This window comes from Zosterops lateralis, assembly GCF_965231275.1.
Source record: "Zosterops lateralis genome assembly, chromosome: 8".
NCBI lineage: Eukaryota > Metazoa > Chordata > Aves > Passeriformes > Zosteropidae > Zosterops > Zosterops lateralis.
Window position 1 is genome coordinate 2,666,984 of NC_139768.1, and position 576,716 is coordinate 3,243,699.

The following is a 576,716-nucleotide window of genomic DNA, read 5'->3' on the forward strand; positions in this document are numbered from 1 at the left end:
GCAAGTCCTCAGTCTGGAGCAGTCCACCTACCAAGTTGCCTTGGAATCAGGAATCTTAAAAAGCCTGCAAGTTTCACCTTTCAAGGAGCGGTGAGAACAAGTGCCAGAAGCCCCTAGTTTGTCATGCTCTGTTGCTTGTCAACCTGCCAGGCAGGTTGCCAAAGGCTGAGGCAGGAGAGCCTGCTACAAACCCAGCAGGGATCTGTCAGAGCCATACCTCAGCTCTGCTGAAATGAAAATGTCTGTGCAAGCCATTCTGATTTCAGCAAGGCAGCAAATTCTGCTGCACAGAGATTGGTCACTTGGAAAGAATGGACTATGACTGAGGTTATCCTTTTTCTGTATTCCTATGAAGAAAGCATTCAGGAGAATTTTCCTGGCCAGCCTTACTCAGTTGAAGTCACAGACAAATCTCCAGGTCATCTTCAGATATGGAAACCTGCACTGCATTGTGTTAACAGATTTGTCTCTTGTCTAAGCCAAACATCCTTTTCTTCCATTGTGTTTTTGTTGTGGTTTGAAAGCAAAATGAGTGAGAGGCTCCAAGTCAGAAATACAATTTCATAAGAAGAAAGGAAAAAAATAAAATAAAATAAAATAACTGCAATAACACAAAAGATCAATGACAGAGTGAGAATACAACCTGAGCAGGGTGGTGGGAGCAGTCCAGGTGAGGGGCTCTTCCTGAAGCAGAGATCCCACAGAAAGGTCTGGGAGCTCTGCTCCTCTGGGAATCCAGTGGCTCAGGGCTGCTTGTCCTGTCCCAAATCCCAGATTGTCTCCAGGTGGGAATGCTTGGCTCCTCCCCCTGGGCATTGGGAGCATCTCCCAATGGGATGAGGAGTCGTGCAGTGGCTCCTTGATGGCCCATTAAACAGAGAGAGCTCCTGGAGGGAGTTCCCTGTGAGTCCTGGGCAAGGCATTGATGGGCCATGAGCAGAAGAGCCCAAAGGAGGGGCCTGGGAAAACACTGCCCCACCTGGTTCCAACAGCTCATGGGGATGGGGATGGAATAAATACTTTGTGTACATCCTACACTACAACCCAGGACAGTTTTCTATAGAAGAGGCTCTGAAGGCTACTCAGTTATCTCTGAAATGACTGAGGCTGCAGGATTTGGTCCTGTCAGAGGTCTGGTCACTGCTATGAATGATGTACCAAGCCCACTGAGCTACACCAGTAATCATTCCCAGTTGGTCTGAGCCAGGGAATACAGCTGCACCCTCACCATGGAAGGCAGCTCAGGGGAGATGGGCAAAACCAGTGAGCTCAGGGAATATTTTAAAGAATGAGCATCAATTATCAAAGCAAGCTGGAGTTACCTCGGCAGGGAGGGTTTGGTGTAACCTTTAGTTTAGGGGCACTGCTGCACCAGTGGGCCACTGGTTGTACAAGAGCCTTTCCTGAGAGGAGTGCTTGTTCTTTTCACAGTCAGAAAGAAGAAATTCAGTGAAATTAAGTGAGACCACCATAGAGCAAGGAGAAGTTCAGTTGATTTCTATGTCTTGCAAACAGCACAAAGCCTTGTGTTTGAGGAAAAAAAGGATGTGAAGTTTATTAACTAAAACACACTTTATTTTACAAAGAAGCTGTAATGGTATAAAAAGTTATTCTATACTTCTGAGCTGGCACTAAGCATGTTACTCTCAGCTATTTGATCAAATTTATGGTTTTGGTACTCCTGAATAGACAGAGCCTCTGTTTTTCCATTACACTAACTAGCATATACCCAAAATTCCAGCATCAGCATTCACCAAAAAAGGATTTCCAAAAAAAAAAAAAATTGGAACCCAAAAATTTTTAAGAAGATGAAAACCTATATAGAGATAAATGCTCATAGCAATTCCAAAGATATGTGACAGCATGAAGTGGGGTGGGCTGATGAAGAAACATTGCAATTATAAAACCCTGTAATCTGGAACAGGGATAGCTGATTCCTGGGATGGTGTAATTCTGCTGGTTTTAACATTACATTATGTAGCTATGGTATCTGATTAGGTAATTTACATGGAGCGATTTGACAGGAATTTTAAAATATCCTTACTGCTTTATATATCTATTAGAAGGGAACATTTCTATTTTACTGTCTATGCAATGAGGCAAGGAATCTTACATCTTTGAGAATGTGAATCCAGCAGACTAGAATTTAATTACAAAGTACTTGCTACAGAGTAGAGACTCAGGTGAGGTTTTTCTTCAAAGTCCTCTAAATAAATTCTTTATAAAATTGGAAGGATTCACTCTATTAAATGCCTAAATTTTATCAAACCAGCCTTCAGGCTACTCAAGATTTTCTGTTTGTTTAAAACTCTGGTCTCCAATTTCCATTTACTTTGGCCTTCCTTTAACACCACGGTAATACCCTATTTTGTTTTTCCATCACTGATTCTCCCTCACCATCTGCCAGAGCCTCACTTTTTATTTGTTTCATTAGAGGCTCCTTCTCCAACACCCCACAGCTGTGCTCCTTACTTTGGTTTACCTTTGTGCTTTTCTCTCACCAATCTTACACGCACACAATTTCCACAACTGTTTCAAAGCCTGCATTTTACAGTTCTGTTATCTATTTCTGATTTTCTTCTTCAAACTAATATTTAGCCTTCCTGTACAGATATCTCCTCCAAGGGTGGTACAGGTATTTTCAGAGGGTTGATGTCATCTGCTTGTGTATTCAGTGGGAAATTCAAGCAGAGAAGTTAGGATAAGAAGAATTATTTTGTCATTTCTCTATCAGCTGTTGCTCAACACCTCAGACTAGATGTGCAGATTTAAAATGAACCCTACCTAAAGGTATATTTATGCCAGCAAATTAAGAAGTGCCAGGAAAGAGACCACCAGTGTTAAGAGGCATTGAAACTTGTTTTGACCATTATATTTTTAAGTCTCAAATGTAGGAAATCACATCCCACTAAACAATTCCCCTGGAGACAGCAGATAACAAGGATCATTCCCAGAAAAAAAAAAAAAAAAATGTCAGTGTGAATTTTGCCCACCTGTTCCTTATGCTGGAGGGTAAAATGATTCCATAATGCAGATATGTTTTTTTTTTTGGTTGTTTTTTTTTTTTTTTTTTTGCCATGCCAGCTGCCCTCACTGTCTGAAAACGGTCCAAAGCACATCTAATTTAACTGTAGAGATGTAACCAGTGAAGACACTAGTATTCACTCTCAATCCTGCCATTGTAAATGACTGTGAAGTTTACTCAGAGGCAGAAGAGTGAGAAATACAAAAGTAATTTAGAATAAAATAGCTAAGTGGGTCTTTAATTATTGACTCCTCAAGCGATGTCATTTGGGATCAATCAATGAGGGAGTTTGCACTGAACATCACATTAACTTCTCCAAGAGCTTTATCTCCAGCCTTAATTTCTTTTATACAGTTTAACCATTGAAAGTTTATTTTTTAAATGTTTACATATGGAGCAGGGAGAGACAGCTACAAAAAGAGCAAACATGACTGATGCTCGTGAAACTTCCTACCTGAACTTTGCATGGGAATTTAGCATTCATGAGACAGCTGCAGTACATCTTTATTGCTGCAGGCATACTGATAGCACAGTGCTATTTCACACCAGCACTTCAGCAATCCAGTATTCAGAGAGGTTGCATGGATTCAGGTCAGGACTGTAAATCCTATCTCCCAGGGGTTTCATGCTGAGCAGCTGACATTTCAGCAACTCCCTCCCTTTCACCAACAGAGAGTTTAAATAATAAACCCAGCAAAAAAACCTTGCAAAACAACAACTCTGTCAATTCACTTACTTCATAAGAACTCTGTGAAATGCATAGATCTGATGAGCACACACGGCCTTGCAGGCAAACTAAAAGTGCATGCAGCAAGAGTTTGACACTCTTGTTCTAAACCAGTAATATGCAGGCATGAAAAGACCTCAGAGGAGAAATATATTCCGTGCTGGTTTTGCACAGCAGTTCCACAAGTGTTCAACACTAGGCCTAGAAGGGTCAAACCCAGTTATTTACAACCCACTTTGCAATATTGCAGAGAACTCAGGTTTTCTACAACATCTAGGTTTTGAGTTTTCTGAAGCATTTAAGGCTTCAAAAGCATTTTTTCCAATATTTAGTTATACTAATAGCTGTATTTCCAATATTTTTTCCAATAGCATTTTTCCAATATTTAGTTATAATAATAGCTGTAAAAGTGACCCATACCCCATAATCTTGCATTATGCAAGACTTGAACTAGGCTGTGAGGAACCCTGAATTTCTTACAGGGCCTTTACAATGATCCTAATGCTGAATCACATTCAGTCAGTGCAGTATCACCTGTTTTAAATTTTGTCAGTAAATAGACGTCATTTTTTTTCCTTTCCCTAATCTAGCATCTCAAAAGGTATGGTCTCAGCTTTTTATCTTTACACAGTTTACATTCCACACTATAGAAAAGCAAACCTCAAGGAAGAGGGATATCTCTGCTCCTCTCTTGTCACAATTAAAACAGTTTCATCTTTTGCCCTTACAAAGGTTCTCATATTGTTCTTATTTCCATAACACTAAATAGTTCTCAAGTAATAAAAGAGATGCAACTTCTGTCTGTTTACACATTCCATTTAGCCTCACCTTTCCCCAAAATGAAAATCATGACTTCTGACTGCAGAAGAAAAAAAGAAACAGCTGCTTTTCCCTTAACCATCTTTGGCCAATGTCCAAAACCCACTGGCAGATTCTTCCACCTCGAGCTGCATCCAAAACACACCTTCTTAATTCCAGAGGCATATGGTGAGAGAGTCCTTCAGGAAAGACCATGGGGAGGAGGGTAACCCTCTCTGTTTAGATCCTTCCTCATCTAAACCTTCATGGCAGGTTGAAGTAGTGCACTTTTTAAACTGCTTTGGCAACTGAGGCTGAAAAATAAGGCAATGTGAAACTCATGAGGACAGGCAATTCCCCATTTAGTACGATTTTAGATCAGTGTAGAGCACTCCCTGTATGAAATAAACTCTCAGCATTGTGTAGGACCTCACAGGTGGCAGTCACTGAAAATGGACACAGAGCTATACGTGGGCCAGGTAAGAATCAGGTGGGACTTCTACCAAAGGTCAGAGGAATTCAGGTGGAAACTTGATGGAACCACAGGGGGAAATTTCACTAGCCTCCCTGGCTGATGTCCTCTCCATGACAGAGCCTGGCCACTTATGGAACAAAGCTTGCAATTGGAGACTCATGACACCCTCTCAAATGAAGTTTTGAACAACACACTCAGATCCTTATCTTTCAAAAACCTAATACTCCAGATCTTGTCAATGAAATCCATAGGGAAATACCAAGCATAATACTAATTAAACCAGGAAAAACCCAAAGGAACTATCCTAGAAAGAGCTGTGAAAAAAAATTGTTCATTTTTTTCCATTTGAAAAGAGATATGCCACATTCAAATGAGTACCAAACTAATTCCATGCAAGGCTTTAACTAACTTTTCAATTTTTATCGTTCCTAACCAATAATCACTTAGTAGAGCAATAAAATTTACATCTAATACTACCACTGTCTGAGAAACCCAGATAATTAACAACGGAGTGAACACATCATTTAAATGAGGAACTCTGGAAAAAGAATTCTAAAATAATGAACCAGCCTGAGCCTTGGCAAATTGCAATTACTAAGAGTTGCTCAAAAGCTGAGGTAACTATACATTATTTACATTAATCAATGACTAAGAACAGAGTTCGAGGAAAGCTGTAGTTTGTGAGAAAAGGCACCAACAAACAACCAATTTTTCGAGAAAAGGCACCAATTCAAACAAAATTCAGAGTGATTCACTCTGAATTTGCACACACCGTGGAATTAGGTCCTTTTGGATGGCAGAACCATGAACGATACCAACAGTTTCAGGTAGTATAACAACCTAGTATTGACATAACTACCTAGGATGGAATCAAGATGTTTAAGAGCATGAATCTACTAGTTATTAACAGTTTCCATCAGCAGCTAATTAAGATTACATACATAATTAAGATTAGGATTAAAATAGCTGTCTGAGGGATCTCTAAAACTTTATAGCATTAATAGCTAAAAAAAAAATTATGCTTAAATATATGCTAAAAAAACCAGGAAGAGTTTTATAATCTCTTTGATTGAATGCCTGATCTTCAGTACAGTTATACAAAATGTGGATCTGCTTTGAAGTCCAGCAAGAGACACAAATTCTAAAAAAGTAGCATTCCAGGGATAGGAGAGTGTATTGGCAGCTGGAACTAACCAGGAGCAGAATCATACAGGATAAATCAGCATGTCCTTGGGCTGCTGATTTTTTAGTGAATTAGAGAGAAACTTTCTATTTGTACATTTGGGGTTTTGGGCAGTTTGCCATTAAAAACAAAACCAGTGAATCAGTACAATTTATGTCCCACAATCTGCATGATATTCATGCTAAATCTGTCCTCTCATCATGCCAGCTCCTCTAACACTGCTGCAGGTGTCAACTTTGTACATGACTGGCACAACTGAAGACAAACTGGCTTTTTTTTTTTCTATCTGTTTTCGACACAGGACCCACTGATAGACAACAAGAAAAGCATTCAAACAGTAATTAAGTTCTGATTGCTTGACTTGCATCAAAATTATGAGAAACCATAAAAGCTCAACTTAGAATTTCAAATTCCTTTTCTAACTAAATGTTTCGCAGTGCCCTCATAATTCTGAACTCTTTTTAGGATAAACTAGCATGAGGAAGAATTCCATTTTGGTCAAACTCTTCCAAGCCAAAACTAGTGCCTCATCCCGTTCCCATTCAATCTGTAATTTATGTTATTTATGAAGGATCTTCAGCTAGTCATTTACTCATACTACACTTCCCACCTTGAGTTTGGGTTTTCTTGGTTTTTTAAATCCATGTAATGCTGACTTCATTATATATATGTAATTAATTATGTGTTACTGTTAGGGGCACAAAAGAATGACATGCACCTGGTGAGGTTGAAGTGAGGAAAGAAGGGGCAGTTTATTATGATTTGGGGTTTAAATAGGATTTGGAATTTGATCGAGGATTGGTAGATGAGAAGAACACCTCTCTGACCCCAGTGGTCCATTCAGAAGTCCATCACAGAGAAATATGAAAACAATCTACTTTGCTTTGAGAAACTCCAGTTCAAGAATGTAAACAATCAGAAGGCTAAAAAAATCAAAGCAATAATTACCACAATCACTTCTCTGTAGAAAACAATGTGGCACTTTCAACTCTTGGGATTTTTGGAAGGCCTCTGGTAAATGGAATTCCTCCACCTTCCTTTTTGTCTCTGCTGTGTTTCAGTTTGAAGGGGCAGAACGAAGAGCAAGTGACGTTCTACTTGAGCAATAAAGTAATTGTAAATAAATGTTCTACTTGAGTATTGTTATTCATCCTCCACTGGCTGGAGCTCCAACCAACATGTTAACAAGTGTCCCCATCATTACACGTGCAGTTGTACCATTGCTCACATTAGTAGAGCATCAGATTTTATTTATTTACATCAAACTTGTCACAGTAAGGTCCCCTTTATTGTTTGGGACTTCTACAAGCTACTGTAAGAAAATGTTTAACTTTTATTCTGGTAACAAAGCATTTTTCATTCTTTGCTAAACAACTCGCTGTAGAATCAAAAGATTAAAGATTATTTTTTTTTCTTTGAAGCTTGCTTGTAGCAATGAATAAAGATACAAACAACTGCAGAAAGGAAATGTGCAGAGAGAGTAAAAAAGTAGAGGTCCTTGCCAAGAATGTCAGTATGAAATAAGACTTCAAACATCAATAAAATTCCAAGTCATGTTCTCCTTCCAGAACTTATTACCAAGTATAGTAAGTAGTAAGCAATGAAAATGCTGAGAAATGTCAAAGATCTGGATAACACATTTTTGTCTCCCTGTGGGCTTTTTTTTTTTTAATTGAAATCCATTACAACGCTGTATTCCTAGAAAATAAGGTCAAAAAACCAAAGGAAGAACTGCTCTCTTAGCCCATTAAATTTATTTCAAAACCTGCTTTAGGCCTCACACAGCTTAGCAAAGCAGAACTAGAAGTTTAGAAGTTGGGGGGGGGGGTGTCAGATTTTTTTAACATCTGCCATCTTCATATGCAATGATTACAAACAATTTAACCCAGGACTGCTATTTAAACTGGCTCTCAACTCTACTGGCTTCACAATAAACTGTAACGAGATAAATTGCAAGCATCCTCCCACTTAGCATTAGAATATGGAAAATACCCACCCTCATCAATATTTGTACTATATGAGAGAGTTTTTAAATCACTGCCCTTTGAGCTATACCTGTATTCTAAATGTTATCTCAGATAGAGAGAAAGCAATCCATGAGATCTCACTAAAACCAAGGATTGCTCATATTATACAAGTTGAATCTAAAAATGAAGCCCATTCCATAAAGCTTGACACCATAATTCCATCAATACCTGACACCAGAAGACAAAAAGAGTAAATCAAACCCCATGTCTAAAGCTAAATATTGCAGAGCATGTCAAATTAAAAAAAAAAAAGCTGATTTTAATTGCTTCCATTAAAAAAGAATTTTGCGAACGAGAAGAGAAAAGTGACTTGTTTTATAATGATCTAGATGAAAATCAGCCAAAATAGCTTGAAAATGTATTAATCAAAGTCATGTAAATGTCATATTGAATCATTTATGTTGTAAGAAAGCTGCAACCTTACCGAGTTCAACCTTTAACCTGACACTGAGTCTGCCACTAAACCGTGTCCCTAAGTGCCACATCTGCACATCTTCTAAACACCTCAAGGCTTTGGGACCCAACCACTTCCCTGGGCAGTCTGTTCCAAAGACTGACAACCCTTTTTGTTGAAATTTTTTCTAATATCCAATCTAAGCCTCCCTTGTTCCAGCCTGGGGCCATTTACTCTTGTCCTGTCATTGTTACCTGGGAGAAGAGATTGATCCCCACCTGCCTCCAGCCTCCTGTCAGGGAGTTGTAGGGTCCCTCCTGAGCCTCCTTTTCTCCTAAACAATCCCAGTTCCGTCAGCTGTTCCTCTTCAGACTCTACACCAGCTTCATTGCCTTTCTCTGCCCCTTAACCTTAGATGTGCAAGATGAATGGACAGAATTACTATTTGAAGAAAAACTAGCAAGTATCAAGCGGTTAAATATAATAACGTTCATGTTAAATGAGATTCTTTATTAAACTCCATGAATCAAAAAAAAAATGGCTAACATAAAAAGTACCAAAAGACCTAATCACTTTATTAGGTCAGTGTGATCACTTAAGAGATCAATCAAGAATTAGTGTAGTAAATTAATGTTTAGCAATATTTATTACTTCACTGAGTCCATAAAAAAAGTTCAGATGTAGGAATTCAAATCTAACAAATTTGTGAACCTTGTGTGTGTCCCTTCCAACTTATGATATACTGTGATTCTATGAAATTTACCAAGAAAATCATTATGGATGATCATTGATGAATTAGAGATACACTGAAACATGGGTCAGTATTTTACCATCCTTTTTCTGAAGCCACAAAACATCACACACATTCAGCTCTTCTGAGATTGCTTCTTAATAGGAGCCTTTTGTTGCAGGTTCCTCTAAAATGCAGTGGAAAGAAACAGTTAATCACTTCCCTCTCAGTATCCTGACAATTATCAGAATTAGAAGGTGGCTTTGGATGTAAATAACGAGGCTTAATAAATCAGCTTCCCAAATTCTCCATCTTGTGGATTCAGATTTTATTACATCTCCCCCCAAAACCCCACAGATATGAATTTAACACATTGTGTTGGGAGGTCCATACTAAGTAAGATACTCTGGTGCTTTATTTCCTGGCTATACTTATTTCTTTACTGCAGCACTACTGAAACTGAAGGAACTGTTAATTCATGGTCTCAGATGAAATTGCACTGCTTTATATTCCTAAATAATCACCCAGCCTAGAGCAGATAATTTTACCTGTGCAATTCCAATACTGCAATATTGAGACAGCGAGTGCACAGAACTCCTTAGATCTGTCTCAGAAATTAGGTCTCACAATATCCAAGTTCATAATTTCCCCAGCCTGGATACTAAACTCCTCACAATTTGATCAGCAGAGCTTTTCCTATTCTAACACAATGACCTGGTTACACTCATACGTACTGTTGCCAAGATACTTCTTTTTAATAAACTCCCTTAATTTAAAACACATACATTGGGCGTTTTGCTTGCAGCAAAAACACTGTGCAGCACCATTTACCTGTGGGGTCACAAAAGACACCTCGAGTGCTGCCAGTGATCAACAATCTCCTGTCTAGAGATGTGCAGGACCCTATTTCATTTCTGTTTATGCCTGTCTGGCAGTAGTTAGAGTTATCACTCCCTTAACAAGGTAAATACTAAAATGTTTATTTATTTTGCCATTAGGTTACAGTGATGAAAGGGATTCCTTAAAAGTAGCAGCAATTCCCACAGCTGCTTCTTCCCCCCATTATATCAGGTTTCTGACTGTAGCATTATTGACATCAAAATGGGCAATCAGACACTACCTTCTTCATCTACCAATAGTTGCTTTAATTAGAAGTCAGTATATTAATAATAATTACCTGCTAATGATGTTCATCACCTATATGCCCTAATTTTCAAAGCGGTGCATACATACCACATTAAGCAATTAATTCTCAGAAGAACTTTCTGTGACAAGCAAATTCTATCTCCATTTAAAAGACAGGAGAGCTGTAGCTAAATGATACTCCCATGAAACATCATTTAGAAGTAAGATTAGACCATGAATATGACAGTATACTCATGCTTTCATCTTCTGCCAATACAACACAGCTTTCAAGGTAAGATTTATACTATAACTGTGCTAAAAGAGATATAATTTGCAAGAAAAAGAAAACAGAAAATTAACATATAATGTAGCTCAGTGTATTATACTTTCAAATCATGATGGAAACCTTGGGCTACATTTCAGCCTTTTACACAGCAGAAAAAAAAACCCACCACCATGATTTCCCAAGATTCATTATAATATTCACTCCCAAAGTGACAAGTTCCATGGAAACCACCACAATGAATTTAGTTTTCATTTTCACTCCCTAGTCATTGTAGTATTAGAATGCCTAATTTCTAAGCATATAAGGATTTTAAAGAGATCTGGAAAAGAACACTGAAATAAAAATTATAAACTTGTTCTGTGAATCTGTATTACCTGTGGGACACTTTGATGCTTTTTGGCTAGTTTAAAGGGAAGAGTGAGGCTAAGATAACTTAGTTACCATAGCAATACCCTTCCAGGAACAAGACTTTGTTTGAAATTGTTCCAGGTTCTGCTCTTTTTTTTTTACCAGATGCTCCTCCAGCAGTGCCAGACTGAACAAATTTTGGTTTCATAAGTGTCAAATATTTGACAGATGCTTCAGTACTTCCACACTAGAATTGATGGCCTGGTTTAATCTCATCTTTTGCCTCTGTGTAAAGGAGGCAAACAGCTGGGATTAGCCCTATTTGTCACGTCTGTACCATGCAGAAATAATTGACTTACTGTAGTTCCTTGGTTCAGGATTGACAGCTTCCCACCTGCTTCATTTGCAGATGGGTCCCACAGTCAGGCAAACCAGGACAAGGGTTAATTTATTTTTGTTTGTTGCCTTCCCCCCTGCTCTAATCCCAATATTATATACTGTGCTTTAAAGTTGAGCTCTATTTGTGCATCTCAAGTCACCACAAAGGAGTCCAGTGACTCTGACCTTAAAATATTAAGAAAAAAAAAATTAAAAATCAGAAAATATTAAGAAAAATTCTTCTGCCTAGTTCTACTCACTAGGGAAAATATAAATAGAAGGAAGCAGGAAACTGGACACAAATTTCTTCCAAACACCTGTTAGCAATGGCAGGCATTTCTCTACATAATTCCTCTTGAAACTAATAAGCTGTGGTGTTTGGTTGGCTTTCAGAGAAGAAAGCAGCCACAAGCTCTGTACCCTTCTGATCAGTTTACCTTTTATTACTTTGCCTGGCAGATTATTAAAAAGCAACAGTGCCAGCTAAATTATCAAAGCATAATCTAAGCCCTTCATGCAGTTACCCAACGCTGCTGGACAGAAAAATCTCAATTTGTTTGAAAAAAACATGTTTGTAATACAAAACTTAATTTATAAATATAAATATAGAAATGCAAAGATGCCCATCCCATAAAATAAGAAACAAGACAATGCCAGGTCAGTGATGATTAAAGAGAAATAGGAAGCTGATGGACCCACATCTATAACATCATCCCTGAGTTCTCCAACACTTGCAGTCGGCACATTTCCTTCTCTGAATCTTGCTAAAGCAATACTGCAGTGCCACAACACACCAGAAAACCAATTGTTCAGTAATTCTGACTTGTGGCAATACCATCACCTTTCTCACCTCTTATTTTACCATCCTTCTCCAGAGAATTCAAAATGCAAATGACTAAAGGGGGAGGAGGAAGGGGGAAATTGGTTATGTGAAGAACAACCAAATCCTTTTTCTTTTGAATAGACAAAGGAACCATTTTACTTACACACAAATGGAAACTTTACAAGGAAGGAAGATTTTGCATGTAGGTTTGTTTGTTTCCCTGTCAGGAAATCTGCATAACAGTTATAGACACTGTGATAAAACAAAATAATTATCCAATGTAAAAAAAAAAAACAAACTTTCATAACACTTAGTTCATCATTCTCTTTCTTACATTGAACCAGTGATACACCACAGCTGGAAAAAGATTTCATTATTTGAGTCATCGGGCAAAGGATACAACAAAAAGCAGAAACTTACAAGAAATTTAACAAGAGTTTCTTGCAAATCCAACAGGAAATGTTGGTGCAATTATTCCACAGGTAGGCCTCAAAGGAGCCCTCTCCCAAGTCAAATGCACACCCCAATAAAACACTGGAGATATTCCTGACACTTCTAGGTCAGCATGTCCTTTCCACGCCACTTTACCTTGCAGTAAGTCTCAATGTGTGAAGAACTGGGTGTCAGCTTAGTACTAGTCCATGCCTGATACAATCTGCACAACAGACTGTACAAGACCTAAAAAGAGATTTTATGTATTGCCCAGAGACTTTAAAATCCGGTAAGTAGAAGAAACTGCAAGTTGCAGATTAGTTAATGCTATTAAAATGGACAGTCATCCTAAGGGATAGTTTTGCACTGAAATGTTTAGCAAGTTGGTTTCTTTTTCAGCTGAAGCAAGAGCTAGCAAATCCCTGCCTGACATCAGGATAATTGGGATGGTAGGGAACTTTCATTAGAATGACAATCCAAGAGTGCTTTGTTAAAATACAAAACTCTATTTGCATTTGCTGCTCATAACAGCATTGAGCACAAACCAGATGTTACTTTCATATTCAAAATTTGGAGACTTTGTTTGAAGTAGCCACACATTAGGAGAAAAGTTCACAAAACAAACCAAGAAACACAAAGAAAAATCCTCTCCACCACCTGACAAAACAAAACAAAAAAGAGCTCCCATTTGGAATTCATGCCAGGCAACACTTGCAATGAAATTACGTGGTATGGAGGACTCGCTAGCCTGAGTACCCAAAACTGCTGTTGGTACTGCAGAGAGAACCAAGGAAGGACCAAAATTGCTGCCATTCCTTCACTGCCCTCACCCAGGGGTGTCTCAGGGGGTCAGACAGACATTTCCTGCTGCACCAGCATGAGCAGTGTCCCCGAACCCACCTGTAATAAATAAAACAGCTGGATTTGAAAAATAAAAATTAAAATTTATTTCACGTAACAGCGAACTTGGAAAGCCACAATGAAAGGATAGCCCCAATCCCAGGATTTAAGCTGGGTGAACTTCAGACTGGCCTCTATCACACTAGTCCCCCCTCATTCACAAATCCCGCCATCAAAGCTGCAGTTTATAAGTATAAAACAATTAAAATAAATATACAGTTTATTCTCCCTGCGGCAGGGTTTCTTTGCCCACTTCTGCTCAGATCACATATTCATGTGTCTTCTTTTGGGACTCCTGTTCTCCTGAATAGCTTTTCAGGCAGAGGTGAGGGATTGATGAGATTTCTGAGAATCCAATATGGATATGATCAGTCTTGACGAGCTTGGGCGTCTTGTTGTTGACGCATATCTGGTATCAATCATCTAAAGTTGTTACTAATAACCATCTGAGCGTAGCAGCTGATAGCATTCACCCATTAAATGCTCCTGTAAAATAGGAAATAACAAAGTACAGAACTCAATTTTTCCACACCCCCAGCATGCTGCTGGCAGGACTGCTCCAGCTTCACCAGCTGTGGAACTGAAGGCACTGACATGTTGGGGTTTCCTTGGCACTTGCATTTTTGATCTTCTGTCACCATTTCTCTTGAAGTCCCTTATCACGAAAGCATGCGGCGTTTTTTGGGTTGTTGTGCCAGAGGACTTCGCTTTTATGGCCTTTTCCCAATATTAAGGTGTCACTCAGTCACAAACTCTTTTATCTAACCTTGTCAATACTTAAGTTTCCATAAATAAAATTGCACAGGCTCTCAAGTTTGGCTGTGCTGCAGGCGCTCAGTTTGTGACAGCCCAGCTCTGCCTTGTGTCTGGGTTATACTCAGAACCTGCCAGTGCTCACAGAGGCTCTGCTGCCTGTTCCATCTGCTGGGCAGATTCCATGGAATGCAGAGTGCAATGGCTTAGGAGTGCAGAGTCAAAAGGGGCTTCCTGACCCGCAGGGTCCTGGCTCCAAAGCTTGTTGTTAAAAATGCCAGAAATGTTTCTCGTAGGCAAGTCCAAGCAGCATCACACAGTGGGAGAGATACACTGCCTCGTGCCCAAACGTGCCGTATTTTCACACAAATGACACAGTAATAATAGAGTCCTGGGGCTAATAACATCCCTATAAAAGCAGTGGCTTTTCTAAATAAAGCTCCCAGATGAGCCTGCTGTGATATCATGACTCAGTCTGTAGAAAAAGGTAGAAAACAAACCTTAATACCTGCTCATGATCTGATGCAAAGACAATTCCCATTTGGCTCCATATCTGTGTTTGGCTTTATGCTAAGTGGATTAGCAAAACACCAACCAAACACATCTGAATTTCATGCTCTTTGGTTTTTTCTGTCAGCTTACTAACACACATTCTCCACAGAATTCAGATTTTCCTCTTGTGTGAAAAACATAATACATCAAGTGCAGATTACTGTGTGTACCTTGCCAAAATCCTACCTGAAACTGAAGCCAAACTACAATGCTGCAGAGGTTAGTAGAAATACTGTTCCAAAGCCAAACAGAACATCAAAATAAATAAATAAAAATGTCTTCCTGATCTCACATGGGTACCTTAGAAGAAACATGGAGGCTTGAGATTAATATGCTGTAAATAAACACAGTGCAAATAAACCATGTCATTTTGAGCTTTCTACTATAGTTCTGCAGATATGCAAGTACAGCAGGAAACTAAACATTAATAGGACAGACTAAGGGAGCAAATATTTTCTTAAAGAGGACATTGTTTATTAAAAAAAGCTAGTAACCCACTTCTCCTCTACTTCTTTTCCACACCTTTATATGCATCTGCTGGGTTTGAATGCCATTATTTATCCATAGTCCATCTCTTTAAATACAAACCATCAGGCCCATCTTTGTGACAACACTTTCTCCAGAAGTTTTGGGGATGATCCAGCAGCAGAGTGAGCCAGACCTTTCCCCTTGGAGTAAAGAGTGGCCCTCCAGTCTCCTCCTATCCTCTTACAACGAAAAGATGGATAAGGAGGTAGTCACCTATACCAAAACCTTTGCTCTTCTACTGGTTTGGTCTTCACAGTTTAGGAAAGCACCAAAGCAATTTCATTTGAATGCCTGGATTGACAACCTTTTCCACAGTGGACCAAACATTTGGCATACATTTCTCAGCTAGAAAAAGTGCTGCTGTTTCTTGAGAGGGTTATTTTATTTTATTTTATTTTATTTTATTTTATTTTATTTTATTTTATTTTATTGTTATTATTATTCCTAGGTAGTTTATAGGTAGTTTGCTGGTATTTGTGCTGAGAGTTCTCTGTGTAGAAATTTTGTGTAGTGCAGTGGTTTTGTGTTCAAACTACAGAGTACTGAGCTTAGGTTTGGTCAACATCTTCATAGAAATGACATGCAGCTGCTACAGATTTACTAATAAGGGCTAATGTCTGAATGCATCAGTGGGTTACATGAGATTTTTTTTTACTGGAACAATCATTAGTCAGAGATTACTTTCTTGTCATTCCCTGGTATTCCTAGAGGATGATTGATGTATCGTCTCACTTAAACTTGTGTTTTTCTTGCTCTCTCATGTTTGAGGGACTACATGTGGTGTACCACAATAAAATCTGCTAATAGCTGACTTTGGATCTATAGACTTCTTTTAATAGAATTGCAAAAGTAAACTAATTGACATAACTTGAAAGAAACTTTCAATGGCGACATATAAAATTTTTGAAGGATGCTTCTTTTGGATAACATGCTGCCTTTAGAAGACCACATTTTTGGAGAGGAAGAAGAGAGAGAGCAGCCATCAGACTTCAAAGCATTTCTGATATTTGGGATGAGGGATTGCATTAAGAAGCCTGATGATCATGAAATGCTTAATTACTAATATTAAGTACTATATACTAATATTAATACTAATATTAAGTACTAAATACTAATACTAATATTAATGCTTAAGTACTAATATTTAATTATTAAATATTAAAGAGAATATTTTTCTCTTCTCTTGTAATCCATGCTTGTTTCTTTAGAAAAGCTTTCCCTTTGGCTGGTTACAATAACATAGTAGCACTGAAAAAAAAGCTCAATTAGAGGTTTCCTGCTCCTGAGTTGCTTTCATATGTTTGTGTTCATCGTGGGCATCACTAAACACCTTTTTCCTACCTTGCCTTGTTATTGTTATCTCTTCATTCTTCCTTCTGTTCTTTTTCTTACTAATTAGACACCTTTCACCTCCCAAGTTACAGAATTAAAGTGTTGTTTAACAGCATCTCATAATTTGCTCTGGATGTGTTATATCCATGGCCATTCCATATATTTTGTAGAGTACCTGGGACAAAGTGAAGGGGCTCCCAGGCTCAGAAAGTTTGTGTGAATTTTGAACAATGCTCCTTTTGCTCAGAAGTGCAGAATCAAGGAGTACAACACTGGCAGGATGCAAAGGAGCCCATGCAGAGGGCAGGAACTGTCCTGTGTGCCAGAAAAGGGGTTAAAAAACCTCCCAATGGTGCTCTCCCTCTATCCTTGTCAGGATTCAACTTTAGATCCTGCCAACTGTTTCAGGATAAGTGGGAGAACTCAGTCACAGTTGCATCCTGGGCATTAGAGGAATTAATACAATCTTTAATAATCTATGCAAAAATAAGGCTCTGAGGTTTTATCCAGCACACATGCTAAGCACTCACTCTGGATCAGGACTCATGTTTCAGAACTGTACATTAATCTGCTCTTCTGTATGGTCATCATTTTTAATACTTAATGGGGTTTTGCTGCTCATTTAGAGAATAAACCTTTCTGATTGCTGTCTTCTCCTCCATTGCTTCTCTAATGCTGTGTTGTACCTCAGCCTTTCATTCAGGTAGCCTGGGGGCTGAGATTTTGAATGGCAGCTGCACACTGGGTTTTCTTTTAGGGCAGCTCTGCAACCCTTAATTGTGTCTGAAAGACCGAATTGGTTCCTGTGTGCCTTTTTTAAGGTATCATACAGATTAAGAGTGGCTCTCATTTTTCATTCACTTTTGCTTCCCATTGGGAGAACCTGCACAAATATTTTTTATTCATTGATGCTGAGATCATGTCTGTGAGGACAATATGTGCTCCATGCACAATTCACCCTAATTTCAGCTGACATGGCCACCTCCCTGGGTATTTCACCTCATGCAGTTAGAAGACATTTACCAAAGCAAGACAGAGTCATGCACAAAAATAAGCATGTGCAAACTTTAAAGGATTTTGTAGAACCTAATAAAAAACAAAAATTAATTTATTATTACAGACTCATTTGATAGATGGTCAAAAGAAATACACAGGATGAAAATGATGCCACAAAACACATCGTACTGACACAGTCTTAGTAAGAACAGAATTCTGGTTTCTTAACCTGCTCCTTTAATTGAGAAATCAAGGAGTCCCAGGGTTAGATGTGGATGAATTGTTTTACATATACAAGCCTTTGGAATTAAGTCTTCCTTAATTTACATCAATAAGTTCAACTTCAAATTGCTTCCCTTAGGGATATAGATTTAGGTTTGGAAGTATCTGCTTGCATTAGTTCAAGTGAGGAGTGCTGTCTGGAAAGCAGCACAACAATCCCAGGGGAAAAAACATCATCCACTGATTAGTCCCAACTGTAGTGTAGGTGTGGGAACACATGTGCACTTGTGGGCTTCAAAGCCAGTGTTTTCCTTCAATTCAGACTTCACCAGCTCACAATCTCTCCGTGATCACTCCCTTGGAATGGACAAAAAGGGCAGTGCCATCAGACACAGCTCAATTCCAAGTCAAAACAAATTAGTTCCCTCAGAGAAGTGTATCACAGGAGGGTTAGCCTATGTAAACAACCCATGAGCTTCCTCTCTTTCCCATTAAAATTAAACCTACCTCTTCACTCTGAATTCCTATCTTATATTACTTCCTCATCATTATCTTCAGCATTTTCACTTTGCACTTCTTTACACCATTGACTTATTTTGCTGCCCATCATGCCCAGGTGCTAAAGCTGCTCTATTGCACTGATGAAATGCCACTGGTGGTAGCCTGCCAATGAAACAGAACAGAGTGAGCCTTTAAAATAATTCCTGAGACATTTCCAGGGATGGAGTGGTATTTTATGGCTCTTTTTCCTGATATTACCTACAAGCCTATAGATTGTCACAATTTTTCAGTAAAACCATTCAGGACTGGAAAATAAACTGAGACCCCAATTGCTCATCCCCCAAGAAAAATGAAGAGTTCTGCTGGCTCAGTTGACTTCAATGGAGTTCAGACAGACAGGGAGAGATTAAAAGGCTTTTATTCCTCTGCTAATAGTTTTGTCCACTTCTACCTTCGTACTGCTTGAAGAAGCAGAGAACTGCCTCTCACAGTGGTAGATTAGAGCTAATGAAAGAAATGGAGAAAAAAAAAATAAAAAGGTTAAGCAAGCAACAACTGAAAAATATAATTCTATTGATAATGAAAATAATTATGTTAGTAATTGTACCTTGCACTGCTTTTTCACATTTTGTATTATCAACTTTACCTACATTTTAATCAGAATAATGATATCATCTACATATTTTAAATGCCAAAAAGACTTTAATAAAATAGTCCCAGAGGAACTAATTGGTGCAAAAAAAAGCATCCACAGTTCATAGAACTACCAGAATACACTAAAGGCACAAATGGAAATACACACTCAAGAGAGAAGCAAGGCAAATGAGTTAAGAAAACCAATTCCTTTTACAGAGGGAAATACATTTTTTAATGAACTGCAAATCTAAGCATTTCTAATCTTCTACAGCCTTTGTTGTCAAAGAGATCAGGTTCTGAAATCATGTCTGCTTTGCATTACAAATGCAAACAGTGCTTTCCAATGGAGATAGGTTCAGACAGCACAGCTTCTCCCCTAGTCCTGGAGCATCATCAGTGGAGGTGCCCAGGAGCAAAGCTGGGGTCACAGCTTCAGGAGGGAACTGAGATTCTGCCCCACTGCAGCACAGCCCAGGCCAGGCACTTCTCTCACCAGGCTCAGTCTCAATAGCTGAAGAGGCATTTTCTTGCAGATAAGAACAAATCTGAATGACACAAGCAGAGTGAGGGAGCACTTTTATATGAAGCAACAAATGAAAGAGTAGTCTGAAATGTCCAGGGCTTGTGGTGAGAGAGGAGGAGATGTTCTGTGCATAGTAAACACTGGATTTATTGAAATTAATCCCAATCACTTGTGTGGGGAAATGAGTTTTAAATTACGTTCCCAGAAACCTTCCCCATAGGTTTCAAATGGCTTTTTCAAAGGAAATAGCTTGACTTTGAATTTTCTTTCTCAAATCATTTGGTGTCATGTTTAGCTCCTCATTACATATGAAATCCAAGATAAAGAGGTCAGCTTTTGGTGGATGCCTCTCTGCAGCAGCAAGTGGGGTTCCTGAAAAGAAATAGAGCTTTATTAGAAGGATGGTTCTAGGAAATTTAGCCTTTTGCTGATGGAAACACAAAAATATCTAGGATGTACTTTAAAACAAAGACATTCAAAAGCTCCTTTTGCCTTTGTCATTAAAAACATCATGTTAGCGTCACAAAAATCCATTCTAGTTTATGCTTCCCACATGACTAAAAGGAAATAGTAGTTCTAAGCTTTATCCCATGGGAGCTTACATGAAAGAGAAATTTGACTTTGCCAGAGTAGCATCTTCTTCTTCTTCTCTGCATAATGAATTCAGTTCAGCTGCTCTTTCTCCTGGCAGTCAACATATGCAACAGTGTGTTTATGCAAGTTTGACCTTCCTGTTCTTCCCTGCCTCATTTCTGTTCGCATGAGCACTGTGAGCTGATAAAGAGAAGTACATTTTTAAGGTCTCTCTGTTTTGAAAAGCCTTGAAAAGAGGACATTTCTTTCTCTGACATAAAGCTGTTAAAAATAGACCAGACGTGCTCCTTCCCAGCACAATCGTAAACCAACAGTTAAAGGCCTTTGTTTGTTCTTTAGGTGGATGAATAGAACCCAGTCCACTTGTGCTGTGCCCAGCAGAGCCTCTGTGAAACTCAAAGTAAATTAATCAACCTGCCCTCCCTGCCAGCTGGATAAGTGTATGGACCCAACACAGTTACGATAAACCCCTACAAAATTATAACCAAGGTTGGCTGGCTAATTTTCCTTCTTTTCTCATTTAAAAGAAGAAAACAGTTGCTCTGAACACAGCTGATGTCGTGCCCCCTACATGTTTAGCCACCCTATGGCTCATTAGATTTTCATCTCATTTGATTTTCATCTCGTTTGATTTTCTAAGATTTTTTTTTTAATCTACACCTGAATGTCTCCTTCCCCTAATAAAGTTACTCCCATTAATTAACCCAAAAATTAGAAATAATTAATTTCCACCAACTAACGTTACTGTAATATTGGCTTTATAGTTCTCTTTTCAAAAGCATCTTCAGTGCAACTCAATTAAATTAGCTAAATAAATAATTGTGATTTTTTTTTCTTGCTTTTGAGCCAAAAATCAGCTGATAATCAAAGGAAAAGCCCAGCTGTAGCTTTTCTAAAAATCAACGTGAAATTACAAGAAAGGTTTAATTTCCCTGTTCACATAAATATAGTTCGATGTTAATGTTTCCTAAAGATGAAAAATACATTGAAAAAAGATCACTTTCCTTGCAGAGTGACTCAAAGGAATATAGGGATTGGGCCATTTGATCGAATTTTCCAAATTGTGTCATTTTTTTTGAAATATATTTCGAAGATGGATGGAACAGTCAATATTGCAAAAAAATATAGGACATTGCAAATGCCAAGGCCAGTTTTTTCCCTAACTGGAGATTATTGATTTAATTGAAGCTCCAAACACAGCAGTGCTGGTTCCTTAACACTGTCAGCTATGGGAACCTACTATCAGTAGCTTATGGCTTTGCCACTCTTTAGCATCGTATTTTGCATAAACTTTAAATATACCCAGAAAAACTCTTCTGTCAGTTATCAGGAAGATTCTGGGGAGAGATCTCATAGGTTAATCTGTAACACAAGTAATTTAAACCTGCTTAATTGGGAAATTTATTATCCCTGTAGCACGGCAAGTGAACTTAAAATATCGTGACCTGAAAAAAGAAAAATGACAAGCAAAAAAAACCAAACCAAACCAAACCAAACCAAACCAAAACAAAACAAAAAAAAAAACAAAAAAACAAAACAAAACAAAACAAAAAAAAAAATAAAAAAAAAAATAAAACCACCGCACACCCAACCAACCACCAACAAATGACTCTGAGGGCATTTAGTAAATTTTTTATCCACACAGAGTCAGAGTGGTGCAGCAAATAAGGCACTGAGGTCACACATAAAATAAGAAAGATGTAAAAAAATATATTAAATAGCTACAGAGTGAGTGTAGGGCATGAGAAGAAAGGTCAAGAGCAGGGAATGAGGCAGGAATCTGGTGGGAGGATAAAGCAAATTGATTTCAGTGGTGAGTTAAATGGATGCAGTGATAATTTTGATATTCCCTAAACTCCTGGTAAATTCATTTTACATTATTTTCTTTGCACTATCATAATAATGTCAGCAATGCTATTTTGTGTTCCACAGATTTGCTTTGTACAAGAAACACATTATACGGAGGCAATTTTTAACAAATAGGTCAAAGAAAATATAATAACGAAGTTGGAATCAACAAATCATGTAGTTATATTGTACTTCAGGAATAATAAATCACTCTTAGAAATGCTTCAGCATATATATTTTATTTTTTTCCACTCATGAATTTACTGTTCTTGCAGCACTCTGCTCACTAGGTTTCCTTTGTTAATGGAGAGTGTGAATAGGAAAAAAAAGAAGATAAAAAAGCATAGCTGAATTATTCATGCAAATGATTTCACATCTAAACATTATGTGAAAAACACTAACTATGCTGTTAAAATAAAATGTAGCTTGACTTACTAAATGATTCTGAGAATGCTTCACCTGTGAAAAGGTTTTCAGTACGTATTACTTGATGAAATTTGCTCAAATATTGCAAAAGTTTAATTCCAAGGTCTTGGCAGACAGTGGGTTTGCATTTAAATTCTCTTAGAGGATGTGGACAGCCGTGCAGAGATCCTTAAAGGGAAGGCAGCCTAATGACAGGTAATCTGAATCTCCCTTGGAGATTTTTGGGGAAGTCATAAATCCATGAAAAGAACTGGAAAGTACTTGCTTGGAAGACCTGGAATGAGGCAGAAATTTAAAGGACCTGCACTTAAAATCCAGTCTGGGGCCCAGCCTCATGAGCACAGAACCCACCTGAACCTGCACAAAACAAAACATGAGGATTTTAGCACAGAACAGCAGTTTCACGTGAATGATCTTAATAACATCTGTGAGAAAGTTCCTTCTAATTCCCATTGCAGCTTGGAGCTTAAAAGATGAGTGGGCTTAGAGCATAAAACCACCTGCAGAGAGGATGTCTGTATACAGCAGAGAGCATTTGGTGTTTTTATTTTATTTGTCCAGACTTTTGCATTTCTTTTAACACAACTCTTTCTACAGAAAAAGATATCCCTGCTCTGTTAGTGGTGGTGATCAAAATGTCCTTCAAGTGCAGTCTTGCTCCCTGTTCCCAGTTCTTAAGGTAGGTGGGTGCCATAGTCTGAAGCTGAAACTAATGAGAAGTTCCCTCCAGGTGGGGCTTTAGTGTCTCTACAGCTCCTCACCAGCTGTTTCCTACCACTCCATCAGGAGGTTGAAGTGCTATCACTGTCCTGATGGCGTCTGGAACCAAAACAGCACCACAGACTCAAGGCTGAAATGGATGTAGTTCTGGTTCTCTTGTCTCCTCCGTTTTATCTTCTTTCCCTTTGCTGAATTCTGGAAAATCACTCATTTGGCTTTTAGCAAAATGTTGTAGCTGAACTATTTTCAGCCTCAAAAAAAAAAAATTTACGTTTTCAATGACGAATTTAAGCTAATTGCTGGTTTTGCTGTTGCTTCAGAGTCTTGTTTTTTGTTTGATCAGTTCAAATATTTATTTGTGAGTGCCACTCAGGAAGCAATTTAGCCCATCATCTCTTCTACAGTCGAGTGCCACAAATGTGGGTTTAAGCCAGAGGTTATCACCACAGAGTAAGTAACAAGCACAAGTGGTGATTTGGCTGAGCTCTTCATGGGATATTGGCTCTTGCTCAAGGAGCAATAATTTGGCACTCCATGAAAAAGGCAGCCTTATCTTGCAACTAAAGAACAGAGAACTTAGAACTCCACCTCTGTTTGAGGCCTGGAGACTGAGTAACCTCCAGGTATAGGCACAGAACTGAGATGATTTCACACTTCTCATTTCTGTAGATAAAACTGAGTTTTGCACCTCAGGTGGAATGGGAGAAAAAGGAAGTAAGGACTGGAAGAAAATTCAGATTTAAAACAAAGCTTTGGTTAAAGGATGAGTTATACAGGTGAGTGACTGAGTCTTCTGATGCCTCAACATTTGACTCATCCTCCATCACAGACCCTTCCTTGTGTTTGTGTGAGGTTTGGATCCAGGCTCAAGAGCAAACCTTCAGCCTTTTAAACAATTAGACTACACCTTATGATCCTGTATGCTAAAAGCTGGAGGCTGTTTTCCTTTAGCTGTTGCTGCCTCTCCTAGCTCTGGGAGCTTGGTGAGAAAAAAATCTGAGGGAAAATAAACTTGGTACTTAACTCACACACAGGGCTGAAGCACAGCAGGAGACCAATGCATTGCCATCTCACTGGGAAAATAAAGTAACACCATTTGAACAATAGCAACCTCTATTGGCTCCCCTAATTTACGGGAGATGCCATTTGAGTTTGGAAAAAATAATTCCTTCAGTCTGAAGTAGGAGGAATTTAGCTCTTGCAATGAAAAATACCATCAATTTTGAGGAGAGGAGGAGAGGAGAGGAGAGGGCGATTCCCTTGTTACAATCCATTATATCTCTTTTTGTGTTGAATATTTTAATTTATAGCGACCAACCTGTGCAAGATACAAAACCTACAAACTTTGCATGCAGCCTATGAGAACTGCTATATTACCATGTCATTTTATATTCTAAACTCTAAAGACTACTTTTTTATCTGTTTTCTCCCTGATGCCTTTGGTAGAGTGGAAAGGCAACATTCTTGAGTCTTTTGTTTCTCTGTCCTTCAACCCATCTCCAGCTCATCCCCATCTTCCTGCCTGCCATGATCACATCTCAAAACTGCCCTTCATTTCTATTCACTCACAGGTTTTACATCTGCAGTATTTCTTACCATACAATCATATCCATAAGTCCTTCCTGTCCCATCTTTCCCAAGGAGGTGTCTATAGATAGGCACCTATAGATGGGTAGGTATGGGCAGCATCACCAGGAGTGCCTGAGGTTCTTGTGCTGCAGCCTCAATTCTGAGGAAGCATCCTGGGGCCTGGGAAAGCCACGCTGCAGGAGCTGTAGAGCAGACAAAAGACACATCAGAGGTATTCAGTAAATATGTATTGAAGTAGCAGATCAGATCTTCCAGCAGATCAGAAGCCTGAAAGCCTTTTGAACTCCAAAAGGAGAAAATAAGAGATGCTCTGTGATGTTTGCCACTCCTCCTTTTCTGAAGAAACACTGATCTCAACACACACTGAGTGCAATCTCATATTATAAATCACCTACTCGTGCAGGGCTCTGAGTGCAAGGCAAGATTTGGGAAAGACAGAAAGTGAGGCCTTGGTTATTCATAAAACTCCAAGGAATATTTACAGACAGGACTGGCTGCAGGACTTTGGCCCAGAGCTTGGTATTCTCTGAGCACATCTGTTCAATCCCCCTGGAGCTGAGACTCAGCTCTATTTGGGATGAATGGAAGGCAAATTAGTATTTCATATCATCTTAAATCAGGTTCTCAGAATTGATGCGTGTTTGTCTGGGGACTCATATTCCTTGACAGAAGTTATTTTAACCAGGAAGAAAAGACAAAAATTTGGTGAGGCTTAATTATTTGCCCAAATAATTTGTTTACTTTCAGATGTTTGGGATAACCTTTGCAGTAGGTGCATATGAGAACATGACATTTTGCATTAAGAGGAGCATCACTGGGTTTAGCTGAAATGCCTCTTGGCAGGCAGTGAAATGAGTGGCTGCATATTTACATGCAAAATGTCATTTGTATAAATCAAGTCTTGAACACAAATACCTGGAGATATTGTTTTCCTGTTTGCAAAAGTTCATCATGATATTTTGTGTGTTCTTGAGTGTAAGGCATGAATTAATCATTGGAAGCAGCATTCAGGAGCCAGAGACAGTCACTGCTCCTATCTTGGGCAGCAGGCAGAGAAATGGCAAAATGTGTTCCCCAAACCAAGGATTTTAAGATTTTATGCCAGAATTTCTACTGTGTAAGAATGTCTTGCAGAGCAGAATCCTATGCACATTGGGACTTTAAATTGGAAATAAAGTAGTTAATACCTCAAAAAAATAGCTGATCACTCTTGAGAGTTTAAAACAGAAAAGAAAAACAAAACAAAACAAACAAAAATCTTAAGTGAAAGAAAACTATATAAGAAATAATTAAGTACAGTGCTACTTAAATTCCTCACCTGAGATTAGACCCTCTGCTATGTTCTGTACAGATCTCTTAGGTTTAATACAGAGGGAAAGAGATAAGAAATGTGAATCAGAGAAAGAGTAAAAAGGATATTTTTTGAAAGGCATGTGGATGCTTGAAGGTGAAGCTGCTGGCCTGGTGTTTACTGTGATTTTTTACTGGATTGGACTCCACTGACTCACTTATAGTTGACACTCTGGACCTTTGACTTGATGCCTGCTGGCTCTGAAAAGCTTTTACTGCTCTTATTTGAGGAATATTCCCTATGGGTTCCACACCTATGACAGCAGCTTCTCCTGGGTTTAGCAGAACCTGAAATTTAGCAGTGTCTTCCTCATGTGAACATTTCAGGCTTTGTTTCTCCCTGAGTCATTCACTGAAAATGGACTGTGCACCACTGAGCACAGCAAGGTACAGAACAGGATCTCTTTTGTCTTATGTTTGTAATTTGGAAAGTCACCTGCAGGTTTCAGAGACAAACCACTGTTGATATTTGTGGTTATCCCTAATATAAAAATATAAGCCCTTTCAGATGACCATTGTAACACTTCTCTGTCCTGAATATTATTAAAGGGAGGAGAACAATCCTTTGGAATTCATCCTAAATGGAACTGACTACTAAACTGTTATCAGGAAAAAAAAAAAAACAACAAACTTTCCCCTTCCATGGAGGTTTCTCTTAACTGCCCAAAAATAAAGTGGAATAAAATATTTTTGTGTCAAAGTCTCCAGAAGTGACTGCAGTGACTGCAGTAAAAGTGGCTTGGTCTGTGGCACTCTGTCCTTTCAGTCTGAAATGTCGCAGGTGCTCAGATGATTTCAACCCAAGTTAGAGGCATTATCCTCCTAAAAATTGCTTCCTGTGAAACACTCAACAATTTCAAACTGAATCCAAAAGCAACAGGAGTTGTTTAATCCTCACTGTCCCCTTAATGAGGAAAAATGGAGAACTGGGATGCATCTGAACAGGTGGAGAAGGGTTAGTACAATCTTAATTCCCATTCTCTGAGAAAGCCTGCAGGCCTGATATGAGTGAGTTTCAATTGAATTTCCACACTGCAGTCAGTTGTTATTTTATCCCTCTGACATACAGGAGATTGTCTTGTCATGGTCATTTCAGTCACGGACATCCACTCTTCACTCTGCTCCATTTGGTTTCACAGAATGTCTGGTTTCTGCAGGAAGGCTGGTTTTGCTTTTATTTCTTGAGCTGAATTGCCTCTTGCTGCCTTAAACAATTTTACTTGGAGAAGCTGGGCACACAGGGATAAGGGATACTTCTCTTTAAGATTTAAACCTAAATTTACTAGGTGATTTTAATAAAATTTTAACGTCCTTTTCTGCATGCTTATTCTGTCAGTTTACAATGTGTTTTTATCAACAGATTGGGGAATCTCCCTGTGCTCTGTTTTATGGGGAAAAGTAATAGCTTTCACTGACCCATCTGACACAGCTGGGAAAAAGAAAAGTGTTTGCTTGGGCCCATTACCTCTTTTCAGATCTGAAAAATAATTTGCATGCTTTCAGGAAGAGTCCCAGCTATGCAGCTGCCTCTTATCACACACTGTTCCCAGCTCCAGAATGTACGAACAAATGTATTTGGAATGATGAATAATAAATAATCTTTATCTCAACACACTCCTTTTAGTCCACAAAAGTCTCGAGACACTTCACAAAAAGTAATAAACTTCCTATAAAGAATAAGGACCAATGTGCTGCCACCTCCATAAGGGGAAGTGGCAAATCAAATATGCACAGGCACTCTACAGAGGACAGATACAGACTCTCAGGCAGAGCACTTGTGCACTGAAGCATGCATAAAAGATAGGAAGAGTTTTTTCAGGGCTTTTCCTCATATCCACAAACACTTGTCTGTTGATGAAAAGAAAACTGGAAATGAAAGATGACCAAGAACAAAGGTTGCTTTATCATGATTTCTAAATTGAAGTCTTAATTGGATTAAAAAAAAAAAATAAATACAGTAACCCGTATTTTAGGTGAACTTCAAAAATAGAGTGGGACTGACCAGCTTGGAATTTGCCCAGATCACCAATTTTGAGACACTTGCCCATTGGGAAACAACTCAGTCCCAGTCAAATATCTGCATTTCTTAATATTAAGAAGCTCAGGAGCTGCAGGAGGGCAGTGCCAGATTCTGGCCATTTGCTAAGTGTCAGCTTAGTAGCCTGCACAGGAATTCCTGAAAATGTTACTGCACTGCAGCACACCATGTTCTTGCCTTACAAATTTTCCTTTGAGCTTTATTCTGCAATTCCTTATTTCTTTGGGGCAGCTGATGTGAGTTGGGTTGAAGACACAACTCTCTGTGCGCTGTGGCTGAGGATTTGGGCTATTGTACACCCAGCCTGGTTTTACACAACACGATTGCCACCATGGCAGAATTTTAGAGAAAAAAATGCTGTTAAGTTGTGAGAAAACCTCTGAGCTGAAGCCACACAGGCTAAGACAAGCAAAACAACAGGCTCAAGAGTCTTTGCTGAGATGCGGTTAACTTAAAGCTCAAGGATTCAAGAGGAAAACACTGATATGAAAAGCTGTAAAATCCTAGGGAAAAAAAAAAAAAGGCAAAGAATAGGAAGACAGCAAATCTGCAACATCAAAGATCAGCCTAGGAGCAGAGGCAGACCCTTCTCTCAATTGACTTATGACTTCAGCAGAGACTCACCCAGAATCAAAAGAATATTTGTGTGGCCCTGTAGCGTAGTATTCTTAGCTACCCACTGCACATATTCACCAATAAATAAATGTTGTGGACTCTGAAGTTGTATTTCTTGCTTGCTGACTCAGGAGATACCCAAACAAAAGCAACCCAGAGGTGAAAGGCTAAGGAAAAAAAATGAGCCTTTGCAAGAGGGAAATCTATTTCCATCTCTCTTCCTCTCATAGTAGCCATTTTCTCTGGGAATCCCAAACTACCAACAAAATCTGTGTTCATGGCAACTGAAGAGAAGAGAGGAGATCCATTCATCAAGTCTTTTCTCTCACCTTTCTCTTGGCTAAGGGAGCAGGAGAAAAGAACAGACAAGGGTAAGGAATCCAGCAAGATGAGGCAGTTCAGAGTAGAAGTAAAAGTTGGTATTAGTGCCTTTGGTATGATGGTTGTGGAGGCTCAGAGTGTGCTTGTGCTGATCCAAATAGACTTTGAGCCACATTTCTGTTTCTGAAAGTGTCTTCATGAGCTGTTGGAACCAGGTGGGGCAGTGTTTTCCCAGGCCCCTCCTTTGGGCTCTTCTGCTCATGGCCCATCAATGCCTTGCCCAGGACTCACAGGGAACTCCCTCCAGGAGCTCTCTCTGTTTAATGGGCCATCAAGGAGCCACTGCACGACTCCTCATCCCATTGGGAGATGCTCCCAATGCCCAGGGGGAGGAGCCAAGCATTCCCACCTGGAGAGAATCTGGGATTTGGGACAGGACAAGCAGCCCTGAGCCACTGGATTCCCAGAGGAGCAGAGCTCCCAGACCTTTCTGTGGGATCACTGCTTCAGGAAGAGCCCCTCACCTGGACTGCTCCCCCCACCCTGCTCAGGGTGTGTTCTGACTCTGTCAGTGCTCTTTTGTGTTATTGCGTTTATTTTATTTTATTTTTACCTTTTTCCCTTTCTTCTTATTAAATTGTGTTTCTGACTTGGAGCCTCTCACTCGTTTTGCTTTCAAACCACGACAGAAAGGAAAAGCAGGAAACAGTCTAAAAACTAGGTGCTCCCTGAAGAAGGAAAGCAAATGCTTTTGTCCTCTTCTAGATCTTCTTCCCCCTAGAAATTCAGTATTGCTGTATGATTTCCATTTAACCCGGGCAGTAGGAGCTCAGGCATTTGTTCCCATCACCTACACAATTCCAGTGCCCAAATAAGAAGGAACTGCATAAGCAGGGCTGTGGAGAAAGCCTGTGCTTTAGAGAACTGCCACCAGTACCTTCTGCAGTACAGGCCTATTCTGATCCACTGTGAAACCTGGCTGGCAGCCCAAACTGGTAATCCTTCAAGCAATGCAGATTTTCTAGTTCAAAGTAAACGTTCCTTTCTTCCCATTTTCCTGCTTTAAAAGCCTCCCTTTTTAAATCAGGGTTAAATCACAAACGAACAAATGCTAATAGAAAAGTTCACATGCGTAACCCCTGCAGTGTATTTACCTATGTAAATAACATGTAATTTTCACTATTTAATTACTGTTTCATGTGCCATTTCCTGCTGTAGTCTATATTTAAATTGCATATTTACCTCTATCTACTTTCTCATAATGTGTGTTGATATGAATATTCATGCCACCATTGAGTGGTTGATTACTTCTGTGCTAACCTTGAAAATACTTCCCTTGCAACACAGCAAACAGCCGGGTGCTGTGCTTGTATAACAGCAAAGAAAATAAAATACAGTAAATAATGTTCAGGCTGTTTGGGATCAGACCATATTCTCCTTTGTTTTTTCCTCAGCAGGTATTTTTTTTACTCTTCTTATAAATTAAGCCAAGTCACTTCTGACTATAGTTCCTTGAATTATAACTCTGGAGACCAGATTTCCATTGAAAGGGAGTGGTGCAAGTAATAGGCAGTGCAGAATTCCTACCCATGTTACAGCCTTTTCAGATGGGAGAGAAAGGCAGTTTCTCTTGCAGCTGGATGCACATTTCTTTTTAATCATGTGAAATTTGAAAGAGCGTTCCTATTGTTCTAAATTAGAAAACAGTCTGGAGGAGAGTTATCTGAGGACAAAAGGAAGGAGCAAGACCAACAGAATTAAGCCTGATGAAGTAACATAAAACCAGTCTTGATTTGAAGTTATATCTGTTATGACTGGTTTCTATCATGAAACTTTGATGTTCAATTTATATTTCAAAACAAAGGCTTTTTTCCTCTCTTTAAGTCAACAGAACAATCTAATTTGGAAAAATGAACAAAGAGACATTTTTTCAACACTTCTCTCTTTCATAATTCAAGATACAGGGAGATGAGCAGGCTCATTTTCCTCGATTTCTTTTGCATTTTAATCCCTAGGATGGAATGGGCCATGGCCTGGCAAAGCCTGTTTCCCCCACACTGATTATGGAGAAAGTCTAGAGTCACTCTGAGCCTGTCAAACACATCCAGGTGTTTCCTGGGCTGGGTGACTCTCCATGTCCACAACTATCACTTGTGACAGAAATTCAGACAGATTAGCATGTGGTGAGAAAGGGAATTATGTTATGACAATGTCATATTGACTCAGAACAGTCTGTCACTCTTCTAGCCCCCATTTACCTCCTTTGCACACACACCTGTGTCACCCTGATTTTTCAGCCTTCTGATGTTTACATTTTGTACTGGAGCTTTCTCACGCATCGTAACATAAACACAGAGTGATGTTTTGTAAATTGTGCATTCCTTCCTGGGGGAAGGACAAATTGATGGACTTCTAGGTTGACCAGTGAGGTCAAAGAAGTGTCAATCTCGTTCCCCAATCCCTGATCAAACTCCAAAGACCATATAAGTCAAAATCCCCAAATAAACTTCCTTCTTTCTCTTCTCACAACCTGATGATTGTGAGTGGGATCTTTTCATGTCCATCTGGCTACACACCTCAGTTTCCCCATCCTGCGCAGTTAATTTCCCTGAGGTTGGTTTTAAGATGCCTACAAAGATGCTGCTGCCCACCCTTGGAGCACTGAGCTCACAGCCAGGTAACCTGTCCTGCATTTCTGTTTGAGAAGAACACATTGCTTTCATCTACACTGCTCATACCTTCACCTCTAGGGGTGTCTCCTGAGTATCTTCACACCTAAGGCATCATTCCCCGACAACTTTGCAGTTATGACTCAGTGACTTCAGAGATTTCCAGCCTACAGAGGAGTGAAAACAGGTCTGAGGTACCAATTTACTCCTGTGAGAAGCCAGGGGGTGTCTCCTACTGAGACACGATTTTGTTTCATGGCCTCTGCTGGTTTATCACCCACTGTGGAGTGAGTAAGGGAGTTACAGCTGCTGAGATACAACAAAAAGTTTAGGCTGACATGGATCTTCACCTAATTAATGTGCAGGGATTGTGAGTTTTCCCGACTCTGATGTCTCTCTTTTTTGCTGTCCCCATTGCTGCCTGTAGAAGGCTCTTTGGATCTGCCCAGTGGTGCAGCCCCACAGAGGCCAAATATATTCATTCACTTCCAGAACACAAATGGACGCAGTCAGCATGGCAAGATTTTGATATAATAGCCTTTCTCCTGGGTCCTTATCATCACATTTGTTACAGCACTGGCTGAGGGCCAGGCTAAAATGGAGCCCCCACACATGGGAGTTTTGTGGAAGGAAGAGTGGACAAATGTATCCTCACCCTCAATGCCCATGGCTGAAAATCAAATCTTAATAACAATTTAAGCTAATTTTTATGGACAGGTGAGAGCATTCTTTGCTGAGGACCATTTCCTTCCTACACAATACTTTTGAAAGAGTTCTACTGGGACATAAAAATTTAAAGATACAATTGCCAAAGTTACTAAATTAGATCATTGTTATGCAACGTGCTGTCATTTTTTAATCTGTGCAGGCTGCATCTTGGTCTTTTACACAGTTCAAAGTTGAGATGGACAAACTTTAAGTAACTCCATGAGGAACAGCAGGAAACTCTAAGATCCCATAACTGTTCTGAGCTTTAAATAAGTTTCATTTTTAATGATTCTGTTCTGCCTCCAAATAAACTGAAAAATGACTAGAATCTAAAGCTTATTTAGGAAGTTGCCATAGTAACAATTAACTACCTCTAAGCCCTTCAGCTTTATTTTATCTTTTTCCACTGAGGTGCCCTAAATTACTTGAATCCTGAATTGCTACAGTAATATATCCATGTCTTTGAACTAAATGACATGGTTTTGCTAGAAGCCTCATTATGTGAATATTGATTGAATTTCTAATTACGACTAGGCATCATCTTGCTGACAGCACCACTGCAAGAAGCCGTGTAAGACCAAGGGAGATTAACAGAAAAAAATAGAAAAAAAATAAGAGTGTTGTTTCTCTAGGGAGGCAGCTGAGATGATCAAACTGGAGAAACAGTGAATGAAGTAGAATTAACTTTAATGATTGAGTTTATATGGACAACAAGCCTCCTCCAGATGCAGTGCTGTTTGCTTCAGTTATTATCCTCTTACACTCTATTAAATAAAAAAATATCAGAGGAACCTGATCTTGACCTGTGAATTAAATAATTATTCATTACAATGCAAAGGGCCTATTAACCCTAATTATTCTAATTTAGATGCATTTTCCACTCACTCTGTCCTGACATGGGCAATCCTGATATTAAAACTTGTTCCATGAAATGTTGTGCTCTATATTTTTTCTTTATTAATTCATCAGTTGTCATTTTACTTTATCCACAAAAGACAAACATTTACCCCCTATTTCTTAGGTGAGACTCGAGTCTGCAGCATTAACACACACTGCTATTCTCATGTCTGTTCTGCATTCACATATTTCAAATCACTCCTGCTTGTTTCCTGCATAGCCCTTATTTATTTATTGTTCCAAAAAAGGAGTTCATTTTCATCTTGTGGGAATTTTTTTACCATAAAGACAGTATGTTTCCCAAGTGAAAGTGGGAAAACAACACTTATCCATGGCATTTTTCAAAAAGGAAGTAGTCTTTCTTACATCAGATAACTACAAGCAGTAACTGATAAAAATTGAACTTTAAAGGAAGTGGAGGAAAATAATTCCCAGTCTCACTTGGTATGCCTTTACTAATGTCAGTCCTAAGGCAACAAGGAAAAAGCAGATGACTTTATTATTGCTTTGATGAAAACAATATTAATCTGGATTACCCTGAAACCTGTCCTGGGGTTTAATAATCACTTTAACTGCAGATAGCTTAAAAGGAATAGCTCAACGCTGCTTTCGTATTATTTTCCCCATGTCTGAAAAGAATCTCTGCAAGTCTGCTGAATGCCTTTTTGACAATAAAAGAACAATATCCTGAAGCAAAGATGTTAGCTTCATTCCTAGATCTGACAGGAAGAAACACAATCATGCAATGCAAATAAAATCTGGAACAAAAGGGTAAGATATGGTCATTTCTGAACCAGAGAAAATGATTCAGCAGCCATAGATTTTTGTCTGCACTGCAGTTCTCAGAATTTTCATAATTTACATGACTAAGAGATGTTTGGCTGCTCAACCTTGTAATTCACAGGGAAATAGCATCTGGCTGTTTAGACTGTTTTATTGACCTTGGAGAGCTTCCTGTACATATTTTTTCTCCTGTAAAAAATGCCTATTGCTATCACATAAAGCAAAATAGCAGTGACACCAGTCTTCAGGACATTATAGAGCATGAGTAGGTCCAGTTCCAGATTCCACTGTGTCTTGAAAGGTGCAAATTTGAACACCAAGAGAAATATCTATCACCTCCACACATTCCAGCCAAATCACCCTCCTCCCTATTGGTCAGCTGCCAGTTTCTACCTGCTCTTATTGCTTTGCTGAAATTGTTCTAACAGCCCTGCTAGGACAGGGTGGCTGACTGTGACACATCTGACTTGACTTACAGGTGTATGATGGATGAGAGGGAGAGCCCCTGGGGCTGGGGACAGTGTCAGTGTGGCGCTCACTGGCTGGGCCATTACTCACTTGTCAGGTTTGGTTTCTCTTTCCCCGAGATTCAGGTGGTGGTTTGAGTGAGTCTTTTTTGCCCTCTGAAGGCTTTGAGTCAGCACAAGAATGACCTGGAGTCTTCAAGTTCTTGTTTTTCTTGGTTTCTCGTGTGGTTATTATTTCTCATCTTACAATTCTCTGTGCTGGCCAAGGTGTTCACAGCAGCTCAGACATGATGTGACTCCCCCCGTGATGGGAGGTCACTTTGCTTTTATACAGATAATTATGTGGTTATTATTTACCATTTCATACCAATGCCCAGTGCCTGGACTAGAAGGGTCATTTCTACTTTGACCCAATCCCCTCAAACTCCCTTGTGCCCACGTCACTGCAGAAAATGGATGCCAAGGGAGAACAAGAAGAACCCAGGGTTCCACCCTAATTCCTCCATCTTGTTCCCCAATTCTAAGAACCCAAAACTACAAAATCTTCCACCCAGTGATAAACTACACCACCGTCTGTCACACCTTTGTGACTTGTAATTCCTCTCTGTGTTGGAAGTTTTTCTCATGGACTGAAATCAAAACCTGTGTTTTCCTGGGCTCTGTGCCAGGGTCTCAAACCCCCCTGCACAGACCCCAGACCCTCTTTCTTGGGTCTCTCTACTGAGGTCTGTGACCTTTCAGGGCACCCAAAGGAATGCCCCGGACTCTGACACTCACTGACTAGCAGTTAAGGGCTGCCTTATTGACGTGGGGCTGAACTGGGCCGGCAAGGATAGAGAGTACAAGCACAGTGCCCCCAGTGAATGCTCAAGGAAATGTGGGGCTGGAGGTGGCTCTGAACAAGCTCACCCCATGTCAACCAGCAAGTGAGTGAATGCCCACCCACTCTCAGCAGCACTGGGACAAACATCACTTCCCCAGGCAGCCTCTGTGAGGGCAAATCAAAAGGGACCAGCTGAAGGGCAGCTGTAATACACACTAAGCCTATTCAGCAGCAATTTTCAAAACCAGTTTCTGATAGTACCTCCCCTTCTCCCTGTTTTTCTTTCCAGGATGGACATGATGTATTTTCTGAAGACATCTCACTTTGGAAGAGCTTCTTACTATGGGCACTGACCTCATAAGAAGCCACCACACCTTTAGTTTTTTTGGCCCTGGTTCCTGATGCCCTCTGATGCTCTGTCCTCCTTCTCCTCTGCCCTTCTGGCTCCTTGGGAGGGCTGTTTGCCAGTCCTTTCCTCTGAGACCTGTGTGGCAGCAGGACAGACAAGCATCACAGCCCCAGAGACTGCCCACACCTTTTTCCAAGGAAGAAAAAAATCTTTTCCTGCCTTTCCTGGCCTCTACAACGTGCCCCTTGCCACGTGTGATGCTCAGCACAAAACCTGAATGTACAAACCCAGCTTTTTTAATATGTATGCTTCATTCGTTCAGCCTGTTTGATTCAGACACATTGATTCATGCATTTGCTTTCCTTGGAGATCTTAATACCAGCTCATACATACAGAATGAGAGAAGATGTAGCAATAGCATTGAAACTGGCCTGTAACAGATGTTAGGGAAGATAGTTATGATGTCTGCCTGGCATAGCTCTTTGTTTCTTGGGTGATGAGAGTGCTAGAGAAATAGAGGAGAAAAACAGAGAAGGATTGTAAACCTGAGGTGTATGTCTGGAAATGAAACAATTTTGTACCTCCATTCCTTCTGTCTCGAGAGAAGACATCATAAAATTATAAATTACACTCTGAACCTGAGAAGAAAAGGCTATACCTTTGATTTCTTGCAGAAATGTGCTGAGGTTTTTCTACGGTGAGCAGTAAGCAGAGTGTGCTTTCAAAAGTAACTGGCCTCGGTTACAAAAGGAACCAACTCTTAGATTCCAGCTGGAGCCTGGTGCTGAAAGGCAAAATGCTCAGTAAAAACCTAGTTTGTATCTTCAATGAAAATAGTCCATTTTAGACAAAAACACAGGTATTTTCCCGTGTTATCTGTGAAAGTATATTTGAATATCACCAAGGAAAGCATTTATAGTTACTAGACATGAGATATGCAGTAAATGAATGACTGGTTGTCAAAGATCAAAAGTGATGGTTGGGCTCACTGAAGTATGGACTTTCTGTCTCTGTTTTCCTTATCCCTTGTTGCCATTACTTCTGCAGTTCTCAAATCCCCAAATAATGGGATAATATTATCCCCAAATAATGGGATAATACAATAGTCAGGTGCCTGGTATCTACAGTGCAAAGATATTTTTGATCTGTAAGTTCAATTATGAATGGCCAATATATGTGAGCCTTGTGAGCAAGTTTCTCTTCAATGTGATTTTGCAACTTATTTAAAAAATGAGGCATTACATATTCACGACTCATGAAAACTTTGGGAATAGAATCAGTAGGACACCTCTTAGATTTGGGCTATATGCCCCTCCCTGCTCAAAATGTATTCATTCAGACATGCTTCAAGATCATAAAATTCAAAAGGAATTAAAAACCTGCCAAAACACTTTCCTAAGAAGGTATTCTTTGGGAGTGTCGTGCTGAGGACTCTCAAAATAAAAACGCCTGGCTGTCACTTTTTGTGGTATTTGTATTTTCACATCCCTCAATATAATCTAGGAGGTGTCCCACTAAGGTCCACAGCTTTTGGAGCAGAACTTTAAGTGTTTAAGAACATTTTTAACATTAATGTCAGGTCTCACAGGAATCAAAGGCATCTCAAATATTAAAAGTTGCTGGCAAGATATAGGCATTAATAAGTAGAGCTTTGCTGTGTCCAAGTATGAGTGTGAGGAATTGTGTTGCTAACAAAGCAGAGGAAGTTTGTTTTCATAGCAATTTGCTTGGAAATGCACTTTTTAAATAGAGCTCCCGGGCTGAATGAGTAAATATTTGACTTGGTACCTAAAACTGCATACTTGCAGAGGGTACTTAATCTGCTTTTAACACCCAGGAACTCCAGGATTTGAACAGCCATTCTGCAAACTGCAGCCCACTGCTTTCCCTCAGAGCTTGCAGCTCGGTACCCTGGCATGGAGATAACGTGCTGCTCACATCTCCATCACTTACCTGCATTTCCACAGGCATCCCCAGCTGAAGCACATTATCATGCTGTGCTCATGAGTTAATGAGCAGAGCTGGATTTGAAGGAGTCACTCCCACTTAGGCACAGCCTGGAGCGTTTCTTCAAAAATTCATTACAAGGATCTGCATGGCATTTTCTGTGTGCTTTGAATCAAGGCTTGCACAACATCTGAGCTCATCCCAGATCAGGGGCAGATAATCTTGAAATGCTGACATTGTACCCCTGTGCACAAGTTGCTTAGTAATTTCTTGTTCATATTTTCATATATATAGATTTCTATTCACATCCCTAGTGACTATCCTTGTATTGGGCTGGATAGATTATCAGGCTCACCTGGGAGAACATGATTTATGTTGGTATGGACAGCCTTCCTCCGAGGCAACAGTAGTTCCCAAGACATCACAGATATTATTCTCAAAAAGATGCTGCTCCTCTCCCTGGGGAATGCTGTTTTCCACACTGCTTTGCATGGTCAACCCCACAGTTTGTTACAAGCAGGAAAGAAGCTCAAGGAAGGGAGTAAAAACTGATCCACGATGGACTTGATGGATTATTTTCTCTTTTTTTTTTTTAAGCCTTGCCTCCACAGTGGATGCTACCAACTCCAATTTAATTCAGTATTCTAATTTTAATTCTCTTATTTACATAGAGATGGTAAATAAATGCTTCCCAGTGAATCAATTGAGTGTGTTGGGACTTGAACAACACTTGTTGCTAAATATAGATAAATAGTAAGTCAAAACTGACATAAGTCAGCAGAAAAAATATAGTGGCAAGATACTGTTTTAAACTACATAACCAGATTATAAATCACATTTTATCTTTTGTTGTCTTGGACTGCATTAAGGGAACAGTTTGGAGACAGAAAGTTTCTCTCTTTTCCTGTTCTACCTCCCACAATTCTCTGTATTGGTGAATGACCCTTCATAACTTGGAATTTATACTAACAGCTGTGTGGCAGATAATGCCTTGAAGAGGAAATGGAGGCTGGCAAATTTTCTAGAACAACAAAGGTAAAAAGATTTCCAGCTCAGCACACCCATGAGATCCTTATATTGTAACTGGGAATCTTGGAAAAGATAAAACCAAATCCACAGCCGAATCTTGCTGTGATTTTTGCTGAAAGGAAATTAATTAAAAGAATTGTGTAGTGTTTACATTTAGTATTGCTTAGCTAAGAACTCCTTTACAGACACTCTTTTCTGGTGTTCAAGGATATTACGGTTGCTATTGGAAGAAATCAGGCAAAATTCTGCTGTTCAGTGTATTGCAGTTGATAATTGCTCCTTTATTTATAAACAATAATTATCTTAGTGTGCAAATACATTCATCATGGACCTTTCTCACCCCTCCTATTCATACTCCTTAGTATCAAATACAGCTTACAATTACGTTTCTAACTCTAGCACTCCAGTTCCTCTTTTTAAATTTGATTTTGGCAAGCTGACTGTTCTTCAAACTCACGTTCCTTTTGATGTTGCACACACTACAAAATGGGCCATTCAATAACACGTAGGTTTAGAAGGTCTCACAGTTTGCACAAAGTAATCCAGACAGAACAAAGAAGTGACCATCCAGAATTCTGATGGCACGTTCATGAGTGGATTTTCCCCTCTGGGGAGGTTCATGTTTCATACAAATTCAGAGGTTCCAGTAGTATTTGAGGTATCAGCAAATCAGAACTCTGCCAAAAATCAATCAGTTTCACTGTGAGTAACAACAGAACTGGAAGCAGCTCCCATAAGGCAGAGAAATTGAAGAAAAAAACCAGGGGAGTGAGATAATGTTAATTGGATCCTTGACATGTTACCATTTCCTACTGAGCCAACTTTCAGATAAGACATTTGCATGTGGATAAAATGTGATAAGCTACTTTTGGATGAGTTACACAGAAATTACGTTTCCTCATCTATCTACATATATCATTACACTTTACCATTAAAAACACTCAGTCTAGATGTATCTACAATTTAAATATTTGAGAGCTTACTATGGATGGAAGTGTTGCACAGCCTCAGATTTCTCACCTCCACCATCAGCTTCTTGAGGGACCTGAAGAAGGAGCTGTTAAAATCTCCAGTGAGTTGTGTCAGTGTGTGAAGACATCCATGTACAATATTAAATCCATCCCTGAAGTTCATCTTCTCCTGCCTAGAGAAATTCAGTGGTGAGAGGGAAGAGAACCTCAGGAGAAATCATTCAGAGGATCTGATGCTGGATGAGAATCAAAAGAATCATGTGAAGATCAGTGCAATAATTTGTAAAAGATAACCACTTTCTGTGAATACTTATAACTTTGGAGAAACTCTACATACATTATAGATCAATGAGAACTTGTGCTCTGGACAGTAAGGACAATGAAGGTCAGGGTGTGATTGATTTCTAATTCACCTCAGCCTGTAAACAATGGGCCTCAATTTCTCAAATTCTTTGGAAAGGAGCCTGTGGATTTGTTGGGGCATGGATCCTAACTGCAGTAGGATTTTTGTTCTTAGTGTATGTTCTAATATCCAGAGAATGTTACTTATACATTACACCGCCTAGTGGTTTTAATACAGCAGACTAGAAAAAATAAAATAAAATTGAGGGCATCAAGGGCAAAAGTGAAATCAGGACCTATTATATATTATGGGATGTCATGTATTAAATCACAGTCTCCTTAAATCTCTTAAAACAAAACTCAAACTCTTTTGTTTGACAAAACCTTTATCTTTTTCCCCTCAACTTTATTATCCCCATTTTCCTCAGATGGCCCAGTGGTGAGGTGAAATAAAATATGATGCAGTGACTAGAAGATTGATCCCGACAAGTGAAAAAAATCAAATACAGAGCACTGCTTTTTAAATTATGAGAGCTTTAAAACCTTTTCTGCAAGAAGATGCAAAAGAGATTATTTGGTTTTTGGCTTTTCAGCCATGACCAAACTGAATATTATCCTCAATATTGCTCCAACTCAGCATCAATTCATAAACTTGTTCAGGGCACTGACAGGTGAAACCCTCTGGCGTCTCTTATGTACTAAGTCCAGTTTGATATCATATAGTCCTGTTTTGGTCTTTAAAACTATTAATATATTTTCAACCAAATGCAATAACTCTTCATACAAAATGAAATCTCTGTTGCCTTCATTTTCTTAGCAATGGGTACTTTTAGCTGCAATTTAGCTTGGGCAAATGAAGAATCTGGAAGACTGACACATTAGTCCTTTTTAGGCTGCTCTGTGTTAATTCTGAGACACTGCCCTCTAGCCAGCCCTTGCATTTCCTTCACTACATCTTGCACATAAATATTTTACTGTGCTCCAGTATAAAAGTTTGATAGAATTTGAACTGAGGAGGCATGGATGAGACAAGGATATTCAAGCTTATCATTATAAAATAAAAATGTTTCTTTTTCTTGGCTCTCTTACTCAAGAAAGTGTATTTGGTGCTCTGAGTTTTGCAGGGAGAGAAGTTTTATATTCTCATATTAATCATGAAACACGTTTGGATATTGAGGGAGATTGTTAAAATCTTCTGAGCTATAACTTTAGAAAGTCATACATTCAGAGCATCTTTTCACTAAGTTTGAAGTGTTTAAAGGACAGGCTTTTGTATAAAATGATACTAATTTACTAAATGTGATAAGATTTCACTCATTTCACAGCAGAGGTGGAAAAGAAGGTCTAGAAATAAATTAGTTATGAAATTCTGGGTATTTTGTTGATAGAAAGGAAACAAATTATGACCTTGTAGGTAGATAAATATGCTCCAAGTTTGAAAATATGGATTACTGAACTGAAAAATTGTATCTCCTTGACTATAATTGCATGGCCCCTAAAAATAGCAAAAAGTGTATTTGGAGTGTGGCGTTCCAAGAGTTTGGAAATTAACGACGAAGAAGTGATGCAATTTGGGACCAATATGTTTCAGGATATCAAAATGTGAGACATGTCAGGGTTTTTTCTAAATAGAAACTGAGAAATGCTGCCCGCCTTGCAGTTACCATCTCTAAAATAGCCAATGCTATAAATAGTAATACAAGTTTATGTGCTGTCTCTCCCTTTTAGCAGAAGTTTTAATGCATTGGCCTCGACACCGTACCCGTACTTCTGTCACTTAACTTTGTTTTTGCCATTTCCAGAAACAAGATGCCTCTGCTGCAAAATTTGCCCATAATAATCCCTTAAAACATGGTTTATTTTTATCCTAAGAGAGAACTTTAAAAATTCAAGTCACAATACTTCCCAAACTGCTCGATGCCGTTAACATTCTCCTTTTAGCTTTGCATCACATACAATAAGCATTTCATTTGCCTAATGAAAAACATATTTAAACTAATGAGTACACAGTGTTTTTATTTACATATGCAATTAAAATTTACCACTATTAATAGCTGACAGAGGGGAAGAGAAAATGTGATTTATTCCAATAAGTGCACACACTTTCAAGAGAGCACTTCACAGGCAGCTTTAAAATTGTCAGTGGTATGGAAAACTCCAAAATCCTGGGGTGCCTTTCTGAAGATGAAGCCATCAGCTCTTTCCCCCTAGAGGTGCACTCAAGTTAACCATCCCCAGCTCACATTCTGTGGTTTCCTAGAGGAGGGTGGGTGTGTTCTCCCAGCCAAACTCCTGCTGAGGTTTATTCTGTGAGAATAAACCACTCAGACCAGGCTGTGGGTAAGGGATTGTGCTGCTCTGCAGGGTCTGCAGGAGAGGAAAATAACACCAAAGGTGCACAGAGTGAGGCAGGAGAAGCAGCTTCACTTGCTGCAAACTGCACAGGAGTGAGAAGCCTTGGAGATGGGGCTGCCTGCAGCAGGCAGTGACTCTCTGACACTGACACAGAGACGGGCACAGTGAAATGAGATTAATCAAAAGGAGTCAGAGATACAGAGATCTTTAGCCCACCTCATTCTTCTTAGACACAGAGTTCAAAGACAAGCATCAGACATCAGCTATCACAGCATGGACAAACATGGCAAAGGGTGCTAAATCTTCCACCTTTTTGCTGTTATCTCTCACAGATGTTACAGAGCCTGCCAGGGGAAAGCAGATTTCTGTGCAAATGTGCTCTTGCTGAACAGTGCTGCTACTACAGCACACTCTGTTCTGGCAAGTGAGAATTCTATCAGCAGCACTATAAAGGCACTCAAAATTCAATCCATCCTTATTGATATGCATTTTTCTAAACATTTTTTGTGAATGGTGTAATCAGAGCCAGGACATCAAAAATATTAGCAATATACATTAAAATAATCTTACTGCAGTTTTACAAGCAGCAATAATTTCGCTTTGATTTGAAACTTTGGGTTGAGTTGCCCATTTTTTAATTTAAAGGAGGACACATGAAGAGAGACAGCAGAGAAAAGATGAAGCTTTAATAAAAATACATGTACTAAACAGCAGGATTTTTTTTTTTTTTTTAACTGGCATTCTTGATCAAAACCTTTTCAAGTGAAAAGAGAAAGCACAGTTGAAAAATCCTGACTACAGAAGCATTACCTGCTTATGGCAGCTGAATGTTGGTTCCCTTGCAGATGGCTGGCTGCAGTCACTCCATATTTATGGGCTGAGCTCCTGTGTGCAGTGGGAGAAGGGCTGGCAGGGCTGGTACCAGGGGCTGATCGAGGTGATCATCTCTGCTTTGCTCACACAGACAGACACTCACAGGCTGCAATGCAAAAATGGGTTGAAAGGCTGAAAGGATGTGGAAACTCCAGGTTGTAATGCCTAAAGATGGGCTGCTACTGCAGTGACCTCCCCAGGTGGATAAGCTTTGAGAAAAGGCTAACACACTGAGAGATGCATCTGCAGATCTGATGCAAAGGTGATTAATGACAGGGAAAGTGTTGCACTCACAGTCTCAGTGCAAATTTCTGGACATAAGCCTGGCTAAGCATTCCAGACCCTCAGCTGGATCACACAGCACAAACACACTGTGTGGGTGCACATTTAGTGCCTGTGACACTGCTGTGTCTCCAGATGGGGCTGTTACAAATGCAGTGTGGAAATGCAGGATTTTGTGCAGAAACTTGTCAGTTGTGAAGTTCTTTTTAAGAGCTGAATCGGTTATTTACTACCTGTGCTGTGCTGACGCTCAGCTCTGAGGTGCTGCTGCTGTTTTTACAGCACACAAGGAAACAAAAAAGAATATCCAATACCAGAAGGAGATTCACTTTTGAGTTACACAGGCTGTAAGGAAACAAGGGGAATGATAGAAAATAGGCAAGCAAATCTGTAAACACAGAGCAGAGGAATCACCAAGTGCATTTATGTGCATTATAAAATCGATGCTCTCATTCACAATGCCAGAAGACAGATTGAGGAGCCTACACTTAGGTAACAATGTCTCCCTTTCTTCCTCTTCTCTCTTTTTTATTCATGGCCATAATGTACGTGCTGGGGGGGAGAATAATCAAGAGGGTGGCTATGTAAAAATACTGTTCTGTGTAAAAGATGCTGTAAATCTCTGATCTGTCTCTTTCCAAATTATGCAGTACCATGAAGCATGAGCAGGGTTGTCAGCACAGCAGAGTCAATATTGCTGTGAAAGACTAAATTGTATTCTTTTCCACCTTCTGCTACATTAACAAATTTGCTTGCGAAGTTTTGATTGTAGGACATTTGCAGTTTGCAGTAGCTGATGATGATGATGCATGAAGCAGAAAGAATATGTAGATTTTTAAACTGGATTCAGTAGGAATATTTTGAAGTTATTATTTCCAAACTCTTAGGATTCATAGTGGAGTGCCTTAACTATATTAATTATGGAATACCAAGATGTTATTTCAAGAGAGTTGATTTTCCAACTAATCACTGCATTACAAGTGTGGTTATTAGATAGGTCTAGAATCTCTTGTCCCCTCTCCCAGAAATTAATTAGTATTTCAAAATTAAATAAATTGTGCTGTTATGGTAAAATGCCTCAGGTTCTAGATGGCTGTAGGTGATACAGCTGCAGTGCCTTAAGTTCTACTGACAGTCTAAGCTCTCAGGAGAAACATTAAAGAGCAGCTCAGTACATGGTTTATGCCTAATGATCATTGAGGTCCATTAAAACATATATGGATTGGCTTGAAGAAACACATCTTATGAATTAGTACAAAATGGTTTTCAAAGAGAAAAGAGCTACTCAGTGCATAAGTTACAGCCCTGTCCTTCCTTTTCTTTAAGCTTATGGATTCTTGTTAGAGTTTCCCCCTCCTCCCCCCAGAAATTCATGGATGGTTTTGCTTTTAAAATTCAGCATGGTTTCACAAGACTCATTTCCAGAACAACATGTAAAATGTATTGCTGCAACGGAAGGATATTGCACACAAAAATAAACTGGCCAAATAATGTAGCTGCTCTGAATTATTCACAGCTATCTAGCAAGCATTGTTTGCAATAGAGCAACTAAGTAAACAGGATGGAAAATGAGTTTTGGCATGATTCTAGGAATTAGCATTCTCCATTTCTATGGTAACATTGATAAAAAAGTTGTTACTAATAATAATGAAATACATGCAGAATAACAATGAGTAAGCTAAATAGAAGGCATCTATTGTAAGCTTAAGTGTTTTTTCCCTTTTTTTGCTGGGAAACACATGTACAAGCTTGCACACATCTCAACTTTGGTACAGCACAGACTATTGCTGACATTATTAGCTCCTTTTGCCAGCAAGTAAAGGCAGATGTTTGATGAATACGTATGTGACCTAGAATAGCTGGAGGAAGACTATTAACACAGAAAAACCTGTGAAAAAAATGTGTTTGTTTCACAGGCATTTTGTAGAATCACAGATTCATTACCAACGACTAATGAATCCAGGGTACATTGAAATTTTTGGCAGTTTTTCTCTGATAAGAATGGCCAATCAAAATACATAGAAGAAACTTTCTAAGCTGAGAAAATTTGCTGAACACATTTATAGCCTTAGGTAGGAAATAATTTTCCTTACCTCTAGCTACTAATATAATGTATTATATAATTCTTATCAGTGCACATATACATATTTATTTTTTTTATTGTTTTATTATTTTATAGATCTGTATCTAGATTAAAAAAAAATTGCCTTACCAGGGTTTCGCAAATCTCAGCTTCAGTGGAAGGAAAATAACAAAAAACTGTAATGAAAATCTTACTATCCCTTCCCTTAGCAGAAAACTTGTGAAGGTTCCTGATGATACAGAGGAGAGAAGTCTGATCCCATCACCAAATAAATCAAAATCCATTACAGGGAAACAAAGAAGAGCAGGAGGGATGAAGAATTATAAAACCTCATCTGCATGTTAAGCTTTGCCTCAAATACAACCTGAATGTGCAGCAAAGCTCTACCAGCTTTACATAAGCAGGGCTTCTCATTCATTTTCACAGGGTTCTGTATTTTTAAGTTCCAGAGAGAAGGAAAAAAAACACTGAAAGTTGTCAAATATATTCAGCTTCTGGGTGGAACTAAATGCCTGATCTGAAAGACAGATTTAGCAAATTTTCTGGGGCACACTGAAAAAAATACAAATAATTTAGAGAATATGTGTGGGAGATGAAGCATCTACGTGAACCAGCAGCAGCAAGAGCAGCTGGGGAAAGCATTGTCTAAATCATCTGGAGAAAAGAATAATACTGCAAATATGCTGGGGGAGGTATAAACAACCTTCTGACAAAATAAAATAAGTTTGGATCAAAGATGCAGTGTGAAACATGACAAAAGCTGGATTGTGCTTTTGCTTCTCCTCCTTTGGGCTCCTTTGACTGTCACCTTAGCTGTCCTCAGGTCTGTAGCAGGGCTCACACTCGCACTCTGGATAATGGAGTTTAAAAACTCTGCCCACAGTAATTTTTTTGTTTGATAGACTTCATCAGGACTAGAAACAGGAGGCTTCTTTGAGAGTTCCAGCCAGAAGAATGGCTGGATTACTACTGTAGCTCCTTGTGGAGAGCACCCTGCTTGCCTTGCACACCAGACATGCCACACAGCTGCTCAATTCAAGGTAGAAAGTGAAACGTTGCATAACGTGCACTCATATGGCATAGCTGCAATAAGGTCCTGAGTTTATTTTATTCAGATTGGTAGCTGTTAGAAGGAATTGCATGACCAATATCTAATGGTCATCCAGGTCACACCAGGGAGAACCACCTGTCCTGGACAGCCTGGAACAGTTCAGGGTCTGTGGAAAGAGGTGGTGAGCCCTTGGAGCAGCTTGGTTTTCTCTAACAAAAAAAAAAAAGGATGTATAGGCACCAGTGATAGCACAGCTTGGGGAGGAGCAAAGAGCTCCACCTTGCTCCTCGCCTTTCTCATCAAAGATATCTTGAGCCCAGCAGTTTTGAGCTTGGAGATTAAGAAACATCAAAGACTTGGAGCCATTGGAGACTGAAGTACAGCATTGAAATCTTGATATTGTCACTTGACTAATCTGTTTGATAAGTTCTTGCTTTTTCGTTGTTATCATTTAGGATTGTCATGAACTACTTGACAAACAAGTGCCTGCTTGGAGTTTGGAGCTTTGCCTGGTTTCTCACTCCAGCAGAGCATCTCAGCCATCATGGCTATGCCCCAGCTCCCTCATCACAGCAGCTGTGACAGTAAAACATTGGAGAAGCTTTATTTCCTTCTGACCCCTATCATGGAAAAAAAAACAAAGTTAACACAAGTGGTAAAAAAATGCTGGCGGCTCTGGGCTGCCTTGAGCTGGCCCTCCTGGCCCAGGAATGTCAGTGAGGCTCAAGGATAAAACTTGCAGCAATAACAAATAATTAAACATCTTTAGACTGGACATCAGTCTCTGTCACTTCCCACCACACATCAGAGCTGGGTATTTCATTTCTCACAGTTTCTCTGGGAAAGGAAACTTTTCACTTGTTTCCTCCTAAGGAAAATGTTAGGAAAGGCTGAGGAAGCCATAGCAATTAATACCTGAACTGTTTGCTACCAGCATTAATACAGGGTTAAGCTAATTTGGGCAATGAAACACAAAACTGAAATTACAATCTTTCCTCCAACGTTTCAAAAGACCATCCAAAATGCTCTTTGGTGAGGAAGATGGAATATCATTTAGATGCCATGTATGTCACACCAGTTATTTTGGAAATTCAAGCTGTAATTTTCTCTAGTCGTAGCTGTACACAAATCAAGATAATTAAAAAATTATAATGCATAAGATATGGGTCTTTCAGGAATGAATAAAATTAATTTGAAGGGTAATTTTCATAAAAATTAAATAAAGAATGGATTAGAAGATGTGCAATCCATGAAATATTAAAAAGTTTCATTTAGGTACTTGCTATAGGACTCAAACTTCAAAAAATAATAAAAAAAGGTAATTTCAAAGATTGACTGGCCTCACAGGGTGAGAGACACAAACATCTGGATTATTAGTTCTGACAGATTTTTCATCTTGTTGTTTCTGCTGCATCCATTTTCAAAACACTAATAATTTATTTCTTTACAGAATCATTTAACTTGTTAGATATTCCTTGTGAGGAGAGGTTTGTATTGAGTTTATTTACACCCTGAACATGAACAGACAGAATAACCCCTCCCTTTTAGTGTCACACTGCAAATAATGCAAACTGAATTCACACAAGTCCCAACTGGTGCCTTAACTGGTCAATATCCTTTGTGAATTTAGATAATTAACAAAAACCAAAACCATAGCATAACCTTACCACTTTTTTTGTAAAGTAGTGAAAAAAACCCAGATGGACAGGATTGACACAAAAGGTAAGGAAGATTTGTCACTTATCACTTGTGGTTTTTTCCCCAGGATTTCTGAATTTGCTCCTTTGTACAAGATGACTGTTTTTGTCCTTGTTCACACATCTGTCTCTATACATACTGATCTAGAAAAAGCGTTTCTATTTCTATAGATAATAATCACACTTGAATATTTTATTAGCACAATAATTTATCTCCAGAGTAGCTCTGTTTATTCCAGTTATTTACCCTCCTAAACACACCATTCTCATGTGCTTCTTCCTAAATGCAGTTTTTTCATCACTTCTCAGCTGTGCTTCTCTTGACATATGAACTATTAAACCTCATGCATTAAAAAAGTTCTATTATTGCATCAGTACTTTATTTATAAACACAGTTTGAAATTGCTACAGAATCACCTTTTCTCTTCCTGTAACCAGAGCTGCCAAGCCTAGATTAATGCTGGGACTCCAGCACAGAAACATAGCCACAAATCCTAACATCCTAAGTATTTTCTCTTTTTAATCAATTTTGCCTTTAGCCAAAATTGAGGTAATGTAGAAATAAACCTGTCAGATGTAATTTCACTTCTGCAGTCCCTCTGCTGGAGAGCACAGAGCCACGCTGTTCATCAGCCTGGGTATAACTGCTGCAAAGCCTCCAGCCAAAGTCCCTTTTTTTCAGTGTCTCTCTCCTTGCATGTTTTAATTTAAAAAGAGAGTATTAAACTAATCATTTAGATGTAGAACTCTTCCTCATATTCAGAGGGAAAGCAAAGATTTCATTGCTCAGCCCTCGCAGCATCCTCTGGTCATCCCATGAAACGCAGCTCCCAGAATGGGACATTTTTAAGCGCGCATTGATTCACTTTACCAGAACAATTCTTTGCCGTGATTGCTTCTCTCACATCATTTATCTCTCCAACTGAAAATTAGAGTTATTCACCAGCTGAGATTTATTGAGCCTCACCTCTGCTGGAGCCAGCACCAGCAGAATTACAGAGAACCCTTCAGTAGTCAGAGCCCACTGCGTTAGATGGAAACCCAGAGAACCGGAATGACGTGCCAAAGGAGAAAACCGCTGGAGTGATTTCTGAATAAAACCTGGCATTCGAGGAAGGGAGCAGCTCACACTCTTATCAGGCTACTCACACAAGATAAAAAAACCCTCTGCTCTTCCAGGTGTATGTATGTCTTGATCTGACAGGGTTGTTTGCAGCCCTGCCCTTTGTGTGAGAGCAACTCCAGGATGAGCATCCGCGAGCGACTGATGGTCACAGCACATGTGGGCTCTGGGCTGTCAGGGCGAGCCCTGCTGCTCCTCACAGACACTGCCCTTCATCTAAAGTGCAGCAGAGGGGGAACAGGCAAAAACCATACCAAAAAACATCACAAACCTTTTAAAATGGTTTTGCTTTAAGCGCATACCTGGCAGTGATTTCTAAGAATGCTGAAGGAGCTGGTACCTCTCACTGCTGTACCCTGCACTTTGCCAACAGCTCTCTCACACAGCTTAATCCTTATTGTGCCAAACCTTAACATGTGGATTTACAGGACAGACACGTAGGATTTCTCAGTTAAGGCTATGTCATATATATAAATTACTCCAGGAGTCCATTTGAATCTCCTTTATGCAGTGCAAGGCAAAGATGCAACAGCAACAATCAGAGTTTGGCCCAATTTATTCACCCTTAAAGAAAACTAAGAAGCTTCATAGTGCACTGAATGACACGAAAATGTTTATTTACTGGACTTAAGCCTGGAGATCTTTCCTTGGTGCAGAAAACAGAAGCAGTTTTGTGGTGTGCCAGCCAAGAAAAACATCCGTTGCTCAGCATGGCATCCAGCTAAACTAATCTTAGTTTTCCACTGGAGATGCTTTTTCAGTGATTTCTAAGAGCTAAAGGACTTCATTAAGAATCATGCAAGCATTGATCCAGATGTTAAACCTCCCTGTACAATGGGAAGCTCTTTTGAAAAACAGTAAAGAATAATTGGTCCATTGTTATCTGGTCTTGAGGAAAGAAAGGAATATTGCCCTATTTATTAAATGTTACTATATGGAGTAATTTATTTCATTGTGTGCATGCTGTTTCAAATACATTTAATTATAATGGTTTTGTGTAATTAAAGTCTAGGTAAACATTCAATTTCAACCTATTGTAGCACTGAAATTCATTATTGTTGCTAAATCTTATCCACAGAAAGGCTTAACACATGAGAAATGAAACAGGGTTCCTTTTTAGAGAACCAAAGCTAAGCAAAAGTAATATTTCTCAGTTGAGCCTTGTAGACTACTTATTTGTATATTACTTTTCTATCAGCTTTAACCTTGCAAAGTGATATAATATTGTAGAAATAACTCTTGGGCTGATAAACACAAGCACACAATGTTCAACAGGGCTCCAGCAGAGACTCAAGGCAGTGTGAGGCCATGAGTTCTTGCACACTGGATTGTGACGTGTCTGGCAGCCACCCACCACCAGTGGGATTCTTCTCTTATGGTGAGAGATCCTCAGAGAAAGGGATCTTTTTCTTAAATAGAGAAGGTTGTCCATCAATCACATTAATGGTCCCTGATCCCTTGCTGAAAGTTGCCTTTTCAGAAATTGGGGAGTCCTTTCAGTGTGAGAGTCTGGGCATGTTCACTCCTTGGAGCACAAGATTTTGTCTGAAGATGTGCTTAAAAACCATAAGGGATGGCATGGCCAGAGTCCAATATCTAGATTTGATACTGACTGTAATTAGACTTTCATCTTCATTGCTTCTTTATTAAAAAAAGCACAAACCCAGATGGATTTAAATAGATACATTTAAAAGCGATGAATGAGAAGATTAGGGGTCTGAAAAAATGTAAAAAAAATAAAACTTTTTTGTAATTTGTAAAACTTGCCAGACTCTTATTCTAACAGGCAGTTTAGAGATGCTTATTAGCACAGGCAGAGAAAGAGAGGAGGGAAAATAGTATAGATCTAGAAAGGCTATAGATGTAATTATGGGTGTCCTCAGAGTCTGACATATTAGGCAATTTTGAAACTAATTCCTAATGGAAATCCTTTTAATGAAACATATTAATGAAATCCACATTGACGTTATTGTTGGGGCATAGGCAGAAATTTACTTAAAAGAATTACTTCCATGCAAACACTTTTTTCCAATTTAATTTGGAGCTGCCTGAATTTACTGAAAAGTACAAAATGGATTGATTTCTAAAGAATCACATCTTGTAGAAAATGGCATTGTTCTGTCTGGGGAAGGAATTTGCCATCATTTCTCATGCTCCTGTAGGGGTTGGATCAATGCAACTTCAAGGAAGAGCCTGAACTCTTTCCGGGAGAGATTTCTGGAGACTGGGCTGTGCCCAAGGCAGGGTCTGGCCAGGGGCAGCTCTCTCTCTCTAGATGTGGGACAAAGCTCAGTCTGCAAGCAGGGCCATGCTATTCCTTCACAAACACAGGAAATAAAAGCACATTTAAAAATTCTGTTGTTAATCTGGCCTTTTAGATTATTTTTGAAAGGATTTTTTTAGGTGAAGGCAAAGGCAAACACAGAAAAACCTTAAAAAAAAAAAAAAAAAAAAAAAAAAAGGTTTTGTTAGGTTTTGGGTTTGGGAAAAGATTCTTTGTGGTTAGACCATCACCACTGTTAAATTTGAACTCTAAGCCCTTCTGATTCGTGCAAAATAAAAAAGTAACTGCTGATAACTATCAAAATTTAAAGGAAATCCATTAACACTTCTCCCATGTCATGTCTAACAGGCAGAAATAGTACTGGGAAGGTCTTCATGCACCATCAGTGCCACAGTAAATTCAGGGAGCTACATCACTCAAAAAACAACTCATGCAAATACCATGAAATGACCATGACAGCCCTCAAGAGTGGCTGAGTGATGAAGTATCTGAACTCAGGCTATCAAACACCTCCCTGATGACAACACCCAGATAAAGGTTATTTATGCCAATGGCAAGCTGTCAACATGTTCCAGTATCACAGTAACAGGAGTTGCCCTCCTGAGCACTGTGGGAAAGAATAATTTTCCAAGCCCCACTGTTAAAATGCAAACCCAAACCAGAAACCAAGCTGTGGCCTCTTTTCACCTGTAGATCTGCCATGGAATTTACACAGGTACCAGTAGCTAAAGCAGCAAAAAAACTCCCTAAAAAATCCAACTCTATATTGAAAACTGGTTTTCTGCAGATGACATAGATCCTGCAAGCAGTTAAAAAATGTTTACTGGAACGTGCCTTTGCAAACAATATTTTTTGAGCTTTCACAAGTATTCTTGATTATAGTTCTGCCCTCCATAGTGGGAAGTGGGTATAAATATTGGGTAGGCTTATAAATACTGTGTTTTGCTATTCAGTACAACTCACTTCTATTTCAGGAGGCACACATGTTCATTTTTAGCCTGCAAGCAGCTATCCAGAGACAGCCCCTGCCTCAGCTTATCAGCTGGGGCTGATGTTTGATTCACCTGCCAGTGCCCTGCTGCCACTTGTGGTTTTTTTGGTTATTACAATAGGCTCTCCAGTTTCTACAAAAAAGAAAAAAAATTCACCTGACACATACTTTGAAAGAGAAAAGCACATTTGTTACCATAAGAGACACAAAAAACCCCCTCCTCCACTTCAGACACATAAACTGAATTTCTATTAAAACATTTTCTTCACCTGCCATAGGGAACTGCGGCCAGGAGGGATATTGATTGCTCTAGTGTTGGTTTTAACAATACTGTCAGCCTGCTTCACCAGTCATGCTAATACACTTAGCAAAGCCCTATCTGTAGTCTGTCATTTACACAACCACTGCACATTCACTATTTTAAATTCCCATTCCATCACATTGATACGGTTACCTCCATGGTCCCCCTCACAGCACACAGACTGCCACATCCATTTGAATTTCTGAAGCAGGCAGAAAAAGCCTGAGGCAAGGATTTTAGTGGAGCCACACACACACATACCCCCCTATAAACTCCCTTTTATTGGAAACCCAGCTTCACCCCTCCATCTCCAGCAGCCTTTAGACACAGGTTTTGCTAAGCAACAGAGCTCTTCCATTCCTGCTTGAAAACTGAATGTTTGGCCCATTAACTCTGCCAAATGTTCAGACCCCCTTAGTGGGGCCATGGCCCTCCAGGTGAAGGGACAGAGACCCTGCCCTGGTGTCCCTTGTCACTCCCACCCTGCAACCTTTTCCTCCTGTGCCACACGACAGGAACAGTGACAGCTCCAGAGAATTATTTCCTCTGCACAATTCTTTGGGGAAGCATATGTGTAATCAACATTTAAAGCGGGAATTATTTATAAAACAATCGTTGTGAGGGCTGAGGACTCAGTAATTATTCTGTGCAATTAGTCCCCAAGTAGAGTGAGACTGCATTCCCTGGTGGTCTGAGCTGTGGAAACATTAGGAGTGCCTGAGAGAAAATAGTTCTCTCTGAAAACGGTTGGCTACAAAAAAGCAATCACTTTGCAAAGGGAAGGAAAAGGACTGCAGGTAAAAGACAGAGCAAGGAATTTGAAGTTGTTTTCCTATTTTCTTTTGAGTCCCCTGCTCTATGAGGAGAAGCAAGTGGCAGCACAGTCACTGCTCTGCAGTTAGACATTATCAAATCAGAACAGAATGGTTTCTTGCTCCTAAATACTTCTGCCATCTCCTCTTCAGTGGACAGCCATTGGTTCACAGACTATTTTCCATATTTTTCCATTCCAAACGTTTCAGCAAAGAAAGGGTTCATCTTGGAAAAGACTGCCTAAAATTTAGTTTGGGTTTTTAATTTAAAATGCACTCTCCTGCTCTACCTCAGTATTTATGACAAAACAAGCATAAAATGAAGCTTTTTTTTTTTTTTTTTCCCCTAAGAGGTGAACTCAACAAATGGTAAATCTTTCTTGCCCCACTGAAGAAATATGGCAATGGGAATTTAAGAGTGTCATGAGAGCCACTAGCTCTTGGCTCCAAGGATGACACAGAGTGTTCAGGGTAATGCCTGTCAGTCAAATGCATGGCATCTGCCCCCTGAGAGCAGGCCCAGCACAGCTCTTTGAATCCCTAATCCCTTCTCAAATCAATTTCTAGTCTCCTGCTTGTTCTGATTTAAAGTGGCAGCAGAAGCATCTCCCCCTGGGACCTTATCCCAGGCACCAGAAACCTGAGCTGAGGGCTCAGAGAGCACAGAAAGGTGGTGCTTTCCAGTGTGGGGGTGACAAAAGGTGTCACAGATGAGTCTGTGGCTGTGGGTGGCTGTTTGGGAAAACACATTTTGTGTCAAGTGTAGATGCCTGTGCTCAGATGAGTCGTGCCCTGTTGTTTTCTAATCAGTAATTTGGAAGAGTTGTTTGCGTGCAGGATAAACAACATTCAGCTCCCTGAATCACAGTCAAGGGAGACAAGAAAGGTTCAAAGGTTCTTTAAAGAATATTGGTCACTAGATGGGGAAAAATATGTTTCCCAGAGGAATGCTTCATTCAAATACTCCCAAAATGTCTAATTGACCTCGAGAGGAAGTAATAGTGGAGTTAATTAGGATTGTATTAAAACTTAAATCCTGACAGTTTCGCCTGTTGCTTCAACCGTCAAGACTTTTATGTTTGAATTTACTTCCAAAAGCCTGCAGGTGATAGTCTGCACTTTGTCACAGTTCACAGGGTAGGTAGAAACTCAAAGAGAACCGTGTCCTTGCAAGAATATTATTTTATCTGAAGTGTGACTAACAGGAAGGTCACATTCTACCCTTTTCCCTCCCCTCTCTCCCTTAAACACCTTATTTGCTAGAGCTACAGAGATTTAGAAAGAAAAATCAGGGCATCATATAATGATTCATAGCCAAGCAGAGCAGAAGCATTAATCATTCACATCTTTAACTCTAAAAGCACATAAACTTCCAAGGATGATCAGTCAACGCGACGCATTTATATTTTAGCTGGAAATCGGATTTGGAAATGGAACATCCTGAACTTCTGACCAGAGAACAAAGCGTATGAAACGCTGCAGAGCCATTTTCAAAGAGCCCAAATGCACGGCTTCCACTCCTGTAAAGGGGCAGCCTTTCATATAAGCAATCCTATTATTTGCAATTCAGTTCATGGTTCAAGAAAATATCAGGAAAGATGAGCCAGAGGAGCAGAACAGAGCCAAGCACGCTGGGTCTGCCCCTCTCTCTTAACAAGAGAAGTAAAAGAGGGATGCTGATGCTTGACAGAGGAGTTGAAAACTTGGAAAAGACCTTGTGTGGCTCATTCTCCTGCCTGGATAGACCTTGGAGATCTTTCTGATGATTCTCACATATGTTTCTAGTAGGTCTTCTGGAATTAGAGATGTTGAAAGTGAAGGCACTGAAAACACAGCAGAGACAAATATCCAGTGCAAGTAACGAGCAGAGGACAAGACACACTATATGATTTTTTTTAATGTGTAGTAGCAATTTATAAATGAGTTTCATCTGGGTTTCATTGTCTGCAGAGGATAGAGGAAGGTGCCAACACTACCAATGGGCACTGGAAATTCGGTGTGTCCCTTTTGACATTCTATCTCTCCCTTTGTATTCTTTACAAGAAAATGAAATGCCTTCATCTTCTCTTTTACAAAAAAACAATAATAATTTTAATCTGACTAAAGAAAAGCCTTGACCCATAACACAGGCTGATTTTCTGTGTAAATTAAAAACTATTGTAACTTATATTTTATATTTATGGATTTCCCAGCTATACAAAAGTCTGTAACTAGTACTAGGAGAGAGGGAAACAACAGGTGATAGCAAGACCCTGCCAACAACAACAACAAATTTAGTTAAAAAGAAAAGTTTAGATTCTCTTTATACAAGTAGCTTTCTGATTAAAAAAAACACTCACATTTTATAAAAATGCCATTTCCATTATTTAGCCTTAAACCCAAAAAAATATATTGAAAAAGCAAACTCTCTCTTTTCCTTCCTTCCCTTTCAGGTTTACTGTATCAATAAGTTAACATACGGTGAGTCATATTTGAACTCTAAGGCTGTTGTATCTATTTAGTTGTCACAACAGCAGCAGTATCTTCTGGGAACAAGGCAACAGGAAAAGAAATTTAGAGATAAGAGATGATTTATTATACTGTTGATGTGACTTTTGCATGAAATACCAGAAACTGAGCTGGGAACAATGAAATTTAAAACAAATTTGAAAAGGAGTAGCAGAGGAGTGCCTCAAAAGCCTTAGGAGTTTATTGCATTATTGAAAATTTTTGTTGGTGATCTCCAAGAAAAGATCTCCTGGGAGAATTAATACCCCATAAACTGGGGGCAGGGTGAAGTCTGCATGTTTCCTGAGCACTACCCACTAGTTAGAAATCTTGCTTTTTTTGCCTGCAGCTCTGCACAGTGACAAACACAGAGGGCAGCACCCCAGCCAAGCAGCATCATCTGTACTGCAGGGATGGGCCCCTCCCATCCACAGATGCTTTAGCCACGCTGGCATTATCTGTGGAAAGTCAGGATAACAAAAAGCCACTAACACAAGATAAGAACTGTTAGTGGGAAATCATTTGTTGAGGCTCAGAGCAGCCCTGTCCTGCTGGCGTGGCTGCTGGTGAGAGGTGATGCTGCTTTACATTCTAGATAATGCTACAATTCATCACTTCTCCTCCTGAGCTGCAGTTCATTTATCCTTGCGTGGTAACCTGTCATCTGGGCTCCTTTTTTATTTATAAGGAATAAAAAAATATGGTAAGGTGGTAAATATACCATCTTCTAGGGTGTCACTCCGAATACTTATTAATAGTACATGAGATGGTGGAATTATTTAAAGGAAAAGCAGAAATTTAGCATAACCTTTATCATAAAACTTGCTGGAAAAAAAGGTCAGGATGGTTGGTGCCTGTAATGGTCAGGAACCTCTGAGTAACAAAGGAATTTAGGACAAATTCTGCTATTTGAAGGTTGGAAAATAGCTGAAACAACAAAAAAATAATCTAGTTCTCATGGCATGTTATTACCAACAAACTCTTTTGTTAAAAGTAGGTTTAGTGGTACAACTGTGGGTCAGGCTAAGGATATGTGGAAGAAGAGTTACACACTCTTTTAAGCTCAGAGCCACAGACCAAACTGTAGGTCATTATTACTTTGCAGCACAGGACATTTTAAACATCTCTGACTATTCCAGGAATTCAAGTTTCTAAGATTTAGCCAATGACCTGCATAAGTGCCATTGGTAGTCATTAATTTGAATTAAAATTAACCCTGCTCAAACATTGGTGTAGCATGAGAGGATGGCAAAAAATGCCAGAAAGGATTCCATTTTTCAAACAACTAAATCAACACAAAGTGACATAAAAATTACTTCACCATTAGCATTTCATATGCCTGAGAGGTGCACATTAAAATATAAACTTCTGCATTTATATGGAAATCAAGATAGCCTCCAACTGAATGGGTTATTGCATTCTGCTTTAATATACTGACCCTTGGCTCCCTGCTCTTATGAGCTTTGTCCCAGATAAGCCTGCAGTGATGGAAGTCTGCTCTCGAGGCAGAAAACTCCTAAATATCTCCACTCAGGTCACAAGTGGTAAAAAGAAAGCCCCATAAATGTGCAAAGAGCAGATTTCCATCAGAGAGGAAGTGGCTGGGATACCTGTATGTGAGAGGAGGGATAGGAAAGTGCTCTGGGAATAATAATTACCCTGGGTGTGAAGGAGCCCTGCCAGGGGAGCCAGCAGCACAGTGATATTCCAGAATTCCCCTGGCATTCCAGAATTCCCCCCCAGGGAAGCAGGTCTGCAGGCAAGCAGCCAAAGGCTCAGGTTATCAGCCTCCCCTGTACAGCCACCTTTCTCCTGGGATTCAAAGTGAGAGTCCTTGTTGTGCCTGCCAAGAGAAATCTCCCTCTGATTGCTGAAAACTCAGATGAGCCACTTCAAAAGGAAAATAAGCGTTTGTTGTTCCCTCTCTAGTAAAAACATATCCTGGAAATTCAGATTTATTACAGACTCCCATATTTGTGCTCCAGCTCCTAATAATACCCACAGTGAACGGGCATTAACATAGAGAAAAGCACAGGCAAAGCAGACAGAAAACCTGAGCAGTTCACTCAGGAACAGTGCAATCAAGAGCTTCCTGCTGCCAGCAGGTATCTCTGGAGTGATTTGCCTGAATTCTTGCTTGGAATTCATCAGTGTGTGGTGCCCTAGAGAGTGCAGTTGCTAGGAGGGCTCAGTACCTGCTGGGGAGCACAACAGGGGTGAGGAGGAGAGGGAGCTCAGCCCTTCCCCAGCTCAGCTGGCACAGGCAGAGGCAACATAAGCCAGGAGGAGAGCACAAGGAGCTGTTGAACCCAAACTGCCTGAAAAACCTGCTCCTTTAGCCTCCCTCTGGAGCAACACAGGTAGTATCTTTAGTGAGTCTTAATGAGACTTAAAAGTCTCATTATCTTTTTAGTTCCTCATTATTTAAGCTTCTTATTGTGATCCTGATTACTGCTATGATGTGTTAACCCACACCTTTTCCTGATCCAGCCATGAAACAGAACCCATCTCATGGGGATGTCCTCTCTGAGGAATAACTGCACCCACACAGGGAACAATTCCTGAGCTCAAATACATTTAGAGGGAAGTCTCCAATGCAGGGAACCTGCTCTAGCATGTGGGAATATGTTTGACTTTTCATATGCAGAAATCCTATCGACTGTAGAGTTAAGCAGTTTTTGAATATTATAGATTATGGAGCCCTCACTGCACAGTTACAAATAAAGGATCTTCAGCACAAATCTTAGAAATTTTTTTTCCTAAATCAGTTTACAAAAGGAGACAATGCTGTGTATGGCCCATAGGCAAGGATTTTCTCAGCTTTAGCAAGAGTTACTGAAAATCTCCCTTTATCTACAGTAGCTGTTCCCTCTCCCCCAGCCCTGTGTACCTGCCTAAGTCAGAGGAGAGTGCCAGCAGCACGCTGCTGGTGCACTGAAATTTGCTTTTATTTCTGACCGTTCAAATTGCATCTGCAGGAAGCAGCTGGACAAAAATAACTCGAGGTGTATGATGCACTTGGAAATGAACTGGCATGTTGATTAGTAAATCCTGCAGCCTGTGCCAACCGGGTTTTAATTATTATTTTATTTTAAATAACATCCACAGTATTAATGAACTAAGTAGTGATTTCTCCCATTGTTAACCTCCTCCTTGCAGCTACACAACACCATGAATGCAGCTGCAGTTTATGGGGTGTCCATACACATATCCCATCATGCAGCTGCAGTTTATGGGGTGTCCATACATATCCCATCATGCAGCTGCAGTTTATGGGGTGTCCATACACACATCCCATCATGCAGCTGCAGTTTATGGGGTGTCCATACATATCCCATCATGCAGCTGCAGTGTATAGGGTGTCCATAAACACATATCCCATCATGCAGCTGCAGTGTATGGGGTGTCCATACACATCCCATCATGCAGCTGCAGTGGGATGTTTAATGATTGTTCACCCACCCCACAGGACTGGTTCAAGCTGGTGAAATTTAGGGTTTTTTATTGTATGTCCCTCCTATCCTGTTCCCTCAGCCCTAAAAAAGGTTGAGTACTAAAGGGAAATGTGCTTCTAAGAGTTTTTATTATTTTTTTTTTTTGCCTGAACAACATAATATAATTAAACCAGTAAATTATTATAGAAGCACATACCTGATTATAAAGCTGTTACGGGACAGTGAAATTAAATAGCCTTTGGATCTTCTTTACAAGTTACCTGCAGGAAAATCAGCAGGGAATTAGCAACGACTGATACTTGGCCTTTGCTTGGCTTTCCAGGGCAGGTTTTGAGTGCCTGGCAGTACGAGGGGTGAGTGCCTTCTTATCTAGGCTGCATTGGAGCCATATCAATTTTTAATTAGTTGATGTAAAAACCCAGTTTCCTGTGAGGTTGTTATCTTGGCTTGAAAGTGAATCAACAGAAACTACATTTTAATATAGCCTGCTATGGAAGACCTGACAGTTTGCACTGCTGTAATTAGAAGCTTCTAGGGCTTCTCACCCTCTTGAAAGAGCAATTCCTTTCAGGAGGAACACATTCTTCTGTGCAAAGCTCATATAGGCTCCAGAGTAGTGTTCTTTCAAAGCCTGAAAATTAATCAGGAAAGGTGGTTTTAAGCACATGGCTGCACTACCTAGGAAATATATTAAGGCACTCAACTTTAGGTATTAACAGTCCTCATCATATTTATGGTGTTACTGGCCTGTGAGGAGATGGAAATCTACACACTGTGAATTTGTTTTTCTTATGAAATAATCTTTTGAAATCTTGGATTGTGAAGAATGCTGCTCCACGGGCACCTGGATGTTATTTAATACAGGCACAGCATCCTCTGTACACTTTTAAAGAGATTCTACACTTGGAAAAAAAAAAAAAAAAATCTCAGGAGAGGGGAGTCCTCATCTGTGATCAAAATTGTGAATGTCTGCACTGTGGGCAGGACAAACTGACAAATGCTCACTTGTATATACCAAAACCACATTAGCCAATATTTCTGCATGAGAGGGAGTCAGAGGCCCCGAATTTATAGCCAGGCATTAAATATAGAGAAGAGATTCCTTTCTCACCTGAAGCTATCTCTGACTGATTTACACCCTGAAGTATGAGCAATAGATTCTGCCTCATACCCTGTCATGTATCCTCTTCACTTTTATCGCTGAACTGGCACCACAAGACACAAGGCGGAAGTTTTGCCTGGTGGAGGGGGAGAAGCCATCCTGCTGCAGCTTTGAGCCTCAGCAAATCACACTTGAATTTTGGAGAAGAAAAGAATTTGATGCTTGTGCAAGATTATGCTTGTGGACATTTAGATTACCCCATTCCCCTCAAAGAAAAGGAATATACCTCAAAAACCACTGAATACAGCATCAGGTTTATAGCTGCTCTGGTGGAGATTAATTCAGTATTAAGTCATGGCTGGAGAAATCCTCTGCTTATTGTTCTGGTTCTGGAGGGAGCATCTTGCACTGTGGGGCTTCATCCTCTTCCTCTGCAGATTCTCAGCCCTGATCAGATCCCCCTGGATTCTACACTGGGGAGCACAGGAGAGCTGGGAAAGGGGACAACAGCATCCTGACTTGTTATTTCCACTGGGAAAACTTCCCAGCCCTTGCAGCAAACATGACATGGCTCCCCTGAAATAATGTGCACAGCATTTCTCTGGCACAGCAGTGATGAAGACATCCTGACTGCAGCTGTATGACACTCATTGCATCCCTGCTTTCCTGCAAACACAACCCACCTTCTCTGCTCCCTCCTTGCCTGAAGAATTGGCTCATCATTAGAAATGGAGACCTACTGAGAGAACAGCTGAAAGCAATTCAGAGTTCTTTGTGCTTTGAATTCAGTGGGTCATTTCTCTTACAGTCAAATATGATGACATTTAATATTCACGCGATTATGCAGTGAATGTTTTCATTGTGGGCATGGAGTAGTTAAAAATGGGGAAAAAAAAATCAATTTAATCTCTTTCCTCCCTCCTTTAAATGTGTTTAAAATCACACTCAGTTTGTCTGCTGGGAGTCAGTGTTGTGGTGAGTTAGAGATAAGAATAGATTAATATATGGAGTGGACACCAAAATTTGATCTGTGACTCCAAATGAAGAGAAAGGATCCCTTCAGCATGGAATACACACGTCATGAAAAAAATAAAAGTAGCAAATAATAGGCATTTCTTGATAGTACCCTGGTCTTACCCAGAATATAAAATGAAATTAGTCTTCAGACACTTGGGAAGAAATACATTTGCTTTTCCAAATGCATTCAAAATATTTTTGACATGCTTTTAAACCTGAATGTCTGTTAATACAAATGTGATGTTTCTTTCAGTTTAACAATATCAAGACACTTTCCTTGTACTTAGGCAACACTGTCTTAAGCAAGAGCTGTTGAAAAAAATATGATAAACAAGAGTATCAAGGAGAATTACCTAGAAAATAAAGTTTATTATTTATGTTTCAGAGGTTTTCAGTGTGACAGACTGCTTTATTTCACTTTTCTGCCTTTCTTTTCAAGTGATGAAGAGAAAAGAAACAAAATAAATAAATATAATGCAGCTGCCAAAGACTTCTTAAAACAATAAAACTGCTGGAGCATTCTCATTTTTAGACAGCATATACCACAGCTGGAAAATTCATAAATAAAAGAAACATGTAAAGAAATTCAACAAATATCTTCGATTTCAAAGTGTGCTCTGAAGCCTGATTTCTGCAAACATAGCTTTGATATCTTTGCAGTTGTAGTCATCTCTGATAATTGTATTTGACAGAAATTCCTTTAGAAGTCAAAATGAACCTATTACTAAGCATGTTTTTCTACAAGAGGGAAAAAAAAAAAACCAACCAGCTTTTACTTAACTATTAATTTTTCCTGCATATTTTCACTGAAGTGCCTCTTTCTCTCTCTACATTTGCCTGTTCTTTGTTGTGCCATTTGGTCCCTGCCTGTTGCAGAAGGGAGGATTCTGCGTTTCCACTGGAGTCACTCCAGATTTCAGTGCTCAGAGAACAAACACTACACACACCTCAAGTTTGAAATGCTGCTTTTGGCATTATCTACACAACCTGGAGCTCTTGTCCCAGGGGAATCCTTACAGATAACTCAGGGGAATCCTTACAGATAATTGTCAGTGCAAGGGACACCCTGAGCTTATTTTTGTTTAGGCTCCATCTTCTCTGCCTTAAAAACCTGGGGGTTGTACATTCATTATTATCTAGAAGAGGTTGCAGACACCCATCATTAAAGATTTATTCTAGAAAAGCTTCAAAGGGAAGGAAAACTTCCCTGGCTTTTCTTTTCCCTGCCTGTACCAATGGAATTTGAGAGAGGTTAGTTTATTCTGCTTCTGGATGCTCTGCCTACCATTTCTTTGATTCTCTGCAACAAATTTGCAGTCATAAAAAAATCTTTGAAATCGGCCTCCAGCCAGAATCTGCCAAGGTTTCCCCCAGGTGACTTTTCCTCTCCATTTAGTTGATATATACCAAACAACACTGCAAATGCACACAAACACACACACAGTAAAAAACCACAAACAAACAAACTCCAAACAAAAAAAAAAACCAAGCCAAAAAATCCAAACCAAAGCAACAACAACAACAAAACAACCAAACTCATCCTGCATTTTTTATCACCATCATGTTTAAATGACAACACTGATTTTCAAAGTGTGAAATCAAATGGGATTTTTTCCCCTTTTAAAATTAATGCTTTACCATATTTGTATATAAACCACAAATCAGAAAAGATACTATCCATTTTTCCTGGGCTTTTCTGCAAAGTAGTGCTACCAAATCAGAGTTAAATTTTTGTTAGCAACCATTGAAAGTACATGCATGAACAGCAATTTAAGCATGAATTGTAAGTATGAATTGCAAATCAGCCATAAACAGGAAAATTTGAAAGGGAAATAGAATGCAGTAAGATTTAATTAAGAGCAAATTAAAGCATTGCCACCACTTTTAATACGACTCTTTGCTACCACTTTCTACAGAAAAACAACTCAACTGCCAAACTGCTGAAATAATCCAACTGCTGAATAAATCCAATATTGAGGAGACATATAGAGGCAGATTTTAGTGTGTTTTAACTTTTCTGTGCATGTTCTTTACTTTTTTTTCTCTCCTGTTCCTCGCCTCTATATCCTGATTTTACTTTCCCTGCTAAGATTCTCTCGTGCAATTTTTCCCAGCAGGGACTAAGTGCAATCCTGGGGCTGGAGAGTTTCCCAGGAGGAGTGGTGGGGGCAGGAGGAACTTGTGCTGTGAAAATTGATGCTGTAGATCTTCAGGAGTTCCAGCAATCCCAGCAGTCTTTCTCTGCAGCCTGAGATCTAACCTGTACACATTCCTGAGCTGCAGTATTTCACTTACAGTCCTAGGAAAAAACAAACCCCAATCTAAGTTTCTACTTAGGAAAGCTTTCTCTTCTTGGGAAAAGGAACATTTTCACTAGGCTTTGGCCACTGTCCTGGGTTGCAGTGTAGGATGTGCACACAGTATTTATTCTCTCCCCGTCTCCATGAGCTGTTGGAACCAGGTGGGGCAGTGTTTTCCCAGGCCCCTCCTTTGGGCTCTTCTGCTCATGGCCCATCAATGCCTTGCCCAGGACTCACAGGGAACTCCCTCCAGGAGCTCTCTCTGTTTAATGGGCCATCAAGGAGCCACTGCACGACTCCTCATCCCATTGGGAGATGCTCCCAATGCCCAGGGGGAGGAGCCAAGCATTCCCACCTGGAGAGAATCTGGGATTTGGGACAGGACAAGCAGCCCTGAGCCACTGGATTCCCAGAGGAGCAGAGCTCCCAGACCTTTCTGTGGGATCACTGCTTCAGGAAGAGCCCCTCACCTGGACTGCTCCCACCACCCTGCTCAGGGTGTGTTCTGACTCTGTCAGTGATCCTTTGTGTTATTGCATTTATTTTATTTTATTTTTACCTTTTTCCCTTTCTTCTTATTAAATTGTATTTCTGACTTGGAGCCTCTCACTCGTTTTGCTTTCAAACCACGACAGCCACTGAAAACGTTTAGAGGAAATTAGTGAGTGTCTATACAACCCCACTGTGGACTAACATGATGCTAAAAACACACCTGACCAAAACCTCATCCTTGGGGCTTCAACATGCACAGGCTTTGAAAAATTCAATCGAGTCTTTGAGGTTCCATTCCCTGGCTGCAGGTGGTGAGTTGTCAAATCCTGATTGAACAATTCAATAGCACCACAGCAAATTTTCTATTAACTACTGAAAGGTAGACTTTGGACAGAAAACCATTCAGACAAGTAACCTAAAGTCCATCCTGGTTTTCAGAAGCATTCAGACTTTCCTTTGATTGCTAACTGGAAAGGTAGGATTATTCTTCAGCAGTGTGACTCAGTGATTTCCTACTGAATGAAGCAGAGGAGGCAATAATTCATATCCCTTCTAGTCATGGTCCTGATAGGAACAGCAGGTCCTCCCCAGCTTCCATCTCCATAGGGACGTATATACAGCATCCATACAGGAATATCTCCAGTGTGCAACATCACTGGTGAGCCATGAGAATGCTAAGAAAACACACAAGTTGATTCTTTTTTTATTTTTCCTTTCAATTTTCCCTAAAGCTGCTCTAGTGAAAAGAATTTTAATACCACTATGACATTTTTAAGATATCCCAAGACACAAATTTGTTCCTTGGACATTCATTCTGCCACACATTTAATTATGAAAATCTATGGAAGAGGCTGCTCAGGCTTCTGTTCAGTCAATAATTGTATTTAAACACGTAAAATGTCTAATAAATCAATCACCTTGAACGGCTGAAGAGCAGTAGCCACACTAAAAATTAATTTTAAAGACTTTTTTTTCCCCCCTAACTGGAACTCTCACAGAGGACATTCAAAGTATGAATTCCAAGAACATTAATTTCGGATAATTTTTGTTGGGTATCCATGGAAATATGCCTTTAAAATACACACGTAGTACCATTGTAGTTTAGTGCATCTGTTCTTTGAAGTCCAAAACCCCCATGCTTTAAATCATTCTGTCCAAAAACCAAGTGCTGTGTTGCCCACAACGCTGCCTGGAGTTTGTGTGCTGTTTCACCAGGTTGGAAGAGTAAAAATACTCTTATTCTTTCAGCAGGTTGACAAGAGAGCACATCCATGAACTTCCTGAAATTCTGTTTGTGGGAGGGTAATACATGGCTACTCTATTAACAGGCTGAGACACATCATCTGTGTCTGGTACAACAATTGGTTATGATTCTTTCTTCAGCTTTTTACACTGGTGCTTAAACTCACTGGGCTGGTGTCGTGTAGAACATGCCAGGGAATAGCACATCCCTCTCCATCTGCTCATTTTGACCACAAAATTAGATCACTTAAAGCAGCAGTAATAAAGAAATCTAGAAGGAAGAATGTTAGGACAATATGAATACAGCAGAGAAGTTCAGCAATTTTCATTGCAGCAACAAGTGACTTCATTCTTTAGGTACAGACACTGCAGCTTAACCAAAGCTCTCCCTTTGCTCAAAAAGCCGTTTGCTCAGAAACCCAAAAAGCTGTACCTCAGAAATCTGGCTGACCTGCCCTGTACTCGTCCTTCTCAATCTTGCCCACTGCTGCTAATTTGGTGACTTCACTGCTGCAGAAATAATTGAAAGAGGATTAGGAGCTACTCCTGCTCTCTGGGAAACTCCCTCCACATCACTCCATTAGCAGACACTGGTTCCCATGCACCAGGTCCAGCTCCTGGCTGAACAGAACCGTGTGGCTGGTGGCAGAGCCCTCATCACCAGAGCTGGGAGCTGCCCTCAAGGCACACACAGGGTTATTTACCGCTGACAATGATGCCTTAAGTTTTAGTTTTCATGTTTGCAGACTCTGTGCTGCCCAGGGATGGAGTTCTGAGCCTCGTATTAAGTGTCACTCAGGTCTCTTCACAGAGTAGGGAGACAAAACAAATCCTTTTCCTGCGGAGAACCAAGGACACTTTTCAGGCCCAAAAGCACAAACAACAGTGAACAAGTAGGATGAGACTTCACAGCCTGAAGCTATAACTGGACAATTAAACCCCAATATGCAAATGGACCAAAACTTATAAAAGTGTAAGACCTCATGACCACGAGGCCATTTTTTTGTGACTATTCTTGGTCCACCCAGGATGCAGCTTTGGTTGGGCTCCTGTCCTGCCCAGGGTGGATCCTGAAGGCCTTTCAATAAATACCTACTTTATTCTCCAGTCTCTGTTTCAGGTAACAACAAAGCACCAGGACCCATCCAATGTGCTCCACTGCTGCTTTTGGTACTCCTGCACTCTGCTGCCACAGTTATTTGCTACGTCTGGAAGGTTTGATTGTCCTCCTGCATGGGAAGAGAAGGCTGGACTGCTCATTTCAGGACACAGAGGCAGCCACCAGGCTGTGCCAGACCTGGCTGCCATCCCCAGGCAGCCCATCCTCTGCAGCTCGTCCCTTCTCTTTCCAGAAAGTCACAGGTGCTGCTGCTCCACCAATTGCCAAGTGCACAGACACTCCAAAACACTCTCTCAAAACAATGGTGTTGAATGCTCCTGCTAAGCCACATGGATAGCAGCACCCCAGTGGAAGGAGGGGCACCTCTTAAAGTCTCCCCTGCAGGGTCTGAAACAAAGGTAAGCAAGAGAGACAGACTGTCAGTAATGAGGAGCAATAGAAATGAAATTCCAGCGTGCGGTTTTGAAACAGCAGCCACAGCAGGGACACTCCTTTGATGCTAAAGCATATCAGCCCAAAGAATAAAACAGAAACTTGATTCAGTCTCGTTACAATGTGCATTTTGGGTTTTCTAAAGTTCTGTATGATTTTTGTTATTGAGTTTCTGTAATGGTTTATCCATACCCACACCCCTTTCCTTAATCCCTGTCATACTTCTCAATAGGCCTCTCCCTCTGCCTTGTATGTCTCCTCAATTGCCTCTCCTAGTCTAGTGTATCTCGTCAATAGACACACCCTGGTACTTGAGTACCTTGGCAAAGCCAGATGGTTCAGCCAAGGTTTCAGGTATCCCCACACTCCTTTTGTCCCAAAATGGCCATGTCAATGCCCCCTGCACTTAAGTCACTCCCCCTCATTTCCATCAGTAACACCCCTGTACTTAAGGGCAGGGGAGAGCCAAAATCCTGACTCTCACTCTCACCAGGGTCTTCAACACCTTCCTAATTACCACCAAGTGTGAATCCACTCCTTTTCCTCCAAGCAAGGTCATCTCTCTGTCTGAAATCTGGACCCAAAGGAATAACTCATTTATATGGTATCTGAAGAGCAGAGCTGGCCAGGGAAATAAGCTCAAAAGAACCATTCAGTCTCTCCTCCACATGTGGGCAATAAGGAGCCTGACTCAAAGGGAGCTCTGCTGCAGCAGCTGCTGGGACAGCAGGGCCAGGACAGGAGCCAGGGACACTCCTCAGCCCCAAAGGGTGTGCAGCCTTCACCAGCCCTGCTCACCCAGGAGGGGAGAGGAGTGGGGAGACAACACAACTCTCTGTTCACCAAAGAGGAACCTGAAGCCTGATGAAATCCCCTCTGCTAACTCCAAAATATCATCTCTATGTACCCTGTGATAGCAGAGAATACAGCTTTGATTTGGACGAGCTCTTCTCAATGCAACAAAATACTTCAACAGCTGGCAAGGCACTTGTGTGAATCTGAAGAACCCAATACTCTGGGAAATATCCCACTAATAATGAAAACAAGTACTCAAGACCTCAGCAACCAATACACATGGCACCAAAGAGCCAGAAAAGCCCTGGAAGGTTTGCTACTGGAAAGATGCCACCAGAGCTGGGGAAATGCCTTTCACAGAAAGATGATCAGGACTGACACAAGGAAAGGGTTCCTCCTACCCCACAAAGGAAAGAGATTATGGCTGTTAATGCATGCCTTGGTCTCAGGTGGTCTCCCACATCTTTCAAGATGATAAGAACATGATTTTCAATACAAGAAATAAAGTAGGGAGGTCATTTCTTGTCCTGCTGTCCAAGAACCCTTCTAACCCCTTTATCTTTGCTTTTCCCACATTCACTAAATCCTCAATTCCACATCACTTTCAGTCCTGTCATTAGGTTCAGTTTTTAAGACAAAAATAAATAAATATTATCTTTAGTTTCAAAGTATTGTTGTTCCATACATTGTGAAACTAAATTAAAATTCTGTGTCCCTCCACAGTGTTTTGTGTATTGCTGAGGGCCCTCCTTGTTACTGGTGGCTGCTGCTTCTTTGGGGCTGCTGGGGCTGGGAATGATTGCCTTTCCCCCAGTGGTTATTGCAAAAGTGACAAAAAATATCCTTGGCTTCCTTTCCCCATTCTCCACCTGAATACAGATGAGGTGCATCACTAGTCTTAGTCAAAAATCACCACACTTGCATTAAAAGTCTCCAGGTCTCACCCACGTTCCACTGAGAGCTGCTCAATTTTTCCCCCCATGTGCAGGGAAGTATTTTGGAAAAAATGTTTATTTAGGTTTTGCTATAATAATGTCAGGCCAAATGCTAACCCCCATCAAGAATCCAAGGCAAAACCTAAATTGTTTGAGTAATTAGATGTTAATTCCTTCAAGACTGATAAAACTGCTGGTACCTGTGTCTTTGATCAAGTTCCCAATTCTTTGCTAGCATTGTGAAGTTAAAAATAAGACTTGGGGGGTGGGGGGGAAGAAGAAAATAATCTGAAAACTAGAGCAAGAGGGCTCCTTTTCTAACCAGGCATCATTTATCTTCAGTTTGACAGAAAGCATCCCCACCCAAAGTCTCTGGCTGGCTGGATTCATCACCTCTACAGGTAACTTCCTATATTTGGTTATTTCCTATTTCTGGTTATTTTATTTGCTTTTCAGACTCATTTTTATGCTCCTGAAGCCTTCTTAAGACCTCACTGCTTGTATCTTAAATGGCCTATTCTAAAGTACTTAAGAGAAAAATTCCATTTTTCCCCTGTTTACCTCCCCCAAATACCCCAGGGGTGTGCTACACATGAATCATGTTTCTTTTTATCTTCTTCTTCCAGACAGAGAAGTTTACACATCAGCTTCCAAATTGACTCTCATTTTTTGTAATCTTGCCCAATATTGCCTTTTTTTTCAGAGCACAAATCAACCACCTGTCCACTCCATCGTGCATTGCTTTGGGATTTTGCATTGTCTAAATGCATTTTTTATTTTCCTTCAGAAACCTCAAATCCTTTCTTTTCGATTTTTATTTTTAAAACTGCATCTAAATAGTTTCTCAGGTTTTATAATCATGAATAAACTAATCACCAGCCAGCAGACTTCTGCACTCTCTGCTTTTATCAACAAGTTTCATGCAAATACTTACGTCTTTGTAATACAAAATAGTAATTATTTTGAATTACACAGAAAGTTTAATCTAGAGGAAAAAAATCCACATCCTCTCCAGCAAAATACAGCAAAAGCACCAGGGCAGATCATGCAGAGGTGGTGTCAGGGACCTCTGACACCTTCCTAATGAGCAGCTCCAGCATTAGTAGAAAGACCACATCCAGCTCTTGCTAATCAGTTGCTAAAGTAATGATGGTTTCAATCACCCTGATGAAGTTGATGACAATGATTAAGCTGGCTACTTAAAATGTCTTCTTGATTAAAGTGATATTTAATCCATAAATCATGAATTTCACTCCTGCATCACTTTGTGATGCATCTTTCATGACACTCAGATGAGAGGTTTTCCTCTCTGCTGACAAACCCCTTGGAGTTCTCCCCATTTAATTTCACAGGAATGGATTGAAGGGGGCTTTGCCCACCTAAGAAATCAGGTGTGAGACAATGAGCAAGTATTGAGCTACTTGCACACAACAGCATCTGAATATGGAGCAGCTTCACAGGTTTTGTTCTCCAAGCCCTTGGCACATGGATATCCCAAAATACGTCTTCATCTTAAGTGATACCTACCCTTTCCCCAGGCCTTGCCTTCCTTCAATTCCTCTGCTGCCCACTGCCAGGGCTCCCAAATGCCTCTTCTTTGCATCTCTAAGTAGTAAATCTTACTGTAACAATAACAAAGATACAACCACAAAGAGGGCAAACCCAGGATTTTGTGAGTGGTTGCTCTTTTGCTGCCTGCCCAACTCTAATTTAATCTCTCACTGTACTCAAGGAGAAAAAGTAAAGAGAAACAAGCTCTTGGACTTAACATTAAAAGAAATCCAGGACCTACAGACTATTTTTAAGCAACATTAAATTGGTCTTAAACACTTTTTTGGGGGGGAGCACCTGAAACAAATTGGTTTTCACCATCATCTTTGCTTCAGCTGTGCTGGAGCAGAGGCTTTTTTTTTTTTTTTTGCAAGTAAGCAAGCACTTCAATGTGACCTGCTTGGGGAAATCTTGGCAAAAATTATATTTACAGAAAGACTTATTCTTATTTTGCATAGTACCAATAATATTCCTATGAGCCTTCAGCTAGTAAATAACTGCAGAGCTTCCCATGAGCAATAGGCATAACTTTAACTGTAGCTTGAGATGTACCTGTAAATGTTTTTAATGTGGATCTATGAAAGGTATGAATTAAAAATATTTAAGGGATTTAAGGAAAAATTTTGGTTTGCAGATGACTGCCTAAGTAAAGTGGTTTCAGGGATTAGGATACATGAGATCATCACAAGGCATTCCTGATGCTCTGTGATACCTGCTGCACTCATAGGTGATGTGTCTTGGGCAAAGGGCAGACCACAAGAACGTGAAATTTTAAATAAGCATCAAACATGACACTTAACAGGAATTTCATGAGCTTCTCTCATCATTCTTATTTGCTATATTTGAAGTTGAACCCTTGAAAGTTCAGAGGTCCTTGGCATGTTGGATGTTTGTTTTATGGGATGGTTGGTCAGTAGACAGTGCCTATCATAGCATAAACCATGCCCCACATTTTTGCATTCTGGAAAGGAGCAAACAAAAGTCTTACCCTTGTGTTTAGGAGAAATCTAAGGAGATTTTCTCTTACCAAGCATGAGGATTTTCAAAACAATCAACCATAGCTGTAAATGGTATAAGTACCTTAATCCCTGCTCAGTCTGATAAACCAAGTTACTACACCATAGAATAAATAAAATACCTACTCCAGAAAATATTCAGCACAAACCAAAGGGAGAAAACCAAACCCAAATACCTTTAAAAAGTCACATTTTAGGAAAAAGCCTCCTACCACAACCATACCTCCAGAGCTGCCTCCTCCCAGCAAGACAGGACCCTGTTGGTGCAGGCACACCAGGAGAAGAAACCTCAAACCTGGGGAGACAAAGGGTGTCCTCAGTGGTTACAGCTGTGACTGCAAACCAGGTGAACAGCTCAACACAGGTGTGGGCTGCCCCTGGGTGGGATTATACAACCACCCAAATCTGCCCAAGCCAAAGGGAAAAACCTCCTTCTTAACCCAGGGGACTTCAGCATCAAACTCACCCAAGTGCTTGTGTCCCAAGGGTGCCTGAAAGAGCAGCTTTGAAAGTAAAATACTTTTTTTTTTTTTTTTTTTTGCTGTTTTGTAACATCAGTGTGTTCAAAAGCACTTGGACTAACACTGCTCAAGTGAGGCAGATTGCAAGCAAAAATCATGCACAAGCAGAAGCCAAGTAGCAGATCCAGAGAGCTATTCTGAACCATAAAGAAAAATTAAAAGGAAAAGCCAACAAAAAAAGCCCAAGTGCAGCAGGAGGGTGGGGAACTGCAAGACAGCACCCAGGGGTGATGAGGGAGCACCCACAGCCCTGCACCCTCCTTTTCTTGTGGGGTTCAGGGTGCTCAGCACACCGTGGGTAGAGCTGGTGGTTCAGGGACCCACACAGACTCAGGACATTGCTGAGGAGTCCCTGGCATCACCAGAGCCACATTTTGGATGCAGTCAAGCAGAAAGCCTCCTTGGGGTTTGGATGATGAATAAGCTCATCATGGAATGGTTCAGCACAAACCTCTGGGGATGTGCTCCAACACATGGCCCTGGGCACAAGGGGGAGGGAGGGACATCCATGCAAAGTAGGAGGGGCACTTTATCCTGGCTGGTTGTGGGTGTGTGACACTGAAATTCTGCCCAGTCCCCTTCCTTGGCTGCTGCTGTGACACCTCCACTGTGTTCAGGTGAGAAGCCAATTTGCAAAGAATCTGTGGTGGGTTTTTTTTTTTTTTTTTTTGTTTTCTTTTGGTTGGGGCTCCAGAATGAAAGATGTTGCCATCTCTCCATCTCTGCCTCTCTTCTGGGCCGATCCTCCTGTTATTTGGGCTGGTCCAGCCTTTCTGCCTGGTTGATTTAGCCCAAAGCTGACAGGGTTTCAGGCAAGGCTGGAAGGACTGACTTCAGCAGCAGAAGGCTTGTGTTTTCCAGGTGGGAGCCTACTCTGTGTGCTGAGATGTCAGAGGTGCCTGTCCCTTGTTGTCTCCAAGGCCAACCCCTGCTGATCTTCCCACCAGTGAGGCTGAATGGAGAGAGCCAATGTCTTCACATGGGTCAGTCTCAACTCTCTCTGTGGCTCTGAGAACAAATGAAACCTCTGCTTTGAGTGAGAGGTGGCTGGAGACAGCAGGAACACACCGCTTGAGCAGGGGAAAAGGACTGAATTCAGGAATGTCGTAAAACCCATTTGTGGCACAAAATAGGAAAATGACACTGCTCAGCTTCACTTACACAAATGGTAAACCAGCCTGGGTGTGGGGAATACAAAAACGAGTCAAAAAACAGATTGATTCTGAAATAAGTTCTTTTTTTTTTTTTTTTATCCTTTAGAACCATGGACAGGAATGTACAGCTCCACAAAAATGGAGGCCAAACATATCGAACCAAAACATTTCCTGGGATTCTGCGTGACAGTTTTTTCTAAGGATATTTCCTTTCAACCACACTCGGTCTAAAAGCGGCTTCCATTTGCAGTTCAAAGTAATCGTGGTACACATTGCACACTCCTTGAAACACAATCTTTGTCATAGGCACTATGATTATTTTTCTTCTCTTTTTTTTTATTTGTTTTTTACTGGTGAAAAAATAAACACAGGTGGAAATGAACACCTTTTTTTCCCCCCTACTTCAATGTGTTCAGACTATGTGATTAAGTGGATATTTTCTCCAGCTATTTGGATGAATAAAGTTGAAGTTGGAGCATTCGTTTCTGTGATCTGAAAGAAAGTTTGTAGCTTTACATATATATATATACTCAGAAGTCCCAAATCCAACTCAAGTGTTTATCAGTGATTTTATTGACAACAAAATCCATTTTGTTGAAATCAAATAGTTGTCTTATTTCAGTGAATGGTTCAAGACTTTCGGCTGCAAAAAAGTTTTCACAAGACTTGTCCTTTGCATTGAGAACACTGACTTTATGCACATTAGGTGCTGTTTCAGGCATATCTACAGATCAGTTGTAAGGTAAACATAATTTTATATGATATAGAAAAGATCTAGTGACCGATAAAGGAAAGCATGAACAACAGGAGTTCATCTATTTAAATCAAGCCAGATTGACTCTACTTTCTAAGTGCTGAGCAAAAAATCTGAAATACTGGATTTGTGACCATTAAGATTAGCACTGGGAACCAATCATTCCACTTTTATTTCTAGACATCCTAATGTCTCTGTTGACTAAATAGGGAGGACTGAAAAACTATTTAACCAGTAAATCAGGCACATGAATTTGCAAAGGCAACTCTTCCCTTGCAGTTATTCCAACTATCCCAGCTGGATATTCACAGTGAACAAACCACGTTTCCATCGCCTCTGTTCCATTTTTTAAGTGCTTTTAGTGTAGGGATTTGCTCCAGGCAAATCAGCAGCCAGTGAACAAGGAGTGCAGGGCTCTGCCTGGTCTTCTCTCAGCTAATTAAAGAAGACAAGGCAATGTGCTGGTGCCCAGATCCTGCCCACAAGGATGGAAAGTTGCCCATGAGCTACAGCACCTTCCCAGAGCACAGCCGTTCCCACAGTGATGAGTTCTCTTTGCTCTCTGAAGCCACCTAGAGACAGCTTTAAATTAAGGGAAATGCAAAGCTACTCCACTACTTACCAGAGGAATCAAAATGCAAATCACAACTTTGTTGCCAATTAGTATGAGTTTTGACGGGAGCCTTATTTAAAAGGACTGTGATTTCCAGGGTGTTTTTCCAAGTTGCCCAAACCTTGGGAGAGTTTTTCATTTTTAGCATCAGAGGCCTCTCCTACTGTAAACCCCATTCCCCGCCTGAAGAATGATCTGAGCTGATGGGATGATTCCTCACCACCCAGAGCACAAACTTAAAGCAGTTTATATATGTCACAGCCTGCAAATAAATGTGACCAAACCATACAGAGTCATTTTAGCATCACCTGTGCAAATACTAATGGAATCTAAGAAGGTTTTTGGTAATTAGCCCTTACTTATGCCCCTGTCCCTTCTGGACAGAGGACAGAGTACATCTCTTGCCTTAGCTTTGCTTAACATTTTAGACGTTTTGAGGAATAAGGGCTTTTGGAAAAAAAGAAGGTTTCTTGGGAAGAAGGACAGCTTGGTGTAAGAAAACACATGGACACCCCCTGTTCAGAATAACCCTGCTCCCCACAGGCAGCTCAGAAATTTAGAGCTGTGTGTCCTGACCTGCTTTGGAAAAAACACACCATTGTTATCTGAAGTGAAAATGCAGACAAGCTGAATTTGCCTTCATGCTTCTCTATATAACATCCAGAGAAGCAGCATGGAAATTACATATAAGAGATAACTTTGTTAAATAAAATTGATAATGTGAATGATCAGCCTGATCATGCCAAGATCTGGATGCACACAATTGTGCAGAACAAGCATGGAGAGTTTTTCTTGTACTCTTTGTTCCCTGTGAGGATGGGGAGGCACAGGCTGCCCCACCCCTGGAAGTTTTCAAGTTCAGGTTGGATGGAGTTGGAATAACCTGATCTGTTGTGAAGTGTCCCTGCCCATAGCAAGGGGGATGGAAATAGATTTTCTTTCAAGGTCTCTTCCAAACCAAACTATTCTGTGCTACATACAGGATTTTGGACTGCAAGAGCCATCTCTGGTCTGTAGAATTGAAGTCAGAAGTGTATCTGAGTGACCACAGCTCTGGCAAAGACAGATCAGCGATGACAATTTTAAAACTCTGGAAGCAGCTTCACCTCTGCAATAATCAAGGAGAATATACAATGAAGTGAAGAAAAAAAAATAAAAATAGGTTAGTTGGAATCAAACTGCTTTAACGATGCTCTGAAGTTACCCTGATGGGCAGAGACATTTCTGCTCATTTCTGAGCCCCAGCTCAGGTGGTGGGAACTAATGAATCAGGTCAAACCACGGGCCACAGCCTCAGAAATTGTAAATCAGCCCTGCTGCTGGCACTCCATATAACCCGGCAATACCTGGGAGAATCCAGCACATCAATTTTTAGCTCGTATTATTTCATTTTGATTTAATGAGAGGAGCCTTCACAGAAGTCAGTGCTGACACCAGCCTTTTGACAGAGTCACTGGTGGAGGAGCTCAGACACCCTGTGGGTCACCTTTGGGAAGGAGCAGAGGTTAGCCCTGCACAGGTAGAGACCTGGGGTTTATTTCAGACAGCTCAACAGCTGAGCCACCACAAATAATCTCCTTTGGGAGCCTTCACAGTAAATGTGCTTGCAGTGAAACAGCTGCCACCTGTGCAACACCAGAGTCTGACCTAGAAGTTTTATCTAGTCCAAACATCTTATTTACCTTTACAACCCAAAGTTATCATTGAAGCACACAGAAATATCCAGCTTTTTGTGGGCAGTCTGAAAGAACTGACTTGCACATGGTTAGCATAATTCAGGTTGGAAGGTCATGCAGTCCAACACTCCTGCACAAGCTGGGACATCTTCAACAAGATCAGGAGAGAAACATAAAACACAGATCTCAGCCATCCCTTATTATCATGATGTAAATATAAATACTGATAATTTAGGTTTCCAATATCTGATTATTTAAAAAAAATAGTTAACCTTAATACATTTATTTCAATGGTTTAAAAAATTGCAGAAGAAATTTTACCTTTTTCTTTGGAAGTCTCTGCTCCCTAAATTCAACACTTCAAAGGACTGCACAAGTTGGAAATGCCTAAAGAACAAACTAGTGCCGACAACCACAATTTCACTGAAACAAGAAAGATCTGAGAAAGAAGGGAAAGGCAAGGTTCTCAGATGATGTGATCTGGCCTGACACAAAATCCATCCTTCCTCACTCATGGAAAAAAACTGCACCACAGTCAGGAGAAGCTCCCTACCCTATTCTCCAGCTGTTCCCAGTGTGTCTCTCTGGAGTGCTGAGGGTGGTGATGCTTGTACCACCTTCTCTTTGCCCCATCAAGAGCAGGGAAAGTCTAAGCAATTTGTAGAACACTGAAGTTCAGCAGATGACTCCAGTCTTAATAGCAATTGGTTAATTTTTTGATTAAAATGGAATTACATCAAGTATTCAAGTCTCCTTTTCTTTTTGTCTATTCATTTATTCTTTCCTGGAAGAGATCAGAGATAACCTAAAGCAAGAGAGTTTAACTTGAGTCAGAAAGCCAAAGTGAAGCCTGTACTGTGTTTCCTGCTTGTGCTGAGGTATTCAATGCATAGCAGTGAATTTCATCTTATGGAAGAATGATCTTAATTTAAGCAAGGGAAATTCCAAGCCTGAATGTCCTGAGAAAAGACATATGATGTATAAACCAGCCTCAATGAGTCTTCTTCATGTCCCTGATGCATCTCGATAACCTTCAACTACTCCTGTGTATTTCAGAGAAGGCAAGGAATTATTCTTTATTTTAGAATAATAATTACTAGTAGTATTCTTTTATATACCTCTATTATTATTTCTATTTTTTTTCCCAAATATTTACATATCTGGGAGTTCTTGTTCCATATTCCTTCAAAGCAAGGCATAGATTTAAAAATATTATTTGCCATATAACTCCTAATTTTATGAACTTTGACATCATTATTTATATTACATCATTTAATGTGATATTAGAGACCTTAACCTACATTTTGGTAGTAAGAGGCAGAAAATTGCATCTGAGGGTAGAGCTCAGGACATTGCAGATGACTTTGGTACAATAAAAGAAGTCTGAGGCTCTGATCTCACAGAACTTCCCAGTGCTGGGCAAGAGAACTCAGAGACAGTGGCTGACTCAGAGACTTGGACATGTTGATAGCAGCACATATGAAGGGAAGTGCCTTGCAGCAAAGGCTGCATAAATCCTTCTTCAAGGGAGAGATTTCCCCTCAGGTCAAACCAGAGCAGACAAATGTTAAGCGCATTAAATTGTTTAAGGCCTTAAATTTATTCAGGGTCCCCAAATGTCAGGCTGATACTCTTGATTCTGAGGGCAAGGTAAAAATTGAACGTGAATAAAGAGGCTGAATTGTTACAAATTCAGTGAATTCAGTCAGACCAAAGCAGGCATGGGCAGCATAGAAGTGGCTCTTGCAATGCAAGAAATAAGGGCAGGGGAACATCAGTCACTGCAGGGATGGGGAACAGACCATGATCCCCCTTAAGGAAAGCAAAATTTATAAATTTGCATGTAGCTCTCCTGATGGTGCAAAGAGAATGCATTATTAAAAGCTATGCTAAAAACACAGGATTTCCATGCTGCTGACATACATTATATCCTATAGTTTATTTATATGCTTCAGTCATCAATAACCCTTCCCCATTATAGCTATAAAATATTATATATAGTTCCTTATATTAAAAAAATAGAATTAGAGGTGGTCTTGCTGTATTTTTTATTATTTATCTGGGAAAACTTACACAAGAACAGCCTTGTGGGGTATTAGAAAAATGACTCCTTGTTTACAGGAGTGTTGATCAAAGAGGGAACTGCTAAATCTTTTCAAGCAAGGAAGAGTCAGTGCAGGCTGTCAGTGAGGTGTGAGCACTCTGTCTCTGAAGCACTGGAAGCAGTGCTTTAATAATACAGAACCAAAACATAATTATGTTTGTTCCAAGGGACAGAGCAAGCAGGAAAAAAAAATTGGAAATTTCTGCTCCTTTTCCTTTAATCAAACACTACCACTGTGGTCATTAACACATTCAGTTAATTTACCTTTGCTGGCAGGTAAACCTTTCAACAGATAAACAATATACTAGTTTTTGCTATTAAGATGAAAGCACTCTTACTCTCTGCAGGAGACAGTGGATGACTTTCCTCCTCCACTGTGGCTTTTCTAGTTTTGGGCTACAGTGATGATATTCCACTGTCTCTAATACATTCTGTATTTCTTGCAAGAGACTACCAATTCCCATGGCATAATCTTCTGATTGCTATGGAATAAAAATGAAAAAAAAAAAAAAACAACCCCAAAACCCAAACCCAAACCTACTTTATTAGTAATTTTACTGCTGTTGTAGCTTTTGCATTTCTATATCATGTTTGAACTTTGCTGTGGAAAATACAGAAATCCTGCCTGAAATCATGATTTGGAAGTGCCAAGTCTAAACTTGAAAAGTGGGTGTCAGTTGTTTTCCTGTGAGCAGACATCAAAACAAAGGAAGCACAACCTTGCTGTGAATTCAGCAATAATGCAGTACAAAACCAAAAAAAAGTTTGCATCACTTTATATTTTCAGCAAGATAAATAACTATATTGTTCTGAGAATAATTTAAAAATAAAATTTAGATAAATTCTCGATCTCTTTAAGGAAATCTAACATTGCAGCTTTTGGACCACAAAAGAGGAGACTTCATGATCATGTGTCAGACAATACAGAGAATGGGTTCATCGACCTGTTAGGCTGCTGAAATAAAATTTAAAAAAAATTAAATCACAAATGCTGAAAAATCTATACTAAATATTTGCTTTTTCCCAATCACCTTGAAGATAAACATCTTATATTCATGGCAAGATAATAAATCACTTTATAAGCTCATTGTTTTCCCAAAGGGTAAAGAGTTTACAGGGAAATTCATTTTATTGAAAGGCAATTGATATTAATACCACTTCCAAACCCAGTTTTTATTCCAGGTCTGCTCCCTCAAGCTTCAAATCTATTTACTGCAGGTAGGACTCTGAAAGAGTTCTTCTTTGGTATTCATTTTCTGAATTTCTTATCAGAGTAAGAAATGTTCAAGTAATGTCCAAAAGGAGACTACAGGAACCTGGGGATAAACTGGGAAAAGAGGAACTCAGATTTTCTCCCTACTTACATGAGAAGTGGGTGTGAATTAACAGCCAACATTTCAATTTGGGAGCGTGTCGAGCACACGCAGTCGACTCGCTGTTTATTTCAAAATTTAAATGTGAAGGACACAGTTTGAGTGGCTTTGGGATCAGGCACACGGTGTGGCAAGTTCAATGCTGCTACAGCCTGGCCAGGGACACTCAAAAATGCCAGGAAAACCCAAAATGCCAGGGAGCCTCGTGCCGTGCTCTACTGGGATGCCCAAAGGCAAAATAAATCCACGCGGCAGTGCTCACAAAATGTGGGGGACTGCTGAGCTCTGTGGCCCTAAACTGGACATCAAGTGCACAGATCTGGGATGTGATCCTCTGTTAACAGATGCTGTCCTTGCTGCACTGACTGCACCAGCTGAGAGCATGGCTGGGCACCAAAGGCGTTCTGAAAAACTCTTGTTCCACAGAACCGTCTGTTGATCGACACACGCGCCTGAAAAAATTGCAACATTCCAGCTTTGGGCCTTGGGGTGCTGAAGAGTGTGGGCCTGATAGTTCTGAGTCTGAGAGATTTTAGCCTGATAGAAGCTGCTAACTTTTTCCCCCAAGAAAAATTTCTCAAGGAAGTTAGTTTTCAAAACAATTTTGGCAAACAACTCTCTTTTCTCAAAACAACCTTTCTCCAGGTGGTGTTTTGCTGTTTCTCTAGCTAACCAATGGAATTAGAGAAGTGCTCTTATTCACTAATCATGTTAAGTCTGTATCAGAACACTTTATAAAAAGTAGTAAGAATTAGACAATAAAAGCCTTGTTTTTTTATGCTTTTTGCCTTCTGAAATATTTGGAGTCTTTCTTTCGTGTCCTACAGCGACAGAAGAGTTTTACAATGGTAAACACTATGAAATGTGCCCATACTTACCTACATTTCCTATTTCAAATGCTGGGATTTCCTACTGGTTTTTATTTATTATTTTTAGGGTTATTTTGGATTGTTTATGAAGAAATTTTAGACAGAAATAAATTTTAGAAAAAGATCAGGATATATATACCTCTCACAATTCTCCATGGTGTTGTGCTGGAGACACGGGCTTTCTCTCTGCTCAGTTCAGAGAACATTCAATTTATTTAGTCAGCTGCTCTCCCAGTTTGCTTGTGTAAACTTTCACACCAGACTACACCTGGAACTTCACAGGTCAGATAAAATTTTTAATTAGGATCCACGTAAACAACTGAGTTCAGAGCCTCTTCTAGGGGGATTTCAGACTGTCTCCAAGGCTGGGAACAGATGCACTTTTAGGAATGAATTGCATTTCTCAATGACTTGCATCCCTTCCAATCCACGAGTTCAGTGGGACCAGAAGTAAAGCAAAATTTGGCCTACCATGTCAGCTGTTCCAGTATGACTTTCATATGGATGCTTTACACAATTCACTGTCAGACCTCAGAGAAAATGTTGCCCCATTCACTGTGAAACAGGAAGGTCTACAGAGGAAAACAGCTGCATTAGAAAACCACACAAACAACATTAAGGCTACCTAGTTGGATGTTCTCAACTCTTTTTTTTTTTTTTTTTTTTGTTTTCCTCTGCAAACAATGACAGTCTCAACAAGATCTGAAGCGATGCTCTGAACAAATAATACACTAGGCTGTCATTGGTTAATATTAACGTCTCTCTATTCAAACATGCTGAGAACTGAATAGAACAGTTAACATAGAACAGTCACACATCCTTTGCTGAGTACAAGATCGTATCTCTAACATGAACCAAAGATATCCTCACCATTTTCAGATCTTCAGCTACCATTCAGTAAAAACATTTCATTCTCTTAAATACATTGCTCGTCTCCTCTTTCCTGGGTCTTTTGGGGTTTGCTGCATGAACACATTCTCTCCCTAAAGGCATTTCTTATGACATGGTTCTTTCTTCAACTGAAATCTTGCTGTGTGTTCCCATTGTGTGCCTGGAGGTGAATTTGCAGAGCTTGGGGGAGGGAAGATCTTGCATCTGAATTGAAAAGATTTAATTTTTAAGCATCAGTTTGGGCAGGATTCTGCACTGTATTGCAGAGAGACCCTCTCAATTAAATTAATGGTGAACAATTTGTTAGTTGTGATCAGCATTTGAAAACTGTTGATTCACAGCTTTATATAATAGCACCCAGTTTTCACATAATATCAAAATTCAGGTATGTTCACAGGGCTTATGGGCAGAGGCAAGCTCTTGTCCTGAGATGAGGGATGCAAATGGTGTTGACAGAAGAGTCAAATGATGGTAGGGGTGCACAACTGAGGCTCACCCAATCCACCCTGCCTTTCAGAGGGTTTATCTGGAGTGGGCTCAGGGCCATACCCACCCCAGGCAGCTCGGCTCACACACTGAGATTGTGCCCAGCCACCACACAGGGCAGCAAAATGCCAGGGTGAGACCAAACCCCATGGGGATCCCACCTCACTGCCACAACAAAAGCTCTGTGTCTTTGCAGAAGGGAGTCTGAAGGACTCACACTCCATCCAGGGGCACAAAACAATAGTTTGCCCTCAAACACATTTCTGTTGAAAACACACAGCAAAGATTGCAGCCATAGAAAGTTCTGTAAACAGGACAATTTCATCAACTTTATCTTTAAAAGAACTCCCAAAACCACAAAAGCAACCCAAAAAAAGACTTGCTGAATGAAGACTGGCAATAATAATTTTTTTTACTGCCTTAACCAAAAAAAAAAAAAAAAAAAAAAAAAGAAGACATACACCTTCAGCATTTCTTTTCCAGATTTACTTGACAGAGGTTAAGATATTGCTTTATTCTGACTCGACATACAACAGCACTGTGTGATTGATTGTGCTATTTTGGGAAGTCTTGAGACTTGTGAACTAGAAAGTCTGGGGCACATTAATAAATCTAACAATTATTTTGCTTCAAAGGAATATTTTAATACATTCTGTATATACTCTGATTTTTTTTTTAATCAATCTCCTGGCACTAACCAGGGAAGGCTATTTAGCACTTATTTATTATAGTTGATTTTTTTCCTCCCAAGAATAAGCAGATATTTTAATACTAATAAACCCAGTAAGGTGTGTCACTGAACCCAATTCATTGCAAAATTTGCATATTTTGTTACAATTTACGGGGGAAGGAGGGACTCCAAAGAAAGCTAAACAAAAAGGGCTGATGATGTGATCAGGATAGGGCAACCAGGGAATGAGACATCCTCTCTAAGGCCTTGGTGCCCTGCAGGGAGTGACTTGGTGGAAACCATCTGCTCTTAGAAAGCTCCATTAGAGTCAGATCTCTGCATGCCTGTGGGTCTGCCCATACTGAGCCAGCTGCAGGGTTGAAGCTTTAAAGTTCACAAGCCTAAGCCATAATTAATTAAAGTGACTGGAGAATTGAATGCAGGAAAAAATTAGGCAGCATGGACACTTATTGGCTGGATTTTGATCATACTGAATCTCCCTGACTCTTCTCTGAACAAGCCATAATAAAAAATAAGTTAAAAAAAAATAATACACACACACACTGAGAAGTGCTCCTTGAGAGCTTACAAATGCCTTTAAAGTGTAAAAGTTTAGAAATGTTGAGGGGTGCTAATAAACAACAGAGTTTATGTTTCCACTTAAAAAAACCCAAACCAGAAACCAAAAACCAAACCTGTTGTAAAACACACATTTTCTCTCATTTTCTCCTCACTCTCCACCAAGGCAGCTCTGATAGGCAAAGCTCAGAAGATGGAGCAGCTGGGGGCTCCTGACCCCTGAATCTCTACAGACCCCAATCCTGCTCCCACTCTTGGCCAATCCCATAAATTATTCCACTGACTTTCTTGGGGTGACTGATACATTGAATTAAGTTTGAATTAAGCACCTGCTCAATTCAGGGACGTTGTCATCACTCCACAGCAGGTACCAGAACTCAGAAATAGGTGTCTGTGTGCCTGTCTTCATGGCATGGACCTGGAACCAAGAGCAGAGGAGGAGAGGAGACTGGATCTGTGTTGGGCTCACAGGATGTGTTCCCCGGGGTCTGAATCCCTGCCCAGCAGCTCACTGCAGTGCTGCCCTGAAACCAGAAATGCATCCAAGAGTGGTACTTGGCCCTTACTAAAAAAGAGATGCATAGCCTAAGCCTTCGGACAGCCTTTGTCAGGACCACGGCAAAACCCTCTGCAACCGAAACTGTGTAATCCTGCCTGGAAAGCACCTGAAAGCACGCTTCATCCCTTCCTGGAACTTTTCCCTTAAAAAAATATTTTGTTAAAAAACACTATGATATGAGGGCGATTGACTATTTGGTTTCTTCTAAGTAGATGCTCTTAAATTAATGCATATAAATAATTTGTATTTAACTTCCTCCCTTTCCCGTTTCGCCGGAACGCGCGCACGGACCTCTCGTTCGCCCTCCCGCAAGCCCCCCAAGACAGGAGTCACTTGGTCAATCCCGAGTCTCTTTGTGTGTCACTCTTGGAGACAAACTGTGCCTCTCTCTCTGCCTTGGCCAGGGGGCTCATGGGCAGGAAGGCCGTGTTCTCGCTGGCGCCGCTCGCCGCCTCAAAGTCCTCCGGCCGCCGCGCGTCCCGCAGGATCCGGATCTGCTCCTGCACAGTTTCCAGCAGGATTTTCACTTCCCGCTGTTCTGCTATTAGACAATTACTGACTGGGGAACTCACGTTGACAAGTTCAGCGGAATAGGAGTTTTTGCACCATTTGATGCCTGTTACTTCAGGAACGTTTTGCATCTGCATGCAGGCTTCGTCCAAGCCCACAGACGGGATGATGGGGACGGAGCTGGCCCTTGAAGAGGAGTAGCTGACCAAGTCCTTCTGATCCACGTTATTAAAATATGGGGTTGTCTCTCTTGAAGGCAGTTGCATATTTATTGAAGTGTTCTGAGGAGTTTTTAAACCGCTGGAGGAATACCTGGAAAGAATAAAAAAAAGAGTTCTCGCTGTACATCGAGTGGTCAGGGGCACCCGGCAGCAGGGACACTGTGAGGCTCAGTGAACTGTGCTGAAGAGATACACACCATTTTCTCTTGAAATAGAGGAGCACTTGGCCCTGGTGGGGCCCTGGGGAAAACAACAGACTCTGCTTTTGACTCTCAGATCTGCCAGTGGCAAAGCACTGCTTTTCTCTCAGTCTCATTTCGCCCACCAGGAGATGAGAATAATGGTAATTTTTTAAAAAAAAATATTTCAGAAGTTAGAATGTATTATTAATTTTCTTTGAAAATAAATTTTGAATTCTATTCCTACATTTCTGATCAGGGAAACAGATTGATGCTTTCTTCAGTGTCAAAACTCTCAACATCAAATGGTTGTTTTTGGAAAACACTTTAAAAAAAAGTGTAGATAAAAAGAACATTTACCACTCATGGCTGTGTAGTCTTTATTTACATAGGAATGATTGTCTGTACTCTCCTTCAAACAAGCAGAGAATCTAAGTGCAGTGTACCTCTGAAAAAAAATTGTTTTTCAATAGCCTGTACTCATAATGTTGGCCTGATTTGTTGTATTAGATTTCATCTGGAAATAGAGCTCATATATAGGACTTGAGCAAATGTCTGTGTTCTCTTGATACTGTAATACTATTAAAAAAAAAATCCTGTATCCTCCACTAACACATATTATAACATAATAGTATTGATTGTGAGGCAACTTAATGAATTTTTATCAACATTTCCATTTTGTTTCAAAGCCAAACTCTGTTTTGTTTACAAGTATTACTTAAAAAAAAAAACAAACAACAGAAATGGAAAGTATAATAAATACAAAATAAACAATGACCAAAAAAAAAAAAAAAAAAAAAAAAAAAGATGCTTCCCATCTGAAATTAGTACTTCTAGAAAAAATGGTGCTCTAGGAGTTACTATATTGCCAGTCATGATTGCTTAGGACCACAGACATCATCTCAGTACCAGAACGTAAGTTATTTATAATCATCTTATCACTATTTAATAAGGCAAGGTAATGGCGAATCTAATATGTTTCATCCATTTATGAGGAGAGCAACATTTAGATCTGGTGTGGAAGCAGGTGCTCTGACTTGGAAAGGTATTATTCCAAAAGCTCCTTAAGCCTGCTGGACCTCACTAGGGATATCCTTCTACTCACAGGTGCCTCCTGCTTTTTGGTGTGAGCAGAAAAAGAGTTAAGGAGGAGAAACTGAATTGCACGAAACTGCATAGCCCAGTACTGGCACAAACAGTAATTAACTGGAAAGGTTTCCTCTGGCCCCACACTCCTGGCAAGGTGTCACTCAAGAGGGAGCAGGAGACAACTTTAGGTTCCTTTCCATCAGAGTGCCACTGACCTGTAATTCTCTTGTGTGTAGTGGCACGGAGTCTGTACAGGTGCTGCACACACCCCTCTGCCCACATGGAGCTCTGCACAGCCCCACACAGCAGAACTCTCCTGGCATCCCCATCTGGGAACTCTGCGACAAGGAGGGAGTGCTGGGAACTCTGCTGCCAGGTGAGGGAAAGAGATACTGCTTTGGGAAGTGGCATCCAGGGGAATAACAGAGCAATCAGCTTTCTGGGATGTGTGCTGGTCTTGTCTGTGCTCCACAGCTGCAGCTGTTCTACACCTGAGACTCATCCTTGGTTAACTACCTTGGGACTGTGCTTGGACACACCTATAGCCATCCATGGACACACCTATAACCAGCTCTCAAGACTCAGGATAAATGAAATACTGATCAGGGGTATTATTCCTGAGGAAGGACAATTACAAAAAAAAAAAAAATAAACGAAAACAAAACAGTGCAGACCTTTGGGTTGTGCCCATTCTTGTTTCCTTTGTTTATATATAATTGTTCAAACGACTATAGCTGGAGAGATCGCATCAGTTGCATTAGTCCCTTTTTTGGTAATTCAGGCCCTAAATATATTCTGGGCTGCACCCTGAAAACAAAGGGAGTGAATGTTTTAAATGAATTTCACATGCAATGTAGGTACTATATGGATGATATATAAGCAAAACCAAGAAAAGACTGAATTAAAATGGGTCTGGTGAGAAAACAGTAACATTTGCGAGTTCCACAATAGAGATTCAATTGTTCTTGGTACTTTGAAAACTACCTGGCAGCAGCAGCAGTGACATGTAATGAAATGCCTGGCATATTTCCATAATATTTTTTGAAATACGGATAGACACACCAATTTTATGCCAGAATTACATGTTTCTGCCCCATGCTCACAGGGCTTTCAAAGGAGAACTGAGGCTGAATTAAAGTGCATACAGCTGTGTGCAACAGGTGAGGTATTAAACTAGAAGGGATATTACATCTAAACCATGTGAGACCTGGCTTTTAGTTAATTACAAACTGATCCATGCTTCTGTGTATGACACCAGACTGCTGCTGTTTTCAATAGCCTGAGACTTAGAACTATAATTGCAGAACCTTAATTACATTTTCCTATAATTAACTTTCCCAGAGCCACAGTTCCTCCGAAGAAATATATCTGGGTTTTTATCTGAAAAAATTATTTTGTCTGAATAAATTAATTCATGTGCATGTGTTTCAAAGTGCAGCTCTCTCTCTCTCCACCCTCTTCCTAAAACCAAGCAACAAAAGCAAACATTTATAAATTCAACAGTAATTATGTTATAAAGTGTGTAAGAGTCTGAATTAAAGAACGAAATTGAAAGAAGCACAATAATTTTACTGCCCGCTTTAAGAACAAATATCAAAGAGAGACAGAAGGTACTGAAACTTTAAATATGGGATGGATTTTATTTAGCACAGTCTCAGCAGCTCTGCTGTAAGCCCTGTGCCTAAAGGTGTGCAATGTTTCCAGCCTGACAGCAAGGACCATGAAGATGGATGGGAATCATTCCAGTGGTTCAGCCAGGCTTTGGGGCCAGCCCTGTCAGCACTTACACTGATATAACACACACCCACAGCTTCAGTCCTGACCACATTTCAGCCAGGCTGCTGCTGGGGGAAGTTCAGAATATTCACAGAATTAGGGAGACAAACCACTTCAGTTTGTGCATCCTGATAGGGAAAGATGGAGGTGAAAAAGGAGAAGGAAAGAAGCAGTGTAACTTCTGCAGGAAACAAGGGAGCTTTTTGTTTGGGCTGGAAATCTGAGGAGAACACCAACACTGTGAAACCAGCAGATATTTGAGGGTAAACATCCTTAGTGCACAAAATATGGATGAAGTGCTTGAGTGGATTGAGGCCAGAAGGCCTCACAGTCTGGTCCCAATATCAAATTTTGCAGAACTGCAAATTTAAAATACAGGCCAGTACAAGCTGATACATTGTAAGGTCACACACTGATTTCCTGGACAAGAATAAATACAATTAACCACAGCTTTGCTGGTTTGTACCTCACTCCTCAGGCTGGGAGGAGGCTCTGGCACTTCCCAGAGCCTGCACCATAGGATGCTGCTGCCAGCCTGCTCCTTTCTGCAAGAGCGGCAATTCCAGTAGGAAATTTTCACCAGGAATTATATCCACATATCACACAAATGAACAATAATATGTTTACTGCAAGAGGCAATAAACAACTATTTCTTTCAAAAGAAGCAAATAATAACAATGACACAAGTGAGAGCCAAACTTATTTAAAAGAAGCCACCAGACACCCACCAGTTTCACCTGTGAGAGTGAAGAGTTTCACTGTGACTCCCAGGTAAAACTGAGTGGGGTTTTTATTCCATTCCAGATATCGCTCCTGTTTTTATATAAAATATGCTTGTAATATTCTGGAACGTCTTTGGAAATCTATAGGGATATGTAAATATTATGCAAAATATCTCAGCAATTGCAAAGGACTTCAAAGGCAGCTGTAGGTTCTCAGGAGAACCTCTGAAACCCAGACCTTATGTACAGCTGGAGCTCACAGTCAATGATCTAATAAACTGAATTTAAAAAGGAAAGAAAAAATAATGTATTTTTTGTGCATTTTTGAAGACCAACCTGTATGAAGCTATCTGTAGAGAACCCCCTTGGCAATGCACATTGTTTTATTTTAAACCCCACTGTTTTAAAAGTGGCTCCCTTCAGGTGTGGCATTACTCACCCGTGATAAGGTATTGTGTCCTGGTCTGTGATCCTGGACTCTTCCAGCTGTTGATATGCTGGTCCTGTGATCCCATTGAACCTACCCCGGGGCAAGGGAGGAGTCCTCCGAAAGGCATTTCTATGGAGCATCCCACTTTTTTGTCCTGGGCTGCAGCATGAAGAGAGACTTCTAGGAACAACACCAAGAGTACAGCAAAAATTATCATACCAAAAAAGCAATGAAATTCTGCAAAGTAAAGGTTCAGGATTAATAATGCATGGATTACTGTTCTTATAAACCTTGCTGTGGCAGTCTATGATGTCAGGAGATATTCTCTATGGAAATTTAATAGTGCAGTCCACCATTAGCTGCTGTTTATGCCATTGTTTAATACATCACCTCTTTTCTAGGAATGCAAATAATTGCCCACCATATGAAATGTTTTCTTGCATTTGATGAAGGATGCTTCTCTTTTCCGTGCTGCATATCATAATCCTGCTATAGAGAGCTGAGTCCTCAGACAGCATAAACAAACAATACAGCTCTCTCATAGCCACGGCTGAATTCAAAATTAGATCCTAAACTGAAAGCCCAGTATATTATCTATCAGCCTGCGAGGTGCTGCCTCCTGATACAAAACCATTAAATTGAGAAAAAAGTGCAAGTGAAGAACGTAAGTGAAGCTTATGAACTGCAGATTGAAGAAGGCATCTAAGACAAGTTTTCTCTACCTTGAACAGGATTTCTGTATTATTTTATTCCTGTTTTATATACAGATTGTTTTGTTGTTTATATATGTTGATAAATACTGTGCTTTTTCTTTAGATGATATAACCAAAACTTGATAAAAACAAGTCATAGTTTTCTAGTTATTTTAGAAATTGGTTTTGTAAATGTTTGCCCGGTGTTTTGGAAGGAGAGTGGATTTTTTTGTTGTTGTTGTTTTCATTTCATGCAGGAATGAAAAATAATCTAGAATCCACAGTTCTGGTATATAAACCATAAATTTGCTAATGCAAAAATATGGGAACACGGAACTAAGGCAAGGCATAACCCATTTTTACTGCTAACAGGTCTCAGTACTGCATGGCGTGACTGAATATCCATTTTTCAGCTACTCCTGTTTTTCTTGGCATCTTCTGGTTCTCAGAAATTCAGGTGTTACCTCATATGCTCTTACATCTTTAATGATAACTTAACACAGGGTTTGTAGATGCCTTTTACGAGTCGTTATTTTTGGCTGTGTGAAGAATTCCAACTTATGACAAAATTCAGCAATGGGAAAGACTTTTGCTAAGTTTGCTTCTTTTTTTTCCTATTATAATGTGACTTAAAAGTCGTCTGCATTTTTTACATAGTGGGAACTTTAATTACAGTTAGGGCCACATCTACTCCCAAAGCAATTCTTGCTTGGAACAAGTACCTTGGACAAATTCTCTTCCATTAAAATCAACCTTTTCCACCCAAAGTTAAAATAAGAAATAAATTCAGCCCTCTGTATCCTACTGCTCCATTGCAGTTAAACCTCTGTTTTCTTCCATACCTTTACTTTTCTAGTGCTTTTTAATTAAAAAGACCAACAACTCACAGCAATAGCATTCCCTCCAGGATTTTTCATGCTTCCTTAAAAAAGATTTTTCCTTTGCAACTAAGGAGGCTGTGAAAAAACCTTTTTAAAAATCTGAAATACTGGCCCCTCAACTCTGAAGGCTGAGTTGGAGTTGCAAGCTACAGTTCATATTCTGTAAAATAACACCACCACATCACAAAATAATTGACAATTTCTGCTCAGGAGAGCCTGAGATTAATACAGCAGGGGATCTCAAAAGATGCAGGTGGATGAATAATTTGTGATGGAATTATGAATTTTGGGGGGTTTTTATTGACTTGAGCATAATCATCAATGGAATTCAAAAGTAAAAAACAAACTTCAGATTTATTACAAATCTTTGAAGTTGGAGATTTTTATTGTTTAATTTGTGGCTGCTTTGATGCCTTTGAGCATCTTCCTTGTTGGATGAGAGCACTTGATCTCCATATGCAAATTCACAAAAGCTCTATTTGTAATAGATATAATTTCAACACATACTGAAGGTAATGGATATAAAATATAGAAATGTTGAGATCAATGGGATCTGCCACAATCCTACAACCACAGAACTTCCAGCACTGACACAGTCTAAGCAATTTGTTGCTAACATGAGGTTCTAATGCTTTCAATATTTCTGTCAAAAAACAAAAAAACAAAACAAAACAAAACAAAACAAAACAAAAAAAAAATCCAACCAAAAACTGAGGAAAGAATGAACAAAAATCATTTGAGGTTATGGACAAGACAAATTGACTAAAGATCAGGAAATACTTACAGACAGTGCAGCTACAAGCTGCAGGATAACAGTAGTTTCTCCAGGCACCAAAAAGAAAAATCCCTAAGAATTTCTATTAGAAATTCTAGGGAAAAGGATCTCCAGCACAAAGCTTTTCCTTCTACACAAAACTGATATAAATATCAGCAATGCAAATGTAATGTCCCTCTCAGACTTCTCTATTGCTCATGTGAAAAATTCCTCCCTCTCAGGCAAACAATGGTTTTTTAGATTTCTTCAGGGAATTTATTTTCTTTTAGCCAACATTATGGTTTCTTCCTCCCTGCACTCTGGTCTACCTGGGTAAAAGAAACCAGCCCACATATGTGAGCTGTTCAATAAAATAGACCAATACATAAAGCTGTAGCAGATACGTCCTTAAAAATCTTTCAATCAATTACTTCAGAATAAAAAAAAAAATCAGAATATGCATGAAGTGGTTCACAAGTGATGCATAAACTAGGGAGAAATATAGTTCTGATGAATTATTGTTTTGAAAAGAGCAGTTCAACCATCCTAAAATTAACTAAGAAACTGGGATTAATTCTTGCCAGTTGTTTCCTGTGAGAATTTTCTCTGGGTTGAGCAACTGAGTGAAAACAAAGTCTGATCCTACAGGTGGAGTATTCTCTTCTTGGGGCACACACAAAACTCCCAAGTGCAGTTGCCCATGGTCATGAAGAGAAGACCAGCAGCATTTTTACAGCAATTCTGGAATCCTTCTGTGCTACTTTTGAGTGAATTACCAACCACCCAGTAAATACATACCCCAATGACAGAGCCAGGCAGTGCCCTCTGATATTCCCTCAGAGCCACTTTTTTAGGCTGTTAGACAATCTACTGCTAATATTTGTATGGATCAACTACTGAGACCTTCAACCGATTTCAGTATTAATAAATACAGCCTGCAGCTACAAATCTACTCTTGGTTTCTGAAATGTGAGCATCGATTCCTTCAGGATATTCTTGTCTTTGGGAATGGGAGGTTTTGAGGCTACTCAGGGACTTTGGAACTCTACAAAAATCCTTCAAGTGCTACCTGTGTCACCATCCTGGTGATAGAACAGTAGGAAAAGGGGAACAGAGCATTTGAGGTGTGTCAGTTGCACTGAGTTTAATCCCCTGCCATAACCTCATCATAGACATCCTGTAGTGCATTGATCAACCTCCATCCTAAATTGATGATGATATCCAGGCTACTATTACAGAAAGTTGTTCTATATTGAGAACTTTGGGACTTCTTTTCAGTTTAAAATTACTCCTGATGAATATTCAGCTGATATATATGTACCACCACACTCTTCATTTTAAATAGGTCTTCTGCTTCTCGTGTATTCACAGGCAGCAGTCATACACCCTTTCCAGTCTCCTGAACTGAAGACTGACATGAGACAGACTTCTAACAAACATGAATCATTCATTCCTCAGCTTGGGAATGCCATTTGAGTCCATGGAACAGGGGAGGCCATTTTAACCAGGTGAGATAACAGTGGTGCATTCTCACAATATCCTGTCTTCCAGCTTTGTTCAATGACCTTGGCACAAAAAAAGTCTGTTCCCAGTGCTGGGGACTAATTCTTTGAGTGCTGCACTGGTGAATGTCCTACCTACCCAACAGAAGTCCTCAATTTCTCCATTTTAACCACTCTGTGCATCCACATTAGAGTTTCTCTGCCTGTCCCTACTTTCTCTCCTTAAAAGTATTAGAGACATATGACAACAGTGACTGAGATTATGTAGAGATCTAACTCAGTGCATATGTTGCAGTACCTGCTGTTGGTAAAATAGTAAATAATTTTTTGCCTTTTTTATGTCTACTACAAGAATCCTGTTCCTCCTCATTTGCCATAAAGTCTTGACTATTCAAATTCAGCATAATTGGTTTCCTAGTAACTTTGATAAATTCTTCATCTTCCTAAATATTTGACACTTGCTAATCCATCATCTCATGTCACAGTTCCCATTTTTATAGATTTTGCTCCCAGACATGAAATTTCGTGATCTGGTTCTTCTTCCAATTTTTTTTTTTTTTTTATCAAGATTAACCAAATTATCTTGAAAGCTTTGATTTCCACATTTTACTTCCACTTTGACTGTAGGAATGTCTATTTTCATACATTCGATTCTGGTCATATTCGACCTTTGTCCTCAAATAGTCATCTCAACTTTTCATTAAAAAATGAAATCTATTAATTCAGGTTTCCTCTAACTGCTTCAATTATTATCTCTGTCCCACCATCAGTTTGGCTTTTCCTTTGGGAAAATAGCAGATTCCTTACACCTTCTTCCTTTCAGGTTTTCTCTGCCTTTACATTCTTAGTTGCTTTAATTTATCTATACTTGCTCTTTGAAATTCAATAGCCTTATGTACAGAATAATTTGCTCCTTCCTCTACTGCAGAGTCAATCACTTATAGTAGCAGCATAAAGAATAAAATGCTTATGAAATGAAAAAAAGATCTTTTCCATGTTTTTTTTTTTTTTTTTTGGTGTGAAAAGTTCATTAAAAATGAAAACACAAATTATTATTAATTTTAGGGTAAGTTTATCCTATTTTGGCATTTTTGTAAGACAATACAACTGCTCCAGGCTGAAAGCCTCTGCATTTGGCTTTCATCGTGGCATTCTGTGAAATGAATCCCTCTAAAATCAAGGATGACTGAATCCATGAATGAAAGTCAGGATGACTAATTACCAAGAAAACTGCTATTCAAAGAGATCACAACTCAACCCATAATTAACAAAACTCTAATTTACTTCTATCTATTAGAAAATAAGGCACTGTGAGGTTTCCTTCTTACCAAGATCAACAGATAATCCAAGACAAATTTTTGAACACATTGTATACGTTTGCAGGAAGTTGACTGATTAAACACATTTGGGAAGTTTACTGATTAAACACATTTGTTAATTTTGAATTCTGTCAGTTCCAAGAGTTATTTTACATCCGCAAGTAGAAAATGTAACATTCTTCTACTGGTAACAGCAGTGCACGTTGCAGGCAAAATATTTTAGGAGATTAATAATAACACAGGCTAAATATTTTTTGAGATTAAATTTCAATTTTCAACTTAATCTCTGCATTAATTCTTTTTGTGTAGCTGAGGTTTGTTGAGACAGAAAATTGCTGTTATCCCTAATTTAGGTGAAATAATTAGCTGGTCTCTGAAAGTCATATTTCAGCAACTCCAAACGATTCCCTACATTCACAGTCTTACTTCCAGGCCAAAATTTGTTAGTTTTAGGACCTGAAAACAGCCAGTTCCTGATTTTAAGAAATAATCACCCATCATTAGTGTCGTTGAAAACACCAGCAGAGAAAACAGGTCTGGATGTAGAGCAAAGCATTTCTGGAGCAAGCAGAAATAAAATAACAATAGAATTTAGAACGGCATAAAAGAGAGAACCTGCAGAGCTGAGAGAATTTTTCCAGGCTCAGTCAGGTTTGGAATGAAATGAAGGGATATTTAGTATAAAATCCACATTTGGCCATTTGTCCACAGTGAATACTACTTAGAAAATAAATTAGGAAGGTCTCACATGATGCATAAAATAAAGGAAGTCTTTTAAGTCTTAAATGTTCAAGTCTGTTGCATATTTTATAAAACAAGGGCTTTGTATAATAAATCTTAAGCTTTAAAACTACAAAAGAATTCTTTACAAATTAACTAGTCATCCCACTTCTTACATTAGTTCTGAAGCAAAGACATTTCTTGGCTATTGCAATCACACTATTAAAAGGTAAGGGAATGTCACTGAGTATTTTCTAAACTCATGTTGTGACTAAATGGTGATAAAATTCTTCCCAGAACTTCCACAGAAAGCATTCTAGCCAACAGACCCATAGCTTATCTATAGTTAATAAGATTATTATGTTTTTGAAAATTTTTGTGTAATAAGGAGAAAGACCTAAGAAATGGATCTGACATGACAATCTGCATTATTTTTTTCATGCCAAATTAAAGGCTTAAGTAAGGTAAAAGTAGATAGGATGCAAATATCCCTTTCTGGCTTACATGTGGTGCCTTGTAGGTTAAGCAAATCCCTTATTCAAATAAGAAAAAGCACAGAGCTGGCTGAGAGACTGCACAGAAAATGCACCAAATACTACAGAAGACAGATCATAACCTCATGCAATCCCAGACTTTTCTTTTAGTAATTAAAAAAAATTAAAAATCCTTTTAATAAACAAGTCTTCCACTGCAGATTATCTAGCTGAAAAAATTCCAAACTCATTTTTCTCAGCCTTTTCTCTCTCTCTCTCTCTGTGTGCACTGGATCAGATGGGTTATCACTGTCATTCCACCAACACTATTGCTTCCACCAAACTCCAGTTTAGTTTCTAGTCCTGTAATGAAGCACCTGCAATGTTTCTCATACAAAAAAAGTCAGAAGCAGAATTTTAATCTGAATCTCATCCAGTGATGGGTGGCATTCCTCTTTTTTTTTCCTCTTGGAAACAACCATCCAAACTTTCAAAGCCTTGTTTTCAAAGGCCACCATATTTTCATAAACAAGTCATTGTTCATTCCATGTGCTTTCAGGACTGAGGGCCTTCATCTGTTCTGCTTCATGTAAACTATGTGTATTTTTAGAAATATAGAAATATAGAATATAGAAATATAGAATACCGCTTCATGTAAACTATATGTATTTTTAGAAATTATCAATGTGTTTTGCATAGTTCTTCTCTAAGAGAAGAACTTGATTAATAGTCAGAGCGACCAATGGAGTCATGAAGTTGTAACCTTCTTGGGCCAATCCTGGCCTTCTGTACAAAGTGTATATAAGTTGATAGAGTCAGAAAAATAAAAAAGTTTTCCATGTCTGACCTGCTGCTGCCTGCTGTCCTCTGTGTGAGTCTGCACTCACGTCACAATTTGTGACCCCTCTGTGTGAGGTTGTCACATAAACCCGCGCACGGACCCGCAGCCCCACGACTTCCCTGCGCACAGTTTCTCACCAGAACAGATGTTTGCTCACCTGTGGTGCTTGATGGGCTGGGTTCCTCTGTCAGGAGACAAGGCCTCTGGGAAAGACTGAGGGCCTGAAAAACTAGACTCCATCACTTTGTGCAGAATAGGCCCCGGATGCCTGTCTGGTTTTGAGTACTGCAACAGAGAGAATAAAATCAATTAATACTCACAAAACAAAGTTGATGCTATTCACTCTGAATCTGTATCAGAAGTGCCCTAGTGCATTTTAAAATCAAAATTAGGCATTGCAAGTGACACGTTCATTCAGCATTGTTTACACAGCAGAAAGGGCTGGTAACCATTATGCCCATTACGTTCTGCACATCAAAACACTCATATCAGCATCAGCAGCAAAATTGCAGACTGATCTGCACATAATGATGGGAATGATGATCTCTTTGACTAGAAGTCTGTTTTCGTGGCTGCCCATGCAGAGACAGATCACAAAACACATCTCAGAGGACAGTCAGCAACTTCTTGGGTCCTTTGGTGATTTCAGTCAAACACTGCATTCATCATCAGCATGTACAACTATGAAAACCACACTGAGACAGCCCTTGTGTCATCAGATAAGTAAGAAAAATATTTGAATCCTATCCACAGAGCCAGATATCTTTCTGAGCCAGTCTGAAACTTTTGACCTGGGAGTATCTGTGCTAGTAAGAACAGTGTAAACATAATTCTTCTTGTGGCAGGTGTAGGTACAGGGCAGTCTCTGGGCACAGAGTGAGGCACAAAGGTCTCCAAAGGAGATACCAGACATGAAGAACAGATTTGTTCTTCTTGCTTTGTGATTCAACTACAATTTCAAAAAAAAACCCAAAAAAACTGTCTCAAGCTGAATGGAGCCATAAAGTTGAATTGTAGAAAAAGCTGCACTTGGGCTTGTAAGATTTCTTGTTATTGGTGGTCACTGAGCATTATCTCTGAGATATGAGAGATTAACTCACATTTCCACTCAGGTGTGAAAAACCCCTCACTTTTCAGACTTTTTACTTTGCATTACAAGGACTTATACTAAAACTAACAAGTTTGTTTTCCTTTTGCTTTGTATTTTAGACACCTAGATATCCACGCTATCTTTAAAACAGATTGGTACCGTGGGAGGGATTACACAATTACATATTTTAGAAAGAAAATACAAATTAAAATACTGAAAAAAACCCCACAGTGGTGAAAAATTGTCTTGTTATGGTACAATAGCATAAAAATTCTTGGAGAAGTTACTAAGAATTCTTTCAAAAGACAGCTCTTCATAATTATTAGTTTTGTCTGACAAAAGACCAATAACTCCTTAAAACTACAGACTATTATTTTCTGACTCTCACTTATTCTTATCTACATTTCTCTAGACTTCAGCAAGATCAAAAAAGGAGTCATACAAGAATATTCTCTTTTAAATAAATAGGTTTCATGTACTTTCAGTCCAGCCAGTCAGACTTCTTATGACCAGTTTCTATAGACAAAATAACAGCTCTTCAGATTTTTCTCCACTGCTCTTCTCCCTCTTTCTGTTGAGTGAAATACCCACATTAAACAGGGTCAACATCATTCCTTTCGTGCTTCTGAAGGCAAAGCTGTGAGTGGCAATATCCAAAATGGTGCTGCATGCATGAAGTAAACACAACTGAAATAATAAGAAGAAACATATTCCACTCCCATTTCTTTCAGTCCCCATGATCTCAGATGTCACTTGTAAATGTTGCAGATAAAATATTCAGACAGAAATATGATTTTTAAGGTACTCGCGTCGCTGAAGGTTTTAAACTTTAATGGTTATCCTGCCAGCTGCAGAAATGAAACTGGCTTTGATTTCTGACCTGAATAAATCAATTTGAGCTATGTAAAGGATGGCTGGCTAGTGCCAAGGAGCTATTTCTGTCCTTTTTTTTGAGTTTGCTCACGATACAAAATTGAAGGCCTGAATGGCCCATAGGACCATGAGTATGAAGTGGGTCATAAAGAGCAGAGAGACGCTGTGCCTTTTGCTCCATCTGTGTTTCAGGTGGAGCAGTGGCACACAGAGCCTTTCCTCACCACAGATGAGGAACACCAGGACCCCTCTGATGCTGATCAGCAAATTTAGTGAAGGCTCAGCACCCAGCACTACTCAGACACAGCCTACAAAGGTTCCTACGAAGGATTTTTTCCCCCTAACTGAACATTTTTCCCCATTTCAGATACGCCACTTAATGCACAATTCCTGTAACAGTTGTAACATTAATTAAAATGTGAGTTAAAGTTTAAATGGAGATGTGAATATACAGGAAATTCTAACAGTGTTATTGAACATACCTGGATGTACCACGTTATTTGTAGATTTTAATACATTTAAACACAGTTGGGTTTATCCTCCTTTAGTTTAATTCCAAGTGCCACAATCCTTTCTCTAAGATCACCTCTGGAGAAAAATACCTTCTTACTTTTGTCAAGAGCTTACAGCAGCACCAGTTGGTGCCCCCATATGGGATCATTCCCCAGCCATGTCTCACCCTGCTGCTCTCACCTGGGCTGAGCTTTCCTGGACTGTTGTGAGCTGCTGAATATTCTCCATGATGGAGAATAACCTGTGAAACCCTTTCAAAAGGCCTGTTCCAGTGGGTTGAAAGCATCACTGAAAGCTTATGCGCATTCAGTTTTTTTAATGGTTTTATTGGCTTCTTGGTTAATTATCTGTGCTTGTTTGAGCAATTACTGAAAAACACTGAGGCATATGGCTAAATGAACTAAAGAATAATGATAGCTTTAAAAAAAATATTTTGCAAATTTTCAATTTTTCATGAAAATAATCTGTTACGTGCAATTACTCAACTCCTGGACAATAAAATTTCCACCCCCTGCTAGTGAAAGCTCAGTGAATCTGTGAGGGCAGCCTGAGCCAGGAGACAAGAAATCTGACTTTCTGCATTACTGTGAGCACACAACTCCTCTGCTCCTTGAATTCCCTGCTCTGAAATGCAGGGATAACAAATGCCACTCAAATACTACAGAGAAGCTTGACACTGTTGTCCTGGTGTTGGGCAAACCAAAACACCCATCCCTCCCCCAGGCTTTGCTTAGCTCTTCCCTCTCAGCGATTTTCCCAAAATAGGAAAAGGTCCAGACACTCAATGTGGCATTGGAAGAGAGGTGATTTCAAAAAGAACTGAGAAGGGTCAGCTTTAAATGACATTCAGAGAGGTTGCCTTGGGGAGAAAAAAGGCCAGTGATTTTTCTGAGGGGGCTGAGCTTGCACAAAAGCTCATCAAGGTGGCACCTCTGACATCCTCACTGTCCTCCTGTGCTCTCTATGCTTTGTTGCCAATACTGGCTCTAGGCAGAGGACAGCAAATTCAAGTTTATTCTGGCAGATCTTCCTAAATACTCATGTTATACAGGAATGGGAAATTTGCTCTTGATCTTGGTTGATAAATCAAATGGTAATTGAGGTAAAACCACCTTTAAAAGATTTTAAGTATCTCTTGCTCGACATATATTATTGCATTTCTATCACAGTGATTAAAAAGATTATATTTCCTACTATTATGAATAAAAGGCAACAAGATGCAAAAGGAGCATTTTTTTGTCTCTCGTTATAAGAATTTCAGAAATCTGGAGCTAGTGGTTGTAAACTACTGGAAACAAGTGTAGTGAAAATGGAAACCACACAGTACAGCATGAAAAGCATATTAACCATCTCACAGGCAAAGTGATGGGAAATTAATAGATCCCCCTGGTACCATGGGAGAAGGTATTAAAAACCACAAGGATGGAAAGGCCACTTTAAAAAGCCATGACAATTCTCAGAATCACTAAAGGAATGTCAAAGTTTCAGCTGATTCTTTTAATTTTTTTTTTCCCCATGACATATTTACCAAGTTGTGAGAATTTAAAAAGAAAGTCTTTATTGTATGTGGAAAAAAAAGCCACCCCTCCTCCTCCTGCCACCTGCATGGTGTGTGAAGGTTGAACCATCACTGCTCCTTATACATGGGGAAAATGACAATTTCCTTCCTTTTCACTATGTGGAGACTTAACTGTTTGCTACAGCCCTTTAAATATCTCTTGAAAGGAGGATGATCTCTTTGGGAAGGGATACACAACACTTGTGAAGCCCTAGTTTTTATGCATTAGGTGAAATTAGCCTGAATCTCCTGTGTACCTCAAAGATCCTGAATTTAAAGCTGGCACATCCATCTCTTCCTGGATGAAGAATTATAGCAAGATTACCAGTGCATTAGTCTTTAAATCCAAGAGGTTAAGAACCCTAGCAAAAAAACACTTAGCAAGAATTTAAGTGTGTTGCTGCCAGAATGTTTGGGAAAAGCAGTGGACTTGGAGGAGATTCAGGAAATCCTAAGAGCTGTGTTCAGATATGTAGGAATCCTTTTTACAGTGTTTTTCATCTAATTTGTACCTCTAAGAAAATAATGAAATTGCCACTGAGGATAAGACTTGTTACAGGTGAGCACAACTACCAGTGATGAGCAGCAGGACCCCAGAGACAACACAGCTCTCCTGACAAAATCCAACCCTTTATTTCACTTTTCAAATTTACAATGGAGCAGAGGCAGGGAGTGGAAGACATGTGGGAGGAAAAATTACTTCACTGAGATTGGTCAAGCTCTTTATAGCCACAAACCACTTGAAACCCTGTCTGCTGTACCCTGGGCCTTGGGAAATAAGTTAAACCTCCTTCTAAAGCATCACATTTGAAAAGATAGATGGACCCTTTACTAAATATAGCAACCTCTCAGTCAAAAGGTGATGGTGCTTTCAGAACAGTCATCAGGAATGAAGGACCTTATGCAACTTTTCTCAGGTCTCCACAAAAGCATTTTTAGTGGGAGAAGAAAGAGCTGTGTGAAAAGCCTGAAAGCATCACCAGGTCTATTCAAAAGAGACAAGGGAAAAATCCAGGAGAATCTCCTAAAGACAGAAAAGTGACATAAATGGGAAAACTCTCTTGCTTGTAGGGGGAGCTCGTGGAGTGGGAAAAGAAACAACTTCCAGGATTACCCAAACCAAAATGCCAGACTGGAAGAGTGGCCTCCAGAAAATAACTGCCTTTATTTTTTTAGGTTTATTTCCTTATGTGGTGGCAGCTGCAGATGGGAATGGCAGAGGGATCACATCCAGGCTGCCCAATCTCCTTTCCACCCAGCAGATATCCTGTCTCTGAGGGGGAATCACTCAGCCATCCCTACAAAATACCTTTCCAAAATCTCTTTTCTGCTGCCTCGCCAAACCCCTGCCCTTTTCCCCCTCCTCCAATCTGGCAATTTTTGTAAATATTTCATGAGCTGCCTGCATGAAATGTTCCTAACAATAAAAATCTGCCTAACAATAGAAGCTGTTATTACTCAGTTACACTACATCCTGCACAAGGTCATTCTGTTTTTCCTTCTTCCTCTCTTCCCAAAGGGAGAATGCATTAATGGCAAGGAGAAAACAGTTGCCTGCAAACAGCCACAAGAACGAGAAAATGGTGTGTTAATTACCAGCACTCATAATGTCAGGCTGAACAGCATGAAAAACTGAAAAGCAAAATTGGATTAAAATAGTAAATATAATGATGGTGTTCAATCTCTGTGTCCAGAACCAATGAGCTCCTATTTCAGCCATTAGGGCTATGGTTATGGCAAAAGAAAATGACAAATATAGCACTGAATTACAGTGAGAAAATGGCAAAGAGCATATTCTTAGTGCTAACCAAGGCTTATTTCATAGGGTAGAACAAAAAGGTGATGAATTTTACCTTTTGTTGCTATCATTACAACCAACAACACTCCCAACAGCTTTTCTTTTAGGAGCTAGAAATGATATGAGGCTGAATGAACTGAAAGCCAGAGGAAAAAATTGCACAAGGTTCCCCAAACTGTGATTATGTCAATTTAGTGGAGCTCTCTTCCTTCTTGAAAGAGTACATTTTTCCTGAATTACAAAGCATATCATGAGTATACACAGGAGCAGCACAATGCTGCTCCTACAAAACAGAGCTTTTAGTAAATACAAGCAATGCTCTGACAGCCTCTGTGCCTTAGCAGGGAGGCTCTGTTTGCTCCAGATTGGTTAAAAGGGCTCACATTTATCTCTAAATTAATTGGATGTAAACCAGGAGTTGAGAAATCTTTGGTTAAGTGGGCATGAGTGCTCACTTTTGCTAAACTCCCACTATTTTGTTGGAATCTGGCAAATAAAGTAGTAGTTCCTTTAAGCAACACTAAAATACTTTTTTTTTTAAAGGAGTTAATAATTTAGAAAGGTTTTAATACATCTTTTATATTTTCCTATTATATTGCTGCCAGGATCTTTTTTCCAAAGGCTTTGTTCCAAGTAGAGACTGCACTGACTGTGTGTGACCAGGGGAAAGAGAATGACATACACAGCAAAATACCTTCCTAAAAAATACCAGGCCGAAATAAATTGGTTGTCTTCAAGTTCCTTATTTCAAACACCCTTCACATATTTCATGATTGTGAGACTGTAATGACTTACATATAATTATATTCAGAAAATGATTAAATATATTTCAAATTTCGTTTGAACAGACTTAATTTCTTTCTGTAAACTAAAGTACCTTCAACTAAAGACCCAGAAAAATGAGACCATCTGCGTGGTTTTCCCTTGGGCATCTGTTTACATGAGTCAATTCAGCTCTAGATTTTGAATTTACTCTGAATTAACTGTGACAAATGTCTATGTTTTTTTATGCAGGTTTATAAATTATTGGAAGGCACGACATCACTGAAATTCAAGGAATCCCAACTACACATACAGACATATATGACCTCAAGTATTGCTGGAAACTATAACAGCAACTTCCACTGCTGAATGCAGAGCTGGGGGGCTCAGCAAAGTCTGCTACATGAACAAAATGTACCAAGATCCATTGAAACAACTTTAGGAAAAAAAAAAAATTAAAAAAAAAAAAATAAATAAAAAAAATCCCTGCTTTCTATCAAGAGGCCTGATAGAAAACATTTTATGAAAGAGGTGAGAATTGTGGTTCCCATTGCTCAGATGTTAATAGCAGCATGACGATGTGCTGCCATCAGCAGCAGGAACTCAGCCAGGCTATTAAGTGCTGTGGCTGGCAGGATTACTTACATTTTGCAGCTGGACTTGGCTCTGTGCCACACACTCTGACTTTGCCATCATGCTGGAAGCATTTAGGCTGTAGGTTTTCCTATTCTGCGTCTCCTTCAGCTGTTCGTGAATTTGCTTTGTTTGTTTCCTGCGGAGAGAAATAAAATTCGTGTAAGAAAGAGCTCGCTTGATCTTCTGCTATAACCATGATGCTTTCATAGCCAGAGCTCCCTTTGTTCAAAACTTCACCCCATCAGATGAGCCAGCTGAGCTAATTCACTGATGTCTGATATTCCAATGCAGCCGTTGTTTCCTGGCAAGGCTTAACAAAGGGGAAAAAAAACCAACTCTCTCTCCTGTTTTAAAATACCTTCTATTCTCAGATTACTATAATAGTGTGCTCGTTGTGCTGGTGCAGTTTTGTAAGATCATCTATTGCACATTTGACAATAGCTTGCAAGTCAGTCTGAATAACAAAGAACCGTTTTGCTCTGATCTGGAAAAAAAGGTTTTGGGAAATAAAACAGGCATCAGCCCCTGCTGGATATAAAAATTGATGAAGAATCAAAGATTTCTTCTGGCTGGTTAGACTTGACCTATAAGGCACCTTCTGTTTATATCCTTAAACCTGGAAAAAACATCAGTATGGCCTCTGAGGCCATGTTTTTGACTTATTATATTATAATCCACCCTGTCAGAGCTGGGAATATCATTAGATGAATCCCTTGCATTATTCAGAAGATAACTATACTGTTAACAAAGACTTTCTGTTTCTGCTGCACTATATGGAGTGGGAGTGGCAAACAGTTTTTAAGTTTTGTACATGATAGAGGATATGAGACAGCAAACTTTAAATTTTACTTCTATCTTCTGCAAAAAGTTATCTCAGCTGGGCAAAAATTGTTAGCAAAATATATTTAAGGTCCTTTATCAGTTTCCTTTTTTTTTTGTAGTAAGCTACATTGTCTGGGACTATCAGTTTTAAACAATTATGAGCAAAAGCTTCACGATAGAACTTTAATTCTTTCCTTCCTTCTCTGCTTCCTTTTTCTCCCCAAGAGATGCATCTCCAGCAGTGAACCTACAATGGCCTTGGAAACAACCCAGGAACGTCAAGCAGCATTTCATTATTCCACCAGCAGGTTTTGGACAGCAACTGGTGCTCAATTTTCAAAGGAAGTGATTTCTGGCGAGTATTGATAAGAGATAAAGAAAATACGGCCTTTCTATAGTGAAATTTAAATTTTAGCAAAGCAGCTTCACAGCAGCATTTTGAAACATTTCTGTGATTTGATTGTGGAAAGCCTTATGACATCAATAATCTTGACAGGATCTTGAGCCAGGCAGCGAATTTGACACTGAATGAAGTATAAAATTAATTTTAATTTCTTATTCACAGTGGAATCTGTGTCTACTGCTGGAAGGCAAAAGAGAGCAGAGAAAAATGACTTACTGACGTGCTCAGTGGAGGGGCCTGTGAGAGAGGACAAGCTCCTTCAATATGAAAGTAAGTGGTGAGAAGTTTCACAGCTCAGATATTCAATTTTAATAACGTAGTTTTTTAATAGTTTTTGAGTCCCTTAATTTTGGTTCAGGATGACACAATGTAAGGATTTGCTGAAATTCAACCAATTGTAAGTATCTGCTTAGAAGTATTTGTTACAGCTCATTTCCTGACTACAGGTCATAAGCCATAACAAATCCAGGACTCTGAGCACCTCTCAGGCCTTCCACTTGCATTTTTGCAGATGGAAAAGAATGAATTTATATTGTAAGCATGTTACAAATATGACTGGCATGTTTTGAGTATTGCTAAGAGCTCGTAATTAGTGAATTTTATGAATAGAGGTAGGTGGGGAAATGATTTCTCAAGCACAAGGAACTTTCAGAGTTTTCTTTAGCCAAAACTTGTAGAGTTAATACGGGAATAAGCTGAATAGATATAGAATCTGAAGGAACATAGTGTCAAATTAAATTAGTCAGCTGAGTCTGAAACATCTCTTTTAAAAATGTCTTTAATATCCACTAATTTTCAAATCCAACGAAATTGAACAATTTAATCAGTAAAGTGTCTAAATGAGCTCTTCAGCTTCTCATAAAATTCCAGGGGAGATTCACAAAAGCAACTTCAGCGTTTTTACAGACAACTGTTTTCTGACCAGCTAAATTAAATAAACTGAGGAAATTAGCTCATCTATTCCTATGTCCTACTGGGAAACCAGCCTCTTCCATGTTAGTCTCCAGAATGGGTATGGAATATTCAGGATATTCAGAATATTCAGGAATTTTTTGCATCTAAATTATGAACAACACCAGTGAAACATGATCGTAGCATCAAACTTTCAGAACCTCTTATACACACACAAAATGATCATTTAATCAGGAAAATAACAAACCAATTTTTGGGTTTCTTTAGAAAAATAAATAGAGTTATTTCTATATTTATAGAACACGTGCAAGCAAACTGCAAAAATTCAGCTTCACTACTGCAGTCTTTAACATCACAATTGAAATTCCTGAAGGTAATTTGCTGAGAAAAACAATCCAATCATTAATTTCCCTTTATGTTCATGCAACCTCACATTAATATCAGGTTTATGCATATTCATTTCGCCAAACTATAGGATGCACAGCTATAAAACTAGAAACCATTAATAATTCAAAGTTACTCGCTGATTAATAAATTTATTTTATCATTTTTTGTTTTCAAAACAAATGGGCCTCCTGTGTTCTACTTTAGAGTTATTTGGCAATGAAGTCTTCTTACTTCAGCAAGAAATAAAGTCACCAGTCATTTGTAAAAGTCTAAGCTGTAAAGGGCAGCCCATTACTGTAGTTCAGTAGCTGTGGCTTCATCTGTTGCGAACACTTCCAGCACTTTCTTGATTAACTTAAAAGGAATAATTGGAAGGGCTTAGATTTTAATTATAGTCCTAAATTTTCTCAGATTGAATCTATTTTAGCAAAGGACTTTTAATTCAATGGCGTATAGGGAAGTGCCTATTTCTAGCAGCTGGTATTATGGAATTGTCAGACTAAGTAAGTGAGGGTCAGGATCTTCATGGAAACTTTTCTCTTAATGGATGCACTACTCAGAGTTTCTATATCTGTTGGCAATATTCTAAATTTTTGTACGTCAAATGAAACCCCAAGATAACCCCCATGCGGGAGGGATGCTTTGATAATTCTTAAGCACAGTCAGGGTACATATGTCTTAAAATGAAGCTCCCAAAACTCTGCTGACTAAAAACTAACACATGGTAAGTGTTGAGGCATTTCCATTTTGTTGGGTTTTACACCCTTAAGACACTGGCCAATGCTACATTTACAATTTTATCAAATTTTCTGGCCTGCATGAGACCCAGTCTAGACACTTTTATTTCCTTTTTGGACAGCAGCAACTGGAGCCACAGTTAGGTGGAACTGATCATCTCCTTCCATTGACCTCTACACTGTCTGAGGGCTCCTGACTCAACCAGAAGGGCTCATTTTCTCAAAACTCCCCAAACTTCAGCTCCCAGAGTCTGGCACCAGCCCACTTCAACTCTCATATTTATAAATGCAGACAGAGCCCCAAACCCGACACCCCCAGCTGCTCCTGAGTCATGATGCCCTATTGTCCTGGAAGTTCCTCTTTCAAGTGTTATTTTAACTCATTATTTTCAGCCTTAGCTCTCCTCACCACCTCATCAAAGCCAGGCTGTTTTTCAGGGTGTTCCAACCCAGCTCTCACCACTCCCTACAGCAGGGCAAGACCAGGAGGGGCACTGTGAATAACAGAGGTGATTTTTTATTCATGGTATGCTCAGTCACTGACTGCATGTTCTTCCTACTGACAAACCAATCCTGCCTCTTCTGAAACTCTCTCCATCAGCACAACCCTCCAAGCCTTTCCAGGAAGGTTCTCTCTCACTCTTCTTTCTAAGATCTGCAGCTCTAAAATGCATAATGACATTTCTAATGGCAGTGCCAAAGTGGCTGTCCCTGCTCACAGTTTACACTGCAAGGAAGGAGTATGCAGGGAGGAGTTTCCCTGCCAGCCTGTCCTTCCCAGAAAGCATCCCTGTCACACTGGATGTCCAGAGAACAACTAAACAAATTCCCTCAAGATATTAGAATAATTTAGAAAATAATATGAACCAGCTCAAATCTTCACTAATGATGTACCCCTTTAGTTTGAGGGGAAGAAAAAAGGGGTAAAAAAGACCTGGGGACCTTTTTTTTTCCCCCCGGATAGAAATGTCAATTTAATTTTTTTTTTTTATAAAACTCAATCTTTATTAGATTTCCTAGACATTAAAATAAATTCTAGAAAGAGAGATTTAGATAAACATCCAACCTTTTAAATAGTGCCAACCTTCACATTTTTGATGCTCAGCCACCCTGACTAGCCTCATGCAGGTACTTTTTTATATTGATTTGTGTTCTCATTAACTCCAGCTGGAACAGGAATGAAGGATGACCACCATACAGAAAATATTTATTGACACAGGGGCACTGACAAGCCTGCCATGTAACTGCTATGAGGTTTCTGCAACTCAGATTACACACTTAACAGTAAATATTATAAAATAATATTCAGTTGGGAAAATAAAAGGATGGAGTGGACAGTATTTAACTTGTAAATAGTTTAGTCCAGATGATTTCACTGTACTTGGATAGGTCAAAGTGTTTCTGTGTTACAGAAACTCATCAATAGGCATCTTCATCAACAGGCTGCTGTATTAGCTACAGGTTACAGATCTGCAGAAGACTTTTTTCTGCATTTCTAACTTGACTTTTGTTCTCAGCACACAGCAATGGACATTCAGGGATGTGAAATGAAATGCAAAAAGGAGATGGGATGTTTAAACTGCCGTTTTCAGAAGAGCAGAGTGATTATTGCACTGATAGTAAAAGACACAAAATTATTACTGTCAAAAAAAAAAGAAAAAGAAAAAAAAAAAGAACTGGATATGACACAATCCATTATTTCCTGATATCAGAAAATAGACAGAAGAACACATATTTCTCCTGTTTAAAGAAGAACACATATTTCTCCTGTTTACATTTAGTGTAGCCATGGGGAACTGCTGAAGCCAGACCAGAAATAACAACAACTTGAAAAGGAGGGGAGAAGCTGAAGAACTCTCAGGCTGCAAAAAGGCCAGCAGCTAAAACCCAAAGAGAGCAGAGGAAGGCTCTTACTTTGTTTTGAAGTAGAAAGCTGCACAAAGCATGCCCACCACGACGATGCCGAAGACGATGCAGGCAATGGACAGCACCTGGCGCTGGTACACCTCCTCGCTCTCTGTGGACAGCAAAGGCACAGTCAGCAAAGCACAGGGAACAGCACCTGAAAAAGGGCATTTCAGCACCTCAGGGGGTCACTAATGATGGACAGATATGAGGGATTTGGAGGTCTGGGCTGGCCAATTCCTCCACTGTGGATTCAATATTTTCTGAGCTTGAGAAGAGTTTCCCTCTCAAGGGAAACGTCAAGTTTCCCTTCCCTTCTCAAGTTTCTTCTCAATGGAAACTTTTCAACAGTTTTCTTTTTCCCAAAACAACCTTGTGTAAACAATATTCCTTTCCCATAACAACAGGTGTTATTTGCTATTTCTGTTCCTGAGCCAATGGGAGAAGCGTCAGCCCTATGGACCAATAATGTGATTTTAGCACAGAGTGTTATAAAAGGGCTGAATGGATTGTAAATAAACCTTCTGATTTCTGACTGGAGTCAAACATCTTTATTTCGTGTCCTATTGGAACACTCCACAAATTGGATGCTGCTCTGAACCTCTCCTCTAGATAAGGTTCATGCAGTTGTTAAATTTCCTTGGGAAGTTTTAGGAAATGGCCCCAATACACTCTGAGAGATACATAATAATGACAATCAGGACAGTTTAATCTTTTCTCTGCCCTACCTGCTGTTTTCCAGCTTAACATTTTACCATCAAAAGGATAAAGAGCCCTACAACCACAGAGTTTTTCTGGCTTAAGGAAAGAACCATAAGAGCTCTTGTAATGTCCCACAAGAGTCAGAGTTCTTCTTTAGCTAGCCCAAAAACGTAAAGTTTTTTTTTATTATTATTATTATTTTTTAATTTGAATGGTGATTATAATGCCTTAGTCCCATGTCCTGAAGCTTATGCAAAACATGCCAGAGTAAAAAATTAACTCAATGAACTTGCATGGAACCCAATGGCTATTTTGCTGTGAAGCACCAGATATTGCTTTGATAGGTGTTTATTTTTTAAAAAAACCAAATTTTCTTTATAAATCTCGTAATATTCTAAATAACTTTAAAACAGAAACAGAATGAAAGTTAAAACAAAGAAAAAAACCCAAAGGAAATAAGAGAAAACACTCATTCATGACAGCACACAGGAGCTGATAAGCAACTGGAGATCCACACATTCAATTCAACAGCTCCTTAAGTGTTATACTTTATGTTTATTCCTTCAACCACTTTTCTAATTCTAAGTGTTAACACACCAAACAGACTGCTACTTTTTAAGATCGGTTTCTCCAAACACACAAAGCAGTATTTTCATCCACATATTCCAGGTGGAAAGCCAAGGTGTAGGATTATCCAAGCACAAACCCACATTTCCCTCCTCAGTGCACACACCCCCATCCATGTGAACACCAGGCACACATGTCAAGTAGGTGGCAGCAGCTCCAAGTTTGTAACTCTCAGGTTCACGACAAATATTGTATGAAAACACCAAGGTGAATCTGGGCAAATTACTAAAGGCTATGTACAGTATCCTAATCAGAACTAATCATTACATTTTCAAGGATGAATATCACAGTGCTGTTCCTAAATATTTGGAATTTTAAACACAAGCATTTGTCTCTTGTAAGTTCCAGCTCTTTTTCTGCAAGTTATTAAAAATGAAATTACAGTATCCAATCTTGATTTTTGAATTATTTATCTGCTTGCTCTATCAAACAACACCACAGTGATACAGAAGACATTCCTAAGACACAAAATGTCCTCAGCTTCTGCTGACATTTTCTCATCATTTGAATCTAAAATTCTAAAAGTTGTTCTAAAACACTATATTTTAAAAAAAGAAGAAACAAATGGAGCTTTCACCTTTCTAAAATATAACTGTAATTCAAGAAGGAATCCTGTTTGCATTGCACTAAAACTGATACAGCACAGCTTTAGGCCTATTCCTCACTGGGAGATACAAAATCTTAATGTCTTTTATTTATTTGTTTGCTATTAAAAGCAATTGTGCAAACACTGTTACCCACCTTCCATTTCCACAGTAATACACAAATGGAACAAATTTGAATTCTTACATTGACATAGTCAGTCTGAAAGTCATTAAAGAACTCTTCATTTCAGCAATTGTTAACCTGTTTCGCCTGAATTCTGGAGTCAGCACCTACTGCCTAAGCCACAGCCAAACCTTACACAGTTATCAACTGCAGTTCCACTCAAACATTCCACATAAATAAAAATTAAAAAATAGGTTTATGAAAATAAACTGATTTAAGCAATGCGTGCAAATAGGCTTAATTTTGATTTCCTTTCAACAGAAGTCCTCATTAAATACTTTATTTTTTCTCTTGCTATTTCCTTTTGAGAAATTGTGAGTTTAATGCAGCTATGCTCTTTTGTCAGTCCTGAATAGTGATTACTGCCTTGTTAAAGATGCTTTAGAATAAGCCCTACCAAGATAAAAGCAATTCAGAGTGCAGACAATATTATCTTGCTGAAACAACTACGTGAAGATTCAAGTCTTTTGTGAAGTCAGATTAATCCCTGTCACCAGCCTTCAACACAGGCTGATCAATATTTTCTTTGCTTTTTGTTTACTTTGTACAGTGCATATTTAAAGAAGCACTTATTGATTACCTGTACTCCATTTCTCCAGACACCTTTGTTCATTTTTTACATCCTTTAAATATTTTATCTATGTATTGGATTCTGCCCATTTTTTGTCTCCGACATCTTTAAATATGATCAGTTCGGCATTTTTCTGTTCTCTAATCTTCCACAATGGCTTTATTTAAAATTCACCTTCTTACTAACAGCAATGCAGCCTGTCTTTCTCTGCAAACTCCGAAGGTTTCCTCATGGTTGCCCTGACCTAAGCTGACTATTGTGCTGAGCACAGGCAGCACAGCTGAGATCCTCTCCAGTCAAGGAGCATCAAAACCAGCCTGGATCTGGAGATGGCTGTAGCCAAGCACTGCAAAGCTCTTGGGCTCTCACATATCAGAAATTCAAAGTGTAGAAAAGAGAAGAACTGCAAATTCCTTCTCCTCTGCTCAAGGATTTCCATCAGCTGGTGCAAACACGTATTTACATACTGGAACTAACTTCCCAAGGTAAACTATGGTGTGACTGAAATGATAAGTCTCTCTTTATTCACATATATTCATATATTCCTTGTGAAGTACATCACCTCAATTACAGTCTGTTGAAATAAATACTCTCGGGAGAGGATTCCTCATTTAATGAGCAGCGAAGAAAATATTTCTGCTAAAAAAACCAAAATATAAACTGCCACGGATATTCCTGGATAATCCTCTTGAGGATTAAGACTACAGAACGTGAATTTCACCAAGCATTCAAATTACAAAAAATACACAACCTCTGCTGAGAGAAATACAACACACAGTGCTGAAGAGTAATGTAGTAAGCTGTTTAGATGCAGACTTTTTTTTTTAATAAAAATTATGGAAAGAAAGATCTTCTCAGAACATAAGGACAAGACAAATTCACACAGAACATGGTGCCTGTGCAAAGCTGAAAAGTCCCCATTCACTGTGTGCCCTGTTACACGTGGAGCCCATTCTCAATGATGCTACTGATTGTTTCTTGTTTTGCAACTTGCTACACAATTTTCTAAGCTTATCTCACTTGTTTGCTGCTACTATAAAACACAAAATGACTACCAGAGACCCACTGCTCACAGCGCAGCTGAATTTCATGTTCATTATGAAAAAAAGTACAGGTTATATTCCAGGTACTGGGGGTTTGGGTTTTTTAATTTTTTTGCTCTTTAAAATTTAGTCTTTGTCCTGGGTTGCAGTGTAGGATGTACACAAAGTATTTATTCTATCACCATCTTCATGAGCTGTTGGAACCAGGTGGGGCAGTGTTTTCCCAGGCCCCTCCTTTGGGCTCTTCTGCTCATGGCCCATCAATGCCTTGCCCAGGACTCACAGGGAACTCCCTCCAGGAGCTCTCTCTGTTTAATGGGCCATCAAGGAGCCACTGCACGACTCCTCATCCCATTGGGAGATGCTCCCAATGCCCAGGAGGAGGAGCCAAGCATTCCCACCTGGAGAGAATCTGGGATTTGGGACAGGACAAGCAGCCCTGAGCCACTGGATTCCCAGAGGAGCAGAGCTCCCAGACCTTTCTGTGGGATCACTGCTTCAGGAAGAGCCCCTCACCTGGACTGCTCCCCCCACCCTGCTCAGGGTGTGTTCTGACTCTGTCAGTGCTCTTTTGTATTATTGCTTTTATTTTATTTTATTTTACCTTTTTACCTTTCTTCTTATTAAATTGTATTTCTGACTGGAAGCTTCTCATTCATTTTGCTTTCAAACCACGACACTCTTCCAGGCTGTACCCTGTTTGCTTTATGTATGTGGAAAGACACACTGAAGCATGTACATACATCTTTAGAGGATTAAAAAGTGTAGGGTAGACACGTTTTTCTCATGATTGTTATTTCTAAAGGATATGGTGGGGTTTTTTTTATTGTACATAATCTGAAACTGGCCTCTTCTTTGTGACTTTATTATAAAAGGAAGAATGCTGGTACAATGTGGTCCTTGAGTAGGATTCTAACCATATTACTGAGGGAAAAAAAATTAGTTAATTAAAACAGATTATGTTAGGCTTTGTCAGCACCTAAATCCACAATATCATTACCAGCCATAATCACTGAATCCTCTGGTTCTAATGTGTGTTTTGGTTGAAATATCTTTGAAAGGGATTTCAAATATGAAGAACAGCTTTGTGCATGTGGCCTATACAAAACAATAACAAAACAAAAATAGTAACTTTCCCCCTTGTGCTTATTTCAATGGCTTTTGAATAAAATCTCAACATGGTCATGAGCATTACAGAGAATAATTATTGACTATTCAAACCAAGCCAACTGAGAAATTATGACATTCACCATACAAATGCATTACTTAACCTTTGCTCTATGAAGAAAAATATGAAGACCCCCCCCCCATGAAAACGAATAACTACTGAAATTTTTGCCTTTTTGCATTTCCCTTCATGCCCTGCCACATCTCAATTCCACATGGTATTGGAATATCCTGCAGAGCCAGAATCTCACTTCTGAAAGGGAATCTCAAAAGTCTCATTTGGCACTTAAACTCTCTTTGGTGTCCAGCAGCCTCAGAGTCCCACAGGCTACAATGGAGGAGGAGGACTACATGGAAACCTCATCAACAGTATCGAGATTTTCAGTAAAATATGGATTTCCATAAGTTAAAAGAGAGTAGTTAAAGCATGTTTCTCAATATACTTAGATTTATGTGTGAGAAGTACTGAACTATATACAGCCTTCTAAATTTAATTCACGAAGAGAATAAAAAAAGCCTGCATGTTCCACAAAATCTGTGATTGCCTCAGCATCAGACATTCCACTCTCCCAAGAGTTTTCTCTGTTCTTGCACTTGCAAAAACCTCCTGTACAGATTCTCTGCCATATGCTGTGGCTTGTGCTAAGGCAGAGTGAAATGGCTGAGATGTTACATGGCACATTTCACAGATTTCTTCTTTGACCTTGGGCAAGTCAAGTTCTTGACCTTGTTCTTTCTGTAACCATAAGGATATTATCTCTTCCATTGCAGAGATTAACATGACAAAATGTAATATAAACATGTTAACCTCTGAAGGAATTAAGTCTCTGCAAATGCATGAAATAGATAAACCCACTCCAGACAATTCTGTTCCAACATCTTCAAGAGCATATGGATTATTTCACATAAAATATCATGTTTTTTTCTAAGTCTCAGCTACTTTTAAAAGACAGAATTTTCTTCCTTAAGACTTTCATCGGTTTGGGTAGAATTTCCCTTTTAAAAGGAATTCAAGACACTTAGGTCCCCAAACCCGAAGCAGAAGTTTTTATCTGCGATCGTTTACAGAGAGGACAGAGTCAAGGTTAATTGCACAGATTCCCATCTCAGACTGGAAACAAAGCAAGCTGAACTTCTGCTGGCAAAAGTTCATAAAACATTTCATAGTTTTCACAGTGATTTTCTCTTGGGAAGAACTGTTCGATAATTCTGATCGTAACAAAGATGAACAAAATCATTTTCTTCTACTAGTGGAAGGTCCACAGCACAAGGATCTTAATGAAAGCAAAGTGAAATAGATGCAGCCCATTATATATTACAACTGCATGATATTTACATTGCTTGACTATTGGCATTTAACACTGGGGAGATCATTTCCCGCATACACAGAAGACAGAAAAGAAAGGAAAGACTGTTCAACGTGTCTGACTGACCTATTTTGAGTATTTGATTCTACAGCATTAATGCCACATTGGCACTGGTTTTGCATGAGATTAAAAATGAAACAATGAATAAGGTGTAATGTTACAGATTCATCATGAAAAGTGATGCAAAGGTACGTGCTCTAACTCTGAGGCTGAGCTCTCAATTTTTGCTCAGTGAGTGAAAGGTGAAATCTCAATCAAAATGAAATGAAAAAAATATTCTCAAATAAAATGAGCCAAATGCTGAAGAGTTACCTGAGGAAAAAAACAGAAAAAAACCCAACCCAAACAAACCCCCCCCCAAAAAAAGACAAAAAAACCCCAACAAAAACCCCAAAAAACCCCAACAACACCAAAACCCCCAAGTATAACCTCACACAGGTCTTGTGTTGTCTATGGGTACAGTGGGAGTGAAGGTGCCAATATTCTTAATAAGTACTACTTGTTATAAAGTGAAAATTTGATTAGCACTTTTAAACAGCAAGATCTTAATTCTGAAGGTAAATTAATTTTAACTTGGGTATCCTAAGAAACTATCTTTTCTGTTCATCTGCAGGTAACTTGGGATTTGTGCAGGCTACATCCAGAACTCAAATCTAACAAACTCTCAAAGCTGTATCTAAGTACATTCACTGCAACATATTCATTAAATTTTAGGCTTCAAACAGCCCCACAGGAAGCAAAGGGATGAGAGGTAACTTTTTCATTTAAAGAAAATTTCTTGTTACAAGTTCTTTTATATTGATAATTCACAAGCAAGAGAAACCAATCCATATACAAACTTTATCTGCTTTTGTTTTATTTCCAAGATGGGTAAGGTCAGTCACTAACCAAATTCACTGCCTAAATCTCATCAGTTCTCTGTGTGTGAACACTGGTTTTCCTTGCTGGATGATTCAGTTTTAGAATTTATTTAAGCAATTTAAGTTTCTCCAAGACTTTGTACTGTTGCGAAAATACATCCCCTGTAATACATTTCTATTGTATACTAAGAATTAAAATTACATATTAACCTTTCTTTTTACCTTATTAATTTTTGATGCAACTTGAATATATGTGTTTAAACTTGAGTTTTCCAAGTATAAGAGAAAGAAAAATATGAAGGCCATTCTTCCTCCCTCCCCAAACTTAATTCTCACTGTGGATATAAGGGAAAAAAAATTTATCTGGGTAATAGAGGCTGACAGCTAAAAATCTATGGTGATATTTTAGACAATGAGCACACTGAAAAAAAACTTATGATAAAAGGGTAAAGCTGTCTAAGACTGTGATCCTCTGGCAGTAATCTCCCTGATTGGCCTGATGGCTGCCTGCACTTTTGCTGATGTGTGAAAGGGATAAGCAGCTAAGAAACAGCCCCCTAAGGAGCAGGAGTCCCACAGGAGAGAAACTTGATAGCTGGTGGAGAGAAAAAAAAAAAAAAACAACAACAAAAAAACCCCACTAAAAGATCTGAAACATTTCATTTCTATTTTATATAAGGCCACTGTTGAGGACACTTCTACTAAAATATATCACGGCACTGAAGAAATAGTATCATAGTAATAGGAGGTGAAATTATGGGCCAAACAGCTAGAACTAAACAAGATGAACTCTTGCCCTAATCACACGTGAAAGCTTGCAGATTTGAGATATAAAACTAAAGATTTGTGCAGAATCCTCCTGGGCAATAAGCACTGGATGCTGTGGTACTCCAGCAATTGAGTTGTGGCAGAGGAAAGCAACGAGCAGCTCTTGGCAGAAAAAGCAGCAGGCTTTTGCAAAGAAACTCTTTCCCTTCCTCCCAAAACACCACATCATGCCTAAAATGGGGGCTGGAACCCCAAAGAGCACCCTATAACAGCCTGATGTTGCAGTTGTTGCTAAGTAATGCACAACTCTACTGAACTTTGATTTAAACCCACTTGTGTGCTAGGTACCTCTGAATTAATATTTGAAATTTCATCTACTTGGATCTACCATCAAGTCTTACTTTTTATGTCACCTCTGCTGACTGAAAATCACAGCTCCAAGCATCTCCAATTTCTACTACATGTCCGAGGGATGCAAAAAGCTTCAAAGTATAAATAACAAAAACTGAAAGTTTGAAAAATATTACGACTGTATGGTGATTTAACTAAATTACGTTTTTTTGGTAGGATTTTGTTTTGGTGAAGTTTTTTTTCCCCAGTGCTTAGGTTTCCACACACATTCTTGCAGGATATCAATTATTTGCCATACTTTCAAACCATGTATTGCCCACAGAGAGGATTATTCATGGAATTGGTGAGGCTGGAAGGGATCACTGGTGGAAGGGGTCACCCAGTCCGACCTCCCTGCTGAAGCAGAACCATCATGGCACAGGATTGCCTCCTCTCTGACAGAATATGAGAGCTCCACAGTTCTGTATGAGAGCCTCAAGTGTTGTGTGTGTGTGAGAAATGGAGTAGTATCCTGCTCCAGAATGATGACCCATTCCTTTTTCTCTGTCTGAATTTTTGGCTGCTTTTTGGCACTTCTCTACATCTTCTCTGATTCTGTTACCTTCCCTTCTTGTCCTCATTTTTTATTCTAAGTCTTACAACCACACACAGTTCTGCACTTTCAAAATGTCTTTGCTATCACATATTTCTCCCACCATCAGTATGAAAAAAATCTTTCAAAAGGAAACTTTTATTCTCCTTGCACTATGACCTTCTGTTTCTGCAAAATCCATGCTGAGCTGAGCCTTCCAGCTCTCCTGAGGCCCTTGTTCAGCCACACTTTGTGCTGGCAACTGGAGGAACCAGAGGGAAGGATATTGAGATACAAACTTCCTGCATGAATTACTGTAGTGTTTATCAAAGTTATTTTAGGATATATATAGGTATATATATATATATATATATATATATATTTAGGTGGATATATATATATATAGAGGGATAAATCCAATGAGCATTAAGTGCAACAGGCTTTGGGTAAGTGACATAATAGTTTTAGATGTAACTCCATAAAGGTAGTTTCTTACATAAAAATATTATGGCTATATAAAACAAGAGCTTGCTTTAATTCTGCTTTAGTAATTCCTTAGCTGATGAGGGTTGTTATTCCTACGATCCTAAGCATCACTAACACATAATATAATAACATCTTAATTTCCCAGCTGATGTTTTATTTGATCTCAGAGCTTGCATTGCTCCTATCAACAAAGCCCTGTCACTGGAATTTCTCCCAATATCTTGCTCAGCTGCTGGTATTGAACTTTCCACTCAAATCTCAAGCTAACCTCAGAGCTGCCAAAGTGTATTTGACAGTTATTGTTGATGGCTACATTGTCAGGAGCTCGCAGCAAGTCAAGCAATATCATAATTAAGTGCTTGATTTTATTTTGACTGCTACTGTTTTAACCAGGAGTGCATTTATAGATTTTGTTTTTTGTTTTTTGTTTTTTTTTACAAAAATGTGGTGAGAGCAGTGACAGCAAAAACACAGAAAATGATTGTGGATAACTTGAACCATATTTTGCTTTTCATACACTTCAACAGCAATGTGATGTTCTGCCTGGAGGGCTCTGGAGGGTGAGGACTCAGAGGGTAAGGACAAGGGCTTAGTCAGATGCAGAGAGATGTGACAAGGGACACTGTGTTCCCACTGAAGCACTACAGTCTCTGAACAAGACTCTGCAGGCACAGGACTATCTGTTTATGCACTGCCTTCTTTTTGTTCCAAGCCTCACCTTCCCACAAGCCAGTGATGGATGAGACAAAAGGAGAGAGGCTGACAGAGTGTCCTTCACACGGAGCTGTGGGTCAGCCTGTGCTTCCCTTGGAGCCTCCTCCACTCCCAGCTCCCAGCTCTGTGCAGGATTGAAGGACTGGATGATTTCCTGCACATTTTTTGTTCTGCTCATCTTCCCTGCCTACTCCATGAGCCAGTGGAACTTGGAGACAGAGATCTGGCATGGAATGCTCTGTCCCTCACCTCTACTGGCATAGCCCTCACCTTGCCACAAAAAAACCCCCTCACTCAGTCCCCAGCACAGCACAAAGTGCATGTTTGCTCACCAAGTGACTACAACACTCCAGTCTAGGCTGGACAAGTGATCAGAGAGAAAACCAGACTGTGCTGGCAAAGAGAGAAAAGTAAATATGGTGACTGTGAGCAGCTACACTCTTCCTTTAATCCTCCAGTCTTCTTGCCAACGTGAGGGATAACGTGCAGTTGTTGATCCTGAGCCCTGGCAGGTGCTCAGAGTCTCCTAAAGCAGCATCAGTGCTCAGGCACAGTGAAGCCCTCAGCCCACAGAACGTCTAGCAGTGTGCTCCCAGCACTCACCCACGTGGAGGGATCTGCTGCATGAGCTTGGCACTGGCTGCAGCCTGGCAGCAGCTGCCAAAGCTCAGCTGCTCAAATGCCAGCTTGTCTGGGTGTGTGGCTGCTGGGAGTGCTGTCTGTGAGCCTCACCACAGCCCTGCGCCTCAGGAGGACTGAAGGAGGGCACTTCAACCTTCAGCAACTGACATATTGCATGTGTCCTGGGTTGTAGTGCAGGATGTGCACACAGTATTTATCCCATCCCCATCCCCATGAGCTGTTGGAACCAGGTGGGGCAGTGTTTTCCCAGGCCCCTCCTTTGGGCTCTTCTGCTCATGGCCCATCAATGCCTTGCCCAGGACTCACAGGGAACTCCCTCCAGGAGCTCTCTCTGTTTAATGGGCCATCAAGGAGCCACTGCACGACTCCTCATCCCATTGGGAGATGCTCCCAATGCCCAGGGGGAGGAGCCAAGCATTCCCACCTGGAGACAATCTGGGATTTGGGACAGGACAAGCAGCCCTGAGCCACTGGATTCCCAGAGGAGCAGAGCTCCCAGACCTTTCTGTGGGATCACTGCTTCAGGAAGAGCCCCTCACCTGGACTGCTCCCCCCACCCTGCTCAGGGTGTGTTCTGACTCTGGCAGTGCTCTTTTGTATTAGTGCATTTATTTTATTTTTATTTTACCTTTTTCCCTTTCTTCTTATTAAATTGTATTTCTGACTTGGAGCCTCTCACTCATTTTGCTTTCAAACCACGACAGCATGACAACAGTAACACGTCTCAATTGTGTTCCTGGGTAAAAGGAAGTTCTTACAGTGCTTGAGAACACAAGAATTATTCTTGTACTGCTCTTACTGGCCTCCCAACTGATACATATGAAACCCAAAATATAGTCTAATCTCTCTGTATAATAATATATATAATATATAAATAGATATAATATAAATATATATATATATATAATATAAATAATATATTTAGGTGGATTTTAAACACATGCAAGTTGCAGGTCAAAGGGATACAAACACATGTTTAAAGGCAAGCAGGTACAAGCTGTGTAAATGGTGTCCCATCCTTCAGGAGAAGATAAACCTTGGCCACTCTCTCCTTTACTAAAATATACATTTTTTACTAATAGTATTTTACAGTTCAAAATCTCTTACATGGGCTGATTTTCTTTTCAAGAGCAAAGCATGGTAATTGTCAGAAAAAAATCCATGAACTTGCCACTTTGAAAGGATGTGTGGTTATATGAAACCATACAGGGTAACATAATTTCTTGTAATCTACACGATAATAAGAAATTAAACACAGCAATAAGAAAAGGTATTTTCAGATTGATTCACGTAATGACTTTAAAGCTAAAAGTGACTCAATAAAATAAAATAAATACCAAATTATCTCTGACTCTGAGGAGGTTATTGAGAAGATGGAGCCAGCGGTGCAGGGCAGAAGCACAAAACAAACAAGAATTGAAACAAGTTTCCTCTTCCCATGAGGACAGCTGGGTGGTGGCCCAGTGAGCCCATGGAGTGCTCATTTGTGGAATCACAGAATCACAGAACATCCAGAATTGCAAAAGACCCACAAGGATCATCAAATCCAACCCCTGGCCCTGCACAGACCACCCCAGAGTCACACCAGTGCCCAAGAGCATTGTCCAAAAGCTCCCTGAACTCAGCCAGCCTTGTTGCTGTGCCCCCTGCCCTGGGGAGCCTGTTCCATGCCCAGACACCTCTGGGGGAAGAACCTTTTCCTGCTATCCAACCTCAGCCTCCCCTGGCACAGCTTGGGGCCATTCCCTGGGCTCCTGTCCCTGTCAGCACAGAGCAGAGATCAGGGGCTGCCCCTGCTCTTCCCTCCCCAGGGAGTTGTGAGTGCACTGAGGTCTGGCCTCAGTCTCCTCCTGCCCAGGCTGGACACACCAGGGGATCTCACACAGCTCCTTCCCCTCAAGCCTTCACCATCCTCATTGCTCTCCTTTGGACACTCCAATAGTTTTATGTCTCTTTTACACTGTGGTGCAAAATCTGCACACATCACACCACTGCAGAGCAGAGAAAGACAATCACTGGAGGATTTTGGCAACCAGTTGACTGTGGAGCTCCTGAATTATGTTCTGCCTGCATGAAAGGAAGCAGCTCTGCACAGCCACTTCATGGCAAAGCTGAAGGACAGATTACATCAATGTCAAACGTTTTCAACAAAAGCCTGTCTGGTGGCACCAGTAATAAACATTTCTACACAGACTGAGGGTCTACACAGAGGGTTTTACAAGCCAGAAGCTGTCACACACAATAGTGATTCCACAGCACAGGGCAGCTTCTGATGTGCTTTGTAACATTTCTGGTTTTGATTTTTATCTAAAAAATTGCAGATGGAAATACTGTGCCAGAAGCAAGCACTGCCTCTGATTCATCCCAGTATTGTAGCACAAAGCCAAGCAGTAAAGGCCAAGTGTTTTTCTGACTCACACTTTACACAGCAGCCCTTTCTGCATCCCTCAGCCTCACGTCTTGTAAAAAATATTCACATTGCTTTCTGTGGCAGGCATGATGGACAGCTGACAGCCACAGGTCCTGAGCCTTGCACAAACACTGCTGAAACACCACAACTTCAGCACAGCTTAATGAAAAGAATAAGCTTGGAAAGACTCTAGAAGAGGCTAAAGAGAACAACTCAAAAGCAGCTGAATAGCAATAACTTGGCCTACTTGGGCTTGCCTGTGACCCAGTTTTCTCTGCAGCCTTGGGTGAGAGGTTTTGAGGAGCTGGGGGAGCACTGAGAGACCGAGGGCGGGCGAGGCAGAAGGGAACAGCTGCTGCACTGCCAGGGCACGAGAGTGAAAGGTGAAAGAACACAAAAGAGCAGACTGCTTCCAGTCCCAAGGCTCTGGACAAAGTGTGAGAGTTCATGGAGATGTCTTTATGGTGGCAACTGAAATTCCACACAAAAAGGCTTTCCCTGCTGGCCAACCTGCTGCCTCTGGTCGTTCTTCTCTCCCCTACATCTGAAGTTACTCATTTTATAACGTGTTACCTTCAAATTTTCCAGGAAAAAATCCAGTTTGCAAAATTATCAAGAAGGCATTTAGGTAAAACCTCTGCACATCTTAACTATCTTTGAAGTTTTCCTTTGCTGTCAGGTGTTGCAAAAGCCAAAGAAAACATATTGCAATTCCACGTTGCTCTTCATAAATCCTTTTTGACAGTGATTTGTTTTGCCTCTCTGGGCAGGACTAGAGAGGAGATTCCTTCAGATGACCCCTTTCTACTCATCATCTTAGGGGTATACATCTAATATCCACTCTGAGAAACAATCAGAAAACAACATAATTCCTCAGGTTGCCCACATATTGCTACCATCCATTTCATTTTTAACAATATTTTCAGAGAATGCAGAGGTGATATGCAAAAGTGATAGCTGTGAACGAAGATAAATGAACTTAATAAAAATCCTAAGAAGTTAAGGATTTACAGATTCCTCAGCAATAATGAGACATCCAATCTCAGCTTAGGTATCTTTTCCCCTAAACCAGTTTTGTTTATATAGTGATATATATCAGAAATATGTGATATATATCAGAAATATGTATAAATATGTGTTTATACTCTGTTAATAGTATGGGAACCCTATTTAAGAACCTTTCAGACTGACACTCCTCAACTCCCATTCTTCTCACTTATAGCTTTTTATTAAATCTTACTGGGTATTTCCATCTCGTTTAGACTCACTTTTGAATTGGAAACATTTAAGAAGTGTTTTTTTAAAATGGATTAATCTGTGAAATCCACCTGTGAGGAGTCTTGCACAGAGTAAATCAAGAACTGCTAGAAATAATGGGATTGATTTTGGTCTGCTTTGCATCATGCAAGAAAATTAACGAGTCATAACAGAGTAGAAACATAAGAACTGTCATTCAGGTGTGAGGTGCCCTCTTATATTTTGTCTCAAATGGCTCTTATTGAACCAAAAATCAATTTCCAGGTATTCTTGACTAGCACAAAGAACATCAAATGTTCCAATAATGCAGAATTAGATCTTAGAAAATACGAGACAAGAGAATCAACTCCCACCTACGTGTTCCAATTAGGCTCATTGATCATGTCTGTTGGGAAACAAGAGTCTTCAGCTCACTAAGAGTATTTTCACAAATAAAACTGCAATATTTGCCTAAAGGAGATGTTTTCCCAGGCAGAGGCTTGTGAATCCTCAACCCAGACATTTTGCAAGGAATCAGAAATGCTGACCATGATGCTCCCTGAATAAATGGTGTTTTTATGTTCACTCCATGTCTTATAATGGAATTATGTACTAAGTCATTCCTCCCCTAAACTTTTTTGTTTATTTTTAAACTTTTGATAAAACCAGCATAATACTCTAGGTATTCTGAAATCAGCCTAAATTTCAACAACTTTATGAGCCAAACTATGACCTGCAAAGATTTCTGATCTGTATTAGTTGAATTTACAGAGAGAACCATGACTGACACCTCCATCAAATGCTGTGAAGGTCTCCAAATTAATCCAGTCACTTGAGGCCATTTGTGGCATGTTTAACTTCACTAAGTTACTGTGTTAAACTGTGTATTTTTGCTTCAGTGGATTCAAAAGCATAAACCAGTCACTAGGAAATAAGTTAAGGGCAATTCTTGCAGTACATTTGTAGCTGACTATCAGATTTATCACACTTTTTTATAAAGACCAGTATGAATGCTAAAAAAAACCTTACATCCAAACCTATTTATGGTAACCGAGGCCAAATCGTTGCAATGAACCCAAATAATTTTTAGTAGAATAATTTTATGAAAATGAGAACAGTTTGCTCTGAAAGTTTTGTGACGAGGATAGAGAGGAGTTATTGGCAGTTTCTTCTCATTGAAATCCTTCTCACAGAAAAAAAAAAAAAAAAAAAAAAAAAAAAGCTTTAAATAGTTGAGAAAGATACAGAGATTTTTCAAAAAAGGGTCCTTAAGTTTTATTCTGCAGATAAAAGCTAAACAAACTGCAGTTAAAGGCTGTCATCATTTCCCTACCAGGCAAAGAACAGCCACAACCCAGAAGCAGAAAAGGAACTTTGGAAATGCTTCTGAAAAATTCATTTCCAAAGCTTTACAACTAACATCCAACAGCACAAAGATAGGTGAGACACTCCAGATGTGAGATCAGAATTTACCCTGGATCAAACCTCCCCTTTTTATCTTTTCCAGCTTGGTGTTGGCCTCACTACCAGGTCACTCTTCCAGAGTTGTCTGGGAAAGGAAACAGAGCAGTGAAATCATCCTCCCATCAGGGTGTTTTGAAAGTCTGTGGAAATTCTTCTGAATCTCAACTATCTTGTCTAAGTTTGTGTGGTCTACGTGCTGCAATTGCAAACACACGCTGGGATTTTCCCCAAAGGTTCCAAAGTGGTTAAAGGAAAGTCAGATCTTGTTAATTAATCTTTAATATGAAATGGGGTGGAATTGGCAGAACAAGTTTGTGGCTGGCTAGGTACAAGTGATATAAAACCCTCTCCCATGAATAATGGAGCAGAAACAACTGAGATAAAGAAAGTCTCAAAGTTTAAACATCTGTCTGGAGGCATTTGGGTTTGCTGCTTTTTTTTTTTTTTTAATTACACTTCCAGAGCCCAAGAACAAACGTTTTCAGATACCAATTAAGAGACACATAGAAGTATTCCTCTACTTTAGGGAATTAGCTAGAAAGAGGGATGAAATGATTAAAGAAGGAAGGATTTGAAGAAATGGAGAAGATTTGATTTCTCAGAGCTTCCTACACATATGCTGACCACCCCTTACAATGCAACAGACTTCTGCTTGCATGTTTGCCACTTCAGCAAACTGTTGCTATTTCTGTGATGTTAATACACCGATTAAAACTTTTTTTTTTTTTCACTAATGAGTAGCAATTATCACTAATAAGAAAGTGAAATTATTTGGGAGATGCAGATAATCAATTTACTAGGTTTATCTACAATGCATGGTAAAGCATTTGGATTGTTTCAAATAGCTTTTCTCTCAGTTAATTTAAAAAAATAAAATAACAGTGAGCTCCCAATCCCAACCTCTATATTAACTGAAAAGAAGGTAAAAACTGAGTTAATATATTTTACTGAAAATTGCTCTTTACATATATTTAGAGGTACTAGATGTCTCATATCCTAATTATTTTTAACTTAATAGTTACTGCACTCAGGTAAGAGATACATCTCCTTCCTGGTTTTTTTTTTTTTTTTTTTTTTTTTTTTTTTTTTTTTTTTTTAATTGCAAATCTCTTTACCAAATTGGATATTAATTTGCATGACCTTTTCAATATTTTTTGAAGAGCAAGTTGATTAACTCAGATGGTATCAAAATATTTGACTGCAGAAAGGAGCGAATTAACTCCAGTTGTATCAACGGGAGTAAAACTCAGCCCGTCTCAAAGTCTGTCCCTGCAACAGATTTTGTATATGCCAAGTCCAAGACTTGGTTTACTCCCCATTGCAGGTGAATATATTAATAGCACATGGTTAATTCCTCTGTGGAGCAGCCCAGGGATAAATGCACCAAGAGTAGTGATGATTCCCATCATCCTGCTGCTACTGCACCTGAACAGAGTTAGGAGGAACTCAGCTGAGGAGCAGACAAAATTCAGTTCATGATTTAGGGAGTGCTGCTTTATACTGAGGGCTTCAGTTAAATAGTCCTTAAGACATTATCCAGTTAGCTTTATTTAAGATATCATTCTGGTAGCATGAGCAGTGGCATCTCATTAGCCAGTTCTGATCTTTTAAACACAAATCACTGGTGTTTTTTTTTTTTTTCAACAGCTAACTGGGTGTAAGAGAATACAAAAGAGGAAGGATTTGAGATTATAAATAGAAAACACACACACAAAAAGGTAAATTATGTTCTCTGAAATGTTTACTCAACTGTTGATAATGGCAGGAGCAATGCGGACACAGTGAATGCTCAGATCACAGCCAGGGGTAACTCCACTGAAGGGCAGATTTTAGTACCTCTGATGTGGGGAAATGGCTCAAGCCAGGAAAGAAGTGAAAGATGTGCACTCTCTGGTTTATGGAACTTTCCAGCAAATCTAAGCAAGTGGTGTTTATATTAATCCTATGAATAATGCATTTGATAAAGATCACAATATTTAAAGCTTTGTGGAAGGTACAGTGACAATAGTTAAAAAGAACTGGTATTTATGTAAATTGTCATACCCCACTGGGGCACTACATCTTCTGTAAAAAACTGTAAAGCAAACAAGCCAAAAAAATTTAGATTCCCAAAATCTAAAAAAAATATTAAATTCCCAAAATCCCCCAAAAATTAAGATGTGAAATTTCAGTCAAAGCTCCAGAATAGTTTTCAGTTAGGAAAAAAAAAACAAGCAAGCAAACAAGCAAACTGGAGAAAAGTATTTAACTTTGACAGTTAAGATGAGATTTTTCAAGGAGCTTAATGAATGCTCCAGCTGCATTTTGGTTTAAATTAAGTGGCTAATTTATGTTGTGCTTCTTTGTTAGCTGGTAGTGATGGGCAAGGCCAGCAGCAGCACGGATGCAGAACGGCAGTAATGGACTTTGCATGACATGATTATTCACCAGTAAATGAGGCTGGGGACAGCCTCAATACTGCTGTCACTTAAAGCTGTATTAAAGTGCCTGACATGGGCATGTTTAACTGAACACTGAGATGGCAGCTCCCAGAGTGATCACTGGCAGTGTGTGAGAATCAAACCAAGATTCATACCAAAGGAGTAAAAACTCCAAATTCTGAAACAGGCTTTTTGAAAAATTACCTATTAACTTCCTTTCAAATAATTTTATTTTTTCAGATGCTCTTGGGGTTTATTCCTCCACAAAACAAACTCTTCTTCTTACTCTTTGCAAGGTGCAACAAAAGGGACTGAGTACAAATTCCAAAGTCAGTATTTTCTCAGACAACCTGTTCCCTTTTCTTATGGCTAAGACTCTTCCATGCTGAATAAAAAGAATATACCACAGGAAATAAAATATGAAAGTGAACTGCAGGCACCACTCTTGTTCCCAGTTGATCACATTCTTACTGAGAGGAAAACATTGCACTCCTGTTATTACTGGATCAGTCTGGATCTTTTATTTTAGTTTGAGGTCAAGAAAGATATATCTATCTCTATATTTGCAGTGTCAAACCCACATTGTCTGTGAACAACACCTAACATTTTGCACAATAAACCTTCTGGAGCACCGAACACGTATTGTGCTTTATGTCCTGGATTCTCACTCAGGCTCCCACCTGCTACATAAAGTAAATAAACACCTGTAAGGATCTAAAGCATTTGAGCAAAAGCAGCAATACATTAGTCTTTTCCACCTCGAGCTCAGTGGGTATTTGCTGGGATGTACTTCACACAGATAGAGTTTCAAGTTCAGAGAGAGCTGACTAGAAGATAAAAAGGTCCTGATAACCTTCAAAGCTCTGCATTGCTGTTGAAAAATGCTCACTTCCCACAAAAGTCTCCAATGGATTAGCAGCTCTGTGGTGTGTGAGCCCTCCCCACGGCCTTTCATTATATTTCATAGTCACTTAAGCCTTTTCCTAATAAAAAGACAGTGCCAAGGGTGAGATTATGAAATACCCCAAAGTTAAGTTGATAACGGTTTAATTAAATGTTGCTCCCTAACAACATTTCTGGCATGGTTCTGGCAATAAAAAGGAAAAGTGAATGTTGCAATTGCTCCTTTTGCTTTTCCCATGACACTGCCTTTCAGAGCATGCTGCAGAAGGTCTGCTTACATGACATGGTTGCTAAATTCAGTTTTACACGGAGCACTGAGAATTCATTTTAACTTTGGGTTTGGTATGGGGAAGGCTCTGGATGATCAGATTTTGTCTGCTGCTTTTTAATTAAAATAATAGGGACAGTCCTCAAAGGGAGTAAGCGAGCACAGTTCTGTTGAAGTGAGTATTTTCCAAGCCTTCCCTCAAAGTCAACAGCAAAAACTTCCTATTAAATCCACACTGTGCTTTCAGTGGAGATGCACATCTCTGTACAGAGAAAGTTCATGGCACTTATAAGCAGGATTCATTCACTTAATCAGGACAATAAATGCACATTATTTCTCTTCTGTAGTTATTATTTTGGATGTTGCTTCATTCCTTCATGCTCCAAGTTATGGCTCTAAGTGCCACAGCCTTTCACCCCACAAATCACCTGTGATGGATAAGCAGAAAAATGGTTTCTTAATATCTTCTCTATGGTAACTCTTTCTACAGTGCTGTATTTTTTATATAGTATATATTTTTTTTTTTCATATGTGAACCAACTCTGATTCAGCTTTGAAATTTTACTTTTATAAGGGCTTGAGGTCAGTGCCTTATCATCTGCTGTTCTTGAAAAAGGCAATGTGCAACACGTACCAAAATATACAAAACATCAGCTGTTTTCTGTGGAAGACATGGAGAGGAGTGATTAATTTTCCATTGCCCCTTAAAATTGAACTGCTCTTATGGCTTTGAATTATATGACACAATAATCGTGTCTGTCAAAACTGCATACATTCTTCTAGTAGAGTTTCAGCACAATTATCCCTTAAAACACCCAAAAATGAGGATACAGATTGTGTTAAATCAGTAGTACATGAGGGTATACAGGAGTTTTACCAGGGCAAAAATGGATTAACTAAACTACATTTTAAAAAAGCATAACATCACAGAAATTAAGTAGGGAAAAAAAAAAAAAAAAGATTAGTTCATTTTCAAAAATAGAAATGTCAATAAAAATACAGACAAGGAACACTTGATCGCAAATTAAGGCAAAATTAATTAAATCCCAATGGGAAACTTTGCCATGGTACATTTGCTGGGTATTGTACAGAGCCATGAACTCTGAGTCAGACATCCCACGTCACGCATACAACAGCCAGAAAAAAACATTTCTGATGTCTGCAAAAGCAGCAGTAGTTCACGGCATCTTAGGTCTCACCCACACTGGAACAACCTTCACTCCTCTCCTGATCCATAAGGCACCTTTTATTGATGTTTCTCCCCAGACCAACACTCATTTTCTGACTCAGCTGCAGCACTTAGTGATTTGTCTCCTCAGCAAAACTCCTGGCTTCAGTTTTGCCATGAGAGCCATCATTCCCAGACTTGGTTTTCAGGGTAACAACAGGAAACAATCCCCTTTCCCTCTACAGCAACACAATCACAGTGTTTCACAGCATCACTGCTGCCTTTTCCAGCTGATTACACTAACCCACAATTGCAGGGGTTTCACCTTGTTTCCTTGGACTTTACCCCGTTTTTAACTTCACCCTTCCTGCCTACATCAGCTTCTGCCTTAAACGATTTGGCATAAAAAACATGGGTCAACAGGAGGGCTGACAGCATTTTACAACCCTGATCCACGGCGCTCCATGCTGAGCAAACAGCACTGGGAAGCAATCCAGTAGACACGAGTGTTTTTCAGACACTACTTGTCTCCTCCCTAAAAAGCTGCAATTTAGCAGTAGGTGCAGAAAGGCACAGCAGCAAAGAGAAGGGCTCAGACACTTCATACACAGTATTTTGGACAATTATTTCTTCACTGTATTCATAGCAAATGCTCTTGAACGCACCAAGTGCAGCATAACAGCTAAATGTAAATGGCATTTGATTATTTTATAAAGGTACCCCTGTGGTTTTGGACACAGCTTCAGTTGTTTATTTACCCCTACATAGGACAAACTAGGCAGAACAGACCCTGGAGTGTGTGGAAAGTGGGTGAGCTCAGCTCACAAATACTTTTTAAGTAAGTAGGAAAATCACAGGCACACCAGCTACTGCTCTTGAGGACAGAAGTTTCAGACAACAGGGAAGGAAAATAAAAAAAAGTACATGTGGGAGCATAATAAGTAGCATAAAGCAAAATAAAACCTTTAAAAATTGGATTAGCACCTCCTTAAAGGTAAAAAGGCAATAACTATCAAGTAGTACCCTCAGATAAAGGGTTGGAGAAGAGAGATTTGTATGCTAGTTAATAATTTATTCTAGACCAAGAACCACTTCAAACATATTGCACAGGGAGAGAAGTGCATGAAGACAGAGATAGCAAACAGGGAAGGGATACTCTAAATTATTCTAACAAGTCTGTAGCTTCTTGCACTGCAGGACTCTGCACAATTAACTAAAAGACAGTTGGGAGATAAACATGAGGTCAGCAAAAAAAAAACCCCTCTGAATAAACTGAAGGCTCTCATTTATTACTGAATTATAAAAGAGGTTCTAGGCTCCAGCATGAAAGAAATAAGGAGTTCTGAATAATAGATGCAGGTGTTCATATATGGCCACATGAATAATTCAGAAAATTCAACATTACAGAATTTTTTAAGAGAAAAAAGATGACATTGAGACCAGAAGTAACGGTGATAACCAAAATAACCAGGGAGTGAGAGATGGCTGCAGAGATGTGACAAAAAGAGGAGAGGAAAACACCCAGAGAGCCAAAAAGAACAGTGACACAAGCAATGCCAGGGAGAGACAGACTCCTCTGAATAACAGAAGACTTTGCAAGCAAAAAGTTCATCAGCACAGCTGTGTTACCAACACCACCATCCAGAGTTTTTAGAAATTGAGAGGAAAAAAAAAGGAGGGATAAGATGAAGGTATCAAAGTGATTGAGCAAATAACAAAGATGACAAAAGTGTAAATTAAAGGATTGATGGCACACACCTCAGTACCACAGAATGAGGAGTATAGAATGGGAGAAAAAGTAATGTCACATCATGGGGGGTGTTATGGGAAGATAATTCCCTGACAAGTGAATCATGTACTGCTATTTTCATCAATTTTTATTAGTATACTGTATTAAGAGAAGAAATTCTACAAATTTAAATTAAAGAAAGGTATAGGGAAATGGAGCATATTCGGAGGATTGGGGAGGCAGAGAATGAACTTCTTAAAAAGTGAACAGTTTTCCTACCACCTTCATCACAGTTCCCAAATGGGAACTGACCATGTCCTGTTTTTGTTAAACTGGCACCACCAGGACCAGGAACACAGGCTGGACATGCAGTAAAGTGTCTGGAGCACATTTCAATTCTGAATTCACAAGGCATTTGCCACAGTAAGAGTTATACCTAAAAACTTACAGGCGATTCTGAGTTTTCTTTGCACAAGGACAGTTTGACTTTGACCGAACGTGGCTGAGCAGAGTGAATGGGATGATCACCAAACTGATTCATGGCCCACAGATGCTAAACCCAATCCACAAAGGTGCTGAGGCAATGAAACCATCAAAACAGCTGAAACATGGATACTAACACGTCTTCAAAGGTATAGAAAAAATTACAAATCACTTTAAAAAAACCACGCCAATGTCATGACATTACTCACCCTTTGAGCAGAACAACTCCTGACATAAAAGTTGGATAAAGTAGCATTAATACCAAGGCATACATTTGAATTGTCTTTCAGCTCTCCTCTATCCACATCAATTGCATCGGAGTCAAATAAGAACTTTGGACCCAATATTGACAAGTAAGGTATTGGCCATCCACCATAGTTCTCACAAGTCATCATTTGTATTCAGCAAAATATAAATAATAAAATTTCCACATTTCCCCCGAGGTTTAAATGAATATTTTTCATAGGGTTTTTTTGGAACAAAAACTTGACTAGAACATGTGCTTAAAATACGTAATTTTTTAAAAAAACCACATGAATACCTATTTAATTTAAATGTAACAGCATAATTTAGGACAATTACCTTTTCTCTCCAGTTCACCTTAAAATAACTTTAGGGAATAAATTTAAAGCGATATGACTTGTTCTGTAAGATTTCTACAGGATTCACTCACCTTCTCCCACCAATGGTCAGCCATCTTATTTCACAACAGGATTCACTACTAACTGAAAGAATGAGATGCTCTGGTACCACCTTACCTTGAAAAGAGACTCCATCAGGCAAAATAAATTTTAAAAACACACTAGACAGATTGAACAAGAAAAAATGACTGAAATATAATAGTCATTTGTTTTCATAATTTTCTCTTCATCATTCATTAAACAAACACTCAATCGAGGCCACTTTCTTGGTTTTGACTTAAGCACATTACCTAAAGTGCAGAAGCATAAAAAAACCTTCATGTAGCAAAATTCAGCAGAAGTCACAGTGTCAGACTCTCACTGAGGCAGGATGTTAATTTGAGTTTAATAAACTTTTATATTTTTATGATACACTTCCCAACAATGCAATATGTGCAACTATTTACAAGCTGACAATTTTAAAGGTTTTCTCTTTCAGTCCACTGCAGTGTGCAAAATCTCCAGCCCAGCTGGCTTTATATTCAGTGCATAGACTTTACTTCACAGCCTGAGAAAAAAATATGGCACAGAAAACATCCAAACTTTTCCGCATCAGCAGCAAATTGTCCTTATCTTGAAAGCAAATTTAAATTATTTGAATGAGAGTAATGAGCACAGCGTAGAATAAACACAGAAAATGAAGTATCTGGTATTTTTCATTAATATGCTATGCATGTCCCTATTATAATGATAAATACATATTTTTGTTTTTCTAAAGCTGATTAACTGTATTTAACACTGCTGTATTCATTTTCCGAGCATTCATATTTTATGAGCTGGTAAAAGTTAGTGTGTATTGTGATTTCCATTTTTCAAATGCTGCATTACTTCTGGGTACAGGAGAGGGCATAAGGATAATAAACGAGTAAAACTTCAGTGTGTGCATGCTGTACTCTCCATTACAGCTAAATAAAGCAGTTTGTGATACAAGTGATTTGTAGTCACTGCTGTAAACAGCAACACACTTAAACAGAGTAAGTTCATTGATCAGTAGATTTACAAAACTAAAACAAAAAGGAAGTCCACAAGGGTACATAATAAAAACCAAAAAACAGTCAGGGAGGCGCAAAAGAATAGGGAGGGAGAAGAATAGAAGTTCAAGAGAGGAAACAAAGATACTCATAGCTTTGCACAATTGCACCAAATTACTTGTACATACTCAATTTTGTAACAATGTTGAGAGATATATCTCAAGATTAAGGTAATTTGGACCCAATCAGGTAAAGGACAGGCTCACTCCATATGTCAGTCTAGTCACACACTGGATCCTGATTTCAGGTTCTGTACATTATATTAGAAATAACAGACATGATACCAAAATATCCACTGACTTCCATGTGCAACACAAAAGTAACTCTCATTAGGTCCAACACTGCAAGTCTCAAAATATACAGTCGGCCAACACTCTGAAAACACCCAAAGTCTTTGCAGGCATCAATTTTAAATACTCTTGGCTTGCACTGAGATCCTCAAGTCTTTACAGCACGGAAGAAGTTTATCCCATGGCACAGAGGGCTGGCAAGAGCTGGAAGTGCACGAGGGAGGCCAGGCTTAGGCAGGGAACCACCAGCACTGCCCCATGGAAATGCATCAGCTTCACTCTGTGCTCCTTGCATGACTTAACACCTTGAATTTGGTAAGGTCATTATTTCAATGAGGAAACAAATTACAGACAGCAAAGTGTGGGAAGCTACTAATAGAAGTATTTATATTCTTAATGGCAAATAAACTGCTTTTTCTCCTCTATAAACTGCTTGCTCTAATTAATTTTCCCTGTCTCTCCTCTCTTACTTTGTATTTCACTATTGAACAGTAAAGATCCTAAATTGTTTTAGTTAATTCTGCTGAGAACTAATATATTGTCCCATTTTATGCTCCTCCATTACCAGGTTATTTTTTTATATTTCCATTTTTATTTTCTATTTGAATGTGAGATGCAAAATTACCAAGAAATGTAAAAAAACAACCATAGAGTAATGTTATATTACAATAGAGTTTACTTGCTAAAGTAGTACATAATTAACTTAGCACAAAAATAAAAAAAAGATCATATTAATTCATATGATAATTACAGAATGACTGATGCAATCGATATAAATGTAGTGAGTAAATTACATGAACATGATCCAAAAGGACCTGGATCCATACTAAATGAAAATACCTCATGGTGATTTATTTAACCATTCAAAGACGAAAAGTCAGCAGTGGTAAACAAGAAAGTTTGTTTTCTGTCTGAATGCAACAGTTTACAAGCACCTCTCGGATTACTTCCACTGTTGTTAAGAACTCAGCATACAAGAACACCACCTGCACACTCATACACAGGATTTGTTTTTCCCTCTTCTTTGTGTGCTGCTCACATTTGTGTCCCAGAGAATTGTCGGCTGATAAATCTGAAGCAATACGAGTAGATACCCTGGGCCACTGGAGACAGTGTTTTTCAGCAGAATTGCACTTGAAAATGAGGATAAACCGATGCTGATTGGAACAGGACACGAGATCATAAGACAATTTTCAGTTACAATAAAAATATCTTTATTAGAAACCGCCAGCCAGAGTGGGAACATCTCTGTGCTTCTCCACGTGCCAATATCCTACAGCTCCTGCAAAAGAAGAGAAAAGGCAGTGCATGAAACAATAACTTAGTGCTCTGTGCAGCACAGTGCCAATTTTTCCACACTGCTTACCCTTCTCCTCCGCTTCCAGCAATTACTGGCAGGACACCGTCTCTACTCATTCTAGGCAGGACACAGAAGGACAGAGAAAGATTTAGTTCACTGTCAAAACCATTGATTTTTCTATACAACTGTAGTATACATTACAAGCACACCTCTGCCGTGGAACATTCATTGAGATACTTACATCCTGCTTTCCAAATCCTTGCATCATTTGCTGAATGGGACTTGACATCTATGGAGCAGAAGGGCAAAGCAGCACTGATTCACCGTGGCTGCATAAACATGGTACAGATCAGGTGTTTGGAGCCTCTCCTCCTGGGTCAAGATAACCTCAACACACAGTGAACAAACCTTCCACTAATAACAAACCCCCCTCCACCCCAAACAACAGATCCCAAGTTCTCACAGACACGTCCAGATGGTACTCACTGCTTTGAAGCCTCCTCCCAGTCCTCTCTCAACTGGAAATATGAAGTGTCACTGGCAGATCTTGTGGCAGCTGTCTGTAGCACCACCTTTGACACGTGGATCTCACCTTTACCCTGCCAGGCTTGTTTCAGCAGTGTACAAGTTACTGTCTACATATTTTTGCATCTGGTTAAACCGCAGCTGAGCCCAAACAAAGGCTGAATCTCAACGCTGCAAGTCATCTAATTGCATTAACACGCCCTTGTGGTGTCAGTTTTAACAATTCCTCAGGCTCAGCGCAGCATTTACCTAAATACCATATTCAAAATGCAGGTTACCAGACTGACTGGGTATAAGGTCACATTTAAATACACAGCTGTCTGCTCAGTGTTGAAGCCATCCAATTACCTGCATTTCATGATAAAAAGTGTTCAACTCTGAGGCACACCAGCTGTGCAGGAACCGAGGGCATATGTCTAATCCCAAAGCAGAATGTACACATCATATGTGCATGTAGAGACAGGACACAGCAAAGCCCCTCTGTGAGCAGATGAGATGCTGTGTCTTCAGCTGAAATCCAACTTTTGTCCCTGACGTGCCAAGGTTCTTGAAGCTGGCATGATGAAGAAGAAGCTTGTACCTGGCACTAGGAGGTACACAGAAACTTACCTGAGTCTTATACACAACATCCATTTTTGAGGCTTCACAAATCCTTTTGTAAACCACAAATAATATTTGGATCTTATTAGTGCCCCCCCAAATCAGCACACAGTGGAACTCAGACCACATTCACCTTGGGAATGAAAGAATAACAGTCCTTATGTATCATTAGGAATGATGCACAGCCCCTTTCACAGACTGATACAGACCCCACAACTAATGCAACTTTGTCCTCCTCCCAACCCAGACCCAGCAAAACAGAGAAACCCAGACCAACTCTGGATTTCTAAACTTGTCACTACTCCTAGTTATCAGTTTTGGTTTTCTCAATTTCCGTAAGTTTCATAACAAATGATCAGGAGCTTCAGTTAGAGAGAACAGCAGAAACCAAATATTGGGGAAGGTCACCAGATTAAGTTATATATTTTCAAATTATTTTATCCACCCAGTTCACAGAATTACTATTTTGATAAAGCATCACAATAAGGCAATTAATGATATGCATAAGTTAAACACACAATAAACCTTTTAAAAATAATGCAAGTTAATTCACCGCCAGTACAGAAAGTGCAGATTAATTAGAAAAATGACGTATCAAGAAAAGTAAAGATGGCAGCACTGAACCAAGACGGTAGATAGGTTACAAAACATTTAGGCAAAAAATCTTTCCCTCTCAACTAATCTAGAACCATATGCCCTAAACTGAGCCGAGATGTGAGGCAGCCTGCAACTTGTGCACCAGATGCATGCTGACTTCCATTTGGGAGATTTGTTTTCCTAAACAAGTACAACCACTGGCAGAGCTTCCCGCAGCCCCTGAGGAACCTCTGCTGCATCCATTGCTCTTACAGCACTCAGCCATCAGCTGCTTCTGTAAAACTCTCTCTTCATGTCTCTTTTCTCTAGAGATGATAAATGACTCTTCTTCCCAGCTAAGTGAATCCCATGGAATCTAAATCCATTTCTTGCCTCAGGATGCTATTGTTATTTTGCAGCGTACTTAAAAAAGGACAGGTATTTCATAAGGCAAACTGAAGGATGAGGTCCCAAGAGCAAAGCCTTTAGTGAATTTGGAAGAGGTCCCAAGAGCAAAGTCTTTACTGAGTTTGAAAAGATAAAAAACCAGAAGGAGGTAATGGAAATTTGAGGCAGGATGAAGAACAAAGGGATTCAAGGAGCAATGATGATGGTAGTAAATGTTCCAAGTATCAATGCCTACCAGAATAGCCCTTCTTAGTTCTTCAGAAATTTACCAACAGAGTACAGATGAAATATTATAAATGCTTACTGGTTAATAACAATATAATTATTAGAAAGATAGGGTTTCATAGTTCTGGGGGATGATTGTGATCAGAATCTCGAATGAGACTTTGTGCAAACAGGAGCATAAAGACAGTCAGTGCGCCATATTATCAGAAAAACATCTACCTGCTTTATACTGTTAAAAACGAATAAAGGGAAAACAGAATTTCATTCCTTTATTTTTTAAACATGTATCCTTTAGAACACATATGCTTTGCTCATGTAATTGAACATTCCTCCTCTCTTCCAGCAAGGACTGGACCATTACAGAGTTTTATGACAGAAAAGAGCTTCTAAATGGTAACTAAGGCAAGGACCATCCACCCACACACTGGTTATTTATTATTATTTTCTGGTTGCTGCTACAAAAAAATTGAGTTTCAGAGGAAAGAGTCCAGTTCCCAGTTTTTGAGCTGTGCAAGGACTAATGAACTTTGCCTTTTTCTTTTTGGCATACAGGGAAAATACTAAGTTGTTGCACTATTGCTTATCCTGCCCATCAGCTAAAACAACTTTTGCAGTTTGTAAAAATCAAAATGCATCAGTCACAGTGCACGGCACAAGGTCACAGAGTCAATGTGGTTAACTGGATCAGGTATTCCCAGAGTCTTAGGCACACATCATCTTAGCACAATGAGGAGGCAGTGAGAACAGGCACAGTGAAAATACAGCAATCACCATCTTGTCCAGTGTTAACAGCTGCTCAGACTGCAGAAAACTGAACACATTTCACATTGTAGTCATTGCAAGGAGATATATAAAGTTTAATAGGATCCCATTCTTGAGTTACTTTATCACTCTACTCAATTAAATGCTATTTAATGATTCGGCACTTACAAGGCACTATATACCATTCATACTCCATTGACTTCAGTGAAGCTCCTGATTTTTCCAGAAAAGATGAGTGGTTCTAAGGAAAAATACTAATTTTCTGTTTAAGCCTTAGGAATAAACAAATTAAAAGCAGTGACTACATATAACAACCACTACATTGGTTTTCTGTAATTCACGTGTGGGAAGATCGAGATTGTCACACCAAAATTGTTTACACCATTGATACTGGTTTAACTGGTAAATAGCCCAAGGATGAAGACTACTTCATGTTACATCTGTATTTCCATCAAAACTGCAGTGACTTGGCTGTTGCACTTTATTGAAGCATTTTATTTTCAGCTGCATCCATCATAAATTACCGTTACAGCATAAAAGATCATCATTCTGGATCATCAGAGTAGGTGGTATAGACAAGCTGCTGAAACAGTCGTGTTGTGGAAGGTTATTCCAATACTCACCTTTGTGTTTCATGCTTTAGCACACCTTAACTCTCCTCATCCTCAGTGTAAGAAACGAGTTAAAAAGGCAACTCCTTGTCTCAGGCACTGGATTGCAGCTCAGAACATCCAGAGATGACTCTCAGGTAATGATTTCATTCTGCAGCTGGCAGAACATGCACCAGGCCAGTCCCCACAACAGCTTTCAGCTGCCAGCTGTTGCTCCAAAGTGCTCCATGTTTGCTGTCACAGATATCTGCCCTCATCAAGAAAATTTCCACCAGAAAAGTAAACCATTCAGCCCAGAAATGCAGTTAATCACTTAGGTCAAAAAATGATGATAAGCCGTAGATACTTGCTAATGATAATCTAATGATCCATCACTTAGTTGTTTCTTTGTATAAAAAGTTGGGTTTTTTTGTATAAAAACCACTTTTTTAGACAGCTTGTTTTGTTTTAACAATCTCCCTTGCTCACATATCCATTACCAACCACCACCCTGCTTCCCATGGACATGGAATTGTTAATACAGCTCATCTATTTCCAGTTTGTAGGAGCATGGTGACAACTTTTCCTTACTTTTGTGTTGGGGATGTGAATAAAATTGCATGCATCCTCACTGGTGAAACACTGGGCACCAGTGCAAGGTGCTCTCCTCACACTGATCTGCTCCTGGACGAGGAGAGGAGAGGACACAGACAAGTCTGCACCCCCTTGCAAGGAAGAAATGGTTTCTGTGGTACTGAAAGAAATCCCCCAGAGAGCTCAGGAATCTAAATTCAGAAAGCCTGAAAAAACTTTCTTCAAATGAGAATCTGAAGCACAGACAGATTAAAAGACCTTGCCCAAAGCCTGTTCAGGGGAGATTGCATCAGAGATGGATATTGAATCAAGTGACAATCAGACATGAGATTTTTCTCTTTTTTGACTTGATGTACTATAAAGTATAAACCATTTCCTTATCACCAGAAGTTTCAGAAAGCTGGACCACTGATGACAATCCACAATTTTAAGGACACAGTGTCCCTTGACCACATACTTGGCTTTCATTTAATTTAGGAGGTGCTGCACATAAATACATCAGAACCATACATTAATTGCTACCTATGAAACATTTTAAAACAGATGTGCCACATCAATATGCTTGCCTTTGTCTCTGCTATCCATACAAAGAAACAGAAAGTGTAAATCAGTATCAGCAGCAATATTAAAGTAACAGGTGTTCAAGTTTTGGGATGCACAATATTGAATATTGAACGGAACACAAACCTGACACCACCCAGATAAGAAATGAGTGAGGTTAACACAAAATTCAGTGTGGTGCATAAATTAAATGCATAATTCTTGTTCCCAGTGTACTGTTTGTGAGAGAAAGGTCCAGCAGGAAGGAGATTTCAACAGGTAATGGAAAAGCAACAGACACTGACTCTACTGAGCACTGGAATGGGCTGCCACAGGAGTTTGTGGGGGAAAACAGTATCAACTGGTTCACAACAGGATGCACAAATTCATAAACCACAGTTCCCTAACAGGACAGTAAAAGGACTGGTTATGTATATACACTTCACTGATCCTTGAAAGTTTAGCAGAAAAACCAAAAAACCAAAACACCCCCAAAATGACTAAACTTATCTACCTTCCTTGGCAAATGCACAGCAAAGTAGGTGTGTAGTTTCAGCTCACATTTCACCTGCCCCCTTGGACACCTCATCAGACAGATGTTCCCACTGACATGAGGCTTCAGCTTTGTCTACCATGGGAGGAATTCAGCTGGCCCTGGCAATCCAAGTTACGTGGGTTATGTGGTTTTCAAACAAAATTTCTGAAGACGATGATGACAATGGAACTTCTAAGGCAACTGAGCCCACAAATGCAATGAAAACATTAGAAAGAGCATTCTCTGGGTTATGCACAACGGTGAGTTCAGCAATGTCTCTACACTGTTGTTTTTTCTAGCTAGAAAGCACTCTTTGGACTAATTGCTACTATTTTCTAGAGAACATAAGTAAACTCATTGTGGAGGCTTTTACAGGAGTGTCCCTAATTTGATGAGCATATTGTCCCCTGAAATCTCTGTGCACAGGGTGGGGATTTCCACTTTGCTACATGTTCAGCAATGATTCCATGCATGCTTCCATTTCCTAAGTAAATCTTCATGAAGACTACAGGAGGATTTAAGAAGCATAAGCATTTCACTTTTGCATATGATTCCAGAACTTGCTTTTTTCTAGCCCACAGGAAACAACTTCAAGCCTCATTTTAGGCTGCTGTCATAATATTTTCAGGCTTGAGACACAAGATTTCATTAATTTTTTATGCCATCAGGATCTGTTCCAATATTAAATAAAAAAATCTGAGAGCTACTGATATGAGAGGACTACTCTGAGCCAAGATTTTGGTGATTGGCTTTAGTTCTTGCCTTAAAGAGATGTCTTTATAAAAATAGAGGAAAATGAAAGTCTCATAATAAAATTAAAATTAAAATAATTCAGCTTTGCCTCTTGGTAACACTTTCCTGCTTACAGAAAGGTTCATTCAAAGAATCCCATATGTCTATACACTTTATCCTCTTTTACCTATATGCTTGTCCTTCAACTTGTATGACTGCTGCTCACAATTTAAGTCAAGCAGGAAAAGCAGGATATATGCAGAACCTTTCAAGTAACCATTTCCCAACTGTGAAGACACTTGCATCGATTTCACTGGCACTTTTCAAGCCTTATATAAAGTGAAGTGAAACACAAAACTCCTGGACCTCACAAACCAGTTCTCTAGAGAGAACAGTGCTCTAGGTATGGCACAAATCCAAAAGCAGCAGGAGAAAATCCCTGAACCTGCTGGCTGTCCTCTTGTTACTGCAGGTTAATATTCATCACCATATTGGCTTCTTGACAATTTACTTAACTGGTCAGCAAAATCCCCACATTGACACATAAAATGATAAGTTATAAGGCTCTTGCTTTTAAAATCTAAAAAAATCAAGTGAAATTTGACATAAGGAAAGAGCACATTAAAAGTAACTGTGTTGTGACTTCAATAGGAATCCGCATGCTTTTTATTATAGTGTTTTCAATCATATTTAATGGTTTATGCAATCTGTTCTTACACAAAAGACCACTAACTCTGTTAAGGATGGATCTCAGCTTCCTCCAGTCTGCAGATCACCAGCTGTGAGGTGATCTGTTAAGCCTGTCATTCCCTGAGGCTATGGACACATCACAGAGCAGCAGCTGAGCCAACAGAACATCATCTTTTCCCTTCCAAGATTGTAAGAAGAAATTATTCACTCCTTTTTTAGCTTTTTTTCCTAACCAATTTAACGTTTTTTCACAGAATGATGGATCTTTGACTCTTTTCTTAAAAGTATTTCTCTGATTCGAATCATCTTTAATAAGATGTTTCTTATTAAGCCTATTTAAATTTAATATTGTAATTACCAGCAAACTCTTAACAAAGAATTCACTTTCTTTTACATGAAAAAGTCAGTAACTCTACCCTAAAATCACATATAAAATACTATTCCTCAAGATGATGTGGTCACATAACCTTTATGTTATGTTTCATTAAATACCAATGAAATACTAAAACACCATTATGTAGGTTTTAAGCTCCATAGCAGTGGACAAGAGAAAAATTAAACCTTCCTATAATTTCCAATGTAATCGGTAAGTATGAAAGGAAACCAATCCAAAACCCAGTGGTGGAGGTCAAGGGAGTCTTCCCATTAACTTCCATGTTCTTCGGACTAAGGAACCAAGATAAATATGAGCAATTGGAAGGAAGAGAAGTTAAAACTTACCCATGAATTCAATTCCTAAATGGTCTGCTATACTCATGCAAGCATGTAAAAGAAAAAAAGAGAGAAGAGACAGAAATGTTAGAACAGGGTAAAACATAAATTAACCTTCATATGGCAGTGCTGACAAACATTGTGGGGTGAGGGACCACTGTGTGGGTACAGCTCCAAAACAAAGGCACAACCTGCCCCTCAAATCAGCCCTAAGGTGGGAATTCAGGGCACTCAGCTGTTGCATGAAGGGATGTGCTCTTAGGGAACGACATGAATGCCTTTACATTCGACTTTAAGCCAATGGATTTCCAACCTAAATGGATTTCACTTTCCCATCCTCCTGGAACTCCTCTCTCAACACACCAAACCACTGCCCTTAGTTAGACAAGGCTCTTTCTTTCATTTTCTCTGACAGGGACCAAAACCTTAAGAAGTGGATGGAAGGTTTTCACTGAGTCTGGCAGCTCTCACCACACACACAGCACAGCACCCAACATGATTCCTGCCTGGTCTCTGCTGCACAGCAGAAATTCTGATGGCAGGAAAGAGAAGCCATGCTCCCAACTTGGCCATCAGACAGAATAGGATGCAATTAATTTCAAGACATCTTGAATTGAAGCAAAAATTTAGAATATTGACTGAATTACCACATGGACTTCTAAACATTTCAGGGCCCCTTTTTAACATGACGAGTTAGAATCTTCTAAAAACTACATAGCAAAGCTAAAAGATTTTCCAACATAAACCAACAGTTAAACACTTCATTTTATTGCCAACTCTGATACCTGTGATAAGATAATGGAATATTTGGGTTTCTGTTGAAAATGCCGGGAATTCTTCACCTTTTGTACCCTTTTCAATCCACCCAGGAGAAGGCATTGAGCACCAGTGTGCTCAGTTCACTTAGCATACAAATCTATGGAACAGCTGCTAAAATCCGTATTTTATTTTCATGCAGAAGGCACAATATGCACTTCAAAAAGCAAAGAACACAAGATGATGGTATATGGTATAAATACCTTATTAGCATGTAGGGAAGGCACATTATGCGAGTTTAGTGACAAATGAATCTTTCCTTTTGAAAATACATTACTCAAAATCATACATATATGTATTCCACCTAACAATCTGTATTCTTGCAGTGATATACAAATATCATGTACAAACAGCCCCAGTACATTTGACAGAAATGTAAATTTTTTGTAAGAATGTAATTTTTATAAAAGCATGAGCTCAGATATATCGAAAGTCCATCAAACATACTATATTTACAGAGATTTGTAGGTTTTTTCCCCATCTAATTTTCCGTACCTAAGGAATCTGCAAATGTTATCTACATGCGATTCACACCTTTGCATCTTTCTGTAAATCAGATGAAAATGCAGTTGAAAGTTCCTTACTTTAAAAAAACGATAGCAGAGATCAAAGCCCCATAATCTGGTCTCCAAGGAACTGAGGATATTGACACACATTGGGAGATCATATAATATCATCTCTTCAAGTCTATGTAGAAACAGCTGAAAAAAACAATCCTTCTTCCCTAACTTGGCTATATGCACCTTCTCTACATATTTTCCCTTTGCAGCCTGCAAATCCCCCTTTGAGTTCACCAACATGGTTAAAAACCACCTCCTCAAACAGTGGATACAAAATGTATCTTTCTTTTAAAAAGATGAAATAAAGCATTTCAGTTCATATTTGTATGTATGTATGGCACATACATAAGTGAGATTCAAGGATATATGGAGCCTTCCTGAGAAACATGTTCAGCTGGAGAGGGTGGAAACATGTCAAGAGATTTATATTAAATATTTCACGTGTCTGGAAAACAACCTCAGCAACCACCATAATCTATATTGCTGACAAAGCTGATTTCCCCAGATCACGATAAAAGGATGTCCAGCAGGATAAACCTTTACAATAAAATATCCAAGCTGCCAATCATTAAGTGTAGCTCAACAAGATCTGTGAGCAGCTATTTGGGAACAGAAAACAAGGAAATGGTAACTCAGGCAGATGAGTTATGTAACTCTGGCACTGGTTATGACCATCACTGGGCTACCTCTTGGTGACCAGGGATCAGCCCAGCCAATGCTCTCACTTGCACTGCAGTGGTGCAAATCAGCCAACTCTGCAAGCTCCAGCTTTGGAGATGGGTTTGTCCCCTCTTAAAAACAGCAAGAGACTCTCCCAGCAGGTCCATGTGAGAGACAAATGGCAGCAGGAAATATCCAGCAGGGGTGGCAGGGGATGTGAGCTGTGGTGGTGATCTGAGACTGAACCAAACACTAAAATGTGAATTATTGACCTGGCAATCCATGGTGTGACTAAAGGACTGTTCTGTTGCTGTTCAGCCGTGGTGTACAAATGATGAATTGCCTGCAGAGCACTTCCCTGGACACAGCAAGTGCAATGCCAAGTAATTCACCATCAAGAAATGGACTCAGTTAAAAAAAAAATAAATGCATATGAGAGCTATAAATGTGCTGGAGTGTGGGCCCTGCTCCACAAGATGGGGTCATGAACCAAATAATGCAACTGTATTTTACTTTTGTTATTGTGCTTTCTTCTTTCTGTCTGGTGCTGCCATGCTCTTAGAAACTAATCTATTTCTCAGATTGGAAGATTATTAGCTTTAATTTTTTATTTTATCAGTATTTCTCCGTTTTCATGTCACTGTGGGAAAAACACTGTCTGTGCCTTATGGTCCTTGCACTGTGGTGATGTGTTGCTAGTATTAAAACTATTTTAATTTATACTGTCTAAATACACACACGCCTGTGAATACTCGATAACAAGGACAAGAGAAAATAAATTTGCAGTCACTAATGGATTAATTTATTAGTGCTCCACAAAACAACACACTGCCTTGTGCCTGGATAGTGCTTTGCTTCAGCTTTTTTTCTTAGTCATATTAACACTATGAACAGAAATATAAACTCAACATGTAAACCTAATGGAAAAATCATGGACATGATTTACCCATTGTAAACCTCTGCAGACATTTTAATCTTTTCTAAGGACAAGCTGACTTTGGCATGAAGAGAGCTTTAGGAAACCAGAGCAACAGCAAAGTATTTTCCTCTGCAAATGAAATTTATCGCTTCCAATAAACTCATAAGAGTCGTTAAATTGTCCTTGGTAGATGATTGTCTTGAACACAAAATGCAACATGATAATGTGCTGGAAACTATCTTGGGACAGCTCAAGTCTTTTGAACAAATAATCTGTCTGAAAGGAACAGGACTAAGTTTAACTTTTAAATATTAGACCAATGAAATTTAGTCTGAAATAAAGGAAAATACTTCCATTCATAAAGCAGCTAGATCAGGATACCACCTAAAGATAGAAAGAAATTTCTAAAGATAGAAATTGATGCTCTCTTATCCACTATGCTTTATGATGTTGGGCAGCCCATGGTTATCAGCCTATTTGTAGATCCAGTGAAGTGAAAACCACAATCAGTTACAGATATATACATATACATATATATATATATATATATGAAACTATAGAGTTTCTTTGGAGCATATTATTTTTGGTGGTTCATTTTGCCCATGAGTACACAGAGTGATCAGACAAGGGATTTCTCTGCTCAATAGGAAGGGTTCATTGCTTCTACCTTTGCTCCTTATGGGCAAACTGACCAATGCTCTCAGAGTTTGGTTGTTTTGTTTGTTTTTTTAATATCAAAAAGAAAAAGCAGAAGCATGTAATAATGTATTTTTAAAATCTCAGCTATTAAATAGCACAAAATTTGATTTTGCTGTTTGCTGTAGAGAAATTCTAGTAATTTGTTTCTGTAATTAATTTACGCAGAAGTACTCTTCAAAATGTTTGGAAAACTGATTGAGACTGTTCAGGGCAATCAGAGACATAAATTCAAAATAGTTCAACTACTGATTTTTAAAAATATCTTCACTGAAACACATGACAGAGACTTCGCTCTCTGAGACATTTAAAAATGGATGAAATTAAATCCTGAGAATGATCTTGCATCAGCTAATACCTGAACCTTCCTTTTTCCCTCTCTGATAAAGAAGACTACTATAACTTTTCCAGATTAAAACTTTCCCTGGCAACAGGTGGGGAAACTGGCATAATGATAAGTGTACAGAATATTTTGGTAATTTGCCCCATCTATGTCTAGACACAATAATGAAAATCATACCTTACAAGATACTTGGTCTGTTTTTGATGAAATTATAAAACACAGTTAAAGAAATGTTAAAATCTTAGAAAAAAAAGACCATAAATCTAGAAAGATTCAAAATCTGCCATATTCTCAGTGTAAACAATGAAAGAACATTTACACCTCCAATTTGCATAGAGGTAGTTAATTTTACTTAAAACCAAATTGAAGTCCTCAATGGACAAAAGTAAATATTGAGACAAAATGTGAAGGTTAATTGCTTTATCCATTTTTTGTAAAGGGAAGAAAAAACACAAAGGAGGGAAAACCCCTGGGCTTGCTGTGAGAATTTGAGTGGCCAGGATCCCCTCACCCACTATCAATTCCATAACAAAGGAAAACTTGAAAATCATCCATCAAACCCTCTTGTTATATAAGTTATACACAGCGCTGAATAATGGAATAAACTATTGATTTTCTTTTCCTTTGAATGACTAAAGCCCGTGGCTGTGATTTTCATTGCAAAAGTGGAAAGATTGTTTCCAGCTTCTGCAAATAAATAACAGCAATGTTCCCATGTTCAGGTTCAAGACAACTTGGAAATTTCAACTATTTACCTTCCCTGCAGCATTCAGACTCAGAGGATTAAGCCTGTCTCTTTTCTATTCATTTCTAAGATCTTAAATTATGTCTGCAGCTAATAAACTAAGCTACTTCTCTTTGAGGCACTATGTTGGATATTAATTGGAAAGAACTTTGTCTCACCAAGCAACATAAGCAATCTTTACTGAGAGTCACAATACTGTAAATCAGCACTGATTAATTTTTACTACTATAGCTATAAATTCAGCAGAAGAAATAAACATGTCTAATTTCAAATCAGTGAGTAGCCTACTGATATGATATTTTTAAGCTTATTAAACACCTGCAGAATACATTTAAGAGTTTTAGCAGATTCAGGCCAAAATGTTTATCACCAGGTGTCAGATAAATGCAGCACTTCTATTTTTCTCTGAACATTGTTTTCAGCAATGAGATGAGAAAGCAGGTAGATATTAAATGCTGCTGCTATATGGAGACATATTTTTACTGATTTTCTTAACACTCATAAATCAACATGAGTGTTCAACATATAAAAGGACTTTAATTCATCCCAAAGTATCAGCAAATAAACAGGATGACCACACAAAACACTTTGCCTCCACTCAGACAACTGGGTGATGCCCTCTTACTTTATTTGCTAAAAATGCCATTGTGTTTCTATGAAAAGTAGTAGCTACATCAAATGTAAATGAAGCTGCCTGATAGACCCCATAGCTGCTGATGACAAGGTTATTTATGAGGTTTACTCTAAATGTATGTTGGAAATGATAAACCTGTGTGATCACTGTCAGATCAATCTCCACCAGCACAATGAGCCTGCAGTAAACACTGCACATTACAGTCTGGTTACTTGATTATTGACATCAGCATGAGCTGTTATAACCAATGAGTCTGATAAATATTCCCAGAAAAATCAAGGTATCTCTGATATTATGCAGTTTTGACAGTAAACATGTGGTAGCATTGTAATTGCAAAAACCGTGATTTTTCTTTTATGTTTCTTACCAAAGCCTCTCATCTCCTTTCTTTTCCACCCCTGCCTTTCCTGGCTCCACACACCACATTGATTTTATAGTCCCATCTAAGAGATCAACCCCACATACCAGGTTTTCTGATTGTGCTAAGGACTAGCAAAACCAAAACACTGATGTAGCTCTGTGACCTACTTCTACAATTCTGAATTCTTTTCCTGGGCTTCCACAGCAGGTATGACAATGACTGCATTTATCCCACAGTCTCAGCTGCATGGTAGGTGATTGCAGCACTGTCACAACTGAGGAACCACTGAGAGAACTGGGCTATGGAGAGATATATTCTTCTATCTATCTGTGTCATTTCATTATCACAGCAGTTCCTGCAGAGCCCAGACTTGTCCTGCATGAAATCCTGCTCCAGCCTCTCAAGTCTGCTCCAGATCTGCACAGTGGCATCTGCAGATGGACCTGCCTTTATCTGCAGGAATGATGGAAAATGGGTTTAAATGTATTTATCTATGTTGCGCTTAGACATTCTCAGTCATTCAGCACTTCCACTGAACTTCAATAGCAATTGGCACTGTTAGTGACCCAGAGTCCTTTGGAAATGCCAACCTCTACACTGGCAAAACTGCTTCTTTCCCACCTATTTTGCAATGGGTCTCATAAAGCTAAATAGGAGAGGGAATCATATTTACTGGCAAAAGCCAAAAGCACATTAATAACTTCCAAAATGTGATCAGGAAAGTTTTTGGAACCACGTGTATGAATTAGATTATTTATCTTGCCATAAGTGTACAAGATTTCACTTGACTGCAATATTCTGTGGGTGAGACAATCCTGTTCTGGTTAAATAAGTGACACGAAATGTCTGTTAAGGTGGGATAAGCCTCTGAGTTTCTCAGTTTCTTAGAAATTACTACAGGGATTTTCACACTATTATTTTCAAGTGGATGTTTGGTGATATGTGTCTGTAAAATATAACCAGCCTCACTGAAACATTGCATGAATTGCTAATGGCTCCCTCATCTTATGAACGTATGACATTTAATAAACATTTTTCACACTAAATGTTACTTTATTCCTTCCACAGATCATTAAGCTGTCCTTCACTTGCCTGCTACAAGAAAATGTTTCAGATGCAATCCTGTTTACTGCTCTCTAAAGGCACAGAAAATTTGGTAGGTTTTTGTCAATTTCTTAAAACTAATTACTTTCTTCAACTTCAGGATAAGGAATGCACATAATTTTGGGGAAAAAAAACAACCCCACAGCTTTATTCCCTAATGTTTCAAGTAATTTAGTTCTACTGCAGTCAAAAAAAAACAAACAGGCAGAAGCAGAGTACAGGTATTACACCAAGATTTCACAATATTAACTGAAGGTTTTAAAAGCTGTGCACTGTATATCTCCAATGACAAGAAAGTTGATAAAGTTATTAATATCCACACTTTTTTGCTAAGATGGCTGGACTGAGTTTTGCAGCAAAGAACTCGAGAGACTCAGAGATGTAGGGCTCAGATCTTTTAGAAAGATTCTGGTTTTCATCTGTGTTGATTTGGGAATCTACTTTTCTTTAGGAATCCAATTTTGACAATAACAACTATATTCGCTGTCCACTTTCTTATGTTGCTTCATTTTAAATAACTTAGGATGTAGAAAGAGAATTACTTAAATGTGCTCCAGTTACTCTGTGCAGGTTTTTCACAGTTGGCATAAAGTGGCTGCACTGCTGAGCCTCATTTCCAGCAGCTCTGTGTTTCCGGCTCAGAACACAATACAAGAACATTAATTTTTTGCCATAATTTTATCAATTTTTAAATGAAATTTGCTGTCGTACGAGGAAGTACTTCTGTGTGTCAGGAGTCTCTCAACCAACCTTCCTGAACCATCACAAGTTTAACACCAAGACCTCCAATGCTCTTCCAAATTTTATTGCCTCCTTTGTGTAGGACACCAGGCATGGAAGTGCCTTTCTGCCTCAGATCCAGCTGCAGATAAGCAATCCATAAGTGTGGGGTGCTTAAAAGGGTTTGATTTAAAAGAGGTTGTGTAGATCTGCCCTGTCTGGTGAGGAAGAAGAGCAGCATCACTCCTTTTTGTTATTCCTTTCAGTTTCACAGGGATAGATACTTGAAAGCTTTAAAGACTATTGCAATGAACTTTATCAGAAAACACAGCCTTTGTCTATATCTCTTATGATTCAAGGGAGGAAATGCAGAATGACAGTTCACAAAAATACTTCCATTACTGTGCAATTCTCCCATGCCTCCAAAATGTATAGTAGGGAACTGACCTAGACACATCTCTCCTTTTTTCAATCCTAAGCTCCTCTAATAATTTTATAACTCAACTACAGTGTTGTGGTTTCTTTTGAAAAGCTGCTGCACATCTGCTCCCTGTCACAGTGTGCAAGTCACACACACACACAGCACAGTCTGCTCTGCATTTATGCTTTAGGTGGTGTTAAACATTACAGGTACAAAAGTTCAGGTATGTCTAAATGCTAGAGAAACTACCTTTATTAGTTTCTTTTTGTTAACTGGAAAATTTCTACTGACATTTTGTGATTCCATGGAAACATTTCATTTAAAGCTGGCGAGTAAACACAGACACCTGAGGTGAATATTTTGCCATACAGGGCCTTCAGATTCATAAAAAAGGCTTCTTGAAGGACAGACCATTTTGACACTCAAATTTGAGTGCTCTCTCAGGTCACCTACCCAATGCCTTTGCCAAAGTCAGTACTTTGAGGTTGGTGCACTCTATGAGCCTTCCTGATGGAAATATACTGGCAATTGTCATCTTGTTCATGACATCAAACCCCAATCAGAAGATGGGAGCAGAAAAAGCTCTGTTTTCCTCTAAGCTAAAATGCTTTCTTGACATCTGTGGATGATTTGTTCAAGCTAATCAATACCGAGGCAGGTCTGAGGGGGAAGAACTGTGACTTGGACAAAGCTCTGCAGCACACAGAGCACCATGTAGGAAATACCAGACTTTTGAAGTGAGATACTAAGATGAATTATTTGTTGAGATGTGAGAGCTGCAGAGCCAAGGAATCAAGGCACTAAGGGAATGTCTCTGTTACCTGGAGCTGCAACATTTCAAATGGTGCCACATCTATTTGACTGTGGGTGTTGGCACCTGTCCTGACAGCATCAGACCAAGGTGTTTATGACCCCACAGACAGTACAACAAATAATGTCCCACACAATGCAATCCTACAAATGCAATCATGGCTTTTTGCCATCCTTGTCCTGCCTTGCTTATGGAAATATATTCTGCTTAGAAGTCATCAGCTAATAATGCAAACAACCAAGTAGCAGCAAAAAAATGAACGGCAAGAAATGGTTTTCCTCAGAGTCTGAGCATCTTGTGTAATTTTAGATGCAAGCCATGAATTTATGACTTCAGATATGTAGGAAGTGGGAAAATTACTTAACTGCTTATCTGTTTGAACACTGTTAAGGGTTCAAATCCTTTACTACCATGAATACATTAGAACATTAACTACTATAAATACCCATAACAAAGGTGGTCTGAAATCGTTCATGTTGGGGATGAACAATATGACTCATCTGTGAGATTTAAAGCAGACAGGGCTGTGATAAAAAAGAATCATTAGCAACTATCACCAGCAATAAAAAATAGCATATTGGAACAAAAGGATATGATGTGCACACAAACCCAGAATCACCTACAGCGAGAGCAGCAAAATGAAAGCTGCTGTTTGCCCTCATTTGTATATGGCAATGCACCGCAATTAATTGTTAGGGATATAATGTGAGAATGGTGCCAAAGGGCCCCATATATAGAAATATTGAACTCATGAAGTGTAACTGCTCTCTCAGAGCCTTTCAAACAAATGAAATGCCTGTGCACAGACCAGATGGAAAACCAGAACCACCAGGATGGTGCCTGCAGTGACACCTGGCCCTGGGGTCAGCTCACCATTACTGCAGCACCCCACACACAGAACAGCACAGGACAAACAAACAAGGGGAAAAGTTCATCCTGTGACCTTCATCAACACAAATCATTATTTAAATCCAGGGAAAGTGGCTTAGGGGAATGTGCAACGTAAGACTTCACAGAAGACTCAAAGAGCTACCAGGGGCTGTCCCCCATGAGACACCTCAGTAAAACCTGTGCTTCAGATGATCAAAGTGCACTTGTTTTCTTTCTTCTTGTTTCATCTCCCATCCACAAATTTTAAGGCGCCTCAAAGAATTTAATACTTCCCAACAAATCTCAGAGAACATTCCCCCATCAAAGATCTTTTACCTTCCAGGTTTGAGATACTTTATCTTATTCTGAATTAGATCTTAACAGTATTGAGGAATACGATGTTTCCCCTATAAGACATTACTATTAGGGCATAAATTATTTTGACAAACAAAAACAGGGCAAAAAGGAAGGTCTGTATTCTTTTCCACTACAACAAACTGGAATGTATTAGCAAGCAAATCAGTTTTGTAGGATAGTCTAGATAATGGAAATAAAAATAATTTTTTAATCCACTTAGATTTGTAGATTTTTTTTTCGTATTGTTTGTTTCACATCAGTAGGACTTTGCTCAGAGCCAAGCTGTGAGCTGAAGCCACAATTTTAACTCCTCTTTGGGCTATTTATATAAATAATATAGAGCAGGCACCGTGTGCTCTGTGAGAACTGACCCAGTGCAACCACAGGTGTACACGCAACTCAAAAGGCAAAGAAACTCCTGAAATACATCAACTGTTTGTCCCTGGGCTGCCCAAAGCATTTATATCGTTAAAAAAATAAATACAAACCAACACAGAAAACATCTGGGGTTTTTTTTCTTTTCCTTATCATTGGTAGAACCAGGGGTATAGAAATTACTTTAATCTGAGAGGTAAATGAATTTTGTACAAGAGAAAAATGAATGAACACTACAACAGCTTCAACTTATAAAGTCTTTGGATAACATGGTACCCACGTGAAATACAATTTTCCCATTAAAATGTCCAGCTCTGATAAATTACACATGTATATGGTCACAAAGTAAGAATTATTGCATCTCACATGTAAATCCCAATAAAATCTCTAGGAAACACCACAAGCTATTCCTAGCAGAAACACACGATGCTGCATTGAAAGGCCTTATCTTTTTATCAAGGCAGAAGACCAAAGGTGTATGGGACCCAAAAGCTTTCAAATTACAAGAGAAATACATAACATACCAGCATTTCAGAGGGAAAACAAATACTGTTACCTAGAAACATTTTTATTTTATTTTTGTTAGATGAAACTGCATTATGAATTCTTTCAAGAATACAGTTACATCAACAATAAGGTGGGTTAAATGGATTTGCATTTTATCTTCCAACACAGCCTGCTAAATTGAGGCAAAATCTGGCAAGTGACCTCACAACTGACATGACCATGGCTGCTGTGCTGAGTCCTCCACGAAAAAATTCCATTTTTTTGCAATGGCATTATTACAGAGGAAATAGTCATAAAGGTGTGAAATACACTGTAATATGCTCACAAAGCTCAACAGAGTGAAGTGAAAAGAGACAAAGACACATTTCTGCCGTGATTTAGACTTGAGGGTTGAAATTCCAGGCAGAGAATAAGATCAGTAGGAAGATTTAACCTAAGAGATGGCGAAAAGGTGCCAAAGTTTAGCAGCACAATTTTCCAGTCTCTGCTCTAAATCCCACTGAAGCAGAATTGCTGCTGACCTGAGATGAAAACTACGATTTCACAGAAAGCTTTGGGATGCTGAGTGTGCTAAAATGAGTATCATCAATTTATTTTTTTTTTTTTTAATTTATTTTATTTTGACAGCATATGGTTTCAAAATTGGGAAATCCAGCTCTCACCTCTTTTTCCTGTAGCTCATTTTACTGCTACATTGGTGGATATGAAGGTGTGATGATCAGTAAGAAGGACAAGTTCCCTTACACTGGAGGTGCCAGGCAGCCTAAGGCTGGTGTTCAGTGAGTAAATTCCACCTGCACCACTTTAACCAAATTCATTCATCAGAATTGCCAAGGTACTTCTGCTTTGGAACGTGCTGGGTCAGAAAACAGCATTCTAGAATAGTCAGAGTATTTAAGGAAAGAGGAAATATTGCTTTTCCAAGGAGCTGCAAGGCTCTGGCAAAGTATTATCTGTGTTTTGTGGGGCTCTGGCTGCAGATCTTCCCATCAGCTGCTCCACTCATCACATTTATCAGAAACAGTCTTTTTCCCTAGAATGCTGTACAGAGTAACAATCTCATCCTGCTGCTTCCTCAGTCCATTAATTCAAATATGGTCTGAAATCTGTGTGAAACAAGGGGCTGTATTGCTGCTTAAGCTGGCAACAGCAGCAGCAGAAAGAGTTATTTACATTTCTGAGCAGCTTTATAAAGGATCAGTAAATGCCCTGGAATCAATGTAAAAGTACTTCCTACTCTGCTACAAAACCAGTACCTCTACCTAGTATGCAGATAAAAATAGTTGTTTTTTTTTCCTCCAGACACATTTGTGAAGAATTTAGGAGCTTGAAATATCAGAGAACACTGTCAGCAGCAGCATCACTGTTCCCTCAAAGGAAAACAGTTGTCCATTGCAAACTGCTGCCCCCTCCTTCATTCTGCAGCTGTGCAATGCAGATATCTAACTTTCAAGAATATTTTAAGCTGAAAAAACCAGCTGTCTCTATTTTTCACTTGCCAAATGCTCTTCCCATTGAGGATTAGAGACTTTTTTTCCCCTTAAATAAAACAGATAAGAGAGCTTAATACATGATTAAGCATAACCACTTAGGCACCTAAATACCTTTGTAAAAGATCTCAATACCTTTACATTTGTAAAATAAAGTTCAAAGTCGCTTTCAAATTGGAAAGCAGCCAGCTCAGATTCATACCTCTTAAGTGCTATTGAAAATTTTATGTCTTTGGGGTAACATCTAGAACGTGGGGACCCCTGATTCCTGCATCAAGCCTCACATTTTGCACGTTCAGCCAGACAGGAGCAGGAACACCTGCAAGCAGCTGTTGGTGCATGGAAGAACAGCCCTGCAGAATCATCACAGTCTAGGAACACCTCGTGCCCCTGCAGCTGGTTCTTCCCTGACTCTGCTGTTCCTGCTCCTGCCAGGTACTTCAGGTCAGCTTTCAGACACCTATATTTGCTCCAAAATATCCATTTTGCTGAGATGTCTCCTGCTGTTTTTGCCAGAGAGCTGCTTCAGCAGAAAGCTCCAACAGCTGGAGCCAGTACTCTCAGGGGGGGAAATTTCTTTGGACATCTCCTTTGGAGAACTGCAGAAGGCAAAAGGCAGCTCATCTGAGCCACCTGTACTATCATATTGTGCTGCCCAGCTGAAATCTTTAACCCATCCTAAGCTCCAAGGTGCAGAACCTGATTTTTCTAATGTGCAGGAATTTTCCTTTGGTTTTTAGTCTGAATTCACACTGCACCAACTTAAACTCATTCAGTCTTGCACAAACACTATCTTTCAGCTTCAATCATTCTTATATTTCCTTTATATTTATCCACTTGGCATATTTATAGACCCAATGACATCTCTGACATATTTCCCAGGCCATCACTCCATACAGCTGCAATTTCCTGACAGGCATTGGCACATCTATCAATTATTGCACTGGATCAGCAATATTTCTCTCAAAAAAATGGAATTCAAATACTTTAAAAAAAAACAAACAAAACTGATCACTGCCTCCACCACCACTTCCTACATTCCTATTAAATATGGCATCGTAAAAGAGAAAAAAATACAAAATAATTGATGCTGCCAGAACCAACAGACACAAAACAAAAACCTTCATCCATTAAGGAACATTGAAGAGATAACAAGCTATGATTAGAGTTTTTGGGTCAGACTCCTTGTGGGACAGAACACAAGATCTGCCCTGAGAAGTGCAAGTTCACCCAAAAAGGCACAGAGTGTGCTGGTCCCACTGCTGTGAGCAAACTGCCACAATGAACTGGAGATTTTCTTTCAATCCCTTTTCCTATGAAGGAAATTTCTGCCCCACTCACTAGATTTTATCTCGAATTATGAACCAGGAAGAATGTAATAGAGAAAATGTGCTCCCGTCATATTTGTGTGACAACTTACAGATAAAGTAAATCAAAACAGTTTAAAATCTAACTCTTGCCTATAACCAAGTTCTGCACTTGGAACAAGTCTTAGAATAAAAATGTTTTGGTTTTAGAAAAGAATATAAAATTCAAGACAGAGGTGTCAGATTGCACTTCTGAAAGAAAGTTTTAAAAAATCCTGTTGTGGTAATTACAGGTTATGAACACACATAGTCATACAAGAAATGCAGTCATATGCTGTGCTGTTCTCTGTCTTTTGTGTAGGTGCTTCTGCACAGACATTGTAACACAAATTCTTTATTTTTTTTGTTATTTTTTCTAATGCTGTTTAAATCCCTTGAACAACTTACAATAGAAATGTTGATGTCTTGCTGACTTCTCTTTCCTGTTCAGTCTGCAAGTGCAGCAAGTTTAAATATACACAGAGTAATTACAGAGGAGCTGGCAAATACTTGCCTAACAAGTCAGAGCACCTGAAGAAATGCTTGCTGAAGAATTAATGAGCTGAGGCCTGCAACATGAACCTTCTTTCTAGAAGATAACCTGAGTCAGTGGTAGAGTCATATACCAATCTCTAATAAATGTCTGAAGACAGACAGGTGTGACAAATGCCATAAGAAAAGGGCACACACACAAAGTCTGCCTGATTTGAAGTCAGTGTCACCGTGATGGAGCCTGATTAGCTGCTCTGCAATCTTCATGTTCTTACATCCCATTAGGCTGCTTTTAACAAAATTAAACACACTGCAGGGCAAAATAACCAAATAAACTAAAACAAAACACTTACGCTGTTTATAAACATTTTCTTAAGGAATTGCAATTTTGAAGATAAATGTTTCTCTCTTGAGCAAACTAGAGACCATTCTCCCCAGTTGCTGCCTTTGGACATCACCAGAACTGGGATGGGGAAGAGCAGGTTATTTCTGTGAAATGCATTCACCAAAAACACATCACATCTAAACTACTAAATAAACAATAAATAAACTACTAAATGGACACTACTAAATAAAACACATGTAGACTACAGAACTACAAAGAAAAACTAATCATAACAATAATAATACAAATCAAACTCCAGCATGATGAGTAAGATGAATTAGATTAATTAGCATCTATCTCAGCTAAGTTAATGTTACAGGATGCTACAGCTTTGTGTCCCATTCACTGCTTCTCCAAGGTTGTGGTAACTTCTGCTTTCTCTGCCCACCGAATTCAGCCTGCTGTCTCTTTGTGCTCCTGTTTCTTTTTGTGTAAAACCCCGCAAACTGGAAGGTGTTTTCCCATTTTTTACACATGCTAGAAGGAGAAAAGTGGCAGTGGCATTTTAACATCTGCAAAAGTTTCTGTGTCAGGATGCTCTGCTCTGCCAGGACTTCACTCCTGCCTCAAGGGGGAACAGCAAACATGTTAAAATGAGCATGGATACCACACCTTGTGCCTTGTCAGGCTCTGTCCCACTTTTACTTGGAATACTAAGAATGGAAAACTGGAAGACACTCAGCCATGGGCAGCAGAAGGTGCTGGTACCAGCAGATAAATCACATCACACTTGTGTGTGCTGGTCCTTCCCTTGAAGGGAGTGTTTAATGTAGCTGGAAAAGATGCTATTTGTGATGGAAAGGTAAAATCCTTGCAGTTGTTCTGGAATGCAGTTTGCTGTTAAATGCTGTATTTTAGTGCATTTTCAGCTCAGAAAAGAGGCTGGCTGCTTACTTTTTTTTTTTTTTTTCCTCGAGTTATGCCATGAAGAAATATAATTTGCCTTTTAATAGAAATGTCAAGGACCCATTCCCTCCAATTTACTATATAGATTTTCAAATCCCATACAAAAATGTTATAAGTTTAATTGGAAAAGACAGCATGACAGAATAATTTTATACAACTGGTTACAATTATTACAATAGCAGCTTCCACAGAGCTCTCAGTGATTTTTCAAGAGCATTTACAAGCATAAAGTGTGAGTTAGGAAAAAAAAATAGTAATTTGCTAAAGCTGTGCAAAGTGTATTAAGGAAATCAATCAGCAGTGACACAGATATTTAGAAATGAGAGATATTTTGCCCATCTGAGAGCACAACCGTAAGGTTTGGTGACGTTAATAGGTTTTTTTTTAATGGCCAGATTAAATAAAGCATTATATCTTAGCTCAGATATATGGCACATTCAAAAAAAGGCAGACAAATGGGTTAGAAAGTTATTCTAGTTTGTTTTTTTTTTCCACCTAAGAGGAGAGTGAGATCAATATGACAGAGTATGAGCCTGGGAAAAAATGATGACAAAAGGCACCTCTCTGGCAGCCTTAGTGCTGGAGCTGTGAACAACTTCATTCTGTTCAGACAAGAGGATTTGCTCCTTCTTTTGTAACCATAACTGCATTGAAGATATCCAAATATTGCCAGCTTGCTTTCCCAACTGCTCATTTCACAGAATGTTCAGTTCTGGCCAAGCCCTTGGGTCAAAACTAATGTTATTATTATATCCAAGAGACACAAAGCCTTTATTTTAACAGATGAAGCAGAATGGAGATTTACATGGAAGACTAGAAAAATCAAGCAAACTTATTTTCTAAAGGGCATGTTGAACATGGATACCAAAAGGAGCTTTGAGAGCATAATAAGAGAACAGAGCACTTTACTTAATTAGACAATAATGAAAAAAACTTATTAGGGGAGTTTAACACAATCACAGAGAAGTTTATAGAAGACAGCAGCCCAGTTCTCTTCCTGAAGTGACTTTATGGTGATAAAAGTTCTGCAGATACAATATGCTCCAGATTTATTCTTTATTTACTTTTGAGGATATTCTCATGGGCCAAAACCACCCTCTTTGACCTTGAACTTTGTGCCTTTGTCATTTGATTTCTGTCACACTCAAACCAGACCAGGATAATGCAATAAGGGCAGGCTGTAAAGAAACTGAGCTGCGAATAATACATGTAAATTATGTTGAAAAGGGACCTGTGAGAGTTAACGGGTGGAAGACGGACAAAATTGCTTTTGTTCTTTAGGGAGAGGGGGCAGGCCCACCAGTATTTAGACAAGCAGGCAAATTAATTGGCTTTTGCTGGGCTCTGTGCTGCTGCAGCTAAACTCCTTCCACAACCTGACCTACATAATTTCCAATTTGCTTGGGTATTTCCTCATCCAGCCACAGGACAGGACAGCACGGCACACAGTGAACTGCAGAAATGATCTTGGAAAGTCATTCAGCCCCACGTGGAATAAATTTCTCGTGAGCAAATTAAAACTTCACAGAATGCCTTTGCAGCACAGAAATTAGTCAGTCAAATCAGAAATTGCTGGATTAAAATTCATGTATTACTGTCAGGAAGCCGGTATAGTAATTTAAAAGTACTGTCAGTGGCAATTAGCAATGAGCATTTAAGTTATGGGACACTCCATATCCAAGTGCTTTGCAGCAACACTTTTATTTATAAACTGACAGCCCTCGTTTTCTCTGCTGTATTCATTTCTCAGTCTCCTCATTTTCCTGGTATACTCAAATGAGGAAAAGCCTCTAAGTTACTCTGCCATATGAAAGATAAAAGTTTATTTTACAGATTGTCTGCTCTGAAAATGGCCAGAAAGTAGCCACCATGATAGGTTTGATAGGAAAGAAGTCTCATGAAAGCAAAATTTCTAGATAGGGTTGGTTGTGCTCTGGCCTCTGTCACATTTGCAGGATTTGCACTCAAAAACATTCTCAATGCACATATGTAATTTAAGGACAGATTCCAGGAAAATTCTGTATGGTTTTGAGGGTCAGATGCTGTGGAGGAACATCTGAGCAGCTCTAGAAAATCTTCCAGTAACACTCCTTCATCCTTCCAGATGCTGGAAAGGGAGTCAGATACAAACAGCTGCTATCTCACCTAGTAGTTTTCACCTTACCTTCCATCCATTACCAGCTTTCCAGTCCAGAGTTTGCTCTCGGAAATCCTGTCCACTACCAAGATAACCAAACCAAGGCAAACACTAAAAATATCACTTGGGATTCAATAGAGAGAGAAAGACCTACCAGCCCTAAAACTATATATGAAAATGTACAGCAGGCATTAATTTATTTCTGGGTGTTTCAGAGGCAGTAAGAAGTTAATTTTCACATAGTCTAAGTAGAATTAAAAAAAATAATACTTAAGACATATAAGAGTCTAAATATTATTAAATATTGACAGGTGCTGAAACTCCTCTAATAATTTTGCACTTTCTCTTCACTTTTTCCTTTTGCATGTGAGATTTTGCATTCTTACAGAGCAGACACATTATTTTACATTCAAATACTGGTGCAGCTGCTGCTACCTAAGGCTTGAGAGATTTATGGATAATAACACAAGTGCAAAATAAAAGAGTACATTTGGATGCATATCAAACAGAAGCTGCATCAGTCAATCAAACTGCTGGCCAACGGATTCAAGTCTGCAGATAAATATGAAACAAAATAAAACTCCTCAGTCAGACCAACTTCTCCAGAAAAATACATTATGCATTTCCCAGTACTGACATGGATAATGTAGTACTTTCCTCCTTGACCAAAGCCTGCCCCAGAATTTGTTTTCTAAGCCAACATGTGTCAAAGCAGAAAAGAACAGCCATTCTTCTGAACCGCTATCAATAAAAATGTAGCAACTGTATCAGCCAGCTTGTGTAACAATAAAAACCAGGTTTGTATCAATGTCAGGATCTCAGCACACCCCTCTGCACACCAAACATCAGTTCATGTACAGAGTCACTGTTGCAGGATGCACACGCTGCTGCTTCCCAGTCACTGCACTTGTTCTGACATCTAATTTTTATGGTGTAAATAGCACACTCTGCCCAAAGGAAAACCCCTCTGTGTATGCCTTTTTTGTCATGAATAAGAGAGCAAAGTAAAGGACCAAAGCAGTCCCACTCAAGCCCAACAACTTCATGCAGTTGCTTTTTAGTCTTTATCAATCAAAACCACTAAAATAAAAGCAATATAGAGGAGAGCTCTGAATTGAATTCTTGATTGGAAATCTGCACCAAAAGCCAGTCCTGTGTGAACACAGCTCTCATTAATTAACAGCCCTGGCAGTGAAGGGCATTTTGAGTTTACCATGCCCTAGGGAGGAGCAAATATAAATCAGGGCACCCTGTGGTCACCACCCAGGGATCAACATTCCAGTGCATTGATCAAGCAGCTGTGTCAATCCTAACTTTTCTTCCACTTCCAGCTTTTTATGGCCAGCAATTTAAGACACTCAGCAATCTCAGAGTATCCCCAAGTCCTGACCCCAGACCCTGACTGTGAGCCCAAGGCAGCAATAGCAGGCAGGGCTCTGCAGACCTCAACACCAGGTTTGCTCACATCCATCACACTGAGAATGACCTTCCTCCTGCTCCTTCTGGCCTCCTACCCCTGCTGCTCCACTGTCTCATACAATTAAACTCCCTAAAAAAACTCACCCTAAAACATAGAGTTTTTCTTGTATTTCCCCACTTGATTTTGTGGTTTTTTCAGCCAACCATGTACTCCTGAAATATTAATCTACTCCTACCACATGTAATCTGCTGGTAAGGGATTTTGTGTAAAGAATAAAAATAGGAGGTGGTTGGGCAATAATATTAATTCCTTCTCTGATCACATATTTTTCCACAGACTGTCCTCCTGAAGAATAACGCTGAGCACACAGCTCCATCTACTACTTTTTAAACTTTCCTATCACTCTTGGCAATAATATTTCCTTTGCTGCTGCTCTTTCCTCTGCTCAGACAGGCCATCTGCCATCCTGCTCTCCAAACTATTTGTCAGCTCCGATCTCTGTAAGGCACTGAAGATATTACAGGCAGGAATTACGTTCATATTGTTCTTCCTGTATTTCGGGTTGAGGACAGCACGGTGTTGTAATGAGACACTGACTGTAGAGAAAATGCAAAAGCCAGGACAGAAGGTACATGTCATAAATTTTCAATGTGCCCTTCCTATCCTTAAACTTATTCCAATTCTCCCCTGGCAATCAACTTTAAATGGTTTTCAGCACATGTAGATGTTAGGCAAAGGATTCCAAGTTACATACATTTTCTCCCTAAAACTGATCAATTTTCATTAAGCAAAGGAGATTTTTTTTTTTTTTTTAGTAAAAAAAAAAAAAAAAGTGTAGATGATACTCAGATTAATCAAAGTGGAGAATCTTTGGAGTAATTTTAGTGGAGTAATTCTAAGGATTGGAGCTCTGACAGGTAACTTGTCAGCCAATGAAGGGTTGTTGAGAGAAATGCACATTATCAGGATGAGCTGTGACTACTAAAAATTTTGGTTTATGTCAGCACATAAGAAGGAACATTTATATATAAAAGATCAAAATGGGAAGAAGTTGTTCCAAACCACTTGTTTTAGGGTCATGACTGGAAGGCAGGGGTGATAGAGCCTCTTTTAATACCTTTTTATTTTTGACCCCTCTAAACATGAGTAATTTTTATTTTAAGGTTTGAGTAGGTCTCATTCTCATCTTAGTAAATCTCATTCCGACTTCAAGCTTCAAGAATTTTCATTTTCAGGACAAACTCAGCTGGGAAGCCAAAACATACAGGAAACTTCCAGGTCTTATTCTGGGCAAACAAAGCCTCATTCAGAATTCATTTTAGCAAGTCTCTTGACTTGAGCAAAAACTAATTGCACAGTACATAGAAAAAAACTTTAAAACAACAACAACAATGAAAAAAACTCACTCAAAAGCACTTAAAAAAAAAAAAATCTCATCCACCTTGTCCATCTTGAAGGTCCTGTGCAGCTGGGGAGTGTAGAAAGATCTGGATTTTGTGTAGCATAAGAGTAAGAGGTTAACTATTAAAATTCTGCTGAGTTTTAGAAAGGTTTTATGAAAACTGAGCACTATTGACCCAAGAGGCAGATTGCTAATGTTGCATTATTCCATTCACTTGAGAGTTACATAAAGCACCCCAAATTAAAAAACTAAACAAGATGTAGTTTAACCTAGCCCAAGACTAAATATAATGTCTATATAGTCTAAATTTTCTTTTTTTTAATACAAGTTTTCTTGCCATCTTCCTTTCTTTTTTAATCTTATGGTTAAAAATAAAAAAAAGAAATAGAAAAATAATTCCATTTTCATATGTGCTGAATTCCAGCAGTCAGCTTTGTGATGCTTCCAAGTGACTGAGCCCAGCTGGGCATTCCAGGATTTGTGATGTTTTGCCAACACAGCAGGGGTCATGTCCCTGCTCCCAGAGCAGCTCTGCCCTGGCAGAAACTGAAGAGTTTCCCTGTACTAAGGACAGACACTGAGCAGTATGACTTTGAGTCTTCCTTAGGTTGTCTTATTGGAGCTTCCTAAGTGGTTAGAAGACTTAAACTTCTCTACATATCACCTTACAACATCCAAATTTGGCTTTTTGCTTAATTTGCCATATTCTAATTAGCCTCTGATGGAGCAGGAAAATACATCTCCATCTACTACATAGGAAAGTCATCTTTATATGCAGGTATAAAAAAAATCAGGTGGAGCCTTTGCTGCTTTCACGCCAATTTCTGGTAGGAGCTTTCTGCCTAAAGCAGGACTGAGGAAAGCACAAGTCCTGAAGGGAGAAATAGGTTACCCTGAATGTACCTTCAAAGGCACGGAAAGCTCAGAAAACAAGAGCCAAGTGAAATGGGTCATGATCTCCCAAGCAGATGCATCTCTATATTTAGCAACCACTATTATAGTTGTTGACATCTTAGGAAAAGTGTCCTTATCACCATCCCAAGTGGGCCCAACTTGTTCATCTTCTACTTATAAACTCATGTAGTAACATTGCCCCTTGGAATTACCCAGTCATAAAATCATTTAGGTTGGAAAAGACCTTCAAGATTGAGTCCAACCACTAACCCAATATTGTCAAGTCCACTGCTACACCACGTCCCCAGGTGCCACCTCCAGGTGTCTCCAGGGATGGTGACTCCACCACTTCCCTGGACATCCTGCTCCAATGCCTGACCAACCTTCTGGTAAAGAATTTTTTCCTAATATCCAACCTAAACATCCCCTGTTGCAACTGAGGCCGTTTCCTCTCGTGCTGTCACTTTTTATTTGGAAGAAGAGACCAACCCCACCTGTCTACAGCCTCCTTTCAGGGAGCTGTAAAGACTCTCCTGAGCTCCCTTTTCTCCAGCCTTTACTCACCATGTTCCCAATGCCTGTAAAATGAATAATAAATTACTGAGCATTGGTAAGCAGCATTTTTACCTGGAGTTCTTCAGACACCTACATTTATGGCTTAACCCAGTTTCTTCCAAAATAAATAATCTTTTCTCTAGAAGTGCACAGATCATACTTTAAGGCTTTATAAGCATTTAAATCTTTGAATATTGACTGAACACTAAACAAACCCTGACCACAAGGGTTGCTTAAAATGTGGAGACTGATAAAGACAGCAAATTAATACTGCATTAATAGGAGACCAAACTGTCAAAGACAGCTAGATCAGACTGGAGCACAAAGTCTTCACAGAAACAAAAATACCTTTTGCTTTCATATGTATTAACATATATACATATTTATATTTACAACTGCTTATCTCCACAGACAACAAGCTCCTTCAAAAGGACACTCTTCCCCCATCAGTGCACTGCATTGTCTGCCAGATGCAGATGGAGCCATTCAGGGGCAGCTCCTCCATCAGCAGGAGCCAGGCTCCTACATTAGAGTTGCTCAGCTTCTAGAGAAAGTCTTTTCAGAAGGACTCATTAAATCCAGAGTTAAAATACACCAGGTCATCTCATTACCAAGAAAAGGGCAAATTTATTATGTAAACCACAAATTAAGGCAAATAATTCAGTCGGATGCTTCAAATCTGCTCAATATCTTTCATTTCAGTGTTTACCTTGAGTAATGAGACCCTCAAGCAGATTTTTTCAGGATCCAGACCTAAGTCAGTATCTCACATTTAGTAAACCCTAGCACCTTCTATAATGAGCATTAAGGCAAAATTCTGTGTTGTGCTCTGTCTAAGGTTGGACTATACTGTAAAAATACACATTTCACTACAGTAGAAATTTCAAGTTTACTGACTCACCACTAGAGCTAGCTGGGAAATAGCAGGAAAAGCTTAGCCTTTCTCTCCCAGGAGAAAAAATTACAACCACAAACCTAAAAAAAGACAATGTCTGACCCCCTCCCTTTTCTGTGCTGTGATCTAGGCATTCACCTGCAAGAGAGCAAAATCAGGTCAAGGACTTGAACCTGTGTTTCACCTCTCATGGACAGGTATTCTGTTCTCTGCTAATTCTGGGATTTTTTCCCTGTACCAGATAAGGCTCCTTCTGAACCTGAAAAAGCTTTCACAATAGAAGCACTGTCGAGACACATAAAAACACTCTGTATTGAAAATGCAACCTTTTCTTCAAGAAAAATTCAGTTTTACTAAAAGCAAACAAAACAAGAATCCAAGTTAAATTTTGATGCTGCTTTTCACAAAACAGCCCACGCAGTGGATATTTTCTCCTACTAAGCATCAGGTATTAACCTCTCCCTATACCTTCAGAGATAATTAGAGCCAACTCCTTTGGAAACAAAATGAAATAAGGACATCTGTTCATTGTAAACATTTAAAGAGCATTTTGGATACTAAATAAAACTACATTTTATTTTTTTTTTCCATTATTAATGCACACACATTATGGAACAAAACAAAACATTTCAGATGAGGAGGAAAGGGGAGCATAAATGAGACAGACCAGACAGTCCGTGAAAAGCTATTTGTGATTCATCTGGAAGACTGGGAACAGAGGACTCAAATCTTGGCATCAGAGAGGGAGTAAAGGCCACACAGAGTGAGCGTGGGAAGGAATCACAGCAAAAGCACGTGGCAAACACTGGGTGGTGGCAAAGAGGAGCAGAGACAGGACACTCACTAATAGAAATATAATTCAGATGCTGAAGGAAAAAAGCCCCTCACAAATGGGGAGGAATATAAAGTAGATATGTTGGGATAAAAGGCAAAAGATTAAAAAACTGAACAAACTGGTATCTTAGCAGAATATGTAGGAGACTCAAATCTCCTCCTCCTGCTAACTCAGCTGAGGTGTTGAAGAGGTTGGGGAAGACAAGGTAAAGAGCAGAATTACTTGCAGGAAGGCAGTGGGCAATGGCAGGCAGGGCTTTGGCTGTTGCTTGTTCTCTGTTTCTGTTTCCCTTGTATGACCATCCAGAGCTGGATTGTCAAACCTGTTACTCAGGCTCTCTGCAGAAGTCACCAGAGGAACTTTCTGTTTTCCAGGCCCCTTATTAACTTTTGACTGTTGATGGCAGCAAACAACTGCACTTCTCTACAGCAAACAGGTAATTGCAGTGAGAGCAAAGAGCCCTGAGAGATCTCTGAAAAGGCTGGAAGTGAACCTGGTCCTCCAAACACAGCCTCATCAAGAGCTGCCTCTTCCAGTCTGCTCTTTGGTTTGCTTCTGGGACAACACTGATCTGGTTTGGCTTTAAGAAATTCCTGCCAGGAGCAAATTTATCACTGAAGAAAATGAATACACATGCACATGGCTGGCAATTTTTGACTCCCTAGTGGTCGACAGAAAACCCACTAGAAAACACAAGTCTTACATGGCATAAAAGTCACTTGAGGATAAGGCAATCTTGAAGGATTCATTAACAAAAGTCTACCAGTCCCGTGGAGATCAAGATTTTATCATTTGATCTTTCTGATTCAGGAAATAATAGTTACATAAATTGCTGGGTTTGCACAGTAAAGTTTTAACCAGAAGTGGCTATTCCCTCTTGCTAAATATAAATGTTTCATGTTAGGCCTAAGAAATGAGCCTGGAAATGCCTTCAGGAGCCTCAGCATTATTTTTGTTCTTAGCAAAAGATTGTAACTTTGATGTGGTAATCAAACTCACTGTAATACTGACCCATAATGTTTTCAGTAGGTTTGCCATTGGGCAGGTATGTTCATTGCCCTCACAGAATTTGGTCTTCTCCAGCAACACAGGGCACTCACTACTTTAATTTTGAATGATAATTATTCCTGGTGTTCCTTCATGAGCAGAGATTGTTCAAATTACCTGAATCAAGACTGAAAGAAACTGTAAGTGAAGTGAAAAGTCCAACAACAATAAATGCCTTAATAAGCATGCTTATAGTGGAGTAAGGACTTAATGCAAAGAGTGGAGATCAGCTAAGAGCTCAGAGGCTCTTCTGGGGTATTCATTTTGGGAAGATGATCAGCACACTCAGCAGAAAACCTCCTGGAAGAAACTTGAGCTCTCATGGATGAGCCTTAATGGTTTTACTTTCAAGACAGTGAGTGTGGGTTGGACTGATCCTGAGCTTTCTGCTCGTGCACTGCAGAATTAATCTTCCTGCTGTTCCACTCCTTAAAGTCATGAAACTCCTCTGAGCAGGACAGATCACAATACGAGGAACCCCACAGCTCCAGGATAGACCTGCCCACACATCACTGCATTTTTTACTAGAATCATTTTAACCACTCACAGGAGATGGCAGAACATTCAGTTCAGACTTAGATTTAACACAGACACATTCAAAGACACAGGATTAACTGCCAATAGGAGAAATCCATCTCTTTTCCCCATGTATCCTTGCTAGCTCTTGCAACAGGCAATGACATCTTAAAGAAACCTATACTGTGCCATCTCGACCAACCATGAAGAATTTAACTTCAGAAGTGTGACATAAAGTGAAATAGTATTGTTAAAGTAAGATCCTCTTGGACAAATGAGGAGCTAATTTACAAAGACAAGAACTCGACAAAATGAATACTTTCCAGCGAAATTGCAGTCACGTTTTGTGCAGTTTTCCTATATGTCATCTCAGGATGGTAAATCTTTACACTTTTCTCCCAGAGCATGAAAAACTATAGTCATTGCACTGCTGAATTTTCCTCTTAGGAGGTCCAAAACTGTGATATGACAAGTCAGTGATTGACGGCACCTCATCCATCCAGGAAAAAAAATCAAAAATTCCTCCTGAAAGACCATGGGAGATTGACACCAACAGTAACACGTTATCAGCAGAAGAGTACACAAGTCAGAAAAGTCAGTTACTTGGAGTAACAGGCAAAATTAGAAGCTTCCAGGGTGTCACAGAAAATAGACTTCAACTATATTTTCACTTGCAGCTTTCCAGACACGAAATGGCCAACAGCAGATCTAGGGAATCATGACGTGTTTGTAAGAGAGATAAGGAGGAGTTGCTGTTTCAGAACTCATCACTTCAGAAGGTGCCTGTTCTGGGAGAGCTGCACCGCCTCTCACGGGGCCGCGGGATGTTCCTGGCTGGCGGCAGAGCGGGAATAGCAATTCCCAGCTGGGGTCCTTGTGTAACACTGTGACCTCCATTCACAGCCATCTGCTGGGGATCTTGGGCAACCATCAGATGGTGAACTTCCCTAAAATACAGGTGCAAAAATCACTACACAAAGACCTAGAAATTCTTTAGCTAGACACGAGTCCCACATTTCGCAGATGAATGGTAGTTGGGAAAGGCAGACTTCAAACTCCTCTGCATGGGGTGGTTTTCATTTCCTTTCTGATTTACAGCAACTGTGGCTACAGAAAGACGTGATGAAAATTTCTTGTTGGCTGGGATTTGTATTCCTAGAGATCCCATTTTCTTTCTTCCTTGGGATTTGTACTGACTCCATATAAAATAAACTGTTGAATTTCACTATTATCGTTCCACATACATGCAATTTTTAAAGAAGAAGGAGGAAACAAGTGGTTTTGAGGTCTGTTTAGAGTTTTTTTCCCTGCTGTCAAAGATACTGCATTTACCCATTTCCAGCTTCTTTGTAAGAATGTCTACAGAGATGAAACCTGCACAAGCTGAATTCCAGAAAACCATCTATGGCCTAAAAACCATGGCAAAACCAAACATAATTGAATACTTCAAATTAAAAGTTTTGAAAATAAGACAATGTTGAATAACCAGATGCCGATACGTTCTAGTCTTCCAGGAGAAGAGATGAACAGAGAAGAGTAATGAACTAACTCTCCTTTAAAACTAACAAAAGGATTTTGGTCAAATTCAGATTGAATTTTTCTATTTTTCCAAATAAACCCATATGCCTTTTTATTTCAACGTTCTTTAGCTAATTCCTAAATAAAGTTCTCTGAATTTAGCAAAGGCTGACAAGTAATTTAAAACTGAAATAATTAATCAAAATAAACTGTAACCTCCCTACTAATATTTCCAGAAAGAAAGCCAGAACGTGTGGGGAGTAGTTGTGCAAACCCACTGCTGTTTTTTTTTTTTTTGTTTTTTTGTTTTGTTTTGTTTTGTTTTTTTTTTTTTTTCCTAAAAGGACTGGTAATTCAGAGAAAGTAGGGAAAAACCACCTCTGTTATTGCCACAAAAGTAATGAAAGCAATTCAGCTTAATATTTGGCAACAGCTCTCACAAGAACGCACTGCTTTTTTCTGTTTTGACTTGAGGAAAGCAGCAGAAATTTAGAAGACAAATGAGCTTAAAACACTCTCCCCCCTCATTAAAAAAATGAGGATCCCCAGTATATTCTTGTGATTTCAAAAATCTATTCTGCAGTTCTGACAGAGAAAAGAAGGAATTAAAAAAAAAAAATACTCAAAAACATCTATACTGCACGTTTGGTAAAAGTCACTGTTGGCTTATCCATAGAATCAAATATTATTAGGTGTTCCCTACAAATTTAAATTTTGCTTCAGGATTGTAAGAAATAACATTATCAAAACTGGTAGTGATTTTCTTTGCCCATGGCATTAGTGGCAATTTGTGACTTCCATTAATCTCTCTTTGACTTTAATGTTTCAGGACATTCTGATAACGAACACGTTCATGTTTCCAGTTATCACCGGTGAACACTTTCACTGAACTTTGTTAATGTCACACTCCTGGTTTGGAACATTTCCATTCCAGACCTGCAGAATAAAGCCTAAGTGCTTATTTTAAGGAAAAGAAAACAAAACCAGCAAGAACAAATCAAGAAGTTTCATATTTATTCATATTAAAGTAAATTTTACAGCTTCCATGCAACTTGAGTTTGAGAAAAATAGTCTTTTATTGACCATATCCCAAGGTTTTTACACCCCTGACCAAAGAGGAGGGAAACATGTTCCCTCATTGCCCCAGGGATATATTTTCCTTCTAATTTTACCTTGCTGATATTTCATATTCTTCAGCCTATCTCTCATTTGAGGCATTTTTTTTCACCTACACTTAAGCTCATTGAAACTTTTAGAGAGACTGTGTTGCTTTTCTTCTTTATTACTATTTGAATGAAGGCAATTCCTTCCTTTCAGTCCATTAATGCATCAAGATTAATCTAGGTTAATTTGTGATGCACTTGAGCTCGAGGAACTGGGGTTATACACCTTTATAAAGAGATTGCAGTTGGAGAAATATCAGATCCACTTGATGGAGGCTAACAGATTTTCTAGTGACTTGCCATTTCTGGGGACTTCCCTTGACTGCAGTCACCGCATCTTTAGCTCTTAAAACCTATTTTTACAAGTCAATAAAATACCACCTTTTGATTATTTAATTTTTATAAAAGCTTACTATCCTTGAGCATCATTAATATTTTTTTGTGAACACACAGGTGGTGTGGCACTTTACCATTAGTTTGATAAGACAGCACAAAACGACAGCCACTATAAAATAAGATTGGTCTACAACCTCTCCCTTCATATGCTTTTTCTGAATAAAAGAAGCCTTGAACAGATGAAATAATTAATGCAGAGGGGCTTAAAACTTTCTTTTCAGGAATAAGTTAAGCCACAAAATTCAGAGTTATATCTAGATTTCAGAAGCTCTTTCTGGGATTAAATAAGTGCCATGTAAAATCTGTTTAAGAAGGACTCGTCCTCCACAAAACTCAGATATCAAACTCTGGGTAGTCCCTGCTCCAAACTGCTCCTATTCTCATGTAACCTTTGAAGTCTTTCCAACAGCAAAATCTTATTTTCTCCTATGCCTTCCAGAAATCAAAAAAGGAGGAAAAAAAAGCATATTCAGAAGGAACTTTGACAAATTCAAAAAGGTCAAGTCAAATTGACAAATAAATTATTGAGGGCCTAGAAAATCAGTCACTCAGTAAGGGGCACAAGTTTAATTTTATGTATTCAAATTATTTGAAAATATATTTAAGAGACATTTCGCAATGGTGATGCTCTTTATCCTCTATTTAATAAGAATCTCTTTGCAAAACACCTTTGTAGTGTCCAATGCAGGAGCACAGACTTCAAAGGCAGCTCTGCTTAGAGCAGGAGGCTGAACTTCCTGAGTTCTCCTGACTTCTCTTGCAACATAAATTATCCTATGATCTCACATATACAAATCTAGATAGGGAAAAAAAAATTAAAAGCCTAGGTTTTTTTCTAATTTTCTTGGAGAGCTTTTTTTTTTTTTTTTTTTTTTTTTCTACAGTCCCAGTCTTCCAGAAGAGGGAGTTTGATCCTTTGCTACAGAAAGAGGTAATCTAAGAACGAGCAACTGCAGGTTCCAGATATGACACTTGCAGGTTTCTCTTTGATGAGATTAAAAGAGAAACATGTGTACCATGTTGTCACAGGTTAAAGTGTTATTACACCACAGGCTGTAGCTCACTCAGTGGGAAGACTTTTGACATTTTGAAAAAGCCAGTTTAACAAACCTGAAGCGTAACAACATGGAAACCAAGAAGAAAAAAAAAAATAAATCAAAGTTGAAACGAAACATTTTAACAAAATAAAAAATTGACACATTTTGGTGTAAGTTTTGTCTGGAGGCTGGAAAGTCTTGAAATCCTCAGAGCAGGGATGCTAAACAAACCCTGTTTCAGGTGGCTGGTTCACAGGGATTACAAGGGGCTTAGGAGCAAAGGATCATCAGAGTACAGAAGAAATTACATGATGGGGTTGACTGCAACAGCAGGAGCATGGCCTGGAGACCCATAAGCCTTCCAGCCCACTTTTATTCTTCTAGGAAATAATGCATTTATTCTGCCAAAGGATTGGATAACATCCCCAATATTTGATAGGGGATCCCTCTTTACTCAAGTCAAATGGGACACCTTGAATGTTAGTATGATAAGTACAAAATTAACACCAAGCTTTATAAAATTGAAATACACATTTTGCATGGAAAAGTAACTTTCAATGCTAAGAACAATGTGCTTGTAGGTGAAATCGAGCAAGTTGAGGTAATGTGATAAACTAATTTTCAATGCCTTGTTCCCCACTTTGCAATATGCCCACAGAACAGTCAAAACTTTAAAGGTTTGCCTGGGTATAAAAGCAGATAAAAAGAAGTATCTGTAGCCTACACAGAACTTACCTTTCAGGACTCATTGGGCCAGGCAGGTCTACTCCAGAACACTATAAAGGATAGCACAGGAGTACATTTCTACAATTCCTGTCATAAGTAGGTTCCCAATCCTAAAGATACACATAAGGCTACAGAAAAAAATTTCTTGGGCATGAAGTTGTATTAAGGCTGTACTTAAAAAGCTGAAAATATGAGTGTTCTACCATTGCCATTAGCTGTATTTATAGAGGAGTTAGCCCAGACAAAGAAAGCTGAAGTTACTAAATACTAGTATTCTAAAATATACTCCTTTAGTATTCTAAATACACTCCTTTCCATCCAGCATGTGACTGCTTTTTCTGTTCTTTTTGTCTTTTTTTTAACTCAGTTAAGAGTAGTCACATTAAGGGAAGTGGAAGCTGTTAGACCTGCCATGTTAAAGGTCCAGTAAAGAGCCTGTGCCTGAAGTGTTTTGACATTGGTCTCTGTATGTTGTACTATTTTTTTTTTTCTTAGGACTTTAATCCTATCTTTGAGCTGAAGGAAGGTAGCAGGTGGCAGATCTGACTGCAAGAAGCCATGGATGCCAATTAATGAACTCTGAAACACCATCAGGTAGCTTCAAGAGTGTTTCCTGAAAACAGAACCTTAAATACCTTAACCAGTTAGTTGAATTAAACCACATGCGCATGATCTAGCATGCATTAATCTATATTAATTATTAAATAATGTGTATTAATATCTGTGATGTAAAGTCAAGACCTGCCTAACATACATCTAAAACGAGGTGAGAAGCTGGTGTTAAAAATATTGCAGAACCATAACACATTATTTTTCACTATGCCAATAATATGCAGATAATACCTACACTGAACAAGCTTGGTTTGTATTAGCAGGCTATTTAAAAAAACAACATAAGAAAACAAGGACAAAAAAAATCAAGATGCTTTGGCCCATGTAGATAAGTAAAATTTTATAACAAAATTGTGGCTATTTACTAAGTGACTGGCACAGATTCACTTCCCAGTCATGACAAGGGTATATTGTGAAAATACAACCTGTGGCACCACAGGTAAGGTAAGACAAAAACACTGCTTGAGTATTTCACACATGCAAACTTCAAATAAGCTAAATATTAGCAGGTGTGCCATCAGCAGTACATTCACTACCAGGAACACCCTCAGCAATCCCATAAAACTCTGATGAGCTGGTCTTGTTCATAAAGCTTGAGTCTACCCACAGCCCAGACAAAAGGACCCTCCTCTCATTTTTCAGCTTTTGGAAATTTAGCGTTGCATTTAAAAAAATCTCTTCTTTCTGAAGCCACCTCCAAATTCACCCTCCAGCCATTCTCTTTCTAATCCAAACACATTCTACCACAAACTTCAGTTTCAGCAGTGCAAACCCAGAGCCTTTGAAGATGATAACACTGTGCTTGACTACTGTGTCAAATACTTTTTACACTCCTCAGGTTATGCAAATAACAAACATTTCTGCCACTGAGTGCTACTTATCAGTGTGGCACTTAATTTTTTTTCTCTCTCCAGAAGGAAGATAACTACATTACTGATTTAACTCCTGAACGAAATGTTGTCACTGTCCAGCTGCAGCAGAAAGTTCAATTATTTTCCTTCCAGGCTCGACATCCTTAGGACAAGTGCAGACACATACACAGAGATATATCACATTATGCCAACACACAGAAACGGACCTGAACTGGACCTGTCTTTTCCTCTTTTGAAAACAGATGAGGCTCAAATATAAGTTAAATTTCAAGAGTGACTAGAAAAGTACCTAAGTCATGTTAACCTGTTTCATTCATACCAAAAGAGAGGCTCCTCCTGGGCCATGGGTGTGTACAGTGGATCCATGACAATGTCAAGCCAAAGCCCCTTCTCCTTATATACTCTAAATAATATAATTTTGTAACAAAACCTGAACAAAATAAAAAAAAAACCCAAACTTTTGTGTGCAAAAGGTTGTTTCAGCAGAACTTAGCTGACTGAGAAGGATGATGTGGCTGAAAAACGCTCTGGAAACAATAAAGCCAGAACCCAACTGGAGTGAGCATCTAATAAAGAGAAGCAAGTCTGTGCAACCAACACAAAGAAAGAAACAACAGCACTGTCTGCACCACACAAACACTATGGGGCTTTTGCTCTTGGTAGATGCAGCTTAACCTGGGAGCCTTTTTGGGGCTTTGTGTTGTATCTGCATGGATTAAACCTCTATTCTTGAGAGAGTAAAGCCATAGTCCCTTGTGAAAACCAGGTCAGACAGGTACCACTCTGTCCTGTTGTTAATCAACTGCCTTTCCCATATTTTTAGGATACAAACTACCTTTTTCTTCTACACATGCACATAAAACTTGGCTGAGGCAAAATCTGCCTGTTCACTACAAGCTCTGCATTTTACTATTAAAGGTCAAGCTAAGGAGAAAATAAACCAAACACAAAGCAAACTGTAATGGCAGCTCCACGACACAGAGAATTACAAAGCAACAGGTGCCTTTGGAAACAGGTTTTCACATGGAAAAGCAAAAGAAAATAAATTCAAAAAGCACAAGGACTAGAGAAACAAGCATTGTTCTTCAAAAAATGAAACAAAACAACTCAAATCTAACTTGAAAGAGCACCCAAAACCAGAAGACTTAATATGTTACAGTTTCCAGGTATATGAACAAAACCAAGAGATTGGATATGACCCTTTGTTGTACGTCACTTCATTTAAAAATGTCAGATAAACTTAATTAAATGGATTCACTTTCAAAAAATTCATCTTGGATAATATTTTTGACATAGTTTTATTAGTTGAGAGAATTTAGAAGGGGAAACAGTGGAGTAAGAGAAGATTTGTGCAGATATTATTCAGACATGCACTGACTGGTCAGTATAATAGGAAGTTACTTTGTCTCCACATTACTACCTGAAAGTACAACTTTATTACTTATCATTTATGCAAATAGATAACAAATCACTCGTCAAAGTGAAAAATAATTAACTATCATGAAAACTGATATAAAAGGAGATTATAATCTCTTCAGGACCATACAATGTGCGTTTATTTCCTTTTGAAGGAACCACTTTGCACTCTACACTGGGTTTCCTTTTAGATCGTGCAATTTTATTTGCTGTTGAGTCAAAAGCAGAGAAACACAAACGTTTTGGCTCTAAACAGGGACAGCATCATTCCAAACCATCAGGATTCACTGATGGATTGCCCTGCTGGAGCAGCACGTGTTTTACAAGAACAGAGACTGGATGATGTGTGTTTTTTTTTTATCCTGCCAACAACAGCACGGAGTGGCTGACTACAGGCAAAGGGTCATCCCACATGGCAAGAGCAGCCTCCAGCACGGATTGAAAATATAAGAAAAAAAACGTTTGACGTACTTGGATCTGACAAGATTGAGTCGGTTTTCGGCAAAAATTGGTCACAGCGGACTCCTTGGTAGCCCTCTTTGCACCTGAGGAAAAGGGGATAAATGACAAACATACGCATGCGGTAGGTAAAAGGTTAATTTCAAGGTACCAAATCAAGCCTGCCAACACTGCAAAGGGACTGGCATGTCTACAATATGCAAGTTACTATAATGGGAGCATGGTTATTACTGGAACACAACGGAAGTGGGGAAAATAATTTGTATTTCAAAGAAAGTTCCCCTCAAACCGTTCGATTATTTTAGAAAGTATGAAAATAAACATTGTTTTAGCATAACCATTCTTTTAAATATCAATTCGGTGAAACAAGCAAAGAAAAAAGCTGTATAAAGTACACATATTGGCAAATAAAATGAATTCTTAGGTAACATAGCACCTTATAAAACTTCCATACTGCAAAAACCGTGGGATGACATAGCACTTTATAAAACTTCCACACTGCAAAAACCATGAGACGGACAACTTATCTTTGGCTGTCTGAAAAAGCAGGGAACACTTAGCTAGCCATTAATTTTAATATCAGTTTATACTGTGCTTAAAATATAAAACGATAGACATCATCAGGCATTGTTTGCAGGCAGGAAGTTTAAGATGCCTGTGAGATTAGATTTTGAAGCACATAAACCAGAATACCCTCCTGCCTCAACAAACAAGAGCAGGCTTTGACTGAGATTGTAATACTATTATTTATCTTGAAGCCCTACTTTGAAGCAATTCCATTTACTGCTTTTGAACTGTTCTCAGAAGTCTCATTTCAACTAAGTGTATCAGAATCAGATCTTTAATTATTTATTCGTCAAGCAGTTTTTCAGAGGGAAGTGATGGACACTTTAATTATAAATGATAGCAACAGGGATTCCTTATCTCCCAAAGCTCTTGCACATCACATAAGCAATATGCTCAAATCAGCATCACCACCTTTCATTAGGGTTGACAACTGTGGCTTGAATAATGTGTTAATGTCAGGAGGAGAAGTTATCTGCTCCTTCACAATGTTTTCACTTAGGCTTCCTCTAAATGTTGCCTTTTAATACACTTTTGGTTTAATAAATTAGTGGTTCAATGAGAAGTGCAAATCACCGGCATTGACTCAAGGAGAGTAAGAATATTTGTGAGAAAATATGTAGATTATGTTCCCATCAGACCCAAAAACGTAGTAAAAATCTACAGTAAGCAAAAGACTTAAAACCCCCACACAATATAATATTTCAAAACCTTCCTTTTGCCCTTTCTCCCTGATGGGTATGAGGCACTACTTTGGAGATCTGCTTCCTCCCAGTACTTGCCTATCTATAAAATAACTGACTTGAAAAAACTATTCAGGTTTTGTTTCATTCAGATCCCATGACAGTGGTGGTAAGTTATTGGCCAAGGAAAAAATGTTCTATTAATTAAAACTGTCCACCAATGAGAAAAACTGAAGAAGTTTACATATACATATACTCAGACACTGCTGCATGCATCTTTTGCCTCTGTGAAGAAGAGTTTCTTTTTGATATGAGGCAGCTTCTGATGTTTCCTAGTCAGTCTTGAGAGGAGCTAGCAGACCTCATACCAAAGCTTAAGTACAGCCTGCACTGGTGGGGTTCTTGCCTTTCTATGAGCATTTCCTATTAACTTCTTGACATACCTTGCCCCTGCCTTGGTTATAAATGCCATATTACAGACTTAAAACCCTCTATCCTAAACTGTTTGTCATAAAAGCACGTGGGGAGAGAGTCAGAGTGGTAAGAGCTGTGCCAAGGGCTTATCTGTGTGGGTGGAGATTTTTGTTCGCCTGTACCTCTGACAAAATGCCACAAGGGGAATGTGCTTCTTTCAAAATTTAATACAGAGGCGGATGATATATCAAAGAATATTTTTTTTAATGTAACATCATATCCATAGACTCAGATAACAGCTACTGCACCTTGAATCCTGAGTACAGTTCTGTGGCTCTCAATACAAGAGGGACATTGAGGTGCTGGAGTGAGTCCAGAGAAGGGCAGTGGAGCTGGTAAAGGGAGTGGAACACAAATGAGGAGTTGCTGAGGAAACTGGGGTAGTTTAGTCTGGAAAACCAGCTTGATTTTTAAAACTGCATTAAGCTTTCCAGCAAAGATAAAAAATAATTCTTCTACTTCCCTTAATTTCCCTTAAAAATTCTTTTTTAAATCCCTGAAAACAAACAATAGCAACAACTGCTCCGCCATTATGATGCCTGAGTTCAAACTTTTGCACATTAAGTCACTCAGCCTTACAGAATATATATTTGACAGTTATAATGCTACAAAATATGATAAAAGCTGATCAGATTGTGGCATCCCATAATCTTTACGTGTCCTAAATAGGCAGATGTGATATGCACACACACTGCTCATTGGTATCACACCTCTGTGGAAGAAAGCACAACAACCAACTGCAGAAAACCCTACTAAGGCAGCACTGTGGTGACATAGACAGAAGTTCAGGGAAGTCCAAATGAGGTCACCCAATATTGCCATATGCAGTGTGAATGATCAAAGACGTGCTTGTGGATGCCTTTAAAAAGCCATGGGTTATCAGGGAAACCTTGAGAAATGCTTTGGTGCAGCTCAAGGTTTCAGAAATGAGCACTTGATTCTGAGACAAAAAAATGTTTATTAGAGATATCATTAAAAAAAACAAAACAAAACAAAACAAACAAACAAACAAAAAAAACCCAACCAAAAAACAACAACAACAACAAAAAACCCAAACCACAAAAAAACCCCAAACCAAACCAAACCAACCCAAAAAAATCCCAAAAAATCCCACCACCAAAAAAAAAAAACCCCAACCAACCAACCAGGAATGGCTCCTTCTGCTGAATCACTGCACTGTATCACCAGGCTTTGGACTTAAGTGCACACCATGGCAAAGGGGTTTAAAAATGGTGTTAATTGCAGCCTCTTTGCAAAATTAATATGAAAAGGGAATTCTCTATTGTGCATTCAGATTTTAATCCAAATGAATACGTCTGTCTACACTCTAGACCAAAAATATCAACAGGATTGTATTGTATGAATGGGATTATTTAAATCCTTCTGATTAAATGGTATGTAAAGAGAAGCACAGGTAAAACTTATCTGCAGCTGCTAAAATGCTTGCAAAGAGCATATCCCTGAACTGGTAAGTGCTAAATTCAACTGAGATTATTTCATCACGTCTTCTTCGCATCTTTTTTTGGCAATGTACTTTCCCAGATGATTTTTTTAAGGTCACCAGTAACAAACTGCATTGTGCATTGCACTTGGTGAAGTCAGCCACAATGACCTCTGTGTGAAAACAAACCCACAGAAACACATCTCTCATTCCTCGTGAGAAGACTTCTTTTTTTTTTTTTTTTTTCCTTTCTACTTAGGCACATTTGCACCTAAGTATTAAAAAGGAAGTAAAGTACCAGGCTTTATTCATTCTTTCACTCTTTTTGCTATTGTTAAATAGTACTGATATTCTAGTCAAAAGATCACAGACACTTTCTGTGGACATTTTCCAGAATTGTTCTTGTACAACCTTCTGGAGCCAAGGGAGGTTTCAAATAGATGATTCTGTCACTCGTAAAACTAACACAGCACTCCAATTTCTGAGGTTTCAGGTTGGATACATTGGAAAAAGTAAAATGAATGGGGGTGAGGGTGGGGCAAGTTGCACAATACACAAAGATGAAGAATAAAATAGATTTAAGACAGCAGAAAGGGAAGAAAGAGAATCTACTTAGAAGACTTAAGGTAGGACATAAAACTTATGGTCAAGAAACCAATACTATCACAATTTACATTTTCCCCAAACACCTCCATATAGAGCTCCAAGTCCCTATTAAGCCTAAATATTTACTTGTCAAGGGACAGCAAAGTATAGGGAGTGGCACCAGCAAACTGCTGAGGATATGAAAAATGGCAACACTGTGAATCCCCGTTCCTTTCATCCTTCTCTGTGATATCCATCTGAAATGGAAACAATTCTCCCTCTTCCCCAAGTGTGGTGATCACATTGCCTCTGACCATGTGAAGAAGTATGAAAATAGTTTCTCTGTACAAAGTCCAGAATTTGGCAAACACAAAGTATGTGAGTTCATCTCAAATGAAAATTTTGAAAGTGACAGTTGGCACCTCAAGGACAGACTACAGCAAGAGAGAAAGATGTAGGACTGTCGACCAGGAAAACAAGTATTAGGCCAAAGGTGATTTGTGACATTAAATTAAAAAAAAAAATAAAAGTCTTAATAGCACAGTGCCCAAAAGATTAACTTATATGAACCTATAATCTGATTCTAGTCTCATAAACGGGAGTAATCCAATTTGAAAGATGGAATTAATAGTACCTATGAAAAATGAAATTTAATTTTTGCAGCGGATCCAAATCAACACACATTTCCTTCCCCTTGTAAAACTGCAAATTGGCAGACTCAAAGATAATATCAATGAGAATGATCCATCTCAGTGGATCAGCTGGAAATGATTTTCTCCTGACGTGATTATATCCACTGTACTAACATTCGGATGCCAATATGAGAACATACTGCAGCTCTTATTTATTCTCTAAGAGAAAAATTCAAGATCATGAAAAAAAAAATAATTCTAATGGTCTATAAATTTCGATCAAGTATTTATTTTCACACAGAGAATGCAATATTCTTTTTCCTGGGTCAGAGAGTCAGTTATACAACAAATCCATGATAGCAATCTATGACATTATATAGGCCACTGGACTGTCCCACAATCTAACCTGAAATATGCTGTAAACAATGAAAAATAATTCCTGTGCTCTGCAGGTAAGCTAAATATAGATTTCTGTGCCTGCAACGAGAATGACCTCAACTGGAACAAACAAAGAAATTCATATTTATTAAGGGGATTGTTATTAGGTGAAGATTTTAACACAGGCAGCCAGTGTAAGTAGAAGTGCAGCTTCCAATGGTTCTACAGGTCAGGTCACCAAACCACGAGTGAGAACACTGTGCTCAAAGCCAGAGAGAAAAGGAACCCTTCACCAAAATCAATAGTTTGCAGTTTGCTGGTCAAGCACCCGAGGTGGGAGATTCACATTCAGTTTTTGGTGTGAAAATGAAGCATTAGAGATTTGAAGGCAGGTTTTCTATGTTGCGGAAATGTTCTGATCATTTGAGTGTTATCTGTTCTGAGAAAGGCTGGTCCTTTCTTGAAGTTCTACCCCTGTGGTCTGTGTTGTGCATAACATATAACCTGCTAACTAAAATTAAACTGAAGTCAATATAAACACATAAAAATACACTAAATTAAAGCAAAATGAATGCATGGAATTAAAAAGATCAAACTGGTCACATTTCAGACATAAGAACAATTTGAGACACAGTGTAATTGCCTACCAAAGTTCAAACACAGGAATGTTTTGCAGAATAACCCTTCCTTAGAATATTAAATATCGTTTAGAACCCAGAGGAAGAATAGTTTTAAAATTCAAACAGGCCACTCTCTGGACATCTCTAAAATTGCTGACTGAAAAACCAAAAATCTTTGAAGTTGCCCTATTACACAGAAAGTTTTAGTCTTGTGTAGAATTTTTTTTTTCCTGAAAACTCTACATATTGTAACGACATTATGGCATTTGCATCACTATATAGATTTAGCCTTCTGAATGAGTTTCTTGTTTGACTTAAAAGAACCTACACCATGAAAAAGTACTACTTGACACTAGGGAGTCAAGTGGTTTTGGCCACAAGTTATTAATGCAACTTTATTTAAAGTTTCACCAGCCAAAGTATTTGTAATTTAGCAGGGTTTGGATGAGAATGTTTCAGACTACAGGGTGAGCATTAGCTGCAGGAAATAACCCCTGAATACAGATGGTACCTGACCCATCAGAGACATTATTATTCATTTGTGCAAAATGGAAACTTCTTTCCAATGGAAAAGGAGAAATGTGGTTATTTTCTATATAAGATAAAATTATGCACCGGAAAGAACAGCATTCAGAAAAGAACCTACTACATTTGAATGAACCATTTTCATTTCTTCTCAATACTTTTTTGTAAAAGCAGGCAGCTGCATGAGAAGCCACCCATGCTCTGCCACCACCTGCCAAGCCTAACAAAAAAAAAAGGAAACTTTGAGGATTGGAATATTATGAAATAGCAGTAACTCCAATAGGTAGCACAGATCTGACATGCTTTATGCCAGAACATACTGGTCATACATACAAGACTCTTGCTTGATTCCATTTTCCAAATAATGGCAGCAGAAAGCAACAATCAGGAACGTCATTATGCGCCATTTAAAATCGTTTTGTGGATTAGAATTAGTCTCTGACAAGATGTCCCTATGAACTTTGACGAATACATTTGCTTCTCTTGAATTCCTAATCATAAATCAAGTGAACTGAAGTCAGCTATGTGCTCCTGGTAATTCCTCTCCTGAATTCAGGTGAAAAGAAAGGCAGCAGAGTTCACACTGCCTGTAGACAGTGCCACCAAATCCTTCCCATTACACACACACAAAAGGAGCAGAACAGGTCATTCTGATTGTATTCATTCTTATTTCAAAGGGACTAATTTCTAAAGACTAAAACCTTTAGAAGGAAAAAAAAAAAGCAGAGGTTGCCTGCTCAGCAGCTCTGCTCCTGTGTGACCTTCAGCCTGTGACTGAACAGCATCATCCCTCCCAGTGCTGCTGGAATGGCAGTGTCAGAAGATCAGCACAGTTTTCCCTGTGCTTGGAATTTTGTGAAGTGAAATTATCAGGAGATATGCAATAATGGTGGCAGTGTAAACACTAAAGCCATTCTGGTAATAAAATAAATATCCCTCTGTCGTTTCCTGCAGAAAGCAGAAATCGTGTCTTGTCAAGCTCGCTTATTCATTATGTTTTTTCTTCAGAGAAAAAAATATTGAGAATTTTTATAAAGTGAAGCTGTGTTAATGAAACATGCATTAAACATTGATTACAAGGAGAATTAGGATATTCTAATTTTCTTTTTTTAGCCTGAGCTTCTCAAATATTAATATACCGAGTAGCAACAAAGCCAATCTTGGCATTTCCATCCACTTTCATGGAGGATGAGACCCTTTCTAGAAATAGGATATAAAGGCTCCTTGTGTTTTGGAGCAGAGAGTAGAAACATGCTGGTTTTGACTGGAGCAGAGTTCATTTTCTTCCTGCATTTTGGATTTGTGCTGGAAGCAGAGCTGATAACACAGGGATGTTTTCCTGACTGCTGAGCAGTGCCTGCCAAGGTAACGAGGCCTTTTCTGCTCCTTGCCCTGATGCCTCAAGTTTTAGTTTTTATATTTGCAGATTCTGTGCTGCCTAGGGATGGAGTTCTGAGCCTCATATTAAGTGTCACTCAGCTCTCTTCACAGAGCAGGGAGACAAAACAAATCCTTTTTCTGCAGAGAACCAAAGACACTTTTCAGGCCCAAAAGCACAAACAACGATGAACAAGAAGGATGAGACCTCACAATCTGAAGCTGTAATTGGACAATTAAACCCCAAGATGCAAATGGACCAAAACTTATAAAAATTTAAGACTTCATGACTGGTCAGCCATTTTTGTGACCATTTTAATTCCACCTTGGGTGTAGCCCTGGCCAGGCTCTTGTCCTGCCCAAGGTGTACCCTTAAAGGCCTTTTAATAAATCTCTACTTTATTCTCTAGCTCTGTCCAGTCTCTGTTTCAGCCCTGCCCCACCAGTGACAAGGCTGGGGGTGCACAAGGGGCTGGGAGAGGACACAGCCAGGACAGCTGGCCCCAAATGACCTCAGCCAGCCCCTGCTGGGAGTGGCTAAATACCTGCCTGAGGATGGGAAATGGTGAATTCCTTCCTTGTTTTGCTTTGCTCATGTGCAGGGCTTTTGCTTTCCCTATTTAACTGGCTTTTCTTCCACCCACAAGTTTTCTCCCTCATACCCTTTCAATCCCCATCCCATCACTGGGGCAGGAGGAGCAGCTGCAAGGTGCAGCAGTCCAGGGTTAAACCAGGACAAACAAAAAGTGAGGAAAGCCTCGTGTCACCCTCTGAGCTGGATGGTGGCTATCAACCAAACTACAGACACTCCAAGGCCAGGATGGGTATGTTATCAAGACATGCTCAGCTTCAGGAGTTTTACTATTTTTCTGCCTTTGTCAGGGTCTTAATGCTGGTAGTGACACAGAGATCCAGAGGAAAGACTCTGCAAGTTGGTGTGGAGCAAACCTGAAGAGAAACAGGGGCTGCTGGAAGAAAGAGAAGCAACCTTTATTGAAGACCAGTATATTTCCACAATCTCTGTATAATTGCTAACAATCATTCAGCATCATGAGACACAGATGAGAAGAAAAAAAGATTTTCAAACCTGCTCCCTGTTACTCCCCTGTAATTTTCCACCTGTGTAGGCAAGAAGGAAAATACTCAGCAAACCAGAGGAACTTTCAGGTCTGCCTCTGGATCAGAGCATCCCAACAACAGAGCTGCAAACAGAACAGGCTCCTGCAGGCACAAGCGCCAGCTGAGTGCCCAAAATGCACTTTGAAACCAACAGTTCTGCATTTGACCCAACCTTCCACTTGTCAAAGAAGGAGCTCTAGTATCCTTATGACTTACAGGTTTAGTTACATTTCACTGTCAGAAAATTCTCTGACTCCACACTTCAGTCTCATCCCTCTACCTCTCATGATCCCGTGTTTAATTCTCTAAACATCACAGAAACAAAGGTCTTGTTGTTCATTATAATACTGTGATAGCTTATTCAAATACTGTTTATATCATGGCACAGAGACAGACAGCTCAACAGATTACTACTCACAATTTTACTGCACTTTTTGGCAATGTTTGGCAGCCCAAAGTATGTTCCATGATGCAGCAATTATTTTATTAGGATTAAATAATCAGCTAATCTAAGGTTACCTTGGACATTTCTTCATTCCCTTTGTTACAGACTATTCTAAATAAAATATTACCACCCTGGATATTTTCACACTGTTGCTATTTACTGGCATTGCTCTCCTCATAACTGCACAGCTGAATAACCACATTTATATAGAAATTGATTGTTCAAAAGTCAGACCAGCCCTGCAGCCAAACAGTTCATCTCGCTTTTGTGTGTGGAATTGATACATGAACATATTTATACTGTGACTGGAATAATTACTCTATAAACTCATTATCATTATACGTTTACCTATGCCTCTAATGAGGTTTTTTCCCCAGTTGTATGTAGTAAGTTCCTTCAAATGTCAGTACATAGATCAGGAAATAATAAAAAAATGACCAATCTTGGTTTTTCCAATAATACCAAATAATCTTTTCCTTCTTGGTTGTCTTTACTGCCTTTCACACTTATTAGAAATGAGACACTCATTAATTTTATTTATTTACCAACTGAGTCTGTTTCTAAACAGAAGAGAACAACTCTGAAAAATATCCTTATCATGTTTTGCTTATTGCTGAAATGTGTTGGCTTTTCCTTTCAGAAGTTTTTGTGCCCCTTGACTCCACTACTTAAATGATCTCTATGGTAAATTTAATTTGGATTTTATCCTGCCAAGATGATTTATAGTATATTTTTCAAACAAAACTTATATTTTGAAAAATGGAAAAAGCATAAAAGCTGGTTTAGAGCTATGCTATTCCATTTTACAGAGAAAAAATAAGATTCAGTAACAACATGATGCCTTATTACATCCACTTGAAGAATTGAAACCCACAGTTCTCCAGCCCAAATAGATTCCCACCAAGTGATTAGTGGGGAAGAAAACTTCTCAAAATATCAGAAAAACTGTTAAGATAACTGGCATAAAAAGTGAGGGAATTAATGTACTTGTAGTCTAAAATACTCTTCATTTACTTCATACAAGCCTGAGTTCAAGATTCATAAAGAAAGAAACATCAACTGCACTGAAATTTGATATTGCTTTCAATTTATTTTGTGCTAAATCTGTAAGAATTCACATGGGACTTACAGTGAAATGGCTTCACTTGATTTGATATAATTTTTTTTAACTGGACCCTGATGCAATAGAGATTAATACAGTTGTGTTACCAACTTGAAGTTCGCACAATGGCTAAACATCTCAAGTCTTTAAAATAACATTAGGGAAGATACACACTGCACTCCTTTTCTTTTATACATTTATTGAACTTCTTAAAGATCGCACTATTGATTCAAATCCACGGGTTTTAAATCCATGTTCACATTAACTTGTTTCTATTATTCCTCTGGAGTTAAGAAAAAAAACTGAAATGAATGAAAGCAGATATTTCTGGGGCAAAAGTCCAGTTAAACCTGAGCTAGAAATCAGCATTTTAAAGTCTCAGGTTAACATGATCTAATGTAAAGCATAAAATTAATTACTTAGGCTTGTTCTTAGCCATTTTGACATGTCAGCTGCTCCTGGCTTTAATTTGGCCTAATTATAAGCTAAATGTTAAAAAAGAAAAAAAGAAAAAAAAAAAAAGACGCAAAAAACACAACCAAGAAACTTAAACCCGTCTTGGCTTCTAAATTAGGAAACTGACATTATTCCATTGATTTTAGAATATATTTCTTGCATTACAAAGCATAAGGCCGCTACACAAAAATAATATAAATAAATATTATTAATACTTATTTATTACTGCATTAAGTTGAGCAGTCAGACAGGTAAAAATATTTGTTGTATTCCAAACAATGCTTTTCAAGAGTCTCATCTTTTGATGGAAGTCATAAACCAAAGAAAATTTTCCATCTTCATCATCTACAAAAATATCTTTTTGACTTCATAAAAAATGGTTTTCCCAGATACTAAATATAAAATTATGCCTTATTTAAACAAACTCAATCTGCAAAGATTTACAATTTAATATAAAGGCTTCTGTCTCTAGAGCCGTATCACAGAAAATTAAATCCATCAATCCTGAATTATTTTTTTTTCCTTTGAAACTTCAAAATCTACTCGAGTCAGGGAAAAAAGTTTCAAGTAATTAGAAGAGTTTTGTGTATCTATCACTGCTAATAACCTGAGTCTCAGAGTGCTATGGAAGGGAATCAGTGAAATAAATAAGTAATATGGGTGTGGCAGGGAAGAGCTGCTTTCTTCAGCATCCTCCTGGAGCTCGCTTTTGGTGGGCCCCAGACCTTTTTCTCTCCTCCTTGCAAACTACAGAAAGTGGAGGGAATTCATTAATTCTTACAAAAAATCACAAAGAAAGAGAAATCCCTGGTAGCAGGTTTGGAACTCTTCCCCTGATGCCTTGGGAAGGCTGACCTGAAACAGAGACTGGACAGAGCTAGAGAATAAAGTAGAGATTTATTAAAAAGCCTCCAGGATACACCTTGGGCAGTACAAAAGCCTGGCCAGGGCTGCACCCAAGGTGGAATTAAAATGGTCACAAAAATAGCTGACCAGTCATGAAGTCTTAAATTTTTATAAGTTTTGGTCCATTTGCATCTTGGGGTTTAATTGTCCAATTGTATCTTCAGGTTGTGAGGTCTCATCCTTCTTGTTCTTCCCTTCAGTCCACTGTTGTTTGTGTGTTTGGACCTGAAAGTTTTCCTTGGTCTTCAGCAGGAAAAGATTTGTTTTGTCTCCCTGCTCTGTGAAGAGCTGACTAACACTTAATATGAGGCTCAGAATACAGTCCTGGGCAGCACAGAATCTGGAAAACATGAAAGCTCAAACTTAAGGCATCACCCTCACCCTGTCCTTGCGAAGTGGATTAGTTATTTCCCTCCTCTGCTCCACGGGCTGAGCAGCCCAAATTTGAGTGTCACCATCACCTACATGACTTTGGAACTCCCCAAGGGATGCTCTTGGAAGAACAGCACATATGGAATCTCTTCAACAGCATCAGTCTGGCACAGAAGCAGCTCTGTGGTGACTAAATGGGATGAGCAGAGGCTGAGAGATGACTGAGCTCAGACAAGGCTCAAGGGGGACTTTATTGACGTGCCAGGGAGGGAGGGGAGATACCACAGAAACAAACTCTTCTCAGTGTTATCCATTGAAAAGACAATTAAACCAACATTGAAGTACAGGAGACTCCTTTTTAACACCTCTGGTTTACTGTGAGGGTGGCAAAATATTGTAACAGATTGCCCAGACTATCCATCATTTGGATGGATAAGGTGGAAAGCCCTGAACAGCCTGAAGTAACTGATCTTGAGAGGGGGTTGGACCAGATGAGCTGTAGAGGTGTCTTCCTACCTTAACAACTCTCTGATCAATGAAAAGATCATTTATCTGACAATTACAAGACTTCTCACTTTAAAAACAAACAAACAAACAAACAAACAAACAAAAAAACCCAAACAACCCCTTCTCACCCAACCCAGAACAAAATCTCCACAAATGAAAACAATTCTAGAGAAGCAACTTTAACTAAAGCCCAGTATATTTCCTCAATCTCTGTATAACTGCTAACAATCATTCAGCATCGTGAGACACAGATGAGAAGAAAAAAGATTTCCAAATCTGAAAAACCCAGACTCTGCTTTGTAAGTAAAGTGCTCACCTGAATCATGGAAATCAATCGCAGAGGTTCCTTTATTTATTAAAGAAATCTAAGATTTCTCTCTGTGTATATATAAATACATTTTTTTCTCCCCTCCATGCCCCAGAGCTTGAGAAGGTTTGTTTTTATCACCATTGCTTTCAAAGTAACTCACCTCACTTAGATCCATAATGCAATAAATAAATGCCATAAATGAAATGCCATGTATGAGCTGATTACATTAGTTCCATCCTCCCTTTTTTTTAATAAAAACATTTGAGGACTTTTGACCTTTTTATCCTATTTTGATTGATACAGTAAATTGCACCCTGAGGAGATAAAAAATAGGAAGCAGGAGCTGAAGCAGAGACAGAGGCAAAGCAAAAGCTTGCATACAGCTTGGAGAAAGCAATTTACAGCTAAGCAGATGGTTGTAAAAAACAAGCCATTTTTCTCCAGTCTAGCTGACGTGATCTGTACTAATTCACTACTGGAAAGCAACTACCAAACCCATCAGCACAATAAAAGCATTTGTAAAACATTACACCTGTTTTTTTTTCAACCACCTCTGTCAGAGGCTTTACTGCATTTTTCCTCGAGACACTTATTTCAACAATCACCTTCCTGCTATCTCTGTGTATGGAGCTGAGGATTTCAGAAAAAGGAGGGCTTTTGATGATACATGAAAAGGGAAGCAGCACTAGTTAGATTACAATGAAAGCACAGCAAAACCATTTGTGAAGTTCACTGTGTGTAACTGAGCTTATCCAAGCCTTGGGCCTTCCTTGGGAAGAAGGAAGATGCACACAGGACAAAAGGCTTCTCACAGCAAATGGAAATGAAAATAGGAATTAGTCTCAGGACTGCTCATTTAATGTGGAGCCTTAGCTTTTTTCCTCCACCTCCACCTTAGTGTCCAGCCATTATTTTAGTGAAACTGGAGTGTCAAATTCATTGCTCCTGCATTCCCAGTGGGAAAGAATGCTCTGTGCTGTTCCCATTCCCAGGAGAGGGTCTGTGGACACCTGTGGATAGTGTGTGATGACACCTGGGTTTTACCTGGGCTCACCCACTCACAGCAGAACTAAAAAACTGCTCTTTTCTACCAAACTTCAGTTTGCCCAGCAATCAAATGCTAACCCCTAATGCCAGTCTCACATGCCTTAAGCCCACAATCTGTTTTTTTTTTTTTTCATGCTCATCTCTCTACCACCATTGTAAAACTTTTAGAACTCCAGCTGACTTCCAGCCAGTGCAACTGAGGCTACCAAACAGCTCAGCACAACCTTGCTTATCTTCAGGAGGACTAACAGCAGAGCTCTCAAAAGACTTTTTGCACTCTCTCTAATCCCCTTATCAGTTTGGCACTTTCTCTTTCCTCCCCAAGTCACCACACATGATTATGTAACCCCAAGATGTCCCCAAGTTTGCCTAATTCAATTTTTAAAGGACAATATTACCCCCTTAAGCATCTTGCTCTACTTCCAGATGCAGCCACAAGAGCTGCCTGTCTGGTGGTGGGATTTCAGTTAATTAAACCAGTGTTTCAGGATTTCTGGCCATCTGCTGAGAGGAGAAAATTTCCTTGCTAGAGCAGAGAGGAAATGTGCCCAGCTGAGTTGTACTCACCGTGCAATACCTCCAGTTCTTCACTCTCAGCTCTCTTGACAAGCCTGGCAGGACCTTCCTGAGAGGAAGCAGCTCAGGCCAAGGCTACTCAGGCTACAATTCAAATAAAAAAACCTCGAGGTTTTGGCACACCAAGAGCACTGTAACCTGAAAACCCTGCATATCACAGGGACAAATATCTTTAACCTGAATGGAGTCTAAAACTTAAAGCATACTGTGGACTCACAGCTCCCATGGAACATCAAGTTTTGGGAATCCAATAAAAATGCAAAGGTGCAGACAGCATCATCAGAGCTATGGTCTGATTTTAATGCTTTCTCCTACACTGTGCTGTGAGGCTGAGCACTCACACCACTCCCAACTCTCCACAATTGCAATAATTTCCTTACGTGCTGCAGGGTGGATCAGGCTCCCTTCCTACTTGGTGTGAGAGGGAGCCTTTACCAATAAACCAAAGAACAAATTTAGAAAAAGAAAATTACAACTGTAGAGAAAACGAAATAATCTTTCTTTTTCTTCTCTTTTTACATTAGTGCTGTACTAGTTGTTTGGGACTTTATTAGTTTTGTTTGCCTGTTTGTGCACCTCCTTGAGTGCTCAGTAAACACAGGTTTCACAACTATAAATAAAACATACATGAAATATGTTGCTGTCTACAGTTTCAACTCCCTCTGCATCTTCCTGATCTGCATTTTATGCAGCCCATGTTCTGTAAACACAGATCCTGGGGCAGTTCAATACTCTTGTGGATGCTCCAGCAGAAGAGGACTGCTGTCATCTCTAACTATTTTAAAACTCTGAACAGATGTTCGACTGCACAACATAACAAATAACTTCAGACGAGTACGATGAGATGCTTTTTCCAAGACATTCATAAAGTTAAACGATGTTTTGTTTTGGTTTAAATCCTGTAACTGTTCCAAAGCCAAAACCTGAATTTTTACAATAGTGTGGATATTCTATAGCCCACCTGAATTTTTCATTGCCCCTAAAATACTATTCTTTAGTGACAGAGCCTATAGGAATTGCATAAAAGCAATTGCACAAAAGTGCAAATTTAGCACATAGAGGAAGTTGCTAAGGAAAAAAAGAATGGTGGGAGACCTCCCTCTTCCAGATAAATCCAGGAATAATTAATGGTGAAGCTTTTTCTTCACTTAAATTAATCCTCTCATCTGCCAGGAGTCCTTTCAGAGCAGCAATCCCCTTGTTCATTAACTCCCAAAAGACCCTCATCACTTTAGGCAGAATGAGACTCTCTGTCTCAGCACTAACCTGGAACCACAGTAGAAAATGCAGCACAGAGTGATTCTCTATTGCTACTCTAAAATCATCACTTGTCTGTAAAAAACCCATACTTTGTCATTTACTCCCTTCCTTAGGAATGACAAAGTATTTTTAAATGCTTTCTGAGGGGAAAAAAAATAAAAATCTCAGCAATAAATCCTTTTACACGCTTCACAGTTTTCTCACAAACTTTTTCAATCAGAAGTCTCCAACTCAGAAGTTCCACCTACATATTGCGCTGGAGAACATCCTCTCCATTTTTCCCTCGTGCCAATTATGAATTATTGACCACCTTGGTCTGTAAGAATTTGTAGAGAGCCACAAAGTAAAACAACTGCAAACAGGTTGATTTGTGGATTCCTGAAGCCTGGAGTTACCCATCTGGATATAAGGTGACCAAGAAAAGAATCACCTCACTGGCAAATGCTTCTGGCAGAAGGACTGATGTGGTCACCAGAACATCATCTTTTCTCCTTTCCAGCACTGATTTCCTTGATTAAACTACTTGAACCCCAGTTTTGCCTGTATCAGGGCTTCCATTCAGCCTTGGGGTTTTAAGTTGTGCAACAGTGTAACAACCCAAATTATTTAAATAACACTAAATAACCTCAATGTAGAGGACACAACCATTATATCAATGCAATTTCCAGATGAATTCACAGGCCAAGAAAAGAATCTGTGGGCCTAGCTTGAATTCCATTCCCTTAAAATATCTGGTAGATATGCCCTAAATTCTGACATTAATACAGAGACATACAATGTTGCATTTATACTCGTCTCTGAGCACCTTACCATTTGCTTATTTTAAAACAAAACAAAACTTTTGTGAATGAAAGGAAAGCAGAAGTAGGAAGCTCGTTTGGGCGAAATACCATTTCTCTATGGCAGTGCTATATTACTGGAGGCAAATTAAATGAAAACCACATGCAAATCAAACTGGCAATAATGGAAAGTTGACACCCAGTAATCAGGAAAATCCCCTTTTCCAAGGGCTCCCTAGAATTTCACCACAGACCCAAGGCAGCTGAGTCCCCTGTGCATGCCTGAGTATGATGGGAATTACCTGCTAATTGCACAAACAGGCTGCACAGTTAATATTAATTTGGCATTTTACCCATGGTCAAAGCAGCACCATTTTCACCAGCAGTTCTAGCTGGAATTTAAACTTGCTGTCATTTATATTTATGTATATTAATATACACACACACTCTCTCTACAATTTGAAAGGCCATAACTCTTGCATATATCTCACAAAGACTGGGAAAAGGAGAACAATCCCTTGTGTAAAGGACTAACACATCTCTGGCTTGCAAGCCATCAACGGGGTTGTAAATGATTTAAAGACTTCTGCAATTTTGCAGCAGGTGTGTAGGTTTACATACACAACCTCCATAAAAACACCCCAAACCACTGAACTGAGAAACATTACCCTATCATTGTCTTCAACAAAACATAAAAATACTTCATCCCGTATTCTTTCTCCTCGAAGAAAACACTTTATAAAAGTGCTCACAATTTAGTCTGCAAAACAAAATTGTCAACAACCACCCCTCACTACCTTTTATTAAATAAACTATAGGTTCAAACAAGAAACCACCGTGATGGAACTATGCTTAATTGATTCCTCTAAGGCTGGTGCTAGAGTGCTAATCATAGTTTACTTATAGGAAAATAAAACTATTCCATTTGGTAGAAGCAGCGTTCAACTGAATGTGCTCACAGCCTTTTGAGAAAAGGCAGAGAGAGAGAGAGACTTCCTGGCAAGTAATGGGAGTTTCATGTCAGTCAACCCACCCTGAAATTCACCTCACAGTGCCTGTTTCACTGTTTGTTTAATTTTTCAAAAGATTGTTTTCCATCAGCTCCCACAAATGTAAGAGAAATAAAAGATTTAATGGTGTTGAATCCGTGTCACGACACGTGGATTGATTTCATTTTGGCACCTCTGCAACATGAACCTGCTAAAAAACAACAACGACTCCAGGATAATTAAGTAATCCAAAGAAATGCTTGAATAACTTCCTTCTCCTCTGACAACAAGCAGACCCACAGAAATTCAGAACATCTAAAACATGCCCAGTTTCAATCTGAAATAAATATTTGGCAAATATATGATACCAAAGCTATAAATACGTGATTGTTTTGCCATTTCTGTTTTTATCAGTTTCTATTGATTACCACTTGGATGTATCAATAAAACACACCGCTGATTTGATAGTGGCTGTTACACTTGAGTGGATTTATCACGAGATGTTATTCCATGGGCAGCACACACAGGGATACAACACCAGCTAATTGAAAAGGACAGCAATGCCTGGAAAGTCACCCACATGGAACTGGTTAATGCCCTTTTTCTGCAGCTGAGAGCCACGGGAGAGTTTCTCTAAAACTCCCACTGCGTTCGGCATTTGGGAGAAATGATGGTTAAAGTGAAAAATGTAATTCCTCATGGGCAGAAAGGGCTGTAATCATGCAAAGAATAGATTTTACAGTCAGAGCAACAAGATCCTGAAGTGAGAATGAATACCCCACTCTATTGTCCGTGCACGTGGTAAGAAAAATAATGTTCTCAGATGAAATGAGTATTCAGACTTCTTTATGTATCAATGCTATTACCAGATTCAGAAGCTGCATTTTTTGGAAAGAAGATCTTGCATCCTGGCAGAATAATCCCTTTCAATACTACAGATTTATTTTAAAAAGTTATTGTTTAACTGGATTTCTACGAAGCATTTTACACAATATCACTTGATGTACTTACTACAACTTCCCTTAGATGGAAGTAACTACTCATATATTAACTTTATTAAGAGGTGCCTCAGACCCTTGTAAGTAAAATCACCCAGGTGTCTTCTGCCTGACTGGTTGGCTCTTATTCTTTGAGCTTGTTTGGGGAAAGAAAAAGGCAGTTACTGAGGCGCTTTAGAAATAAATAAAAATAACACTCAAGATTTTGATGATGGAAAACAAACATGGCAGAACTAAAGCAGATGTCTTCAAAGGAAACTGGAGCTAGGTTAATAGGAAATCATAAAAGTTTTCAATGCTAACTGAATAATAAGATTTTAATAAATTTCAATTCTGAATAAAATTCAATTCTGATTAATGATCCCTTTTATATCTCTGAAGGAGAAAAGAATAGCATCAAAAAGCCTGCTCTTCACACTGAAATAAGAAAGAAATCACTTGCATAAAATCATGTAGACAATAATGGCAAAAACTACAAGGGGACTCCATCAAGCTTCTCTAAGTTCTGTACTGCACAAATTCATAAAATTGATACAAGGTTTACAGGACAGAGTAATAATTATGCTTTATAGCAATGTTGGAAATAATCTATTGCTATAAAAAATGAAACAGATCTCACTGCAGTTTAGCCAGCACTGTTTACAGTTACACAAACATTTAAAAGACATTTACTTGATGCATCTTATTCCAGTTCCAGATTACTCTTCTCTCACTTAGTTTCCATCCAGGAAAAACTGCTGCCAGAACTCATGTCAGAATTGGTCCTTCAGACTGGGCTTATGGAAGTGGCTGCAAAATGATTTGTCCATTATCACACTCTGAGGACATTACAGAAAATAGGCACTTAAGGGTTATAATTGAAGTTTTACTTGTCAAGTTAGATGAGAATTTTACAGAGACAAAAAATGTCACCAGCTACTTCCAAAGCAGATGATTTCATAAAGTAAATCTTAGCCTGAAACTCAAATCTAATTTAGAGAAATTTCAAGAGGGAGTCAAAGACTCAAAAAGTCTAATCTGTTAATAAGAAAAGCCACTGATGAGAGTCGATCACTACTGATGTGTCATGTCAATTAAAGCTGAGAACATTCTTAACCACTGTGAAATAATCCCATATCTTCAAAATAAATTGCTTTTCTGAGTGAATATAAATTCAAAGAGGAGCCTAATTTAAGATGATTTACTTTAGGATCCCTAGCACATTGATATTTTTTCTGCATTTTTGGTAAATTCAGTCCTGTTAAAACACAGAAGGAAAAGGTTAATGTTCACATGTCAGCTGACAGATTAAATCAGCTTTGCATCAAATGGGAAAAAGAATGGTTCTGTGACATTTCACAGTCCAGAGAATGAAAAGTTTGAATAATCAGCTTCAGTGAGAGCAGTGGAAGTGGGAGAGGGAAGGCCAGGCATATGAGGAGGCATGAACCTTAGCAGATAACAGAACTCTTAATAGAAAGAAAGAAAATTGTATTTGAATCCCTTTCTTTCTTAGGGAAAGAAAATGAAGTGGTGGAAAACATGTACAAAGGAGAAATGATGGTATGAGGAAATAAAATTTGAACTTTAATGAAAAAAGAAGAAAAAGGAATCCATTGCAACACAGAGAAGCAGTGAGAATCAATGAGAAGTCGATTTTCCAATATTTTGAGCTGCAAACAGAATCCTTTCTTTTGGCTGAGAAGTATCGAGGACCAAACTCATTAAAAACAAAAAGAACCCTAAGGTCCTACATTAGTTCCACAGCTGTGACCTCTGAACAGAGACAGCAGAACCTAAGCAGAGAAAAATCTTTCATGAAATAAATAGCTTGTTTTGTGTTCAGAGACAGCTATGTTTAGGAATCAATAAAAGCACAAGTTTTCTGAATGTAGATGGATCCCACCTCCACCAGGACACAAAGTGCTGCAAGATCAATTCCTCAGGTGTCTCCCAGAACCACAGAATGGGTGAGCTTGGGAGGGACCACAGTGGCTCATCCCAGAGCTCAGGAATCTTTCTGGATTCACATTCCCTCTCTCCATTGATATGCAAAGTGACTGGATTTCCAGAGGGAACCAAATCCATTCTCAAAACTGAGAGTTTAAGACCACCTGGTGCAGAAAGCTTTTTCCTTCCTACCCATTACACACAACAGAGCTCAAGGTTTTTCTGCAAAAATAAGAATAGCCTGGCTCCTTCAGAGCCCATGCTGCTGCTTGGCTAAATTTGCCACAGAGGAATTTCTGTGCCCTTTAATAATCCCAATGGACACAGAAAGATGGACATGTGAGAGAATAAGGTTTTGTCAAGGTTTATTTCCCTTTCTCACTAACATTCAGTGAAATGAAAAAGTGACATATACTGGATTAAATGTCCCAATTGTATTGCATGATTATGACTATTTCAGATTAAACATGTTATAAGGATAAAACAAAATACGTCCCATCTAAATGGACCCGTCTTACATCTTATTTTTGTCATGAAAGCTCAAGAAAGTAATTACAGAAGATCTTGAAAATGTACTTTATAGTTCTCCAAATCATTCTTATTTACAATCTCATAGTCTGAGTATGCAACAACTTAAAGAGCAATATTGCCAATCCTGTTAGTGTTTTTTTTTTCTTATTTTTTAGCTCCAAGTAATGGAGAGTTCAAAATTTCTAAAAAAAAAAACCCAGCTCTAATTTTTAATCTTGTGGTTTGCATTAACAGACATCATCATTGATATTATTAAACCCTTACTGCATTTCTGTTGACAAAAACAAAGACTCATTTATTGCTATGCTCAATCCCATAGGGAAAAAGAGAGAAAAGGTTCTTTAGTGAAGATGTGGTGACACTGACTGGAATATTTCAACAAATTTTAACATAGTTTCCACATCTGTATCAGCCTAACAGGAAAATAGGGGTTGGGTGAAAATACAGTCGATCAACTGTACTAAGAAGAAAATTTTGAGATATTTTCATCATTTAAGTCCTTCTTGACCCTAAGAAAAGGAGTTACTTTGCAGAATGAGTCTACTGCTAAACTGATCCAAATATCTCGACAACGCAGAGGAAACAACCTATTAACTAACCAAGAACAATGATACACACATCAGATATAAACACCACCAGAATTCCATGTCTGAGCCTCCTCCAACCAACTGAAGGAACAAAACACTGAAGCAACCACAGGACTGAGAGAGAAGCACATCTTACTTGGCCACACTGTGAACAAAATAATCTAACTCTGGTGTCTTTCAGGGCAACCTTCTATGAGTTAAGAGCCTGAACTACCAGCATTTACAAGCAAAACAGGTATTTTTTTACTCCATGAGCAACTTCATTATGATTTCAGCCTTGACCCCTCTGCTGTTGAATGAATAAAGGGCAGATCGTTTTAAAATGGAAAAGACAAAGTGAATGAAGTAAAAACAAAATAAATCTTTAATTAGGTAAGTCCTCTTTTGTTGCCTGGTTCGGGCAAAAGCACTAGACCATATGTTTCAAGTGTCTAAATCTGCCTTCAGGTTTGGGATGAATATGTCTCTGTGGGGCTGTTTCTGTCAACAGCAACATTTTTTTTTACTGCTTAGAATTTGCTTGCTGGCAGCCACCTGCTAATAACACCGCTACAAATTAGTAGGGTGCTTGGGAATTTGGACACAGATTAAAAAGTAATTGAGAGGGTGGACTAAATCACATTTCAGAAACCATTGTAGCCACTTCAAGCTACCTCCTTCTCGTTTTGGAAATGATTTCTCTTTAGGACATTGAAGCCATCAATTAATGAGTGGAAACATGGGCTGTTTGCAGTTCTGTGACTGAGCAGTTACCAAGCTGCATTTCCAATTCCCCTCCCACCATCAATCACCACACACTTTTTGTTTCAGGCATGCACAGACACTGCACCAGCCTCAGTGGTGAGAGTTACTATGAACATCAAACTGTAATAAATTCTGGTCTCCTCCATGTCACTGCAATGCCACAGCACATCTAGAAGATGTAGATATCTAACCACGACAGGACACTCAGATAAATGTGGCTGAGCACAGCACAGGACCTCATCTGCCTCTGGAGACCCGAGATGCTCCCTAAATAAGTCTGTCTCTCCTGGCTGAAGTCTCTTTTCATTAGCTCCTGCCACTAACTGCACTCTTTCCAAATCTGTTTTGACTTGTTCAGCCTTGCACTGGGCCGGGGAGCAGCACTAACCAAAGGCACCATCACATCACTGGGATTTACAGCCCCCAGCACTTAGCCAGCATCCTCTCTCAGCCAAGAGACACTGTGCACATGTTTGTGCTTTACCTTGAATCTCACTAAGCCCCATTTCTTGACAAAAATGAAACTGTGAGACCTGTGGACTGTTGGAAGACCATGGGAGAGCCTTGGGTCTTTCGTCTGAGTAGTATTCCAAGGAATACAGCAGCTTCCACAGTATTTAATTTTATACAATTGCTACTAAGTGACTGTAGTTTGAAAAACAGCTCCTATGAAGTTCAGCAAGCACCTCAGAAACCTATAAAAGTTTGATGGTATGGGGTTTTTTTCTTTTATTTTTGTTCTGTTACAATCTAAAGAGTTTATCCTCCTGTAATAGGTAATAATGAAAAAGAATTCTTTAAAGGTCAGCAGGAAATGGTCTGTTTTTACAGAGCCAATGAAATGTAGAGTTTTTATAGCCATTGATCTTTGAGGACTGAGGTAGCTATGGATAATATTTATTTTTAGCCGTATTTATGTAATCAATTGTGTAACACCTGACCACAATAAGGAGAAAAAAAAACCCCCACTGTTTCTGCAGTTTATATTGTTTTAATGATTGGACACAGTCTATTTGGGACAGACTCCGTGCTTACACAGCACTGGGGTTTATTTCAGCAGATCAATAGTGCCCTGTGGTGCAGTAACCCTACAAGAACAGAGCCCATGGCTGTGTGTGACCCAGCCCTCATCCCTGCTGGCTGTGGCACTGCTGAAATGATGAGACCAGTTTCCTTAAAGCACAGCTATGGTTCTTCTGAGCTTGTCTCCTGGCCAGCTCTGCTCTTCAGACACCATATAAATGAGTTATTCCTTTGGGTCCAGATTTCAGACAGAGACATGACCTTGGCTTGGAAGAAGGAGCAGCTCACGCTTGGTGGTAATTAGGAAGGTGTTTATTCAGGGTGAAGCCCAGAGTGTGAGAGTGTGAGAGAGTTTGGGCTCTTCCCTGCCCTCAAGTACAGGGACATTACTGATGGAAATGAGGGGGAGTGATTTAGGTACAGGGGGCATTGACATGGCCATTTTGGGGCAAAAGGGGCGTGGGGATACCTGAAGCCTTGGCTGGACCATCTGGCTTTGCCAGGGCCATCAAGTACCAGGGTGTGTCAATGGATGAGGTACAACAGAAGGTACAATACACTGGGACAGGGCTATTGAGGGGGTACAATGGGCAGGGAGAGACCTATTGAGGAGGATAACAACAGGGATTAAGGAAAGGGAGGTGTGGGTAGGAATGAACCGTTACAGAAACTCAGTAACAAAAATCATACAGAACTTTAGAAATCTCAAACTGCACACTGCAACACACGGCATCATAATACTCTTGGATTTACACTTCCATCTGGAGTTTACTTTTCCTACTTCCACCATGACAATTCGAAAACCTGAGAGCAGCAAAGTGCACTTTGCTGAAGCAGAAGAAAAGTCCCCCCCCCTCATGTTGGGAGGAAGTTGAGGGTACATAAGACAGCAAAACATTGATCAGTTTGATTTGCTCTGCCTCCACTAGAGAGGGCATTTACCACTGCCAGAACCCCCTGGTTCTAGTGAGAAGTGATGCCAATTGAACGTGCTTTCATCACTGTGTACACCAGACTTTCTCTAGGATTTCTTCTTTAGCATTTACTCTTTTTTCACATTTGGAGACCTAACGTACCTAAACACGTCAGAAAAAGCCAACCTCACTTCTCAGAAGAGGGCATTTGGGTTACTTTTTGTATAACTTGGGAGAAAGAAATGCATCTCTGATAACTTTGACAAATTCTTTTCAGGGAAAAAACAATTTATAATTGACACACAATGAGCAGAGTTAAATACATGGATAAAAATTAGAGCTCCACCTTACTGAAATACAGATAGGCATGTGGGTCATATTTATTGACACAACTAAGGTAGATGTAAATGGCCATTTAAGGCCCCAGAGATTAAAGTTGGGGTTTGGAAGCTCAGAGCCCAGACTTTCTTTGACTGAATCATGTTCCACTCGCCAAGTTTTAGTGGGAGTCATAAATGTGCCTTCATCTTCTCACAACAGCATCAGAGAGACAAAGGAAGAAAACTTTGAATGCTGAATTTCATTTCTATTATAAATCCTTGCACAAAAGGCTTGTTCTTTGCTAATTATTGCCTTAGCTATGATGAAATGAATTCATTTGTAGTAGTAAAGAAATATTTCGGTAACATGGCATGATTAACATTTAACTCCTCAGATCAGTAAACAGTGAAAATTGGTGCTAGAGTTTAAGTGGGTACTTAACTGAAAAGTAAATGAATACAGAACTTTCTCACTGCAGTACAACACATATTTCACTGCATTTGCACAATCATTATTCTTCAAAATACTGACATTAACAGCCATGCAAATGACACCATCCTTCTCTGTCCCTTTCCTGCTCTTTTCCTATATGATTTTCCTTGAATTGATAAATTAAACATACAAATTTTGTAGAAACTTTCGCTAAGAATGTCAAAGACCTTTACAGAGTGAATTAATCAAATAATCAGAGCAGCACAGTGAGGTGTTTTATGCCAGGATATAGCAAAATATAAATGCAAATCTGGAATACATATAAAAGGAATAAATTCAGATGTCATGAGAAAAATTGTACTTTGTAATTTGGGTGTAATTGAGTCTGAAGATTGGTGAGGACATAAAAATAGAAGGGCTTTAGTAGAGTTGTTGTTTTTTTTTTCTTAAAGTAATCCTTTATTTCAGCCACAGTACAAAACGAGAGAAAAACAAGGAAAATAGAGCGCTGTGAAAAGTCATTTCCATTCTTTATGTGATGGTCTTAAAGCAATCAGCAAAATCTATATCTTGAATAAAATGACTCCTGGGTACTTTGAACTGTGCAGCTGATTATGGACTCTGCTTTACTATTCACTTATTTACCTTTCCTAAATCTTTGCAGAGACTGGCTGTGCCTGTAGTTCTCCCCAGTAACACAAACTGGGGACAGCTCCTCCAAGGCAGTGACCTCGGGTGTATTTGGGACAGCAGCTGCACCACAAGGCAGCCCGAGCATTTGGGACTCACTCAAGGACAAACTGCAATCAAATAATTAATAAAAAATATTATCTATGGCCAGAGGCCTCACACCCATAACTCCTCACATTAAGTACTGAACTGTCCAGAAAGCTGAAGTGGAAGAAACACACCTAATCCCAGCTGCAACCACACAATATAAGGAGGCATGGAAGACATTCCATTATTTCATTTATGGCACTATAAAATGAAAATTGCTAATCAACTTCTCAAATATTCTCACAACTGTTGATATTTAATAAGCCAGCCACAAACACTTGCTGGTTCAACATGAAAAAGTAAGGATTGCTAATTCCCAAATTCAGCATGGAAAACTAAGAGAATTTCAAGGTTTTTTTGACTTTCAAATTATATATTAAGAGGTATGAAAAAGAAGAAATGGACAAATTTATGCTAATTAAAAAATAAAAAGATTTCTTCTTAAAATAATCTTGGTAATTACTATAAGGAGATGGCAGAAGTTTTCTCTAGGAGCAAGGAATCCTCTCTCTAGGAGAAAGGAATCAAATTTGAAGGAAACCTATAGAATCTAAAATTCACCTTCTGTTTCTGCACATCATTGTCTGGAAAGTTTATGTGGCTGCCCAATTGACCAGATGATGGGTTAAAGTCTGCACCACAAAGGTACTTCTGGCTCAAATTTATAGAAATCATGAGGGTTTTTTTGCTGCTGAGGTGGAGTCTATGGTTGGTCAAACCCAACTTGCTCATGCTTGACAGATTTCTCATCACAGGCATTAGCAAAGTATTTATCAAAAGAATTACAGTGTGAGAGGTTTCATTTAAAAAAAACCTCAGCAAAACATGCTAATTTCAAGCCTGTGAATTCAAGAGAACCAGTTATTTTTTTCTTTATTTCCTTAGATCAGGACCTAAAATCCAAATCCCAGTCCATAGCTTTGAAATACGCTCATGGTAGACTTTCCTTTAATTCTGTGTGCTGTGCAATATCACACTCAAACCTTTCTAACTTTTCTTTATTTTGGCTGAGAGCAAATGATCAAAAGCACTCCAGAAGAACAGACTGCACCACATTGTTATTCTGGACAAGACAGAAGGAAGCATGTATCTCTACACGGAAACCTTGTTTCAGATAACATTATCCATTTTCAAAAATACATTTCTGATTCATCAAGCTCTAATTATCTTCTCCCCAAACCAAAACTGTTGAGAATCACATTCATTTTATGAGTGAGCTTGTGAGTCACCATTACTCCTCCTGCTTTTCTAGGCACAGGCAAGCTACATCCAAAACATATTTACACTCTCCTGACCAAGAAAATCATTGATGGAAAACCACACAAAAAGTGGAATCTCCTGTACTTCAGCACCATACTACACAAGGAAATATGTTATTTAAAAAGACCTGACTAGATGTGCTTGCCCAAAAGGCTGAAATAAAAGAGAAAATGCTTCAGGATATTAAAGCAAGTTTTTAGTCCTGACTTATTTAGCTCCTCTCTCATTTAGCATCATTTCTGCTCTGCAGAGAATGGGGCATGTTGGACCTGCCACTGGGATCTACACCTGGGGAAACAACAGCAAGAAGAAAATGTTGGTTGCATTTCTATTTCACAAACCCTAAAGCTGCAGAAATAATTTATTTCTCTTGCAAAACTACTGCCCACACGCTCTTTCTTCCCCAGCTACAAATTTTGGCTGCCACAGAAACCCTGCCTAGCCCAGTGCTCTGAAACTCAATAGTGGCACCCAGCGGCTGCTCTTTATCACATCCAAGTACCTACAATACACCAGGGAGGTTGGGAAGCACTTAAAACTAAATTTTTTTGTTTAAATACATGTACAAATTATTCTCGTTAAAAAAAGGCTCTGCTATCTCTGCCCTCTTTTATGAAGTTAATTTTTCTCATTTCGGTTTTCAATTTACTTCATGTTCTATATTTTCCTTTGCTTGTTTAGGTTTTTCTTATTTTTATTTTTTTTAAAATTTTATTTTATACTACATCCTTCTAATTAGCTGGGCATTATTCTAACAGCCCTTCTCTGCTCTGTACCAAAATAGGTGCTGATTAAGCCTTTCCCCCATCTGAGAGTGTTTTATATTGTTTAAATGTCTCTATTCAAAACACCAGAGTATTGGAATTCTGCATTTTAAAAATCCAATAGTAACATAAAAGCTAAGTAATACAGAGATTGATTTATTAAAGAGAAAAAAAAAAAAAAAAGAGCTGCTAAACCCTTTTTTTTATTAAATAATGTGTCAGATCTTTCCTAGAACCCGAAGCTGAATTCTTGCCCATAGTAGTTTACAGGTATGGGTCCTAAAATATGACAAAAGTATATAAAACCTCCACAAAGATGTTGTAAACATCACCAGTCTGAGCCTACTAAGTTGCATTTAGATCTGTATTTGTTCTAGGGTTTAAAAATTTACCATCATCCTTGAGATCAAGCTTTAAGCTCAGAACCCAACATGTCAGATGACAACAGCGCACACATCAAGGCAAATCTCTCCTGACAACCCCAGCTCTGAATTTACAGTACAAATTTGCATTTATTACTTCCATATGAAGATGCCAGGCATACTTTTGCTTCTCTTGCCTCGTGTCTGATTCCCTGAAATACCCTGCTGTTGTTTTCAACACACTAGAGGAGGACATAGTAAAATATCTGGTCATCACCATCAGTGCTGTAACAGGACACTGGGAAAGGCTCTGGAAAGCTGATGAGGAGCATAAACTGGTGGGGGTGAGAGAGAGAACTCTTTCTTTCCTACATTTTCCAGAGCATAAGGAGCTGCCCACATTTTCAGCTGTGCAGGGCAGTAGAGTCCCCTGAGCAACAGAAATGGCCAGCTTGCAAGAAGCAGCCAATTCACCTGCCTGTTCTTCAGAAGGTCAGTGGCCAAAGCCTTTCCCCCCTGGAAGCTGCACTTCACTGATAACCACACAAGAAAATAAAAATTGACCAAGGTTTCCATGGACACTGACTGAAAGGAAGCAGTGCCTTGGTGACAGAGCCATTTCTCCTCTGAGCCTCATTGCAGGTCTTGAATGAGGGAAGCACCACGCTGTCTAAAAGCAAAGAATTAATAATTTACCTTCAGTATAAATATTCCACTTCTCTGCTGCAGCACTCCCCACAAACCTGACCAGTGAGCAAGGTGCAGCAGGTAAGAGCTCTGAGAACATCCCACTCTATTCCAAGTCTACATAAGGACACGATAACAACTTATCATATTATTAAAAATACACAGCCATATATAGGACAGCAAGCTAAGGAAACGCAGAGCAAGTGTGGTTTATGTAACTCCCAAATGTTTTGGACATATGGTAAAATATTGGGCAAATACCTATCCCGTTTTTAAAATATTTTTCCTGAAAAAAGATGCCTCTAAATCCATTGTAACCCCTTCGAGCATATACTAATTTTGATCAGAACTTCTGCACTGGGTGGAACAGAATAAAAATAGCCAAAAGAACCAAAACAACCAGAAACCAAAGATGATGTAGAACCTGGGGAGCCGAGACCTAAAATCACAGATTTTCTGGTGCAAATTTGTATAATGTTACTGACCAACATTTCTGCCTACCAAATCAGTACTAATCATCTAATGCAGACAACTGAGTAAAAATTATATTATTCCAATTATTCCACAGAACAATGAAAATATTCCAGACCTCAAGCAAAACTACTCAGTCTTTGACTGAGAATCCTAAATAAGAGTTATGACCTTAAATGCCTCATTTAATCCTAATGAGTCCTAGCACACAATGGATTAGCTCTTACTTATGATCTGAGATGATGCTTCTCAGGAGAGAAAAAAAAATCATCTCCAGATTGACACTGGTTTTGTAGTCCCTTCCTACTTCAAATCACATCTATTTGGAGTGAAATCCTGGTAATTATTTCCATATCAGGAAAGGTGAAGTTGGGATTCTTCTCCATCCTCTAATTCCACTCCACCCCTTCCTTGGGGAACTAAGTTGTTCTTCCTCTCTGAAAACATCATGTTTCAAAGGGGTTTGTTAAGTTTTTTTTTGCAAAAAGTGCCACCCTTCCAGAAGCTGGGATCTAAACTGGAAAGTGAAAACTCATATTCGTATCAAAAAAGGAAAAAAAACCCATTAATTTCCAGTTTTGTTTTCCATCAAACAGCCCCTGTACTTCAGGTCACTTCTGCAACCTCTGCCCTGAGTTCGACAAGGTGGGTGAGGTGGTACACAGAGATTCACTTTGCCAAAGGTCTGGAAAATTAGAGAGAAAAAAAAATCATCTTCAGTGTTTCTTTACTGTCCACAGTAGCTCTGAAGTACAACTAAAATTCAATGATGTAGGTCCTTCCTGCCCTAAAATTACACAGCAGCTGATTTCCAAATGCAGTTGTTTTGGAAAATCCTATTTGGAACAATTATTCCCAAATACTGATAGCAGTTCTTTGCTATGATTATAAGAAAAAAAAAAAAGTTATTATCTATTACTAGATATTTTTTGTTGAACAAGCTACATCACTGCTGCTTTTTGAGAGGCACAAAAACAACACTTCACAAACACCTCTTTAAGTAGGCTTGTGGACTAGGCTGACCTAACCTAAGGGAACTTAGCACACAGTTCCCATTGAAAGGCTGTGGATTTTTCTGAAAAGCCAACTCCTAAACCAGCAGGATCCCATAAATACAATTGCATTTGTAAAGACACATACAGATCCATGCTTTTCTTAAATAATAAGTGTTGACATCACAATCCCATTCAAATCATCGAATTTAATTTAGCTCTTGCTTTGCACCAAAGCATATATAAAGAAACCCTCCATCTGTCACTGCAGGAATGACTTCTCTCCCTAAAATACCTCACATATCCACAGAGAACCAGGCCTAAATAATGATTCATTGCTAGATTCACTGCACAAAAGCCTGCTTTAGTATCTCAAGTAAGTACACAAAACACATTAAAAAGTCTAGTGTGCATTGATGGGATTCCCAAAGTTATCCAGCTGGAAGTGGAAAAAAGTATTCCCTTTTTCCGATTGAGAAGCAAATACAAAATTCAGTAGGTGTCCAAGAAGTTGGAGAGCACAAATAGAAGAGCTGTTTATGATGATCAGTAGACAGCTATGGCGTAACCTGCTTGTTACAAGAGAAATATCTTGCCCAAAATCACAGGTCTAACACCTAATCTGTTGTACCACCTGCACATCAGTGGGCAAAATTATGGGCAAATCCAGGCAGTCACTGACACGCTACAATGTGCTTAGTAAAGCCATTCCCTCCAGCAGGTGCACTTAACTATGAACCACAGAGCTCTCACACCAACAGTTTGCTCAGTTAAAGCCTCCTTTTGTTTCCATGCTGGTTTTATTGTGTCTCAGAATGACTTGAGCTCTGGACAGTGTGATCCAGCTCATTCTTCCCCATGCACAGAATCCACCAGCTTCAATTCCAGCAGATGAAGAGACAGGTGAAAATATTAGTGGGGTGAGAAGAAAGCAACACCAAACCTCTAAAAACTCAACGATTCCCTCACTCAGGCTTGTCTATCCCCTGAAAAAGATGAGTCAAAAGCATCACAGTATTTGTTTTTGTGATGATTGTTAGAAGTCTTATAACTGAACAAAGCATAGTGAGAGCACACGATGTTGTGGAAATCATGTGGAATCACACAATGTTGTGGCTTTCCTGTGGATCTGCACACCTGCTTTCCCAGCTGTGGATTCTGCCTGCACTGTGTCCATCACTGGATGGCTGAGGACGGTGCCAGCAGCCTGAAGGAAAGACCAAACAGGCTGCCCAAAGCCCTGATCATCTCCTCCCTGTCAGCACAAATGCTGTGACAAACCAGCTTCACACAGTAAGACCTCACTCTCCAGAAATACCAGCATGGAACTTTCATCAGTACTAAATTCACTTGCAAAAGGGAAAGTCTTTACAGTTCCCACGATGTAACTTTGTCTGTTGAAGATGTTGATTCAATATGATGGAAATGTTTCATACATTTGCATTCGTATCATATCCTTAATGGCTCCGAAGAGTTATTTAATGTCAATTAAATGCTATTATAGTGTCAAAGGGAGCTCATTTTCAATAGATATTATTCTTCCTTAATACTCTGTTGCAGTAGTTCTACACTTTTATTTCAATAATAGTACAGCAAAGTTAACTGCCTACAAATGAACTGAAATAATGAACAATATAGTTTTGTTCCCAAAGCAAATTATACTGGCACTTGCCTGTTTGCCTCCCCAGTCGAAAACAGTCTCTTTTGTTTTCCAGTGCTGAACAAACCATGAGGAGTAACTGCATAAAAAAATGCAATAATATGTGAACTACTGTCTGAGTAGGTCCTTTTCTTCCTCCCATGATTTCTAATGATGCATTACCTCTTTTCTGGCTTCTACACTTGGCTACTTAGGATAAACTCAGTCCTTTTTGCCTTTTTATTTATCAAGGCATCCTTTTCCTACTCTTTGTCTGGTTTTAGACTCTCATTGTAAGGATTCCTCAGGTATCTTCCTAGCAGTTTCTTGCTTCCTACTTTAATTAACAAGTCACAACAGCAGTTTTCTCCTCCCATTAATTGGAAGCCCATGATTTTAAATCACACTCAAATGTGGTTTTTTTTGAGCTAAATCTGGTGTAAAACCTCTTTCAGTCACTCCTTGCTTGCACTGAGACTCTCTATCAGACCTGTGTAAATTTATTTAACTAAATCTGTGCTTTTTGTCAGCTTTGTCTCAATAGCAGGACACTGTTACAGGCCACTACTTGTTAACCAGTCTCCAACACGATGTGAGTTTACTTTATTATTTATTTATAAATGCTTTCAGATAGCTCTCACATCTGTTTCATGTGAATTGGCACAAAAATGACTGACCCTGTGCTGCAACAAAAGTGATTGAAAAGCATGAAGTTCTTTCCAGGTTACATCTGGTCTGATGGATGAAGGTTAGATTGACAGGGGTGAGAGAACAAGACTGAGCATTTCTCTTCTCCTACAAGCCTTAGAAAAAAAAAACTGTTCAAGTGAGAATTTCAAAATTTGCTGTCCTCTATCACTGCTAAAAAACACGTTTCAAATACATCCCCCTTATTTCATGTTTAGATGCACCTGCTTAACACAGAACTGCAGTTCTGGAGGGTGCCAGGGGAGCAGTGACTGAGAAAGGGTAGAAAGGGTAGATTTGCAGCAGAACACCTCACTCACTGCCCAACATTGGTTTTTTTTTCCAGCAGAAATCACCATCCTTGACAGGAGAGAAAAGCTGAAAATGAAGTCTCATACTGACAAACCAGAGTATCTCTAAGCTTCAGGTTAATTAACCTCCAAGCTTGTGATTATCCTCTCTCCCATGTCTTAGACAGAGCTGCTGTTACCTCTTTTGCCTCAAGAATGTCACATATTTCAGGTTTCATGATATCTGTGAGCTGTTATGATGGGGTCTATTCTAATTAATTCAAAAGCAATTACATGAAGCCTAATTATGTAACCAGGGCTCAGAATTTGACATATTTCCCCAAATATTTTGTCCAAAAGCAACTTGTATTCCTAAGAACTTGCTCTCAGAAGAATTTTGCACAGGACTTAGTGAAGGCTGTGCTGTCTTTGAGCAGCCCATTTTCCCAGAGTCTCTGACTGGACTTCCAAGATAGTTTTTGTCTCTGTTGCTTTCCAGCTTTTCTCTTAGTCCAGTGCCTTGACTTCTACTCTTTTACCAACAGAGAGGTTTTAACAGTGCTTTATGCTGATAAAAGTATAAATGGCATCTAGATTGCTCAGTCTCTTAAATACAACCTGTGTTTGCCTGAAAACATCCCCAGCCACAGCACATTCAATCACAGTAATATATAATTTCTCGAGATGACTCGAACTGTAACATGAATACATTTCTGAATATTATGCCACAGTAAAACAAAGACACATTCAACTGAGAAAAAAAACTACATGAAATTAAAGTGATAGGTATTTGTAAAAGCAACTGTGGAACTCAGTTCTGGATAAAAAAACTCTGATGAAAAGGAAATAAATCAGGAGGTCATTTGGAAATATTTCTGCAGGAAGAAATGCCACACTATTTTGTATTTCCAGTAGCAAACAGAGAGAGGGTGCCATTTTCCAGAGGTGTATGGATACAGAAATACTGCTCACAATATAGCTAGAAAAATACTCCAGATGTGAAATATGCAGGATTAACCGTGAATATTTTAAGTATAATTTCACTATTTAAAAAAAAATGTCTTACTGTCACTTCTCAAGCAGGCCAGGATATACCAAGGTGATCTAAAAGCTCACTTGTCTTTGGGTAATTATTCCTAAATGTGGTGGCCAATGTCACCAATGTGCACACAGCGAGTTTGGCTCTGTATCTCAGGAGAGACTTGGTGGAACATTCACAACATACAGACTTGAACAGCCTGGACACCCTGGCTGCTACTTTATCACAGTAACTATAGAATTCATGGCAAATATTTTAAATTACAAGAACCCTGATCTGTCTTATGCCTTACAGAGAGATTTAGCAGAAGTTAGGAGTTTTTTTTAAACAGCAAAAAAAGCAAGTTAGTTGCCCAAAACTAATATATAATTTTTACACCTTTCATCCTCCTTTTAAAACGTTTAGTTTCACAGTGAATTCCAAAAGTTCTCATTTAAGACACAAACTATAGCATACTACAAAAGTGACAACAGTAACTTTGCCAAGTAGTTTTTCCCAAACAAAACAAAACAAAACAATAATAATAAAAAACCCCAACAAACAAACAAACAAACAAACAAACCCAAAAATACAAATAAAACAAACAAACAAATAAATAATAATAAAAAAGAGCGTAACACTGTTTCTGGAACTAAAACCCCAATTTTTCTCCTAAAAATTCAGATTTAATTTCTCTGTAAAGATCCAGACACAGGAAAGTCAGACCCTAGTAAATAGGGAACCCTCATGAGCTTCATCTTTAAAAGTAGCTTTCTCCATTTTTAATTTTTATTTTTAAATCTAGCTTGCTGCCAACCATCAGCCAGCCAAACACTCTCAGTGCTTCTCTATTCTTCCTGTGACAGTGGCAAAAATGTTCTATTAATATAAAAATGACACTGAGAGGAGGCTCTAATGCAGGCTGCCTTTGCACAGCTCTGTCAAGAGAACAGAGGAGTAGAACAATCTTGTGTGCAGCCACAAACCAGATGAAATAACTAAGAAAAACCTCCTCAGAAGAGCTCAAAGGGATTTGCTGAATAAAGACAGCAGCCATGCTGCTTCCCTGACATTTTATGAAAAGATGACCTCTCTGAAGATTTCACATCTTTCCTACGAACAAACACAATTGTTCCCACCAGAATCTGAAAAGTCATGACTGCAAAAAGGAGTAAAGACAAAAGATTTTAACTAAGTGAAGTTTATTTAATGCCTTAAAATACTTTTAGTAAAAATATCATTCTAGCTCTTTGAGTCTTCTCTAGGAAAAAAAAAAAAAAAAAAAAAAAAAAAAAAAAAAAAAAAAAAAAAAAAAGAAAAAGCAGCACATTTTACAAAGCACACATAGGCACAGTATCAAACTTATTGCAAATAAATATTTTCCTTTTAATAAACTCACTGTATGTGTTCCAAACAACTCCTTAAGTGAATTTTCCAGAATTACAACTGAAATTCTACAAAGTTTGCTTATTTTCCCATATGCTGAAGTACACTTTCACTTTTCCTGCTGCCTATCTTTTTGGAAACTGCAGTAATCCCAGAATCATGGAATGGTTTGGGCTGAAAGGGACCATAAAGACATCCAGTTCCATTCTCCATATTTGTGTTGGGATTCCCCTGGTGCTCATGGAGGACTCTGCCCTTTTTGGAATTCCTGAGGTTTGCACAGCCCCCCCAGGTCTCTGTGGATTCCTTCTCCCCCATACCACCTGCATTAGTACAAATTCCAGGAGGATGCTCCAGGAACTTGCTGGGCACAGAGCTGAGGCTTGACTGGCCTGGAGTTTCTCAAGTTACCCTTCTTTCCCCTTTTGAAAATGGGGGTTAATCATCCATCAGAATCATACAGCTGGGCTTTCAAAACATAAGCTTTTCAAGAGCCCCTTTAAGCCTCTGCTTATCTCAAAGCACATTAGCTAAGTCCTACCAAACTGGGTCAAACTCTTGGCATTTGGCACTACAGAACACAGTGCTGCTATCCAGAAAGGTGATTCCATTATTTTTTATTCACTCACTACCAGAAGCTCAGGTTTCTGATGTATGGAGCATATGCTATTTTAATTCAAACTTATTACTACTGAATATCTGCTGCAACATTAATATTTTATTGTAATCCACAAGAGATCTCCAAATATCTCAGGTCAACGTGACTCAGAAGGCTCAAAGGAAAGTGGGGAAAAAAAAAATAACAAAACCCATGCCAAGAATCATAACAAGGCTTTCAGCATCTGCTGTTCTACTTGGTTTCCCATAGCAATATTTCATTATAAGATTGCAAATTACTCATGCATATTCTTTCTTCCCTATTTTGGGACTCAATTTTATGAAAGCCTCTCTAATTTTGAATGAACAGGTTACCTTTTATATTCAATTCAAAACGAATGACCCTTAGAGAATTAATCTCCTGTAGCTCAAATCTCTTTCAGCCATAGAAATTTGACAGTAATATTATTTCAGGAATATTTCTGCTTTTATTCTTGTGAAAGGCAATACCAAGGAAAAAAAAATCCAAAGAGACTGACAAGCAGTAGGTATAAAGCACAGGCAAAAAGAACACTGAAAAAAACAACTCACTAGTAATGAAACACATTGACACAGCATATAGACATAGAATTGAAAAGTAAGGTCATGGACACATCTATGTTTTGGTAAGAAGCAAAAACTGTTGCAACAGCTTTAAGACAGCCAATAACAAACAGAATGAAAAAAAAAAATCAAGAGTAACTTACCATTTAAAGAATGGGTTTGACTGTACTTTGTTTAAAAACAAGTGGCACATTTCAACATCACAGAAAAAGCTTCTCCACTAGACCTGGTACATCAAAGTGTTCAAAGCTCTTAATGTATCTTGCTTCCTTTGATTTTCACACTGAAAAGTACAACTGATGGCATGTGCAGAGCACCTATGTCACTTATCATCCAAAGTGTATTTTGTGCATATTTTTATAAGTTGAGACTGCTGGTGGAGCTTCTTTTAAATGCAGAGGAGAAGGTAAGGCTGTTGGTGTGTGTGAAGATGCATCCATCAGTGGGATTATTACAGTGTCTCTGGAGCATTAACTTTTTAGCTCCTCCTGAATTTGTCCTGTGCTCATAAAAATAAGGCTTTTGTTTCAAGATTCGACTCCCTGAGGCCATCTCAGTCTTAAATAAATAAGAAATAGAAATTTGCGTTCGCGTCTGTACCACACACCGTACAAAACCTTATAACAGAAACTTACAGCAATTCCTCCCTGGAGTTTCTGCTTTAGTGTTTTCCTTCCCTCTCTAGCATGAACATCTCTGAATCAGTTTGTGTTACAAGGCAGTAGATGAGTCAGGCACCTTGGAAAAAAGAAGAGCTCCAGTTCCACCAAAGCCTTGAAGTCTGGAGCCCTGGGGGACACCAGCCTCGCCCACCTGCAGGACTGACACCAGAGAATACAGAATACAGAGCCCAGAGAGGGAACACAGAACCACAACATACAGGACACAGGCAATGTTCTTTATAAAATTACTGTCTGAACCACCAGGATGCTTCCAAAAATGCAAATGGGCAACTCCTCTGCAAAGACTACAGACTCTGCACAGCCTGGGAGTTAATCTCTTCATAAGTTGTCCTCACTGGTAAGATTTGGGCAACTTTGCTGGCTCAGCCACACAAGAGTTTTCATGAGGATAAGCACAGCAGAGACTGATGAATACAAGGGTGAGACTATTTTGGACACACAAAGGATGAGGCAGGCAGCAGAAGGTCAGCCAGGAAAGCTCTATTTTAATTTTCTGACTCCATCTTATATACAATTTGATCAGAAGGCAAAAGATTGGCTACACAGGTTGCCACCTCTTTGACTTTGTTGGTGAACATCACTATCAATTATATTTCTCCTCCCAGAGGAGAAATACGTAAACAAAATAGATAAGTTCTAAAAATATACATCGTTTTCTTGAAGCTGCGTGAGAATAAAAGGGAAGCACTGAAAAGCAAACTTAGAGCAATACAAGGGTGAGACTATGGTGACTAAAGTAACGAATTTTTCAGCTTTTCCTATGGTTGATTCTGCTTTGGACCGCTGCCTAAATTCAGGGAAAACAAGAACACAAAAAAATTTGGAGCTTGCATTTCTTTGTGCCTTCGCTTCCTGAACTTCAAATGGCAAAGCTGTTCCTCACGCATTTTTTGTTCTGAAGCGGCGAGGAAGCATTTCTAGGGCACTAAAAGCATATTCAAGTGCTGACATAAACTGTGTGTTCCACAGTGACATTCAGGGGGTTGGAGAGTATCAGGCTAAAGCTCCTGTGTGTCTGGAGGGGCTGATTCCAGCAGCATGGCTGTACCCTGTGTGCACTGCATTAGTCCTAGGGGGATCTTCCAGATGTATTCCTAAAACTGTGCACTCAGGACACAGGAAGGCTGCTCTGCCAGCACAACTAATGGATAATAAATTAATCAGTTAGAACTGTTATAGGATAGGTAATTAGCAGGAGTTTTAAGAAGAAACTAGAATATCTAGCATTGCCTTCAGATCCTTGACACCTGGAGTCACAGACTTACAAATCCTGGTACAGCTACTACAGGTGAACCACATTTAAAAAGTCTTTAATGATGAACCACAAATGGGCTAAAAACTACCCAAGAAGGAAGATTTCTGTTTTCTTTTTCATGAAATCACTACACACTTCTGTCTAAAAAGACGATAAATTAATCTAATCAAGACACAAATATAATGGAATTTTAAGTGTTTTTGCAAATAATCTTTCTCCAGTAATAAGCAGCAATCATCTGCTACAATTATGTATAGCTAGAATTATTAAATATAAATGTGTAATGTCAATGTTTAATTTTGTCTGTTCCTCCTGTAAAACATGCAGAAAGATTAACATTTTAGAGAACTCATACTGTAGATACATGGCAGAAACACTCTTAAACTGTCAGATTAACGCAGAAGAAAATCAGACTCTCACATTCTGGTCTTTTTTTCTTTCACACTCTTTTCACTGGGATTTAAGTAGCAGTGTGATGTTTCTGTTCCACCTACCTGTCATCTTTGCAGCTGATTTTTAAATCCATTAACCTGATTAGTCAAAGTAAATGGTAGCTTGAATAGTAATTTAAGCCCAGTGTAATATAATTTGGAGAATACAGAGTTTATTTTAAATATGAGTTCATAGAAGTGCATATGGCTCTTATACATACTAAAACAGGCACAAGCATTTTAAATCCAAAGGGTAGCTCCACATATTAATTTAGTTTTAGTCAGAAATCGTTAGGGAAGTTATATGCCTCAAAACCAGCTTTTAGGTAGTAACATAAGAAATGTATTTTTCAACTAAAAATACATAAAAATCTCAACTGTAAACTATTTTCCCTTGGATCAGGACACTGGCCTTAATACAAGAGGAACTATTCCCTAAAATTTGGTTTAAAACTAAATTTAAAAAAAAAAAAATGGTGCTACAAAAAAACCCCCAAACTAATTTTCCAGGCTGCATGACATATTTACTTCATACACAGGAGCAATATTTGCTCTCCCCTCTCCAAAGAATACTGTGCCTAAGGTGTTTTTTTTTTTTCACTTTTGTAATAGTCATTGATTTGTATTTGAAACAGTTTTATTTTTGTCTTTAGAAGTCATATTGAGACCTTCCCAGCAGTAGAGTAGTTGTCTTCCAGAAAAGAAATAAATTATTGTGTTGTATAATGTCTTATACAACATTGGAAGCATATGACTTTTATAGAAAATACTTAATTTTGTGTAAAAAACCTGGTAATTTTAGCCATTGGTCCCTGAGGGTCAACACAACTATGACATTCAACTTTATTTCAGTCAATCATAAAAACTCAGAAATAGATTAAAGCAAACATTGGAGCTTTTAATAGCCAAGGGAAGCATGAAAGATAAAGAATTGCAAGGAACAAAGGATAACGCTTGAGCCAAGATGCAAAAGGAGACTTTCTGAGAAAAACAGAAAAAAGATTTTGTATAAAGTCTTTCCCAAGTATCCTGCAGAGCTGCTCAGGTTTTACAGAGAGGTCCTGCTCTAGGGGATTCCTAATCCCTATCATCATCTTTACTAGAAGAGGTAAGAATACTCATTGGGATTCTTCTGTCAAATGAGTCCTCAAGTGGTCTATTTCTTCCTAAGATCCCAATTGTAAAGAGAGTGCTGCTTCTTTCCACTGCAGGATTGTTGGAGTCTACAATCTGGATATTTTAAGAGCTCTACTGAATAGATTCAGTTTCGAGTTGTAAGTGGATAAGAAAGGTCAAGTATGTCAGATGCAAGATATTTTAAAATCATAAAATTTCTGAGGGAACAGCTCAGAAACAGGTTCACTAAGAGAGTGATTAAATTACTACAACAGCTATATTCTCCAAGTCCTTAGCAGGATGTTGGAGACAAACACATTCCTTTGATAACATTCATATCCTGCTAATTAAAAGTATTTCCCATGAACATCTTCAAGGGGATGTATGTAAGGATGTAAACCCGCAAGCCTGAGACAAGGCTACTATGGGGGCTGACAAAGGAATAAAAGCTGGCAAAGGAATAAAAGCTGACAAAGGAATCAAAGCTTTCTGCTGCAGGTTGCTGAGCTTGGATGGGCACACCTACGACCTGAGCTGGCTCACAAAGGCTTCCCTTCACCCAACACGGAAAAGCTCTCACAATAAACAAGACTCCACTGGCACAATGCTGCTGGAAAAAGCACTGAACCCCAGATAACAACATGGCCCACAGGAAACTTGTGAGGAATCAGAAACTCTTCTCATTCCAGCAGGCTGCTGTCGTGCCCAGCTCTAGCTGGGATCACAAACCAACCGGGAAACTGGAGAGACTCAAGCCACTACGGCAAAAAGTGATTAAAAATCCCATTGAGCCAAGTTCTGTGCCCCAGTCACTGCCCTGCTGGTCCAGCTTCTTGTGCCCCCCCCAGAGCCTGAGCCTCCTCCTGAGCATAAACCCTTCACAACAAAACAAAACCATGATGGCAAATGGGGCTGACCCAGCAAGACTTTGACATCCAAAATACGAGGATTTAATTTGCACCTTCCCAAATTCATTTTGAGATAAATCAATCTTTCTCCTTATTTTAATCTCACCTGGAAGCTGGAGAAGTTCCTGAAAGAAACATGCTCACAGTAAGTGTCTCCTACTAAAAGGTACATAAATATCTGTCAGCTTCAACCAAACAGCCCTGCCTGGCCTTTGACTTAGTGCTTTCTCAACTCAGCAAGACAATTATAGAAGTCACAAAGATAATTTATATTATCTTTGTGATAATATATTATATATATATACACATATTATATATGGTATATAATATATAAAATATCATATATACTATCTATTATATATAATATGTAGTATATAATATATATAATGCATTATATATATGAAGATAATTTATATTATCTTTGTGATAATAAATATATATAGTATATATTATATATTATATACACTTCTATATTATATACATATTTAATATTATATATATTTTATATATTTTTATATATATATATAAATATATAAATATAAAATAGCTTTATAAATTACAGTACTGTCAAAGTCAGTTCAACTTCATTTATCCACATGTAGGTGCAGGTGACATCCACAGTGAGAGATCCATCTGATCCACCCTCCAAAGGAAGGCTTTGTTTTAAGAAAGTATCTGTTGTGTTTTCAGATGCTACAGAGAGATCTTTCCATTTGCATGGGTCATTAAGAGCACAGCACTGGGACTTTCTGTTTGAGCCCTAACATTTGCTACTTAGCTGCTCTTCTCAGATGATTACTATTATTAGCTTTTGCAGGATGTATGATTGTCTGTTTATTTGTGACCTGTAGTGGATCTAACTCTGTGTCCTGCAATATGATAGCTGTTCAAATGAGTCCCTTAAACTGCTCCACTGAATAGCACTAATTGATTTTAGATGTGATGATCATAAGCTGTCAGACTCTTCCCTCTAGAGGTCTGCCTGATTGAACAGCAGAATGACCAAGCTAAAATATATTCCATTTTTAATAAGCTGTTTAAAACCTATATTGTACAAAATAGCATCTTCCACATCAACAGCATATATGAAAAATGATAAATAAATTTATCAATTGCTTGTCCACCTATTAAAAAAAATACCACTGCATAAAACCGCAACACAAAATTAAAAAAAAAAAAAAAAAACCACCCCAAAACAAAATCAACCAAAGCGTATGCCACTGCTATTGCTTTTTAGGGAATTATGGACTAATGCAAGTGCTAACATGAAATAACACTACAATTGTGTAATGCTGAAAAACTATAATTAACAAACATTTTGTCACTGAAAAAGAGAAAATAGGCTCATGAAAGAATTTAAAGGTAGAAAAGAAATCTGTGGCTAACGCCAGAAATACATCCCTTTGTACATTGTGTAGTACAAGAAAAGGATCATCATGAGTCAATGTTATACCTGATATTTGGGTAACTACCTTAAAATATCAAACATAACATTTTCTTGTTCTTCATTTTTCCCTTTTTTTTTGGATGGTGGATCTTCTCCTAACATCCAAACATCTAAGCTAGTGCAAACAGACAATTTCTTTCCATCCCACACACAGCCTTCTCAGAGAACAATCACTTCACAAGATAATTCTGCATTTTTAAAGTTCTGTTCATATTCTATGAAGTCTTCTTTTATATACAACAAGACAAGTGTAATCCATTAAAATTTTCTTGCTTCATTTAAGTTGACTGTTACTGTTTCAATGAAATCTATTTAACTAGCAGTTTTTTTTAAAAAAAAAATTGGCTCAAAATCTGGACAAAACCTTCTAGCTAAACGCAAACCAGACTTTTGATGATGTATCATTAGAAGACAATTACCTCAATTTACAACTTTATTAACTTATTTAGGGGAGTAAGACATAAAACATAAAGAATCCTTTTGCTGCTCAGTACTACTTATATTTGGAGTTGGTCTTGTCAATTGTAGCATTTTATATTTTCAGGGACTGCCCTTTCAATTTGTCAGAATTACTACCCCACACTCAAAAATGTTTACAAGTCCTTCCATATTGGCATCATTCACCAATGCTAAGCTGCATTATTGCCATTAAAATTAAAATAAACTGCTAGAACTAGGTCAGGATGCTAATCTGGGTGCAAAAGAAAACTGCTGACAATTACTCCTTGACAATTATTTCCCATCCAGAGATGTGTTCCCTTTTTCAGGTTTCATCTTGAAACATACCCTAAATTCCTTAAGAAAACCACATGCAACCCTATCAACACTTAGGTAGTCACACATAGGTTCTTCCAAGTTATTCTTTAAATCATATATATTTCAGCATGGAAAAGGAGTTCATCGACCTTCCCAAAAGCAAAATTGTACCAAAGCCCCACTAAAAGAGCTGACAGCAACACTGCTGCCATCAGGACTACAATGTTCAACTCAATAAAAGCAATTTTTTTTTTATTATTTTTTTAATGCTAACAAAGAAATTCATACAAGCAAACTGGTTTTCTGCATTCATTACATCTATATGAGCTACTGTCCTTTTTAGTAGAGAAAGTAGGCAAAAAATGAGAGAATATTTCTCAAATATTGTTCATTACCTGTATTTTACAGGGCTTTTAAGAACAGATAAGTATTACATACATCTCCAGCTATAAACTGGGCAGACTTTTTTATCAGCTGAAAGTTATACTTCATTTATTCTGGCTAAACGTTACATTTCTGTCAATTAAAATGACAAAGATGACAATGGACAGGATTCCTGTGGGTGCCAGGGATGAATACAGTAGTACAGCAATGTAAAAATGGAAATAAACTGCATTTGGCATGCTTCATGAACCCATTAAAATAACTTCCCCCTCCACTAACGGGCACCTCAGTCCAAGTTTGTTCTTTTAAAGGAATAATCCCAGCCTGCCTTTACGAGCCAGGTTTTCACTTACTGCTTCTAATAAAATCCACCAACCAAAATAAAACTTCCTCGTGTCCTTTTGCCTTGAATTACCTCACACAGGCAGACAAGCAAATCTGACTCCGGATGGCTGCATGGATGTCACACAGTGTAAGAATAAACACGGAGATGAGCAAGGAAGGATGAAACCTCAGAAACCCTTTCCTGTCACTCCATAGACTTTTTCATCAGACAACACAAAAGTAAAAAGGATGATGTGTTAAAGACCATTTAAAAAATGCTACTGGAATATTTGGGTGGGTTATTATTCAGCTCTAGCTGTGATCTACTAGTCCTGAGCTATCTTCTGCATTCTCCACAAGAACAGACTGCAACACAAATTGCAGCAGTGACTTGAATCAAGTACAAAACCAGATTTTTCAGCTACATTTTCAGCCTTCAAGGAGTAAATGTATGTGATCAATAAATCCCCAGCTAAATGTGTACTCCCACTGTGTGAATTTAGGTACAGGAGTTACCTGAGAACTGAAACACTAAATAAAGAATGCAAACTCTACTGGACTGAGCTTATTTGGCACGGTGTTATATTATAGTAATGCCATCATCAGTTGCTTGTCTGACATTATCCTGTGCCTTCTCAATGAATTTATTGCTTACTGTGCACCTATGCACATAGCCTGACATTTGAATAAGAGTCAAAGTCACACCATTTCACAGGATAAAAGGTAAAGGATCTCCAAAAAACACCTTTTGGAGAAGAATTTTGTGTGGTCTTGGACCAAACAAGCTCTCAGCCCTCACGGCTGCAGTTAGAGTTAACAGACTTTAAAGAATTTCCAAGAAATGTATTAAAAGTCCCCCATGGTTTAGTCAATGGAAGAAAAAATGTCTAAATTTCAAGTAAAAAAATGTTCCTAATTGTTCCTCTCCCAGACCCAAGCCTTTACAGGCTGTGAGCTCAGCAATCCAGCTTCTTCCTCTGCTGTCTGTGGAAGAATTCCTCCAGCTAACAGATCAAATCTGCCCTTACCTTCTTGGTAATTATGATTTCCGGTGAAAAAAATAAACCAGAATTTCAGTAACGATCAAGTATGATGTATTTCAAAGTAAAATTTGCTAGAATACATTTATACAAAATTTCATGAGCCACTCAGATGCTTCTCTTCTATTCAATTTTCTCCACCAAGCCATATTTACTCTCACCAAGAATGTTTGTTCCAAAGGAAAAGCACTTGATATCCTGATCTCCCAAGCATATGCTAGGTGGATGAAAAGTACCATGGGGCTAAAAAAAGCCTGCATGCAACACTTCTTCCCCTTCAATGAGAGACGGGCAGCCTCCCAAAAAAATTCTGAAAATCTTTTCGCAAAGAAGGAGAATTTTTGTACAGAATTCTAAAGATAAAAATAGCAGATGAGGAGTATGTTTATACAGCAAAACATTCTGCTGAAGGATCCCTGTAGCAGATCAGGTCCACAGCACATGAAATGGTTCTCCTGGTAACATGAAAGGCACAGGTCATGTTCATTTTCAAAATAAGTCCCACATGAAGAATTCAATGAGTCTCTGGAAAATTATGGGGAAGAAAATGGAGATGTCTCCCTAATTCTGTGAAATCAAATCCATGCCTTGGACCTCTCTCTTGAGAGAGCAGGAGAGATGTCCCCTTTTCACTACATTTCTTCAAATACACAATATTGTCATTCAAAGAGATTCTCTGAAGTGCAAAATTACAAAATGGTGACACCAAGCAAATCTTTGTGAACATTTAAAACGGGAATTTCTAACAAGACAAATAGCTCAGAACACGCTAAATGTGTGCTACACATGAACAGAAAGAAAAAGAATAGTTCCCACGTCAGCAGCGTGAAACATACTGCATGAGATCAGGATTATGGCTGTCAAAACCTGTCAACAGCATTTAGAATTTTCTGTCTTCCATTGCATATCACTGCAAATCCAAATAATATCCTCAATGACTGGAGACCAGATAGGGATTTACAAATGTCAAAAAACTGCTTTGTGCCCTGATCATAAGTAAAAGTTTATAAACTACACATTGCATAAGACCAAATTGCAGTACTGCTTTATAATTACTAAATTCAGAATTTTGTGAGGATTTGAATCAACAATTAAAAAAGAAAAAAAGTCTCCTATTTCTTCTCTACTGTATAAATCAAAAGAAAATTGCATGTAGGAAACGGAGCGTGTACCTGCAGCTAATGAACAACCTGCCTTGCAATGATGATAAAGCTGATACAAAATTGTCTGTCAGTTTTGCAAGACTCCAATCATTTGGATCTCTAAGCAGCTTTCAGGAGGCAGCTCTTTGCATAGCATTTCTGCCTTCTCTCAGGAGAATGACATGAGCAGTTTTGAGATAAAATTTTGGAGCAGAGCTTCTATCCTTTTCTGACACTGTTCACTGCCTCAAAAACCAAGGGGTTTTAGGAGCATTTTAGTCGCTACAGAAGGACTAACAGCTGTGTGATCAATGACTAACATTCCTAGCAAGAATGTGAGAGCTGAAATGAATTCTAAGCCAAAAAAGTATTAATGTTAATAGGAAAACAGTAATTTTTTTGTTTCTTTACCCATTAATAACTAAGCCCTACATACATGACACTGAAAATGGACAGCAAGAATTTACCATCCCTTGCTACCATCAACATACTGAGTCGTATCAAGAGATATTTTAAAAACTGCCTTTGTATTGTCCTTCCCAGCACTTGTTCTCTGTCTCTGTCCTGCTCTTTATGCCATCACTTTATTATCCAAGAATATGCAGTGAAATAAAAACTCCTGTCTGGACTTATGAGAGGTACTTTCCTACTCTGAAGTTAGGAGAGGTAGTTTTACATTGACAGGTATTTTTCAATCGAGAAGAGGGAAAAAAAAATCACTATTTTGATGGAGAGCATCTCTCCCTCCCGAGGCCAAAGAAAATGCTTTCCTCTGCTGAAGGAAAAAGCTGATCCAGGAATACTCAGGCCACTGCCAGTGAGTTTGAAAAATCAGTTATTTTGACACATATAGGTCTATTAACTGAAAAAAGCTCAAGTTGGCTCTAACCTTGGGAAGAGACAGAGCACATTTATTAGAGTTCTCATAAGGAAGGATGAATGTTAACTGTGCTGTGCTGCTATGAGATCAGGCAAGTGATTACATGGGAGGAACATTTCAATCAGAACAGTGGGGCAGTCACAAGTACAATAAAGCAGAAAATAATTTCCAGCATTGTTACCACTCCTGTGATTTGGAAGGAAAGACATTTCAGGACAGCATAAATTAAATATAAAGAGTTTGTTATGCTGGAAAAAACAGAAGTTGCTGGAAAGTTTTAACTGGGGACAGCTTTTTCAGAAAAAAAAATTTAAAAAATCTGCTTTTATTTCATATAGAGAGACATAATATGTCTTCTACTTAACAGAGCATTAGTAGGTCTTCCATGAACCCACACATTAATGAATGAATTGTCAAGGTAACATTGAATTCAATTGGATTTTTAAATCTGAATGTATTTTGAGAGTGCAAGCTGAATGCACTTGGCTAATAACAGCTATGAAAACAGAAGCCTTGTGCACAGAAAGGTAACCAATAAGCCATTGCAGACGAACCAGCAACATCTCAAGGCAAAAAGCCTGAGATTTATGCTTGCGGTGGGCTGACCTTGGCTGGTGCTCATCAAGTTGTTCTATCACTCCTCTCCTCAGCAGGAGGTGAAGGAGAGGGAGAATATAAGATGGAAAAAAAATTGAATTTATTTTCTACTTCCCATCAACAAGGGATGTCTGGTCACTTTGTGGTAAGCAGGGCTTCACTGGGCATTGCAGTCATTGCAAAAGACAATGTAATAATGAGTGCTCCTCCTTCCCTTTCTCTTATTGCTGAGCAGACATCAGACTGGCATGGACTGTAGTGGTGTGGTTTAGGTTTTATCAGTTTTATCTATGTATTTATTCCTTGTTATATATTTTTTTTATATAAGTTGTAATGGTTTGTCCCACGTCACCCATGTTTAATTAACCCTTCTTGGTTTTACCCCAACCCCAGTTATGTGTCAATCATAAGTTATACAGCCCCTAGATCTTGTCTATCACTTTGAGGCCTCTCCCAAAAGTCTGGAAAGTTCTAGTGAGGGTCTCGAGTGATTGGACAAAACCCTGGCTATCTCCCTGCCTGAGTTATTGATTTGTTCTAATATGTGTCATTTACCTGCAGAGCCAGACCCACATGATCCCTGATCTGTCCCCAGTTAAACCCATCCCTGGGTTCCTCCCCCCAATAAAAGATGTTGCATTTGGGTGCTCCTGGTCTCTGCTAAGGGGTCTCTGTCAAGGCAGATACCCTGAGTTATGGTTGATAACTCCCAGATCAGATCCACAGCACATGAAATGGTTCTCCTGGTAACATGTCCAGTAATATGAAAGGCAAAGGTCGTGTTCATTTTCAAAATGGGTCCCCCATGCACTGACATGAAGAATTCAATGAGTCTCTGCAAAGTTATGGGGGAAGAAAATGGAGATGTCTCCCTAATTCTGTGAAATCAAATCCATGCCTTGGAGCTGAGGGTCCAAATAAGCATTTAGAGAGCACAGGGATGAGTCCTATTACACCCCAATCCCCCGGAGCTCAGTGGGAGAGAGGAGAGGTGTCCCCTTTTTACTATATTTCTTTAAACACATTGTATTGTATTCAAAGAAATTTAATAATGACTAAAGCCAGTGGTTGAACCCTGAGCAGACTCTCTCCTTTCCTGTGTCATGGCTTCTCTCCTTTGGGCAAACCAGAGCCCCTGGGATGGGCAAGGTTCATTCAGCCCCCGAGCCCTTCCCTTCCTGCCAAGAGACACTGACACTGTGACAATGGACTGTCCCTTTGGGCAGCTGGATCTGCTGTCCTGGCTGTGGCCCCTGCCAAGATCTTGCCCAGCCCAGAGACAAGGGGGGAATGTTGGAGAGATGGCACTGCCAAAACTGTGAGCCAGAACCAAAACACCGAGGTGTGAGAAGCACCAGGTACCAGCACAGCACAGCTCAGGGAGGGCTGCCAGGGGCAAAATGAGCTCCAGCTCTGCCAGACACAAGGCAGTGCCAAGAAACAAAACTGCTTTGGCTGAACTCCCCAAGAGAAATGGCTAAAGGTACAAGTATTTCAGAAGATGCAGGATTTCTGAAAAACATTCAGAAGTGAGGATTCAAAGGTAATTGCAAAGCAGCATTCCTATAATTTGGGAAAAGAATGCATCAGAAATGGTGGTACATAGATCAGAAAGAAAGGAAAATTATAAAAAAGGAAAAATTCTGATGGGCAGCCATTGCACAGGAATCCTTTGAATCGATTTTCTCAAATGACTAAACTTCCCAAAAGGTTATTGAAAAATTGCTTTAAATCTATGAAGTCCACTTTCCCAGCCTTACATCATTTCACAGCTGAAAACAAAATGCACCAAAAACTGCATCAAGGTGGGTGGTAAAGCTCTTATCTCTTACCAGGTTGCAAAATGAGGGGGGAAAAAAAGATAATACAGACCAAGTGAAGATTATTACCTGAAATATTCTGAATCCGTATTATAATATAAATCTATCATTTCTTATGTAGAAGAATTAACTTCCCTCAATTAACAGTACAAAACTTAAACACACTGCCCAGTAATATAATATTTATTAGTCAGTGTTAGCCATGGCTGAGCTGCAGAATTAAAAAGTTTTGATCATCCTGAGCAATGCAATCTAATTCCAAAGCATCCCCCAGTGTGGGACCTGTGCCTGTCTGGCTCAGTGAAAGGTTTTTACTCACCAGTTTTAAATAGACAGTCTGTAAAATCCTATATTTTCATATCATTAGAAAAATAAGAATGCTTCTTTTTCCATTAGAACGTGGCTCTTGCTTCTAACATATATAGGTGAGAACAAAATAAAGAAACATTTTTCAGGGAAAAAAGTTATTTTGAGTACGTTGTTTAAAGTTCTCAGACTCATCTTATTTTACTTTCCCCTTCCCATCTCAGACGCCTATATATAATTAAAACATGACACTAGAGTGCATTTTTTCAACAGAAAAAAAACATTAAAAATCGGAAAAAAAACCCAAAACAAACAAACTAACGAAAGAAAACAAATACAAAAGACCTTTTTTCCAGGTGCTAGAATATTTACAGAAATCGAGCAGAGCTTTAAACAAAATTCCTCTCAAAAGCAAGAAACTACTGGTGACAACATAAAACCACCAAAAGCAAGTCATCATCAGCTTTCCATTTTTCCTCCTCTCTTCCATGGCCCAACACTTCAGTTAAAGGCTGTAAGGCTGATGGCAGACAACTACTTCTTTGGGGAAATACAGTTTCATCACAATGATGAAGTAAAACTCTGCTAATTGGAAACACAAGAAAGAGAGGATGAAACTGGGAATGGCACTGGATTTGAATTAGGTGTGATTTATGGTCATCTCTGTTTAAAAAAAAAAATAGATAAAGAATGAGCTGACGAAAAATCCATTTACCAACTGCTTCGTTTTAATGAAAATATCACAGGAAAGTTATAATGTAAAAGTGATGGAGAATAAAATGCTTTATATTCAAGAAAAAAAAAATCTGGTTGAGATAAAAAGGGCTATTCCATCTGGAACCTGTGCTACTCTAAAATAAACCACAAAATTTAGCTATTACTCATTCTGAGCTCACAGGCATTGAGTTCTGTTTGATACTGAAGTGATAATAATAATTGAGTTTTCCAGAGACACTGGAAAACATATTATGCAATGGTGGCTCAGAGCATTTCAACAGTGTGTGTAATGTAAGGGTAGCTAATTTAAGCTTCCCATAAGGGTTTCCATGAATGGAAAGCATTTTGGTGAAGGCTAAAATTTTACTGTTTACTATATTTGCTGAAGAAGACACGACAAATATTTTGGGATTAAAAGAAGAGGAATGACAAGATTTAATCAGAGAAAGGAAGGAGAATTCAGAACTCAGTACTCACAATGGGTCAAGAATTTAAGTCAATAGTTCCTTGCATAAAGGGGAAAATAATTTATCTAGATATCTGACTGTGGACTTGCACTTCCCTCTACAGAAATGATTTTATCACAAGCAAAGAAACTTTTTGAACAAGTACTGTTCTGTTGTTTTGGACACAATGAAAGCCATAACGCTGCAGAAATAAATTTAACCCCAACCCATCGTAACAGAAGTGGCACCTATTGTACACTTTTTTCTGCAAATCAGTTCAAGAACACTTTCTTCAAGGTGTGTTAAGACATGACATTGTTCATTGAGAACCAAAACAAAAACGGAAGTGAAGCCAGCACTGGAAAGGGATGATAGTTTTCTATTTTTATTCCATTTGAATGATGTGAAATGGGTGGGTGTATCACCTTTCTGTTCTTGAACAGGTTTTCAAATAGACCTTTTAGGAATATGTTTATAGTTGACAAATGTGGCAGGAGAAATGGTTTTGGGTTTTAAACTTAAAATGATGCTACAAGAAATATTGTTGTAGTTCAACACTTCTCTTCAAAATTTTTCTGTCTTCATTTCAGTCTTTGTCTTCATTAAACAAGAAAGCTGTGGCTATTTCCCAGGTTACTTGCCCTGACTAGTAACTAAAAAGTGTCTCCCACTTCTGCTCAAGATGAACATTCTTAATGTCCACTGAATGTAAATACACAAAAATCATTTCTACAAATGAATAGATTATTATTCATTTGGTCAATCAGTCTGGAATGAATGTAGCATTCTTCCAAATTCTGCACAATCTGTAGATCAGCCAGTCATAAAGACAGCAGCATTGGAATATTTTCCTTACTGATACAGCTGGCAGGTCAAATTGGGACTTCTCTGGCTTTTGTACAAAAGCATTGCATGCTGAAAATATTATATATTATATATCATATGTTATATATTTACAATATACTATATATAACATATACACTATATACTATAAAATATATAACATATATACTATATAACATATATACTATATACTGTATAATGTATAACATATAGCATATAATATATACTCCTTTGGCTTGCAGCAAGTTTCTAAATGTTAGCCAAAATGTAAAAACTACTGCTAATGTTTCATACTAATGAACCAAATTACATGTTGTTAAAAGATTATTCAAAATCAGAGTATTTGCAAACAGGACCTGTACATAAGAAGAGTTCCGTAATACCGCCAGGTAAAGGCTTTTTCCAATTCCAAAGATAGCACTTTATCTATTTATTGGTAACAAAGTTTGAGTATTTAAATTTTTGTTATTGTTACTGGTTTCCTTCTCTCCTGACCTCCTCAGAACAATCTCTTCTCTTGCTCTTTTTGGTTTTTAAGCACCCACACAATATTGCCTTCATTTCCTCCTTGTCCCTTCTTCCCTGCAATATAAGTCAACAGCAAACATGATTTAATATTGAACCATCTTCCTCCTTCAATCTCTCCTCTTCCAGCAGTCCAATGTTCCTGAGGGTTTCTCTGAGCAATGACTCAGCCAAACTTAGGAGTTTGACCATGTAGCTTTAGCTGAAAGAAATTCACCCTGAATTATTACCTGCAGTGTGCCATCAGCAACGATCCCTCTAATCCAGTGCATAACAGACAAGCATCATTAACCAAGGGATTATTTAATTAATCCTTAACTGGTGCTAAATTCTCTTATATACAGTCAGATTGATATTCTGCATTTAGAGACAACTTTTGAAAAGCAGCTTGTGTTTTACTCACTTTTTGGTTTCCTTTCCTTTTTTGAACTCTGCATTAAGGTTCTTTTACTTTCCTCCCAGAGCAAGCAACAACACACAAATAATATATATCTAATCTTGCACTGAGCCTTTTACCCTGCAGGAAGATTGACTTGAAATATTCTCCTAACCCTTCCAATCTAACTCCACATAATCCCTTTGAAAAATTCTCCAGAGTTTTGACTTAGCACATGGCATGAATAACAATTCATTTGTATATTAATATATCCAGGAAAAAAAAAAATTCTACTCCTGATTGTCTTCAATATTCAGAAACAATTATTTTGCAAAGGAATAAAATAAGCAAGATGGGAAAATGAGAAAAAAAATGAAACGGGAGAATGAAATAACTTTGGAACCTACAGCAACAACCTTAAATTCAGTCTTAAATATTAGCTGCTCTTCCACGTGAGACTAATGTAAAGATTAATAGTCTGAATATTATCTTAGCAAGTCTCACATAAGTCCATTGACTTCGCTGTGCAGCAGAGCAAGGAAGAACACAGTCAGTCTCATTATAAATACATACTGTAACATGCCCTGAAGTAAAAAGTTCTGCTGTGGGAATGCATTAAAAAATAATGTACAAAAGAAAAAGTCTCAAACATTTAAGAAATAAGTATTCAGCAGTCTTTTCTTCTGAGCATTTCTTTCTGTGTTTGTAGACTTTTTTTTTTTTTTTGAGTGGTCAGAGAGTCTGAGCTAAAGCAATTAAATGCAATCCAGGTGCAAACTCTGTAACTGAAACAGAAGTAATGAAAATTGAAAATTCTGCAGTGAAGTCTGATCTCAACTGTTAACCAAGTAATTATAGCAAGGGCTAACCAGAGACTTAAAATTTCATAATTGTAGTGCAGAAGTTACAAGGGAAAAGAATGTATGACTTACACAAGTTTATTTTGCCTGAAAGCAAATTGAGATTTAGAATATATGTATACAGACACACATTTCACCTCAGATTTCAGAAAGCCTGTGCACACACATACTGACACTAATAGCTAAACTGACCTCTAAGGAGTGTTTGCATGGAAGGAGATCTAAAATTAAAGAAATGCTTCTAATGCATAAACACAGAGCATCAATGAAAGCATTTTCTGTTTCTAAGGTAGCAGAAAAGAAATCAGATTAAAGGCTGATTCAATGTGGGTGCAAGTGGGAGGAAGGACCATTGAGATTGAGTGAGGAAAACACTAGTATGAATTTATAGGCAATTAAAGTCTTTTTTTCTTTTTCCTGGAAAAACACCTATAATGCAGACAGCATTTATCAAATGGAAATTTTGCAGATGAGTAAAATAACCAATTCAAAAGAGGCTATACATAATATTACCAGAATAGTGCTGCTCTATCTCACCTGTCATTGCAAACCCTGGATTTTTTTCTACATTACTGGAACCTACCCTCTCATCTGCTTCTCCAATCTCCACAGTGCCATTTAACATCACACCACACACTCAATAAAACTTATATATCATTAAAACAGTGAAATAATCCTAAACTGAGTTCATCAAGTAGTTTTCCTCCTCAGAACCTGTAGGCCTATTCAGTAATTTTTTTGTCCAACAATTTTAACAAACAGTTTCAATACCTATTTATAATTTTTGCACGACAAGTACATATACATAGCACCTTAATTTTCTAAGTTGAAATTATATAGGGCATGGTGGAACTTCCAGCTTGCATCTCTGATTGCAGCATTCTGGCAGTAATCACTGGGTTTTCACATGCAAATCAGGGTGCCAATCTTACAAAACAGCTTTCCATGGGCATTAAGATCCACAGGGATACTTTTGGGCACAGCTGTATGAATTGCATGCTAAGAGCATGGCTGAAACCAAAATACAAAAAAAAAAAAATCCTTCATAATTTTTAAAATATGTATTACTGTAACTATACATTTCATATCAGGTCTGACATCCTTGTTTCTGTTAGAAGGAGCAGAATAACTAATGCTCACACATTATAGTATTTTGAGGAGTTTATTTGATCATTCTCCTAATACTCTGTTCCAAAAAGATGTCATAGCACTGACCTATCTTAATGGAAAGAGGAAAATTTACTCTCTGGTTTAACAGAAAAAAAAAAAACAAAAACAAAACCTAAGGACAGTCCCAGACTGAATTGCAGGATAGCACTGATACTAAATGGAAATAAGGTACATTTTTTAAACCAAGACAAAAACATTGCATTTTTCTTTTAATGAAACTTTGAATTAAAGTTGCATGCTTTCTGAAAAATGTGTGTTAGCCCATTCACTTGGATGGGGAAGTCCTGCCCATGCTGACAGAGGATGGACTTTGTTTTTTCTGCAAGTGACCAAAGTTGAATTGGTGATTTTAAAAAGTGGCCAAAGGCCCAACGAACCACCTGCTCCACTCTCAGCCTCAGACCAGTCCACAGATTCTGTCCCCACCTTTATCTCAGTGGAAGAGTTTCCCTGTTCTCAGTAACTGACAAAGGTCAGGTTCATGCAATATCTACTTTCAGAGCACTCTGAGACAATTTGGAGGCAGAAATCCTACATGAATTTATTTGAGCATCATCTTCCTGCAACTTCAGTTCCAAATTCAGTTTTAACCACTTTAAGACTGTTCTTAAAGTTAGAATTTGAAATAGCACAATCAAGGCAGTTACTCCTGAAGTGCAAAAAATGCAAGGTGGTCTAGTTATTCTATCATAATTTTTTGGTATCTAGCAGAAGCTAGCCATTTTTCATCTATGTTCTTCTTGATGTTCAATGGAAGTGAACAACAAATACGTGGCCATTACTTCCTGTTCACTAAAGGAGAAAAAAAAAAAAAAAGAGTCTCATCCACTTGACTTACATGGATTGGATTTCTTGATACATGCTCTAACTTATTTTCTTTTATACATCTGCTGACCTCTGAATCCAGAGAGACCAAGTAAAGAAACTGAATGTAACAAGAACAAGAGTCTGGTATTAAGAAATTACGAGGTTGTTCTGACCTTTAATTAAGTATGAGGGGATTGGGAATAAAAAACAACCCCAAAGAAGTAATTTTAGTTTTCAGTAAGATCCTCAAAACACAAATGAGATTACTGAGAGGTCAGGAACAGTAAACTTGATTTGCTCTTCCCAGGCAGGTCAAATCAACATTTGCACCTCAAATTCAGTTAAATCTGGTGTTGGTTTCCCTTGGCTGGTACAAAGAGCATGAACATTAGGGGAGTTACTATCTGGTCATTTTTTGTAGCTACAGTTCAGGACACAGGAGCAGATGTAGCAAGATAATTTGGGTATACTCACACCAGCTGTAATTACAAGAACTTAAATTGTATGTGTCCTGGTGGAGACAACATACACTGATGAAGTGTAAAGATGATCAACTGAGCTTGAGGATAACTCCATGGTTACAGAAATCCTGTAATTGCCTGGGCTGGAAGGGACCCTAAAGATCATCTCGTTCCAAGCCCCTGCTATGGATAGAGACACCTTTCCCTACACCAGAGCCCCATCCAACCTGGCCTTAAACACTTTCATGCCACCAAGAAGAAAACACACTCCTGCAGATTTCCCTCAGCTAATGAATACCGTTCTAGGGCCTTTCTTTCCAGATGGGACCTGTACATTAATATACTTGAATAAAAATCAAATCTCAAGTACTAGAGGTAGTTTCTGAATTCTACCATCACCAAAAGTTAGTTAAATTTAGCCAATTTAATAACAATTTAAACAACAAATGAAACAGTCACATTTTACTCCCAAACACTTTCACCACAGCATGACCATGAAGATCTCAGGAGATGCCAAGCTTCTCCTAGTGCTGGGAAAAAAGAGGCAACACAGGACACTGAGTGAGCAATAAACAACAGTGGCCAAGAAACGACAGATAAAATAAATATACAGGAAGAGAAAATATAATACAAGTGGGAAATTTTTAAAAATGTATCAGTAGTTGTTCAGTAGAAGTTTGGAACTCTCAGGACAACAGCACAGAACTAATTTTGCTATTGTCTAAATCCATGATCTGTCCATGTCAATGCTGTGCATCATCTTGGTTCCCTATCTCAAAACAGGATACAGTAGGACAAGAAATAATTTGTAGAAGGGAAACTTAAGGTGGATAAAGTTAAAAGAACTTCTCAAAAAAAACCCAAAAATTCCTATATAAGGCAAAAAAAAAAAAAAAAAAAAAAACCCAACACACCACTCCAGTCCCTTTCCAGAAAGACATAGCTCAGGGGAGAAATAACAAACACCTATAAAAACACAGTCCTCAAGGTCAAGGTGATAAAAATTGATTCTTCACTCTGTCTTCCAAAATAAGGAGCAGGAGGCATCAACTGAAACTAACAGGAAACAGCTTCAAAACCAGATGATGTGACTCATCACCCGGCAAAGGGCTGATCTGTGAACTTCCTCGCTAATGGATGCTCAGAGAGGCAAAGGTTGTAGCTGGATTTAAGGAAGACTGAACACATTTGAGGAGAAGGAGGTTGTTAAAGATTAATAAGTACACAGAAACTACATCCAGCCCTGCGGCGCTCCATGTAAAGAGCGGCTGAAAAGGTAAAATAGATACTTCAGCCACTTTTCACAGCCATCATTGGTACATAGAATAAAGGTTTAAATGGACCTCCAGACTGACCTGCTGGTCACCCCGATATGTTGGATATAAAACTGTAGTAAAGGTGTAACATCCTTCTGTACTATTAAAGGAAACTTAGCAAACCAAAAAACTGCCACATTTAATGTAGGATAGAACAGCTTGATGAAGCTACAGCTGCAAAAGTATTTGAAAATGTTAATTCTTTGCCATGTATTTAAGAATTTTATATTGCTCTACTACTCCCAAGCCATTTTAAACATAGAATTTTAGGGTCATTGCTACATAGCTGAAGTACTTAGGAAAAAAACTACAGATTTGCTCTTAATTTTTTAAGCAACATCTGGCCATTCTCTCATCACACTCCTGTATTCTCTATTTCTTGTGAATTTTTATTTCAGTTCTCTACATAAAATACAACAGACTCTTATCAGCTCTTGTTAGATATTGTTGTTTTCTCTGTGATCATATGTAGAGTCTTCAACCAGATCTTACAGTCTACCCAGATAAGAAGCTACAGGTAGATGTTGGCATGATGGGGTGCACAGGGAAAATAACACAGAAAAAATAATATTTTCTAGTGATTTTTTCATGACCATGTACTGTACATACTTTTATCTTTCATAGGAAAAATTAATAGTCTTTATAAAGTACTGATCAAGGTAAAACTTATTTTTCAAAAAAAGAAATCAAGGTAGATGGATTATATTAAATATCAAAACAATTGGTTTAGGTTTTTTTCTGCAGGTTTTATTTTTGTTAGGGGTTTGATTTTGGGTTATTTTTAATGCATTATGTTTTGGGTGGAGGAATGAAGGAACACAGAGAAATATTTTCACCAAACCCGTGTCTTCTGGCAGGAGATGCTAAGAGGCAAAAGATTACAGTCCATCTGCCTGTAATATTTTAATAACATTTTAAGAACTGCAAGACTGAATTCTGAAAAATCTTCTACAGAAGATGAAGCAATTTTTTAATGTTTTGGGGGTTTTTTTCCTCGGTTTTTTTTGTTGCTATTTTCTCTACCTAACACTCTCAGGCACATGACAGCTGGAAACATCATGTTTTAGCCAGGAACACACATCTTGAAAGCAGATGGTAAATAAGCTTACTGCAGAATCATAACAGACTGATAGAAATAATCGTGTCAGCAAAGCTACCTCAGAGCCAGACAAACAAACGAAATATTTTTATGGCAAAGTTTACAACAGAGAACATTTTCTTCGCATCGCACTCCAGATCCTACAGCAGTGATAAAACTGAGACGTGCACCTGAAATTTTATTGTGTTTTTTTCTGAGCAGACTGAGCCTGAGGCAGACACAGCCCTGTGGAGATGAGGAGGAGGGATGAGCAGGATGGTGGCTGGATCCAGAGACCTTCCCAAGACCTTGGAAAGCACAAGTGGGATGTCTTTGTCTGGAGAAGAAGTGTCCCTGCATGTGGAACACTTTTAGAGCTGGTTAAATTCTGCTCCTTCCCCATCTCTGGGCACACTCAGGGCAGGAACTGAGCTCCTGCTGCAAAAATGCCTTCACAGCCTCAATACCCAAATTGTTACAGCCCACTGGAAAGAAACGTTTGGCTGAGACTGGGAAGATTCTGACAAGCTGAATGTGCTTTACATATTCATTTTTTTAACTCTCTTCTCTCAGCAGAAAAAAAGTGGAAGGATGTACCAATGCTTTAAAGAAACCAGCTTTAATCTTAATTAAGATTAAAGAACTCCTCAGAAGGCTGTGAGGTTACTACTCCCTGTCTGCCTACATAAAGTACTCTCAAAAATGGAAAAGTTCAGACAAAGCTTTTCACACTCCCAGAGAGATTTGATCTGTGCATCTGAGATAAATGAAGAGCTTGGCTTTTGTTAGCTGGAAATTTGAAATTGGTTTAGTGCAGCATTTGCCTATGGATCATTTGTTACAATTATGCCACTTAATGTATTCTAATAGGATTCATCTTCCAGAGGCATCTGAGTTGTTTATAAATAGCCTGGATAACATGATGACAAATAATACATGTTTATGAAAAAAAAAATAATTGTATTTCAGCTCAAGATACCTCATTATAACCTTATTATAAACATGCAAAAAAAGTCCAAGTAAAGCACCACAAAAGGATGTTTTATTTAAATTAATCCATAATAGAGATACTTGCTGGAGATAAGTTTTTCAATGTTGAAACCATAAAGCAGTAACTAGAGGTAAAAGTGTTTTACCTATGAGCTGCTACAAACAATTAACAACATGGAAAAATGAAAACCCTGAAAGTCCCTTCCAAGCTTTAGTAATTTTCATAACTTGCAAATGCTAAAAAAGCTCCTAAACAGAGGACTTTCTTCTGGAACTCTCCTAAATTTTACTCCACTTTTTTAACTTTTTTTTTTTTTAACATGATGGAAAGTAATTTGGCTTTTATCCTAAAATGGAGTTTGCCGAGTTTGTTATTCAATATGGGAAATGTGCAGTTTATTTTCATGGGGAAAAAGGAAAAAGTAACAGATGAGTGACAGAGAAATGGCAAGATGTGAATGCTAATAAAATATACAGAAATATACCACACCTATGAGACAGGGCTGACTTGGACAGCATGGCAGACAGATGAAAAGTGAGTTTGTCAGAAGTAGTTACAAGTTGCTGCAACAAAAATTATGAAATCCAAGCGATTACAACAAAGCAAGGAGAACTCAGAAAACATTAGCCCAGAACAACCACATTTTCTTTTTCCTTTTAATTGCAATTTCTTACTTTAGACCCCGATATAATGAAATTAGTTAGGCTGAAAAGTTAGATTGCTACAACACATCATCTCTCAGGCTGAGAGAGCTAAAAGCCTAAATTTCAAGGAAAACCCTATTTCTGTCTTCCAGCTACACAGTGGGAGGTTATAGGTATGACTGTCCTCCCTGGTGACAGGATGAGAGACAAGGGCTACAAGTTGGAATGTGGGCGATTCCAGATAGATGTATGGGAATTTTGTTCCCCCGAGGCTGCTAACTCACTGGAACAATTTGCCCAGAGGCACCATGGAGTTTTTATTTCTGGAGATACTCAACAGTCAGTGTGTCATTTCTCAGAGTCCAGGGCATCCCTCTGGGCACCCTGGAAGGTCACAGACCTTGGTAGAGAGGCCTGAGACCTGAGAAAGAGGGTCTGGGGTCTGTGCAGGGGGGTTTGAGACCCTGGCACAGAGCCCAGGGGGACACAGGCTTTGATTTCAGTCCATTGGAAAAACTCCCAACACAGAGAGGAATTACAAGTCACAAAGGTGTGACAGACAGTGGTGTAGTTTATCACCAGGTGGAAAGTTTTGTAGTTTTGCGATTTTTAGAATGTAGGGGCAGGGGGACAAGATGGAGATTTTAGGGCTGTGCCCTGAGTTTTTCTTGTTGTCCCTTGGCATCCATTTTCTGCAGTGACGTGGGCACAAGGTAGTTTGAGGGGATTGGGTCAGAGTAGAAATGACCCTTCTAGTACAGGCATGAGGCATTGGTGTGAAATGGTAAATAGTAAGTACATAATTATCTGTATAAGAGGTAACAACCTCCCATCACGGGGGGAGTAACATCGTGTTCAAGCTGCTGTGAACACCTTGGCTGGACACAAAGAACTTGTAGATAAGAATTAATCAACAACATGAGAAACCAAGAAAACCAAGACCTTGAGACTTCAATTCATTCTCACATCAATTTAAATCCTTCAGAGAGGGAAAAAACCCACTCAAACCACCAGCCTGGAATCTCAGAGGAGAAAAACCTAAACCCCAGAGGCATCATCTTTATAAATCTCAAATTTAAAAAAAAACAAACCAAACCAAGCCTGTCTGTGTTCAAGAAGCATCAGGACCACACTCGGGCACAGGGGATGATTCCTGGGGAGTCCTGTGCAGGGTCAGGAGTTGGTCTTGATGGTTCTGACGGATCCCCTTCAACTCAGCATATTCTAAAGAAAAACCAACCAACCCACCTAAAAAATAAGACTAACTTATTCTCTGAGACTGAAATGCTTAACCTCCAGCACTTTAGCAAGTGCCCATTAGTAACAACACAGTGTAGTTGGAATTTAATTCCAGGGGATGGTTACAAACTTCCAGCTCTTCAGGTATGTGTTAGAAAGCAAACAAAGGTGTGCTGATAACACAATTTAGGTTGCTAATAACACTGCACAAGCAGTGACCAAGTAACACAACCACTCAGTAAATCATAACAGCACAAACACATCTTTCTTCCCACATTTTCCTAGGAAATTACTGTCAGCTTTCTCAAAGAGAGGTCTAACAGGAAACAAAAGTTTCTTCCAGCCACTCAAAAGGGGAGATGTGATGAACTAAATGATTCCCAAGTCTCTGCAACCATCTTGCAAACCACAAATTGACACACTGTTTAGCCAGGCTTGAGTTTCTGTTCCCACCTTGTTTGTTTGCCCTGTCTCAGCATCAGGATCATGGAAATCTGATCTGGAAAGCCAGGGGAGCCACAGAACCACTGAATTGTATGTTGGGTGGATTGGAGGAAACGCTGTCTACCAGAACGAGTGGGAATCCAATGCCAAAACAAACTCTCTCACAGAAACCTCAAACATATGGACCAGCAGTTTATAAGTACATCACCCATTTCAACAGGATTCCTTAGAGGAAGAAAAAACTCAAACAACCCACAACAATTGCAGAATTCCATATGGACACTAATAAAGCAGCAGAAGACATAGTTACACTGGCTTGTGTTTAAGCAAGAATATTGTGTTAAAAACAACTTTCAGCACCAAGTCCAATAAAATACAAGCTCAGACTTAATGTTTATTGAATTTGTCATACGTTTTTTTCCTACTTTTATCTTTAAAATATGAAAAAGAGAGAAAACATACTTTTTTTAGAGAAAAGAACATCTGCCATATGCATAGTCAAAAATATCCAAATTACCTAAAATATTTTACCAAAGAAACTCATGTAAATGAGTTAAATATGAAGTTACATACCTCTATCACTTTCCAAAGAATTATGTTTGCTTACCATGAAAAAACAGCAGTTACCTGGAATGAAAGGTCCCAATTCATTTGTGAATGAATTAGTAATCTCCCTAAACAGCCAATATTAACCCCCTCTCCTTTACCTTACACAGAATTGCACATCTACATTAAAAAACAAAACTCTGTCAAAATAACCAACAAAAAAACAACCCCACAAACAATACAAACCCAAACTCTCCAAGAAATTCAAGGCATAACTAATACTAAACAGTGATCGCAGCACGTTTAATGCTTTAGAGAGGTTACTTTTCTTTTTTTCTGTCTTGCTGGATATGTAAAAAATTCAAAAGGATGCTCAAGCTTTTATGAGGAATATAAACCAGCAACCGCTAGTTCTGCATGCTTGTCTAAATGTAAATGTAATGGCATGAAACTATTACTGTTATGCATTCAAAGCCATTTTCTAAACCATCCCGACTGCCAAATCAATCACTGGATTATTAATGTGTCATGTGTGATGTTTTTGAAAAGCTAAATATATCAAAAAAAAAGTCTAAATTACTCTGTTTTACTGTTCATGTTTTTTATTATATATAATAGGTTTGGAGTTATTTCTAAGTATGAAAGTGAAGCTCTTTCAAGAAACGCAACAAAGAAGCTCTATATTTAAAGTTCCTGGAGTTGGTATGAACCTTGAATTTTCAAGAAGTAAAAAAAAAGAAAAGCAGACAGGTTAATTTCCAGTGGTCAATTATACAGCCCCCACCCACTGGTTCACCTGGAGTTCCTTCAAGTTCACAAGACTAAGCAGATATTGAGTATTGTCAAAGCTGAAAAATCCTTTTCCTTGTGGAAAACCACATTCAGCCCCTTAGTAAAAAAGGACTTTTCCAGTGATTGGATTATCCACTCAATATAGGATAAAAATTAAACAAGGAAAATAAAGTTACTAAAATGCCTTTTTTTTTTTTGGCTGGCTGAATATCATGAATTGCCTTGCTCACATTTTGCACTCAGCAGTCATTACTGGAAGATTGTTATTTTATAATTATAACTTTAATATTCCAATTCAAAATACTTGAAATACTAATTTCTTACATTTTGATCTTTATCTCTTATTGCTTTTGTGCCTAATATACATTTGAAGACTGGTATTAGATATGATAAATACATTTTTAAAAAGCAATTATATATATATATCTCATTGTCAAAACCAGGCGCTAACTCTGTTAAAAAGATTCAACACATTAAAAGCAAAAAAATTGCCAAAAACTAATTAGAGTAGATGACATTCACAAAAAAGAAAGTAATAGTATGAAGATCTCAAAAAAAGAAATTAACAAAATCATCCCATCTTTGATAGGCTGATAGACTCATCTGGGATGAAAAGAAGACACTGAAGAATTTGAGATGGGACCATACAGTGCGATTCCACTCAATTAAACCCACAGTTATTGCCAAATGATTCTTTTCTGCTGAAGATAAAAATTATCTAATGCTATTGGCAAAACACTTCACGACACTCAGAAGGTTAAAAACTTTAAGAAGAAGAAAAAAAAAAATCAGTCAGATTGTTCTGATATGTATTACTGACAAAATAAACCCCCATGTCAGATTATTCAGCTATTTCTCAGTATGGGGAGATTTATGTGCAAATGCAGCTCTACAGAACAGGTGGAGGTTGAAAGTGGATAAAAAGGAAGCCTAATTAATAAACATAAGTATGGCTAATTATTTCTGATTGGGTTTGTCAAATATTCTTATATTTACAGGTCAGAGTAATAGCCAGAAATTGATTCTTCAAGAATCAAAATTCAATTTCAATCTGAAATTATAGATGTTGTCCTAGAAGATGCAGGATCTTATTCCCAACTCACTTCAAGCAAACTTCTGCCTTAAGCATGCTGGACTACATAACAACCAAAACTCCCAGTGTTGCTTTTGGAATATTATAATTCTATGGATTATATTGATTCATCCTTAGTTTATTTACCATAGATTTCTGACTGGTTTCATGACAGAGTAAGCAGAGCAATAATGGTAATAATGGCATGAATTCTTTAAGTTTATGTAAGGATAAGCACCAAGCAGGATTTTTAAATTTCCTTACAAGCCATACAAAAAAAGACATAATCATCAATTAAAAAAAAACCCCACATTATCTGTGGTCAAGGTGAAATAAAGGAAAGTAACTTGTATTTAATTCTAAATTATGAAATCTATGCTTTCCCCAATGCCATGCCTCTACTAATCTTAATTAATTTATGTAAAAGAAAATGATTGAACAGGACAAACCATTTGTGACCTTCTTAACAATATTTTAAGACAGTCCCCCACTGCTTCCATGAAGTCACACACAAACTAACACTGAAGGTGGTGCAGCAGCAGTTCCTCCCTCCACCCACTCCCCCCCAAAAAAGATGCTTCTTTCAATAATTATTTTATAATTTTTACCTTGCAATAATAATAATAATAATAATTAATTATTATCTTGCCATAACTTCCCAAACAAAGTACCTTAGTTCACACACATATTTTGACAATGCACTTTATTCCCTTTTTTCCATGGGGGGAAAAAGAATGCAGAAAAATAGATGTTTGCTCTGCTTCCTTTACGTGGGAGCAAAATTTTCTTATCAAGAGCTGATTTACCTCTCAGATGGCCTAAATTCTGGATATTTGTCTCAGATACTTATCCTGTGCTTCCTGAAGAGTTTCTGGATTTAACGCTGCTGACACAAACTCCTTTAAAGGAAAACTTCTAATACCGACAAGCAACTCAAGGATTGTTCCTGTTTACCATCTCAAGCACCCAGCTCCTTTGCGGCTTACCCTGGGCTCCAAAGCAGTTCTTCCCCAGATTTAAGGACCTGGCTATACATTGTTTTCAAGCCACCACAATCACCCTGTGTGTGTGCACACCAATTTAATGACAGCAGCTTTAGGAGATGATGCATTCCAGAGCTCAGCAGCTGCACTGAACAGCCAAGGAAGTTACTTAAGTGAGAACTGCATCGTTTCTAACTACAAAATTCAGCACATTTTGACTGCACTCAGAGACTTAGTGGGATACACATCTCCTTTTGAAAATGCACAACTGGGAATGCGGGTAGAAACTTCTCTTCTTTAGGGAAAGATAAAAAGAAAAAGGTTTTACAAAGTGACTGAGCACCATGACAGGGCGTTTGGACCATGTGGTGAAATCTGCATCCCACAGTCACCAAAATTCCACCAAAAGGGTCGTGAGAAACCTGATTTCAGCCTTACATTGTGCCTGCTTTGAAGAGGACATTGAACAAGATGTTTCTGATGTGAGAATGCCAGAGAAGTTTTCCTTGGATCTTCCAATGAATAAGTTTTTACACAAAGCATTTATATCAAGCTCTGCTTCAAGCAGAAACAATAGAAGATTTTGATCACAATTCCAGTAAATCTCGGTATTTTCCAGAGCTTTATTTTAAACTAAAGATCATACACTAAAACACTTTCTATTTGGAATAAAGAGATGTGCCCAATACTCCCTTGAAATGCTTTTCAGCCACAAATCTGCTAAATGCCAGCCCTGCCATTCTCCCAGAGCTGGCTGTAATTAAAGAGACAATATAATAGCTGCCACTATTGTACACAAAGCATCCACTTGCAACCATGCTGATACAAAACGCAGAACTCTGTGTTCCAAAATGACCAGAAAACAGAATGTTTTTTTCACTCTGCAATCTCCCAAAGAAATCTACATGTTAATTAAAAAAAGAAGTCAAATTCCTTCTCAAAGTAAGATAGATGCTTTAAAAAAAAAAAAATTCCAATCAAACAAACCAAAACCACAAGTCCCTTCCAACCACTAAAGAAAGGAAACACTAGTTTTTGTTTGTTTTATCAGAGTCCACCTATTCAAAATCAGATCACTTTAAAATGGATTTTTTCATTATATTTATTATTATTATTTTAGCCCCATAGAAGGAGCTCCTGTGTGATCCACTCCATTTCATTGAGACAGGACTTAGTCCCAGCCCTACAGTTATCTTGAAATCTGTAAACCACAACCCTGACTGGCACAAGTAAACAGAGTTCTGCTCAGATTAACTTTAAAAAAAAAATCCCAGTGATAGTCAAAATATAATTTTTAAATTTCTATCAAATTTGGCTTTTTGAAAACAAAATAGTCTTTATAAAAATCAAAGAAAATTAAAACCACTGCAGTGCTAAATGTCAAAGTGCATGGAGGAAAACAAAGTAGCAGGTAGCTAATTGAAATTTCTATTATTACTTTGCAGGAAAGGAAGAGTTCCCAGCTATTTGCTTTGTTCAGTGCAGAGTTACACTGATACATGATGAACTTCAAGGGTAATTTGACTTTCTTCAAATATGAAAACAAACAATCCCATGAACATTAATGCCACCCCTTCCAGAAAGGTAAATAAATGCAATAAATATTCTGCACAGGGAACATTGCCCAAGGGCACCGTGCTGAACCCAGCTGTGATCCTGGATCAGACAAGGGAAGGATGACAATCACCTGCACAAAATCCATTTCTGACAAAGGATCAAACAGAACTTCATCACCAAAGCCTCAAAGTGAAGCACCACGAGCTGAGCTCCAGTTGGTCTTTCCAGGCTTTGTGTTCCCTGTTCAGAGGAACCAGCAGAGCTCAGGTCACAAAATCAGAGAGAGGACAGGACTCCAGGTGTGGGAGGCCTGGATCCTGCAGAAGGATCAATATCCTCAGAACCTGGTTCTGCAGAACTGCCCTGTGTGCATGGAATCTGCACCTTTTCCTTAACTCCAGCTCAAAACTCTGGTACACTCCAAGTGGGCTCAGAACTGAAATGGGTTCCCCTTTCCTTCTCAAATAAAGATATCTGTGAAACCCTCACTATCACCTCTGCATTGTAAACTACCCCAAAAACTAAATACAGTCCCAAAGCCACTGTAAGCAGGAGTCATCCCCAAAATAAGGACAACACATCCACTACAGCTCCAAAAGAATCTCTCAGAACATCACTGCCATGAGGCATCAAAACACACATAACATTAGCCAAATTTTCTAATTTAAGATTCATGTATTCTTTTTAGATCTAATTTATACACACTGCCAACTGATCTGTAGCAAACCTTACACGTTAAGCAATGCAAAGTAGCACAGAAATATGTACAGAGGTCAGATAACTTTAAAGAAGACTCAATATGAATTTTTTTTGGTGATATACAGCATATTCATGTTATGAAACAGAGAACCTGCACACATTAAAAGTGTAAGTATTTTCCTAGAATGCAGATCTGAAAAAAAGCTTGAAATAATAGAGGAAAGGCATTAAATCTAAAAGCAGGGAGGAAAAGAGAGGAAAAACATTATTTCCAAGAGCACTTTTGGAACCATCTTTAGAGCTCACTGGTTTGAGGCTTTGATGGCCTTAGATAACCTTTAACCCTCAGAGCTATACAAGAATAAAACTACACTAAACTTCCAAGTGCAAATATATCCTAATCTAATTATTCCTGGTGCCTTCGTAGAATTCTTATGTAGCCCAGAGCTTAAAATATTTTGTGTTTGTGGCAGCAGATGGGCTCTATTTCTTGGTAAGTTTGGTTTGGATGAAAGATAAGGCCTAAAATTAGAACATTACAACACACCTTTAAATGTAAAAATATAAGATGACCTCTTATGTGTCGTGTCTGCACAATCAAGTTGATTTAAAAAAAGATGCAGCATACAGGGAATAGGGTAGAAAATATAAGCAAACCAAAGACACATTTGTTTTCTTAGCACTTATAAAATATACATTAATTTTGAGATTCTTTGTCCACAGTAAGAGGTAAATTTCTATAGCATAAAACTTTGATAAAAAATCCATTTAGAGATACTATAGGTTTTTACAGCAATTAAAAATGTGGTCAGAAATACAAAATTTTTGCAAAACACATTTTTATTTTAAATCAGAAGTCAATTTAATGCTGCTGATGCATACAAATTATGTAAGTGAACACGATTCTTGCAGTATACTAATAAATATAATTTGAAACTCTGCTCTAGAAGCAAGAACTGCCAATAAAACCTATCCCCAAACTGTGTCAACTCCAAAACCAGGAAATTATCTGTATGCAGAAACATTCCCTACATGCTCTTGGCTTTTCTTCACGTGGCATAAGGACAGCTTTCAGGCTGTAGAGCTGTCAAAAATTTAATTTGTGACTGAAACACAAAATTAATTCCTGAAGTGGAAGACATGCAGACTTGCAGAAGATAGTGCCTGTTAAACACAACAGAATTCTTGAGTTTCTGGAACGATCCTACACATTGGAAAAGTTAAGATGTGCTGTCTGTCACATCCTGCTTCCCTGTGGCAGAATTTTTTTGCTCCCTGTAACCAAGTTACACAGAGCTCTGCAGCAAATCAAACCTTCTTGCTATTCACAGCGTAAAATAAAATATAAAAAAGTCTCCACTAGCAATGCTAAAGCTACAAGAAACAAATGCCCCCAGGCAAGAAAGTCACAGCTCGTTTTTTACCAGCACAGAACAAGCTAATAGTGTCTAAAAGGGAGCCAACAGACCATCAGAATCGCTGCCCTCAGCAGATGAGTGTGCTCACATCCATGGCTGGGCAGCTGCCTCTGAGACACACTGAATTTTACCATCATCAGCACACACAAGGCTCAGTTTTAATCCATTAAAAAATGCGAGGCTGCTGCACAACAGCGGCGGTGTCCTTGCCACATGGTTCATCAGAGGAGTAAATTGAGTCAACTTTTGGTAATAAAACGCAAAGTGTGAAGGAAAAGTTACAATTTACTGGTATTTATTGCTTAACGTACCTTCTGCTTCAAGCAAAAGTGGTTTAGCTTTGAGTTATGGTGTGTTCAGCAGAATTTTGAGGTACTTTTGACTTTAGGAACTCCAATCAGGCAGTCCTCACTAATTAATGTGTTTGGATTTGAGTAGGAATGGGACCCCACAAGCCAGAGTCCCTCAGAAACAACACCAGGCTAAACTTACCCTCAGCAATTTCAAGCCAGCTTGGCTGATTTTGAACAGATAGGATTTTTCACACAGTGCTCCACATCATCTTAATAACCACCACCTCCAAACAAAGATTTTTCACCTCGGATGTTTTCTTGAAAACCTGCATGATCGAGCCCTAAGTAACTAAGACAGAATAAAAATCCAACATTCACTGAACCATAATTTGGGCAACAACTCTAACTCAGCAGTTCAGACCACACCAGCTCATAACCCAAGTCCTCTGACAGTCACACTGAAACACAAAATACAGAGAAGGGAAGGTTTGCTCCCTTTCACCTGAACGAAACCCGAGCACTAAAAAAGCCTAATTGTTTGAAATATATCAGCACAGGAAATATCACAGTCAAATCACAGCAACCAAATCTCAGAGAAAAAGCTGTCCTGCTATGGTGAGGCTCTGCAAGGCAAGGAGAAGACATCAGCCTCAGTGTCACTGCTGAATCCACCACTTTCAATTGTCTAATATCAGTAAATCAAACTACAGGCAAGAGATGGCAGCCACTGGAAGTCGTGCACATCTCAGCTGGAGAGGCAAGTGCAGGCTCAGTGCTGTTAATGAAGCTGGGTGTTGATCCCTCCCTTAAGTAAGCAGAAGAAATCAATATAACTGAATTCTGCAGCTGTTTCTGTGCTCTCAGCAATGAATCTGCTTGTGCTACAGGCTTTCACATGGGGGATTACTGGAATTAAAACAGAAACGTTTTATTCATGAAATAAGTGGATAAGTGTTGAAATTATAACAGAAACCTTCAAGGTTGAGACCTAATAGTATGTCTGGAAGGAGCCCTTATCTTTTACAGTGTGAAGTAAGTCTAAATTAAAATGATTCTATAGTCCAGGCAGCTCAAATCAAGTACCAAAGAGAATTGATTCCTCCTCCTACTTGCAGTAATTGAGATCAATGCCAGAGGATAAAAGCCCAAACATGCCTTCTACTGAATAAAGCACCATGGGCCAGGAGGACTGAAATGCATCATGTCTGACACCTCAGCCCCTGATGAAAGGGTGGATTCCTGCACAGGATATTCTCTTGACCCTTCACATCACTTGTACGTGGCTGAAAAATACAAGGCACCTAACCTATTATTTCATCTCCAGAATTGTTTATGTGCTCTGAAAGAGAGGCAGGCACTTACCCAGCAGAGGCAAATTACCAGGCAGCAATAGATACAATACTGCAAAGACACACAACAAACTGGCACACAGCCCAGAACCCTACAGGGAAAATAATAGTTTTGGGTTTAAAAGCCTCAGAAGACCATCAGGGTTTTGCACCGAAGAACAGCAACAAGAAACTAACTGTTCTGTTAGCCTTGAACTTCTATTTGGAAGAGGAGGCTGGCTTATAGGTTACAAATTACACATTGCACATCTCTAACAGCTTATTAAAATTTGCCTACAAAATAACGAATGTGAATTCTTTAACTCTCCTGCTTAACCAAACAGCAGGTTCGAGCTCAGCCCTTGTGAATTGCATCATTTGCTTCTCTCACACAGTATGTACCACACAGGCTGGAAGCTGGGACTCAGCTATTCCAGGGATTAAAGAAAGCCTCTGATCTTCAGACAAAGCTCTTGGGCACCATGGGTGACAACTTATTAGTTCTGTTGGTAAGGGAACACAGAGGAGTGTTCTGATGAAATGTTGTGTGCATCAATAAATGGCAACTACAGAAATGTGTGTGATTCACGTGTTAACGCACAAGGAAAGCTCTCCAGAATGGAATTTTCCATGTGTGTCGCTGCCTGCACCTTCAGATGAATTTGGAAATGATTATATATTTTCCTTAATGGTAGAAACAAAAACAAAGCCAACATGTATGATACAGACCATTGAAAAATATGATTCTCTTCTCGTTTTTGGTTTAGTGCAGACATTTGTACTGTTGACTTAACAGGACAGTCACAGCATGATCACCAAGAAATGTGGACATTTGCCTTTAACGGAGCTGAGGGCTTTTTTTCCAGAAACGTAAGAAAAAATAAACATAAAGTAGGCATAGGCTCATGTCGCCCTAATTTTTCTTGCCTTGTGAGTGTTTGCAATTTTGTAGTGGAGATTCTCACGCAGCTTCATGTAAACTTTGTATATATTTAGAATCATCTACTTTGTTTAGATCAATCAATCAATCTACATGATTGATGGTGATTTTCACCAATGAGTTCAAGGAGGTGGCAAACTGTGCAGCCAATCTTTTGCCTTCTGTAAAAAGTGTATATAAACAGAGCCAGAAAAATTAAAATAGAACTTTCCTGCCTGACCTTCTGCTGCCTGCCTCGTCCTTTGTGTATCCGATATTGTGACAGGCTAATACATAATTTTTTTTTTTTTTAATATATATATTTGTTGTGTTGTATACAGGAACACAAAAAATTCCAGAAGTAGGTTAGAATGACTTGAACTTCAGTCCAAGAAATAACCCAAAGGATTTCCACTCTCAGTATTTCATGTAATTGGTTTCTTTCAGTAAATACTACATTCAAGCAAAGAACTGCTGGTGCAATACCAACTATGTTCAAAATTTAGGCACAGATTCATAAATGAAACCTGAAGTCCGTTTTCAATGTACATTTTACATAAGTTAAAAGAAAAAAAATATGTCAAAAAATATTTCCTGTCAAAATCCTCAGTAGTACCCTACATGCCGTGGGCAGCACACCTGATTATCACAAAGAGGATGATCAACAAAATAGTACCTTTCTAAAGAAGAGAAGAAACCCCCACTAATAAACTGGACAGCAAAATGAGAAAGGAAAAAAGAATTTTTAAAAAATGCGAGTATTTTCCACATGAAAAGACGTTACCCCTCGATTATCTCATATAGCGCAATGCCTATTTGAATTTACAAAAGTCAGTTCTGTGGAGAAGAAAGAGAAAAAAAAGTGGAGGAAAAAAAGTGGAGAAAAAAAAGCGGAGGGAAAAAAAGTAAAACGAAAGTGAAAGCAAAACCGAGATAAAAGTGAAAGCGAAAGTGCAATGAAAGTGAAAGGGAAACTAAAGTTAAAGTGAAAGTAAAACTGAGACGAAAGTGAAAGCGAAACCGAGACGAAGGTAAAAGCAAAACCGAGACGAAGGTGAAAGCGAAACTGAGACGAAAGTGAAACTAAAATGAAAATGAAAGCGAAAGTAATTCTGATCCTTTCATCTTTTCAGTGAATATTATACATAATATTGATTTTTATAGAAATATTCAGCTACTCTGGACACTCTCTGCATAAGAGTGGCAATACATGTTTGCATCTGTTGACTCAGAGGACACCAAACTTTTGCCGGTTGTGATCAGTGTAGATTTATAATTCTACCCATTTCTTTCTAAAAAGAAAAAGGTAACCCTCCCTCCTCTGCCAAGCTAAACCTCCAGCAAGAAAAAAATAACAAAAAACCTTTGGCAAAGTGGCAAGAGGTTATAGACCTGCCTTCCTCGCCAAACCTTGACTCTTCCTCTGATATTTCTTCCATCACTCATGTAAAGGAAATTAATGAAATCTAATCCTATCAAGTAATAAAGACCTAGGGGTTCTTAAAATAACTTATGCAGAAAGGATTATGTTAGACATCATGAGTAAATACTCTTCTGCAAAATAACGTATTTGTTGCAAACCCAGCATAGATAGGAAGCTACGCAGGACTCTAAAAAATTCCTCCTTTCCATGTAAACAGCATCAGGGGGCTGGGCTCTGCCTTTACGAAAAAAAACCTCTCCAATGCTCCAGAACAAAATGACCAACACCTGGGGAGGTGTTGGATCCAGTCAAGTACAGAAGTGCACAACTACCTTGGTATTTTCTGTGATATCAGACAAGCCACCTGTAGGAACTTACACAAATAAATTATTTGCATTTTCCATTTCTCTTGAATACTTGCCCTTTAAACATCAGATGATCTCATCCATCATGCTGAGACATCTCAGACAGTTTAATAATTTCTGGATTATAGAACTGAAATTTCTAAAATTCATTTTAGATTAGCACTTGTTTGTGTTTCTTTTTTCTTTTTGGAAACCCCAGTAGTATTTCACAAAGAATGAGTAATGGTAAGAGGGTAAATTAGCAATAGGCTGGATTTCTTTAGGAGCCAGAGCAGGAAATAAAACCCAGGAGTCCCTTGTGCTCATCAGCAGTCAATGTGAATGACTGCTCAAAGAATAACAAGGAAAAAAATATCAAAGTAAATGTAAATTACTTTGCCTCAGATTAGATACACATACTTTTTTTTTCCAAGACAGGAAATAGAAGAAATAATGAAGTTTCTTTTCAACAAGCCAATCAGTGCTACCCTTGGATGACACTATCTCACTGTCCTCCTTCTCTCCACAAGTGCTTCCTACATAGACACAATCCAGTATCAGAAATAACAGCTGAATGGAACGTCAAATGTTTGATTTCAGTTTTCTTTCACTGCATCCTAGACCCAGGTAAAATACATATAAACACTCAGAGAGCTACAGTATGTAAGTAACTTTATATCAAATAATTATTGATCATAAAAATACCACACTGAAGGAGGTTTTATAATTTTTAGCTTCAAAGGGGAATTTGTTCAGTTTTAAAGTACTGCTGTATTTTACAGTATTACTCCCACCAGGAGCACAGGAAGAGTCCAAATTCTCACATGGACATCTCCTTTATGCTCACTTGCTTGTTTTTCTGAAAAAAACCTAACATCTTTAATTTGTCCATAAGAACCTAAAACTAATCTCAATAATACCTTTCATGGAAAGCTGCTCAATGGGAGTCTCCCCCTGCTCCCATTTTAACCATTAGGTTTGAAATTATGCAAATATTAAAAATTATGTCCCCTTTTCTTGTTATCAGCAATAGTTTTTCATGATCAAAAGCATGTCTAGGCTTCTTTTGACCTAAAAGTCATAGACCAAACAACTAATAGGTAAAATCAGTTTAGATGCACTGCACCTACCTTGCTAATTGACAGACCTGGATTAGAGATTGAGAAATGCAATGGTCAAATCCCTTGTTATCCTCTCACAGCATTTGCCTTTAAAACCAGATTACCTGATGTGTATCTAAAGGAACAACACTGATACCAATCTGTCTATTATGAGGTTTATTCTTGCTTCCCTGGGAGATTCAGGTGGGGCTGTTAAGGGAACATTAAAGCAGTGTGATTTTGGAATCAGTAATTGAAACTAAATAACAGCAATTTCTACAGAACAATTATTTAATTTTACAAACATAACAAAAATAGTAGAAAATCTCTTGAGGAAAAGGGAGAACTTATTTGACTGCAGAAGAAAGGATAAATCACAGACTGTACAAGTTCCCCCAGAAAAACTCTGCTGCCAAGGAAAAGCTGCAAACTATTTTTGACACCTCATAACACTTCCCTCATACCTCTCCTTTTTACAACAAATGATTTTTCCAGTCTCCAGAGACATGCCATTGAATAAAGACAAGGTCAAGCTGATTTGTACAGCAATCTTTCTCTCCCAAACCAGAAACATGATGTGTGTTCCTTCTACAATTCCAGAAGAGAGAAACAGTTCTGCCACACGTTTATGAGAAGTGGAACCTTTTCATGTTTGCAGGGGAATGCCACAGCATGAACTGGCCACGAGTGCTGAGAACTTCTTGTGAGCACACGTGCACAGAGAGACCAATATTGCTTTGAGAGAGAGATTAAACTCACTCATGGCCTGAAAACCAGCTAGTCTTAGTTCAACATTTCAGTTCTTCATGCAGATAATGAACTTTTTTTTTTTAACTGCTGAAAAAGTTCCTTTATTTTCAGGAAGAAACTTCAGTCTAATGGAATTTAGACAAGTGGATAAACTTGTTCTCTGCTGTAGCGTGAAACCCAGCCCCATCATCCCTACTGCCCAACCACCATTTTTATTTTCTTTTTTGTGTTAATGAAGACCAAGTAATCCTGCAACCTAAAAAGAGGTTTTGCAAGTGTATTTTCACTAGTATCCACACTTTGTATGAACACTTGCTAGCTTTGTCAAGATTTTTAAGATAAAATCTAAGAGATAAAGCTCAAAAACCAGATAGAAATACCTACCTATGAAATATATTCAGCCTTCTAATATTCTGGCTAAATTGATATGCCATTTCCACCTCTGTTTCTTTTTCCTTTTTAAAGAAAAGCATGCAGAGTTCATCCTTTCCTAAAGTTCAGTATAACCACGTATTAAAACAGGTAATCCTCAATGGACTTGAGATTTTATTAGCAGCTGTTTAAATACTTACTCAACAAACTGCACAGATCTCACTCACTGAACTGTTCTCCAACTGGTGATTGGATTTTTGTCTCTCATTCACTCTGACATTAATTGCAGAAAATCCCTGCAATTATGAAGATTAATGAAAAAAGGGGGCTAGAAACTTCTTGGCATCAGACATCTATTCCTGTGTATCACTGGAACGTTGAGCCTTAGAAATTATTTGACAAGGGGAGAGAATAAAAGTGACCATGCATAGGACACTCCCAAACCACATTCTTTAATACCATTCCAGAGAGAAGATGGAATACTTCTCAACAGAAATGAAAAACTGTGGGAAAAAACTCACATGAAAAAGCTTGAAGACTATTTTCATACAGAGAAATACAGCAAAATGTAAATAAATACTAACTTTGCATCCAGTGGTTTTAAGGTACATTGCTGGTATTTTTCTAAGTACAAATATTAAAATTTACAAAGACACAAAACTAACAAAACACCAGATGTAACAGGAAAGGATATAATTTTTGGTTAATTCAACTTCATTTTTTGAAGTCTCTTTTGCTATAATTAACATTATATTCCTTTAAAATATAGATTCTAAACTAAACTCAAGCTGAATTTTAAATACACAAGAATACATTGATGTGGCTATCAATAGTAAATTGACAAAAGAAACTTGATAAGTGATCATAAAAATCAGTAATTAAAGAAGAAAATTCACTTCTGGGTTTGCAAATTTCTCTCTAAAACTTCTACTTTGTTTTTGGGTTTTTTGTTTGTTTGGGTGGTTTTTTTTGTTTGGTTTTTTGGTTTGTTTTTTTGTTTGTTTGTTTGTTTTTGTTTTGTTTGTTTTTTGTTTTTTGTTGTTGTTTTTTGCGTGGTTTTTGGTTTTTTTGGTTTTTTGTTTGTTTTATTTTGTTTTTTTGTTTTCTCATAAATAACATTCTTGGGAAAGAGGTACCTTGTTTAGTCCTAGCAAGGAAGATGAGAAGAATTCAGCAGCATAAACTACATGCTGGGATTATCACATTAGTGTTAATTTAGCAAAACCAGCTCACAAAATCACAAAAGACTTATTCTCCTACGTAAAAATGCGTACAAGAAGTTCTTTAAAGGACTTTTTCACTGACAGGAGCAAGAGGTCCCATTATAGGCACAACCACAGGATCCCCTTAAAAGCAGAACTCCAGGGTATGAAGCCACCTGCATCTTTGTCACAAAGTCAGGAAGAGACACACTGAACCCTCCAAGTGAGTTTATGACTGATTTGTTTCATTTGGACAGATTTGTGTCTCAGAAAAGAAATTATGCTAACTCCTTGGGTTGGATAGAATTGCTGCAAAAATCAGATAAATGGAAATAACTTGCATTTATTTTCATTCTGAATTCAATCAAATCTGAAATTCTGTGGAAAAAAAACCCCAACAAAACTCATGTGGATGAGGAGCTCTATAATACATAAATAATAATCAAAAATATAATGCATAAATAATATATATTATATATACATATATATTATATACACATATATAATATATTGTGTATATATATATTTAATATATTATATAATATACATAAAATATAATACATAAATAATCATATAAAACTAAGTTCTATTATTAACCCACAAAACCCTGTTTACATAAATGATTTCACCAAGACCCCTTTGTCCAGCTCCTTTGGAGATCCTGCATGTCTTTACAAATGTTTTCTCACTGGTTGAACATAAGCAAAAAATCTATTGATTCCATCACCTCCATTAAGCTGCTGCCACATTTGAAAACTTTTGACTTAATTGTTTTATGCCTCTATGGGTATTTTGAGAGCAGAATTTATGGCATGAGCAAATAGCCTTGTGATGGTGTTAGAATTTCCAGCACATGGAGAAATCTTGCTCAGTTTTAGCTCTCTGTAGTTGTGATTCAGATATGAAATTACTTCCAGTCAAAACCAAACACTGGGTACTCAGAGAAGCCTTTCAATACAAGCCAAGTGACTTGAAGCATTTCAAACTGTGTGCTGACCATCTGGAAACACAGGCAAGAGCAATTCCAACTCATTCAATGCTGTCCTAAAAAACAGGGTTTGAAGTTCACTCAAGGTATCAATGGGTTGGATTTTCAAGCTCCCTTATTTTCATGCTCAAACTGAAAAGCAATCAGATTTTACTGTGATAAGTTCACCTTCTCAACAGTCTTCTTAACTCATTCAAACAAGATATGAATCACTTATCATATACTAATAATTACAGCACCAATCAAGGCTAAATACTTGTAAAACTATTGCCTACAATGAAATTCTCTGTGCTACTCAATTTCCCTCTCTAGTGCCTTTGGGCATGTTTTCAGACCAGACACTTTTATTCAAATGCTGCCCAGACTCACAAACTTCAAAACAAAACAAGGACATCCAAGGCGAATTCTACATCCAGCTGTCAAAAAGCTTTGCAGGATGATAAACTGTGAAAAAAGTTGATTTATTCTGTGAGCAGATATTCTCCAGTCAGGAGCAGATCAGTTTATTATACAGAACCAGCATTGTTCTGCCTGTTTTATACAGTCAGTATTGTTCCTGAAAACATCTGTGAGAGTTTTTATGGATATCTGCTGTGCTCTCTCTCTTTTGTCCTGCAATGAAGATCTGTGTGCAGGTCATGTTTTACTGCTTCAGGGATATCTGTTTTCTTATTGATTGAAAATTAAAATGGTAATTTATGCTTCCATACCGGACCGCTGCAATGTTTTATTTCATTGATTTTCTGGCAGTTCTTTGCATGCATTTAACAGCTTATGTGAAACCCTGACAGCAAGGTCATTCCAAACAAGCCATTCCCAATTCTGCTCCCTTCAGCTCCCCACAAGCCCAAATCATTAGCTTCTAATTAAATTTTATACATTTGGGGCTTTTATAATCTTTAAAGGTTCTTAAATATCAAGTCAAAATTTCTCTTTGTCCTCTGGTGTGTGCTCTGCTTCCCTCATAGACCCAGCAAAGCTTTGCTTTAAAGGATTTCCCCATTGATTGAGTGATATTTTTTCCCTTCTAAGCTTTTAGCTGCTGTTAACCTTGTATGTCAGACCAACAATTTGTTACAATTAGGCTGACAAACTTTCAGCTTTTAACTTCACTCTCAGAGCTCATTTATTTGATCTAATGTAAGCTTAATTACCTGAGCTGCTAATGCTGCTAAAAAAACAAACAAAAAAAAAAAAAAAACACCACCAAAGGTAAAAAAAAACCCAAAAAACAAAATCACACCACAAAAAAAAAACAAACCCAACCCTGAAATATTGTACCTGCCATGAAAAATTTTCTAAAAGTACACTGTGATAGTCTGATCATTGACAAGGCTTTGATCCTTCTGAGCATGCACTGGGTTTGAATTCACAGCCCCAAGATTTAATGATTATCTTTGCAATAGCACAGAGGGTGCTTTGCAGGGCCCATCCTCTGCAGATGGTTTGGACAAAACCATGTAGGAAAATAAAAACCATGAGTGAAAAACAGTAAAATAGCATTTGTGCAGTGAGCACATGGAATTGTCTGCAGAAGGTTCACCTAAAACCCAACACATCAAGAGGAGCTGCTCTGAGTCCCTGTGTTCAGAAAGCAGCTGTGTGACACATAAATAAATGCTCAGAGACATTGCACTTTGCCAGCAATCTTTCACAAGATCTGTTTTAGCAGTTTTTTCCTCTTGCTAGGAAAAAAACATTCGCCATAAGCAAAAACTGAAGCACTGGAAAACTTAATCTTGTTTCGTGTTCAGACATTCAGTAATTACTGAAATTATGTCACTTCACTGTGGCGTTTGGAGTCTGAAACTCAGGAATTACTTTTTACATAAAGAACTCTGGAGAGAGGAAGTGTGATAAAAAAAGAGTAATTGGATCACTTTTGGATGGCTGTAGAGCTATTGGATGAAATTTTCTCCAACATATGAGATCTTGTTGCTGCTCCACATATGTACTTCAGAAAAGGGAAATGTTCTTCCATGTAATATATTTTAATACATTGTTTTTCATTGGCCAGTTATTATTTATCATTTACTGTTTCTTTATGCTATCTACATAAATGCTAAACCACGAGAAACGTGTTGCTATGTATTGTATCCAAATTCTGCACCTCAAAATGCAGCAGCCAATCACACCAGATGAATAAAAATGTCCTCCTTGATTCTTTCTGTCTCTGTTGCAGCTTATCAATTCCTGGACTTGAAAAACCCTTAACAAATATCATTTATCCTATTGGATCATTAATACTGTGAAGCCCATTCCAGTGAAATTTTTCTGATGGTTTCAGGAGATCAGGGGACATAACACAGGCAAATGTGCTGAATGATGGTTTTGGCTCCTCGTTCCTGAAGATAAACTTAACTTTCCTTATCTGTTGTGAAACATGAACTGAGGTTATAGAATTGCTGCTCAGATAGTATTTGCTGTTTTAACAGCTGTAATTACTGTGTTTATTCAGGAGGGCATATCAACAAAGAGATGATATCTCCAGAGTTCATTAATGGGAGTCTAAAAAGACAAGAGTCCAAAAAACATCCTTAAAATGCATTTTCCACTGGATGGCCCTTTGCAGCTCTGCAGGAGTCTCTGTCCTGTACAAAGCAAGCTTCTCTCAAGTCAAATGACTGAAAATAAGAATGCTATTTGCTCTTACAGTAACAATTGCTCATGTACCTGAGGTGGATTTGAGTATTCTGTAAAATGTGTCAGTCAGCTGCTCTCTCCATGGACTTCCAAGAAATTCAATATCATAGTTAAATTTAAGACTAATATATTTAGCTGTATTTTAAATAATTAATAGACGTAATGTTTTTACATAACAGCACTTATAGTTTTCTGTTCTATATATTTTCTTGATTTCATGCTTTCAGCTTTAGCTAATATTTATGGGTCATAGTTCTAATTGGCATTTCAAATAATGTTCTATTGCTGAAATTACATCTAAACTAAAGTCTTTGGACACTGATGTGGAATTGTGCATTTGTGTAAAAATGAAGGGCAGTACTTCAAAATTCCTTTGCAGATACAAATCTAGGTTAAAACATAGTATCATATACAATATCTTAAATTAAAAGGGGAAGAGAAATAGGTGAGAGAGGAGGTAAGTTCACTAATTCATCATGATTTGTCAGAGGGAATATACAGAGCCATTATCTTGGTTTAATTAAAATAAAACCCTAAAAAAGCCCATTTGCAAGTAATAAATAGTTGCAATAGTAATAAGTAAGTGCTGACAGCAGCAGAAAGCAAATATTTCATAAATATTGGGTTGTCCTGGTTGATGTGCCTGGTTTTGTAACAGGCACTGACACTCTGTTAGATCTGCATTGTTAGATCTGTTCACTGTTAAATTGTGCACAATTCCACCCTCAGGACTGTATCACAACACCTCATGTGAGGTACAACATCCCATGCAGGGAACTTGGGCATGTTGGAATCCTGAACAAAGTGCTCGTGCTCCTGGTACAGCAAATCCAAGTGAGGCTACAGGAAATAGAGGTTTGAGGATGTTCTCAGCACTGCTGACCCAGGATGAACCAGCACTGGTGTACAATACATTCACTGACCAGCAAAACCATCTTAGATGGACTGAGCTCAATTGTAACAAAAAAGACCTGACTAAAGCCCCTCTCAGGCTTAAAAGAGGCCACAATTAACCCATTTTCCTGTTTTCATTTGTTTGTTCTTGAGATCAGAGCCTGAAAGAAACAAATGCAGAAGCAGAAAATTGATTTGGTGTTTGTTTATATGCATAAAGGATGCCTGTTTTTTTTTTTTTTTTTGCCTGATCGTATCTAAGACAACGAAATGGCAATCACAAAGGATTCAGTTCCAGCAGGAGGAAAAAGCAGATAATACCTGTAAACAGAACTATCTATAAAATCTGAAGTCAAGAGACAATGCAGTCCTCCAGCCACAAAGATTTACATCTGACCTTGCTGGTTTGAGAGGTTGGTTCATAAGACTAGGAAAAGGAAACAAACAGATAAATGGAAACAAGCTACAAGACCAACTCCCAAAATATTAGTGTCCAAGACTGCAGGCAAAATTTCAGTGCGTGATACATCTAGAATAGAATCTATTCCATTAAAAGCCACCTCTCATTATTTATTTAGCCATTGCTGTGATTAGATAGTATTTAAGACACTGATCAGGCTCAGATTAATGTAACATCAGAGGAAACTGCAATCATTGCAGCAACCTGCAGTGCAGCATGAGGATTCCACCTTGTGTGGCAAGAAAGACCAGGCAGCTCCCCCAGCAGACCTGCACAGCCCTCAGTCCTGAATGATCAACATCCAGCTCAACACAAGACAAATACACACCTCATACTGATTTATCAGCTCAAACTACAGATAATAAGCTTGGCTATCAAACAAAAAAAAAAAAAAAAAAAAAAAAAAAAAATATATATATATATATATATATATATATATATATAGGGAGACTCCTCCTAATTTCATCCATCAGACAAAACTAAAATGTGTTTCAATTTCACTATTGTGTTGATTAATAAGCCCACTTTACCAAGTCACTGGAGTTGTGTGTTTGAGAGGCAATAATGCAAAATATTCTATTTCCTAAGGAAGTTGCTATGGCATAAAGAAATTCTAAGCACACAGAGAAGTCAAGGATAGGTTGAAGTGCATGGAAATCTCTGACTGTGACAGTGTTTTCTTGATCTACAAATTCCCTGAGTTCAAGATGTCCCCATGGCAAGTGCAAACTTCTACCTGAAGGGTTGAAATGCTCAGATTTACTGTAGTCTAAATACCAAGACAGGCAAAAAGGCAAAACAACTGTTTCAAATGAACTTAGACTCTGAGAGGACAGGCAGGAAGTATAAATGTCATCTGGTCAATAAACATTACAGGTTAAAAGCTGTTGCCTATTTTAGGAGCAGGTGACTATTTCTGAAAAGTTCAGGATTAAGTCACTGCTAAAAAGAAGGAAGCAAAACAGGAGGAGATTTAATACATATCACAGATTTTTCTAACAGATATCCCAGGAATGTACCTCTGGATTTGGACAAAAGATCAAGAATTCTCCAGCAAAATGAAACAGAGCACAGTGTCAACTCCAGAAACTCCTTCTGAGGAAATGGATAAACTTTCATTTCTACACTTGTACACCTTTTAAAAGAAATAACCATCAAGTATCTAATTATTATAAAGCATTAACAGTTCCTATTAGCTAGATACAAACTGCCTAATCATTTTAGGACTCATAATTGTACATATTTTCATTAGACCTCCCTGTTGTTGCAGCTGAGCAAAAATTGAAAGGAGAACAGCACTTGCATATCCAGGCTTTTTGGGTGATAATAAAGATATTTATTGACACTTTTGTGTAACAGAAATGGAATGAAAACTAACATCTATGCTAAAGAAAAATACGTCAATCTCCTTATTTCACACAAAACACTAATGAAGCATTAAAGAGACTTACAAAAGCTCACATGTGTCAGTAATTATTATGAAAACTACAATGGTAAATTGTAATGCAAGCATCTAGCTGACTGAGAACCCACTCAAGTCAGCTTAGTCTATAAAAAGGCCACATTTTATATTTTATTTACAAAGGGAGAAAAAAAGTTTACATTTATTTTTTGCATATTACTTGATTGTTTTCAGAAATGGCAACAGATGATGTTGGTGAAAGCAGCTGATGGGTCCTAAATCCTGCTGGTTTTTACTGTAGGGAATAGCTGCATTTCCAAGCCAGCAATATTGGAGCAGCTTATCTGGAGTTTTGCCCACTTACAGACACTAAGCCTTCTTCTTCCTGGCTACTCTGCAAACATTTTCAAGTAGTAAAAGGCTGAGATTGTAGCTTTTCTTTTCTACTATGTAATTATGTAACTCTGATCCTCTGGTGAACAATGATTCATCAGGCATGAATCCATGTTTCCTTCCAAATGATGTAAACTCGTTCTGTCATGAAATGCTTCAGTTCTTTCTACAACCTAAAAACTGTGTCCCAGAATTATCACGATAATTCCTTCCAGGTTACACCACTTAATCCTTAAGCAAAAAATAAATTATAGCAGTAACAAGATACAATTTAAGAGAAGACCCCTAATCATCACAGTTTGATCACAGTCTATTTTATCCATTCCTGCTTTCCCCTGAAATGTTTTTGAACTATTGGGGCTTTTCAGTAACTATACACAGAGCAATAAATTTGCAAGGCATTTGTAATTATAGAAAGGGGACAAAAAGTGTTCACAGAAAAAAGATGCTTAGATAAAGAAACAACCCCTCAAAGATTCCAGAAAAAAATGCAAAGTTTTATAGCTTCTGGTTACACCATCACAATAAAATCCTTTCCATATAAGAATCTGACACTCTGAAGAGACCTGTGTGTGTATTTAAAATTTAGATCCTCTACATAATTTACTTCCTTGTTAAGTAACAATGGTTTTTCCAATTTGTTACTTCTGCAAAAGTCTGTCATTTGCTACTTATTGTGGAATAAATGAGATTGACCCTTTCAATACACAGATATAAATGCATACATGTGTATGTCTAGATATACATATATATCTAACTTTGTTATTTTAAACAAACATACACATTGTTTTATTCCTTAGAGCTACACTCTCTTCACTTACCACATTATTTTTCTCAGTTATTTGCTTTGCAATCATATTTTCAGAGGGACTAAACAGTTTTCATATGCAGGACAAAGATCAGCAGCTAATCTCCAGCATAATTTCATAATTACAGCAAATGATTAAACAATAAAACCCCCTATCTAAGAATTTCTGTCAGATTGTGATAATTTTAATGTCAGCCTTCTCATGCTTGGACAGCCTGTTAGCCTGGCAGGAAATGATCCCCCAGATAACTGGGGGAACACAAATTTTTTGCCCCTCAGAGCTTCGAGCTCACACAGTAAAAGCAATTTCTTTGACAGAGGGACAAGAGTGGAAATCTTGATCAACTTTCTCTGCTGGAGAAAATATGTTTTCCCAACAAGGATTTTCACCAAGAGAGGAGTAGAACACTGTTCCCTGCTATGCAGCATGAACTCAGGATGGGAATATTTGGGATGAAACTGGGTTAACAGTGACCATTTTCCCAATAAGACCCTGGGGACACTGTGGCTCTCAGGATACACTGCCAGGATCTATTTCAGAACTGAACAAATAATTAAAAGATTAAGAGCAACTGTTTATGCCGTGGTGAGCCTCAGATTACTGCTAGACATCCATGAGAAAATGCCAGCCAAGCAGGCCAAAATGAACATTTAAACAGAATGAATGCACTTGGGATGACTGAGGCATATCCATGCTCTGTGTGATTTCATAAAATGTGTGGATTATTGAAAATAACTGTGGGAAGGCAAAATCCAGAACAGAGAAATTTATCTTTGAAAACCACGAAAAAACTGCCAGATGCAACTACAGACACAACACGGTCTTCCTTCTATCTTAACCCAACAAAACACAACACTTTGGATCATTCTGCACCAACATACTTTTTAAAAATAAAAAAATTAATTCCGGTTCTGTCAATACACAGCATCTTGTTTTCTGATTTATGTTCACAGCATGAGCAAATCAAACTACACAAAGAGAAAGCAAGTCACTCTGGACAAGAGCACAATCATCTTGATTCAGCAAATAGTAACATTTACTAGAAATTTCATCCCAGCAAATATTATAGTTATCCATCATGCATAATGAATTAACTTTGTACTCTATTTAAAATTCATACAGTCTATTTTTCCCTAACATGCTGCGTATATTGCCACCATCTCGTCCATTTTCCTCTATTAGGAAATATTCTACTGTGCACTCCTTGCAAAAATGAGATAGATGTAAAAATCTTTAGTGCAGTCTACCAAACATTTCCACTGCTGTAAATCATTATTATTCAAACACAGAGTGCTCGGGGATTTACAAGAGTGAGCATTTTAAAGCCACTGCTATGAGAACTTGCTAGTTCTTTCCAAAAGAGAACATCATATTTTCTTGCTTTGGGCTGTTTTTACTTTAGCTGTATACACAAAAAAATAAAAAACCCACACCAAATTTTAGTTGTCACTGCTATTTCCTTCCTGAATTTCAGGAAAGTCATGCTTTTTTTGACAGAAATTTGTTTTGCTATGTTAGAAACTCCTGGTTCCAAGACAATTTCAAAGTCTTGATGTAGAGAGGTGAACCATCAGCCCCACTCCTAAGAGCAAATAATAAACTCAGCAGTATTAACTCATCTTTTCTATAGATATCCATGAGAAAAAACATCTCTTTCCCAAATGGAATGATCAAAATGGTCAAAGTAACAGAGAAAAGTCAAATTCTTGTATGATTTTGTTATAGGGAATATACTGCATTTGATAATTTGTGCTGAAATTAAATATAAATAAAATAAAGAACAAGCACCAGTCCCAAGAAAACTAGGCTTCCATTCCAAGTTGGGTGTCTCCAGCAAGAGAATAATGGAAATCAACACCTGAAGAAAGTTCCCAACCCTGGAGATGAGACATTGACGACGATTAATCAAAGATGAGCGAAACCAAATAAAACTCAACAACTGGACCCATCCAATGCAACCTTCCCAAAAAAAAATTTAAAAAAAAAAAAAAAAAAAAAAAAAAAATCAACTCACAAACTCTGCCCAAAAATCTATTCAAAAGGGGGACTGCCTCAAAAAAAACCCCCTCAAGAATACATCATCCCAAAATAGTAGACAAAAGATCTAGCCTTGAGGAAAATAAAGCGTATAAAAACTAAACTCTTAATGATAAAATTTGTGAATGGAGAAGGATAGAGGCCTGTCCCTACATTCACCCATTCTCAATCCCAGAGTCAAGGCTGTCTTTTTATCATAACTAGTCAGGATAAAGCATCATAAACCAGGAAAGGTTCAGACAAATGACATTGTACACATTCACCAACAGACCAAGTACTGCTGTTTGCTAAGAAATACGCAGCACCTGATGCAAAAAATAGTTTATAAGTTTATAAACTTATGTAGCTTTACAGCAGGTGCTTCCCCTACAGAGGCAGTTCCACAGATAACCTCTGACTTTGCATTCCCCTGTCAAATTATCTCCGCCTTTAATTAATTAACAACACATCACTGGGATATTACAACTATCCCAAGTGCTTGGAGTTGTACCTCAGATTTATGTGCTGATCCAAGCGAGAGGGCAGACATCACCCTAAGCTTCTCACAGGGGCTTCTTCAACAGCACAATTCTTGTGAAAACTGCAGTTTTCTACCTAACACAGTAGCTGATGAGGCACAAGCACAGCCCAAAAGGTGTTTCACTACAAACTCCTGGCCTTATCTCTGTAGAGACTTTATCTAAATCTGCTCCTTGGCAGGTTACCTGAAGTGTTCCCCTCTCTGCACTGGAATAACTTCAAGGAAAAGTTCCAAATTCAAACAACTCCATTAATGGGTATAGGATAAGAACCAGAATATTTATCTATTCAACACAATTCACATAAAACAGTTTTACCTGCCTGTGTAATCTCAGCTGCCCCACTTTATACAACACTACAGGATCCACACATTTTTGCCTCACTTCCCCTCTTCCCTATTTAAGATAGCAGGAAGGGCTTTCTTAGCAGTAAAGGATAGAGGAAACAGGTGGTTGGTTTTGTTTGTTCTTCTCATTTAGATGGATCTGGAGTGCTGGTGGATTAAAGTTCTGGTATTTAGCATTTTGATATAGTTGGCATATATTTCTATTTAAAGGACTCAATTGTCCAGAGCTTATTTTCTTTTCTAGGGAGTTTGTTTGGGTTTTTTTTTTTTTCTCCTCCCAGATCTTCTGGGAGAATATCTGCAGATAGGATTAGATTGGAAATGCTATTGCTTTCAGTGTACTTAAGACACTGGCAGGGATGAGAATTTAAATGAGAGATTTCAGATGTCTGCATTATGCACTTCACAAATTCCTTCTTGCCTAAGGGAGGTAAGAACAACAACAAACCTAACTCATTTCCAAGTTAATTTAAAAGCAGAGTTGGATGGCAGAGTATTTGCATATGTTAGCTTCAAGACAGATGAAATCTATGCCATCAATATTTGCACCCATACATTTTAAGGTATGGTTTCTTTTTCTATAAAATTCTTTGTGTGTACTATAAATGCTACACAAACCTTTCTCCACTGGGGCCTTGGAAAATAAGAGGGGGAAAAACCCCAATTCTTAAAGAAATCCCAATTTCTTTCCAATTCTTAAGAAAAACCCCAACACTCCTTTGCAGTGGAAGGACTTAATCAATTCATGGTTTTCTAATTTTCAGGATATACCTCTTCATCTTGTATTTAGTTTCAGGCAGCATGTACTGAGTAATGCATTTTCTGTATGTCGCAGCTTTATTTTCCTTTAGAATTAGGAAACAAGAGGCAGTTTAGAGGCAAATTATCCTATTAACAGATAAACTTTCTTAACAGAAGTTTGTAATTTGTATAGAATGGATTTGACTCAGCTCTACAGGTGGATTTGTGCTACGCAACCAGGATTCCTTGCCAAGATACATCCGCAGAAACATGAGCAGGCACAAGAAAAGGTGATAAAACTGCAAGGTTCCATCAGATTAAACTATTCCTGATATTGAGATATGGGAATAAATGTTAGCCCACCACTGATCTCCCACTGAAGTGCCAAATGAGGAAATCCAAGCATTATTAGCAGCCCCAAGAAAAAGCCATCTCAGCTGCTGAGCTGGCAACCACATTCCTCACTTCTCCCTGCTGAAATTCCAGGTTATAGCCCAGCTCCTGATTCAACCAGCTGAAGGGATCTTGCCAAATCCAAAGGGAGCTGAATTTGGCCTCCTTCTCTTGCAGAACTCCAGGAAGAGATGACAGTTTACTTCAAGCCTCCAGAAATATTTTTGTTTCACTCACATTACTGGTTGTTCTATAAAAAGGAGATGTATCTCTTCTATCTGGGAAGCAACTCTGTACAGACATAAATGAAAGAATTAACACTGTTTGATTTGATGCTATTATCTCTGAACTACAGATGTGTAGCTTTAAAAAAATAAAAATAAAATTTAAGCCTGTAACTATGTTTTCCTATGCTTTACATTAACTGAAAATGGATTTACATTAGTTTTTAGTATTCTAAGAAAGACAAAATTCATCTTATGTTTTTTTCAGACCTGCATGCTGACACAGCTTTAAAACACACTCATTTTCTAAAGTGTCAACATTAACTTTTTGGATACATATCTACAACATTTCTCCTCTATTTCCTCAAACTCTTTCAAAATATTAACTTGAACAAACGTTTCCAACAAGACAAAATGGAACTAAGATTTTTATGTTGCTTAAATTGAATGAATCACAGGTGAATTGTTAAATTGAAGTGTAATTTAATTATCTTGGCGTGCATTTTATCTGTACAGTATTATGACTTTTACTTCATTGTTCCCACTAGAAAAATGCATCTTCACCATAACCTTAAGCATAAATTTCATGACTTCAAAAGACAGAAATGGAGCCAGGAAACCCCACTGATTAGTAATCCATTTTTTTCCAAAGGAAAAGCAGTAGACTATATATAGTGTGAGGTGCTCAGCAGAAAGCAAATAAAACCTGAAATACTATGAATACAGGCTATAGAAACTTAAAACTATCATTAAAGGCAAAGTTTCCTTTCATTCTGTATTTCTTTTGACTGCTAAATTAATTTATCCTCCCCCCAAACAATAAAACTAAAGACAAAAATGTTTTCAGAAGATGTTTGAGAGGGATAAATGTTTTGCCAGGGACCTCTGGTGCTTGAAGGAATGATACCCTGTGAAAGGCAAATGCTGGTTCAACCCAAAAAACCTTAAATGTTGGAGGGTGAACCTCTGTAAACACAACAAGGAAAATATCTGTCAGGACATTTGATATGAAAACTATTACACTGCTGCATTTAAAACCCTTAGTTTTGCAGATATTTGAAAATAATTGGATTTCACAATGCCTTTAAACTGGCCTGTGCATTCTGCAAGCTGAAAGCATTTTCTACCATAGAAGTTATAGCAGAAGTTGCATGCAATAGGGGAAAACCTGTAAATAAAAAGCACTGTTGGTACTGTCAAAATTAATCAATAATTAAAGTACTTTGACAAGAAGATTTCTCAAGAGCTCTATCTTCTGAATGTAAAATGATGAAAGCATGAATCAGATGTTCTTGTGTTTCATATGAATATCATATTATGTGTTCCTGCACTATTGCATCTGGGGAAGATGTTAAAAGACTCAATTTACATTTAAAAACCTGTTTGTTATTTACTGAATCCTTATATCATAATATCAGACTTGAAGGGGCTTAATTTCAGAGGACTGTTAGAAAAAGAATAGGGATAACTGAAAAAGTACTGATTTTATATAGGTGAAATTTGCTATTTGGACCAGTTAATTTAGTTTTTATTCCAATTAATTGCATCCCATTAAAGAACTCAAGGCTTATATGTTGACTGCAAAAAAAAAATCAGCCCAAATGATAAAGATTATGCAAGACTGGATAATATGAAAAGAGTTAGGATACCTAGGTAACAAATAAGAGTCCTGCAGATATTTTGGACTTTACACCATTTCACCCTAATGTTTACAAACCATTTTTCTTCACAGTTCATATCTAAAAAGATTTAAAACAAGACACCAGGTATATGACAGCAAAGCCATGCAACCTCTTCCTGTTATTTCTAGGGGCAGGAGCTTGAAAGAGAATGCACAGAAAAACCTTGGGTTTGGGGAGGGTTTCCTGGTTTAGTCTTTGGGGATTTTTTATTTGCTTGTTTTGTGAAGGAGAAGAAATATCTAAAATTATAAAAGAAAAGCATGATGGTTTCCAATTAAAAAAAAAAAAAAAAAAAAAAAGACAGATGTTGTCACATTGTAGATAATACTAATATGACTTAAGGCAGTAAAGGTTTTAATTTATTTATTACAACTGGTACCTGGAGTAATTTAACATTGGCAAGCTGATGCTACCCTGGGAATGTGCTCTCCCTGTAACAGACTTCTTGGCCAGAATTCCAGCCTCCTGACTCCTCACAGGCTGAGTTTTGAAAAGGATGGATCAGGCACAACACTTTAGGCACACCAGCCATTCCATTTGAGCTAAAGAAACAATCACAGCGCTGAAAGCAACCACAGCCTGGGAGAGCACTGCTGAATAAACAGCTGATGGAGTAATAACACAATGGGGATCTATATGAAAGTTACTTAACAACAGCTTGTAGATGCCTAACTTTGAATTTCAACTTTTTTGCTTCAGGCTTTCCAAAGGAAACATGAAAGTAAAGGTGCAGCCAATCCAGAAAATGGTGCACAAATATAATCTAGATATGTGCTACAGCAACGCTCTAAGACAATAATTTTCACAACAGGAGCTCTCTTGATTGCCCTTCACATGGAAAATATCCTAAATTCTTCCTCCTTTAAAAGTTTCCAGCTGTATGCTACATTGTCATCTTAGTACAGTGGATTATTTTGATGAAATTATGCTTAGAATATTATGATATGAGTGAGATTCTTTACTGTATTAAATAGTGAATTATTTCCTGGGTTTGCATTCTGGAGAAGTGTCAGCAAAATACAAGATGGGGAGAATGCACAAAATGGAGTAGCTGGTATTTTAAAACACCTAGGTCAGACTGCCAAAGCCTAGAAAACAAGCCATGTAACTAAATCAGGGAAATTATATTCTTAGCTTTTTAGATTTTTAACTTATGGTTAAGTGCACGTATCATATGCCATGCTCAGAACTGTTCTAAAGTCCCATCTGTTTGATCCCTTTCTCCTGTTTTACTGACAGCAAGGGCTATGCCTGGATTACAGTTACTACTCTGCAGAAGACTCACAATAAAACCTGACAGTATATAAACATTTATCCAAACTGGATTTTCATTAAATGGGGATTCAATCCTTCCGCTCTCATGACAGACTTTGAAATGAAGCTGAGAAATGCTGGTGTAATTTTGTTAATCAACCAAATGCAGAAATGAAAAATTTATGCAAGATCACCAAGCCAGGATTCACCAGAACAGCATGAATGCATCAAAACCAGACTTTCCAATGAAATCTGAAAACTCTGGGATTGGAACCACAGAAGCCACACTTGAGATGCTGATGTGTAACCTGCTGTAATTTGGTCAACTGGAAATGATGTTTTGTGAGTCTATTCTTTTATTCTCCACGGTCAGAAAACATATTCAGGCTTTCCATTGCTTGAAGGAGAGATGAAGGACAGGATGAAAGGAATATCTCACTCACCATACTCAAATCTATAAATCAGAGTCCATGGCCAATTCTGAGACCTCCTGTGCATACACAATAGTCTTAATGAGAAATTCAAAAGTACAATCCTCTTCTCCCCTCAAAAGTTTTAGCCCCTTACTCAACAAGTGTTTTCCAGGCTTAAGTGGGTTACCTAAAGAAAATGAAGGGACTAAAAAGCAGAAAAAAAAAAAAAAAAAAAAAAAAAAAAAAAAAAAAAAAAAAAAGGTAGAAAGTCACAAAAAATAGCCCAAAAACCACAACTCCACAAGCCAAACTCAAAAAAAAAAAAAAACCAAAACCCAAACCTGGAATGACTTGAGATGGGGTCTTTCAAATAAAACTGTACAAAAAAACCTAAACAGGTCTTTTTAAAGCCTGGATTACATCATACCCCATTAAACACTGATGTGTCAGAGTTGACTGTGTACTTGATTTATTTTGTGTAAATTACAAATTAAGGCACCCTCACCATTCAGCTAAAATTCTCAAGGTGGCAACATTGAAAAATTTTAAGCATATGGAGAAGCTAAAAATGAAGTTTCCCTACCGATGACCTACCCTATCCTTAAAACGAGCTCATGTTAAACCATTCACAAAAATAAACACTGAAGTCACAGCTTTAAAATAGCACAAAACATCCAGTGGATCTTGTTTGTTACCTAACCACGCAGGAGAACTCTTGCCAGTTTACATCCCAGGCAATTTTTTCACCAAGAGACAACTGAGTAAAATGTAGAAGTTTGAACAAAAAAAATAAAATAATTGAATTATAGATTTTGAATTAAATTTAGAATAAAAATAATTAAATTAAAAAAGAGAAAAATTAAAATCCTGTGATTTCAAGAGGCGAACCGGAATGGAAGATCCATGATCAGGGCTCCTTCTGACCTCCTAATTTTCTGTGTTCCCAGTGGTCTCCTGCAACACAGCCTGGCCCCCTGCCCTTGGCCAAGGGTTCATCTTATTCCCAACTCCCCACAATTACATGTTCAAAGTAGGAATCCCACAAACCAGAATGAGCCAGAGCCAGAGCTCTATGACATCCTGGTGCCAGGGTCACCAGTGACAGCTGGAGGCAGAGGATGGACAAGTGCCAACACTCCAACAACACCATGATGGAGTTTATAACCCTGAAAGGCGCCTGAGCTGCCAGTTGAGCATGCTGGATGGGTCATGGGGATGCAGAAGAAGTCCAAGGTATAACTCAAATATTTATTAATTGCTACCAAATCTCTCCTTCTGTCCATTTTTAATTAGCATATTTATCCTCAGACATGCACACGCAACAAGAACGACTGCACAGCTCCCTACAAATATCATCCACTAACACCCTTCAAACCTGACCAAGTGGGATAAAACTTTTTTGCTCATTCAAGGTCCTCTGTCTGCAGCTGTTCCACATGGCAAATCCTCATTTCAGTAAATTGGTGCTCTGCTCCCAGAACAGATGCAAAATCACTCTCACAGTGAGAATATACAATGAAGCCTGATTCTAAGAACCAAGTACCATTTTAAGTCTTCATAATTCTGCATTCAAATTATTTTCAATGGCAATGGGAATTCCTTAACCCTAGTTAAAAAAATTGCTTTTTACTAGTTAGAGGACAATGACAGTCTATCAGTATTGTATTTTTCTATATGTGTACATTCTGGCTGCTATTTCTGAGCACTGTTATAGGCCACAGACAGAAAAACAAGGGTCAAATCTCAAGGTTTCTCTCTATTAATGACAACCCTATCAATATACAAATGATTCTGAACAGGCTGCTTGCTTGCAGTGTCAGAAGTCCTTACAAAACTAAACTAAAAGTATTAAAAATAATCACCCTTTAAATTTTAAAATGTATCTTCTTCTGCTCTGTGAAAATTGTCTCATACAGATCTTTTGGTGTTGCACCATTCAAAGTACCCACCATAAAAAAGATGTTGAATTCCCAGAGAATGTGCCAGTGCCTGGAACTTGTACAAGCAACAAAAAACCCCTCAAACACACAGGAGTCAAGAGACTCCCAGAGATGTTGGTGCTTTCCTATGGAAGGATAACACAAGGAAGGTGAGGAAAAAATTTCACCCTGCTGGAAAAAATGAAAAATCAACGTTCTGGCTTGTTGAGTTAACAGGGGAAAGCTCGGCTGGAAAAACTCAAAGCATTAGTCAGGCTGCACTATCAGAACTACAGAAAATAAATGAGAATTTGGCAAAGACAATAGGAAAGATTCTGAAAGTCAAACAAACCAACAACAAAAAGAGTGCAGCTCTTAAGAAATATCTCCTGCAGGTTTTTTAAGATGTAATCCACAGTTTACAAAACCAGTCTGTTTAAAAAGATTAGATGCTAAACTTATCAGCCAATTTAAAAATTCTCATATACATCCATTTTTCTCTGCTATTTTATAGCATTTTTGTTCAGTTTGAATATTCTGACTATGAAAAACACTTAAATAATTGAGTGATATAATTCCCTTAACAGCTCACGACATTTCTAAGAAAGACCAGAAAACCTCATCTGCTTTGAGGAAAAAAAAACAACCTGCGAAGTATGTACCTGTGTACCTTCCATTATGATGGAAGTAGAAAAAGACATCAATTTTCCACAATAAATGAGTAATAATATTTAATTTAAGCATGCCATCCAAAAACATAAAGAAGGGAAATGAATGATCACTGAACCATACACAACTGAATGGGAAAAATCACCAGTATTGTATAATAAAGGGGAAAATCTCGGAAATATTCTTCTGATGATGAGCAGAATTTCATCAGCCTTTAAATTCATAAATTTCCATTTTCAAGCCAGGCACGTGTGACTTTGAGACTTTGTTTTTTTTCTACTCGTATTGGGACTTAGTATCTCAAATCCCAAATCCTTCAGGAAATTTTCTGTCTTCAACACTTTTTACAATTTATGTTAGAGTTCTCCATACATTTAGATGTTCAGATTAGAACTTGGGCATATCAGTGTCTCAGATACACCTTTTGTATTCCATTCACAGTATCTTAGGAGTAAATTAGACCACAAGTAGCCCAAAATAAAAAAATCTGTTCTTCTCTTTAGAAGATTGCTTAAATAACTGGGGGTCTGCGTGTGTTAAAATCCTCATCTTTGGGAAGATATTGCAGTATTCCTTCTGCATATCACTCCTTTTTACTGGCCTCTACGGCTAGCTGATATCAATAATAACAATAAGTGATCTGGCTTTCTTTTCTGATATACTTTTCTATACATTCAAGATGGGCTTGCATAATAGCAAGAAGTTCAGGAGTATAAAAGTGTACAACAGCTATGAAGCAGGTTCAGGTGGCTATCATAATTCATTTTACTTTTCAGTAATTAAACTTGAGAAAACCATGTTCTTAAAACTACCAGCCCTTCCTCTCTCGCAATTAACAGTTCAAACAGCTATTGTCAAATATTCCAGCTGGAGTACCCAAAATAAAGGAATGCTTCTGGTATGTAGGGGACTATATGACTGTTATAAGTAAAAAAAAACACAATAAAATGAAGCCTTAATCCTTACGTATTTATATGATTAGAAAATAGAATATTGAAGAATTTGCTTATCTATGAAAAGATCAAAATGTTGCTTCTTTTATTTACATATTTCTGTATATGATTATCACAGACCACTAAAAAACCCACCAGCTGTGAGAGACGCAGTTGTGTTGGAGAAAAAAAAATCCCATTGCTTTCCATCCAACATTCTACACCTGAACGTCCGTAATTTTTTTTCCTAACGCTTCCTCCCTCAGTCAGAAGAGTTTTCTGGCCCTTCCTGGCAGGTGACTTACCGGCAGTGTTTGTGGGATCCCGTCAGGGTTTCGATCACAAAGCATTCCCCTTCGTTGAGACAATAGGCAAGGTCCTTGTCTTTGCATGGCTTAAAGTGCTCCGAGCGCTCCGTGGAATACGTCGTCGTGTCTGAGGAGAAAACAAGGCAAGGAAAAAAATGCTGTAAGGGCAAATATTGGATATTCCTGCAGTAGATGTTGAATAAATTTGATCTCACTGGTCTCAGTAACATCAAACACAGGCTAAAAGAAGTGGAAAGCACAAGGCGCGAGAACCTCTGTCTGACTGCAGCGGTATTTGCAAGTCAAGTTTCTTAAGATTCACAACAAATACCTGCATAAAAACAAACCAGACTGCAGCAAAGTTGGAGTATAACCTCAACCGCTTCCAATTTCCAAGGTTTTCCTGTTAAAATGTGAAGACACATACTTTGTGTCCTTTAACCAGAACAACTTTTTGTATTACTACGCCAAAATACGGTTTGAAATAAGATACAATGCTTTTCATAAAAACCAAACAGCAGTAGCTCATACAATGTACATTTAGAAAAAAAAAAACCAACTCAAACCTACAATGAAAGAGGAAAAAAAAAAAGCCAAATACCCAAGGCCAGTGCTAATTTGATTTACCAGTCACAAAAAAACAGCCTAAAACTCAAACACAAGCAATGTACCAGTGATTGTGTCATTCCAAATAAATCATCTGTAAGTGTACATAAGTCCACCCCCAAAACACTGTTACAGGTAGAACTGTTGGCTGCACCTTTGGAATATTTAGATAATTAGATTTGGAATAGACTGACAGTGTGTCAGAGAGAACCATCATCCCTGTCTTCTAATGAATCTTTTTAACCTTTCCAATCCAACTGGATTAATCACCAATGAAGTGAAATTTTCAGAGGAAGATGCCTGATTGACACATATTTTAATTTTCTTCACTATGACAAGGTTTCGTCTAATGAAGTGTGATTTTCAAAGTAGATTATGATTTCCACTGAGCCATGGTTTATTCTTCATATTCAATCTTAATTCAAAGAGCTTAAATTCCCAATCACTTTGCAGGGCCTGATATATATTGAAATAGTAAGAGAACATTTTATTTTATACCATACAGCCTATCACAAAATATTAAGTTGTCTGCTATCAAATAAATGAAGCAATGCTCAACAGACATGGAATTTGCAAACTCAAAAGTTATACAAACACTTTAACTTGGTTTTCCTCATAACTCAATTCAAGGTAAACATCCACCAAACTAACACCAAAGCTGAAAACCAAAATACTGAACCACAAGACACTTGTAACTATAGTTCTGCAAGAAAATTCAGATAATCCCAAAAAAATTGTCAAAGTAACTTCTTGTTCTCAGTATATTTTTAATAAAACACTTCTACAAGTTTTCCTTATATGCAGACAAAATGATAAAAGATTAATAAAACACATTTGAAAATAATAAGAAAATCCACACGCTATTCTTTGCATGCAACACTTTTTTGTTATTCCACTCCAGAAAAAAAAAATTGTAATGTTTTCACTGCAGAAAAAAGAAAATCCTGAGAATAAACTCTAACACTCTTTCCTCAAATGCTTTTACAGATTCAGAACAAAAGGCTGTGCCATTCTCCCCAGCAGCAGCACTTACAAAAAAGATGCAGGATAAATAGAAACTGTTTTTAATGATTGAAAGCAAACTCTGAACTGAAATGTATCAAGTAGAATTTTGGAGACAATACAAGATGTTTATAGATGCAAACAATTGACATCTCACTGTTGACATTTCAAGAATGATCAGCTTTAATGTAACAAAAAAATCCCTCACATAGAAAAGAGATAGCTCAGTTACTTTTTAAGGTCAATTTTACCCAGGAGCACTAAAACGACCATTTAAAACTTGATTAGGCAAAAAAAATAACCATAAACCTGAGTAACCTGTTATATTTTTACTCCTTTTAAATATGGAAAACGGATGGTAATGTTATTTGAAAGCAGTCATGATAATTAAAACTGATGAGCAGAAACTGAGCTTGATCCAGCTTTAGGGAACAGAACACTTGTATTTGTCAGCCTGCCCTGAATAAAAAACCTGTGCAAACACCTTTATGAAGGCAGCTGCAAAGCACAGAGCAAAGGAACCTGAGGTGTTCCCAAAGGACAAAATGAGGGATGTGGGCACCTTCACAAAGCCTGGCTGAGGCAGTGACACAATGAATTCTCAAAGCACAGCTTTGAACGTGCAGGAGACTCCTCTCCCACCATAATTAAATCAGGAACGCCTTGTCAAGGTCAGCATTTTTAAAAGTTTTAGATTCAATATGTTCTTTAAAAGTTTCGTTCTGCTTTAATTATTCCTCTGTTTAATATTAATTGACCCTTGTGTTTTATTTATAATTGGGCATAAATTGCAATACTTCATTTTCTCCACTTGGACACAACCTCAAGCTTTTCTTTGGTGTTTTGTCACTCAACTCTCAGATAAAAGTAGAACAGTTGTAGGTAACAATGATGTTGGCAGCTCCTCTGACTGCACTCCTAATGTTGAAAAGCACTCAAGAATTGAGAATAACTTTTTTTAAAAAAAATAAATAATCTCATTAAAAGTCATATTTCAATTAGAGTCTTTTCTGGTTTGGAATGCTGGTGCAAGTCTAAGCAGGACATGGACACTTGGTAGAGCTGAGCTGTGCACGGATCTCAAAGGTCCAGCATTCCAAAGCTGTGTCACTCACTGATATCCTGGATGTCCCTGGAGCTGCTGGGTACTTTCTGCTGGAGATAACTCATGTATCCCACACTCATAAAAGTTACAATCCTGTTGTTATTTTATGTTGTATTCACAAACTCTGCTACAGCTTCATTAAATATTGATAAAAACAAAACCTAAAAACTGGTTCTAAATGTAACTGCAGAAAGTACAAAAGAGAAAACACTGTAGAGACTGTACAGCTTTCCCGTTTCTTTGTCTAATAAATAATAAATCCTATTGTCTCTTGTTTTATTTTACTCCTAACTAAATACTGAATTGACTTTTCTATGCTGGAATTATCCTTTGTAGCTTCAGAAGCCTGGTATATAAATGCAGTTCTATTGTGATGTTTGAGTTTTTTATGATTTTTTATAAAAGAATTAATAAAACCTAGGCATTCAAAAAATTGAATAATACAGCTCCTTCATTTATTTTTAGTCTCTGAATGAAGTAACAGTCCCAAATGTTTATAGGTAACAAAGGGGAATTTCTGTTAAGCATTCAGACATCCCTGAGTTCAGTGCCTGCTCCTTAAGGTATTTTTTTTCATTTTTTTAACTGCCATGTGCCCAGGTGTTTCATGCAAAAGAAGCAGGGGATATTAATTTCTGCTGGAATCTTTCCAACTAAGCTGGAATAAAAAAAATTCTAGGCCATCTTGTTCTTATTTTTCTTGTCTTACTGTATCAGCAAAGGTTTATGCATGATTCCCATACTCCAAAAATGGATATATCATTGCCAACCCTCGGTTACCACTGTCTAATCAAACAAACCAGAATTCCGTTCATATTTCAAAGGAAGGCTTCAAGATCTCTTATTTATAAACATAGAGTTGGTTTCTAAAAAAAAAAAATAAAAAATAAAAAAAAATAAAAAAATAAAAAATAAATCAACCTTTGGGACTGTTGAAAAAAATCAGTAGAGCATTTACAGATATTATTTTATGTCTTTTAGGTCCCAGACAGTCTGAAAAAGTGTTAGTGAGGTTGTATTCTTGTCTCCTTAATGTATGTCATCATATTTATACCAGTCCAGGATGGCTCCTTATAGCTGATTTTTTGGGGGTGATCTTCAAGACTAGAAATGCTATTTGCTCCTTCAAGGCTACGACTTTCAGTGTTTCTAATACTATGTCCTGATATTGATAAACCTGGGCAAAAATGCAAGGAAAAGAAAGAATGCAAGATTTAAATTATCCTGGGAAACACAGCAGCATTCAGGGCAAGTTCTTCTGCACAGATTGCAGCATTCCCATCCATCATCACATTTGTCCTGCTTCACAAACAGATTTTGCTGATTACATCTCCAACAAAACAAGTTTCCTACATCAGCTTTAAATGATACCCACACTACATGGCCCTCTCTCTCTCACTGTAAACATTTTTTTTTCCAGGCAGACAACATGAGCTGCTGTAAGGAGAAAACTGACCCAGGAGAGCAGGAGATGGGAAGGTCTTGCATAACTTCTGTGAGTGGCAGACACTCAAACTGTGCAGCTACACACAAATTAACACAGGTAAGGCAAATGCTTGCTGCATTTCCAGCAGGGAATATTAAAACATGGTTCATTTTAATGCCAGAGCTCACAAACTAAAAGACTTTTTAAAATGCTGCCTATTTTGACTACCACTGGGTATTACCAGCTTTACAGATTCAGCATCAACACACAAACTGGCTTTTCCTTTATCTTTTTATCCATTTATAACTGATCATTTCCCAGAGAACCATTATTTACCGAGGCACCAAACAAGCAAGATGCTTATTTTAAATCCCTGATCCCATTTCTAAATGCACTGCAAAAAATAAGCCAGATATGAGCAACTGAATTTTCTCCGAAAATACGACTCTAGTCATCCAAAAAATACCTTCTCAAGAAACCCCAACGTTTTTTTACAATATATTCTCCTATCACTATAGGAGTGTAAAACGTCAGTGAATAGCACACAGGGAGTTAAATTTTGTGTTTGGTGGAGTCAATGGCAAAATATTTATGATGATTCAGGCATAACCAGGAACTCTGAAGTTCCTGTAGGGTCATCTAGTGCTTCGCTCCTGAGATCTCAGAATTATCTAACTAGAAACAGCCTTGCACAAAAAAAAAAATTAATCTTACAGAATAGTTTATATGTGATTTTTGTTTATTCACTTACTGAACCTTAAAAAAAAATAGAACTTAATTTTTTTATTCCTGTGCTTTTAGAAGTGTCCTGGTTTAGGAAGGGTATTTCCCAGTTTAGAGCTTCTCCTACTCCCTCTCCAGTTAGAAACACATAAGGCAAAGATCACAGGTGGAGATAAGATCGATTTTACTGGAAACAGCAAAGAGAAAAGAAAGGCAACACTAAGAGCAACAACACTGATAACAAAATGTACAAAAATGGGGCGATTTCCATGTGAAATATTCCCCAAGCCAGGGACAATGAAAAACAAGGGGGTCAGACCTTCTGACATATATTATTAAAACCAAAAGCTTAATAATAGGAAAAGCTTTTTTTTTTTTTTTTTTTTTTTTTTTTTTTTTTTTTTTTTTTTGCATTTAGAGAGACAGTTTTGTATAAACAAGCAATAGAGCTCTGGATGTTGATTATTCAAGAAGCTACTCCTTGGCCAGTTTTGTGCCAGGGAAAATTCTATTTAATCCAATAACAATTTAAAAGCTTTGATTGCATCATGATATAAAGGAAAGTTGTGCTACAGATAAGGAACTCCTTGGAGCTGTTCCATTATCCTTTAGATTCAAATGGGCAGATCAGTATAATTTAGCAAAACAAACTGAAATCAACACTCCCTGCTGCTTTTGCATGAAACACCTGGGCACATGGCAGTTAAAAAAAAGAAAAAATAGCTTAAGGAATATGCACTGAACTCAGGGACATCTCAATGCTTAACAGAAATTCCCCTTTGTTACCTATAAACATTTGGGATTGTTACCCCATTCAGAAGACTAAAATCAATTAAGGAGCTGTATTATTCAATTTTTTGAATGTCTAGATTTTATTAACTCTTAAAAAAAATTTAAAAAATCCATTTAGACAATGTCATTTCCAGGTGTTGCCTTCCCAGTCAGACTTGGGGGGGAACTGGAATTGTCATCAGAGATGGCCCCAGTATCTTCCCATCTTTCCTTTCCATTTCACTCTGAGGATTACATAAGAAAGCTCATGTGATATTAACTCAACCAGCACATTCCTCTGTCTGTACAAAGCAGCACACCTTCCACCAGACTGCTTTTCTCCCATCACATGCACAACTGCAGAGAAAACACAGAGCACTTCCAGAAGAAGAAATTGCATACAGTCATCTCTCCAAAAATCACACGTGCTCCCTTTGTCAGCGACTCCTAAATTAATTCTTTAAGTGTGACCTTGTTGTTCGTATTTTCTAAATGTTTTTGGAGTTTGAAATCACTATACACAAGTACTAATATATGTCTTGGAAAACATATGAAAGCATTTTCAAGTTACTAGTGTGTTTATTAGCAAATATCACGTTATTTACTTGATGCAAAGAACTCTGAAATACAAAACTCTCTCTTATTTTCACGACTTGAAAAAAAAAAAAAAAAAGTCAAACTAACCAAGAATTAGTTCTGGAAAGGTATCTTTAAAGCATCACTTTAAAATTTAATATCTGATCACATCTGTCAGAACTTAAATACTGAACCCTAAACACCTCTGAAATTCATCTCTGTATGGGCAATTTGCACATCAGAGCCTGCATCCTCCTGTGCTGCTCAAACCAAAACCAGGGAAAGCTGAACAAATGGGAAATGACACAGGAGAGAGCCCTGTGAGACACAAAGAGCCAGAAGTTTGGTGTCTAGGAGCCAAAGAAACAGGAGTGACTAAGACTCTAAAAGGTTTTAGTGTTCAAAGTGAAGAATCACTCTGAAATTGAGTTATGACAGTTCTGATGGGCTCTTTAGGTGGCAGAGTCCTTTTGTCAATCAAATGTATCCTGTCATCCTTCAGTAGGATTTATTAATTGATCCAAAAGGAGCTAATAGAGGAAATCAGTGAAAAAGCAGCATATTGGAGATTGTGCCAGAAATGGATCCATCACCCACACCAGGGTTTCTCTGGTTTTTGACCCCTGCAGTCCCACCCAGCCCAGCACATCCATATCTCTGGAGACACCAAAAGACCTTGAGACCAGATGGTACCACTGCACCAAAACAAGGACACCCTCTTGGGGATGTGAAAATAGCTCTAGGAAATAACCTCCAATAGATGGAGAAACTGAAATACCGGTAAATTAAACGACTTTAGGGCATAAGAGCAAAATAGTAAAATAATTTTAAAAATAAAATAAAATTTAGACTTTAGGAAGTGCAAGCAAAACTTGGGAGGGATACCCCAAACCAGAAAATTCTGTGTAGGTTAAAAGATGCTAGAAGAAAGCAGATGTAGCACACATCTGTGATATCTGCAATCACCAACATTCTGAAATAAAAACCAACCCAGTGAAATGAAACATGTAACCTAGTGAATCACATGAAACATAGAGAACCAAATCAAGAAGAAATTACAAAAAACTAAATTACCTAAGTAATTCAGTACTGCTACAACATGAGTATAAAAGTGGTGTTACAATTATTGTTACATGCAGTAAAAAACCCAATTAACAGTCCTCCAGATCTTTTTCCTTCTTCAGTTCACAGCTGTCTTCTTTCTCCCTCTGCCTGTGAAACATTGTGGGGGGGGGAGTTCAGATGCAAGGACCAGAGGAGAGTAAAGGAATGACAGAAACCTTAGAGCTTGAAGGCAAATATTTCTGTTTAGAACATAGAGGGACTTCACCTTGCCCCAGCTCTCGTAAAAGAAAGAAATGCTAGAATTAACAGAAAAAGTCTCATCACTAATGGTAGTTGGCAAGTGTCCTCATTGAGCAGCAACACTTGGTCAATCACAGGTCTGTAATAATCTGTATTTGCACATCTTATCTATACATTTTATAGTAAACAATAGCAAAGGGAAAACAGTAACAGTGCTGACAGGTTGGGCAGCCTGGGCCTGATCTGTGTTCTAAGGTTTACAGTTTTTCTGGATCATTTACAGGATTAAAGTTGTACAGGAACGACCCTCTCAGGTTGGGTTTCCCACCTGAGATTCAGGTTGTTAAAAGTCCTTGACCCTCTAGAAGCCCCGAGTCGCGTCACAAGAAAGAAGCAGAGTCCTCAAGGCCTTGTTCTCAGGCGTCTCCTGTTGTTGATTGTTTGATATCTCAGAATTGTCTCCGCTCCCAGCCGAGGTTGGGACAGCGGCGAGGACACGAAGGGACTGCCCCCGATGGGCCTGGCTTTGCTTTTATACAGATCCCTGTGTCTGGTATTGACCATTCCATACCAGTGCCCAGGGCCTGCACTAGAAGGGGCATTTCACTTTGACCCAATCCACTCAAACTATCTTGTGTCATCACCACCTCAGGAGATGGAGGACGAGGAAGAAGGAGAAGAACTCAAGGCACCACCCAAATTCCTCCATTTTGTCCCCCCCTTATCTCTATTCTAAGAACCCTAAAACTACTGAATTTTTCATCTTGTGTTGTGTTAAGCTACTATTTTCACTTCCTGGTGATTTGCAATTCCTCTCTTCGTGTCGGAAGTTTCTCCCATGGACTAAAATCAAACGCAGTGTTTTCCTGGGCTGTGCCAAGGTCTCCAACCCCCCCTGGAGCAGCTCCACACCTCCTGTCCAGGGCTCAAACTCCCTTTCCTGGGTCCCAGCTCATCCAAGGGGATGCCCTGGACTCCGGCACCACCCAGCACTGTGTTTTCACCATTTAATAAATCACTTCTTATAATCACCGTCAAGGTACTGTAGGCTTAGATGGAGATACCTAATGGAATAAAAGAATTCTTCTTGTTATATGAGGAAACACTTAACGTTTTAATGTAAAAATACTAATTATCAAGAAGATCTGAGTAGGTTGTTTGACTGGCAGTGATGCTCTTTCTCCAAGGAATTGAAATAGGTCAAACAATACATTGACTAGAAACAAGGGAAATAAGAAAGTCGTTTTAACTCTAAGCTTCTGCATATTTCCAAGGCATGCAATCTAAATTTTATTCATGACTTCATTTATAATTCTGATATCCTTGTTGTGCAGACATGCAAAGTCAGGCTATGAAACATTCACATTACTCTCCACATTTCCTTTCAACAAAGAAAACCATATATTCTAAATTATGCTTTATTTTTGAAATCTCATTTTCTCACTTTATTTCTTTTAATTCAGTCTTCCAGAACAGAAAGGGGATGGGCATGAGAAAATAAAATGTCTTTGCAACAGTTTCCTCATTCTGCACTGCTCTGCCCTTGTGTATGGATAACCTCACAGGGCTTCTCTTATTCTCTTTCTCAGGTAAGGAGAACAATTTTCCACCTGTTTTTGATGTGGCACTGTCAGAAGTTCACACACACTGCAAATCCCCACAACAACAAACTGCTCAGCTTTATTGGCCAGCATTTTCCAGGGCCAGTAATTAGGTAAATCACATATAGCTTTTTAATTTACACACACACTGCTTCAGCACAGCCAAGAGTCAGTCAACTGTGGTAAGGAAGAGCCGGATAATGAGGTTCTCAGTGGGCTGCTACAGCTTCAGAAATCAGACTGGAGTCAACAAAACCCAAGCTGGGCTGAGTTTGACCACAGATGTCAAAGGTATGTCTAATATCTTAACATCTGTACAAATATTCTGCAATATTTTGGGGAATAATATAAACATGATTTTTTCTATTTTGTGAATCCTTGGCCTTTGACTCAGATTTGAACCACATTTAGTTGCCTCCCCCTCTGATCTTCAATTTAATATAACATTACAAGTTCAACATCCATGATAAAAATCAAAGTCATCGCCTGCTAAGTGAAACACATTTTTCTGCTCTATTCCCTGCAACTCAGACTATTATTGTTGCTACAAAAGTTTAGAAACTGAAACTTGTTGGCTAGCTGCTTATCACTACAGAATACACAGCCTTAGTGCAATAAACCAGCGTACATATTCTTGTTAATGGTAAAGCAAGGAGCAAAGGGAAGAGAAGACAGAGTTTGGGACTACACAGAAGATGCTTTCATGAAGACAGAGTATAATGCACTCTGAAATTTCTCTTGGGACCATTGCTACTATAAACAATATTCTGCTGGGGCTCCTGTTTTTCACCTCAGTCTCCACAAGCCACAAGACTGTAAAGTTGCATTTGGAGACACATAAATGCTCCTACATCCAATGTGCTCTACAGTTCTAATTTTATAACTTGTCACAGTACTCGCCCTGAGCAAAGTAACATAGGCTTTTATATGTTATCAACTAAGTGCTTGGTTATGGAGTTTCAGGAGATGCAATTATTAGTTAAAATCTGCATTTCCCATTTTAGTGTGTTTAATTCGTTAATTTTAGAGTTAAATTAAAAGTTAAGATGTATTTTTTTCCTATGGTGGAGGTGGTTTAGAGCATGGCTCACTGGCAGGTAAGAGAAACATGCACACAGCTCTTTTACATAATGCCACCAAGAAGATTATGAAAGATCAGAAACTTCATTAACACCAAAGCTAGCCACCAAAAGGAAGTCAAACCTATTTGCCTTCCACATTTAATAATCTCTACAACAGTTATATCCTTCCACAACCATCAAGAGAGTACATATAATTCAGTCTTTTAACAGTACAGCAAGTTAGTAAACGAGTAAGTTATTGTTCTTCTTCTCTACGTCTTGAGTTTTTCCAACTCCTGAGACCTGAGCACCAGAAGCACACAAAGCACTCAAAACCTTAGGAACTGCATTTACTCAATGACTTATAAAAAAATCTAACACCTCACCATTTTCTCCTTTTCTAATAATTCCCTCCCTGTTGCACACATGGAGCCTACAGCATTGCATACACACATCAAGGCAAAATCTGCACTGACTGTGGCTGAGTTCTGGTCACCAACAGCCACAGAGCTTATCTGTCACTGCCAGGCACCTGTGGGCTGATGCTGAGGTGCATCTCACCAGCAATTCCAGCTGCCAGAGCTTTTTGGGGTTATTGGGTACTTCTGGACCCAAAAACCCCAACTTCTCAGTCATTCCTGAGTGAAGCATTACAACAGGCAGGCAGAGTGCTGTGCAGTAAACACACTCTGCTTCTTTCAGCAGAATCTGGTTGTTTTGGTGTGAGTTACGTTTTTTTTTGGTTTTACATAACTGAATCAGCCTGTACAGAGCACCCTCCCAACAAAATAGTTGTGAAAGCTCCGATTATAAACATTCCAGTAATTACTTAACTCCATTGAAAATCGTGAAGGAAAAAAAATGTGTCCCTGAGAACTAAGACTAACTAGAATTTTCAACTTCTCAAAAACACTCAGGTAATTTTCTATTCATTAATGACTAGGCAGACTTTGTAGGTCTTATGCTCAGTCTTCCCACCTTTAAACTTTCTTTGGGAAAACTATCACATATTCTTTTAAATTAGAGCTTACAAAACCCCAAACCAACCGAGGCAATGCAGAAAAACCTACCAATCCTCTAATTTTATTTACCTGAAACATTCACGTTACTCTCCACATTTCCTTTCACAAAGATTGAGGGACAAATAAATTCAATGGTCAGTTTTTCCCTCCAATGCTGCACGAACTCACAAAACACGAGGTTCTGCAGGGTGGGCTTCTAGCAGTGTAAATTCAGTGCTACACAAACCTCAATCTTCCTTCACACTTCAAGTTACAACAAAAAACAGCACGACAGAACAAAGGCACCACTACTTGAATGTCAAAAAGGACAAAGGCGATGTTAAAATAGCATCAACAAATTTGCACTGTAGCGACATTTCGTGATATTCGCAATTTTCCCCAGTTCCGCGTTAGGAGAGGAGAAGAATGAAACAACTGTAGCAGCTTTTCTTCTTGCTCTGAGAAGCATTCAAATGCATTCTCACTCCTCAGTCCTCTCCACTCCACAATTAATTGACTTAGATAACACACAGACTAAGCACCATTGTAGCGTTCATCTTGCAAACAAAACTAGCCTTGAAATAGAAAACAGAAGTATTCCTCAGCTTTCCGACACTCCTGAATCAAATCCATGTTAAACTAGGTTTTCCACCAGTGTTAGCTAGCAGAGAACATGACACTTCACACACTGAAGTTGCATCCTTGTTTCGTTACTCAAATTAAGCCAGTACATAATTGAAACTGAAATATCTCCTACCTTTACCCATGAGAAAATTTGGGCAATATCACAAGCACTTTGTGTCTCACTGTACCGGCTTGATGGTGGCAAAGCAGCCAAGCTTTGCACTGCTAAACAAAACAGCTTGAGGTTCAACAAATCAGCAGTGTTGGCATCTGATATAGCTCAAGGAAGGGGGAGGAGAGTCACTGCGAGATGTCACTGACAACTTCATTTCCACTTCTGTGCAAATTAAATGTAGGCTGGGGCACAGAAATGGAACATAATTAGACATAAAAAATAGGACTGCAGGCTGTGGTTGACTGAAGATACTAGTACAGGAAAGGAAAAAGCCAATTAAACCAGTAGTTTACCTCACAAACTGCAGCATTAATAACCCTAATAGAACTACAGGACAACAATCACAAAAGTCCAATTCTGGAAGTGCAACACTGAGCACCTCCAACTGCAGCCTAATTCCACTGTAAAATCCTTCTACAGGAAAATGCATCACATACACTGCTCTAGTGCCACCACACTGGAGAAAAACATATATACAAGCAACAGATGTGATCACTGAAACATGAGAATGCAATATGAGCAATTAACAATTAGTTGGGAAAAGATAACAGGAAGACTACATTATCCTCTTTCAAATGGCTTCTAATTTTTAAAGCTGATATATACAACAACTGAATAACTGTTCCAACTTAGACCACTGATGCATCTTTCAACCTGCTAACCAGAATAATAAGCCCAGTATTTCACAATCATCATTGTGTTAGGCCATTTTTAATGACATTTTATAACTAGCAGGAGATTTATTGTCTACTCAGAAGCTGCCCACTAGGCAGCAAACTTATCACTACTGCAGCTGCCTCTGAATTTGTCATGTTACAAAGCTGACTCAGACAGCGATTTCGTGCCAGAAGATCTTTGGCAGCAGCAGCAAAAATCCTAGTAATATCCTCTGGAAAGCACAACTGCTACTCTTGGAAGGATGGAAAAGACCAAGAAAAAAAAAAATCAGCTGATAAATCAGATAAGCTAGTTTCAAAATGCTTCAGTAATCACAGTCAGAAGTTCACAGGAGAGGAACCCTATCACTAATCAATTCTTCTAACAGCATCGCATTTCAGGTTTGTGGAAAGAAGTCCAGGCAGAAATGCTCTTTACAGTGTTTTTCTCCCTCCTCTTCCACTGAATGGTTAATATCGACTTGGTTTCTCCAGTCATGTTGCTTTTTAAATTACTCTCATGTAATGTTGCCCAGATCAGACCAGTAAGTACATACATAGTTAAATATGTGAGGCTTTAAATAATGGGTAAAGTGGATTCAAACAATGGTTCTTGACACAAATAGCTCACCCAGTTTATCCAGGTTCAAATTCAGTGCTTAACTGGGACAATATTAAACCAAGGTTACCGACACCTCTTCTTAAAAAAGAGTTTCCCCTACATCTCTAACCAAACATCTAAGCCTGGTTTGGAAGTACTCATGCAGATTGAAACTACAAGGCAGTTCATTTTGAATCTCAGATTTTTTTTTTTTTTTCTTTAAAAGAGTTATTTTTACATTGCTTCAGCTTTCAATTTGTTTTTGCCAACAGTAAATTTAGACTGGCTGCTCTAAAAAGCAGTGGAAAAATGTGTGATGGTTTGGACCTAATTAAAACCTGAGCAAAAGCATGAAAAACCTGGGGACAGCACACAACCAGAAGTTCTCTACCACCCAGAGAAAGTGGAAATCTTTGGCTTCAGTCATGGTTAGGCCGAATTAGCCATTTTTCGAACAGGAAAAAGCTTCATAAATGAAAAGGTTATTTAAACAGATCCTATGCCAGCCCCCTTGAATAGGCACTGGCGCATAGAAGAAAGACACACACCCACATCTAGGAGAAGGAGAGAGTCAGAATTTCTTTCCCTGAAGCTGATCTCATTTTTGCTGCAACAGCCTCTATGGGGCACTGGAGGTTGGAGTGAGCTAGAACAAGCTAGAACAATTTTCAGACTATCTAGTTTGCATAAGCAATAAGGTTGGCATCTGGTGGCTCTAAAAATAAACATAATTCAAAAAAAAACCCAACAAAAAACCCAGTCCTGGGATGGTAGAATTAATGCTTCACATCCCTTTTGGCAGCTTCTATCTCTCCATTTGCCAGCTACTCTATTTTCTCCAGTTGAGTATGCTTCATGGTTATTCAGAAGATTTATGTATTTTCTTATGCTACTGCCTTAGTAATGTCAAACATGCAAGATGATACTTTCTGCTAGCTAATTCTCTTCCCACTAGATGACAAGGACTTCAAAGACAGAAGGAACATCTTGAGCCTTTATTATCCAACTTCCCACTTGTGCACACGCTGCACGCAGAGCTGGTTTGAGGTGGCAACTTGATAGCAAAGCAAAACAAAGAGCACATCAGTTCTGTGCATCTTGTCTGTGGAGATGAGCTGCTGGAGAGCTCAGCATCAAACAAAGGCAGCAGCACACCCTGCCACACACTTAATCACGAGGCTGGCAGGCTTATCTCCGAGCACACACGAAACGTGGGTATTGCTGAAAATCTCGGCGTGTTCTCCTGGTATATCAAAGCTCAAATCGGAAGGAAGTGGCTTTTGAGTACTGAGATCTATAGCACACCTGAACTGACTATTGGAAATGAAAAACATACAGAGCCAACAAAAGCCAGTGTGGAAGCAAATCAGGACTTTCAGTCATCCACAATGGCTGGGTAAAGTCTCAGACAACCCCACAGATCTGTTCCATACACCGTGGCCACTTGGATCAATATCTGAATTGTGCTTCATATTTGGGATGCTCCAAGAAATAAATTCACGTCCCCAGCTCCATGTGTTGTATCCATAATTCTCGTAACACGACCAATTGGCGCTGCTAATGGCTGTTTCAGAAAATAAATAGATCACTGATGCTGCAATTTTCCAGGCCAACACAACTGCAAACGCATCGTGGCTCTAAAATCCTCACTTCACACGCTCAGAGACTGCAGTGCCCCTCCACGTACAGCAGGGCACTGTGACCACTTCTGGTGATTTTCCCAGGCTCTCATTTCATCACCAAACAGATGTGAGACTTCTGAGGAGAGTGAACAACCAGGCAAACAGCTGAGAGCTTGTACATTTATAAAACCCTAGCTGAAATTCAGCCTTCCAACAGCTGCAGCCATGCTCATGACATTTTGAGAAAACTGAACTTCACTCCTGCGAAGATTTTTGCTTTTCTATGCAAGATTTGCTGCCCTATTTTAGGATTCAGGAAGGATTCAACACTTCACATCTCTCTCTCTCTCTCTCAGGGTAAAGCTTAATTTTTAATGAATTGTAATTAAGAACTGAAGCCCCACCCTCTGTCCACCCCCGCAGAGCTTAAAACTCCAGCAACCATCTCTTCTATTCCCTTCCCTCCCACTTCAGCACTGGAGGCAGAATGAACACAGAGTGGGACCCTCCCATCTCTTCACAGAATTAGACAGATGAATACACTGGGAGCACATCAGGAAGCAATTCAGAGTATGGCTTTATTTCAAAAGCTGTGTACTTTGAACATTCCTTGAAATGCCAGAAGAAATCTGAGCATCTGTAATTTTTTGGGGACATATTTTACATAGGGAGAACTTTCAAGGGCTGAGGGTTTAGTGTTCTGAGCTATCCTAAAAATCAGTACAGCAAAAACCAGGACAGAATCTGCCCTAAAACCAGGAACAGTTAGAAGCCTCACTTTGTAGATGTTAATATTCTCCATATTGCTGTGAGCTATATTTGATATTATTAGTCTAGCATCAGAGTTATGCAGAGCACTTCACAAAATGCAGGAAATGGAGATTTACTCCTAGGAAATTTGTCTCACGAGTTTTAAGAAAAAAAAACCACACCATGTAAAGGGTCACAAACTACAGAACTACTAAGGTAACCTTCCTCTCTGGTGGTTATTCAAGTTTCCTTACAGATGGCTTTTGGTAAAGGCTTAATGGCTGAAGAATTAGACATGCAGTCACTGAAAATATCTAGGTTTTTATCACAATGTTCCTAATTAGGACTGAGAAAAATAACAACACCAAATACAAACACCAAAACAAACAACAACTTCCCCCCACGCCCCTTTATTTTTTTCCTGCAGACCCACAAAAGGACTTACAAACTTCTCCCCCCTCCTCAGCTTTTAATTCCACTCTTTCCACACTGCTTTGATCTGGCCTTGTTGACAGACATGCACTTCCCAATGCCTAATTTTGCAGATACACCTCATTGCTTTACCTTCATTACTGAGTGTCCTCCTCACATAATTCTGGCATACAGCAGTCTGGACATACACAAACACTGTTTAGTTTCACCAGGACAGAGGACAAGCTAATAACACACATGGGTAGTTGGCAGCAGTGGAAAAATGTAGACTGGGGAGTGCTCCTGTCTGTGTCTGCTCATGGAATTAGGAAGGTGCCACCAGGGATAACTTTTGTGTGCAGGATTTGGACTTGATAAAATGATGTCATTAATTTGATAATCTCATCATTCACCTGATTTTTAATCAAAATGCAATCCTGTACATGTATGCACTCATCTGGCTACATAGATGCACTCTGAATTGTTTATAAATGTATCAGTAGTTTGGTGTAAGATTTATGGGGTGGATTGCTGGCAAACCAATCAGCATCTCATTTCAGTTTTATCTAGGGAGAGGCTACAACATGAAAAAGACTACGAAATTATTCTGTGCTTCAGCAAGTATCTTGAAACTCTAATATACAGCAGCTCCCTCCCCCTGGAGCTTTGGGAACCTCTGGTGACATTGGTATTTCAACAACTACGAGTTCACTTTGACAGAGGTACTAGAAGGAACAGTAGAGCTACTTCGTTATTTTCAAACCCAGCAATAAACATGGGATGTTAAAGGCTTCAGCACATTAGTTACTGATCTCAAATCTTTTTAATGATGTGAAAAAAATTAAGATCCACTGTTTGTATAGAATATTCTCTGTGTTTATTTACTATGATCTAAAGTATCATATTCAAGCAAAGCTTATAAAATGCTGTTGGATAGCAGTTAAGATTCTCAACTTGTTCCAGTTTAAGCAGAGGATGCAAACTTCCCCTAGGTCAGCACTGCAGAAAGTTTTATTCCACTAGATGCAAGTTTCATTAGATATTCAGTGGGGAAAAAGCATCTTAAATAAATCTCTGTATCACGACAGCTCTTTGGCCTTATTGACTGATACACTACAGGACTATGAAAGGAATGGAAAACATAAAGAGAAAAATCCCTCTATTCAGCTCAAGTCCATTTAAAAAAGTATGAATATAAATAACATTGTTTTTCTGCCTTCTCCATCTTCACTTTGCCCCAGTTCTATGGAAAGCCTTCAAAATTGTAAAAACAGAATATGACCTTTGAACACATCTTTTACAGAGCCTTCTATCTCCCCAAACTCAAAACTAAACTTCTGCCATCCCAAAGGCAAAGAAAGAACCCCACAAAGCAGGGGTGGGGGAGAAGAAAGTGCAGCCTATTTTTGAAGGGCAGTTCTCCCAAAGCACCCTCTTTGCTCAAACAACAGGATCACTTTTGAACAGGCACAGCACTGACAGCAGCTTCTGGCAACCCCCAGCACCAGTAATATGAAATCACAACAAAAGGAGTTGTCTGGGGCTTTTTTTTCCCCTTTCTTCAAGAAAGTACACAGACACAAATCTTGTCCTGAAAAAAATAATAACCTAGAACAAAATAAAGAGGAGAAAAAGGATCATTATTAACCTTTAACAGAGATACAAGCAAATCACAGAGAAACAAAGTGATGGACTGGATGGGACACACAGTTTACAGCAGAACCAGGAAATAAACCTGAGTATCTGTATATATAAATATATACAGATATAAGTGTATAAATAAACTGTATCAAACTTAACTTTCATTTTGACCAAAGTTCTCACAAATGAGGATGAGCACCCAAAACACCAGACTTAGATGTAGTTAGCAGCTTATAAACTGCAAATGTAATGAATCAGCTTTTTCTCACTTAAATCACAAAGCCACAGAATCCAACTTGGAAAGGGCCTTGGGAGGATAACTAGTCCAGCATCCTTCCCAAAGCTGGGTCAAACACTGAATTTAGATTAAGTTGCTCAAGGCTTTGTGTTGAGAAGCCTAGAAAACCTCCAAGGACCTGTGTCTTCAATATGAAATTTAAATGAAATATGTCAAGAAGAAAATATCCTGAAGAGATATTCTATCACTCACCTTTTGGAGAAAGCAAGCACGATAATTCTGATCATAAATAATGCTATTTCATATTATCTCTTAAAAATTCTTGACCTGGCTTAGGTGTGCAGCAAGTGAGGGCAAGCAGAGGCCAAAAAAGGCAACGCAGAATTTCAAATTATAAATCTAACCTGTCTTCAGGTCTGACTTTTTTTAAAGTTTGAATTTATTGTAATGACAGACTGTGTTAAAAATACAAAACAATACAAGACCTGCATCCATAATATCTTCCTTCACTTCTATTAAAAAAAGTATTTTAAGAAACTTCTTTTCCAAGAAGTACAGTCTTGAAATAACTCTTAATTTAAATCTTAAAACAAATGACACATTTGTTTCTGACAACACTCTCCAGCAATCATTGTCATTTATGACTTTTAAAGAGCACATGATGTTGCCTGTGTAAACATCATTTTTTTTCCTCTGATTGGTTTCAATAAAGTAATTTTTTTCCAGGCAGAACATTTGAATTACCATATATTGAAAAGCAGAATGTCTTATACACATCTGGTTTGGATTTGTGAAGTGCCTTGTTGTTCATACATTTTCAGCTGCGTGGAGTAAAATTGTGTTGATGAAGCAGTAAATATTTTTTTTATTGAACACAATGAAAGATGAATTCCGAGAACAGTCCACTGTTAATTACCACAGGTACTCTGCCAAATATTTACTTGAAAAATAGTCAACAAACCAAGCTAACAAAGCAGAACAGAGACTTGCACAGTGACCCATGGGGTTCAAGCACAGAACCCAGAATCCTGCTGCACATCAGACTGACTTTTTATCACCATCTGCAACAGGAACATCACCTTGCATTTCCTGGCTTCTGTCAGTCAAGCCTTTAGGCACCTGAAATTAAATCCACCCCTGATTTCCTCTGGACATACACTGGAAGCTGTGGCCTCTGTTGAGGCCCCAATTTACAGAGTTGCAAAATAGCTCTGCCAAATCCCTGGGTATGAAACGCTTTGTAATTCAGTTAGAAGCAAAGCAAAGCAACCAATGCAGCCACTTGCCCACAAACCTCACTCTCTAGCTCAGGAAAAAAGTGATAAATTTAATCAGAAGATATGCAACGAGGTTATATGATAATAAATAGATGGGTAAAAAGAAAACTCAAAAAACAAAACAAAACAAAAAAAAATCTCAGATTATCAAATGCTTTTCAGCAAACCAAAAAAAGAACATTTTCTTGCTTCTCCTTTGAACCAGCTGGCTTGCTATGTTCTCCAGACAATGCAGAAGCCCTGGTTTCCTTTTTTGTATCTCTCAGTTATCTATCTTCACATTCTGCATCTCAGAGAGATCAGAATCTCTCCCAGAAATTCTGTCCTCACTGTTGAGCTTTTGAAGACTGTTCATCAGTCTAGTCTTGATTTCCCCTGCTGATTCATCAGTATGTGCTTACCCCAAGGTGTCTAGAAATGACACTTTGTTACATAGGACAATTAACTTTATTCAGTCTGGCAAAGTTTACAGTTCAATCTTTAATAAAGCATCACACCTATTGATGGGTGACCTGCATCAACAAGACTGCTTTTTTTTTATTTCACATACCTAAAAATTGGACTTCAGCAGGAGCAGGCAGGTGTTTCTGCATCCTCTGCTGGCATGGATTACAGAGGTTTTGTCAGCCTTTCCAAATTTCACAGCACAAGCCCCTCGAGTGTCCCCTCAAAAATTAAGGGCATAATACTTGGAGAATTCCCCACTGTCTGAAAAACATTCCCATGGAAAGCTGCTGAACTGCAGCTCTGGAACAGAGGGTATTATTTAGGAACTTGGGTCTGCACATGTTCGTTTAAATGTTCTCATTTTAAAAATAAAACCACATGACATTCTATTCCAATGCATCTGGAGAGTCAGTGATTCATCTAATCAGTTTGCTCTTGTGAAGTCTGATTTACTGAGTCCCTCCAAGCACCTCTTAAATTGTTTTACTGAATTATTTCATGGCAGTTACATGAGGACAAGTTGATTTTTTTTTTTTTTTCTTTTCAAAGGTAGAGCTCCTGAAATTGTCATTTGTGTTAGGCCATGACCTAACTTTCATTGATCCACCACCAACATTGAAGTCTTAACCCTGAAAGGTCTCTGGATTTGGGGAGCAGCGTGTTAATATTGGCTTTCTGGGAAAGGGATGAAGAAAAATCTATATCACTAAAAATAGCTAGCTAGTTCCTGACCCAGCATTCTGCCTTTGCATGACCAATGTTCAGGGAAGATTTTTGAACAACAAAAATATCATTAAATTATATTATATTCATATTTAGATTGCATTTGCTGCTTTGATACTGTCATATCTTCATCAGCTTGCTGCCTGTGGATTTAGGCATTCAAGGTTTGCAGGTCTGCAGCATCTCCACCCAGACCATTCACAGGCTTGAAGACTCAGGGGAAGACTGGAACAGATTAAACTGTTCCAGGGCTGGGTCCAGCCTCCAGATGACTCCTCTGCCTGCTCCCACTGCAGTGAGTGCTAAACTAATTAGTACATGATCTGCTGGCAACTTCTACTCTCAGAAGCACCAAGCTCTGGTCAGCAAAGTGTGAAACTGTTCTCAGCTCTCAAACTGTACTCAGTTCTCAAGTTATTGCAGCCCATGATGAGCTGCTGTGGTTAAGAGCAAGCTGTAAATGCAAACTAGTTGAATTGATTCCTGTTCTCATCTGCAGTGAGAAGATGTCAGGACTGATTTCAATCAGCATTTTTAGGTGCAGGTTGTTTACATGACATACCTGCAATTTCTAATGATGACCCGGTATTTTAGCATACAGCCCTTTTTCCCTTCTCATCAAGAGTTTTAATGTAAGGAAGATTAAAAAGAGCAGGAACTGTGCGAGGTTTGTGATTTATTTTGCAGAGCAAATCACGGTGAGAAGTGCAGCTATTTCATGTAACACCCAGCCACTGAATTAGTGGAGTTAAGATCCCACATTTCAGCCTGATATCCATTCATGAATTATGTTCTTTATGTTTGGTTAGAAACAACGAGAGAAAAAAATCCACAACACTGAGGGAAAAAAAAATTAAAATAAAAAATTGGCTATGGAAATACACTTCAAAGCCCAGCCTGTCCCAGTTTTCAAGGATGTATATTCTGCAAAGCTGCTCTCATGATGCAAAAGAGTTGTTTGCCTAAATTGTAAATCAATGTCAAGGCATGTGAATGACTTGACACAATACATTTTATTCTAACTAGGCTTTAAATAGCAAGTAAATAGTAGGGCCTGCCCTTATTTTAATTGAACAATTACATAATGGAGATCTTTCAACTTCACATCCCTCAACAACTATGGTTTATTCTAGTAATAACAGGAATTTCAATGCAAAATATTTTCAAAACTCACTTTTCCAGAAACTAAAATACCCCTCACGAAATAAAAGCAATAAACTGATACCAAGCAACATTCAATGAAAAGTCAGATAATTCTATCAGTCCATAATAGAAGTGCAGGTCTGCAGGCAAGTGATACTCAGTTCAAACTTGCTGGTTTAGCATAGTATCCTAAAAAAATGATATATGTCAAAATCACTGGTTTATCTTGTCTGGATTTCTTGCAAAGTTGATATTTTAGAACAATTTTTTGTACTTGGTTTCATATTTGAGCAATTCAGATAAACTATCAGTCTTCCTTATGAAAGGAACACCTAAAAACATTATGCAAAAACAACCTACCCCGTGAGCACTGGGCAGCACCCCAGAGAATGTTTTTTGAAATCTACAAGTTGACGTTTATATCAACAGTTGACAATAATGTCAACAGTTTCCAAGTCAGTCAATATACAAAGGTAGGTTTTGGAAAGCACTAAGGATACCTAAATTTTATTTCCACTACTCAAAAGAGTTTTGTTTTTCTCTTTTCCTTTTGAAAAAGTCTAGACCAAGTCTTTGTTACTAGTTAAGTGAATTTAGAAGCCAATTTCTCTCACTATACATGACTGAAATTTCTAATTTTTTAGGATCCAAAATGCAGTCAAAAAAGAATTCTGGCGTATATTTTTAATGGTTAAGCACTTCATAATGATCCTTTCCTAGGAGCTGCATACATGACTGAAAACAAAGCAGAATTCTGTACCACCTACTCAGAAACAGCAAACATCCAAGTAGCTCCACACTGGAGGGAAGGTTTCCCAAAACATCCAAAATGTCCCTCTAGGAACATAGAACAGGCACTGTAAAAATTCTATATCTCTTAAAATATATATATAAGATGCACATGACTTAATTCTCATTCTGAACCCTCATCTCAAGGCTTCTTCACATGAATAAGATTCAAATAAATGTATAAACCCATAAATAAATTCAGCAGAAATGGTAACTAAGATATTGCATTAGTCAAATAACTTCATTAGGATCTAAGATTCACTGTTCACATCCCTTAACTCAACTGAAGTTACATATAAATCAGCTAGGAAAGCATCATTAAGGAAAAGCTGGCCTCTCTTTTGTCTTAAAAAAGCTTTTTGTACAAAAAGCAAATTTATAAAAGAAGAGTCATGGCTTCCTGATGTGTACTATCAAAACAAACAAAAAAAAATAAACCAAGAAATTGCTGAAGATTGTACTGTTCACTCAAAAAAAAGTTTAGTGGCTGGACATATATTTGGTAATATTTTACTAGTTGCTTAGGAAGGAGACAAGATAGAGGGCTGGTTAAAGAAATTACAAACCTATTTTCAAAGGTACGATTAATTTCTTTCCCAAAGTTTTCCCACTTGTAAAATCAACTACTATTTTGATTTACTACTATTTATTACTTAGTTTTAAGCCAGTCTGTCCCCAGATTTTACTACTACACTGGGCCACTCAAAATACACTTGACCACCATAAAATTTACCTGTTTGCAAAACACTCATCTCTATGTTTCAGCCTCCTCCTCCTCCACAGGACCTTCACCTCTCCACTCAGCATCTCCCTTGACCAGAAGCCTCCACTCCCCACAATTTCACACCTGTGAGGTTGTGCAGCTCAGTGTCCCTTGTTTTCCCTCTCGATGCTCTCAAGGAGATAAACTTGCATGGTCTGAGAGCTGGTTAAAACAGATCATTTCTTGTCTTTTGTTACAAAAGCCTGGCCTCAGTGATCCACACACATCAACAGCACTACTCAGCTCTGCTTGTTTGGGAACACAGCCAAACAGCTGAAGAGGCAGAAAGAAAAACCCACAAAGCATCAGCCAGTGCAAAACACAGCGGCGATTTATTGCTCAGCAGCACAGGGCGTTCAAGCACCAGTGCCATTCCCCTGCACACAGGTCTTCTCTCAAGTACTGATGTACAGCTTTGCCTCTTTCTTTCAGGGGGATTTCTGAACCTTGCAGAAAAGCTCCCTGAGTTAGCAGAGCCATTGCCTCTCCAGCTCCTGTGCTCATTTCAGCACTCCTGGAGGAATGGACAAGGATGCCATAGCAGGAGCCTCATGACAAAGGTCACATCCAAATCCTCAATAGGTGATAAAAACATAATGATGATAGGGGTGAAAAAAAAAAAAAAAAAAGGTCAAATTAATTCCTTTGACTTAGCTTCTCCACATAACCTATGGGCAGGAAAGGAATCTGATGGTTTATAAAAGTAGTTAACCCTGAACATGCATGTAATCTGTGAAAATAAACCGACAGCTTTGTGGGCAAAGCAGAGCTGCAGCTAAGGCCATAAAAATGCAGTCATGACTTTGAATTTTGAGACAATATCATTAATGTTGGGAAGTCCAAACTGCTTAAACAGAGGCAGCTTTGAACATCAACAGGCTGTTCAGGAATTTGCTTGAGCACATCTCAAACTTTTAGTGAGCGAAAATCCACAATCTCCTTGACAACCTGTTCCAATGCTTAGTAACCTTCAGAGTAAAGATATTTTCCTTATATTCCATCAGAGCCTCCCTGTTACCATTTCTGACCAGCATATCTTGTTCTGCTGTGCACATCTGCCAGAGGTTAGTCCATCACACACAGAGAACTCATTTATCTTCACGGATTTTGGGCAGATTTCTGTTGGCCCATTCCTTCAGCCAGATGAGGTCCCAGTGAAGAACAGTCACTGAAATTACTCTTAATGGTAATTTCAAAGGACACAGATAGCAGGATAAATATGATAGAGAGAAGAATATATACAACTTCTCAATAGTCTGGGGTTTGGGGCAGCTTTGTTGGGATTTTTTTCACCTCTCCCAATAGTTTGCAGTAAGTTTTTTCCCCTTACCTCATCTATCTCTGGATAGAGCATCTAAAATAAGCCCTTATGTGTGTGGCACAGCTACCTTACAATAATACTGTTGCTAGTTAACTGAATCTAAAAAAAAAACAAAACCAAACCTGCTTTCAAAATTTAGGCTTGTTTAATTTACTTTCCAGAAAATAGACAATAAAAAATTAGAAACACTTTTAAATAGATCCATCTTGACAATTAATGGGATGCTCTATTTCAATTCTTTTCCAATCTATTCTCTTCAGCTGAAGTCTTTAATAATTATTTTTAGCAATTAGAAAATCCATTAGCAAATTATTTCTTCAAACTCCTAAACGAAATAAATTCAAGTCCAAATATGTTTTCAAATACTCCTCAAAATACTTCTTTCACATGGTAGTGAGTATAAATATTTGCCTATATTTTCACTTTTATGCTATATGTAGGACTACATGATATTACTTTTATATTATTTATGGAGCATACAAATAAAACTCCATGGAAGTGGGGGGAAAAAACCAAGGCTAGAGAAGAGCAGTGAGTAGTGTGTGAAGAAGAAGCTGCAGTCTGACCAGTCTTTTCAAAGAACTCCAGGTATTCTTTGAGCTGTTCTGTGTTTACCTAAAAAGAACTCATCCATTGTTTCTTCATAATTCTGGTCTCTTCCCATACCAGTCTATACACACAGAGATTTTTTTAAAAAAATTAATTTAAAATCAGCTTCGAGTCAATAGAAATTTTATACACAAAATTTTGTTCTCCTCTTCTTGGCATTACAAAATTAACAGATCAGATATAATTTTGTTCTCAACTACAACACTGTAGTTGCTTTTAATATATTCAGAAAATATTAAACTTCTAATGCAATGTTTCTCTCTATTTATCAGAACTTACTCCATTTAGTTTTTTCTGATGTAATTTCCTGTATTTATTTCTTCCAGTTTTATAATGCATAGGCCTATCTCCTCTGAACATTTAATAATAGCATAAATTCACATGCAGTAAGAAAATCCATTTTATATTACAAAAAAAAAAAACCGATATATGGACCACTTAAAGGAACAATGATTTATTACTCAGCAATGTAACTGGAGATGTTTCAGAGGGTATTTATTATCATGCATTTGCTGTGAGTGCTCTTGTGGCTCTGCAACAGCAGAGCCTGCACGATGCCAGTGGCTTGCTGAGTCCTGGTGAGAGGACTCACTGAGCTCCTTGGAATGGGTTTCCCTTTCTCCCTTCACACACATTGAACTTTCAGTAAAAGGAATGATATAATAAGAACAAAGCACTCTGGAGAACATCAGAGAAGGATCTCTGAGGCAGAGATGGCAGATAGCCACACTGCAACCAGAATGTCTTTAAGGGAAAATGAACAAAACCAGCCTTATAGTTAAAAAGGAAGAGATGCTCCTATCCTTCAGTAGCTGATCTTTAATTATTAGACACAGTCATTTACTGCTGGATGAGATTTACAGCCTAGTAATATGTTGTTACTTTTCTACTCATCTTTACTATAACTGGAGCTACAGTCCAAGAGAAGTCAATAAAGCAACCTTTTAAAATAGTGCAGTCCCTGCCATTTACACACACGAACACTTAGAACCTTTTCTTCAACAACAAGTGGGAAGCAGAGACAGCTGCCCCCACTGTCAACCAAGAAGATACTGAATTGCTCTTCTGAAATCACGACAGCAGCTAAAATATCTGTTGCTGAGCCTTCTGAAGTTATGCCACCTTCTTAAATAATCCCCCAAGACGTGGCTCGTCTTCCAGCAACCCCCAGCAATGAAAGTTGAAGCAGAACACAGGGCTCCACTCACCACTGATTGTTAAATTTCTACCAATGACTGTAAGCACTCAACATACAGATCCCAAATCACAGAACAAAGAAATAAAAGGAATCAGAACCACATATGGATACCTTTAAATTCCAAACACGTTGGGAAGAATTAATGGCTACTGTCTACCTGAATATCTCCATGGCTTTTGATACAGAGTCCCAAATCCCCATCCTAGAGAAACTGAGGTGTTATGGTCTGGACAAGTGGTCCTTGTGGTGGGTGGGGAGCTGATCAAACATGCCAGAGTGTGGTGGGAAATGTCTTCTCCTCAAAGTGAGGTGTCCAGGGACTGACATTCAGACCATCCATGATCCTCCTCTTCCAACTTCTTCCTGACATATTGGTGTTCGACGCAGAGCCTGAAGGTACCAAATTTAATTTTACTTCTTAAAATATCTACAAATACATCTTATATTGCTCCTCTCCTTTTCAAGGAAGACAAGCTCTGCCTTTGGTTCGCTTCAGATGCTGCCACTGGTTTGTAATCAATATAAATGACCACATTATTAATTCATTACAACTGCAGTTCTGGGACAGGCATCCACGTTTCGAGATGCTGCAAGTGCGTTATCAAGAGATCTAAAAAGTTTTTCTTCTCAAACTGCTCTGACTTTGATAAGGGAAGGACTGGTGAATGTACATTCCCTACACACACTTTTTAACTGACCTTTACTACATAACATTTGATGAGACCACCACGTGCCAACCCTTCTACACATCTCACATACACAAGATGCAAGGGGGTTAATTAACATTAAATATATGGTATTAAGCAACAGAATACATGTCAGAATCCATATAAATACTTAATCTGAAGAATTGCTTAGAAAGTACATTTCTGCAGTAGTAAATAATTAATCCTCTCTGATCAATACCGAAATGACAGTAATTAGAGAAAATAAGACAGCACTGAAACCATTAAGACACTTTTTTTGAAGCTGGGATGTTTTTGATGCAGTTTTGTTCTTTGTTTACTGTAAATTTAGTCCAACAGGGACAGAAAACCTCATATTTTGGAGTGTTAAACCAGTCCAATGTTTATCTTAAGCAACACTTCCAGAACTTGTGAAAATTGAAAAAAAAAATTGCATTAAACTTCCCACAATTTATGCAGCCCCTTACATCCTAAGGTAGTATTCTCCATTAATATAGATCATCATGATTTAAAACATTTGTGCTTTTGCCAGCGTGTCACAAAAATGCATATTTTTCTTTTTATTCCTTAGAACTGTACAGCAATCTGGGACCTCAGTTTTGCTGGGGCCTCAATGATTATAATTTCTACTTGCAACAAATCAGATGCACATAAGCCAACTATTCCAGCCTAAATCAAAGCAAAACCAAAAAACGTTACCATTGAAATGTCATTTATCAGCTATCAGACTGATGTGCAAAACTGAGTTAGGATTTGAAATACCAGTCTGTGCAAATAAAGAAATGTTCTGATCTCCTCACCATGGTTTTTCTGTAAATACCAATTTACATGCTGAAACTACACAGCAACAAAAGATGCAGTTAAGCTTTTTCTCCAAAAGTTTGCATAAACATGCCAGCAAACTAAATAGAAATCTGTTATTACAAGTATAGCCTTTAAAAACAAAATAAACCCTTGAAATTTTCCCTGAATGTATTTGTGCATGTAAAGAACAAATTCATCTTAGTCCAGTGGAGTTTAAGAGCTTTCAAACTGCAGTTGAGTTTCAGCATATACAAAGAGAACTTAAAATATGAAGCTGGGTAAGTGACAGGACAGGAGTCAGTGTACAGAGAAACCAATGTAAAAGTATTAAAAGGTGTAAAGCATTAAAAAAATAAAATCTGAGCAAATTTTAGTCCATTTTGAGATCTCATCCTTGTGGTCTCATTGTGTGAGTTTCAGTTCTTTAGCTACAAAATGAAGCGCTTACAATCCCACAAAAACTTATATTTGGACTCAAGACTCCTTTGGTGTAAAAAGCAAACAAAAGGCAGCATGTTGTCCACATCCTACGTCCCAAGGCAGTTTGAGGTCCAATATTACATTTATGTCTGAAATTTAGGAGCTAGTCCAGCAATATCCTGACACCTGAGGATACTGAGACAGCCAATGATGAAACACACTCTTAAGGGGAAAACCAGCAAAACCCAAGCCGCATCCAAATCTAATGCACATTATGGAATACATTTAGAGGGAAGAAACCAATAAATAATTATATAGTGTTGTTAAAAAAGGAAGGTTTACTCTAGATAAATACTGCATGTTAACAGAAGTCATACATGATTTTTACAGGATAGTCTTTGCATCAATAGCCACACCAAAATTATTCTGAAGCAGTAAAGAATCTGAATTTGAAATGCTGTGTCACAGTTACATGATGTAATCTGCACATCTTTCAAAGGGAAGTAAATACAAGGTGATCATCAAGTACAAAACAATCTGAGCCAAAGACTGCACTGCTCTTTGTGTGGAACCCCATAGGAAAAGACCATGAAACTGCATGTTTTACTACCACTGCTCTATTTGCCATCACAGCTCTTACAGAGGTGGAATATTAACACAGTGCAAAGAGCAATGAAAATATTTGCAGAGTAACCAATGACAGAGATGTCAATGGCAAAGTAAAGAATTTCAATGCAGACTGTCCTGAAAAATATGAACAAACAGAGAAGTAGAAAAATTGGTTTAAATAGTAATAAAATAGCAATAGTATAGTAATAGAGTAATAGTCTATTACTCTATATAGTTATAGTCTATACAGTAATAGAGTAATAGAGTAAAATACGTTTAAATAGTAATGGAGAAAAAAAAAAAAAAAAAAAAAAAAAAACAGGCAGATAAGATGCATGTCTGAATTGCAGCTCTCTGCAGGTAAAGGGTTTCCTTCAGGAAATCTCCAAAAACAGGGTTTGGGATCCCATTGGTTTGCTGGCACAGCACAGCAATTCAGCCAGCAAAATCTGAGATAAATAGTATGATGGAAAGCACTGCAGCACAAAAATGAAACACCTCAGATGGAAGTATTTTCCTCAGTCAAACATCAACATGTCATCCACAAGGTTTCATGATGGAAATCTCCCTCCAAAAACCCCCTCCAGCCTTACTGCCCTGCACAGATACAATGCTTGTGCTATCCTGAAGTACTGCAAAGCAATCTACCTTTCCAGCACAGAGACATTGCCACTTTTACACTGTGCACCACTACAAGGCCATCTCTTCCCTAAGACTGGAAAATTTTCTGTTATAAAAAAATTAATTTATGCACAGGGAAAATTAATGGCTAAAAACACACCTTAAGTATATTAAAGCACAGCCAAGAATCCCTCTCTTTCCCAGCACCTGCTTTCTCCACGCAGATTTCTCCCCTCCTCTGACAGTACAGGGGGATCTATTTGGCTTTTGCTGCTCCTGTTCAATTAAAAGTCTAGCAATGCAAGTTATTTAAGTTGCTAATTAATTACTACTCTGTGCATGCTATATTCTTTTTTTTTTTTTTCCAGTACTGTTGTGAAGCTCTGCTTATTCCTTGAACCCATGTACCTACAATTACTGTTAATTTGAGGTAGGACATGAAAAGGTTCAGCTTCCCTGCTGGCCAGTTTTTGCTGTTTACTTTTGCTGTGGTTGCTGCAGGGATTAAGAACTCTCACCCTCTGAAGTTCCGAGGCAGCAGAGTTGGAGCAGCAGAAAAGGCAAATGTGCACAAAGGAGAGGGACTTGAACACAGCCACATTCTGCCTGTTGTGACCCAGCAGAAAGAACAGCACAGTGCAGGGGACAAACGAGAGGAGTCTGTGCTGCCAGTGTAACCCAAGACAGATCTGTTAAAAACACAACACACAGCAGGAGTGGTGTTGTCTGTGAGATATGGCTCCTCCAGAAAAAAGGTCAATACTGATGAGGATGGAGATACTGGGGCAGCACAATGCAGGGGGATTTCTGGCTCCACACTATCAGCACTGACAATCTGACAGGGGCCAGGGAGGGGGGCCTTTATCAAAAGCAGACAGGCTGGTTCAAAATCACTCGGAAAACTGAAGAATGTTTTCAAGCCAACAGTGTTATTCTAATCTCTGAAGTGACTCTGAGGACATTGGTGCTTTTACTGCACTGCTGAACTAAAAGCAATTCAAAGTGGTTTTAATCTCATAATTCTACTAATACGTTTAAATACAAACTTTAAAAAGTTTGGGTGGAAAAAAAAGCTACACTACGTTAAAATAAATAAACAAACAAATAAATGAATAAATAAATAAAATAAAATATAAAAGCTTTCATAGGGGAATAGCAAAGGGAAAACGTCAAAAAAAGGTTGAAATACATAAACCCAGATCTCAGTGCAAGGTACAAAAATTTGATTAGAACAATCTCAGTAAAAACAGGAAGCATATACCTTCATCCTGTTCTAGTGATTACTTTTGCATTTTAAAGCACATACTAACAACAAAAAAACCAGCCATGTACTAATATTACTGAATTGCAAATCTCTCCAGACATTGTTCCAGCAATGTAATAGGTGTTAAAACACAATTAGGAATATATATTCCCTTCTCTTCTGTGGGCTGTAGTGTATTTACAGATAACTGTAAGCTGAAAGCATTTCAGTCAGACATTCACAAGCATAAGACCTGGAAAGAAGCACCAGAGGACAATAAATACACTTTTCCCCCAAGAAATTCAACACTACTCATGTTATTTTTCTAAAGGTTTGTCTGGATTTTTTTTTTTTATTATTATTTTTGTTTTTCAGACAGGCATTATTGTGATGTTACCACTCTTAATTTCTAGGCTCCCACAGAGCTGCTGCCCAGCTTGTTTCTCTCCCATCTCTATCTGAAGACAGACACACAACTTTACATTTGTCCCTGGCTCAAATGCACTTAATTTCTCTGAAGTGAGAATCTGCCTTCTACAGCAAATTCACCATCCAGCCCCGCTCTGGGATGTAACAAATAATCCTGGAGCCTGGTTAGATCTCTAATTTTAGTACTACTTTAATTTTGATAACAAATTAATAACTATATATGCTACAGTGTTTTTCCAATCCCTCTCATACCCACCTGCAAGTCATTGCACTTATACCACATTGACTACTTTGGTTCCCAGGCCTAGAACACCTCTTCAAACAGAAGTAGGAGTTAAAAATAGGAAAAATAAGTAATTACTTTGATGCAGTACCATCAGATGGATCTCTTCAGAAAAAAAGTTGCTGTGTTAAGGGAGACCAGGATGACAAAAATTAGGTGATTAATGCTCCTTGGACTATTTATCCCAGCACTTTGGTTTGTATGTGCTTGTTTTCCATGCCATAAAAACAGTAACCTCTGTCTTGAGTTTAAATTACAGTAGTTAAAAAAAAAAAAAGTCTTTTTCTAGAACAATCTTCTTTCCTATACTGAAAGTGAGCACATACAAAGAGCAATAAGAATAGTGAGGTCAGCTTTTAATTTATCTTTGACTTCCACTCTTTATGCACATGTTTTGTATTTTACACTTTGTCTACTGCTTTATTTTCGTATTTATTTTCATATTTATTTTCATTTTCAAGCATGAAACTCTCCTGTAAGTGCTTGTGACTGAGAGGTGGAGCAAGAGCACCCACCCATCACTGAGCAGGGTGAAGCTGGAGAAGAACACTGCAAACACTTGCAGGAACTGCAGTGAAATGATGCTGAGAGTAATTCAAGGGCTTGGATGATGGTTCTGCCCCTCTGAACAGAAGGAAGGGCTTTACACACTCTCATGTGTCAAATGAGCTACACAAAGAGGGACTTGTGGTGTTAAATAGTCAACAGGACCTTCTGCTTCTGCAAGTCTGTTCCCCTGACCCTCCAAGCCTCATCTTCAATCCTGGTCCTTCTCCTCCACTCGAGTGGGAATTTCTGGGGCCAGCTGGGAACCTCAGTGACAGAGTAAATGTGTTTTGCCCCATATCAAAAGGACTTTGCTGCTGTGCCTCCCAAATAACACAGGTACCAATTTCATTCTCATCTTATTAGTCTGTCACTCCACATGTTCCTCTGATAAAGGAAAAGCAAAGTAAAGCAATGTGGTTCCCCTGAAAAATAACAATCTTCCCTACAACAGGGCTATGCTTTTTTTCCTTATAAGCTCATTTTATCAGCTATTTCTACTGTATTTCTTTGCAATGGTGTTCTGAGCTGCACAGATACTCCATTTGTCTCTGCACCAACTGAAAATTCTGGGGAAATTTGCCCACATGAATAAAAGAACACATTAAAAAAATGAAATGCAGATAAGTATTTTAACCTGCAGTATATAATTTTTTTTTCCAGTTCTTGCTCTATTCATATTTTTTAAAAGGAGAAAATAAAGAGACTCTGCTACATAATCTCATGCATCATTCAGAAGGCAGCACTTCTTTACAGGAACAGCAGATTTGTCCTCTAATGACAGGACTTCTTTATACCTACAAGTGACACCAGAAGATCAGAGACATGATTTTACCACAAATATTCCATCTGGCTTTAAGCTGGATTTTCAAACTGTGTCGCCCCCCCCCCCAGGAGGGTGAACAGGGGAAGTAAAATTGAAACCCAGTGGCTCAGAAGCAAGAACTAAAATACCCCAACACACGAGTTAACAAAATCAAACTGAATAATCATTTATTGCTCCTGAAATATGCTCACGGTCAAGATCAAAAAGAATTTACAAAACAGGAAACTTATCCAATTCTCTGAGCTTCAGGCTTGGAATGAATCTGTAACTTGGAGAATGCATTATGCAGCGCTTGTTAACCCCAAATGAGAACGTGACACCTTATCTGCAACCTTATTATCTTAACATTATATTGTATAAAGTGAATTAACAGAAATTACTCTGCAGATCTCTTTGCAAGTCAAAGAGTTGCCTGTCCCCTTTGAGAAGTGTCGAAACTCTAGAGGATAACTAGAAAACTTGATATCTAGAGAAAGTTATCTAAAGATAACTTGAAACATTAAAAAAAGCCCCAAAACCCACCAAAAAAACACCAAGCCAAACGTTCTCCCCACCCCCCAAAAAAACCTGAAAAAAAAAAAAAAAAAACAAAACAAAAACCCACAACCCTCAACAACAACAAAAAAAACCACCACTGCAAGTCCCTAATAAGCATTTCAATTCAATTGCATCTTTTTTGCTTTTTTTAAACACAGGACACCCAAACTTCTTCTCATAAATGTTGAAACACAACCTTTTAAAGCTTTTTAAAAAATGTTCTCCATTGTCCTTCCTTCCCCATCAAAACCCAGAGTAATTTAATAAAACATTAAGGCTCTAAAGGAATGGCTTTTTCTGGGCATAACAAGAGTACAATTTGCAACCAGCTCTAACAAAAGACAGTAATCTCTTCCCTCCTGTTGGCACTGTAATAGCAACAAAGCAAAACATGGCTTTTGTAGCCAGACAGCAAATACAGCTTGTCAAAAAAATCTACTCATCTCTCTTCCTTTCAAAGAAGCATCAGCTTCACAAATCACCTGTTATTACAAAAAATTAAATGCTTGTTTGGCCATAAAAATGCTCTATTTGACACAACAAATGCGCTGTTAGGTTACTACTGCTTCTGTTTTATTATACTTTATATTATACTATAATTATTATATATATTATATTATAAATATTATAATTATACTATAAATATAATTATATTATATTTATTATACTATTATATTATTATACTTATCACTATTTATCAGGTGAATTCACTCACCTGAATTTGACACCAACAATCAGAGCTCAGGAATCAGCCATAGCTGATAATTAATGGTGCTGTTGCTTCCATACAAGTTCAAGAAGATGCATCCACCATTTGCCACACAGTTGATATAAATACGTGTCCTGGGTTGTAGTGTGGGATGTACACAAAGTATTTATTCTGTCACCATCTTCACAAACTACTGAAACCAAGTGGGGCAGTGCTCTAGTGTAGGGCTGTCTTCTGCTCATGGCCCATCAATGCCTTGCCCAGGACTCACAGGGAACTCCCTCCAGGAGCTCTCTCTGTTTAATGGGCCATCAAGGAGCCACTGCACGACTCCTCATCCCATTGGGAGATGCTCCCAATGCCCAGGGGGAGGAGCCAAGCATTCCCACCTGGAGAGAATCTGGGATTTGGGACAGGACAAGCAGCCCTGAGCCACTGGATTCCCAGAGGAGCAGAGCTCCCAGACCTTTCTGTGGGATCACTGCTTCAGGAAGAGCCCCTCACCTGGACTGCTCCCCCCACCCTGCTCAGGGTGTGTTCTGACTCTGTCAGTGGTCCTTTGTGTTATCGCATTTATTTTATTTTTACCTTTTTACCTTTCTTCTTATTAAATTATATTTCTGACTTGGAGCCTCTCACTCATTTTGCTTTCAAACCACGACAATACATTATTATCTTTAGATAAACATTTGCAGCAGAAAGCCTAGTGCTCAATTAAGACAAACAAATTAGCATCTAAAATTCACTGTACAACTCACATCTTATGGAGGCACAAACCCCTTGGAAAGTCAGAAAACTGGTGTAACATCCAGCACTTGGCAACGTGCAGGATGTACAATACTGAGAGTGCTTCACCTCCACAAACTGCCTGAGCAGCCTTCAAATCTCACTTTGTGTCAAAACAGAGAAAGAAGATGAAATCAGACAGGTCTTTATAGAACAGCAAAATTACAGACTAATATAGAACAGCATCAGTCCTAGTGAGGGATCTGGGAGGAATATTTAAGTTCCCTATTGCAGGCACATTGAGTATCAAACATTAAATCTTTCAGGCTCTATGATTTATTACTTCAAACCATGCAGAGCCATGGAAAGGAGCAGACTTCCTGTTTTCTCATTATCTATAAATTTCCTCAGCATTGCAGAGAAGCCATCAGACAAAAAGTCTATTACATTGTCGAACAGAAACGTGAAGGGTTAGGTAAGAACTGTAGATAACTTAAACCTAATTTCATTATTTCAACCATCTCATCAAGTAAACCAAACCAGATACCCATTTCACAAGTGATAAAAAAGTAGAAGGGAGTTCTCATCATCTTCAAAAAAATCACCAGTACCAACAAAAAATAATGTGCTAAAAAGACTGAGGAGAAGAAAATTAAATTCCCCTGAAAAAAAAGAAACCGAAACTCAGAGAAAATGGAAGAAATTACAAAACTGAAGGACATGATGAAAAGGACACATTAAGAGCTGGAGACAAAGAAAGTCTATGACCACGTCAGTAATCAACTCAAACAAGGCTAAACCACACCTGAGCTGTATCCAAAGGCAGCTTTTCCTTTCAGAGGGAGACAAGAACCTCTCTGTGTGGTTCTTGGTGCTGTGGCATTGCTAACAAATCGATGGAAAACTGAGGAAACAAAGCCTTTGAGAAGATAATTTTTATTTTTTTTTTTTTTAATAAAGTAGCTCTTTCAGTTGGTAGTTAGCTCTCTTCAGGTCAAGACCTAACTGTGTCTTTCTGGAAAGTAAAATGCTTTACCCACAATGACTTTATTGAGTTTTTCAGCAGAGCTTTAGCAGCAACAAAACCAAGAGCCATGAACAGAAATAAAGGTGGCTGAGCAGCCTAAGCCCAGGAAAATACTGACATCAACTATTTCTGCGGTGTTCTGGTAAAAGGGGTCCAATAATTGATATATTTGCATTTAGAAAGAGATAAATTGTGCTTGTGTGGCTTAAGAAAGAATTTTGAAGCAATATGGACTTTGTTGGCCTAACTCCTAATCTTTTGCCTAAGAAATATTCTTTTTTTAAATATTATGTATCTATAGCAAGGGGACATTCAATTTTTTCCCCACAAGTCTCAAACATAACTTGTCAGTAAATAAAGTTATTTCAGCACATATTATTCAGCTCCATGTCTTAGAGCAATTGAGGAAATTCACTATCATGACATAAAATCCTTTCACAGCTATTCAAGACTACACAGCACTGGAGAAAAGGTGAAAGATCATGATAAATCATCACTGCTATCACAACAAAGAAAGACTCTGTACAAGTTGTTTAGAGAAAAAAAATAAAGATCTGAATACAAATTTAAAATATCCCATTTTATCAATTCCTATGGCATTCCATTTAATAGTATCCATGGCCAGATTCTAGCAGTTATTATCATGGTTTAAAATACACAAATAAGCTCAAAAAAAAAAAAAAAAAAAAAAAGGTACAAAGAGATGGAAGTGTAATGGGAGCTACACTCAGATTTTCATATATGAAGTATACAAAGAAAGTTCATTTAATTGACAAAATACAGACTTAACATATGCATATGTCTGAAATTAGTGTTTTGCTATGTGAAGTGATAGTTTTCTCCTGAACCTATTGTTCATTATCTTAAATTTTTTTTTTTTTAATTTATTTGTAACTTTTTTCCCCTCAGTTTGGTGTTTATCTATTTTAAATCCTGTTACTTCATTAGGTTTTTTTTTTTTTTTTGCTCCTTCCTGCTTCCCTTCTTAAACCCAAACTGAATAAGGCATCTATCAGGATTTTGGACTTGAACCAAACTGACATCTCAGTATTTACACTAAAATCACAGAAAAATCTCCACATCATTCAAATTAATATTTCACAGACAGTTTGGATGACTTGGCAGTTCTCACTGCTACAGCTTTAGCTCCGTATCACAGTGAACACTGAGATACTGAATGACAACTTTCAATTATTAAGTCTTCATACTTAATAAAACTCACATCAGCCTCTTCTGTCCACATCAGCAAGTCATCACTGGATTACATGTGACATCATTTAAGAATGTTTTTTAGAACATACATAAAAATAAAAATAAAATGACCACAGAAGAGTGACTCCAGAGCTCACAAAACAAGGGTTTTACCCATTTTCCCAAAGAAGTGTCAACCCACTGCAAAGATTTAGATTTGCAGTACAAATGAACATTCTTTTTCTGTATCTGAGCTCTAACCAGCACCTTCAGGGTTTGGTTCCAAATGCTTCCAGCTTGATAAGCTGTTTTAGATCCTATCTCAGTGTATTTGACCAAGGACACAGCTGTTTGTAGTCCTGCTCTGCAGCTAAGGTCTAGCCTATGTTGATGCTCAAGAATTCACCTGACAATGCTTTCCTGAAAGATTTTAACACAGTTTTAGCAGTTCCCTGCATTTCTTCTGGGTTTTTTTTTTCCCTCCACTTCTGCCTTTTCAATCTCACTTTTATTCTTGCATACACTTTAATTAAACTCACTGAGCTTTTGAAGCTTTCTATTAAATAAAGGCATATCTTGCACACCAGGTGGGCAATTACAAGCACTCACTGCTCTGGGCTGCCGGTGAATTTTTCAAATTAACTCACCTAGCTCTTAGAAGAGTAGAAACACATCATTAGGCAACATTCACATTCAAAGGAGGCATTAGGAAAAGCGAGACAACTGCATTTCACTTATTTTTAAAGATGTAAACAAAACTGATGATACAGCCACTTATGAGGGAACACATGGAAGAGGCAAACACCAGTAAGATATGTGGAAGAAGTTCTCAGGACTGCAGGATTTTGACTGTTTTATTTAAAGACTTACTGCTTTTCTGTTTCTTGCCAGAATTTTTTTGGCGACTCTGTGACAGAGTCAAATGCGACACTACCAAAACAAAGTAACTCAAATGAAACCACTACTACTTGAGTTAGCTACTTTTATTTACAGTCTGCTTATTATGAGAGCATTTATCAACTATTGCACAGGTAATAAATCAGAAGTAAACCAACCAAATAATAACAAATACTGTATCAGTCATTGGTTGGGTCAACATGACAGGCAGAAAAAAGTCTACTTGAATAGAATTTACTAAACAACATTCTGATTATTTACAGTTTGTCCAAGGAAAAGAAACAAAGGATTTGCAGCATTTTTCCTTCAATGTCTTACTAAACCCAGTATAAATCTATTGATACCAAGCAATTGACCAATACACAAGCGATATAACTTCTGGAAGAGAGACAAAATTTGGGGCAATTCATACAAGCACAGTCATTAAACCTGTTTCTTTAGCCCTGCCAGACTGATCAGACCATGCATAAGACTGTTAGAAACCAAGTGCAGAAGTCCAGAGCCATGGCAACCCACATCCCTGGACAAGCTCCTAAAACGTGCCAGGAAGTGGTAAAAGTTGACCATGACAAAACACATTGCAGCTCCTGAGACCTACAATCCTGCACAGATGTGCATTTCTGCTGGGACTAGACAGGAGCACAGAAATCCCAGTGAAACACCTGCTCTGTTGGCTGCTCTGAACAGCCACTTTCAAACTCAAATGAACGTACAACTCTCAAGGATGTGTGGAATATAAGGGTATTTTACTGAGGGCAAGTCAGCCAAAGAAAAAGAAGATGGGAGAGTAATAAATGAACCCACCCAGCTGTACAGAACTCATGAAGCAGAAGAGGGACAAGATGGTCAAGCAGAAATGGAGCTGCTCCACATCTGGAGATTTGCTCAGCCTTGTTACTGGGTGAACCCACAAACTGGCAAGAGAACCAGAGTAAATCAGAGTCCACTCAGACCATCCAAAGACCTGTGCCTGCAAACAGCTCCTCAAATGGCTCAGCAGAACTTTCTGGCTTTCCTTCAAGTTGCCTTCAGAAATTGCATAATCAATAAAATACGATGATCAACACAGTCTGCAATGGCAAAACTGGCTTTTAATGACACTCAACCTGAGTTATAACTGGCTGCTCTAAATTAAGCAGAGTGACACGGTACAGCTCTGGTTTCTCCACACACACTGACTTTTATTAGCAATGTTATATCCTTAAAGTGGAGAGCAGTCCTTCTCAAGCTACTGCTGTTATTTTAAAAACCTCTCACACTGTGAACAAATTTACTTACCAATACTCTCAAAGCAGTTCTCTAAATCTCAGATCACTAAATTAAACAGTCATTCAAGCAGCTTATCTCATTAATCATGAGGAGGCAAAGATCTTATGATTTACAGTCAAAACCAAAACTAATTTTCTCTCAAAGGCCAAAACAATTCACTTGAACAGCCTTAAAGGATGCATAGGAATGAGATGGTTCATAACAGCTTCAGAAAAACCTACTGGGTTCAAATGATTGCATTTGGTTCTTGTGACTCAGTTGTTTTTTTTCTTTTCCAACTTCTCCTTAATTGGAAAATTAAGGAACAAGTCTTGTCCAAGCATAGATTTTTGGTGTGTTTTGTGATTCTTCTGATTGAACAGAATACACCTCTCCCCTTTTCATCTCCCACACCTTCTTCTGCTTTTTCCTTTAAAAAAGCTTCCATGCATGCAAAAAAGTGCCCCCAAATTTATAAAAAATCTATTTGAGCTTATTTGTGCCTATTTAGTCAATGTAGGCATCACCATGAATGGCCAACAAGATAAATTATAAAAGACTAGAATATATATTATATAGAATTTACGATGTAACCTCCCTGTTACATCATCTTTTTAGCTGCATTGTTTCATCTAGAAAGTTTATCACAAACCTTTCTAATCCATGTCTTTCTATATGGTCTCACTGGGTTGCCTAGATACTGAATTTATGGTAAAAAAAACCCCAAATATGGATCTCTGAAGTAGCAATTAGCTTTGTCCAGCACCATGAAACTCACAGTCCCACTGTTACTGATAGAACAGTTCCCACAGGTTCTCTATGGGTCTTCTACATGGAACTCTCATTGAATCTCGTGTCAATATAAGTTCCAGAAATTGGGGAGAAGTTCAAAACTGTATCTACAAATCATTCCACACCTACTAATAATTTCCTAGCAGATACCTCCCCAGAATTAAATTCTAAAACTTATGTGACCTGTTTAGGACATGTCAAAGATCTGTAAACCTTCTGCATCACTGAATTCTCTCAAGAGAAATACGATGATACTCAAAACACCTTCTAGATTACCTTCAACATCTATTATGTGATCTGGGTTACTTTCAATATCAATCCTGATACATTTCAAAGGAAGTAAACTTTGCTTTGCTGCATATCCTCATCTGAGCAAAATAAAAAAAAAAATAAAATAATGTAATATTCATAAGGTAATAACCACAAAAAATCTCGTAAGAATGCGTTAACTGGGATATAGATGATCCATGATCCCCTAAAACTGTATTATACTCTATATCATGTGTGATTTACAGCAAATACTTCTATAGTAAAATGCATTTTTCCCTAACATTTGTCTCTTTGAAAGCCTACATAGAAATGGCAGCACCAATTAATATTTTATAACATCATGCATAATCATAATAATAAAAGTCTTCTAAACTAATATATAGAAAACTCAAAAATTTCAAATTACTTTTCAAGAGAGAGTTTAACAAGTTAGGAGTCACAGGATTTTTTGTGAAATAGGCACATTGACAAAATGTGTTTTAAATCACTGGTAAATCCAGCCATGGCTTGCTGTTACAACAGGTTCATTTCCCCCTTTCAGACCAGCAACAGCATCTTGCCCACATTTCAGATCAGGGTTTTTCTAAGCCAACTGCCCTATAAGCTTTGCTGAACCTTTTAATTCCCAGGCTTGGTGACTTCAAAATTAAATAAACTGCACCCAGGGGGACTTTTGGAAGCTGCACTGAAATGTAGAAAGTGTCCTCAAAGGAAGGGTGAGGCAACACACCAACACGCTCCAAATCTCAGAGCTGGGCTCAATTTCTGCCATGACAGGTAAGCAGAGATTTATTTATGTGTGTGCACCTGTGGGGGCACAAATGTATAGATATCAAATCACTCGTGTCAGCAGAAAAATGTAATTTCAACAGTGTTTCTTACTATATTTGCAGTGTGAAATTTTGTTGATTCACAAAAGAAGCAAGGAATTCATGGATCGTGCCAAATGGCTTGGTTTATTTTTAACCAGCTCTAGTAAGAGCCTAAACTCAAACCTAATTATTTCCTGCCTGGTTTTCTAAAATTTTTGTTCAGCTTATACATTAGTGTTGCATTCTTTGATTCAATTCTAATCCTTTTTGCTCTATTTCACAGGTATGTGCAAATAGAATTCTAGCATTGTTTCCCTAATGATTGTAGCCACTGATTCCAAAGAAGGACCAAACTCCATTAGGCATATTTCTATTTCATGTGAAAAAACTTCTGGGAAATACTTTTCTTTGTGACTTACTTCACACATTCCAAGATTTATAATTTGCATCCCTTATCCATTGTATCAAACACAACAAATTCAAGAGGACCTTGATCTGTTTTACACAGTGACCACAGAAGAATGTTTAAATAACATTTCTTGAGTAAGGAACCCACAACCAAAACACTTTAAGGGACAAAAAAAAGGCATAAAAACCTACAGCCTTTTTAAATTAACAGTAGAAGTTGTGGAAGCCTCACTTGTGTGATGACAAAGGGTAGAAACTACTCCCATTGCAAAGAGGGAATGGAGAGGTCGCTCAGTCTTGCAGTCTTTGTACAAAAATTTGAAGCTTTATAGATTAGGAATTTTATAATTCTGGAAATAAAGGTTATATCTGATTGTCACTAAATAAAACAGAATCACTGATGAAATGAGTTCTCATGGGGACATTACAAAGAGCACATCACCCCTGAAAATTTCTTGCAGCTCTTATTCTTCATAGATTTCCAAAGAGACTCAAAACAAGCATAATCTAAAAAGAAGTCAAACATTACCTGGAAGCAGCTTAGAGGTTTCTCACAGAGAACATACAAAAGGCCAGAGAAAAGCCCTTTGTCTCATATTTACTGCAGAATTTAGAGACCTAAAGTATTTATGCTGCTTTTATGAAGCATGTAATCTGAAACTTTCATCTAGCTGTAGTCTTTAGGCTACACACTGTGGTAAGATTAAAAGAAAGGTGGTCTGGATGAAAATGGATTGCTTTTGCTTGCAGCCATATTTATTATATCATTCATTACAGTGAATGAAAGCTAGAACATATTGACATTTCTGGCAGAAAGCTTCAGGAAAAAAAAAAAAAAGAGCTGAAGAAAATGGAGACTTTTCACTCTATTAGCTGAGGACAGCACATAGAGAAACAAGAAATCTTTACTAAAGCACAACATAATGAAGCAATTTTAAGGCATTAACTTTGCGCCGGAAAAATATTCTTTGTTGTGCAAGAAATCCAAGGTGGGCTTGTTCCTTCTCTCACTTGAGAAGATAAATGAGATCCTGGAAATTAAAGCAGCAAAATCAGAGTGTGACACTATGAGAAGGAATTCTGTACACTTCTAGGTAGGAGCAAATAACTGTATCTGAACTATCAGGAAACAGGATTGATGGTTTTACAAGCTGAAAACTACAATGCAACTGGAAATGGATTCTTCCTCAGTTAAACAATGTCAGTTCTGAGCTCTCCTGCACTGCAGGTTACATGAAACTAGAGGAGCAGGTGGTGCACTGAGGAGGCAGCACACCCAGCTCTACTAACATCCTACTAAGGTAATTGAAAATTCAAAAATACTGCACAAGGTAATTGAAAGACACAAACAGCTTTGATCTAATATTGCCATTATCTAATATTGCAAACATCCATCTCTCAATCACATACACTGTTGTTTTAGGATCATAAAAACAATTTAAATATAATTATAATGAATGTTCAAGTCTTCTAATTTAATAAGGCTATACCTGGGTTTACTACATCAAATTTCTTTTAATATTTTATTATATAAAAGCAATTAGGAATCTACAAGCAATACAGTAGGGAGAAATATTTTCATCAGAAAAGATGTATTTGGTTAGGAACCTTCTTACAGTAACACCACTCATAATTCTTATACTGAGTAACACCCGCCTTTGCCAACTTTTAGGATAGGCATAATCACTTGTGCTTGATAATAACAGCAGAGAGAAAATTATCAAGGAGTATTTGGAAAATTGAGTATCTACAAGCCCTCAAAGTGAACACAAAGAAGTTATGAGCCAAGCTGTAGGGTAAGACATCCTTCAACATAAAAATACAAGGAGAACAGCCCTACTCATCTAGCCTGACATACTGCTGAGAGATGACATGGACATTGAAGAGGAATGCATAAGGATTGGCTGCAATGTTTTTCTAACTAAGCTGTATATAATTCCATGTTTAAACTTAATCAAGCATTTAAAAAGTCTCTTGGTCCAACAGGGTTTTATGTTGGGAAAAAACGCAACATAACAGTGCCCATGAATGCAGAAGTGGCCGTGCCCACAGACAGATCCTCTGGGATGACCATGGCCATTGCCCAAGCTTTGCCCTCTGACATTTTCCTCACTTTGATGAGGGTGCCAAAGGCCATTTAACATGATCTCACTTTCAGACACATCTCCTGTGAGTTCTGCAGCTGCACTCCTGTAGCTGAGGTGATTTTTCTCTATACACAGCCCCCCCTCAGGCAAACAATCACAGAATGATTAGGTTGGAAGAGACCTTCAAGACATCAAGCCCAACTCAGCCCTAACACCTCAACTAGACTATGGCACTGACTGCCACATCCAGTCTTTTTTTTAAATACATACAGGGACGGTGACTCCACCACCTCCCTGGGCAGATCATTCCAGTACTTTTTTATTCTTTCCATGATAAACTTTTTCCTAATATCCAACGTAAAAAGCTCCATCCCAGTGTCATAGACCTTAGCAGATGGGGACACTGAAACTGAGCACTCTCTTTGCTTTAACCTTCTTCCTCACCCATGCAATGCAGTGCCCCATCTAACCCAGCACAGCCAGGACACAACATCCTACTCCAGCTGTCTTCCTGGGGCTGTTCTTCCCCCAGAGAAATCAGGGGTTTGGCAGGCTGACACCCTGTGCCCAGGACTGACACACATTTCTAGTCTGCAATGGGACTGCCAAAGCACAGTAGGCAACGTGACCTCACTGGCAAATCCAACTTGGACTTGCTGATGACAAACAATCGAAATTCAAGCTGCATTGGATTTAACAGCCACTTAAAGCCTACCCTGCCAAGAACCTCAACACTAAGTTACAGGAAGAAAGTTTCATTGTTCTATAAGCCCCTAAACACCAACTCGAGACTCAGGCCAGAGCAGACTTTGCAAAAATTAATCCCAAGCTTTGAATTTAAAGAAGTGAAGAAGCTCCCACTGCTTGAACAGGCTGTGGGATATGTCAGGTGGCTTCTCCATGAGAGGGAGACAAAGGAGCACAATTCCTGATCTAAAAAGGCATGGTCACTATGCAAGTGAGACCCAATTGACAGACATTGCGACCATCTGTAGGGGCTTTGAGGAGAAGAGGAATGGGAAATGTTAGAGGCCATTGCATAAATTATTTTCCTGATCCCTGCCTCTCTCTGTCACTCTCCTCTTCCAATGAAACATGCACATTTCAATACTGGAAATAATTACCTCTGCATGGGTTTCTTTCATCAGCCTGGCACACACGGTAAGATAATGGGAATAAATACATTTTCCTCCTGCCAGATGTGATCTGGAGTCAGAAACACCCCGGTCATAAATGAGTCCTACCAGCTCCACAGGAATCCTTTATTTTATTTTTAAGTGACTTAAATAATCTGAAAATTATTTGCATCCACAAATTTTCAATCACTGAATGGCTGGAGGCTAATTGGAGAATTATCTTTCCAGCAGGGAGGTATTCACACTTATTTTGCATGGCAGGTTCTGCTCACTGTTAAAGTAATGTTTGCTTATTTGTTCTGACAAAGTACACTAATAAATGCATGGGTTTTGAAAGAGTAGATAAAACTCTTTGGAAACAGAATCCTTCCAGTGGTGCACCTACATCCTCATGGCACCAAATCCTTACAGTTGAAGAGTTGGGACAAATTGGGTTTGCCACGCCTATAAACAATCCTGTCCTTCTCCACAACCTTCAGACACACATAGTCCCATAAATTTATTAAATATGCTTTCTTAGCTTTTTCCCAGACAGACATTTTTTGTTCTTTGCAAGCATTCTCTTATAACTCACTCATATTGGCAATTTTTTTTCTTATTTGATTAAAACTCCTTGAGGATAATATGCTGTGGTTCTAAGTCACTCAATTTGTCAGGCAAAGCAAAAATTGTAGCCAAAAAAGTATTAAGTCCAAACTCTAAGTTTCAGCAGAACACAGGAAAGGTGGCAAGATCTTGCCCAGGTCACTTTTGCAGACCTCCAGATCCTGACTTGAGTGAGAATTTGCCCCAACAGAGAGCCTGAAACTGCTTTGCCAAATTGTACTTGAAACCTGAGCCAGGTTATGTTTACAGTCACACTTGTCAGCAGCACAGACCTCAGGATCTCATTAGCCACTGCATCTCAACACAAAACAGATTCCATCAGCAAACAAACAAATCCCCACAACCCCACAGTGTGAGGTATTATTCTCTAAGTCAGACTTCAAAGACACTAACTCAGAAAAGCATTCAATCTTATTTTTTGAGTTAATTTCAGAGTGCTTGGCTCCACTCTCTGTCCAAGAAAGAGCTTTATGTGATCTAAGATGGCATAGTCTAATAGGGAAAAAAAATGACAGAATTCATTTCATGTACCTTCTCTCATAAATGCAAATCAAAAATTATGAGGAAGATGATCACAGTGGGGAAGTGCAAGATTTTAAATAAGGCAACATTTGGTTGCATTTAGCAAATAGAAAAGAATCTGCAAAAAACACGAACAACATTATAGTAGAGTAGAAGGAAAAAGATTGATACTGACAAAAATTATCTCAACATAATGATGAGAAACTGTTGAGTTTGTCTGTGCTTGTCTGAGGTCACAGCTATTAGTAGCACTGTTAATTGTATGAGAACACCACTCAGCTGTGATATCAGTGGATTCTCAAAAACACATTCAGCCCAAGGACAAGTCCTGCACACACTCAGGTCAGGACAAGTGTGTTTAGAGCTGAATGGAGGGGATATCTCACTGCTTTGGACATATGGTAGAGTTCCTAGATTTGCTGCCCCTCTGTACTGGACCAGAAGAAAATATTTAGAACACATCAAACATGAGACAGGCCCACAGTGCATCCAGGCACAAAGATTTGCAAAAGCTTTGTACAACACACCCAGCAAAACACACCCAGCCTACTAGAACCAGACTAAAAAATAAGCAGCCAAATGTCACCAGCATTCACTGATTGTAATTCAATTAATGCTTTCAATGACACAACTATTAAAAAAACTTGTACAAAGATAGCAATATTAGTCATCACAAACTTTGTATCAGCACTTTTACAGCTCAACTCATGCAATATGTATCAATCCTCTGATAATGTTGTGTCTACTTGATTTCTTTCTGACACTATTCCAATGAAAGGTTACACTTTATTATGTAGAAAAAAATAATTACCAAAAGGAGTGAAACTTTTTCACTCAATGGACTAGAGACAAGATGATGAATGAATTTGCTTTGTAAATAGTCTGTAATCCAGTGACTGACTACACTTCTTGTTGCCTCCTGCAACCACACCATGAGGCAGAAGAGCACAATACAGATTTTTAAATATTGTTTGTACTCAGTAATGATTTTAAAACAAAGTAAAGGAAAATACTGATGGGCTTCCATTAGACTCAGCAATTCACAGCACATAGTGCATTCTCCATTGCAGTACAATGTAACCTTTTTTAACAGTTATTTTTAATTATATTCAAATTTCTATTGAGTTTAGGGAGAAATAGATGTGCCATGACTCCCACTGTAAAATGAAAAAAAAAAAAAAATCAGTTTATCTGTTTGTAGTATATACAAAAACAAGTCAAAGTTAATGATGCCTAAAGGCTATTACCTATTTTCTGCTTTACTACAACAAAAGGCCTTAGAAATCAGCAGGGTCCATAAATCACTTGACTATTCTGCAAATCTTGTCATTACACTTAGAATTTCTTGCCCTTCTTTGGGGTTTAAGAACCTGCTTATGCAGGTGATGCTTTGCATGTGTTACAGACATAAAACTGTGAGACAAAAATCCACAGGCAGTAAAACTCAAATTCCCTTCAGCCTCTTCTACCTCCTCATTGTCTAAAGTTAGTAACACTATTTAGTCGTTCCTTGCTTTTATGAAGAGTAGGTTTTGCTTCTCCACCACTTTCCAGGTTCTCATTTAAAAATCAATGAGACTTCAAAAGAAACGAATACATTTTCTTGAAGGTGTGCACAGTTCTTCCAGAGCACGGATCAAAGCTGGAGTAAATTTCTATAAACTCTTCTCATTATTTCTGGAGCATTCACCAACTCTTTCAAGCATACTGGGGATTTCAAATTGGCCAGCAGGATGTGTCAGTAGATCCAATTTCTGTGGTTCCACAGACAAATTTACCTTCTTTTTTCCAGGTAAATAATTACGCAACAGCAGTTTGTCATCAACCCTGCTCCCCACTTTTTAATTCTAAATGCACACACTGCAAATCAAAGACATTCAAGTTTTGAGCTAATCAGGCTGCACTACAAATAAGCATTTGAAGGGTATAAATTCAGGCCCTAAAATATATTCTCTCAGACTGCTGCTTCACAGCTTTGTTCTCATTCAGTGAGGCCACAGAAGAGAAAGGCACCAATGTGCAGAAGTCAGTCTGACAGTCAAAGGGATCAAACTCCAGTTAAGATTAATACTAATTGCATGTTAATTGATCATTCTAGAACAGTGAAAAATAGGACAGCGTATCTCAGGTTACTGGATTGACAGGAGTTGTAGAATTGACAGGAATTGTAGTAGTTGTAGATTGACAGGAAAAGGCTTTTCCCTTTTTCATTTATAAATAAGGCTGGACATGATATTCTTAATAAACATATTTGCATGTGCATCCCTTCTACACAATCCGAATCTGTTAGAGAGAGAATTGTGACCAGACTAGTCATTCAGGTCAAATTCCTCTGCACAAAAAATTCAGTGGCTCCAATAATTTCTTCCAATAAGGCAGCTGATGGGAACTTCAGACAGCAATGCCAAGTGGCTAACAGGAAGATCAAAGCATTTTACTGTCTGCATGGGGAAGATTACACTGTTAGACTAAAAGCAATACAGACAAAGACTGATAAAAGATGAATCCATTTTCTTTTGGAACGGAGCAGTTTGGACAATTTTAGATCAGAAAGCAGAACCAGCAGTCTCAGTTCTAACATTTATGGTCCTTCTTTTCTTTAGTTCAGAAAAATACTTCTAAATGAATAGATTTAGTATTATCACTGAGGCAAAAATAATTTTGTAGCAGAACTAGTTAATTGCTTTTTGCACTGTTAGACCACTCTCTCAGGACATAGAGGGTGGAATCAAATTCTCTCCCTTTTCCCCATACAAAACAGGAAGCAGATTTTCATCTGTTAGTCCAGATTCGCACCCCTTTGTCTAATAAATGGAATAATTTGCTAGAATAGAATCAGGTTTGTCACATCTGTGAACAGAAATCCTTCTCCTGACTTTAGAAAACTGGCCAGTTCATTGGACAATAAACATTGCACTTGCTGGTACTTGCACACATTTATAATACAAGCATTGAAGCTGGAAAAAAAAAATAAAAATAACAAGCTTTTCAGAAGATGGTCAGCTATGCAGGAAAGGTGAGAGGTTCCTGCAGTTTCACACCTAAAGCATTGAAAGATACCTGAATAACATGAAATTGCCCAAACCTTCCAATATGAAAAGCTTGTTCTTGCATCTCTGCCAGGTTCAAAATGCCCACATCCTTATAAAGGCTCATTCATATGTCTTAATAGAATCCTTAACCTCCTTTTTTCCAAAGTTCAACTGTAAACATTTCTGTGTTTCATTGTGATGTGATGGAATGAAACCTCACAGAGAAAGTAACAATATTCTTGCTCCATAAAACCTGGTTTGGAAACTGTACTGAAGGAGAATTCTGTAAATGCATGCAGGCTGCCTGTTCTAACCAACTGAAGACAGTACAATTCACACATAATTGCCCAGCTCATTACATCAAATCCTGTAAATATTTTATTACACTGCTTTACAGAAAATGCTCTTTGAATCTGCCACTGCTGCATATTCTACACCTACTCAGGCATTATACTGGGAAGAGGTGAGTGCCATCATCCACAGCAGAGAACACGGTATCAGAAGCAGTGCAGCAAAGAAAAAAAGCAAGTAACTACAGAGGATTTATACTGGCTACTTTCTCCGCATGGCAGCCTAAAAATTTAATATGTCTTAATAAAGTTGTACTTGTCAGTAGTCCATCCCTTTAGCAGAACCCCTGCCCCACGAAAGGATGTGTAAAAATGGGCAACAGATGAAGCATGGAAGCAGCTAGAGAAAAGTCTGCCACATAAGCCATAAGTTTTAGGTGGAAAAATACTTTTCTGGGATTTTGCCTAAAAATACCAGCACTTCCATTCCACACAGTAAATAGAGCTCCCAGCTTCCTCAGCTCCTGAAGTCTCCTATGGAAAGCAAACTACAAATGAGACACTGCCTGGAGATACTTAAACCTTTTGTGTGTGATTTCAGTCCACTCACTATAGTATGAGGCAGTCAGAATTGATGCCAGAGTCTCCTTCCACACTCCATTCACAACCTCACTTCCTTAACTTGTCTTCTCCCCCAGTTAGCTAAAAAGCCATTAAAAATCTGTAGCTAAAAATGATTAAGGTGTTCCCTTTCTTATGCACACTGAATGATACAATCTGCTGGAAAAAGACAACTGTCAGGTTTGCAAAGAACCACTACTGTAATGTTGTGCTTTTGTTAACTAGTGCTGGAAACTTGGGCAGGTTTAATCTGTAACCAATGAAGTCAGAGCAGGAAAATAAGGATTAAAACCAAATCTGAAGAGCACCTTTACCCCATCTCTCTTCTTCCCAGCCTTGACTTCAATTCCTGATCCTTTACCTCCTCCCCTCCCCATTGATTCCACCCAATGCAGGGAATGCCACCTCTAAAGTCCACCCACTACCAAAACCTTGACAGGCAAACCCATTTCACAGCTGAAGAAGCCAATAATTCAGGTTTCATGTGCATTTACTAACAAATTATTTGTACTGCTTACATGTAAAAACACTGCTGTATTTTTTATATAAGTGTTTTAAACATAGAACTGGTCTTTAAAAATGAGTATTTGTGGAAAAATATTAAAGGTAATAAATAGCTGTGATATTTGAAATGAGGACAGAGCTATGAAACTAAATCAAGAACCCAGGCATCCATATTTCTTAAAAGCACAATTATCCAGTTAAGAAGTAAGACACAGCCCTGTAAAGAAAAGCTACACATTAAACCAATAAACCCTTTGGAAGAAAAACAAACAAACCTCACCATCTGTGTTAACTATACAATCATTACTGCTCAAAGGATAAAGAATCTACAAGCAGAAATGTTACCTCCTCACTTACTACTGGAAAAGAGGTTGGTCTTTGGTTTATTAAATCAATGACAGTGAAGATCTAGCAAATTTACTAAGAAGATGTAGCATATTACTAAGATAATTTCTGAATATACTGAATAAAAATTGCTACTTGTCTTAGTTGGCCTTTATCCCCTGAAAATGACTGATATACTTCCTTGAGCCAGTATCTTCCCTGTTCTCTTGGGACAGATTTATTAATGGGAATAATACCTGGGGAAAAAAATTGTCAGTAGCAGAAACAACTGAACAGCACAGCTGGTGATGGAGAGACTGCAGGAGAACTTTCATTTTAGAAGTAGATAGGCAGAATTCTCAGTACTAAAATCAAACCAAATCCCAAAGCACACATTTGGTGCCACTGCTTGATTATTTCCTGGATTCGAGATGCATTTTCTTGCATTTTGATATTTTTGTGACTGAAGTGTGACAGTATTTTTAGCATCACTATTTGTGGCACAGGATCCCTGTTGATGGCAGACATTTAAATTTACTATCACTGTGGCTGATGTTTAACCTATTACGTGTGATCGCTTAACATCACCCAGCTAGTGGTGAGCAAGACTGAGAAAATTCTTCCACCTTACTCATGTTTCCATGGGTTTTCCTAAGTTTGCACCCTGGTAACTAATGGTAACTGGTAATAAAGTCCACGTTTATTAGCAAAATACAAGACTCGGTTATTGAAGAGAAATGTTCTCAGCTGGGAATATTAACTTTAATAAGTTCTATTCCTGTCATAATCTTAATTGTGTATTAAAAAAATGTGAAAATGTAGATACCACCCACTTATTTCATTCAGTGTTGTATTTGTCTTCCTTTTTCAGGATCAGGCATAAAAAAGCCCCTCCATCATCTACAGTCCCTTTTAACTGGCCATTTACATCCACATATATTATACATACATATATATTACATATTCTCATAAGAACTCTGGGGTACTTTTATGGCTATACATAAACAGAGGAAGGATTATTTTAATGAGGAAATCATAGGCACATCTCTGAAGCTCAGAAAGACATATGGCAATAGCAGCTGAACTCTAGATGAGGGTACAGAGAGTATGTATATAATCTTCAGCAGCATGGGCCAACTTCCAAACTATTTTGATGAAAAATTAATTTTAAACACAGAACCTGATTTGTTCTATTTATCTGGCATTGACAGCTCCAGAAAAGTGATGCCTCTTTTTAGTGACATTAACCAGTGCAGGTTTGTTTTTTCTTTTAATTAACTGAAGAAAGTTGGATGACCTTTTTCACTTGTGTCTGAGCTGTTACATAAGCAGCTCACTCGTTCTCTGCTTACCACAGAAAACCATCTCAAAGCTGTTAGTGCAGGAAAAACACACAATCATGGAATGATTGCATGTGGTGCTTTATTGAGAGCTTTGGGAATTGGGGGATGTACCCAAATCTGACTCTGTCAGAAGTTCAAAATGGACACAATTTTATACTTTTCTTGTTACATAAGGATACATGTTAATCATTAAACCCCATTGTTCCATTGAGTCTACCCAACCATGAACCTGTAACAATCAATTCTCATGATTCTTGGTCAAGATTCTTGTTTAAAATCATGATCATATTCAGTGATCAAACTAACATTACAATTAACAATAATGTTATTTGTCATATTGATGATTATACAGGCACAGATCCTCCTGACCTATCTAACTTTATTCCCAGGGTCTATGTGTTTAACTGAGAATCACAATCATCCCCTCTCTCCCCATTTCTTAGACAAAGTTATATTTGATTTGGTTAAAACAAAGGCATGAAAATAAAGTCCTGATGGCAGCGAAGCCAATGTCCTGTTCTCAGTCCTGCTACCTCAAAAATCATTTTAACCCTGCACTATCAAATCCACACTGATCTGAACCCCACTTTAGCACAAGCTGAGTGCCAGAGAACACAATTCATTCCATGCAGGCAGCACCTCAGATTTTCAGTCTGTATCAGCACTGACATGCACCAGCTGGGTCAGAAAACATCTCTGGACTGAACATAAATCATATCCCATTCCAGGAGAAGCACCTGAGTATCAGATGAACTGTTCCTGGTGGTGTGCAAAGACCACAGCTCCTCCAGGTGTGCTGGACAGCACAGACGCTACTTTAGATCATGATAAAATCTCTCCATCGCGAACAAGAAGGAAACACAAACAGGTACTTGCTGGCACTGAATCACCTCTCCTCATTGCAATGCTTCTCTTTATTGCAATATCATTTTAATTAGCACTTACAAGACAGGCCTGGGAGATCTGGTGAAGCATGGGCCACACACCATGGCATCCATTTAAGGCATCCATTTCTGTCTGGTTAATAATTATGGTGATGTGCTGAACACCACTCAGGATATTAGACATTCATTAGGTTGTTATGTTTGCTCTCTAGGAGGCATTTTTATATTTTCATATTACTTAAATATATGCTGCGGAGTTCACCAATTTTAAATACTCATAAACACAGGGAACATTAAGTTTTATCTTTGTTTGAGTTTCGTAGGCTTATACTGTTTGAAAAACTCCAAACTCTGGATAAAACTTGTGCTTTTTATTGATGCTCTCTGTCCTTGCTTGATCCCCAACAATCTCTCCACAGATAGTGTTCAAACCACCAGTTCAAATAAGGGAGAGTGGAGAAGGATAAATCATTATACAACTGAAATTCTTATGTAAACTCTGACTCCTAGGAAAAAGAGAAACTCCAATCTGTTTCTGTCACTGTGGATAATAAAAGCAGATCTTCCAAAGGCTTTTGCTGGTAGGAGAGGCTCCATAATTTATACCCAACAGTATTTTAAATCTTGCCAACCTCAAACAAAACAAGAAGCACAGAAGGAATTGCAGCTCTGAAATGTTTTTTTCTCCAAGTGTTTCCCAGGATTACTTTGCTTTAACAACCCTTGCTGAAGGTTGGACCTTACATCAAAACCAGCTCTTAGTTTGCTGGTTTGATCATCTAAAGCCTTTCCAATTACTCATTTCCCGTGAGTTCTCAACTATCACAGAGGAATAAAGCCGGCTGAACAGAGCAGGAAAGAAAAAAGAGGACAGAGAAATTCAGTTTGTCAAACCTACTTTCCCAAGATGAGAACATTAGTACTGCACTGTATTGGAAATATTTCAGTAGATTCTCATTAGAAGCTTTAACATAAATATGTTTTCAAAAATACCTTAAAAAGAATATTTATAAAACTATTGATCAATCTTTCTGCTTCATCCTTCAAAGCACACATATTTTTTTATTCAAAGAAAATCTTGAGTCACACAGAGTGAAACTTGTACCACAAACATTTTTCCAGATTTTAATTCCAGAGTTTGGCAAAATAAATTTTAAATTCACACTCTGATGATGAAGAAAAATAAACATGACCAAATAACTCGCCGAGCCTCATAATTTTCTCTGCAAGCACAGGTAATTTGTTCTGCTCAGGATTAAATGCATACCTGAGAAATTTTCACATCTGAAGAAACTACCTTAAAAAGAAAAATAGAAGGGCATGAACTTCTTACAGGAAACTGTAAAAATATTCTCTTTTCTCTCTAAACCAAAAAACATCGAAACCTTACTTGTTTGAACAAAGGACAGTTTTTCCCTAGCATTCAGTTCCACTAAAGATATGATTTTATCCCTGTTTCGTGTAGAAATGGACATTCTTTAAACTCAGAAAAAGCTGCAGAGAATAAGCTGCAGCTCAAAAATAAAACCTTTCTATTTCCCAGGATTACTACATTCCAAGTACTTTAGCTGAGGGGTGCACATTAGCTCAAAATCCAGCCCTTAGTTTGCAAGTTTGGTCCACACATTTCCATTTGCCTTTCCCCAACTTCCAGGTGTCCATGCACAAAACTCAACCCCTGATCCACACACAGGAGTTTTCTCTTACTGTGAATTCTGGAAAGCTAATTACAAACTCATTGCACAGTTGTGCTGAAGCACAAAGGGTGGAACAAAGGCTGTTCATGTATAGCAGCAGTGATCACACATCTTTATGTTTTCACTGATCACCCTTAAACTGAAGCACACTGGGCAGAAGCCACAGAAAAGTCCTGGAGATGGGAGACTCTGGTTCATGAAAGTTGAAGGAGCTGCACAGATTTCACCAACACCACACAGAGATTCAGAGTCTGTGCAGAAAATTTTCTCACTGTTTTATATACTTTGAAAAGGGGTACTATGGTAATATTTTAATATTTATGAAGATTTCAACACAACAAAGAGATTAAAATATTTTCCTAGCAGGTTACTAAGTCTTATAAATACCAACACCCACAAGTTTCTATATTTTACAAACACCAATATTTATCCATCCATTGTAAGGATAATTCAGTCTCAGTGATCTCATGAGCCACATTTAGCTGATGTTACACAAGTCACAACAAGCCACCACCCAGCAGGACACACCAGATCCCCTATTTTCCTAGCCTGGTATCAAAATCAAGCCTGCAGTAGCTCTGCAATGTCCCCTCAGTCAGGTTTGGCATTTTTACAGCTCCTCTGCTGCTGGCACATAAAGGCAGAGCAGAGGGACAGGTAAGAAGGCAGAGCACAGCTGTCAGTCTTTGTTAGATCTGAAAACTTTGGTAGCAAAGCCAGAGGTGGCAGCTCCCTCTGCCCTGGCACTCCACACACACATTCCATACTGAGTTTTCTCCTCACTGCTGCTGCCAGGGAATGCAGTTTGTTTCTGGAACAATCTACAGCTCGTAAATGGCACTGGATTATGTGGTTTGCACCAAATACTTGTTTCCTGCTGTCATCTCTCATGCACTGTCACCCCTCTCAGCTCAGGACCATATTCACACCCACCACGTTACATACAAAGAATCAACATCTATTGCCATTACAACAATTTATTCAGACCTCGTTTCAGCATAAAAAATCCACAAGGAAAGAGGACTGAAAGACAAATAAAGCATCATAAAATGTAGTCTGTGGGTCACTGCATGAGCACAGCTGTAACAAGAGAATAAATCACAAAACCACAACACAAAACAGCACTTACTTACAACAGGATCTACACGCTGCTCTTCTTTCCTGCTCCAATTGCAACAGAGCCAGAGCTGCTGTGGCAGCTCCAACACCACCAGTCGCCTCACAGGTGCTTTTAAATTGCCAAATTCACCTCTCTGAGGGTGAAAATACCCAGATCACATTGCCCATCCTGCACCTTTCCCTAGGGTCAGGACCTGGGAGTCACCAGCATCCAAAATCATCCAACTTTTAATTTTTCCCCAAGAGAAGCCAAATTTCCCCACTTTTCCTCCAGAGGAGAGGCAGCAACTGCCCCACAAATGCCTTCAGGTGTTCTCAATCTCCTGGCACCAAGGCCAGGGAACAAAGTTAATTAAAGTCATTAAAAGCTTCAGCTGGGTTGGGCTGGCCACAGCTGTGTCAGATCCTGGCTACAAATGGGCACAGATTTAAACACCTCCCAGGACACCTGGGGTTACAGGAGAAACCACTTTGAGCACGAAAACTAGGATTTTAATTTGGAATAGGTGATTTACCTTTCAAGGTTACACCTCACAGTTAGAGAGCAAATGGGAAGGAAATGTATCTGCATAATAATATTTTATTAATGATATTTAGCTGCAACACATCAAAGCCTTCCTTCCTGGAGGCTTAGAGTGTTCTTACACACCCAAGTAGGCAGGAAAACTGGTGTCAGGGAGGAAAAGGTCCTCTTGCACCAAAAAAAAAATTAAAATGAGTATTATTATTAAAGCTTTCATCTCACTAGACATCCTGGAGAATCACCTATAGAGCAAAGCTTTGGTAAGTCTCACTGATTGCTCACATTTTCAGCACTTTTTGAATGTAGAAAAAAATTCCCTGATGAAAAGACCTGTTCAGAGAGAAAATATAGGAAAGCAGCAACAGCAATGTGGTTCCTGTAGGGATTAATTAATTACCTGTGAGGAATGCTGGCAGTCTGCTCTGGGGGGATTTCAGGGCAGGTTTATTCTCACCCAACAACATCTTCACTGAGCTGGGAGAACAAAGCAGTTCTTACAACTCACCATGTGCTAGAGACACACAACCTCATGGGACTCACCCAGAGCAAATAAATGCCAATAAATTTAAAAAATCGTATGAATTAAGCAATAAAAGTACCACATTCAGAGCCAATTGTGGATTATTTAGTAAACTATTTTACAAATAGCTAAATGTTTTCATCTAAACAATTTGAATACAAGCTTTCATTTTAAATATGATTCCACCACATCCATGAAGCTGGAGACAAATTTCAAAGGGAATATATGTATCTATAGGCAGAATTTGATTTTCTCTTTATAATTAATCAGTTAACCAAATTAAAGTATTCCTTGCCTCTATATTTATAGCCAGAAATTTAAATTAAATTGTTAAGATATTCTTGCTCATCAGAAAAAAGCAGGAATAAAATATTTTTACTGCAGACAAACTAACATGAAATTCAAGAGATTAGGTTGTTTTTTTAAATACTGGGGGGACTTAAATTTATACATAAATATTTCTTTAAAGAGATTTAATCTTCTCTCAAGACTCAGGATATTCTGTAAAAAAATTACTGATGGTTTTAACAGCCCATCTGATTGTTCTCCAAGTTTGCAGAATACAAAAGCTGTAAATGCACAATAATATTTTGGGAGATTTTAAAATTAAGGGAAAACCACTCCTGAGCCCTTTGTGTTATTGCTCTGACCTGCCTGGTCTCAGAAACCATTCCATCTTCAAGTATATTTAAAATTACTTTTTTTTTCCTCACTGTATATCATATCCTTCACACAGTACAATATCTGGGGACTTTAATGCTCTTACCCTTCAATCCCTTCAAAAATAGGATGAGCCCCTTTTTAAAGTTCCAGAAAGCGACATTCAGGGAACAGTCTGCATGAGAATTTGCTTCCTTTCTGCTTCAAATCACCAGATCATATCACTCTTCATAGGACAGAGAGAGAGAGAAAAAAAAAAAGCATAAAAAATAAAGATATGAGGACTGTAAGACAGTCTGCTAAGCTCTGTAAGCCTGCAAGTTACTAACATGAAATTCTGCCATTGAGTTTAGTGGAGTAAAGGATTTAAAGTTTATTCTACTTCTCTTTAGCTCAATGAGAAATAAGATCCAACAATTAATGACTATTTGTGTGCTGCCCATCAAAAATGTTCCATGGATCAAAGTTGAGCAAAAAGGGCTCAACAGAGGTGGGAAAAGGAAGTAAAGAAAACAATGAGCAAAGATATTAACATATCATCAAACTGTTGTCATCAGTTGGGATTATTTATGCACTCATGTTAAATTGAGTTCTATCAGAGTTCTAGAAAATTAAACTTTAGAAATGCACATAAAAATCTTGGCAGTAGCCATTATTCAATCTTCAAAAATTAATAAAAAGTTCCAAATTAATTTTCATATTTCCATGTTTCTATATTCATACAAGTATCAGAATGAATTTATTCATCAGAAGTGTTCTAATATTTGGTATTTTAATAATAGCTGATTTATTCTGGCATAGCAGTTCTCAGCTGGGCTTTCATTCCAAGTTATATGGCTGACTCATGTTTATCATGTACATAATATTTAATGCTGTGAGTAGCACAGCTAAACATTAATAACATGACTGGTTACAAAATCTGTAGCACAATTAATCTTTATATATTTTAAATCCATCAAGCATTCCTGCATTTAAACTAGATGTTACCATTTGTAAACTAAATAATAGCTCTTTGGTCTGTATTTCCCATGTTAGCTCAGTAAATTAAGGCTTGCAGGGCAATTAAAAAATCTAAAATAATCTGGAAGCACCAAGTCCTGCTGAAAATGCAGCAATATATTAAATAGGTTTGTTTTTCTCCAAGGAATCAAATTGTGAAATTGCTGTTTTGCCAAAGTTCAGGCAGGATTTTTTTTTTTTTTGTCATCTCTGACAGAATCAGCAAATGTAGCTTTGCCTTCAGCATTTGGTGTTTACATGGACCTCCTGATAAAAAGTAGGGAAATTTGGTGAGCACTGAAACGAGCAATGCCACATTCCAGCCTTATCAATACTATTGTTTTCCACACTTTTTCACAACACGTGACCAGAAAACCTGTTCACGTCAGAAGGTGAGAATAATAAACAAGATATTTATTTTTTTCTAAAAAAATATGGGCTATTTAACAAAACAATAGATGTAAAAAGTACGTTTGTTTCATATACTAACTATACCTACAATCTGGAAACACTGAGATGTAACAGATGCAGAAATATGATCTGTAGAAACAGAAATATAATTTGGGAATAAAGGTTTATGCAGGTAAGTATTCTTGTAATGAAACAGCAGTTTAAAAGAAGGAGCTAAAGCAGAGAAATGCAGTGAAATTCAGGATGTGTTAAGCAAACCAACTCTGCAGTTGTAACAAGCAGGGGAAAGTTTTCAAAGCTTTTGTGCTTCCAGACACCACTCTGTCTCCCAGTTAGAAATAAGAACTGCACTCTTGGAATATCCATGTGGAACACACTGCAAACAGCAGTGGACATAAAAATTACACAGCTAATGAACACACAAGAAGAGAGGGCATCTGCACATCCAAAACAACCTTTTAAATCAGATTTTTCTCCTGGCCAAAGTCACCAGGTTCACGTTCATCCGTGCCTGTAATGGGCTTGTACATCTGAACTTATTTTATTCAACTTTCTGAAACAGGAGAATATTAAAAAAAATACTTTTGGTTACCTTAATAGGACAAGTTGTGGAATGTTTTAGTACACAGAAGATTTGCCAAGAAAATGGAAGCAGAGAAATGTGAAACTGCTTTGCTTTAAACATAACGTTTGATAACAAGAGCTGCAATTACTAATCAAGGACATCAAAGACAAAACACATACACTCCAAAAGTGTTTAAATGTAAATTACTCCTTCAAAAAGACACAGCTTCATGCAATGTAATTAGGTTCCTACCAATTATAGCATTAGAAGATTTAATAGTAAAATACAAAACATAAGTAGGAATGGGAACACATAGGACAAAATAGGAACTATTTTTTTAATTTCCCCAGAAATGCCATTTTTAATTTATGTTTATCATTAAACAGACAGACAGAAAAAAAAGAAAGACAAGATGGGGCTGTAAGACTGAGATTTTCTTCATCACTTCTCTTTGTTTCTGTCATGCCACCTTCCTGATATCAAAACCTGTTTCTCAAGGTTATCTTCCAGCCCTTGCTCTTTCTCAGCCCCATCTTCCTCTTCTCTAACTTGATTTAATTTAATTTAATTTAATTTGATTTAAGGAAATCCTTCCTTAAATTAAATAACGGTGTTTGGCTTTACAGGTTACATGCTCCTGCAGCATGTTTGACAATTTTAAACTAATTATGGAGGGGATCCTGGCACAACTTTCCTGTAGTGGATATGGGGGATATTGACCTGAAATGGATGCAAATAAATGAAGTCCAAGCTATAGGAGTCTCTATTTCAGCATTTTTCCATTCGTAGGAGAAATGTAAGACAATGTTAATTAATGACTTTTCTTCTTCATATATCACATTACATGTCAATTAAAGATAGATTTTGAAGTTTGTGGCCTGACAGCACAGTAAATCTGGCTTTAAATTTGACAGTGCTGGGTCAAAATCAATAGAGTCATAAAGGATAAAAACGCTGATCCAGCACAGGCTCCGCCTGCTCGCTCAAAAATCACTCCGAGCATTCATAGAGTAATTCCACACCAAGCACTTTTCTGCTGAATCAGATGTCTCAGAAACACTTCTCTACAGACAAAAAAAAACATCATAGAACGAATCTTATGAATCTTACGCCTCGTTCTGTGATCGGCCAGATTATTTGATTTCCCACTCGATTGAGACCAGCTTTGTACAGCAGTGCATGATTAAATTCCATGGACTAACCTGTGCCCAGGTTAGACAGTAACACAGATGCTTCTGGGGTAAGAAAGCAGCATCCAGGTCTTCAGGGGCCAGGAGTGCAAACAAACTGTGACTGTGGGTGAGGAGTGCAGCTGGTTCCCCGAGCTGGATGAACTCCTGATTGTCTCGTTACTGACAGTTCCCTCTTGTAGGTAAATTCCCTTTTCCAGTAACTTCTCCACTCTCTGCCTTAGAGGAGCTGAGCTATCAAATCCAAATCTCAGCATGCTTTAATTCCCCCCTCTGGAAGTGGGGTGAAGGGTTGTGTGCCTCCAAGATACAGGAGGAAAAACGAGCCAAATGTTCTTTGAACAAGTTCAAAAAGGAATGAACTAAAAGTATCTTTAATGACCCACCATGTCTACATTGCCCCACAAAGAAACAAGACAAAAGAAAGGTCAAATCTGCACAAAAATAAACAAGAAACCTAAAAAGTTTATTTGAGAGAGAATCTGAATAAAATTTTAAGCGTTGGAATATGAAACTTTGTTTTGAGAGTGACAAAACTATGGAAACTGAACACTGTAAAAAGTAGGAATTTTGCTTTTAAATTGCTTTCTACTGTATCAATTTATAAACACTTAGAATCCACAGCCTGGCAACATAATTCAGTTTTATCTAATATCGTTTTCCCATCATCTGTCTCCAAATAAATACCTCAAATAATATGTAAGCTGTTTTACCTAGAAGAAAAGTGTGTAACATTAGAATAAAAGTCTGTAATACTGTTACAACATGGAAGTGGCATTTAGTAAATGCAGCCAGAAAACAGAATGTGATTCAGTAAGAATTAATATCCTAAACCGATGCACAATGAAAACACATTTTCCATCAAATCTGTTTAATGCAGCCTGTTTTCTCCAGCACACCAAGGCAGCAGAGGCAGTTGGGATTCTGTGAGGAAAGAGCCCACAAAGCCATTACAGATTTTTGCCTATCCATATTCCAGCATAAGGAATTAAAAATACTGATATATTGTTTTGTCTCATTTTTTTGGCTTTTTTTTTTTTATTTTTTGAATCTTATAAAGATGATCAGATTCCTTCAAAAGAGAAAGACTGTTTTGAAAAAGAATAGTTGTTTGCCCAGGTTGTTTTGAGAAGAAGCCTTCTTGAGGAATTTTTCCTTGGGAGAAAGTTAGTAGCTGCTAGCAGGCTAAAATCTCTCAGGCCCACAGTTCTCCACTGAGACTTGGCCAAAACTCTTGCAAAATAACTACAGCCAGTGAGTGGAGCCACTTCCAAGAAACTTTCTGGCACCAAAATTATTTTTTCTTTCAGTAAAACTACTGATAAATGTAGAAGAAGCTTCCACGAAGGATGTTGGGACAACAAGGGGCTCTTCAAAATGCTTTTTATTGTATCAAAGATGTTACAGCATTCCTGGGTCACGGGTGACAGGGACACACCTAAAGCTGCCAGCTACAAGTCCAGTTAGTTCTGGTTGCAATGCATTATATAGTTTTCTTTGCTGAGCATCTTAATACATAAAAACCAATCAGCATCATCCACAATACCTTCACTATTACCTCTAGCCCATCATAACTATCATTACCATATTATGTTACAGTTTAAGCTTAAAGTTGGTTTTCTGTTTTCTTGCAGTGGAAAATTCTTAGACCTTTTTTCTACTTGATGGTATCTTTCGCTTTTCTTGAGACCTCTTTTTGCTTGCTAAAACCATTTTCTTGGTTTGTGGTCAACATATCCTTTGCTGTAGCCATAAAACCTCTTTCCAACTCAACCTTTGCCTTCTTAGTTGTCCAGTAACGACTGGCTCACCAATCCTTAATTTAGATATCTTTTATTCTTCTACATCAATACTTGCTTCTGTCTCTATTCCACTTCCAGGTTCCACATTCAGAGAACCTTCTGCTGAGCATTCATACCTTTAAAACTTTCCTGTAAACTTTCATGATTTCCAACAGATAAAGTTAATAGTTACTGCCAAGCCCACTTTTCAGGTGCCAAGATTAAAGCCTGGCTATTAACAAGCCTCCATCAGCCATGGTGAAGGCTGCAGAGCCACACTTTCGGTATATACAAAGACTATCTTCTGTAAAATATTGAGCTTATTTTTGCACAGAGCCTCAAGCTATGGTGCTGGAGATGCATTCTGTGTGTCGACTACTCCCTCTCTTAACATACCATATTTATGGCCCTTATGACTGCAATGTCTAACTGCCTTCCCAGAAATTGGAAGATAAAAGTAAACCAGACAGAGCTCACAGCAGCAAGCCGAAATCCATTTCCAGGGAATTAAATTCAGTTCAGAACACATATCAAATATCAAGCCCTTCTTCTTGGAATAAAAACCGTGCTACAAAAAGGCCCAAACAAATCCCTTCCAAATCGCCCACAATTTCAAAGGTAGTCATGTCAAATTGTTTAATCCAGTAAAAAAGCTGCTGGCCAGCACCGAGACAGACAAACAAGCATATGAGCACTTTAAGAAAATAGGATCTGTGAAACTAATAGAGATCAACAGTGTAACCCAGCTGTTTGGTTTGCAGCCACTCACGGAGCAGTGCATTTAGCATATAAGCCACTTGTCACAGCTGTTGTTGCACTGAGCTGCAGCACTGCTCCTAAGGGGATTGCTGGGCTGGATTGCCACACTGCACTGACTGTCAACACAGGACTCTTTTCACATCTGCCTTTGATAAATGTTTGTTATGAAAACCAGCATAACCTGTCCCAAAGAACAATAACTCTGGACTATGTCCATCACTTGGAAAAGGTTTCACCTGCTGCCTGCCATTCTTCAGTCATGGTTCCTGAAAAATCCTCTACCCACCTCATAATATTTCTGCAATTAAAGGACCTGTCATTTTGTAATCTTGAAGAACAAAACAAGAATTTAAGTATGTGCCTTAAAAAAAAATGAGCTTCCATTAAGGATGAAAAACTAGTTGTGTTTCACATATTTTTTAAAAAATGAATGCTTCAGGGGAATAAAAAAATAATTTTAATAAAAAGCTGCAACTGATCAACAAGAAAAAAAGACTTTGATGGGGGAGGGAAATAACTGGAAACTACTGGAAGTTTGGACAGAGGGAAGGGAAACAACACAAAAACAAGCCCTTTGATAAAGGCTACATGTTGGAAAAAGACAAAACTCATACTTTTTTTTTTTCATTAACATCTAATCCTCACCTTTCCAGAGCAGCCCACAGCCCCATCCCCAGGAGCACCACCCCATTGCACAGTGCTGGCTGATTCCTGCTCTCTTACAGCTTGAGCTTTAGCAGGCTGATTGCTTCATGTCATCTCCTGCATTTTTTAACAAACTACGCAGACCCTCATGGAATACTGATGGCATTTGCTGCACACAGCTGTTTTCCAGAGACAGAGCAGCTATCTGTTTGTCAGTCACACTGCCTCCACCACTCACAATATTGCTGTTTCCAACTGCTTTTCTCATGTTTGCTTCGTCCTGCAAGTGATGAAACGGCGCCGCCACATTTCAGACATTTCTTCCAACACCACCAAGTGTGTGTCTCCTCATGCTGACAATCCCAAATGGACCACAGCTCCAGGTGCAGGTAAGATGGTTTTGTAGTACATCTACATAATAACTCTGTCGCCACGATCCTTCAGTCAAACAAACAAACAAACAAACAATCTCTTTGGGCATGTAACATAAAAGCCTTGCTCTAATCTCTTGGCCTTTCTTATCAAGTAATCCAGAAAGACAGGACATGAAGTATTCACCTGAATTATTCCAGTCTGACTTTGATGAGCAGTGAAATTCAAACTTCTAGATAGAATGCATTATGATCTTTTAGTTTAACTCCAACTTTTGATTCTGTTTACTTGATACACAGGACCATACAGAGGTCCACTGCAGGTTCTGTTTTATGTTTTATTTGTTCTTCAGTGATACCCCAAACCACTGAATGCGGAGGGAGGGAGGGATGCTGCCAGTGAAGGGAGTGCTACAAACTTTATTTTCCTCTCAAGCATCAATACTTGTGAATAAAACTAAGGACACACAATGACCATCATTTCCTTTGCAGCCTCTGCCCTTATTTTCTAGTATGTTTTTTCCACAACAAATTAAGCACCAAGATGCTGAAACCTTCATCCTTTCTCATTTCATAAACGAACTCTTTCAAAAAATGTGGTTTGTGCTCAAATTAGATACCACATTCTTACTAATTAGCTGCTTTACTCAACTCATGCTTTTGTATGAACAGCAGTCTTACAAGATGAAGATTTTTTTTACATGGTAAGAATAAAACCAGGAGACTCTGATCTCCAGCCAGTAGTCACAAGCACAGGACCGTCCCTGCATGGAGAGCAATTACTCAGAAGCAGGTGCTATAAAGTTGTTTTGTTTCTCTAAATAAAAGCCTTCATGGGCAGAATCAGCAAATTACAACTGATAAAGAGGACACAACCAATTTCCCCTGAAACACCTTAGGTTTATAGTCTAAACAACTCCTGGATAATTTGACAGCCAACATATATAAAAAAGCAAAGCCTACAGAAAAGAAACTATGACTTTTTTTTCCTTTACTTTTGAATTCCATCATCTTTAAGTACAAAGGAAGGATTTAAAATGTTATGTAAGTTTATGCTGCCTGAAAGAGTTTAAACAAAATGCAAACACCTAAAGAAAATAACAAGCCTGTCAAAATCTTAAAAAGCAGAAAGAGATACAAGATTGATTACCCACACAGAAGAAATCTTGAATTTCTATATTTATTCTGAGGATCAAAAAAAAAAAAAAAAAGTATTTTTATACTTTTTCTAACATCAAAAAATGTTCCCAGGCTTCCAAAGTTTTCTCTCTGAGGAAAGGAAGCTGCAGGGCAGGTGGGTGACACCAGCTCTGAACCATGAACTGCACCTGGGAGCTCCGGGTGCCACAGGAGCAGATGTGCCAACAATTACTAAAGTAAACTCACAGAGTGAAAGGGGTGTCACAGGGATTAAAAATCCATTTTCTCTCAATATAGGGAATTATAAAGAGTTTTTACGGGGAATTATAAAGAGTCTTTACTGGATGGAGAAACACACAACTCCAGCTTCTGTGCAATTCTTCCCTTTTCTTAGTGCTTCAAGTGTTTCCCATTGGACAAAACAGGTCAGAAGGGTAAATCCATCAGAATTTTAATTCATGGGAAGTCCCGTGAGGAAGAGCCTGATACCTCATTGTTTACACTAAGTATGGAAACATGTGAAACAACTTATGAGATTCTACTTTTAATTCCGTCTGTAAAAGGTATTAGCTAACCTGAATAATGAAATAATTTTTAGAAACTAAAGAGCACTTAAGGTAAGACAGTGAAACCGGTAGAAGAGCTATTTCCTCCAGAGCTGAGAGATCACTATAAGTAATTTTCTTTGGTTAAATAATCACAAGAAAACAAAACCACGACAACAATACAAGAGAACATATGTTTAACTTACAGGTGCAGAAAAAAAGGCAGATTAATTTGGCATGACAGAAACATAAATATCAGGAAAAGCACAATTTACTTGATAATTCTATTATTCCAGTTGACAGAGCTTTTTGAACATGAAAATAGTTCTTAACGGGTTTGCAAATCTCTGAGAAATTATTCAAATAAAGGCTACGTTAAGTCTCTCACATCACCTCTTTTTGAGAAGTTTTTGCTCTTTTTCTTTTAATATGGTAAATTATTCTTGGCGCAATGACCTGTTTCAGAATTAGTTTGTTATAGCATAAATTGAATCTTCTGTGTTACCTTCTATACATGACACTGGAAGTGCAGTCAAAACTTGGGTCTCTGAAAATGAATTTTTCACTTTAGAATGTCTTTCAGCTCAGATGACTGCGAACACAAATATGTGCTCCCCGTCACTTTGCTGTACTAAGTATTCATCTTTAATGCTGGTGTCAGCACTGTCGCAGCTTTACTGCTTTGCTTATTTCTTTTGTATGCAAATCTTTGGAATAATGAACCAGAAGCTATCACGTTGCTTGAAGAAATCTCCAGCAGATATTAATTGTGTTTATCCTGACTTGGCATGTTTTGTCTAGACTTGGGAGGTGGCAGGTACTGTGTTGCTGTTTTACACCACAACAACACAGACTCTGAGATTCAGAAGGCTGAAAATGACTTTTTTATTCTTGGGATGTGTCTCCCCTTTTATACTATTTTACACAGACCAATTTGATTGGTGAAACAAAGACAAACCTCTTCAATCACATTGGTCAGACCAGAGGGACATCAAGGAGAAGTCCCTCCTAGGGAAAGGAATGAATAACAAAGTTACAGTTACAAAACCATTTCTCCTATTTACAGAAAATTCTCTGGGAAAAGAATTTCAGAAAACCAAAACACCTCAGGCATGGAACCAGGGCTACAGTGCTGCTTTAACAGTTCAGACTAAAATCTCAGAGTGCTTTAAAATACACACAACTTCACTGTCCTATGTCAGACACTGCAGAGGGTAACATGGCAGACAAACCTATGCATGAAACGCAGCACCTTGAGTGAACAGATATTTTTCTCGAAGCCACCAGTCTGACTCTGTAGCTTGATTATAAATGTCTGTGCAGTCCCATTGCTGTCTTCATGAATTTTTGAAATTGGTGATCCCCTTTCTAGAGTTGAAGTAAATTTTGGCTCATCTCTTTATATCTTACCTCTACACAAGATAGGTGAGACACTAATGTTCTGTGGGACTGAGCTGGAACTACCTTAAATGGTTTGTCAGACTCTAGAGATCCTCCTTCATGTTCTACTTCTACTGATAAATCACATTTTACTTAAACACCTACTTGTTTAAATACTGCCACTGCTCATGGAACCCCTCCCATGTTAACAGAGCTTTTTTCTTTCCCCCAGTTCACTGGGCAACCCTTGCAATGCAAGTGCTCCTCCTGAGCTGCTCCTGACTGAATTCATTCCCGAAGTGTTAGGATGTGGAAAGCATGCAGGGGAATTGCTAACCCACCACTGAAATGGGAAAGTCTCTCAGGTGAAACAAAGCAATTACTTAGGAGCGCCCAACTCGCTTGATTTATCAAAGCTAATTATTTGAAGCATTAACTGATGTTTCACAAGGTAATCCATAGATCTTTCAGAGGTGTAATTAAAACTGGAGCTCTGAGCTGGGTGAGAATATCAAGGCCATGCCCTGCCCTTGTCCCTGGGCTTCCTAGGCAAGAAAACAGGCCCACTGAAATGCCCTAACACACTGAATTTTCTAAAGGCTGGATCCACAGCCTCTTGAATCCATTCACAGTTTGCTTATCCCCCAAAAAATTAGATACTAGAAAAACAAACGAAAATTTTCAGCTTATTTACTTAAACAATAAGGGAGGTCATTCCTAGGAAGGTTTGCATAGGAACCACCACTGTCAAAGATGGAGGGATGGAGGGATGGAGGGATGGAGGGATGGAGGGATGGAGGGATGGAGGGATGGAAGGAAGGAAGGAAGGAAGGAAGGAAGGAAGGAAGGAAGGAAGGAAGGAAGGAAGGAAGGAAGGAAGGAAGGAAGGAAGGAAGGAAGGAAGGAAGGAAGGAAGGAAGGAAGGAAGGAAGGAAGGAAGGAAGGAAGGAAGGAAGGAAGGAAGGAAGGAAGGAAGGAAGGAAGGAAGGAAGGAAGGAAGGATTGCTACCTCATGAGCATTTACAAATATGAATTCACTGTGGTTAGGGTGGATTTTTAAGTTGTGGAGAAGGTTTATCCTGAGAGTAAAGAATAATCAACAGCCAAGTAGTAGATTGAGAATCCACAGCTGATGTGAGCAGAGAGAAGGAGATTAGAGTGGTGCTCAATATTTCCCAGCTGGGCTGGGGTATTATACACTTTAGCTCTTGTTGTTCAATACCACTAAAGCCCATGCAGCATTATATTATTTCTGATTTGTTGTATCTAAGCTTGAGCACAGTCTCTGATAATAAAAGGACAAGTCACTAATCTCTGCATCACACAGTTGCTATCATCTGACAATTTTATATTCATACTTTATTGATTCCTCTGAAAGAAATATTCTCTGCTGATTTTTAAATTACATACATACAAGAAACGGCTCAGCCTTATCTCTGCCTTTGCCTGGATACAGCAAAATATCAAGATTTTTTTCTTTAAGAATGATAGTACAAAGCAGTGTGCTGACAATATGATTTAGCTGTGCTTAAAACCAGATAGTAAATCCAGTTTATGACAAAATTGAAATAATAAGTTCATCTCATCTACTAGCATAAAGAGAGAGAGAAACCACATGGCTGGAAGGACACAATTTTGGAGAATGATGCAGCATCTTATGTAAGATTTTATGCTTTCTTAAAGACATACTCTTACTTTGTTCTGCCATCAACATTTCAAAAGAAGCCAATCTCTTATATTAAACATGTGCCTGTGTGTCTCAAGAAAAATGAAACAAAAAGCAGAAGATGTTATCTGTGAAGCCCTAACTTCCTCTGTTACACCAACACTGTGTGAGATATCAGGAAGAACAGCACTGAAACCATCAGACCTTAGTGACAGAGAACAGAATCTGGATGCAATACAGTATTTTTCTACAGAAAAATGCCTGGTCCTGCAAAGTGTCCTATAAATGACCTGTATCTTTGTTAGTATCGCCACATCTCCTGGAAGATAAATTTCAAACCACCCCTCAGTACCACAACAGTCAAGTTTCCCAATAAGCTTACAAGTGAAATACCAAGAATTTAAAACCCTCAAGTGCCCCAGCTGCTTTCCATCATTGTGCTGGAAAAGGCTGCACAGATCTGCTCCAGCACAGCTTTAAACATCAGCTAATAGTTCCTCATGCATCTTTCTCTTGAATTCCTTCTCATTTGTTTTTCTGACAGGAACAGGCACAACATCCTCTGGGCACATGGGCACTTCCAGGACTGTTAAAGGATTCAGCCCTGTCAATCTTCCTCTGCAATTATACTATAAATCTCCTCTTGTATCATTATACAGAGATCAAGCACTCAAGGAACAACCCTCTTACTACAGGTCATACATTAATATCCAGATCCTGTTCTAATTACTGTGATGGCAACCCAATGCATAATTCACACAGTGAAGAAACAAGAGTCTGGCCAAGGCAGTGGTACTTGTTCCCTTGCTGATTCAGAATTAACTCCAGAGTGGTTCTTTCATTTGTGCCCATCAAGAGTCAGGGAAGTTCAGGACCAAATCAATAAAAAAACATGTCCTGCCTCTACAGCCTGGGCAGAAATAGCCACATCAATACAGAAAATCAATTCATTTTTCTGTAGCTGCATAGGATTAGTATCAAGGAAGACAAGACAGATTTGACTTTAAAAGTAAGTTTAGAAAAGGCCCAAAAAACCACCTATAAATCTATCATTCATGAGAAAAAAAATTTGCATGTCTCCACTCAGAGCTAAGTTTTTCTAAGTACTAGACAATACTCATTTTTAGAGATACTTGAAAATCTCAAGCCTCTTTGCTTTCGTCACTTTGATGTATTTTTATTACTACAACCATATAAAATCCAAAACAATTTCCACACCATCTCTGTTTACTGAAAGGAACAGCAATTGGTACCTTTCTGCTCTACAGACATTGAAGTCAACCCCAAGTTAAATCAGCCCTCATGGAACACAGATCACCTGGTGCGAACACAGGACAGGCTGTGCAAGCAGAGCCCACCTCCCTCCAGAAGGGTGTGACTGGGAGCTGTGCCTGTGTCAGTGCAGGAAAAACACACGATCATGGAGATGATTGTATGTGGTGCTTTATTGAGAGCTCTGGGAGCCAGGGGTCCAGGACCCAGATCTTGACTCCACCAGACATTTGACATGGACACGATTTTATACTTTTCTTGTTACATAAGGACACATTAATCATTAAGGATATGTTAATCATTAAACCCCATTGTTCCATTGATTCTACCCAAGCATAAACCTGCAAAAATGATTCTTGGTTAAGATTCTGATTTAAGAGAATGATCATATTCAGTGATCAAACTAACGTTACAATTAACAATAATGTCATTTATCGTATTGATGTTTATACAGGTACAGATCCTCCTGACCTAACTTTATTCCCAAGGCCTATGTACTTTACTAAGAATCACCATCATCCCCACTTCTCCCCTATTACCTAAGCAAAGTTATACTTGATTTGGTTAAAATAACAGCATGAAAATAACATCCTGGTTGCAGGAAGCCAACGGGCCCTGCTACCTCAGAAATCATTTTAACCCTGTACTATCACCTGCTGCCAGCACTCCCAACCTTCCAGCTCATCAGTGCCTCCTGCCAGGTGGCTGAAAGTCTGGGATTCCTGAGAAAGGAACCTCCAGGTGACCCAGGGAATCTCTCCTGTCACAAAACCTGCTGTTTGTAGTGCTCTTTCCAGGGGATCTCTCTGTAGCATTGCTTAAGCAGGAGAAAGTGGGAGCTTTCCAGTGGAAACAGGTAAATAGTGAGAGGACTGTTAATACACCTACCTTTCAAAAAGCAAAGTTCTGCCTGAATTAAGCAGCTCTGCTCATCTGGATAGAAAACACTAAGGAGAATTTTTGGCATGGCAAGAAAAAACTACCAGGAGGAGAAAAATACTCTTCAGCTTTTAAATGTGCCCGTTTCAGTAAGACGTTTTTAACTTTACTCGACTCTATCCTAAGCACACAGAAGGATATTACATCTACAAGAAAGCTTGAACAGTAAAGAACAATCAGCATATGGCACCAAAGCTGAAAGGACTGAGGAGATGGCAGATGCCACACTCCAGGCTGGGCTGTGAATGGAACACACCAACACAAATGGCCTGGACCTGCTGAGCTCAACACAGCACGTCCCTCCTGGGCATCACCAGGGCAGAAATGAGGCTCTGCCCATCCAGGCTCCTTCCTAATTATTGAATAATTGACTGCCATAGGATATCACATTTCAATTAGCTGCAGTGTTCTTATTCTTTTGGGTTGGATTTTTTTCTTTCCCTCCACAGAAATGTTCCAAGGTCCTTCACTTTTCTCCCCACCCCATTCCCAACTCAGAATTCTTTTTCGGGGGTTTGTCACAAACACATCCCTAATCCCTCCATTCACCCCTTCCACAAGATTATTTTAATTAATATTTACTATATACTATAACACAGTCACCCTGTATAGTACTTATTTTGTAAACATTACTGGAAAAACAAGCGTATTTTTTAACTGGAGGATCTTTAATTAGCACTTTTATGTTTTCTAGAAGGACTCTACCCACTACTATGTCCAAAGATGTGAACAGCAGTTTCACATCTGAGACTCTCTATTTCTGGAAATTCTGCTTGATGATCTTTTAAAGTGTCTAAATTTTATATATATATACTATGCCATGGGATCATAAAATATAAAATACATTAGAAAGCATGCAATAATTCTAATTTGAAATTATAGCAAAATACATGTAATTTGATCTTAATATGCTTTACTCCACCTTGGAAGTGTGACCTACTACACAATTTGAACTATCCAGTCCAAAAGCAAAATGCAGCTTTTAATGCACACTAATCTCATGTGCTGCCTTTTTTACAAATGTTGCATACAACTAAAAAAAAAAAAAAAAAAAAAAAAAAAAAAAAAAAATAAAAAACACCACCAAAACACCAATATTGGTATTAAGGATTTCTCACAGTGTTAGCACAATGTCACGAGTTTTGTCATCCTGCACTGCAATGGAAGATATTGTTATTTAGTCACATTGCAGCTCCCAGAATAACCTGGTCATATGCTTGCTAAGCAAGAAGAATAAGCAAAGCAGAACCTTGTAACAAAGGATGTGTTCTTTCATCTCACCAAATTCAGTGATAACGTGAACGAGATTCAGGCAGTCAGAGGACTACAATAAATGGAGAAAAATGTGAGTTGAGTCAGCAGGCTGTGGTAGGCACTGACTGGACAGGACAATAATTAGTTGAATGCTTAAAAGATTTATGGAATCAAAGGAGAGAGAAGATTAACAAAGAGATGGTCCTAACCTGAAGACAAGGAGCAACACAAGGACCCAAGAAACAACATAACACAATACCATCCTCAAGATCTGATAACCTCACTTAATTGTGGGTTAGTTTGTGATTTGTAGTAGACATTTCAATTAATGTAGGTATTCTGCAATTGCTGATTAAGTCATACATTAAACACATTTGTGTCTTGAAGCATCACAGTAAACTGAAATAGTTCTTTGCCCTCTCTGGAGTTATTTCCTTGCCCACTTCCTTAAAAACCAAGTAGTGAGCAGGTTGAAAGCACTTTGAACAGCTGGCTGGCCAGACTGACCAGTGCAGTGGCCCCTGGCTGATGTGCAGTGTGTAAATCCCCACATGTGGTGGGGTAATAATGCACAAACCCGTTCTGGTTCTCAATGAGCAACAGACCTCACAGACGATGAGGCAAGATTTTCATGTAGCTCCACCCCTAAATTCAACCCTGGGCAAAGAATATAAAAGACAAATTTCAAGTAAGTCAGCGCAGCTTGGCTGAAATAAACCCAAAGACCTAATTTTGAACATTTACAAGAAAATTACAGCAGAAATACCAGCAAAAGATATTCTATCACCATTCTCCGCTTAAAGAAAAATAACAGAAATTACAGATGTCTAAAACTCATAATAGGAAAGCAAGAGCTGCATTTTTAGCAGTGGGAAATGAAATCTATCCACTGCTCCTTTTACATTTTTAAAGAAAGTATATAATTGCCATCCCTACAGCTTTCTTACTTGCTCACAGCATCTTTCACTTTGAGTAAGAGCTAAGATCAGCAGCACATAGGCAACTATTCCCAGCAATTTCAGAACAGCTTTTAAAATTATTCTAGGATGTTCATGAAGCACAGCATTCGCAAAATATCTATCCTACAATTTTCCTCTAATCTGTAAATGTAATTAACAGAATTCCAATTAATTGGTATTTAGTGCAGGGCTTTGTTTGTTGAGGAAACGACTCTCCTAAGCTCCTCATCTCATTATTCTCAGAAAGGGCTTGTAGCATCAATATTTAATGTCAGGGAGAAAGAGATGGAGTTATAAAATAACCACCACTTCATTAGTCATTCCAGGAGTATTTGAAATGAAGACATAGAAATGTACATGGTAAATTATGAACAGAACAACTGCATTGCATCCCCTGCATTACAATGGTTTTTGCTGTAAAAACAGGTTTGTTTTCACCTCTGGCAAGCACACTTCAAAAATGGCTGGGATCAAAGATAGAAGTGTATCTTGTCTTCCCAATCTCCCACAGGTAACAACAATGCAGAACAAATACTAAATCTTTCTAATATTTTCATTTTATAGGAATAAAATAATAGGCCTCAAAAACCTTATCATATTGCTTATAAAGGTAATTTAAAAAAAAAAAAATGGATAACTATGAGTTCCAGGTTAAATTTCTAGAAATATAAAACCAACACATTATAGCATTTCCTATTTTAAGTATTTTACCTTTCTGACCTGCTGATGTATTTTGAATGAGTGCTGAAGGTTTTTTGGAAAGGTTACAGATGCTCCACAGGCTATGAATAAAAAAGATGACTGCATTCTACCAAGCCACTGATGCATGAATGGTCAAAACAATCCTCAATGAACTGCAGCTACAGCAGCTCTTCCAAGGAAATCCCATTGGTGTTATCATCAGCATGCCCCAAAACACCAGCACTAGGGGAGCTCTAGGAAGGCCAAACTGCACCTACTTTTTATCTACGAGTCATTTAACCACCGACAATCTTTACAAATGCTGGGACACTGAGGAGTGAGGATGACTCAAAGGATGGTTTATGCACAGAACACAGAGCCTAATTATTTTGGTGTCAAGTCCACCAAAACTCAGGTCATCCAAGCCTTGTACAGATGCTACTGCTCAAAGTCAACTAAATCTTTTCAGAAAACTGTAAAGTGTGATGAAACAATTGACTGTAGATGGATCAACTAAGCAAAATGGCTTTGAGAATAACAATATTTATTTATATTGATAGCCGTAGGCTTGAAAGGTATATGGTCCAACTTCTGCCTACTCGATTTATGCAGCTGTAACTCTTGCCCACATTTTAACTTGGCACATACAAAATCCAAAATTCAGTGTTTTCACTGGTAGCAAACATTTTACCAGATGGTTACTTAATCAAATGTAGTTCTTTGGTAATACAGGAACTTTGAACTACTAGCATATTTTTAAAACATTGATGTATTTATAAATCTAAAAGCAGTTTCAGCTCTTTTTATAAATTTATAAAGTCCTATACATGTATAATGAATACTTGAACAGAATTCCCAGTTTCAAAGAGAGCAGATCTAATATACTTTGGTTTAGAACTTCTCCCTCTGCGCTGGAGGATTTGCAAGTCTGAGAACATTAGAAAGAAGCGGCTTTCATTGTGTTGTCATTGGAACACGACTAAGAACATAAGGATTGTCTACAGACCTAATTTCAATAAGTAGAGCTTGGGAGTACACAAAGATCTACACAATTTTTACACCAGAGAAGTTCATCAGAGCAAACTTTCCAGCCATAAGGCCTCTGGTTACTGCTGGCTCACACCAGAGTCAGCTTCCATCCTGAAAGCCCCAAATGCAGGACTGGAAATTAATTTTCAGCTGAATACTCCAGGTAGACCTTCTCTGACAGAGAGTCTGATCCAGTCAAAACTGAACTCATCCATCTCATTAGGTTTGTCTGACATGGCTCACGCTGGGACACTGAAAAAGCTGAAAAACATAAGGCTCATCATAAAAATTACCAGGCTGCCAAGACAAAGGATTTGCCATGTCCAGACACGTCCATTCATTTGCTTCCCAGAGCTTTTAAAGTGATTTTCTTCTCTGCAGAGCTCAGAATCATCATATACTCCAAGGACAGGAATAGAGTGGATTATCAGTGAAGCTACTTTGATGCATATTATCCGTACATAATGTTTTGGGGGTTTTTTTTGTTTTTTTTTTTCAAATCTAGGATTCTCTGTGCAGTGTGATTAACTAAACAGAGCCAAGCTCTAGTCTCTAGTCTAGTTTGAAAAAGCACCACTTCATAAGAGGGATATGTATCAATGCCTTTGTCCCACCAGGTTAAAATTTGTGCCTTTTATTCATTATGAACTCCACCTTTCGTTATTGAGAAGAAGGCATAGAAAAAAGGGATTTAAAAGCATCTTAAAAAGATGATTTCCATACTGGACCAGTGAAGGCTTATTACACAGGCAGTGAAAACAGCATCCCTTGGACTCTGTCAATTTGAGAAGACATAGCTGAGAAAAAAACAAGACCTGCCCAACAACAACAAACTAAAAGCATTAATGCTCTTTCTAACGGTGTCAGCAGGTTTCGAGTCACAGTTTGAAAGCATGAAACTCACATTAAACAGAATTTGTACACTTGCTTGCCACAACAGAGCCTTAAGCCAACCTCCAACACGCTCTTTATTGTGCTCTAGGAAGGAAATTTAATTTTCCATTTCAGTCTGCATATCAATACTATCTTCCTGTGGTAAGCCTAGGTCCCTTATTCCCAATGCCATATGGCAAATCAAATTCACAACTGAAAGTCAAGCAATCACAATGGGCTGACTCTAGGCAGACTTTAAAATAGGAAATTCCTGTTTTCCTATGCAGGCCTCTGCGTTCTCTCTGCTAAAATATTTATTCATTTGAGCTAATATTAATTATTAATTTAGCTCCAAATGTGTTCCTTTTCCAGTAACAGTTGAGCTTCAGTTTAAACCCGTATTCTGTAAATGTTTTATTGATCAAATACTTTTTCTCTTTAGGAACATCCTCACTAATAGGACAGAAACAAAAGTTCAGAAAATCCTTTAGAATGCCAAAATTTGAAAGAACTTCATTTAACTACTTACTTTTCAGCAGTTTGAAGTAAGAATACAGAAATGATTTTCAGGTACATTAAGCCAAGGAAATTGTTGTTCTCAACATCTGAATTAGACGCCATATTATAATATTCAAGACAGACTTCTTGACTGCCTTTTGTTTACCTTAAAATTCTACATAAAAAAGGATAACATGTACATTTATCTATTCTTGGTGTCTTCATTCTCTCTTTTCCACGGAAGCACAGAAACAGGACAAATCTGCAGGAACAGAGAGCAAATGTTTCTCTCCTATTTAACATTTCTCTGTCTGCTCTCTCCTCATCATCTGCATGCCAACAGACATTTGTACCCGTAAGAGAATACACTGGGAGATGCCCAAATATTTTTTTGGTGGGTGTCAATATTTACTGCCATCACCAAATGATATAGCTTTACTTACAAATTACTTACAAATATTGCTGATGGGAAGTAGAGAACGACTTTTTTTTTTCCCTCTTCGCTTGTGCACACACAAACTTTTACCTTTTCTTTTGTAAACTCCCTTATCTCAACCTTTGAGCTGTCTTCCATCTTATTTTCTCTCCCCTGCCCAGCTGTGAAGGGTTGGTGGGCACTTGGCATCCAGGCAAGGTCAACCAAGCACATTCCCTAACTCCCAGATATCACTGTTATTGATATATGATATATATTGAGGTATATATATATATTTATATATATCATATATTGACATATATATAATTGATATATTGATATGTTCTTTATAGCAAGGTATAGAATTTAAGAGATGTCTGGTACAGATCAAAAGTATTTTGCTAAGAGATTTACAAAAACACAACTCAAAACAGTATCACTTATGACATGGACACGTGCAATGAATGCCTTGGTTTGGTCATTCACGCAAAGTTAAAATGCTCTATTCCCTCATATGTTATTTCCCTATAAACGTGCTTGAATTTTTTGTTCAATTTGCCAATGTGGGATGATAGTCAGATATGACAGAAAAGTTATATTAAGGTCTTCAGGTTTCTAGAAGCAGCTGGAAGATTCCTGTGCCTGCAAGGTCCCATCTTCAGAGCAGGCACACAGCAAAACAGGGTTTGGGCACTGGAAACTTCACCCCCACATGACTGAGCCCAGGCCATGAAGATAAATATAATTTTTTCCACAATATATTAATTTGTATTTTTGACTACAAGTCTCTCAATTTGTTATGTTAATAGTACAAGCCTCACTTTTTTTTCCCCTATGATAAATTACAATCAAACATCTCGCAGTTTCAATTTCATTCTAATGATGTGTCTGTGGCCATACAAAGCAAATTTTTCTGGTTTCCTCAGAGCTGTGTCCAGCCCTTTCTTAGCTTTGCAGCATGCTGAATGATAAATGCTGTATTTACCAAAGGCTAATATGGAAATTAGAGAGAGAATCTTCTAGAGAGAGTTGAAAGGGAATACGAATATTAAATTCTGATGATTCTGTGCAGGAAGCTAAATCATTAGGCCTTAAGAGCTAATGGCCTTAGGAACACAAAACAGCTTATTTATGCATTAAAGATGCAATGTGTTTACATTTTTCCAGTTCATGAGTTTTATGATGGTTTCCTTGCCTGCACTTTTGTCTCTTTTATAGTTTCTAGAAAATGGACATGTTTTTCACATTTGGGTAAGTATGAAAAAGAAAACACACTAGCATTAAAAAAAACCACATATTTTTGTTGTAAAAATTTTTCTGAATTTGACAAATTGGTTTTAAGGTACTTTTTATGAAAAATCCTACTTTTGTAAATCGAGGGCTGAAGTGATATTATGCTGAGCCGTCCTTTCTTCTTACAAAGGTTTCAAATGTTTCAAAATGCAATGCAAAATGATGGCCCACTTTGCTGTCATTTTCTGGGAAGGTTTTTAAAATAACAAATTACAACTTCTTTTTTCAGTATTCTTTCCTAAAGTTGGCTTTTCTCCTTTTCCTCTTCAAAGCATTGAGTGCTTTGATGGCAGAGGCAGGACAGAAGGCTGACAATTATCACACAATTTATTTCAATGGTAAGTTACTAAGGCATTTACAGTAAATATAAATGCAAATCTGACAGCAACAATAGTACAATCACAGAATTCAATAAAGTGATGTTCAAAATGACATCTGTTACACAGGACAGATGAAGAATTCACCTGAATTCTTGATAGCTACATTGATTGGGCTTGTTTTTTTAAAAATTCAGAGTTATTTTTCTTAGGTGACAGGTAGTCATTTGAAAAAAAACAACATTCTTACACACAGAGGAAATATCCATCACCTTCAAACAGTGGTGGTACTCCAGAAAAAGTCATAGGGTAATTTAAGGACCTGTAGGAGATAAAGCTCTGGGTTTTCTCCTTGGGTTTAAAGCATTATCACAGTTTCCCATGTGTTATTTCATTAATGCATTATCATTGGAAGAAAGAGCTTTATGTACAAAAATACATGGTTTATCTACAAATAAAATGGCATCAAATTCAGTGGAAGAGCTAATGCTTTCCTCAAATGTATTTTAAGCAGCTACAATTGCACTGGCAGTTTAGGGAGGTTTCATTAAGAAAGATTTATCATCATGATCTGATCATATCACCAGGAATTTTCTGTGGACTCCATCTTCACGTACATGGAACAGGATGGTCTGCAGGAGAAATTAACAACTGCAGTAATGGTTCTATGATGATTTTGATGATTTCCTTTTAGCCCACTGCTGCAGCTGCACAACACTGCCTAAAACTTCAGCTTTCTAGATGCAATTTCAACAAACTGGGTGCAAAAACCAAACAAATCTAGTGTTTGAGTAGTAGTAGACTTAAAAGAGAACAAAAAACATGAACAAAGTAGAAAAAAGCAATTCACTCCCACGTTTGCTTTTAAGAAGAGAATACATCTCTTGTCTTTTAAGAAGCCTGGAGATTTTAATCTGAAAGGTGATAAACTACACAGGAATTAAGTTTTGGAGGAAATGCCTGTCTAGTCAATGGTCTGGAAACTCTCAGCAAATTTTCAACATATTATTTGCTGTGTTCCTGATGCAATCAGCTCTGCTGATACCAAGGCAGTTTCTGAAGCTGGACACCTTCACAGGTAACTGGAGGGGATGAGATTCAGCAGCCAAAGGAAAGATGATCACTGTTTTTAAAGGAGGTTGTGTTGTATCTCACGAGGGTAAATACAAACTCCTGGCAGCTGGTGAAAGAAATACAAATTGATCATAACAAGGGAAAAATCTTCTCTTCCAAGGAGTTGTAGAGCTGCACTTCTCCACTATATAACCAGTATAAAAATCAAGTCATTCACAAAGATTAAAGGTGGAAACATCCTGCTAGTTAACTTCAACTAAAAATTCTAGAGTTTTATGCTTTTAGTAGAGAACTTTAAACTACTGAATACATCCCTTAGGTCATTTACTCTCCTGCCACAGAAGACAAAGCCACAGAAGCAGAAAATGCACTCAACTCCCTTCGCACTGCCCGCGTGTCATGTTGTAGCTCCCAAACGTGATTCTTATTTGTGTAAGCAAACTGTAATTGTTTTCTTTTCCCTTTCAAAGGGAATAGAATTAAACCCAAAGCCACTCAATTATATATGTTCCCCACGCTTCATTTTTCCACTAACCGTTTGTGATGACCTGCCAGTGTGCCCCATTTGTGCCTGAAGCAATTTCAGATCATACCACTCCTGCACAGAGACAACTTAAGACCTGCAAGACAAAGCTTACTGCTTTCATTATTTTAACTCCTCCACAGAAGAGGTCACATAGCAGGTAAATCTTGCAATGATTCTGCAGGCAGCCAAAGGATGTAACTCCCCATATAAAAAAAGATCTAGGCTTCTAGTAAATAAGTAATTTTTTTTGTGCAAAATACAAGTAAAAATTCCTTTTTTTTCCCACTACAGGTATGTCTCTGAAAAGCCCTATTACTTGCTTCACTGTTGGCAATAGAGTGGAAAGTCCATTATTAGTGGTTGCCAAAACGCCTTTAACAAGACTGCAATGTTGTTCATGCAAATAATTTTCATTTCTGAAAATATTTTAACTCCATTTAAGAGTATTTTCCCATTTAGTTCCCCTGATGGCAAAAGTCACTGGTAAAAGATGGAACCAGTCGAGGAAAGAAGCAATCGCTTCTCTCTTGCTGATCAGACAACAAATTGGAGCCAGTCAAGTTTCCACTGAAGCATCAGACTGATGACATAAAGAACAGAACAGTTAACTCCTGATTCTTGTCAATCATGAGACAACTCTTCCTGAAAAAAGTACTTGAGGCTTCACTTAACCACAGAAATGCTACGGGAGTGTTTAGAAAAGTACACAACGTTAGGCTCGGAATGATATGGAGATTTATTTTTATCCGAAATATGTAAGTGAACAGTCCCTGATGAGAGAATCAAATTTCACAGCTAATAGGTTCACTGATTACGATGAATTGTCGGTATTTAGTTAAAACACCTCCACTCAGCCAAGAATGTCATTATTTCTGATGGAAGTTGGAACATTTCATTGCACATTGTCTCAACTGTCATCACATCTTTGGCACAGCAATTTCTTCTCTTAAATCAACCCCATTTGCACTGGAATTCTGTTGTGCATGTAAGATAAGAATCTTAGGAAAATTTACAAAAGGGTTAACCTACAAAGCTTGGTTCTGCAATTTTAAGAAACCATAAAAGATTTCCCTTTTCCAAACATCAGGTGGTGACTGGCAGGTAGGTTTATTTATTAGGCAGCTCCTGCTGGTTCTTCCAATAGGTTTCAAACTAACAGAAAACATATGCATCTACACAAATCATACAGAAAATTACTCAGAATGGCAATTTTTAAATTAAATATTTGTATTTCTCGGAAACATCTATGATTACTTTATCTGATGACAACGCTAAACACTAAAAGTGAAGATGGTATAAAAATCTTTGGTTTAACCACAAAAAGAACTCCCAGAGACAGCAAGTTAAGTGTGATTGGTCTTTAAAAAAATTAAAACCCCCATTTTTAGCATGTTTTTGCCTAATAGCAGCATCTGAGAAATTTCAATGCCATGTATTATTATTCGAATCATTGAGAAATTACAGATATTAGGCCAGGTTGTACAGTATGAACCCTGGCACTGCTTCCCAGAAAGAACCCCCTATAAAACCATACAAACTTTTAGATTTCCTGTCTGGCTAACATGGAGTGGAGAACAAAGGTGCTTTCCCCTATGATATGATTTAATACCAATGTGTACACTGGCATGAGAAAGGTGTAGTCCAAATAATGTGCTGGAGAACGATAGAGAAGGAATTTCTGTTCTGTATCCGTGGTAAAATCAGTTTCCTGTTGTCAGAGGATATACCTGTTTGCAAATCAGTACTGTTAATAAGATTTATCTCTAACTTAGTTTAAGGTCAAAACATGCTCACAGTGGCCAACAATACCATAAGTACTCATAGTAATTCATTTCTAGATCCAAGCTCCTCACCTGCTCTTTCAAACTGAAATACACCAGCTGAAACAAACATAAACATCGATGGCCACAATTCCATTTCTAAAGGAGATTAAATCTGCACCCGGAATTGAGGGTTTCATTCTGTAAAATAACAGGTGATCAATGCTTGAAGTCCACATGAGAGAAAGATGCAGCACTGAAAGCGCACTGGGATTTGAAGAAGGATGAAAAAAGCACAAAACTCTCCTCTACTTGTCACATAATCCTCATAAATCTAACCCTGCATTCCCATGTTCTTGCTGATGATTGTTCTGCATCCACTGACAGGTATCTCTCTAGTGTGGAGCACCCAGCTCACTTTAAGGTACAAAATCTGTACATACTTATCATGACTATTAAATGGAATCAAATAGTGCATCAAGATGGCTTAATAATACAAGTAAATTGATGGGGTAATAAGAATTCAATTGTGTGTGTGTGTGTGTGTGTGTGTGTGAATTTTATATGTATATATGGAAAGAGTAAATTAAAAAAAAGAAAACAAATGACCGATCACAGAATTTGGGAATTACCATTTTCTAATCTAAACCAGGCTATCCTTCATTTAAATTAGAAGATCAGAGATGAGAATTATTAGAACATTCTTTCTAAACATTTCCAGGCCAGCTGCAGATGGGGACTGTTTTTCATTCATGCTGTCACACTGTGGGGGAAAAAAAAAAACAACAAAAAAACCCACCAAACACTTTAACATTGCTGTCGTAACTCCTGAACATTTGTCTGTTTGGTTTATTAAGTTAGAAGTTACTGTCTGTGATATAACCAAACAAATAGCTACTGAAAGTTGGAACAGCTCTTTCAATTAGCGTCGTCACACAAACAAGAACATTTGCGCTGTGAATGAGTAAGAGGCTGGTGCGGGCAGAGAGGAGCGGCTGCTGTCTGGGGGAGACTGAAGAACGACTGCGACATTAGGATGCTGTGGCTCATGCCAGCTCTCCCCACTCACACTCACACACACACACACCCTTTCTCCAAGACTGCATTGCGTATGCTGTCACAAATCAGGCACACGCTGTCAGCCGGCTGGGAGGGAAGTTCTCCTGGCGTGCTCAAGAGCGGCTGGCTCCTTTCCCTCGCACAGCTCCAGCTCTGGAGCAGGGAAGGTGGAGCTGCAGCTTAGGCAGCAGCACAGACCTCACAAACACACTCCTCCAGGCCTCCTGCACAGCCCCTGTCAGCCTCCCCAGCACCGGGACATCCTGCAGCATCACTCCTTCCCCATGGAGACAAGGGGGATGGCATGGCATTAGCCTGGCAGGGACATCAGCAGCTGATGGTTCCCAGTGCCACCTGCACCAAATGTACCCCTCAACAGAAGAGGCAAGCATGTACATGAGCACCCCACACAAATCATAGTAGAAAACCATAAAATCTTCACCAGGCGTAGATTTAGAACTGTCTGTAAACTGGAATGCCAAACCTACTTTTGGTGCGTCCAGGGAAACAGCCTCGATAATTGGATTACTGATTTATGAGAGGTCAGATTTGAAGTTGGCATAATTTAAAGACCTCATCTAGGACACTTTAGGTGACCAAGTGAGCAAACGACGCCAAATCTGATTACGAAATATTAATGCTCAACAAGCTGTGCAAGAACAGTGGTGTTTCCAGAGCACTGTACATTTACTTGCAGTAATAACAGGATCACATTTTCATTTCTTATCGTCTGTATTATCATCATGCTGAGATACCACTGGTATGGTCCCAAAAACTTGTAGACTTGCCCACAAACTGGTCCCATTCATTTTTAAGCTATAAAATACAATGAAATTTTTCATAAGGCCCTGTTATCAGTTTCTTACTAAAGACTAAGTTCACAGCATAAATTCACATATTTAATTGACCTCAATAATTTTCTTGCTATTCAGATTCTTATCCCCTACTTGTTATTGCAGGTCTTTCCACGTGCATGGAAAGTAGTTTTCTACCCAAACAGTTTTACTGTCTTTATATTACTTTTCTCCCTTGAATTTCTGAAAGAATTCAGGAGAATCCAATTCACCTAAATAGCACACAGAGGAACCAAGACCACTATTTGTAAGCTTTGGGAGCTTGATGATTTAGTTTGCTTTGAACTTTTTTGCTGCATTCTGTTTTCAAGTCCTTTTCTTCGGTTTCTTTGCAGCAATTGGAAAATTAGCACAGACACAGCATTTGCAAATGTTGTTTGCTTAGACTGGATTCTAGGATTGCCTTGTAAGACTGAGCAGAGAACTATCCTAAATCTTTTCCAAGAGAAAATGAATATATTTGCTACAGCAAATGCAATTCAACATATTTTGTTAAGTCTTGGGGCTATTTTCCTATAACATCCTGTTTGCAAGCAACACATGCCAAACTCAAGTGGTACAGCTTTGAATCTCTTTGTAAATAATGACACTGAGGAAAAGCAACTACACTGAGTTTCAATGAAAGGAGACTTTGCTTATCAGAGAGAAAAAAAAAAAACAGAGGAAAAAGATTTTGTTCCACTTATTACACATGAGAATGGATTAGAGAAGTAGAAGTCTGTGTTAAGGCTCTGCAAAGTTTTCATTAATATGATTATATCCCTCACTATGAGAAGAAACATGGTCATTTAAGAGAAGCCAATTTGTGTTTTTCTCTGGAGACTGCACAAAGCCCTTGTGGTATCTGCCCACTGCTCTGTGCTCAGTGTGACTTCTGGAACATTTCAAATCATTGTCCTGAACAGCCTACTGAAGTGAGCACACAGTCATTGGATTTAACTCCAACTTCCCCTTCTTTAGTAAACTGTGGAGTGTAAAACCACACACTACCAATTAGCGACAACAGATGTGACTAAAATTTTTTAAAAAGCTCACAAGAAGTGGCCTTTAGATAATAAAAACTGTTTGAAGTATCTGAGTCAGATAGAACAGAAGAGATGACTTTTCTGTACCCCTTTTCTGTCCACTTGCTGTATATGCATTACTGAGCTGCCATCATTAATTCAAATTGTACATACAAGAAGAAAAATAAAAAAAAAACCCTAGTTATTAGCAAATTCCCTCCTCAAAAGCTCAAGTCTTCTTTCCACATGCCAAAAAAATTACTTAAGAGTGTATCTATCCTTCAGTAACTCTTCTTCCTGCCTACAAAAATCTTCTTGTGCTTTCAACAAAAAAGTTCCAGTGCATTTACCAGTCAGGTATCTAATGGGCACATGGACACAGAAAGTAAATTCTGCAAGTCTTGGAACAGACTCATTCTATCCACCACATCTTCCTCCACTAAACTTCAATGGCAATGGGATAAATAGATCTCTAGATGCAAAACAATTAAAGAAGCATGTTCTCATTTTCCTGCACAGGATGTGTACCTAGGCCTCCCTTACTAATACCCTGTTGATAAAACTCTGTACAAACACAGGCTGTTGGCTCTAGCTGTAAATATTCTTACTGGCTGGAAGAGTCTGGCCTAGTGCAAGAAAAGCTGTTTATTGTTTCTTCACCTACCCTGGCAGCTCTGCCAAATTACTTGCACTCAGGGTATCTGCAGATAGGTGTGAAAGCAATTACGGAGATACCTAGTCTATTTTTGCCTCTTCTCTCTCTTCAAAATTTACCCATTTCAAAAACCTAAGTAAAGGCTTGGAACAAGTAATATTCTGGGCTTCAAAACACATCTCATTTTCCCTATCAGTAACACAGAAGTTGCAAGAAATCTGGTGCTCCTCAGGAATAGCAACAGATGAAACTGTAATTTTTGCCACATTTCATCCCATCGTTATTTCTTTCTCAAGAATGACACGAAGAAAGGGATTTCCTTCTGATTTGTCAGAAGATTGCTTCTTGCAATCAGTAGGAAACCAGCAGATATTTTGTTAAAAAACACTCGGTGCACAGCAGACCTGAGGACCATATGGTTTATTGCAAAAGCTTCTCTCTGACACATCCTCCTCAAACGTCAGTCCTGTTATTCTGTGGCAGGGATCAATAATCCCTGTGGGGAGGGAGATATCTTCCCATCGAGGCCCAAGTGCTGAAGAATCTATGATTAGCTGCAAGGAGAAAAAAGGGCTGGACAAAACTGTTGCAGCAGGTTTGGAATCCAATCATGAAAACTCCCCTGGAATCACTCGCCAGCCCTTTAATGAAACTGGCAGCAGTGACTCCTGAGCTGAGACACTGCAGTGCCTCCAGATCTACACAGATTACAGGTGCCACAGCTGGGAAGCATCCTTAAATCCTTCCTGCAGGTCATCACTCAGATTTTAGAGAGAACCCATAAGAAATTTCTGAATCTGAAGCTGAAAATGGAGCATCTGTACCTCTGCTGGACAACTGATAACCCTGAAGTAAACATGACACTACTGTGTTATGGGGGAGATGATTCCCCTCATCACACCTGTATTTCTTGACATGAAGATTATTTTATCCTCTCTTCAGCTGTATTTTTTTGCTTGCAAATGAGGATAGGCCAACTCCAAACATCACAATTAAACAACACTGACTACAAAATCCAACTGCTTCAGATGTCAGTTTTCCTCCTCAGCCTACAGAGCCTGGGGTTGCTAGAGGTGTAAATTTTCTTTTTTAAATGTATTTCTTAACAAACATATTTTCACTAGGAAGAATTAATTTGATTAAATGAACTATTTTATGGTATAAGGTTGATCTGGTAAATGAACTTGCTTCTACATTTTCAAAGTAAAGCTAGACCACATGAATTTTGAACTTAATTCAAACTTCAAAGCCTTTCACATTTTAAGGGAAAAGAAGAATAGTTTAAATTTAAATAAGAAATATGAAATATGAAATATATATTCACACAAGCAAACACACCAACTGCATTTTTAAAACCATTAATTTTTTTCTTCATTATGGTCAGGAATATAAACTTTTTCAGGACTGACCCTCCATGAGAATACAATTTCCTGAAATACTGAGAATTCACATGAAGTGAGAATGTCATTCCTTACTCAATTCATATTAATAGAAGTTAATATCGAAATACAATCACGATTGTCAGTAACATGTGAATGTTAACTTTTATGTGACTGGTGATAACTATAAATATTTCAATACTTATCTTCTTCAGTGCCTCTGAAAAGCAGTTTATAACTCTATTAATTTGAACTTATACTCCCCTGTATTTAACATTGACTGTTAGTTTTGTATTTCTGCATGTACCCTTCTCTGTAACAGTTCATGGAAAAATGAATGCTTTGTGCAGGCATCACCTTACTCACCTTGCTATGAAAAATAAACACACAACAAAAAAACAAACCCACCAAAAACCAAAAGCAGACCACTTCCAATATTCAACCCAATAATGCAACCTGTTTTCCTGTAAAAACACCATAGTGAGTTCCTTCAGGAATCAAGGGTCATCAAAAAATGAGAAACAAATCCTTTAGATGCCTTCCAAGTTGTCAGAATTTTGATTTAAATCTATCAATTATTTCTGTGCTGTATACATTGAATCAGCTTTGGCTTTCAAGATTTACCTTGCATAAGTGTGTCAACTGCTACAAGATGCAAATCCAATATAATAAACCTGAAACTCATTGAGAACGACAGTATTGGTGTTATCCTGCCTTCTGCAGAACAGGATTGCAGAATTCCATAAAGCACATTAACTGCAAATGTATCACCCAAAGGTGGAGGTTTATCCTTATTGTCGGCTATCACAGCAGCAATTCTTTAAAAAAGCAATTTAGGAATACAAGGAGTTTGTGCACATCTAGGCATTGATTTCCTTATCTGCCATGAAGAAAGGAAAGTTGGGATGGGAGGGACACGATCTCTTTTCTCCATGAACATCTTGCCCAGAAGGACACTTTTCAGGTTGGGTTTCTCACCAGAGATTCAGGGTGTTAAAAGTCCTTGGCCTTCTAAAAGTCCCGAGCCACATCTCAAGAAAGAAGCAGTCCTCCAGGCCTTGTTTTCAGGTGTCTCCTGTTGTTCATTGTTTGATATCTCAGAATTGTCTCCGCTCCCAGCCGAGGTCGGGACAGCGGCGAGGACACGAGGGGACTGCCCCCGATGGGCCTGGCTTTGCTTTTATACAGATCCCTGTGTCTGGTATTGACAATTCCATACCAGTGCCCAGGGCCTGGACTGGAAGGGTCATCTCTACTCTGACCCAATCCTCTCAAGCTACCTTGTGCCATCACCACCTCAGGAGATGAAGGATGAAGAAGAAGGAAAGGAACTCAGGGCACCACCCTAATTCCTCCATTTCGTCCCCCCACTTCATTCTATGAACCCCAAAACTACCAAATTTTTCATCCTGTGCTGTGCTAAACCACTGTTTTCACACCTTTGTGGTTTGTAATTCCTCTCTCAGTGTCATAAGCCTCTCCCATGGACTAAAATCAAACCCAGTGTTTTCCTGGGCTGTGCCAAGGTCTCCAACCCCCCTGGACCAGCTCCACACCTCCTGTCCAGGGCTCAAACTCCCTTTCCTGGGTCCCAGCTCATCCAAGGGGATGCCCTGGACTCCAACAGGCACTGAGGTCCTGTGCAGCCATCCTGCCATGTGTCACCAGGCCCGCAGGAAGGGCCAGCTCTGTGCAGAAAACTGAGCAGATGCTCCCAGAGCAGACCAAGGATTCTGCTGCAAACACCAGCACAAAGTTCAGTCGTCCTTGAGAGAAGCCAGATCCCAGCACAAACCCCAGAGTGCAGGGAAGGAAGACAAAAGGAACGCTCTATTCAGATCTGTCTATTGAATTACTTTGTTTCATATCTCAATAATAAAATAAGCCCTGAAAATTATCTCTCTCTTGATTAATATTCTCCTCCAATTCTCTTGTAAATGAAATGAGACAGTTCATCTCCTGAAGATGAATTAGATGAAGCAATTCCTGCTCTACCATCACACCATGCACTTTAAAACTCCTCTCATGCAACAATTACTGTCTCCTAGATCAGTGGGACTCGTGGAAATGATCCAGATCCTGCCTTTAACTGACAATCATGTTATGAAAACCCATTTTAGACCAGATAATAAATGAGTAAATTAATAATGAGTCTAAACAAAAATAGCCACATTAATATATTCAAGAATACTATTGTGGAAAAAAAAATTCAAAATAGTACCTGGCTCTGATATTTTTCTCTGACTCCACACTCCATGAGAATTGGCAAAGCACTCACAAGAAACACAGAATGACCTCATGAACCTTGGGGAATTAAGAGGAGAAATTTGCCTGGCCAAGCAAGTGCTTGAGATTCAAAAATAACCTCCTGAAACATAACCAGTGTGCAAGAGTTCAGCCAACTAATGGGTTTTAACCAGGCAAAATCGGGCCATCTTTATGGTGAGATTGACAGCTTTGGCTCCACGCTTCATCTTTTAAATGCCACCTACACCTCAGCTGGGGCAGGCACATCAATAGCACCATTGATTTTTTTTCCTCACTTCAGTGAAATTACTCATTTTCTGCAGTTGCAATGTTACTGCAAAATAAAGCAACTATTTGAACACTTGAGAGCTCAGTGTTCTTTAGGGTACATGCCTTTCCTACATCTCTGTATGTGACTAAAGCTTTAATGATATCTGTGCACGGTTCCTTTCCTTGTCTCCTAATGAAATTATCCTTCACAAAAACCCCAATACGACAAATAACAATTACCTTTTTACACAGGACCAAAATACTCATAATTGTCAAAACTGTTGATATTGAAAGCTTATACTGTACAGAATAAAGAATATATGGCCTAGCAATGTCTGTTGAACCAATATCTTAATTTATATTTTATTTGAGATAATACCTTCTATATTCTTTTTTTCTTTAGTTTAGCTAGGAGTTTTTGAGATTGATGTCAAATCAAAAATGGACATTTACTAAGTGCAAGCAGGTCACAGATAAAGCCAGGGCATTTCACAGAAAAAGAAGAATTGCATCAAGCTGCACAGAAATAAGTGGATTTATCAGCACTCACAGCAATTGCAAAGAATTGTCTAAGATGTGTATGACCTGAAAAAGAAAATTCATTTATAAAGGCTTTGCACATTTTTACATGGCACAAAACTTTCTCCCTAAAGCAAACAGTAACAGTTTGAAGGGAATTGCAGGATATAACAGAAGTCTTAGATCACAGGGAATTTTTTCAAATGCTGCCTTTGGAAATACTACCTTGTGCATATAATTACTTAGAGTCGGAATAGCACAAGTTCACGTAGCTTTTTTCCTTAAAAAAAAAAAAATTGCACCTATTAATTTTGCTCGTGTCGCCATTAACATGACAGCATTTCTTCTTTGTTGGGTGTGCAGAGCAAACCTCCCCTGGTGTCACAGCAGGTGCTGCTCTAAGGGACAGCAATCCTTCATGGTGATTCTTCGAGTTCTGGCTGCTCCAGACCACACAGAGCACTCAGCTCCATTCTCTCTCTGCCCTGACCTCTGCCTCAAGGAAAACTTCCCAGCTTGTATGGCTGCTAACATCAAAGGTCTTGTCGCTTCTTTGAAATTAATCTTGAACTCTCTGTATTGAGAAATGCACCGTTAACAATCTAGCACAACAATTCTTAGGTTATTTCAACTATTCTTTTCAAAAGAAAACTGCATTCCAGACTGATTTCAGTATGAGGCTTTTTCAATACTTTCATCGAAACCCCTTCTCTTATTAGACTTCTTGTCCTGTTACCTGTTTACAGTTCACCGGCACTGAAGGCATCCTTGGCTGTACATTCCCATCCCAGCACTGAGAAAAGCCTTTCCAGACCTTAACTGACATTTCAGTTATTTCCACAATGCAAAGGGAGTTGTTTAGATTAGTCAGAAGAAAAACAAATTGCTGGCCATATACATACAGACTTCTGCAAGCTATATACATAGAGATCTCTATCTGTCTGTATAAATAGGAGGGATTTATTTGTTCCAAAGGCTTGCAAATCTTGATTACCCTGACTCTGCCACAGAGGCTGGATATGTGTGAGGATTTGTAGTCTATCCTCAGTGAACACGAAGCTAACTAAAGCAGCTTAGACAAGATCTTTTATTTGATGGCAGAGAAGTAATCTTGGGATGCCATACAGTGCCATACACCACAGGGATCTCATCACCCCACTCCTTTCATCATCTGCATGTTTTAACTGCAGCCAGCCTTCCTCCTCCTCCTCCACTGCAGTGCCCCATCATCTCACAGCACACACAGCCAGAGCCACTGTTTGAAAAAAGGCACGGTCAGATCTCTCACTCATCTCTGCCTCCTCAAACAAAGCTGTGGAAATCATCCCTCTAAATCCTCCCTGATCTCCTTGTGGCGATCTCGCTCCCCAGAGCTGTTCAAACATATGGGCAGCAATCAGGCCACGTCCAACCTCACATTTACCAGCGATGTTTGGAACAGCTCAGTGTCCCCTTTTCTGCCTGTCAGTTTGATTTATACGTGTGCAGTTGTAATTACCTGTAATTTCAATCCATACATGTCATTCCCTTGAAACATTATTACCCTGCTGAAGCAGAAATTCCTATCTGTATATGTTAAAAAAATAACATTGTGACAGAAGATGTGAAAATCCCTGATAATAAATCTTCCACATCATTTGCAAGAAATACCCTAACTCATAGAACAAAATGAAAATATATTTATGTTGAAGCAAGAAAGTACCTATAAAATTAGAAGGGAGATTCTCAGATTTCAGGTGCTTCTATTTAGGAACAATGTTTCATGGACTAAACAGATATATAGATTTTTTAAAGCATTTCTGAGACATTTTCATTATACGATCAAGATCCTTGAAAACACATTTAAGAAAAAATACCTTGCAGAAAAGTGATTTCTGATTTGGTCACTCTTAGAAGCTGCAGCACTCCTAGCTGATTTCCACTAGCTTTATTGCCAGTCAATGACAAAATTTGAAGAGAATACCATAGTGCTGACAGAGAAGAGTAATTAATGACTGAAACCAAGTCAGGCAGGATCCTTATGCTGTCACTATTCCAGCTCAAGGAGTATTTACACAGGATCTCTATCAGAGAATAAATGCACACATGAAGAATTACTGCTGTATTTCCCAGTGAATACATACAAGAAATGCTCAAGTATGGATTACATACACAAGGAAAGCTTTTGAGAGAGCAGGAGCTTCAAGGAATACAGCAGAAATGAAGTTTATTTGTTAAGGTAAAAGTCAACATTACATACAAGATACCTTAGACCCACTACTTATCTCCTGATTTTATTGGGAAACACAACTAGTGGGTAAAGAAGTAGTGAATATGAAGCTTATTCTGGACACAGGATATAAAAACCTGATTAGAAGAGAATTAAAGTATTTTTAGGAGGAAAAGAATTGCTAGTTTTGCTGAAATGTTATCTATCTAGCTAGCAAGCATAAAAATATACATATATATAGTATAAATATATATACTTGTATTTATATGCATCTATACATATGCAGACTGCAAAATTATCCAAAACATTCAGAAATTTACTTTATATTTATATATGAATACACATGCTTATCTCTACAGAGTGAAAAGTTAGTCCTGATAACCAGTTCTATTTGTTCTTTTATGACAACTATTAGCCTAATTTCAATTACAGCTTAAGCATCAATATATCTATAAAATATATAGCAGCAAAAAGAATAATGGTGTTTTGAGGGAAAACCAATATAAGTACTCTGAGTTACCCTAAAAACACTTCACCCATTGTCCCACCAACATGGAGATTTGTGTTGTATTGGGGTCCTCATCCTCCTCACAGACACCTGTGAATTTATAAAAATACAAAAGCCTGCTTGTAACTCATGAAAAATGGTGAATTTTTTTTATATTTATGCTGCCATTTCCATTTATTCTTATTGCTTGCAATTCCTGCAAGTATCTAAATTTACTCTGTATTTCTATACAGATAGGAATTGCCAAGCTAACCTTATCTTTTCTCCAGGTTTTAATATTCATATTTCTAGTGTCATATGACAACTTCTATCTATTTTCAAGTTGCATACTGCTTTTTGTATCTTATCTGCATGTGTGATGCAGATTCATTTTACCTCTCAAATAGAAGCAATATAAACTTGTCTTCCTCATACATATGAAGACTCAAATAGAGGCAAGATAGCTTCAAGTGCTGGTAGTGACATTAAATCCTGCTATGTTATTGAGACCAGATATTCAGAATACAAGGATCTCTAAGGTCTCTGTTTCTTTTTCCAACAAAATGCATTTTGTCTTAAATTGCAAATGAAACTTCAAGCTACATACTGGTAAAAGTTTCAAATCTTAAATACTACTGGGTTAAAGGTGCTCAATATGAAGTGAAACTTCTTGATTGTCATTATTTGTTGTGATATCTCTAATTAATTGGATTCAGCAAAATCACTCAAGCTTTTAGTGTTCTGAAAGCCTGAACAAATGGATTAGTATGAAAAAATCTGCACCACAAAAATAAAAAAGAAAAAAAAAAGTATTTCTATTTCCTTTTGTTTAGCACAATAAGGGGATTAAAATTATATTTATTAACCAGAATTATAGCAGGATCACAGATAGTTAACTCTGCGAAAACAGAGTCTCAAAGGAATATTCCAGACAAACAAGAAGCTATAAAATAAATATATTCCCTTTAGCTACATAGGAAGAACATATGCAACACATTCTGCATCAACTCCAGTTCTGTCAAATTGCTGCTATGCCACAAATTCCAGCCTGTGTTCTAATTTAAATGTGTTAAAACCAAATGAAAAAAAAAAACAATACCACTGATTTGTGTCCTATTGAGATCTTTTCAATAAAAATTCACATCTAGACTTTTTATCACACAAGTCTAATAATTACTTTTAAAAAGGATAAAAGGTTTGGTGTAACCCTAGGCCTGGAAATGCTAATTTTCCATTTCACAATGAGTCAGCAAATAAGAAACAAAACCAAATTTAACTCCGACTAATGAAAGAAGTAAAAGTAACCCTGTCCCAGGCTCCTTTGGGCATCACAGGAGACAGGAAGCACTCTGTGAGCTCACCCAGTGTCCTGGGTTGTAGTGTAGGATGTACACAAAGTATTTATTCTCTCACCATCCCCATGAGCTGTTGGAACCAGGTGGGGCAGTGTTTTCCCAGGCCCCTCCTTTGGGCTCTTCTGCTCATGGCCCATCAATGCCTTGCCCAGGACTCACAGGGAACTCCCTCCAGGAGCTCTCTCTGTTTAATGGGCCATCAAGGAGCCACTGCACGACTCCTCATCCCATTGGGAGATGCTCCCAATGCCCAGGGGGAGGAGCCAAGCATTCCCACCTGGAGAGAATCTGGGACTTGGGACAGGACAAGCAGCCCTGAGCCACTGGATTCCCAGAGGAGCAGAGCTCCCAGACCTTTCTGTGGGATCACTGCTTCAGGAAGAGCCCCTCACCTGGACTGCTCCCCCCACCCTGCTCAGGGTGTGTTCTGACTCTGCCAGTGCTCTTTTGTATTATTGCATTTATTTTACTTTTTTTTTTCTTTCTTCTTATTAAATTGTATTTCTGACTTGGAGCCTCTCACTCATTTTGTTTTCAAAGCACCCAGTTCCAAGGAATTGCTGTCCCTTAGGCAGGGGAGGACCTGCACTGCTGCTGGAGCTCCTGCCCAGGGAGCAGAGGGTTGTTGTAGGATCACCCTGATTTTTCAGCCTTCTGATGTTTTCATCCTTGGATTGCAGCTTTCTCACTAATTGTAAGAGAAACAAAAGCTCATGTTTGGTAAATAATACATTCCTTCCAGGGGGAAGGACAAATTAATGGACTTCTAAGTTGACCACTGGGGTCAGAGAGGTGTTTACTCTCGTCCCCCAATCCTTGATCAATTTCCAAACCCTATTTAAACCCCAAACCAAAATAATCTTTCTCTTCTCCCTTCTCAACTTGGCATGTGAATATGGTTCTTTTGTGTCCTCCAGCAACATTTGCAGGGTATTTGTGTAGAGTATTTGGGTATTTATTCCAAGGCAGACAGCCCCAATGTCTGCATTTCCCCTGGCAGAGTTATAATACATATCTATATAAAATATAGATATAAAATTATATATGTAATACATATATATATAATGCTGGTTATCAAACCCCAGCCCTTTAACTGCAGGCTGGCCTGGAGTACTGTGATTGACACAGCTCCAAAAACATCCCCCTGCACAAGGGAAAGGATGTTTGCTGATTTTCCTGCACAGATGAAGGACGGCTGGAATGACTTATCTTTATGGGGGTAAACAAAAGTGGGGGGCCCTGAATTGAATTGCAACATCATTTCCTTTAAAAGCTTGTTGAGAACACACAGCTCCACTGCACTGTGGCAAAGGGCTGCAGGACAAACACACTGTGCCACTGCTGGAAATATAAACACACAGGACTGATCTAATGTTGGAGATGGGGAAAAGCACAAGCAAGAACAAATTTCTCGTTTTGCAGCATCAATTGACCCCTTTGAAAGTATAATTGCTTTGCAGCAGCAACACTGGACTCCCAGAAGCCACCCTCAAGACTTCTTCAGTAATTCACTAAGTAATCATGCTCACAAATTAGAAAAAAATATGGTGGCAGCTTAGTATAATTTCTGTTTTAGGACTAACGCACGTTCAGGGCACATCTGCACATTGTGTATCTCATTCGGTGTTTAGAAACCATATTGTACAGAAGAAAAATAGCTCATTTATTCAGTGCTTTTCAAATTAGATTTCATGCTGCAAACTTCTGAAAAGCACTGAACTCCTCCGGCTCCCATAGGCTTCAATGATGCCTGAAATGCAGAAGAATTGAAATCATCTTTTTCATCAGATTAAGATCTCCTTATTTGAACTCTTTCATGCAGATAAATGAAGAGGCTGTTTACAAACCAAGGCTCATCCAGGAAAAACCTTCAAAATTAGTGTTCATTCAGCAAGAGAAATAAATGTTATGTCTGCCTTGCACAGAGGAATAAATCTACTTATGTCAATAAACACTAATGAAATGAATGGAACTAATATTGATTTCAGGGCAGCCAGGACTTTGGCCAGTGTATTTACTCTGAACAAAACTGTATAAACACATTAATTGACTGCAAGGAGGATTTAGAAAGATACAATAATAATTCTGCTGGCATTATTTTTAAACCAATACTTTTGACAGAAGCCACAATAATTTTTGAAATAATTTTCTCTTTAACGTCTATATTTTGAATCAAATCAATAAACTATTATTATCAAGTTCATTTTTATGAAAATCAAACTATACTTTTCTCAGTGAAAACACTGGTGCTTCACTCATATCACATTACCAGCCATGAATTCATCATACTTTGATTTTTTATCACTTACTCATTTTTATTTATTCAATCCATTATTCAATTCAATAGTAATTCTAAAGAGGTATTTTGTGTCCCGATTTTTCTAAACTATTTAATAGAGAGAGGGAAACTGGTGGAGAAATTGGCTCCTGTTTCAGATACTTTGTGGCTCTGCAAGTCAGAACCTCACACAAACCCTGAGCCTTGGGATAGAGACATTTGGTACAATGATGATGATGATAAAGCCACAGAGAACCCCAATTCAAAATGTGAACCATTCCTGAGTTAGGAAAACAGAAAGACGCAGAATTATCACTTCAATAACAATAAAAATGTGAAGTTCAGCACAGATAGCAGTGATAGGACTTCTTCCTAACTGGAGACTTCATATAAAATAGATATTTTAAGCTTTTAGAAAAGGTAAGTCAATCTTACATCCAAGAAAAGTGACAAGAAATGAAATATATGTATTAACCATTGAGAAATCTTCAAGAACTGTCACCACACAACTTTTCATGCTGAAATGTAAATATAAATGTTCAAATTAAAATTATCACAATGTATAGAGAGTTTTCAACAGAATATTTTGGCTGACATGTAAGTTCTAATCATAGCCATTTATACAGCCATCTAAAATGTAAGAATTAATAATATTCATTATTCTAAAATTTATTGATATAATGTGTCTGGGAAGACCTCTGCTATGGTGACAATGTGATTCAAAGTCCATTTTATAAATTTACACATGCATCAGAGAGACTCTGCCAACTTTGAAGTCTATTACTTAGGCAAGTTACCTACATGACAATTAAAGACATTTCTACTAAGATAGTTCATGCTTTCAAGAATTAAGGAAAGGGCAGTCAACTCTTCCACATTTTATTATATACTTTTCAAATGACTAAATGATTAATTATGAAATCCAGATCACTAAGTGTTATCAAAATACAAACTACTTGTTCTGAAGTTTCAATTCAAGCTGTGAATTGTGAATTAGACTGGAGAGTGAGGAAGGCAATGGAACTGTTCCATCAGACAGGACTAACAGGAGGATTTGTTGCTGAGGTCACAGAGCTATTGCAGCTGACCTGTTATCTCTGACAGACAGGTACAGCTCTGAGTTCAGTGGCCACACAGTGCCTGCTGTACCTGAATTACTGAAATTCTTGTAAAGGAAACAAAAATCATCAAGGAGAGGAGCAGCTACCGACATGAGTCAGGATTTCTGAATTGACTCCATCTGATATTTCCGTTCCCCTCTCCCTATAAAAGTGTGGTGTGAGAATAAAGTGAACGTGAGAAAGAACACAGTTGAATGTTTCTGTGGGAGCCTGCAAAGAAAACATACAGATTAATACAATGAGTTCATTTATTGAGTAGTTTCAGCATAATTACAGCTATATTAAGACTGTCATAGTGAGGCATCAACAGTGCCTTCATAATGCCTACATAAAAGGTGACTCATCAGAGCCCTGAAATTCAAGTGAAACACTTACTGTCACTCAAAATGCTTTAGGAAATGAAAGCCAATTTTTGCAGCCTAACAGGCTAACTCACTGTGCTATTTTAATTATTTTTCATTCAGATAGATTCTTTTTTCTTGGCACATAGAACCAATGCATCAAGGAGAAATTTCTTGTGAAAAACCACATAGCCAGCCTAGCATCAATTGAGGATGCAAGAGTAAAAACAGAAAACAAAAAAAAATGAAGAGAGATGTCATCTAAGATACTAAAGAGTCACAGAAAAGGGAACAAGGGAAAAAAGGAGAACCTGGAAGCCTTTAAATTTATACATAGTCACTTAATAACTGGGCATACTTTGCTGGGACTGTGTCTGATAGAGAATTATGCAAAAAATTATTTCTAAGCCTGTAAGTAAAGTAAATTTACAAGCCATTCAAAAAAAAAAATCTGTGCAACATTGCAACAGCTATTTAGTAATCCAAATGTGTATCATGTCTGTGAACATCCAGCAATCTGGCGAGAAAAATACAGTGACTTCCAGCTCAGTGGGACGTGACTTTTTCAGGGAATGATCTCCAGCTCAACAACAGAGGAGCCCCAGCAGCACTTCCCTCCCCCCACCTCCCTGCACTCCAGGAAAGCTCTGCTGTCCACCCTGGGTCCTCCTCCTGGAGACTCCAGGTGATTTTGCCTTGTTTGTTCTCACACTGGCTGACAGCATTTTCAGCCAGGGAACTCTATGTATTCACCTCACAGAGCAGAAAAGCACAGGAGATGGTCTTCCAGTTGACAGGGGAAAAACAAAAGTGCTTTTTTTAACAACAAAACATACATTTAACAGTCATGGCCAGTCTATTCCCAACTTTAACTGTTGGATAGCTGTATCTTTAAATCTTCTAATAAAACACAGGAAATTCACACTCCTATTCCTGCAGTAGGGGGGATTGGCTAATACAGGTAGAAAGAGATTCCATCAAAAACACACACATTTAGGTATCATTTCAGCTTTGAATCAGCCTAATAATAGAATAATTTAGAGAACTGGACTAAGGTTTTGTGAATTTCATTTTGATAGCACAAAAAGTATTATGAGGAAATTGATGAAATCCCATGAGCTTTGCAGAAATACACACATTCTTTACACGCTCTCCAGCATCAGGTTGAACTGAAAACGAAAATTCTGTCTCAATGAAAAAATAAAGTCTTTTCAGTTCTTTCTTGTGCTTTTTAGAAGTAGTGTAACCCATAAGATTTAATCTATAAAGTTGTACTGCTTAAGTATAGACACAATACAGCCAAAAGTTCCATTAAATGAAATAAAGGTTGTTCACTTTCAATTATCAAAATATGAAAAAAATACTAAATTTCAAAGTAATGTATTCTTATTTCAACAGAAATTTCTGTTTTCCATCACTTCTTGAGAACATATCTCTGTAGAATTATCATACACAAGAGTTCACTTTCTTTCATATAACCTAAGCCGTTTTGTCTGACTTTGTAATTTTCAATATATACACTTCATGTGTTTAACAGTTTGTCAGGGTCAGTAACACGCCATCACCTCAGATGCTTTTTGAAATTATTCCTCATCATCCATCCCTGTATTGTGAAAAAACACAAGGCTGAAAATACATGGCTGAAAATTGCGATACATAAGGAATAATAACTGAGAAGCTGCTGACCATCAATTTGCTTATTTGAGAAATACTGAGGTGAACTGTAACAAAATGAAGGAGCTGCTGTAGTGGACAAATAATGGTGATTTAATCCTTAAAGCAAGGATTTTCAATGGAAAGTTTGTTAGGGAAGTGTTTTCCTAAGAGCCCAGTCCCTGTGAGTGGCTCTCACCATGACCCTCCCTCGGGACATTTAATATCAGACTCTCTTCTGCCTGGATGGGAACACAGCATGAGCCTCCAACTGTGCATGGAAATCAACAACAGAGCAGGTGGGTGGGAAATCAACAACACAGCAGCTCCTTCGGGTGGCAAGGTAACCTCCGCATTGAGGGTTTTATAAATATTAAACTTGTGAGATTTTCATTCCAGTCGCACTATTAATAATGTAGGGATGTAACCTACATAGTAACTGCTCCATGCAAAGCCTCCTTCTTCCAAGCAACATCCCAGGATTAGACTGCGCTAGCCTACTCTAAAAATAAAGTCACCCATCATGTGGCCTTGCACCAGCTATGAGTAATCTGTTTTCTTCCATCTCCAGCCTTCCACTAACATGGCAGTTTGGAACACAAGTCTCTCTCTGAGCAGAAAATAAAATAGATGTGAAGTGAGTGAGACTAAGCCTGGGAAAAACTGCTTGCATTGCATTAAGGGTTGCCTTACAATGACACCTAAATGTATTTCCATGGGACCACTTCTTCCCAATTCTATGGTAGAGATTTTTTTGTTTAAAGTTATGTAACAAGAACCCAAAAATTCACATACTTATATTGTAAAATTACAAAAAGCTTCAAGCAATAGAACTGCGTAGAGCTCTTAATTAGTTTTCTAGGGTTACATTTTGTCACCGTAAAATGGGACAGAAAGAGGAAAGCAGGAAGGGCAGAATGCTCCCCGGAGGACAATGTGAGGATGTGAACAAAAATTTAGTCTCTAGAGCTCATGCTCTGCATCCTGTACTCAAACATTAATCTAAAAGGACATGGTGACAAAATAGAATCATTCTGACTGATTAAAATCGAGGCATATGTAGAAGAATTGACATTTTATAGATGATACTAATAATAGATCTAACAGATCAAGAATGACAAAAGAAATTAAATATTTTTTAAAAGTACACATATGTTCAACTTCCAGGAAAAAAACAAAACAAAACAAACCAATTTGACAGCAAAGGCCAGGGAAATTTTTTCTTTGGTTATGGAACTTTCTTGTACTTTTATTAGTTATGGAACACTAAGGACTTAATAAACTGAAGTTAGAATTAATTCTGGTCTTTCTCTCTTTGTGCATAAGCAGAGGAGACATCTCTGAACATGTACTGACAGGTGGACAGGTTACTAAAGACTGTTCTCCAAAAGCCAAATGCTTCTTTATACTCCTAGTACTCATCCCTGAAAAACACCTTCAGTCCAAAGAACACTGACAGAAACTACCCAAACTATCTAGTTTTCACCTGGGAAGAAACTACCCAAACTATCTAGTTTTTACCTGGGAAGAATTTGATGATTTGCTAAATAGAATGTTTTCCATTTTTAACTCAAGGATTTTCCTTTTCCTTTATCCCTTGTTCAAGCAGAGACAAACACACACACAGACCTTAGAGCAGCCAAATATACCAGAACAAAGGTCATTTTGGTTGGCTAAGCCCAAAAGGGCAGGCTGCGTGAATTCTTCTCTTTTGTAGATGATGAGGAAAAAACTCAGTGCTATCCATTACAAATCTTCATGTGCAAATGTAACTCCCCCATAAACAAACTTCTTGATGCAAAAAGTGTCTGTGAGATTGATTCACACCTTTACCTTAAGAAAAAAAAAAGGCAGCCAGACAACTTCCTACTGGAGCACATTTAGAAGAAATTATGAACCCAAAAATAATTACCAGAAGGGGCATGAGGAATGAGAGATCTGATTTAAAGTGGGCTATCTAAAATTTACATCAAAGCTCCCCATGGGCAGCCCGAGCTGGCACAATTCACACATCTGTGGCTGGGAATTTCAGCTAACACTGACTGCAGCAGCACTGCAAGGGCTGTCTCGAGGAAGGGATGACTTATGTGTTTTACCATATGTCAGCCAGTATGGCCAAACGTGGCTTTTCTGAAAAGAAATACCTTCGTGACAATCAAAATCAGATTTTGTATGATCTTCACCCAAATTAGAAGTGAAAGAATAAAAATTGAACACTAAAATGCCATGAACATCACTTTCCTGCAAATCTGTTAATGTAATCTAGTTTACTTTTGCATATATTATAAACTAATTCACAGAGGTATCAAAAAATAAGGTGAGTAAACAAGGCAGGGTTGTACTTATTTCCTTCTCTGATTCCAGCTGACCACTTGTCTTTTCTAAAGAAACAGCAACCACTAACTCCATTCCAAAAGCATAAAGGACTTCTGTAAAGGTAAGTTTCCTTGGAAGGCATACAAACAAGCAAACAAACAAAGAGAAAGTTTTATAATCTAAAACGTTTTCCCTTCTGTTTGAAGGTAACAAGACAAAACAGAAAAGGTCAACCATCCTGTTTCAGAATCTGGAATTAAAGCACTAAGTGGTAACAGCCAGCATCAGAGAAGAGGGGTGGACATATAAACTCAAAGATTCTAGGATGACAAAGTGAGAATAAGCAAAAGGATTATCATCTCTCACCTCTGAAATGGGCTATTTGTATATGCAAAGACTCCAGTCAAGGATGTTGGGACAAGAGACCTAGGGGTCCATATACAATAATTCACCTGAACTTTTGGACAGAGCTGAGATTGAAAGATTTAGACAGAGGTGAACATGAAGACTACAGTCATCAGAGATTCATCCTACTTCAGTCACTTCTCTTAGTCCACTTTCATTCCTTGTCCCCCTCCCCCAGAGCTGGATGGAGTCTCAGCCTGGATTTCTCATGTTTAACCATGTTCTCATGACTGTCTGAACAGTCACATCCTTACGGGAACTTTGTCATAACAGATATGCAGTAGAAGATGTTTTTTCCATATCTAAATCTAGCTTTCTGCATTATAAACATTATTTTCTGTAATATAAATGTACTATATTATATTATTAAGGTTTAAAGAAAAATGGTTGGGTTTTTTTGAAATGTACCACACTCCAGACTAATATCTGAATTCTTTCTTCTAGGAATTGTGAAAATAAGTCATAATTCTAGGTTTCATTAAAATATAAAGCTACAATTACCTCTGGTGGCTTCTAAATGCTCCCTCCTAAAGCAGAAGTCACCTCAGTGCCACTGACCAGGAATCCAGACCATTCCCCTGTGTCTCTGCTGCCATCCCCACTTTGCCTCCCCAGTCCTGTTTCTGCTGGAATCTTGGATCATGAAGGTCACGCTACACAACATATTTATTCTGACTAAACTGTGGAAATCTGACATGCAGAGAGGGTGAACAGCAAGCTTGACAGTGATTGAATGTAACTGCTTTAGAGTCACACCAGATTTAGACTGTATCCTGTACATTTGGGGATGCTCTATACAAAACTGCTTTTTTCCCTTCCTGTTTATCTACACAAGCACATTTTAAAAACAAATCCGTATTGGTTTTGACACAGTATAGTAATGATCTGAGTTCTTAAACACCTTAGCATTAAAAATAAAGTCTTCCTTTTACAAAATTGGTAAAGATCACTGAAATGTAACCTTCGTGATAGGTCAGTTAACTTCAGATCAGTAAACACAAACATGGCTTTGCCTCCAGTGAATATATTCCATTTTAAGAGCTGTGTTCATCCCATCTACAAATACAATTTAGTGCAAGCAGTCACATTTTATTTTCTCACTTTAAAAATGCCCAGAGATTATCTCTAAGGCTCATGCTTTGATTTGCTCGAATAAAAAGCTATTTGAGAAAGTTGGATACAAACATTTCCTGCAACTCTCAATAAAACCATATCAGAGTTGGATATTTGATGCCCCAAATTACCTTGACTAGAAACCTACTGAATCAGAAAAAAAAAATCTTGCACTGCGTTTTTCTTTGAATTGAATTAATTTATGTTCTACGCACTTAGTTAAAATGAATCACAAACAAAATTGTGGTGGCAATTATTTTGCATTTCACTACCTGTATCACTGAATTTATGTGGAGAGGTGTGTTTTTACTCCTCCCTAAATGTTCACTGCAGAGGCAGGACTCCCGCAGAGTCACCACCATTCCTTTAGTATTTTTAAGTGCCTCTCCTGGCCCTCTAATCACCCACTACATGATTTTACTTCATAAGCTTCAGCATTGTTGTCACAATCTACAACTGAAAATAAGGTGACAAAGTTGATGCCTCCAAATAGAGATTTTTCTGCACAACAGAAACACAACAGTGCAATTATTTGTATAATATGCTGACAGTCCTTGAAAATTACTAAAGCGCTCCAGAAGATCATAAAAATATGTATTGTTGTTGTATTTCTTCCCCACTGAGACTCAGGAAATATTCCCAGAGCTCCAACTCCAGGATTTAAGACTAAGACAGGCAAGTTTATGGATATGAAGTATTTGGCTGCCACTTAAAATAAAAAGCTGGAGTTAGAGAGCTGCACTAGTACAGCAGAAACCTGGGATGGATTGATGCCTTGAGAGGCTCCTAGAACAGAGCCTAGACAGTGTTAAAGGAATACAGTAGGGATTTATTAAAAGGCCTTCAAGGATACACCTTGGGCAGTACAAGAGCCTGGCCGAGGCTACACCTGATGATGGGTCACACATTTTCACACACTTTTATAAGTTTTGGTTCATTTACATATTGGGGTTAATTGTCCAATTACAGTTTCAGGATGTGAAGTCCAATCCTCCCAGACTGCTCTCCACAATTCACTGTTGTTTACACTTTTTGGGCCTGAAGCTGTAGCAGTGTCCTTGGTTCCTGGACTGGAAAAGGATTATTTTGTCTAACTAAACTGTGAGGAGAACTTGCTAACACTTTAGGTGAAGTTCAGAGTTATTTACTAATGCAGTACAGAATCTGGAAAATACAAAAACTAAAACTTGAGGCACCAGGATCAAGCAAGTGCCAGTGAACAGACCACTGAGAAGTGCTCAAGTGTGGAGCACTGTAGACTCAGAAGCTGCACAAATGTGCTGGTTCTGATTCACCTCTCACCCAGCCCAGCTGATGCTGCAAAGTTGCATAATGTGTGTGAAGCATGGAACAGCTCAGTGACAGCACAGACAAGGCAGGAACAGCCACCTCATCTGTTCTGGTACAAATTTGTGCCCTCAAGAGAGGCAGGTGAAGAAGCAGCTCCCATTGCTTGAGGCAGAAGCGGGAAGAGCCTTCCTTTCTGATGTGCAAAGGGAACCTGCATTCAGAACTGCATTCAGGACAGCACAAACAGCACTAACACATGGCTGGGCAAGGCATCACTCTGACTTTATTCTTTGTGTTGTTGGCCCATTCAGATTTGTAAATAAAAACAAGGGCCTGATTAAATCCATCTGACTTTATGACAACGGATAAAGGAGTTTCAGTGTGTTTGGAACAAATGAGAGCACCCATCAAAACCTTAGCTATGTTTGTGTAATCTCAAATTACAAAAAAGAAAAACAGTCTGTTCTTCATAGAAAACATTTCAAAGCTTTCACAGTATTTTTTTTTAAAAGAAGAAACACTTGAGAAAAAAGAATCTTGATAGCATGAAAAAGTTAATAAGAAAATCTGAAAGCCTTCTACTTGTAATTCAAAATAAATTAGAACTTTCTTACTGCACCTCCTGAGTGTGCTGTCAGGGCATTTAGGGTTGAAAACCTAAGACTGCAGGAGATGCAGGTAATCATTTTGGTATTATCCTTAATTTTCCCAACAATCATTGCCAGGAAGAGAAATGCAAGTAAAGGGGTTTTTTTTATTCTCATTACAAACTCTGTCATTCTGAGGCAATATCAGAATTTTAATGACTCATATAGTCTGTGAATGAGCATAATGAACGCTACCACCCCGACACTTTCAACGTTCTGTAATTTGATTTGTTGGCAATTCCTCTTCTCTCCTGTTTACAACCTGCAGGAAAACAGGTGAAATATCTAACCAGTCAAAATAGTGAATATTTATAAGACTCAACTTTATGGATTCATTTTAAATCTCCAGTATAGCTGAGAGCTTTACCTTATTATGCATTTTGAGCAACCATTATGCACATGCCCAAGCAACAGCAATCATCCTGAGAGCAGCCCTATTACAAGGTGAAACAGCTCCAGGGGAGAACTTTGCCAGATGTTTAGCAAGTCTCCCAAAAGTTTAAACTCTTCCACTTTATACAGTAGGCACACAATTAATTGCTAATGCCCCTTGCTCGGTGGTGCAGGGCTAAAATTAATTTTTCAATTTGCAGTTTCTCTTGGTTGTCTCAAGGACACAAGGAGAAAGCCAGGGGATGCTCCTGGGTGGGGATGAACCAGCTGCAGCAGGAAGGTGCCCAGCAGTGTCACTTGGCAGAGGGACCAGCCAGTCCACTGACATTCCACCACCTTGGCAGGGTGGTCACACTGTCAGGATGACCCTGCTGTCCTCCAGGAAAGGACTGACACCCACTCCTTTCGTGGTAAGAGATGCTCCCTGTTGCTATTTCAGACACACAGAGGATGAGACAGGCAGCAGAAGGTCAGGCAGGAAAGCTGTTTTCATTTTCTGACTCCATATATATACACTTTGATCAGAAGGCAGAAGATTGGCTACACAGGTTGCCACCTCTCTGACCTCGTTGGTGAACTTCACCATCAATTATATTTCTCCTCCCAGAGGATAAATATGTAAAAAAATAGATAAGTTCTAAATATATCCATAGCTTACATAAAATTGCATGAGAATCTCCACTGCAGAGATTCAAACACTCAAAAGCAAGAAGACTTAGGGCAACAGCTCCCCACATAATTCACACCTGACTCTGCTGGGATACCACGACTGGACCTTGTCTCTCCCATCAGTTACCTCAACTCTGCCCTTTTCTACACCACAAAATGAGGCAGACCTTTGATAAAGGTTCCCTGAATTGAAATCATTGATAGAGCCCGGCAAAATTCATATTCTAGGGCTCTTAGTTCCCTTTTTAAATCGATTAAACAAAAAAAGCCTCTAATTTTGTAACAAATAGACTCCAAGTCCGTATGTTTCTGGTCTAAGCTTTCAGCAGATAAATAAACGGACACACATCACACCTTTAGGTCAGGAAACTCCCAATCACACAGTAAGTATCTCAGTATTTCTGCTCAGGCCAGCAGCACAGAGCTCTCCAGTCCCTCCACACATCACAAAGCAGCAACATGAAATCTCCTCATCAACTCTTTTCTTTCTGAACTCTAGGAAAAAAAAAAAAAAAAAAGGAAATGGAAATTTCTGGGCAGGGTGGTTTAGTCTCTGTCCTCCAGTGCTCTCTGTTGCAAGTGCTGCCTTGTTGACAATTACTCCTCCTCCTAGTTTACAGTGATATCCATCCACCAATTTGCATTTCACCTACTGGAGGACAGAAAGAAATTTTTATTGCAAAGCTTGCTTTCCTTCACCTGTATCCAGATCTCTAAACCCAGTCACTTTTTGATATTTCAGATTTGCACAGCTAACTTTCATACAAAAAGATTTTTCATGGCTTGATACCTTAGACAAGACGTAATTTTAAAAACTGAGTAATTTTAAAATATATATTTTAAATGGTTAGGAAGCAATTAGAATCCTGCTTCCCAAAGACTCTTTTATAATCTTAACAGCAGTTTCAAACTGTTTTATTCCCTCTGACTTACACAATCACCTGAAATGCTACAACACTTTAAAATTATCTTTGTAATTTTTTTAAAGTGCTGTTTGAAACAACAAAAAAGGTCTCAGCAAGGAACAAGATGCAAACACTCACATTAAGGATGAAATCACATCCATACATTTCATATACATGAAAAATTAATGCAAGATGAATGGTGAACACTGAATAAGTGGCTTTTTGCACAAAGACTTCCATGTCATATTTCTGGCAGATGACAGAAGTCTATTAACAGAATTAAGTAACAACCTTGTAAGCTTATGAAATATTAATGTATTAGGAAATAAAACAGGCTTCAGACAAAACAAAAATAACTCACATATGGTGAATGTGAGAGTGGTGAATTCATATGTATTTTATTGTAAAATACTAGAACATGGCTCAGTGGTTTAAATATGTCCTGAGTTGTAGTGTAGGATGTGCACAAAGAACTTATTCTCTCCCCATCTCCATGAGTGTTGGAACCAGGTGGGGCAGTGTTTTCCCAGGCCCCTCCTTTGGGCTCTTCTGCTCATGGCCCATCAATGCCTTGCCCAGGACTCACAGGGAACTCCCTCCAGGAGCTCTCTCTGTTTAATGGGCCATCAAGGAGCCACTGCACGACTCCTCATCCCATTGGGAGATGCTCCCAATGCCCAGGGGGAGGAGCCAAGCATTCCCACCTGGAGAGAATCTGGGATTTGGGACAGGACAAGCAGCCCTGAGCCACTGGATTCCCAGAGGAGCAGAGCTCCCAGACCTTTCTGTGGGATCACTGCTTCAGGAAGAGCCCCTCACCTGGACTGCTCCCACCACCCTGCTCAGGTTGTATTCTCACTCTGTCAGTGATCTTTTGTGTTATTGCATTTGTTTTATTTTACTTTTTTTTTCCCCTTTCTTCTTATTAAATTGTATTTCTGACTTGGAGCCTCTTTCACTCATTTTGCTTTCAAACCACGACAAAATAGAAATACATCTGCCAAGGGGGAGGTGGTGCCAATGCAGACAGAGGACGTGGGACTGAAGAAGATTTTCTCTTTCTAAAAGGGTCATGAAACAACAAGGACAGCTGAGTGAACTGGTTGAACCCAGTCCTCCTCTGACAGAGAAGCACCCAAATTCATGCTGAAGCAAGATGAAGCATGATTTGCATTGGATGTGCACTGATGTACTCGGCCAAACTCTGCCATGTATGGACTTCTGAGCCCCTGCAAAGGAGGTCAGCTTAGATGGGAAGAACCCTCCCCTTCCAGTTTTACACCCTCAAGTTCAGAAAACAGTCCAGAATTTAGAACAATTCTGTATGACAGCACAGGGAACCATCACGAAAGAGAAAAGCATTGCCAAGGGGTTTGTTTTGAGAATCAGGGGGATAATCAGGCAAACAAATACCATTGAAAAGATGATATTAATGTACTTCTTTCACTAGTTAAAATATTATTTGAAAGCAATTATTTTTCTTGTCTCATATCTATCTATCCATCCATCCATCCATCCTTTTTTTATTTCAGTTGAAGGTCAAAATGAAACACATTGCACAATGACTGGCAGGGAAAACAGTGTTCTCCCTCTGGTGTTCAAAAAACTGGTATCCTAGATTCATTAAAACTCACCAGAAATGTATGATGTGTTAAAGAAGTAATTGAAAATAAATATTATACTTATTTGAAATTACAAACCACTTCACACTGTTAATTACTTCAGCAAGCTGTGTACTTTTACACTTGCAATCACTCATAGAGATGAGATTACTGCTAAGGCAGACTCAAAATAAATATACATGCTAATAGATGCCAAAAAAAATTTTAAAAATTAAAAAGAGTGTTTTCCTCAAACATCTTGAAGATATTGATTTGTGAAGAAAGAAAACATTCCCCTCAACTTCTGGGATTAGTAAGGAATAAGAGTTATTTCCCAGACAGAGCAACATATTAAAATCTACAAGTTCTTTATGCACTAAATGTGTTTCTATGAAAAATGAGCTTTGTATTAGCTCTTTGACAAAAAAAAAAAAAAAAGCCAAAACTTGGTTGTTTCAGAACACAGATTGTACAGTAATTGTCTTGAACAATTATTATTGCACATCTTGTCACGGAGTGAAAAATGAGGTGCTTATCCTGGGCATTGCATCGATGACTGTCACCTCTCCTCAGAGCTCCTTGCAGCATTTCCTATTCCTGTTTACATCTCTGTGACAGACTCAGCAACAACTCACATTGAGAGACCACAGCTGCAACAATGCCTAAGTTATTCTTTGAGCAGAAGACCTATAGGTTCATTTCCACCTGCAGAAATTATGCTATAAGCCAACTGTGCACAGTGTTCCTTTGGTGCCAAAAATCCTCAATAAATGATGCTAAAATATTCCTAGATGTTGATAATATAAAATGCTATAAACTACATTTGAAGTGCTGTTGTCCTCTTATTTTTTTTTTCTTTTTATATTAATGCTGGCTACCAATGGTAAGAAAGCATAAACACACAGAAAAACAAACTACAGGGAGCTCTCGCAACAGCAAATATTCAAACATCAGAACTTTTTATTGCTAAGATTTTAAGTTGTTCTTCGCTTCAAAGTTACTACTCATTTAGAAATCCCCACTGAAATACAGTGGGTTTGGTTTTACTAAATTATTACCCAATTTCAGAAGCTGGACCTTAAATTATTAGATACAAAAGTCTGCAATACTATCACAGAGTAACCCCCACAGGTGTTTTGACAAGAATTTTGCCAGTTTTTATAGAAGAATTTCTCTTCCTAGCCTGAAACCACTGTTGGAATAACTGAAGTTTTTTACACAGCTTTTTTTCCCCAGACAGAAAAGAAGACTCCTGTTAGACTTGCTGACCTTCCTTGCTCCATTTAAAGGACTTCCCAGTGGCACTAAACCTGTTATTTTTTCAGAGTACCCAGCACTTCCTGACTTCCAGACCCCAGTAACAAACACAGCACTTGGCAGCGACTTTGTTGTGAATTTCATTTGAAAACTGCTCTTAGGCTGAGATTTCAGAGAAATTAATGATCAAATAGAGAAATATTTTGAACAATTCCCATGCAAAAGCACCCGACTACGTTGGGAACCCAGCTCCAAGAGTTCAGAATAACGGGGAAAAACCAAACTCAAAGCTCATTGCTCTTGTCCAGCACCACTTACTCCAGCCAGAGAGGCTGAAATGGGACAGAGGAACCTCCCACTGAAGAAGTGCTCTGCACACAGCAGCAAAAGGAGCTCTTCTCCTTGAAGCACAAGTTCTAGCAAGTGAATCCTATCCAAAAAGGCACTTAAAAATCAAGTTAAATTCTGTAATCTACTATTTACCCCAGTTACTCACAGCTGCAGTGTTCAACAGCAACACACCCTGCTTGACTTGCCTCAGCAACCAGAAAGTGACCGGGTTTGTAGCATTTTCTGTTAATTACATGAAAATTATTAATTATTCTTCAACGCTTCCCCTGAGACTGGCAATTTTCAGGTGCTATCTAATAAATGAATTGTTCTGGTTAGCTAAAACATCCCAATTGTTCATTCCAACTTGGCAAGCTCAGCACTGACACCAACGCACAAAGCCCCGTAAAATCCAACCACCGTGGCAAGTGGCAACTCCAGATGCACACTCAATGCTGTAATTAAGTCACACAATGAGGAAGTTCAGCTATCTGTATTTCCTCTTGAATATTCTAAACTGACTGCAGTGCTGTTTAAATTATTACTGATTTATGTCTCTTATTTACAATTTCATACCAATGCCCAGTGCCTGTACTAGAAGGGTCATTTCTACTTTGACCCAATCCACTCAAACTACCTTGTGCCCACATCACTGCAGAAGATGGATGCCAAGGGAGAAGGAAAACAACCCAGGGTTCCACCCTAAACCCTTCATATTGTTCCCCTGCACCTACATTCTAAAAACCCCAAAACTACAGAACTTTCCACCCAGTGATAAACTACACCACTGTCTGTCACACCTTTGTGACTTGTAATTCCTCTCTGTGTTAGAGGTTTTTCTCATGGACTGAAATCAAAGCCTGTGTCTTCCTGGGCTCTGTGCCAGGCTCTCAAACCCCCCTACACAAATCTCAAACCCTCTTTCTCAGGTCCCAGGCCTCTCTACCGAGGTCTGTGACCTTGCAGGGTGCCCAGAGGGATGCCCTGGACTCCCAACACTATTCCTGCCTGAGTACAGCTGAAGGGAACTGACATTTCACCTGTACACACATGACACCTCCAAGCTGAAGCACCACACTCCTGCTGCAGGTACCCATTCATCACTCTTAGAATTATCTACACAAGGACACAAAAGTTCTGCTCAGAGCAGGGGATGACACGTCTCTTCTTTGACCACTCAGAGATAATAAAGAACCAAGGGATGGATGGATGGATGGATGGATGGATGGATGGATGGATGGATGGATGGATGGATGGATGGATGGATGGATGGATGGATATTGCACGTATGTATTTTCTTTCACTGTAAAGGGCATGGATTTGATTTGGTTCATGTCATGCACAGACAAAAATCAGAATTTAATAGAGACAGTGACAACACTAGTGATATGCACATTCCAGTGCTAAAACCCAGCAGAAATACATACAACAGGGTGGAAATGAAGAGCCAATTCCTTCCTAATGGACATTATTTAATACACAGAAAATGCATTTTAAAAGTATTCATGATTCAAACTAACCAGATATCAGCATTCACTTTAGAAGTTATCCTGTAGATATAATCCTTTTGATATAATTTGTCACACACACTGCCTCAAGACAAGGGAAAAATAGCATAAAAATATTGAGTAGGGTTCTCATTAAAAAATTCAAGTTAAATTCAAGCACAGCTAACAATCTTTAGCTTTTACATTTACATGCAAAACAGTGAATTGCAACATGCAGAATAACAGATTTTTAATTATGTCTGAAAAAAACCCACTCCCCTTTATTTGACACATCATGCAGTGATAGTGAAGAACAGCAAGACACACGTGCACCTTCAGTACACATTTAAAATATTAATTGCAAAGCACAGCATATTTGGCAACTCCTTCACTGCTACTTCCACTCAAGTGTGAAACAAGATTACTGTGAATTCTGATGTGCTATAGTCCTTCCACCTCAGGCAATGATCTTAAACCTCATTAGCTGAGTAGGTCTGTGTGGGATCAGGACTGAAAATGTGCAAAGAGTCAAGATTCAAACCTGGAGGATGTTTGTACGTGAGAAGAATCCAAGGACACAAATAGAACACGCATCTGCACATCTCTAATCCTCTCATTAGACACAGAAACCTGCACTTTCTTCCATCCACCAGAGCAAACACCATGCTGAGACTGTTCCCCCAAGACTTCTAGAAATCAATTGCTCTGGTTTTTATTTTCTGGTCTATTAAACATGATTTTACATGACACGTACATACGTTGACTCTGTACACCGCTTGTTCACTCTCCCCTTTTCTGCAGTGTTGTGTGATAAAATTAAGTGAATAATGCAAAGGCAAAGCTGTAAATGAGCCGGACTGGAGATTCTCTCAGAATATTACAGCTCAGACAAGGCCTCCTGTCCACTACTACAACAGATTACTGGGAGTTAACTAACAGCTGTTTCCCACATCAGCTTTACCATGATTTTGTCCAGAACAGCTGTCACTTTACCTCACCTGTCCTTATCCTAATCACCACATTTATGGGGTTTTAATATCAGCAGTCATTCAGAAGGCTTTTGAACCCATGCACAATGTCTTACTTGATTAAAAATCCACACTATTGATTCAGAAAGCTCTTTTTTGGTGTAGGCTAACTAGACCTGCAATACAAAATTTTCTGACTTTATACCAAATTATTCAACACATTAGTTACTTATTTGTCAAAATCAGGAAAGTTTCTTTTTTTCTGTGGAACATACAGGTTCTCTTTTCTTCTAAATTTATAAAAAAAATTAGAATTTTCAGCCTTCCTTCCAGCGTCCTCTGCCAAATTTAGCTCTGAATAGACCTATGCCATTTTTAGAATTTCCCTGCTGCCAAACAGTTCGTAACAAAAACTACAGCAATTCATACTTGTTCCTTTTTAGTTACACTCTGATATCATTTAGCACTTGTCCACTGCCTAACATGCAGCGTTCTCAGCTTTTGCATTTTTATCTATTTATGTTCATCCTCATTACTCCCTTGTTGATTAACTTCCCTTTTTAATCATATTTTTTTTAACCCAAAGGAGTTCTCTCTCACGATTAATGAGTTGTATTCTGTGGCATCTAATGAATCAGACTTGCACAGTTCCAATTATCATCGGTATTCTTGTTTCAGCATTTCCTCCCACTCCATTCTCTCATAACTGCTTTCATATCCCCATACATATAGTTATATATTAAACTGAGAAATATGCCATGTTTACTCTGTGACATTGACTTTACTGTGCTTTTGCATATCCAACAAAACTATCAAAATCAATTTTAGTTCAGTGATCAGTGACTTGAAGTAACAGTGGCACAGCAAAATGAGGGTCTGTGTAAGCTAAGGAACCTGTTTTTCATAAAACACCAACTTAAAAACTTCAAACAATCTTAATACCTGTGACATCATCAGCTCTTCCCTCATTCTCAAGAGGAATAAAAAGAGAGGCATCAATACGTCAGGAAGTCATATGTCAATATGTCAGCTACATTTATGCTGCTCATCTTCCAAGGCAGAATATGGGGGAGAAGAAAATCGTGGTCCACAAGAAATAATGCCCAACTTAAAAAGGCTGGCTGAGGAAAAAAGGCTCACCCGGAACAAACTGCTGAGCTGAACTAGAAACAGATTTTCACGTTTCGACAGCTGAGATAAAATAATACAAATATATGTCATGGAAACTCGCCCAGTGCATGCTTTTGGTGCAAAGTTTGGATTGTTAGCAAAAAATTCTCTCAGTCTTCTTTTGTTTTCAGTTTTGAAAAAAACATTGAAAAAGATGGGAAAAAATGAACAAAAGCAACTAGAAAGAAAGGTTTTACTAAAGTAATTGTTCATAGAGGAATGATAGTCTATTTCATAGGATTGTCTGAGGTGGAAGGGACCCAGAAGGATCCTCAAGTCCAACTCTTGGGTGAGTGGAGCACACAGGGATGGAACCCACAACCTTGGTATTATTGGCATCATGCTCTGACCAGCTGGGCTCATCTTGGGGTCACTGCAAGGGAACTACATTAATTTGCAGTCAGGAAAAGCACATTATTACTGAACTAAGTTCCCTGAAGGTTTATCTTAGGTTCTTTTATCCCTTGGCTGCTAGATCTGGCTTTGCACATACTTAAAATATAAAAGTGTATGTTCTGTGAGCAGAGGCTGCTCTCAGTGATGAGGAAAGTAAAATGTGTGTGCAGGGATGTACACCAGCAGCCAATGAGTCAGTTCTACAAACATTACGTTGAAAGGAATTATTAATGCCATAACTCCAAAATAATTTACACACATTTATTCCTCCTTCTATGAATAAGGCTTTTAAGTGTTCAGATCACTGCTGGAAAGAAAACTGGGTACCCTTGAAAACTGTTATTGTGTATACAGTAATAATAGTTTGCCCAAAAGTTGATAAAATACGGATTTAATTATGCAGGTTCTTGTACATCAGTAACTTGCACATGAGTAAGCTCTCTGCATAATAAGATACATATATAATATATATCGATAATACACAATTATAACTGAATGCTTGTAATTATCTTCAGGATCAAAGCCCTTATTAAAAATTCAAATTAAAGCGTTATAATGGTAGTAGTCATGATGGACTGGCATGTGGATGTAATGAAATTAAGCCCTGTAATAAGTGGGATGTTCTGCATATACCATCAGATAATCTGAAAAATCATCAGTGTAGGGCTGACAGTGCTAAAAGAAAGGAGATTAAATTGTAATATTACCAACATTTAGTAGGGAAATAAGAAAAATAACAAAACTCAACCCCTGGTATTCCTTGAAGACATGGTAAACCTACCAAATGACCCAAGTGCTAGAAAACCTGAAGGCATGGGATGGGCTAATGAATGGCCTGAAGCTGATCTCTGGGTAATGAGCAGCAGGGATGCACTGCAGCCAGGCAGGAGCTCCTGCAGCCCTCCAGCTCAGCCTGCACAGCTCATCCTGGGGACTCCTCCTGCCCAAACTGCAGCTTGTACCCAAGATTTTGTTTGTTCTCACTCCCTGCACTCGGCAGTTTCTCCTTTTGTTGCTACACTCGAAAGATTGAACAGGTTTTCTTTGAATATTGCTAGGTCAGCATTAAGATAATTTAATAACTACAGCTCCATGGAAACAGGGGGGTGCTTATTGAAAAGTATTTCCAGTGCAGAAGGTTGAGACTGACAAATATCCTCAACTGATGAGTTATAGAAAATCTGCAAGGGAAGTTATACACGGCCTGAAGTCAGTGTTAGTAATCCAGAAGGCAAAAATATGTCAAAGCATTTGAGCTGTGGAATCTCTGATGCACCAGCCTCTCTCCCTGCTGAGAACCTGGACTCCTATGTCCTATTTAAATCACATGCTCCTCAGCAGCAAGGCTCAGAGATGCTCAGAGTGCGCTAAATTTAAAGACCACTTCTGTAAAGTAGCTCCAGACATGTTTCTCTGTTCCCGGGGATAAAGTGACACTTCCCAAACTCTTTTTTCATTTTAACTGAGACAGCAACCATGCCTAGTTTGTGCTTAAGGCCAAATATACTTGTACTAGTGCTAAGAGCAGATTAATCATTGAATTGCTTTAAAAAATAAGGAACTATTTCTAGCATTAAAAGGCTATAAAAGGTGTCTGCCATCAGCAGGGGCACAGCCGAAATGGCAAGAGCAGAGGGATGTACAGATGACAGGGAAGATTTCAGCCTGATGCTCTGAGCAGGCTCGTGCTGCAGGAAGCCCAGGGCACGTCCACAGGCACGGGAAGCACCTGGAGCATCCCTCAGGCTGTGGGGGTCAAAAGGCTGACAAGCCTCTCTGCATTAAAAACTGAGGAACAGCCTTTGAAATCTGGGACTGTAAGAAGTCACAGAAATACAAAAGAAACTACTGACACAAATACCACCAATGACACGCACAACCAATGGTTAGATTTGCTTTCTGCCTTAGTAATAAGGATTAATACTTGCTTTTGTGGAAAACAAAGGTTAAAGACACTTAGAGCTACCACTTGGGTATAACCAGTTTTCTTAAGAAGATTATATATTGCAATTTGCTTTAAAATGTCAAGCATGCATAAGAACATAAACCTATAAACCAAACTAGGTCCACCAGGGAGAACTGGAGAATTGTTTCTATACAAGACACACATTGTACCATTCACTCAGATCTTAGCAATTTATGTTTACTACGTAGTTCATTCTGTATTTCAAAGAGGATCCACCATCAGTATCAGGAAACAAATGAAATTACACCCTAAACCCTACAAAAACCATGGCAAATTCCAGTTCTATTTCTACAACAATTTGTTGGATTCAGCACTGCTAACACTGTGCCACTGCTGCATCCTCCTAAAGGCATGGCAGCACAGCAAATGTTTCTTTTCACAAGAGCAGTCTAGAGCTTTTGTTTGGTTATAAAGTAAAGCTCTTGATCATTATTACTTAGATAAAAACTTTAAAAGTGCATAATGGATTATTTTTGCAGTTTAAAATGGCTTACTGGGTAGTTTCCTGTAATAGCTCGCCCATGCAATAATTTCTTGAATCTATAAAAACAGTGTCTAGGTAATTTTTCCTGCAGCTTTCTTTTAAATATTACTCACTCAACACACACATTAGTTTCTTCCTAAAACATTTTTTACTCAATCCTGCCTAATGCAGAGAAACAGCTTCCACAGCTAGTTCTTGCTAAAGGGGGATAGAAAACAAAAGACATTTTTTGCTGTACTCTTCACATATTTTGGATGATTTTCACCTTTAAAAAGCATGGCTTAAAATAAATAAGTAAGTAAGTAAATAAGTGAATACATGTTTGCTCCTACAGAGATTGGAACTGAAATATTGGATTATATTTATTTCGTGTCATTAACTTTTGAAGCAAAGAGCTGTCCCCCAGTCAATACTCAACAGATACAACAGCTACAGTGAAGAAAAGTGCTTAAATTAGATTATAACTATGGGAACACCAGCAGATTCAAAATGAGAGCTGAGGCTCCCTCACAAACAGTCCTGAATAACTGACAGCTACACAGTTCTTTTAGCTCTGTTTATCAATCTGTAAAACTCAAGGCATTTTACACCGTGACTGCTGTTTCTTTGGAAATGACATTGGAAATGTGCTTTGTAACTCTCAGCTAATGGTAAAACTCAAGGAAATCATTAGCTTTAAGCTCAAATTATAGTAAAATGTAGAATAGATTAGGGAAAAAAATAATTAACATAAGTAGAGTTTTATTTAGCACCTTAAGAGGGTAGGAAATACAAGGAAAAAGGAGGCTCCTTTTCTTCAGGCTCTATTTATCTGGGTATTGATTAGTGTGTGTTCTGTCTGCTCAGACACGCTGGGAACATTTTCCTCCACATTGTGCAGTCCAGAAAGGAGCTGCTGAAGAAGAATTTGAGGATTAATCAGCGTGTTAATTGAGGTTATCTAGATAATGACAGATGGGAAGAACGCACTAAGCAAGTTCACTGTGGCAGTCGTACTCATCTGTTAACACCAAAATTAATGGATACACAAACTTGAGTTCACTTGAGCATTGATTTTCATCCAGCTGCAGCAGACTATAAAAGAGCTATCGGGGAAAGTTATCCATTAGCTGTCAACTCAGAATGCCTTAAGAAGCAATTGCTAATCTTCCAGTGATATCTCACTAAATCCTAATCTCCACAAATTGTTCTTGGAAGAAGCATTAAACTGGTCATCAAACCAGGTTTTTAATGCTTCTTAAGGCTTACTCAACATGCAACCTTTTTAGAGATCGTATAAAGTATTAAAATATCCAAAAGGAGATAAAGAAATGGATCAGATGGACATTGTCAACTGCACGTCTACACCCTCCTGCTGTGAGATAAAAACAAAACAGATTCACTATTATAAAAATAAAAAAAAAAAATTAAAAATCCTAGCATTCATACAAATTAAGATATTACTTTTGTCTCCAATCTGCTTCGCAATACAATCTCTTATTATAGAAGGGTATAAAACATGTGGTGGAGATAGATTCATTAAAAATCTCAGTGCTCATATCATTCCAAATAAATACTAAACACAAATACATTATTTTTTCTCACCTTATTTAAATCTTGATTGTCTCATCTAGAATTACATGATGCAACCACTAAAATGGGTACAAGCCACACCAGTATGATGCTGATATAAATTAACAAGTTCTAATTCAGGAACCACTGAATTTTCTCATCAATGTAGAGCAGGAATTTTACTGTGACCCCCCGGAAAACCAAATGCACTCATCCATAAAGGAATACACTCTACTACTGCAAATTAAAAAGGATCCCAGTATCATCATGAACAGAATATGGTGCTACCTAATATACAATGAGCTGTTCTCTTTTTCAAACAGAAATAGCTGTATTGTCCTTTTAAATACAATATTGTTCTCTCTTCTCCTAAATGTTGAGAAATATTAAGAAAATGCAAAAGGCTTTTTCTTTCAAATGGTTTTATTCTTCATTTAATTACCTGCTCAGGGGAATAAAGCCACTACAAATTAACTGATCAAAATAAGGCTTAGTTATCTAGGGAACAAAGGCAACCTCCTTTATTTCTTAAAGTTCTTTCACAGCGCATTTAAATATTTATTTGAATAATAATAATTTCGGAAACTCGCAAGAACATCAAATTCAGAGGCAGAAAGTGCCAAAATGGTGCTAAATCATAAAAAGAAATACTCTGGGAAGTTTAAATTATCCTTGAGGAAGCAGAAGAGACTCATAAAGCCCAGACAATGTATTTTTAACTAAAAAGAATAGACCTCTTTTAAAATCATGGAACAGTGAAGACATCTGTCATTCACAATACAATGTTCCCTCCACCCAAATTTATTATTCTATTAGCATTTCAAAGTACCACATAATGATCTAAAGTGAAGAGAGGCAATTAAAAAAAATAGCTGTATAACTGTTAAAAAATACAACCTTTTTCTTGGTTGAAAATAGGAGATCAATAACCACAAATTTCCAAATGTGCAGCAGTATTTACATCCCAAAGAAGTTACGTATGACCAAGGAGGAGGTGAATTAGATAGAATTGAGGACCCAGATGTTGAGGAGAGGACAGTATGGTCCAGCCTCCTGTCTCTGTGATGTGTGGGGCCCACATGAGACAAATCCAGCAGCAGCAAATCCAAGGTACTGTAAAGGAGAGGAAGCACAAGAGTGGCAAAACACAGGAAACCATATCGTCAAAGCACTGACCAAATGAAGATCTTGAAGGAAAAAAACGAAACCATATGGTCAAAGCATTGACCAAATGAAGACCTCAAAGGAAAAAATGAAACCATATCATCAAAGCATTGATCAATTGAAGATCTTGAAGGAAAAAAATGAAACCACATAGTCAAAGCATTGATCAAATGAAGATCTTGAAGGAAAAAAAAACATATTGTCAAACCATTGATGAAATGAAGATCTTGAGGAAAAAAACTGGAACCGTATCATCAAAGTATTGATCAAATGAAGATCTTGAAGGAAAAAACGAAACCATATTGTCAAAGCATTGACCAAATGAAGATCTTGAAGGAAAAACCCATCAGGAAACTGATTCTTCATCTTGGCTGCTCCTCAGCCAAGGAATTGGTTGTTTATTTGGAGATGCAGCTCTCCTGTGGTCATGGCCAGGCACGAGGATCTGGCAACAGCCATGAAGGAGAAGGACTCACTTATTGGAAGGGACAACAACACAAATTCATCTCCTTGAGCACCAAGCAGTGCTCAGGAAAATGCCATGTTTAGGCAGAATGGCCATACCAAGGATGGAAATCAAGGAATTGCAACATGGAATTAGGAGTATAGATCTGTATCACTGTAAGAAAATATAAATATCTAGGGATGATTTTCAAATATTTTATCCCCATGCTTAACAAAAAACACACTCATTGTGCGAGGTTATTTAAAATTTAGTCACTTAAACGCAGTGATCATGGGAAAACTCCAACAGACAGGAACTTTAGCATTGCTAAAGGTGAAATAAGTCTTCAAACTTCCTCACAAAATCAGGCATGACTCAGAATAACTTGACAACTTTCTACTTGATTGATGCAAGCAAATACAGAAAATTCTACTCCAGTGTTGCCACTTAAAAGATCACAGAACACAGTAAATGGAAAAATGTGATTATATTCTTGTTGTCTATTATTTTGTTGTTTCTTAGCAGCAACAGCAAGAAGAGGGTATCATGCAATCAGTTTTGACTCAGTTCTCACAGAAAAACAGAAGCTAATTCAAAACATGAGAGTACGACACAGCTCAGCCATGACAGAAAAGGGAGATGACAAGAAAAGCCACAGCCACTTCAAACAACAGGTGAAGCTTTTCAAAAGATTTGGGAAGTTGGAAAAAAAAGGAAAGAAATTAAATGGAAAGGAAAAAAAAGAAGGAAATTAAATGGAAAGAGCAAAGCATAAGAATATAAAATATAAGCACTTCAAATAACATTGTAATATGAGATTGTATATATTAAATCCTAATAATCCTATACAATATACATATTGTGTATATTATATAAGATTATATATATATATATATATATATATATATATATATATATATCCTTATAAATATAAGGAGGGTATAGAGTTTTTCTCTCTGAAAGCAAGAGAACACAACAGGGGAAGACAGCAAGTGAAATGACAACACATCCTTTCTAAAATAAAATCTCTCCTGAGCAAATGATTCAGAAAATCAAGAGAATTTTAAAAGCTATTAGGTAAAGACAATAAATAAAGTATTTAAGTGTATCACTAACAGGAAGGGTATAAAAGAAACAGAATGTTCTACTAAAAGATTGAGCATCAATTATGGATACTGCAGATAAATTACTTCTGTGCATTGATCTTCACTGCAGAATATGATGGAGAAACATCTACTACAAACTTTATATTTCCAGCAGGAACCACTTACAGAGAAAATGAAGCACTTATAGAAAAGAAGCACCCTGGAAAGATTCTAGAAGATTACTTTCTAAAGCTCACTGCATATTCCAGGGCACTTGCCACAAAACAAAATTTAATCTGATAAAGAACCCAAAACCTGATAAAAAAACCCAAAACCATAACAAACAAAGAATCGGAAACAGATGTGACACTGACTCTCACAATGGCAGGCCAAGATACCCCAAATATTTCTCTCTCCAAAGAGTTTCACAAGATTTTCTTATTGTAGAAAAGATCCGTAAGAATTAAGCAAGTTTTACAACTAAGTTATAATCTGCTTAATAGAAAACAAGTATCAAAATTCATGTTTTGCAGTTGCCTACATCATTTTTTTCACCCTAATGAGGGAGGGACACGGGAGGGACACAGCACACTCAGGTGATGAACATGGTGACAATGAAATGTTCATTCAGCACAGACTGCAGAGGCAGCAGGGACAAAACAACAGGCTCAACCGGCTAGGAAATCTTTTCGTTTGGGAAATTGAAAAGATGCGCTGGTATATCCCGCCAGATGCAGAATTCTTTCTCTAGTCCACACTAATTCTCTCTCTTTGGCAGTACCGCCCATTCCAGGAGAATCCCTGGGAGAAACAGCACAGGATCCTGTGCTGAAGAGCACAACAGGAATTGTTCCCAGACTGTATCACCTGATTATGGGCACAGCACATCACCGTGGGGCAATTTCCTTCTTAGCTCTTCAATAATTCACTTGCTGGCAGGAGCCTTCTCATAATAAATTAGTTCTAAGAGAAAGCACGCTAAATATGCACAATACAAACAGTTCCACTGGCTTTTCCAATCTCCTGAGCTTCTAAATCTGTCTCTCTCATTTCCTCTCAGCACAAGACCTCTGCTCCTACCTCTGCTGTCCTGCTCTCAGGGTATTTCTGGAAGAGCTTAACTGAGCAGCAGCAATGGAAGAATCAGCACAGAACACTGGGAATGGCAACCACAATTTCACTGCATCAGCAAAACACAGCAGCATTAGCAGACATGGAAAAATGAAATGAGGAAAGACAGCTCCTGTTATGTTTATTATGTACATGGAAATCACTTGTACATCAAGCGATGTACACGTGCATCACTTCAGAATAGCTGTTACATGTCCCTATTTAAAAGGTTCAGCAGAAGCCATGAGTGAAACTTCTACATAGTTACCAAGGCCTATGCTTTGAGAAACTAAGATTTGAAAAGCAAATATAGCAGAGTATTTTGGAGTTCATGCCTATTGCAAGTTGAAGCCCAACTCTACAGTTAATTTTTAAGATGTGCAGTAGAAAATCCACCTTTGATCACGTCCTGACTTCATGTATAAGCTCAAAATATAAGATGTTGGTTTTTTTACAAAACTATCTAAAGATCTACAAATCATCCCTTCTGTGATGCCCTCTCCAGGGAATATCCACACTGATCACACAACCAACTGCTCAGCTCTATGAGAAGTCAGGCATTTGGTAAAGTTGCCCATGATTTACAGAAAGACTGCCTGGGACTCTGGAGAACTGTAATTATTAGGGTTTTTTTGTTTTTGTTTTTTTTTTTTGCAACTCAAGACTGACAGAACCACTGAGAGTGATGGAAAACATAAAAACATGGACAAAACCTTCCTATATATAAAACCACAAACACCAGCCCACCATTCAGCAAAAAGGGCCAGGCACAGGTGCTGCAGGCTGGTCGAGTTTCAGTGTGTCCCACATCAGTCAGCCACCTGTAGGAAACCCCACAACTGCCTGGGAACAGATATCCCACCTTGTGGGGCACACACTGTGTCCTCTGGCCATAAAAAGGATGCCAACCTCACTGTTAACATCACAGATCCATCCAGTTGTTATCACACCTCCTCATTTCCAATCCATTTCATTATCCTATTTGTAACTGAAATATTCCCAGCTCTCCATCCCAAACAGCAGATTGTGCCACTTAATGGCAATTAAATGCCCCTCAAGGCATTATAAAGGGCTATTATCAAAACGTGGTTTTCAAGCACTGGTGTAAATCATTTCATAGAGGGTTTGAAATTCATAAAGAGCAAGTCTTCAATGAGAAACTGAGTGTTGGGTTTGTACACATCCAGGTGTTCATACAACACTTATCTTTAATAATAACTACTGACACAAAAACTTTCTCTAAAATACTGAGTACAAGAAGATTTTAAGATGTTAAACAGTTTCTTCCCCACCACTAGTAAATTTCTCTGCCACAGATATTGTTTATATACCCCAAACCCCACAGCAGGAAAAATAAGCAAATAAAGCACTTAACAAGCTTACATATTTACACTTGAAACCCAAGCGTATCATTCAGGTTATGAAAAACATTTCAGTTAATTTAAAAAAAAACAACAAACAGCTCAAACTTTGTTGACACAAGAATCTTACTATTTTGGAAGGAGGTCAAAAGAGACACAGTAAAAAAAAACATTTGCCAATTTTTCTCCAGTTGAGTTAATTGATTTATTACAATATCTCTCCCATAAAACTTGTCTCATTCTCCATCTGGGATTCCCTGTAATAAAGGTATTTTTATTGTTAGATTTTTTTTTTTTTAGAGATCAGCATAGTTACACTTCATAAAAGTCAACTCTGAGCAAATGCAGAACAACAGACTAGGCTAAGACAGTCACTCCTTTGTAACTGTTTATTTTAAATGTTAGCTAGAGCCCACTTATTCTCACTTATCTCATTGGGTTTGGATTTGGATTAGGATCCCACCTACTCAGAGAGCATTTTGACTCTATCTATAGAAGACTACACCATACTGCAAGTGTTTCTTCCTTTTGATGTGAGATATGGCAACAATAACACTTTGCTTCTAAAATATAACGAGACAGTAATATAAAACATAGTAGTTACTAAAATTCCCAGTGACAAGTGATTATAAAGTCAAGATTTAAATGGGGTTGTCATCATGGCTGGCCTTGGCCTAATGAGTGTCCCAAATTCAAACCTGATTCCACTCACTGCAGGACAAAAATAAAGAATTACTAACTAGAGTAAGTGGCTTGCTGGGGTGTCTCACAGACAGCCCTGCCCTCCTGTCAGATACAGCCCTGTCATCCAAGGACAGACCTTGGCTATATTTGGAGACATATTTTTAAAACACCCCGAAAAAAATTAGAAGCTTCTGTCCCTTCCTCTTTAGTATTTAAGTCCAATAGATTTCACTGTCAAGAGAATTATTGGAAATTATCAGGCACTCAAGCAACAGAAAAACCAAGGGTATCACGTATTTTCAGAAATTTAAAACAAGACTTGTGAAGTATATTTCCTTATTTTTTGAATATTCATTAATACAAACTTCACTCCTCATCTGTACCTTTGCACCAAATCTTTATTTATCAAACAAGAAAACCTGAGCTTGAGGAAAAGGAAGGGACTAACTAACTAACCTGGTTTCCTAACTTCCAGTAGCCAACAGTCTCAAATCTTTTACCGCCATTGAGGTTTTAACAGCTTTTTGGGATGAACAGCACACCAATCATCAAGCTCAACTAGTGAGAAAGAAGTTATTCTATAGCAGCCCACTGTTAAAACAGCTCAGTTCATTGTTAACATCACACTAGTGACACAAAACCTACCTCTAAAACACTGAGTACAAGAACATTTTAAGATGTTAAACAGTTTCTTGCCCACCACTAGTAAAAATCTCTCTGCTACAGGCATTGTCTATAAACCCCAGTAGGAAAAAGGCATTTTTATTCTGTAGGAAGGGGAAAGTGAGGGTGTTTTTGTTGAGCTGTATGAGCAAAGGGCAGAGCCCCAGGGCAGCTGTGAGCAGGGTTTGTTCACTCCAGAGCAGGATCTCCACCTCTGCACTACCAGGCTGATTCCTCTGCACCCAGGGGGAAAAGCTCCTGGGTTATGTAATGCATGAAATCATTTCTCCAAGGAACCCACAAAAAGGTGAAATACTGGTGGGTCTCTGCTACTATGTTTGGGCTTTGCTGGGGTTTTTGACCTCAGCTTACTTCCCATAGCAACTACTGAAATTGCATGTCACGTATATTTCATGTAATACCATCCTGATTTCCTTTATTTATGTTTTGATTATCCCAACCTCTGTTTAGGCAGAGTTGAACTGAGCTTCAGAAGAAATTCATGATGTTTGGACTCTAAATTGCTCTCAATGAAAAGTTCTCATGTAAAACATTCAATCTTTTGCCTGTCTGTGGTCCATCCTGCTTCTTGCTGTGACTCTTACAGAACTGCTGACCAGCCTACAGCTCCCACTGAATACTCAGCTACACATTCTAATTCTATTCCACGACACAAAAATATAGGAAATTTGATGTTAAGTAGTATTTGTTAGGAAAAAAAGTCCAAGAGTCTATGCTGTCAATATAGATTGCATTCACGAACAGGATTAAAAATGTGGAAAAAAAAAAAAATAAGGGAGAGTTACAAGTTTAAGGGGTGGTTGAAAGATAATCTCAAATTAAATAATTCAAATGTAATGTGTCTAATTAATTAGATATAATCTTACGGTATCTCCTTAAAAACATAAAATAAAAAAATAAGCTCCCTAATAAACCCACACTGCTTTTAAGCAGCCAAAATTCTCAAAGTGTGCAAATAAAACATCTCACAAGAGTTATTAATCTTTTGATCACCTAACATACCTCATCATCACTGTAGGACTCTACCCACCATCATCTCTTTAGTAAAGAATTTTATTGTCTAACACATTTTACTTCCTATAGGTACAGCACTGTTCTGTATAGAACAGTCAAGTGTTCAGCTAAAATCAGGGCTAAATGTATTTTAATTACCACAAAATTTAAATAAATACGTGTTCACAGTTCCACATTATGCACTGTACACAAAGCAGGAACGAGGAGCTCAGCAGCTCCTCAATCTCTGTGTTCAGCTCATATTTATAGATCCATCTTACAGAAGTAAAGCTGGGGCTGGCTACAAACCCCCCACATCTGCCAAGGTGACAGAGGACAGCTCTCCAAATGTGTGCAAACACAAGGTGCAACCAAGCCCTGTAATGCACCCAAAATACTGAAATCCAGTAGGTTTTTCAGCCACCTATAAAGTAACAATCACAGTATCAAACTCTTCCCCTCTAAAACACATCACACACCAGCATTTCAGCTTCACATATTCAGATCAAACCCAGCCATCCAAGAACTAAAACCTGAAAGAATTCCCCATTGCAGGTGGATCCTTCTAAAACCAATTTAAAACATTAAGTTACTCTCCATGCTTTTCATTTAGGACTGAGGAGGGCTCTGTATAGAAACATGAAAAGGTATTAGGAGCACTTCTTTCCCCCTTTGTGTTTGTAGGGAACAAGGCAGGGTAGTTCATGCTGACAGAGACAAGGCAGAGGCTGTCCCACTCCAGAGCAGACCAGCCTGTCACCAACCCCCTCCTCTCTAAGGCAAGGTGACAGCAAATGTTCACCCTCCTCAGTAAAAAAAAAATGAAATTCAGAGCATCCTGTGAATGCTGCATCTTCTCTGTTGGTTTTAGGAGGATGGGCATCAAAGTCCTCACAGCTCAGAAGGAAATCAGTCCAGGAGGCAAAGGCATGACAGAGGCAGCAGAAGGAGAGCCCATGTGCAATGTGAAAACCTGCTGCAGGAGCACAGCCTCAGTCAGAACCAGACTCCATCATTTCACTATCATTACCTTGAGACAATCACTAAATCTAACAGTGGGTATATTATCAACTCAGAAACAGCACCAATGATTGCTTTCACCTGTTAAAACAGTATAATTTACAAATTGTTCTGATTTCCAACCTATGTTTTTCTAATTTTTTTTCCGAAGATGAAAACTAATTACACCCAACTTTATTACACTGAGATACAGCTTAAAAATAAGCAGCTGACCCTGTGAAATGCGTGGTATGCTCTGTTATAATAAGTAATAAAATAAAGACTGAAATCTAAAAGCAAAAGAAACACAATCTGCTTAAGGAAGAAGTCACTGCTGTATGTATTTATGCATTACATTTAAGCTTTTTAGTTATTACAACAACCAAAAAAAAAATCCCAAGGGGATTGAACTTTTACCACCATGACCATTACGTATCTGGGCCAGAATTCAGGCTAAAGACTAATGTGGTTTAGCTACTTATGAAATAATTATAGAAGTACCTCTACCCTTCAAAATCAGGAGCACTGACACCCATCAGAATAATCTCCTCAGTTAACTTCCTGAACCCACTGCCCACTGAACCCTGGCAGGAAAATCACTGTACCAGTTCAGTGCAGCTTATCTCTGAGTTTCCAACACAACCCCTGCTTCTCTTTTGTGAATTTGCTCACAGACCAAACAAGAAAAATAATTTTCTCTCCACACAACATTACTCTTTAAAAAAAAAACCAAAACAACTAACAAAACAACTCCTCTGGAAGACAATTACTGGATTGTTTTTAGCAAGTATTAACACAATCAATTCCTAGTCAAAGCTTCTGGGATAGCTCAGTATTACCCTAATGATAATCCACCCATCACTTGTAGTGCAATTCACCAGGGGAGAGGAAACAAAAATTCCTCACATTTATTTTTTTTTTATATTTAATGATATTCTACTCAGCCACTGAGAAGGGCAGTTAGCTGCAGCTCTGAGGCACCTGAGCACACCACTGGAAATGCTATTTTCCTATGCACTGAACTGGGAGACAGAAGAAACCATTAGCCTCGCATAGTTTTCCAGGTTAGCAACACTTTTTCAGTGCAACTTGCTTGGCTTTGTTAAAACCTTGATGACATTGAGAAGCAGCACAGCAAATTCAGGCTGAACATTTTCAACCTTCCTTGTCAACCACTTGTCACTGCAGCAAAAGTAGACCACCAGCACCCTTCCAGGAGAATAACACACCTTATCTCAATCCCTGCCTCACGAGTTCTGACATCAGTGAGAATATTCAGCTCTGGAAAAGAGGCTATTTGCTATTAATACTAATTTAATGGTTTGCTATTGCACAGTGCTACAGCCCCTCTGTCTGGTAACAGCCAGCAATCAAGGCTCAGCTCTTGCTGAACTGGAATCTCGGAACTTTTACAGGAATGATGCTCTGAAAAGAACAATGTAAAGTTTATTTCATAATTCTGGCTTCAGAAAAGAGATAGATCTTAAAATACATCTTGCCACCCTCAATGTTTTAGAAAGCATTTTCTGTCTATAAAAGCATCATGAAAATGTCTATTTTGGCATATACATAGTTGACAACATAATACAGAGAAAAACTACAAAAATAGTTTCAAGAATAATGAAAAAACAAAAATCAGGAAAATAAACAGTTTAAGTGATGTGCAAAAAGATTCATAACCCATGTGTCCTGTCCCAGTTTATAGCTAAGCAACTACAGTCCTCCAGAAAACAAAGATTTTACTACAGAACTCATTTCAGCACAGGGTAAACAGAATAATGGTGTATTTTTCAAGGCAGTGCTAAGAATACACACACACGCATACATACAAAAAGAAAACCCTTTAATGGAAACTCAGTTGTAATAAGCACATTTAAAAACTGTTGGCAGCTTTTAAAAAGCTGATGTACATTCACTTACACAGGCATGTTTTGTAAGCACTCACACTGCAATCTAAGACAGACTAACACATTTAATCACACAGATGTTCACATAAATTGGCCCTGATTCTGCAGACCCATAACTCCACAGAACAGAAAATGCATCACTAGCACACCCTAAACTGGGCTTAGAATGTTTGCACATCAAGAGATAAATTCAATTTTTTTTTAAAGCCATAAACTCAAAAACCAACAAACAAAAAGATGTTAAAATACAAAGAAGAAACTTTGCCAGTTTCTGTGTCGATTTTACAGGGGCTAAAGTAGAATTCAGGTATTCCAAACCAAAGAGTCAGTTTATATTTTTTACCCAGTTATGTCTTTATTGGACAGTGAGCCTTTTCCCATTCTACCTGAGCTTTCTCCTGCAAAAATAAAAAATATAAAACCACTCTGAGGAAAAAACATAAATCAATTTGGATTTAAAAATTGGCTGCTCAACATGATATGAAGTGAATTATCTTTGAAGCTGAATAGTTTATCTCCTACTGTCAGCAGCCAACATATCCACAACAACAACAAAAAAAAGAAAGGAATCAGGAGTAATGTGGTATAAAGAAGATCTGAAAGTCATGGAATCCTTCTATTTAAATGCTACATGAGAAACACAGCTTTGGAAATCCAAAATACTGGTCTTAGAGGATGGAAAAGACAAAATATTGGAAGACTTATTTTATCTATATTTTTTAAACATTACTAGAGTATTATTGAGTATATTGAAAAACAGAAACAACCATTTAAACAGTTAGTATTAAACATTTAGTTAATATATTTTTCTCTGCTACTTCCAAATTTCACCAGGAAGAGGTGATCCAATTAGGCACTTCTTCCGTGAAAAGGACATGGAAATTTAGAAGTGCAGTTGCTATTTTAATTTTCCTCCTGGCTGCTTTATTCAATTTTTTTCCTCTTGAAGGCATTTTACCAAGGGACCTCAGAAAGTTCTGTGACAGAAAGTAGAAACCCATTCAAAAAGCACTTGTTCAATTGGGTGCATTTGTTTTCTCTGTGCTACTTGGAAGCCACCTGAACCTTCATCCTCTGTCTTATCCAAGTTTGAAATGTTCTCTCTCCATCCTCACTGGAAACTCCCTTCCTCTAATGAAGATGCATTTCACTCAGTGGAGTGGCTTAAGATTAGCCATGGAGGGGAAGATAAAAGTAAGGAAACAGGTTTATGACCTGTCCACCTTGGAAATTCAGTCCAGTGATAAGAAAACACAGCCCCAGTTTTGATCTGAAGCATAGCTGTCCCATTAAATGACATTTCCAACCCACACCATACTGAGCCAAGAACTGAGTCTCTTGGAGGAAGAAAACACCTCCATAACACAAAGTATATAATTGTTTATCCTGTGTTTTGTCTACCCTAGTAATGCAAAATAATAATAAAAAAGTACTTGTGCTTAATAGTAACAGTGACTACCAACCCCTTCCACATAGCAGAACCTGAAAGAGACTTCCAAATCAAAACAGATGCACTTCAGCTTGGCACTCAGTCCAGCCAGCTCCAGTGGAACCTCTGGGTTTGTGTTCTGAACCACGCTGACTGGACAAGCACCAGAACCAAAGCAGCCAAAGAAGGCTCTGAGATCCTGATCCTCCTCAAAAACTGGCCCTGTGCAAATGCACAAATCCATCCTCGTATCTTGCATGTGCACAGCATTGTAAAATTGTTCAAACACAAAGAAGCTCAAAAAGAAAAAAAAAAAAAAAAAAAAAAAAAATCAGGCTCAGAGACAAATAAGCCTGTGCTTTTAATGAATTTATTTATATATGCTTGCGACCAAGTCATCCCACATGATTTTACTAGGCACTTTTCCTTGTGAAGTTTGTTTCCAAAACAATCACAGGAGAAATTAACAAAACCAAAAGTCAGTAGTTTCAGGTACCTCCTGAAAACCAGCTGGGCTGTGGAACTGAAAGTCAAGGCCAAATCCACAGCAATCCCTGTGTTTACTGGGCTTTGCATTCAAAGCAGTGAGTCATATGATAAATGCACTGTGCAACACTAGACACAATACTGTAGAGACAGGTCTTTTGCTTTAATTTTTAATTTCCATTTTCTGTGGGTTTAGATAAACCATCAACATTACTTTAGCATAATCCTTTGCAATGAATCAATACTCTAATTTAATAATGGTATTCTGTTGTCAACATATAATATATCACATAATGTCCTTGTATAGATGCAAAAAAAAATTACGCCAAATAAAATGCAAGGCTTTGCTTTCATCAGTGATCACAGGTTAAATCAATGTAATGACAAACTCTACAGCCCCACAGAAGAATTTCCTTCAGGGTTAAAAATCAGCATGGAATAATTTCAGCCATATCCCTCCCACTCATCATGCCAGCACCATGCAAGCTCTTCTAGGTCACAGGATTCCAACCATCACTTTAATGAAGGGAAGAGAGAAGAAATATATCTGAATAGAATCAATGCACATATCTGAGTGGGTCTTATTTGAAAATTCCACTTCTTTATGAATTCAGTGATAGCTGCTCTAGTCCCTAAGTATAAAGAAGATTAAAAATGGAAAACGGAATTAAGTCCACTGTCCTCCAACTTAATTGAAACAGATGAAGAAAGTTATAGCTGTAAAATATGAAAAATAAAATAAATTCCAATAACTTTTACTTCAGTGATGTGGCTGCACATCTGTGTTTGTTATTTTTTGCCTTGATGGTAGCCTTCCTGTCAACAAGTATATAAGATAGGAAACACAAATCTAATCATGTCTGTACTACTGATTGAAGATACGTGAATAAAAAATAAGTGAGAAAGAAGAAGCAAAAGCTTTTAAAATTCCCAGTTGTTTGCCTCAGTGTCTTTTTTTCAATTCAAAAAGCATTTTAAATCAGTAAATAACTGGCATATTAATGCCAATTTTATCTCAGTTAATGCCAAAGGCACGTGCTCTGCAGCCACGTGTGTGTCCCTCGACTCAATGACAGCTCACACTCATCATGCAGAGCGTTCACCATCCGTGTCATTTGCTGGCAGGAATCTTCAGAGCTCTGGGGAAGAGTAGGTCTGGTTTTACTACGGTTTGGCACCTCCCACAACACCCTCCAGTTGGTGAAAACCCCGCACAGTTCCATCTAAGTGTCATCCTCGATGTGAAAAAAAAAGATATTTGAGTCAGTGCAAAATGAAACAAAGAGCTTTTTTACCAAAATGTCAGTGCTGGTAGCAGTGCATCTGCCAGATGCTTGTTGCTTGAACCCATGGTGTGCATTGCAAACAGTCAGGAAATATGACGAGGATAAATGACTGGACCAGAAAATCTTTAGCAGGAAATCAAAGTCTACCCAGACTCACAAAAAACAAACAAAAAAAAGGTTGCAATTGGACTTCACAAGAGATATTGATTAAGTGTTCTGTAACATCTCTTTTCTCGGTTACTATGCATTAGTTGAGCCCCACCTGTCTGACCTCAGTTCTCTGCATTAGCCTTTAGTCATATGAACACAAGAGAAACCACGATGCTATTTCATAGCTGAATTCACACAGGAATTCTTTTAAGTACAGCATCTCAATTCGAGGATAATAACATTACTGAAGAACCCAGAATACCATGAAAAAAATGCATATTGGAAAAATCAGGGCATGACTCTTTAGAAATGAAACCAATAGCTTGACAAAAATAAAACCTCACTAACGTGTTCAAGTCTGTTGGTTGATTTTTTTTTTATTTTTTTTTTTTTATTTTTTTTTTAATCTACAGGCTGGACTATCCTCCTAAATCAGTGATGGACTTTTACACTGAGCACTGGATGAAGAGGCTTAGGCTGAAAAGTCATAGTCTATATATGATCATGGAAAACACACGCAGGCACAAGATACAGAGAGAGATTTGATGAGTAAGTGGCTTTTGCTTAGTCAGAACCTGAAGGATCTTCATCAGGAACTTTCAAAACAGCTAACAGATAGCTTGACTTTGAGTGAAACACAACCAAGAATTATTGTCATTATGCACACCCACAAAAAAAGAGAGATTTCACAACATCTCCTCAGATGAATACACACACACACACACAGAGAAAAGGCTTTAGCAGCACTTACTCAGGTGGGCAATCATTGGCTTTCTGGAGAAATAACTCCTGATTTCCCTTCCATTTTCCCAAGTCCTGTTTTGAGCCCATTTTACCACGTTAAGACCGTTAAATAAACTACAGCACAACCCAGTATAAATAAAGACAGCTGCTTCTTTTCTCAAAAGCTGTGAAATGCTAAATAACCTCTGACTCCTGCCCACACATGTGCCTTGCCAGGCCAGAGGGTGACACAAGGGCGTGCACTGTTTGGAAGGCTGGGGCATGAATCTCATCGTGTCAGATTTGTATTCACAAGGTACAACAGGATCCATGACTTTCATTTCCACAGCAGCTGGAACAACGGGCACACAAGGAACACGCAGCTCAACCTGGGAAATTAGGGATGAATTTGTTTTCTAAAAAAAAAAAAAAAAAAAAATCCCTTTCTCACTGAGAGCTGTTAGTGGCAGACATAGATATTTGTTTTGGGGTCACACCGTGTCAGCAGCTCACAGCACAAAGATTGTGTTTCTCCTTTTTCCCCCCCTCAGTGGATACTGCAGCCTCAAAGAATTTTACATGTATCCTTAGAGATGCTCATGTGTATCAGGAGAGTACAGCTGTAGGCTTTAAAAAAAAAAAAATGTTCATATGCCCTACAAATTCAAATCCTTTTTTATGTAATCTATTTAATCTTCCATTAATGATAATCTCTGCTATCAATGTGCCCAAACAGGGTCAATTTCTGCTGGATTTGCACTTCTTGCATTTCCATCCTATAACTGAGCTGCATGAAGGGAAACACCCTGCTGTAAAAGGCATTAGCAGCCTCCCCTAAAACAAAAAAAATAGTTAGGAAGCTCTGCAACTGCCAGGAACATTTCAAGATTGTGGCTTTTCTTCTTCCTTTATGTGTCTTGCATGGAGGAGAGTCCTGCCAGCTGAACATTATTTATTAATCAGGATATTCCTGCCTTCTATACCCTGTAAGGAGACAGCCCTAGAGGGGCGGAAATTGCTGTGGATTTCTCTTATATATCCGAGGAGACAGAAAGGGGGGAAAGGAAGAGATTGCAAGGGAGCACTCAGACCCTGACAGATCCCACCTGGCAAGCCCAGGCAGATACAGATAGATCACAGCAGTCTGAAAAACCATGTAGCATAGCTGGTTCACACAAGGATTGAAAATAAACCCATGGGTTGAAAATCCAGCTTCATCTGCTGTTTTGTTTCTAAAAAGTGCCCTATTACAGCTCCCTACACCTGAGTGAAACAGGTTGCATTGAGCTCCACAAAAGATTTTCCTTCTGGCAACTTCCAGCTACCTTGGGATGTACCTCCAGAAGGCACAGGCTTGGACACACCTGTAAGGGCTGCTTCTCCCTCAATTACTGCGGCAGACACAGGGAAAACGAGTTATTGCCTCGTTAGCTCTTCTGATTCACTGATAGTTTCATTCCTAATCATTCCCAGCCATCCGCCACCTGCACACCCACCCACCCACCCATACACGTCCAATTTGCTGGTTTTCTCCCGAATTTTGTCAATTCACAAGATCAGCTCGCACTGCCTATCCTCCCTGCCCCGGCGCTTATCAACAAATAGATTTAAGAGACAAAATAAAGTTGGTATTGCTTTCCAACAAAATCCACCCAGCGGAAGGATTAGCAGCATTAGCACACAAAAAAGGGAGCCCTGAGCTGTAAAAGGGATTCAACTGACAGCAGCAGCAAGTAAGAGTTAATGGAGGACACCCGGCTTTTCATTTCCTCTCCTGCATCCAAGAAAACGCAGAAGAACGCTATAATACACTATAATCGAGCATTTCACTGAATAGCATCGCACAGAAGTTCTTTTGGCAAGGATTGCATTTGTCCTAAGTAACCTTTATGAGAAGCCGAAAGTTGATGCAGCCAGACCGAATGAATTTTCGGCTTTAGCCCGAATCTTTAGGTTTGCGCTTGGGAGGGTGGGAAGAACCATCCACCGAGCATCATCAATCGGAGAACTAGCCCCCTCCTCTGCTTAAAAAAAATATAGTCACTTAGGGCAGCACACGGGAGCCGGCAGAGCGCTGGGACGGCTCTGGATGATCCACAGCCGGATAATCCCCGGGGCGGGGTGCCCTGGGCTCCTTTAGGTCCTGCCAGCAGCTCCTTCAGGAGCCTTCAGGGACGGACAGAGCATCCCGCATCCCTGCCCAGCCCGCCCTCCTTCCAAAGGAGCCAAACTCTGTCAGCAGCAGGGAACATGCACAATCCAGCCCTGCACCTGCTGAAAGCCACTCTCTCTCCACACTGCCCCTCCTGGGGGGGGCATCCCCGGGTGCCTCTCGCTCTGACACCTCCCAGCATCTCCTCAGCAGCCTGGACGGGGAAAAGGGGAAGGGGAAAAGGGAAAGGGGGTCTGCAGCCTTCCTAAAACCACAATGGAAATCTGTCTCCTCAATGGAGAGCCAGAGAGCCAGGGCTCCATCGCACAAACGGGGGTGAAAAGGGGGGCGCAAGCAGGAAAAGGGAGAGAGAAGCGCAAAGTTGGAGCTCTCCGGGCTCCCTCGCGGGGAACGGCACCGGCTCCGGACGGGGCGCCCGGCCAAAGACACTTACGGGTTTTGGGGGTCGTGCTGGCCTCCGGCGTGGTGGTGGTGGACTCCTGGAAAGGAGACAAAGTCCAGGAGGGCGCCGAGTCGTGGACGTAGATCTTGTAGGAGGAGGTAGCGTGTGCCGCAGTGGGCCAGGCGGGCGGCGGCGGGGTGCCGGGGGCGGCGGGCGGCGGCCGGGCGGTGCCGGGGGGGCCGCTGGCGGCCGGCGGGGCCGTGTGTGGGGCCAGCGCGGGGTGCCGGGCCGCCGTGGGCCGCGGGCCGGGCCTGGAGGGGCCGCGGGTGCCGGGGGGCCGCGGGGGGGCCCGGCTCATGGTGGTGAGGCGGGGGCTGACGCGGCTGGGCGGCCGCGGGGTGCCGGCGGCGCTGCCGGTGGTCTCCGCGCCGCGGGGAGGGGCGGTGGGCTTGGAGAGGAAGAAGGGGTCCTGCCCCACGCCCTTGGCGTCCATCAGCTCGGTGGGGACGTACTCCTTGACGGAGCCCACCACGATCCACTTGAGCAGCATGAGGCTGAGCCCCAGGCCGATGAAGCCGATGAAGAGGGGCACCACGCACAGCCACGTCTGCTGCCGGTTCCAGACGATGCAGTCGCTGCAGCGCAGCTCCCGCGGAGGCCCCCCGGCCCCATCCCCGCCCGGGCCCCCCGCTGCAGCCGCCGCCGCCGCCTCCGCCGCCCCGGGCGCCGCGGCTCCGGCAGCCCCCTCGCTCATCCTTTAGGGGCCGGCGGCATGGGGCGGAGGGGCGCGGAGGGGAGCGCGGAGCGGAGCTCAGTCACGCCGGCGGCACGGCATGCCCTGCCCTGCCCTGCCCTGCCCCGCGCAGCCTCCCGCGGCCGCGGAGTCAGCGGGACGGCCGCGCCATCCGCCGGGCGCTCAGCGCTGCTCGCTCTGCTGCAGCCTCGTCGCTCTTCTTCTTCTTCTTCTTGTCCCTCTCCGCTATATTCTTTTTTTTTTTTTTTCTTTTTTTTTTCTTTTTTTTTTTAAGTCGCAAGGATCAGCCTCCTCGGTTTAATTTATTTTTTTTTTATCCCAAGCGTGTGCGGCTCCAGCGACGGGCAGGTACATTCCTTCACATCATTGACAATTCACGCACCTTCTCGCTTTTCCTCTCTCCCCTCGGGGCTCGGGCTGGTGGTGCTGGGGGGGGGAGAGATCCTTTTTTTTTCCGTCTTTCCTTCCTTCCTTCCTTCCTTCCCTCCCCCGCCTATTCCCGGCCGCGGTGCAGCAGCAGCAGCAGCATCACAGCATCCCTCGGCGGCTCCGCGGGGAGGAGGCGGCGGCGCACCCGCCACTCCGCGGCCCCGCGGCCAACCCGCGCCCGGCGCCGGGCCAGGGAGGCCGATCCGCGGGCGGGGCCCCGGGGGCGAGCAAGGCAAGGCACGGCACAGGCTCCGCGCAGCCCCTCCGCGCCCGCGTTAAGTCCGGCCCGCCATCAAAAAAAAAAAAAAAAAATTAAAAAAAAAAATTTAAAAAAAAAAAAAAAAACCTCTGGTGAGGATTTCCAAAAAAAAAAAAAAAAAAAAAAAAAAAAAATATTAAATAATCCACACACGCAAAAAAAAAAAAAAAAAAAAAAAAAAAAAAAAAAAAATTAAGATGTGAAGCCCTGCTGGAAGAAAGCGGCAATCAACAATCAATGACCCAGTCGGCAAAAAAAAAAAAAAATAAATAATAATAATAATAATATAAGGATCCGGCAAGTGAAATGGGCACGCAGAGGCAGCTCCTGCCAAGCTCGCAGCTCCGGCTCGATTGTGTATTCCTCCGGCAGCGCCGCGGAGGCAGCGAGCGCGCACCGAGCAACGCGCCTCCCACCAAAGCCTAATGGTGGGTTCTTAATGCGCACAAGATAAATAAATGATCCCGGCAAACCCCTCGGGAGGGGGGGAGGCTACGGCAAACGGAGCCCAGCAAAGAGAGGAAAGGAAGGGGAAAGGGAAGAAAAGGAAAAAAGCAAAGAGAGAGAGGGGCGGGGGCGAATCTCCCAAAGCCACATCCCTGTGGGAGCGATGCTGGTGCTGCACGGCAGAGGAAGGAGAGCTGGGAGTGGGGACACCTCCCAGAGAGCCAGCGCTTCTCCCACCTTGAGCCTCTCCCACAGGTATCAACTGGCAGCTCTTGTTTCTAATGGGATTCGCTGAAGAAAAAAAAAAAAAAAAAAAATCACCAAAAAAACCCACAACGCCCCACCAGGCATCTGCAGCAAAAAATTCTTTCAGCAGATGGGGAGAAACTGATGGCATGGCCACAGTTGAGGTGGCCAGACAAGTTTTGAGCTCTTAACTGCTCTGGCTGATCTGGTCTGCACCAAAGCTGAAGTTCCAAGCTCAATGTAGTCAACAGAGTGTTTTCCTTTTATTTATTGGACAAACATTTCACCAGCTAGAGTGGTCACTGAAGGGTTAACAGCGGTTTGCAAAATGTGGCTTAATCTCCATTTTCAATTTTTTAGAAAATGCTCTACAGAATTATACATGTGCAGGTATTTTTAAGCCTTTGTTCCGACCTGGTACCTTATTGATGTCCTTTTCTGGTATTGATGCATAGGTATCATTTCCTTAGTCATGTATTTAAGGATAATGATATTTCTGCAGGATAAGTGAGCAGAGAAGTTGGGAACAATCTACGCAATGCATAAAATAAAATAAAATAAAATAAAATAAAATAAAATAAAATAAAATAAAATAAAATAAAATAAAATAAAATAAAATAAAATAAAATATTGCAGCTGAAACATACCTGCTTGATTTTTTTTTTTCTCCAGAATGAATGTTAATACCGTTTAAATTATCACTATTATATTAACTAGATATCTAGATTATTGTCACTTCAAGAAGTCCCTCTGGAGTTTGGCAGCTCCTCTAAGACAGTTCTGTGCTAACAGCCATCAGGAAGATCTGTGGAAGTGGTTTATCAGGTAACTGTACTATTTAGACACTTAAAAAACATTCTCACTTTGGCGTTGGAAAACATGAATTTTGGAGTTTTTACTCCTTTAGTGAAGAGGAAAAAAGATTAGGAGAAAGCACTTAGAAAGAACCACAAATGGATGCCAAATAAGGCAAACAAATGAGAAAGAGGGGCAAGTCTTGCAAATCCAGGGAGTCGTCTTCATTGATTTTATGGAAATCTGGAACCAGGTGCTTTCAGTCCTGAGTGCCTGTCCTACAAAGTTCTCACCTTCCTTGAAAGCTTGGAATGGCTTTGTCCTGGGAGCTGCTTTGTGTTGCCTGTGCAAATGTCCTTTAGCTCCTGCCTCTTCCATAACCATACTGCAGTCCACTAAGCCCAGGATGAATCACTCAGTCCTCATCCCCAAATAATTTGGACGTGCTTCTTGGAAGAACAAAAATGTTTTACAACACAAGACAGAGAGCTTTTCTTTTTCTCACGACTATGTCCTGGACTCTTTCTGAGTTTTTCGTAAGTCTCAACTGCACTTCTTCCCCCACTAAGATTTTCAGGCCATCAGCTCCTAAATTTTGCAATGGTTCTAATGGAAGACATCAGGATGTGATACCATTAAGATCATTTAACTGTAGCCATTTCATCCTTTAATATTGGAAGGCTTCCTGTATTATTAGTAAAGATTTTCAGGCTTCTTTTCTTAATTTCCCATTCTTCCCATTCCCATTTCTTCAATTTCCCATTCTTATTGAGGATTGATGAACCATTCTTGAAATTGATTATGGAATGCTTTCAATGTGCCTTAAGTGAATTACTTAAAAACAGGCATTACCCTGATATGTTAATTAGGATCTTACCAATGACTATTTTCTCTTGAAGAAAGTTCTTTGGTCTAAAAATATGAAATGGATCTTGGTACAAGAAGCTTCCCTTAACCTCATAGTAAATGCAAATGTATTTCAAATAGGTTGTCCTACAGTTAACAAAAAAAAAGAGTCATTCATCTAGACAGACACCTTAATGAAGGCAATACATGGAAATGTCTTCCTGTAATAACTTAGTCATGAGTTAAAATGTTATGATGTATACAAAACCACAGTCTCTGAATGCTTTTAGGTTATTTCTCTGTCCTTAAAAATTAATATTCAAATCATAATCAGTTTCTCAAATCAGCCCACTCTTGTTAAACTGAATCTGTTCCATGCATTAATTCTAATTTACGTAGGTATTTGGTAGCTCTCACTTGCATTTCTTCCTACTCATTTTGTATCATAGCCCAACTCCTTTACTTTTTCTGGAACTATGTTTATCATGATCAGAAAACAATATGTAATTTATTTTTCTTGACTTTTCTTCATAATATGCAAAGAAATCTGTAGTATCTCCTTGAGGACATCTGTTCCTGGAGTGGATTAAAATTACTTATCTATGATGGAGTCAGAACTGGTATTTTCTTAAGGACTGGTGTGACACAGCATGGAACAGGTGTGCCATTTGTGCATGGATCACTTTGTTTGTCACAGGGGGTTCCACTCTGGTTGTCAGTGGGTATGGCCTAGGAAAAGGTTGTGCTGCAACGGTGCTGCTCCTGCTTGGCTTCACACATGGCTACAGCCATTATTGCAAATAATGAAATGTCATGGGTGACTTTGATTATTGTTTAGCTGTTATCATGGAGTCAGATCCAGAAACCTCAAGATAACTGTCCTCAAAAGAGCCAACAAAAGAAGCAGAAATTCAAATCTGGAAAATCAGAGCCATGAAATGGAGCTACATCCATTTCAGTGTGTAATAATATGCCTGTGGGATGCCCATTTCCCAATCCTGCATACACACACAGTTAGATGCCTTTTTTTCCTCCCTAGCTTTACAAAACACTGAAGACATTCCTTGTTATCTCGTTTAAGTGTCGTCTGAAGTTCTGAGCAACAAAACCTCCACAGTTATTTTGCTTTATGGTGTAATCAGCTCCTGAGAGCATAACCAATCTTGAATTTGTGAGCTGCTCCAGCACCCACCTTACCTTCTGTGTTCTGGTACTTCAGCAGGAGGCTGTGGTGAACAAAACAGAATTTCCCAAAGGATGCCTGAATTGGGGCTGGTTATATAAATAGGTGTTACGCTGCTTCCCAAACTAGGGCATTTGAATATTCTTTACTTAATTCTTCCTCTTAGCTTTCCTCCCCAGCTCAGCTACATCATACAGATCTCTAGTGGTCAGCTCACAGGCAGGGGAAAACCTTGCTTTTGGTCTGAAGTCAGCATGTCACTGTATCCCCTCTTCCAGGTGAAATGCACAGCCAGCATTCCAGTGATGCCATTAAGCAGTGCTCTGAACCAGAGTGCTGCTCCTCAAATTGCTCAAACAGCCATTCCGCAGGACACACCAAGCTTTTATCACCTCAAGGCACTTGGGCTGGGGACCTGTTTATAATGTGGTACCTAAAGCATTCCTTAGGATCCTTACACAGGCTGTTGGGAGTTCTCCTGGCACCCAGGTGCAACAGGTGGGAAATGCACTGCAAGAGTTCCACAGCACAGCAGCCACCAGGCTGCTGGTTTGCATTATGTCAGTCTCAGACGTGAGTGACACTTAGTTTTGCATTGAGGAGAAGAGTCTGCTCTCCCTCACTACAATATAAACTCTGAATAACAACCCCATGGCCAAATTAATTGGATAAAATAGACCTATCCTGTCACACTGTGCAAGTTGTGCTGGTTCCTCCTCCACGACCATCTAAGGTTACTAAAGTCATGTGTAGCCCATTTGCAAATGCCAAGGCTGCCACTAAATATTTAGAATTACACTTGAGTGTACACCAATGCATATATACAATTCAAATATTTATCTTGGCATGATTTGTAATGATAGAATGAAATATGTCGTGATATTAACAAAAAATCCCACACCCCAAATCCTACAACGCATGAAATATTAGTAAACTGAATACTTTCCTTGGAGGAATTTATAGCTGTATAACTGAAATCCTAAATGCCTGACTCACTTTTTTATCAAACCAAATTTTCACTATTCTCTACTTTTAACTGAGAGTAAATTCTGAGGATTTCTGTGGGATAAATTCTGTTTTGGCAAGTGCTTTTTACATTCTGATTTTAGTCATATTGTATCAGTCCCCTAAGAAGACACTTAATAATGATTTCAGACTGAGAAATATAGTGACTAGTCTTAACAATGCCCTTGTGACATACTGAAGCCACTGCAGCATAAGAGAAATGAATATATTACTCTTCAGGCTTTTGTAACCCTGAGATTTTTATCAGGAACATCAATTTAGGATGCCAGAGAAAGAAATAATTGAAAAAAAAAAAAAAAAAAAACAACCCCCATGAAAATGCCATCAAAAGGCCTTGCTCCAAAGCATGATGGAGTCAGCAGAAATCTCTCCGTATTGAGATAGATCACTCTATCTTGGACTAAGCCCTAAATCAAAATTCACGCCTCTCCAAGATCTGTGACAAAGTGGTGACAAGAGCAAGTGGGAAAGCCCATGAAGCAATCATTAATGGACAAGGAAGTTAAAATTAATTACTGTTTTGACTTATTTCCAAATATTTCCTGAAAATCTACACTTTTCTCCATCCCAGTAAGGACACCTGAACCCACTTATGAAAAAAGGTGAATATATATCATATTTCAGACTTCGCAATCTTTCCTTTTTCAGTTCAACATCATTTGCTGCCCCATGTAAGTTCTACCCAGTGCAGAGAAAACTGCTGCTACACATTATTTGCTGGATATTTTGGAATGTCAGACTCCAACATCTTCAGGAAGTTCAGCAGTTTTGCAGGAACCTCTTCAAAGCTACCCCGAATATCCAGAAAATCCAACAGGTGGAAAAAGCCAGTGGGAGAAATCTCCTTATCCTTCCACATAAAACAAAGAGAGTTCATTCTGTCGAACCTCATGGAAATAATTTGGTGGCATCCATCCTTACAGTTACATTTTGAATGACTCTTTGAAGTAGAAAAAGCCCACAGGAACTCATAATTCTCATAGTTTAATCAGGAAGAAAAGGTGGATCTTTCATCTTGAAAGCTTTGAGACATCCATGAAATCAGTCAAATTTTCCAAGCACTTCAGCACTTCGTGGATTTCAGCTATGAAGGAAAAACATGGGCTTTTTTTCCTTCAACAGAAGAGTCAGAATAAACTTTTTTCTTAGTGCCCCTGCATAACTCTTCTTTAACTAGATGCACCAGCATAAAGAGTTATGGGAAGTCAATCAGATGAGAATCTTGGGTTTATCACTGCTGTGCATTTATGAATGTATTTTTGTGTGACTTAGGGATGCATGTGTGAGCCTATGGGACCTGATAAGGTGCCCCCAGAGTCCTGCAGAAATTGGCTGACGTAGCTGCCAAGCCACTCCTGATGGTATTTGAAAAATCACAGCAGCCAGGTAAAGCTTTTTCATGGAAAAATGGAAACATTGCACCCATTTTTTAAAAAATTGATAAAAAGGAGGACTCTAGGAACTACTTCAGTTGGAACAAACAACCTTTAAATGTCCCTTCCAACACAAACCATTCTATGTTTCTGGGATTTTAATTTAACTTCACGTGGACAGACACCAGGGGCAGGACAATAAGAAATAAAACAATTCCCACAGCAAGGCAGCTGCTGAATAAATATTTCAAAGAGAACAACCAATGGAAAAATAATTGATAAATATCTACATTAAAAGCTGTGGGTTTTTTTTTTTTTTAAAAGGAAAAAAAATTAAGGATATACTCTGGAAATGTTAGGATTTTGAAACCTATAGTGTTATCAACAGCCAAACTTGCAACCTCACCAGACTGAAAAGGAGATTAAAAAAAAAAAAAAAAAAAAGAACTAGGATTCAACCTTAAACTAATTAACTGGCAATGTACAAATCTATCCTTCCACTTGCGGAAATTGCTGGTGTTAACATTTATTTGTCCAATGGAAAACTAGAGATGCACCAGGTAACCTAAACTCCCAATTCCAAATCATAGAACTCTATTTCTTTGTGTGCACTAGGACTACATTGATGCATAGCCTTGGTCATGATGGTTGTTCTCTACAGCTCAATAATCAGGGATTTAATATTTAATAAGCAATATCATACCAGTAACAATATACCTTGTTTATCTGATGTTTTAATAATGGCAAGCATGATAAACAAAGAGATACAAGGTTTATTGTAAGAGTTTGTTTTCCTTTGTGGTTTTCTTGTTGCCTATTTTTTCTTTCCAGACCAGCTGAGCTAGTTGGCTGAAGGGAACAAACTTTCAGTCACACGAGGCTTTATTTTAAACACTTTCTTTCTCAACAAAAATTACATTTCTAATGTCACTAAGAGATCTAAAGGGAGCGCAGCAAATGGTTTAGAAATGTGTATGTATGTGTATAAGTATATCAATGTATTGGTGTGTAAATGTAAAAATGAGAAGGGAGATGTTAAAGCTGTGGAGTAAACAGAAAATGTGAATATGTCCCTTGGCTGTGCAGCAAAGCTCTGTGACTTTGTCCCATTTGGTACCAAAGCAGGCACCAATCAGCTACTAAGGGACTCAACAGCTCAGTTTTGCATGCAAATATCCACATGCAAATATTCCTGGGTCTAGAAGAAACATAATGCAGAACCACTTTATTGAATCATATTTTTTAAGGTTGAATTAAATATCCATGGCCCAGCAGGAGATTCTGGCAGTCAGAAATTGAAGCACATCTCTCACCCTTGACTGGGATGCATGGAGGAACCCTAAGCAAAGCAGCTGTAAAATGGGGTTTGTTTGAGAACAAAACCATGTAAGCTCGCAATCTCAAATTCAGACTAGAATTTTTGTATCTCTTTTCTGTGCAAAGGGAAGATTTTTATTCAAAACAGACATCATCAAAGGCTAAGTGGCTAAACTTTATAGACTGCTCATTTGTTCTACACAGCCATTCACATTTCCCTTCATCTCTTTTGGGAAATTGAACCTTTTAGAGGAGAAACCTCTCTGGTCAGTCAGTCTCTCTATAATCAGAGAATCAAGCTCAGCAGGATGGTAAATCTGTACTCGGAGGTCAGAAATAAAGATTTGAAACTTTAGAGCTCCCTCATCATCCAAACCTGTGCTCAGGGAATTATGAGTGTCCCCAAGGTCTCTCACTCCTGTTATTTCTTCATTTCCTGTATTTCTACCCTAGAATGTAGTACAGCATAACAACATCCTCAATGCAGCAAAATGCTGTTCAAACCAGAGTGCTTCGAATCTTCATTTTCATTGTTTATCTGCACATCTTATATAAAGCATCTGTGTCAAAAGTGCTGTAGAGCGTGTTGCCATTAAAATTATACAATTCAATTGCGTGAATTCTGTGTAAACCTAACTTGCACAAATTGAGGTGCCTCAAAGGAAGGTTTAATTTAATTTCTATAATTGTAAATATATGTTGTAATATATTTATTTCAATAATATAATTTTTGGGGGTTTGTGATTTATTGTAAAATATTTATTGTAATTTATTGTATTTATGTATTTATTTTAAAATTATTACAATATATATTATAATATAATATATATGTATATATTATTGTAGTATATTTATTACAATAATATAATTATATATAATGTGTTTTACAATAATATAATAATATATAAATTTATATTATATTATATTGTATTGTATTATATATATTATATTATATTTATTACATTATATATTATATATATATTTAATATGTAAATATAAATAACTGTATATTGACAAGCCTACACAATCTGAATTACCTATTAGCTCACAAGTGACCATGCTCACTATTTTTATAAAATAACAACAGACTTAGATTACTCAATTTTAAATGTGAAGTCCTCATCTATCTGAGAATCCTGAAACAGAGGTTCTGAGAAGATATATCTATGGTCAAGGTAGCTGAAAACAAAAACAAGCCAGAAGAGATGTATTTTCCACCCTCACTCTGAAGGCAAGGAAAGATCAACTTATAGATTTCATCACTTCTCTGCTCTTGAGGATATGCCCCAGAATCAGATGTTCCACAGAGAGTCCTCAAATTCACCCTCCATTCCTCAGCCCTGCTGTGCAAGCCAAGCTGCACTGACATCTACAAAAATTTTTCCCAAGCAGCTGGTGACAAACAGCTTTGTAGTAGAAAATTGCCCCTAAAAATAATTATGCTGCATCTATAGATTCAAAAGTGTACGTAGGCATGTATAAAAAGAACAGAAAATCTCTCACCTTTGGTCTCAGAAAACCTACTGCATCTCACAAACACAGGGGTACCCTGGTTTTTGTAAATTTATCTTTCAGAGTCATTGCCTTCATTCACTGATTTTGCCCAAATTGGCTTTAAATACTCAGCTGTCTTTCCATTCTATAATGAAGAGGCTTTTAATGATTAAGAATCCTTTTAATTAAGCAGTGATATAATCTTAATTACTTCCCCACCATGGTCCCACCTTTAACTCTTAGGAGGTGACATGCAAAAGGGTGTCTGGCCTCTGCTCCTTGCTTTATCTCCTACTTGGTCATCCTAAAAGCTTTTTTTGAGTGAGTGAGGAAAAAACATGTACACACATAGCTGCACACAGTCTGACTCCCTCCACAGCACTTGCTTACACACAAGTGAGATGAAAATTACTTCCAAGATGAAAAGCACTTTTCATCTTGAGACCCCCATTTCCTATCATGCAGAACTTTCCAAAAATATGTTACTTTAGAGATATATGTGATTTCAACACCAGCAATGCCAGCTGAAGTGGGAACTTTAAAAGAAATGTTCGGCTCAATCAGTTTGATCATTAAAGTTATGCAAATGGAAAAACACATTCCTTCCTTTGAAACTTTGCTACGTTCTAGTTGCAATCATCAGATTCAAAAAGTGAGGATGGTGTTTAAATGTCAGAAACTTGACAGCATCTTAGCACAGTCCCAGCTGTGGTCAACAGTAGAGCTTCTCTGTATTTCAACAGGAACATGATTTTACTCACAGTCTGCACAGAGCAGCTGAGAACTGGCTCAAGTTGAAATGTGAAGCCGTGGAGATGACTTGTCTGTAGGAGCAGGCAGCAGATTTCACTGCACACCACCAGCTCAGGAGCTTCTGAAGCAAAATATGCTCACCCAAAGCAGTGCTGGTAAGACAGACAGTGCTGCACATCCCATGATGTCACTGTCAGTACCTGTGGGTGGTTCTCTCTGTCCTGCAGCACAAATGCCCAGTTCCTTGTCACTGGAGCAGGGAGCCGCAGCAGCATCCAAGAGATTTACCTCTGACCAAGATAAACCAAGAGATTTATCTCTGACCAAGATAAACCAAGAGGCTCATTTCTGCTGTTCAGCAGCTTGCCATTATCTATCCATTTTTAATATGTGAAGAATAAGCTGTATAAATAGTGCAGGAACTCTTCAGGAGGTGTTCAGCACCTGTGCTGGAAGACATCCCCCCAAATCCAGAAGAAGTGTTCCTGCCTAAGTAGACTACTTCCCTGAGTTATGGCACAGGGGGTTCCTTCCCCTGACGTTCCAGGCCTTTGCTTACTGAAGCAAAAAGAGTTTTAATTAGAAATTATTTGCTTCATAAAAAGCCAACAAGATAAGGTGAGTCACCATTTGATGAAATACATTCCTCTTGTTCTATCATCTTTCTTATTCCAAAGAGATTTTTTGTTTGGCAGTTACTGTGTCTACTTTATTTTTAAAAACCTGCATAACCAAACAAAAACAATAACAACACCACAACAGGTTCAAACTAATTATAAACAGGAAAATTCTGAAGAACATATTTTTGCAATCATTGCTCCAACACATGACCTATGGCAATGCACTAATTCAGCCTCATTTTTTTACTGAGTCTATTGAAGTAGAGATATCTTTCTTATTAATATAGAATATTCTATATTCTTATTATCAATCTACTCTAAAGTTTGCAATTTGGTCAAGTAAATCAGATAAAAGTCAGATCTACTGTAAGAGGTAAATATTGACATGCCTACACAATCTGAATTACCTATTAGCTCACAAGTGACCATGATCATTACTTTTATAAAATAACAACAGATTACTCAATTTTAAATGTGAAGTCCTCATCTCTCTGAGAATCCTGAAACAGAGGTCCTGAGAAGATATATCTATGGCCAAGGTAGCTGAAAACCGAAACAAGCCAGAAAAATAGACAATTTTATTTTGTTTTTTTTTAAGAACAGATTAAAACTGAAGGCAAGAGAAATTGCAATCTCTTTTTTTTTCCCCTGAAGCTATGCAGGTCATTTTTTATATTAAAATACTGTACAATATACTCAGGTATAAAGCGCTTGCATTTTTATTCTAATTTGTTTTCCTTCAGGTTCAGAATTACCAGCAAAGAAAATTGCTCTAATTGCAATGCTTTGCATACAAGTAGTGATTACAGCTTAGTGGATTGTTAGGACACGACACTGCACAACTTATTAGATCAAACTGAGTGAAGCCCACACCACACCAATTTTAAAAAAAATGTAGATAAAGCAAGTTAAACTCTCTCAGAAAAACCTAAATATTTATGACCCAAAAATTATGGGTGTCAACCTGCCAGGCAAATTACATGATCCCTGATTCAGGACTTTGAAATAATCATTGGGAAAAGCTGCCATAATACAGGATGTCATTAAAACCCAATAGCAGCAAAATCAATTTTAATTAGATCCCGAGAAATGAATATGAATATGAAGAGACCAAAAGCCTTTCTTCAATATATTCGTACAGGTTTTTTTACTTGGTTAGTTTTATGGAATTCATCAAAGAGATGCTGAGTGACTTAAAAGGTGCACATGAAAGACCTGAGACAGTGAATTGCACACACAGAGGTATTTCTACATTTCTAGATATTTATTTTTGTTCTAGTGAATACTCTGATGGAGAATGCAAATATCAGGAGGACAGCACAGCTTTCTAAGGCTGTACATTCATAATGAAGTGTCTCAACCTACTACTTATGACCAAATTATAATTGCCCATAAGAAAGCAAAGTTGGGCACTTCATGTATTGTCATTTCTTAAGTTACTTAGAAATTGTCATTTCTTAAGTTACTTAGGTTCTACTTACAGTGGGTACATACTGGATTTTACAGATGACAAGTATTACAGCATAAATTACCTCAGTTCTGCTCCATTATTTAAATCCAAGCACCATTTTTCTAAAACTAAATTACAGTGTATGTTACCTAAAGTGCAGATCACAAATCTAGCTACTGACAGAAATTTTAATGGGTGTGTTTGGTTTTTTTTCCCTCTGAAGTTAAAATTTCTGGTTTATAGTAAAAAAAAAGCCCTCCTGTTGTTGTATGCCAGTGATGACAGGATAATGGATTAGGTCAGGCACAGTGTATGGAGGAGTGGGTGAGGCAATGAGACAAATAATCTCTTCCACCACTTTTTGCATTTCTTGTATCCCGCAAAGCAGTTTTAGCCTGAAATATTTCCTAGTTCATAGACTACAATCATTATATTCTTTCTTCATATCCTGTTATTGTCACTTGTTAATAATTCTGGACAGTAATAGAAGACCCCAGGATGTTAACATGAAAAGCTTGAAGCAAGATGCAGCTGAAAACCACTTTAAAACTGCTTTCCAAGAGTCCCAGCTTTCATGCCAAACTCTGTTTCACCACCCAGCTGCAGCCTGGATACTCTTGTGAACCACTCATACTACATGTCTAGCTCAAGGCAAGGAAACCTGCATATTTAGCATTTTTATATCTGTGCAACTCGTAGAAAACTCAGGTTTCCAATGGCATTGTAGAGTGCACACTGTGCTTTAAGGAAAGGTGGAAATAAGTGTATGGAGCTAATGCATTTTGGCCCAGATAATGGTTTAAAAATAAAAACAAAAACAACCCAACTGCAACGTTTTCTCACAATCTGGCATAAAATGGTAGTTATTTCCTGTAAAAATTATAGTGTTGGACCTGTAATATCAAATCTCAGCCCTCAAGTGAGTTAAATCAGTCTTTGTGCACTGGTTGTATGACATCCTGACCCTAAAAGCAGTGCTGCTGCCAGATACATCACTGAGGAAAGCAACTGGAACAAAAGACAAAAGAAACTGGGGCATTTTGAGGACAAGAATAAATTTTCTAATTAACATTTGTTATAATATTATTTATTTATGAATGCAGGTCAGCTGCATTCTTTTCTAATAAGAAAAAGTAAATTTGTGGATTAGTCAGGATTTCAGTGAACCTCTGTACCAATGACATGGGAATGAATCCTCCTTGGCAAAGCTCACAGGTGGGCTCTTAATGTGCCCACAAAATATGATGTGAATGTGTCCACACAGCTCAGAGACAGACACAGCAGACCAAGACTCCCCTGTTAGCAGAGGGAGGTTTTAGCTATTTAAGAGGATGACCAATCAGTAGGAAATAAAAATTAAATTAAAATAGCCCAGTGATGGAAGAATACTGTGAAATACAGTAGCCAATATTGCACAATTGATCTTTTGGCTTGCACAATAGACTGATACTCTAAAATAGATAGGTAGGACAAGAAGTTGATGAGAGATTTTCTTTTATAGTTTACTTTTGATGCTGTTTGGCTAAATTTCTGATTAATTACATTATTTTTTTTTAAAGCCTGTGGTGATGGTGGTGAATGAGAGCTGTTTCTTTGGCAAACAGCACAATCAAAAAATAGGGCTGCAGAAACTCTTTTCTGTGACCTAACATGAGTCTGCAAAAATCCAGATGAGGAACCTTTCCTAGTAACATGCCAAAGTCAGTCTGGTAAGTGCCAGAACACAGAAAGGTCTGTCCCAGCATTACTTGAGGAGCTGTGGGGGGGTTCACATCAGCAATTCTGTCACAGACATACAGAGTATTCCTGCAGTGCTGTTTGTAGAGTAATTCCAGGGCTGGGCAGTGACTAGAATGTAACATGGAAACAGTTTTCTTGATTTAATTGTAATCGGTCCCAGGCTTAGAATAAAACTCAAGCTTATGTACTTAATTTACCTAATTGCCTTGCTGTATGAGGCCTCTGCACTTAAATTGTTAACATATTATCCTGACAGGCTGTAAACTATAGCTTTATATCAGCAAATAAATGTAAAAGTATTGATGTACAGTCTGCCACTGCGGGACACTGTGTAATTTACACATCCATTATGCAGCCACAAACACATAGATCCATATCTTCCTGAGCAGCTCTATCCAAGCTGTCTAGATTTTAGCCAGTGCTACCCATTTATTCTTAAATCACTTGTGCTAGAATTGTTTTAACACACTGAGAAGACGTGTTTGACAGAGCAACCCTAAAATTCATCTAACTGTATCTCACATGCAGGTTGCATCTAACACTGAAGGAATTTGCTTGGCAGAAATTCACTATTAAGAAAGCATTTACTATTTTCCTTCCTCTCCCTCTCTTTTCCCCTTTTCCTTTCCATGTTTTTTAGTTGGTTGGTTGTTTCTTTAAGTGTCTGGCCTGCAGCATGTGCTAGAGAACAGAATAATTACTTCCTAGGATACTTGGTAGATACAATCCAACCAAGAATCATTCATAGGATTTGTTTAACCATTTTGGTACAAATGTAAAAAATCTGTTGCTATTTGATCATTGAAGCTTTGATCTGATCATTGTGTGTCTGCAGTCACATATCCCTAAGATGTTCCACTCAGAATTAACCCTCTTCCCCCTCCAATGTCACTCCTACTCCTAAACCAGGCTTTTAACAGAAAGTCTCAAATGAAGAAGTGAATGGCAGTCAATGGATAAACAAACAGGATAACCTGGAAAAATCATTATTTGTCCTGAAGAGAATAAAAGTTTTATCCACTTTGAATTAAAATTGGAAAGTAATTGTCATTCTAAAGGAGGAGATGGTTGTAATACAATTCCATTCTTTGGTAAAGCCTTTTACTTCCAGTACTGCCAACAGTCTCCCTGCAGTGGCTCTGCAACAGTCACTTCCCAGCTTTTGAGATTTTCTGTCTCCCTGCAACTTCACCAACATGGCCAGGACTGTCACACAAGCCAACCCAGGGCTTGGTGTTCTCCACAGAGCTTGACCCAGAGATGGCAGAAATATTGCAGAACTCAGTTCACAGGTCAGTTATCTGCCAACCTCCACATCTCCTGCATCCCCGAGGCCATGCTGCATGGAAAGGCAAACACCTCCTCTAGGAGCATCCATGGATGGCAGGGAGAGGGAACTCTGCAGACCTGAGATGTTCTAGAAACACGCTGGTTTATTGCAGGGTCATGGGTAAAAAGGGCTTTGCCTTCAGCCACCAGCCTGGGCTGGAGGGAACCCCAAAGAGAGAGGGAGAGAGAGGGTATGAGGTGAGGGGCCAGGACTTTATTACAGTCCATTCTATCTCCTTTTGTGTTGAATATTCTAATTTACAGTGACCAACTGGCGCAAGATACAAAACCTACAGACTTTGCATGCAGCCCATGAGAACTGCTATATCACCATATCATCCTGTATTCTAAACTCTAAAGAGACTTTTCTTATCCACCTTTTCCCTGATACCTTGGCAGGGTGGAGAGGGGCTGCACCCTTGGGTCCTTTTGTTTTCTATCCCTCAACCCATCTCCAGCTAATCCCATCTTCCTCCCTTCCATGATCACATCTCAAAGCTGCCTTTCATTTCTATTTCACTCACATGTTTTATATCTTTAGTATTTCTTGCCAGGCCATCATATTTGTAAGCTTTTCCTGTCTCATCTTTTCCAACATCTCCCCTGCCCTGTTCTGTTGAACTACTAAAATACTAGAAACTGTCATATTCATTAATTTTTGCAGACCCTGGAAATATTTAAAGGAAATGTACATGTGGTAGTCTGGGACATGAATAGTGGTGGACTATGGTTTAGTGAAAGGTTAATGGTTGGATCAAGGATCTTCTATTTCTAACTTTTCATTTTATGTGCAAGGCCAAGAAGGCCTCCAGGTGAGACTGTATTCCACACACATTTCTTCTGCAGGGCCAGTTTTTGCTGGCTCGACCTTCAGGCTGTTCTTTGACAAAAATAATTATTGAGAATTTATTTACTAGAAAAATATTGGAACCTTTTGTAAGACACTGATCTCCATGTTCTCCATTCTGATATGAATCAAAATAACCTTACTGCAGCTAATAAAATATATTACTGAATTTCATAAGGTTCACGGACCCCTTCCCCCTCAGTTTTATAGAAAATTAGGACTCATTCAGTGGGTTTTCTTTTTTTACATTTACTATGCTTCTTTTCAGGATTATAATAGGTCTTGGAATTTGGGAACCTTTTAAATAATATTCTTGCTTGGTCATAGAAAGGATAGCAATAGTCTAAATCCATGCGTAATTGTCTTTTTGAGAAAAATGAGATATGAGAGTGAACATAATTTCAGTATCATTTCAGCGGGACAGGATTCAGCCTTAAATATTCTAGTCACTAATTTCTGCTTTGATGACATGATTATTACCTAAATGTAGGAGAAAGCAACAGAATTTTTATACAACGTGGGTGTTTTCACCTGCTGCATGTAAGAAAAAAAAGCTCACAGCTTGAAGCACACCAGAGTAGCAATGGTAATTAGGTATTGGCATATCATCCAAGAAAGGAAAAAAAAAAAAAAAGAAAAGAGCTTGAAAATGATACAGCTTAATAGTGGTTTAGTATCCTAGAACTGTGCAAAAACTTCTCAAAGGGAAATGTAAATTGTGAATGATGAACCCTTGTGATTCCTACAAGGGATAACCAATAAGAATAAGAACAAATCATCCCATTTAAGTCCATTTAAGGAATATGATCACATATCTGTGTGCTGGTCTTCAAGCAGTTTGACAGTTTTCTACAGATGCCAATTGCCACATCACACGTGGCACCTTCCTATAGAAGTTGTGGCTGTTAATCTCATCTAAAGGATACCTGCAGTGACAGCACCCACCAGGAAATTTGCACAGAAATGAGAGAATATTGCTTTCTGAATCCATTTAAGACCCAAAAACATTCTGGACCAAATGTTTTATTGACAGTCCTTTACTATTCTAAACCTTTTGCAAGCAGTATTTCCTATATTTTATAGCCAATGTTTTCAAACTGTAATGCAACCACATCACTAATTATGATCAGAGCCAGGACAGCATTCCAGAGATATAAAATGTAGAAGACTGTGACAACCACATCCATTTATATAGCTGGGTTCTGAAATGAACCAGCAGTTCAGCTGACAGAAAATCAGGGCACACCAAATCAGAATTAGACATATATTCTCCTGGAAATCTGAAAAGATCAAGAGCAGGTTTAGAACAGTTTGCACAGCTCAGACTGTCTTGTGTCCATCGGAGTCAGTGACAAACCCTGCCAGGCTCAGCTGGAGCTGAGCAGAGCTCAGACCAGGCACACCAGCAGGCTGCTGCTGCTTGTTCCTATTCTTAGAGCCAGCTGCTCTGAGCTACCTCACTTGCAGCCATGTGGATATTTTTGGAGTCTGGAATTTCCAGCCTTTTTAGTTTCTGTGTTCAAGAACAACCTCCTAGACAAGCTCGCCCTACAATTCTAATTGGACCTGGAAGAAAATTTAAAGATTTGAGCATTTGTTTTAAATTGGAAGGCAACCAGATTTTTGAAAGCTTCCTTAAAATGGAATAGCTTTTTTTTTTTTTTTACCCAGATTGAAATGCTGAATGACGTGTAAAAGAGAAATATTGAATTGCCCCTCCTGAGCACAATTTTTTATTCATTAGGTGTTTTTTTTTCCTCTTTTTTTTTTAAAAAAAATGATTTCTAGATTAGGACATTACATAAGTAAATTTCGTATCTGGATAAAACTGCTCTTTGCCTCACTCTCCTTGATATTTCTCTGTACAAAGATACAGGGAGTTCACATTCTGCAGCTGAATTACGTTACAACAACACAGATGGAACTTTAGATGTAAAGCCATATTTTTAGCCAAAGCACAGTTGAAGCGATGTCATCTGATGCAGTTAGAGACATATAGAGAGGCTCTTGCAGTAATACACATTTATCACTTTTAGTGAATGGCTGATACACAGCACCCCGTGTACCCTCTCCTGCAGAAGGGCAATAACTTAAAATATACTTTTCTCCTTGAGCAGGGAAGAATGGAGTTTTCTATTCCCGTGTGTGGCCTGATCCTTGAGCTTCATTTGGGTAACACTCAGGCTATTCCTGCAGTTTTCCCTCCATGAGTACCTGTGTGAATCCTGCTCTGTGCATGGGCATTTCTGTGATTGCCCCAGGGTGAAACCTTTGGTCATTTCTCTCAGAAAAAGCAAATATTCATTGTAAGAATTGTGAAATTCCACCTCCAGAGCACAGGTGTGAATTTCCATATATTTGCAACCATCAGAGGGAATGCTCAATGTCTTCATGGTAACATGATCATTTCCAACAGCAAAATCCCCTCACTTCATGGGGGATCTGAGCTGGAATCAGAACCATTTACCTTTATCACAAAGTATTGCTGTGATGCTTCTCAGGTACGAGAGGTTTTATTATTTGTGGCATATTGCATATCTGATTTTTAAAATCAGAAGAAGAATCTTATTAAAATAGGAATTTGAAAGCACTGGAAGCATTTGGAATTTAAAAGAACTAAGAAAGGCAGTTCTCTGATATTCACAGTTCTCAGTTCCTGAGTTATAATGTCCCATACAGACACATGAATGAGGTGCTGGAAAAAACTTTCTGGAAGGATAAATTTATACCCCTCCAACAATTTGATCAAGTAATAGCTTGCAAATTCATAAAAGGGCAGCAGCAGCCCCTTGTCAATACAGTTGTCACTGGTTCTAGAAGATTATGAAGCTGTTGGAAGCATCTCTTCAGCAAGTCCTTCCCTGGTAAAGAATATTACTGTTACAGCTCTTTGAAGAGCAAAGGAAAATCTAAAAAAAATCTTTTAAATTTTAGAGGCCTTGGAGCCTCTTCTTGAAAAATGCTGAATTTTGTAATGCTTTATATCTCTGGTAAACAGGATTCAGACCTTGGCAATAGGCTAGGGAGAACTATTCCTAGTAAAAAAAAGAGAGAGAATAAGCCAAGGAGGGGGCACAGGAAGGAACAGCTTCCTAGAAAGCCTGTTGCTGGCAGCAAGGAAAGAACAGATGCCATGGAATGCCAAAGGACTGCTGCTTTTAACCTTAAGGACAATAAGCAGCCATCAATGACAGTCAGTGTTTTCTGAGGCGCTTCACCTTTAGAGAGGAAAACATGCATTTCTTTTCTCTGCAAAGTTTCATGCTTCACAGCAAGAAGTCACCAATAGTATTTTATAAATTGTTAAAGCAAAACAAGTCAGAAGGAGCTTTTTGAAGGCTGTTTTTCTTGCCTTCCTTCCCAGTGGGGAAAAAAAAAATGAGCAGATATCAGCCACACAAGACTGGAGAATGGATGGTCAGGGTACAGAATGTTAAATTACTCAGCAGTTTAGTTGGCTCTGATATGTACCCATGACTACACCTCGAGTCCTCCCCAGATAAAACATTTAATTCATCTCAGAAAAGCTAAAAAGTTAATTATTGAATAAATGATAGAGCCCCACCTACTGTTGTTTTGTTGCATACATCTCTAGATATACACACACTCTTCATGCAAATGCAATTCATTAGTGCATGTAGGGGCATTTTTATTATGAATTATAATCCCACTGTGGATATGTTTGGCATACACACACAGCTGTGGATTTTGCAGTTAAAATCTAGAACTACAGGTGGATTTCATTCCATCCCTCTTGTAAGTCAGGCTGCCCTGCTTCATAAGAGCAAACACACATACCAAAAGCTCCCCAGGGAAAGATTAAATTTTTCAAAAAGCTTTGAAAATCTTTTGGTCAGCAGTTGACAGAATGAATGCTCATTTCATTATCAACAACTGGTTATTGTATTATTATGGGGGATCACTGAGATTCTATCACCCATTACCATCCTCACCAAATTATCTACCATATTTTCCACCCAGACAGTCTCTGCTCGTGTGTAAAGGAAAGAAAATATCCCAGTAACGTGAACATCCCTTGAAGTGGCACAAGTTTTGGTATTCAAATAGAAAAGTCTAAGTGCAATGTGCACAAAAGATAAGGGTTGGATTATTCTCATTCTAAGGAAATCAAAGCACAGGACTCTGGGAGTGAGGGAAGCACCATCCAGGTACTTCCATGTACTTGTCCACACCACCACCTCTCCCATAAATAATGCAGCACAGACGCTGAATCCCAGCACACACACAAGTTATAAAAGGGCCTGTTTCACCTGTGTCCTTGTCACTGCTGTGCTTTTACTTTAGTTTTGTGTGAACTGAAAATTCCCGTTGCAAAGAGAATTCTTAAAGGAACTTTTCTGAAATCCCATGTCCAGAGTGGGGGGCGTATTTTGAAAACACTGAAATCCACTTTTGTAAGCTCCAGCAGTCACAAATTGGCATCACATTTTGCAGGTAACATCTTGTTTTTAAAATGTTACTGACTACTATGAGTTTACAGACTGGTGCGATTTTAAACTAGAAGAATTGTGTCAAAACTACAAGGGAAAAAGACCTCGTGCAAGCAAATGGAATTGAAATAAGTAATGAAACGTGACAGCTGCAGAAAACGACTGATTCATTTATCACATTGAGATTGGCAACAAGCTTCAAAACCCTGTTGTTAGCTGGCAGCAATTGTTCTGTTCTGTCAGATTAATGGGTGATAAGCCAAAGAGGTGGAAGGAAACCCTCCATGTTACGTGACACTTGTTTCCATAATTTCATGGTAGTGTTTTTGATAATAAATTTAAATTTAAATATTTCCAAAAGATGGTTGACAGTGACTTCATAAACCTAAATAGAAATTCATATTTATTTTTTAATTTGTGTGTGAGCTTTTTCAAATGAAGTATAAGCATTTCTCTAACCTCAATTTTGCCCCTTATATTTAAAGCTCTAATATTTTCTGGCAGTAGCTGATACAGTTTATCAAAAATACTAAAGCATTTGAAACTGGCCAAGTACAGGATGTGGTCATAAGTATTGCTTGTTTCTTATTTAAGTTATACAATTTTTTTTTATTACAAGACACTGAAATTATGAATAGAATATTAATCATGTTATACAATATATTTAAACACTTCTAAAGTGTTTATAAAATATAGTGTATAATGTAATGTCTATAAAATAGAGTGTATAAGATATAGTAAATATTGACAACTCACAGATGAGAGAGGACACCTTGTTCTTCGTACTACAAAGCACTCTAACCTCAAAATATATACATTTTTTTCAGACTAAAAGCATATTGAAAAAGAGACAAGTTGTTTCTGGAATATTTGGAGCATATCCTTGAACAGCATGACATTATGCACAGACTTAAAGTCTAGCATTTCTAAATTCTATTATAGAAATACATTTTTTTAAGGATGTATTTAAACCATCCATGCAACGCATTTAAAGTTTGCTTGATACTGGGACAAGAGTGCATTAAACAATCTCTTCTCCCTTAGGGACAAAGGGGAGGCTGCAAAGATGCGGCAGCAAAAAATATTTTGCTAAGTACGAGTGCCAAAATCCAGTGACAAAAGAACAGGAAACTAAAACTAAAAGAATTTTGGCAAGTTAATAAGAATTCAGTTTATTGCTGTCCATAACAACAAGAAGCCAGACCATATCGCCTATGGAGTTTCTGTAGCACTGGCTGAAAGAACTTATGACATATATTTCTTATTATTAAATTGCTAAAATAACTTACTCAGAGAAAAAAAAAACAAAACCAACAACAAAACCCAAATGCTAAGTCTGATATTTAATGCAATAATTTACTAAATAGTTGGAAATTTAGGCTGTTGAATAACTCAGCATTTAAACTTGTCTCTGCTTTTTAGATCTAATTTTAAAACACAACCCCTCCTCTGAACATAAAGGCTGTAAATTTTACCATCTTGGTTCCTATTCTGTCTTGTTTTCTAAAAGAACAGGCCATCCTGAGAGGGGTGAGAGGGTCTAGAAGGTAGGAAATAAAGCAAAAAATTTGGAGTCAGGGTGAGCAGGAGATAGGTGTTGTCACAGGCACTTTCTGACTAAGTAAACATGAAATGAAGAAATGTGAGTGCACCTGCCACTAGTTTTGCACCATGTTCACCATTCTGTCCTTCCAAATTAAATACCCACCAAACAGATATCAAAGTCTGCTGAAGCAAGACTATTTTTTAACTTCTGTATTGCCAAGTGTACAATCCACATGATCCTCATTGCCAGTCAGGACCTTGTGTGAATATCAATTTTCATATCACATGGGAGTGTGAAGAATGAAATTTTCTCTAGACAGATCAAATGACTGGGATTAAATTTGAAGGGCCCAGACATTTGGAATAACTGTCGACTTTTCAGAATCCAGATGCTTTACACCACTTGAGAGTCTGGCCTAAGGTATATATTAATCTGTTTGAAGTATTTCCAGCATTCTGGTTGTATCTTCTAATAGCAGCTTTGAAAATGTGCTGCAGACCTAAAAGTATGTTAATATTATGTGTATTTTTTCTCTCATATCACAGATAGAAAGAGAAAAGAATTTAGGAATACCTGAATAACTGAAAACTCTCATATCCCAACCCTGATACTCCCTTATGGATATCAAGAAGAAGGAAGTTTTCCAATGATACTCACATGGACTTCAGCTCTAGGCACAGAAAAGTAGTTTTGACTATCACACATTCAGAGCAGTCAAATAATTTATCACAGCAAAGCGTGAAGCGAAATTGGAGACTACAGATAAAATGCACACAGGTTGGAGAGACATATATATTTACAGTTTATTTGGAATGAATTTATTTTTAGAAGGTTAAAGCTAAAATACCTGTAGCAATCAGGTCCAGTTCTTTCTCTCACCTATAAGATTTTGCTGCCATATTAAAGTAGAATTGAGTCCTAAGAAAAAAAACAGCTTTAATGGTGCCTGATTTCAAATAAAGCAAAGTAAGAGCGTATCAGAAGAGCTCAGTGCTGCAGACTGTGGGCACAGATTTGTGCTTGTAGTTTTGTCTGCATCTTTATTTTCCCAGTATATCAGTGCCATCAGTGCAAGAGATTTCACATTGACTTCACAAGCCTACATATTCTCCAAGTCCAGTAAGGAAGGCTGCAAACTCCTTGAGAGGAGTGAGAGCAACTAAAACCTCCAGAAAAACTGGAAAAAAATTTTACCTGCTGTCACCTCTGTCAGCAGGGTTGTTGTGTGCCAAAAAGAGAAAAAAAATGGGGACGGTTTTATATTGACTGTTGTCTCCACTTAATTAGAATTTCTTCTCCCTCTTCAAAAAATAAAATTATTATAGACATAATTATGTTTGCTGTTTCTCTCTACTAGCACAGACTTGACCATCACAAGCCTGAGAAATAAATGGCTGATTCAAATAAATGGATTATGGCTGAAATAAAAATTACTTCCACAAAGCCTTCAGCTACTGCACACTTTCAGCCAGAACTGCTACACGTTTGCAAATTTGCAACTATCTAAAAACACGAATCTTAAAACCATCTCTTAATGAATCCAACCTTTTTTCTAATAGCAACAGACATATTAACCTTGATGTTCTTGTATATAATTTAACAAATTATAACTGGTTTGCCAGAGCTCAGTTTCACGTTCTCTGTGGAACCATCATGTTTTAATTAGTTGAACTCCCACAAAAGAACTGGATAGACCTTGTGTCTTAACCTTATGTATATAAAAAAATGTTCAGATTGCTAAATTTGATATGCAAATGCTATTATAGGCTCAGGATGATTATTAAATCAAGGCAATCCTTCTCAACTTAACAGACTGTATTCTTTCAAAGCGTTACAACTCTTGTATCACTGGTGTTATTTTTGAAAATTATGTATTTCCATATTCTTTTTTTTTTTTTTTTTTTTTTTCGGTCTATCTTTTGCAGCTTCCAAGCTTTAACATTGCCTTGCCTCACTTTGTGACTAGAAATTTATTATTTTATATTCTCCTCGGGGCTACTAATACAGTAGGCACATATTCCTACCTGTAGCATAATTAGGTTTTTAGAAAATCCAATATAAAATGGGGGAAAATTGAATAATATAAGGATTTGGATTTTCTTACTTTATGTTGGAAAAGTAAAATTTAGTCTTCTACTTTTCCTGCTGAAAACACATAAATTTTCTTTGGTTATTTTCCTCAACACAATTTTTCACAAGGATTTCTCATCAGTCACTTAAAAAACAAGTCTTTGCAACAACACTACAATATTAGGAAAAAAAAAAAAACAAACAAACCCAAAAGCAATAAATATAGAACCCTTCAAACCATCAATAAAGCTCTAATCATGAAATTAAAACTTTTCAATACATCTCAGAAAATAATTCTGTGCATAAATGCAAACACCAGGCTTCTGCATGAGAAGACATCCACTTGACTTCCATTCCCAATATATGAATATAGCACAATTTTAAACTTCCAAGACAGAAATATGAATGTTTTGGACAAAAAAATGTTATTGCAAGTGTCAATAAATATGCTGAGATGCTGTTTTAGAAATCCTCTTATTTAGTGTAAGTTTTTCCTTAATAAAGGAAATGGATTTTTACATTTGAAAATGTTCAAAGTAATTTTGACAGAAGGGTGTAAGAACATTTATCTTTGTGATGTTGTAGCTCTGTAAGGAATAGAAGATACGTGGAAAGTCCCAAGGTGTCAACCACGATGGACAAAAGTAATACTTTTCTTACCTTCTTTTTTATTACAAAAATGCATAGCACAGTCTAGTGAGCATAAAATCTCACTGAATTCAATTAAAAGTATTGTCTTTTGTTCTACTTCAATATTGCCTTATTATTTTTTTTCTTTGTTTTTAAGAAAAAAACAAGTTTGAAATAAGATTAAATAAGTTCTGTAAGTGATGTAACTTAATACTACTGGGACAGACTCCAAATTAGAAAAAAAGTCCAATTCTGTCGAAGTAAAATGTGAATTTTAAGAATTAAGACTGAATGAACTGATTTCAATAGTTTAACAGGTCTCTCAGTGTTAAGCAGTGTGATATCAGGGGATAAATCAATTCAGATTTCGTAGAAAGTGTTTCCACAGTAAGGGAAGGTTTAGGAGGTGGAAAACCCTTCCCTTGTTTGCTCATACAGCTGTTTAGGAGATGTGATATGAATGCTGCATAGTTATGGCTCATAGTGGTTCTCTCTATGATAAGGAAAAAAAGGAAAAAAAAAACTGAAAGGAAAGGCATGTGAGACCTGATTATAAAACTGCCTGAGCTGCACAGAAAATGTGGTTCCACCGACACTGACCAAAGTGCCTGCAAGTGATGGAATTTACATTTACTGCTGCACAATCAAAAAACCCTGAGCAGCACAGGAACACAGAGCTGAGGAGTGCACAGCTGACTCGTGACTGTCACATCCAGCCACTGCTGGCTGTTTAATCCCTGAGCACAGCAGAAATGTAATCTTTCCCTACCTGCAACTACAGACTACCAGTGGCCATGCTCTGGCTCTGCCCTGTGACATTAGGACAAGGTGCTCCTTGTATTTCCTCCACACCTTGCAGAGGCTTCTGGCTGTAGCATCAGTGTGCAACAGAGAAAAATGGGAATATTCAGAGGTTTACAAGGAATTTAATCCCCTTTTCAGTCAAAACACTAAACCACAAAGGCACAAAAGTGAATTTAGAGCAAGAAAATTCGTCTGTGCTGGTGTTCTCTTGTCCTGCTAGGAAAATAACTGAGGTGTCTGTACTGACAAGTTCTGCATTCAAAGTGCTGCTTCTAGGAAAACAATTCATTATCTTCCCAAAAAAAATCCTGGTCAAGTATCTGTTGTAAGAGAGAGCTTGATTAAGGCACAGACAGTAGGAGATGGATATGCTCCAGAAAGGTGGCAACAAGTTTCAGCAACAAAAGGCAGCAAATAGATGGGGAAAATGTGAAGTGAGGAAGGAATACAGGGACAGGGGAGAAGAGCTCGTATTTTTGCTTGCAGGATAGCAAAGTGGGAATTCAATCATCAGAAAAGAAAGGAAACTTAATAAAAGAATATCTCTATCAAGAAAACATCATGTCACTTCACAAGCGTCAACTTCATCCTGCAGTGGTTACCTGCTTCTTTATAACAATGCCATCAAGATTTGTGTATTTTCTGAGAACAAATATCCTCCTTTCCTTCCCCAAAACAATGAATTTGTAAAAGAATTTTAGTGCAAATCAACCTCTTTTTTTCACCCTGTTTTAAAGACCGTATTTTTTAAAAAAATAAACTGTACCGAAGACAATAGAAAATAATAAATTGAATACATCAGTTTTCTTGTAAGCACATTTTTTCCTTGCAGAGTTCTTTTAAAGCTGGAAAATCCAGAACATGGGATATGGGAGTATTTTAGTCCACAATCAATCCATCATGCTGGCCTACTTTTAGGCAAACGTGTCTTAAGAAAAGAGAAAAGAACATGAAAGGGAGGTAAAAGCAGCAGAGTGGAATATCTTGTAGTGTGTGAATACTCCAACCACTGAACTTTGTGTGCCCACACAGAAAAGAAAAAGGTGAGCTTGTGGGAAAATGTTTCATTTATATTCCTGATAACGAATCACACTGGTTTACCATACATAGCTGCAGATTGCCCTTCCACTTTCAGCAACAATAAAAAAAAATGGTTTTAGGAAAGGTGAATGGAAAATTCCTCTTCTGTAAATAGATTTCACAGGTGAAATAATATAAAAGGAGATATATTTCCCACGAAGAGCAACATACTGCAGCTTTAACCAAGGCTGTCTGGTCTCTGCAGGATCCCAGCAGCAGCACACAGAGAAAATCCCCATCAGCAGTTTTTATTCGCCTTTCACCCCCTACCAGCTCGAATAACACCTGCTAAATTTATTTGCACACTCTGCTATAGGAAATGTAAAAAAATGCTGCCTCAAATGCTGGTTTTTAAATGTCATCTGGAATGCAATATCCTTTGTGATATGATAAAGTAAAATACCCTTTCAAGGGAGTCACCATGTTCAGGATTAGGACAGTGGTCCCATTTTCATGACAAGTGATATCAGAGCACCTCCTGACATCAGCCTGTGTTTGTGTTGTTCACAGGTATATTAATTGTTTTGTGAATCCTCTTTAGTTCCCCATGAGCCTCAGAGCTCCCCCCTGTCCTTCCCTTCCACTTGGCTCCAGCAATATGTTCTTCTTTAGCAGCAGCACCCCTGACTTGCTCACTCCCTCAGTTTGTGAAAGCCATTTATTTTGTTCAAAGGGACAGGAATATGAGGAGAAAAACCAGCAATCCCTCCAAATCCAGAGATCCTTTAGCTATGAAAGAGTGTGAGAAGAGCAAAAGGAGAAGCAGCTCAAAGATTGACCTTCCTGAATGTGAAGGAGATTCTCAAGGCATTGATTTTCCTTGTCACCACGGAATTGTCCTTTGCCCTTATCCCTTGTCCCATCACATCCTACCTTGTATCAGAATCTTCCTGGTGGGATTACTTAGACCAGTGACCAAAACAACCCAAGTATCAATGGAATTGAATAAACTGCCAGAGACAGACTTTTGGCAAGAGGTGAAGTGGGGTGACTGTTACTCATCACAATTAAGAGAATCTAAAATTACTGTATTAGTAATCAGCCAACTGCTCATTTGTCACTCTGTCCCCAAAATTACACATCTGACACACATGGTGCCTTTTCAGGAAATGACATCAAAACCATGTAGGGCTTTCTTATATAATTATAATTCTTAGTAGAGAGGAGCATCTGCCCCAGTAATTACTTGTGTCCTCTATATTCCTAAGTACCCACCTTCTATAATCATATATTCAGCCTGGATTTATAAAATTTTATACCATCATTTAAAATGTTGTAGATCCACAGTGATTTTCAATACCACAGCATGGCAGTTAAAGGAGATTTCCTGAGAGTTTACATGGTTTATTTACTTTTACTTGCAAATTAATTCTGATTTTCTGCACTCCTGATACGTTAGATGAGAGTGGAAAAGTAGGACAAATCCTTGTGACAAGAAAAATGCTAAGCTTGAGGGGAGAAATGCAAAATTAAAGAAAATATGACAGGCCTTTGAATCAGCATCCTTCCACTCTTGCTGCCATATATTAAAAGTTGGGGCAATTTCTCAAAAGGCAGCCTGGTTTCACTGCAGCTTTTCAAGCTTGTACTATAAACAGAAAATGTGTTTGGGGCTGATGGACTTGTGGTCCCTTCTGGTATGTGCTGAGATAACATCCTAGAAAAGAAACTTCAGTTTCAGCAGATCTGAATATTCTGGATCCAAGCCCACCAATAAATCTCTGTTTACAAGGCAGCAAAGGGAGATTCTGTCTGCCTTTTATACCTGCCAAGAAATGCTGGTCTCCTCCACCACAGAACAATCCATGCACATCTCCAGACACCCTGAGAACTCCGTTAGTGTTCATACAGACATGAAAAGGCACTGCTAATCATACACCAGCTCACACACAGACACTCCATGAAATCAGCTCCTCCATTTATGCAATAATTCCCCACCCCTCCCCAAAAAATAAGAGAGGCTTTAATATCTGAAATAACACAAAGGAAACAGGTTGAGTGACTGCACAGAAATGGCAAAAAGGGCTCAAAATGATCAATAAATAAACAATAGATAAACAAAGACTATGTAATCAACTACAAATGCTTCTTAGAAAACAAAAGTTCATTGCAGAACAAACAAACAAACACACCATCCTCTCCACAATGTGTGTTTAATTATGTGGATCTCTAAAATCCTGATGGAAATTTCCATTTAGCTCTTAAAGTACATATAGCATTTGGATATATTAAGGATACGTTTATCCTTAATAAATATTTATTCAGGGTTTAAATATAGTGCTCTTACTTAGATGAAAAGAGATTTTTTTACCTCTCTTGAAAAGATATAATAGAAAGCAGAAATAAATCCCAGATTCAGGAAATGTTTATTAAACTTGTAGCTGGTGAATAACTTCAGGTGTTTTGGATGAGTACTTATTTTCTATAATTATTATCCTCTGGCAGGAAGGAGGACAGGCACTATCAGCATTATGATATTCTTTCATTGCTTGGAAAGCCAAACTCCACACACTCTGTACTATATTTAATTACAGTATAGTAATATCTATAATTTATTTCTATCCTCTTTAGCTAATTTGGTAGCCAAACAGTCAGTATTTTGTCCCCTTCTTTCTGATTCTTTGTCATATGCTACTTCCACACCCACTCTAGGATCAATTCCATGGATGAAAACCTGGTTAAGGATTGGATTCTGGATGAAGAGAACCCTGTCTATTCAATGAGATAAACAAATCAGTGAGGTTGCTTCCTTGAAAATCTTATCAAAATCTGGCTCACTGACTACAGGTGTGAGCTGTGTAGTTTCTTGTAGTACAGACACTCTCACCCCAGCAATTCTGATAAAGAAAAATATTTAGAAAAAGGCAAGTGTAGGACCTTTCGTCATTTGCACTTCCTAGCTGATGCTGTAGTTCTCTTTAGCCTTTTTGGGATGGCTAAAACTCTCCCCAAGACAATATCCCGGGCAAACTTTGATGGATACCTGAATATTTATATTCAGTATTATTTCTGCCTCCTGTATGAAATCCTCCAGGTGCAAGGCCTGAATCTGTGGCTGCAGTCTGCTCTCGTGGTTTGGGAGTCAGACAGTTTGCACAGTCAGCCTTGGAGCCAGGGCTCACTTTCCAATCATTTTTATTTAATATTAACAATTGAAGCATGCTCCTGAAAAGCTAAAAAAAAAAAACCTCAAAATGAACAGCAAGAATCAAAGGCCTAAATCTATTCCCTGATGACAGCAGTCTAAAGCCATAGCACATTTTGAAATCAGCGTATCTCAAAAATGTTCACACCCTTTCCATGCCATTTGTAGCCATAGTTGTTCATCTGTTCTGAACTGGACAACTCACTGAGCAAGTACCTCCAAATGCTTAAATTCTCCAAATGCTGACTCATTGTTTCCTTTGTCTGTTAAACTAATCCCCAGTCTCATCAATTGCTTAAAATATTAAAAACCCCACCATTAGAGATGATGCAAGGTAACCTTGTAGCGTTTCTGAGTCTAATAAATGTCTGTCAGTTACACGGACTGAAAATTAAAGACATAAAGCTTTCAGGAGAATTCTAGGAAACACTTGGATAGGCTGCAGCTTTTCTGAATGAATGCACCTGGGGCAGATGGCCACATACATGGCTGATCAAAGATCAGTGAGGCTTTTTTGTGCCTTTACATCTCCCTGTCTATCTCTTCCCTAAATCCTTTTTAACTTTTCTGGACATTGATCCACAGGTGAAAATGCCGAAGCTGAACAAAAACTCCGTTTTTGATAAGAGGAAGCACAACAGACTGAACTGCTTTGTTGGGAGAGAGAGAGGATTACAAGGGATTTTGTTGTGCTGTTTTTTCCCCCAAAACTGCAGGGCCCGTGTTCCAGTATAAGCCTGATAAAGAAATAAGAGATTTGAGGTACACAATTTGATTTCAAACTCTGTCAGGAAAACTGTTTTGGAGGGAATGGGATTGGGAAGTAGAGGAGTTATGTAATGATTCCTCCTGCCTTGCTGCCACCACTGCAGACATTAATTTTGCTTCCTTGCATCTTTGATATAAATAAGAACAAACAAACAAACAAACTTCATTCCACTTCTGAAAACGAGCAAGCGCCTCTCAGTTGGATTTTCCTTGTCCATCTGTCCATAATTATATGGCTATCAGCAATATTTATATTTATGAAGCTCTAGCGCTCCAAAAGGCACAACACAGAACACATCAAAGGCATTCAGTGGAGTGGAAATAAACAAACATGTTCAGACTAAAACACTGTATGTTTTTTCACTGGGAGTATTTATTTCAGTCTATTCGATTCCTCAGAATCTTCCTGAAAATTTCTGTCTGAACTGAAAGGGTTCCACAGCTTCTCCTAAACATTCAACATTCAAAATTTTAATGTGAAAGTCTTTCTCATCAGACATGTCTTTTGAATATCAGAAATTGATCCAAAGTAGTTATCTCTCAATTATTATGTAAGCATTTATCCAAATGTTGTATTGTTTTATACAATTGTTTGCTCTCTTTTATTCCTGTAAATGGTTGGCTCCCTCCAAAAAATTTCCTCAACTTTTGTTTAAAGCATGTTTCATTCATAGAATTATTATTATCATATCTTTAAATGGTGCTGTGTATCATCCAACATAAAGTCATTTTTGTTTCAGGTGGCAATACCTCTCTCTTTATATGCCTCATCAGAAAGAAAAGGAAAATAATGAAAGGTGGTTGAAGAGAGCTTGTAGCATCAAACAAAAAGGTTTAGTCAAAGTTTCTGCAGTATTAACTCTAATATCAATCTGCTCTTTTCTCTGTCAAATACTGAAATAATGACTGCCTGCATACCACATCTAAAACTAGAGATTTCCTTTATAGCAATTCTATCTGAGGACATATGGCTCCCTAATAAAGCAAAATATTACTATTTTGCCTACTGTACAAACTATGTCCCAGAGTGCTCTGAGTTAAATGATACAATAGTGGTGATAAAAACATGAAAGTAAAAAGAAAGGATAATACTTAAAACAGAGAAGAAACATATATTTATATATTTATAGGGAATTTCTAAAGGAAGAGAGGTGTCACAAAGTTATCCCAAATATCAAGGATTCTCACCACTGTAATTGCAAGGTGGCAAATAAGAAAATAGATGAATGTCAGTAGGAAATAACCAGGCAGAACAGAGGTAGGATGGTGACAGGTGTTCCCAAAAATAGTTGTGCTCTATTTTGACATGCAGAGTAAAGAAACTACACTCAGCGTAGGCACACTGCCTTTCACTAACATTTTTATTCATGCTGCATTTTTGGAAAGCTCAGATCTTTTAAAAGCACATTGACATTTCGATGTGTGAAGTGCATTGTGCCATCTCTGTGTATCTGGATTTTTCAGGGCACAATAAGCTGATGAAGAAGGTTAATGGAGGCTGCCAAAATAAGCTTTTGTAAACTTCAGCAGGGAAGGTCTTGGTACAGGGACACGCCATAGACACGCACACAAAAGCACAGCAGAACAGGAAAGGGGACAAAAATGAAACTAAACTCTAAAGGCAGAAATCTCTGTGCATCTCAGAGAGTGGAATGATGCTAAAGGCTGCTCTGAAGTCGATGAAATGGGGTAGTAAATGCCTTCATCAGTAGGAGGGAAGATGGCAGCAGCACAGAGCAGAGTGAATTCTTTTCTTGGGCAGATTGAACCATTATTGAAAATGGTCAAGGTTGTTGCTAAGTAAAAGGTGTTAGAAGGGAGAGAGACAGCTATTGTGTTTCCCTCACATAAGAGGGCATAACATATGCCTCTGCCACCTGCTCTGCCCCTGTCTGCAGCTGAGGTCAGCTTCTCATTCATTATCAATGTTGTAATCAATCACCAATCTCTAATTTCAATCTCTTCTTGGGCAGAATAAGCAGAATACTGTCAGGTGCTATGTTAGTACTGCTTTTACTAGCAACTTACCTCCAACTATTGCAGTTCTTAAAAATATTTATAATTGTGACACTGTTCCCAGAGGAGATTCTGTGTCTCAGGGCTAAGCAAACAGAGGGCAAACCCCATGCAGGCAGCTATTCCCCAAATGTCAGTGCCCAGGATACCCCCTGAAGTCATTGTATGACAGGCAGGCACATCCCTGCATCTCCTAAAAATAACATTATGCACAGCATTTCACTCTCAGAGATTTCAGCAGTCCAGAAGTCAGCAAGCATTTTAGCAATTTGCAATCAGGAAAGCCATTTGAATATGCAGGAGGAACAGACAGAAGAAGTAATGCACACCAGTGTAGTCCAAAAGTACTGTGTCAGTCACAATGAGCAGAATGCACAGAGAAAAGTGCAGAAGTGCAATATTCCTGTGACCCTGTCTTTTCTAGAACAGCCAGAGAGGTGGTTCAGAGGTAGGAACAAGAAGAATCAGTACCATCCTATCCATAGGCATGAAAGACATGGGAAAAAACAGAACAAGAGAGATTTTGGCTGTGAGAAATGGAGAAGGATCTACCTGTGGTGTAGCATTCCCATAGCTAATATTAGCCATGTTGTCATATGTGTTTTTGCTCTCTATTTTTATAACTCTGTTATTGCAAAAGGACATTCCTTTATCATTCAGCCTTGTCTAGTGACCACGCTGCCTGGGAATGACATGGCACATACAAACACACACTCTGCTTGTGCTGGCCAAGAGCAAAGGCACAATCATGCAGATTTGCATTAGAGGTGATACATATAAATGCAATGATAAGGAATATACAGTATTTAAGCTACTTAATATTAAAATGTTTAATTTATTTATCATGTCAAGAACTTGTCAACACATTTGACCTGAATCAATATTACATTTCTTGTATCATTGCATTCAATTAAATACTAAATATCATTTGAACCTAAAAATGGAAATCTTCATACATCTAAAACTAAAAATTATACTGTGCTGGGGACATATGAGGTTTATACATAAAACTATACAACACAATAAAAATGTTGTATATGTTAGTTTTTGATCCAAGCATCAGATGTCTTATTTCAGTTTAATTTGTTTTCAATAAACTTTCTGAAAATGTTCATTAAACATGCAAGGTATCTACAACACTGTAAGTCTGTAATTTGGACAAACTCCAGAAGACCTGCTGGGTGTTAGTCTTGATTTATGCAACACATAGAAACGGACAGAAATTGTTCAAATGCCTTTATAACTCACTTGTCAGTGTTTCTGCCAAAGGATGGAAGTGCTGAATTCCTACAGATAATACCTAAAGAACAAAATTATTTAACTGATATATATTGATTTCCTTTGCATGTGAGATGAGAATTACTGTAAGTTGGAAAGATGTGCATGCCAGTAATAATTTCCTGTTCTAACTCACATTTCAAGTCAACATTCCTACAGATGCTGTTTTTCTTACACATATCCTCATGGAAAGAGAGTAGCTGCATTTCTTTTTAACTTCAGAATGAATTAAAACTGAAACACATTCAGCATACCACACTTTGATATTCCATTGATCTACCATCATTGCACTACTATAATTGAAACTGTGACTGTTGAGCTGCTTTCCTTAATAAGGGGGATGGACACTCAAAGCTAAACCAACCTCAAAACTCAGAATAGATAAACTAGAGGCATGGAAATAGAAAAATGAGAGAAACCATTATGAGATCCAAGGAATGCATGATAAGCAAGAAGCAAAGGTAAGAACAATTAAGATGTAAATTAGCAATAAAAAATAAACCCAAAAACATGTCTGAGATTTAGGACATAGAAAATTTGGGAATGTGAACGTAATTTCTTGTCTCATGTTCTGTGCTTAAGGTTCGTAATTTTTCATCAGATTAAAAAGATGAAAATCTACATTTGTGTAAAAAGGATGAAAACTTTTAGTTTCCAGTTTATTTATCTGACAAGAGGACAGACTCATGATAAAAGGCTGGCTAACCACTTAAATTAAAAGCTGTGCAATTTCTGGGGTAACCACACAGCAGCACTTCCTCCTTACTGAGATTGTGAGTGAACCTCACACCAAAGACAGATGAAACTTTGTCACCTTAGACCCTCCTGTGTTTACAACCATCTCAGAACTCATAAAATCATTCATGAATAGTTTTGTTGCTTTTCCCTTATTCTCACAAAAAAAAAAAAAAAAACAAAAAAACAAAAAAAAAAAAAAAAACAAACAAAAAAAAACAAAAACAAAAAAAAAAAAAAAAAAAAACAAACAAAAAAAAAAAAAAAAAAAAAAAAAAAAAAAAAAACAAAAAAAAAACAACCCACCTCTAAGATGGGACACTTCATGGACACAGTTGTTATGGGGGTTAGAGAAAATAACTTTTCATCCATAAACCCATCCATTTCATCCATTATTCCACCCATAATCTCCTGAAGAATCCACAGGCCAAGTATTCCTTAGACTGCTCATAAGTAAAATGTATCAAGTCTGGACACAGGGCAAGATTTCAAGCCTAAGAATAACTTTTAAAAGGAATTTGCATTGTGGCACTGGGAATTAAGGCTCTTCCACTTTTCTCTCAAAATCTGTATATTCCCAGAGTACCCATTACAGGTCACTTCTAGGGGCCTTCCATAGACTCAGATCCTGACTGATTTAGAGCTCACAAACTCTCAAAGAAATAAACATTATCCTGCTTAAAGAACATAAACAGAGGAGATAGAAAACAGTTGTGAAAGGCTGTTACAGAGGCTGGTTATTTCACTGCTGAATGCAGAGAAACTAGATGGGTTTTGCAGATTTCTGAGTGCCAGTTTGAAAATTTCATTGATTAGTGATCCTGTCACTGTTATCAACTAACAAACCATACCCTGGGATGTGTGACCCTGCTGGCACCACCAAACTGCTGCATTAAACCAGTATTGCAGGGAACAGGAGAAAGGGGCTGTGTCAATGAATTCTTATTTTTGTGCTTCACAAGTTGCCAAACTGAAAATCAATAGCAAACAGCTTATGAATCAGACTGGAATATAATTTTGTGTGTTAAGGCAGGTGGGCATGTTCCAAGGAAATACAATGTTCTCTTAATGGATAGCTGAGAAAGTTGAAATATTCCTTGTTGGATGCTGGGAGTTAAATGTAAAAAATTAGAGTTTCTGAAGTTTTCAAGCTATGATTAGAGGACAATGTAGGAGAAAGGCAATATGTTACATTTGGAGCTGAAAGATATAATGTCTGCATCATAAAGCTTTAATATTCAGAGTTACCCAGTTACTTTTAAATTAAAACCCCCTGGCTAGTCCTCACTATTGTAACTTCCTATTTTCCCACTTTTAAGTTCTCCATAATGTTTTGTCTCATGCTATTATCTCCAAAGGACTTTGATGAGGTTATTAGAGCAGTGGGTGGAGTTGTGCAGACACAAACTACTGTAAAGCAGCAGCACAAAACCATCACTAAATCCCAGGAATTTATAGCTCAGGGAGCCATAACTGTGCAAAGGGAAACAATAAAATGCACTTATGCTCAACCATCTGGGTATATTTTCCTACACAGTCAACTACAATTTTAGTAGAAAAGTGTATATAATTAAATTATTTCATTTACTGGTGTCCAAGGTTTGGTTTGACGATTCAGGGAACAGGAAGGCTTTACACAATAACATGAATTTCTTTTCCATTAAACGAAAATTCTGGCTTTGCTTTCTCTGCATAGCTGTTGGTAATTTTTATCTTACAGGGTGCTCTTTTATTTTTACCAGACTAATTATTGGAAGCTTCTTTTTAAGACAAGATAGAACACCCCTGTCCTCTTGTGTGTCAAAGTGATAACAATGTGTACATAGGTTCCTGCTTCTTTGATTCCTGTAATTTGCTGCTGCAAACAATTTTAATTTCTTGCTATGTTTTCTCTTCCACACATTATTACAACTGTCTTCTTATGCCCTTTTAATCCAAGCCAGGTCAGAAAGAAGAAGAAATTACTTTCAACAGCTTTTTAAAGGAACTTCTTGCGACCTACCAGATTTACAGGGCAGCAGCTGGTGACAAAACAGACATATTTTTGTCATGGTTAGAGACCAATGAGCAGAAAAACCTGATGGGACAGACTTCCACGACACTGGATCTGTGGCACAGCTTCAAATGTGACAGAAGCTCTTTTTTCCAGATACTGGAAGCTCCTTTTGAAGTTTAGGAATAGAGATACTGAGGTGGTTGGCAGAGGGGGAGGAATGCAAAACTAATAATTTGAGAAGAATTTGCTGAAAGTGCTGCACAGTTATTTGGACTGGGTCACAGGCATTCAACACCTGGAGATCACTGAACTATTGGATAATTTCTCTCTGTAGATAGTTTTAAGACCAGGACTATATGAGCTAAGCAGGGAATCATGCAGGAATCTCAAAATTAGTGCTTTATCATTTGAATTAAGATGCAAAAGACATGAAAAGAATGAGAAATTCTAGGTGACCAGAACTGACCTGACAGCTCCTGTTGTCTGCTTACAAAACCAGCACTTCCTTCTGAGAATAAATATGGGCAAACTTTGCTTCTCCCACCCCTCTCTCCTCTTTAATGGTGGAACAGCAAATTTATTTGTTATTTATTTCTACAATGAACTTACAAAATTGGTAAACTGCTTTTCATTAACAGGGGATTATAAACAGATGTGGATTTAACACTGTTGCTTAGGAAAACAGAGAATTTAGATAAAGGCTCTGGTATCAAATGTTGAAAGTTCTGGAGTATATAATTCACCATTGGTGCTTAAAGTCAAGTATTCAGGGTTTTAACCTGATTAGTGAATTCAGAGCTCATGTTAGAAAAGTATTTTCTTCTAAAAGGTAAATTCTTATATCATATTCCCAACACTTCTCCCCCACCCCAAAGAATCAAATATGTTGCTGTAGCTCAGTACTTTTTATACTAACTACAGTCATAGCTTAAGTTCTGCAGCTGTACTTGAATTCACAAACAGCTTCAAATTTCTTTAGCAGCCCATTCAACCTTTAAGAATGCAAAAAACTCTGTTTCCCTCATACCTTCTAACTAGCACACCATAAATATCTCATCTTATCAACAGCATCACCACAAGATAAAAATGGTAAAACATTTTATATTATTTACATGAATTTCAAGAGAATTCTCAAGTTTCCATGGCAAAACATATTCATCTGGTATTTTTCACAATATTTATTAATTTATGCAAAACCCCTATCAGAAATTCCATGCACATGAGCACAGAAAATTGGAACAGATCTAAATGCAATAAATTCCCACAAACACAATCTTATATCACTTCCATCTTGACACACTCCTATGCAAAACTCACGGATAATTATCTCAACAGAAGAGCTTAAAAAGTGAATGACCCACTCTCCTTGTTCTAAGAAGCCAAATTAACAGATTTGAATAATGTGGGTATAACAGACACCAAACAAGCTCATTATTCAACATTCTCCTGGGGAAAAAAAAAAAAAAAACAAACACTAAAAAATCTCTCATTTATCTTCCCAGTGTGGCTTTAGATTTTGGTCTACAAAGTTGTTTGGGGCAGGAAATTTCGGGTATTGTGAAGTTCCCCATGGTGTGGGGCTGCAGCCAGTGGGGCTGCAAACCTCCTGCTGGATCTGTGGAACACCAGCAGTGGAACCCAAGTGTGCCACACTGAGCAGCACTTGAAATCCCAGCTCACCACTGATGACACCAGGCAGCTCTGTCACGAGAAAGGATTCATTATTTGTTTGGAACAGATTATGCTGCTTTGTTGAAATCCTCTTCAAGGTGGGGGAATGAGGAGAAGGCCACCCTGTTCTTTGAGTGCAGCGTGCTTCAGCAGATGGGACTGTACATATGGATGAAATAATTAAGATTCAATGTGTAAATGCACTACGCATTCTGCCCTCCCTGTAATTAAAAGATTTTACTTTAGGCTACGGAAGCGCAACTCCTACAAAACCCAACCCAAAATAACTACAAAGAACTTTCTATATGTTAAGCTTAAAAAAAAATCTTTAAAGAGGAAAGTAAGGCATGATATGCCATAACTGTTTTTTTCAGCACAGTAATAGCAGAAATGTAAAGGTGTTACTCCAAAACAGGATTTATGAATTAGTTTCACTCATGTTTCTATGTTGATCTGTATGTTTTGGAACACTCTACCTTCAATAAAATCAACCATTTTAAATTTTCTTTTACGAAAAACTATCTTATAAGAGTAGGAATATTCAAGGAGACTGAAGTAATAGAAATTAGAACAGCAGCTGGGCTACATCACATTTTCTGGAGGAAAAGCATAATAGTGATCTTTAGTATTTTCAACTGTGCTAATGACACTGAAGGGTTTGCTGACAAATGTTAAAGAGTGAATTTAACCCATAACCCAAGTGTAGACATTAAAATCATATTCTGAAAACTTTCCTAGAACAACACTCTGCACCCTAATTATTCAGTAGCTTTTCTAGATGGTCTTCAATTTGAATCCCTTTATAATAAAGGGTAAACATGCTTTATCTGCTACTTTGCCTTAATTGAGATTTCCAATCAATTGTATTAGTTTGCCACTAAATGTAGTATTTTCTAAAGATTTGAGATTTATATATTCAATTATGATATTTTTGACCATGTATTCCCCCAAAATCTTTCAAAACCAGGATGAAAACATATTTTTTCGTTATTTATCACATTATTTTGTGATAGCGTTCAATGACCAATACACCTTTTTGAAGGTTCTTGATCCATGACAGAACCTCATGGAAAATTTGATTTTCCTGCAGTCATAAAGCCAAATGAAAATAGACAGAGGACACATTCTTGAAAATCAAGTGCACTTTTGCAGAGATTTTTCAATCCACTATTGGATCATTAAAACCAACTGTGGTTAAGGAGAAAATTATCATTAAATATGCAGTTTTATAAGCTTAGAATATATCCTACTCTATGATAGCACTTAATTATTTTAAATATAAGTCTTTGTTTTGACAGTAACAGGAAAACATCTGTTTCACCTAGCACCAAATCAACAAGTAACATTTAAGAACTGATGCACCACTAGGTCTGATTCTGGTCAGAAGGAGGGATTCTATGTACCTGTTAAATGCAAATGAGGTGTAAATTTCTGAAGTCCAGTCTTATTCTAAAAGTGTTCCTTCTGCTCCTAATCAGTCAGGAATTACAACTCTACTAACAGGAAATTACATCCATCAGTTCAAGTTAATATACATTAAATGAATGATAGAGATTTAATCCAAACAAGGTGTCTGGAGATTCAGTTCCTGTTTCTCCTGGATAACATATATTTGATTTGACTGTGCATTTAAAAGTTGAGCTCTCGTCTGTCACATCCTGACAGCCCTTCACTGATACTCTCTGTTCTGAGATTAATAAAAACTCTGAATAAAAACTCCTTAACCCCAGAGTGAAGAGAGAAAGATGGAAATGGACTCAGCCAGCTGCTACCAGGAAATTCTTGGATACTCTTGGATGCTAAAATGGCAACCAAAGATTCTCACATGAAGCCCTCCAGAAAAGGTAAATTCATGTCTTTGGATGACTTTCAAAATCAGATCAGCAATTTCCAGTTTTATAGTCTGCTGAAAAGGTATTAGCAGCTATATTCTCTGCTGTGGTATATATGATGCACTGTCATATTTCTAAAAATGCACCTTCATATAATCAGAGAGGTTAAACTCTAATCAAAGGAGAATATAGAAAATACATTTAGAAAGATGATGGCTTCAAAATCTGATCTCTCTCTTTCACACCACCAAAAATACAGCAAACTCGTGGCAGTTACATCTTTTCTCCCTCTCTGGTCCAGCAGTTGCATATGTTGAAAGATGGAGAAGGTGACAATTAGGGCCAGAGTATTTTATGGCCCTGTAATCTGTGCAAATCTCTGGGTTGAAGGTGGAGCCAGTTCATACAGAGCCAACTGCCTCACTGGGAAACACTGGAGATATCTTGCCTGCATTACTGTATATTATGGAAATTTGGACACTATTTTAGAATGTGAGAGAACCAGAAAGCCTCATGAAGCAAATGAAAAGGTTTGGCCTCATAGGAAATGAAAATATTCCAACCACTAACATATCTAAACGTCATCCTAAAATATATGGTTCTTTTTTGGGAAGGAAAGACTTTCTTCCCCTGAATATTCTGTTCTATAAGAGGGTTCAGGGCTTTGAGTCAAGTCATATGAGCTCATGAATTCTTTGGGAAAAAGAGCATAATCCTAAACTTTTGGGTTGTGCACTGCCTTGGGTAAATGCCATTCATAGGGGTCCAACATCTCTCTGTGTATTTTTAAAAACCTAGAACATACAGCTTTAGCAGGGACAGCTCTGGTCTCACAAATCTCCATTTGGAATCTTGTCTACCACTATCATTAGTCTGGGCTCTTCTTTTAGAAGACAATCCTTTTCTTCACATATTGTACAAATGCTAATAAAAATTACTTATTAAAATAGATGCTAAAATGTCTGCCTCTAAGAGTTGGTCAAAGTGGTTTAATTAAAGATTTTTTTTCAAGTGAATAATGCTTTTTAGGCTAGACAGAAGAGAACCATTAAGCAATATCAATTTAGCAGGTCCAGGGTTCACTCTCTTGATACACAGAGGAGACCTGAGTTGAAAATCTTTTTCAAGCAATTAAATTTCAGGTACATAGAAACATTTAGAATGTTTTGTTTTCACTTTGTCACAGAATAAAAACATCCAGAAAGCTCAATGCTGCCATAAACCCAAACTGTTTCTGGACTGTCTTCTTCAGTTACTAATCAATGCAGTGCTGTAACCCTCAAGATTTCTTTTGAAGAGGATGCTAAAAACAGCTGAGTCAGCTTTTAATGGCAATATCATTTTATGTGATGCGGTACCATATTTCTATCTGTTTGTTGTGTGCTGACTGCCTTCAAAAAGTGTGGGAGAAGCACATGATTTAGGAATTATTACAACTGTTAAATATAGAAGGAATACTTTTCAAATGGGAGTTGGAGCTAAAATTCCTTTCAAACTCTGGGAGTAAGAGTCAGACTTCTGAGTAAGACAGTAAAACTTCTGGGAATTTTATATATTTTTAAAAAATTCCCAAGGACATTCTACTGACTTAGCTTTTGCTTACCATATGAAGAGAGGGAAGAAGAAATCAACATCAAGAGGATGAAGAAACTTAATTCAACATGGAAATTTTAAATGAGGTGTGGCCCACCTGACAAGACTGCACAGGACAGAACCTGCATCACACCAGGCACCTCCAGCTGGATGCTGCAGTTTGAGTGATGCTTTATGTGTGCAAGGAGGAATAATGAAAACCAAAAACCCCCCAAGAAATTAAGAAAATAGGGGAAGAAATATGTCACATAAATGGTTCCCAGTCTCCCATGAGTTTTCTTCATTAAAAAAGTTGCAAACATTTAACATAATTGAGCATACAGCCCTTTATGCCTTTGTTTGCATACAAAATGTGGTTGCAGGCTTGGTACAGCAGCAACAAGACTCAGAAAAATGAGGCATTAGAACTAATGTAAAGTTACCTGCTTCATGAGAACAGCTTATACAAATAGTTTATATAAAAACATTACAAATATGTGGGAGAGCATGGATGTGAAAATAAAAGATAAATCAGATTTTGAAGGTTAATGTGCCCTTTAAATAAATGGCAGAATTTGGGTGATCCCTCCTGTTCTGGTTTGCACTGGTAGTGATATCTCACAGTTATGATGATAGATAAGTATGCTAAGGGAGCAATCAGCCATGTAAATTTGTCTGACATCAACAAGAATCAAGAAGAGGGAGGCAAAAAAAGCTTCTACTTTCAGTAGAGAATAAATATGGTGTTAGGATAGTGCATTTGTCAATACCCAGGCACAAGAAAAGTAACGTTTAAAAAGTCAAAGCACTAAATGCAGCAGTCCTTCATCACACAGAAATCCTGCTGAGGACAATACGAGTCTTGCTTGATGAAAGGCTGACAAATCTGTCCCAGGGACATGATAAAACAAACAGCGGTTATTTCTGCTTATTTCATTCTGTCACACTTAAACATAAATGGGTGAATTTCAAGCACAGCAGGAGAACAATAGAAAAACCATGGCTTAAGCAAATTGCTAAGCAACGTTTCTGTGCCTACAAGTCTCACTTACAAACTTCTGCTAGACCAACAAATAGAGCAATATTAGAGAAGAACTCTTAAAAGCCGCCAGAATTCAGGTAAGGTCATAAAACTTTAAGTCAGGATGTAAAACAACAAGTTTATTGGCACCACTAATTTGGGGGCTTCTTTAAATAGCTCTCTCCAGCTTGAGTCACTAAGAAAGCTGGAAGTTCTGCTGCTTGTAATATAAATAATACAGTGTTAATGATGCCAGCAATACCATAAGTGTTATTTGTATTAGTAATGCAGGTAACAGGTGAGGTATTGTCTCTCTAATTTACAATGCAACCACTAATTGAGAATCTTCAGTTCAGTGTTAAGATGACGACAGCTGATTCTTTAATTCCAAACTAGAGGTATCAAGATTTATGTCCTGAAATTAATCTGCTTTTAGAAATATCATTATATTAAGTGATTTAGGGCTAGTTGTTTTCCTGATTTGTTTTCTGGGGCTAAATAATGAATCCTTTTATGGTTAAAATAAGCAGTTTTTGTGTTTTATTTTTGTTTTGTTTTTTTAATAAAGACTCCTTAAAGTAATTATTGAGTTAAGTAATTTGCATATGAAATAAATTTCCAGGTCCATGTAGGTAAACATAAATGTACTCATGCAGTGGGGGCAATGCTGGAAGTATTGCTGATATTTTTATACCCAAAAGAGTGACGTGGCATATCACATCAGAGATGCTCTTTATTCTATTCAGATCTAGTGACAGTGACAAATCCCAATAATTGCAGTGGTATGCTTTGATGTAATTACATGTAGATATCAAAATAATTCCAAAAAAAAGCCAAAGTTTCTCTACCAGAAAGCACATTTAATATTATGCAAATCCTACCACTACTGTCTGTCTTTACAGCACATGCCTTGTTCAAAAGCAGGGAAAGCAGGGCCAAGTCAGGATGCATGTGCTCCAAATATGTTCCTCTAGCTAGAAAATAAAAGCTTCTTATGACTAGATTACATAATGCTTCATCATAAATCCTCATAAACACTTCAGTCACCTTTTCTTCAAATGGCTTTATGCCACTTGCTTGACAATTATTGCTTCTGGTCTTTTGTACAACGTGAACAAACCACGAGGTCAGAACTGTCTCCTGAGCAGCTCCAAGAATTATTTCCTACATGCCAAAGGTGGCTGTCTGAGCGAGCTTGAAATTTATAAGGAACACTTAGGGATACAAATCTCCCCGTATTTCCGTCCCAGAACCTCTTCACTTTGCTGCTAGCTGGGTTCCAAAGACAAGTGAGGAGAATTCAGGCTGGATGTGACCTCAGCAGGTCCTGGAGTGTTTGTTCCTGCAGAGAGCAGGGTCAGCTGTGAGGAGCCCAAGCCTTGTCTTGCCTTCACAGTTACCATCTACAGACAAAACACTTGGAAACCTCTTGGGTGAACTTGCTTCCTTTTCTATCATCAGCACCACACATTTTGCAAACATCTGCAAACATACATCTTTCAGTTTGAACTTTGAATAAATAGGGTGAGTATGGATGCAACAAAAAGAATTTAATGTTAGTTTCTTCTGGTTTCTAATGTTATACATTTGTTCACCTGGGATAACAGACTGTATGAGTTTGTTATTCTGCAGCAGAAATGCAAACAGACAGTGAAGTACAGACAAGGTTCCAACTATTCACTTGCTAGTTACATTATAAACAAATCCTGATATTTTCCAAAAGGCTGTGGATACTGTAAACATATTGAAAAAAAACCATAATTACTGAAAAATAATTATAAATATTATTATAAACCTATAAGTGCTATTTTGAGAAACACTGCTTCCTTTTAGATTAATGGTGCATTTGTATAATATCTGGAAGTCATGAATCATATACAATAATAGGAAAGGATTATTTGACTTCTCTGGTATGTATTTCTGTAAAGTCAGCAAGAAATGATTCAGATGTTACATGATGAATGATTGCTCTATCTACAGTCCCATGTCCTTTCACAGTCCTAAAACACTTCTAAGACAGTTTTTTATTGCTGGTAGGTGTTGGAGCTGTATTTTCCAGGTGGAATCATCTTTCATTTGATAACACTTTTTCTTTTTCAACCCAGTTTGAATGGAGGTGAGAAGCATGCTTTCGGTACAGCACTGTGGTCAGAAAGACAACCATACTTATTATGTTTAAAATTCTCTGTAAAACTCTCATGTAGCTTTATATACCTGTCCTGGTATAGTCAGCCTAGGACAACACCTCAGTATAGTTTAAACAGCCTGGGAGGATTAGCTAAGTCTGACCTCCAAAGATCACTTAACTGTTTGCAATAAGCAAAATTATATTTTAGCCTCTCCAGGAAAGACCAGCACCATACGCAGTAACTCTTGTTTAAGATACCAAACATGGAACACATTTCATGCTTGGCTTCCCTATAACAGACTGGTAACTTAAATCTGAAATTGTTCAAGTTTAACTACTTGAAATAAACTAAAACGAGATTTTTTTTAACATTACCAATTGTGATACTTTTTCAAAGCGATCCAGTCAAACTTGACATACTTTAAAAGATGATTCTGTGTTGAAAGTTACTGGCTGATACCTACTGTGAAGCACTGTTTTAATTTGACAGCATGAGATGCTGAAAAATGGTGGCTTTCACTTAGGAAAAAATTGAAAGTTAAGAGCTCTCATCCTCTTTCTACATTGGCTGCAAATGATTATCACATTATTTTTACTCAAAGTGAAAAAAAAATAACATTGCGAATTCCAAATCACAAGGATGTTGCGTGACATTTTTGTAATAAAAACAGCTTCTCATTTCAGTATGGGATTGTTTCTGCTGGCTAAGCAGTTGGTCTTGGAGAGCAGGCACAGCTCTTACCTTTTAATTCACCACCATTCATACCTAAAAGATGATGCATGACACCCATAGCACCGACAGGATTTGAACTATGGGAAACTTTAGCCAGTTATGTTGACATTAATCAGCTAAATCTGGCTTTGAACATTCCTTAAAGGAGCTCAGTAGGAGTGGAATGAGGGCTGGAATGGGTCTGACCTAAACTGAGGCTACTGCCTGTGGAGGGCATTTGTCACTGCCACTGTCACTGTCCTGTGATGGCTCTTCCTGTGGTTTGTGTTGGAGCAGTTGTTTTCTGTTGCATTTTGGGTTTTCTAAAGTTCTGTATAATTTTTATTGAATTTCTGTAAAAGTTCATCCATACCCACACCCCTTACCTTAATCCTTGTTGTTATCCACATAACAGGCCTCTCCCTCCCCATTGTACCCCCTCAATAGCCCTGTCCCTGTCTATTTTATCTCCTATTGTACCTTATCTATAGACACTCCTCAGTACTTGATGGCCCTGGCAGAGCCAGGTGGTTCAGCCAGAGTTTCAGGTATCTCCACACCCCTTTTGTCCCAAAATGGGAATGTCAATGCCCCCTGTACCTAAATCACTCCCCCTCATTTCCATCAGTAATGCCCCTGTATTTAAGGGCAAGTAAGAGCCCAAATCAGAACTCACACTCACTCTCACACTCACAAGTAAACACCTTCTTTACCACCCAGTGTTGAGCTGCCCTTTTTTCCAAGCAAAGTCACGTCTCTGTCTGAAATCTGGACCCAAAGATAAAACTCGTTTATAAATGAGTATCTGAAGAGCAGAGCTAGCTGAGAAACCAGCTTGGAAAAATCATATTTTTCCTCTCTGGAAAAACATGCCCCATGCACAAAGAACCTCATACCTTTATAAAACACCAAATAGGGCTTCTCATTGCAACTCCTGTGCAAAGCAGCTCTGAATTTTATTTACATGCATTATTGCCTGCAGGTGCCACAGGACACAGAGACATTACATTAATATGACACAGAGATATAGGAAACTCCATATTCTGTTCATAACCTAACTTAAAAAGAGTTAAGGTGAGATGATGAAGAATAATCAGAATCAGTTGCCACTTTTTTAATACATGGGTGACATGGTTACCTCTAAAGAATGGTGTGATAATCACCAGATTATGTAAGAGTAGAGATTTGAATTTATGGGGAGATTTGAATATTAGCTTAAGGAAAGAAAAACTCAAATGAACAAACAAATTTCCAGACTTTATGCAAATTAAGCTAATTTCATACATTTTAATAAATACTCTGTGAAGTGTTCCATATACCAGTCATCTGGTCTTTGGGACTAATGCACAGAGAATTAAAACAAGCAAGTGAAAAACAGCACATGGCTAAAGGATAACAGTAAAGTAGAAAAAAAAACCACCAAAAAAACAACAGTATTACAATTGGAAAACTAGTTATCTCTTCACTGCACAGAAAAACTGCTATTTGTCCACTGAGTGTATTTTACCTCATAATTCCTAAGACAGAAGAGAATCATAGAACTTAACTGCATTTTTTTCACAATCATGTTTCTAATTTGGCATACAAGCAGCTGAAATGTATCTAAAAATTATTCAATCTGTTTTAACTGCAGGGAAAATCATTCCATCATGCTAAGAACTAACAAGCTGCAAAGGGAAAAGATGCACAGTAACGACAGAAAAGTGACCATATTAGTCTTTCTAATAATGCTTTGTGCTGAGTGTTCATTTGATTGGACTTCAGCCAAATTGGAAGGCATACTTATATATAAATTTTATGGTTCCCAGAACATCTTCAGAGAACTTCATATTGATTTAAAGTAGAATAATTTTCATTTTAACACACTGAATTTAAAAATTCTGAAAATGCTTTTGGTTTCAGAACTGTGTTCCTATCTTGTCTTTAATTTACCTTCCAGATACAAAACACAACTGAAGCTTGAATGAATTGGGCACCAATTCCCTAGTTAGGAATGTTCAAAACTGACAATTTTGGTTATACTTGCTGTTGGACAACAGGGATGTATTCCCACCTTGTTAGACCTAAGATTGTCCATTATTATCACAAAATCATTTAAGTTGGAAAAGACTTCCAAGATCATCAAGTCAAAATCTTCCAAGTGCACCACTAAACCATGCCCATAAATGACGTACCTACAAGTATTTTAAACACCTCCATATGCCAAAATGACATCTGAACATAAATAACTTGACTCTGGTGAAATAATACCATCATGTTGACTTGCAGGCTGTAAATTGCATTATTGAGAACAGGAGAATATTTCTCACTGTGGGCCCACTGAGGAGAGGTCAGCACAGCAGACAGAGATGGAACCACTGCTTAGCCATTAGGGAGACTAATGGGGTAGATATAATCTGATAAATGTACAAACAGATCACATTAATGGCTGCATTTATGTATGCATAAACTAGAGTGCGTGATTCAGGCTGAAGAAAACATGCTTAGAAATTAAAAATGCATTTTGTTGAGAAGAGTCTGAAGGCATATGAGAGAGAATATGATGGTAGAAAAAGGAAAATTACTGAGAGATAAAATACCTACTGATGACTGTACTTTTAACCATATTCAGCTCAATTTATTTAAGGTTGCTGGATCCTTAGATTCATGGTGTGAGAGCCAGAATGACCTGGTTTTATGTTATGAATATTTGGATCAGTAAAATTTTCATTATGCTGGTTTGTTTGATTCTTAACAATCTTATCTGGCACAGCCAAGAGATGAATTTGGAGGGAATGACCACTCCAGGCTCTCTCACATCAGTTCTGTTCTGTGCATGCTGCTGGAGCTACCTTGTTTTGCTTGGGTTTACTCTCACCTCTGACAACACAGTCAGGGACATTGAGGCTTTGTGCTTTCTAAGGTGTGAAAATTGCTCCCAAACTTTTTGGGGCATGTGTTATTTTCTGCAGAAAAACATAAAAGGAGGAAAACAACAAACATTTGTTTATTCAATGTAAAGCTCTGCCCTTATCTGCAGAATTAGGCTCCCATATGTTTTCCTTTCTGGAGTAATTTTTTTTTTTTTTTTTTTTTTATGGCAATAATACCAGAAACAAAATAAGAGTTAAAGTTAAAAATGTTGTCACTATCCAAAGGAATATGAAATTTCATAAATATTATGGCTTGTGCTATAGCACTTCAAAAATACTTTAAACAGATGGGCTAGTGAGACTGCCATTCATGTTTTAGCAGTCAAGAGGCATGTTTAAACTGCTGGTTGAAACACAATATAAAGCACATTCCACACGTGGTGTCAGGGGAAAAAAAAAAAAAAAAAAAAAAAAAAAAAAAAAAAAAAAAAAAAAAAAAAGGCTTGTTTGCTAAGAAAACAGAAATTAAAAAGAAAAAAAAAAAAAAAAGCCTAACTGGATGACATAATATTTTATATAACTGTAATTTCTTGACAAGAGAGCAGTGGTCCAAGAAAAAAAAAATGCTGCAATACTCTAGAAGTAAAAGAAGCAAAATAGAAAAGAATCCTGTTTCTCTGAATAAAGTATCACAGTATTTTTCAAGCAACTATCTGGATGAAAAGCTGAAAGCATTGTATACTCCTCTACACCTGAAAAGCACAATAACACCCCTAGAAACCAACCAGGGGAAAAAATGTTTTCTTCAAGTGACAGCAGCCTAATGGAGATAAAGAATGAGGATAAGAATTTTAATCCATATTTTAATGAAGATAAAGGTGATAGATAAGGGAAGAGGAGAAGGAGGAACGTGGTCTGTATCTTTCCCTATGATTTGAGATAGTCTCTTACTGGAAGGACATTAGTTAACATGAAGGGTCACACTCCAGAATTTCACTATATAACAAATTCCCCAAAGTAATCTGCTCTCTATCATCATCTTCTTTTAAGCACTAAAAATTAATAATTAAAAATATCCTATAGGTCACTTTGATTTTCTAGTGAAGATTTCTGTTCATTTATAAGCTCCACAACGATGAAACACAAAGGTAACCAAACATGAGCAAAAACATTAACTGTAGCCTTGTATCACGATACAGAATTCAGTTTTACTTAAAACTCCCAAATCTGAAGAAATCCTTTTTTATAGGGCACAGAAGTATCCTAGCACAGGTTATGGAAGGGGAGGACGAGGCAGAGCTGCCTCTGAGAAGGAAAAATTATTGTTGGGAACTACTTTCTGCATTTAGAAAAAACAAATATAATGTCTTCCAGTTCTTCCATTCCCAGTAGGTGAAAGAGAGAAAGCCAAGCTCGTGTGTTGTTCCTGTAAGAGATAAGAGCGGTGGAGTTGTGGCCTTACACTCCACCCATCTCCACAAGGGTGGAAACTGAGCTTAGATAATGCCTCCCACAGGACCTGGCAATCATTCCTATTGGGTCCATTATCTGAGCAGGAAAACACATCTCAATAATAAACAATAGCCTAAAGCCAGATTCTAATCTTACAGGTTGGCATCCACAAGTGTCAACAGATGATTCTAGGGCACAAATATGTTCATTGGCCATGCAACTCACTTTTTTGTTGAGTCAAAACAAGTTGAAGTGAATACATCTCTCCCAGCTGCATCTGGAAATACTGTTCAGAGCTTGGACCACTTGCATCCCTTTGCCTTCTTTCCAAATCTGATCCTTATTCTGTAGGAGAGTGGTAAAAGAAATGAAAATCACTTATTAGAAAGTGATCTCTTCTCAACTTGGTTAATTAATTTAAGACAGTCAAGGCCAATTATTCTAGAAACAAAACTAATGCATGGAAAATACAAGTGACTTGTCGGTGTGTTAGGCATGAGGAGCTACTCAGTGTTACTCACCATCCCTTATTTAAGTTAATTCTCTCATTTGTAGGATATTGTTGACTTTGTAGGTCTATTGCTTGCTTTTACATGCTTTGAGTAAATTAATTTTTGGATTTTTTTGCATGCATTTTTAAGCAACAGATATGTAAGGGAACTTTACTTGAACTCCAATGAAGAAATGAGGTATTGGATATCCTGTCATTTATTCTCAGACCTGCTGCTCATACTGAGCTGTGCTGCCCATATGAACAGGATCAAATGAGGGTATGAGAGAAAAAAAAAAAGCTGTGAAAATAGCTGTGAAATAGATGGATCAGAAGTAGGTCTAGGCTTATTTTTCATTTTTAACCACACTTCTTTTGTCACAGATTCAGACACAGGGAATTCTTCCCCTTCTCCCCCAAGCCCACTAAGCCAGGATCTCTACAGGAATCATTAAAGTGCAGCTGTTATTTTTCCCACTAATGGCTATGCTGGACTAGATCAGAAGGAGAAAAACTCCCTAAAACACCGCTTCAGGAGGAAATTTAAAAATAGAAATTCTAACTCCCGACTGTTATGACTGACAGGGAGCAGAGATGGACGATGCAGGCAGAGGGGATAGCAGCAGCCATAATTCTTAACTCTGCTGCCATTAATGTTTATGTTGTGTATGAGGTGGTTTACCAACATGCTGATGGACTGGCGTAATGTGCAAGCACAGGATTTATTCCCTCGTGCAGCAGCTATGGGAGAACACAACCACAAATGGAAGTTTCAGTGGAGACAGTTTCAAAATAGAGAGATTTATCTTGACAAGTAAAGGACTGCGATAAAAGATGTATTATTTGGTGGAATAATTGGTGAATGCATTATCCTGCCAACATTGAACTGTGATAATCAACTTAAATAATCAAAGCTGCCCTAAAGTTTTTATTGTTTTTACATTAATTTGAGAATTATTTATAATTTTACTCAACGTAAATGAAACTATTAGGTTAAATCTCAGTTATGTGAAAGAAGAAACATAACACACTTGAACACTCTGCAGGCCATGCATTCTCATACAGGCTGCACTTCAAACCAGCAGGTGACACCAGAATATTTGGGCTTGCCACCTATTCTGTACAGGCTATCCACTAATGACTTTGCTAATTAAGGACTGCCTGTAGCAATCTTTGGTCCTTCTGTCACCTGAAGTCACTCTGGAAGGTGGCTTGCTGTGACTGGCTCACTCACCCCCTCACAGACGTGTTATTAACATCTCTTTGTGACCTATCCAGCTCTGTATGCTTCATTAGTCTGTTTGCTGCACTCAGGCATAACTGCTGATTTTTGGATTAGCTGCTTTTGTCTGTTAATCTGCCCTTGACTCATAGACTGAAATGTTTCAGCGGTGAAATTCTGAAGCATTTCAACAGTTGTTTCTGAAGCACTTAGTGAATGCCTTTAGAAAAACCTGCATGCTTTGCAGAGACCTGGGGGTATTTGTAGACTCTCTGTATGTGCACCAAATAGAACATAATGTGTACAAATGCAATGCTTAGATAGAGGCAAATTCAGCCTAAAGTGGTGTTCTCAGGTAATTATGCAGATCTCAAATTGAAAGCAATAGCATGAGATCTTTTGACTCTTTACAGAACGGAGAAAAGCTCTGGCTGCAGATATGAGAATTCCCTGCATGAAAAAAACCCCACACCAAGTCAGTGATATGTTGGTACAAACTCTTACACTGTTTTCAGCAGCAAATTCTGGCTTGTAGGGGGTTGTGCCTTGCTCATCCTTTGACTAGTGGGGCCATACAAAAGCCTCAAAGAAATGAGGAAAATAAGGTATAGCTATAACTTTATTACTGAAAGATGAGGAAATCAGCATGTTAGAGTGGTGAAGACAAGAGATTGCTACCTACACTGTGATTTTGATGCCAGTCAAGCTGATGGCATCTGCATCATTGCTGAGAAAAGAGAGAACAAGAATTCATGTAAGCTTTGAGGCTCTCTGGGGGCAGCTACATCCAGCTGTATATTTAATAATGTGTGTTCAGCACAGCTACTGGGACAGCAGTGTGTGGCTCACCAAATGCAGGCACACGATGTGGCATGTCCTCAATGACAGACCAGGCAAAGAAAAGCATCAAGGGTTTGACTGGATACCATCCACAGTTTGATTAATTCTGTGTTTTGTGTCAGAATGTCCAATGGGAGAGAAAAATATGCATTTAAATGTATTGCTGATGGTTTAATTGCTGAAACTTGCTACTCCATCCCTGCTCAGTTATAATAATGATCAGGGCATGGAGCATTACTTGAAGAATTAATGGCCACCTGAGGTTAACAGCCCACAGCTAAACCTTGAGCCTTCAGCTTTCTCAGATAGTCATTAATCCCCAGGAATTGTCCTGTGGCTCCATCATTACTTCTAATTTAAAAAGTGTATTTTCTGCTTTTAATTTTCTTTTCACAAAATGAAAGTACTCAATTAGATTTTGTCATTAAATCACATCTGCATTGATTACCTAGGAAAAAATAACAAGAGCAAAATTCAATTTGCCTATTTAATCATCGCATCCTGATTAAATATTTGTTATGAACACTTCATTGCAATTAAGGTCACATAAAAAATGCATATTAGGCAAAGAATGGTATACAATTCAAAGATGTAACATGTCCAAATTCACTGCTTCTATTTACTTCCTTTATTCCTTGCTGAACAATGCATTACATTTGTGAGAAACTTTGCAAATTCTTTTCAGCATCAGAGGGACTATTAATACATAACAGTAGCTAGGGAACTACACAAATGTTTCAGTGATCTGATAGTGAAATCAATTTAAATCACGGTGTTGAAGATATTCCTAAAAGAACCGCATTACCACATAATTACTTTCCTTTTTATAGGTTAAAAAAAGAATGAAAGAAAATGCCTAGGTGAGATTTCAGACTGATCCAGCAGACAGAGAGGAGTCAGGGATGCACTACAACACTGGGACACCCAGGTGGACAACCTGATTTTCTGTGAGAGTTTCATTTCTCCCTCCACTATACCCCAAATACCCCATTGTCCCCTTCACTCCCAGTGACAATATTCCCAATTTCCTCCAAGTCCCATCTCCCCTGCTGGATTAAGTGAATCCAAAGTGAATCTTGATAAGATTCCTCCCCTCTATATAGGAAATGATCTCTAATGGTTTGGTTTTTTTGTACACAAATGGTCACAGAAAATAATATATAAATATATTTGAGCACACTAATTGAAAATATCAATAAATGTGTAAAGAATTTTTTTTTCCTCCCTGTCTCATTTCAGCTTCTCTAATATGAAAGCAGATGGAGCAGCACAAAACCAACATCTGATCCTAAAATATACCTCAAATTTTTCAGGTTTTCTGAATGTTTCATTGCTCCTTCCAAGTCTTTTTTCCAAAATCTCGCTGCTTGCTTTTAGAGCGTCTATATTCAGACTGTAGAAATCATACCAAAGGACTCATCTTTTTAGCACCTTTTATTTAATCCCAACAATAATATGAATTATTCCAGTAAGAAGGCTGACATATTTGGTCACTTCCATGATTGTGCTATTAAATTAAGTATCTCAGAATAATTTTAGCAGGAACATTCTTGATGAAATAAATTGACCACAAAAGGTATTTTAGCCATGAGACACAGGATGGTGTTAGTGAAGTAGCAGGGAGGTTATCTGGAGAGATAACCAGCTTGCAGCTGCCAGATGGTGTTGAACAGAACAAACTGCTATGCAGAGCTGCTGAATTTATACCAGGTAAGTGCCCCATTACACACAGTGACTTTGTGTATTCAGGTGGTGTGGGGGATTGTAGGGGATGCATATTTAAATCAATTAAATAAATAAAATAAAATAAAATAATAAAAAAAAAAAAGAATCAGTTGTCTTTCAGACACTAAACTATAAATTATACATGTAGAAACATCTTCTTATCCAAAAAATCCCCATCCAAAAAAAGCAAAAATACCCTACTGAAAAAAATCTAACAAAAATACCTTTATATAGCCCAACATAATAAAGGGCTATTGTATTGCCTCCATGTATTTAATAATAATAATAAAAGACATCAACATTTGCAGTTCTTAAATAAAAATAACATTTTGTAGACTGAATTATGGATTCCAGTTTCATTTTATAGCACTGCAAATCTGTTAAGGATACAATTCAATAGACATCACATTAAAAAAAACCCCACTAATCAAGACTTTGGGCTTGCTCATTTTTAAAAAAAAAAAGAAAAAGAAAGGGAATGGCTACCATAATTAAAATTACGGGATTCATTTTTAGATGCAGTAGGTGGAGTGAAGTGAACCAAGGCAAAACAAAAAATCCAAACCTCCAAATCTTACTCTTCAAGAGAGAACGGGGGAAAACTTTCATGGGCACATATGGTCTCTTCTGAAAGAGCACTTCCCACACGAACTTCCCACTAGTACTTTATGAAACATTGGTTCAAAACTGATTCAAAAGAAGGATGACCCAGTGAGTCACCGGTATCAATTTAAGGAAACCTAAGAAATACTTTCAAGACCTTTTGCCCTACTGTTTGATCTCTTCCCATTTATAAGACCACAGCCCAAGATTGCATATATTTATTCAAATGCATGAGTAGATTTTTTTAAAATATTCTGTATGGAAAGAACTCTATCCACATTTATTATGGAAGCAACTGAGAACTCTTTATTCTCCAGTCTTTGCAAGTAAAATCTTAGTGATTTCTAGGCTTATCACTGCCACCTTCTGAAACACTGCAGTGCTTTGGTTTCATTGTAATTACCAAAGCCTATTTACACATTACTAACACAGCAAGTGTTTATTTTAAATAGAGTTCCTCCTTGTTAAATCCAAGTTTACCAGCCTGTGCATGTTCTTAGCTTTTTTTCCACAGAGCAGGGTTAGAGGGAAGGTCTTGCAATTTAGCATGATCAGCCATTTGTGAAGGGTACATATTTCTTAAACTTCACCATTAATCATTATTCTGTAAATAGATGAGGCCCCGTGCATGTTTTAAAATGAAATTTACACATTAAACCACTCAAGATGATCTTTAATCTCTTTAATAAATTAATTCAGTGCTAATGAAGGGTGAAAGACTGACTGAATCAGTCATTAATTCAACCTTTCCCTCCTGAGAAGATCAGTGAGCCACCACTTCTCACCAGGGTATGTCAGGGGAACAAGTTATTTTATAACAACCCAGTGAAATGTATAAAACATGGCAGCATTTAGAAAATGCATTAGCAAGAAATTTACTTCAGGTTATTAGAATAACTAATTAATTAGCCTTCCTAATGCCATATGGACATCATCCACAAACGTTTCAGAAATTCAAATTGGAAACTATTTTAATAATTATAATTTTTAAAATGACTATTAAGTAAATTATGCTTTTCAAGAGGAAATTCAAGAGGTCCAAGCAGGCTTAACCTATGTAAATAAAGCAAAATGTATACCAGTTTCTTGTAGAAGGTTTGTGAGAAATGAAGGAAAAAAAAAACAAATATAAACTTCAGGGTGACATGACAATAAATATAATACCAGCCTGACCAAAAAGAAAGAAAAGAAGCAGCAGTAGGACAGTAAGCCCAGCTGGAGAAACCTTCACTTACATAATAAATTCAGAATCAATTCCAATCCATCCTTGCCATTTTTTGAGTTTTTTTAAACTCTTATCTTATAGACTTTGATTTCTACCAGCAACCTGTAAAAAGCTATTCTAGAGAATACCCAGAGCTCTTCAAACCTTTTCTGTATTTTCTAGGACAGACTGGATTACTGAATGCTTGGGTGTTGCAAGGCACTGAAGACTATTTTTTGTCTTCTGTGACAGTTTTCCAGAGCACACTGGGAGGCAGCTTTAGTGCACACTTTACCAGGAACTGAGTTCCCAGTATCACAGTACTGGGAGCAAAAGTATTTCTACAGATAATGCAGCATATGCAAACTAAAAGAAGGTAAAAAGTCCTTAAAACTCAATATCATCTCAGAGTAAAGCAAAAGCAATGTGAACCTAAAGCAAGGAATCAAGTGATAATTGTAATCTTCCAGCTGAACAGCAATTCTGTGGCAATGGCCTACACATCTGCTTAAATTCTATTTTGCCACAGGAAAGCATCTAAAATACATTCTTTTCAAAGAGGCTCTATACTTTTACTTTTCAATATTGAAAGATATACTTGGTTTAATTTGATTTCTGATTATATTTTTTTCCCCTCAACTACCCTTTTGCCTTCAGGTGAGAAATACAAAGGCAAACATCTATTACAAAAGCTGCACAGGAAACAACAGCACAGGCTGTGCACCAGCAAGCACTAAATGATTCTCTATAACCACTGGAAATACAGTTCAGTCCTGTTCTTTTCATAAAACATCTTGCTATTATCTAATAGCAATGTTACATCAAATCAGGGACAGAAAGGCCCAGGTATCAACAGAGACGTACAGAAATGAATTTCAGTTGTTAAAATAAGCCCTGAAAAACTCATTTTCCTAATATTGGCCCCAAAAGAATGGCACCCCAGCTCATTTTTATGATTGAGCCAAAAGTTCATTGGACGTTTTTATCAGAAATCGAAATCTTTATGTAGAGCAGTCATGCAGCCAGTTGCAGTTTCTTTAAATGGAGATACATCTGCACTCTACAAATAAGATCAAACAGCCCCCTGGAAGTGCAAATATGAGATATTACAGCCATTTAGTCAGAATGACTTCCTCAATCCACAGCAGAGCCAGGAAAGGAACATAAAGGAATCAATAACGAAAAAAGTCAGACTCTGTAAGAAGGTCTAGGTTAAGATTATCTTAACGGCAAATTTGTAGTTCTTCTTATTAAGAACTGAAATTTAATGCAAATTTTAGTGTGTTTGCTTTAGAAAATTAGAAATTAGCACCTGAAGAAAACAATTTTGAAATCTCAATCTTCTAATGTATAAGAATTCTTCTTATCAGCTTTGAAAGCTCAGTCTTCTAATGTATACAGCAAAAACCAAATACATGTTGATTTTAAGTTATCTGTTAATTAAACAGCTATTAAACTGTTAATAAATTTATGATTACTTGTGTACATCATTTATGCCATACATGCATTATTTCAGAATCACATAAAATCTGCTAATGGTGTAATAGAAGATAAAATAGTTCACTGTAAGTTACTGCCAAAAAAGCTCATTATTTAAATCCTTAGATGGGTCCTGGATCACTATTCCTTCCTTAGTGGCTTCATGAATATTGGGGTGAAGGGGTGTTTGTCTTTTTATAAGAGGAGAAAATTAACCCTATTAATCTCAATACTTTAAGATCAGCAATTGTTTGAGTGCTTCACTCCCAGGACTTAAGTGAAGAAAAAGCAGTCTCAGTTTCCTTCCTGCTGGAGTGCACATAAACAACATTTATCACAATAAGCACTATCTTGCCCACATACTCTGCTGGCTATCTCAGCTCATCTCCTTCAGACTCTCAGTGAAAAATCCTTTCATACTCTGATTTCATTGAAATAAGATTTATTTCCCTCTCAGTTTCCCTCACTCATTTTTTTTCTAACATATTTACATGTCTTGCTTGCTTTTTCTCTGGTGTGTTTTGGGATATTTTTGAGTGAGACTCAGTTGCACCAGTCCAGCATGTTGAGGGAGGAAAATGGAAATGAAATGTATGCAAGAAAGCACAGATGAATAAAACAGTGAGAGTTACTGGTGATACCTGATTCTGCCTTGAGTGAAAAATTCCAGTTCCATACAAAATTTGATTGCTGATGAGAGACCTGAGTTGGCATTATGTGAGGGGCTGATGGGGCCCTGGTGACTTTGCACAGCTTTAGGGGAAGTTAATGGAAATTGCTGGGTATTCAGCACTATAGGAGGAAAAGCAACAATTTGCAGGGCTGCCTAAATATAGATTTAAGAATCTGACATCCTGAAACCAAGATAGAGGCCAACTTTGGTCACTTTTTAATAGTGTGTCTTTCCACGGTGTTCAGTACTACATATACTAAAAAAAAAAAAAAAAAATTAAAAAAAATATCTGTTTTCCTTCTTTCATTTCCCTCTTTTACAACATGTTTTTTTCATAAGAGCTGCAAGCAGGATTATTAATATTCAAAACTGGTTCACTGAGCACTGTGTGAGAGTTTCCTCCAACAGCATTGTAACTCGTTATTCAGTAACCTCAGCTCTCATGATAACTGAGATGTCTGTGGTCACAGATGAGTTGTCTGCAGTTCTCTCTGCCCACATAACTTTCAAACTACATGCAAATGCAAAGGAAATGTGGTGAGTTTTCAGTGCAATTCAGCAAAGTCAATATACAGCCACAAGTCTCACTCCTCCCAGCCTTACCCTAAGGTGATTTGACTTACCACCACAGCCAGGATTGATTTTTTTGGAAAAACAATTCACAGCAACCAGCAATGCTGTTGCTCCAACTGGTATCAAATTTCTATATTAATTTTTTTAATTTTGCATTGGAAATAAGTTTATCCAAAAGTAAACCAGGACTCGGCATTTTTTAATTTTTTTTTTTTTACTACTGGCAAGAAAGTGTAGTGCAATGAGACATCCATCTCTTCTGTTTTGTCTTCTAGGCAATGTGAATTTACAGTAGGTTGCAGAATCCCTCTCTGAAACACTTGTGTGGTGCTGTGCATCACACCCACCACAGGGCACATCACAGGAGAGGGGGTGTGCAGGAAGGGATTCTCTTGCTCCACTCAGGCTCAGCCTGCTGGGGGTTTGCACAGTTCCTAAGGTATGTTTTCTAATAGTTCCTTTAATGTTTTGAGGAATAAACACAACACACATTATCAGGAAATCATAAGTGTAATCCAAAACATTTTTAAAAAGCTTAAAGAATATAGTCATGATGTAAAGTTGAATGTCCCATTCAGTTATAGACATGCAGAAGTAACACTGTGGTCATTAAGGAGCTCCTGAGAGCAGCCACCTAAATAATGTTTTTGTTGCAAATTGCCAAAGGGAGATAAGACACAGGTATTTCCCTATTGAATAAAAAAATTCTGCTCCACAAACAAATTCTCTTAGCAAAGCCATGTCCTAATCATCCACACCAGCAACTCAATAGGAGGAGGAATTCAATTCCCCATGCTGCTTCAAAAAAAGCTGCTCATTGTAGTTGAAATGCTCCTGACAGGTAAGATGGGGTTACAGCTCATTTTCCTGCTAGTGATCCTTTGTTTGGGCACAACATGATCCAGCCCTGTGCACAAACATTCTGCAGCTGGGTCTGTTTATTCCTGAGGATTGGTGGATACAGAATTCTGAATGGAGTGTTAGCAATTTCAAGGGGAAATAAATGACAAAAATACTTAGACAGTCTTCCAAAATACTGAGGTTTACAGGCTCAGAAATAGGACTCTATCTACTACCTACTTGAAGATAACAGCCATACTCAAGGTATGGAATTGTGTCTTTATTCCAGTGCATTGAGCATCAGCTCCACAGAGTGCCCTGTACCTCACACGAGAAGGAATATTGTCCTGCTTTCCAACAACAGGAATTGCTGCTGCCATTATTGTGACTGCAATCCTGTCTACAATACATGAAAACTGAAAAAGGATGTAAAGAATGGAAATAACCTGGCCACGCCATTTCATTGTTCCACTCCTGCTTTTGGTACAATTCAGAGTGCAAATACTTTCTTATAAAAACCTTATTGAAATGACTCTGCAGGTCAGCTGAAAAGTGTGCCCAGCCTCTGAGAGAGCTGAGAACAGTAACTCTATAAAGCATGCAAAATGTGATCACACCATGAATATTCTAACAACAGTGAGACCTCTTTTATTCCATATAGGAAATCTAAGAGATATTGGGAATTTCTAAGACTTTATCACTATTAACACCTGAGCTGTCTGTGAAAAACTAAGGCTCTAATATCTAATTTCAATTATCCTCTCAGAACCTATCCTTTTATATGCAAATTTCACGTTAATTTTTCCCCATGTGCATTGTATAAAGTGAATAATTGCAGAATTGGGAGATTTTCTGTTGACTTTTGTGGTGTCAGCCATCCACAACTTTTATTTTGGTCTGTTTATAGGGTCCCAAGACAAAAAATGTGGTGGTTTTTGTCTAATACAGATGGCTGAAAAGGCTTTAGGAGCCACAGTCCATATACAACAACAGATCATGATCCACCTCAATCTCACCCATTTCTAGACTACTCTGAACATAAATCTTTCACTTCTAAAAGGGGCAAGGTGCAGAAGAAATACATCAAAGAAAAGATAAATGTAAGTTTTCAAATGTAATTAGGAATCTAAACATACAGATTCATAAAAACATGTTTTCCATGGCAATTGAGGGCAATTTTGAAAATTCTGTCAAGAGATCTTTAAGCCTTTTAAAACCTGATCCTATCTGAGCATACAGTGAAAATATAACATTAACTTTCTTCCAATCTTAGCATTGTATTCTGAATAATACTTCTTCCTGAGTGTATGACTAGCAGAAGCCTTTAAGGACAACAGATTGTAGTTCTATACATCATTTTACATATTGAGATGAGAAGTAAAAAATACGGACAAATTAGGCTGGAAAATCCAGAACGTCGTGCACAAAACTGTTCATCAGAACTCAGCATCTGTCATCGTGAAAAATCATATATGATTAATTTATTTTTATGAATCTATATCAGCTTGCAAAACTGCACAGATTTCCTGCTTCAGCATATTAAGGCCTCAGGGAGGTAAAGCAGGGTAGTCATCCTTCACAATCAAAGTGTGTTTAACAAGATTGTTAAGGGAGTTCTCTTAACATCCCCTCAGTAGCTGCACGGGCAACTGATCAGCAAGTGAGCCATGGTCGTGTTTTTACAGTGCCTGCCCCAGCCATCGCCATCCTGCCCAACATCTGCACTTAACACTTGACATCCTTCCCCTTGCTCTGCCACGGGAACAGATAACACAATATCAGCCTTAGAAATCTCTGTCTTATCTGGTTTCACTGAGGTGAAACTGAGACCAAACCTGGTATGTTTTGCCATATAGAAGCAGCAAAAAAAAAATTGGGAGAAAAATAAAATAAAACAAAACAAAATAAAATAAAATAAAACAAAACAAAACAAAATAAAATAAAATAAAATAAAATACGATCCCTCAAAATAGTTGTGCGATATTTCGGTTGATTGGGTAACATTGCAGAAATGTCTCGAAATACACATTAAAAATACACATTATATATATTACACATTAAATATTAAAATACACATTATATATTAAAAATAGACATTAAAACCCCCAAACACCTAAACCCATCTCCAACAACAAAATTCTTGCAATAGATAGTATTGTCCTCGGAGCACAATCCACTCTGCAATTTTAAGTCAAGGAAAATTGCAAAATATGAAAAGGAAAGGATGTGCCAGGTTGGGGTTTTGAGCTGATATCCCTTCCTGGCTTATCCTCATTGTTATCTTGGAGATAATTTATTTTCCCTTCCTCTGCGTGGAATCTGATACTCTCAGGAAGGAAGTTCAGAAGAGACGACGCAGCCTTAAAAGATTAAGGCATTATGTGTGAGCACAACACAAGAGTCAAACTGAATGATAAAACAGGGATGTCATACACACAGAAAAAAAAAAAAAATTGGACAGCAACCTTAGAGTAAAAGCCCCGTCTCCCTGAGCTCGGAGGAATTTCCTGCATCTGCTGGTGCCACCTACAGTGAGTGAGATGCTGAACCGGCCACAGGGAGTGATGACTCAAAAATACATTAAAAATGCATTTAAAACGGGCATTTCATGATAGAGGTGAATTGGAGTAGTAAATGGATGCAACACTGTTCAAGAAAAAGAAGCAGGCAGACAAACAAGCAGGTAACAACAGAGGGAGAAAGATCAATGAGTACTCAGAGACTTAGCCTAGTAAGCAAAATGCAAGCCAGATCATCTGGCTTTTGCTAACAGATATGCAAATAATAATAATAAAAAAATGATTATTCAGCTTGTAGAGAGAGACACGGCACAGATGGATGAGATGAATGTGTATTTCTGAGTTTGAATTTAGGCTTTTTTTATCTCGCCATAGCTTCTACTTTCCATTCCCAGTGCAATAACACCACGCCTTTTGTTATTCAGTCACCACTTTTTGCATGTGTTTGGTAGATGGCAAAAAGTATTACCAGCAGAAAAATACAAAATGGAAACTCAACAGCCAGAGTATCAAACAGATGTGTTTGGCCATAAAGAAGACATTGAGGAATCCAAGGAGTCGTAGCTCTGTCATAAACTTATTTACACATTTCTGAGCGTGTCTAAGCAGCTCATCACAGAGCAGGGCAGAGTCTTAAACTAGAATGTCCACATCAAGTGTGCAGTAAATTCTGGCTCCTGTGTCCAACACAGCAAATGTGTTTTACAGCATCTCTCTGGGCAGAATTAATGAGTTAAGCCCTGTCAGTGTTACAGGACTCAGTCAGAGAAAGCTTAAAGCCCTACTCTCAGAGCTGAAGGGAAGTCCTGTCTCCATCAGTACCTCAGATCAGTTCAAGTTTCTCTTCCCACTCACAAAGCAAGATGAACATTTCTTCTTTCACCTTGTTGCTTATGTTTTCTATTCAGTCTGCTTAATGTGGCACAAATGATGCCTTTATGGAAAGCTGTCTTTCCAGAACCTCTGTGCAGTGACATGACTGGAGTTGGGTTCAGCTGAGGCTTTGGAATTGCAGCTTTACAAAAAAGGCAACAGAAAGAAAATTATGTAAATATTTTAAAGGTGGGTGGAGGTGGCTCCCTTTTTGCTTAGATTTGCTAGCAAGATGCCCTCATTTAGTGTTATAATTTACAGACATCTGCAGCACAGATATAAGGTAGTAAAATTTGAAGTTTGTGGCATCATGGATGATTAGTTTGAAAAGTGAGGATGTAAAGGTGAATTTTTTCATGGTAGTATGATCCTAACACTGGCCATTGTGTGGTGTTTGTGGCACCTACAAGAAAGTTCCATTACTTCTCTTTTTTTTTTTTTTTTTTTTTTTTTTTTTTTTTTTTTTTTTTCAGTAAATACTGTGGAATTGGTGAATAGCAGAGATACACGAAGCAATTCTTCAGAGAATCACAGACTCACAGAACAGTTAACTCTGGAAAAGACCTCTATGATTATTGAGTCCAGATATTTTGCTTAATGAAAAATCCCCAATTGAAGGTAAGTTAATTGGATATTGCTGAAAGAGAAGCTGAGAATTGAAGCTACTCTTCATTTCACTACTTGCACACTAGAGGCTCCAGCCAAAACCTACCTCACATGGCTTGGGAACCAGAAAGAAGACAAGGTCCCAACTTCTTGTTTTATAAAGCTTTGTACATGAGCAAATCCTTTTGATTTCGGTCCACCTGAGCTTTCTGCACAGCTTTTTTTCTCCTACACTAATTATTATATTTCTTATATTTCCCTAAATGTTTTTTATTATCTTCAAATATTTTGCCTAAGTTTTGTCAGATCAGCTGCCCACACTTGGAATGCCTTCATTGTCTTCATCTGCCAAGATTTCTTTCCCTGTACCAAGCCAGGACTCTTCTTCCCTTCAGTGCCTCTTAAATTCTCATAACACACTCTTAGCATTTTCCAAATACTTCTCCTGGGTCTCAGCCTTTGTCTTGGCTAATACAGATCCCAATTGTCTTGAGGCAGAGAACGTGTTTTACCCACCTAAAAAGCCTTGTAAGTTTACGGCTTATGTAAATGCTTGCTGATAATAATAGCTGTGATATCACACTATGTGATATATTGAAGATTGGCTGGCCAAACAAACCACTAGTCACAAGATAACAACCACTAATCACTCACTGCACATTTTGGCCTGTGCAAAACAGAATAGAAAGATTCTCTTACTTGGGACTTGAAGAAACAGATGGATTTCAGTAGAAAAAAAAATAATAAAAAAAAAAGGACCAGCCAAGTCAGAATAAGGCTAAACTGAGGGGAGGCAAAATTTACACAAATATCTTAGAATTCTAAAAATTTCAGAGCCTAAGGCTACTACAAATTAAACAGGACCACCAGAATTGCATTCAAGCACAGTAGTTGTCTTTCAAATTTTACATTACTTAATGTTGCCTACCAGAAAATGGTATTTCCCAAGGTGATCCAGAATTATTTAAACAACAATAATTTAATTATTTATATAACAATATATATTTGTGAGTGTTAGACCCTAACCCGTGTCATTCCACTTAAGCTTCTCTATGATTTCAAGGATAAAAACAATTTCCTAAATTGTACCATCCACCTATCTCGGGTTTGAACTACATCAGTGTGAAGGATGGGAAGGAGCAGACATACTAACACTTCACAAGTATTTTAGGATTCTCACTAAAACCCACTGAACTATCATAGGAGAAAATCTAGGAAGTTTCTTGCAGAGACTTATATCTGTGTGTTGCAGTATGGTCTCATCCTTTAGGATAAAATTGCTACCATTATTCATAGGATATTTGCTAAATTAGGTGTGCATTTCTGTAAGCATTGTTTTTTTCCAGGGATTCTCCATATACATCCCTGGCTTCCAGTTACAGTCCCTCTGGAGAGAAATGAAGCCATGAGTAATAGAGACAAACAGAGTGGAAAGTGGCATAAAATGAAAATAAACATTAATAATCTTTAACCTCACGCTGATTCATTGACTCACACAAATCAGCACTCTGGGATTTGGTCCCCATTACAGAGAGGTATTAAGTCTTTAATCATAAAGGCATTTAGCACTATCTTTAGCACTGGCATTGGAGTGAGGCCATGGCAATGAGCTGGCAATCCATGCCTCAAACCAACATTCTGCACCTGAGGCTGGGCATTTGGGGTGGGTCACTGTGTGGTGCTGTTGATGCCTTAAGTTTTAGTTCTCATGTTTGCACATTCTGTGCTGCCTTGGGATGTAATTCTGAGTCTCATATTAAATGTCACTCAGCTCTCTTCACAGAGTAGGGAGACAAAACAAATCCTTTTCCTGCAGAGAACCAAGGACACTTTTCAGGCCCAAAAGCACAAACAACAGTGGCCTGAAGGGAGGAACAAGAAGGCTGAGACCTCACAACCTGAAGCTGTAATTGGACAACTAAACCCCAATATGCAAATGGACCAAAAGTTATAAAAGTGGAAGACCTCATGACCAGGGGGCCATTTTTTTGTGACTATTCTTGGTCCACCCAGGGTGCAGCCTTGGTTGGGCTCCTGTCCTGCCCAGGGTGGATCCTGGAGGCCTTTCAATAAATCCCTACTTTATTCTCTAGCTCTGTCCAGTCTCTGTTTCAGATCAGCCTTCCCAAGGCATCACTGCCAGGTTGCTGTTGCTCATTTCCATCTCTTGTATGTAAATGCTTTGGAAAGGTTGAGAGGGAAGCCTCCAGCACACACAGAAACTTTTCACTTAACATGGGGGAAGTGTGCTGGAGTAGAAGGTGGGGAAAGACAGGAAAGGCACCACTTCCTTAGTGCCATCCAGCTGAGAGGGCAAAGAGAGCTGAGAGCAGGGAGCTGAGTGCACAGGCTGCAGCCCATATCAACCATCAGGAAAAATATTATGAGACGACAATATACCGATTAATCCTTTCCTAGCAGTAAAGTTTGGAATATTTGCATATCCTACAGCTCTCCCGCTATTGGAAGGATCTCTCTCTTAGATCTATGAGACAATAAGTGTTTACTACTGCTTTGATCTTTCACAGCTGCTCTATGAAATAAATATCACTGAAGGCATAATTTTAAATCTACAATTCCTTTGCTTTTGTAAGGGAGATACCACAGAAGATCCATCAGAAATTTCATCAATCCCCAGTAGAATTCACTCATGAATTTTCCCTGACAGAGCATGTGATCCTCTTGTTACTCAGAAAAGTAAAAAACCAAAAAACACCTTCTTTTGAGCACATTTATATAAATATAGAGGAACTTTACACAGAACAAGATATGACACCAACTTAGGCAAGCAAAGGCCATAAAAGTCCCATAAAGTTTTTTTTTGCAGGATTGATTTTGTGTGTATATCTATTAATATCCTAAACATATCACAGCATTTGGCTTCAATACAGACTGAAAAAATAGGAAAGGCCAACAAGACCGAGGATGGCATAGCATCAGAATTGCTGTAGAAAATAAGGGAAGAGGGCAAACAAGACAAATTAGAGTATTCTGAACACCTTCTGAAAGGTTATTCCTTTCAATTAGAATTTTTCCAGACAAAATATACTAGACCGTGACCAAGAAATCCTAAAAGTTCTCAGGAACAAAGGTAAGTTAAATTTAAAAAGATTGTGATCTGCATAAATTTTCAAATGTAAACACATGAAGTAAGCATACCTCTGAAGAAGAATAATGACAACAAAAATTTTAAAAAAATACAATTAACATATACTGTAGTCACAAGGTCTGATCTGCCCTTAGCCAGCTGCTGTGTGTATTTCTGGAGAACAATGACAAGGGCTTGAAAAACCCTCAGGCCACGACGGCAGCTTTTATCCAATCCACTTTATCCATCAGTGCAGCAGCCCAGCTTTGTACCACTGTGTTTGTGCTGAAGGTCGCCTGGACCTCCCCCAGCCCTCAGGGCAGAGCTGATGACAGCTCTTCATGCAATGCTGGCTTCTCTGATGGAAACAAAATTTAAAAGGGAAGCCTTTTCCTTTGGAGTAACCACCATCTGCACTACTGAGGGTTTTATCTTGGAGACCTGCACTATTCATGTTTTGTATCTGCTGCGTTGAACTCAATAGACCGTTACAAGGTTCAGCTCAGGGGTTTTGGCAGTAGCTCCTTCATTTTTAACTGGCAGTGCTGACAGGCGTCTGTGTCTCCTCTAGTTTGTCTCCCTGCCTGCTACAATCATTTTAGTTAACATAAAATTCATTAAAATAACCACTAATCAACACCTGAGCAGGACTTGCCTGGATACCCTAGCCATAACATGCATATTAAGAAAAAAAAAAAAAAGGCACAAAATTGGAAGCTACTTTCAAATTCTCTCTGCCCTCAGAAATCCCAGGAGAGGTTGACTGGGAAGCCCTGTTTCCTGAAATGAAGGTCCAGAATTCCTGACTTTGGTTGTTGAATTTATTCCAGGTGATCTCAGTAATCTTGATGGATTTACTCTGGGTTTGCTGATGGTGCCTTGAAGATGTCATCTCATGGCTGTTTCACGGTCACCAAAGTCCACAAACAAAACAGAAAGTCCTGCCTTCATTTTGGCCTCCTTAGGGCTGCATAAAAAACTCATCCTTCTGATATTCCTGCCTACCAAGCCAAATCCTGTTCCATTTCACACGCCACACTGGAAATTAGTTCAAAGCTACTATCAAACTCCAGGAGCCACCAGAGGAAGCTCTTAGCAGCATGAGGAGCCAGTACTCCTAGAAACTTTTTATGTGATAAAATTTGGTCTTCTTCTGCCCTTTATTTGCACTGGAAAGCACTTGCTACCAGTTCTAGGTACTTAAATGAAAAAGGAATGACAAAATCTGACACGTGTTTCCTTGTACCTTAAGCCTCATTTTTTTGAGTATTGTGATACTTAACAGGACTTCATTATTACCTCACTATTGCTCAGAATAATAATGAATAAGTCATTAAATGAATTTATGTTCACTTTAAACAATTTCTTTTCATACTGCTCTGCATTTTGATCCATGAAAAACTACCTGGTAAATGTTTTGCCCATATTAGAGGTGAGCGACATTAAAAATTGTCTGATGTGATGGTAAAAGCCCACAAAAATCATTTCAGCTGAAAACTACAAATCTCCAGAATAAGGAGTATATATTTTGTGCAAAGAGAAAGCAATGGAGATGACAGTTTGGGGGGCAGGGGGTATTTTTTTAAATTATTATTTATAGCTGTTCTCAGCAATTTAATTCACCAGTCATGAGAAAATATCCAAAGGCCCTAATTACTTTTACATGATAAAAATGGCCTTGTGATGAAAGGTTTAGTACTCTATAGCTGCTTAAATTATTGTATTGCTTGGCTAATGGTTTACTACAAATAACAAAATAACTCTACCAATGCTATTACTTAGAAATATTCATTGCACGGAAAACTTCAAATTAAATTGAAGTATATGATAAATCAGGGAGAAATCTAGACAAACTTTAATGAACTTCTGGGTAAAATTAAGAATTTTAGTTAAGCCTGACTACTTTTTTTATCAAAAGGAGAAAAACTGAAGGAGGAGTGATAGAGCATTTTTCAAAATCTCCCTTTAACTGACAGTCCAAAAGAAATTCCTGGGCAAAGCAGGTTTGACATCAAGGCCACCCTTCCCCTGAGGCATTTTGAGCCTTTCTCTCTCTGACAGTCTCCAGTCAGAAACTGAGCAAGGAAAGAGTTTTATTCCCTAAGACATTCAATTGCAACACTGGATACAAAACTTCCAGATCTTCTGAGACAGGGTTATTACATCCAAAAACAGGCAGAGAATCCACAGAAGACTGACCAAGAGCAGCTGAAACATTATCAGTGAACACAATATTCTTTTGAGAAACCAGAGTACATTAATTGTATGTATAAACAACATTACTTTGAGTATGTAAAATGTGAATGCTACTCCTAGTCATTCTCTTCCAGCAGATTTTTTGAGTAATATTTATTTTGCTTTGCTTTTGAGTACAAGAGAAAATATTCCCCTTTGTGTTTTTTGTTTTGTTTTCCTTTTGAAGCAGAATGATCAATTCAACTCCCAAATTACTGTTTTGACATCGAGTACACGAGCTCTTTTCCCTAATTGGAAATGACATTTATGTTATTATAGGTATTATTAGTCTGCCCAGCTGATTGTCAGTTATTTGCATAGCCTTACTTGCAGGTTTGTCACCAGCCTGGAGTGAGTTTGTGTTTGTTGTCCCAGAAATAAGCTGTGTAAATGCTACCAACACAGAGGAGCCCATCTGCTGAAGCACACATGATGGCTGCAGAACAGTTACACCAAAGTGCGCAAAAATACCCCAGAGCTGCAAAAAAGGCAATTTCACTGCTGCTTCAGAGGTGTTTAAGCCTTTTGCTTGCCAGGAAGATCTCTCATCAGCATTTCCTGCCTTTACACACAAGGTTTCTTTTACCTTTCAGCTCATGCAGTTTATTGTGAGCCTCAGTCCTGAGACAATAGCAGCTTTTAAAAATGCAATTTTAAAGATTCAAAGAAAATTAAAAGAAGAACAATAGAGGAAAAGAAATAGTCTTGTTGCTGTATTTTGTAGTGTAGTTGGTGAAATCAAACTGTGTTGATTAACAAGTCTTAGTGAACGTGTTTTGAGGGGAATAAAAGTCCAATAACAAGAGTTAACTTGTTAACTCTATTGGACTTAACAACAACATTGAGTCCTTGGGAGGATTATAAACAACCAATGCTAATTTTGCACCCATTCTATGACACCTAGTATTTAAAAATATTTTAAGTTTACAAACTCCTTTAACAAGATTAATAGGATTGATTTTTTCATATCCTTAATCTGTTCAGCATTTTTATTGGTTCACTGGCCAATAAATTCCTTTGCTCTGCTGTTTTCCTTAAATCACTTTTGCCTTGAGATAGCAAGTTTGATTTTTTTTTTTTTTTTTGCAAGCAGATTAAACTGACTTCTTTTGTCTCCTAGAGGTATGCAGAAGTGGATAAATTCAGTATAGCTCCACATAAAAGTAGATAAACTTATACTCTTGCCCACACTGCTCTATTTACTAAGTGACTTGAGTGACTTAGAGTTTACAGGTTGGTTTGCTCTGTCCATGAGACACAGTGCTGAATTCCAGACTTCCAGTCCCACTTACTTACATTGGTTTCTAGAAATTTACTTGCACTAGTCAGAAAAGCTGTAATACCACTCCTATAGTAGATATCTTTTGTTATTTTAGTTTTACACATCCATAAATCTAAAAATACGATATAGAGCAAGAGCAGTTGTAGCAGAACCCATCTCTAAGAGACCCAATTCCCAGCTGGTTTGATAACACTTTTGACACACCTGGATGTCCAATATTTTAGCTACCTGCCTCAACTTCTGACTAAATCCACTTTCATGTCATTTAGGTTTCTAATCAGCAGTTTATCTTTTTAACTGTCAATGGCTGCCTGCTAAAGGTTCTTTATCAGTGCACAAGCTGTTGAGCACTAAAGCATCACTGCAACACACATCTTCCTAAACCTTAAAATACTTAGTGAGGGAAGAATTAATTTGGTTTTTTTTAAGCAATGCAGAGTTTGCAGAACTTAAAATGCTCTCCTGGCTTTTTAAGGAAGTTTGATGATTTTTCCATCAAGTTTAATGTACATTTAATTAGAAAATACTTGTTTCCTTACACAAATTTCAGCTCAGAATGGAAACTAAGATATTTTCAGACAAATAAGGAGACGAGGCCACAGAAAAATCTTAGAGCACGCAGAGAAAACAAACGTAGGCAAGCATATGGGTCCTGACATGGGTGCAGAGGGGAAACATATGGTTAGATATTCACTGCATCCTGACATGTTTCGAGGAGAAAAAGGAAAGCAGTTTGAAAACAAGCTGTGCATTTTGGTGCACACAGTCATAGAGGCATCCTTCTCTGCAGCACTTTAGTATTAAATTATATTACTGCAAACTAAGTGTCAACGACAAGGAAAATTCTAGAATAGAAATAGAGAATTATGAATTTCTGTCATCTGTGCAAAGAGCAGGGGAGGCCAGATGTCCACTGGCACCGAGTGACCAACGCCAGGGAAAGCAGCAGAGAATTTCTGGATGGAAAACAGAAGACATTTCTCCCCTCAGTTGGCCAGAAGGCACAGTGATGGGAGGGAGCATTATCTGAGCACTGCCAGGATCTCCAGCTTGCTGCTCCCTGGACAGTTGAACTGATATACATTTAATATACTCAGAGAATTTTTTAACTTTTAATGAGATTTATACTATGTGCTGCTGTTTCAATGGCTATCTTTTTCTGGATAAACAAATAATTCTCTTCAAAACTCTATTTGTGCAAGTCTTGCATCCTCTGGGGACTCTATTATCCAGGGTGTTATTGCAGTACCTAACACAGATGAAATGCCATCAATAAATAAAACATAGTTTTGCTAATACTTCAAATTGAATCTCTTTGACATCTGTTTAATCAATTTCTATTCAAGTCAGAATTCACAGGTATTTCTGTAACACCTATTGCTTTGATTCCAAACATTTCAGATGAATTAATTAATGGGAATTCCACAATAATCTCTCCCAGATACATTATTTTCATTTTGCAGATGTTAGATTGGGGCACCAAGACTAAGAAATGTGACTAAAGCCTAGTAAAAACCATTGAAGAGGAAAGGTAATAATTCATATTTCCCAAATTTCAGGCTAAATGTTCAACTGAATACAGTTTTTTATTGGGTTTTGCATCTTTCTGAATATAGAGTAGAAGATCCTTAATTAAATGCTTAAAATTCTGGTGTCAGACAGTTTCTCCTCCAGCATAGATTACTTGCAGTATCTTTATATTCCCTGGAAAACATAAAGTCTGTTTTGTACAAATATTTATCAGGTTGCATCATGCACAAATGCAGCAATTAGAAAAAGTGCAAGCTGCTCTATTTAAATATTTTAACCTCATAATAATTCATTGATATAATTAACATTAAAAAAAAATCAGAGCAATACATTACACTAGTGCTACTATTACTGTTTTTACTCCTTCATTTCAGAGAATTAATAATATCCATTATCCATAATATATCCATATTAATTATATCCATATATATGGATATATATCCATATATACATATCCATTACTTATATCTTGCTGTTGTGTGTGTCAAAAGTTTCAGGAGGCAAATCAAATTTTCCATTTTAATGATACAAAATTATCAAGTCTCTAAAGTTCCAACAGTAAATGCTGTTGTTTAACAGAGGTAAATAGAACTTTTTTGGGGTGTGCTGATGAGGAGAGCTGGTCTCTCACAGCAGAGAGCTCAGGGAGAGATGCAAACCCAATACATCCCCCTGGCCAGGGGAGTTACCCCCCAGCTGCCTCTGGGGTACACTGGAAACACACCTTTCCTTTCTGCATCTGGGAAGGCTGCAGAGAAATTATAAGTTTGGGACTTGTATGCAAATTCACTTCCAAATACAGAAATCCACATTAAAAGGAGACGTGAGACCTTGGGATTGTTCCCCAAGCTAACAGAACTCAGAGGGAAAAATTGGGGGTGTTCATAGGATTGGCTCTATTGACCCATCTGACAGCAGATAAATTCTGACACTCCTCCCTGAGGTACCTGTTGAGAAGGTACTGCTGGTTTAGGCTTTTCTTCAGGAGAGAATGATCTAGCCCAAAGTAATTATGTGCTCCTATAGGCTTCTAGGCTTTAGTTAAAAAACCAATTTTCTTACCAACTGCTCTTTAATTTAGAGCACACGAACAATTGTTCAAATAATTTTATACCTAAACTAGTAGTGATTCTGAGATATATGACTTTATTTGGAGTTTAACCTGCTTGCAACAAGAGAATTTGGCCTTTTATATGGGTGAAAATTTTGTTTGAGATCACTATTCATGTGATCCACTACATCCTTATCCTTCCAGGGAAAAATTTAATTGCGTGGATTAGAGAGCAGTATGAAGCAAGTTTTACTTTTCAATTCAAATCAATGAAACTTCAGATACAAATCTAGTTTGCAAAGAAATTGGACACCATTTATGTTTTAAGACCCTGCCTTGATGTTTTCATTAGACCCTGTACTGCTGTTTTTCATTAGAGTAGTATAAATGTAGAGTTGTTGCACTTTACCCAGATTTATGAGAATGTCACAGAGCTCAACTTATTACAATTAACATTCCAATTACATTTCTAGAAGTATTTTAGAAAGGCCATTTAGAATGCTTTGACAGGAGTTTGATGCACAGTGTTCACTACCACAGCAAATCACACTTGGAAAGAGAGCTGGAAATTGTACATGCTCTGAAACTGGCACACAGATTTTGGCTGAGCAGTAACAATGGTTACCTTCCAGAAAATTCAAGAACAAATTGTCAGTGTATGTTCCACCAGCTTTCCCTTTCTCTAAAGTGGAAAATACAACTCAGCAGACAGAAAGTGGCATGTATGTAATTGTACTTCAACCACACAGCAATCTCCACTGATGTTCTCTCCTTACACAGCTCATTTGCAGTCTTGATTGAGAATAATGAAGAGCTAACATACACAAAATGCTTTAGGATGTTCTATACCTTATCCTTTATGTTGGGCACTTAAATCTGATCGACCCACTCTTATCCCTAATTATGTCTCAGGAGTTCAAGAGGGAGTGACACACCCTGAAGTGCCACCACTGAGCCACACTGAGCTCTGCCCCCAGCTCAGCACCCCTGCCAAGCCCCAGAGCTGGACTCCAGCTGGAGAAGAGGGAGGGTATGGTCCTTCCAAGCTTGTCTCTCTGGCCAGCTCTGCTCTTCAGATACCACATAAACGAGTTGTTCCTTTGGGTCCAGATTTCAGACAAAGACGTGACTTTGCTTGGGAGAAAGGAGTGACTCACACTTGGTGGTAAAGAAGGGGTTTATTCAGGGTGAAGGCCCTGGTTGTCAGACTGTGAGTATCAGCGTCTTTTAGGTCTCCCCTGCCCATAAATACAGGGGCATTATTGATGGAAATGAGGGGGAGTGATTTAGGTACAGGGGGTATTGACATGGCCATTTTGGGGCAAAAGTGGTGGGGAGATACCTGAAGCCTTGGCTGAGCATCTGGCTTTGCCAGAGCCATCAAATACCCGGGGTGTGTTCACAGATAAGATACAATAGGGGATACAATACACTGGGACAGGGCCATTGAGAGATATACAATGGGAGGAGACAGGGCTATTATGTGGGATAATGACAGTGATTAAGAAAAGGGGTGGGGTAGGAATGAACCATTACAGGAACTTCATAACAAAAATCATACAGAACTTTAGAAAACGCAAAATGCACATCACAACAGGAGGCCTGATAATTGGGATAGACTGTGGAGGGATGGAGGAAGCTGTGGCCCAAGGCCAAGGTGGATGGGCTCCTCCTGCCCTGGGCTGGGGAGTAACAGGGACCTCACTTTGGGGTGGGGGGAGCTACAGCTGAGTTACAGACAGAATCACAGACTTCTCCAGCTGGAGGAGACATTTGAGTCCAAGTGCTAACCCAGCACTTGCTGGTTTTGAACACCAGCATGTTCTCTGAGCACTTGAGGCAAAAGAGCTTTGGCACAAAGTGAGCAGATTACAGTCCCAGGAACGATGAGTGAAAAAGCAACGTGGGTTTAGACCTTGCAAGACACCAATGATGCGAGGAGGGAAAAGCAGCTGGAAACCACACTTGGATAAATAGGAGGGACTGGCCACAAGACATGGAAACTGGAACTTGTGACTTCTAAAGGCAGGAAAAATTCTCCTACTCTTCCCTCACACCTGAATGTACAGGATTCACTCAGTTCTTGGCAGTTAATAGCCAAGGAAAGGAAGAGAACAAATTTTGTGAAAGGAGGCTTAAAAGACATCTCAGTTTGTAATGACCACCAAGAGCCCTCTTGTCTCATCCATCACTTGAGCTTCCAGCTCCAGCATTTTTCGTTTTGCCAGGTGCCCCCTTTACTGAGCAGTCAGTACTGGATTTCCTTTCACTTAGGAAACAAATCCTAAAAACCCTGCATCATTTTAGGCAGTCTAATAACATTATGCTATTGTACATAGAACACTTGGAAAATCTTTTATACACCCAGCTACTTCATCCACCCAGTGTGAATGTTTAAAGGATTTCCCAGCTCAGCCATGACTTACCTTTTGGGTACTGATGGTAACTGCTGCCTGCAAAATTCAGCATATTTGATATTTTCACGTGTGCCTTTGATTATTACCTTTGTTACTGTTCTAGTTTTGCATTTCTTGTTTTTCGATAAGCGTGCTTTTAAGAAAATCTTCTAATTCATAACGTGAAAAGATTTTAGCAAGTCCCAGAATTTGCTTTAAAGCCAACACTTAATTGGAGTCATACCAAATTACACTAAGCCTGATACATAACATGTGCCTGACATACATGGACCATTTCCCACTTTGGAGTTAACTCTTGGCTGGCATGAGTGAGTGCCACTGAAGATAACAGCACTACATCAATTTGCAATTTCCAGTTCTTTAATGGTGCACAAGTTAAAAATATTACAAAAAATATTACAGCCAACTACTTAGAGCACTGCATGATTGTCCTGACTGAGAAAAGTTTATTTTATTCCATTCTGAGCTGGGATTCACAGACCCTTGATGAACCATGTTCTTAGAACTTAAGTTATTTACCACCTCTCACCTCAGCACATTATGTATATGGAACCAAGAAAACATCTTTTCTTGCACATTAGTGGAAAGTCTGAACGGATGTAAATATTACATGATATAAGTCACTTTGAAATCAGGATGTATTTCAGAGGAAATGCCATTCACAGAGATTCTCTTATTGCCTTAGAGAGTTTAAAAGATTGCCCTGTGGATTTCCCCACTCAAAACCTCTGAGTATTTCCTATGATCTGCTGCTTCATTTATTCATGAAAAAATTAGGAATACTAAGAAAGATCAGCATCAAAATTAGTTTTAAATTAGACAACAACACAAGACAGAGTTATTGACTGTATTTAACCTCAACCCATGAGTTTTGCTGCATGGTTAAGAAGGGCACCTCCATGATTTGGGAAGTGGCAGTTTCTGAAGCTCTCTGTCCTGTCCTCCAGCTTTTGTGCCATGCCAAGATGGAATCTGGACCTTTCCCATGGCTTTTTTTCCCAACTTTCATCTTTGTAAAGACATAAACAACTTTGTTTAGTTTTGTTCCTAGCCACTCCTATCACAGTGTGAATTAACACCTCAGGAATGCTATTCCCCCCATCCTCCTGTGGCCTTATTCCACCAGGAATTTCAGAGGATGGTGCTGCAGGTCCCATGCCCTGGCTCTGCTCTAGCAGTTGGCAAGAGGCTCCACTGAAATCAATGGTAAAATTATTCTTTCATCTCGAGCTCCATATGGCAATATCCAACTGATTGCCAAAAAGAGAAATTATTCACAGCTATTAGCAACCTTTTCTCACACCAATTTTTTTTTCAGTTGAAATACCTTGTCTTTTTTATTCTTTTAGCTCCCTATAAAACTGTAATGATACCAAAGTTATAGTGAAAATTCATAAAGGTGTAACATCAAATAGGTAATTATACTTTCCTTAGAAATCAAGATTTACAAATAAACACCATTTGAATGAAGCACTGAGAAATCAAGGTCTCTTTGATTAATTTATTTATATTTAGAAGCCTATGACTGATGTGTCGCTTTTTGAATGTCAAAACTTTTTTTATATTAAGGTGAAAATACATGCATATACAAGCAGCATTCATTATCTCTGGATAATCATCACAGGAAGAGATCCTGAATGTCAAATTCACCGGTGAAATTAAGAGAGAAAGTTCCAAAGAGAGAGAGCAAAACAAATTGTATATGACAGAGCATGACTGACACCTGAGCATGCACTGATGGGTGCACATCTCAGGAGCAAACAAAAATATAATAAAAGTGCAGCACAGTGTGGAAAGAAATAGAAAGATTTTATGTGTTGTGCTAATGAGAACAAATAATCTTTCCAATACAGAGCCCAGACAGAAATGGGTTGAGCCATCCATTATTCAAACAACAGCCAACAATGTTTGTATTGCTCCTGCTTTTCTTGAAATCCATCTCGCCCAAAGTTCTAGTCCTTACTAGGAATGTTATGAGCCAGGATTTGAATTTTATTTCTAGTAACAATGACATAGGAGATTCAGTGGAAATGCCTGGTAAAAATCTCATAGAAACTGAAGTCCATTGGACTGGCAGTATGAAAAAGAGATCAGGAAGTTATTGCCACATTTAAAATAAGCTAAGGCTGTTCTTTCTCTAGTTTAGGCCATATATTTTAAATAGGTTTTAATAATAATAATAATAACAACAACAATAATCCTTATGTCACATTAACATTTGTAGACTTTTGTAGTCTAAATGTAGACTAATTTGTAGTCTATAATTTTTAGACTATTTCTAAAAGAATGCACTCTTTAAATAAATAAATTAAGATTCCATTTGATTATATATTTAATAATGAAGTAATAAAGTTTTATCTTTATTCACTGAAATTAATTACTGTGAATGTATATTTCACAGTCCTTAGGTAAGTATTGAAGAATAAAATTACTATATGATTTGAGTTCAGTCTGTGATATTTGGGTTTTGGAGTTCTGAGTGAAGGAATTTGTTTCTCACAAAGTTCTACAAAGCCATAGGGCAACAGTAGCTTAGAAAAGAAACAGATAGGAATAAATAAGTTTTTCCATATGAAGAAAATCTTTATGAAGGATCTGAGAAATGCCTGTAAATACTGCACCAGTTTGCAGTTACAGTTTTTTGTAACTGCAAATCTCCCAGAAGTTATAAGCTAAATCAATGTTTATTTGCACATGTTATCTATATTTCTGGCACTGCAGTAAATAATCTTAAAACAAATGCGCTTACATGACCTTCTTTTTCATGTCTACAACACAGGGAAATAAAGACTCAAGAAAGAAAATGTTCTAATCCTTTCAAATTGTGACATGCACACAACAATAACCATAGGCAGAATAAAATCCAAATCCATAATACATGCTCACATCACAGTAGGACATGGAGAAAATCCAACAGCATAAATTAACTTACTACGATGCCACTGCTTCATTATGCACTAACAAATAAAATTTTTAAAGCCATAAAGCAGAACAATGGTTTACCCTGTTAAAAATATAAAAACAAACCACCAAACATAAAAAAAAAAATAGTTGATATTTTTGTCTTAAGGCTGTTATTTTTTTAATGCTATACTAAAAACTGTAGGAACTGATATTTTAAAACAAGTCCTCCTCAGAGAGAGCGGAAAAAACCTACTTGAATTAATGAGGGAGGGGTGGGGCAGGGAGAAGAAAGGCAAAGGAATCCCAACAGATCACTCCATTCCAAAACCTTTGGATAAGCATGAAGAATGACAAGATAAATAAAGCATAATAATAAATAAAGCACAACTCAACCCCTCTGTAAACACTGAACATCCTCCTAAATAGAAAAGCTACATTAGGTTTCAATACCCTTCATTTTGGAGAGAATTCAACAATACAAAGACACAAACAAAATAACATTCAGCAATGAGAATTTTCATAATGGGCAGGTGTAACAAGGGGTGCTGTTTGACTGGCATAAGTCTAAAGGTCATGTTGACATCTAGTGCTGAAGATTTTTATACCAGAAAGATATCAAAGGAAGTCACTGTACTTTTTTTGCAAATTGCCAACTATAGATTATTTCAGCTTGGAATGCAAAAGTAACACAACTCTATATCCTTTCCATTTATGCTCATATTTACCAAGAAATTCTTATACTCTTCTGTATATTATTTTTCTCTTGTGTATAATTGCAGTAATTTAAACAAACAAAGCAAACAAACACAAAACCAAACAAACATAAAAACCCTAACAACGACTTAGAAAAAATCTCCTAGTGGATAGAGATTTGCCATGCCATAGAAACAGAGAATTCCCTCTTTTCTATTTTAAATTTGATGCTATAGGTTCTCGTTGTAGATTCACCTCCTATGTTTGTAAGTACTTTAAAATGAAATTTGTTTTCATCCATAAATGTGCATTTCTAAACCATGAGCAAAACATGTGCTGGTCCTATTGATTCCTTGAGTCTCACCATAAAAGATATTTATATGTTTTCATTAAGGAGCTTTTTCCTAAAATTTGCCACGTTATCTAGGGAGAGAACTCTAAATTTTATTCCAGTAACAAACTCATCTTTGATCTATACAGAGTATTGCTGATGTTTAATAGTCCATTCTTTGTCTCCTTTTCACCTCTTCTCTCAGCCCTAAAATATTAAGCATTCATTTGCCCAAAGGAATTTTTTTCAGCTGCTTTTTCCCCAAATTGTGTTCTTCATGAAAATGTGGCCTACATTTCTCTCTTAGATCTATGCACTCACATTTCTCTGTGCTAAGGTACAGTTAACTCTTTAATTAAGTAATTCTTTCCCAGCTGGCTGAAGTCATATCTAGGGGATAGTTACAGCCCAAGATACACAGCAGCAGCAACTCTCCTCGAGCACAGGAGAAATTCTCAAGCAAAGAAAACTCCCCCCTGAATATATCAAGAGCACAAAGAGCTGCTCCAAATTCCACTGATTTCAGCATGAAATGGATTCAGCTCAGGAGACCTTTAGAGAACAACACAATTTCAATTCTCTGGGTATCATAAGGGAAGGGAGGGGGGGAGAAAGCCCTGCTAATGACAGTGTGGGAGTAGAGCAATTGTTTCCACAACTCTCAAATCGAAACACGCTAAATTATGTTTCAGACTGGGAAAAGCCTGAAACTTTGATGCAAAAAAAGAGAGGTTTAATTTTATGTATCCAGGTCTTATCAACACAACAGGAAGAAATTCTAAACATAAAAACTCTAACCACACTTCAGGCCCAAAAATCCCTTAAAAAAATAATATTTAACTGATGGTTTTCATGGTGCAAATGATATTTTGCATTTATTACTATTGTGCTACGAGATTCTGGCTATGATGTACATTTCATTGTGTGAAGTTTGACAAATCCTCTAGACTACCTGTGTGCAAGTTAATACACTGGATAATATATAATATACTGGATAGTTTTAGGACCTGCAAGTTCATTTTCCATATGAGTTTTTGACAGACCCCCTTTGTTTTGTTTGATTCCTTATATAACAAGCTACACTTACAGGGAGGCACAAATGGTGGAATATAAGGTTTAATCAGACCTGCTGTTTCCAAACCTACTTGGTTGAGTGCTTTGGTCTAGTGCCACCCTTTGCCCCTTCCTTTTCCACTCTATGGGCTAAGAAACTGTAAAAGCATCCAAGAAATGAAAATACACAGCAATCCTGTTAGCCAACATTTCTTTTAGAGATGAAATAGCAATTTAAAACAATAACTGAAATTATGCTGCATCAAAACGTAATTAGCTACAGCTATAGAAAGAACACAACCTCTAAAACTGTTACAGACACAGGAATATCGTGAATGGGGCACGGCTGAGGCAGATCTGTACATCTCTAAAACTGATTTATAACACAGTAAAAGAGATTCCAGCTCTATTTTCCCAAAACTCTAAAAAACCCCTCCACAAATCACTTTGTAGTGCTCACACTGTACAAATATGGATGCCACGTGTACAATTCTATTTGATTACTTCAAAAACCAAAGAAGAAAAATAATTCATATATTCTTTTCCTCCCTCAATTAAAAAAAAAAAATCTCCTGGGTTGTTTTTTTTTTCAGATTAGATCCACCCCCTTGACTAAATCAAACATCTTAAAGGGCCAACAACTTCACCAAACCCACCCCCACTACAAGCTTCCCTTTTTTAATAATTATTAATCCATGATAGTTTAACAATGTGGTGCTTGTAGATAATTTTCCTGCACTTCAGGGCTTTCATCCTGTTCACAATTAAAACAACACCCACAGTGACCTCAGTGACTGAGCAAAGACAGATCCTACTGGTGCTTGTTCTCCAGTCCCCTGCTCTACCTCACTCTGTTAAATGGGAGAGATTTTAAGAGGTTCTTGAAATTCCTGTCAAGGACAATGGTTTTTTTTTTTCCTCAGGGCTGGTATATTAGCAGGTATGAAAGAGCTAAATGTGCCACATAACAAGGGAAGTATGTTGGGAAATATGTTTTCAGAAGAGGCAAAGAAACCACAAATTCCATTTCTGGTCAAATACCGTTTCCTCAGCATTAGCAAATCAGCCCTTGTGCACCAGCCTATCTGTGGAACAGAGAAAAAGCCACTGATTGTACACAGGCATGCAAAGAAATCCAGCTCCCCCACTTAATCCATCTCTTGTGGAACTTTACTGAGTTTTAGGATGAGATGTGGCCCATTGCTTGCTGATCATGACTGAAAATGAAAAGGGCTGCCATGCCTGAGCCCCATTCCCCAGAGTGACAGCAATTCTCACTTATTCAGAACAACTTCTGGTACGCACAGGTATCTTAGAAATAGCTAGGAGCACTCTGTGGAAAATGAGGAAGTCCTTGTTAGGGCTATTCTTAGAGGTGAAGGTGAAGTAGTTAAAATATATAACCATCCATTCATAACAAAAAAATATTTTCTCCCTCAGTGAGGATGAAAATTGGATTCAATAGCAAAGCAATTTAAAGTGAATTTCCCGCTTTGCAAAGTTTATATGGCATGCAGCAGATTATCTCCCGTCTGCAGGTACAACAATTAAATCCACTGAATAAAATTAAACTATCCGGGGTATGCAGATGAGTTCTGTTGCTATTTCTCCACCAATACATTTAATGAGGAATTGTGTCCACTGTTGTGAGAACAAAGGACATTTTTACATTAATTCTTGTCAGCCTTTTCAGTTGATAGACTTTTCTTCATCACTCTAGGGATTTATGGGATTTAGTATAATGAATAAAAGAACTAAGTTATTAAGTCTGATATCCAAACCACAGCAGTGACCACTGAAGAAGTTATTTACTCTGTGATATCAAGGAAATTATTTATTCCCTCAAGCATAAATAAATATATTTTCTTTCCTTTTTTATTTTTTTTTGTACACTTAAAATAATTTTTCAATGCAATCATCACTTACTAAGGGAGCTAGAATTTAAGAGTAAAAAAAAAATAAATTTGAAAGACTATTTAAATAGACATGGAAATAACAAGAGGTCTTTGCTCTCTTCACACTGAAAATAAAAATTGAAGGAAAACTCAAAAGACAGATTATAAACTCCAGATAAGATATAATCTACAAGAACTATCTTTTTCAGAATTTTCTTTTCTCTTAAGAGAACTAGCTTATGGAACCAGGCATTAAGATATATTAAACCCCCAAAATGCAGGGAAAAAAATCAACTAAAATATACTGTCAATGACTGCAGTCCTACAACTTGCTTCAATTAGATTTCTAATTTTGATAGGGAGCTACACTGTGTCAATGGGGTAAAAGAATATTCTGGCATTCCACAGGACCTAAATATTATGTTTCAAAGTAAAATGAAGTGTGGAACTGTGCTGTTCCATATCCCTCCTTTCTCCTCCTGATAGTCTTATCTGATTTAGGTCCTTTCTGCAAATTCCCCTCTGATTTGAATCTAAAATGGGACACTCAAGGAAAGAATAAAAACAGCACACATGAGCCTTCATTCAACTTCTACATTGAAGAAACTGTTTCTACACACGGCGTCATTTGAATTCAAGATTTCACTAAGAAGGTGATTTCTAGAATTTTAATAAAACATAACACAATTTGCTTTTAACATATGCCTTATATATAAATTCAGAAATACTGACAGATTACTTTAGAAGTCTGGGGATCACAGCATAGGGGTTTTTTGGGTTTTTTATTTTTTTTTTTTTTTTTTTTTTTTAGTTTTAGCCTTTTCATCACAAATTTCCTAGACTGGATGATTGCAAGATGCAAACAACTGCCTGTTCTCTGGTCTCCTGAAATAAATTAAAGCAAATGATTCAGTAACAAAAGAAAGGAGAATTGTGTCACTCTTGCTATTGTGAAACATACAACTATTCATTCTTTTTTTCCACAGACACACAGAGCTTGTGGTGATGTATTTTGGCTCCACTTGTGGCAAACTGCAGGAGATGTGGCTGGTCACAACTCTGCAACACCTGGAGCTTCAGTGTGGGGATGGTTAAGGACAAAGCACTTCCAGGAAGCAGCAAAGAGCCAGTTTAGTGGACAGGGATGAGTCTGAAGGGATTATTCAGTCAAGAGGTCAGAGGCACACAGGTGATACTGAAGGCAGCAGGACACACACACACAAAGAGCATCATCTCCTATTCCTTCTGTATAGAACCAGAGGGCTCTGAATGCTCATCATCTGCATAAAAAACATTCACATTTCTTGCTAAATACAGCAGCCAAACTCCTTGGGAAGACAATGGAGATCACTTCAGAAACCTGAGTGGAAACACAGTAAATATTAAAATTATTTCGCTCTACAACTGCATGGGCACAAAGCTGACAACTGAAGTATAACTGATACAAAGCCCCATTCTGAAGAATGACATAATTACTTTATTTGCCCAAGAAGTATCAGCCTTTCATCTCTGTTATCACAGGAGGTTCTCAGGGGATGCCTTTATAGCTCCCCTTATAGAGGGACACCCTTTCCTACTCTGTAGCCCAGGTGACATAAACAATGACATCAAACAAGCACCACAGAGAAGTTTTCACCCAGAATGTTTTCATACTCTATATTAACCCTTGGCAGGCAATCCCTGAATCAGGCAGTAATTTGCCAAAGAGAAAGGGGTGCAGCATTTGCTAAAGAGATTTTTGACCATAGCTAAACAAAAGAGTATGCCTAGCATGAGTTAATATGATGGATTCTGGTATCCAGGAAGCAACAAAGTCTGCTAACAATATTTAATATTTCTCTAAAAATTTTTAAACTTTTTTTAAAAAATTGTGCTCATTTACAATTGACAGATAAATTTGATTTGACCACACAAAACTCACAGGAAAACATTAGAAGATCATTTGACTTGAAATCAATTTAATTCCTACAATTTAATGTCAATACCTACCATTCATCCAATGTCAAATAATACGGTGATCTGTAGGGGATCTTTGTTTCCCTAATGAATAGGCACTAATTAAATTACTTCAACTAAAGTTCACACTGTAACTGCTCAACTTTCAGAGCTACAGCCATTTATTTCTCTGAGGATTAGCTGGGCAGACTCCCCTGGAAAAACCTGAAATCTCATGGTAATTATAGAGTCTCCTTTTCTCAGCTTGCACTAAAAAATGCTATCAGACTTAAAAGTTCATGTGCCACCTCATCACATTTTTAGCTGGTGCAAAGGTCCATGATTAAAGAATGACAGAGAAACTCCTAAGGTATTCTAATCTCTTTCCAGGGTTATATCTGCCCAAGGATTGTCTTGCTCTGTAGAATGACACTTTTCCTTTCTTACTCTGCCCTGGGCTGAGCTGAATACAAATTCATAGTTATTTCCTTCTCCTTCTTGTAGATGGACAGAAATATCAATGGATTTCAGCTCTCTTTTGAATTTACATTGATGAGTAAAGTAGAACTTAAAAAAAGAACCCAATAAAACAACAAAAAAAAGCCGACCTCGAAGTGAGCAAAAGTGAAATATAAAGGCTGCCAGTCTTTATTTGAAGCAGTTTGCTATGAAAATTGGAAATTGCACCCTTTGTGCACCTGATCCAGAGTTCTCTTTTAGTTCTCTCTCTAGTTATAGAAAAGGAAATAATGAATGAGCCTGGAGAGAGTGAAGGCTTAAAGGACGTTCCACAGGAACTGGTAAAGATCCTTTTATAACTTTTGGATACTCCTTTGAGACTCCAAAACAGGTTCAGCAAATGGCAAAGCCACAGTTTGGGAAGCACTTAGAGGAGAAAACCCCTGGACTGTTACATCAGGATTTCAACTTTGATTCAGTAAGCAAAGCACCAATGAAGTTCTGTGTATCTATTTATAAGTACAGACTTGAGGGAGAAGAGATAAACTGCCCAGTGCCTAAAAAATCTCTACATGAACTCTGCCTGGCTAAGCAAAAATCACCTGTGAATTCTTTAAAATGTACATTTTATTCACGTTACTCAAAAATGCTTTTATAGTAAAGTAAGCTTAATCTAAATAAAAACTAAGCCAAACTGCTACATAGAATGCAATGTTTCAAAAAAATTCCTTCCCACTGTACTCTTCCCAATCACATTCTAAATTCTTTTCAAAACTACTTATCAGATTAAAGATCTTTCTCTTTAAAAAAAATACTTTTAACACTCAATATTTTACATGCTGAATAAATATTTTATAGGTTTGACAGTGTCAATGACATTTGAATATAATTACATTGTATAAAAATGCATTTCTTTGGCACACTATACAACTTTGAATATGTCAGAGGCTGCAGAGAAAATGTACCAGACATTATTTAATTAGTTGCATTCAAATAAAGCTTTGCAGAGCAAACATGAAAATATGGAGCTTCTTAGTCCTTCTTTACTTTCCTGAAGAACTGTAACAGACACAGAGTATAATTTTCTACTTATTATGAAAAGTAGAAAACTAAACACTACCAAGACCTTTGCAATACAGATGGTAAAACAAAACCTTTTAGCATATATCCATAAATTTTAGCAGCAGACAGAAGAAAAATTATTACTTTGCTCATGTACTACCAGCACAATCAACTATATTTTTTACTTATTTTTCATATCCTCCTTGGATAATCAATGGTAATTTTTACTTTTAGCATTTATTTAACCCTAATTCTGGTATATTTTTAATAAATGGGCAAAACAAATATCCCTAGTTTGACAACACTACTGCCTAAAGGAGCCAAATGTAGCACTGAAGTTACTCAGGAATATATTGCGTGATCCTGCAGCTGTTGAAGTTAATAGCAAGATTCCCACTGGATTTTCAGAGAGACAGGATTTTACTCCAAAGTTCTTGGCAGGTCATCAAGCTGCTTGAATTAAGAGGTCTGTTCTCTTAGGGGAACTCCCTGGGGGTCTGGAGCTCATTTTGTGAGCTGCATACATGCAATTGCTCTTTGAGTAATATAAGTTGGCCATGCAAAGTCACTTGAACAGGGTGCGATTCCACCTGCATCCCCAAACAGCTCCTGTCATCACATATGCACAAATGCTCTTTTCTAATACTACAATAATTATTTGCAACCAATGTGGAAAATTACTCCATCTAAATGCAGAAAATATTAAATACAAAATTATGTCTCTCAAAAGTCGGGCTTATTCACTCGTTTTGACTTAAATCAAAAAGCAAGAAATGCCAGTATATCCATCCTCTCTGATCAGTCCAGTGTTTTCCAGTGCAATTCCTACTATTAAACAGCTCTGCTTTCAAGGAGATACTCATATCAAAATAAATACTGTAGATCACCAATATATCACATCACTGCATATGCACAACATAGAGGTGCTAAGAGAAAGGTCACAGTGGAATTCATAATCCATGTTTTACCACATATATAAGTTATTTCACTTTTAAAGGAGTATAAGCTATTGGTGGTAACACATCTCTTCCAGAGATTGCACTTCTATGGGCATTTGCAGAAAAAAATAACAATTTTTTTATTCTTAAGGTAGAACACCAATATTAGAGAAGTGCACAAAAATAAATAGAAGACATACAAAGCTTAGGTAGTGTTTACAATTGTCATTGTGTGCTCCCCCCCCATCACTACCTTTTTGGATGTGCTTGTAGAAGGGTTGAAGAAGAGAAACATGATTATTTTTGTTAGTAAAATCTGTACAGTTTCAACATTTCTTGTGTGAGAACTAGACAAGGTGAAAAGGCAGGTTTCAATCTAATTCTAACTCTTCCCTCTCTAATTCGAACATAAAGAATGGGACCTTTATTAAATTATAGCAGTTGTATGTTATATATTTGCACAATATACTCAAATGCCAGACGTCATCGTCACCCACTTAGTAAACATGCTCCTGTGCCTCATTCCTCATGTCACTGTGGAAGAAAATAGCTGAAAGAAGTCAAAAATATTACAGGAATTTTCAGTAAATTTTTTATTTATTTTTTCTAATAATAAATCATAAAAGCATAGTATCTTAAAAGGTGTATCACCCTGTATTTCCAGGTTAGAGCAAAATTATTATTCCTTGATCAGCAGGGTCTGTGCTCCTTAACCTAATTTATAAAATGTCTTTTCCAGTAGATGTCAAAGGATTTTAGGGCAGTAAAATTTCTCTCTAAAACATGACAGAAAACAACAACCTTATAATTGCAACCTCACCAAGGGTAACTGTTTTTCTTTCCATAGAAAGGGATTCCTCTTTCTTAGGAATATTTAGTACAAGTCATACTACCTATAGCTATCTGACATTCTTTCAGTTGAGTAATTTTACTTATAAACTTTACCAAGAGTTGATTTAAGGTCAAATCCTGAAATGAAGGTGGTTTACATGTGCTTACCCAGAGTCCTGGGGTGAAGAAACTGAACCTGACTCTGTGGTCAGAATCAGCCCAAGTAATGAGGTGTTTATAAAAGAACAACTGAACTAATATTGTTTGGCCCCATTTTCTCCCAGCTTTGTCTGTATCTCTCTTTTTTTCCCCCCTGCAGAATTGACTTGCTGGTGCTCCTTTGCCTGTTGCATGCCCACACAATGATAATCCCAGTATTTGTGCCATATGCAGCTTTAGCACTCTCTGTACAAAATCTAGCTATGAGGGCTAAAAAAGTTCCTCCTTTGCTATTCACATCTGACACTGAAGAAAAAAAGAAAAAGACCCAGACTTTGTTTTGGCTGGAAGAAAAAGATCTGAGTTTACAGAGTGAAGAAGACAACTGTTGCCAGTTCATATGGTTAAAAGTCAGAGCAGTTCCTACTCCAGCCTGGTTCTGGGTGACAGCAAACATTTCTGCCAGGGCAGAGCCCAAGGGAGACAGGACACACATTTTGTGTGCCTCTTCTGCTAAAACACACAAATTTAAAGTTTATTTGAAAGTGGCAACTACCAATACCAACACAATTTGATCTTAACTCCAACATTATTTTAGTTTTTCTCAGCCTGCCACCAAATCATCTTTAAGATAGATGGAACACTGCAAATCAGAGACATGGCAAAGTATTATGTAAAGAGAGCTGAATGATCACTAACTTGTTTTAAGTTCCTGAATGAAACAATGCAGGTGTTTGAAATCAAAGCTGTGAAACTCTACACAGCCTGAAGGCAAAAAAAAAAAAAAAATAAAATATAGTAAGCTCATTTCTGATGGTACAATTATCTGTGCAGAGCTTTGTTTAAAGCTTGTTTAATTCTATCTGCTTCAGCAGGGTGGAGTTCAGCTTCTTCCAGGCAGATGGAAAGTATGTACATAAATACACTGACTTCTCACCTGCCATAAAGGTTTTTATCTCATAGAGAAAAAGCCACATTTATTTAATATTCTGTTGGAATAGCTGTGTTTAAGAACAGTAAGAAACAGATGCATTACAGGTAAAAACCATTATTCCCGTGAACAATATGGGGGGAAAATGCAACGAATGCTGTGCAAGGTATAATAAATAGACATAGTATTAGTTTAATATTCTCTCTTTGAAAAGGTGGCTGATTACAAGGCATACATTATGAATCTGAATTTTAGTAATGATTTTTATAAGATTGCACACAAATATTAGTTATGGTGGAGGAGGAGCAGCTTCAAAGAGCTGTGGATAATGTTATTTAATGAAAATATTATAAGGGATAAAACAAAATCAGACAGCAATGAGGTTACCAGTTCTTGAAGAACTGATACAAAGATTGATATTTTACATATTGCTATGTTCCATTAACTAACGTGAAGTAGGAATGCATTAATGACAACCATTATTGACATAAAATGTGGCATTTTGAAAACAAATGTGGATTACAATTTTACAAAGACAGTCTGGTTGGCTTTTGGAAGAGAAAAACCAGAAATGGGATTAATATGGAGGGACTAGTTTCTGTTATTAAGTGGAAAGCTCATAATTTGGGGATGATGGGGGAGGAGAAGCTCACATTCGCTAATTGATAAAGAGTCAAATACAAGTTTGAAAAAAGAAGATATTAAGAAGCTGAGAAAATCTACAGCATCAGTCAAAGTGCACCTGGGATATTGCATGAAGTGTCTGTTTGAGACAAGAATTTATACCAGACAACAGAAGGGCTTAACCTACTTTGTATAGTAAACATAAAATGTCAGAAAAGATGGAATTTCTGCCTTTAAATAAATCAGCTGGGTAAACTCTGGGGGAGGCAGAAATGGGGACAGCACTATTTCATGGTGATTGCCAACCTAAAGCAGAAACAAACAATGTGGTGAAAACATCATCATGTTCAGTTTGGTGTTTAAGAAAGGGATATCAGTAAACAGCCACCAAAGACTCTCCAGTGCCTCCAGAGGCATCAAGCAAGACAAAAACCCTAAAATTTAATTAATTATTATTAATTAGTGAATGCTGCATGTACAATTTAGCTATCACTCTTCCAAGATATCTAGTAAATATTAATTCTCCCATAAAGCTGCCCAGCCTAAAACTCTCATATGGAAAAATTATATGGAACATTTCTGCCTTCGAGGGGGTATGAGAAGAGTGTTTTTGCACAATAATGTTTTGAGTACTAGTTAAATTTATTTTCAGGCTATTGAAAGTAGAGCCCAGAAAAGTCACAACGATGCCATCTAAGTATAAATCATAGTTTCCTATTACATACACCATGAAGTTTTACTGCTTTTTATCACAAATAAAGTGCTCGGGCAATAGAGATTTCAACAGGCAAGAAAACTTAATAAACATCTTCTTTTCTTATTTTGTTGTCAAAACAAGGAGACAATTAAAAAGCATGTTCATAATATTTCAAATACCCTCGTTGCCTCTGAATTGATTCATCTGGTGTTTATGTAACAAGAACTAGAAAAACCAGTCTGATAAAACCCAAATCCAAATAATCACCCTTCTCAAGTATACCCAAATGTTTTAGTTCTAGGCATATATTGATAACCCTGATCCAATAACTTTCTGGCAGATGACAAAGTACAAAGATCAGGTTGACACCAGGGGAAGGTGCAGCTTTTTTAAAGGAATCAACACTTATATCCGATGCAGTAAATTTTTCCTCAAGAGATTAAAGATTATTCTGCTATATGATACTGGTTTGATGGAAGCTGGGGCACCAGCTAATCATGAGTTATAAAGAGATCAGAAAACATTTTTATATAAGCCATGCACATAATCCCAACTTTTCAGTGATGGTTAAAGGTAGTTGTATATAATTTATCCATAATAAATCAAAATAACTAGAGAAGGAACAAAGGTAATTAATTCAGTTAAGCAGTATTAAATTCAAATTCTGAGGGAAGATGTGAACAAGCTCCTCTAAATAATTGTTTTTTTTAAATTGCTATCTATGTTTATCCAACCTACAGCTATACTTCATCTTACATATATAATTTAAACCATGAAGATCTTGTATCAAAAAAACAGTCAAAACCCTCCACATCTCTTGCAACCTGCAGGGGAAACAGAGAAAAATTCAGATCCTTTCAACAACAAAAAGAATCTTTGACCTCTACACTCTCTCATGAAAGGGCTAATTTAGATACTGACAAACCATATTTAGATTCCAGTATATTTTCCTTTCAAGAACTGATGTTTGCCTAGTAATACCTACATTTAGCCATTAGTAGCATTTTGTTGCAGGGCAATATGTAGGCAAACTACAAGTTTGATTCAATTTCTTAACCTATAATAACCAACACAAGAACTACCTGATCTGAAAAAAATCTAAAATTGTGTTTAAGATCAGTGATGAGAGACAGAAGTAGTTATGCTTTCATTTTATTTTTTTTTTCCTTCCCACCCCTAACCAGAACTCCCCTGCTCTTTCCTGCCATTGGGTAAATCAGAAAATATTTCAGAACTACAAAATGTTACAGGATCACAACGTTCTTCCTGCTACCTTCATATATTGATCTATGAAAGTTAACCAGCCTTCAGCCCCAAAGGAAACTGGATCTGAACATAATTTTTAACAAACAGATATTACTTAAGATATTCAGTTCTGAGACTAAAAAGTAATTATTCTGAGATAAATTCACTACTGCTTCTTCTCTTGAGGAAAAACAGCAGCTGCATCAGACCTCACTGGGGCACAGCCCAACCTGGGCAGGTGTTCTTGGACCCTGTGCTGATGCTCTCAGAGTGGAGAGAGCTCTGCTGCTCTCAGGTTTTGTGGTGGCAGTTTGTAGGTCCATGCCCCGTGGAAAGAGAGGAAAGGAGTTTGCAATGCACAGAGAGCAGGATGTGGACAGAGAAATGGGGGTGGTTGTGCCTTTGGAGGCAAAGCTGTATCTCAGTGCCTCTGCCCATCTCTGCTGAGTTCCATTTCCAGCAATGCTCTGGCTGATGGTGGAACATGATCCAGGCTCTCAGCTTTTACTCTATAACAGAACTAATACAATTCACCTCTCCCAAAAACCAGCGCAGCTACTGTGGAAACATTTGTGGCTCCAACCTTCCCAGATTGTCCTGCCAAAACAAGTATTTTCAGAACCTGGCTGCTAGGTTAGTTAACGTAGTTAAATTTATAGCCTCACATTTCTAAAGTGTTTCTATTTTTAGTTTATTGGCATTTTTTAATCTCTGCTAGTGGGTTTTGAAACATAATGTCTCATTTGAATGTATTAGCATATCAGTACCACAAGGTCATTTCGGAATGCAGGAGAAGAAAGCAGTTTTCCATGATGTTATTTTCCAAGAAAACTGGGAGAAGCAAGAGAGTAAATAGCCTACTATTGTGTTAAAAGACCCTAAAACAAAACCACAAAAGAAACACCAAAGCAAAACAAAAAACTCCCAGAAACAATTCAAACAATTAATTCAGCATCAAAGTACAATGATGCACCTGTGCCATGGATAGCTCTAATCTAAACTGTTCTGGATCTTTTTGCTTTTATAGATACTAAAAACACCTAATATTGTCTTTAACGTGTGAACATCACAAAAGTTCTCTGATGACAAATACAACAAAATTAAAAGGCCTCACAGTATTTTACTCATTGTTGCTAAGCAACTCTACATTTGTAGACCATTGCATTTCTGGTCAATATGAGTTGTAGAGCAATCAAAAAACCCAAACCCAAAAGGAGCAGCCTGTTCAATACCTCTGCTTAGCTGAGAATGCACCAACGGTTACTGAGCTGGGCTTGCTTTGACAATCATTGAACTCAGGAAAATCTTTTAACCAACAGTGGTACCATGACAGAATTAATTACAGTTTGCCAATTCAAAATCTACCAGAGATGCGCAATCCAAGAAAGATGATTTTTTCATTAAAAGATCAAATTAAATATTTATCGTCAGATTTGAAAATTTCAAAAATTATACACTGCATATAATCATACTGCAATCCAAAACAGAAACTCATAAGGGTATTTTATATTACAGCTATCCAATAAATTCCAGAAATTCAGTGGAAGGCTAACAATTAGAGACATCATGGCATTAATTCTGAATTTGCTTTGTTCATCAGGGAAGCACTAGCTTTAAAATTGGCCAAGAAATTTGGTTTGGAACTTGCTTTCTCTCATTGCACATCTAGATCCATGGCTATAGTTTGGATCCATCCATCCAAAGTATGTTTGAGAACACACAAACCTGAACAGGAAATGAACCAGTAGAATATAGAAAGGTCATCATCAAATTATAATTCTTTTTGATGTTATCAAATTCCTTCATCTTTCATTTGCTTTCATTATTCTTCAAAGAGACTTAAAAAATTACTCCTCCCTTTTTGATCAGTGCAGCCATCAGAAAGTCCAAAAGTTAATATTTTCCACTAACGTATTGAGAAATTAAGGCGAAAATTAATTTAGGAAGCATAAGGGTTTTCTTAAATTATAGGATATTTCTGAGGGTACTTACACTGCTTCTTGAACTTTTGAATTTTCAGGTTGAAAGACTGAGCAAAAAAGCTCCTATTTGCACTTTATAAGGCATTCATGTATCCAATCAAGATGTAGTAAAGGCTACAGAAGTTTGTGAACACATTCGAGGAAACGATTTGAGGATTCAAGTGAGGTTTTCTTTTACTTTTTGGTTGTGGTGGAAAAATAATACACTTTGATTGTATTGTAAGAATGGCTATTTAGGGAAATAGAAACACCTGTGTATGTTTTAACCATTTAAAGCATGAAGCCTAACATTTCAACTTCTTTTAACTGTTTCTTATTCTTCCATATCACCAGATGTGCCCTACACCTTTGGACAATGAGAAAAGTTGCTTTCCAGACTTCTGTCCACACAGATGTCCTCTGAAGGGAATTATTCCCTCTCCTTGCCCTACTGGTTGTGACCCAAGTGGTCACTGTCCAACTTGCTGCTGATGCCTTAAGTTTTAACCTTCATGTTTTCCAGATTCTGTGCTGCCCAGGGCTGTAGTTCTGAGCCTCACATTGTTAGTCAGCTCTTCACAGAGTAGGGAGACAAAACAAATCCTTTTCCTGCTGAAGACCAAGGACTGTGGTTACAAGTTTTCAGGCTCAAAAGCACAAACAGGGGTGGGCTGAAGAGAGAAAACAAGGAGGATGGGACTTCATAATTTGAAGCTGTAATTGGACAATTAAACCCAAGATGCAAATGGACCAAAACTTATAGAAGTGTGAGACCTCATGGCCAGTTGTTGATTTTATGACCATTTTAATTCCACCTTGGGTGCAGCCCTGGTCAGGCTCTTGTGCTGCCCAAGGTGTACCCTTAAAAACCTTTCAGTAAAAATCTACTTTATTCTCCAGCTCTGTCCAGTCTCTGTTCCAGCTCAGCCTTCCCAAGGCATCACTGCCAGGACACTTTCCTTGCCCACATCCCACGTTCTGCCCAGCAGGACCAGGGCTGCTCCCTGGCAGTGCCCAGCCTGCCCTGCGCTGCCAGGGGCTCCTCCTGCTGGGGCCAGGACTTGGCCCACATCCCTGCTGAGTTCCACATGGTCCCCATCAAACCATTGCTCCAACCTGTCTGGGCGTGAGGGACACTGTTCTGGTGCTCTGAGCAGCTTTACCAGCTGGCTCTTTCACAGGTCACAATATGGAGAGTACAGCCTTGTACCTTTGATGTTTGGTGGGTCTGAACCTCAGGCTGAAATGTAGTAAATAGCATGGAAAGAGGAGGATTTTCACGTGGATTTTACCAGGCTTTATTCCACCCAGAGATGCACCTGAAGAGTGAGTTCTTGGCTTCAAGTTGTTGCCCATTAAGTACCAGGGGCGTCTCCCGGCAAGGAGATACCCAGAACCAATCCTAGGGAAAGGGGGAGTGACAAAGAACAGGGGAATTGGCAGGGCCATCTATGGACATAAAGGGGAGTGGGGAACTTGATATCTGACTGAATCACCCTGAAGCCTCACTAGAACTTTTCAGGCTTAGGGTGTGGTGGCAGTGATTGACAAGATCCATCACCAGGGAAAGGCTACAGGGGATTTGGGGATGGGGGATGTAGGGATAAACCATTATAAAACTAATAATAAAACATATAGAATTTTGGAAAACCCCAAAATGCACACTGCAACAGGACAGAGCAGGGTCAGGAGAAATGGACAATGGGACAGGGGAGGGGAAAACCTGGAGTAAAACCAAAACAACCCAAACACCGAGGTGATAAGAGGAACAAACCATAACTCATCAAAACTTATCAAAAACCCACCACCACAGCCCTGCTCTTGAGCAGATGAGCTGCTCCCCCCCAGGTGTGTGTCACCTGCAGCCACATGTCCTGAACCTCATCCACTCATCTTGCACAGGATGGGGCCCAGGACTGACCTCTGTGCCACTGCTTGTCTGACTGGCACCCAGACAGAGCACAACCCCCTGCTCTGGGGGTTTGGGCATACAAACTCTTTTCTTACTCATCTGCCTGTCCCCTCATCCAGACTGCAACATCCCAACTAGGAGAGAAGTGTGACTGAATGAAAAAATCCCAGCAGCACTTTTGTTAAGCTGGTGGCTCAGCCATCTGAGCACTGAGAAACCCTGTGGGTTCACAGTTGTTAATTATTTCTTTTTCTTTTCATGTTCTTTTACTTCTACCTGCTCTAAATAATTTTATGCTCATGTATACAGCAATTATTTTTCTCTCACAAGGAAGAAAAATTAACATCTAAATTACTTCAAAAAGCTAATAACCTGTAAAGCTGCTACTCTGACTGCAGCAAATTAGTAGAAACAAAACACCGTAGGATATGAATTGGACTTATTTTTAAAGAAGAGTATTTAATTGAACCAGGTTGAATATATGAAGACTGCCTTTTATCTGACAGTGTGCATGACTCTAATCTATTGATATTTAGAAAAAAATCTTCTCTTGTTACTATTTTTGTAATGAAGGGAATTATCTCAGCAAAGTATAGCCAGTTATCATCTCATATTTCAGACCCAAAAAGAGGTTACTTAAAACCCTTTAATTAAGGAAAAGAAGGCAATTCATGAAGATTTCAACAGTCATTTTCATATCAGCAACTTCTAGTTAGCAAAAGAGAACTTTTTTGTCAAAAGCTAACAGAATCCACAAGTCCAGAAGCAAAGTGTTGGCAGCAATTATTTCAGCAGGGAATTACTGACAATGTTACATAAAATTTTCTCATGGGAAATGTAAACTCATGCTACATTATTTTAAAGTGAGTTTAAATATCTTTCTTAGAATTAGAGTTTAGGAGTTTAAATATGGAACATTTATATCATTACCAACGCATGCAGTTGTTACTATAACTATATACAAAGGAAAAAAACTGACAGGGTGTTGCTACTGATTTAAAATATACTAGAAAGTTTTTCAATGACACCAAGCTCTGGGGTGCAGCTGGCACACTGGAGAGAAGGGATGCCATCCTTTTTTAAGTAAAAGGACACAGAAAGGAAAGTATACTATCACAACTGTGGAAAATGTGAACAGAATTCAAATATTTTAGCAAACAAACCATTCTGTGAGGACAGCCTTAATACCAGAAAGTTTCAAGTCATCTTAAAAATGTGCAGTTGAGGTGCAGTGGAAATTATAAAATAGACCTCTGCTCTCATTTATCTATATCTATCATGATATCATGAACACATTATCTGTCCTAGTGTGTAGGCCTTCTGTCACACACAGTTTCACTATTTCAGCACAGCATTTACTCCCAAAGTTTATACCCCTCTTACTTTCTCTGAATTGAGAATTATTAATTCCTGTGATGTTATTCACCACAACATCTCCAAGTGTTTTATGGACAGATGGGAAAGCTGAGACAGAATTGTGAAGCAGCTTTCACCAGGTGATGCAGCAAGACTCCAATAAAACCAAGAACAAATGTCATGGTCTTACCACCTATCTGTGAGACTCACAGATATACAAACATCACATCCTCCATCATTCCTCCTACCTTAGGTTTAAAAGCAAAGACTCTTATAGAGATTTTTGTTTACCTTCACAATATATATATATATATTATAGTCCTTCGTATATTAAAGATTTTAAGTTTATCCTACCTTTTGGTTTTGTTCTGAATTTAATATTATAGAAAATATTGCCCATTTTAGTCTTATAGCTTGGAAAATTGGCTGCGGGAACAGAGACAAACTTACAAACCGATGAAAAACACAAGTTCTTGTGACAGATCAGAGGCAGGCACAGGTGATTTTTCAGTAGCCTGACACAGCTGGAAGAATACTGGATCAAAGACAGACAAAGAACAATATCCAACCCTGAAATAAGCAGAGTTGTTTTGCAGAATGTGTTTCCAGGTGTCTGACAGCCTCTAACCCTCCTTGTGCAAGGACACAGGGGGTGTACAGAACAAAATGCAGTGTCTGTGTGTGTATTTTATTTTCTGTGTACATATTTTCTGTGTACACTCTCTGCCTGGCATTTGTTTGTGGCCACATCTCTAAGGAAAGCAAGGACAAATGTCCCTGAAATTCCTGCATACAAGCACCTAATGGACCTGTGTGATTTTACCACTGAACTTCCTTAGGTTGATATAATCCCTAAACTCAAACCCCACCAGCAAGCATCACTCATGTATGGACATTTTGAGCTTTTCCCATTCTGCATGTGTTGGTAATGACATGAAATAGTGAATTTTTCCCATCACTGATCTTTCAACATTTAAAATAGCTTCTCTACAAATTCACAGCAGTAGCTATTTCAAATAATTTTATCAGTGTCTCTACTGTCTTTTAAGATGCATTCATCTTTTTTGTAAACATGCTTTTCTTGTAGCTTCTGGATAGTTGGACAGACTATCTATTTTTCCAGTAACTCTATACAGAGATGAGATACATGGTAATTAGTCGGTTAATATTAATCTGGTTTACTCCTGAGGAAAATGAGGAATTCGGGATTTTTAGAAACTTCTTTCAAATTAAGTTTTACCACTTATGGGTCATTAGTTACCAAATATTTCTGTAGTTTCAGCTCTTTATACACATTATTTTGAAAGCAAGTTATAAAAGTCTGTCATGTAACCCAGAGTTAGTAACCAGTCCATGACAAAGACTTTTGGTATCATTTAATGAAGGTCAGTTCACCAAATGTGAATGTGTCTCTCTGTTTGATGCCCCAGCTATCCAATCTGCAATATATATGAGTATATTCAATCAAGCCTGATTAGCTTCTTCCCTTTGGTTCAAGTTTCTTAACTGCAGTGCCCATAAATTCTGTTCATATAGACAGACTCAAGTTTTAGTAAGATAAATTCAATTTCCCTTCATCTGGAAATACATTACAACAAAATACAGTGAACAGCCAAGTGAGAGGAATATAGGGAAATAAAACTAAAAATACAGCTCTCCATGAATCTGAAATTAAATTAAATTTGCAGGGACGAATTGGGACTTGCCTTCTGGTAAGCAAAAAGCAGATCAAGGTTATAGAAGCCATTAGTCCCCCACAGAGACCTCCTCTTTTCTTTATTCCAGTGAGACCTTTGCTGTGTGATATCTCAAAGACACAGCATGAAAACTTGAACTAAAGATTAGTTTTCTAACCCAGCTCCAAGTGCATATTTATATATTCTCAAGTGGGAAAGTGTCTCAGTGCTTTTGAGCAGTCCTGAGAGCCACAGACACGCCCTGTTTAGCACCAAGCCACTGCCCTTAAGCTGAGAAAAAGTTTTCAATATATTTAAGATAAAGAACAACATTAATGATTGACTGCATACCTGGGAGTGCTAAAATACAACATTGCTTATGCGGTTAATTCTTGCTCTGTAAATATTCTGCCACAGTACAATAAATAATTTCCAATTGCACTGGACCCTAAAGTGATAGAAATATTTATACAGTGGCAGAGTTAGAGGAATTATTCTGTAGTGAAAGATTTAATTATCTTGAGAAAGGTTCCCAAAACTGAATGGTTTGAAAAATTGCCTTTTAAAATCCTTTTCAGAGATACTATTAAAATCTTGATTAAAGAAAAGACGAAGATCATTGTGACAAGTTAAAGCCTCCACCAAGATATGGATTTTTTTAGATATAAATATTGTGCAATGCTAAGAAAAATTACACTTTTTCATAGAAGATTCTAGTGCATGAGCAGATTGAGCATATTTGCATGTTTAATATAATCTCCTCTGCTCCTCACTTCAATGCATTCTGATATGGCCACTATTATTTACTATCTCCACAAACTACATTTAACCTCCCCCTGCTCAGAAAAGTCATGAAAAGACCATCATCTTTTAGAGCTCTCTGAATTTCTTCATATTCATTTTACTTTTCTGACATCTCCCACACATATGAATTATTTTAATTTTTCTAAACAGTTTTTAGCAGAATGATGAAAAGAAATGTGAGAGAAAAGAAGTGTAATGTCCCAAAGACTGGTAAGTATTTCTAGAACTGCACTAAACTACAATTACATGTATTATTTCCTAGTTTATTGGCAATCAAGAAAACAGATATACAGTGTCTACACCAAAGTATCCTAAAGTGCTAAAGAACAATTGAGAATAATATGTATAGAAACCAAAAATGTCCTTGTTAGTTAAGACATTATTCAAATCAGAAACAAGTTAGTTTGATAATATTTTAATGATTTTTGTAGAGATTCTAATTACCTGGTTAGATACCACTAGTTATGTACTCTTATCACAAGAAAACTCACATAATATTCCGAGGGGCAATTCTGTCCCAGTTTTAAACTGGATTTGTCAGCAATGGCACAGATGAGAGACTATTTTCTGAGAGAGAATTTCACAGTAGAAATAGAAAAAAAAAAAGTTTTGCATAGGAATAACAAGGTACACAAAGCTGTGAGTGGTGTTTACCTTAATATGCATGACACTCTGCACAGCTTTGCATCCTCACTTTTACTGTAAAGACAGCATCACTTAGAATTTGATGATTTAATAATTAACCCATACACGAATTCTTGCAAGATATCGAAAATCTGCTCTCCATAGGTGGATAAGGAAAATATTTCTCAAACACAAATAAGCACACCTTCAGTGCTGAAAACCAAGAAGAGCAGCAAAATACAAATTAGACTGCGGGATCCTGCCCTCTCTGCACCCTTTTTGCCCAGAGAGTTTTGATGTTAAGCAGGTTTCACACACATCCACTTGTCAGGGACTCACTGCGGGCAGATGTTCCCTGTTGTTCTGCTTTACACGAGGTATTAAGATCAAAGACTGCCAACAGGAATGGTCTTTCCCACCAGATCCTCTCTACAAACATGAAGAAAGCAGATAAGAGCCATCTGTTATTTTGCCAGTACAGATGTTGGTTTGTTTTGTGAGACCTTTGCTGCATATCCCACTTCAACTGGGATAAACTTCACTTTGTTTACACTGGGAACGAGGAGCAGTGTGCACATTCTGAAAGGCAGCTAACAGCCTTTATAATGGAACTATAACTTCTTAGAGTGAGGCAGAATGGCAGGAAGTACAGTTCCAAAACAATACTAAAAATAAGAACCAGTCAAAAAAATGAGAGTTGGCAAAAAAACTTGTGTCACTTTCGCCAAGAATTTGATTAAATGTTAGCTTGAAAACTTGGTTTGTTAAATTTTGAATATAGCCTTGATTAGCAAGAATATTCAGGGGATCTCTCAGCTACATGGATATTCCTTTTATTTCTATTTTCCCTTGTTTCTCTTTCCATTATCTTTTCTTAAAATTATTTTTGCAATAGAAGTCTTACAGCTCCTTTGTTCCTTGCTATATACTAACCCAATCATCCTCTATATTTTAACCAAGGTTTCTGCTTTGAGTCTTGGCTTTCTGTTAGGAATTCTATCCCATTTTTATGTCACATATTTTTATCTCCCTAGTCAGAACTGGGGAGATAAAAAAAAACCCAAAAGGAAAACAACTTTATTGTTCTATAGAAGCAGAGCAATCTGTTCATTCCTAATCTCTAAAATTGATGTAATGATTTGGTCTTGGTAGTAAAACTGGGGATAAATGCTAATATTCTAATAAAAGCCTAAAATATGTGTATGTACTTGCATGAAAAATATACAAAATTTTTTTGCCTGTAGCCTAAGGCAACTAACACAATTTTAAGTGTACTTTCTTAATATCAGCCTAATAATTTTCACTTGTTTTGTTTCCATACTACTAGAATAATACAAGTTCTTCTAAATACAAACATTATGAAGTACAGCAACAGCATTTTGCCTCATATTGGCAAAAACTTACCAATAGGCACATTCCTTATTAAAGGCTCATTAGGCATTTGAAGAACAGGCAGGAAGGTGAGGAGCACCACATCACACCATCAAGATAAACACCTCTCTAGGAAGAGTTTCAACTCTGCTCTCTCTTTATGTGCCATGTAAATCCCCCTGAAATATGGCTGCAGCTCTACTTTGCTCTCAGGGACAGCAGACACACACTGCAGTGCAAATAGAGTGCACATATGACACTGCTTTGAGACTCAAAAACTAAATTTTCATTTCTGCCCTGATTTTCAAAGCAGAAAAAAAAAATTTTCCCTCTTACTTAAAATTTAAATTGCTGTGCACCTTCTATTTTCTTTCTTGCATAGTTTCATAGCCCACCAGTCAGAAACTCTCATGTTGGTTGATTGTGAGATTAATCAACATTCCAGCTCTGTTACCTGCCAGGTCCGTACAGAAGATCCTTTATCTGAGCCAAAACTAATGTTTCTTTCTTTCTGGTTTCATTACTGCACCACAGATCAATCTCACAGATTCAGAAATCTGTGAGAGACTTTGATTTCACACATTATGAGCTCTTGCCTTTTAAATTGCTATTAGTGCCATTTCAAAATAACTGACATTTCTGAAAACAAACTTAACACACAGAGAAATCTTGGCAGAACACAGATTTTTTGTTATATCAACTAGAGACAGCTATTGCTCATACCCATTACGTACCATGCCACCTTTCCTTAGGTCTAACCAACCAAAGAATCATTATGTAACCACAAAACACCAAAACCAGCACATCAGTTCTTGGGTTTAGGGTTTTTTTTGCCCAAGAGTCAAGTGGTAGTTTGAGTGGTTCTGGTGAGTCTTTTTTGCCCTCTTCCCTCTGAAGGCTTTGAGTCTGTTCTTGGTATGAGAATGAAGTCTCAAGGTCTTGTTTTTTCTCTGGTTTCTCACATGTTTTTATTTCTTATCTTACAAGTTTTTCTCTGTGCCTGGCCAAGGTGTTCACAGGAGCTCGGACACGATGTGACTCCCTCTGTGATGGGAGGTCGTTCTGTCTTTATACAGATAATTACACACTGATTATTTACCATTTCATACCAATGCCCAGTGCCTCTACTAGAAAGGTCATTTCTACTGTGACCCAATCCCCTCAAACTACCTTGTGTCCGTGTCACTGCAGAAAATGGATGCCAAGGGAGAACATGAAGAACCCAGGGCTCCACCCTAAACCCTTCATCTTGTTCCCCAATTCTAAGAACCCAAAATTACCAAATTTCCCACCTGGTGATAAACTACACTACTGTCCGTTACAGATTTGTAATTCCTCTCTGTGTTGGAAGTTTTTCCAATGGACTGAAATCAAAGCCTGTGTCCCCCTGGGCTCTGTGCCAGGGTCTTAAACCCCTGCACAGACCCCAGACCCTCTTTCTCAGGTCTCAGGCCTCTCTGCTGAATTCTGTGACCTTCCAGGGAAACCAAAGGAATTCCCTGAACTCCGACAATCAGTAATCTAAAGGACACTCTATTTAGTAGCATATTTTCACTTTCTGGTTGGGCAGATGGAGATGCAGCAACTTTTTCCCTCAGTAGATCTGCTCTCTGTAAGACATGGCCACATGATGCAAATCCTCTTCTATTCCAGATGCAGAAATACAAGCTAAACTTTTGATGAAAATTAAATAACGACATGGGAATGAATCACGCCTATTCCAATCATTATATTATTTTAATTTTCCTGCAGTGTTCACATTGAAAATAATGCAGTAACATTTAGAAAGTATTGTGAGAGACCTGTTGTCACATTTCTACACACTTGTGCCTTGGTAGCTTTTAAAAAAGGCATCTCTTCTGCCTGTTGTCAAAGTACTGAAAATAATTAGCTGATAATGACTACATGTGGCAACTCCAGGACTTCAGAAATACAACATTTCCATTAAACCATCTATAAATGCAGTCATTAAAAGTAAGTAATTACTCCTGAGTGATTGTCACTTAGCACATGTGAGTCAGACTTGAGAAATACAGCAAGGTCTTGTTTCTACAAATGCCTGGTCCAAAAATATTTTAAATGGTGTTCTCCGACATAATTAAAGAACAAAGACAAGGATATTTGTTATTTGTGTTGATATATCTGATGGCTAGTAGAAAAAACTTTAAAAAGTAATAAAAGCATCAGTTGCAAAGTATTCCTTTCAGAAAGGGAAGCAAAACAAAAGAAAAATAAAGGAAGCTGAGAAACCTTTCAGATGTTTGTATTTCTCTGTGCAATCACAGCTCTTCAACCACTCTGCCCATGCTCTCAGTCCTTTGGGGATTGCATTTATTGATCAATCAGATCTGCCCTGCTGCCAGCCCGCTGAGAAATTCTCAAAGAGAAATGCATTGATTAATTTTGCCATCTTGCAGAGATTATCTGGTACATATCTTAGTCCAGAAAAAGGGGAAAAGAATGTCAAGCTGAGCACTACCATCATCAGCCTGATATTTAGGTTAGAGCGTAGTCCTTGAACTAAAGCATTTAGTCCAATACTGTGAAGAAATATAGGAAAGTACAAATACAAGCCATCAATATTACAAAGGTCTTTGTTATTAAGGATTCCTCATCCTAACAGAAAATTGGAAGAATCTCTCGCCTTTGATCAGTGAGGTTCAACAGTCAAGAGAATATATCTGAAAAATTAGGAAAAGGACTAAATTTTACCTTCTACATATCCTCCCTTTTGGGTAATACCTGCACCCATAGTTTTCATTTCTAAGTAGGAGAGAAAATAGCTTTTTGCCCTCAGAAAGTCCTGCACATGTACAGTGGAAGTTGATATCCTGTTCAGTTACATTTGCTCAATGAGAAGGCTTTTGTGGTGATGGCGCCTCCTTCTCTTCCTCTCACTAAAGAGACAATATTTGCTGAAGATGAAAGGGCTTTAGGGATGAATTCAAGAAACAGAACACAGTAATTTCAGAAATAGAGAATGATGACTTTTTGTACCAGAAAAAGTGCAGTTTTAATTTTTCATGGAAAATTAGGCAAACATTTCCATTTCCTGAAGAAAAATGATGGTAGTAGATAGTATGAGGGAGGACTAAGGAATTAATAGCCTAAAATAAATCTGGACTATGATCCAAGTCCTTTTCCAGCCCTAAACATTTAAGATGTTGTATTCAGTCATTAATGCAACTTCTATTTTCTTTTTACAGATACAGGGAAATGCAGTTGTGCTGCTCAATATTTTAGCAGATTCAAAAAATCTCTTGTTTTTAATCCATCTTAGGTTTATGGATTACAATTTATGTAGTTATATTATTTCATGCTATGAGATATTGAATTGTATATGCTGAGAGGACTAGGTAAACTGAGATGGATCAAAGACTCACTTAGGTTTCAGTCTCTACTGCAAGTTCTTCTCTGTGTTTACTTGATAATTCCTGGGCCACCCCTGGGGATGAAGTATCTCATTTCCTCAGCAGGATTGGCAGCTGTACAACTGGTGTTGCAAACAACAACAATTCTCCAGAAGTGATTAGACTCAAGTACAGACATGCCTTACAGTAAAATTCTGAATTTTTTTTTTTTGTTACATCCTCTAACACTAGAAGACAATGACTGAAACCTAAGGAGTCAGAAAACAGATGATATGTGACCCCTGAGCAGTGTTTGCTGGGCACACCAGAATCCTATAAAAAGATTATGTTAGCATTACTGAAAAGCTTTTCTGAGAGAGGAAAAAAAGAAATTGCAGCTAAGCTGTATTATATTTCCAGTGACATCCAAACATGCACAAAACAGAGCATGACCAATTTATGTTCATCACTAGAAACCACAGAAGAAATAAAGCACCCTTGAACACATCTTTGTACAAGCAGACTGCTTGATGCAGTTTTGTTAGAATTATATACAACAAAGCTTGCTGAGTATTTATCTTTTTGTAGATGTTCAGACAGCTATGTAATATATAAAATATATGTATTATAAAATATACATGAAATATGAGTCTGTGAGTACGCAAAAAATCCCGAACAAAAAAGTGCAAACAGCCCACAGAAGGTAAGTCCTGATTTCTCTATGTTTGTCTTCAGGGTTATGCTGCAAAACCTTCTCTCTTCATATTTACCAGGAAATCTCCAACCATTCTTACTAATATTCCAAACCCACTCAAACGTCAAGGGCTAAGTGCTCCCACTATTTATAGAGTGCATTTCAAGAACGCATTCAGTGAAGCAATTTGTGACTTACTTGGGTAAATTACTAGTGTTTGCCCGTCTATAATTTTTTCCTTTGTCTTTTTTTGTGTTTGTTTGTTTGTTTAAGTGGTGTTGAACTTTATTTCACCAGTTGGAAGAATTGAGAACACGCTAATTAAGAGAAAATGACCTCAGGAAGAGCAAGCATAGAATACACACATACTTAATAAAACCAATGCCATTTAAAAATCTCATCCAATATGTGATTCCTTCAAGTCACCATGGGTTTTTTGAATGCTTTTGGATGAGTGAAGGATTAAAGATTGCTTATTTTTTTTTTTCATCATAGAATATACGAGATGAAATCTTATTCTTACATGGAAAAAAACCCCAAAGATTCAAAGAAGTCTTCCAGCAAGGTCATGTCTCTCAATGCTGCCTAGCCTAACATAAAGGAACTGAAAAAATAAAGCTGCTCTTCCAGCTCTAATACTGATCTGCTGTATATTGGCAAGAAGTGATTTCATTACTTTGCTGCATCTTTTTACCTCTTCGACTTTATACAGATTACAAATTCCTTTAAGGGGACATTGTTTCTTCCTGTACCTTATACACAGGTTTGGATAAAGATTTCATGCACTTCTGCAAAAGACAAACATAAAAAATAATAAATTTGGTGAGCATACTCACATTTAATTCTACACTGAGAGTCTTTAGGCACTTTTAGAGGTAGAGCCATCAGAATGACTTTTAAACCCAAGTCAGGTCTACTTACAAACACCAATATTTTGCACCACAAGAATATCTGTTAAAGTTAATGGAATTTCTGATAGCAAAACACAATGGTCATATGAAGAGTAGGACCTTGCCCTATGAGATTATCAGCAGAACCAGAATTCTAAACTCTTTATGCATTTAGATGTTTTGGTGTTTTTTGTTTCTTCCCAGGATGAATTAATTATTAATGATGAATCTGTATGAATAAGCTGTTCTAGGTCAGCCTAATAAGATACATCAAAATGGCTTGTTAAATATTAAAAAAGCACTCACAGCTCTATTCATTCCAGGGCTATACATATACAGACTAGCTGGTTTTGTTGCGATTTCTATTTTTAAGAGCTGTTAGTGCCCTTTTCCAGTTAATCTAGCAAGGTATTTATATCCCACAATAAATATCTAGAAACTAGAACTAAAATCTCAAGTATCCTGAAACAGAAATAAAGACTGAAGGACAAAGACAAATGCCATTGAAGCCAAATGTGCATTGTTTTTTATTATAAACAGAGAGGAAAACAAGCCTATGAGTTGGTTTCACAGTGCTCAGGTCTGGAGAATATTTAAGTTTGCTGAGGACTGAATTTTCAAAGATTTTTTGACAAGTGACACCTTCTCTAGCCCCACACATAAACACCTGTTGTTCACCAAACTCCAAAGAAATAGGAGCATCATACAAATCCTTCCCCTACTCAGAATCTCCACAGATTTCCGTGTTACCTCTGCACTGGGGAACTAAATATTTTAGATAGAGATTATTCTCAGTTTCAATCTAATGGTGCTGAATCACTGGCTTCCCTCAGCACTCTGAATAGAAGGGAACAGAGAATGTCATTTTCCCTAAGGAGAGAGAAGGATCACAACACTGACACATTTTTTTTTTTTGTACAGTTTAGCAGCCAGCAAAGACTTTTCTGGCATGGTATCAGAATTAAAGGAATAATCTCACACTGTTTTCAAGAAGGCAATACAAAAATGTTAATCATTGTCAGCTCCTAGAAGATTTTGTTATGCAACACAGACACAATATCTGCCAAACTTAATAAAATGGGTGAATATCCTGTCAAATTCTGAAATATCTAAAGCACAGAATGCCTGGGAGTTGGAAGAAATCTTACAGATCATCAAATTCCAGCACAGCAGTTGTGTTAGCAGTAAAATGATTTCTCTGTGGCTTTTCCTACTGCTAGAATTCTGGAAAAGTTACAAATTACAGCCAATTATTATTCTGTTGCTCTTCCAAATTCGTGTACTTTAAACAGTATAGCCATGGTTTTTCACACAAAAGCAAACTTACAGCAGATGACTGCTCTTCCGGTGTCCTAGCATATTGTTAATAAGGAAAAGTAAAGAAAAATCTTTTTAGTGTTGTAAGAAGTTTTCTCTGGAAGCCAGAGCCCAAGATATTGATATTTTTCTATATCCTGCCTAAGCCCTGAAATCAGACTTGATGCTCAGACCTTCCCCGTGCATAGATCTTCTGCTGCTCATCTCTTTTTCATAAGGTAAATCTTCACAAATATGTACAAGGCAGGCATTAGAAAAGGAAAAAAAAAAAAGGTCCAACAAGTCCTACAGTTCATATGAATTTATATGATTTAACTCTGCTTCCCTTACCTGCCTTTTTCCCTCTTGCCTCCAAAAGATGGGAAGGAAGAGGAAAGTCTTTCCTATAAGTCCCAAAACCATGATATTTTTTTTGACTGCTCAATTAAAATTTTAAACCAGAACTTTTGAAAACTCCAGCCAGTAAAAAAAAAAAAAAAAAAAAAAAAAAAAAACCAAAAACACCAACTTTGGAAGCCATTTTAAACTAAGATCAAATTTCTGCTCAAAAGTCTGCAATAAACTCGAGTAAGGAGAGCTGTAGTGAGGTTGCCAGGCTGACAGATGAAAGCGTACCCTGACAATTTGTCCTGGCCATGAGAGACAGCTCGGTGCTTCTCAATTCTGGTGTTTAAAAACTCAGTCATCTCCTGCCAAAGCAAGAGAGGAGATGGAGTTTCAATTTATACCAAAGCTGTGGAAATAACTTTGAAATTTTAGCATCAGTGGTAGGGAAAATCCACGGCATAGATCAAAAATTCACTGTCCTCTTCTCGGTTTCTGGCTACCCCTGTTACTGCATTACCTCCATTACTACATCATCTGCTTTCTTTTGTCCCACTCAATCTGTCCCCAGCTTCCTTTCAATATTCAATTTCAATATTGAATATCCTATTCAATATTCCTTTCAATATTTTTCAGTACTACTACATGGGGACCTTACCTATAATGTCCTAAGCACTTTTCAAATGGAAGCCAGACAAAACCATTTTTCTTGGCATGGAGGTGTGGGGCAGGGAGTTCCTTCTCTTAATTCCATTATGTATAGTTAAGTAGTTCTGATTTTGCAGAAATCATCTTCACTTCTAGGTACCACAGACTATAATCCTAGGAAAACCAATGCTCAAGAACAGAAAAAAACCCACCCAAAACCTATTTAGAATACTGTAACATGTTGAGAACACATTTTGAGGACAGCACGGTGGCCAAGAGCTTCGTTATTTTCCATTCCACAGGCTTGGACCACATCTGCACCACGATTCTACACTAATGTTCACAGAACTCTTTCTCTTCTCAGTTTAATTCAATGAAGCCTTTTCTGTATTTCTCCTGAAGAACACAAATTAAATTATATACTGGAACATCAGGGCATTTGATTAATATTATTAATGTGTTATCTGAGTGATAAACAGGATGGAATGTCAAGACATCTTAAAGGCCTGTAAGTGTCCTTGGACAGTCACTTAGCTACATCCTTCCCCTAAGAAAGGAATATTTACTTGAAATTGCAACATTTGAAAGAAATTTTTAGAATTAATTTTATGTATTTAGAATTAATTTTATGTATTTATGTATTTTATGATTTTTTGGTCTTTTTCTTATTTACATTCCTCTTTTTTTTTCTATTTCTTTTCAACAATTATCAGTTTTTCTCAAGTCCTACCTACATTTTTCACTCTTTCCCTCACATTTAACTCATCATCTACTCTAATGAAACGTACACATTTTCTTCTCTTTACCAAAATTGTTAAATTGGAATTCCAAAAATGTTTAAGAGGATATAGGATTGCTTTTGGTGGTTAGGGACACATAACACCAGCCATAAAGCAAATCTAAATCAATACACTTCCACATATCAGAACAGCATGTGGCAGTACAGCATTATGAAATTTATAATTGCATCAGATCCATGATTTCCCAATAGCTCTGCCTCTATAATAACTAATTTTAAGCTAGAAGTCCCACTGGTGACCTACAAAAGAAAGAGAGAAAATGGGACATTTCACTGAGGAATGCTAAGCTGATGCTGCAAGGACTATGCTCCACATTGGAGAGTGATTTATTGTACTTTTTTGTTACAAAAAAATGAAATTAATGACTTAATGAACATTTATAATCTGACCTTTGCAGATAATTTTAAGGGGTTTATTGTAATTTTTTTCCCTATCATTTACAAAAATAACCCTAGTCTGATACACAGAACAGAACAAGGAACAGAGGATAGTAAAATATTATAAATATAAGAAAATAAAATACCGTGTTTAATAATAATAGATAAGAATATATAAATAAATGAAAATAATATATATTTAAAGATAAATATTTCTCTGACAGCATGAGACTACTAAATATGAACCTAGGACTTAAGCACAGTATGCTTTAGATTTAAGGTTTCCTCAGAATTCAGTCTGAAATGCATATGGAGAACAAAAGGATCCTCCATAATAGATTCCTGCCATAAATAAGCACCACATCTCCTTTCCCCAAGAGGAAAGGTACAGTCACATTTAAAATGTAAATGTGGAGACATAAAGAGAAAGTTGGGATAATTTCTGGCATCCATAAGAATAATAATAATAAAAAAATACACATTTAAACATTCCATTCTGTATTCTGAATCACAACATTAAATCAGTTGGAGGAAAAACCTTTCAACATTATTTGGTCACAGACAAATTGTTCACGGTTGTGCTGAATCCTGTCACACCTGCCTGCCTGGGATAAAACACATGAAATAGACATACTCCATTGCAATTGTAGAGCAAGTAATATTTTGTGGCTACACATTAAAATTATAATAATAATCATAGGTGACCATCCTTCAGGGAAAAAAAAACAAATTAAAGAAAATCATGGGTCATGGCTGGTGTCCCCCCCTGCCCTGTGGAAGGCACTGTGTCACAGCCAGCACAGCACACTGGGCAGCCAGGGAAGGTCTGGGACCGCCTGGGGACCCCCTGTGTTGTGGTGCATTTTGAATTTTCTAAAGTTCTGTATGGTTTTTGTTATTGAGTTTCCGTAATGGTTCAACCCTACCCCCATCCCCTTTTCCCTAATCCCTGTCGTTATCCCCTCAATAGCCTCTCCCTCCCCATTGTACCTTCCATTGTATCTTATCCATTGACACACCCTGGTGCTTGAGTACCCTGGCAAAGCCAGGTGGCTCAGCCAAGGTTTCAGGTATCCCCACACCTCTTTTGCCCCAAAATGGCCATGTCAGTGCCCCCTGTACCTAAATCACTCCCCCTCATTTCCATCAGTAACACCCCTGGACTTAAGGGGAGGTAAGAACTCAAATCCTCACTCACACTCATGCTGTCACACCCTGAGCTTCAACCCTGAATAAACACCTTCCTAATTGCCACCAAGTGTGAGTCCACTCCTTCTTCCAAGCAAGATCACATCTCAGTCTGGAATCTGGACCCAAAGGAACAACTCATTTATATGGTATCTGAAGAGCAGAGCTAGCCAGGAAACCAGCTCAGAAGATCCATACCCTCTGTGCCTCCCCACCCCGAGGACCCTGCAGAGGTTTCTGCTCTTCTTTGGTCCTCATTATAAATTTGTGGGTATTCACAGGCACATCAGTCCAAGGTCCCTTCCCAGCTGGGAAGAGGCACAGACCCACGGATCCAGCTTTGCTTGATTTGAGTAACTCGTGCACTGGCAGGAAAGCTGGAGCACCAACAGCTGTCCTGATGGTGGCACCTCTTACTCACAGGGCAGCTTTTGCTCTCAAACGTCAGGAAAACTGGCACTCAGAAATTTTGGCACAAAGCCTGTGAGCCTCAAGAGCCAACGTTCCTAGGTCCATTCACTCTATGGTAAACTGAAACATAAAAGCCCCTGAGCTGGTTTTGGCTGGGGCAGGGCTGGTTTAATTCACACTGCCAGATGTGGAGCTGAGTTTTAGATTCGTGCTGAACACAGAGTTGATAACACAGAATATTTTTGTTGTTTTTGAGCAGATCTTGCACAGAGTTGAGACTTTTTCTGCCTTTTGTACTGCCACACTGGTGAGGAGTTGGGACACTGTTGGGACAGGTGACCTAGACTGACCAAAGAGATATTCCAAAGCGACATCCTGCTCTGCAGATAAAGTGGGGGGGACAACACTGTGTTCCAGAATTCAGCATGGGCTCCTAATGTCCTTATCATGGACCATTCTTGGTGTTCCTACAAACAGACAGCTTTTTCCCCCCTGCCAAATGTTCAGCACAAATGTTCCACCACTACTTTTAAAGCACGAGTCATTGCAGAACCTCAGTTTTGCTAAAAGCCCAAAGGTGCACTTATTCATCTAGAGCACAACTATCACATTCTACAAGGGAAACCAAAGAAACACAATTCTGTAGCCTGAGGAGAAGAAAGAAATTAAACCAGCTCCATTACAGAAATAACCACAGGTTAAATTTTGCTATAGGAGTTTTATGAAATTACTCACAATTACTAAGAGGAACCAGGTTTGCTTTCATGTCAAGACATTATGTAAAAAAAGCTCCTATTTTTGTAATATTTCCCTTCCATATATTTATGTATCTATTAAAAGCATCACTAATTATTTGCTATTAAGAATGAGCTAATTAGATCTTGCACTGTGTGAAAGAGATACAGAGTATGTAACTCGTGTTCCATTAAGAAAAAAGATGCAAACAGATGAAAATACAGAGTTCCAAGAAAAGTTAAAGAGCTGACAAACCAGCTATACTTTGGTTACCTTGGACGACAAGCTAAATTAAAAAACTTACGAAGAATATAAATACCAACAACAAAAATTAAAACAACCCAAATCTATCATATTTGACTTTTGCCAATGTAGCAGCTGAACAGCCTGCAGGGAAACATCTCAATTACATAACAATTATTTAACAAATACCTTGTTCTGCCTCCCTTGTGAATGCATTGAAATCACTGAGTTATAATTACAGAATTTATAAAAAATAATAATCTACCAATTACTGTTGGTTTACTTTGTTAAAATCTATAGTTGAGGTTTAAAAGGCTAAAATTCTTCAAATAGAGTAAGACTGCCTGGAGTAAAATATTTTTAATTGATAAATCAATGTTTTGAAACAAACCCCACTGTATTTGTGGAACCAAATTTCTCCAGGCACCTTGGGAAAGATGTTATGTAGACATGGAAGCCACAAGTGGATTTTTGTTTGTTTTAGTTTTGATAAGCATCCCTTCCCAGTTTCATTTTAAGGAATAACAACTTTTACATAAGGACTTGAAGTAGTCTCTTGTGAGTCACCTTGTGACTTATGCAGCATTCATGCTGTGTCAGAAATCATCTTTGCACTGTTTTGGAGGACAAGAGAAATGTTTAAAGCTCACCATGTTCTGCTTTGACTACAATACATTCTCCAGATTGGTACAAGTGCCAAAAAAAATCTTTGATATGATCCCCATTTGCTGATGAGTTATTTATCCTTCACATGTAAAATGTTGCAGCTAATAAGGAATCTGAGAGTGGAGACAGATCAGTGGTCTGGGGGGTATCAGGGCCAAAACAGAAGCAAGGTTCAGGCTCCAGTCCTTCAGATATCTCAAAAAAACCTGTCCCATTAGGAACTCCATCTAACAATTCTTTCCTGTTCAACATTTTCTTACAAGGAGATTTTAATTAATTATTGATTTTTAATGCACTCCTAATGTCTGAACACTCAGGGACATAATTAGCACTTCTATAAGGAAAATAGAACTCAATAAATAAATGCAGTAGTGGAAAACCATTGCCTTCCCTATGAAGGTTCTTCCCTATGAGGTTCTTCCCTCAAGAACCTGAGCTCTTAATGCTTTCACACTCTGATCCTTGAGCATATAGTGAGTTGCATGACGTAGATTTTTCCAAACTACACAGATACAGCCTAAACATGCCAAGCATTTCATAAGACAGCTGTGTATCCAGAAAATGTCTTATCTGAAAAGACACATTTATTTCTCATATTCTCTAAGTTATATTACAATTGGATATTGAACATGTAACTTAATAACTTTGAAGCATAATTATGGATATTCCAAAACATGTAGCCCTGTAAACCAACAGCTTAGCTCAAACACCTGAAGGCAAAACAAATAGCTATTAAATACCAAACCAAACAGTAGTCATGCAGTAGTATGCAAAAGTTCTCACAGATCAAGAATAAAGGAATAACAATTGCGTTTTGTAATCATTTCTATACATGTTTGTACATATAGATGCATGCATTAGGTTTTCTTTCTGACAACAGTAAAAACAACATGCCTCTACTTCAAAGAGCTTCTAGTGGGAACAGCATTGTTTCTATGCTAAGGGTCTAGAAAAGGAATGATAAGTGAAATCCATCACATGAAATGAATACAGTGTGTCTTTTTCAAAACCAATGAAGAGTGTTCACGGTCAGGGAGGAACCTCCAAAATATTGTTCTCCTAAATTCAGAAAATTATGAAGGTGAGAAACATTATCTCCACAAAAGTTTTTGGTTTTTTTCTTAATTAACATTAATTTACTGTTCAAATAGAACAGCACTTTGAAGGTCAATCATCTGCTGAGATGCAAGCAAAAAAAGTCCAAAAAAGGAGAAAAATGGTACCCAGTCTAAAGGACACAAAGACAAGATTTTTCTGATGAAATTTATCTTTTCATCCATTGAATATCTACAAAATTATCCTCACCAGAAGGTGAGGGAAGATATCTATAATTAGTTCTATTCTGATGCTTAGTTAACCAAAGATTGATTAATCTGATATTGATTATCTGAAGACTGATCAGAGGAAATCCAGTGGTTCCCATCCTATGAAGTTTCTCAGTAATAGCCATGCCAAAGTTTTGATTTTACCATGACAAAACACAGGAGCTGAATTCAATAGCACTTATTTTACTGCAATTAGTAATATGTTTGACTATTTTTGTTAGCAATTGTGCTGAAAAATTCACACCAAGTCAAGCTGAGCTATGAATTAATTAAGGTTCTCAATACAGAATACATGCCTCAAGGCTTGCAGTTCCAAATGTCACTGTATTCATTTTATTAGAAACACTTTTTTTTTCCCCCAGGAATAAATCTGTTTTCAGCGTGCACGATTGATGTCAGTGTTATATAAAGGTAAATACTTGTGGTGTGAACATCTGATAAAGAAACACATTAGTAAAACACGAGACGTCACTGCCATTGTACCATCTGTCAGGTGGGGTGTAATTATGGCAACATCATTCTTTTCAAACCCTTGGATGGAAAGAGTGGATCTGGCAAAGATAGTGAAATAAAGGCACAGCTTCAGCCTGTAATCATTAAGTCAGTGACAGTTTTGAAATTCATTCATGCCCGTTTCTACAACTACAGCATTGTGCCTGTTACAAGAACAGCTTCCTAAATTTAATGTAATTTATACCAGGTAACCTCAGAACTGTAAGTGATGGTCATACGTGAATTTTTTTCAGTCCCTTTCTATCAAAAAAGCTCTGTATGGAGGAAAAACAGGGTTCAAATATCACCACTAGCTCCCCTTGTATATGACAAACAAGTTACCATCAGCCATGATCCATACAACATGCTGAGGAACAAATCTGCACTTTAATGTATATGCATATGTGTGTCTAGATATAGCCAAATACAAATAGATATATGCAAATGCTTAGCTGAACAAACATAGATAAACAAGTGACTCATTCAGAAATATATATGCAAAGACATCATCACATAACTCCAAAAATCTCATGTGCCATTCACCTGGCATGTCATTTTTTGACAATTGTAAATTTATTTTTAACCCAAAAAAAAAAAAAAAAAAAAAAAAAAAAGGAAATAGTATGTTCCCACATTAACTTTTCAATATAAAGGTCTGAGCATAGGCTTGAAAATATAAATTTTCACTTTAATCAAAAGTGGAAAAAAATGCTGTTCATAAAAGTTTTTTAATTACCAGCTAAAAATGACTTATAGAGATACAAATAGTATCCAGAAAATAGCAGCATATGAGCATTATTTAGCTTTCATGGACTCTAAATCTATTAGTTAGGAAAAATCCACATTGCTTCATTAGTTATAAGTAAAAAAAGTTGCTAAACATTTGAAAGCTCCTGTTAGGAGAATGTCATATACTTCTAATTAAAAAAACCTACCATCTATTAATTTTCAACCTTTTTTAAACTTCTCAAGACTCTATATAAATCAGTGAAAGATAAATATTTCAGAATGGGCTGTGAATACTGTAAGCTTCCTTACAAGAGACAAAATTTATTCTCTGGGGCATTCAGAGTGTCCCATCACTCCTAATTTTGAATCAAAATTTGGTTCAGTCTCATATCATTGGATTGAAATAACTGGAGCCTGGACATAATTAAATCTCAGTGAAACAAGCAGTGCAATTCAACATATTTGCTGAAGATTCTCCACATGCAAGAGATCACCATTGGTTTGGTTTTTTTTGTTTGAACAGCTTCCCACTGCAAACTCTGGTTTTGAATGATTTTTTTTTTCCTGTTAGACAGTATTTAGGCATAAAACTCCCTAATAATATGATTTAAAAAATCTTGAAAATATCGTAAACTTGGACTTTCCACAAGGAAAAAAAAATAAATTTAAAAGTTTCCTTTAAAGTATTATTTTTGTATTTATGAATGGAAGTCTGGTCTCACACCTTTACTTTGGACTTGCACTATGCCATCATACAGAATACCAAAATGTCCTAAATAATCAAATTTATATCACACTGACATTGTATGAGAGCTGACTATTAAGAAAATCTAAAGCCAAGAAAAGTGATTCTGCACTAGGATCCATCTGCAGCAGATTGCTGAATGAACAGCTTGGAGAGGCACCTATGACAAGAATTTCATTCGTTAAACTCGGACTTCAAGGGGCTTTCAGTTTAAATTTACTGCAATCATGTACAAGAAAATCGTGTCCCATCAAGAGCATTCCAACTTCAGCTTCCTTGGTGCAATCTATGCAATGTCTGTGCAGATATATTTTTGATTTTGATAGTAGCATGTGTAGCTCAATGCTGGATCTGTAACTTCAGTATCCAGGCTCATTACCAATCTCCTGAGCCATCCATTCTTCCTCAGTTGTGAAAATGTAATAAATTGCCTTTTTTTTCCCTGGTGTATTTAGCACTCATGAAAACTGACAGATTGACAGCTGGGAGGCTGGAGTATTCTGTTTAAATCACAGAGAAAAAGAAAGAAGCAGCAATGACAGACCAAAGAACCAAAACTGAATTAACCCTTTGCTTAAGTAGCCAGCTGAAGACAGGATAGCAAGGACTCAATGGAGCAATCTATGACTACAGAGGTATCACTTGGTGATGGCAGATATTAAATTAAATAAACCCTCCACATTCCAACATGCAATTATATTTGCATATTCACGTGCTCAGCAAAATGTCTGCCCAGTTTACAGTAAAATGATGAAGAAAATCTTAACCCATTAGGCATTTGACACATCAGCTCATTCAAAAAATAAAACTTAACAGTGGCACTGTAAGTGCAGTGTATTTACCCTGCAGAGTAAGTTGAATGACTGGAATGTAAAGGAAAAAGAAATACTACTGGGAAATTTGCACATTTTACCCATTTTTGTGTTTGTTTTAAAGCCGCTTTCAGCCAATCTAAGACCAACTGTCGACAAATTCAATATTCAGCCATCGCACGGCTCATTAAATAAAGTTGGATTTTGTAGAATATTTACAAGACCTATAAGGTCCTCTATAAGACATCTCAGGAAAGTTAATGCTACATCAACATAAAGATCTGAAGACACCTCCAGTGCCTGCACAACTTAGAGTTGTGGCCAGATTTATTTATTACCAAATAGACACTCTCGGACAGACCTTTAGCCTGTGCTGTTCTACAAAGGGGCCTCGGAACAAATCTAACTTTGAATGGCTACAGAAGGATGTAGAAACGTCACTGAAAATAAACTTTTTAAGATACTCTGAAAACAAACTCCACGACAGTGACGAGGATAGCAAATCAAATAATGGTTTTTAGACAACAGGCTGGTTAGTTGACCATCAGCTTCAAGAACAGTAACATATGTCACTGAGTCTGAAAAATACATGGCTTTTCCACAGTCCCTATTACACATCCAGCACAGCAGAAATATGCAAAGAGCTATTGAGATTTAGAGAATAGTTTTCAAGTCATTTTCAGCTTTATTTCAACTGTAAAATCGCAGTTGTGATCACAATTACTTATCAAAAAATAGGATCAAATTTATAAGAAACGTGAAATATTATTCCCTGAAATAATATAAAGGTAATATTCAGAACTGAAATTCCCAACTTGAAGCTATAATTACAGCAAAGCAGAGAATATAGATCTATGTCTGTCTATCTCTATGTTTAAATAGAGCACAAGCAATTTTTCTTGTCTTCCAGGTTCAGTAGAAGATGCTGAGAAAATCTCTTAAACAAAAATTTTAAAAATAAGAACTTCTTTTACCAGAAGAAATTTGACCTATAGAGTTATATTGCAGAATTGTCAACATAGGAGACCAGGAGAATATTTTTCTTATTCTCCCATCTACTCCTGCACTGTGAATAGGCTCAACCACCTGTTGTACACCAGCAGGCATCACTCATGTTCTGCAGGAGCACAGATTTCACTGACAAAAGGCTTTCTCTTGAGAATGAGCCTTTGGGTACTGATGTACATACTCACTTAATATAATAATACCATGCCTGGGTCACTGATGCCACTTGTCTCACATTGCTGCTTCTTATCCCTCCTTCCATGAATATGTGATGTAAGTGTATGTTCAAAACCACCAAAGTTGCCCAAAAACGGTTTTAAGATTAAGTTTTACAGAAAAATGGCAAAAGAAGGCTTTGTGCTAGTGTTGCAGTGTGCATTTTGGGTTTCCTTAAGTTCTGTATGTTTTGTTGTTAAATTTCTGTAATGGTTTGTTCTTACAACCCCTCATTCCCAACTCTTTGTGGCTTTTCCCTAATAATAGACAGATTTCCCACTCCCCTTTTCATCCCTAGATAGCTCTGCCAATGCCCCCTGTTCTTAGTCACTCCCCTGCATTCCCAAAATTGGTTCTGGGTGTCGGCTTGTCCAGGTGACCCTCCTGATATATTTAATGGACATTCTAGGCTTGGAGCTCTCTCTCTGCACGTGGGCATGGGCCTGAAATAAACCTTCTTCCTTCCCACGTGTGAGCCTCCTCCTTCCAGCCATAGCCATGTTTCTGTCTGAGGTTCAGACCCAAAAAACTTGCATCATATGGTTCTCCAAAGCACCAGCCAGGTGGAAGCAGCTCGAAAGAAACCATATTCTTGTTTGGTATCAGCAAAGGACAGCAAACCCAAGAGGTCGGTTCTAGCAAGACACAGGTGACTGTGAATGGAATGAACTCAAACCAGCAGTGATTGAAAGGGTGATCTGACTATCCCAGGGAATTTAACTGCTTTGTCTCATTTTGCATTGCTTGAGTTACAACCCTACAGCACCACAGTCCAGCAGCCTTAACCAGCCCCAGCATTTAGACAGTTCCAGGGATGAATTGAGCACCACAAGGAAGCCTCGGACAGCTCTGGTGCCTCCTTAGCAAGGAGTTCCTGCTTTGCCGTGCAGTGCTTCCCCCTGGGAGCTGCACACATGTTCCAGTCTCCTGCCACTGGGGACACGCCGCCTGCATGGATGGTTTCCAGCAGGCAGATGTTCCTTCCCTTCTGTTGTATTTTAATTTCTCAAGTGGGTGGCAAAAGCAGATGTTACCACACGTGTATATAGAAGGTCTCCTCTTTCTCACATTATTCTGAAAGAAACAGGGTATTATACTGAGGGCTTGATTCAATCTGCAGATTTCATAAATATAAGTTTACACATGTGCATAGAAAAGAACAAAAGAAGAAAATTTTTTAACTCATAGCCTAATTTTTTTAATTAATAGCTAATTTTTTCAATTAATACCTTATGTTTTATAAAACTTAGATATAATCTTTATAAAACAGGCTATTAATTAAAAAATCTTTTAAAAACATAGGCTTAATTAAAGACATTTTTGTGGCTGGATATGGACCTGGGTTTTTAGAATTATTATTTTTTTAAATATAAATACAAATCAAATGTGCCTTTACTACCAAGAAACATTAAAAATTACTAACAGATCTTTAAATACGTAATCAAATGTTGGATAAGTAAAGAGCAGTGAAAAAGCATTGTGCTTATATTATCTTCTGTATTAAGTTTAAGGGGTTTTGTTGTTTGTTCTTTAGAGTTCATGATGAAATGCAGCAATTGTGATTTACTAAACATCAACTTAAAGCATTGCTTAGGGTTTGTTGTTGTTTGTTCTTTAGATTTCAAAAAATCTTCTGTAAAGAAAGAAATTAAAATCATTTGAAGTGCTTTAAAGACAAAAGAAAATTCAAGTGGAACACCTGGTAGCTACAAATGAAAATTACATATAATTCAAAGCTGGCATTTGTATTACTTCTGTTATTGTACTGAAAATAATACACTTTTTTGGTTTTTTTAAAGAGATACAAAAATTAATAAAGTTGAGTCCTACAGTTTTGTCAGTAGCATATGCTGAAAGGGAGAAAGACCACGATAACTGATTGCCAATGATTATTTAATTTGTCGGAGAAGGGAGTAAAACAACCACTGGCTACATATGTCAAATGTGCATAAAGGATGAAAATGTAAAAGCAATGCACACACTCCAAAGGGTAGGCAAAGACACTTTTTTCAGACTTTTAAGTAGCATTTGTCATGGTGGTAAGGAACCTGATGTGGCATTAAACAAGATTTTTACAGAGAATATTCTGGTCTGAGTTTACCTACTCGAATGACCAGAGTGCTGTTATTGGCACATGAAAACATTTCTATTGCTTCATGAGGTCAGCCAAGTTTGTTTTCTCTAATCATAAAAAGAATATTGCAAAGGGATTGCAATACAGTTTACTGCCATCAACTAAGCTCACAGCTTGATCAGCATCATTATTTTGAAAATGGAAGGAATACTTCAATGTGAAAAACACAATAACTGAGATTCCCACTCATAAGCCCCAGCAATAGACTGAGATAAGAGACTAAGGGCTAACTGCCTCTCTAACCTCTTTATAAAGAGCACTTCATCAGCATGAATAAACAATATATTTTCAGTCAAAACAGACTTGTCTAGTCTATTGCAATGATTTTTGTTGTTGTTTAAAAATAATAATTTTAATGTCATTTAAAAAAACATATTCAGACATTAACCCCTATATCCTGATATTTAATTTTTTTCAGAGACACTACTTTGTTCTCTGTTCTTCTTAATTCTTGTATACAAAGATGACTTTTACATCCAATATCATTCAGAATTTCTCAAAAAACAAGGTCAAAACATACTGAGGTTATTTCTAACAGAAAGCTGAATGTTCAAGGGATTAGAATGTGATAAAGTCAGTTTTTGTTCTATCCCAAGGAGCCCTCAATAAAGGTAGGAAATAGAAAGTGACTTCACGAATTCTCTCTACCAAGTTTTCTGTCATCAACCAGTTAAGAAAAGATGGTAAATCTCTTTTATGAGTAGATTCTTTCCCATAATAATGAGGATCCTATAATTTACTACTCCAGATAGAGATAAATTGTTTGACTGTGATCAGGTTTAAGGTTTACTTTTGGTTGCTGTAGATTTTTCTTGAAAATAAAGAATAAACTGGACTTCTGTTTGTAAAATATTAATTTTACATCACCAACAAGATGATCTACCTTCCCAGCACTTGTGTGCACACACAAATTTGGCATTCCACAATCTGGGAAGGACTTTGCTTGCAGAGAATAATGTGCATATGCACAGCTATCAGGACTGGAAGCTCTGCCTTAATCAGCACATTCTTTCATATTTAAGGCTTTCATTTTTTTATTTGTTCAAGAATTGAAAGTTGCAACACTGAACTATGTTGTGTTTATGATGCTTTTGAAGGGAGCATTGAAAGAGTCAGGAGAATCTCCAAATGATGAAGCAAATAAAACAAATATTTTTTAACATGTCCCTCATTATATATCCTGTAACAGCTACCTTACAACACGTGTGATACAACACAAACTAACAGAAGAGCTGAACCAAAAATCCCTTCACAACTTTTCATTGCCATCATTTCTGTATTTATTTTTACATATCTGTAGAACCTGCACCAGTTGAGTGACTGATAGGCTCTGAAACCATAGAATAATTTTATCAGGGGGCCTAGCAAAGAATTTATTCCTTTTCTTTTACACAATAGAAATGTGCAAATATCTCCAGTCTCCACTGGCTTTCACAATTCATTTGCTCACATATCTGACCAATATTGCCTGCACAAATGAGTGTGTGAGTGGCTGTTCTGATTGTCTGAGGGAGGATTCCCTTATCTTCATTTATTTCATTCTGATAGAGTTCAGCTGTGCAAATCAGCAACCTCAAACACACACAACAAGTAGAGCACATGGCAACACCTTTGCATCAGCTAAGAACATCTGTATTTTGTTTTCCATGGTGAACTGTCCTAGGTTTTATTAACAAATGCTTTCACTTTTTCTTCACACGTGTAAAAATTCACTTTACTAATTTTCTGATTTGAAAACATTCTGGTTTTTCTCTGCATTCATTATACTGCAGGGGAAAAATTCTTTTCAGTACCTTTTAATGTATTTTTAGTAGTCATGTAAAATTAATAAGATTACTATTGATTTTAAATGGATTCTGTGGCATTACGTGGCTGAGGTTTTATCTATTTGGGTAATTTTCCACACGAAGGTAATCTCCCACTTTATTATCCCCATGTATTAAAATAAGCATCCCAGAAATCCAGCTGAAACCTCAGAGTACTCACATGAATATAAAAGTGATACAGCAGAATATTGTCAGAGGAGCGTAAAAATCAAAACCTATTTCTGGTTCTGCTACAACCCAATATCTCCATCTCCCTTTCCAGTCTCTCCTTTTATGTCTCCTCTCTATTTAGTCCATAAGATTTATCTGTCATTATCAACATAATTAATGATCTGAGTGTAACTTTTGCTCTAACCACATATTGATTATATCAATAAAGATTATTTTGTTCAAACTAGAAGACAATTTTACGTGAATAGGTATCACCTCTATTTATTATTCTTTTGAATTAATTCTACTGAAACTGTGAAGAGAAATATCACATGGTCACAAAAAATGGTTAAAATATTTCCTAGTATTTCTAGGTGAAAAGACCTGAAGCTTGAAGCAGTTCCCACATTCCCAGGATTATTTTATTGGGCATTTTTGTTCCGTGTGGGTTCCATTTCCTTTGTTGTGATTTTAGAGAGCAACAAGATTCAGGAAACATTAATTTACAAAACTAAGCTAAGTTCACCTGGCACATCTGAAGTGCAAGTAGTTGTTTGTTGCAGTAATTAAATATATTGTTAAGGATTGAGTTTAAAGGATTCCTGAAAAGTAGTCTAAAAACTAATGATAATTTTTAAAGCTAATAATAATAATAAATATTTTAGAGATCCTTTGTTCAAGAGACTTTCCCAAGTTCTTTAAACAATGCTTGATGTCGTGCTAGACTTCTACTAATTTTCTACACACAAAACTCACCTTCAAAATCAGATAGTCAATAAGTTTTTAGGGAAAAAAAGAAGGATAAGCTAATTAACTAAGACAACTGAAATTTTCATGATCTACAGCACGAGAGGAACTAGGTATAGGTGGTGTGCATGTTAATAATTTTACTGAAAGTTATTTTTGGTGAGGAGGGAGGGGGACAGATATGGACACACAAATATGGACAGACATGACACAACCCAAACCTGAAATTCTCAGGTCCTAAACCTGGTTATATGATTGTGTCAGCATTCCCACTGGGCCTGGCAGTGCCAGGGTCTCAAGTCAAAAGGACTCAGCTGAGCAGATATTGGGCAAACCATTGCCCAGCATGATCATGAACCTGTGCTGGCCTTTCTTTGCCAATTTGGTGACTCTGCACCTTATTTCATTTCCATGCTGTATTTGTAAGCACAAAAAAAAGTACAGTTAATATATTGAAACAACCTGACCTAACTTGAAATCCTGTTAAATTCCAGTGCAGCTCTTAGCAATGCACTTTTTGTGGAGTAGTTCATAATTGAAAGAGCTTGAGTCCAGGTCTGTAAATTCTTCATGTGTCACTGCATATAATAATCTTATGGTGTTCCTATGTAGCATAAATAAATTCAGGAAAACCTGAAGTTCTTCTACAATATTTCCAGACATGGTTTTACTTTTGATAAACCCATGCAGAATTGTTTTATACAGCATAGATATTCATACCCATAAACTGAAAGAGAAGGTATAATTAAAAATTGGTTTGACCTAATATACAACTGAAGCATTACAACAGTAATTGACTGCTTACCAGTGCCCTGAAATTGCTAATTGACTGGTGAGGCACTAATTTCCTAACCTAACTCATTAGGTAGGAAACTCTTGGCTAGGAAATGACCCTGAATAAATATTAGTATCCATTCGGAAAAGGTCAGATATTTTGGTTTTTCGTCATTACATTATAACTGCTTATTTATAAACCATTTAATTTCAAAGGGAGCTTATTCTTAATGAACTCTCTCGCAAAAAAAAATTTACTACAGTATCACAATTCTCAAATATAAAAAGGAAAGAATATTCCATACTCTTTAAGGCAGGAGCAGCACGACTTCACATTATTTCTCAGCCTAGCACAAAAATCACTGGATGTCTTTCACTCCAAATCAAAGGAAAGAGAACTTTCACTCTCGGTCCATTCTTGCTTCCAACCCATAACCAGACAAACCCTCTGCTGCTTTAATTCCACTGGCTTCAAACATTAGGCAATAGTAAACTCTATCCCAAACAAAAAGGGATAATTAAAAGTTAGATATGTGAGGTGGATCTGTACCTGTATAATTATCAATACAATAAATGACATTATTGTTAATTGTAACATTAGTTTGATCACTGAATATGATCATTGTCTTAAACAAGAATCATGAGAATCGATTGTTACAGGTTCATGCTTGGGTAGAATCAAAGGGACAATGGGGTTTAATGATTAACATGCAACAAGAAAAGTATAAAACTGTGTCCATTTTGAACCTCTGGAAGAGTCAGATTTGGGTACGTCACCAGATTCCCAGAGCTCTCAATAAAGCACCACATACAATCATTCCATGATTGTGTGTTTTTCCAAGGTTTTCCTCAGGTTCTGTCCCTTCCACATCTCCTGATGTTTGGGACTGACTGGGGATTTCTCACAGTGAAAACCTAACATTGTCCAGGTTTTCTTGGCACATCCCCTAGCACGATGCTGTGCCAAGAAATACACAGTCAGAGGGCTAGGTTTTTTTGGTGTTTGTTTGTTTGTTTTTCATAGGCAGAAATGATGACAGCTCTTAGAAACCTGAGAAACGTTAATTACATGTTTCCATTTTGTACCTTACAGTATTAGTAAGCAGTAGAAATTCTGAGTGGTATGAAATTTGAAGAATTTTTTTTCTCGTGTTCCTCAGTGATTTTACAAGCTATTTTTCCATGCTTTAGAGTGTGAGTTTTATTCCATTATCTAATCCATGTCTACTAATTAATCAAATTGCTTTAAACAGTGAAATTTGATCTAAAATCTTTTGTTCATTTGCAACCAAGTAAAGTTTGATAAGAACAGACAGTTTGGCAGTGCCTGTAAATCCTCGTGGAGCAAGGAAATTAACATCTTGGCACTCGGCTCTGTAATGATGTGCCTGATTTCATGGAAAAAAAGACAACAAATTCATTTCCACACCTCAATAATGCTTCTCTTTTGCTTTAGCCTAATTAACTCATTGAAGGATGAAAACTGAACTTTTTATTTTAGGCATACCTGGGTTCCTAGAATGTGCAATAAGGTGGAAAAATGATAAATCTGAAGCTTTGTGATAAGAACACTTCAAGGCAAAAAAAGCATTTGTATGCTAAGAATAAATCCATTGCAGTCTATTTTGTAGCTGAAGAGTCAACAAAATCATTAGCTAGAAATACTTTAAGGGTTATTTTATCTGGGTGACTAATTCAGTATTGATAATTTGCATGAGCTGTATCCTGCTGCTCATTGCAGCTCACACTGTTCCAGGAGAGGTTCACGACAAAGGGAGAGGAACATCCCAGGCAAAGCTTTGAAAAGCCTTCTAAGGTTTGTTCTCCTTGTTGATTGCTCTAATGCAGGGATGCCCCACCACTATTAAGTAAGCTAAAGGGAAAATTACATTGCTTTCAATACTATTCTATATATTTATTCTCTTCCAAGAGTATTTTACATCAATATTTAACTCTTCCCAAGCATCCTTGGATGATAATCTGAGCCCATGATCTGGTTTTGTGCACTTTTTCCTTTATGCACTTTTTTCCTTTTGTGCACTTTCCTCTCTCTTGCTGGTGAGGTAGATGGGGATAAGGTTTTGCTATCAAGTAGGAGATAAAACACCATCCAATAGTTTTAGCTGTATGTAGTTTTCTTTCCTAAAATAGCATTCTTGAAACAAAAAAGTGTGATATTTACTATTTTCACTTTTGAATCTTCACTGAGTGCAAGAACAGAGAACATGAACAGAGACTTAACACATTCCATCTTATTCACTCAAAATTTCTAAAATTTTACCATTAATATTCCAGAGAAACTCAATGACTTCTCAAACAAACCACCATAACCATTTTTCTTAATTTCTTCCTTCTTAATTTCAAATATGGGAACATGAACGTTTCTATGTCTGGAGGATCCTGATATGTGCAGACCCATGGCGAAAACGCGAAAAAAAGAACCCAATAAAAAGACCTGAAAAACTCTAGATGGTTTGCTGGTTTATTTTAAAAATACCTAAATTGGTAAATCGTGTTCTGAGCTGTTGCAAGTTTGTTGAGTTTTAGTCAAATAAAGGTTTGTTTGGTGGAAAGTAAATTCCCATCTCTTGGGAAAATACCCAACAGAACATAAAAATATATATTAAAAAAACCCTTATGTTTAAACACCCAGAGAACACCTGACAACACCTGGGACACTCTGAACTTTGTTTTGAACTGAATTAAGAAAAAGTTACCTGTCTGAGAGCTGAGTTTTTAAACTTATCTGTACATATTTGAATAGTATTTTCTCAATTGCATACTAAAAATGACATTTAAAACGTTTTTGATTTTGTTGAGAGATAGAGGTTCCCCTAATGACCTGCAGGTGAAATCAACACAGTTTACAAAAAAGCCATTTAAAGATCACTCAGGAGCAACATGAGCTGAGAAATCTGCCTGGAAATCTTGTTCATGTACTACAGAATGTTAAAGGAAGCAAGTTCCCTGAATTAAAAGAAAATATGATTATAAAATTGGGACAAAATATTAAAATATCCCACTTGAGGATTGTGAAAATGTAATGTCTAATTATAACTTAATTTTGGAAATATTTCCTTGAACCTCCTCCCCACTAGCTGGGTCTTGTTTTGATTAATTTCTAAATGTTTGAAGCAACATGTTCCCTTCCTGTAAGTCCTTAGAGTTTCACCCATACCTAAAATATGCCATTTTCAGAGGTGCTTAATTTTAAATGTTAATTTCTTTTCAAGAGTTACTTTCAAAATCAGATCACACATTTATGTATCTAAATTTTAAGTACCTAACCTTAGATACCCGATTTTCAATATTCAGTGATTAATCTTCACACGAATGAAATTAAATTCACATTTTTTTTTTGTGGCTAGAATCAATTTACTCTTTAACATCTTTAAAATGCTGGCTTGTTAATAGAGTGAAAACTAGAAAGAAAAATGATCTAGAAGAACCTATTTGAAAGGAAGGTTGCTTTGACCAAGGCAGAGAGGCTGCATTATAGTTATGGGCACTTTATTTCTGTAACACCAAAGGTGGCACCAACCTACGGGCAAGTTCATTAATCTCCCCAGCTCCAAGGAAATGGAATGTCGTGCGCTGCAATGTATTCTTTATTGCTATTCCTGCATAGCTTTTCCATTAAGTTCTTTGTTAAAGATAAAACTGAGAGAAGTTTAGATGGGGTTTTAAGAATTTCAAAGCTATAGGCTCTTCCCTCAAGATCCCCCATAGTTTGTCCAGCTCTACAATTTATAGGGCGAGAATGTAAAACATGGTCACTATAAATGTTTTACACTATCTCCTTATATACCAGTTCAGACATAAAATGATTATGTGTATCTATCTTATAATGACAACAAAAAAAATCCCTAAATTAAGACGCAAAATAATAAATCTGCTTTATAAGACTTGCTTAAAAATGTTAATATGCCAATATTTAGTGACAGATACAACATACTGAATATTTAATCAATTTCCCAATTAATTCTAATCTGTCTTCCCGGATTCATAGTTGTTATTAATTTGGATTCCTGGTCACAAGAAGTCAGAAAATCAGTAAAAATAGTATCATAGATGGTCTCTTTGGAGCAGAAAAAGTCCCTAAATTTAAAGAAGTCCATGCATTTAAAATAAGCATGTATCAATATTGATAGAAATAATGCAGACCAGGCATTCTCAAGTCAAAAATCTTAAAAAGTGTGATAATTTAATTACACTTGACTTAACTGCAACCTCAACCCAATAAAATTCTAATAGTTAAGATGCTTGACAGCAGCAGTTTTAGTATGAAAACACTTATTATTTTAGATAGAAGCACAGAAGAACAATCATATTTCATATGGTAGATATAGAATATATTCCGCTACTGTACAATGGGGGTATGTCCACAATAAGAATATTAGAACTACCCTCCATAAAAAAAAGAAATCACCTGCAGTACTACTTATTTGTGTTCTCAGCCATGTTTTCCTTCGTGTTTACAAAGAAACTGCGACTCTGCCTCGAATCTCAGTTTTCTTACTGAATATTTCAAGTCCTCACTTTGTTCTTCAAAGGGAAACCCACCTGATGCTGCACCTTTTACATCCACACACACTTTCATGCCAGCAGAGTTTTCCAGCCCTCCTCCTAATGCTTGTGAAGCATCACAGAAGGGCTGAACAGTGAGCATTATTTAGCACGAGGCTTGGGCTGTTTTGCCAATAGGATTCATTGAGTTTTTCCAAGATAAACCAGCACCTCCTAAGGAAACACCAATGCAGAAATGACGAGTGATTTTACCAATTTATACAGTAAATATTGGGAGAAACAAGGACACAACACTTCTGACCATCAGCCATGTTGTCCCAGCATGGAATCCCATTGCAGTTTGCTTATTAGCTGTGTTGTTCTCATTAAAACTTGTGAAATAAATCTAGGACAGGTATCAACAAGTTCCACAACACTGATGGATTTTCCTAAGTAATTACTGAGTCTTTCACTTTCCATTTCCGCAAAATGTCCAATATGGGTTATTTCAGTCTAAGTTTCTCTCTTTCTAAATGGTGAAATGCCTGCAGTCTTCATAAAAAGTAAGTAATGTGAACCTTCAGGCCCAGAAAATGCAACATGAAATCTAAAATAATCAGTCTGGCTTGGGTGACACTACTACAAATGGAGTTGAAAAACCAGTGCAGGAATTGTCCTTCTGAGAACAAGGTATGGAAACTGCTCATATAAATAGGGTTATCAACACTAATTAAAACTCTGATTGATGCCTGGCTTGCAAGCAACTTTTGTAGTGTTTATTTCACGTTGAAACTAGCATAGGTCAGAAATAACCAACTTGTGCTTCACAGCTAAACTTATATCTACCTATAATTTAATATTAATGAGGATTTGGGAGGGGCTTGGGTTTGTTAGGTGTGGGCTTCTTTCTTAAACCTCTGACAAAGAAAAAATCGGCTTATAGCCTTCCAATAAAGACAGACATTTTGCTCCAACCTTATTTACTTTCAGATTTGTCTTTTCATTAATTTTGTCAAATCATCAGTTTAAAAAAAAAAAATCATTAATCAGAAATTGGGTTGCTTAAAGAGAAACTCTACATTTGCCCAAAGTCCAATACATACAAGAAAACAGCACAAGCCTTGATACCATTTTTGTATTTTCTATCCATATAACTCCAGCAGCAAGAATTTAAACTTCTGAGCACCTGCAGTTTGCAGATATATTTGCTGCAATTTTAGTTTCCTTTGCTATTTCATGTAGAATCTGCAGGAGGCTCTTTTCTAAGACAACTGACTCTTTGAGTATAAGTACCAAGAGAAGATCCTAATAATTTATAATACAATCAGTGACCATAGGGTAAATCAATAGTTTATTTCAGAAAAATAAGACTTTCATGTTCCTGATGCTATGTCAAGTTTTTAAAGCTCCAACCTGATGAATTCCAGTTTTATGTGGATACCATTATACCTATAACCTTGCCACACTTAGTCATTATCTACTGATATAAAACACATATACTAGATTTAGGAAAGTATTTTTTGATAAACATAGTCCTTTGATACAGAATTGAGACATACTTTGCTTCTCCAAGGGAAAAGATGCATGAATTAATTACTTGCAAAATCACATATATTTATATCAAGATTTTTGACCTGGATAATATATGCTTGGTTTTTGTTTTAAATCAGAAATTCATTCAATAGATGCTTTGACAATTTTATTGCAGCATGCTTTACTGATTTGTGATTTAGGGGGAAGAAGAGGGGTTAGAACTGGAAAACAAAATTGTCAATATAAAATGTGAGATTATCATCAATGGAGGAAGAAATCACAAAAAAAAATTAAAATAAAATAAAAAAAAACCAGCAATGCCAGTATGCTAATAAATATCTGATCTTTTAACTCTACGATTTTTCAGTTCTGTGCAGCTGTAAATAACAAACCACTTAGAAGCTCTTGGACTAAGAGAGGTGCATGACCACATTCCAGAGATGTTGTTCCAGTCCAAAACTTGCACCAATTAATAGGTAATTTCTCATGTATATTCCAGTAACAGTGATAATAAACAGAGAGATTCAGACCTCCTCTAGGAGAGACACTGTTCTAGTAGCAGGATGAATGTATTTATATGTGAAAAGTGCATGGATGTAATTCTTACCTTAAGTCTTCAACTCTGTTCCTGTGATCACAATCACATGTGGTACAAGATTATCCTGATCACATTCCCCTGATCACAGTTCCAAGGAAAAAAGCTCTCCCAAAAGATTTATAAATTCCTAAAAAATGAATGCTCACTGAGACCAATGCTTATGAAATTAATGAAATTGTGTCACTGCCTTCAAGGACTTCACTTGAATAATTTCTGTTTGGAAAAACAGTTTGTCTAATATCATCCTCCAGAGTATCCTGTAACCATAATGAATTCACACAAAATTACAATTTTTTTAGATCTACACAACAATCATATTATGATGAAAAATTCACGGTGTATTATTTATTTCCTAACACATTTTGGATAACAAGCAGGATATCAAGTGGCATCTGTTACTAATGTCATAATAAATGAAAAATCTTGGCCTAGTTTAAGTTATTAGAATAAAATGTAGGTTATTTACTACGAAGCAACATAACAGTAACATTATAGACTCTGAACCCACACACCTGTGCCCCCACTGTAAAATAAAAATCTCTAGGAGCTTTGTGGAAGTGTTTTCCAAGGATTTTCAACAACAGAATAAATGGTAAGTCTGTTAGTAAATTTTTCAGGTCCTGGAGAGCTGTTATATTGGCATCCCATGGATCATATTGTTCATTTTAATGATGTAAAATGCTGGCATTGACTTTCACATAAATGGTCTCCATGAATTTGAATTGTGGGATTGAGGCCCACTGCTACAGATTGGGAAATTAATTTTTCCCCTAATGCTACAAATGCTGTCCTATTTATCATTTCTAAATAAATCCAATATTTCAGTCGTTAAGAATTCCACACTGGAAACAGCTGGACTTTTTTAGATTTAAACCGGGAAATAAATTCTCCAGCAAAGGTCTATAAAACAAGGTCCTAAGTCTCTGAAGGATGTTAAAACCAATCAATCAGTTCTTTATTAAGGCAACAGTATTTATGGAAACTTCAAGAGTTCAAATTAGCTGTAGCCCAAAGAAAAAGGATTCCTTTCTCCCCTCTCCCTCTTTTTTTTTTTTTTAATTTTAATTTCTCAAGGCTTAGACTGTTCCAAAATAAGAAGCAATTTCTGCCGTGTTTTCAGGGAATGGAATGATAGCAGAGCTCTGATGCTTAAAAATAGATTGCCCTGCTAATCCCACATCATACCCAGGTTATTGTGTTTGTTAATCTTATTCAGTGCTAAGGAAGGATTTCCTGTCTATGGATTTCAACATGTGATATAATCTCAGATTACAGCTCTTTTACTATGTACAGGGGGATATAAAACCAGGGAATGTGGACGGGGATGGGTTAAAGAAGTGAACTTTAAGATAAAATAAATTTCTTTTAGAAATATGCAGAACGAACAGGAGTCAAGTTCTTGGGTAATGGGAAGCATACTGAAGTGTGCTTTAATAAAACATGAAACAGATCTCCTAGAAATTCTTCTTGTGTTCATCTATGCTTTTTTTTATTTAAAACCCATGCATATTAAGAGAATATTTTAACAGTGCATTTCAGATCTTCAAGATATTGACAGTGTACTGGTGGGATATCCACCACAGGTACAGATATTTAAAGGGGAGTTTCAATACCAGATGCTTTTTAAATTAAGGTATTCCTTATTAACAGTTCCTAAATTTTGTTGTTGTTGTTGTTGATATTTGCCAAAACTCAACTAATCATGATTTATGCTTTATTATTTGTTATCCACTTATATTGAAATGGTTTCTCCTATGAACAACTTAAGCAAATACTATTATCACAATGGAGAGTGTCAGGTGTGCTGTCAGGCAGACCTTTTGCATTGGGGGAATTTTTTGGGTGTTCTGAGATTCCCTATTTGAGGGCAGGCCAAGAGCAGCCCTCATCCCCACAGTGTTTTATATTTTCCAGTAATTCAACAAGCTGTATTCATTGACATCTGGCAGCTCCCTTCTTGTTTAGTGCAACACTAAATGCTACTTTATGGTTTTAATTTATATTTATTCATTATATTGCTAATGAAAGGTATAATTAAAATAATTCTAATGAGAACAATGCCCTCAATTTAGCATTCAAGCTTCCAGCCTGCTGGAGCCAGAGGTTTTCCTGCCAATAATACTCAGGAAACAACAGAGTATGAAATATTGTACATTAATTCTTTCAGAGTGACTATGAGGTAATAACCTTGGTTCACATTGCATGGAAATCAGAGATCCTTTTTACCAACTTTGGAGATGCCTCACCAAAAGCTTAGATTAAACCATAACTGCAATAATTCTACTGACTCAGAAAAGAATTATAATCAGAACACTTGTATCAGCTACAATATTAATATTACCAAAATATGTGTATTGTGAACTACTTAATTTTGTTTTAAAAAGATTCATAAAGAAGAAAAATAAAGGATGCATAAAAAATGCTTACAATAGAAGAAGAATAGAAGAGACATCCTAAAAGGGTAAATGAAATTTTTGTAGTTGATCATGACAAAAAAAGTAAATTATTAGATATAACTCCTGAATATTAAATGCTAATAATGGGAATATTGTTGACATTTTAGGCATAAGCTCAAGAAATCTCTTTCATTTAATATTTTCCCATTAATATGTTGTGTTTCAACACGTAAGTTTTTCAAAGCATGTCCTTCTGAGCAAAAATCTATTCCTTATGAACAATATCACACGTATAGAAATAACAGCACCTATTTAAATTTTAGTGTAGACAGGAGGTTTGTTTCTTTTTAAGTGAAATAAAAAATAATGGCAAAAAAAATCAACAGCACAAACGCCACTGAAATTTTCAATCTGCCATAATTACAGAGAACTGAATTACCAAAATTTGGAGTTCTGAAAACCTGGACCCAAAATCATCCAAGCCTATTATTTTCAACCACACACAGAGCTGTGTTTTACATGTGTCCATCCTTAACTAAGTGATGCCTCCAACCGCTGATAGAGAACAAAGTCTGAGCAGCACCTTGGGATGGGCACAAATTAAAGCTTTAAAGCCCAAGGATGGGCTTTAGGAGAGCACTGCCCTGCCAAGCTGCCAGGCTCTGGCACATCCTGAGAGCCCTGGCAGCAGCCTTGTGTTTTGTGTGCATTTTGGGTTCCAGATTTCTGTATGTTTTGTTATTAGTTTTGTAATGGTTTATCCCTACACCCCCATCCCCAATTCCCTGTGGTCTTTCCCTGGTGATGGATCTTGTCAATCACACCCCCAAGCCTGAAAAGTTCTAGTGAGGCTTCAGGGTGAATCAACAGGTATCAAACTCCCCACTCCCCTTTCTGTCCATAGATGGCCCTGCCAATTGTCCCCTGTTCTTGGTCACTCCCCCCATCCCCAGGGTTGGTTCTGGGTATCTCCTTGTCCAGGAGACGCCCCTGGTCCTTAATGGGCACCCTGAGCCCCTGAGCCTCACTCTTCTCGTGGGCTTTGAGGGTTGAATAAACCTCTCTGCTCCCCACATGAGAGTCCTTCTCCTTCCACACCATAACCACATTTGTGTCTGAGGTTCAGACCCATCAAACATCAAAGGTACAAGGCTGTACCCTTCATATTGTGACTGGTGAGAGAACCAGCTGGTAAAGCTGCTCAGGACACCAGAATAGCCCTGCTCATCCCATCTGCCCCACCAGCCCACAAGTGTGTCTGTACCCAGCGATGCCCCTCATTTCATTTCAGAACAGGGAATCCCATAATCTGCTCCTTGCCTTTTTTTTTTTTTCTTTTGGCACCAATTTCTATGTCCAATTACTGCAAAAGTGGTATAAAAACTTTGAACAGATTAGGAACATCATCCCCACATTCTTAGCCTTGCAGTGTCCACATTCCTCTCTAGAACTGTACTTGCCTGCTCTCTGACATGGAGAAGTATCTGCCTTTCCCTTGAGACACACTCAGTTCCATATTTTACTGTAGACACACACAAACCCACTCCCCAAAATTAGAATGAGAAGGTACTCTTTAACTGGGCACATTCTACAGGAGCTGTTTTGCAGATTACAAAATGTCCATCCATAATGAACACTTTTAATTGCTATCTAACATTCTTACAGAAGTCAGGCACACTTTTAAAGTTAGCTCATACTCATGAATTTAATGTAAAAAAACCTTTCATACCTTGATAGTACTGAGAGGTGCTATTGCCTAAGTAACTGTCAGCTTCTTCAGGTTAAAGGTATCTGGATTAATTACAGGTACATGGAACCATCCTAAAAAAAACCCCAAAACCTATATACCAGTAAAAACAACACATTTGCTATTTGTATCATTTTACATAGCTGCCTATTTTTAATTAATTTTAATCCATTTCTAGGTATTAGTCATTAGATGGCAAAGTACCACAATATATGCACATTCTCTTTTAACAAAAGCTGATCTTACACATTGCAAAAGGACAAAAAGAGAGGAGTGTTCCTTTAAAGTATCATTATTTCACACAAAGTAGAAATTGTAGATATATATTTCAAGCAATCTCTTTAACTGATACAGTGTAACTGCATCACCTGCTGAAAGAAACTCCATTTCAACTCCTAGTGCCACTGAGCTTTGTTTTATGACCAAAATTGTTCCAGTGACATGTAAAAAAAAACTATATCCATAATTTCACTATGAGGCTCAATAGATTAATTTGTTCCAGGACTTGTTTTTCATGGTAGTAACTGGCCTAGTTATGCAAAACAGAAACCCCATCAATTTTTGTATGGCATTTATAGCAGCTAAAGAGAAATGGAAGAAATTTTATTTCCCCCCCAAATTCAGGCAATGTTCAAGTTTCTATGGAAACCTTGAACACCTCTACAGAGACAAGCAACAAAGGGTAAAACCGTTCTCCCTGTTTTTTACCACTTTCTCTTTTCTCTCTTTGATCCGTGTGCAAGTGTTTTATGTATAATTCACTTTCTGCTGTCCCTTATTTCTCTTTTCACTCTTCATGTATTAGAGGGAAATCTGGGGACGCTTCCCTCATTATTTGCTTCCCATTGGGTATCCAGATGATTTTTGAAGCGCGACGACTAAAATTTAAACATTTTCAGGTGTCTGGTCTATATGCTTTTATACCATCGTTTATCTCAAGTCACCTGAGCAGAGAAACCCACTAGAAATTCTTAGAAAAGTGCTTAGAACTGGCCACTACAGCTTTGATGATCCTGTGAGATTTTCCTCAATGGCTCCTTCCAAACTCTGGGTCATGCTCCTGGAAAATCTCAGCGATCAGACCAAACCCAGCCCAAAATGGATATAAATGACACACATCAAAGAGGCCCCTAAAGAGCCTTTGAAGAGTTACATTTACTTCTCTTGAAATGAAAGACTACAAACTATGTGAGCTAAGCATAAAAAAAACCCCCGTTATGTACTGAAATGCAGCTTTATCTGTAGACCTCAGATGACTGAGGAAACAGACTAGAAAACAGCACAAATGTAATTTGCATTTTGCCATCTAGATTTTCTTTATGCTTCTCTCAACCCAGGTGCAGCTTAGCTCTGCCCACACGCATAAAGCACTGGAAATTGCAGTTTCATCACAGCCAGTTGGGGGATGATTTGGAAAGAATCTACTTATTGAAGGTAAAGAGTACAACTTGCCCCATGAGGTGCTATAAGAGCCAACAAATTTAGGGTTTATAGATCATTCTAGAGCACTCTGATGAAGGTTTCTATAGGACAAACTATTCTTCCCTGACTGGCAATTTTTTTTTGTGAGACTTATTCCCACCCATACAAGAAAAAAAGTAATGTTGACTTGATACAAATTTTAATTGGTTGAACTAAAACCTTAAAACGTCAATAAATCCTACAAATGTAATTTGTTAGGGTGACCTGGATAGAGATGAGAAATACAATGAGAAATCATCCCAGCTCACTAGAACTTGTAAATAATATTTAAGGGGATACACAATGGCCTAATTCTAGAAGGCCCAAAAATAAAGTACCATTAAAAAAACCCTGTAAGTTAAAAATTAGTCAAATTTGGTGGAGGAGCTCTTATTCTAAGAGCAAGGTCCTTCACCAGATAATCAACTATTTTTATTTTTTTATTATTATTTCAAAAGTTGATTTTTTTTCTTATTATTATTACACTTCTGTAGTTTGATAAATTTTTACCACTCCTTCAAAATATTTTCTTGGCAGCAGCCATGTAAATACAGACTGCACTAGCCCTGTTAGTCCTCTGTTACACCAAATATTTTAGCAACAGTACCTGTAAGGAACAGGCACATCACAAGGCCATTTCTATCATACTCCATTTTAATCTAAGAATGTGTCTAAATATTTTTTAAAAATTTGTATGGCTTTTTGAATATGATATTCAAAGTGTGGTTCCATCAAAAAGTCAGAGTGGTATTGGAGTACAGGGCATGGATGTGCCAAGTTTTCATGTTTATTTAATACCTCTGTAATTTTAATTTCTCACAATCAGCTCAACAGTTTGTCTCACTTATTACTGCTGGCACATTTCAAAAGGAAGTATACTGTTTTCCAGACAATATTTTTTTACCTATTGTATTATAAATAAGGTCTTGAAGGTCTAGTTCACAAACTGTCAACGATGTATCAATTAAAACAAAATTAATAGACAGCTTCAATGCCAATTTGACAAACTGCAGACCAAACAGCATTTCCCTGTGATACTAAACAAACCTTACACAGAGAAAATAGTTGATAAAGGTGTATGTTACAAATGTTTGGACAAAATAGACACAAATCTTCAAGAGCTCTTGATTAAGCAAATAAGTGACATTACATCTCCAGAGCTACCAATGCTCAATTGGCAATAACTGCCTTGTTTGCACACCAAACCTGTGTTTTGAGTGCAAATTCCAGAACCTTCCATTCGGCACATTAGTATTTTCCAGTGTCTCACCTCTTCCCTGAGGCTTTGGAAAGGAAATAACCACTGATAACGTTACTTCCACTGCAAAGCTTTTCTTTCTGAGGAGGGTGATGTGTCTCTCCTGATGAATTATTCACAGACTCGTGTGACTAAGCGTGCAGCTGATCTCAAGTGCCATTTATGTAAGAAGTGTGGTACTAACAAAATGGCTGCACATTTTCTCCTGAGCTACTTAATTAGAAATGTTGAAAGCATTCTTTTTGCAGATGCGGCTTATTTCTTTGTGATCAAACACAGTTAAAGGATTTGGTACTTCCCTTTGACGCTGTAAATTAGACAAATTTTTTTCCGTGGAAAGTCTTTTAAGAATTATCACAGTACTTCTAGTCCACATGTAAATCAGGAAGTCTGTGTGGAAATAAAGCATTAAAGCCATCCATTTGAATGATGGAGCTACTATGAAATGCATAAAAAATGCAAGTCATATTGATGTCATTGCTTCCTAACGTTTGATATATTAAAGATGCTGTTTAATTGCATAAAACTTTAGGAAATAGAAAGCAAAACCTATTGGACTGAAGTTGCTAAGGTTGAAGTAATTCCTTAGAGGTGCCCTTGGTGGAAAAGAAACCATCAACACAAAAAGTTTAAAATAAAGAAATCTTAAATATTTACAGGGTAGCTTTTTCACTTTTTCAATATTTTTATATCTGATTTCCTTTCCTGGGAGAGGCTGAGCAACCTGTCCCCAACAAAGGTCTGCAAGATGCTTATGTATAAACGTTTTGCCTTTCTAGGGGAGTATTCAGTTACATTATGTGTGGTGGATCAAAACAGAACACATATGAGTGAGGAGAGTTCCTCTATGACCTGAAGGGGAACTTCGAAGGGGGCCAGAACTGTCCTTCCAGATTAATTTCATAATTTCTTTTCTAGTCTAAGAACTATGCACTCAATTCTAACTGCATATTTTGTAATTTTTCCACTTTCCTGTTTTTTTAAATCAATTTGGAATTATTTAGATACCAGTTAAAATCAGAGGTGCCTTGGAATCTTTAGTGGTCCCATATTTTACAGGCCATACAGACATTAGCATTGAGTGTTGTTGAACGTTTATTAAACCCTGACAAGAAAAATTCCTCACAAGAGCAAAGAAAAGTGTGGCAGTGAAGCACTTCTACCTCCTGAGTCCTCTGTTAAAGAGCACAGACACTGAAGAGATTTAAAATATCAATATCGTCTTGGGTTATGATTATTACACTGCAGAAATACTTTGAGTAACTGAGCTCATGATTACTTGTAGGCATCAATGAAGGAACAACTTTTATTATGTTGAAGTTTACTAAAATCTGGTCAGAAAAGGCAAAGAAAATATGAACTGATGGTTCCATTTTACAGTTACAATAATTGGGATATTCAGACATTGTTGGGCAACATACAAATTGAGGCAGAAAAGGAAACTTTTCCTGTTTCAGCTGAGTATCTCATCCACAGGATTATGTCTGCTCTGCAAAGGAGGCTTTACAGACCTGTCTATCTCTATTTTGAAGTAATGTTTCTAACTAATAAGAAAACCTGATTAAATACTATTTGCTATATATAAAGTACATGTTAGGTCACAAACATTCACATAAAATTGGACATGGAAACGACTAATTCCCTTCATTTTTTCAATACCCTATTTCATGGATCCCATTATCTTACTGTTTTGTTATGTTTTGAGTAAATATCAGTGATTTATCCTTTGCTCTTTCTCCTCACTGAATTTGCTTAAAACTGTGAACTGAAAAAAACAGTCACTTCTAAATTTAAGGTCTTTGCTAGTCATAGACAAAATTGAATGCTGCAATTATGTTTTGGCAAATTAAAACACATTAAACAAGCCCTGTTCCCTCCAGTCTGAACTCACTACATGTAATACAATGACACACATTAGTTTTCCACCAGGGAGTGAACATGATGAGTTCCTGCAGGCCAGTACCACTTGTCACTTCTCACTGGCTTTCCCTTGCACAAAATTGTTTCCAGTTTTCTCTAGATGACACAACACAGTGTAAAGCTGAAGGAAGTTAACACTTGTCATCACTAGAGGTTTAAAGCCATTTAATTAAAAAGAGCAGAAATGTGCAAATACCAAGCCAGACTAATATTTTTCTGCTTTCTGACAAAACAGACACGACCCAGTCTGGAAGAGTGCAGAACTTGGTCTAATGATTCACACAACTTATTGAAAATTGCCTTTAAACGAGAAATACATTCCTTTCCTATTCTGCTGTTACTCAGCAATAGTAAACTGTGGCCATTTTCAGGTAAGTTTATCATTAATTCATTAAGACTGCATGGCCCTAATCTCTGAGGCTGCATAATCACTGAGATAATTCCTATAAGACACAAAATATTGATGAAGCATAACACTGAACAGCTACTTAACTTCCAAGCCTCTGGATCAGTGTATTAACATGAGATGACAAAATAAGTAGAACAGTTACTGATACTAAACACTGGCACATTTACAATACTAAGGTCTGGGTTGAATCTTATGGGTTAAGCCACCTAAAAACAGTTTGAAAGATTACATTTATATGTGTGTAGATGACTTTTTTTAGATTGCTATAAAATGTATCATTGTTTCAAGCTGCATAAAGAGACTGACATAATTAATAGTAGAGGAATTGTTCTTGTGTATGCAGAAAGACATGATACCACTATTATGTTAATATATGTGTGGGCACTGGGAAAGGCAACTAATATGAAGACAAAATTTTTACACACTTTCAGGGTATTCAATTACAAATATTAATTGCTTTAGTTTGCCACTGAAATAACTTCACTCCCTCAGATTCAATACATTACCACATTTGCAAAGTGTGACAGAAATATTTTCTGACAACCTCTATGTTCATTTCTTTCCTTGAATCACTCTTGACACCAATCACTCACTACTGGCCCTGAGCATGATGCTTTTTCTCCTTAGCTAGCTGAGAGACAGTAAGCCAAAATCAAAACCTCTATCACCCTTGGAGAATGTATCAATAAAAAAAACCCACTTGCATCAAGGAGGCTCCAAGTTATGAAAAATTATATTATTTTTTGCTAATTTCCTGAGCCACATGCAAGACTAAAAAGTATTTTTCTATATTTTTTAAACTCTTGATTTACAGTCAAACACTCATTCTTTCTTTTTGAGATTCTCTATGTTCTGTCTCAGGACATGCCAAAGATTCATTAACACCCAGACACAGAGTTCTTGTTTATCACAGCATGAAAAGGGCCCTGGTTTATTCCTCTTCACAGCTCAGCCATCCTGACTCCAACCATTCACTGACTCTGCCTGCAGCAGCTCCTGCTGGGGGTTTCCCCTGCAGCCTCTGACTGCTGGTTATTTCCTGCTGAGCTCTGACTTGCAGGGATCAGTTTGCAAACCCTGACTCCAGGGATCAGTGTGCACACTGTGACTGCAGGCTTTTACCTGGATAGACTCTGACTGCAGCTTTTACCCAGCCAGACTGTGACTGCAGGTTCCAACAACAGGCTCTAACTCCAGACCCAGACTGACCTCACAGCAGTGATTCTCCCACCTTGGGATCCTTCTTCTTCATGACCCTCTCATTCCCTCTTCCTCAAGGTTCCTCCTCATTCACTATTCTCCCTCACCACCCCACCCACTCCGTTTTATCACACTTATCTTTATTGGATACAGCTGTGACTCATCAGGGGCAAGGTAATTACCTCATTGGGTAATTAACACAGCTGTTACTTATCAGGGGCAAGGTCACCTGTATTCCCTTCTACAGATTTCTCCAGGACCTCAGTGCATTGCATGTTTTTTACTTTTCTACCTCAAAAACCTTCCCTATTTTTATTTTGTCTCACCTGAAGAAAGTGCCAAGCAATAAAGCCCAATACCATTGGAACACCTGCTCTAATGCGCTAAAATTTGAGAGTTCTTAGGCTTTCTGCTGAAGAGGAGGTGAAAGAAGTGCAAAGCCCTACAGCTTTCTGGACATCACACAGACAAAGATGCTGACAGCAAGTGTAGAAACCCATATGGAAAAGAACATTTTGAATATTGAAAAGATACAAGTGGCATAAAGTGTCTCAGGATGCACTAACTGTGAATTTTGTCACTTTGTCACATATCTAATTCATACCTTCTTCCCTAGCTTGAGAAAAACACTCCAAAACAATTCCCATTTGTTACATCCAATTAACAACACCCAGAGCATTTTGACACCATCAGCTTTGCAAAATGGCATTTAGTGATATGAGTGAATTAGAGAATGGCATGGCATTGTTCTCTGGTAAGAGAATATTTTCTCCATTCAACGATCAACTGAGTAAATATTGCAAAGCAGTCTCTGTGCATGAATTTGCAGCAGGAAGGAAACATCATTCATGATTTAGAAAAAGCCCAAGGAATTCAGAACTTGCTCAAGAACATACAACTGAAATGAATATTGCAGGAACAGGATTTGTAATTAAGAAATCCCAGAGTAAGAATGTAACATCATTTTCTTTCATCACTTAGCCCACCACACACTTAACCTTGGACCTCTCCACCCTGCTGCTTCCTTTCACAGAATTGAGAATGAGGATGGCTGACAGCTCGCTGAGCTCTCCATCCCTTCCTGTGGAACTTGCATTGTGCAAGTTCACTAGAGCAGTGAACAAAATTTTTTAAAAAATCTATTTTTTTATGTGAAGTTTCTCCATACTTATAGTTAGAGGCACAAGTTGTAGTTAGGAGTGTAGGTTACAATGAATAATGAATATCTGTCCAAACCAGCTCACATCAAAATGCTGGATCTTACTATTCTTCAGGTTTAATGTAGCAGTTTCTGGGATTTTGGTTTTATGGTTATGCAGTTTCTTGAATCAATACACTGTATATATCTAGCCAGTCACTTGCAGCCTACATTTCATTTAATATTTTATTGTTCCACCTGGAAAGCCTAGCTGCTTCAGCTAAAAGCAAAAGTTGTTAGTGTATGATCTTTTGTGTCATCATAGAAGTAATTCTGCCCAGTTGGACACAGAAAGGCCCTTTGTCATTTTCTTGTCCAGTGGGTACCATGGTGCAGCCAGGCTTTGTAAGCTCATTATAAGAATTAATTCCAGTAAAGTCTTGAGAAAAAAATTAATTATGTGGTCAAAATGTCTCCAGCAGGACAGTACCACTATCAGGAACACAAAAGGTGGTGACAATTTTAATGAAACAGAAAAAAAATCTCTACTTTTTTTTAAAATGGTCTAATGGTGAACAATTTGTAGTCCATGAAAAGGACAAACAGAAATGCAAGACCATGTACATACTCTAAGTTAAGAGCTTTGGGATTGTTTCTGTATAAATATTTTTCTAAATTTTTTGTTTTCTTTTGAAAAATCCCACTAAATATACCATACATGATGATTCAGAAGAGACCAATACTGAATTATTTCCTTAAGACAATATATGGCTGTATCTGGCATTTCCCATAGTTGAACAGACTTTGAATGGATAACATGGATGTCTTTGCTGTTAAAAAGAAACAAAGATTGAAGTCAAAGCCAAGAAAACTTCCGCTTGAGAGTAGCAGTTACTTCCCGAAGTGTCTGCAGCATTTTGAGCAATGGCCACAGCCTGATGTACCATTATCCACCAGCCACGAAGCTTAAAACATTGTTAAGTGTCCTTGTACTTTGGGTGTGAAAAGAACAGGATGCTAAAGAAGCTCTAAAATACCACTATAAAGATTTAGAAGTTGCAAAGATGGCTGTACATACCTAAAAAAAAATAAATACAGAGTCCATTTATACACTGCAGGATTAGTCTTGTGCCAATTTGTTTCCTTTAAGAAAATAAGACCAAATATAAATTACATATCGGCACCTTGGTTTTACTGGTTTTGTATTTTGGTTGTATCTTGTTGCAAACTTTTGGAAATATTAATTGTATCCATTCTAAATACTGTAATTTATAGTGGCAAAACACTATACTTGTAATGTATGAAATATATAATTTATAGTGGCAAAACAGAAATTGCTCTGAGTCAATCAAAATTATCCTGGTATGACTCCATTTCTTATAAGGGGGTGTAACCATGATTTTATAGTTTATATAAGGACACAGTACAGATCTGAGAAATAGATTATGAATTGTATCTTCACTTACAATATTACTCAAACCACTCAATACTTAAAGATGCAATTAAATAACACTAACATGGCCAGACTGCAGGAAAATTACTTTTAAAATAAAGGAACAATATCATTCCTGAAACAAGGTAAATTTGATGCTGCAGTTTGCTTTGCTTTCAGTTGTAAATGAAAAAGGAATTGAAACAAATATTTTCATAAATGTACAATATGCATTTTAAAGAAATACTGTGCTCAAGTACACATAGAAACATCTGATTTTCTGGAAAGAAAATTTGTGTCACATAGATGTGTGCTGACTGTTTTCCTGATTAACACAATAAATATTTAGGCAGCTAGAAAGAAAACTATGTCTCTCCTGTTTTTTTTTTTTTTTTTTAAATAAGAAGCCTGATAATAGTGACAGAGAAATGCAAAAACGTTATCAGCTTTCAGTTCGAGCCTCAGGGTGATTAGGACCTATTTTTATAGTGGCTTAAAATTTAATTTTTGTGTATGTCAAATTTCAGATGAAGCCCAGCAAGAGACTAGAGGAAAGCTATAAACAGAATACAATCCCCATCTTGAGTACTTCAAATCTAAAATTATTATTTGTTTTTAATTTGATCTCTTGAGAAATTGGGTGGTCTGACTAATTAATGGAATGAGATGCCTTGACATATTTATTGAGCCCCTCCTCAAAGGAGGGTTTTGCTGGTTATGATGCAATTTACAGTCCAATACATTAAGGATATCAAAACTGCTTTTATCACTGTTTCATCTTACAGTAGGAGCTCAGTTTCTGTTGGGCTGAATTACCTGCCCTGATTGCATAAACCAGCTCTTACCAAGACCAGGCACAGGAATAAATTGATACAGACACCCCAAAGAGATGCCAAGAAAAACAAGTATGTAAAACCTAAATTAAACAATTTTATTCCAAATGAAAGCTGACCTTTAATATAATCTAGTTATGAAAAATTCATATGAACTGTAACTAGTTTAGTTCCCTTGTCCCCTCTGATTCTTTCTTAACAAAGGGTTAGGTCCCCAAAAGACTTTTGTCTAAAAATTCCTTCAGCCACCCAATCCTCTTGCCTTTTTACTAGAAAAAAAGACCCCTTCCAGAGACTATAAATTATTTCTGACCTAACAAGATATCCCACTGTACCTCAGAGCACTTCTCTCATAAATAATGCGGGATTAAATGATTCTTATGTAGAATCTCTGACTCTTCAAAAACATAAGGGAACATTTAAACCTTTCTGTCTGTAGACTTCCACAAGTACTGCCAAATTTTTGAAGACTTGTGTCAGTGCAACAATTAAAGGACACAGGTGGAGCTAAAAAAAACCCTCTGGAGATCACTCCAGCTGAAGAGTTCTCAAAGCCCTGAAATTGCATGAACTCACCTAAAATCTCAGTGACAATTTCAGCTCGAATTCCCCCAACTGATTTGTCATTCCTTGTCTTCAGGTGAGGTCAGGGCAGCCTCAAATGCTGCTGCAGAGTGTCAGAGTCCAGAGCATCCCTCTGGGCACCCTGGAAGGTCACAGACCTCAACAGAGGGGTCTGGGACCTGAGAAAGACGGTCTGGGGTCTGTGCAGGGGGGTTTGAGACCCTGGCACAGAGCCCGGGGAGACACAGGCTTTGATTTCAGTCCATTGGAAAAACTCCCAACACAGAGAGGAATTACAAGTCACAAGGGTGTGACAGACAGTGGTGTAGCTTATCACCAGGTGGAAAATTTTGTAGTTTTGGATTTTTAGAATGTAGGTGCAGGGGAACAAGATGGAGGAATTAGGGTGGAACCCTGGGTTCTTCTTGTTCTCCCTTGGCATCCATTTCTGCAGTGATATTAGCACAAGGTAGTTTGAGGGGATTGGGTCAAAGTAGAAATGACCCTTCTAGTACAGGCAGTGGGCATTGGTATGGAATTATAAATAATGTCTGTAGTTATCTGTATAAAAGCAAAGCAACACCCTATTGTGGGGGGAATCGTGTCCAAGCTGCTGTGAACACCTTGGCCAGCACAGAGAATGGTAAGATAAGAATTAATAAACACATGAGAAACCAAGGGAAAAACCAAGACCTTGAGACTCCAATTCATTCTCACGCCAAGCACAGACTCGAAGCCTTCAGAGGGCAAAAAAGACTCACTCAAACCACCACCTGAATCTTGGGGAAAGAAACTAAACCCGAGACAGGGCTGCTGTGAAGCTGTTTCTGTTCTCAGACAGGTCCCTGGGAGCCGTTCCCACATCCTGCTCTACCCTGGTGCCCTGACTGGGCTCAGCAGCTCCTTTGTGGCTAACAAGGGCTGCTGGTGCCACATTATGCACTCCCAGGGAGCAGAAAGAGGTTGGAAACTCATTTTTCAGCTCAGTTTTAATACGTCAATGACCTGATAAATTTAAAACCACGTAGTAGCAAGCTGCACTCTGGAGAACCCACCTTGAATGGGAGACCCCCCTCCAGCCAAGTGCACACACAAACTGAGAGCTTGTTTTTGCTGGAAAGGAAGCCTCAGCACTACTATTATCTATGGATTTGCCAGTAGAATTTTTTTTTAATTTTTTTTTTTTTCTTTCCTGTCAGCTTTCTCTGCTAACTTTAGTTGTTTCCAGCAGTTTGAACTCAGAACATGGGGATATGGTTTGTTTCTAAAAGCAAAGATGTTTTCCTTGGCAGGTAAGTTTTTCAACTTCTTGCAGCTTTATTTTAAACAAATTCCTAGTTTCCTAGATACACATTAACATAGTGAGAATGCTCTGTTACACAGAGAGAATTGCAAATACAGCTGCATATAAATTACAACAGAGGGTGACAGATTTCACAAGTTGGCCATAACCAAAATGCTACATTTTGTTGTTTTTCTAACCCAACCATATAAACATAATTTTCTTCTTTAGAAATTGTGATTATTTGATGTGTCATGTCCAATAAACTTTTAAGGGAAAAGCCATGAGAGTTGTAGTTTCCCATGCGTTTTAATTCCCACAGATCAAACCAGGGGATACATCCAGATTAGACTCAGGCTGTAGAAGGGTGACTAAAACTATTCACAGTTTACAAACTGGTTAATAAATACTTCAATTAAATCCATAGCACTGACATATCAAATAATCAAAGTAAAAAAATAAACCTGCAGATGTTTTCCAAAACAGTAATAAAGCATTTTTTATTCCTGGTTTGTTGGTGTGTGTTTGGCTTTCTAAGGAGATTTCATTTTGATGGGACTTTTAGAAATAAACCTCATGAAAAACAAACATGTGTGACTACAGCAGCATAGCACAGATAGGGTGATGACATGCTGGTGAAAAGTATTGTGTGAATGCTTCAAATTAGATTAACTAAATGTCTATAAATAACCTGGAATTTTGATGGATTAAAAAAAGTTCCATATTGCACCTTTCCCAAGGAGGGCTGCAAATATGACATAGAAAAAATGAAAAAGCCTGCAGAGACTGAAAATATAACGAAATATCAGTTATCCCATTATTAAGGTAATTGGGTTAAATGAACTGCAGGAAGATGCTGATATTGAAATTTTAGACTTGCATTTTATATCTGTTCAAGGAACAGCCAAATAGAAAAAGAGTTTCTGATTAAGGCTCTAGACTTAGTTCAAAATGGTGTGGAAAAAGAGTATAATGCTGCAATAATTAAGCATCCTCCAATGTAGCTTCTCTGTGGGTGCAACAATCTCCCAAAATAAGCTTTAAAAAAATGTTTTCCCTCTCCAAAGGAAAGCTACAAGAAAATACTAAGATTTCTTGGAATTAAAACTCAAGGATCAAATATTTGCCAGGTGGTGGATGCAGTTGAAAGGTAGTGTTGTGGAAGTCTGGAATAAATGCATGCAGGTAAGACTTGAGAAAGGTCAAAATAAACCCAAGAGGATTCTTTTTTTTTTCATGTAGCTGAAAACTCTTCCCTCTTACTTCACTATATGGAAGTTTATTCAGTAGAGCACACTAAGTGCAAATCTAATTGCTAAAGGATTAAAGAGAAAAAATATAGAAATCTCAAGAAATGACAATTAATGAGAATTTAAAGGCATGTTTCTCTACCTTCTCTGAGGAAGCAGTAAGCCAGAACTAGATTTTATGCAAAGCAGAATTTTTTTTTAAAATTGCATCACTAATTTTTTTTAGCTCTGATGGCATTTTAACAGATTCACAGAATGTTAGCTCTTCTATAAATTTCCATTCCTTGATAAATTTTTCAAAACTGTATTTTTGCATATCCACTAGTAAGTTAAACTGTTGTTCAAATTGTGAAAGACCCTTACCTGAAAATGGGTAACACCTTTAAAGCAAGTGGCATTAGCAATGAGGTGCTCTGGCCTATTTCACCTCCAAAACACACATATTTTGGAGTCAGATTATTTCAATTAACACAACTGAAAACTCAAATTTTTCTGTTCTAATCAAAGATCTTGAAACTTTGAATTAACTGCCTGCAAAGCTTGGCAAATTCACCAATCCTGAACCAGAGCATTAATTTATTGGAGAATGTTATCTCTCTACCCTTACACACTGCAAAACCCAGCTTGTTAGAGAAGCCTTTATTCAGGAAGAAAAAGACCAGGCAAGAAAAAGCAAACAGTGCATTCCTAGCAGAAGTTTGAAAATTAACACTAATCCAAGCATAAAATATCCACACAATGGCAAACACAATTTTCCCCCCTTTCAGTTTTCATCCTAATTTGCAGGTCAGGAATCAGAGAGAGAGCCAGTCCCAGCACTGTACCACAAACCATAACCTGTCCCTTAAATCAAAACTCTTTTCTTAAACAGTGACAAAAAGCCTCCTCTACATCACCTGTGTCAATGCTGCCTATAGATTACTGATGGCTTCTAGTTGCTCCCTTGCACCATGGAAATCTGTCACAATAATCATCAGGAAAAGAGAAATTTGAGAGGAGCCAGACATCTCTGATGTCACTGGGATCACTGCATCTTCTCCTTCCTCTCTCTGGGTAAGGAGAGAGGGAAGGGGCACAGTAGGCTTTTTCACTTCTATCTCTTAATTTCAATTTATCCTAATATATTGTTAGGGTTATTGCAAAAAAGATTATTTTAGTTTATGACAAACCTGTCTTAAAATGCAGGACTATGGGTTACTTCAGAATTAAAATACAATATAGTGTTATAGTGAAAACAGGACCTCAAAATCCACATAGAGTTCACAGCCCCAAGCCATTCACAGATCTCACTTTAATGGAAATAGCTGCTTTTGGAACTCTCAAATGCTTCTTTTCCCTGGGAAATTAAAGCTCATTTGGAAAACTAAGTGCCAGACACATCACCTTTTACAATATGCATCATACCCCAAACCTTGGAGTGCTGAAAAGCAGCATGAGACACACCAAGGACCCCTCTTGTACACATCAGTCATCTCCTGTTTCTATAGGGAAACAAACCCAAAGCCATTATTCTGCTGAAGCTGTCCAGGGTCTTCAGTGCATGATGAATATCTGAATAATTTCTTTAGAAGATGGAATAATTTCTTTTAGCACTGACTGAAAATGAAACAGTCCACTTTGGACAGATATAAATGAGGACCAGGGATTAATTCTGTTTTGCCAAGTTTTTCTTCTACTCATCACCAGAAAAAGTTTTGCTAAAAAAAAAACCACCTAATGACAACTTAAAATCTGTGAATTACTAATCATTGATTTACAGGTGTTTCATTTACTGCTCTCAAAGGTCCATGAATGGTTGAATGAGGAATGAAGGTGTTACCACATTGCAAAATTTCCACAGAGTTCCTTTCACTTGGAACTTCACTACTTGCACTGAATAAATTCACTTCATAAAAGCTGAGAAAGGAATACAAAACAATTTCGATCATGCAAATAGTTTCCCAACATTGAAAAAAATGGAAATTTCCATCCAGCTTGCACAGTGTTTGGAGGAGAACTTATGTAGTGATTAGAAATTTTACAGAATATGGAGACACAGAAGAATAGGATAAAACTCAAAGAACTGAATGAACATTTTAAAAATAACGAGGACTGACAGCAAAATAAAGGGAAGGCATTTAGTCCATCTTAGGTATGAAAACTTAAGGCCAACTGAAAATTGACAGAATAGTAAAGCATTGGCCTACCCATCAGAGAATGTTTCAAAAGTTAACTTGTTTGCTTTGCAACAGGTTTCAACAGAGTTTTCAGTGATGGCAGTGGATTACCAAAGCCCTGACTGCTGTAGAGCCTGGGGTACCCAGCACTAATCCCCCCTCCCACTGTTGCTACAGCTCCCACTGGAATGGAGCAGGAGCTCTTTTCTGGGGAGGGTCTGCACTGGCCATGGCATGACTTGGTGAATCAATGCCAGGCACTGGGATTACTGCTGCAAATTCCCTTATTTGCATAAGGGTTTTGGGATGAATCCCAGCATCTCAGCCATCAGCATGAAGAAACTGCTCTAGCCAGCACCACAACTTCATTGTCCTTTCCAACCTAACCAGCCCTGCTTTCTACAAATATTTATCACAAATCAATCCCAGAGCAAACACATTTTCCCTTTTCAATTTCTTCAAGTTCAGTCTCGAAATAGGGATTTAATCAAAAGAATAATTTTATAAATCCTCTAAAGGCAAGAAATTTTTGAACTTCGCTGGAACATATGAGTAAGATTAATTTCCTACTATTGATCTTTTAAGAGCTCTTTCAATAATGCTACAAATTATATGTTAATAGAAAGTTCAAATATCCATTATATGTCTAGAAAAATTGCGATAATAAAGATAAATATGAGGAATATGGTCTAAAAGCACTTAAATTGAAGCCTGGTCATTTCGATTTTGAAAGGTATGTTTTTTTTCCCTAAGCTGCATCAATAAATGACTGAAAAATCAAACAAAAATCAAACAACAGCAATTAAATCATTCTAGAAATAATATTAATTTACAAAGGGCTCATTTCCTGAGATGTCCTATGACAAATTTTGGAAAAAGTCACAATCAAACCCTCATAGTAACTTTCCCTAAAGACAAACCACAGAAACTCCCCAGTTCCTTTTTTAGCTCTGGGTCCGTACAGTTATATTATACCCAGACAAAATACACAATTCACTCTATTTGAGGTACTTATTCATGAGCACACTCAGCCAGATGAGAAAAAAATTCATATCTGAATGTAGGTAGGGAAGTTTAAGTACTTTCTTGAAAGGTGAAGAAGAGGGAAGAGTAAGATAAATTTGAGAACTTCCAAATAAATTTTAAAGGCACTACATTTTAATCCTCGAAACTGCAGTTTTTCAGATTTCACTGAAATTCCTGGCCAGACACTGTTCTCACTTCCAATACTTGGTTGCACTTAGACTTGAACTCTAAATAATTAAGTACATGAGATTTTGCATGAGAAACTAGATTTACCTGTATTTGCTAGTAGTTTTTCTATGTAAATAATGGTATTTGAATTGGTTGGTGTTTTTTTTTTAGAGCATCTCTATACAGGTAGTCAGGAAGAATTTAAGTTAGATATCTACAAAAGAGTGAAAAATTATCTTCATCAATCTGCCAGAGGAAGGGAATGTGGAATTGTTACAGCTAAAAATTTTATGCAGGTTTTATTAAACTCCATAGAAGCTTCTCAATAAAAGATTGCTTTCCATCTACAGTGGCTGGAGACACAACCCAGAAGGTGAAGCCATCATTCAGCTCTTATTGGCATTTTACATATTCAGGCTGTCCTTTGCTGTTTGGTCACAGAGTCAGATAAAATGAGCAGTCTGGGAAAGCAAAGCTGAGTTCTCTCCCTGAAGGGCAGATTGTGTCAGGAGGATTCAGGAGAGAACTATGGTCAGCCTCAAATTGTTACATAATATTTGAGCCATGTGGAGTGAAAACCTATCTCCAATCAGCCAGCAATTGAAAGGCAATTTGTAATTGTTATTATAACCTCCTTCAAACACCTGATGAAACTTTGTTTTTATTGCTAATCATATCCACAGTGATAGCATGTTTGTAATCTATAAAGTTCTCATGGTTTGAAAGCAAAATGAGTGAGAGGCTCCAAGTCAAATATAATTTAATAAGAAGAAAGGAAAAAAAGGTAAAATAAAATAAAAGCAATAATACAAAAGAGCACTGACAGAGTCAGAACACACCCTGAGCAGGGTGGTGGGAGCAGTCCAGGTGAGGGGCTCTTCCTGAAGCAGTGATCCCACAGAAAGGTCTGGGAGCTCTGCTCCTCTGGGAATCCAGTGGCTCAGGGCTGCTTGTCCTGTCCCAAATCCCAGATTCTCTCCAGGTGGGAATGCTTGGCTCCTCCCCCTGGGCATTGGGAGCATCTCCCAATGGGATGAGGAGTCGTGCAGTGGCTCCTTGATGGCCCATTAAACAGAGAGAGCTCCTGGAGGGAGTTCCCTGTGAGTCCTGGGCAAGGCATTGATGGGCCATGAGCAGAAGAGCCCAAAGGAGGGGCCTGGGAAAACACTGCCCCACCTGGTTCCAACAGCTCATGGAAATGGGGAGAGAATAAATACTTTGTGCACATCCTACACTGCAACCCAGGACAAAAGTTAAGCATGGTTAGGAACACTGAGATTCATGTGCGGCCTTTAAAATCTTTTCACTATCTTAATTTCTAGTCACTCTCCAATACCCAGATTAAATCATACCTTTACCAGCTTTAGTTCAATTATTACAATTATGAATGCAAAAGGAAGGATGTGTATTTCAAATTTGACTGTACAATCTCAAGTATCAATTTAACAAAATCAGCTCGTTCATTAAATCTATATTCCCTGGAATTTTCCATCAATTGAGCCCATAATGTTTTAGTCCTCCCCTAAAACACTTAAGATCTGGATATCTTTTAGCAGTGAACATTTACTGCTTTACAGATGGACAATGGCTAATACAAGCATCGTGTAAATGCATTATTACTCATGGATATGAGCTTAGCTTTTTAATTGGTGCACCTCTCCTCTCCCATCTGCCTGCCTGCCTTTGCTTTTTCCACACAGATAGAAAAACAATTTTTATTTCATTATATATTTTATTGTTTTACTGCATTTTCTCATGTCATCCTCTAAAAATAGGACTGAACAATAACACTCTCTTTACTGGCTTTTGGACACCTCATTTACTCAAAGCCTAATTTGCTGCAGTTTGTTGAAGTCCATGAAAATAAGACATTTTGTTAAAGCTAATCAAGTGCCCATCTGCTTCCTGCTTCAAGAATAATTTATTCTTCTTAGCTAGATAAACTTCTTGTTTATTTCTTAAACCTTCAGATTAACAAATTAATTGCATAATTGCTGAACTTCTACAGGGCTTAATTCTGCCAGAGAAATGAGAGACTCACTAGGAATGAGTTTATGTATTTCAGAGACTTTCAGGCCTCATGCAGGGACTTGTATGAACTGACAAGTTTAATTTTAACAAACTAATTAATTAATTAAGATGGCTTTGCAGATTGCTGTTACACTGCTCTGTTCTAATTCAGCTGACACTTCTCAATGGTCAGTATGTCCTGTATTTCAGAATTCAAAGAGGTAGAGCAAGATCCCTCCTATTACCAGAGATCTCTTCTATGGACCTGGTGTCACATTTACTGATTTTCATGACAATACAAAGAAAAAGACAAGAACAGCTAGAAGCAGAGTACAAGAGAAAATGTTCTGACATTTAATAGTGTCTCCAGCCATTCCCATATAAGTCAGTACCCTCAATATATTATCTGTGCATTATTAAAGATCTTCCTTTAAAATCATTGGCTTTTTCAAGTATTTCAGTGAAAAATTTTAGAGGCTGATTATTTTGATGGGGAAATAAATCATTTATCTCTGCCTGGTGAAGGTTGGGTTTTGAAAGATATTGATAAAATTCAAGTTTTTTCATGCTGTTTAAAAAAAAAAAATTATAGGCTCCATTAATTTTCCATTTCTCTGACCAGAGCTTTATAACATAAAAATAAATATATGCATTGAATATGAGTAGTAATAAATATATCTATTAAATATAAGATATTAATATCCAAAGGCTATTTCAAGGGAAAGGACATTTCTCAGTGACCATGCCTTAAAATAGCTAAGATTTTAAGTTAATTTGGTTTTTTAAGTTGAAGCATTTTTTAATCTTAATGTTTACTGCATGAAACAAGTGTAAACATTACATTTTGATTTTGATATTTCACTTCTCCTCCTCCTTTAACCTGGAGATACTAATTGGATATGATTCTTAGAAATAGAAGAAAAAATCTAGAACCACTGAGGTTTCCAATATTTCAGGCAGTCATGGCAAAAAGAAACAAGTGACAGATAAAAGAGAAAGGCTTGGAAACCTCAGAACAAGTTTAAACTTCCTACTTTGTCTCTATTTTTTCCTCCCCCAGCCACAGCTCATTCTGAGACCTCATGATTAGACATTCAGGCTGCTGCACCATTCAATAGCCAGGTACAACATTTACATTTAATTTTCTCTTATCAGCATCAGACTCAATAATTACTTCCGTGTGTCTGGTTCTGGTTGCAAGGAGCTTGCTCTGGCTGTGAGCTGGTTGATGTAACTGCCTCTGTACCAAGGTCCTGGGGAGAGGTTTTACAAAGCCTTTCCTAAGTGATTTAGAAGCCTCAGTTTGTGAATTAAGAATTTTAACTGGCATTCCGGTAAATATTTTTCTTCTTTGAAATTAAACACTGAAAGAAAGAATAAAGGGATTTGGGGGTTTTCATTCAGCCATCACTCAGTTCATGAGTACTGATATCATGGAATAAAATGTTCCATCTTCTCTTTGGGGTAGAATTCTAAACATCCCTAATCAACAGTCTTTGTAATTTCTTATTCAAGATACTATTCTATAAGGACTTGACTACATGCTGTACTTCATAAGATAAAGAGGCTCCAGTAAAGACACTGATTAATAGAGAGCTAAAGGCTGAGGGAAAATCCTGGTATGGAAGAAAATTAACATTAAGCTGATATTAAGACTCTTTCATACCAAACTTCAATGTACATGTTTATATAAGACTTTTAAATTAAATATTCAATATTTAACCTGAGAGCTGCACATGAATGCTGGAAATCCACCAAACATCACCTCAATGTCCTGAAAGCCCATGCCTCAAAAATATGGAGAATGAACTTAGAGCAAAGGGGGATTTTCTGGGGAGTATTAAACAGCTCTGTAGCACCAGTGATATTGCACAAAGGTGTAAATACCAGCAACCAATAACAAATGGTTTGTACTGCCAGCAGCTGGAGGAATGTAAAGAATGGAACTGTACAAACCCTTCCTCTGCAGCACTTCACCAAGAACAGAAAAAGTTACTAAAAAGAGTAGAAGAATGTGTAGAGAGTTTCTGAGATTCAGTTGTCTTCAGAAATGAGTAGCAAACATTTCTGCAGACATTTGTGACAGATCCTACTTGTTTTCCAGTGAAAGAATTCATCAATACTAAATATAACACTGCACAATGACACTCATTTTAGCTAATTCTGAAAGCAATCCCAGCCTGGATCTACATTCACGGCTTTGAAAGAAATTCCTAAAAAAACTGCTTCCTTTATGTGACAAATAGTGGAAAAAAAATATATACACTACACAACCATCTGCACCATAAATGTAGATAACTGGAAGGGATTTTTAAATAGGCATTTTAAAAATTTTAACAGTGTCTGATTTGCAAAGCCGTATAAAAAGGTCAGAAATAATGAGTGCCTTACAATAAAATCATGCAGATTATGTGGCACAGACCATCCTGTTACAAGTTTTACTAGCAGCTGACCATTATTATTCTGCAGAAACAGCCATGTATTCCATACACCTCCTTGTCAGATAAAATGTGTTGCTAGGTTGTACAGCAGGGCAACGAATAAACAAAACAAAAAGAATGAAGCAGATACCTGGCTCCAAAAAGAATGGCTCTGTGGGACACAAAGAGGCAAAGCACGGAGATGAAATGAATTGGAACTGAATCTATTTGCATTACAGATTGAACACGGTGGGAAGGCGAGCCACACTTCAGTGAACAATAGTGAAATAAGTTAAATATCCCAGCAATGGTTTTATGTTCCAGAAATGAGCTTTCATTGTTGTTAACACTTCAACCATACTTTTTTTTAGCCAAAACTTGTAAAAAAATAAAATCTTAGTTTGCATCTCTATTTTCCAGTCATGGCACAGTTTTAAGTATGATCAAGTGCTACAGCAAAGTTGAGAAATTCTATGGTTTTTCAATTACAGAATTCCTTTGAAATCTTTTTAACAGATCCAATATTGTGCTCTCACTTTCTCTAATAAATCTTTTCTTTTAAAAGCCTATGCACATGGAGAATCAATTCACACTTGAACAACGGAACACCTAAGAAGAAGGTGTTTAAAAAGGTGTTCAAAAAGGTCCAGTTTGTTTAAATGTTGTGTCATTTGCACAGACTTAGAAGAATGAAAAAATAATATTTTATCTTAAAAATGAACGGTAATGCTCATCTTACCAGTGATCAGAATTTTAAGCCCAGCTGGAAGACTGAAATTGTTTGAAATTTAACATTGAATTCAACACGTGCATGTGAAATGTGAACTTCACCTTTCCTCAGAAGATAAATGGAGGACCTTTTTCATCTTTCACCCCACATGAGATCTATGTAGACCCTAAATGCTGTAAGAGCAGGAGTAAAGTAAATAACTTTACTTCTGTAAAAGAGAAATTTCCCTGAAGGAAAGATCTGTTGAATAAGGATGCCATTTGTTTACAGGCTTATCAGGAAAAAAAAAAAAAAACAACAACTAAATCCGGAGAAACCAACTGTCCCCTGATATTTTGAGTATTTCACGTTTGACATCATTCCTGGTACAGCACCACCTACCTCATTTGGCATCTATAAATGTGAGAAAATGTACAAAAAGAACTGTCCTAATTTGGAGTGCAGGAAACAAACATGAAGGAAAAAAAATCCAGAGTCCTTTATCTACACTGATGGATTAACCATACAACAAATATCTCAAAAATGAAGCACACATTTGGTTCCACAGGAAAAAATTTTCTGGGAAATTTGGTCAGTCTGCAAACCCAGGATTTTCATGGGAGTGGGCTGTGCCAAGTCACCTCAGACATATGGTAATTAAAACCCATGGTAATTCCAAATTTCAGTATCACACACGAAAAGAAACAAAACAGCTATTTAATGGAGATTTATAGATCCAAAAAACAAGCCAGAAAAATAATGGATTTTACATGAAACTGACATGGGAGAATGATGAAATCTTAATGGACAAATAAAGGAAGTTTAATTAATTCAAATGCTGTTACAATGTGCACTCAGCTAAGGAAGTATTTGAAATTTTATGAGCTCTTAAATAGAATCAAGTTTTACTCTAATGCCCAGTAGAAGCTGTCCCTCACCCTCTAAAAATTTAATACCTTGTAAGGAAGGACAAAGTTTCTCATGAGGCCACTCCAAGTATGGGAAATGACCTGCTTAGGAAATTAAGAATCACCTGCCTTGGGTGCAATGCAAATTCACTGACCATAATTTCCCTGGAAAATAAGTCAAAGTAAAGGTCTTATGAACAAAAAAATCAATCACTAGAAGACATAACTTCAAAACAAAGACACTCCACTTGATTTGCTGCTTCCTCTTAGAGAAAAGGATCGAAGTGTTATGACAACCATAAAATAACACATAAAATACCCAGAAAGGTGCCTTGCTGGGAGGTGACAGACACACGTCATGTTCCACACACCCAATAAAAAAATACTGAACAACTCGCGTGGCTGATCAAAATGACATGATTGTGTATTACAATTTCACAATTACGTTAACTAGGGAAAACGTTACATTTGCTACTGCTTCTTCACTGGATGGTGCATATCCAATTCAGCAGGTCTTATGCAGTTGACAATTCATCTTGGTATGGAAGAAAATGAACATTAGGCTGGTATTAAGACTCTTTTGCCAGAAACCCCAAGCTCAATGTACATGTTTATATAAGACTTTTAAATTAAATATTCAATATCTAACCTGAGAGCTGCACATAAATGCTGGAAATCCACCAAGCATCACCTCAATGTCCTGAAAGCCCATGCCTCAAAACTATGGAGAATGAACTTAGAGCAAAGGGGGATTTTCTGTGGAGTATTGAACACCTCTGTAGCACCAGTGATATTGCACAAAGGTGTAAATACCAGCAACCAATAACAAATGGTTTGTACTGCCAGCAGCTGGAGGAAAGGAAGGAACTGTACAAACCCTTCCTCTGCAGCACTTCACCAAGAACAGAAAAAGTTACTGAAAAGAGTAGAACAATGTTTAGAGAGTTTCTGAGGTTCAGTTGTCCTCAGAAATGAGTAGTGAACATTTCTGCAGACTTCTCATGCTGCAGTATAATATCCCAGAAGATTGGTTTGCTGTAATTAAAAATGGTGTATCTAATGTACTGCTGAGTGTCAGGGATAGGATGAGTGCACTCTCAGAGCTGCTGAAACATGCAACATCCAAGGTCAGATGTTGACATGTAAGTTTTAAATGAGAAGTAAAAATGCTGGTGGAAAATTCATTATTTTCAGCAGTGGCATGACAGCTGAAAATATCCATGTTGCTGTCTTTTTAAAAAATATTTTACTTATTTATGATGTGGGATTTCCAAGTCCATCATCATTAAGTTTCCATTTGCACAGCATTCTGCCCAGTGTTTCTAGTTCTTTTTAATGCAGCTCTATATTGGGCTGAAACAAAGTCCTACAGGAGTGTCCAATTTCTTTCAATTATCTGCAGTGTGATGCCAGATTTGTTATGTGCCACCTCATTCCATTTACTGCTATTTACTGTCCTCCAGCTGTCAGCATCAATGTTTATTTTCTACCTGCTTGCTGCCAAGTTGCATTTCTAGAGTTGTTATGCATCTACATTTCACCCACACTGCTCTTTTCATCATTATTTGTAACACCATCTATAAACATGAAATCCAACCTTCAAATGTCACGCAGTTCTCCACAAAAGGGTACCCAAAACACTAAATGCAGAGTTCTCCACTCATCTTTTCAAACAGATTTGATTTAGTTTGAGGTGCCATGCAAATAATATCCAAGTACACACTAAAATTAACATGGAAAAGAAAACATTTAGTCTGTTCCCTCAACCAGGCTACAGCAGTAAACATGATTGTCACCAGCAGTATGTTGTTTTGTCCCTCTCTTTCCTCAAAGAGGGTTGAACTTGTAGTGTTCCCAAAATAAACAACCACTCAACAACCCGCTGTCATAATATTTACTTGTTCAACACTTTAAAACATCAGCACGCCATGCTTAGGATACTGAAAGCAATTCAGAACGTTAAACAACAACAAATCACTGTTTCCTTCAAGCAAAAACCAAAAAAATAATAAACAAATTATTAACAAATCACAATTTCCATGTGTTCCGTTGCAAATTGCACTGACACAACAGAGGTGAGAAAGCCTCACAGAGCTCAGATTTTGCCTCCTACCTGTTTCACCAAGGCTTGAAATTTATCATGGATTAATTAAACATTAAAACAATCAAAGCAGCCCAGGCCTTGAGCCTAATTCAAAAATAGACAGGTCTATTCTAAAATACCCTTGCACTGGTGCAGTGCACAGTTTCCAGCCTGGGGGCACTGGATTGGAGAACACAACAGGATAGAGATACAGGTAGAATTTCTTACAGGAACTGGCAGCATGGAAAAAAAGCAGACACGGTTCTGGACAAACAAGGCTTGTCTCGTGTGTGATATCAACTCAAATGATCTTTCACAATTGAAGGAAATCTTTTTCTTTCCCTAATGCTTGTCAACCTTTATTAAGGCATTATTTCCATCAGCAGTGCTTGGATTGCCTGTGTCTGACACATTAATATATCTGTAAAGGTCAGAGCAGCGCCAGGCCCAGCTAGCAAGGGGGATTTATTATACACAGGAGCACGAAAAAACACAAGCAGACTATTTTATTTTGGAGTGCACGACAACAGGGAACAGCACAGCAACTTCTGCACAAGTTTTGGGAACAGAACTCCTTATCCATACAATTATTCATTAACTTCAATTCATATTTAAAGAGGTTGTGTCTGTTTGAACCCAGGGTCACTTTGCTTCAGGACTCTGCTATCCAGGCAGCTTGGGAATATCTATGAGAACTGATGTAATGAAGGAGAAGAAAAAAAACAAAATACTGAAAAATGCAAGATGAAAATACAGCTCAAGGACCAAAGAAAACTTATCAGTGCATTTTTGTAAACTTGATCTTCTTCTGTTAGAAGTATTATCTCACTGCTCTGATATCGTATATCTTTTATAATACTAAATTATAATTATAATTATAGTTATGTAGTTATAATCTGTTATAGAATTACAGATTCTATAACTCTGGAGAAAGGAAATGCATATTTGGGTCAAAACTGAAATTAAACTACACCTATTTTATTTTTTTCCCTACTTTCAGATCTTGATTATTATCCCCATAGTAATGGGGATATTTTTCTTCCAAACATAGGATTGTTAGTTTGAGGTATCCAGTACAGTAAGAAGATTTTTCTGACACAATGTATCAATAATAATCTGTTATTGCAGCAGATTTAAACTATCCCTGTCTACTTTAGCTTGAAGGTGATCCTGTTAAACTAATTTCATCTTGGAAAAGCAGTGACCTTCTTACAGCAAAGCTTGTGATCAACAGCTTAATGTAGCCAACAGCCACATGAAGGGAAAATTCAAAGTATTCCCATGTGCTGCTAGCACTACTGAAAACACAGTGAACACTTTACTGGAAGACTGCTCCTGTGAGGGAATACTCCTCCTAGAGTCAATGAAAATCAGTGTTCTAAAGCCTTTATAGGCCAAATGATAAGGTAAACTATAGAAACACAGTGAGAAGTTTATTATATTCATCAGAACAGATGCGCTCATTTGTACCATTAAGGAATATAATTGGGGTTTTGTAGTACTTCTGTAATTTTGGCATTCCTCCCCCCACCCCAGAGCACCTGTTAATGTTTTAATTGTCTAAATTGGAAGTTATATTGATTAATAATTACTGTCATGTTTCTGTGAAAGGACAAGGCTGCCTGATTGTAATCCAGCAGTGAATGCAAGTGAATGCAATTTTATCAACTTTGAGGCAATGTTTAATCCTACATTCTAATTATGACCTGAACCCCAACAATTGGAGAACAATGGGGCCCACAGGGCTCTGCAAGGTGCTGTCACTTCCCCACATTGGGTGACAATAAATTTTCTCCATTGCAGTCTTTGGCAGGTTGTAAAATAGGGATAGATGGTGCTTATGCAGCACTTAAATTTTCAGTCACAAATATCAAAATATTTCTATACCTGCCACAAAATGTGATTGCAAAGAGGAGAAAAAAGAAACTAGGAAAAGTTGATAGACATTAATATATAACACGAAGATTATCAGAGAATAGATTTTTATTTGATGGATATGGTAGTGTTTTAGATTTGGAAACTGAGCTCACTGTATAAATATAAGCTGAAAGATATGTACCCAGATTTGTCTCATGTTTGACTCACACAAAAGAACAGTTTCTCATGTAGAAATATCATAGTTATCAATTTTGTTGTTATTTATTTGAGAGTTTCTTAAGACTTCATTATTAATATTCTCTTACTATGTGGCTTTAATTGGAACTAAAATATGTTGTGACTGAATCAACAGATTCTTCACATTCCTTTAGTATTCATAATTTCCCTTTAGGAGTGGACATAGCTGATCATCATTAACTATTGGGGGATTTTTATATAGAGAAGCACTTTGCTTAGACAAAATTATTCTTAAAATGCCCAAAACAATGCATCACCTTTCAGGTAACTGCATTTGTTATCACAAGAGGGACTGAGCCAGGAGAGGGAAAAGAGTAGGGAAGGAACTACCCAGGGAAGTCTGAACCTTAACACATTTCTGACTCTTCTGTGACTTTACTAGAATTACAAACCAGCTGAAATTTCAGCTGAGTGCTGAAATTCCTCCCTAAGGCCCCATAAAGGTTGGCCAGTATGTGCTCAGATTTAATAGCAGATATTGTCTCCTGTCACTGAGCAACCGAGCTATTGCCCCACACGTTCACTTAGGTCTCCTCAAAAAAAAGCCCTAAAAAAACCAAACAAATCCAAAAAACAGCAATAGAAACAAAGTGTCTTTTATACTATAATAGTGTCCCTCCTAAAGAAAAAATAAGGAACCAAACCTGAGCACACCAAGATGATTATTTATCTTGTACAGAAGCTAGAATTCCATGGGGAAAATAAAAATTTCCTGTAGTACATTACATAAATTAAATAATACTTTAAACTCCAGCCATCACCACCCAAAAACAAAGGAACAAAGCACATTTTATAATTTGATTGGTTCCTCAAGTGTACAAAACAGAACAGTTTCAGTCTATAAGTTATGACAAATAAGATATCTTTTACGTGTTCCTTAGTAATTACACACATTTTCATTAATCCTTCTTTTGACTCCTAAGTTTGCTACCAAAATTTTCCAAGCTTGAGGGTTTGAGTGCAATGTTTCCATTTTGGAACAAATGTCTTTATGAGGATGAACATCCCTCAATTATACCAAGTTGCAAGAAATGACAGTATGAAGACATTATGGATTTCTCTCAAATTTCAGTGGTGGCAAAAATGAAATCAAGAATTTGTGGTCAGTCTCCCATGTTTCATTCTCCCCTGGAAGTTACTCCATTAAAGAAAAAGTAGAATATTAAAGTACAAAGAGCAATACTTTTAATAGAATACTCCTTACCCCAAGCTCACCTCCACTACTGTAATAATTCATGCTACATTTTCCACCTTTCTGCTGTGCAGGTTCAGCCCTTGTACAGTTGTGTGCTCTATTTCAGACTGTCATTGGGGTGGCTCTGTTCTGCACAGTGGGGGGAATATGTGCTGTGTCCACTCCCAGGGATGTGGCATTCTGCCTGCTGGGGACTGAAGCCTTGAGCAGATACCTCAGTGAATTATGTTACATGAAAAGGTTTATTCCAAATTTGAATACTCTAAAAAATTTGGTGTCTATTCAGGGAAAAGACCAGAGTGAATTTGCAGATTCTGATGCTGTAGAGAAACTGAAGGAAGACTCTGATGTTCTGAGATAACTGAACTCTGTGAAGAGTATAAGATATATAAATGTATAGAGCTCATTATATCTAAAGAGACTGTAACAGATTAATCCAGACTTTGTCAGCATATAAAGAAAAAAAATCTATAGGTCACTCCATCCAATAGGAAAAGAGACCATAAGCATGCTAACTTATATGTGAATTAAAGACCAATCTAGCTGTGGGGGGGAGTTCCCTGAAAGATATCTATGTACTTCTGTATAATAAAACCTGACATTGAAAACTGTGGAAAACTCAGGAGTCACAAATATTTGCATATGCACAACTCTATATCTCTCTGCAAGTAAATTTTCTCCTGTAGAATTCAACCCATACATTCTCTTCCACACACAAATCAGATCTATAACTTTATAAAGATTTTTCCATTCCCTGTTCTCACAAGGGATGACATGAGAAATTAGTTCCATGGCAGATGAGCACCCTGGCAGCACTTTGATTTGTCACAATAAATAAGACTCCTGTAGAGCCTGATATATTAAGTAGATGTCAGTACTGATGAAAAGAGTTAAAGAGCTCCCTCCAGAACAGTAGAGAGTATTTGCATGTTTGGACACCTTTTTGCCAGTATATAGTTTTTTCAAGATTCTAAATAAGGATTTGAATCAGTTAATATTTTCTGGCAGAAGAATTTAATCATTACTTTGTTGATTTAAAAAAAAAACCTATTTAACAAGGAATGGTGAACAAGTATTAGGGTGTATATGTTGACTTTAATATGCCTAGGATTGCACTGGAATGATTGGGAAAAATATACCTCCCATCCACACAAAGTTGAACTTCTTCCCTCATCCTGACCTATCCCTTTCCCAGTGAGGCATGGGGGTTATTTTTAAATTTTTATTTATTCACACTGGTTTGTATATCCTACAACATTATTTTTGAAGTGAAAGATGATTTTTGGAATCCTTTGTCATCCAAAGACTGCACCTGCAGGAGTTAACAGATCACTACAGTCCACCATCAAAAGCACTTTCCAAGAAGTGAAAGAGATCACTGCTAACTATTGTTCTAAAATTCCAGATATTTGTTTTTCTGAATTATACAGCTTTTTTAATTTTTCATTAAACTGCTTCCAAGAAATGCAGTTTCCCTCCTGTCTCATCTAATTATAAAACAGGTTTGGTGGCCTGTGCAACACAAGCAGAACCACAGGGACAATGTGCTGTGTGTGCTGGTGTCCACATTGGCTTAATTTGAGTTGCTGTGCACTGAAGCTACAGGAATGCCTCATGCAAGCTCCTCCTTTGTTTGAGGAGCAAGCAACAACACAGAATAAATCAATAAAAAAAAGCACAAACCTTGGAAGCCAATGCCACCAAACAAAGTGCAGGGATGTGTGAGGACTTTTTCCTCATTGCTAGAATTTTCACTACACACTGAGAAGCAGGAACATACCTGAACCTGCTTTGAAGACAAAGAGTTGCTTAATTGACTAAAGTCCTAGAAAATAGGTGCTTCCTGATAAATACTGTAGTCTGTTGGGGAAACCCTGCTGTGCCCTGATGGGAAACAGGAGTTAGATTGGAAACCACCTGCAGTGAAAGAATTAATTGTAGGTGATTGCAGTGTGCTGAGCAGAGATCACACACTGCTGGCCTTGCTACGTCATCCTTTTCTGTAAGGGGATGGAATAAAAAGCAGAAAAATTCATTTGACTAGTAGCATTTGGATTGTAGTAAAATAGACTGAGGTTATGTAGGGATATTTCTTACATGCATTAATGATAATTTTGAACTGCAGTACATGGCATGCAAATGGAGAAGGGCAAGAGACATAAAAGTCCTTTGGTTCATGGATAAAACAAGTGGATAAAACTGGATGAAACTTCCTCCTTTACAGGAAGGCATTTGATCAAGGATGAGTCTTTTAAAAGAGGATTAAGACAACTCAAGAACTGGATGGGGAACAATCCAAGCAGTAGCAGGTTGTGAAAATGCAAGAACACAATTTATTCTACACAGAATGAGACAGGATTTTCAAGAGGAAAAAAATGCAATATTATTATTAATAAAGCATGAAAAACATACTCACAAGGGTCAAATTAAGATTGCACTGATGCAGACTAATGTTTCAATGTTTATTCACACAAACATCATACTATTTTTATAATGGAAAAGTGAAACAAAGGATTTTAGAGAATAATTGTCTCACTTTTGTTGTGATGTGTATATATCACTGAATTGTTATGCATGGCCTACTATTCCAAGGGAGGACTATTTCTATAATATAATTGTTTTCTTAAATATACAGGTGAGAGAGACCTTTAACTATTCTTATAAATGAGTCAAAGAAGTTGTCAGAGCATGAGCAGGAACTAGGCAGAGGATAGTTCATTCCAATATTATATACTGCAAGAAGCAGCCATGCCTCCCCTAATTTACTCACAGTTCCCCAAAATTAAATAAGCTTGATTAGTTTTCATTTTTTGGTAATATTTATAATATTTCTTTTCTTTTTGTATCTCTTTATCTGATAGAGAAGGGGAGAAATGGAGAATGAGCCAAGAAACATAAATTATTTAAGTAAGAATTGTTTTGCTACAAGTTTTCAAAATAAAGTGAAACATTTTTTACAATAAAAAAATCCATAAATATTTATCTGAAAAAAAAAAAAAAAAAAAAGCTTGACCAGTTCAAGTTATAACTGGTTTTCTTAAATAATGGTGCACAACAAACTTGTCAAGTAACAGAGAACACTGTATTATTTATCACTCAGATGCTTTCACAGCTGGGCATAGCAAGGCAAGGAATAGTAGCAAAAATGGAGCTGTCAGGAATAAGTTGTGTCAGACCAGCCTGATTTCCTTTAAAGCTCTTTGTGAATGGGGAAGAAATAGAAGACTCAGACCTTGTGACTTTTATCTGGAGTGTCCCAGAGGTCATTCTCATGATGGACATGGATAAATTTGGACTAGATTGTAGCAGTGGGATGCACAAAACGTGCAAGAGACTCTGAAAGGGAATACAAGAACACGTGTGTCTTCTACATCCATGTGGATGGGAAAACTGCAAAAGGGAAAGTTCAGGTGTGATAACCAAAATCTGTCTTAGTAAGGCCAAAGATCTGATTCTGCCTCTTATAAAGTTTGTCATCTCCTTACACAAAAAAAATCTGATACATTCCTGTCAAGGATGCCAGAGGTTCATCTAAAGCCTATTCTGAGTAAAAGGGACCTCTTAAGGTTCTCTCAGTCTATTTTTTCATAATGGGCTTAGTGATGTTCTGAAAATGATACACACATTGCAACGACACATGAAATGAGGTGCAGTTGAGTGATGACTTTCAGAAGTGGGTTCAAACCTACACGTGAAAACGCACCAGGATCAGGCAAAACATGGATATTTTTAAAAAGCATTTAGAAGTGTACAAACATTTCAAATATCTGTTGTACAGAAAAGTTTAAAAGCATGATCACGCTCTCCTTTGCTTTTAAAACTCTGTCCTCTCTTGAGGGGGTCCTACAGAAGTTGGATTCAAAGCCAGCAGAGAACTTGTCCTTGTACTTCCCCCTCACCAGGAAATCAAAGCCCGGGGCCAAAGTTCCTGCTCCAGCAGAGCAGGATGAGAGGATGGATTTCAGCCAACAGCAGTAACATTGGAGAATTTTGTTCCACTATTCTTTTATTTCTACCATTCTTGCAAAAACTAGAATGATCCTATATCACAGGAATGTTTGTCAGTGGATGAATCAGGGGCATGTTTAATAGAAGGGGGAGCTTCTGTTTGTACACACATCTCATTAACCAGCAGTGATGGGAAAGCAAATACAGAAACATTCAGGACAGTTTAATGGGAGTTGAGATATGATAGTTTCTTAAATTGTGACTGACTCTGGCAGGGTATTTTAAAGCAGGGTTTCAGCCAATGTCTGAAAAAGTGCATATCAAGCAGCCTTGAGCTTTTAATTTAATTTATATCAAGCAGCCTACTTGGAGTTTTCAAATTGATTCACCAGCACTGTTTGAACATTCTGTGACAGGAGCAATGCATATTGAAGTAGCTAAAGTTCTCCTTTCAGCATGCCTAATTAACTGTATTTCTGTCACGGGGAGTTGCAAAATATTAGAATATAGATGCATTCTGGATATCAGACAGCAAATTTTAACAGTTGTGACTGAGTAAAATTCATGATTTGGCTATGATCCCATTGAGCCTTTTTCATGACAGCATATTTAAGTGTCCTTTTTCAATAAGGTCAATTAAATGATGAACAGTTCTCAATTCTCATAAGTAGATGTGGTCACATTTGTGATTAAATAAAAAAAGATACCACGGTCTTGGAAATACTGAGAGGATTCAAAAACAGTGATGCCATCAGGAAAATTCAGGTTGCAGGTAACAGCTGAATGGTGAACACAGAAAATCTCAGCAAATATTACATATGAGACAGTTGCCTGAGCATTTTGGAAAAACAAACATATTTATAACAATCTGGAAATCACCTGCATGGGAACTAAGCATTCAGAATAACACACTTGCTCTGAATAATTTATCCAGTTCCAATATTTACTCTCATATCCTCTAGAATTGAATTACTTATATCTAAGCAACCATAATTGGAAGAGTATTTAAATTCTATTTTCTGCCACAAGTTTCTCTATGACCTTGAGCAAGCTGCACGCACTTTTTTTTTGTGCATTTGTCCTGCTTTCCAAATTCAGCAACAAAGGAGCAGATAAAACTGTGAGGATGAAAATATTCTGATGCATACAAGGAATGCTCCAGCAACATGGGCACCTAAGAAACCTGTACAGAGCCCTTGAGAGAGAGAACTTTGGAGAAAAAACTTGCACCATGGAGTTGCTGTTTAGGTCTAGATAAGCAGGATAGTGCTGAACTGATCAGTGATCAGTGTTGCAACCTTGTGTTTCTTCTCTTATATTTCAGCCTTTATTTTAACCTGTTGTAGCTATGAAGTTTCTTCAAGAAAGAGCGATAAGAGACTGAAATTCTTGAGGCTTCTATATCTGAAAAGGGTCACTTGGTTCGTAAGAGAAACAAAATGCATCCAAAAATCATGAGAAAAGCATCAGAAATACCCATGGGCTGCAGATAAGGTTAAAACAGCACTAGCAGGAAGAGTTAAACAGGCTCACTTCCCATTTAGTCTGTTCCTGCACACTTCACTTGGGCTGCAAGGAAATCAGAGCTCTGACAGATCATTTATATTAATACAATGCACCTGCCAAATTATTTATACACCATAAGCATCAATCTGGAGAAAGTGCACTCTGGGAACTTCATTGGTGGAGAAGAAAGGCTTTGCTGGGAGGAAGGCATAGTAAAATAGTGCAGGATTTTGATCTCAGATATACTTTGGTAAATAGAGAGCGATGCCATTGAAGCCTGTAGACTTAGTTTGGATTCACACCAGTGAATGTGATTGACAGGAGAAAAAGTGTAAAATTACAGCATAAGGTGATAAGTCACTGACAAGAAAATTGGAAAGAGAAATACAAGTTAGTGCTGGATTGATCTACTATTCTCTGGGTTGCTCCTGGAACAACTGAGTTTCCTTACCAGGCTTCTTTGACTATAATCAGTTATTTTCTAATCTCTGGGTGCATATTAACTTTAAATTACTGGGTGCTCCTAAAGTAAGAAAAACTAAAGAAAATCTGCAGTTTAAAAGAGCATGCTTTCACAAGTACTAAAGGAACGGAAATATTTGGTAAACACCGATTGGTTCCTCTAATACTCAGTTTTGTTATTAAACAGCTTTTATATCATGGCCTTGCTTTAGAGGGAGTTCACATACCCAAATGTCAACCCTTACTAGCAAAGGGCTTCAGATCTGCTCCAAACAAGGTTCTTCAAAATTTATATCTTAATCTCAGCTATTTTGAAATTAAATGTGCTCATATTTGGTTCCTTAAAGAGAGAGGTTTTCAGTGCTGACACAAAGAGGGATTTAAGGGAAGCCATATGCTTTATTCAGCACTGAACATTTAATTTACTGTGTTTAAGCTGTAGGTCATTAAAGTTTATTGAACTTTTTTTTTCAGCTGATTGCACTGACTTCAGCTCAGGCCCCATTACCTATGATTTCATAGGATAACATGTTAATGTATGATCCAGTTTCTTTGCTCTTAAATCAACCTGCACATGTAACTGCCAGTCAGCATTCTTCCTTTACCTTCTCACTTTGAGTTGGGCTATATGAAAATAGGTGCACCCTCAAACCAGAAGGAGAATTTAACATTAATCCCTATAAAAAACTATTAAATAGAAATCAACAAATCAAAGACCAATTTTTTCCAATCCAGCAATCTGCCTTTTTTCCAAACTGACACTGCATAACAGAAAATAATCTTGCACATTGATTTAGAGAGGCTGACAATACAGCACAGAGTTCTCCAGGATGCATATTTTGAATGACTTCATAGGTGTTAGCATCCCCTTTCTAAGCAGAAACTGGTAGACATACATAGTTTATAAGAAATAAATAACGCAAACAAGATATTGACTCTTCTAATTTCAGAAGAGAAGCAAGTATGAAAAATGTTCCTGTAATAGCCATGTCTTCAAAGGTATTATTTTTCAGTTATCTCCCTTGAATCAAAGGAAACACTGTCCTTCATGCCAGTAAGTTCTGTTTTATACCATTTTACTTTACTCTCTTCAAAATGTGGTCTGTGATCTCTGATTGAAATATTCCAGTCAACCAATGTACATCATCTCCAATGAAATTTTGCTAAAATAAAATATGGCTTAAGAGATGAACTGGAAAGGTTATTGTCATTCTTTCACTTTTATGCTAGAAGGACATGCTAAAAAAAATTCCAAGTTGTGTTGTGGAAAAAACCTCAAAAATAACAGGAAAGAGCACACACCCCAAAGAATCTGGTAAACTGTGGACTTTTGGATGATGAGATCCAGAAGTTACTCCAAAAAGACTAAAGGCAGACATTATAAGGAACATCATCATAACACAGAGGCAGGGAAAGAGCACTAGGATTACACCTGACAGGTCAGAAGAGGAAAAGAAGAATTGAACCTGAGACAAAATAGAACATGAAGAGAGATTGGAAAATAAGAAAAAACATGACAAGAAATTGTGGAAAGCGCATGATCAGCTGAGGCAACTGAGGAACCCTTAGGAGTGGGTGGGTGCTGTAGTGGTGTGGAATTAAGGTGCCACCTGAAAACTCCTGCAAGGCACCAAAAACCAGCTCTGCAGACTTTCTCGTGGAGAGGGCTCCAAGAACTACAAGAACTCCACACTGCCCTCAAATCCAGAAGGAGACACTGCAGGGTATGGTGAAGCCAATCCTACTTTTTTTTTTAGAGATGATGAATGAAAATCAAAATACTTTTGAAAAACCTACCCACGGAACAAGAAAGATTCTCTGTAGTAACAATGAGAGGACATTACATTTGTGTGTTGTGAAAAGAATTTAATCTCTATTATGCATATTATAATTTTACTCCTGCTTCCCTTCATTCTTTTCATGGCCTCATGATCAACTTCTAAGATGTTTCCTTAACAAAGCAAAGGCACTCAAAGTACTTTGAACTGTGGCTGCTTAAAAACCGTATGTCCTTGCACAGAATATGATTTACATATTTATAGACCTATTCCCATACAGTTATTTTAAACTAAGGCACAGCTAACACTTTCTGTTATAGTCAGAGCTGAACAATTAAATCAATTGGGGCAAGGAGATGAGGTGTTTTTTCTGACTTCCATATAATTTATGGAAAAATTTCCAGGTTAAACACGTCGGTAGATCTTCAGTTCTTATTCAGCCGTAAAGTCACCAACTATTTTAGATTTAAAGGAGTAGGGACTGGAGCAAACAGGAGGCTGTCTCTGTTTTTTCAGATGTCTAATAATAGGTATTGAGACCACAACCTTGACATGCCTCTGACCCTAGTCCACTACTTCCTAAGTAAAGCATGATTTCATTCAGAAACCACTCACTCAGTCATTCCCTCTTTTTGTAATTCCATTCAGGATTTTGGAAAAGGGTTATTAGGTAAAAAAGTGACCCAGCATCTTATGTCCCCACCCAGGGAAAGGGACAGAGGGTGGAACAGACATCAGTCAGTGGGGAAGGTGTGTGATGTCTCAGCTCCAACCCCAGAGTTTCCCACTTCACAGCCCCTTTATTTGTGTTTGGAATGATGGCTGCAGGATCCAGTTGAGTTCCCAATGCAGACATTCCTATAGATCAGGATTTGCTTAAATGTTTTATATCCGAGAACAGCAGTTGTTGCTAAAAAAAAGGGTTAACTTTGAGTTTTAAATGCGACTCCTTTAAGAGGGAATTATCTACACAGGTATTTGTCAGTAAAATTACCAATAACTATATTTATTTGATTCATATTATTCTGCCTTCTGTACTAGTAGAAGAAATTCTGACACTAGGATTTTTTTGAAAATCCCAGATTTCTTTTGTAATGATACCGTGTCACAGACAGATGGGTATGAAATGGAAGCATAAAAATGCTGGGAAATTACTTGCTTTGTCTGTATTTGGATAAATTTTGA

The 576,716-nt window shown here is 38.1% G+C and overlaps 1 protein-coding gene across 1 annotated transcript; it reads right to left on the bottom strand.

The window, feature by feature from the left end:
- Positions 1-84,555: 84,555 nt before the first annotated feature.
- NRG3 (neuregulin 3) lies at positions 84,556-407,757 on the bottom strand (the record flags this gene model as incomplete). The annotated part of the gene is made up of 9 exons (XM_083866686.1): positions 405,596-407,757; positions 270,643-270,772; positions 175,669-175,742; positions 142,248-142,274; positions 108,741-108,843; positions 103,575-103,701; positions 96,493-96,620; positions 89,163-89,333; positions 84,556-85,048 (listed from the first exon to the last, which is right to left on the bottom strand). The coding sequence occupies exons 1-9, from the start codon at positions 406,296-406,298 to the stop codon at positions 84,556-84,558; spliced, it is 1,956 nt and encodes a 651-aa protein (XP_083722812.1). The 5' UTR covers positions 406,299-407,757.
- Between the last annotated feature and the right edge of the window lie 168,959 nt (positions 407,758-576,716).